Source organism: Prionailurus bengalensis, chromosome B1 (assembly GCF_016509475.1).
Source record: "Prionailurus bengalensis isolate Pbe53 chromosome B1, Fcat_Pben_1.1_paternal_pri, whole genome shotgun sequence".
In the NCBI taxonomy this organism is placed as follows: Eukaryota; Metazoa; Chordata; class Mammalia; order Carnivora; family Felidae; genus Prionailurus; species Prionailurus bengalensis.
In genome coordinates, this window is record NC_057344.1 from 171,800,563 (window position 1) to 172,355,440 (window position 554,878).

The 554,878-nt window shown below is 41.8% G+C and overlaps 2 protein-coding genes and 1 long non-coding RNA gene across 21 annotated transcripts; 2 read left to right on the forward strand and 1 right to left on the reverse strand.

Moving 5' to 3' along the window:
* Positions 1-31,980: 31,980 nt before the first annotated feature.
* On the forward strand, positions 31,981-413,219 carry APBB2 (amyloid beta precursor protein binding family B member 2). Of its 18 annotated transcripts, none has more exons than XM_043572780.1 (18): positions 31,982-32,212; positions 109,429-109,584; positions 147,190-147,295; positions 176,583-176,698; positions 222,441-223,256; positions 289,281-289,489; positions 299,013-299,075; positions 299,469-299,554; positions 299,649-299,709; positions 339,209-339,355; positions 342,759-342,886; positions 388,716-388,721; positions 399,387-399,501; positions 402,083-402,170; positions 403,261-403,344; positions 405,387-405,502; positions 407,181-407,360; positions 411,935-413,219. In XM_043572780.1, the coding sequence occupies exons 4-18, from the start codon at positions 176,653-176,655 to the stop codon at positions 412,100-412,102; spliced, it is 2,313 nt and encodes a 770-aa protein (XP_043428715.1). In that variant the 5' UTR covers positions 31,982-32,212; positions 109,429-109,584; positions 147,190-147,295; positions 176,583-176,652; the 3' UTR covers positions 412,103-413,219. The 18 variants fall into 18 exon arrangements, with proteins under 18 accessions (XP_043428727.1, XP_043428715.1, XP_043428718.1 ...); XM_043572783.1 differs by having other exon boundaries at positions 403,264-403,344; XM_043572782.1 differs by having other exon boundaries at positions 289,284-289,489.
* A 4,281-nt stretch (positions 413,220-417,500) lies between these two features.
* NSUN7 (NOP2/Sun RNA methyltransferase family member 7) lies at positions 417,501-471,214 on the reverse strand. 2 transcript variants are annotated; one of them, XM_043572798.1, is made up of 12 exons: positions 471,101-471,214; positions 470,231-470,635; positions 460,279-460,337; positions 459,542-459,672; positions 447,257-447,409; positions 446,080-446,263; positions 444,324-444,534; positions 438,374-438,517; positions 433,085-433,186; positions 427,455-427,572; positions 419,952-420,075; positions 417,501-419,118 (listed from the first exon to the last, which is right to left on the reverse strand). In XM_043572798.1, exons 2-12 carry the CDS (start codon positions 470,541-470,543, stop codon positions 418,480-418,482), a joined length of 2,178 nt encoding a protein of 725 aa, XP_043428733.1. In that variant the 5' UTR covers positions 470,544-470,635; positions 471,101-471,214; the 3' UTR covers positions 417,501-418,479. The 2 variants fall into 2 exon arrangements, with proteins under 2 accessions (XP_043428733.1, XP_043428734.1); XM_043572799.1 differs by having other exon boundaries at positions 471,074-471,185.
* A 16,728-nt stretch (positions 471,215-487,942) lies between these two features.
* LOC122478952 lies at positions 487,943-505,925 on the forward strand. Its single transcript, XR_006296197.1, has 3 exons — positions 487,943-488,027; positions 496,462-496,955; positions 505,606-505,925. It is a non-coding gene; the product is annotated as an uncharacterized LOC122478952 (long non-coding RNA).
* Positions 505,926-554,878: the final 48,953 nt, after the last annotated feature.

Below are 554,878 nucleotides of genomic sequence, written 5' to 3' on the forward strand. Positions count from 1 at the left end.
CTAGAAATAAGTATGAAGTTCAGCCACTGAGAAGAAAGGACTGAAATGATTTCTGCAATGTGCAGGGCCGGATCAGGTCTCTCAATCTTCTGATAAGCATTGCTCACTTTGAGGCCTAAGAGTCTAGTTTGAATTTATAATTAGCATGACATTAATAATTGACAGAGTACTTCCTCAACATTTTTCAAGTTAGTAGACAATTCCTCTGTCAATAATATGTCCCCAGAAGTAAGGTTCTGACATCCAGAGATTTTAAAGTTAAAAATAACAGAAAGAAAGATGGTGTGTAATGCAAAGAAAGTGCCCTACTTAGTTCCCATGGCGAAGTCCATTTTCTTCCTATTTCCTAAAAGCAGTTCATTTACTGGGTAGTCACAAGTATATCTGAAGAAAGAAAGATAATTGTGAAGGAGGAGAATATAGGTCTCATTGACTTATACCTTATATATACTCATATATTTGTTCAACAAATGTTCTTTGAGTATGCACTAGGTACCAGACGCTATACTAGGCTACCTGGGTTGGGGGTGGGTAGCAGATGACAGGCGTAAGGCATAAACCATGTTTCCTAGCTTTTACAGATAAATCATCAATTTAAAGCTGCCTTTCAGGGGCTCCTGAGTGGCTCAGTCGATTAAGTGTCCAACTCTTGGTTTTGGCTCAGGTCATGATCTCCCAGTTCATGAGTTCGAGCCCTACATCGGGCTCTCTGCTGTCAGCACAGAGCCCGCTTCTGATCCTCTGTTCCGCTCTCTCACCTTCCCTCCCTCCAACTTGTTCTCTCTCTCTCTCTCAAAATAAATAAATAAACTTAAAAAAAAAAAGGCTGCTTTTTTTTTTTTAATTTTTTTTTTCAACGTTTATTTATTTTTGGGACAGAGAGAGACAGAGCATGAACGGGGGAGGGGCAGAGAGAGAGGGAGACACAGAATCGGAAACAGGCTCCAGGCTCCGAGCCATCAGCCCAGAGCCTGACTCGGGGCTCGAACTCACGGACCGCGAGATCGTGACCTGGCTGAAGTCGGACGCTCAACCGACTGCGCCACCCAGGCGCCCCAAAAAAGACTGCTTTTCAGGGAGAATGGGAGGGGGGACCCAGGGTACCAAACATATTTATCAATTGTAAGGGATTGCTCCTTTTTAAAATGTTTGAACATGACAAACATGTGCATCTTAGAAACAGGGAAATATTATTTTTATCAAACTCGTCACGTTTGATTTGTGTTCAAGATAGCTAGCAGCATGTACTCAGTTTCCTCAACAGTGAAATGAGGATTGCATGAACTCTAAGATTCCTCTTAGTCCAGCATACTAAGGACCTGGTCAGGAAAATAAAAGACACATAGATCAAATCATATAACAGCCTGGGTTAGGTCTCCATTCATCTCTAATTCCTTAATTTTAGCCATTAGGCTTTTTTTTTTTTTTTTTTTTTTTTTTAGCCATTAGGACTTTTTAATGTCACTAGGCTATAATAAACAAGATTTATTAGTTAAAATCAGCTTCTGAAGTGTCTTCAGAGACATTTGTTATGTATTTCCTTTTACCAGGAGATTAGTATATGAGGAATATGATAAGCAGAAAAAAATTTAAATCTATAAATATGCCAGGAAGAAATGTTTTCTTGAGAACACTGCTGAGTCTTAACCTAACCAAGCATTTTTTTTTTTTTTTTCAGAATCCTTAGAGTGAACAAATCAATATATAGACGTCTGGTGTCTTGGTCTTACCTGGACATTTAGCTTCAATGGCCTAAGAATATGAAACAATTAAAAAAAAAAAAAAGAACAACTGAATAAGTCAAATTGGAAAAAAAAATTCAAACTCCTCAACTCATAAATCCACCACCCTAAGAAATTTACAGTTTCATTTCTCCCCCTTTTCCTCCCAGGATTTGGACATTTATGTAGCAAACTCTGCTGGATTCCTAACCAGAATTTATTCTCTTCCTCCTTCTTTACTGGCTGCCAACTGTTCTAACCCCAGCTCCATCCTGCTTTCCTCGGACCCCAGCTCAAATCTATTTTCGTTTTGGGAAGATGATGGGGGAGGAGGAGAAAGGATGGACTGTCCTTGGAGATCTTTATTGCCTCTTGGGAGACCAGCAGTATTTCAAAAAGTGTCCTATGTAGTGTATTAGTAGACCTTCCGTGGAAGAGCCCCTCAGAGCACCAGGTCAGCCATAAAGCCAGAAGCAGATATCCTGTTTGTTTCTTTTTCTCAGCTATGAAACTGTCCCCAGCAGCCCCTGCTCCTTGAAAATTGCTCTTGTGAAAACTGACCAAAACTGAGCCTTATGCCTATCTCAGTAAGGGGACTCCCATCACTTAAGGAGAGTGGGAAGCACATTGTATGTCAAGAAAGAAAAAAAGAAATCCGTGTTGTATCTCAAAAAGGACAAATTGAAGAAACACATTTTTCCCTAAAAGGAAAAAGAGAAATAGATCCATGCTTAAATATAGGCAATGAGGGGTGCCAGGGGTGCCTGGTTAAGCATCCAACTCTTGATTTTGGCTCAGGTCATGATTTCATGGTCTGAGTTTGTGCCCCACATCAGGCTCTTATGCTGGCAGCACGGAGCCTGGAGCCTGCTTCAGATTCTGTCTCCCTCTCTCTCTGCCCCTCCCCCACTTGAACTCTGTCTCTCTCTCTCAAAAACAAATAAACATTTAAAAATCTTTGAAAAAATATAGGCAATGAAACTGCAGAACACCACAAACAAAGAAAGATTTTAAATTTTTTTTTCAATGTTTATTTATTTTTGGGACAGAGAGAGACAGAGCATGAATGGGGGAGAGGCAGAGAGAGAGGGAGACACAGAATCGGAAACAGGCTCCAGGCTCCGAGCCATCAGCCTAGAGCCCGACGCGGGGCTCGAACTCACGGACCGCGAGATTGTGACCTGGCTGAAGTCGGACGCTTAACCGACTGCGCCACCCAGGTGCCCCAACTTTAGACCTTTTTAAGTGAAATAGTCATGATAACATCTCAAGGTAAATTAACAAAGAAAAAAAAAAATATATATATATCCAAATAATTAGGTAGAAATAGAATAAGGAAAAATACATATAATCAAATCCCCAAAAAGGCAGGATAAGAGAAAAAAAACAAAAAACAAAACAGAAAATCCAGGACAAATAGGATTAACGAGATAATATAGAAAAAAGTCCAAATAAAAAATCATACTAAATATAAATGGACTAAACTTAGATGTTTTATCAAGTTAGATTTTTAAAATCTAGATACGTGCTATTTTTGAGAGATAGGCCTAAAGTATAAGGAGACGACAAGTAAAAGGAAAAGAAAAGGTTTTACAGGAAAAACATTAACCAAAGAAACCTAGTATAATTATATTAATAACAGCATAACAGATTGTTAAGCAAATGTATTATTCAAGAGAGTCATCCATATGATTATCTAGTTGACTAGTAAGATATAATGAGTCTAAAATTGTATGCTTCAAAAAAGTCTTCAAATGGGTAAAATAAACACAAAATCCCTTCAAATGGGATTACAAGGGAAGATAGCCACTATCACTACGAACCAACCTTTCTCAATTATTTATAATCAAGCTGACAGTATGGTGAGGAGTATGGCTCCTGGTTAAAATGTATGTGTGACTTCTAGATATCCCATGGGTCAAAGAAGAAATCAAAAGAGAAATTAGAAAATATTTTGAACTTAATAAAGATAAAACCACACTGTAATAAATGATAAAGAAATAAAGAAAACGTATGTGTGATTTTTCGCGCCTGACCATAGGCAATCCCAAAGGCTTTATCTGGCAGGCCTCCTGGGGGAGGTTGCCCATCCCACACCAGACATCGACGCAGTGCCGCCTCGGAGGAGAGCTTCAAAGACTCAGGCCCCTCTGTCCAGTCACGCTCTTTCACACACTGTATGTGCATTCCTAGCCCCAGAATCTTTATTTCTAGGTCTCTTTTTCTGAGCCCGGGGCATAGGTCTTCCAGGTTCCCCTTCTGAGGCCTCCTTATGGGGAGCAGAGGAGGGAAAACCCCGAGGGAACTCCTACCCAGGCTGACTCAGAATTTTTCACTCCTGGCCCTTCCTCCATGTCCTTAGCCTGACCGCAGACTCCATAACACTATTAGACTCTTTTGTTCCAGGGTTCCCTCAATAGTGAGATGACCCCCGCATCTGCACCGATCTACCTGACCTTGACCAGTGTACTGTTCCATGGGGGAAAATGGAACAGGAGAAGTCTGCACTTTCTCCAGTGTAACCTCTTGCTTGTACCATAGCATTAAGTGAATAAAGGCTTAGCCCTTTCATTTTTGGCACATTGTTTTAATCAGCTACTCTGAAACCTAGCATCTCTCTTTCTCTCCCATCTCAGCTGGCTGAGCTCCTGACATATAAAAGTTTAAACAAATTCTTTTGGAACACTACAACTAACAATCTCAATCTAATGGGCATATATAAAACTCTGTACACGACCGTTTTAAAATGTGCATTCAAGCATTCATGGAATATTACAAGCGTTGATTAAATGCCTAGTCATAAAGCATGACTCAACAAATTTCATAGAATCAGTATCATGCAGACTCTGTTTTCTAACTGCAATGCAATTATTTCAAATACCAACAATAAAATGACAAATGAGACCTATAAAATTCACTTTGGATATTAAAATGCACACTTTTTTTGATAAGTCATTGCTCAAAGTAAAACTCATAATTGAAATTTGAAAATATTTATAACTGAACAATAATAAAAGTTGAAATATCAAAATTTATGACATGCAATTAATGTAATATTTGATGGAAATTCATAACATTGAATGCTTATATGAGTAAAGAAGAAACATGGAAAATTAGTGAGCTCAGGATCCAACTTAAGGTAGAAAAAGAACAACAAAATAAACCCAAGGCAAGTAGAAAAAAGTAGGTAATAATGAGCAGAAATAGATGATATAGTAAAATGCAATAGAGACAATCAACAAAAGTTGGTTTTTAAAAAAGATTAATAAGGGAGGGAGACAAAAAAATTAAAAAGATTAATAAACTAGGCCGTCACTTGGCAAGATTTATGGGAGAAAAGAGATTACTACACAACATTAAGAATGTACATTGGGAAAACAATTGTGCACGTTACAGATTCAAAAGACCGTGAGAAAATACTATGAACGATTTTAGTCAATCAATTTGAAAACTCTGAGAAAAAATTTAAATACCTGGAAAAAATAGAAATCCTGCCTTGTGAAAGTGAAGTAACTTAAAGTAATTAAAACTCTTTCAATGAAGAAATACTCAGCCTTAGATGCTTACCAGGCATCCAAGGATGTCCTTGGATTCCGTCCGTATATATACGATTCCTGAGAAGGTAAAGGAGGGAATGCTGGCTGACGTCAGCGGAAAAGGCAGTGTAAGGGCCTTTAAAAATGTACCCCTGTGTGAAAGCATTTCCCCAGATCCTCATCAACACTTGTTATTTTCCTTTGATTGTAACCATCCTTGTAGGCGTGAGATGGTATCTCATGGTCATCTTGATGTGTCTTTCCCTGCTGGCTAATAATATTGAGCTTCCTTTCATCTCCTTACTAGCCATTGATATAACTTTTTGGAGAAATTTCTGTTTACTATAACCTTTTGAATCCACTCCAATAATAGTTTTGCTCACAGCACTCCACCAAAAGCTCCCTTGGTATAGCCACGTTTTACTTCAAGAGGACTCTTTTGTCCTCCTCTTGCTAGGATGACCAGCAGCATTCTGTCCCATAAACACTTTTGTCTCTTGGCATCCAGGATAGACAGTCTTCTGAGATTTCCTCCCTCCTCCCTGACATTCCTTTTCTGTCACCCTTGTCATCTCTAGACATAGACGGTCCTCATGACTCAGTGCTTGAACCTCTTCTGTTCTCTGCACTCATGCCCTTGAAGCCCTCATGGAGCCCAGGGCCTTAAATCCCATCTTTATGCTAGAGACTCCCAAATTTATATCTCCAGCCAGACGTCCCCTCTGATCTCCTGTCCAGTGCCTTCTTCACATGTCCGTTTTGATGTTTAGCACCTAACTTGTCCCAGACAGACTGACTTCCTCATCCCCTCTCCAAGCCTGCCTTTTCCATACTCTTCCCCGTCCAAAGTCCACCTCATTGAACTTTCGATTGCTCAAGCCAAAAACCTCAGCATCATCCCTGGGTCGCCTTCTTCCCACCCCAAAGTTTGTCATAAATCCTGGCAGCTCTATCTTCAAAACATATCCCAAATTCTTACCACTGAGAAAATTATAAGGCAGTCATTAACACGCAGACATTTTATGATTAAAATATGGAGTGGAAAGGTGGCATGCAAGTCCTATGTACAATATGCTTCCAACAATGTGAAATATGCTTCTAATAAAGATTTGAAAGAAAGTCACAGAACCAATATCCTGAAAAATCCACAGAGATATTTTTATATTGTCCCATATTTTTCTTTGAAAATATTTATCCAGCTATAAAACTGCTGGAAAGATTTCAGTGTTTCTAATATTGACAGATGTTTGTGGAGTACAGTACCATTTTATTTTTTATTTTTTTGTAATTATTTTTGTATTTTAGAGAGAGAGAGAGAGAGCATGCAAGCAGGGGAGAGGGGCAAAGAGAGGGAATCTTTAAAAAAAATTTTTTTTAATGTTTCTTTTTGAGAGAGAAAGAGAGAGAGAGAGAGCATACAAACAGGGGAGCGACAGAGAGAGAGGAAGACAGAATCCGAAGCGGGCTCCAGGCTCTGAGCTGTCAGCACAGATTCTGATGTGGGGCTTGAACCCACAAACCATGAGATCATGATCTGAGCCGAAGTTGGACACTTCACTGACTGAGCCACCCAGGCACCCCGAGAGAGACAGAGAGAGAATGAGAGAGAGAATCTTAAGCAGGCTCTGCACTCAGCATGGAGTCTGATGTGGGGCTCCATCTCATGAACCCTGAAATCATGACCTGAGCTGAAATCAAGAGTCAGATGCTCAACCAACTGAGCTACGCAGGTGCCCCAGTGCAGTACCACTTTAAATAATTCTGTGACATAGTAGGAAAGGGAGCCCATTTCTGGAGGCCCTCTTGTACCATTGTTTGCAATGCACATTGTTACCAATGTATGCAAATTGGTTCACAATATACTATCTCATTTAATTCTCTGACCCTTTTAAAAACACAGCTTTATTTAGGTATGATTGACACACAATAAATGTTTAAGATATCTAATGTGTAATTTGGTAAATTTTGACATATGTGTATATCTGTGAAATCATCCCCAGGTGAGGATATGGGCACATCCACCACCTAAAAAATTTCCTTGCACCCCTTTATAATTCTTTCCTCCTGCCTCTCCCTGCTGCTTGGCTCCCCCAGCAAACACTGATCTATTTTTTGCCACTAAGGATTAGTTTGCATTTTCTAGAGTTTCATGTAGATGGAATCATATATTATGTAGTCTTCGTCTGGCTTCTCCCAAACAACCTTTTATGTCTTATTCACATCTATGGTTGAAGAAATACATTCATAGAAGTTATGTAATAAGAGACGGCCCTGGACTTCCAATCCATTTCTGTCTGTCACCTCAATGTGTTGAAAGTAAAGCCTCAAATGGTTCAATTAACTGTCATACTGGTAAGTGGCCGAAGTAGGACAGAAACCTATTATGCCACATGTCTCTCTGTTAGTTACGTCGCTATTGCAAAGAGCATTATGATGACTTTTAGATTTCACTAAATCTGCATTTTCAGAAGTCCCAGCCATGAACTCGACCTTGATGGTGGCCTTGGACAGAAGATCCAACGTGGTACGTTTTGACAAAGCTTCCTTCAACACAGTTTCTTTCAACTTGTCCCAATAGAGATACCTACCTCTATTGTGTCTTTCCTTGAAACTGCCTTGTGATTTCCATTGGGTTATTGTGCTCCTTAGAACAACACCTGAACTGTGGTTAAAGAGAACCACAGTTAGGCTCCTTCCCTCCTTCGTTTCTCTGCTCCTTCTCTCTCTTCCTTCCTTCCATCCTTTCTGTCTTCCTTCCTTCCTTCCTTCCTTCCCACTTTCCCCTTTCAGCTTTCTCTTTTAAAGATTCAGTTGCAGGGGCGCCTGGGTGGCGCAGTCGGTTAAGCGTCCGACTTCAGCCAGGTCACGATCTCGCGCTCCGTGAGTTCGAGCCCCGCGTCGGGCTCTGGGCTGATGGCTCGGAGCCTGGAGCCTGTTTCCGATTCTGTGTCTCCCTCTCTCTCTGCCCCTCCCCCGTTCATGCTCTGTCTCTCTCTGTCCCAAAAATAAATAAACGTTGAAAAAAAAAATTTAAAAAAAAAAAAAAAATAAAAAAAAAATAAAGATTCAGTTGCAATTTATCCGCATTGTCATTTTTGTTACCACTGCTTTGTACTCTAGATGGCCTAGACTACCAGAATAACACATGACATTGGAACAAAATGCTTGGTTTGTGATTTCCAAAACTGCCACATTGCTATAGCTTGGTTTTCAATTCATACATTTGTTAGGCTTATGAAATGCTTTTATAGCTAAGAGATCACATAAATTTAACCTTGAACACCTTTTTTCGTATCTGCAAAGTTTAATTAGCGCCTTAGGAGTTGTTTACTAATTGAAAAACAGGTTTGTAAAGATATAAAACAGTTTATATAATGAGCAGTAAGATGATACTTTGAAAAAAGTATTAAAATTATTCAATACTTGTCAGAAAGGTGGGGAAAATACCTTTATAATGTTTTAAATCACCTGTTTAAAAATGATTTTAAGTGTGTACAACTATTGTATTCTATGAGTGTGAACTTAAATGCCAGAAACCATAAGTTTCAACAAAATTTCTGAAGATCTTGGCTAGCTAACCTATGAAAAATAATGCTCTGTATCCACTGGGACAAAGTTTTTAAGGAAATACAAGGAACTGTGACAGTGGCCCCCATATCACAAATGCAAGCTGGAATACTCTGGGGACAGTATGTCAATATGAGCATTAATTGACCTGTGAGACTGAATTATAAAGTAACAAGCTGAAAAGGAATAGAACTCATCTTCAGAGCCTGGCTGTACCTGCCTCATATTCTTGGACTTACGCCCAGCGACTCAGCAGAGTAGGGAGATAGTGCTAAACAATTCTTTAAATGATGCTACTGATAAGGGAGAGATAAGTTAACCTCCATCCTTTCTCCTAAAAAATTCCAGATTATAGATTTGAGTTTGTATTTATGAAACCCTGAAATAGCATGTAAGTCTTTTTTTTTTTTTTAAGAGACAGACCAACTGTATACATGGAAACTGGCGAATTTTTAATAAAGAAATAAAATGTAACCTTTATAAAGAAATTCTTCATGACTTCTATGCTTTGTGAAACCTGATGGTTCTGATTTCTGATAACTTCAAACTTACCTTCTATTCATTTTTACGTAGCAAGCCAGGCCTAAGAGGTTATCCCCAGGGCACAATTTATAAGGGTGATGACAGAGAAATAAATATAGCATGGCCAAGGAAAGAAGTCAATGTTTTCAGTTGAAAATATCCAGTTGAAAAACATGAAATCAAGAGAACAAAAGTATAAAATGAACATCAGGGTAAAAGGTGGGAAATGGAATGTTCTAATTCGGGCCAGATTTCAACTCTTTTGACTTCAGTGGCATTTATTCTAGAGATACCGTTCCTGGATCTCTCTATTTTTATATGTCCTACATTCTATGAGCACACAGAGTGGAGAAGATACAGAGTGAGCCGGAGTGAGGATACCCACATATTTTCCAATTACCTTGGCAAAGTTACTTCATCTCTCTGACCTTTTCCCGTGTGTAAAATGAGGCTGCTCACAGGGTGCTGGAGGGTTGAGTCCATGTGTCAAGTGCTTAGCAAACAGAGAGCCCTCGGACATGAGGGCTATTACAAGGGGAAGGACTAAAAACATAAATTGGTTTCATGGAAGTTTGCTTTCTCTCCTTTTCTTGCCTTGGTTTACAGGACAAAGCCTATTTTCTGCTCTTGTTCAAAGTAGCCACCACTAACTGCCTGCCAGTGCTCATCAAACTTTACTTAAGTACCGCTTATATCAGAAGAACCTCGGGGCCGCTGGGTGGCTCAGTTGGTTAAGCGTCTGACTTCGGCTCAGGTCACCATCTCATGGTCCGTGAGTTTGAGCCCTGCGTCGGGCTCTGTGCCGACAGCTCAGAGCCTGGAGCCTGCTTTGGATTCTGTGTCTCCCTCTCTCTCTCTGCTCCTCCCCCGTTCATACTCTGTCTCTCTCTGTCTCAAAAATAAATAAACATTTAAAAAAAAAAAAAAGAAGAAGAACCTTGAACTCTGGAGGCCCACAGTTGCCTGCATCAGGTGAGATGTGCCTTTTGAGATCCGGTATTTCATCATTAAAAAAAATTGTTTTGCCCATTTTGTACATTATGTCATAATAGATGTGCATCTGTTCTAATATAAAATATTTCCCCCATGTTTTCTAGCACACTTGTCACTCTAGGAGGATGTGGGTTTATCCTACAATTTCTAATAACTCCTAGAATTTGGTTGCGTGTTCCCAGGGTGTGAAAAACTCAGTTTAAGAAACAGACTGGCTCGCAGCCCTTAGGATCTGTTCAGTCAGAAAGAATGAGTGAAAGCAGATCCTTTGTCTCAACCAGTGATTTGTCCTCTCCAAGGTCCTGTAACTAGTGTGGTTTTCACTTTTCTGGATGCTGCCTCCTCTCTCATGGGCATTTCCTTGTGGCTGGTTGTCTTAGGTCAGGTTTTAAAGAAGCAGAGCCAGAGAGAGGAATTCAATGCACCATGATTTGTTGATAGTAAAATTATCCAGGAAAGGCCTTATGAAGGAGGAAAAAGAGCCAAGCAGGGATCTGGTCTCAGGTAAAATCTGACCTTGACCTGATCCACAGGGAAACATTTCTGGAGCATGAACCACCCTGCAGAATTGTCCTCCCTTTAAGACAAGGCAGCAGCTTCTGTATCCCAGAGTCAGTCAACTGTTGGCTGTGCTGTCTTGGTGGCCTGTTTGCCCCAGCGTTGATGGCTAACAGCTTCCAGGTGGTGCGTGTGGAGACCCAATCAGTGGATCCCTCAATCTTGAGCACATTCCACATCTTCTTTGCTATACAGTGGGTCTCCTAGTTTTACTTGTGCTCCCCTTCCAGGAGGAATCAAACCATCTGGAAGCCCTCGGATAGTGATGCTGGATGAAGCCCTGGAGACAGGAAAGGGAGATCCATACCAGTGATACATGTCTGTTTCTATCAAGATAAACTGCGGGCATTCTCAGGATGGAAGAGGTTCAATATAGTCAACATGCCACTGCATGGCTGTTTGGTCTCCTTGCGGAATGGTGCCATATCAAGGGTTCACCAAGACCTTCAAAGTGCTAGCTACTTCATGGTCATCTGGCCTAACCCACCCAATGCTGTCACTGCAAGGGATCAATGTGATGTTCTATAGGATGTCTAGAAAGTGCAGAGCTCTTAACACTCCATTATGATGGAATGTGAGAAAGGAAGCATAGCCCTGGGGCAAGACCATAAATGTATATTGTTGTCAATTCCTTGGGACTACAAACTGTTTCTCCCCTTCTTTTTGGATTGGAATAGAAAAATGCATATCAATGACGGCATACCATGTACCTGAGGCCATATTCATCTGCTCTAACAAAGATACCACACCCGACAGGTAGATATGGGAAAGCTACTCGTTTGAGAGCAGCCCATGGAATCACTACCATGCATACCATGGTGTTGCAGGACCCTTATTCCTAGAGATTCAGTCACTGAGTCTGGATCTAAAAACTGAATCTTGTCCTGAACCAGGCAATGAATTACAATTTCTCAATGGGGTACCTTCGCTAAGCCTCGTCATTTTCCATCCTTGATGTCTTTTACTCGTAAGTGGTATCCTTATCAATCGCCCACCTATTTTGCCCCTAGGGACGTTGAGTTCTATTATCTCAATAAACCTCTGCAAGTCAGGCTGCCTCTTTATTGCCAACCTGGCCTTGTTGATTATTATAATTGCAACTCCTGGCTATATACGTAGGAGTAGAATTGCTGGATTAAAAGGTAATTCTATGTGTAACTTTTGGATGAACTGCCAGATTGTTTTCCAAAGTGGCTGCATTATTCTGTGTTCCCATCAGCAGTGTATGAGGGTTCCAATTTCTCCACATCCTTGCCAACACTTGTTTTTCTCCTTTTGATCCTAACCATCTTAGTGGGTATCTAATTGTGGTTTTAGATCCTAACCATCTTAGTGGGTATCTAATTGTGGCCATCCCTGATGGCCAATGATGTTAATCATCTTTCAAGTGTGATTTGGCTGGCCATTTATAAATTTTCTGTGAAGTTATATCTATTTGGATCCTTTACCTATTTTAAAAGTCTTTTTATTATTGAGTTGCAAGAGTTCTTTTTATATTCTAAATACAAGTCTGTTATCAGATATATGATTTACAATTACTTTCCCCCATTCTGGGAGCTATTTTTCCATGAAGTCAGTCATCTAGTCATCTAGCAGGGCCCTCACTGCTACTGAGCACCAGGTAAATGACTGATAACATACTGGATGGCAGGAATTTGTGATCAATTAGACATATTTTCTGCCTGCAAGAAAGACAGAGCAACACAGAATTGGGGTACCTGGGTCAGCTCCTGATTTTCCTTAGTCCTCTGGCCACTGCTCATCTCTCTAACATTTCCAACTGCCCCAGAGCTCAGTCCTGAACTCTTCTTTTTTCTAACTCCATTCATTCTCTTAATGATCTTACCCATCTGTAAACAAATGATCCCAAAATTTGTATCTCCATCTCAGATCTCTCCCCTGAATGCCAGACTCGTTAATACAATTGCTCAGTTGACATATTCTGATGTATATTTAATAAACATTGTGAACTTAAGTGACTATATCTGAACTTCCAATATTACTTTCAAAATGTGTTGTACCCCTACCCTTCAGTTTCACTAAATGGCAATCTTGTTCTTCATCACTCAGTTGAAGAACCTTAAGACAGTCAGCAAAACTAAAAGGCAACTGATGGAATGGGAGAAGATATGTGCAAATGACATATCAAATAAAGGGTTGGTATCTAAAATCTATAAATAACTTATCAAACTCAACACCCAAAAAACAAATAATTCAGTGAAGAAATGGGCAAGAGACATGAATAGACACTTCTCCAAAGAAGACATCCAGATGGCCAACCGACACATGAAAAAATGCTAAACATCACTCATCATCAGGAAAATACAAATCAAAACCACAAGGAGATACCACCTCACACCTGTCAGAATGACTAACATTAACAACTCAGGCAACAACAGATGCTGGTGAGGATGCAGGAAAAGAGGATCTCTTTTGCCCTGCTGGTGGGAATGCAAACTGGTGCAGCCACTCTGGAAAACAGTATGGAGGTTCCTCAAGAAGTTAAAAATAGAACTACCCTCCAACCCAGCAATTGCACTACTAGGTATTTATCCAAGGGATACAGGTATGCTATTTCAACGGGGCACATGCACCCCAATATTTATAGCAGCGCTATTGACAATAGCCAAAGTATGGAAAGAGCCCAAATGTCCATTGATGGATGAATGGATAAAGAAGATGTGGTATATATATATATTGTATACACACACACACACACACACACACACAATGGAGTATTACTCAGCAATCAAAAAGAATGAAATCTTCCCATTTGCAACTACGTGGATGGAACTGGAGGGGATTATGCTAAGTGAAATTAGTCAGCCAAAGATAAATATCATATGGCTTCACTCATACGTGGAATTTAAGTCACCAAACAGTTGAACATAAGGGAAGGAAAGCAAAAATAATATAAAAACAAGGAGGGGGACAAAACATAAGAGACTCTTAAATACAGAGAACAACAGAGGGTTGCTGGAGGGGTTGTGGTTGGGGGAATGGGCTAGATGGGAAAGGGGTATTAAAGCAAGACACTTGGGATGAGAAATGGGTGTTATATGTAGGGGATGAATCACTGGAATCTACTCCTGAAATCATTATTGTACTACTAACTAAGTTGGATGTAAATAAATAAATAAAATTAAAAAATAAAAATAAAATGTGTTTAAAAAATAAATACTAAGATATATTTGGGCTACTGGGAGCAGAAGCTCAGACAAAAGGGAACATGTTGATCCATCTTGTCTTCCTATTCTCAAGGAAAAAATAAATTTAAAAAAGTGCATTTACTGTGATGAGCGCTGAGCAATGTATAGAAATGTTGAATCATTATATTTCACACCTGAAATCAATATAGCACTGTATGTTAATTATACTTCAATTAAAAAAAACTCAAAAAATTAAAAAAAATTTGTTTTGCAAAAAAAAAATCAAGCTTAAACTCATCTTTGACTCCTTTTTTTCTCTCACACCCAACATTCCACTTGACATTAAATCCTAAAATCTCCACATTCAAAATATATCCAGATTCCAACAACTCGTCACCACGTCACTCAGTGCTAATAGCTGGGTTTGAGTCAGTAACATTTCTCATCTGGATTATTGCATCGGCCTTTTAGTTCATCTTCCTGCTTCTGCCGTTATCTGCCTCCTACAGTCTATTCCTAACATAGCAGCAAGAGTGAGTTCATTTAAAATGTCAGATCATGTCATTCTACTTATAACTCTCCCATGGCTTTCTATCTCAAGTAGAGAAAAAGCTCAAGCTCCTGTATATTCTGTGAAGCCATACATGACCTTGTCTCTCTCCCCTTACCTCTGTATCTCATCTCCTCCTACTCTCCTCCCAACTGACTCCACTCAGCCACACTACTTCCTCAGTCATGTTCATGCCTCAGGGCCTTTGCACTTGCTGTTCCCTTTGCCTAGAATACTCTTCCTGAGGTGGCCTTATCACCACTTCCTTACCTTTCTCAGGTCCTGGCTCAAATATCCTTGTATCTGTCAGAGTTCAGTCAGGGAAGCAGAACCTCTGTGAGTGTTGTAGGACAGGGGATTTATTATAGGAATTAGATCATATGTAGCTGTGGGACCAGCTGGGGACATGAAAGTCCAGAGTGGTGATAGTCACTATCCAATTCTCCTGAATTGGAAGACAGAGCTTGCCAGGAAATCTGAGAAGCCAAGGACACCCAGCCACTAAATTAGACCATGAAGGGGGAGTTTATGGAGAGATCTATGGGAATCTGTTTCTTCTGTGTAGTTACAGCCTCTGTGAGTCTGCAGCCAAACTCTGTGAGTTTGCTGCCTTTCTAAACATATTTAATTTTCTTTTTTAAAAAATGTTTGTTTATTTATTTTTAAGAGAGAGAGAGAGAACAAGCTGGGGAGGAGCAGAGAGAGACACACACACAAAATATGAAGTAGGCTCCAGGCTCTGAGCTGTCAGTGCAGAGTCTGATGAGGGGCTCGATCTAACCCACAAACCACAAGATCGTGACCTGAGCCAAAGTCAGACACTCAACTGACTGAGCTACCCAGCACCCCTAAACATATTTTATTTTCAAATAAAGACAAGGGCAAAAGCGTACTTCTTAATAACATCATACATCTAATAGTGCAAAATTCCACTGTATCACATTAGTTGTTTACATAAATTCTTTTTTCTAGCTGAGTGAAGCCCCTTTTTGATATTCTGTAACATAAATTCTAAAATTTAAGGTTGACTGCTATTCATACAGAATGTTAGATAGTAGGGGAATGGGGCAGAGAAAACGAAAATATATACACAAATATATTCCTATCAAAGTAAGAAAGAAATGTTCATAACTACCATAGTCCTTGTCTCTGCAAATGATCATTTGATGATCATTCATATTTATGACTTCCTTCTTCTATTCTCATAGGTTATAAGCGTGGATTGAGAGAGACAGAAGACACTATAGCAAGAATAGAAGCCATGGGGATCTGAGTTACTTGCTCACACAACTTACTTATTCCTTCAGGATCTGTTAGAGGTCTTATCTAGACATCCCATTTCCAATTAATAACGGAGTGCTGCTGTGCACATCCAGCTCTATGGCTTGATGGATCAGTCAATACTCAGAGCATTATGGACCCTTTAGTTTGAATAGTTTTGTCTTTGCTAGGGCCCACTAGCAAGCTAGAAGCTCTGTCTCAAAAAGGAGGATAGTTATAATCAGAGAGGAGCATAGTTTTGCCTAAAATCTTAACTCTCTGAACTGGGGAGCCGCTCAAAGGCTCCATACAGCAGCCCTATCAGTCACAGACACCTAGGTCACCATGCGATCTTCTGGACAAGACAGACCAGACGGCCACACAGCTTTCATGGCAGCCTGGACCCATTGGAGAGTCATCTCTTTCTCTGTACTGCACTTGAAATGGGAAATCCTTTGCGTTGTTGGATAAATGAATCAAAGCAGCAGTCCTAAATATGCATATTGCCCCCCAAGCACCCTAACAACACAAGGTGTTCTACTTTTCCTCAGCGATAAGGGGATCATATGTGGCAACTTGTCCTTACCCTTGGGAAGGATGTCTTAACATGGCCCATGCCTCTGGACTCCTAGAAATTTCATTGAGGTGGTAGGTTCCCAAATGTTTGTGTTTTATATCCTACCTCCGGCCCCGTTGTCTATCCAAGATGTCTGGGATGGTTGCTATTTCTCTGTTGCCCACAGGTTCAATCCATGTGAAAACATACTCATACCCTTTCCATGCAGGTTGGTAAAGTCCAAACCTCCTGATGCACCCTACTCTACCAAACCCTAAGTTCCAGGAACACTCTCTAAAGGTGCAATGAATGCCTTCCCAGGTCTCCGGGTATTGATCATACTCTGAACATTGCATGACTGTTTCCTGTCTCCTCTTGGTAAATTTCTGCTCTTCCTTTTAGATAGAAATAAAATATCTCTTCTGTGACGCCCATCCCTCATTCCTCTCTATTGTGCTCCTAAACCCTCTTTTATTCTTTGATGATACATTTATCATGTTGTATGAGAATTACCTGCTTCCAGGTAAAAGCTCCATAGCAGAGTCTGCCCTACTTCTCTTTCTACCTTCTGATCTTGGCATGCTTCGGTGCATTAGTTGGAGCTCAGTAAATGTGCCTTGAATTCATTAAGCTTCCCGCCTGGTTGGCTGTCTTCAAATTGGCTATGATCAGTACAGGGCTGAGCTATCCTGACTAGTCCTTATTTTGAATAATTAATATACTAAATTTTCTTCTTCTCCGATGCAAATTTTTAGTTGCATTTATTACACTTTTTTTTTTCAACGTTTATTTATTTTTTTTTGGGACAGAGAGAGACAGAGCATGAGCGGGGGAGGGGCAGAGAGAGAGGGAGACACAGAAACGGAAACAGGCTCCAGGCTCTGAGCCATCAGCCCAGAGCCTGACGCGGGGCTCAAACTCACGGACCGCGAGATCGTGACCTGGCTGAAGTCGGACGCTTAACCGACTGCGCCACCCAGGCGCCCCTTATTACACTTTTTTAATAAAAGATGATACATGGGAATGAGGTCCCCATATCCCTATTCCCACAAAAATTTGGAGATAAAAATTTTACCTGAAAATTAAACAAGAAAAAGAATTCACATATCATGGATGTAACTCATCTTATGTTGGAAGAAGGCCAAGATATTGTCTGTAAATGTGTGATGGAAGAATGGGTTTGTCCAAAACTTCAGGTTAGGCCACCGGCAGGTCAAATGAAGGAGATAAGATTGGAATTTGATTATGATCATAATGATCCTGAGATAATGGCTCTGAGAAGCCATGGTCTGGCATTGACAAAGAAGCCCCAAGAGCCAGAAGCTGGCAGGATCCTTTCCAGTCCTGCACAGGAGGACAGCCTGACCTCTAAAAGGGAGTCCTCCAATGCCACCATCTTACAGGTGCAGCAGGCTGTCGGAACCTCAGACCATTGTGCTCTTGGCCTCACATCACTCTCACCCTTATTCTGATTCCATTGGATCGAGCAAGTGATCTTCTGGTTGCAATTTGGCTTCTATCACATCACACAGGATGTGATAGTTGCAGTTCTTACTGTAAATTAAAAAGTAAGCTCTGAGTGTGGCGAATACGAACTACCCTGGCCAAAACAAGTCTCTGAGACTAAAGGCTGAGACTCTGACCCAATTTTGGCAGCCAGCCTGCCTTTACCGTGGTACCTTACCTCCTTTTTTTTTTTAATCTTTATTTATTTTGAGACAGAGAGAGACAGAGCGCAAGTGGGGAGGGGCAGAGAGGGAGGGAGACAGAATCCATAGCAGGCTCTGGGCTCTGAGCTGTCAGCACAGAGCCCGACATGGGGCTTGAACTCACAAACTAAGAGATCATGACCTGAGCCGAAGTAGGTCGCGCATCCAACTGAGCCACCCAGGTGCCCCTGGTACCTTACCTTCTTCTGTACCTTCCCCCAAACCACTACAGGTATGATCACCTCCAAAGCATTTGTATCTGCTTCTCTGTGGACTCCCTTTGGACTCACACAGTACCTTATGTTACTTTCTTTTTAAAATATCCATCTTGTCTCTCCTTTAGATCAGTGTCCTTCGAACATTTTTGGCTACCATGGACCGTAAACAATGTACTTCCCTCATACATTTTTTTGACATAAAATTTTTTATCATGAGCTTAAATAAGTGCAAAGAATATAATTTCTGGTGCATTATACACACCAACAAAGTTTTACTCTTTTGTTTAAAAAGAAATTAAAAAAATTTTTACGTTTATTTATTTTTGAGACAGAGAGAGACAGAGCATGAACAGGGGAGGGTCAGAGAGAGAGGGAGACACAGAATCTGAAACAGGCTCCGGGCTCTGAGCTGTCAGCACAGAGCCCGACGCGGGGCTCGAACTCACGGACTGCGAGATCGTGACCTGAGCCAAAGTCGGTCGCCCAACCGACTGAGCCACCCAGGCGCCCCAAAAAGAAATTTTTTTCAATGTTTATTTATTGAGAGAGAGAGAGAGAGAGAGAGAGAGAGACAGAGCACAAGCCACAGAGGGGCAGAGGGAGAGGGAGACACAGAATCTGAAGCAGGCTCCAGGCTCTGAGCTGCCTGCACAGATCCCGACGCGGGGTTTAGCTCATGAACCGTGAGATCGTGACCTGAGCCAAAGTCAGACACTCAACCAACTGAACCACCCAGGCGCTCTAAGTTTTATTCTTTTAAATGCATCCAATGGAATTAAATGCCGTAACAATTTGATACTCACTATCATGTATTTTTAAAATACTTAAGCCAGCTGTTCATTAACATTTTACATTGTTCCTTTTTGCTCTTTATCTCTTATTTCATTTCCATTTCTCCCAGAAAATTTCATCCTAATGTAATGTATCTTTATGCCTAAAACTCTTCTATTTATCATTCCAGGATAATTGTCTGCAATATGGAAATTCAATTTTATTCCTATTTCTTGTGGCCTAAGTCTTTAAATGTTTGAAAGTATCTTCTAGTCTGACTTACCATTATTATAAGTGTATTATTAATCAAAATATCATAAATGTGTTACAAATTTTATAGGTAATTATTAAACATGAAAAGCAAACATTTTTTTGAATACGGCTGCATTTAAAAAATGAATTGATGCATTTGTGGATGAATAAAGGACTACTACTGCTAGAAGGTTTATAATAGTAGTAATATTAATAGTAAACACCCTTGCCCTACTATTGACACAGAGCTTAACATCAATTCCATTCCTGCTTTTCAGTGTTATAGATAGACCTCTGAGAAACTTTGTTCACATAAAAAAAATAGATGGGAACAGAAAGAATTTTGTTGTAGCAACGTCACTACATTTTTTTGCACTCCATCTAAGTTACATGAAAAAAATACAAACTCTAATTTAGATCCGGTCATCCATTAGCTGACAACTCCATTCCTTCCCCCTCCAATTTTGTTAATTGCGAAGAGTTGGAATCAGTGGACTTGTAAGACAATCCAGTCTCCATAGTCTTTAGCTAAATCAGCACCACTGGAGGGATGTTGAATTGTACTTTTGCTTGGTTTTGCACTCAAGGCAATGCACCAGAGTTAGAAGTAGTTTGCAGAGATGTGCCTTCCTTCTGCAGAGAGGATGGAGAGTGAATGTCAAAAGGGAAGAGGGGAAAGGAGGACCAGCCTGACACAAGCAAGCACGTTCGGGGCAGACTTTTAGGAAAGAGTTTCCCCCTCCATACTCTGAGGACTGGGGAATGGAAGCATCTGTACTCATCATGGAGTTCCTGCTTTGATGTCCGGAGCTGGGTTAAAAGAATTTACCCACTTTAATTTTGTTCTTTCTTTTTGCTTTTTGAATTAATTTCCCCTAACTTCTGTCTGTGTTTTCTCCAGTCTAAAAGAACTGGACAGATCTGTAGATGACTGTAACTAACTAGTGAGACGTTTAGTAGCTAGAGGTTACAGAGGCTGTTTTCTACAAGTTTAACAAATATAATTATTTCGGGGGTGCCTGAGTGGCTCAGTTGGTTAAGTGTCCGACTTCAGCTCCAGTCATGATCTCGCAGTCCGTGAGTTCGAGCCCCGCGTCAGGCTCTGTGCTGACAGGTCGGAGCCTGGAGCCTGCTTCAGATTCTGTGTCTCCCTCTCTCTCTGCCCCTCTGCCACTCATCCTCTGTCTCTCTCTCTCAAGAAATAAACATTAAAAAAATTTTTTTAAAAACCTTTTCAAATATAATTATTTCATCTTACGTTTAGAGGACATTTGATTGGTTCATGTAGTGGACATCAGCTGTTTCTGCCTACTCAGCATTCACTCCCCTTTTAGCAACAACATATCATTTTGTTTACTGAGATAAAATTAACTCTGAATCTAGGGAGGTTTTTTGTTTAGTGTGTTGTCAATATATCACTACAGAAAAGGACAATGACATTTCACAAGAACTTTTCAGACTTTGATAGCTTTGGCCATCTCTGAAGTTTAGAAATACGAGTTTATGGAGGGGCCCCTGGGTAGCTCAGGCGGTTAAGTATCCCACTCTAGACTTTGGCTCAGGTCACGATCTCACTGTTCCTGAGATCAAGACCTGGGTTGGGCTCTGTGCTGACAGCATGGAGCCTGCCTGGGATTCTCTCTCCCCCTCTCTCTCTCTCTGCCTCTCCCACGCTCATGCACAGAAAGGGGGAGGGGCATCTCTCAAAACAAATAAATAACACTTAAGAAATATTAGTTTATGGTAATAAATTTTTTTCTGGTATAATACTTACCCATCTGTAAATGGGGTGAATGGGTGTATTGGTTTCCCACGGCTGAGGCAATAAAGACTACAAACTGGTATAAACAACTGAAATTTATTTCCTCAAAGTTCTGGAGGCTGAAAATCCAAATTCAAGGTATCAGCAGGGTTGCTTCCTCCTAAGGACCCTAAGGGAGAATCTGTTCTATGTCTCTCTCCTAACTTCTGCTGACAGCAGTTTTGGGGGTTTTTGGCTCACAGATGCATCCTCTGCTGTCTTTGCCTCTGTCTGCATGTGGCATTCTCCCCATGTCTCTGTGTTTCTACATGGCTGTCTTCTTAGGAGGACATCAGCCATAATGGTTTAGGGGCCCACCTACATCCAATATGACCTCATCTTAACTAATTGCATTTGTAATGACCCTATTTCCAAATAAGGTCACATTCTGAAGTACTGGATTAGGACTTCAACTTTTCTTTCTGGGGAGGGCACACAATTCAACTCATGAGACAGTGGCTCAAAGATGAACCTGATAATGGCTTGTGTCTTTTATAATACTCTGATAGTTCGGGGTGCCTGGGTGGCTCAGTAGATTAAACGTCTGACTTCAGCTCAGGGCATGATCTCACGGTCTGTGAGTTCGAGCCCCGCGTCAGGCTCTGTGCTGACAGCTCAGAGCCTGGAGCCTGCTTCCGATTCTGTGTCTCCCTCTCTCTCTGATCCTCCCCCATTCATGCTCTGTCTCTCTCTGTCTCAAAAATAAATAAACATTAAAAAATAAAAAAAAAATACTCTGATAGTTCAATTATGTGGGAATGGCAGATCAAACAGCGCTATCACCAAAGTATTGCCCAGTACGTAGTAGGTACTCAAATATGTTTGTTAAATGAATGTTACCACTGAGGAGCTCAGGACCCAAAGACAAGAACTTCAGTCACTGTCCTGGTGAATGAGTCAGATCGTGACTGCTTGCCATATAGGGACTGGGCTTCAGGCAGTTCTGATGTGAGGGAATCCCCTCCTGTTCTCTAGTTACTAAGACAAGTAAGCCAGTTGGGAGAACGGGTGCCATTTGGGCAACAATTGTTTCCATCTTACAGCAAAGTGTCTAGTATTATGTATATGATGATATTATCCCTTATCGCCTCAAACTGTTATCTGATTCAATAATATAAAATTTGGCATAATTTCAAGAGAACTTTTTTTTTTTTTTTTTTGGTGATAACTTCCTAGACAGGATATAAACCTGGAAGAAAAAGGTAAAAACTGGTAAAATATTTGCCTGTTATATTTTTCCTGTTTTTGAATTGCATCGTATTTCTTCACTTTTTGGGAATTTTATTCCAAGACAATTGCCAGTGCACAGCGGAAGAGAATTCATTGTAACTTATCATGTTTACTAATGATGTAACTTTGATTGTTAACTTTTATATTCTAAATAACAGTTTGAATGATTACTTGCAAAGTCTTTGGCTTGGAAACTATTTTCATGAGAAATCATATCTCATTTCATTAAAATAAAGACAGAAAATTCATTCTCAAGGAAAACTCATTTGTCTTCTAAGAATAGCATTTCAGAGATTTAAAGAAATTAGAAGTGGAAAAATCAATTACAACTAATCTACCAGCTTGTCAGAAAGGATTGCTTTTTACAAAATATATTCTAGTTCTTTGTCCAGGTTAATTTTAAATGTCTCAAGGGATAGAGCACTTGCTATATGCCTTTGAAGTCTTTCTTTTATCTAATTGACCCTACCAGCAATCTTTTTTTCCCGAATATCTAATCTCCATGTTAGGTATTAATTTGGTGCTATTACTTTTAATTACATTTCTTTTTCCTATACTAATGCCCCTTCACTCCCAAATTCACTTTTTATACTCTCAGATATTTATAAGGAGCTAGGCATCATTTAACCTAACGACAGATGTAATAATAATCTCTTAAAGAGATCTTTAGGTCTTTCTCTACATTTTCCGTTTGCCTCTCTTTCTTCTCTCCCTCTTTTCTTCCCTCCTACCCTCCCGTCTTCCTTTCTTTTCTTTCTTTCTTTCTTTCTTTCTTTCTTTCTTTCTTTCTTTCTTTCCTTCTTTCTTTCTTTCTTTCTTTTTTGCAGACCTTGTAATGAAGTGCTTACAAGTAAAAGATACTTGGCAAGAACGAGTAGAGAAAGGAGATTATACATTTTTTGCTTAATCAAGGAGAATATCAATTCCTTTGCAAATTAGCAATATATTTCTTGTCTACCTCTAGGTGCGAGTGAAGCATTTTTCTCTTGTGAATGATTTCTGGTTCCACTATAACCTCTTCTGTCTTTTAGTATTCTTCATTTCAGATTTCCTCCTTTCTATTTAATTATGTTTATATAAATTTAAAATTCAGTATTTTTCCAGGTTGGATGGTGTTATTGATGTTGTACCCTCTGAATAGGAAGGTGATGGTTTTCCTCCATTTATAAGACTTAAATTCTTGCCCTTATCTGTGTGGACAATTAATTGTGAGACACCATGCACACTGGTACTCTGGACTCAAATTTCTACTCTCTGAAGATAAGCAAAACAAGCATTTTCTGGAGGGCTGAGAAGATATCATATAGCCAGGGAAGGAGATTGCCCTGGGCATAAGAACATAAATTCTTTGTAGGCAGAACCAGTTCAATAAAATGCCAGTCTGCAATAACAATTCTTGGTCACCTGGGGGAAGGGTAGAGACAAAGAATGTGATGAATTTTATTGTGTACTTTTGTGCTCATAAATTAAATTTCTATGAATTCCTGTATAGAGCCCATCTATTATCATTGTCCAAGAACAGTGGAATAAGTGTTTACAAAATTTACTAAGTATATTTTTAATATTTAGTGAAAATTTACAGGTAGATTTAATCAGCTTTCTCCTCTCTGCTGAAATTCTGCCTATCTATTTTAATAGTTTTATGACCTTGGGAAAGAAACTTAACTCCTCCGTGCCTCAGTTTCCTGTTATAAAATGGTGATACAGCCTATTGGAGGAAAGAATGTGTTACAAATTGAGAATAAATTGAATTAATACTGAAAGGTGCTTAGCAAAGTGCCTTAATAACAACTAATTTCCCTTTTTCCTTTCATTCATTAAACAGATCTTTACCAAGTGTCTTCTCTGTGATAAAGTTGGAAATAGGGGTTCACAATATAGTAACAGAGAATGATTCAATATCTAACTGTAGGTATGAGGTGTTACAAAAACATATGACGTGCTCTCGAAGCGAGAAGTGACCATTAACCTGTGTACTAGATTAAGGAAGAGTCCTGGCCTTTGTAGAATGAGTATGATTTTGAAAAGTGGACAAGGTGACCAAAGTAGGTGTGAGTAGGTCAGTCTGTGAAGCAGAGTATATTTCAGGCAAAGGGAACAGCATAAACAAAGGCTTGAAAGCATAGAACTACATGATGCTTGCCAGTGAGTGATAAAGTCCGGGTAAAGCATCATGACGTGGGGAAGGGAGGATGGGGAGACACTTTTTCTATTTTTGGTGAGTCCTCCATTGTATGAGTTTGGGTTGTCTTAGGGCCGGCCCCCGCTTCCAGCAGAGAATCTGAAGGGAGGCAAATATTTCCTCTCTCTGCCTTCTGGCTGCTAAGTTGTGGGCTGTGAGCTTGAATAGGGAGAACGTGTTGCCAAATTGCAAAAGTTCAGGAACGGTGGCCACAGTGAGTGGCCAGTGTTGGGGGGGAGGGGTGCCGTTGGTGACATACCGTGCCGTGGTCTGGTCTGTGTTATTTGCTGCCAGTCTTCCGTAGATCCTGACCTTTTTCTGAAACAGTTCTCCATCTTTGTGTTGATGCAGTGGGCTACCTGACGATGCCTTCTCTACTTTTATTTCTGGAAAAGTTAACTAGAGTTCCTTTTGTTTGCAACCAAGACGTATCTCAAACAATAGAAAATTTAGTCTTTTTGGTTTGTTGTTAGTGTTTCCTAAACTTTGTTCCATGATACCAAGTACTTCTGTAGTAAAACACGTTTTTTTAATATAAAACCAATGTAAATGTGAAATATAAGATTTTTTGAGGGTAAAATATGTATTAAAAAATACCCATGTAGAAACAAAAGGATAAAATGGAGAGTAATAGTAATAATTTGAGGTAATGTATATTTAATGCTGACCTATGAGCTGGGCACATTGTTATGAGCTTTATGTACATTATCTTATTATATACTTTCAACAACACTAAATTGTACTCAATATGACTATCAACATTTTCAGACAAGAAAACTGAGGTTAGGAGAGGGTACGTCACTTTCCCAAAACTACCAGTGGGATGTGGCATAAGCAGGATGTAACCTGGGTAACCTGAATATAGAATGTACACTCTTAAATCTATGACGTCACAGATGAGCTGGTCATCGTCTTTCCCTGGGAACGTTGACAAAGCTTTTTATAGAGTAGGGAATATCTGAACCGGACCTTAAAGAGTAAGTAGTATCTGCCAGCTAAAGAAGATGCAAAGGGTTCAGTTCAGCCTGAGAAGTTTGTGTGCAAGGGCAAAGACTTGAAAGGCCATTATGTGTTCTAGAAATGCCTCTTGGAGCACTGGTTGATGGTGTAGTGTAGTGGTGTAGTGGTGTGGGGGAGGGTGGTAGAGACAGAGTTATGGGCTGAGGGAGGGGTGAATAAAAAGGAGGTTTGTAGTAGAGGAGTCTAAATGTAGGATTGAAATGGAATGGGAGTTTGGCCACATGAGTCCTTATGATGTGGGAAACAAAGGCAAGAGAAAACATTAAATTCCCTTTCTGCCGACAGCCCACTGACAAGTCCTGGAGACAGGCAGAGTGACAGTTCTCAAGGAACTCGATTCTGCCTCAATGATGACATTTTACTAAGGGCAACGGCAATCTCAGCCCGACCCTCCTCCCCTCCATAAGTCTACTTTAACACATAAAAATTCCTTTGGAAACTTCCTCTATCTCTACCCCCCGAAAATATATGTTGGCAACCATACTCCAAGCATATGGTTCCCTGATACACATCTGAAAGGTCTCATGACTGAGATTTACTAAACAGTAATAAATGATCTTTTTCTAACAGCAGCTAGCCCCCTCAAAGTCTTGGAATCCTTGCTTCCAAAATTCTTTAGAGACTTATGCTATCCCTGATCCCCTCCCAACCTGAAGGTATATAATCACAACCCCAGTGCAGCCCTTTCTGCCCACGAGTTCTGTCCCTGTGCTTTAATAAAACCACCTTTTTGCACTGAAGATGGCTCGAGAATTCTTTCTTGGCCCTCAGCTCTGAAGCTCAACACTCCAAACCACATCACTTAGATTCAATAGTTAAGTTTTTATCCTTAAGCAACTGGAAGTCATCAGTGGCTTTAAAGGAGGGGAGTGACATCATCAGCATCTCTTTTTAGAAGGATCGCTCTGGCAGCAGCATGGAGGAGGGGCTTGGGTAGGGAGTGATGGGTGTCACCAAGGTCAGTTAGCAGGATACTGAAATAGCACATGAAAAACCAATGAGGAGAGCAGGAATGGGGGTAGAGAGGAGGACCCAGACTTGGGAGGCATCCCTGAGAGGGCAGCAAGAGGCCTTGCTGAGTAATTTAACGCTGGCTGTTGAGGAGGAAGGAAGAAATGAAGATGACTGAGAGTTCTAGTTTGAAAATCTGAATAATTAATTGGTGATGTCACTTCTTGAAATAGGAATGGAAAGAGGGAAATCTACATGAGGCCTACTAGAAACGTTACATATGTTGTCTTCATTTTAATTAAACAAACCGATGATGAAAAGGTCAAAATGCCCATCTTACAGATAAGAAGATGGAGGTTCACTGAGGTTAAATAATTTGTCCAAGGTCACACAGATGGTAAGTGAAAGAGCTGAGATGTGAAATAAAGTCTTACTCCAAAGCCTGTATCTTTCTTTCCATGATGTATTCTACATTCTGATGGTAATTTTAATTTGGAAAAATAGGACTGAAACTCATGGGAAAGGGAGAGCTAGAAACATGATCCTCTCAGAGGAGGACTGGTAAAGAATGAAGAAAGATTAAAGTCTTACTGTATTGGGATAAAGAACTGGAGTTCACTGTCCAATAAAATTTTCTGCAGTGATAGAAATGTTTTATACTTGCATCATCTAATACTGTAGCCATGAGCCTGTGTAGCTATGGAACACTTGAAATGTGGCTGATATGACCAAGGAACTGAAATTTCAATTCCAATGTTAATTAATTTAAAATTAAAGTATGTGGCTAGTGACTAGTGTATTGGATAGTTAGGACAAGAGGAGTCAACCAGACATGGGGACTCCATTAAAGGACAGGTCTTTCTGGTACTCCCGAAAACTCACTAGGTATTTCATCATCTGCCTCAATCTGGTTAAGACTGGTCCTAAATTTGGGGACTGTAATTCATTAATTATAAATGTGTAGACAACACAGTAATTTTAGCAAGTCTTACATTTGGAAGGGGAGTAAGTGCAGTACTCTATTTGCCTTCTTATATGAGACAAAAATCAAAATCATTTCCTCTGTATTTACATTTTTCTGTGTGGAGTGTTATTTAAGAGCTTAAGCTCCAGGCAAATGCCTGGGTTCAAATCTCATTTCAGCCACTGAATGTGTTGTGCCTTGAGTTAGTTACTTCACGTTCTCAAACTTCTCTTCCACTACCTGTAAGATAGGGACAACAATAGTACTTTACTTATAGGTAGTCCTGAGGATTAAGTCAATTAACTATGTAAGACACTTAGCCAGTATCTGGCACAAGCTAAGCACTCAGTATCGGTTTGCTATTCTGTAACTAGTGCCTTGTTGTGATGAGTTAGTACTTTGTACCTTTCTATTTTGACATTTACTTGACTATTTTTGGACAAGTAAAGGTATTCTTTCTTTTTTAAAACTGTTTTAAATTTATTTTTGAGAGAGAGAGAGCGCCATCAGGAGAGAGGCAGAGAGGGAGGGGGACAGAGGATCCCAAGCAGGTTCTGCACTGACAGGCTGAACAGCAGCAAGCCTCGTGTGGGGCTGGAGCACACAAACCTCAAGGTCATGACCTGAGCTGAAGTTGGAGGATCAACCAACTGAGCCACCCAGGAGCCCCTGCGCAAGGAAAGGTATTCTCTCAGATGTCTAAATGTCTGACCATTCTTTTTTTTTTTTTTTTAATTTTTTATTCTTTATTATTTTTGAGAGCGAGCGAGCGAGAGACAGACAGACAGACAGACTGAGAGCAAGCAGGGAAGGGGCAGAGAGAGAGAGAGGGAGACACAGAATCGGAAGCAGGCTCCAGGCTCTGAGCGCTCAGGACAGAGCCCGACATGGGGCTGGAACTCACAGACTGCGAGATCATGACCTGAGCTATAGTCGGCCACCCAACCGACTAAGCCACCCAGGCACCCCAAATGTCTGACCATTCTAAAAAGGAATACACATTAGTCAAGATAAAAAGATAGGGTTTTGGAAAGTTTTAATTGTAGGCACGAGTTTTGCAGTTACTTTTGTATTCCACTTTGATTTCCATTTTGTTAAAAGTATTTTAAATCAGTACAGTCCCAAATCATAACCCTAATATTTTATTTGTGATCGTTAAAAATCATAGCCCTGATATTTTACTGTGATCATTAAAATTCCCTTGGTTTAACCTCTAAGAGTTCATACACCAGTCAATATCGAGCAAAAATACTAGAGGCTCTAAATTTTGACTCAAAAAATTTCATCATGTCTTGAAGCTCTGAAGAATTTCATACCACTTAAACTGGAAATATTTGAAGCCTAGTCTCTGGTTATTTCAGAAATGGCTGGCTATGTTGTACAGTGTTCAGATAGATCAAGAACTATTTAAAGACTAATAACTTCATTAAGTATGAACAAGTAATAGGATCCCTTTTGTTGCTGATTTTGTACTCTGTAATCTTTACATTAAAAAAACCCCAGCATTGTAAGATAGTCTTGCACTCTTAATAGTGTTTGTGCAAAACACAAATGTATGTGTATATATATATACATATATATATATTTAATGTTTATTATTTTTGAAAAAGAGAACACGACTGGGGAGGGGCAGAGAGGGAGTGAGACACAGAATCCCAAGCAGGCTCCAGGCTCTGAGCTGTCAGCACAGAGCCGGACGTGGGGCTGGAACCCACCAGCTGATGACCTGAGCCCAAGTCTGCCGCTTAACCGACTGAGCCACCCAGGCACCCCCACAAATACATATTTTTAATTAGATTAAGGTGTTAAGAAATCTGTGTTCAAGTGCAGTTTTGCCTAAGTAAGCAAGTCATTTACCTCTTTGGGCCATAGAGGGGTAAACATCTTCTGTAAAATCTGAGTGGATCTAGGCTCATTCTAGATCTAGAATGATCTCCTAAGTGTCCTTCCAACTAAAACTCCTTGACCTTTCCTTTTCTTTTTCTCTTCGGCCTTAAAGGACTTCTAGAGGTAATGTTTACTTCCATGCTTTTACAAACATGCTCTCGAAATGTTCTTGGACTATTTCATTTCCTTAGAAAACAATTCATGGGTGAGTCAGCATGAAGGAAAAAACCTACTGACAATAGATATCAAAATTGCACGAGGTGGCGAAACGAGAAGTGATTTTCTTTGTAAACTAAAATGATGAGGTACAGAGGCACCAATTACTTATAAAACGAGTGCGCGGTGGAAGGCTTTATGTAGCAGAGGTAACGCGCTGTTACATATTGAGCAAGTCGGAGAGGGTATCAGGGGGTCCTCTCCACACAGCCTCAAAACTATTACTATAAACGTTCCTTTCAGTGAGGGAGGAAGATGTGTGTCGGGAGGCAGACAAGGAAGGATCCCAGCAAAGCGGGTTAAAAGCCTTCCCGCCTCCGCTGGTCTTCTCTCTAAATACATAATCAAGGGAATTTCCTCCTACAGCCACGGAACGTTCGGTGGCCGTTTCCACGTCACTATCAGGGCAGCCAGAAATTTTGCTTCCTCAGGCGGTGACTTCCCGACTCCTGCAGGTCCTCCGTGGGACTCCGAACGTCGCCCTTCCTTCCGGGCGCAGTCGGGCTGCGAGGATCGGAACCCGGGCGGGGGGCGCCGCGGCCAGGGGACGGCGCTGAAGCGTTTCCTGGGTGAGCGCGGCGGCCGGGCCCGTTTCCGGAAGGCTGATTGCATCAGGTGTGGAGCTGGGCGCCTCCTCGGCCCAACCTGGCGGCCAATGCGCCTGCGCGCGTCGCCCCGCCCCGCCGCCGAGCACTCCACCGCGGGTTTTCCTCCCGGTCTGGAGAAGACCGTACCGGGAGGGGCGGGCGCCATTGGTCGCCCCGGGACCCCTGGGAGAGGGGACAGCGGGGTGGGACTCCCGGAGAGCCGCTGGGGGCTGTGGGGGTGTGAGGGAATAGAGTGCGGCGGAAGGAGGATCTGCCTGGAAGGGTGGAGGCCGGTCCTGCTACTGAAGGGCAGGATGGTCTTGGGCTGGCTGATTGCCTCGCCTCTCTGGACCTGAAGGACGTAGGCTAGAACTAGAAGGCGTTCCAGTTCAGTCTGCATTTTCTCAAATTGGGTTAAATTGTGGCCTCCGGCTGTCCATGGTCCACCAACTTGATAGGCGGATCTTGGGGTGCGGGCGAGCACTTTCATGGATTTATAGGGATTTCTCAGTGGCAGTATTGTTTTCTGTTGCAGTAAGGAGTGACATGATTGTTGGCCTTCAGATGGGTCTGAGGAAAATTGTTGATGAGAGGTTGTGGGGGATGCAAACACCAGAAACCGGTCTTCCGCAAGGGCAGCTTCCCTCCACCACTGATTCCTTGCAACCCCACCATGAGTCAGAGTCATGGTCCCATCATACACTCTCATACACACCTAGTAGATTTCCCTCCTAGCACTCCCGATGTTTTTAATGACATTTTTGAGTGATTATTGGGTGGATGTCTGCTCACCTCTTTGGACTGTAAGCTCTATGAAGGCGGGGATCTGGGTTTTTTTTTTTTTTTATTCATTGGTACTCCCAGGCTTACTATAGATCTTAAGGATCCTCAATGATAGTCGAAGCAATAAAGTACTGCCCACCCCAACCACACACAATCCTCACGTGAAGAGTAAGGACCAGCTAGGTGTGAGTTTGTTATTCAAGGAAGTAGTGCATTCCGGAAGTTTGGGGATGAGGATGAGTGAGGCGGCACTATAACTTCATAGTTACCGTTTGTTTACTTCCGGCATAATCTTCCTGACCCAGATCACAGATAAGGCTGTGTGCATAGGCACAGTAGTGGTTCTCAAAGTGTAGTCCTCTGACCGGCAGCACCAGCATTACCTGGGAACTTGTTAGATATACAGATGCTTGGGCCCCACCATAGGCCTACCTATTCAGAGACTCTGGAAGTGGGACCTATTATAAATAATATTCCTGGGGACGAAAAGGAAATTATGCTTTTCCCCTCCTGCAGGTTTGTTTCTCTCCTGAGGTGATCTTGCTGTGATTTTCACCTCAGGCAATGGTGTGTGTGGCATATGCCTGGGATTCTGCATAAGGAGGCAGAAGTTCTCGCCTACAAGTTGCAGCTGGGTGGGTGTGGGCAGCTGTCATCTGGGTACATCTTCCCATTATAAGGGATTGCAGACATGTGGGGGAAAAGACTAGCCAGGGATGAGGTTACCCAACTGCCTGCTGGTGCAGACAGACGCCAGGCCACATGGAGGGGATACTGGGCTGCATCGCGACTCCCAGCCCTTGGCTCACGGAACCCAGGCCCCCACTGCCTCCCTGCTATCTTCCCAGGTAATAGGGGAACCGTGGGTCCCAGAGGCCCCGCAGCCTCTGCCTGCAGGGGTCGCACGAGGAGCGCGGCCCGCCCCCTCCTCCCCGGCCCCCGCCCCCGGCCCCGCCTTTCTCCGGTTCGGCCCCCGCCTGGCCGGGTCCCTCCAGTCTCTCCTCGCGCAGCCGCCGCCAAAGCCTGGAGAAGTGGAATCTCGCCGGCGCCGCTGCCTGCGCGGGACTCGCGGAGCGGCACTGGGCATGCTCAGTCGCCGGAGCCCGTCCTGGTCTCAAGTAGGAAGCTCGTGCGCTGCACCCGCAGCTGATCCGGGCGCTCCGGGGAAGGCGAGATTGGAGCAGAGCGGCCGGGCGCCGGTGCCGGAGCGAGCGCGGCGCGCATCGCTGGTGAGCCTCGTTTTCTTCCTTGCTTTTGCCCTGGACCCCAGGGCGGCCCGGGAGTGCTGGCGAGAGACCCGGGCAGCGGCAGCGGCAGCGGCAGCGGCGTGCGACGAGTGGCTGCGCGCAGCCCGGCTGCTGCTCCTCTCCTGCCGGCCCCTGGGGCTGCGCGGCCACTGCCGCCCGCCTCGCGGCAGCCACAGCTGCAGCAGCTGCCGCCGCATCTGCAGGGGGAACTCGTTGCGGAGTCCGATGCACCCTGCGCTCGCGCCGCAGGGCCGGCCGGGTGGCACCGCGACTGCGGGCTCACTCCTTGACTTCCATCCCTCCCGCTTCCCGGCGCCCTGGTTCCCTCGGCAGCCCGGGCTTGGCGGGGCCTGGGGCGGGGGAAGACAGGGTTGGAGGGGGTGCGCCCGGGTGGGGGGCTGCGGAGGGGAAAAGTGAGGGCGGGCGCCGGCGGAGAAGAGCGCACACCCCCTTGCCCTGGTACCGGCCTCTGCTGTGTGGTTGGGCTCTCCCTCCTGGGGCGGCAGCGCGCTCCTGCCGGGGAGTTGGAGACGGCGCTGGCTTCTTGGGGGTTCAGACGCTAGCTGCTGGGAGATCAAAGGGGGAAAAGTTCATTTCCTTCTCGGCGGCAGAGAGCGTTTTAAGTAGAAAATGGCTGGGCGAAGGGGACCTAATCGGGGAAGCTGGCCACCGGGTCCTGAATGCCCCTCTGCTGCCCGGCGGGAGGAATGGAGGGTTGAACGTTGGAAATGACATTTGTTCGATGAAAACAGCGCTGGACGGAGCGAGGGGTGCCGAGTCCCATAGAAAGAATCCTGGATGGTCTAGACCGCGGTGAAGAGATCTAGAACTGAGGGGGTAGGGGCGAAGGGCCGAGGGAGAGTGGAACTTGAATTAAACCAGAATCAATTGGAGAAATCAGATTTAGAGTTGTGGCCGTTTTGTAGTCAAGTTCTGCGCAGTTTAGAGCCACAACTGTCATAAACGTTTTTGGATGGATTGAGTGGTTGGGAGGGCCAAGATTGAGAAGAGACTAATAAGGTCAGGGTCAGAAGCTCCGACCAGACTGGGTTCTGGAGGGGGCATAGTTTTAACAAGTCCTTCAGTCACTGTCTTTACATTGCGCCTGATGACTTAGGTGAAATACCTAAAGGATTATCATAAAATGATGCCAACAGTGGTGTTTGAGTTCCAAGAAATGAGGAAACTTTGGGAAATTGGCATTGGTTTGTCATTTGTTTATATTTAACTGATTTAAACAAACAAAACAGTGGCTTCCTGACCTGTTGTTCTGGATTTGGGTCTCTTAAGTCTTTGATTTTTTTTTCCTTGTCATGGACTTCTATTTCAAATGTTGTCCTCAAAAGGCCATGATAATTAAGGATATCCAAGTTTGTGTAGCTGGCCTTTCAGGAACATAATCCTTGAAGGGGGATTTCTTTGTGAATTTAGGTAGCAGGTTTGTTGCATTTTCTATTTGTAGCTTGAAAACAATAATTGTTTAACAGCTGTGTATCGTAATTTGCAGAATCCTAGAAATGCACTGATTTGAAGGGATGGCATTTCTCAGATGGATGAGGAACCTTGTGCTGGGGAAGATGCTGAGAGAACACAGGTGGCAGTAGAGTATAGTGGGCCAGGAGTCAGGATACCAAGGGAGACACACAGGCAAGATTTCTGTTGCTTTTCTTCTGTCATCATCGTACTGCATGACCCCCAGAATCCCTTGAGGTCTTCATAATCTAGGGATGCCCCTGGGTATTTGCTCAGAGCTTTGGAGAAAGGGATCTAAAGTTGAGATCTTTTTCCAGGGAAGGAGTTCCTTACACTTTATTCTCTTCTCAAAAGGATATTTTGAACTAGGTAATTCACCTCCAAGGAGCCAGCACCATTCAGCACTTTGTGAAACTTTTATGCAGTGGTAGTGGAAAACCTTGATGAGCTGAAGTCTAAAAGACTGGCGTTTTACACTTAAATGGATTAATATGAGTAAGAGACTACAACATTATTTAAAAAATTACTACATCTTGCAAGAATCCACATGTACAAAGATAACGTATTTTAAAACTGTTACTCTTTTTACTTTTTTAATGTCACGTTTCAACTTTCAATGATCTTTTTCCTGCCACCAGAAAAACAGCAAACATTGAATTTTTTCTTTCTTTCTTTCTTTCTTTCTTTCTTTCTTTCTTTCTTTCTTTCTTTTTCTTTCTTCCTTTCTTTCCTTTCTTTTCTTTTCTTTCTTTCTTTCTTTCTTTCTTTCTTTCTTTCTTTCTTTCTTTCTTTCTTTCTTTCTTTCTTTCTTTCTTTCGTTACAGCAGGAATTAATACTGAAAGCCTTGCCCTAGTATTAGTACAGGGTTGGGGCGCCTGGGTGGCTCAGTCAGTTAAGCCATCAGATTCTTGGTTTCGGCTCAGATCATGATTTCACAGTTTGTGGGTTCAAGCCTTGTGTCCAGCTCCGCACTGCCCGTGTGGAGCCTGCTTGGGATTCTCTGTCTCCCTGTCTCTCTGCCCCTCCCTGCTCTCTCTCTCTCTCAAAATAAATAAATAAACTTAAAAAAAAATATTAGTACAGGGTTATGCTGAGTACTCTGATTTCACAGTATCTTAATTTGCCTTTTAAGAAAAATGGATTGTTCTCTATATCTTTTTTAGTTACACTTTTTAAAAAAGTTTATTTATTTTGAGAGGGGGTGGGGTGTGTGGGCAAGAGAGGGGCAGAGAGAGAGGGAGAGATAATCCCAAGCAGGCTCTATGCTGTGAGCTTGGAGCCCGACATGGGGCTTGAACCCAACGAACTGAACTGCGAGATCATGACCTGAGCCGAAATCGAAAGTTGGGCGCTTAACCGACTGAACCACTTAGGTGCCCTTAGTTACACTTTTAAAATAGGCAGGACTCTGATGTTGTAACACCTTAAGTTTTCCAAGGCTGTAGGGCTTTTAGGAAAGTATTGTAAGAAGGTATTAACTAGTTATGTGGGCAATTCTTATTTTCCTGCCCCACGTTAAGGAAACTAGCATTTGTTGAATGCTTGCTCTGTGCCAAGTCTGATATGAAGCTTCTTACGTATCTTATGTCTCAGTATCTTTCACATGAATGTCAGCTTCCCAAGAAAGCCCCTCTGAGGAGGTGGACAATAGTTTGATTGCACAGCAATAGAACTTTAAAGTTTTATCTTCTTTTTTTTTTTTTTTTTTAATTTTTTTTTTCAATGTTTATTTATTTTTGGGACAGAGAGAGACAGAGCATGAACGGGGAAGGGGCAGAGAGAGAGGGAGACACAGAATCGGAAACAGGCTCCAGGCTCTGAGCCATCAGCCCAGAGCCCGACGCGGGGCTCGAACTCACGGACCGCGAGATCGTGACCTGGCTGAAGTCGGACGCTTAACCGACTGCGCCACCCAGGCGCCCCTAAAGTTTTATCTTCTATGAGAATATTTCTGACGGTTTCATTATTAAAGAAGCATTCTGTTGTGAAACATTTTTGATTTGTTATTTGGAATTAGATTTGATTGGAACAGCATGTTTTCAAAATGATTTGAATGTTTTAAATAATCTCTCTGGATTTAAAAACTTTTATGTTCGTTTATTTTCAACAGTGTTGTGCTACCAACACATAAACCTAACTGTAAGGGAGATAAACCCAGATTACCCATTTTACTTCGAATGTGTTATTAGTGTTATTAGTATTCTGCCAGTTGATGGCATGTCTCAGTTGAAATGGTTTGTCAGACACAGAGTGACAGATTCTCCATAATAAAAGAGTCTGGTGGGATTTGGTGGAAAGACTACGAACCAGTGACTCCCAAGACTTGCCTTCTGAGTCAGGCTCTTCTGCTGCTTTCATTTACTGTGTCATCTTGGGAAAGTCTGTTTCCTTGTCTGGGCCTCAGTTTTTCCATCTGTAAAATGAGGGAGTTGCAGTAGAGTGCACCTCCTGTTGGGTTCTTTTGTCCCATTTCAGGAGTCTTTGATGCAGCCATTTGAGGGGGTGGGGGTGGGGGCAGGGGGGTGGTGATTTGGACTTAATTTAGAGCATTAGATGAAGCTGATTTTGTTTCACTAGGTCTGGCCTATCCTGACCTGGCCTTTGAGGAATGCCTTTCCCTCCCTTTTTTTTTTTTAAGCTTTTTTTTAAAGTTTATTTATTTTTGAGAAAGAGAAAGACACAGAGTGCAAGTGGGGGAGGGACAGAGAGAGAGAGGGAGACACAGAATCTGAAGCAGGTTCCAGGCTCTGAGCTGCCAGCACAGACCTGGATGTGGGGCTGGAACTCATGAACCATGAGACCATAACCTGAGCCGAAGTCGGACGCTCAACTGACTGAGCCACTCAGGCACCCTGTGGAATGCCCTTCCTTTTTTTTGGCCAAATCCTTAACTCCCCTTTAGTTTTTGTCAAAGAATGGTTGTCATAAAATTAATTCTGTGGCCCTGCCAAGTCTAGGTAGGGGTAAGGTAATGATTAGATTTGGATAAAGCACATTAGATATTTGAAACTGTTTTATAGCATCTTCTGAGGGGAAACTCTGCTCTTGGGCATCAGATAAACTGAGAGAGAAGCCTCTACAGAGGCCACAGAGGAGAGTATCATATGTCTGGGGTGCCGGGCCTACTCCTAGGAAGTTTTGGCAAGCCCTTTCCATGTCCCCATCCTCTGTCTTCAGCCCTCGATTAGAAATGTAGCCCTTGCTCTCTGGAATAAAATTATCATTATCATTTCATGTTAGCACCATCCCTGTATTGGGCAGGTGTCCAGGGCCTGCTTCTGCAGTAGCAGGAGTGGTGGCTGTTGAGAGACATCTACTCAGCTTTGGCAAGATCGTGAACTTTTTTCCTTTTCTTTCTTTTTCTTTTGGCAAGCTATGATGATGGGGCAGAGAACAAAGGAAACTGATGCATTTGGTTGTAGTGCACTTTGCTTTCATGACATTCACAAAACTCAGTGTCATTAACCTTCAAGCGAGGCAGGTGAGGAGACGCCAGAGTTGTTACCCACGTTTTAATAATTGATGATAAACAGGCAGTAAATCTAATGCTTCTGATGTTAACCAGGCTGCAGGGTTACTGGGCCTCTGGTAGGAGTGAAGCAGTAACTCAAACATGAGAGCCCTAAGGGAGGAAAGGCATAGAGGTTAGAAAGTCAGGTCACTACAACTTGGCCAGAAGTAAGAAGTCTGGATCAATTTCAAAGTATTAGAGGCCTTGGGGCACCTGTGTGGCTCAGTCGGTTGACTGTCAGTCTCTTGATTTTAGCTCAGGTCATGATCCCGGGGTTGTGCGATCGAGCCCTGTGTTGGGCTCTGTGCTGAGTGTGGAGCCTGCGTGGGATTCATTCCCCCCTCCCACCTCGTTCCCTCTCCCTCCCCCTCTGCCCCTTTCCCCCACTCATGAGCTCTCTCTCTAAAAATAAATCTTAAAAAAAAAAGGGTTAGAGGCCTTTAGGTGTAGACTCACAGGAGACATTTCCTTTCTGCATAATCTTATTTCCATTATGTTTGAATCCTACCTGGTCTTATAAACATTGACCAAATGCTAGGACAGACATTAGTTTTATCATCAGGAAAAAGGTCTAAATGTATGATGTATTGATGCATACAATGTACAGATTTATATGGACAAAGATGGGATGAGAACTTGGAAAAAAATGAGTAGTATGGAATTATGGATTAAGGTATTTATGATTTGACAGTGGTTATAAGTTCTATTCTTTGCCTCTCATGGAAATCCTGCAAAATTTTGTCTGCTAGGTAATAACTGAGGTTTTAAAAGGGTAACTCTACTGGAAAGTATGCTTTAGGAATGCTCAGGGTGGGAGGAAAAGTGGTTTCGTTTGTGTTTTTCTTTTAAAATAGGCTAAAAAGAATGCAGTTTTGTAACGGAGCTAGGAGAAGTGTGCTTAGGAGGAGGAGGTTGGAGAGAACCTGCAGAGAGCTCCAGAGAGTGAAGGGCAAAGCTGTTTTGGGAGAAGGAAAGCTTGGCATTACAGTGCTGTAGGATGTAGCGTTTTCAGAATTGCTGCCCTATAGATCAGATTTTAGTTTCCACACAATTTAAAAGTGCAAAGCATGGTGTTAGGCCTGCAGGCCATTGTCTGTTGGGGATGTGTTTGCTGGCCTTATCAAAATAATGATGATGCTGAAGTGAATGTTTTGTAAGTGTGTCTAAATTACAAGATGTGCCCTTTTTTCTTTTTTAATTTTTTTAACGTTTATTATTGAGAGACTGAGAGACAGAGAGACACAGAGTGTGAGCAGGGGAGGGGTAGAGAGAGGGGGACACATAGAATCTGAAGTAGGCTCCAGGCTCTGAGCTGTCAGCACAGAGCCCGACCCAGGGCTTGAACTCACAAACTGCGAGATCATGACCTGAGCTGAGGTCGGTTGCCCTATCTGAGCCACCCAGGTGCCCTATCTTTTTTCTCTTTTCTTTCTTTTTTCATGTTTATTTATTTTGAGAGAGAGAGAGCACACGTGCGTGTGCTGGGAAGGGGCAGAGAGCGAGGGAGAGAGAGAGAGAATTCCAAGCAGACTCTATGCTGTCAGTGCAAAGCCCGATGTGGAGGCTTGATCTCACAAATCATAAGATCAGTGACCTGAGCTGAAATCAAGAGTTGCATGCTTAATCAACTGAACCACCCAGATGCCCCATAAAGATGTGTCCTTTTTGCTCTGAGACTATACCCTTCTGCTTTGGGGGTTAGATTTTTTTTTTTTTTTTTTTAATGAATTGGTGGGAATATTTTTATTTGGCAGCTTAATGGTCCATGAAATTGACAAGTCTGGGAAGCCAGGCCTGAGATGTCAGAGCCCTGCCTTTGGGATAGAGTGAGAAGTGTAGGCCAGGCCAAACTGGAGCTTATGGGTGGGCTGATGGGGCCTCTGGGCCTTCTAGGAATGTAGGGTCACTGGTAGAGACCAAGGTCTTAGGAGCTTGGAAGAAGCTAATTTTGAAAGTGCTCTGGGAACCAGCAGATATTTTTGAATTATAGCCCAAGAATGTCAAAGGAAGTGCCAAGAAGAAAGATGAGGGTCTGAGAGAGCAGAAAGGACAACTGAAATGTGAATTTCAGCAGGCAAGGCCTCAAAATGACAGCTCTTCGTGTTGGTTTCTTTGCATGCAGGCCCCTTTCTGCCAAGGCAGCATGCTTTAGCAATTTGGCGTTGGTGCTTCTAGGAAATGCTGCTAGAGTCAAAGCCATAGAAATACAAGTGGTCTAACAGCCAGCTTGGTTTGGACCTTTGAGTATCACGTCTTCCAGAGCAAGTAGGAAGCTTAAGAATGGTTTGCTCAGGCAATTGCAAACCCAGCTTATTTCTGTTTTAAATAGTAGGTTAAGAAAATGGTATATTTTCAAATAATACTTTAAAATTTGTGCTTAATGGTATCTGGGTCTTGGTGGTCATCATGGCAATCTATTGTTGGAGCTCTTTGTGCTAAGAGCTTTATCGCCGTTAACCTATTTAATTCTTACAAAATGCCGTAGTGCTGTCCCCATTTTAGAGATAAAGAAACTTTAGAGGTCCTTTTCACTAAAGCCTGCACAGTAAACAGTAATGCTAACCCTTAACTGTAGTGAGTATACAGGAGTCCATCAGAGGATTGCTGAGGGACTGACAGGATGAAGAAATAACATTTATTAATTAAGGGTCAACTACATGCCTCGTGTTTTACAGGAAACATCTCACTTAGTCCTTTAGGGTACCTCCTTCTTATCTCTTCTGAGTGAGGAACCTTCCTAAATTCACCATTTGGGGAAGAGGTGAAAATTTCACCTTTCATCCATTTTCACAATGGACATTAACCTAAATCCACGTATTTAATGGTGGAATTAGTTCTTTCATATTACGGTTCCAATATGCGTTTCTTTCATGTGCCCACAAATTGAGTAGCAGAAAATCCAAATATAATTTCTGAATGTGTCTGAAACTAGGGGTTGCTCTATAGCCTCTCTGGACACATTGCAGTCTAGAATGTTTCTACTGTGAAAACATACACACTGGAATCTGATTGGTTGTCACGTGCCGATCATGGGGCAATGCTAGGATGGCAGAGGTTTCTGATGACTGGGAGAAGGTGAGGTGAGGGTTTCCAGGTTTCTCCAGCTACTTGTGGCTGGCTTGAGACTTTTGGCTGCTGGAGTGGTGGGTCTGGAGAGAGAAATTCAGCACGCCTGTTGATGGTGCCTCTCTTTGGGAGCATCCGGCATGCTCCCTTCTGATTTTCATTGGGTTTCCTAAGTGGACTTTAATCCTGGGCAAGAGAGTCTGCCTGTTTGCTAGCCAGTACTACTTGTCAGTGGAAGTGAATAAATTAGAATATCTTTAGCATAAGTTAGGTTCCTTGAGTTGATTTTTTTCCTGAGTGAACTAATACCAAATTTCTGAACCTAATAACTGAGCCATGGTCTGGACTCACAGGCATTATAGATACTTTGAGAAACACTGATTCAACCTCAGATTCTTCTACTATCTGACCAGAATTTCTTATCTTCTCTTATAACCAGGCTTTATTTATTTATACATTTTCCAGACCACTAGTGGAGACAGACAACAAGAAACCGTAGCTTCATTTATTTGTTCATGCCTTTGTTCAGCAGATGTTTATTGAGCACATATGTTGTGCCAGGCACTGTGAGAAGTTCAGGAAGACAGAGGAATGTACCAGAGCACTGACTGTAAGGTGGGACAGGAGAGGCATGTGTGTGAAGTCTGAGGGAGTGGAGAGAAGGAAGGCTGTCCTCGCTCGGTGGGAGTGAGGAGCCATGGCGAGGGACTCCTAGTGTAAAATCCCCACTACAGAAACCCTATTCAGCTGACTCCTTTTCCATTTTCCTTCCCTCCATAGAACTGTTACAGCCTGTTTCTTCTATCCAATACCTGGGATTTGCCACTCCTTCCAATGGGAACCCAGAGATTTGGCCTTTCAAATCTCTATAGCGGTGGTTCTCAAAGAGGAGTGAGGGAGGGCAATTTTACCCTCCAGGGAATATTTGTCTGTCTTTCTTTCTTTCTTTCTTTCTTTTTCTTTCTTTCTTTCTTTCTTTCTTTGAGAGAGGGTGCAAGTGAGCGAGGGGCAGAGAGAGAGGAGGAGAGAGAAGAGAGAGAGAAGGAGAAGAATCTCATGAGGGTCAGAGAGAAAGAGAGAGAGAAGAGTGGGGCTCACCCAGAGTGGGGCTTGTGCTCACGTGAAGTGGGGCTTGAGCTCACCCAATGTGGGACTTGAACTCCTGAACTGTGAAATCATGACCTAAGCCGAGGTCAGATGCTTAATGACGGAGCCACCCAGGCGCCCTTGGAGACATTGTTGATTGTCATGACTGTGGAAGGATTACTACTGGCATCTAGTGGCTAGAGGCCAAGGATGCTTGTAAATATCATACAGTGCGTGCATGCACAAGATAGCCTTAGGGAAAGGTGGTGGCAGGTGGTTAATAGCCAGATTCTTAGGCTTCCAGTCTTGCTCTGCAATTTAATAGCCACATGACTGGGGACAATAGAATTACAGAATTACAGGTGGAGAACAGAATGTACAATGCTTTAGTTTCATCATCCATAAGTAGGAATACTAATGGTGCCTATATGATATAGTCGTTAGGAGGTTTTCATGAGTTAATATTTGAATATAATAATGAGCAATACTTGGCATGAAGTAAGATCTTAACAGTTATAATTATTTTTTATTTTCAGCAAAAACTTTAACTTTTGACTCCAGAGAGCTTGAGTTTAGAGAATCCAGGGCAGCTGAGTTTGTGGCACCATCTCTCTGTATACTTTGGTGTAAGAATTGGCCATTGTTTTTGTTTCTCTGGTTCCTTTTTGTCCATGGGTTTTATTTTCCACTGTTTCCACCTCTTGATTCTAGGACTTTTGATAGCTTTGTCTTTCATCCTTTTTTCCCAGGGACCCAGATTTATGTCCTTAATGAACCTTTCCCTGGAGGGCTGAGAAATATATTTATGATTTTTTCTTAGCTCTTTCTATTTTGGGAATGGTGAGAAAGCAGGAAGCAGGTCAGGGGAGACCGCCTTACTTCCTGATTGTCACAGCTCCCTTCTCTATGAAGTTCCATGCAAGAGTGAGAGGCAGGTGGTAGTGCCTGCTTAGTAACTATCTCTTGCCTCTCTCCACCCACCAGCTCCACCCCCAGGTTAGGTGCCTACTACTTCCAAAATACCCTGTAATTGGGCCACAACATTATCTGCCTGCTTGAAATCATTTCTAAAAATCAAAGCAAAGATGTAGAATGTGTCCGTGGGATTTAAAACGTCTTGGTCCTCTACTTGAAGGTTTTAGAGTTCTGAAAACAAAAGAGCAAACTTGTTATCTTAGGTGGCAGTGTCTCTGTGGCCTACAACTGTGTCTTCCTTTCACTTGCAAAAGTGCTCAAGTCATGGTCCTTGCTGGCTTTCCACAGGAAGATGGGCTTGTGGCTGCCACTCAGCAGATCAGATTTACTGTCAAATTTTGCTAACATAATTGACCTGTAAAGATTGCCATTCTGAGTTTTGAATGGTATCAACAGACTTGAGAAAAGTAAGAAGTTAAGTTGTCATGAGCTTGCTTGCTTGCTTGCTTGCTTTCTTTCTTTCTTTCTTTCTTTCGACAGGAAGCAGGATTTATTGGTGGGCATGAATGGGGAAGGGCAGTGCTGAGGTTCACATGAGTGCAGAGCCCGCCATTTGTCCAAGGGGCCACGATTAGGGATGTATTTGACTCCACAGCGATCTGGAATGAGCTGCTTTTTAGCCACACCATGTCTTCAAATTCGTCCGCATTAAACTTAGTAAAGCCCCACTTCTTGGAAATGTGGATCTTCTGGCGCCCAGGGAACTTGAACTTGGCCCTACCTAGGGCCTCAATCACATGCTCCTTGTTCTGCAGCTTGGTACAGATGGACATGATGACTTGGCCAATGTGGACCCTGGGGCTTTCCGGAGGCACCCCGCATACCTGTCTGGAGCCTAGATTGGAGAAAGCGTGAGGCCAAACCTCAATGTCCACCGGAAAAAAACTGTGTCTAAGGTCCCTCAGGGCAGTCCGTACAACCAACAGGCAAGTTGTCATAAGCTTTCTAATTCCTTCCCCATGACACAGTTATCTCTCCCCTGAATGAGAGCAGTGGCCTCTCAGTGGCCTCCTGGCCTGTCCAGCTCCATTCATTCAGTTTGGCTTCCAAAGCGCTGGGCACTGTTCCAAATGCTGCCTGTGGAAACGGACCAGGGTGGAAACTGACCAGGATGGCCACTGTGTCTGCCTGCCTAAACTCTGTGTCTGGCGGGAGAGACTGACTATGTGATAAAATGTGATGTGTGCTACCAGGAGGGGAGGTGGGAGGTACTGCGTGCTTCCGAGACTCTCACCTGCCCTGGTTGGGTGTAGGGGGTGTGTCAGGCACGGCTTCCTTCCAGAGGAAAGGGTAGGCAGCATGCCTGGCACCTCCACATCTGTAAGGTGCCCCTGACTCCAGACTCCTGCTTGGAGCTATGTTGTTGCTGATGGTGTGCCTCCCTTCCTTCCCACCACTGTGGCCTCTCGTTGAGTTGCCTTCTCTGTGGTCTCTCTGTTCATTCTCTGCACTGCCTGCAAAGTGATCTCCTGAAATCCTCTGCAGGTCCGGGCATGCCCATCCCAGCCCTCCAGGGGCTCCTCATTGCCCTCAAGATGATGTGCCAGCTTCTTGGCATCGCACCTGGTACCCTTCATGATCTGCTTTGCTCTCCATCTCATGCTCGGAGCTTGAGCCACACCGTTCTCACGACATGCCCTTTTGGCTTTAGGGCTTTTATCCTCTGTTCCCATTGCCTGCAACCATTCTTACTGTCGATGTGTTCTTTACTTGCTTGACTTTTGTTTCTCCTTCAGAAGTAGCTTAATCATCATCCACCTCAGTGTGTGTCAGAATGACCGGAGGGCTGGCTAAAACACACATTCTCCCCTTACCCCCAGAGTTTCTGTCTCCCAGGACTGTGGGGTGGCCCCATCAAAGTTTGTACTTCTAACAATATCCTGGGTGATGTTGATGCTGCGGGTCTGGGGACCATGCTTGGGAGACCCTAGGTACATGGTCACCAAGGACAGGGTGACTGGCTCTTTTTGCTTCCACTGTGAGCGCCTGACAATCTCTCTTACATCAAGCCTTTGTTGTCATACTGCTTTGCAACTATTTACTTTCCTGGCTTCTCTTTAGTCTGTAAGCCCCTTGAGGGACAACACTGTTACTTCTTCATCTTTGTGCTGCCAGTGCTTAGAAATCCTGGGTGCTCATTAAACATTTGTCAAAGAATGAATATATGAATGAAAAATAACTTTATCATTGGAGGCTTTAATAAATATGCCCCAGAACGTATTTTAGCAGCTAGTTTTTCCGACAGTTTCCCCCACAGTTGTGAAGGTATAGGCTTATAACATGCTGTTAATGAGATCAGCATGCGTTTGGTTAACATAAGAGCCAGTTAGCTGTGTGGTTTTGTGTCCAAATTCTAGAAAGGTCTAGGGGAGGGACTAATACTAAGCATATTAGTGTTTCTGGAATTACTCAAAAATACATAGGTTTTTAAATAGTGGCTTGGTATGAAAATATGTGTCCAAAAGATATGCAGATGTCATTTAATTTAGCAACCATAGCATAACTGTGGTCTTTTTATTTAAAGTAATAAATCTCAGTGAACTGATATTAAATGTAACCAGATGTTTAAGCAATCCTTTCTTTAAGCCAGAGGGAGGGATAGCTAGAATACTTCATGTGCTTACTCATTCCGTAGATGTTTATTGAGCATCTATCTACTATGTGCCAATAGGCCCTAGGGCTATGGCAATGAGTAAAACACTCCTGCTTTCTCAGTGGGAGGTACCAGAGGGAAAATAGAGTTGGGTGATGTGATGCACAGTGCCTAGAGGGCTCCTTTAGATCAACCAGTAGGAAGTGACTTATTAAGCTGTGTCCTGATTGACAGGAAGTGATGGCCATGTCGAGATCATGACATGGAAGGGAGCAGTTTAAGGCCACGAGAATGGTGCAGAGGGCCTAACTTTAAAACCTGTCTTTGAGGATCCCTGATGCCCCTGTAGTCTTGAAGACTGGATTGACGTCACCTTATTATTTTTTTTATTTTTTTAATGTTTATTTATTTTTGAGAGAGAGAGACAGTGTGAGCAGGGGAGGGGCAGAGAGGGAGGGAGACACAGAATCCGAAGCAGGCTCCAGGCTCTCAGCTGTCAGCACAGAGCCCGATGCAGGGCTGGAACCCACGATCCGTGAGATCGTGACCTAAGCCGAAGCCAGATGCCCAACCAACTGAGCGACCCAGGCGCTCCCCCCCTCCACCCATCACCTTATTATTGTGCTTGCTAATTCAGATCCAGGCTCAAGCCTTGCTTCCACAGCTCCGAAAGCAGTACTTCCCAAAGGGTGTTCAGTGAAACCTGAGTTATGGGAAATATGTTGGGAATAAAGGTTTCTGCCTTTGAGTTCAGAAAACTGCATGCACCTTCTCTTTCCATTAACATATTCAGGAGGTTAACTACATTTAGTCCCGCGTTTGCCCACGGGCCTACTCTGCGCAGCATCTTCTGAACTGATGCATCTTGTTGCACACCTTGGACAGTCAGCTCTAAAGCTGCTGCTTCGTGCACACCTAAAAGAATATTTCACGTGAGGCAGGCTTCTCTCTGCTCTTCACGTTCCACTTCCCCTTTGGTGACTTTGATTGTGGAAGAGAAGGCGGGAGTGGGATTTCTCACATTGGTTTTCCAAATGCCTTGTGCCCAGTGGATCAGTCCACTGATTTGGGTCCAAAGGTAAGTGGCGTTTAGAGCCTGAGAGGTCATTTTTCGTTCGCTGCATTCGGGGAGGGGTTGGCTGTAATGTCATGTCCACGCAAGCGGTTTCTGCACACGCTTTAGCCTCTGTTACTTTAATGGAGAATGGTTTGTGGTTGAGTTATTCATTCTGTCTTCTTTTGGGTATGTAAACATCGCTTTGGGTGTCAGCTGACCCTGAGTAGAAGTAGGGGGAGAGGAGTGATCTGCTGGGAGTTGCTAAGGGTGAGCCTTAGGTATGAGAACATTAAGCTTGGGTCAGACGCTGTGTACTGAACCTTTACTGATGTTTTGGAATCTTAATACCAGCTTAAAAAATACTGGCATTTAGATTTCCTTTCAGTTGAGGTATGTTTGGTTTTGGCCCTTCCTGAAGTCAGAGCAGATGGACAGGGTCTGTCTTTTTGAAGTTTTGTTGTTGACCTTTATGGTTCTAGTTTGGCACAGCAAGCCCGGAAAGGTTCAAGGTGGGATAAGCTCACTGAAAACTTTCATTTGAGGGAGAGTCCAAGATGAGTCTTTTTGTAGAATAATTCAGAGTAAAAGAGCATTTGGCTCATTTGCCAGGGTTGCGGGGAGGCTCCCATCCTGTGCTGCTGATTTTTTGTGCTTGGGGCAATTTCCAGAAAGAGGCAGTGTGGGGCCTGACTGAGAAAAGGGTTAAAGAAGCTGCAGATACAGATGGAATAGTCCTGGAAATGGCCCACCCAGCGAGGGAACTAGTGGTGGGGCACTAGAGGGAACACCTGGGGTTTCCTTCTAGTTCTAGGAATTTGGAATGATTAGTGCTTTTGGGTCCTCTGTGTTGGGGCACTGTGTTTGCATGGGTTGTGCTCTCCTTAAATGAAACAGAAACTTTAGTATGAGTGGTGGATATATGGGATACCATTACTGTGCACAGGATTGCCGTGTCTTCAATTATCTAGTATCCCCAAACTCCTGCATTCAAATGATATACATTCCAGTGACTTGAGCAGGAAGTGTGAGAAGTAGTGGAACAGAAGTAACACTCACTGCTCTTATGCATGAGACCTAGCAGTTGGGTCGGTGTCGTTTTCTAAAAATGTCTTTTTTTTCTAGGTCTTGAGGTTATTTCTACTAAAATGAGTAAAGGAAGTCTTGCATTCCCTCAACTTAGGTATAATTGTCTCCCGGTCAAAGTCAGCTCCTGCTGACTTGAGTTTTATTTCATCTTAAATCATTTTCCTTTACTGGTACTAGATCCTGCTGTTCTATATATTACATGTATATATTTTGCAAGCCACAAGCTGAAACAAGAAACAAAAATAAGGCATGGAGTTTTGTTGAATTTTATCTTTTCCCCCCTTAGTTCTGAGAACATGTGAATTGCAAGAAAATCAATATGAAAAAGCTGGGGAGAATGTTGATTTGCGGTCTTATTATTTTTATTTCCTAGGAAGAAAACAGGATTTTCATTAGATGCCATTGCGTCGTTTTCCACTGAGAGCGATAATAGTGGGATGGATGGCCATATCTGGAGTTTGTATACATTTTTGCTTAAAAAATGCAAACGTTTTTTGTATGAACTTTGCCAAGGTGTTGCCCTCTTCCTGCAGCAGCAACTATTATACAGTATGGTTCTGTCTTGCCAAGGACAATTTCCTTTTATCAGAGTGAAACTTCAGGCAATCTTAACTTATTTCTACCATAGGGGAGCTTGGAAGATACGAGTGTTCATGAAAGCACATTTATTTTTCCTTGGCCGTTGGCCTTGAAAGTAAATTTTTGAAAAACTTGAAGATCTATTATTTTGATTGATGGTTAGGTTAAAGGATACTCAATGTGATGTAATTATACAAATTTCATTTGCATAAAGCAAAAGATTACGAGAGAATGAGTAGAAATGAAAACGGAGTGCTTGCGTCGTGAGATCGTGGATGATTTTGTTGGCTTTCTCATTCTTCTTCCTCCCTGACCGTCATTAGTGTTTTTATGTCCTTTTGGCACGCAGTAAAAGGGGGAAAAACATGTCCTCACATGTTCATTTTTGTGTCCTCTAGAGGATGTGCATTTCAGAGCGTTTCTTTAAGGAGGCTAACTGGGAACAAAAAAGAACTGGCAATATGCTTAGTGAAATAAGCCAATCACAAAGGGACAGTTATTGAATGAAGGTATTTATGGGTCCCAGAATAGTGTAATTCATAGAGACAGAAAATAGAAAGGTGGTCGCCAGGGGCTGGGGTAAGGAGGAGGTAACGGAGAGTTAGTGTTTAATGGATCTAGAGTATGTATGATTTGAGGAAGATGAAAAAAGTTACAAAGACAGGTGTTGGTAATGGATGTACAACACTGTGATTGTACTTAATGCCACGGATCTGTACACCTAAACACGGTCGTAACGGTAAATTTTGTTATGTGTATTTTACCACAATCAAAGGGAAAAAAAAAGTTTAAGCTAAAAAAACCCAAAAAACAGAGAGCTGTTCCCGTTTCCTTCCTGTGTCCTCACCGACTGAAGCTGCTCTGGGCATGCTCTGATCTTGGTGTAGCCTGCCACTGGGGCTGAAGCGTTGAGGGGTGCAGAGGGCACAGACCCCAGCATCTGGGGGGGGGATGTTTAAGGGCTGCTTGACCTGAACATGATCCCAAGCTCTTGTCTTTTAAAAAGCTTTCTTTTATGAGAGATGAACCCTGAAATTGTGAATTGGGTAGGCTCTCTGTGGGACATAGTTTTGGCCATGCCTGTTACTGACTTCGAGGAAATGAAACAGTTTGGTAAAAATTAATCTTCATTTGAATGTCTTCCCAAACTGTGGCACTTTTCCCATTTATCTCGTTGAGTGTTTCCTCAAAGCCAAGTGACTGTGTGGCCTAACTTTTCTTTTGTCTTGTTCGTGTTATTCTCAAGAGAGAGTCGGCTGTCGGTCTGGACAGGACTGAGTTTCAGTTTGGGCCCTGCCCTGGGCAGGTGGATATAAGTGGGTACCCTGCCTGAGCCACAGCTTCTCCCGTCTGTAAAATATCTGGAACGATTCATACCGGGTTGGGAGGATTTATTGTGATAACGTGAAAACACATGCTGCTTTCTTGATTTCCTGTTGTTGAAATGGTCGGTAGGTTGACAAAGCATTCTAGAATAACCCCAAATTTGTTATTGGGCTGTAGAAGATGGTTCTTGATCAAAACTTAGATATTTTTCAGAATTAAAATATTCTAAAAGATCTTTTAGAAAAGGCAAATGGAAAGATATTTATAATTGGTAGCAGATTTTTCATGCTTTGTGTTCAACGCTCTGAGAGTTTTTATTGTTACCTCATCTCCTGCTTTTTTATCTTCACAAAGTGTGAATGATAGTCCCTCGGAGGGTTTTGTACCCCTTATTACAGTTGGATAGTCTTGGAATACCTGTGGATTCTCATTTGATCCTGGGTCAGTCTCAGTGCAGTGCCCCTAAATAAGTTACCTCTTTTCCCTCACCTATGGGAGGATCCATTAGAAATTATAAGGGTTAATGTTTATTGAGCACTTACTGTGAAACAGTGGTCACTGTGGCATGTGTTACATGGAGGGCATCATTTGGTCCCATGCCTCTGTGAGGTAGTTGCTATAATTACCCTCAATATAGGTGGGGAAGCTGAGGCTTACCAGTGTCCAAGGACATACATACAGCTGGAGCAGGTGCTCGGATTGAGCTGAATGTCGATTATGAGGACAGAACTTGGCACTGGGGAGGCACTCGGTACATGTGAATGCGGCATGTATGTGTGCATGTGTGAGCACACACACACTGCACACCCTTAAATTAATATTTCCCCCAGGTACAAGAGTTACTAGGTTGCAAAATCTGGAATTCCCTGGGAGCTTAAAGAGTAAGTGTGGGAAGGCTCATGTTAGCACAAAGTGTATTTGGTTGTGATTGTAGCTGCTTTGCATTTTTTTTTCCAATTTCTTCTTTAAACAAAGAAAATTTCTATATACTCTGTAGGATTAATATGTACTTTTAAAAGATGTAATTGAGGTTTCACTGTTTTTCTTTAGGAAAAAGCCAGTTATTTCTGTGATCATTAAGCATCCTGTCCTGAGAATAATTACGGAGGATAAGCTGCAGCCACCAGGGGTGTGCAACTGGCAGTCTTGGAATGTTCTGTAAATATATTAGCCTGAAAATTGCATTTTAATGTGGTGTACTAGTGAAATAGAATTTGACTTGCTAAATTATTCCATGTTAATAATGATCTTTTTCTAAGGAAGGCTGTTACTTTATTAAAAAAAAAAATAGGTCGTTTGTATCTTCCAAAATAATTGAACTGTCCTTTGGGGTAACCTGTTAGTACTTTCACTTCTATTTGACTCTGGATAATTCATGGAATGCAAGACACAGAATTTCAGGTCAAGAATTTGATTTTAGGAAATATCATTTTCTCTACAGTTTGCTTTGAGTAGCTTTGACCTACATCATATCCCGACTGAAATGCAGATTTTAATATTTAAAACAAGTTAAGGCAGCTTATGTGGTACTACACGTGATCTCAGCTCGCAAAATGTATGCATTTAGATATCAGTGATGCCTTCTTTAATTTTTTTTTTAATGTGTATTTATTTTTGAGAGAGAGCATGAGCAGGGGAGGGGCAGAGAGAGAGAGAGAGAGAGACAGACAGACAGACAGACAGACAGACAGAATCAGAAGCAGGCTCCAGGCTCTGAGCTGTCAGTGCAGAGTCCGATGCGGGGCTTGAACTCACAAGCCTTTGAGCCGTGAGATTATGACTTGAGCCGGAGTAGGCTGTCCAACTGACTGAGCCACCCAGGCACCCCATATCAATGATGCCTTCTAAGAAAACCATTTCAAAGACTAACTCCTGAGCAGTGGGTTGGTTAACAGTTATTCATGCCAGAGATTTCCCCCAAGTTTATTTAAAGAGCCAAATGCTGAATTAACTTGTTTTGGAAGTTTCTGGTTGCTTCCCTCACACACAGAGAAAATCAGGTTGTCCATGTGTGGTGAACATATTTCTCATGATTAATAGATGAATAAAATACAGTTGATGATAGAGTGAATGCACAGGTTTGACACCAGACTCTGGAAGAATAGGGAGGCTCTTAGCAGGAGAAATTTGAAACACCCATTTCCTTGAAGAATTGTGTACTTCGTTTACATTTTCCAAATTTTTATTAATCAAAATCTGAAGGCAATTTGAAGGTTACATGTAATCTTAAACTGTTGGTTGTAGACCCCAGGGAATCATTAGCTTTCAAAAGAAGGGAGCACTTCTATTAAGAGTTTTAAAAAGAAAATATCAACTATCAAATAGGTCACTGTTATAGAAGATGGTTTAATTCTTGTTCATCAGTCAAAACTCAGAGATGTTGGCTTAAATGGAAAAAATGGAGGTAAAAGAGTGGGAAGCCAAGCAGATTATAAGTACTTGAAGTTTTTCTGTGTATTAACTGGCTTCCATTTGAGAGAAATACTTGCTTTCTCACGATAAAGAAAATTTCTCTTGTACTTAAAACATGTTTACATTTTGGTTGCGTCCTGTTTACCTCGTATGTAAAGAAACCCTTGGATCTCAAACTTTTAACCACTCCTTATTCAGAAGGGTGATTTGAGAAGGAGCAAATCTTGCATCAGTGAAGAGGAAAACTGGTTAGAGAAACAGAGTCATTTCTCTGCATCTTTGGAGTCAGTACTATACAGGTCATATCTGTTAGGGGTTGAACTGTGTCATTCTCCCCCTCCCCCGCCCCAAAGATAAATTGAAGGCTTAACTAACCCCCGGTACCTGTGAATGTGACCTTACATGGAAAAGGGACTTTGAAGATGTCGTCATGTTAAGATGAGGTCATGCTAGAGTAGGGTGGGTCCTTAATCCATTATGACTGGTGACCTTACGAGAAGAGGGAAATTTGGATGCCGACCAAATGAGAATGTCATGTGGAGGTGGGGGCAGACTGGAGTTACACTGCCACAAACCAACCAATGCCCGGGGCCTCCAGCTGCTGGAAGAGGCAAGAAGGGACCCTCTCCCAGCGGCTTCTTGGAGAGAGCTAGGGCCTGCTACCATGATATCAGAACTCCAGCCTCTAGAACTGTTGAGACAATAAATTCCTGTTGTTTCCGCCTCCCAGGTTGTGATTGTTACAGCAGCCACAGGAAGCTGCAGGACAAGTCAGACCTCCAGAGTTTGAATCCTGGCTTCACATTCTAATGTTGTGATTGATCTTAGGCAAGTTACTGAACCTCATGGTGCCTTGGTTTCCTCATCTATAAAATAAGGCTAAAAAGAGTATCTTCCTCATGTAGTTGTTTTGAAGGTAATGTATGTATGATACTTTGAACAATGCTATTATATGTAAAGAAAATAGTCATTTTGGAGCTATAATTGACTTTTTATCATTCAGCAAATGTCCCCTGAGTTTCCTTTTTAATAACAGGCCCTATGCTAGACAGTAAGTGAACCAAGCAGACAGGATCTCTGCCCTCACAGATCCTTCAGGTGATCATTCCCTCATTAATGTGAAGAAGAAAGGAAAGTGGATTCCATGTGGCATCTCAATGAGCAAGAACCTTTCCTTAGACCTCAGGGAGTCTGGTGCAGAACCTGTGTACTGGACAGGCAGTGAGCATGCAGCCAGACTGCCTGGGGTCAAGTTCAGGTTCTTACTAGCTCTCACCTTAGGTGGTAACAGAATTTTTAACTTTCTCTGCTTCCACATCTGCAAGATGGGGACATAATAAGAATCTTTTTCAATAGGGTTATAGTGGTGAGGATTAAATGAGTTAAAATGCATAAAGTACCTAGAATAGTAAGCACTTCATAAATGTCTTTATATTATGAAATGAACCCCGAAAGATCCTAAATCTATAAATGAATTTTTGTGATATTTATAATAAGCGTGGAGAATTCAAGTATGGATTAGATGTAGCTCCTTTCCACATAGATTCATGGTCAAGGTGAGGGAGATTTATTTATTTACATGTTAGTGAAAAGGCATATGAACAAAAAATGGTGGTAGAAAGTAGAAGGAGCATGATTAATTCTCCTTGGAGGACGAGGGAAGGTTTCCCAAAGATGGGTTTTAGAGGTTGAGTAGGAATTTGCCAGGCAGCAAAGGAAGGAAAGAATATTAGGGGAAGCGAGAGTAGTACATCCAAAAGTCTGAGATCTTAATGCCATGATAGGTACAGGAGACACCCAGTGGTCATTCACAGTGGTGTAAGGGTGTAGGTATGTCCTAGAGCCAGGATTCAGACTTTGATGCGTACTGCCGTGTAACCTTAAGCTATTTTCTTGACCTCTCTGTGCCTCTGTATTTTCATCTTTTAAGTAGTGATAACAGGCTTTGAGGGGATTAGATGAATATATTAATTTGAAGTGCTTAGATCAGTGCTTGGCCAAAGTGCATGCTCAAGAAGTATTGGCTCTAATTAATGTTACTACTCTTGTATTTGCTATTGAAAGACAAGGTAGGCTCACTTAATACTCTCATTCTAATCCACAGGTTCCTGTGGGCCTTGTATAAATGCTGCACCCTCAGGTCCGTGTACTTTCTTGAAAAACTTTTACCATTTGAACGTTGGGATTAGGAGGTAAAGAAAATACAGTGTACTTGGTTTCAATAGAGGAAAAAATGATTAAGATAGGCTAGACATTGGCACAGAGCTATGTGCAGATTGCTGATTAGGCAAAATAAAAAAAATAAACCAGCATGTTGAGCCAACATAGTTTTGTTTTTAAATCTGGTGAACCACCTGTATCTCTGATCAATTTAAAGATGGCTTTGGTTTGTTGTGAATTGTCTCCAGATTACCTGGTGACGGCAGTCTGTGTTCTGAACCACTGTAAGTTTAAACAACCACCCCTGGAATGCAGTCTCCTGGTGGCGCCACCCAGGTTGGCGTGTGTTCGGAGGTGAGAGGGCACATACGGCCTTGGATTTCTTTGGCTGTCCTTCTCAGGGCTGTGATGTTGCAAATGCATGATTTCAGCCATGGTCCCACTCACTTTTATTTTTATTTTTTGAAGGGGGATGTCATTTCCGATTGTGGTTTTTCTTTGATTATGAAAGTAAGATGTGCCCGTTATGACAAGACTTAGGCAAAAAGAAACTTAAAAGTAAAACAACACGAGAAATTTTAACATTTGGAGATAATACTTGTTAATACTTGGAGTGGAGCCTCTTAAGCCCCCTCTCGCTTGCAAAAAAAAAAAAAAAATCTCAACTACAGGGGCAGCTAAGGCCAGTGTTGGGCAAGGGGCAGGCTGATGAGTGAGGTTTTTGGGGAGATGCTTAATTAGAAATTGTTCTGGAAAATCCAGGACATAAACAACATAATAGCAGTAATAGAATTATTTTACATTAAATTAAAGTGTTGGTGATAATAAGTGGGCAAAGTTTATATCTGTTCATCCAACATGTACTTGTTGAGCACCAGCTAGATGCTCAGGTTACAGCATGCACACAGGAGGCAGAACTGAGCTTTCCTGGGACTTGCACCATTGTCAGCAATTTAGACGGTAACTAAATAAAATAATTGAGGTTATAAGGTGTAAGTGCCATGGAGAAAAGCAGAGCAGGCTATGGGGCTGGAGAAGAGGGGGCTTAGGGGGAAGGGATGTGATTTTACTTATTTTATTAATTTAATAAAATTAATTTAATTTGATAGATAAAAATAAAATAACATTAATAAAATTAATTTTTAAAAGAATGCCTTTCAAAAAAATATTTATTTTTGAGAGAGAGAGAGAGAGCAGGAGAGGAACAGAGAGAGAGGGAGACAAGGAATCTGAAGCAGGCTCCAGGCTCTAGGCTGTAGGCTCTGAGCTCTCAGCACAGAGCTCCATGTGGGATTTGAACTCAGGAACCGCAAGATCATGACCTGAGCTGAAGTCAGACGCTTAACTGACTGAGCCACTCAGGTGCCCCCAGGAAGAGGGGATATGGTTTTAAACGATGTTGGGGATGGACAGAAAAGTCTTGACAGGAGACGTGGTGTTTGACTCGAGGCTTGAAGGAGGCAGAGGGATGGCCTCTGCTGTGCATGTTGTGGGAAGAAGCTTTCCAGAAGGAGCTGGAGGATAGCGGGGCTGGAGTGACATGAATGAGGGAGAAGTAGATGGGCTCAGATAAAACGGTGGGGATGAAGCGGTGCCTGGGTGGCCCAGTTGATGAAACGTCTGACTCTTGATCTCAGCTCAGGTCATGATCTCATGGTTTGTGGGATTGAGCCCCATGTTGGGCTCCACACCAGCAGCTTGGAGCCTGCTTGGGATTCTCTTTCCCTCTCTCTCTGCCCCTCCCTGGGTCGTTCTCTCTCTCTCTCTCTCTCTCTCTCTCTCTCTCTCTCTCTCAAAAATAAATAAACAACAACAAAAAAAGGTGGGGGTGAAGGTAATGAAATATCCTGCAGGGCTGGTTAGGCCATCGGAAGAGCCTTGACTTTCATGCCAGGAAAGATGTGAAGTGGCTGGAGGCTTCCCAGCCAAGGGTGATGATCTGACTGATGTTTTACGAGGGTTGTCCAGTGGCTGTGGTGAGAATCGACTTTAAGGGTGCTGGGTGGACTCCGGAAGATCAGTCCAAAGACTGGTTTAATGTGGTTTGAGATGATTGAAGTGTGTGTGTGTGTGTGGGGGGGGGTGGAGGCAGTGGAAATGGTGAGTTACTGGATTCTGAATATGTTTTCAAAGTGGAGCTGATGGGGGCACCTGGGTGGATCATTCGGTTAAGCACCTGACATCAGCTCACGTCATGATCTCACGGTTTGGGGGTTCGGGCCCACATTGGGCTCTGTACTGGCAGCTCAGAGCCTGGGGCCTGCTACGGATTCTGTGTCTCCCTCTCTCTCTGCCTCTCCCCTGCTCATGCTCTGTCTCTCTCTCAAAAATAAATAAATGTTAAAAAAAATATACAAAAAAAAGTAATACAAAGTGGAGCTGATGGGATTTATCAATGGGTTGAACTGGGGTGCAGTAGGAAGGGAGGAATCAAGGATGATCCTGCGGGTGTTAGTCTGAGCAGCTCAAAGTGTGAGGCTGCTCTGAATTGAGATGCAGAAGTCAGCTTCTGGTGGGACAGTGTCGTGGACTGAATGTTTGTGTCCCCCACAAATTCAGGTGTTGAACCCCTGTCTGGAATGTATTAGGAGATGGGCCCTTTGGGAGGTAATTAGGGTTAGATGAGGTCATGAGGGTGGAGCCCTCACAAATGGGATTAGTGCCCTTACAGGGGTCACAAGAGAGCCCGATAGTGCTCTCTGCTCTCTACCATGTAAACATACAAGACACAGTCTACAACCTGGAAGAGGATACTCACCAGACACCAAATCCACCAGTGTCCTGATCTTGGACTTCCCAGCCTCCAGAACTGTGAGAAATAGATTTCTGTTGTTTTTAAGCCACCTACTCTGTGGTATTCTGTTATAAGAGCCCGAATGGACAAAGGCAGGACAGATCAGGAGTTGAGCTTCAAATATGGTATTTTGAGGCGTTTGATAGAAGTCCAATTGGACCTATGAACCTGGCAGTTGGATCTAGAAGTCTGGAGCTTAGGGGGGATGTCTGTGCTGGAGCTGTAGGTTTGGGAGAATAAAGAGCATCCAGGGAGGGACTGACTTGTAAGAGCTTAGCCTCTGTTTGACAAGTTAGGGTTGAAGAGATGAGGAAGAACAGACCAAAGAGACTGAGAAGGAGTGGCTGCTAAAGTAGGAGTGTGAGGTCCTAGAAAGGCCAAGTGAAGATGTGTTTCAGTGGACAGATATGGTCAGCTGGTCATATCTGGGAATAAGTCACATCTCTGTGTAAAACTGTAGTGATTATTGAAAACATGTGGGTGTTCTTTAGGTTTTATTTTATTTATTTCTCTAGATAAACAGAATTGTATTAAGTATAAATGCCCCAATCTCTCTCCCTACTCCTTGGAGATAACATTGTTAATAGTCGTCTGGGTAACCTGGTTTTGTGTGAGAGAGAGTATATATGTATCTTTATTGATATCTATATCTGTAAATTTTTGTCTTAACAAAATATTTCAAATATGCAAATATCCAATGAGTAGAGACTAATGTATTAAATCCTGATGTACCTACTATCTATATTTTTTAGATAATGTTTTTAATTCCAGGATAGTTAACATATAGTAATATATTGGTTTCAAGTGTACAATATAGTGATTCAACACTTCCGTGGAATACCCAGTGCTCATCACAACAAGTGCCCTCCTTAGTCCTCATCACCTATTTCACCCATCCCCTCACCCACCTCCCCTCTGGTAACCACCGGTTTGTTCTCTATAGTGTAGAGTCTGTTTCCTGATTTGCATCTCTTTTTTTCCCCTTTGTTTTGTTTCTTAAATTCCACATATGCCTACTATCCATATTAAAGAAATGTGATCACTGTTCTGGATGTCTTAGAATTTATCTTTACTTCCTTATTATTGCAGTTCTATTCTTATTCTACTATTTTTATTTTTATACACACATATATCTTCTTGCTTGCGTGCACGCATGCCTGTGTTCTCTCTCTTTCCCTACTCAGGCTCTTTCACTCTGCCCAAGGCTGTGCTATATTTCTCAGACAGCTGCTGGAACAGCCACCACAGTGGTCCTGTACCCAGCTGGTCCCGGGAGAGCTGCAGAAGTAATGATGCACAAAATGGCAGCCTCCACAAGAACGTGTTAAATTTGCTGATGAAAAGTAGCCGTGGGGCCCCTGGGTGGCTCAGTTGGTTGAGCCTCTGACTTCAGCTCAAGTAATGATCTCATGGTTTGTGAGTTTGAGCCCCACATTGGGCTGACAGCATGGAGCCCACTTTGGATCCTGTGTCCCCCTCTCTGTCCTCCCTCCCCCACTCACGTTCTCTCCCAAAAATAAAATAAACATTAAAAGATGTTTTTAGAAAGTAACCCTGGGGAGTCCAGTGTTTCCGTTTGAGAGCTCAGGAATGCCAGTGTGAGGATCATGGTATAGGGGAAGGTTTGAGGCTTTGGTGTTCTTCAGTCCTTGCTTCGAATCCTGGCTCTGTCGCTAACTGTGATCACGGACAAGTCACGCCTCCATTTTCTTCATCCATAGACTGGAAAATTTCCACCTTAAAAGTTTGCGAGGGTGGTGGGAGGTAACTTATCTAAGTAAAGTGCTTAAGAGTGCTCATCATGTGCTAGGTACCAATGACATAAATTCCTTCTCATCTAATCTTTTTCCTGTTTTGTTGTTAAACTAATTGCTGGATGAAAAAAGTTTGGAGGTATACTAAAGTAAATATATTCCAGTTATCTAGAAAGGAATATTGAGATGAAAGAATCTTAATGCAAAAAGTAGCTGACCTGAGACTGGTGTTCTACCTTTTTTTTTTTTTTTTTTTTAATTTAAATCCGATGTCTTAGCCTGTAAGCCTTTAAGTTTCTCTGTGAATGGGTTCATTGCCAAGTTCACTGCCAGAGGTCTTATGGAAAAGAGTTACTAATAATCTATCCTAACTACTACCTGTGCCATTTCCCTGCCTCAGGAGAGCTAATACTTCAGAGGATCCATCCTAACATCAGTTGGTGAGTATCTGTGGGTAAAAACTTCATTTGGTGGGGTGCCTGGATGGCTCAGTTAGTTAAGTGTCCATATCTTGATTTTGGCTCAGATCATGATCTCATCGTTTGTGAGTTAAAGCCCCTCCTCGAGCTCTGCACTGGCAGATGGAACCTGTTTGGGATTCTCTCTCCCTCTCTCTTTGCCTCTCCCGTGCTCTGTCTCTCTCAAAATAGGTAGAATAAACTTAAAAAAAAATTATGTATATATTAAAAAAAAACCTCCACATCATTTGGTTAGAGGTCATTGGCTATGGTTTGTGAAAACCGGTCCTTAATCACAGTGGTTAAATGAAGTGGTTGGAAAATGAACCAGTAAGAAAAATGACTTCAAATAGTTTTTTATTGCTGACAAATAATGAGTCCTGCAAATGTTTAGCATTGGCCAAATGTTTACTGTGATCCCTTGGCCACTGCCCTGGAGGACATGACTGAGTCAGGACCACCCAGCACACCAGAAGCATAATCAAATGGTATTCCCACCTGTGACTCCCGGAATGACCACCCCACTCCGTAAGTGACTTGCATTGGTAAAAGCCATCTTCTTTTACGCTTGAGTGTTCTACGGATGGTTGGGGGAAAAATAAAAATAAATGAATGCATAGAATAAACTTTAAAAGGAGTTTAATAGCAATTGACCATTGTTGGTGGATCCCAAGTTAGGAGTCAGATAGGTTGTTGCTGATTGTTCATACCCATGGTCCGATCATGTTGAGCACACAGGCATTAATAAAGGGGAGAAGAAACTGTTTATTGGCTCATGTGGACAAAGGAGGAAATAAATGTATGTGGTGCAATTTTTCCATCTCCCAGTCCCTGGTCCCGTGAGTGGTGTATCTCACAGTATCAGCATTCTCCTTCCGGGGGTGACCAGGGCTGCTGTCAGGGCAATGTTGGAGCATGACCTGATTCCACTGGGTCTCTACTACACTCCTCCCTGAGGAGAGTTAAATTGATTCAGTTGGGTCTCAAAGCATCATCCATATGGGAAATGGTGGGCCAGCCATAGCTATCTCGTACCTGGCCTGAGTTCCCCTTCCCTCAGCCTTTTGCTGCTCTTGTCCATCAGAAAGAGAACACCAGTTCCTTACTGGTCCATTTCTCCAAAGCTCCTTAATCAGAAGTAGGGGATTAGCTTTCATTGGCCTTTTTCTTCTCAGATCTTCTTAGAAAAGAGTCTTGCTTTCTATTGCCTCAACTGCTTTACTGCGTTATCTTACTTAGGAAGTAAAGTTTACCAAATTCCAGGAATCAAACCATATTTTTTGGCCAGGTATACATAAGACTAGGATGAGGTTGTCTCTGATGCATGATCTATACAACAAAACATTGGGCACCAAAACACACGTGGGAGCCAAACCTGATTATATAGTGGAGGACATGTATCCCTTTTTTTCCATGACTGATACTTATTTCTCACTTCTGATGAAATAGATGATCACAGACAGAACTTTAAGCCTGGGTAAGGAATTCTTTTGATATGGTAAGTTTTAGGAAGTGAATATACGGCAGTGAAATCAGACTAAGTGGTGTGTGAAGCTGTGGAGCATTTTTATTTTCTTGAGGATGATGATATTAGGGAATTAAATCAACTTTTTAGTGGAAAAAAAAATAACAGTGTGTGTGGGGATTGAGTTTTTCCACGTGTAAGCGCCTGTGTAGCCATCACCCAGATCAAGATAGAGAACATTTCCATCCCTCCTACAGCTTTCCTCCTGTCCTCTTCCAGACAGTACCTTTGACACTAGATGAGTTTTTCCCTGTAAACTCCATTTTCATGTAAATGGAGTAATACAATATGTGCTCTTTTACGTTGGCTTTTTTTCGCTCAACCATTCATGTTCTTGTAACAGTAGTTCATTCTTGTCCATTGTGTACGGTATTCAATTATAGGAACATACTTCTTCAGCTCATCCACATTATTGTTGGCAGACATTTGGTTTCCCAGTTTTTGCCTATTGAGAATAATGTTGTGAACATTTTGGTATATGCCTTATGGTGAACATTTACCATGCATTTCTGTTTAGGTATGTTTGGAGGTGTGGGATTGCTGGGTTGTAGGGCATGTGTATGTTGTGTAGCTTTTTTTTTTTTTTTAATTTTTTTTTCAACGTTTTTATTTATTTTTGGGACAGAGAGAGACAGAGCATGAACGGGGGAGGGGCAGAGAGAGAGGGAGACACAGAATCGGAAACAGGCTCCAGGCTCTGAGCCATCAGCCCAGAGCCTGACGCGGGGCTCAAACTCACGGACCGCGAGATCGTGACCTGGCTGAAGTCGGACGCTTAACCGACTGCGCCACCCAGGCGCCCCTGTTGTGTAGCTTTAATGAAGTCTTTCAAAAGGATTGTTCAGGTTTACATTCCCAACAGCTGTGTATGATGCCAGCCCGCTTTTTAACCCCACTCAGACTTTTGTGTCCCCCCTACCCTCTCCCAACCAAAGAAAGACTTCCCGTGTTCCCTACCATAGTTAACAGGACTACCACCCATATAGACACCAAAGCTGGAAGCTATCTGCCGCTTTGAGGTGGTTTTCTTTTGCCTCATCCAAGTAGGCCATCAACCAGGAATGGCCAGTCTTCCAAAATGTGCCTGGAATGTGTTCTGTCTTTCCAGTTCCCAAATGTTTTCACTTTTTTTTCACCTCGAAGATGGTAAAGTTGCTAATTGGTTGTTCTGTCTCTAGATTTTCTTTTCTGTAAGTCAATTTCCAAATGTTACCCTAGAATATAAAGATACATAACTAAAAGCGCTCATCGCAATTCATAGGCAGTTTAATGTGAATTGAATGGGAATCTAATTGAAAATTGGCTGTAGGGGGCGCCTGGGTGGCTCAGTCGGTTAAGCGTCTGACTTTGGCTCCAGTCATGATCTCAGTTTGTGGGTTCGAGCCCCGCACTGGGCTCTGTGCTGACAACTTGGAGCCTGCTTCAGATTCTGTGTCTCCTTCTCTCTCTGCCCCTCCCCCACTCACACTCTGTTTCTGTCTCTCAAAAATAAATATATGTTAAAAAAATTAAAAAAATAAAATATAAAATTGACTAATGTGAAGTCTAAACTCTTTTGCATAAATATATATTGGAAAGAGTTAAAGACTAATGAATTTTCAACCTACTGGGGATATCATTTGGGAAACTCAGAAACACATACACAGAGAAAAGAGAGAAAGAGAAAGTTTTGGCCTTTGCCTCTGCAATAAGATGTGGCATATAACACTCTGGAAAACAGTGTGGAGGTTCCTCAAAAAATTGAAAATAGACCTACCCTATGACCCAGCAATAGCACTGCTAGGAATTTATCCAAGGGATACAGGAGTACTGATGCATAGGGCCACTTGTACCCCAATGTTCATAGCAGCACTCTCAACAATAGCCAAATGATGGAAAGAGCCTAAATGTGCATCAACTGATGAATGGGTAAAGAAATTGTGGTTTATATACACAATGGAATATTACGTGGCAATGAGAAAAAATGAAATATGGCCTTTTGTAGCAACGTGGATGGAACTGGAGAGTGTGATGCTAAGTGAAATAAGCCATACAGAGAAAGACAGATACCATATGCTTTCACTCTTATGTGGATCCTGAGAAACTTAACAGAAACCCATGGGGGAGGGGAAGGGGAAAAAAAAAAAAAGCAAAGAGGTTAGAGTGGGAGAGAGCCAAAGCATAAGAGACTCTTGAAAACTGAGAACAAACTGAGGGTTGATGGGGGGTGGGAGGGAGGGGAGGGTAGGTGATGGGTATTGAAGAGGGCATCTTTTGGGATGAGCACTGGGTGTTGTATGGAAACCAATTTGACACTAAATTTCATATATTAAAAAAAAAAGATGTGGCATATAAAAAGAAGCTAAAAGAGGCACAGATAACTCATGTCACAGAAATCAATGAGAGTATTATCTGTTTAAGGATATTTCAGGTTGGATTATTTAAATCTTGATGGCACTTTACACTTTATGAATGTATACGTGTATACATAAATGTGTGTGTTTCTCATTTAACTCTTACAACAACCATATTGAATAGATACTATTACAGTATCCTCTTTTTGCAAGTGGGATCTTTTAGGAGACTCGCCCTGGGTAATGGATAGTAAGTAACCATTCGTGGTTTGGTGCATATAGTCAAGCTTTCTGACCTTATAGCACGTGGTCATTAAATTCAGTTTTATCCTTTCTGTATATGGGTTCTGTAGACAGGATATAACTTTAAGAGTCACATGTTTTATATAAAATAGACCATTATTAAAAAAATAAAGATAAAATAGCTGTAAATGGAAAAAAAAGGTAGCCCATTGGCACCAATGTGTGTTGTTATATTTCTCAAATCAAAATACGCTTATTGTCTTTTGTCATGTTATAAAAATGGTAACAGTTTTAGTAGAAAATACAATATATAACAGAGTACAAAAAAGAAATTTAAGAAAATCACCAGAAATTCCACCATTTAGATAGGTTTTATCTTTTAATAATACGGAAAGCAAAGGACCATTGTCCTCTGTTACCTGAGATCTTGTTTTGTGTCATATCCTCACACCATCAGGAAACAAAATTCTACCCAAAGCTCATCTCTGACCTGACTTCATTTCTGTGCTGTGGTTATTTGGGCAGCAACACTTGAAATAATCTTAAATGAAAAGGCGTGATATAAAACAGTATTCTCATAGTGATGATTCTTATGCATATGCAGAAGTCATGAATTTTAGTGATAATATTAGGTGCTTTGTTTCTGTGCGCCTAAAATGTTTGTTTATAGTTGCAATAATATCCAAAGGAACATATGGTGTAGTCAAGTGTATGGGATTTGGAGTCCCACCAGGCCAGGGTTCCAGTGATGGCTTTATTACATCCTAGTTGGATAGCCTTAAGTATGTTTCTCAATTACTTTGAGCCTTAGTTTTCTCATCTGAATAATTGGAAATAATACCACCCGATAGGGTTGCTATGAAGACCCAGTGGGATCATGGCAGTACCAAGGCAGTTGTGGTTATTTTAATAATAGTGTGCTGGCCCTTTATTTACGGTCAGCAGTAATTTGTCCAAACAAAGTGGAGGGCTGGACTTGAGCAGTGATCATAGTGAGTGTCTCGTTGGGAGCGCACAGAATCGTCATTTTTGTGTGTGGTACAGTAGTTGGCATAGTGGTAAGGGATGGTACGTTCACTTTAGAACTTCTTGGGTCTTGCTTAATGGCAAACAGGTAGCGACCGAAGCTCACAGTGGGAGTGAGCAGGCACACGCAACCCTACAAAATTAGGTGCATACCAGACGAATGAATAACATACTAATTATTATCCTTCCTGGGAGAAAGTCTGGGAGGATTGTAGCTTCAGGCACTTTGAAAGACCCGGCTTTTTAAGCTTGCAAAATCGTGATTACTATTTTTAGTTCCATTTCTACCCTTTAAAAAAGTGTGGTGTACTCCTTGTTACTCCTGGATGGTTTTATGTATTTTAATTAATGTTCTCTTATTGCATTTTGTGCCCCAAGGCTACTTTAGTGAAAGGTGTAATTTCAGAGGGCTGATGAAATTAGATAGGTCTGACTGGGAAGACTGTGTTACTCATATTTATGGTTGTACAATATTTCAGGTCCATCTATGTAAGACAGTCCTGCGCTATAAACACACAGTGTTCTGAATCCATCTGTCTTAGAGTGGTTCACACCAGTGAAGTAATAGCAGCTCTGCTGGGGGGGGGGAGGGCATTTTATTGTTTTGGTGTTAAACAGAGCTTTACATTTTTTCCCTTAGAATCTCATCATGCAATTATATGTCAAAATTTGAAAGCGGTTCTATAAACCAAACACAAACACCCCTCCCCTGCAGCTTTATTACTTTATGGGCAGACCTCGCATATTCTTTACTGAATTGGCATGAGGTTTGTGACCAGGCAGAAATCAGCTTAATTTGGGTCTGAGTGAGCAGCCAGCTATAGAGCATGGAAAATATATTTTAAATCATTTGCCAGAGCTAAATGCAATTAGTCTTAAAGCGAAAGACAATTCTCTGAAAAAGAAAAGGTAATCTTTTGAGGAAGGCTTGAAATAAGACACAGTCAATAAAGAGAAAAGCTGTAATAAATTATTTATTATGGTAAAATGCAGGGCAGAGTTTTAGTGGGAGTTAATTAACATATAAGCTATCGCAAAGCTATTGAACACTAATTATGCATTATACAGTATCTTCCCTACCTTAAAGGTTAGGGTCCTGAAACCCTCTTGAGAGTAGAACTTGAGGTTGCAAAATTTTATTTAGTTTTTTAATTAAAAAAATTTTTCAATGTTTATTTTTGAGAGAGAGAGCGCGCGTGCGTGTGGGGCGGAGGGGCAGAGGGAGAGGAAGTCACAGATCCGAAGCAGGCTCTAGGCTCTGAGCTGTCAGCACAGAGCCCAACGTGGGACTCGAATTCACCAACCGTGAGATCATGACCTGAGCCAAAGTTGAACACCTAACTGACTGAGCCACCCGGAGCCCCAAGGTTGCAAAATAGTAAATCCTAGGAGGAGGGAAAGAGTTAAGAATATCAAGATAGTAAATGAATCTTTTTAAAAAAATTTTTTTAAGTTTATTTATTTTTGGGGGGGGGGGGGGAAGGAGTGAGGGAGGGGCAGAGAGAGAGAGAGAATCCCAAGTAGGCTTCACCTTGTCAGCCTGATGTGGGGCTTGATCTCATGAACTGGGAGATCATGACCTGAGTCAAAGTCAAGAGGTGAACACTCAACTGACTGAGCCACACAGGCGCCCCAATAATAAGTGAATCTTAGGAACTTTATACACATTTTTTTATGTTTCTGTAAAATCAAACAGCAAAGTGTGCTTTAGAAACCTCATGCAGAGTTTCATTATAATAGTGTGTATTCCTTTTGCTTTGTGACAGGTAATGACCATATTAAGAGGCTTTTGTCTTATCCAGAGGTAGTCCCCTATCCACATAGTCAATGCCTTTCCCTCCCTCCTTCCTTCCCTTCTCTCCTTCTTTTCATTATTTCCATTCAATCGTTTCTTATTTTGTACCAGATACTATCTTAGACTTTGAGACCACATCAAAACAAAGTCCCTGACCTCAGTAAGATTACATTCTAGTTGGGGAAGGTAGGTACGTGTCTCAGGGTTGGGTTCTTCAGGAGCAGATGCTGAGATACAGTTTGGGGAAACAAGATGTCCATTTGGGATTGACGCTGTGAACAAAAATGGGCAGAAGCAGGATTGGGCAGAGGAGAAAGTTGAACTCTGCTGCAGATTTGACGAAGCCTCTACCAACCCGCCAAGGAACTCTGGAGTGAGGATTACCTGTCAGAGTGTCCCTCATGGAGCGGTGACCTCCCTCCTTTACCAGGTGTGTTACCAGGTATGGGTTGCCCTGGGAAGGGTGTCACGTAGGGCACCCGAGGCTGCAGCTCGTGCTGACCCTGACCAGCGGGGCCCTGCTTGCAGATGCTCAGTGAGTCTTGGCGGTGCATCTCCCAGCCTACCACAAGTATTTAAAGTATCTGGTGGCGACACATGATGGCAAAACTAAAGCCGGATGAGGGGGCTGGAAAGGGAGGAGAAGGCCTCGTGGAGGTACTTGAGTAGAGAGCCTCAGGAATAGAGGGTGTTGGGGCAGAGCTGTCTGGGGAAGAGCCAGAGCAAAAGCCCTGCAGAGGAGTGTGCCTGGTGTGTCAGGGGAGCAACAAGGAGGCCAGTGTGTAGACCGTGGTACAGTCGCGTGAAGCCTTTTGGTCATCACACGGAGGTCACCGTGTAGTTTCCGTGAGGTGGTGTATTGGTTCGGAGGGCTGCCATCCTAGACTACCACAGACTTGATGGCTTCGCCAATAGAAATGCATTGTTTCACAGTTCTGATGGTAGAAGTCCCTGTTCAAGGTATTGGTAGGGTTGGTTCTTTGTGGTGCCTGTGAGAGAGAATCTGTTCTACCCTCTCTCATAGTGTTTGGAGGTTTGCTAGCGATATTTGACATACCTTGGCTTGTAGATCTCAGACTTCATCTTTTTAAATTTTTTTAATGTCTGTTTGTTTGTTTATTTTTGAGATAGAGGGAAAGAGACAGAGTGCTAGTGGGGGAGGGGCAGAGAGAGAGAGAGAGAGAGAGAGAGAGAGAGAGAGAGAGAATCCAAAGCAGGCTCCAGGCTCTGAGCTGTCAGCACAGAGCCCGACGCAGGGCTCGAACTCACAAACTGCAAGATCATGACCTGCGCCAAAGTCGGACACTTAACCCACTGAGCCACCCAGGCGCCCCTCAGACTTCATCTTAATATGGTGTTCTCCCTATGTGTGTGTCTCAGTGTCCAAAATTCCTCCCCCCCCCCTTTTTTTTTTTTTTTTGAGGACACTGGTCATATTGGATTAGAGCCCACTCTAATGACTTTGTTTTAACTAATTACATTTGCTATGATCTTATTTCCAAGTAAAGTAACATTCTGAAGTCCCGGGGGTTAGGATTTTAATATATGAATTCTTGGGGGATACAATTCAATCCAAACAGGTGGGAAAGCATTAGAAGGTTTTGAACAGATTAATAGTATAATCTGATTTATGTTTTAAAGAAGTTCAGTCTGTATTGTGGAGAGTAGAATGGAGTGAGGAAGCAGCAGGAGATGATGATAGTTGGGCCAGGGAGCGAGAGATGGTGGTAGTGAGTGGTCAGGTTCTAAGTACAAGGTAGAGCTGATTTCCTGTAGGATTTCTTGTGGAGTGAGAGGGAGAGCGTGTGAGCAGAGGCAAGGAGCAGCTGGAAGCATGGACGTACTGTTTACTGAGATGGGCAAGGTGTTGGGAGGAGCCAGTTTGAGGATAACATTAGGGGTTTTATTTAGGACTTAAATTTGTGATGCTCGTTAGATATTCATGTAGAGATACTGAGTAGGCATTTGGATATAATGAGAGATTCTGGAATCTGGAGTTCAAAGATGAGAAGGGACCAGCAAAGACCACCTGAAAAGAGGGAGTCCGTGGGTAGGAAGAGAACCCACGGTAGGGGGAGTGTCTCTAATGAATGTGTTTCAAGATCATGTAATTGTCCAGCAGGTTGAGGATTGGATTGACCATTGACTTGGGCAGCATGGTGGTCATTGGTGATCTTGACAAGAATAGTTTTGATAGAATGATAGGGATGAAAGCCTGGTTGGAGTGAACTCAATGGGAGGAAAGAGTAGAGACTATAAATACTGACATCTATTGATTTTATGATAAGCTCTTTGACTAGCTTGCTGAGGATTCCTGTTCACCCCAGAGATACAGAGTAACTAGGATCCTAGAGATGGAAAAAACTTACGTATTTTTGTACTTTTTAGAGAGAGAGAGAGAGAGAGAGACAGACAGACAGACAGACACAGAGAGAGAACATGAGCTGGAGAGTGGGGCAGAGGGAGGGAGGGAGAGAGAATCCCAAGCAGGCTCTATGCTCAGCGTGGAGCCTGATGTGGGGCTCAATCCCACGACTCTGAGGTCATGGCCTGAGCCGAAGTCAAGAGTTGGACGCTCAACTGATTGAGCTACCCAGGTGTCCTGAGATGGAAAAACTTGGGTTTTCTTTGACTGGTTTAGAATGAAGGTCAGGTACTTCTCTGACTCCTTCCCCTGTTCTTTTGCAGAGTTATTTAACTCTGCCCACTAATGATAACTTCATGCCAAAGTATATAATGTTAGCCCCTCTAAGACAAGTTTTATCTCCTTTCCTCCTACCAGAATAGTATAGCAATACTAAGTTCTTGAGGTGTGAGTAAGGGAGTATTAGGGTTATAAAGGATTAGTCATGAAGTCCTAAGGGAAGAAATATTTGACCGAAAAGGAAATGTATCCAGGATTCACTTGCTTGAATAAAGAAAATGAAGAAATTATACATAATTAGCTCTCAGGATAATTTACATCCAAAAACAGTCTTAGCCGCATTTCAATTTCCTCCTTCCCATATCTTAAAATCAAGAGTTAAGAGCGAAGTATAATTAACAGACTTGAGTTTCATCTCCTCTCATTTCCCAGTCTGCCAAGGTAAGGGAGCAGAAGACCCAACCCAAAAGGGCAACCCAAAGAGTGGAGTGAAACACGAGGGCTTTGAGTTGGATCCTCCCGTTGCCCCCCAAGTGCTCAGTGCATTTAGAAATGCCTGGAATTGAATGTGGGTCAAGGTGTGAGTTTAAACTTTTGGGGAGACATGTATAATTTCAGAATCAAAGGAGTTCTTGAACTTAGTTTTTACAAGGCCATATTAGGTCTGAAATTTTTTTTTTTTTAGCATAAATGATAGAATGAATTCGATTATTGATGCTCTTCCTGCTTTGAGGAGGACACCTCAGAGAATTCATCTGACCAAATGTGATTATTTCTGTGAGATGAAAGAGACTTTTTCTTTCAAGGGTTTATTGCCTTCCACCAAGTTTAGGTAGGTTAAAAAAAAAAAAAAGGAAGTAGAATTAAACAGCACAACAAGAAGAGCTTTGGATTTAATAAAAGGAAAGCTTTTCCTGATGAGGTTTCTTGAGGCTGGTCCTGGCTTTCCTGCAGCTTTATAAAAATCCCTCCCTCCTAGATGATCAAGGTGTGGGAAAGGCAGAGTGATCGGGAGAGCTTTAAGGGGGAACGGAGAGACCCATTTATGTTGGAAGATATAAGAAAACATCTGGGCAAATTTAGTGCTACTTTTACTTTTTTATTTTATTTTATTAAAAAAAATTTTTTTTTTCAATGTTTATTTTTGGGACAGAGAGAGACAGAGCATGAACGGGGGAGGGGCAGAGAGAGAGGGAGACACAGAATCGGAAGCAGGCTCCAGGCTCTGAGCCATCAGCCCAGACAGAGCCTGATGCGGGCTCGAACTCACGGACCGCGAGATCGTGACCTGGCTGAAGTCGGACGCTTAACCGACTGTGCCACCCAGGCGCCCCTTTACTTTTTTATTTTTATTTTTTAACTTTCTTTAGGTTTATTTATTTATTTTGGGGGGGGGGGGGAGAGAGAGAGAAAATATCCCAGGCAGGATTCACACTGTCAGCCCAGAGCCTGATGCAAGACTTGAACTCATGAACCCTGAGATTACAACCTGAGCCGAAATGAAGAATTGGATTCTTAACCAGCTGAGCCCTGGGCATGCCCTTGATGCTACTTTTTTTTTTACTTTTTTTTTTCAACGTTTATTTATTTTTGGGACAGAGAGAGACAGAGCATGAATGGGGGAGGGGCAGAGAGAGAGGAGACACAGAATCGGAAACAGGCTCCAGGCTCTGAGCCATCAGCCCAGAGCCTGACGCGGGGCTCAAACTCCCGGACTGCGAGATCGTGACCTGGCTGAAGTCGGACGCTTAACCGACTGCGCCACCCAGGCGCCCCAATGCTACTTTTAAAGACCTTCAAGCAAGCAAGCACAAGCCCCCCATCCTGCAGGTTTCCTTATTCAAGCCCCATGGGACCACAGTGTTTACAGTGTGTCCTTGTAGGAGGTGGTGCAGTGGGAGACAGACGTGCTGCTTTATCTTGATGGAAGTTCTTCATGGACACAACCTTTGCCCACAGAGACAAATGATTTCTCAGATTTCTGTGCATTCTGTGCGTTATTTTGTTGCAGCTTCCTTCTTGTCTTATCTGAGATTGGCCTCTTAAATTCAGGGTTGAAATTTAGGTAGGAAAGAAAGAGGAGCATTAGTTGGGTATTGTTTCTATTAAACCTGGTAATGAGTTAACATACTGTTGAATACTATTTTGTATGCTTTCCCCCTGAGGCTGTAAAATACTGTCATTTCCCAGATAAGGAAGAGTCCTGGGCAGCACTTGTCATTTCTTCTGAATTCATATATAATCTAGCCTTATTAACCCTGTGTAGCCCTTCTTCATGCCAGTATATGTCTGCTATGGGGAATTTTAAATAAAGCCAGCTGTGTTAAATATTCATAGAATTGATTTTCACTTGTTTAAAGTCTTTGGTGATTTATCTTCAGGGAGTGTTAATACAGCAGTAATTCTACATTACATTTCTTGCACCAATATTTAATTGATACTATATTTCACAAGGATTATTGCAGGTTTATTGCTGTTGTATTTAGAGTTGTGGTTCTGTGCTAGTAATTCAGAGAAATAGGATCCTTGAATCTGTTGTTTCCATTTTAATTGTGTGTACTTTTGAGCTGACAGGTTTGAGAAGGGCTGTTAACTCTTTAACAGACCTGATGGATAAAAACCATGTGGTGGAGTAGACCTGGGGAATACTTTGCTTGAGGATGTCATTGTATTAATCTATTTTTTTCACTGATAGTAGGTAAATTAAAAAAAACATATATTTTTTAACTGATACACTTTATTTTACATAATAGGTATTAGTGTTTGCTTTACTTCTCTCTTAAGCTACCTGAGACAGCTCAGCCTGTGTGAATGGCAGCAATTGTAGTGCTTTTTAGAGCAGGTTGACTTACCTTGTTACTCTCTTCCAGAAACTTCAGTAGTTTTTCAGAGCATTAGGACAACAGTATCCTCATCAGTTATTGTGTGATCCTATACACTTCTCTTCAGAACCTTACACAGTATGGCACTCAGCAGGTGCTCACTATTGTATTGAATAAATGTCTGCACAATGAACAACTTTTTGTTTAGTGAGTAAATGGATGACTATGCAATAAAAGTGGTGCACGTGTGATATAGTTGTGGGTCCTGAAGGAAGGAGGGTTTGTCTATTAATCACAGTCTTTAATAAATATTTGCTTAATGGATGGAAAGTGGGAAAAGAGGAGGTATTTTTAGGTGGGTAGAAAGGAAGAGTAAAAATTGCAAAGGCTCGAAGGTGTAAGGCAAGGCCAAGGCCTGAGTGTGTTGTATTGGGAGTTAACTCAGGCAGCTGAATGGTCTGGAAAAAACTCCAGACTGAGAATTAACACACTTTGCTTCTTTGCCACTTGCTAAGAATGTGACCTTGGGTGACCCTGAACTTCTGGGCCTTGGTTTTCTCTCATCTGTAGTGCCTTTCCCAAAGCCTTAGTCTGAGACATAGATGAGAAGATTCATATGAAAGCGTTTTGCGTTCTGTGAAGGGTCATTCATATTAGATGGGGTTGGATGGACCCTTGATGCGTGATTTATCCATCAGACGTTTACTGAGCACCTGCAATAGGCCATGCCCTGTGATAGACAGTGGTGGGTAAAAAAACATAGGCCTTCGGGGCGCCTGGGTGGCGCAGTCGGTTAAGCGTCCGACTTCAGCCAGATCACGATCTCGCGGTCCGTGAGTTCGAGCCCCGCGTCAGGCTCTGGGCTGATGGCTCGGAGCCTGGAGCCTGTTTCCGATTCTGTGTCTCCCTCTCTCTCTGCCCCTCCCCCGTTCATGCTCTGTCTCTCTCTGTCCCAAAAATAAATAAACGTTGAAAAAAAAATTTTTTTAAAAAAAAAACACAGGCCTTCCCTCCTGGACTTTCTAGTGAGTAAGGAAGGTATTAAGCAAACGATCACTCAGGTGTGTAATTACCGACTGTTGGAAGTACTGTGAAGTACAGTGTGCTAGAAGCTCATTCTAGCCTGGGCCAGAGGGAGAGCCTGGCTCTGGGGTTTGAGTTTATCCTGTACTGTGTGGAGTCCTTAAGCGTTCGTGCAGGGAGTGACCTAAACCCAGCATTGCTTTGGGAAGCTGAATCTTCATGGCTACATGTAAAATAGCCTGATGAAGGATTGGGGTCTAGGAGAGCAGTTAAATGAAGCTACTGTTATCCTGTCTGTCCTAAGTCATATACATATTCTTGGAATTGTTTTAGTGTTTTAAATGTTTAATGTTGATATTTTTATTCAGGGTTTTCTAGGGTCTTGATGTTTATGTGGTTTTCATTTGGTATATTAGTGAACTTCTGTTTTTTTTTACATTTTTTTTTTCAACGTTTATTTATTTTTGGGACAGAGAGAGACAGAGCATGAACGGGGGAGGGGCAGAGAGCGAGGGAGACACAGAATCGGAAACAGGCTCCAGGCTCCGAGCCATCAGCCCAGAGCCTGACGCAGGGCTCGAACTCACGGACCGCGAGATCGTGACCTGGCTGAAGTCGGACGCTTAACCGACTGCGCCACCCAGGCGTCCCAGTGAACTTCTGTTTTTAATTAGATACGAAGTTAACAGGAAGTATTAGCAGATGCTTCTATGGGTTCTCCTGTGTGCCAGAGACACGGTGCTTAGTGCTTTATGTATGTTATTCCCTGTTAACACTCAACAACCAAGTGCGGTGCCAAGACCATGTTACCCATCCATATTGTCCTCATTTTACAGATGAGGAAACTAAAACTTGCCCAGGGCTGTACAGCTGGCAAGTGGAACTTGGACCCAGGCCATCTAGTTTCAAGTGTGTGTTCTTAATCACTCATTATCATCTTTTCACTTAAAAAAGAATTAATGTTCAGTGAGAGAAGATAAAAGTGCTGGTAAAGCAATCCTTAACCACTGTGAATCCCTTCCTCTCAATGTATTTCCTTCCTGTTTTTTTATTTTCATTTATTTTTATTTTTTATTTTGTTTAAACATATATAGTTTGCACAGATCTTTTTTTTTTTTTAATCTTTATTTATTTTTGAGAGACAGAGAGAGACACAGCATGAGTGGGGGAGGGGCAGAGAGAGAGGGAGACACAGAATCCGAAGTAGGCCCCAGGCTCTGAGCCGTCAGCACAGAGCCTGATGTGGGACTTGAACCCACGAAACGTGAGATCATGACCTGCCGCTTAACTGACTGAGCCACCCAGGCGCCCCATTTCCTTCCTGTTTTTTAAAAGTAAATTTTTGTTAATTATAAAATTAGGAAGAAAACCTATTTTAAGGCAAACATTTTTTAAAAGTTATTTTGTGGTTTGGGGGCACCTGGGTGGCTCAGTTGGTTAAGTGTCTGACTTCAGCTCAGGTCATGATCTCGCAGTGCGTGGGTTCGAGCCCTGTGTTGGGCTCTGTGCTGACAGCTTGGAGCCTGGAGCCTGCTTCGGATTCTGTGACTCCCTCTCTCTCTGCCCCTCCCCCGCTTGTGCCCTGCCTCTCTCAAAAAAACTTTAAAAAAATGTTAAAAAATAAAAATAAAGTTATTTTGTGGTTTTATGTATTTTGCCAGGAAGAATTAGAAGAGTTTAGTAGTCTCTGACATTGCTTTGTGGACTACGTGTCTCCCCATTTTTTCCTTTGTTTCATAACCAGAATAACTATGAGTCACATCAGGGAGTGTCCAGATCTGCTCACTGTAGTAGATCTTATGTTTGTCTCCCATCTTACATTGCCTGTAAAAGCCCAGTTTGGTGTCAGGTGGATATTTAGTTCTAGGGCAGCAGAATCATAGCATGGATAGCACCTGTGATGTGTACAAAGCTGATTCTCTGAGTTTAAGACAGGGACCCCAAAATTAAGGTGAGTCACTTCCAAAGAGCCATTGTAATTACGGAGAGAGACAGACTGGAGAGCAGGACCTGGAACATCAGCCCAGGGTTCCCTCACAACTTTGCATATGAAGGATAGTAGAATATACCACTCTAGTGTATGACTGTAGGACTCAGGATGTGTCACTCCAAAATATGCTCCTTTGGTATGTTGATTACTTTGAGCTGTAGGCACTTGAAAAACAGCAAATGCTAGGAGAGGCTTTCTCTGAACTCCTCCTCTTACTTATTTTTAGGCAGATAGGAACTTAGTTGTCATAGATCTCCTCTCTAGAGTTTCATCAACCAGGGGAGACTGGCTTATCACAGGAAAGGAGACAGGAAGTGACATCACACCCAGACAGACTTTGTCACACCTGTTAAGCCTCCTGTCTGTTCTCAGGGCCCACTCATCTTTTGTAAAAATCTTTTACTCTCCCTTGAGAAGCTTCCCCCTCTTTCCCCTTTCTCTGTTAAGATGGCATTTAAGCCTGAATTCTAATCCACCTCTTTGAGTTACTCATTTTCCCCCAGGTAACTTTCATGTTAAATGAGCTTACATGTTAATAAACTTCTGTTTTTGTCTTGTTAATTTGTCTTTTATTACAGGGGTCTCAACTAAGAACTTACAAAGGTAGAGGGAAAATTATTTTTCCTCCCCTATACATGTTTTCATGCCTTTTTGTTGTTGTTGTTGCATGTTGTTTACATTCTATTTTATTTGTATAATATAACTGATAGTGAAATTTTGTATTAATTCTGCTAAGTCCCAATGCTATGAAATCAGGTTAGGACACACTCTGGCTGTTAGTTCAGAATGAATTTGTATTCAAATGATTTAAATTTGAGTATTAATAAAATCTTTTAGCATTTCCTATAATTTTAATCATGGTCAACCTAGAATGCTTTATTAAATGAGCTCTCCTGTGTTAATTTCCCTTGTCATACTATTCTACTTTTCATTTGTTTTATTTTTCCTAACACTAAATTAAAACTTTAATCCTGAGCTATGGGTCAATGTGGATAAGCTGTAAAAAGTCTGAATTCAGAATTAAACTAAACCCATGGCTTTGGATTAGTTTGGTGTATGGCTCAGAATCACTGACATTTTTTTGCAGTCATAGTAAGAGAAAATGTTTTGTGGTATCTCCTAAAAGAGTTTTTATATATTGCTTTTGATTCTGCTTTGTTTCTTGACTTTTGGTCTCTGCCAGGGAAAAAGTGACTCTTTCTGCCTAACATAACCCTGTATGTCTCCTGAGGGCTCTGCTTTAATTTGGTTAATACTGTTAACTGCTAAAAAGTACATGTTCTACTGGAATTGGGTGAAGATATAATCTTGCTAAATAAGAGACATATGCTTTACAGTTTCACAATTGTTTCATTTTCTTTATTTGGTTGGAATCTCTTTTTGGACTCCTTATGCTTTTTTGTAATTGGTGTTATCACCTACCAGTTGTGTTTCAGTAATAGAGCCAGAATCTCTTGAATATTCTGCACAGAATTTTGTGTTTACAGTGTAAGCTGTCTTATCTGGGATTATCATGACGAGCAGCTAGTCAGCCAAAGTGGAGAAATGTAAAAAAAAATGTTAAATTCGTATCTTAAGCATTTAATTTTAAACTCAGACACATAAATATACAGCCATTTACTAATGTCTAATTTTTTTTTAACATTTATTTATTTTTTTTGAGAGAGAGAGACAGAGCATGAGCAGGGGAGGGGTAGAGAGAGAGGGAATCACAGAATCCAAAGCAGGCTCCAGGCTCTGAGCTGTCAGCACAGAGCCTGATGCAGGGCTCGAACCCATGGACTGTGAGATCATGACCTGAGCTGAAGTTGGATGCTTAGCTGACTGAGCCATGCAGGTGCCCCAGCCATTTACTAATTTCTGATGGAAGCCCAATAAGTGGTTTCCATGGTTTTGTTTGCACATAGAACTGTACCCGTGATGCATAGTCTACTTGGTTTTTAGTTTGGGTTGCTTTAAGTTGTTGCAAGAACTTTAAGATACTTGTGAACTAGCTGAGTGCAAAATTCTTCCAGGTTTTTGTGATTTGCCTCTATTCCTTTGCCTCACACCTAAATAATGGCGGTTTTAGTGTCATTTTTGTTGAATTATTCCACATTATTCAGATATTCAACTTCATTTTCATAGAAACATTAATTTTTCTGAACTCATATTTTCTGTTTACATAAAATTTACTGTGTGTTTATATGTAGTTAAATTATAAGAACTATTGGCATAAATAGGTTAGGAATTAACATATCTGACTCTAGGGAAGGCTATAGCATGATTGATAGGAGTAGATCACTCACTACTTCCCAACTATTGTGTATGAAGATGTAGTATTTTTTATTTTACTGTGGACCTGTACTTTTATAAAATGAAAAAAAAAGTAAGAAAGACATAACAAAACACAAGCCTTAATTTTTTTATATCTTAGAAACAACAGAAATAAAATTACATGTCAGTAGATATAATCAGAACAACTTAATGTAGGGAAAAAAATTACAAATTTGCATGTTCTTCAGAAGTGTGTATATGGGCAATTCACATAAAGAATCACTATTAGTTGTTTTTTTTCAGAGAGAGCACGTGCATGCATGCACGAGCAGAGGAGGGGCAGAGAGAGAGAGAGAGAGAGGGAGAGAATTTTAAGCAGGCTCCATGCTCAGCACAGAGCCTGATGTGGGGCTCAGTCTCAACAACCCTGAGATCATGATCGGAGCTGAAAGCAAGAGTTGGATGCTAAACCAACTGAGCCACTTGGGCACCACAAGAATCTCTATTACTCGTTAATTTGTTACTCTAGTTATAACTCAACAAGTTACAAGTGAAATGGTGATTCCCCATATTAAATACCTCTGTGTGTACTTTGAAAAACCTATGTGTATCAATATTTAAGGTTTTTTAATTTTTTGATTTTAATTCCAGTTTAGTTAACATACAGTGTTGTATATGTTTCAAGTGTAAAATCCAGTAATTCAGTAATTCTATATGTTATTCAGTGCCCGTCATGGTAAGTGTACTCTTAATCCCCTTCATGTATTTCATCCATTCCCCGTCCCACCTCCCCTCTGGTAACCCATCAGTTCTCTATAGTTGAGTCTCTTTCTTGATTTTGTCTTTCTTTATCTCTCTCCTTTTTTTTTTTCCTTTGCTCCTTTGTTTTGTTCCTTTAATTCCACATATGAGTGAAAGCATAGTATTTCTTTATCTGACTGACTTATTTTGCTGAGCATTGTACTCTTTAGCTCTATTCGTGTGTTACAAATGGCAAGATTTCATACTTTTTTATGGTTGTATAATATTGGAGTGTGTTTGTGTGTGTGTGTGTGTGTGTGTGTGTGTATCACATCTTCTTCATTCATCTATTGATGGACATCTATTGGGCTGCTTTCATAATTTGGCTTTTGTAAATAATGCTGCTATAAATATAGGGGTGCATGTGTTCCTTTGAATTAGTGCTTTTGTATTCTTTGGGTAAATGCCCAGTAGTGCAATTGCTGGATAATAGGGCAGTTCCATTATTAACTTTTTGAGGAAAAATTAAAAAATACCGTACCGTTTTCCACAGTGGCTGCACCAGTTTCCCACCAACAGTGCACGAATAATCCTTTCTCTCCACTGCCTTACCAATACTTTTCATTTCTTGTGTTTTTGATTTCAGCCATTCTAACAGGTGTGAGGTGGTATCTCATTGTGGTTTTGATTTGCATTTTCGTGATGATGTATGATGTTGAACATCTTTTCATGTGTCTGTTGGCCACCCGTATGTATTTTCTGAGAAATGTCTGTTCATGTCTTATACCCATTTTTAAATTGGATTATTTGTTTTTTGGGTATTGAATTGTATTAGTTCTTTATATATTTTGGACACTAACCCTTTATTGGATGTGTCATTTGCAAATATCTTCTCCCATTCAGTAGGTTGCCTTTTAGCTTTGTTGATTGTTTCCTTTGCTGTGCAGAAGCTTTGTATTTTGCTATAGTCCCAATAGTTTATTTTTTGCTTTTCTTTTCCCTTGCTTCAGGAGACATATCTAGAAAGATCTTGCTATGGCAATATTTAAGGTTTTTGTTTTTATGTTGCACATACTTTTTGTTTGTTAACCTATTTAGGCTGGGTTGGTGGTGATAGCTTATCTCAGAGCTAATGTATAATGTATACCTAAATTGTTTATGGTTTTGTTTTAATAACACTCATGGTGAAGGAACTGGTCTTACAAAGAGATGTTGATGAGAAAGAAAAAAGACATCATAAAGCAGTTTCAGTAAGCTCAGGATCTTCATTTTTCACCTTTCTCCAAAATGAAGCTAGTATTGCTGCTGTATCAAAATTTACCCTCAATCCCACCTCAGTAGCCAATTTAGACAATTTATCCTTTAAATTTATGGTCATGTTTGAATGATCTTTTGGCAGAAAGAAATGATCTCTGGATTTTAGTACTTGTACGTATCAAAAAAAAAAATGGACAAGGTAACCCTAAACTATTACCTGTGGTCATGTGGTTTTCCTGTGCTTAATTAGTAGGCAGGTGGTACCAACTAACCTTGCAAGGTCAACACCACCAGACCTGGTCAATGAGACAAGTTCCCTATTGATGTATTCGGATGTTGCAACTATGCCTAATGGCCACACCTGTTTCTAAATACTCACTCTCCATTTCCTGAACAGCTGGTAACCAACAGCTTGCACACTGGCCCTCTCGACCACACTTTGAGAAGCCCTGTGTTCAGATAGCGCCCCCTACTAGTTGTGTGCTCAAACATCAATCATTATTCTCTACAGAGGGTGTGTGATGTCTAGGTTAATTTGGCAAGGTGGTTAAACAGAGATCAGTAGAGAGATCCTCTTTTGCATAAGCATTTTTGCCCCCTGGGGAGGAAGGTTCATAGCTTTCATGATATTCAAGCTATCAGATGTATGTGTGAGCATATTTGTATGTATTATGCGTCTGTTTATCCCATGATTGTAATGGTAAGGATCATGCTTACATCTGAAGAAGTTCGGGAGATGCTCCCCCAACTATGTTGCTTTATTATGTTGATATAATGATGTAATTGATTATATTATATTGATTATTTTATTTTATTTTTTAAAAAATTTTTTTAATGTTTATTTATTTTTGAGACAGAGAGAGAGCATGAATGGGGGAGGGGCAGAGAGAGAGGGAGACACAGAATCGGAAGCAGGCTCCAGGCTCTGAGCCATCAGCCCAGAGCCTGACGCGGGGCTCGAACTCACGAACCGTGAGATCGTGGCCTGAGCTGAAGTCGGACGTTCAACTGACTGAGCCACCCAGGCGCCCCTATATTGATTATTTTAAACCAAAGCCCCTTGAAAAACAAACGCAGTGAGAGGCTTTCTCTGAATTCTCTTTATCTGCCTAAAAACAGATTCTCCAAAAAGGAACCCTGTTGTCATAAATTCCTTCCGTGGGAGTTTCATCAACTAGGAAAAATGGACCTTTATCACACACCATACCCAGACAGACGTTATAACAAACTATTATATCTTCCATCTGTTCTCCTAAGGACTGGTTTGTCTTTCCTAAAAAACCATTGACTCTCCCCTGAGAGGCCTACATGCCCCACTCCCTTTCCTGTATTAAGATGTCATATAAGCTTTCAAGTCTCAGTGCTTTTTGGGTATCATTTTCCCCCCTGTGTTGCTCCCCTGCATCTAATATTAAAAATTAATAAATTTTTATACTCCCCCCCCCACCCCCCCGTAAATCTGCCCTATTTATTTGATAGACTCCGCTATCTAATCTAGGAGGGTAGAAGGAAAGTCCTTCCTCCCCTACACATCTACCTTTGAATTATCCACTGGGCTTTGCATGTATCTGCTGGGTATTGCTTTATATAACACGTATATCTGGAATGTAGCCCTTTCAGTGGAGACATTTTCTGGAACATAGTTCTTTAAAGTGTAGTTCTATTCTAAAATGACACACTCTTAAATTTCTTCTCTGGTCAGTAGAAATCTGCCTATTATCCCCTGAGAAATCTCAGTATTTGGTCCCTGTTTCCTTCTCCTGAGTATACTGCCTGGGCCCAACAGGATTTAGTTTCTGTTGTAGTGAAACGTAACTTGGAAAAGTGATCAATGTGGCTGTTTTAATCCTTGATTTTTATATTTTAAGTAAATTACAATTTTAAAAGATTTTAAATCCCCCTATGAACAAGGACTTATTGGGATAGCTGTGATTTATCCTGTTTTTATTAGCCCATTGTTGGGATAGAAGCACATTTTTCAGGTTTTTAAAGCAAATGAAATTTTAGCTATAGTTGAAACTCATTTTCATGAAAGTTTATTAGTAGAGTCTTTGGTGTTCAAGCAGTTGTCCTTGGAGTGGTAATAACCAGGATTTTGAATGAGAAGTTGACAGTGAAGGCTGCAGGGAGAAGTGAAAATATACTGATGAGTATAGATTTATCTCAGAGTAAAAAAAAAAAAAAAATTAGTGTGTTAATTTTAGAAGCATTTACTTTCTTGATGTTATACCTTGCAATTTGAAGTTTTTCAGTATCCTAAAATAAGCTGATGTGCCAGTCAAAAAGTATTATTGAGAAAATGACAATCTGGCATCTTTTGCTAGACTTCGTCCCTCCCCCATCCAATCAGGTGAAAGAAACAACAGTGGTAAATTTCAAGCATATTTAGAATGATGTCGTTTTGATGTGACTTTAATAGCTATCATTTCCTGAGTGCTTAGTTTGACATATTTTATTTCACTTAATCCTTCAAATAAGCTGAGGACTTGAACAGGATCATCCACCTCAGTGTCTGAAGTGCAAAGTGTTATGCCAGGCTTTGGGTTGTATTGAGGTTGCAGGCCAGCCTTAGTTCCTGTGTTCGTGGATGCATTCCATCTAATGGGGGGGACCAGGAGCCTTATAAATACATAATTAGAAATGGTGGTAGGTTCTATGAAGAGAAATTCATAGGGCGCTATGAGAATATAAAACAGGGTGCTCATCTAGAGTTGGTCAGGGAAGGTGTTCCTGAATGCGTGATATTTAAGCTGGAACCTGAATAAATATTGACGCGTGTAAGTTTGCTAAGCTGAAGTGTGTGTGTAGGTGGGGAGGGGAGATGGGAAGACATTCCAGACAAAGAATGTAGTTTGCACAAAGCCTTTGAAGTGATGATCAAGGCTGACTCAGGGACTGAAGTGTATAAGAGGGAGGGATGCTAATGAGAGGCTGGAGCAGCGGGCAGGGGTAGGACACCAGGCCACAACGAAGATTTTGATCTTTATTTCATTTTATTTTATTTATTAAAAATTTTTTTAATGTTTATTTATTTTTGAGGGAGAGAGACAGAGCATGGGCGGGGGAGAGGCAGAGACAGAGAGGGAGACACGGAATCTGAAACAGGCTCCGGGCTGTCAACACAGAACCCGACAAGGGGCTAGAACTCAGGAACCATGAGATCATGACCTGAGCCAGAGTCGGACGCTCAACCGACTGAGCCACCCAGGTGCCCCTTGGTCTTTATTTTAAATGCAATGGGAAACTAATTAAGAGTTTTAGGTTGGGGAAAGGCATGGATAGATACATGTTTTGTAAGGATCATTCTGGGTCACTGTGGACACAGGTTCTCACGGAGTCTTATAACCAGGCCACTCCATCTGCCAAACCTTTGCTGAGTTGTGTATGAGGTTGGCTCTTGCCCCTTGGCTGTTTTGTCCTCCACAGTCCTGTTTGTTTAGCAGGTTTCAGGGTTTGCTGTTGACACCTTCCCCTTCCAAGGTGACTTACCTAGAGTACATTCCTTTCGTTGGAGCCGCCTATTAGCTTTGCAAGAACCTGTGGAACAATTAACAATCTGTGGGTGTCACAGGCTTGCAGAATTGTCTTTGGGCAAGTTCTATGGGGCAAATAGCTCTTTACCACCACAGTCCTGGGTCTGGCTCTCAACTTTGATGATCTGGGAAGTCAGTTCTTTTCTCAGTACACCCACCCATGTCTAGTCCACTGACATCAATAGACATTGTATAGGTTCTTGCTGTTGGGGTTTCCTTTTTATTGGTCTATACATTTTCTTGTCTATTTAAAATTTTTTATTTATAATTTTTTATTTTGAAATAATTTCAGACTTTCAAGAAAGTGGCAAAAATAGTACCAAGTATTCCTTTAACATTCTTCTCCCAGGTTTTCTAAATGTTAGCATCTTACATAATCACTGTATAGTGACCAAAACCAGGAAACAAAGATCGATTTAATACCATCATCTGGAGACCTTGTTCAGATTTTGCTATTTAATGTCCCATTAATGTTCTTTTTCTGGTCTAGGATTCAATCCAGGATAGTATGTTGTGTTTACTTGTCATAGTGCCTTAACCTGTTAACCTTAATAAGTTATTTTACCAGCAAAAAAATGGGTTTATTTGGGAACAGCAGAGAATTGCAGTCTGGGACAAGTAAGCCATGGCAAAATGAGAGGCGAGTCCAGAGAACAAAGGAAAGAAATGTTCTTTTATAGAGGAAGGTTGGGGGGAGTTGGGAAGGGGTGTTATAAACAAAAAATCCATTGGAGCAAATTGGGAGCTGTAAATATAGTGGCTTCTCATTGGCTGGTTGTTGCCAGTGGGAAAGAATCTTTCTTCCTTCTGTAAAGTAGAAGCTAAAGTAGTATTGACTTGCAAGGTATGTCTCTTCCTATTGAGTCTGCAATTGACAACCAATGTGGGGGCTGAGAGAGCTCCTCTGTCCTGTCTTCCCATTCCTTTTTTTTTTTTTTAACGTTTATTTTTGAGAGAGAGAGTGAGTGCAAGTGGGGAAGGGGCAGAGAGAGAGGGAGACACAGAATCAGAAGCAGGCTCCAGGCTCTGAGCTGTCAGCACAGAGCCCGATGGGGGGCTCGAACTCAAACTGTGAGATCATGACCTGAGCTGAAGTCAGACGCTTAACCAACTGAGCCACTCAGGCGGCCCCCCCCCCCAACTCCATTTTAAATGAGGTTTCCTTTCATTAGTTTTCATACTTCTAAACATGGAACAGTCTTACCTATTGTTAATAAATTTGACACTCCTGAGGAGTACTGGCCAGTTATTCTGTAAAATGCCCCTCCATTTGGGGAGGTTGTTTATTCATGACTGAATAAAGGTTATGCATTTTTGTTCTGAGTATTATGGAAGTGATGTTATGTTGTGTGCTTCTCAGGGCATTCTTCTCTGTTTTTAATCATGATGCAATTTGCTCGTTCTTCCTTGCAAATGGAGATGATGCAGTTAACTAGGCTCAGGTTTCTTTTTTTTTTTTTAATTTTAAAGTCTTTTTTTTCATTAAGTTTTATTTATTTTGAGAGAGAGAGAGAGAGAGAGAGGGAGAGAGAGAGAGAGAGAGGGAATGAGTGGGGAAGGGGCAGAGAGAGAAGGAAAGAGAGAATCCTAAACAGACTCTGCACCATCAGTGCAGAGCCCAATGTAGGGCTCCACCTCACCAGCTGTGAGATCGCGACCTGAGCCAGAAACCAAGAGTCAGACGCTTAACTGACTGAACCACCCAGGCTTGAGTCTCTTAAACTTGAGATAATGCTGACCTTTCAGACCATGTCTGGGGCACCACAGGTTGAGAAACACTGGAATTAAATGCTCTCATTTTAAGTGATCTCGGTGCCAGCATGCTTCTAAATGCAAATGTAGGAATGAAATTACTTGGCTGTACAAAGGTTGGCATCTGGATGGCCTAGGATATGCTTATATTATTGTAGATTAATGAAATATTCATTATAAAAATAGAAAAAGAAATAGAAAGTTTCTAAATCTCAGACTCCTGCAGAAGATATCCCTGGACCTCACAGTTATGGAAACTTTGGCGGGGCTGTGGTTTTACCCTTCCTAATTGCTTCACCCATCCCTTAAAAGACTGTACCATCTTGTTAAGGGATTTGGGAGTTCCCTGGCCTTGAACTGGTTATATAGAGTGGGATCCCATGCCCCCTACATCATTGCCTACTCACCTCACCTATTATACATGGACTTTTAGCTTAGAGTAACCTTACCTTGTTTTAGGATTGTTTTAGAATAACAAAACCATAATAATATAGTCAACATTTTTCTTTCTTTTTTTTTTTTTAAGTTTATTCATTTATTTTGAGGGAGAGAGAGAGCTAGCACATGAGTGTACGAGCAGAAGAGAGAATCCCAAGCAGGTTCCACAGTGTCAGCCCAACGCTGGATTTGGGGCTCGAACTCCCAAACCGTGTGATCATGCCCTCAGGTGAGATCAAGAGTCCGATGCTTAACCGACTGAGCCACCCAGGCACCCCTAGTCAACATTTTTCTTAAAGTTCATTCTTTATTCTTTGCTAATTCTTCCAATTTATGGTTTTTAACTAACTTAAAAAAAAAATAAAACCTACAGTAATATCCCCCCCCACCCCCCCGCCCATTCATTTTGGCTTTTCATCCTGGTAAAATACTATAAAAATAAATCAGCTGAATTTTAGCATAAATACAGGGAAAGCCAGCAGTTGGAATGATTGCAGTTTGGAAAATGTTAGATAGAGGCACTTTAAAAGAAAGATCCCACCCTATCACAGGCTGCTACTTTGAAATAACTCATGTTTCTTTCCCACCTCTAAATTGTCATTTTTCCAGTTCTTTTTGGAAGCTTCGGTATGCAAAGCTTTGACAACAGTATAGGAGAATGAAATCTCTACCCACTGTGTGTGACATTTGCTTGAAGATAATTCATTTGGCTTAAAATTGGCAGTGTCTGAAATGCATGAAACAATGAAATGTTTGCATGGGTTCATTGTTTAAAGGAAGGAAATCCATCAAGGTGTCCTTTTAATTGCAGGGCTGTGATAAGCCTTTATCTGATTGTATATCTTTAAATGGATATTTTCTTCCTCAGCTTCGTGCAGAGTTGTGTGATAATTGGAATCCTCAGTACCTTTGCACTGTACCTTCCATCTTTGTTCTTTTCCCCACTTGACTTTGGACTGATGGCTTCCTGTATCAGGTAGAATAGTTTTAATGTAAATGATAGAAAATTCAACCCAAACAGGCCTAAGCAACAAAGGGTATCTATTGGCTCATCTTACTAGAAAGTAGAGCTTAAACATCAGGTTTAGGTATAGTTTGATCCTGGCCATGGTCAACTTCTCAGACCATAAGGCCAATGCTTCTCAAGCTATTGGAAAAAAAGGAACTTAATAAAAAATATTTTTAAACCAATACAGACCCATACTTTTTATAAAATACAATACAAATGAATTACAGAAAAAATGAAATTTAAAAAAATAAATATATGGCCCAGATTTTAATTATTAAGTTCAACAGGTATACATTTATTGTCAAATTGCTGTCAATGTTCTAAACCTGCTTATTTTCAGTTTCTATCCTGACCTTTTTATAGGCTGTTATAGGCTATTGAGAAGCTCTGATTTGCTGCTGGCCTCTTCTGCCAGCTTATTTTTCAGTGTGGTTTGCTTCGGGATGGCAAAATGGCTGCCAGTAGCTTCCAGAATGAGGTGTTCACATCTTTATTCACATCTAGGGGAAGAATTTTCTCAACTATTGTTCAAAAGGGTTGAGGCTCACACTGGTTGGACCAACTCAAAGCCCTTCACTGTGATCAGGGGAATGCCATTGGTTCCTTGTTTATATTATTTGTCCGTTCTTGAACCACTAGATGTTAGAAGAATGTAGGAACATTGGGATGGGGGGGACAGTCTCACTTAGACCATATGTCTGCCATACAATGCTGGGGTGGGGGGCACTGCAGTACTGACTGCTGTTTTATGTTAATAAAAACATCAATATGGGGTGCCTAGGTGGCTCTGTTGGTTAAACATCTGACTTCGGCTCAGGTCGTGATCTCATAGTTCGTGGGTTTGAGCCCCACGTCGGGCTCTGTGCTCACAGCTCAGAGCCTGGAGCCTGAGCTTTACATTTTACATTTAATCTATAACACAATAAAAAATAGATATTTGGCCTTTGTCTTGGGTTCCTGGCGTGGAGCTCCCTAAAAACCCTTGGAATCTCCTGAGTCATGAGTGTCTTTTGTATGTTTACGAAATGACTCCTGGATAGAGGATGTGAGTTCTGCTAAATACTTTCAGGCTGGGGGTTGGTCACCAGAATGACCAAGCCCTGATAGACGGGGCAGAACTGTAGGTGCGGAACTGGAGACTGAGTTCAGTCACCAACGGCCAATGATTTAATCCATCGTGCTGCATAAAACCCCCTAGAATGCATCTAGAGAGCGTCCGGATTGGTGAACACATCAAGATGCTGGGCAGGTGACTTGTCTGGAGAGGGCACAGAAGCTCTGTGTCCACCTCCCCCCCCCCCCCTTCCTTGCCCTATGCAGCTCCTCCATTTGGCTGTTCCTGAATTGTATCCTTTATGATAAATCATGAGACATAAATAAAGTGTTTTCCTGAGTTCTGTGAGCCACTCCACTGAGGCTGAGCGGTAGAAGTTGTGGGAATCCCCATATTTGTAGCCAAGTCTGACAGGAAGGTAACCTGGGGACCTGGCCCTTGTGCCTGGCATCTGAAGTGAGTGCAGTCTTGTAGGACTGAGCACTTATGCCTGTGGAGTCTGATGCTCCCTTCTGGGTTGTTCATGTCAAATCGAATTGAATTGTAGGACATCCAGCTCCTTTGGAGGATTGAGAATGAGACATGGTCCTAACAGCATTCCCTGAGAGAGGAGTAGGTACTAATATGACCCTAGTGTGCAGTGAGGAAATGGATAAGAGACTTATTAAGCAGCTAAAGTTGCACACCTAGAGATCTTTGGATTTGAAATCTCAAACCGCACTCTCTGCATCGGTGTGTTGTAGACTTCTCAACTAGTCCAGTGAAATACAAAACAATTGGTATTTTTGTGAGGGAAGTGTTAGAGATTTAATGGTTTAACAGAAATGATTTATGTCTCTGTTGGTAAAGCTGTCTTTAAAACGTTTTATTTTATTTGTAAAAAATATTTATTTGTGTGCGTGTGTGTGTGTGTGTGTGTGTGTGTGAGGGGGGGGGGGGAAAGAGAGAGAAAGAGAACAAGCAGGAGAGGGGCAGAGAGAGAGAGAGGGAGATGAGACAGAATCCCAAGCAGGCTCCAGGCTCTGTGCTGTCAGGGAAGAGTCCCACGTGGGGCTCAGACTCACAGAGAGGTCATGACCTGAGCTGAAATCGAGTTGGATGCTTAACCAACTGAGCCACCTAGGTGTGCCACCCCCCCACCCCATTTTTTATTTTTTATTAAAAAAAAATTTTTTTTTTAACGTTTATTTATTTTTGGGACAGAGAGAGACAGAGCATGAACGGGGGAGGGGCAGAGAGAGAGGGAGACACAGAATCGGAAACAGGCTCCAGGCTCCGAGCCATCAGCCCAGAGCCCGACGCGGGGCTCGAACTCACGGACCGTGAGATCGTGACCTGGCTGAAGTCGGACGCTTAACCGACTGCGCCATCCAGGTGCCCCATCACCCCATTTTTTAATTTAAACTTTTTTAAGATGGTGAAGCTTTCTGCAGATGGGGCTAAAGGGAAAATTTACCCACTTAAAATCCTTTGTAAAATAAGACTTGAAAATGAAAATGAAAACCCAGAATTATTTCCAGAGGGTGGACAGTATGTTAGCCCTGATATGTATTTAAACACCCCGATGTAAGCTGTCCTTTAAAAAATAACCATATTTTTAGGGATCACTTAGGAATATCATTAAGTGAAAAGAATCAAATTGTAAGTTATAACTTCCTGCTGGTTCTGATAACATCTAGAATTTACTCTTTGTGCTTCTGTTAAATCTAGTGTGATACAGGATTTGAAATCCAGAAGATAAAATAGATGTTTTACATTCAAGGAGAGGTGATATTGTGCCACTTTTTTAGGCACTGTGTAAGCAGGTCTTTTTTTTTTTTTTTTTCCCAAGGGATTTATCTATTAAAAACTTAATTGGGTTTGTGCTGTCTGGTACAAACAGAAACTGTTATGTCCTCTTAATTAGATAAAAGGAAATTATGTGTCTTGAGATCTTCTCTAAATCAAAGGAGACTTCTCTTGTGCCCTATGTTACTGTGTTAAAAGTCAGTAATTCCATACCACTGATTATAATTTGTGTGTGCATTCAAAATGGGTTGTGAATTCAGAGATTGCATTTGTAACTTAGACGCTTGCTTACATTTTATCCCTGGATAAACATAAAGCCTTCTAGGAATTACCTTTTCTTTACAATGAATTTTCTCCCTCCTACAAGCCTTGTTGCTGAAGCATTAGAGAATGTTTTGTATTTGATGTGGGTTTTCATATACAGCTGTGGAACTATGTTACTTGAGCTACTGTAGAAATAGTGTTTTTTCTTCAAGAAAATTGTTTCCTTTCTCTCAAAGCTGCAGATCAGCATTTCTACTCTTCGTGCCTTCTGGCCCCAGGTATTCAATTGACAGATCATGTTACTTCCTTTTCTTTTTGGTCATTCCCATTGGCTCAGTTCAGGGCCCCCAGTAACTGGATTATTGAAATCCAAAGTGGATTCCCCACCTCTAATACCTTCCCAATGGTATTGCTAATGTTCTATAATACAGATCCAGTGCTAGTCCACTATTCAAACACGCTCAATGATTCTCAGATCCCCAGTATATATTTCAGATCTTTTGTTATCAAACTTTTTTCCCATAAGATATTTTACGCACCAGCATTGCTGTCAATTTAGACTATGCCAGAGACATTCCCACCTTGCTAACATTGCCCAAGCTACCTCTGTGTCCTATTGCCCTTTGCTTCCTCTGGGCCCAAACCAGGTTTTGCACTGTCTGGTTTAGGTCCCGCCTCATCCTTGAAATTCTTCTAGATCCTTTCCAGCCAGTTCTCATCTGGTGTTTATCACTCTCATTGGATTGTGTGTCTTCCCAGAGATAAGGAACCTGTCTTATTCCCCTTGGTATCCCAACAGCCTTGCCCTTATTGACATTCCATGGATACTTGTTGAATTGAATCCACAAAGGGTGACCTGGTGACTCAGTTGGTTTAGCATTTGACTCTTCATTTAGGCTTGGGTCATGATCTCATGGTTTGTGAGATCGAGCCCCAAGTAGGGCTTTGTGCTGACAGTGCTGGCCCGATGTGCTTGGGATTCTCTCTCTCCCTATCTCTCTCTGCCCCTCCCCTGCACACAAGCTTTCTCTCCCTCCAAATAAATAAATAAGCTTTTAAAAAACAAGAATTGAACCAATAATTAAATGAAATTTATTCTTTTAAAACAGAAGTAGGAGGGAGGAAAAGAGAGGGGGAGAGAAGGAGAATATGCACATGGGTGAATTCTGCATACTTCCTTTATGTAAGGTACAGGGCAGAGCATTGTGGGAGATCAAAAGGAAACTCTGCAAAATCCAGACTATGGGAGGGATGCCTGGGTGGCTCAGTTGGTTAAACATCCTACTTCAACTCAGGTCATTACCTCAGGGCTTGTGAGTTTGAGCCCTGCCCGGGCTCTGTGCTGACAGCTCAGAGCCTGGAACTTGCTCTGGATTCTGTGTGTCTCCCCTCCCCCCCCCCCCACCCCCATCTCTCAAAAATAAACATTAAAAAAATTAAAAAAAAAATCCAGACTATAGGAAACCCTATAGGACAATTGACCTGGTTTCTTCAGTGAATAGATTATTGGAAGACAGAGAGACAGAGATGAGTAGAAGACCTAAGAAATTTATCAACTCAGTTGCAATGTGTAGACTTTATAAGGATTTTGATTCAAGCAAACTGTAAAGAACACAAGACAATTGGGGAAATTTGAGCACTGATTGGATAACTGATGTTAAGAAATTATGATTAATTTCGATAGGTGTGATAAAACTAGTGTGTTTATGCTGTAAAGTGTCCTTATTTTTAAGAGATACATACTGAAATATCTGCAGATGAAAGGCTGTGATGTCTGGGATTTACCTCCAAACAACCTGGTGTTGGGGGCTGGTGATCGAGGGAATGGACATGGAGAGAAAACAAGATTGGCTCTGATTGGTAATTGTTGAAGCTGGCAGATGGCTGTGTGGGGATTCATTCATTCTTTAAAAAAAAAAGTTTTTGTTTTTAATGTTTATTCATTTTTGAGAGACAGAGAGACAGAGTGCAAATGGAGGAGAGGCAGAGAAAGAGGGAGACACAGAATCCTAAGCAAGCTCCAGGCTCTGAGCTGTTAGCACAGACCCTAACACGGCTCCAACCCATGAACTGTGAGATCATGACCTGAGTCGAAGTTGGATGCTTCACCTGAGCCACCCAGGCACCCCAATTCTTTCTACTTTTAAGTTGAAAAAAATTTATTGATGTATAGTAGATACTTTAAGTTTTTTATTTTTAATTTTTAAGTTTATTTATTTATTTATTTTGGTGGGGTGGGGGGAGACAGAGAGAGGGGCAGAGAGAGGGAAAGAGAATCCCAAGCAGGCTCCACACCATGAGTGCAGAGCCTGATGCAGGGCTCGAACTTATGAATCTCGAGATCATGACCTGAGCCGAAATCAAGAGTTGAATAAGCAACAGACAGCCACTCAGGTGCCCCTATTTTCTTTTTTAATTGAAATATAGTTGATACTTTCGATATTTTTATGTGTTTGAAAGTTTCTCTCATAAAAGATACAGAATAAAATAAGGGCTAAGACATAGGTTTTGGTTTTAAAGTATTTGAACCAGTGAAACTGGGGTCTGGGTGGCTCAGATTCTAGCCCTGGCCCTCTAATGACCTGAATGACCTGGAGTTGCCCCTTTAACATTTCTGGGTTCCACAGAACATTACTCGAGTAAATGAGTTCACTGGATGGGATCCTCCTTGTCAATGGTTACCTGCGATGCTGCACTTTTGAAAGAGGGTTGAGGTGTGCTCTCAAGGAGAAAGATTCTAGAATCAAGGAGCCATGTTCATGAAGGGCTTGGTTTCCTTCAAGCTGTTTGTCAGATTCTAGTTCCAGACTGGTCACCTCCTTTTCCCCAGGGAAACTGGAAGCATTCTGTAATGCAGGCTGTCAATTTGAGTTGATAGGATTTCAGCCATAGAACAGAGGTGTCATATAATTAGCTGGGTCGTCTTATCCCTGAGTTATTTCTGTGTGTCTAAGTGGTTAGGAGATCAGGCTCTGGAGGCCAGGTTCAAATCTCAGTTTAACTACAAGCTGTGTCACCGACCTTCCTTAGAGGGCTGTGGTGACGTTTAAATCAGCTAATACATGTGTGACACATAGTAATGGCTCAATAAATGATATCATTTTTTTCATGTCCATTAGTCTTGTTTAAAAACTTGTTTACAGTTTTTAAAAGCTAGTTGAGCCTTAAGCACCGTTGTCATCTTCAGTTTCTTCCTCCTCCCCTCCCTCTCTTTGGGTTAGAAGCACATTGGAGAGCTCACCATAGTCCTTACCATTGGTGAGAGCAGCACCAAGGTAATCTGAGAAGGGAGTTAGGGACCAGAATTTGCCTCCGAGAGATCGTCCTGTCAGCCCTTCACTTGGATGCTGATGCTGATGGTCTGGTTGCTGTGGCATTTGCCTGTGGTGGCATAGCCAGGGCATTGGTGGGGCCACATCTGGAATCCCATCTCCTGACTGCTGGTTATTTCTGTGGCTGTGTTCAGCTTCCTAAAGTCTCCTTTGGCATCCTAATTGCTTACTAGGATGTAGTGTGGAGAGAAAAATTCTGTCTCCTGTATCTGGTATTAAAAAACTTATCCCCTCTGTTAAGAAGGAATGTCTGGTAATGCTCTAGCATTTGTAGGGAGGGGAAATGGGAGGAAGCGTGGTGTTCCTCACATTCTGACTAATCGCCCAGGCAGCGGGGCTCCGTCATTTCCTTTCTGTGGCTTGGTGACCTCAACCTCTTCCTGGTCCAGGCCGGCAGCACCTGTGACCACCCTCCCTTCCTTACAGCCAGCTTGTCTTGGGTCTTGGGTCTTTGTCTTACAGTTGTCTGAATCACTTCCCTGTTTCTCATCCTTGATGTTTCCCAGTAAGTAGCATTGTTTCTCCTTAAGCCTATTGTTTTTCTCCTTAATGTTATTTCTTGATTGCCTTCATTTTCTTTTGATGCTTCTATTTATTTTCTATTCATTAAGCTGAAAATAGGTTTATAAAGTTCTCTTATTTTTCCAAGGATGAGATCCCAGTTTATAGATTATCTGCATCCCTTTGCTTTTTCTTCAGCTTTGAGGCACTTTGTGACTCATGAGATTTTCCTGATAAGGGGGAAGGTAATATTTTTATAACACTTGACAGATTATGTAGTGATTTTATAGACAAAATAATGTACTAGGCATAAGAGTTGGAAAGCCTAGATTTTGTCCCGGGTTTTAATTTCCATTCACAAACCAAGTTTTCAGACAAGTTTTTTTAACCTTTTCCTGCTTCCGTTTTCTCATCTGAAAAATGGGAATCCCTAGTGTTTGTTGGAAGATGATGTGTTCTTGGCATTAAGTTCAGTAAGTTCTGGCTCATGTAACTGTGGATATTGTGATCGTATTTGGGATTCATAGTAACTTTTTTGAGGTATATTGGACAATTACCCCATTTTTTATCTATTCCCATTTTCTTTCATTTTTCTTCTTTCGTTTTCATCTATTTCTTTCCTTTTGCCTGTGAAGGAAAAAGAAAGACTTAAAAGCTAACACATTTCAGTTGTACAAATATGGCATTAAGGCTCGGTGTTTGAGATTTGCCCTAAAATCTTTCCTTGGAAGAGGAGGCAAAGGGTGAGTGGAGGACTCCTTCCTGCGTCTTTAAATTCAACTTATTCCCGGTTCAGTACAACCCAGAAAGACCGGGGGTGGGTTTGTCCTTGACTTAGAACTGTGTTCAGGCTTCCTGAGCGCAGGTGATAGGCCCGGAGGTGGTGTCGTTCAGTGGGCAGACACACCTGGGGTGGGGTGTTGGCCCTGCTCCAGAAGCCGTCTGCTCCTCCGGTTCCTCCTTGGTACAGTAACTGCCGTGGGACGATTTTGAAGAATAGGACATACACGTAAAGGGCCTGACATGCTATATAGATGCTTAGCCAATGTGAGTTCCTTTTCTAGTTTAGAATATATTTCTGATTTGTGTAATGGGAACTGAAGTGGAAATGTTGGGATTCGGAGCGAACGGCCAAGAAAGAATTCTTCAGACGTCTTTGGTGCAAAAAAGTAGTTTCATGAAAGCAAAGGACAGGACCCATGGGCAGAAAGAGCTGCTCTGGGGTTGTGACGGGTGACTGATTGTATACCTTCAGGTTGGGAGGGGGTTAGGGATAGCATAGCATACATCTCTAAGGAATTTTGGCAGCAAGGTTTCGAGGACCTTGAGGGGGCTAACTATTGTTAGGAAAAGATCATAAAGTACTGTCTAGTAAAACTTCAGTCATAAGACCCTCTAGATGTATATCAGTGAGGCCATATGCTTGGAGGATGATTACAAACCTGTATCTTGGGGGGTAGAGATAATGGAAGTTCCCAAAGGAATTTCTATGTGTGAAAGTAGACTCCCAGGATCCTGGGGGGGGCAGGCGGGCGGGATAATGTTAAGCTAAGATTGCCTTTTGTCCCTTAGCAAAGTGTCCGCATCGAGGCAGCTGAGCTCCCAGGGGAAGGTCACTCTGCCTGTCTCAAGGACTTACCACTGGACTGTAAGTAGTAAGGAAATTTAATTTCTTCTTTTGCCTTTGTTTCCCATATCAGGATCCTCCTGCTAAAGGAATTTCAGGCAGCAGCCAACAGGTTTTAGAGACATTTTTGTGGGCAGTGGTACTCTTGAAACATCCCTAACTACCCCCACCCTGCCAAGAAAGGCTGGTCTTGTAGGGTTGGGACTTGCTTTCCACCAGTGTTTCTCACCTCCAGGTGGGCCTTAGAGTGACATTGCTTTGTCAGAATACAGTTCTGGGCTCCAGACCAGACCTACTGCCCAGACATGTACCTTTGGGAAAAACTTTCCAGGTTCTTCTGATGCTACCCTGGCTTAGAGCCGCTGCTTTAGACAAACCAGAGTGACTTTCTAGTATGTCTAAAATATGGTTCAATTTAAAGAACTCCAGTTGGGTGTCTCTTTCTGAGGATACAGCAGTTCTTTTCTGAGAGGAGTATGTCCTCTTGTACACTTGGCCTTGTTAATTGGGTGTAATGATTTCATAGTGACGATAATAGCTAACTTAGGCACTTTACATGTATTAACCCGTGCAGTTCTTGCCGCAGCCCTGCGAGTTAGGTGCTATCACGTGTCCCTTCGGCATGACATATCCAAAGTCACACACAATACCTGGGATGGAGCCAGGTATTGAACCCACGCAGCCTGGCTTAGGAGTCAGTGCCCTTGTCCCTCATGTTATCCATCTGTCTTAATCGCAGATAGGACTGTCTTGGAAGAGGGCTTTGGAACATGCCGCTGTTACCCAAGGGTTGTGGAAATTTGGTAAGAACTGGTAGCCTCTTCTCCGCTGACTTTATATTGTTTCTTGGTGTATCCTGGCTGGGTCCAGATGTGAAGAGGACTCCTACATCAGAGCGGATGTGTGTGCAAGCAGGTGGTAAGGGGGAGGGGTAGAGCACATTTACAAGCCCGCCTCTCCTATTTACTCCTTCCACTCTCCCACTTATTACCGAGGCGTGTGGGATTGGTTCGCTCTAAGGGTGGTAATTTGGGAGTCACTTCTTTGGCTTCCTTCACTGTAGCGAAAATGATAGACTCGTTGCTCTTTGAAGGTGAATGTCTCTTTGAGAGAGCCTGAGAATGACTTTCATTTCATCTGTATTCGGGAGAGAACAGAACACAGTTCCCAAAGGCCTGGTGCTAAATAGTCGTTTGAGGAGGGCTTCATGTGGGAGCTCTTTGCAGCCTGGAACAGGCTGTAAAATAGACTGGGGGATATACTTGCTTTAGACTGACCTGCCCAGACAGAACATTGTGGGGCACTCAGGCAAATGCAGCCGGTGTGAAATAACAATTAGAATGGCCACTTGCTATGTGCTGGGCACTGTGCTAGGTCATTTAGGACACTTTGTCCCTTATCCTGGTGGATATCTTGGTTCCCATTTTATGGAGCAAGAAACCAACTTAGAAAGTTAAATTATGAGTCTTACGGTCACACAGATAAGTGATGCAGTCAGGATTTGAGCACATTTCTCTCAGACTCCAAAGCCCTGAGTATTACTTCCTATAATACTTCACTCTTCTGTGAAAGAAAACTGTGTGGTCAGCTTTGCAGCAGCATTAATTTGTAAATAAAAGCCTTCTTTCCTGATTTAACATGAAGATCTTCTTTTGGATGTAAGGAATAAAATAAACACTGCTAACTGCTGTCCTGAAATGAAGGAAGTAAAAGAAATGAATGAATGAATGAATGAATGAGTGAGTGAGTGAGTGAGTGAGCTGGACTGGTGGTAGATTTGTAGAGCATGGGAGATCCCTCCCCCAGGATACTCAGGAACTCTGATCATCTTCTAAATAAGTCTGTTGGGGTCCTTCGCCCTCCCACCCTATTAAACATGATATAATATCTGGACCTTGAAGTAGCAATTTGTATTTCTGGCTACATTTAATTCCTGACTTATTTACTCTTGATTTCTTTCCCTTAAATTAGTTGTACCTCCTATTCCTCCCCTTTTCTTTTTTTCCCTACTGTCCTTTCCAGTAGAAGGTTTTGCTTGCCAGGATCATTTGGTTTAAGGTGGATAATGTATGTAATTTTAAAAGTTCAGATTTCTTTGAAAAAGTCTGAAAAGGATTAATAAAGGCATATCCATCAATTCATGAACCACAAAAATTAGGATGAGCTTTCCAACAAATGTTGTTATTATAATACTTACTGTTCCATTTTCAATTCAGACATTATAGATGCCCCGAGGAAACAGACACAGAGGGAAAATGAGATGTGATCATATTAATTATGATTTCACTTCTGCGGTTAAATAGATTTCTAGCTAGAGTCAGGGTTGCTTCTTAATTAAACAAGTATTTCTTGAGGGCTTGAAATCTGCCAAACTCTGTACTAGTCTTTGATTTCACCTGTTCCTTGGGTGCTAGTGCCATTTCAGCTCTGAGTTGGTTTTAAAAATTCTTTGCAGCAGCTCTCAGAATAATTTAGGTCGGAGTTTAGGACTGTCATTCCATGAAAGCCATTTTTCCATGTACTTGAAGGGTAACATCATATCTGTCTTTTTTTTTTTTCATTTGGGTTCTCTGTTATTCCTCTCCTTTCTCCTCCTCCTTTTCTTGGCCTTACGTTCTTGATTAGCAAGAAATACCAAAATTAACTTAAAGAAATTGTATAGATCCGTGCTTCCTATCAAGTGGCCTTCAGACCATCAGCATTATAATCACTTGTGCTTGTTAAAAATGTATATTTCTGCGACAACAGGGATGGACCTAGAAGGTATTCTGTCAAGTGTAATAAGTCAGAGAAAGACAAATACCATATGATTTCACTTCTATGTGGAATCTAAAAATCAAAACAAACAAACAGCAGAAACAGACCCATAAATACAAAGAACAAATTGAAGGTTGCCAGAGGGAAGGGGAATGAAGGGAATGGGCTAAATGGGTGAGGGGGGATGGGAGATACAGGCTTCCAGTTATGGAATGAATAAGTCACAGGGATAAAAGGTACAGTGTAGGGATATTGTAATAGTGTTGTGGAATCACTGTGCTGTACACATGAAACTAATGTAAAATTGTGTGTCAGCTATAATCCAATTAAAATAAAATGCATATTCTTGTGTCCCACCCCAGATCTGAATGTGAGAACTGCTGAATTAAGAGTTACATGCATGTTATTTTTATGCTAGCGGTAGAATGTTCTCTTTTTCTCTTTGAATAAAGAGGTAATCTCATTTTCCCCCTGAGTTAATGTACTCTGATTAAAAAACAAAAATGAAAACGATAAAAAAACGCTTCCAAAAAGAATGCTGGAATTAGGTTTTAGAATTTGAGAAACTTTTCTTTAGATTTTTACTGAAACTCAAGTTGTTCTTTCATCCACTGTGGGTATCCTCAAATTATTATTAGCAAACTACCCAATTCTTTGACTTTTTAAAAATGAAAGAAGTTTCATTAATTTGAAGTCCTAGTTCAAGCGACTAATATTTTATTTATTTGTTTTTTTAATGTTTATTTTTATTTTTGAGACAGAGAGCATGAACGGGGGGAGGGGGAGAGACAGAGAGAGACACAGAATCTGAAGCGGGCTCCAGGCTCTGAGCTGTCAGCACAGAGCCTGATGGGGGGCTCGAATTTGTCACCTGTGAGATCATGACCTGCGCTGAAGTCGGACGCTCAACTGACTGAGCCACTCAGGCATCCCAAGCTACTAATGTTTTAAAATGAGTCAGAGGAGTCACAGAGTTGTGGTTGGTGGCAAAACTGGATAGAAACAGGTTCTGATCTGTGCCCATCAGCTGTGTGACTCTAGGTAAGCCCTTTCAACATTCTGTCCAGTAGCAGATGGCATGGGTATGTGGTGACTTCCCTTCTGGTTCTGATTGAGTCGGACCTTGTGGAAAGAGAAATAGAAGATGTTGACAGATAGGCCTGTATGCTGGAGAGGGAAAGTTTTGTATCGGTAGGAGGGACTTTTAAAATGAAATACATGATGGCCGAAGGAAATACAGTCCATCAGTCCATAAAGAATAAGAATATTGAAGTTAAAAAGAAATGATTGGGAGTTTCTTGTATTCATTCAGAACAACAGTGCAGTACTTACCCAGATTCCCGGTTACTGAAGCCCAACCAGGAAATGGACTTCCTTAAGGCAAGGACTGCCCTTTGTTTGACACATTTCATTTGCTGTACTGTTGCCAGGTACGTTTGTGCCATTTTATAGATTTTGGTAGAAGTGGGTGATGGTAGGATCTGGGGAGAGCATACGTCTTACATATTAGAAACTGCCACTATTCGAGGAAAGAAACAAAGCATCCTGCTTTAAGAGATTCATCCGTCCTAAGCCAATTCAAACAACTGGAGAATTGAGGAGAAATTGGAGTTCAGTAAATGATTTCTTGCTTGTGCTGTTGTATTCCATTTCTGTCTGTTGAGTTATGGAGAGAAGGATGGATATCAAAGTATATAAAGTATATAAAAAAGTATAGCAAAGTATAGAAAGACCAGTGTTAAAGACCAGTGTTCCTTAAATCTCAATAACTTACGGGCCTCTTTATTTAAAGGAAAAAATTTCTCACAAATCCCCAGTACTAACATGAATATTTTTATTATGAAGTAGCTTAAATATGCTCAAACATAAAACTTGGTATAAACTCCTTATGCTTCAGCTCTTATATAACTATTAAACAATGACAAATTTATAGAGTAAATTCAACAAAGCCACAAAACCAATCACCTTCAAATTAACATTAATTTGTCATGACAGATAATGTTGTTTGATTAAAATGAAACCTCTCTTTGGAAATGTGATTATGGTTCTAACACCAAAGTTTTAGTTCTTTTGAGATCTGTGTGTAACTCAGTTCTCCTTCCACCTCCCTGTATTCAAAACTTCAAAAGCACCTTCTTTTGGCAGGAATGCATGATTTGGTTGCTTAATTTAGGTTTATTTATTTTTCTTACTTGTCCTTGATGATTAAAATTATACCACCGGATGCCATGCCAATCAAAAACATGAATGCAAACTCACTTTTGATCAAGCAAGAAGGTGGGATTTGGTACCTTGTTGCACATGGGATAGGTGGAGGGAGGAGACGGGCCGTTGGTACCTGCTATATTGGGTTTCTGATTTGGATGAGTTTGAATGGTGCCATTGAGCAAAATGTAGAACAAAGGAGGAAAAGTAGGTTTTGAGGGAAGATGATTAGTAGGGGACTTAGGTTTCCAGCAGTAGAGTGGATTGGATACTCTGACATGCTTCCCCACTGTAATCTGGATAAAACATTTTTTAATGTACTTCTGGGATCACAGGAGCTAAAACATCTCCAAAATCTCCTACCTCAATTAGATCAACCATCTAAGGGTAAATTAAACCAAAGCTGAGAGCTTTGTATATAAACAAATACAAAAGATAGATTGCCACAGGGGCAAATGATGATATCCCCACTGTGTTTGGAGACTGAGCCTTGGGTCAGTGGCAAGGTGGACGAGCCTGCCTTTTGCTAGGACCTGTAAAAAAAACCCAAGGTGGCCCAGGTAGGTAGCGCCCGTTGGCTTTTGGGGGAAGCAAATGCAAGTCCTTTCTGGAGGAAGGCATTCCCTTCTTTGGACCTTATGGTTCTCCTAAGACCAACCAAATATCAATTCAGAAAAAAAGATCTCTAATTCTTCTAGAAAACAAACCACCAAGAGTGAGAGTCACCAGAAACAAAGACCAATAAATTTAGAATCCTGAGCACTTCAGGTATGAAAATGATCTGATGCAGAATATAAAATAACTATGTTTGAAATGCCTTAAGAAATAAAATAGTTACAAATCAGTACAGAGAGCGCGAGATAAAAATTGACCAGGCATATTATGTAGCCATAAAAAGAAGGAAAGCTTGCCATTTGTGACAACTTGGATGGGCCTTGAGGGCTTTATGTTAAGGGAAAAAGTAAGAGAAAGACAAATGCTGTATGATCTCACTTATATGTGGAATTAAAAAAAAAAACCCAAACTCCTAGAAACAGAGAACAGGTTGGTGGTTGCTTGAGGAGAGGAGTGGGGGAAATGGTGAAAGTGGTCCAGGTACAAACTTTTAGTTATAAGTTCAGGGATATAATATGCAGCATAGTGACTACAGTTAACAATACTGTATTTTATATTTGAAAGTTACTAAGAGAGTAGGTCTTAAAAGTTCTCATCAGAAGAAAAAAAATTGATAACTATGTGAGGTAATAACTGATGTTAATTAAACTCATTGTAGTAATTATTTTGCAACATATACAAATGGTAGATCTTAAGCACCTTAAACAGATATGGTGTTATGTGTCAATTATATCTCAATAAAATGGGTGCGGGGGTGAAGAGTGGGTACAAGGGCAACATGAATCTAGGTGTTTTTGTTGTTGCTGAAAAAAAAATTGACTAGGCTGACTTTGAAAAATACAAACAAAAACAGCACCTAAAGAAAAAGTTGTAACTGTTAAAATAATTCAATAATTAGAAATAGCTGAATGGGTAATTAATGAACTAGAAAAGAAGATTTGAAAGAATCGGAATGTAACACAGAAATGAGAAGAAAAACACGAAAGTGTAGTTGAAAGGTAGAAAGACTATAATGAGATCTGTTCAGAGCCCCAGAAAGATAATAACAAATGGAGGGACATTATATTTGAAGAGCTAGTATATAATTTTTAGAGTTTATGAAGGACATAAATGACCAGTGTTCCTTAAATTCAAGTAATTTATGGACAGATGAGGGGAGCACAGTATAAACTAATAAAAAGAAATCCATGTCTACATATAGGTGTACACTTCAGTACACCAAAATAAAGATGATCTTAAGAACATACCAGAAGAAAAGGGTAATTGTTCATCAAGGGAATAATGAGCTGACAGCTGACTTCTCAACAGCAATAATGGGGAATGGAAAAATATCTACAAAATGCTAAAAGAAAAATCCTGTTTGATTGTATACCAGCAGAACTGTCATTCAGGAAAAAGGCAAAATGTGCTTTCCAAAAATCTAAATTGTTTTTAATGTTTTATTTTATTTTTGAGAGAGAGATCGGGGGAGAGGAGGAGGGAGGGAGGGAAGGGCAGAGAGAGGGAGACACAGAATCTGAAGCAGGATCCAGGCTCCGAGCCCGACGCGGGGCTTGAATTCACCAACCGTGAGATCATGACCTGAGCCAAAGTTGGACACTTAACCGACTGAGCTACTCAGGTATCCCTGCTTTCCAAAAATGTAAAACTTGCCATGACAGACTTTTATTAAGATACTTCTTAATGGATATACTTCAGGAAGAAGAACGTGATTCTAGGAGGAAGGGCTGAGATGCAAAAAGGAATGGTAAAGAAATTGATAAACATATAGGTAAATCTCATTAAAATTAAATAAAATTAAAAGTTTTTTAATTTAAAATTTATCTTTTAAGTAGTTCCACACCCAGCGTGGGGCTTGAACTTATGACCATGAAATCAAGAGTTGGATGCTCTACCATCTGAGCCACTCAGGCACCCCTAATTTAAATATTTTTAATTTAAAAATTAAAAATTTTCTTCAGTCATACTAGCCACATTTCAAGGCACATGTGGTTAGTGGCTACTGTATTGAATAACACAGATATGGAACATTTCCATCATTGAAGAAAGTTCTGGTGAACAGCACTGTTGTAGAACAATGGAGGGGAAATACATTAAGATAATTTCTACAGTTCATTTTAAGATGCCATTGTTTCAAGAGTCACCATTATATAGTACATGTAAAAAATTTTAGGAAACACATTGCCAATTTTTTTAAAGATTCTATCTTATTTTTTAAAAAGTTTTTAATGTTTATTTTATTTCTGAGAGAGAGAGAGAGAGTGTGTGTGTGAGCAGAGAGAAAGAGAGAGAGATAGAATCTGAAGCAGATTCCAGGCTCTGAGCTGTCAGCACAGAGCCCAGCATGGAGATCATGACCTGAGCCAGGTGAGATCATGACCTGAGCCAAAATCGGGTGCTTAACTGACTGAGTCACCCAGGTGCCCCTAAGATTTTATTTTATTTTATTTTATTTTTTCAACGTTTATTTATTTTTGGGACAGAGAGAGACAGAGCATGAATGGGGCAGGGGCAGAGAGAGAGAGGGAGACACAGAATCGGAAACAGGCTCCAGGCTCTGAGCCATCAGCCCAGAGCCTGACGCGGGGCTCGAACTCACAAACCGCGAGATCGTGACCTGGCTGAAGTCAGACGCTTAACCGACTGCGCCACCCAGGCGCCCCTAAGATTTTATTTTTAAGTAATCTCTGTATCCAGCTTGGGGCTCAAACTTACAGCCCTGAGATCAAGAGTTGCGTGCTCTGCTGAGTAAGCCGCCAGGCACTCCTGTTGCCAAAACTTTTTTAAGCTGCCATTTTTATAAGACACGTCTCAATATCACCTGTGTGAAAATGTGAAGAAATGTGCCTCTTGGGATGGATGCCATTAGGGGTTAGAGCATTAATGGCATGGACATCCAGGAGTTGTGATCCAAGTAGGTTGGACATAGATGGACAAAGATCTGGCCTGGAGACAAAGCATGGTGCGTATTTGGCGCATAGAGTAGGTCTCAGTCAATGTCTGGTGAGTGAATGGGTGATGTACTGCATGGGTGTGTGGGAGTTATCAGGATACCCTGTAGTCGGGCCTGGGAATGTGGTTGAAGTCACCAACAGATTTATATGAAGTATGAGGAGAGTCAGGATGAAGCCTTGGTGAACACGATGGGTATTCTAGTGGTCATGTAGAAAGGAGCCTACGAAGGAGCCTGAGAAAGAGACTTCAGAGGTGGGGAAGAACCAGGAAGACTTTGGGCAACCTGAGACTAAAGGGTGAGGAAGTGAGATGTTGTGTCGACTCTGCCAGGATAAGGCCTATGCATTCCTGAGGTAAGTGTCAGCCTGCTCTATGTGATAAGGGAAGCATTGGAAATTACAAAGGCAGTAATTACAAGTCAGTAATTATTTCTGCCAGGGCATCTGAGAAGACTTCATGAAGGAGGTAATATCTGGGCGGGGCTTCAAAGAACAAACACTTGGCACGTCTGAGTGGTATGGCGGGGCAGTCTGGGTAGATGGAGTAACACTAACAAAAGCCTGAAATTGTGAAAACGTGTGCAGCCCTTGGCAGTAATTCCTAATGAGCCGGACTTCGCTGTGTCCAGCTTCTTTCTAGGTAAAGGTCTCGTGTTGATGAAGGAGCATCCATTCTCTAAGATCAGAAGCACACCTTTTACTAACCTTTGGTCGGATCGGAAGGTAACTAAAATAACTGCAGACCTGACCAGATACCTCCCAATGCTCTAAATAGACTACTTTATACATGATTTTCAGAACATAATCTTAATACAGAATTTATTACTAAATTTTGAGATTTAAGTTCTGTGTGCAAAACTAATACCTGTGTTGTATTGCAAATTAGGTAATCATATGACAGACATCCTTAGACTACAGAGTGGAAAAGAGACTTAGCTTGCTCCAGTTAACCAGGTGCTAAGAAAATATGGGGCAGATAAGACTTGGGTAAAAAAAATCCCGGGTCTTTGATTTAAAAGCTAGGTAACATCCGTCAAGTGACTGGACTTCTTTATGACTCAAATTGCCCATTTAAAAATAGGCGTAATAATAGTTCTTACTTCAGGATGGACGTGAGGATTAATGGAAAGCACTTAGCAAAAAGTTTCCCATTATCATGAAAAAAATATTTCGATACTTTCTTCTGTAAGAAAATCTAGTAAAACCCAGTGGTTCCCAATCATGGCTGTGCATCAAAGCATCATGGCGAGATAGTTAAAAAATGAAGAAGACTTCCCGGACCCTACCCCAGACCTGGTATGTGTGTCGTAGGAACTGGGCTTTGGACTTTGTATTTTTTTGTAGGAACTCCAGGGTTAGGAAGTCTTCTGTGGAGTTGAGTATCATTTTGGTCACTTTTCCTCAGATACTTTTTTCCTTGCTCTACAGTGTTTTGAACATTGGCTCTTAGTGTTTGCTGAGTATGTGAGCTTTCAGGTTATTAATCCTGGTCACTGTGTGGCTCTTTACTCCATACCTTCTTTTGTCTTTCTTCCTCTTTTCTCACCCCCTTCTCCTCCATCCCATGCTGAATTTTTAGACAGTTGTGTTGACAGTGTCCTGGACAGCCTAGTTCTCAGGCCCTTTTTATTTATTTTTGTAATAAAACAGATTAAAAAAAGAAACTTTTCTAAGGCAGACATTTGGCATGTTAAAATGGAACTTCAGTTTAGTTTCTAAAATAAACAATTCGGCTTTTTTTTAAATTCTTTAAAATATGAGTGCTCCAGGAAATGCTTCTAAAATAACTGATATTCCCCTTGTTAACACTGGGGTTGTTAATTGGCTGGATTCCAGCGTGTGTTCTTTTTCCTTGGTAGGGGGCAGGGGGCCAGTGTGGAGAGAGTGCTCTACTCCATGCCAACACACAAATTGTAGTCCCACAAACCTAAGAGTGTGGTTCATATGCTCGCAGTAGTTATCTGGTATATTGTAAAATGTGTTCTGGAGATTAAGAAGTAAAAATTTTAGGGGCCCCTGGGTGGCTCAGTCAGTTAAACGTCTGCCTCTTGATTTCGACTCAGGTCATAATCTCACAGTTTGGCGGATTGAGCCCCGCTTTGGGCTCTGCGCAGACAGTGTGGAACCTGCTTGAGATTCTCTCTCTCTCTCTCTCTCTCTCTCTCTCTCTCTCTCTCTCTCCCTCCCTCCCTCCCTCCCTCCCTCCCCCCCTCTCCCCCCCCACTCCCTCTCTGTCCCTCCCCTGCTTGTATGCATACTCTCTCTCTCAAAATAAACTTAAAAAATTTTTAAAAAAGAAGTAAAATTTATTCTAATTGGATCAGTTAGAATATTCCTTTTAACTTTTGTGTGTAGGTAGTTTGGTTAGAAGAATCACCGTATTGCAGCCTTGCTGCTTACTCTGTCTAGTTCATATATTGTGCATTTCATATGGATGAGAAATGACTAAAACGTCAGCTTTATCAGGGCGGAAATTATGGTCCCCGGCACTTAGAATAGTGCCTGGCACGTAGTGTTGGAGAAGAATATATAAATGAATGAGCTGACAATTAGACAACCAAACTAAAAGCCACGTCTACCACTTTTCATTGAGAAACTTCCTCAAGGACTCTTAAAGGTAACAATACCTGATATTGGTCTGGTATCTGGATTGGAGGCTGCCTGCGTGTTCCCATAGCTCCCTGTGCCTCACGCAAGTCACACTGCATTCCTCAACCTAAGTCCTTTTGCAGGAAGGGACTGGGTCTGTTCATGGTTGTGTCCTCAGTGCCTTATCTGGCAGCATTGCCGTTTCTTAGTAAATATTTGTTGAATGAACATATAGAGCTAAAGTTTCCATAATGTGTTCATATTTGGTTTTATCGGTTGGCAGTCCCATGAAGTTGGCTGATGGTATCACACCAGTTTTACAAATGATGTAACAAAGTTAAAGAGCATACATTAGTTATCCCAGAAAGCCTCAGGTCATTGTAGGACTGCAAGCTCTAAATCTGCCTGTGTCTTCATCCCTTGTTCTTTCCAGAACAGCCTTGAAAATATTAGTAAGCTCTGGGTGTTGTATGTAAGCGATGAATCATGGGAATCTACTCCCAAAGCCAAGAGCACATTGTATATACTGTATGTTAGCTAACTTGACAATAAGTCATATTTAAAAAATAAAAAAAGAAATAACTGATATTCTAAAATAAATAAAATATAGTTAATTTCTTTTTAAGAAAAGCACTAAAATTAGGAATAAAATGAGTTTAGCATGGGTGAGATAAACTTTACTTTGTTTTTGGTTTTAAGTTGCCACCCAGAACAGGAACAGTTTAATTTAAACTGAATGATGAGCTTTAATAAATCAGTCTATTATTTAAAAGCAAACAAACAAAAAACATTAGTGAACATAAATTCCCCCTCCCTGCCCCCTCCGGTTGAAACCTCTACTTGAGAGCCAGAGATGGGAAGTTACCATATGAAATGAAACCTTTTCCAAATTGTGTCATGTCTTCCTCATCAGCTAGAGTCTTTGTTGGATGCCAGTTTGGGTGATTCATAAATAGATCCTTTTAAGTTGCCTGTGATGGGTACCTATGATACGTCCTTTTTGAAACAAATAAAAAATAAAACAATTTTAAGACTATACTTTTTCCTTCCAAACATTTTAAGATGTAAATTTATCAATACCGTAAATATGTTTTTGAAAATCAGATTTCCAAAGTGGTGAAAGGCATGTTCTCCAGTGTATTTTAGCCTGGTCTTCCTGGTCATTTTGATATAGAACTTTCTGAAGTGTTGAATTGGCTTGGCTGGTATTTCTGGACTCAGGCTCGAGAAGGAGAACCCTTCCCTGTGATATTAGAATAGGAAAAATAAAATGCCGGCCAAACATCTAAGATTCTCAAATGGTGGCAAGCATCTGGGTGCACGTTTCGCCAAAGGCATCACTGAAGTAAAGACCACGCAACACCCAGCCAGGGTTCCAAGAAAGCCTTTTAAAATCTGTGAGTCTGATCTAATTTCTGTTTCATCTCTATTAAGAAAGATAACTTGATGGCTCCAGCAAGATTTCATCCAGTTTGATCAGTAGGTCAGAGTTCGTTCTCCCAGCCGGATAAATTTGAACTTACCATCATCGCCTTACAAATAACTTTAAAGAGTTACTTGAACAATACCACAGAGCTTTGATTTCATTGTGAAATGGCAACAAGAATCCATTTCCCTTTGCCCGCTGTGGACATTGACCTTTAGTATTAGAACAGAGGCATCAAGGGGGAATAAATAAACTGCCAATGTGTTTCCTCCAGGATCCAGCCATGAAAATATATGGCAGGGACTTGAGGAGCAGTTTTGGGTGGAAAAAAATGCATTTTCTTTTTTAATCGGTGCCTGGCTTCTCAAATGAGGCGGGACAAGCTATTGTGTTTGTGCTGGCTCTTACAAAGCGAGATCACATCATCCCTCGATGCGGCTTTTTTTTTTTTTTTTTTTTAGCAGCTTCACAGCCCATGGCTTTGTTGTCCTGCTGCACAGTAGGACAGGCTGACGAGCAGTGAGCTCAATAAAGGCTTTTCAGGGAGCGTTTCTGAGTTTGTCATTGCCATCTGTCCTCTTCTCTCCCCTTGCTTTTCAGGCTATTCACATTTTGTGCAAATCTTGGGTTTCTGATTGGTGTGGCGGGGACACTGTAGGTGGATGCTAAGAAAGAAGTGGAGGTGAGCAGTATTTCAAATAAATAACTTAGAAGCAAAGAGAAAAATCTTGCTTGCTCTCTGAGGTTGTATCAGACATAAGATAGGAAGTATTAGGATTATTTCATTTTATTTTACGTTAGTTCTCGGGGACTGTGTTAATTTTTGAAACCACTAATGCCTCTCCCCTAAGAGTTGGGTCATTTTGGTAGGAAGAGGCCAGGACCTGATGCCATAAATCACTTGTTTGCAGCTACTGGGGTGAGCATGCATCTTTCTTCTCTCTTGCAGGTGGCTCATTGCAAGTGTAGTTTTAGCTTGTTGAAAACCCTTTGTCCTGCTTTGATTGCTGGGTATGTGCTGTTGTCAACAGGGCAAATGCTAGGACCAGAAAGCTTTCGGTGTGATAGGCAGTTTATGTTCTGGACACCTGCCGCCCGAGCACACTGCAGCCATTGTTCCTCTGCTTGAACGTGTTCTGGGCAGAGCCACCACGTCTTTTTTAGCCTGCAGTTGAGTCTTTTTTTTTTTTTTTTTTTTTTCCTGCATGCATTTCATTTTTGGTGGAACAAATGTCTGTCTTATTCTCCTGGCTTTGCTGGTATGAATTTAACATGTGCGTGTGTTTCATACAAACTTGCATTTGGAGGAGTGTGTGCTGAGACGTTGTAGTGGTGGAAAGAGTGCTGGGTCAGAGTGGAGACAGGTGATCTGGACTTTGATCCCTGATCCTCTCATCCCTGCTGTGTGGCCTCAGTAAAGATATTTGAACTCTCTGGGCATCTCACTGTCTTCATTTGTAACCTCAGGGAGTTTGGGGGTTCTTGGAATGATGGATTACCAACTCCTCCAGTGTTAAGATTCCACCACTGTGTTTTGTGTGTTCTGGGATGCTAAGAGTGTCAAAAATGGAGGGTGTCAAGTGCTCACTAGGGCCGGGCTCCTGTGAGACTGTATGTAACACCCGGAGGCACTCTTTTTAATTAAGCAAAAATTAGATGACATGACAGTGACAGAGATGATTGGATGAATTAACTAAAGGAGGGAAATAACTATGGTCTTCTTGTCTCCTTGTGGTAAGTTTGCAGAAAACAAACACAAACTTTTTATTTCTAGAAAAGTAGTGTTAATCAGTTCTGACAGTGTTATTGGACATTTGGGTTTGGAACTTCTAAATTAAGAATTGTTGAGTTGAGATAAATGAAGACTTCTTAATTTATTAGCTCTTATTGATGAGATAAGAGGAAACCCACAGATCGGGCTGATGTAGGATAGACATCCAATTCCTGATTTGTATTCTCATACTGTTTAATAAAAATCTTCTTTAAAAGTATTCTAATTCTACAAGTAATCCATATAAGTTGTAGAAAATTTGGAAAACACCAAGGAAAGACAAATGGCTTCTAATTCCATGACCCAGAAATAGCTCTTTTTTCATACTTTGGTGTCTTTAAAATATACATACTCAGTTTGTAGAATAAAATTGGGATCATACCATACATATATATATATAACTTTCCTGTATTCCTTTTGAGATGATTTTTGGGACTGAGTTTTCAAATGAAGGTACAGATTAATGTAATATTATGCGTGGCACACTTGTGACAGGGTCTGTTTTGACTTACAGAAATAGAATTGTAGACCTAGTATCTGAAAATAACACTTGTCCTGTTCCCTCTCGAACAGGCTTTCAATGTTTAGCATTTATAGATGTTGTCATAGCTAATACTATAATTAACAAATGAGGACTTCTTAATTTATTAGTTCTTAGTTCACTAATTGCTTTTGTAAGTTTCCCTCATTTTAGTTTTCCGTGCCAGAATTGTTAACTTGCAATACCAGTGAGCAGAAGTTATTTTAGCACTGTGTTTCTGGATGCCTTGATTCCTCAAGCTGAAGCATGGTAGCTAGCGTGGGCCAGGCCACAGGTTTGGCATGAAGGAGGAGAGTTAAGAGATTCCTTTTGCCCGAATATATTATACATTTGATAATATTTATAACTCACTTGTTGAATATTGGTTTCATATATCATTTTTCTCTATTAGGAAATGAAAGGTGATTAGTTTCCCCTTTGGATTATTTAGCCTATAAAATTTTCTGTTACAGCATTCACTTTGCATTGAAAATGCATTTTAAATCCTGAACCACACTGGGATTCTTTATGACCTTCCTCTAATGTGTCTTTTGGTGTGGTGCCCTTTGAAGTCCCGAAATGTTTTTCTATTTGATTGAGATTAAATCTGGGTTTCATTTTACTTTTTAAAACATATTGAGCAAGTTAATTTTCTGTTCGAGTTCCTAAGGGGAATGATTCTAGCCCTCTGTGTCCCAAGAATTCAGACTGAGCCTTGCCAGAACATTCCTGTGGTTTTCCACAGGGCAGATCACTGTGTTCATGAAATTTTAGTTGTAGCTTGTGTTTTCTGTGGTTAATTAAAACATCTGGCTTTTGAATTTTCCACAAACAGAGTATAATCGTTTGGCCGAACCTTCTCAATAATGGTTAAATACCTTAGTCCTCCTTTAGGATAGCCCACACTTGTCTTTAGGACACCTCATAAGCTGTTGTCTCTGTTCCTTAATGATTTTAAACAATTGGAAAACATTTGGGGTTATCCTGCCAAACATAAACTCTTGAGAGAGAGAGAGAGTGTGTGTGTGTGTTCGTGAATATGAATCCCTCCAATGGCTTCTGGCTTTCCCCCTCCAGGTCGGAGCTGCTGTGGGTGAGCTGCTGTGGTCTGTAGCCAAGCATGCTGTGGTCGGATCTGCCCAGCCGTGGAACAGAAACATTTGCTGGATGGAAAATCCATAAAAGAAAGCTCCTGTGAAAGCCGGAGACAGACAGTAACTTAAGCAAAATCAGGTTAGTATAAGATAAGAGAGCCTGGATGAAATGGATCGGGTCAGCTAGGGAAAAGCCATTTTGTTTATGCCATAAAGTGTTTCTGAAACTGCCTCAAATAGTCATTCCCAGTTATTCGAGAGACTCCTAGCATTGTACAAATGGAAGATAGATCTGATCCTGACGTATTTACATGTACAGTGTATCATTGTCTTCCTCCCCGCCTCCTCTGTCCTATCGTCTTGCTGGTCGTCCTCTCCTCTCTCAGGGAACATCCTCAGCGCACACATGTAAGAAGCCACAGCCAGAGGCCGCGCAGAACAACCACAGCGATCTTGGTTTTATTTTGGAGAGAAACCGTGTCCCGAGAAAGCATGGGCTTGCACTGGTGTTTTCAGACTTGCCCTCATTTGTGTTCTCACACTGGGAAGCGGGCATCATGGAAACCTGCCGTTCCTGTTGGGGTGCTGCTGGCCCTGGTTTGCTTGGCAAGATTTTACTTTTATCTCCCCCTGGACAGAAGCTAGCAACATGTTCATTTTTGGCAGGGTGTACATTTGGCATGAAGACACTCACATAGGACAGAAGAAAAGAAACGTCCTGAAAATAATAGGAATGTAGACAAATGCAAAATAGCCTCACCGTGGACCAGGAGAATGAAACAAAACCACCTCATGTGGAGCAGTAGGTGGGGACAGTTCATTTTGAGTACGTGTCCTGTACAAGGAGAGGCACTACAAACAAGCATTTCTATTGGGTGTTCGGGCAGTAACTCAGCATTATACATAATAAACAGTGAATAAATACTCACCAGGCAGGAGTGAGTCAGCAGTCTTGAGACCCTGCAAAGTAGTGAGAGTCTGTTGACTTCACCCACTCAGCATCCCTTTTCTCTTTCTTTCTTTCAATAAATCGCCTAGATTTTCCCTGGGCAGTCAGTCACCCTTGCTTTGTTTTCAGCCTGTATCATCGTCAAAGGAGGTGACCTCGCTGCCTCCGTTATGGGTTTGTGACATAAGCTTGGCTAGTCAGGGTCACAAGGATCGGTTTATGGAGGACACCACTGTTTTCACTGACCCTGTTGCAAAGAGCTTTTTCCTTTTTGTGTGTTTTTTTTTAAGCTGGAGCTGTTAGTTTCCCTCTTTGCCACCACTTAGGGAAAGCCTTTCGGAGAATAAAGTTAACACAGAGATCAGAGCAGGGAGATACAAGAGATCACTCACACACACATACACACACACACACACACACACACACACACACACACACACACACACACCCACACCGTATACAAAACCCAGATACAGCACCATCTAAAGGCAGTAACTCTGGTTTCACTTTCCTGGCAAGTTAGATAGTTTGAATTAGATGTCCATCACTTAGATCAAAAAGGTCCTGATTGGGAATGCCTTCTAGGTGTGAGGTGTTAGCGTGAAATGATTGGCACTCCCTGTCTTTAGGGGCTCACAGTGTAGGGGATGGGCCAGATTGGTATTCAGTTAGCTGACACACGATGTGAAAAATGTATCACTAGAGGTAAAACAAAAAACAAAACAAAACAAAAACAAAAAAAACCACACACACACACAAAACGAAGTTCTGTGGGAGTAGAGATGCAATTATGAATTCTGCTGGGTGTTGGAGAGACTGGCAGAGAGCTGTTATTTAACAAAGGAGAAGTAGAATTTAGTCTTCAGGAACATTAGGAAAAAATACTTTTAATTCAATTACTTGCTTTTTGAGTCTCAAAGAAAGGGAGGCTTTTCAGAGCCTACAGTTAAAATGAATAGCAGATAAGGAAGATAATTTCGGAGCTTCCCTAGTAGTAGAATCCTGGTGTTTACAGTAAACACAATTGTTTTGGGAGCAGCCAAATGAGAGGTTCCCAGAAAGTTGTCCAGAGTTTATTTTAACACCACAGGGTAACAGCTGCTCTTCTCACCTAAACCTCAGTTGGCTTTCGGTTTAAGCAGAATTCTCTAAGCATGTCATGAATTTTAAAGATTATTTCTTCTTCTTCATGCTAGACTTTATTATTATTTTATTTTTTGTGACAGACATTGCTTTTTTAAATTAACAGACTTTATTTAAAAAAAAATTTTTTTTTTTTTTACATTTATTTATTTTTGAGAGAGAGAGAAACACAGAGTGTGAGCAGGGGAGGGGCAGAAAGAGAGGGGAGACACAGAATCTGAAACAGGCTCCAGGCTCTGAGCTGTCAGCACAGAGCCCGACATGGGGCTTGAACCCAAGAACTGTGAGATCATGACCTGAACCGAAGTTGGATGCTTAACTGACTGAGCCACCCAGGCACCCCTGAATTCTGGGTTCTTATAAAGACCATTTTTATATACTTATGTCCATCAAGCCTTATTTTTTAAAATAATGTTTATTTCTTTATTTTGAGAGAGAGAGAGAGAGAGAGAGAGAACAAGAACAAGCGGGAGAGGGGCAGAGAGAGAGGGAGACAGAATCCCAAGCAGGCTCCACACTGTCAGCACAGAGCCTTATGTGGGGCTTGAACTCATGAACTGTGAGCTCATGACCTGAGCTGAAATCAAGAGTAGGACGCTTAACCAACTGAGCTACCCAGGTGCCTCTGTGGCATTTCATTATTATTTTTATTTGCAGTTTCCTAATAACACATGATTTTGAGCCTCTTTACATATCTTTGTTTGCCATCTGTATATCTTCTTTGGTGAGGTGCCTGTTAGGATTTTCTTACTGTTGAGTTCTAAGAGTTCTTTGTATGTTTTGGATACCAGTCCTTTATCAGGTAAGTCTTTTGTGGATATTTTCTTCCAGTTCTGTGGCTTGTTTTTTTCATTCTCTTAATAGTGTCTCTCTCATAGCAGAAGTTTTTAATTTTAATGAAGCCCAGAATATCAGTTATTAATTCTTTCATGGATTGTTGCTGTTGTATCTAAAAGTCACTGCCAGGGTGCCTGGGTGGCTCAGTTGGTTAAGCGTCTGACTTCAGCTCAGGTCATGATCTTGCAATCCTTGGGTTAAAGCCCCATGTTGGGCTCTGTGTTGACAGCAGCCTGGAGGCTGCTCCATATTCTGTGTCTCCCTCTCTCTCTCTCTCTCTCTGCCTCCCCCACTCGCACTCTGTCTCTCAGAAATGAATAAATGTTAAGAAATTAAAAAAAAAATAAAGTCACTGCCCAACCAAGGTCATCCAGATTTCCTAGAGTTTTATATTTCTATTATGTCTTCTAGAGTTTTATAATTTTATGTTTTACATTTAGGTAAATGATCAACAGATATTTTGAGTTAATTTTTATGAAAGCTGTCAAGGTCTTTGTCTGGATTCATATTTTGTATGTGAAATTACAGTTATCCCAGCACCATTTGTTGAAAAACTATCCTTTCTTCATTGAATGGCATTGGTTCCTTTGTCAAAGATCAGTTAACTGTACTTGTATGGGTCTGTATCTGGGCTTGCTCTTCTGTTCCATTGATCTATTCACCTGTGCCTTCACCAGTATCACACTGTCTTGATTACTGTAGCTTTTAGTAAATCTTCAACTTGGGTGGTGTTAGTCCTCTGACTTTATTCTCCCTCAATATTGTATTGGCTATTCTGGGCTTTTTGCCTTTCCTTGTAAATTTTAGAATCACTTTATCAGTATCCACTAAATAACTTGCCAGGATTTTGACTGAGATTGTGTTGAATCTGTAGGTCAAGTTGAGAAGAACAGATGTCTTGACAAGATTGAGTCTTTCTTTCCATGTATGTGGAATAACTCCATTTATTTAGAAGTTCTTTGATTTCTTTCATTAGTTTTGTAGTTTTCCTTATATGGATCTTGTACATATTTTATTAAGTTTATATCTAAGTACAGTAAAACCTTGGTTTGGAAGCATAATTCGTTCCGGAAACATGCTTGTAATCCAAAGCACTTACATGTCAAAGTGAATTTCCCCATAAGAAATAATAGAAACTCAGATGATTCGTTCCACAATCCAAAAATATTCATATAAAAATGATCACAATACTGTAATATCATACAAAATAATAAATAAAATACAATATATAAAGAAAAATAAACAAATTGACCTGCACTTACTTTTGAAAACCTCTGTGGCTGGTGTGAGGGAGACGAGAGAGGAGGGTTATTATGTAAGACAACTTTTACTATCACTAATGGAACTAATGGAATCACTGCTATTTATTGGCTCAATGGAATCTTTTCTTTTTGTGCAACTTTAACAAGGAACCTATCCAATGACGCTTTTGCTTCTTTTGAGGACAGTGTGACATTGCATTGTCATCGCTTGCATTGCTACAGCCTTATTCAGGCGGTGCATTTCTACAAAATTTTGCACTGTTTCCCACATGTTACACATCTCGCTCATCTCATTAGTAAGTAAGGGATTCCTCTGCCTTTTTCTCCCCCTCTGCAGATGAGATGCAGACGTCGACTTCTTATAAAATCTTGCAATTTCAGCCACTTGCATACCTCATTCGTGCTTCTTGATGATTTGTTTCTTGGCTTTCGCCGCAGTCATCTTCTTCTTACTGCCTTTCTTTTCAACCTTTTCCTGAATGGGAGCCATTGTATACGCTCGCACATATGTTGACTACAGAACAGCATTAATAAACTCTTGTCATATACTGTACTTAATGTAACCAGCAATAAGGCAGCAGAGAAAAGGGTCTATATCTGCAGGCAGCCTGACCCAGAATGAAGCAAAGCATTCCTAAGCTTACTCTCTGTATGGAAAAGCAAAGGAGTGTCCCTAGGTGCTTTGAAGTGACAAAAAATACACTAGTGCCAGTTGTGGGCATCTTCCAATGTTCTGAAAAGTCCCTGATTTCTGCCAAACACCACGGCCTGAGATTGAGCAACCAAACATGGGAGACACTCATCCACAATGCCACAGAGAGAGAGAGAGAGAGAGAGAGAGAGAGAGAGAGAAACCATTGGCTCAGTTGTGATCATGTGATGTTCGGCGTCATGTACTACTTATATTGGAAGACATCACTCGTTTGTCAAGTTAAAATTTATTAAAAATGTTTGCTTGTCTTGTGGAACACTTGCAGAACAAGTTACTCACAATCCAAGGTTTTATTGTAGTTTCATTTCTTGTCCAATCTGGATGTTATTACCATTATTTTCTACAGTGACTTGAAAACGACTGTGATATGAGAAAAAAAAAAAAAAAACATGCTTTGGAGTTTCTAATGAAATCATCCTATTATGTAGCTTTTGAAAAGAACAAAAGATGATAATTATGAAATTTATCTCCTTATTATTGAGCTAGTTATGCAATCAGTGAGCTTCTTAGCCACTCCTGTATCTTCTTTAGGGAAATGCCTCTTCAGATTCTTTGCATATTTTCATATTGAATTATTTGTCTGTAAGTCCGTTATCGGATATATAACTTGCACATATTTTCTCCCAGTCTCTGGCTTGTCTTTTCATTTTCTTAATGCTGTCTTTGAAGCCCAAGTTTTTTTTTCCCTGTTTTTTTTAAGTTTCTTTTTTTTTTTTTAAGTTTTTTTATTTTTTTAATTTTTTTTTTTTCAACGTTTATCTATTTTTGGGACAGAGAGAGACAGAGCATGAACGGGGGAGGGGCAGAGAGAGAGGGAGACACAGAATCGGAAACAGGCTCCAGGCTCTGAGCCATCAGCCCAGAGCCTGACGCGGGGCTCGAACTCACGGACCGCGAGATCGTGACCTGGCTGAAGTCGGACGCCCAACAGACTACGCCACCCAGGTGCCCCTTAAGTTTTTATTCAAATTCCTGTTAACATACAGTGTGATATTAGTTTCAGGTGTACAATATAGTAATTCAGCACGTCCATACAACACCTGGTGCTCATCACAAGTGCCCTCCTTAATCCCTATCACCTGTTTAACCCATTCCTCCACCCACCTCCCCTCTAGTAACCATCAATTTTTGTTCTTTACTGTTAAGAGTCTATTTCCTGGTCTGCCTCTTTTTCCTTTTTTCCCCTTTGCTCATTTATTTTGTTTCTTAAATTCCCATATGAGTGAGCTCATATGGTATTTGTCTTTCTCTGACTTATTTCACTTAGCATAATACTCTCTAGCTCCATCCATGTCATTGCAAATGGCAAGATTTCGTTCCTTTTCATGGCTGAGGAATATTCTGTTGTCTCTCTCTCTCTCTCTCTCTCTCTCTCTCTCTCTCTCTATATATATATATATATATATATATATATACACACATATACACACACACATATATATATATCACATCTTCCTTATTCATTCATCAGTTGATGGACACTGGGGCTGTTTCCATAATTTGACTATTGTAGATCATGTTACTATAAAATTGGGGTGCATGTATTCCTTTGAATTCATATTTTTGTATTCTTTGGGTGAATACCTAGCAGTGCAATTGCTGCATCATAGGGTGGTTCTGTTTTTAACTTTTTGAGGAACCTCCATACTATTTCCCAGAGTGGCTGTGCCAGTTTGCATTCCTACCAGGTGCAAGAAGGTTCCCCTTTCTCCACATCCTCACCAGCACCTGTTGTTTCTTGTGTTGTTGATTTTAGCTATTCTGACTGATGTGAGGTGATATCTCATTGTAGTTTTGATTTGTATTGCCCTGATGATCAGTGATGTTGAGCATCTTTTCATGTGTCTGTTGGCCCCCTGTTTGTCTTCTTTGGAAAAATGTCTGTGTCTTTTGCTCAGTCTTTTTTTTTTTTTTTTTTCAAAAAAATTTTTTTTTTAACGTTTATTTATTTTTGAGACAGAGAGAGACAGAGCATGAGAATGGGGAGGGTCAGAGAGAGGGAGACACAGAATCCGAAACAGGCTCCAGGCTCTGGGCTGTCAGCACAGAGCCTGGAGCCTGTTTCGGATTCTGTGTCTCCCTCTCTCTGACCCTCCCCATTCTCATGCTCTGTCTCTCTCTGTCTCAAAAATAAATAAACGTTAAAAAAAAAAAAAGTTTTTAGTTGTAAGGAAGTTCAGTCTATCAGTTTTTTCTTCTAAAGCTCATGATTTTGATGTTCCTGAATATTCCCTGAATAACTAAAGGTCATTAAGATTTTTTTCCTATGTTTTTCTCTAGAACTTTTGTTATTTTAGTCCTTACACTTAGGTTTTTGGTCCCTTTGGGGTTAAGTTTTGTGTGTGGTCTGACGTTCAGGTATATGTTAATTCTCCCTCCACTTCCCCCCATGGATGTCCAATTTTTCCAACACTATTTGCTGAAAAGACTATCCTTTCCCTGTTGATTTACCTTAGAATCTTTGTAGAAAATCAGTTGACCATAAATGTAAGAGTTTATCTCAGAGCTCTTAATTCTGTTTCTTTGATTATTTATGCCTGTCTTTATGCTAGTACCATATAATACTTGGGTTTTTGCAATGCAGTTTTTCTGTGAAAAACATTTGGTCAAGAAGTAGGGTTAAGTCTCAATGTATCTCTATTTATTTTTGCTGTTGTATCTTTGCTACTTTTCCTCTCTATTCCTGTTTAAGTTACTCTGTTAAAAGTACTAGTCTCTGGTTATTTCTCTTTGGGATAAATGTGGAGATCTGAAATAGTAGAAGAGAATGCAAACCAACTTAGATGGATTTTCTAGATAACTATATGATATGCATTACTTTAAATAAAAAAAATGCTTTGTTTTTCATAAAGATGGTAAGCATTCTAATGCTCCTTATCCATTAGAATAAAACAGATTAAAATTTTCCATTACTTCCAATAACTATTGACTGAAGTATTTACAAGTTTGGTATATTATCTCAAGAATTTCAAGAATTTCCATTAATGATTCTATGAATTGGGTCTTTTTTACATACAATGATAAAATTCGCAAAACTATTTTACTAAAAGAAAATCTATGAATTACAGTGTTTTGGGTTTTGAGGGGAGCCTGGGTGGCTTAGTTGGTTAAGCATCTGACTTCAGTCCAGGTCGTGATCTCATGGTTCCTGAGTTTGAGCCCCGCATCAGGCTCTGCGCTGACAGCTCAGAGCCTAGAGTCTGCTTTGAATTCTGCGTCTCCCTCCCTCTCTCTCTTTCTGCCCCTCCCCGATTGTACTCTGTCTCTCTGTCTCTTTCTCAAAAGTAAACAAACATTAAAAAAAAATGTTTTGAGTTTTGGGAATATAGTATGATTTTATATGTTTCATAAAAATTGGACCTTTTTCATAGTATAATTAAAATGCCATCTGTATTTTAATATTTACCTGTGCTATTTCTATCTTTGTGTTAGTATAGTTCTCAAAAAACAAGCATGCAAGACATTAAAATAATTGTATTGGAAATATGAAGACTGAAAATTTATGTCTCTTCCTTAATTACAACTCTATAAAAATTGTGAATGCGTATGATTGAGAAGGGAAAAAAAAAGGGGTTTTTTTATGGTATTTGGATTCTAGTGGATCATTTTCTTTTACTTTGTTTTCTCATAAAGTTACAATTTTGTTTGGGGAATGACTTACTTGTAATGTGAAAAAATATAAGATTTTGGTGTTGGCGAAATTCAGAGACATTTCCTTTTTCTGACATAAAGCTAAAAGCTGACTTCTGCCACGTTAATCGGGTATCAAAATCAAAATTAGATTTAGAGTAAGTTTTTTCCAGTTCCATTAGTAAGTCAAGCCATGCTTCCCGGTTTATGGAAGGCTCAGTTCAGGATGGCTTCTCTGCTTCCTGCTCTTTCTTTGCAATCTTCTTATTTCAACCTGGGTAGACCAAGTTGATGGTAATTGACATGTTTCCTACCTCCCCCTGTGCTTTCCATGGCAGTCCTTTGGCCGAGAATGTCACTGCGTAAAAGTGCATCCGTAGAGCAGTGTGGAATTATTCTTTCTGTTATTCATTTAAAAGAAAAAAACCACAGGTAACCTTTGCTTATAACTGCAGGGCCTGGGAAGTGGGCATCCTGGTTCTTTTTGTCCTGCTTGCTATTCCTTTAAATCTTTTCTTTCTCTTTGGTGCCTTTAAAAAATCTTTACGACCTATTTGCAGAATGATGAATTGACCCTGTGAGGATTGTAGTATGTAAGATGTTCTAGGGAAATACGGTTTAGGTCTTGTTTTTCTTAGGGAGCTGAAGCAAAATGTGGCTGGGTGATAGTAACTTCTTAACTGCCCTTTCTTTTATAGAGAGCCTTGTGCTGACTGATGTTTGGGGTTCAGAATGATTGATACACCAAAGTTTGAGTTGTGGTATAATTACATCTGTGAAGGCTCCAGCCTATTTATAATCATTTGGTTGCAGATGAAGCAAAATCAGATCAATTTTGTCACGTTCAGTGAACCAACACTAGTCCTACTCAGTGAACCAGTACAAGAATGAACAGAACTTGCTTTCATTAGGAGAAACCATGTTTTTGTGTAAATCTGTAATGGGGATGTTTATGATAAATATGTTAATAGAGTTTGACATATTACATCTTTTTATTTTTTTCTTTATAGTTTTTATGTTAAATAATCTGTGAATTATTAGGCTTCCTTTGAAAGCCTTCAGAGATACCATATTTGAATGACATGTAGTCAATTGTTATTTATTTTAATGTAATTACTACTATAAGAACAAACAGTAGTTTCTCAGTCCTCTATTGACCTGTAACGAATAAAACATTTAATTTGATTATACTGTCCGAATAAGATCTGTATTCATGACATGATAATTCTGTTCATAACTTCTGAAATTTCCAAATTGATTATTAGCTGCTCAAATAAGAATTGATTTGCCACTTCATTCATAAACAAAAATAGTCTACTGGATGTTCTCACATAGACAGTATCCAAGCCAGTAATTTATTTAAAAAATGAATATCAACATCAGTCTAGCTTTCATTAGGAAATTGTTCTGTGTAATTTGCTAGTGTACCCTTTTTACGAATTAAAGAAAATGATTTTTCCTGCAATCATCATGCAGCTGAGGCCCTTTGAGGACAAATTTTAGAATCTTGGTAACTATTCTGTGCTTGGTTTCATAAGGGTGGTTCTTTTGAAGACTTAAGTTTGCAGATAGTTTGTTAATGCTGTGGTTCATTTCTGGCGTCTGGTTAAAGTATAAGAGTGCCTAGGAAAGTAAGAGGCTAACTAGTGATTTTTACCACAGACTCCTCTCAGAAATAAAAAGTCAAGAGTTCCAACCATGACATTGGGTCCTCAGTGGCTCTAAAATTGGGTTAAAAATGACTGCTGCTCTTGAGCATTAATCTATGAGTAATGAGAGATGCTGAATTAATTTTACTTAGTTCAGAGCAATTCAGTTAAATTCCAAGTAAACTTGTTAGAAGTATCCTGTATGGAAGGTTACTTTGGCAGTTGCTGGAGGGAATAAAATGAAATATCCTGGGGGAAAGACAGCCAGAATAGAAGCCCTTCTGAGAGAGCTAACATTTTATGGAGCGTGTCCAGTATGCTAAGTACTTAAGCACTTTCTCAGCTTTTGTTGGGTGGGGTGGGAGATTTCATTTGATCCTCACAACATTCCTATGAGAGAGATGCAGTATTACTCTATTTTATAGATAAAGAAGCTTACAGTCCACAAGATCAAATGATTTTATCCAAGTCTCACATGTTCTAATTTAAATTTGAATATGAATTTTTTTCTCAAACTCCATTGTCTACGTGTATAAATGAAAGCACTGCCTAGAAAGTGATTGACCTATGGAAAACTTTCTTTATTATGTCTCTTTCTTTATGCATCTTTCATAATTTTTATAATTGGTGAGATAATAAAAGATGAACTAGATGAATAGAATGCTTTAGAATTTCCAAGGAGAGAGTGGCTAACATAGATGTAGATGAATTTGGAAAAGTAGCATTTTGTTGTTTTTGATGAATGAGGCGGTAGGAAGTTGTCAGTAGATAGGCGTTTGCAAGCCTTTTTATCTGAGGAAAATATTTAATCAGACTCTTGGAGGCAGAAATAAAAATGCAGGGCATGTTTGGGAAGTCCTAGGTTTTATAGCCAAGGGGTGTGGCCCACCCACACACTTTGTCAACTCTTTGTGAATTACCCAGAGGTATCTGATTGTGAGGAGAATCAGATACTCCCAGGCAGCTACTTAGAAAAGGAAGAAATAAGGTAAGCCTTGGACATTCCTAACTATCCTGCATCCCCATTCTGCACTCATTGTTTGAGGACTTCCAGCTTCTTTGTGCTATCATGGGAGCTCCCTAGAATTTGACCATGATGAGGGACCAAGTTGTTCAACTCTAGATGGTTTGAGGCTCTGGTCTATCTACTGCTTTCTTAGTATTTTCAACTGCTAGTATTCATGGTTAAGTACTGCTATGGTCTAAATGAAATGTGTCCCTCCAAAATGCACATGTCGCAATCCTAACTCCCAAAGATGATGGTATGAACAGATGGAGAGATTGGGAGGTACTTAAGTCATTAAGTGTTTAACAGAAGAGATTCCCGAGGGATGCCTAGCTCTTTTGATCATGTGAAGACACAGTGAGAAGGCCAGCTATGAAGCAGGAAGAAGGCTCTCACTAGAAGGTGACGATGCTGACACTTTGTTCTGGGACTTCCCAGCCTCCAGAACTGTGGGAAATAAATTTCTATTATTTGCAAGCCATCGGTCTGTCATATTTTGTTATAGAAGCCCAAAAGGACTAAGACAAGTACTTATGAGATGTTAATCCCCTTTCTTTTCCTGAGGTTGTGTCTTAGACAAAGAATGTAGAAAGAAGTAAACAGTCAGCCACACAGAACCCATTACAAAGCTGTGATTGCCAACCTCCGCCTTTGCTGTAAGATGTTTCTGGTTTGGTTCACGTAGTTTGAGTCATCTGGGAGAGCTTGGCTAGGTCTGCAATGGGGTGTCTGTCTGATCTGTGATACAGCTGGAGACAAAGCAGGTTAGTTTCGATGTCCATAACACATACAGAAAAGGGACTACTGCTTGAGATTAAATTATCCTCTAAAATAGACACCAGTGAAGAGCAATTTGGCAATATATTTCAAAATGTAAAACCACCAGCAGTTTCATAAATAGGCTCACTTAAAACCGTGCCAGGATATTTGTACAAGTTGCATTACAGAATGTTTGTAAAGAGTGAATTAGCTCTGTGTGTGTGTGTGCTGATTTGAAATTATATATGTAATGTAATATATAATACATACACACGTATGTTCATGTATCTATAGAAAATGAAAAAATGTTTTGTAGAATCATATAAATACCATTGTCTTTTGTATAAATCTTCTTAAAAAGATATATATGCTGGTATGCATACTTATTCTCTAAAAAGATGTGAAAGTTAATACACTGGAAAAATTTTCTTTTTCTTTTCTGTATTTGAGTTTCAAACCATGCTCATTTATTCATTTTCTTTCCTTTTAAAAAAGAATCGGGAGCTAACTGGGCAGTATGATCATGGACCATTTTTCGACATTGTGTTTTAATGCGGTTTATAAAACCCTACTAAATGTTTTTAAAAACATTAAATTTTTCTCTAATATTCATTTGCCAGACTTTCTTGTCCTCTTTGCATGCAGAGGAAGGGGGTGGTCTTTGTGGGAAGGGTGGTAAAGTATGTGCTAAGCCAGCAAACATTCCCTTGAAAGCTTATTAGTTAAAACACTGGGTTGAGCAAGAGGAAGGAAAAAGATATTTACCAAATGTGATTTGAAGGACAAAGAATCCCATCTTGCTGGAGTGTGTCTGAAAGTGTACCTTTATGCTCAGTTTGTTTGCTTTAAATATGGGCTTTGGACTGAACTGTATTTGCTTTTCAGACCACAAGGCTGGAGGTGGTCATGAAAGTCTCCAAAATCTGATTGCTAATCAGGAAAGCTGTTTGCTAAGAAAGGCCTGCTTGCTTAGACTAGCAGTAATGACTGATGCAGAGATAAAGCCAGTGTGCCTTTTAAATATCTTTGGATTTCTGTTTCCAGATTTGCTTTTCTCTTAATTAAAAGCCCTAGACATGGGTGATAGGTCAAAGGAGACGACTCCCCTAAACTCTTCCAATAACAATTACTGCTTAAGTCTTCAACTCTTGATAGGCTTGTCTGAAAACTTTACCTCCTGTGATCTCAGTTTGTTGAAATTTAATAATAATTAGGAAATGACAATTTTCTTTTTTTCTTTTTAGAATGTAGGCACTGGTGGTCTGGAGAATAAGCCCATGTATTACCCCTTATCTATACATATTTCAATCTCTACCACCTGATGTTTTATTTTAGAAAATAAACAAAGCCATATATTTTTTTCTAGGTTCAAAAGAATTTTAGCAACTGCTTTTTTCCTAAAATGGTTTGATGAATAGCTCATCAAAATCAATAATATTTATTTTTATCTTGTCTTCCTTTCTTTCTGTATAGTTTATGTACTGATATCTGACCTTCTTGAGCTGAGTCATGTCAAGAAATATAATCCCCATGTTTCAAGGTACTTCACCCATAGCGTAAGAGTTATAATCTATTAGGGAGATTCAAGGGACCATTTCCGAAATACATATATATGTGTATATTTGTTTATGTATGTGTGTAATTGATTATGTTTACAAATTAGAGAAGTCTGAATCAATACCATTGACACTGGATATCATGAAAGAGAAAACCCAATATTACCTTCAATAAATACTTAGTTCCCATAAGAACCTGATAATTTTAAAACTCAAGGTAACCAGTGCCTAAATATAGGGATTACAAACTCAAATACCTACCAGGACTTGAGAGAAGAGTAAGCAAGTGAACTGGGGTATAAAGCGGGGGGAAAAAGGGGGACAGTTGCTACTTAGCTGTTCAAGAATGAGAGTCCAGTGTTGCCTGACCTTCCAGTATTTCAAGAGAAAGCAGAGATTTGAGTTTTAATGTGACTGCTCCCAGTTTTTCAGTGTTGAAATTGCATTTATAGTAATTAAAACATATTCTTTCATTCTTTGCTATGACCTTCTTTTCAGCCCCTATTATAATTGCTTTCTATACATTAGTTGGCATGGGGCTGAGAAGTGGATGGCATGGCTCTTGCTTTTTAGGGCTCTTGCTTTCTAGTCCAGCTGGACCAGTTTGATGTGGAACAGTTGGTACAGGTGGTAAAGGCCACAGGAACCCTGAGGGAGTAGGAATCAGTATGAGCTGGACCATCTTGGGAAGACTTCTTAAAGGAGGTGGCATCTCCAGTGAACCTTCAAGGGCCCGGGTCATAAGATTTAGGGCAGTTGGAGAGGGGAAGGAAGGGTGGATGGAGACCCCAGAAGGAGTGATGGAGGGTGTATGAGGTCTCGGAGCAGGTGTAGGCAGGCAAGGAGATGGGCTTGGTGGAGGGATTTGGAGCAGGTCTGTGCTCTGGAAAGAGACTCACGGGGAGCAAGTGATGCTATGATGGGAGAGTGTTCTGAACAGGAGTCCTGCTGCGGTTTGTAGAATGAAGAGAGATGCGAGCACTGAGGACGGGAGGAGCAACTTCCAGTTTCCCAGCCATCTAGGAATGAGGAGAAGGGTCTGGGCTGGGGCTTAGTTATTATCAATGAAAAGGAAGAAATGTAGACCTGTGTCCAGGTCCAATCCATCAGAAAACCTTATTGACTTGGCCTTCAGAACATACCCATTGTTGCCACCTTGACCCAAGCCACCATTCTGTCTTGTCTGGATTATTCCACGGACCTCCCAGCTGCTTTCCTTCATTCTGTCCTTGCTTCGCTGTGCTGTGTTCTTAATAGAGTGATCCTGTTAACCCTCATGTCACACCGTGGTACTCTTCTGCTCAAAACTTGCTATATTTCTGTCTTCACAGTAAAAAAATGAAGTCCTTCTAATTACTTGGAAGGGTCCATATGATACCCCTTCCTTTCCTCTCTGACCTCATCTGCTCATATCCTCCCCCAGCTAACTCTACTCCAGCCATTCTAGCCTTTGAACGGACTGGGCATATTTCTGCCTCAGGGCCTTTACACCTGCTGTGTCTTCTTCCCTTGTGCTCTTCCCCAGATATTCGCATGGCTAACTTCCTCTCTGGTTTAGATCTTTGCTCAAATGTTACTGTATCAGTGAAACCTATTCTACCACTCTGATTGATGCATTGACAATTACAAACTCTCCTGCCATCTTCACAAATCCCTCTTATCCTTCTTTATTTTTATCCTATAGAACTTACCCCTTTTTGACACACTGAAGACTTTACTTATGTTTTAAGTAATTATCTCCCTCTCCTTTCTATAATGTAAATTTCAAGAGGAATTTATGCAAATATAAATTCATAAATATAAATTCCAAAAGGCAGGGTTTTATTAAATTTTTTTATTTTTAATTTTTTTTAACGTTTGTTTATTTTTGAGAGAGACAGAGTACAAGTGAGGGAGGGGCAGAGAGAGCGAGAGAAAGAGAGAGAGAGAGAGAGAGAGACAGAATCTGAAGCAGGCTCCAGGCTCTGAGCTGTCAGCACAGAGCCGGATGCAGGGCTCAAACTCATGAACCGTGACCTGAGCTGAAGTTGGACGCTTAACTGAGCTGAAGTTGAACGCTTAACCCACGCACCCCAGCAGGGATTTTTTTTTAAATTTGTGGTCACTGATCCATTGCCATCATCTAGAGTAGTGCCACGTGGGGAGTGGGTGCTTGATAAAGGGAGCTGGGGCTTGTGAGTACATGGTGATAATGGTGGAGAGGCAGGTGGAGGAGACAGGGTTAGAAATAGCCATCAGAGACCCCAGGAGGGATGTGAAGGAGAATGGAAGATATAAAATAGCTCATAAGTTTTGTCTTTGGTAAGCAGGGGGTGCTGGAGATACTAGTACCCCAGTTTGGAAAGTTGGGAGGGAAAATGTGTTTGTAGGACAGTAGAGGAAGTGATGTATGTATCTTATCAGAATGTCAGTACCACGAGGGCAGGGATTTTATTTAACATCTGCCTCCACCTCCAGCATGCTGCCTGCTATGGCATGACAATCTCGGTAATGTTTATGGAATTAATGAGTAACGTAGTCAAACATGAAGGACCAAGGTGGGTCTGAGGTCATAAATTGTTAGAACACTTAAATTGAGATTGAAATCATATAAATGATACTGTTTTTGGTATTTCTTTTTAAAAAGGCTTTGGTGATCATTTAGATACAGGACTTTATTACACGTTGCTGATGATATTCTTGGCCATGCACCTGGTTTGAATAGAAGTCTTGATGTCAGAGTTATTTCTTTAAACCCATTTTGATATCAGTAGCAGGCAGTACAGATTAACACAGCAATAGGTAATCCTTCGTGCAAAGACATGAATGCCTACGTGAAAAGGCACACATGAAATGAGTGAAAATGTATTTTTTTACACTTGCCTTTATGACGAATGTCAAGTGAAAGTCCTGATTTTTCCACGTTTGGATCTTTGTTGCAGTGCAAATTGCTTAGAAAATGTGGACTAGCAGCTGGTGCTTAGAAATCTTTTGTATATATCCCCCTGCCCCCAAAGACTTGACTGTTGGATATGGTATGTAATGAAGTTTTCATAAAGGCATTAAAAGTGATAGGTTGCTTTTTTTTTGATAATCAAGATCAGAATGGTGTTGGGACATTGTTGAATGTAATAGTCCTTCATTAAAAAAGGAAGGTAATTTTCCTTTTTTTTTTTTTTTAAGTTTATTTATTTTGAGAGAGAGAGAGAGAGAGAGAGAGAGAGAGAGAGAGAGAGAGAGATCGATCAGGGGAGGGGCAGAGAGAGAGGGAGACAGAGAGAATCCCAAGCAGGCTCCACGCTGCCAGCACAGAGCCTGATGCGGGGCTTGAACCCACAAGCTCTGAGATCACAACCTGAGCTGAAGTCAGATGCTTAACCAACTGAGCCACCCAGGTGCCCGCAAGGTAGTTAATTTTCAAAAGAAGTGAGAATTACCTGTTTATTAAGTCTAGCCTCTGGCACTGGTAAGAATAAATGGACATGGAACTTGGCCATGGCAGTGGTTCTGGCAGGGTAAAGGGCTGAATTGTGTCCCCTGAAAATTCTTATGTGGGAGTCCTAACCCTCAGTGCCTTAGAATGTGACTGTGTTTTGGCGATAGGACCTTTAAAGATGCAGTCAAGTTCAGATGAGGTCATTTAGGTGGACCTTAACCCCTATGACTGTCCTTATAAGATGAGGAAATTTGGATTCATATATACAGTGGGAAGACCAGGTGAAGACACAGCAAGAAGGCACCATCCGTAAGCCAAGGAGAGCGGCCTCAGAAAAAGAAACCAACTCTGCCAAACCTTGATATTGACACTGTCTCAGACTTCGAAATCTCCACCTTTAAGCCACACGGTGTGTGGTAGTTCGTTAGGGCAGCGCTAGCAAAGCAGCATGAGCGACGCCAAGGCTGTTCCAGGCGACTTCTCCTATCACCTGGCGTCAGCATCCCCGGCTCCCCGGGTGTGTGGAAGAGGGCGATTTGGCGGTGCCCTGGGTATTCCCAAAAGAATGTCTATCTGAACGCCCGCCGGGTTGCCGGGCAAGGACAGTGGCGATTCCTTGGCGTATCCATTCACTTCTGCCCATTTTTGTTTGGAGCTGCCTGCCCTGTCAGCATTCTCATTTCCCTCCGAAACAGAATTAAGAGTGTGAGATGAAGCGGAGGCGCTGCTCTTACAACTTTCTGTGGTTCGATGTATCAGCTTTCATTTATGTGGAGAGTCCCCAGCTCAGCGGAATGGAGGCAACTCCCACGGAGACGGGGCGGCTCTGCGGACGGCTGTCTTTGGTGCGAATTGGACCACGTACGTGAGATGCCGGGGTTTCAAGCCACGTCTGCTTTCTCGGGAGACTGTCCCTGGCAGCTTGGAATTTAACTGAAGCTTAATTTAATCCTGGTTTTCACAGTAAATCTGTGGGCTGTGTTACTTACAGTATGAGTTGGAAAACAAATGCTTCAAGAAGCAGAGCACTAGAGGTCTTTCAAAGAACCTTACGATTTTTCGCGTCGCGTTTCAGTAGATGTGTTTTCAAACAGGGCAGGTGGGGTCTGTAATTAATTAGGTGATAATGAGTTTTGGTTTTGTGCCACGTCTCCTAGGCTTGGAGAAGATGAGGGGTGCTAAATGTTGAGAACTTTCTTTTTGAATTCTGTCTTGATCAGGTTTCTGGGACACCCAACATCAGGATATTTAAAATACCTGGAGATTTGAAGTGAAGTGTACCTGTTCTCTACTGTGTATCTAGGGTCAGATAGACATGTTTGATGTTAAAACTACACCGCCTTCCTGTGTTTGGTTGACTCTTCTAAGTGATAGCGTGAAGAGTGCTTCTTCAAATTCCGTATTGTCATATGTTGCTATTACATAAGAGATGAGACTGTTGAGATAATTGAGTGAAATTTAAAATCCTCTGCGTCAGGGACGCCTGGGTGGCTCAGTCGATTGAGCGTCTGACTCTTGATTTCGGTGCAGGTCATGATCTTGGAATCTCAAACAGACTCCTCTCTGTCAGTGTGGAGCCAGATGCAGGGCTCGAACTCACCAACCATGAGATTATGACTTGAGCTGAAATCACGAGTCTGCCGTTTAACTGACTGAGCCACCCAGGTGCCCCTGTTTTTAATCTTTTTATTATTTTTTTAATCTCTTTAAAAACTTAAAAAAAATGTTTATTTATTTTTGAAGAAGACAGAGCATGAGTGGGGGAGGGGCAGAGAAAGAGGAAGACACAGAATCCAAAGCAGGCTCCAGGCTCTGAGCTGTTAGCACAGAGCCAATGCGGGGCTCGAACCCATGAGCTGTGAGATCATTATCTGAGCCAAAGTCGGATGCTTTGCCAACTGAGCCACCCAGGTGCCTCTCTTTAAAAACTTTTAATTGACTATGTTGTGTGTGTGTGTGTGTGTGTGTGTGTGTGTGTGTGTGTTTAAGTTTTTATTTTAATTCCAGTTAACATACAGTGTTATTAGTTTCAGGTGTTGAAATAACATGTTTTAGTCATGCCATCTTCCGGCCTGGCCTTTTCAGCAAATTTGTGGCTCGTGAGGACAGATGACCCTAAATTGTAGCAACACCTGCAATCCAAATAGTTCTCATTCCAGGGCCCACACAACAGGGTGTGTTTGAAAGTATTTGAAAGCAGAGTGTAAGCAACACATTATGCACTTTGTCATAAAACATTACATAGACTCTGCCTTGCCCCAAAGCCCAGGAAACCACCCTCTTCTTTTTATCCTAAGGTTTTGTTACAGTTCCCCTTACTATAAAAGAAGAAGCCAGATGAGATTTCTGTACTAGGATGGAATATGAAAACACTTAGTTGAGGAAAAAAAGGCTAACATAGCTTGTGCCTAAAGATGACTAAAATCTGGGTAGAAGAACAGTCCTAGAAGAGTGAATTAGTAATGTTTATTCACCCAACTGTTTATCCAGCTTATTATTCTTTAACAAATGTGGTTGTTCTATGCTTAATTAATTGTAGAATATCCGACAGATTCATGGTTCAGAATGTTTTTTATCGGTAGAAGAAAGCCTCCCTCAAGAATGTTTTCAATGAGGGATCAGCAAACTACATACAGCTCGGGGGCCTGCTGCCTGCTTTGACATGGCTCATGAGCCTAGAAGAGTTTTCACATGTTTAAATGAAAAAGAAATTAAGAATAATATTTTGTGATACCTGAAAATTATACAAAATTCCTCTTTCATTGTCCATGATTAAAGTGCTATCAGAACACAGCTGTGCTTATTCATTTATGTACAGTGTCCAGCTGCTAGCATGCTGTGACAGCAGAGCTGAGTGATTGTGACAGAGATTCTGTGGCCTGCAAAGTGTAAGTTATTTACTGTGTGGTCCTTTGTAGAAAATCTTTGTTGCCCTGGTTTAAACAGTTTCAATTTATTCGTATTTTTTATTGTCTACTGTGTACTCAGTGGGTTTTGCTGTGCAGGGTGGAAAACCTCACATAGGATGGCAGGTTATTCCATAAACTCATCTTTTCATTTATTCAGAATCCCTTCTGTAGTATCTTTGAAAGGTGGCCACTGGACATCTTACTGCAGTCAGTAAGAAAGCAGACTGGCAGTTAAAAATTTTCTTTTCCTGGCCAAATCACTCATTTAGTCAACATGTATACACTGAGTGCTGACTGTGTGTCACCCCCTGTTCAAGGCAGGCAGCAGGAGCAGTAATCCTAACAGACAGGGTCCCCCTCTCTGGGACCATGCTTTCTCATAGGAGGAGATGGACCATGAGCAAATAATATGTATTAGATCTGGGTAATAAGCACAAGGAAGATGAATCAAAGAGAGGGAGAGAGAGAGAGAGCTGGAGGCAAGAGAGGGCTGCTCTAGAGATGGTGATGGGCAAAGCCCTGTGGGGCAGTTATAGGTGAGCAGGAATCAGTGACATGTGGTGACATGAAGACCCAGGAGGTGGCATTCTAGGTGGAGGGAACTGTAAGGGCAAAGGCCCTCAGCTGGGAGCAGACTTGGCATGTTCAAGAAACAGCAAAGCTGCCCTTAGGGCTGGAGCAGAGTGAACAAAGGAAGAGTGAAGCAAAAAACAAACAAACAAACAAAACGGGGTTGGAGGGAGGGGTAGGGTACGAAGGGTGCTGCAGGGCAGAATGAGGACTGAAAATACTCAATTCTAAGAGAGATGACAGGGTTTTGAGCAGAGACCTAACTTGATCTGACTTATGTTTTTGAAAGGATCACTTAAACAAGTGGGACCACATCAAACTAAAAAGCTTCTGCCCAGCAAAAGAGAACCGTCAACAAAATGAAGAGGCAACCTACTGAAAGGGAGAAAATATTTTCAAATCATGTATCTGATACGGGTTAATGTCCAAAGTATATAAAGAGCTCCTCTAAATCAATAGCCCTCAAACCAAACAATCCAACTGAAAAATGGACAGAGGAACTGGATAGATGTTTTCCCAAAGAGGACATACAGATGGCCAATAGGTACATGAAAAGATACTCAACGTCACGCATCATCAGGGAAATGCAAATCGAAACCACAATGAGATATCACACCTGTTATCAAAAAGACAAAGATAATAAATGCTGGCCAGGGAGTGGAGAAAAGAGAGCCCTTATGCACTGTTTGTGGGAACGTAAATTGATGCAGCCCCTAGGGACCACACTATGGAGATTCCTCAAAAAATTAGAAATAGAAATGCCACCATATGATCCAGTAACCTCACCTCTTGGGTATATATCTAAAGGAAAGATCTTGAAGAGATAGGTGCACTGCAGTATTGATTGTGGCATTATACATGGTAATCAAGAAATGGGAACAACCTAAGTGTTGATGGATGAATGGATGAAGAAGAGGTGGTCTCTCTATATGCAATGGGATATTATTCAGCCATGAGAAAGAAGGAAATCCTGTCATTTGCAACATGGATAGACCTTGAAGGCATGATGCTTAGTGAAATAAGTCCAACAGAGAAGCACATATACTACGTAGTATCACTTATATAGAATCTGTTTGTTTATTTAAATTTTATTTTTTTAAATTTACATCCAAATTAGTTAGCATATAGTGCAACAATGATTTCAGGAGTAGATTCCTTAATGCTCCGTACCCATCTAGCCCATCCCCCCTCCCACAACTCCTCTGGTAACCCTCTGTTCTCCATATTTAAGAGTCTCTTATGTTTTGTCCCCCTCCCTGTTGTTATATTATTTTTGTTTCCCTTCCCTTATGTTCATCTGTTTTGTCTCTTAAAGTCCTCATATGAGTAAAGGCATATGGTATTTGTCTTTCTCTGACTAATTTCACTTAGCAGAATACCCTCTAGTTCCATCCACATAGTTGCAAATGGCAAGATTTCATTCTTTTTGATTGCCGAGTAATACTCCATTGTATATATATACCACGTCTTCTTTATCCGTTCATCCATCGATGCACATTTGGGCTCTTTCCATACTTTGGCTATTGTTGATAGTGCTGCTATAAACATGGGGGTGCATGTGTCCCTTTGAAACAGCACACCTATATGTCGTGGATAAATGCCTAGTAGTGCAATTGCTGGGTCGTAGGGTAGTTCTGTTTTTAGTTTTTTGAGGAACCTCCATACTGTTTTCCAGAGTGGCTGCACCACCTTGCCTTGCCACCAACAATGCAAAAGAGATCCTCTTTCTCCACATCCTCGCCAACATCTGTTGTTGCCTGAGTTGTTCATGTTAGCCATTCTGACAGGTGTAAGGTGGTATCTCATTGTGGTTTTGATTTGTATTTCCCTGATGATGAGTGAAGTTGAGCATTTTTTCATGTGTTGGTTGGCATCTGGATGTCTTCCTTGGAGAAGTGTCTATTCATGTCTTTTGCCCATTTCTTCACTGGATTATTTGTTTTTTGAGTGTTGAGTTTGAGAAGTTCTTTATAGATTTTGGATACTAACCCTTTATCTGATATGTCGTTTGCGAATATCTTCTCCCATTCCTGTTGGTTGCCTTTTAGTTTGGTGATTGTTTCCTTTGCTGTGCAGAAGCTTTTTCTTTTGATGAGGTCCCAATAGTTCATTTTTGCTTTTGTGCCCTATATAGAATCTGTCTTTTTTAAAAAGTGAAACTCAGGAACAGTGAGTGGAAAAGTGGTTGCTGGGAGTAGGGGGTGAGGAAGATAGGGAGAGATTGGTAAAAGGGTACAAACTTTCAGCTATAAGATGAATAAGGTATGAGGATCTATGGTCAAATAAATAAATGTCAGGTGATGAAATGTGGTGATTAACTAGATGCGGGGAATCCTTTCACTATGAATACATATACCAAATCCCCACGATGTACACTTCAAATATCTTACAATTTTATGTGTCAGCTATACCTCAATAGGGCTGAAAAAAGGAATCACTTAAGCTTCAAGTATATCTCCTCTACTGTGTAGTTTATTGCTCATGATACAATTTGGGGATTTAAAAACAAAAACCATGTCAGTACCAAAACAGCAGCCAAACAATTAGCTTTAAAAGGTCCTGAAATATTGTAGAGTGATGACTCTTTGACATAATTTATGTAAAGCTGTCATAAAAGCAGGAGGAGAGCAGTGGTAATTACAGGCCACTGTCTTGTTAGGTGAGTATTCAAAGGTTTTAGGCCTCCATACCAGTCTAGGTCCCAGTGGGAAACAGGTGGCACATTCAGATGTGCTTGGGCAGGTGTAGGGGAATACATAGGAGATAGTATAGTGCCCTGGGGATAATAGCCAAACTCCTCCCACTCGGGGCCTGAGCAGGAGAAGGGGGGGCAATTATAGGGTGACAGAGAGCTCTGTGTAGTGGGCCACCTGACAGCACCTGTGACCTGAACGGACCCTGCAGGGAGGGAATCATTCTTCCTTCTGCTCTTCTGTGGGTACCTCTCCATTGGGCAAACCCAACCAGGAGCCAGAGGGTAAGGGAAGATGCTGTTAAATGGGTCGACATCCTGGAGCAAAAAAAGGAGTGGAAAACAAAGGAAGGAGTGGAATCTTAGGTTTTGGGAGACACCTAAGATGCTTTTCATGAGTTCCAGCTCTCTCCCACTTGCCCTCCCCGACCCTAACCCCACCCAGACACACCACAGATGAGCATGCAAATGTGTACACACACACATACACATTCCTAAGCCCCCTCTGGTATTCTGTGATCACTTCTCTGAGGAGGGCAGAGAAGCAATTCATTAACTGAAGTTTGAGGACACTTCTAACTATTTCTGTGGTGTTTGGGTCTACAGTATATGCCATTGGATTTGGGAAGGGTTTGCATAATTCTTTCAGTCCTGATAAAAATTCAAAGCACATGTGTTACTGATGGTAGTATTAAACATTTTATTCTTTAAAAGTCTCTTTTATAGTTGGACACAGAAGGAAAAATACTGAGGCAGAAACTCAAAACCCTTGTGAGCTATATTCAATTTTGGTTATTCTGGTTGAAAACAAACAAAGCAAGCATTGAATTTTAGCCTCTTTGATCCAGATGGTTTTAGTTTTCTACCGTTGGACATATTAAAACTTTGAAGACACAGAAGTACCATTCAGTAAACTGCTTCTTTCAGCAACTTCTGTGATGTCCTGGTGCACTGGAAAGCCTTGGGTTTCCTTTCAGGCAGGAACAGTTAACTCTGAATTAGTCACTCTCTGTGCGAAGTCAGGGGCTTTTTATTTCATGCCAGGGGGCAGAGAAGAATTTTTTTTAACAATTTGATCTTATAAAAATACTTGCCTTCTCATTTGATTTAGGTTCTGAGAATCAAAGATTCTAATAACAAAATGGCCAATATGGCCAACAAGTCTATCGGAAGACAGATACGCACAAGCCAGTTTTAGGTGTTATTTCCTGTAATAGGAACTCAAGCTATATAGATGGTGAAATGACTTCTCCTCTTCCCCTTTTCTGAAATCTGGATGAAAACTGAGACCTATGGCACGTTCCTGAATAAATATTCTAGGTCCTAAATTGGAAGCCCAGTTGAGGACTTGTGGGGAAAACAAAACTCTGTTTTCTGTTTATGGTTATCAGCCATGTTGTAAAACATAAATATAATTTATTTTGCTTTACGGCCAAGGAAAAAAATCATCCTGAACTTCTCATTGGTTGTCAAGAACCAGAACAGAGTATGTTTTTGTTTCATGGCTTTTTGCCCATGGGTAAGCTTTACAGCAGAGACTCATTCATGTTTGGTCGTGGGCCATTGGATTTGGGGAGCACCCACTGTGTGAGGCATTGTGTTAACATTTGGGGGTGGTAAGCATGAGTGAGGCAGTGCCCTAGTCCTGAGTTGGTTTATATAATTCTGCGGGGAGATTGGATGCGTGAACAGATGCATGGCCTGCAGAGAAAGAGAGACTGCCTCCAGAGATGAGGGGAGTATTGTGGAAAATTACAAGGTAGGAGAGCTCCTGTCTCTCTGGCTGGAGAGAGCAAAAACACAGCTGGCCCTGAGCCAGGCCTTGAAGGATCCCGAGTGGAACAAATCAGCAGTGGTGGATTTGAATGAGTTCTGACTTCAATTATAAGCTTCGATTGTCCTCATCTATGAAATGGTGATCCCTTTACCACCCATATGACAGTACTTTTAGGAGACTAAATTACAAAATGCACTGCAAAAAGTAAAATACTGTTAATGCTGTTACTTACTGTTGTGGTTAATATTATCAAATGGTGTCTGTCAAACATTTACATGTCTGTGATGGTCTGCTGCAGTTTTCCAGGAGCGTGATCTAACAGAGTTATTGTTACTCATGGTGACTTATTACGCTAGCTCTGCATAGGAAGGTCTTTATATGTGGGAGTCTAGAAAATCTCATAAATGCGGTGAAGAGAGTCATCGTTACAGTGGGGAGAGGTCCTTGGACAGAGAAAGGCTGAGTTCCCGTTGTTAGGGAAGAACCAGGCTTGGTTTGGTTGAGTATGTTAAGGCGCTGATGCCTAAGGTTCTAAATTTGAGATGGTAATATAGAACTTGGGAGTTAGGACTCTGACTTTTTAAAAAAAAAATTTTTTTTTCAACGTTTATTTATTTTTGGGACAGAGAGAGACACAGCATGAACGGGGGAGGGGCAGAGAGAGAGGGAGACACAGAATCGGAAACAGGCTCCAGGCTCTGAGCCATCAGCCCAGAGCCTGACGCGGGGCTCGAACTCACGGACCGCGAGATCATGACCTGGCTGAAGTCGGACGCTTAACCGACTGCGCCACCCAGGCGCCCCTGAGATTAGGTTTAAAAAGTGTACACTACACATTTAGTCAGAGATCCTAGTTCTAATTCACTCCCCAAAGAGGGCCCATGTGTGTTTTTCAGCGCCACTCCCTTTGCTAATGATGACTGGACCACTCTTTGGAATTTGTGTAAGAGGTAGTTTAAGAGCCAGTCAAGAAAATCAACCTCACAGTCACAGTCTTTTTTCCTTTTAAAAATAGACTTTTATTTTATTTTATTTTTAATGTTTATTTATTTTAGAGAGGCTGAATGCAAGTAGGGGAGGGGCAGAGAGAGAGGGAGGTGCAGAATCTGGAGGCTCCAGGCTCTGAGCTGACTGTCAGCACAGAGCCTGACACGGGGTTCGAACTCACGAACTGTGAGACCATGACCTGAGCCCAAGTCAGACGCGCAGCTGACCGAACCACCCAGGCGCCCTAAAAATAGACTTTATTTCTTTTAGAACATTTTTAGTTTTATAGAAAAATTGAGAAGATAGTACACGGTTCTCTACTCTCTCCCCCATTCCCCCATTATTAATATCTTACATTAATATAGTATATTTGTTACAATTAATCCACCAATAGTGATGAAATTGAAGTGCATAGTTTGTTCAGATTCTCATAGATTTTACCTGGGTCAAGAACTGTCCCTTTTTACTCACTGCCTTATCCCCTCACACAGAGTAGCTGTTTCTGGTAATAGTGGCTTTTCCACATGTATGTCTGTGGAGTGACTAAACATGTAAGGTGCCCTGCCCACCCTTATGCCGTTAGAGCATAGGAGGGAAGGATCCGGCTGCTGTGCAACTGACGCGCGCTTTAGCGCTTGAGAGTTTGGAAGCAGGTGGGGCTATGCTCCAATGAAGCCTGGCACTGCCATTGACTAACCTTGTGACTTGGGGAAGTCACCCAGCCTCGCAGTCTGTTTCCTCACCTGGGAGAAGAGGGTAAGAGCAGGTGCTGCCTACCTGGGGTAGGAATAAAACCAGTAAATGGAAGAACGCAGGAGAGTGTGTAGAGCAGGGCCTCACACATGGGCAGCTGTCGGTAAATGTTGGCTTTAAGTTTTACTGTGCAGGATGGATCGTGGTGAGTGGGATAAGGAGTCAGAAAAGGGAGATGCAGAGGGGCGCCTGGGTGGCTCAGTCAGTTAAGCGTCTGACTCTCGATCTTGGCTCAGGTCATGATCTCAGGGTTGGTGTGTTCGTGCTCATTGTCAGTGCAGAGCAGAGCCTACTTGGGATTCTCTCACTCTCTCGCTGCCCCTCCCCTGTTCTCTTTCTCTCCCTCAAAATAAATAAACTTAAAAAAAAAAAAGAAAGAAAGAAAAGGGAGATGCATAGAGTTGTGTGTGTTGGTGAGGCGGTGGGTAGTGGTTAGGAAAGTTTTCCTAGAGAAGGCAGCATTTGAGATTAGGTCTCCTCTAACCAGTGGCACCATGACCAGAGACAGAAAATGCCAGGTTGAGACAATATAATACACAAAGGTACAGAGAGTGGGAAGGCATGAGAAAATATCTTCTAGAGGAAAGAAAATTATTTACTGTTTTAGATAGACCGTCGTCTACGGTAGTAAGACAATAATAGGACAAGGGAGATAGAACTGTAACGTCATAAATATTTTTGTTTTTCTTTCTTTTTTAAGTATTATTTATTTAAGTAATCTCTGCACCCAGCGTGGTGTTCGAACTCATGACCCCGAGATCAAGAGTCACACACTCCTGTAGCTAAGCCAGCCAGATGCCGCAAGATCATAAATATTTCTGACTGATATACATTTCAAGTCTTAAAAGTTTTCAAATATAGAAAAAAAGTAGAATGAATACTACAGTTAACATTCATAGAACCTCCATCTAAATTCAGTAATTACTGGGGTGCCTGGGTGGCTCAGTCGGTTAAGTGTCCGACTTCGGCTCAGGTCGTGATCTCACGGTTGATGGGTTCAAGCCCCACATCGAGCTCTGTGCTGACAGCTCAGAGTCTGGATCCTGCTTTGGATTCTGTGTCTCCCTCTCTCTCTGCCCCTCACCACTCATGCTCTGTCTCTGTCTCTCAAAAATGAATAAATGTTAAAAAAATTTTTTTTAATTCAGTAATTATTGACATTCTTCCATGTGTACTTCATCTGTAGAAATTTTCTTATCTTTTGCTGAGCCATTTAAAAATAAATTACAGACATTACGACATTTTCCCCAAAATGCTTTAGCATGCATCTCCAAGAAATAAGGAAGCTGCTTTATGTGAACACAATACCATTGTGACACCCAATAAAATTAACATTTGTCCCCAAATATCATTTAATGTCAGTCCATAGTCAGATTTCCCAAATTTGTCCCCCAAGTCTTTTAGCATGAAAAAAAATTTTTTTAAACCAGATTCCAAGTAAAAGACCATGTTTTGCATTATTTTTCTTTTGATTATCATGCTTCTTAAGTGTCTTTAAATCTAAAATTCCAACTAAGACATTAAGACTTTTAGGCTTTGGAGCATTGAGATTATGGTGCTTTTCCCTACACCCACCCCATCTATCACCAGTGTAGTTCAAAATAAAAACAATACTGACTATCCATAAACAAATGTAAGTCCAGATAGATTCAGATTCTGCCCCCCCCCCATCAAGATGATGACTTTGATGTTAGTTTTAAAATCTCAAGTGGTCACATTTTTAAATAACTCAGCATATACCTCCTTGCCTTGAGTAGACCAGCACTAGACTCACAGAATTCAGTAGAGCTACAGTGATGTGTTGTTTTTGGTTGAGCCCAATGTCGAAACTTCACAGATGTGAAATGACATCCTTAAAATGGTTCTGTGTAGACATGCAGAAGTGATTTTTGGTTCCGTTGTATAGATAAGCCTTTGGGACACTCAGTTCCAGTCCCTGTGGATAATTTCACAGTGAGTTTCACAATATTTCTTGAAGGCAAAAGTTGTTTAGGACTGTGAGTGGGATTGTGCTACGAATACCTGACGCTTGTGGTGGGAAACTCTTACGTGGAAGCTGGAAGAGATTTGGAAAGTAGAGGATGCAGAGCCTCAGAAGTGTGCTACTTTAACCAGGGATGCCTGGTTCTGCCATGGGGCGCTTGGCCTCCTCCTTGGTCTTCGGCCACTCCGAGTGATAGACACCAGTGGCTGAGCAGGTGTCTAGAATTGCTGCAGGTATCGGGGTGGGTGTGAAAACGCCCACCTGCCAGGGCTACAGCTTCTATGACTCTCACTGTGCAACCTGGCAACCACTGGAACTCCTGTGAAGGAGAAGGAAGTGGGTATTGAGGAAAGTTTTCCTGCCAACGGGCCCCCTCTGATTGCTTTTTTCCTAATGACGTCTCCCTGTTACACTTTGGAAGTGGGGCTCCTCTGGGCCTCATTTCTTTCCACCTCACTTGCAGGTGCATGGATGGTGAGTGCTGCTTTAATTGATTGCGTTTAGCCTTGTAGTGGAAGCCAGTCCACCCTGCCTCTCCTGGGAGAACCTCATTTCCCCCATTTGGACTTAGATGCAGTTCCATTGACCCACTTGGAAGGGATTCAGTATGTAGTGCATGCTTGTTTTTCCTTCTGTCCTTAATTTGGCTTGCCTTTTATTGTCTTCCAACTGAATGGATTCTTTCTCTTTCTTTTAAGGGAAAGGAACCTGAGAAAAACAATGCTTGTGGTGGTGACTGTTAAGGATAATTGCGGTGTTATGTTAATCTACGTGTTAAAACGAGTAGATAGGGAATTGCTAAATTCACAACCTGTTCGCTCCCAAGTCTAGTCCTTTTAAGCATATTTGTTGCTTGAAATGAAGATGTAGCCGTGCAGAGAAATGTCCAAATGTACAGTTTTTAAGTGCAATTGTATATATAGTATTGAAAATTTTATTTCCATCAGCAAGAATCATGATAAAATTCGTAGAAATTATAGAAAAGTGGAAAGGAGAAGCCCAGAGATAACTAGCATTAACACTCTGAATCTTACGTCTCGCTATTTCAATCTGTTACATCTCTCTAAGTGGGCAGACTTTCATTACAACTGTCTAGAACCTTTTGCTACTCAGAAGTGTGGCCCGTGGATTTCAGCAGCATCAACATCGCTTGGGAGCTTGTTAGAAATGTGGAATCTTGGGCTCTACCCCAGACATACTGAATCATAATTTGTTTTGAAATAATGTTACATATACGTTAAAATTTAGAAGCTCTAGAACGTAGTATATCCAGGGCAGCAAGCTGAGTGGATATGGCACAAAGAGCCAAGACCTGTGCTCTCCGTTCATCTTCATTTCCCCTTTGCCATGCTTTCCTAAAATAATTTTCCTCCTCAGTATGTGATAAAGATAAAAATGAGGTCAATTTTTTTTTTTGGTTTAACAAGGCATAGCAACCCTGTTGAGAAACCCAACTGCCTCCTGCATAAACATTTCATTCCATGAACATTAAGTGCCTACTGTGTACCATGTGTACCCTCAGCCGTCACGGAAAGTTAAGGTGTGCCTTGCCACAGTAGGAGCATATAGAGAGCACGGAGGATTGAGTGGTTGGTTTTGCAGGAATAGAAGTCACAAAGAAAAATGCTTTCTGATCTGAGTCTTGAAATGTAAATCAGTGAACATGAGTTATGAGTATTGCTAGACTCTAGAGAGAGCACAGAAATGCTCTCTTCCTTCAAGGATCCCATGCTTGATTTAAGGCCATGGGGACAGTGTTTAAAGCTGTAACTAACAATAGGAAGCACCTAGGTATTAGGGTAGAGCTAGAAGACCTGAATGTCAGTGTTACAATTCTGTGACCTTGGACACATGGTCTCAACTGAACACCCATTTCTTCTGTAAAGTTGGGATAAAATAATATAAATTATTCCACAGGCTTACAGTGATTTTTAAATGAGATAACATAGCAGAGCACTTACCTACAGTGCGTGTAGAATTGACACTGTATGACAAAGCAATTAAAAAAGCGCCAAGTGAGTGCAGGAGATAGAAATATTGAGGAAGAACAGAGGAAAGAGAGGCCGTTTCTGCCTGAAATATGAGACTGTGGCCAACGTGGCCTCGAGGGTGTGAACGAGGAAGAGTGGGTTTGAAGGATGGGCCATGGGAACCAAAGTGAAAGACGAAGCTGCGATTTGGAGACTGGCTCGACTGAGAAAAGGGGTCATAGAAACAAGGGATCAAGTTTGGTGGGGAGAATTCTGTTTCAAACCCATTAAACTGGAGGCAGCTGCTGAGAGCTATGGTTCTGGAATGCATGTTTGCTTCCCTGGACTGTTGCTCAGACACACCGTGTTCTGGGCTTGACCAGGGCTGGGATGACATCAGGTGCTCGGCCTTCCCTGCTTAGGGTGTTTGGTCAGTAAGCTTGTAGAAGGACTCTTTCTGGCTCAGTGGAAATGGCCACGCCCACAGGGGGTTTCTCACCAGGATAGGAAACAAGGCACAATTTTTAAACCTTGAGACTTTCGTCTTCTTCAGAATGAGTGGAGGAGAACTGAACTTCTCTGTGGCTAATTTTTGCCCTTTGTCATCCTCTTCCTTGAGTTTCTTTTTTTTTTTTTAAATCTTCTTGCTCCCAACTAATGACCATTAGTTAATTGCTACAGAAGAGAAATGAATTGGAAAAAGTTTTTTTGAAAGACTAAATGCTGTAACACCAGTGGACTGTATTCCTGTCTGTGTCATTTTCCTTTCAGCCATGAACTCCTTTATGATCTCTCGTTGTACAGAATACAGATAGCCTACAAGTGATCATGGTTACTGGTTTTTATGCCTGCCATATAAAATGCTAACATTTTGCCAAATTTGCTTTATCTCTGTCTTTGTGTCTGTCTGTCTATACATGCACGCACACACACACGCACACACACACTTTAAGTAATTTTTGCTGAGCAATAAATAAATAAGTAAATAAATAAGTTTTGCTGAACCATTTGAGTTAGTTGTAGAGATCATGATCTTTTAGTTCTAAATACTTTAATAGGTACCTACCAAGCATAAGAATAGTCTTCCACATAACCCATTATACCATTATCACCAAGAAATATTATCTGATACATAGATAATATACGAGTACTTATTATTTAACTTTCCCCAGTTATTTCAATAAATAATGTCATTTATAACTATTCCTTTCCTCATCCAAGATTCATCAACAATCATTCATTGAATTTTATATCTTTAGTTTCCTTTCATCTAGAGCAGTCACCCTGTTTTTGTTTGTTTTTACCATTCATGGCACTGGTATCTTGGGAGATTTCAAGACAGTTGTCTTTTGGAACGTACCACAATCTGGATTTGATTGTTACTGTGTGACTAGATACAGATTAAGCATTTTGACAGAAATATGACGTAGTGATTATCATTTGACAAACAATGACATTCAGTTGTCCTATAATTGATTATGCCAGCCATCACTTGGGTAAAGTGGTCTGCCAGAATTCTCTATTATAAAGACACCTTTTCCCATACTTAAATGATAAGTAATCTGTGGGTTGATACTCAGAGGCTGTGAGTATCCTGACCCACAAAACCCTTGCCCTAATGGTTTTAGCATCCATTAATGATCCTTGACTGAATCAATTACTGCCTGGGTAGTTGCAAAGTGGGATTTTCTGTTTCTGCTGTTTCTTTGGTGTTTTATTAGCTGGCATTCTTTGTAAAGAAGAGCTTCCTGCTATCCCTTATTTCATGAATTTCTATGAATTTATGGTTCCTTTTTTTATGCAGTGTGTTCTAACTCATCCATATCATTCTTTTTTGTTGTCATTGTTGTTCAAACTGTGCCACATTTGGCCCTTTGAGACAGCTCCTGTGTCCTTTTGTCAGGCCTGTGTTAATATTTGAGCATCTCCTTGGTTTCTTGCATAGTAAGATGTTTTAGGCAATTTTTCTACTTTCCTTGCCCCAGGGCTGGTCCCAGCTATTTCTGGAATGAACTAAGGTATTTAGAAGTGAAGATTTGGGTGCTCACGCTTTCTTTAAAAATGGATATTTTCTAGACAGAGTTAAACGTCAACAATCATTTGTTTAAGCTCTCCCATCCTCCATCTTCTGCTAAAATATTCCCATGGAGCCACGGGTTGTTAACAAGTTGGAAGGAAAGAACCAGTTGAGAGGAGGAGGCCATCGAAAGTGAAGGTCTTTGGGCTTTGGACCAGAGGTGACACAGTGAGGCAAACAAGGAAGTGAGAATGTGCCAAAGACCAATTTAAATTACATTGGAATTCTGCCCAGGGAGTGACTAGAGAGCCCCAGGATATAATCCCTGCTTGTTTTCCAGGTAGACTCTGAAAATTGGTTGCCCTTTTTTAATATCCGATAATGCCAAGGGAGTGTGTTCCCCTGAGCTATCCATGTGCTCATTCTTAGAGCGATTTAACAAATAGAGTTTCCATCCTGAGAGTTCCTAAGTGCTCTGTATTTTCAGGGTCAGTGTGTGGTATGTGTGGATGGATGTATTTCAGCACGTCCTTTAAAAATGAAAATTTATCCTTTTCATTTTGAATCCTCACAACTGAATATAATATCTGACCTTCTGATTATAATATTCAGCTGCAAAAAATAATACCTGGTTGCAAATTGTTGAAGGTGCATATGTGCAGCATTTTAGGCGGCGACTTGTGAGAACTCAGAAGCCAAGAATTTCCGGTACTTTTCAAAGTAATCAGCATGCATTTGATAAAGTGATAGAGCCTCTGAGGGGTATCTTGAATTGACTGATTTTTTGGAACTCATAGTCCTCTGTGATCTCTTTTTATACATAATAGCAAAATGAAAATGTTCTTTTGCCTTTTCTATTCTTAAAAACAAAACATGAAGCCAGTAGCATTTGTTTCCGTTTGATAGGGAACCTATGAAAATGCTTAAAAATACAAAAGCAAATTTGAAACATAAGGGTTTTGTTTTTGTTTGGTTTTCATCAAAGTCTGCGTGTTTGGAAGTGAAAAAACAAAACAAAAATACAGAGACTACTACATGTATACTTTGTCCAGCAGGAATATGGTTATTATTCAAATGGGTACACTGAATACGACAGGTGCTTTGTTATTTTATGAAACAGAACCACACCCACACATCTACAACCACTGACTTTTCATTCTCCCTACGTTCTTGACAATGGAGCATCCTATTAAAGCAATTGCTCTAAATAGTGACTGGGTGGACAGTACACCAGGAAGGTTAAACTGAAAATGAAAAGGAACACATTATTTAAATGTGCTGCTAGCCAGGCATAGGTGAGTAAACTCAGGTGTGTTGTGGCCAGATTGTACCAAATTGTCCTCTGACCCCTGAGTACCCTCACCATTCAGTTGTTTTGTGATGTCAGTGTATGAGATCAAAGTCAGTGCACTCAGGACTAAGGAGTCACCTTTTTTTTTTTTTTTAAATGTTTATTCATTTTTTGGTAGAGACAGAGTGTGAGCAGGGGAGGGGCAGAGAGTGAGGGAGACACAGAATCTGAAGCAGGCTCCAGGCTCTGAGCTGTCAGCACAGAGCCCAACACAGGGCTCGAACTCACAGACCGTGAGATCATGACCTGAGCTGAAGTCGGACACTTAACCGACTGAGCCACCCAGGCGCCCCACCATTTTTGGCAAATGGACAGTTTTCAAAGTCAAGTTTCATTGTTATTGGGAAGATTTTAATATAGCTGAGTCCTTTTGGAAGTCATGAAGATTAATCTCTCTCTCTTCTTACTTTCTATTTAAAACTCCCCCAAGTGGAGCATTTATTCCTACGCCCAAATCCATTGCCCCTTGTATTTCTTTAATCTTGATCTTGTTTGAAAGGAGCTTTATCCAGAACACAATTTCTTCATTCAGAATGAAATTTCTTTCAGACATTAAGATAGCTTGTATACAATTACATAATTAAAAATCTCCTTTCATCTGGATTTTACTAATCCATAACAGTTTTAGCCAGTAAAAGCAAATTATATTTTGGCCTCTGTAATAGATTTATATACTTTGAACGTCCCTGTTGGGACTGTGTGTGCCTTGAATTGTGAGATAGAAAATACTTTCAAGGGTACAGTCATGAGACTGGATCTGTTAATGCTTGTGAAGGAAGCTTCTGGTGTCTGTGTTCTTGGGCTGGCCTTATTGGCTAGATTCACATGTGAACTTACAGTGGTAATAAAAAGAGGTTTTTCCCATCAAATGCCTTAGTTCTATTTTTTTTTAACTTTTTTTTTAAGAAAAAAATTTTTTTTAAAAAAAAAATTTTTTTTTTCAACGTTTATTTATTTTTGGGACAGAAAGAGACAGAGCATGAACGGGGGAGGGGCAGGGAGAGAGGGAGACACAGAATCGGAAACAGGCTCCAGGCTCTGAGCCATCAGCCCAGAGCCTGACACGGGGCTTGAACTCACAGACCGCGAGATCATGACCTGGCTGAAGTCGGACGCTTAACCGACTGTGCCACCCAGGCGCCCCTAAGAAAAAATTTTTAAGTTTATTTAGGAAGAGAGAGTATGCACATGTACGGAGGGTGGGTTGCAGGGGGAGGGCAGAGAGAGAGGGAATCCTAAGCAGGCTCTGCACTGTCCGAGCAAAGCCCAATGCAGGGATGGAACTCAGGAATCGTAAGACCATGACCTCAAGAGTCGGATACTTAACCAGTTGAGCCACCCAGGTGCCCCCTTCGTTCTGTTTTTATATAGTATCTTGTTATTTGTGACTGTAAAAGTAGATGTGGTTATTGTGAAAAATTTGAGTACCACAAGAAAATGCAAAGAAACTAAAAAGTATTCTGTCCTAATATTATTATCTTTAATTAGCAGCTATACAGATGTTGACTTTTTTCCCTTCTTTTTTTCTAGCCTATAGATACTTTTAGACAAAATTGGGGCTGTATTGAACATATTGTTTTATAGTCTGCATTTCCAATGAACACTGCTTAAAAACATTTTCGCATTTTATTAAATGTTTTACAGATTTAGAAAAAAAACTGTTTACCCTTTGTTGGGTATTTATATTTTTACAGTTCCTTAAAATAATATTACTTGTCATAGAAAAACTTACTTGTACATACACATACATTTTTTGTTTATCTTGGACTTTTTTAAGGATAAATTCAGAGTCTTTTTTCAATTTATTGGTTTCAAGGAATGAAAACTAATTCAGTTCAGTTTGTCATTTCCGGTAATTACAGGTAAGCCCTCTTGCCTGCAAGGATCTATCTTTATAACTCTATCATCTTGATCTGTCCTAAATGGTGTGGTAGGACCTTATTTATCTAACACCATTAGGGAACTTCTCATAAAGTTTTCATTTACCTTAAACTAAGCGTCTACACTTGAAAATTATAAACATTATAAATGAGAATCTTTCTAAAATTGTATTACATATATTGCTGTCCTCTTTAACATAATGAAAAAAATATGAAAATCACCATTTACCCCCTCTGGTTCAAATCACAAGCATCTTTATAAACATCAGTTATGGTATCCTGAGTTCTGCTAAAACAAGATACAGGTGTTTCTTAAAACCACCATGTTATGCAAAAGCCTACAGTAAAACACACTGCACTTCTGGGAAAAATCGGGTCAGGGACACAACACTCAAAAACCTTTATCAGTGACACATTAAAAAAATAAGATAGGAACTGAATAAGAATTATAGCACAACTTTACACATGTTAGGTGGCTAAGAAATAAATAATATAGTCAATTATGACACTTTACCTTGACAAAATCCTGATGTTTTCTTGCAGACTGGGGCCTTGGCACGGTTGCAGGTTGTGAGTTACTTGAAATGGTGGAAGGAGGGTTACCTCAAATTGGAAGGGAAGTTGGGGCAACATGTGTGGATGGCTGTGGCTCGTAACACACGGGTGGAAACTGGGATCGCTCGTTGATGTTAGAGGCATGGGCTTTGTGCATTCTGTGTATCTTTTTGCAACTGTGTTCTGCATGGATGCAATCTTACGCTATTACCTAGGGTTTCCTGCAATGAAATCATGCATAAACAAATGTGACATTTGAGTTATGCTCAAATTGTTCCTTAACATAGCCATCTTGGAATAAACACAAATGTTATAGCAGAACTGAGTGTACTGAGTAGTGACACAGTGATGTCTAGAGGATATTCCTCTCGTCTCTATCACTAATAGAGTTAATACACGTAAAACGCTTACGAGAACAATCTGGCATACGAGTGAACACTGTGTAAGTGTTGGCAGTAACAATGGTAGTAATAATAATAATAAAAGATGCCTATTGATGTTTGTGGGATTCTGTCTGCTTTTCAGTTATGACTGCCTACTGTAGCAGTGCTTCCTTGCTCCGTCTAATTGACCTATTTCTCAATCTCTCGTGGCTTTTAAATGAATTCATCGTGCTTAGAATTACATCTAGCATAAGGCCTAGATAATGGGAGAACCTGGAGAGAGGAGTGCTGACTTTCAGTTATGGTTTCCCCGCGGCATCTGTTTTACCTACCCAGACGTTTGAATCTTATGAGTTATTACCAATGTATTCACTTGTGAGATTGTTGGGAAGTAACTTATCTTTCAAATGAGGATATGACCGTACAGAATTTTTGGATTTTCTGTTTGATGAGAAAAAAGTTCACACAACTCACTTTCTCATTCCCACCTGCAAAAGCAAAGTGTGCTTAAATGATTCCATGAGAAGGATGTTTACAAGTTGTTGACGATTTTCTTTAGGTTGTTGCTGTTCTTTTCTATTCACAGCCACTTCTGTGCTTGTGAGATGAGCTCATCTTTGGAAGGTGGAGCAGGGCAAGTGTGATTTCGGAAGACCTTCCCTCCCAAGTCACAGTATAATTAGAAGCCCAGATCCTCCCTTAGTTATTTTTTTATGACTCCCCGAGAAGGACATTTTTACCATGAATGATTGCCAAGAATACTTGCTGGATCCTCCTTTAGTGTCCTTAATAGGATGACAGATCAAAATACCATCTTGATTTAGGCCTTGTTAGTATTGTTCTGAAAGAAAAGTAGCTAACACAGCTTATCATTTAGATATTCCAGTGAAATCTGTATTGTAATTATGCAGAGAGACTCTGAATAGCAATATGTATCTTGATTCTTAATTTCTAATCTGACTTTGAATTTTAACTTTTTGTCTCTGCGCAATTTTTAGATATTTGGGCTGCTTGACCTCATTGCGTGATTGCTATGAATTAACAAGACTTTGTGGGAAAAGGGAACTTGCCTTTTGAGCTTTGTACCAAAGACCTGGGAAAAAAGTAAGTAATTTTCTAACTTGCTGTTTTAAAAAAATTCTTGCTATATGCCTCTCAGGAAGTTAACTGTGGGTCTGTGGCTTTTCAACTTTCTTTCTTGGCTTTGTAAGTTTTATATGCTCTTGCAGATTTGAAACATGGAAAGGGACTCAAGAGACCTTTGGAAAAAAAAAAAAAAACTTCCAAGAGATTAGGATGACTTTCTGCATTTTGCCAAATCTTTTGGGTTTCATAAACTGAGTCCTCAAGGTTGCAATAAACCTTTTATCAGATGTGCAGTAGACAAATTAAACTTTAAAGGTAAAGCTTTAGAATACTGTGTGCCAGAAAAGTGAGTCCTGTTTTCTGAGCTTCAAGTGTTTTAGACTTTTAGATAGGCTCTTTGGTTCAGAGTTTTTAGAATAAGAATGAAATCCATTTGGTTCTTTTCTTGTCTAGAAAGGAAAACAAAATGCGTAATCACTTGTTCAAGACTTGGTCTCGGTAGAATTGACGTGCCAATCAGTTTTATTGTTTTCTAGCTTTCTGGAGGTACTCTAAGATATTCTAATTGAGACACTGTGTGAATGGTTTTGCTCTCTTTTAGACAAAATTGCTTGGGGCTCTAAAGTTCTGTTTTATTCCCTGATCTTTTTGAACAAGTAAAATGGGCCTTGAAGATAATAAAGTCAATCTGCTTTATTGTAGAATTTGTGTGGAAGTATGAATGGCCCATAAGACTGTAAGCAAAACAAAGCACATGCATGTACACACACACACACACACACACACACACACACACACATCCTTTTTCCGGCATGTTCCAGAAACCATATCAACAATAGGAACCATTTGTCCATTTAAGTACTAGGTAGTGTCCTAAACTTTGTACGCCTTGTGTCTTATGGCTCCTCTGCATTTCTGACAGTACACATGAGCTAGTTAAAATGTGTCTAAAAAAAAGGCAGAAAAGACCTCTCCTTTAGAAGTTCCATAGAAGTATTAATTATTGTTATATTGTATGCATTATAAATTTACTTGTGATTAAACTGTGTATTATTATATAATAATTATAAGGTAAGGGTAATTATGAAGCCTTTTTGGGGTTAAATAAGGTATTTGTACTGAAAAACTATTACGCACATGCACAGCACACACGCACCATGCATGTAACTTGCAAGAGCTGTCAGTATAAATTCACTGAAAGGAAGGACTTTGAGAATTTTCTCCAAAAACATTTTTTAATGTTACAGTGAAATATTGGCTGTAGTGAAATACTGTTGTCCGTGGCACTTAAAAAAATGATAGCACTTTATTTATTTGAAAAAAAAATGTTTATTCATTTTATTAATTAAAAGGGGAGCCAGTGAAATGATAAAGCCAATTTAAGGAGCGTTTGAGCAACAGAGGCTTATATGACCCATTGTGAAGGCTTTTAAAAAGAATCTTAGAATAAGATGACTGGGTTAGATGCACAATTGGCTAATGTTTTATAGGGATATTAACTAACCTTTGGGGTTTTCTTTTCTATGGAACAGAGATCATTTGTATTGTATCGGTAGTAGACAAGAATCATCTGTGTTGTTATCAGCTTTCAGTAAATTAACATCTGCCTTTCCAAAGTTGTAAAATATCCGAACCAATAGTAAATAGGAAGTCCAACAAAGGTACAGAGTCCTAGTGAATGAGTTAATCCTTGAACACACCTGCTGCTATACTGCACTAGCCCTGAAAACACATCCGATAATGCCTTTTGTCTATTTCTAAGTTTTTGGACAACGTGTGGGTAAATATTCACGTTTTGGGGGAATTATTCTTTAAAAAAAGTTTGTTTTATGTTTATTTTTCGAGAGAATGCGAACGAGGGAGGGGCAGAGAGAGAGGGAGACACAGAATAGGAAGTAGGCTCCGGGCTCTGAGCTGTCCGCACAGAGCCCAATGTGGGGCTCCAACTCACACGCTGCAAGACCATGACCTGAGCCAAAGTTGGACACTCAACCGACTGAGCCACCCAGGCTCCCCTTGGGGGGGTTTATTCTTCATAGAAGTGTATATTATTACTAGCTAATAATAATAATAACAATTGCTAACCTTTACTGAGCACCAGCTGTGTCAGGCACATGCATTTTCTCATGGGCTTCATTTTGGTTGAATTTAATATTCACATATTAACCTTAACATCAAGGAAATCCTATGTGGTATACTTATTATTCCATCTTGGAAGGTATTTGAAAGAGGATTATGTTGGAAGTCACCAGCCTGTCCACAGAAGTGAAATGGAAAGGGCAAAAGATTAGTTCTCTGGGCTTCAGGATCCAGGTATTTGACGTTTAGATTGGAAATATAATTTGCCCCCAGAAAGTAAGCTACTTAAACCACCTTTCAAATAATTTATCATCTCTTTAGAATCTAACATAGTCTCTGGTGAGGTATTTTCCTTCTATTATACCACAATATTCCCTTTGTGCCATTGCTGTAAAAGGTGTATTTCCATTTTGTAGAGGCAAGGCATCTGTAGGACTTCTGATTCACACCAGTACGCTAAAGATAGCCCGTGTTACCAGAGGGACCATGGCAAAAAGATCCCTGCTTATTAAACTGATGTCATAGGTGAATATTTCGATGCACAGAAGGCCATTCGTAATTGACCTTTAGGTTAAAAAAAAGAAAAGAAAAAAGAAAAGAAGAAGGTTATAACGCATAAGTATGCTGTACGTAAATCCAGGCCTGAAGAACTACTCACATGGAGGTCAAGGTTAAGGGAGAGGCAGAGCAAGGGAGAAGGAAGGCAGTCTTTTCTGACAGTGACAAAAGTCATAGGAGAATGTTTCTGACGGTACTTTGAAAACTGTAAGGTGTCCTTAAATGTATCAGCGGGGGGGAGGCAAGCACAGTATTGGGGCAAAATCTAGAACCTGGATTAACCTCCACACTTCTTTTCAGCATCTCTGTGGCCTCTACTTTTATTTTTTCTTTCTTGCATTTGTGATTAGAAAAGCATTTGACTTAGTTATTTCAGGTAGATTTCTGTTAACTCGAGTCTATCATGTTTATAAAGTATGGATGCACTTTTTGAAAAATTAGCCATGGGTTATTTTAAAAGAAGTAAAAAAAAAAAAAAAAAAGCTTCTAGTTTACTGTTCTATTTGACGCACATTATGTTTATTTTTATGCCAGTACTGAAAGAGGATTCTGTTCTTCAAATTGTTTGGTGTCCTGTCTTTTCCACCTACCAACAAGTAATGAATTCCCATGCTAATAAATATTTATCTACAATGTCCTTTTTAGTGAAAGTACAACAATGGGATCTTAGCTTTTTGTTTGATTGGAGGCCATCCTGGCTTTCAGTTACAAAGGAGTATAAGTATGTGAAATATGATAGTGTAGGTTTTTCATCTGCAAACAGAAAGACTAGGATTCACCTTCTGTAATCTCTGCAGCGTTTACTGTAACCAGACACGTTCTGGATAGGAGGCTCATGGGAGTAAATACGTGCTCAAAACTGGAAGTGTCACTGTCTGACAGGTACTGTGTATAACGTGTTGTGTCTTTGGTTCCTTTGTTATATGACAAGAGTGCAGGTGACATATTCCTCCCACTCTGCTGTCTTCATCAATATTTCTGTGCCTAAGGAAGGTTTCTACTTACATATTTCTCCCTCCCGAGAAACTCTAAATATCTCAGATGAGGTGGCGATGGGTACAAAAGGAGCATTTCATAGACTGTAGACTAGGATTTATTGGGGTAAATTGCAGTCCAAAATAATTGGAGACACAATGTTTCATAGACCTTTGCATGCTTTCTCAGTTGTAAGTTCATATATTAAATCAACATTTCTTGAGCAACTACTATGTGCCAGCCACTGTACTAGGAGCTCATTATTCAGAGATGAATGAGTTATACCCTTGCTTTCAAGGAATGTAATCTGCGTTTCGAATTCAGATTCAAATAAACATTTATTCAGCCTGTACCATGTGACAAGCAGTGGGGTGGAACTTAGATGAGGTGTTTGATTACTAAAATTCAGTAATGATATTTATTGACCCATTCCCTCCAAAATAAGTCTGTAAATAGAAACTTCTAATCTTTAAGTTTTTTTCTCCTATTATATTTTCTTGAACTTTTAGTATCTGCTACTACTTGTTAGGTTAAATAAACAAATTGGAAAAAAAAGGGTAAACAAATAAGAAGCATTTAGTTGATAAACTCTGAGCAATGATTTTAAAAACATATACTTTTTTTATATTTGAAAACCTGTAGACATATGTGGTCTTAATTTTTCCTACTAGAGAAGATCTTAGCTCACATGATACAATTAAGTGTATTGAGATTTTATGCATTCTGCCCTGAGAGTGGCTCTACTGTCTGAACCAGTGTGGAAGACATAACATTAAGGCATTTGATTTTCACAGTAATTCTTGGGGTAGGAATTATTGAAATTCAGGTGGGCAGGGCAGGGCGGGGTGGGGGAAGTAACTTGTCCACATTTCACTCAGCTAACAAATGTTTGAGGTAGGATTCTAACTCTGGCCCATCCAATTCAAAGCCCGTGTAGTATCCTCCTGACTCCCACGAACTGGTGGAGAATGTACACTCACAAATGCCTTGGGTGCACTGAGAGAGGAACAATCGGGAAATGTCTTTATTGCATGCAAGAGCTGGCAGTGGAATAAGTCTTGCCGGCTGAATTAGAAGATAGGGAGGAAGGGGAGGAGTCGTTGGAGCTAGTTGTTGGAAAAGCACGTGCCAAAGTGCAGACGAATGGAAGCTCATGGCGTGTTCAGAGAGCAGCAAGAACGCCACCGCGGCTGGGGTATGGGACGTGGTGGAGAGCACAGTTGGCTCTGAAATTGAAGAGACTTGGTACCAGAGGAGGGCCACATGGGTACCACGCTGGAGACTTGGGGTTTCTAAGCAATATATAGCCATAAAAATTTTATTTATTTATTTTTAAAATATAATTTATTGTCAAATGGGCTAACATACAGTGTGTAATATGTGCTCTTGTTCTCTGTATTTAAGAGTCTCTTACGGTTTGCCTCCCTCCCTCTCTCCTTGTAACTATTTTTTCCCCTTCCCTTCCCCCAGGGTCTTCTCATAAACATTTTAAAGTAGAAGAAATTTCATAAGTAGGTGGGACTTTTACAAAAGATCACTTGGGTGGCAGCAAGGCATATACACCGAAAAAGAGAAGACTGGAGACCCAGGGTTGCCATGTGAGGTCGTGCAGATTGTTTACTGCATAAGGGCAACATGTGTGCGGTGGGTGGTGGGGACTGATAATCATCCGCCACGTTACTTACTCAACTGTGTGCTCTTGGGTCTGGGACTGCTTAGAGAAGGCACCTTTTAAAATTTGCATAATAAAGTGCTCTACTTGCTTTTTAATTGCTTATCAAATAATAGGAGAGATTAGGCAAAGAAATAACCATGTACCCTAAAGCCTAGGAGTCTGGAGGTAGACATGGTGGTCTTTTTACTAACTGTATGACATTGGGCACATTCCCCATTCTCAAGGTCTATCCCCTCATCTTTATTTATTTATTAAAATTTTTTTTAATGTTTATTTATTTTTGAAAGAGACAGAGACAGAGACAGAATGTGAGTGGGTTAGGGGCAGAGAGAGAGAAGCATAGAATCTGAAGCAGGCTCCAGGCTCCAAGCTGTCAGCACAGAGCCCAATGTGGGGCTCGAACCCATGAGCTGTGAGATCATGACCTTGCTGAAGTCAGACGCTCAACCGACTGAGCCACCCAGGCACCCCTATCCCCCTCATCTTTAAAGGAGAGTTGATAATAGGATCTGGCAGGGCTTTGGACAGACCAGGTAAGGGACATTGGTAAGAGAAAGAACCAGACACAGAAGATGGAGAAATAGTGGGTCAGAGACTGGAACCCATTGCTAGCAGTTAACCCCGAGGGTGTGGTGGGACATGTAGTAAGGGTTTCTTAGGTTTTATTTTCCTTAATCCTTTAACAATTCTTTTTTTTTTTTTTTTTAAGATTTCTTAAAAGATTTATTTATTTATTTAGAGAGCAAGCAGGGGAGGGGCAGAGAGAGGGAGACAGAGAGAATCCCAAGCAGGCTCCACACTATAAGCCCAGAGCCAGATGTGGAGCTCGAACCCACAAATGGTGAGCTCATGACCTGAGCTGAAATCAAGAGTTGGACACTTAACCAACTGAGCTACCCAAGCCCCCCCACTCCCCCCCCGCCCCCCCCGCCATATCACTTCAAAGAGGGAGATGCTATTATCCTATTATTTAAAGATTTTGAAACTGAGGCTCAGGGAGGTTAAATAACTTGTCTAATTCCACACAGCTAGAGAGTGGTATAGATAAGACTCAAACCCGGGTCTCTGTGAGTCTCATGTTTATGCTCTTAATGACTGTGCTGTGCTTAGAAGTGATCTTTTCTGTATGTTGAACTCCCTTAATACCCTGCCTGAGTCCCTCTGATAACATATTCTGATTTTATCCTTTTGAATTGGGTCATAGTTATTTACATACTATTGTGTTTAATTTACTAGATGGGAAGATTCTGAGGACTGGGATCCAGTCTCATTCACTTTTTGTCTTTGTCTTTCATAACTCTTTGCTTAATAAAGTATACGTTGATACGATGAATAGCCTCTTATGGTCTTTCCGTCTCCTAAAATTCAATAATTTTTTTATTATATATGTAAAGCTTCAGTTGCAGTTATGGTTAAGTAGAATGTACAAAGGAGTCATTGGATTTTAATTTGACGTCTAGATTGATTGCTAAAGTTTCAGGCAATTCCTAATTGCCATTTTTCTCTGAGAAATAATTTGTGACTTGCCATCAAACACTAAGGCCAAGACTAAAATGTACTTACGGCGAGTCCGTTTTGGAAGCTTAAATCTGTGCCTGCTGCTTCACTGCCGGGGCAGGTATAACCACTCAAATGTCTTAAATGATATTTATGAGTCCATAAAAAATGTTACACTGTCATTCATGCAGGTAGGGACCTCAGTTTGCAAAAACTCATGAAACCCTTGTGCTGATAGTCACTCTTGTTTGGTCCTGGACTGACTCAGATTTAGACAATAAATAGAAGTGTTTTCCTAGTTCAGAGCAGATGAGCAGAGGCCCCGGAGTCAGACTACCTATGTTCGCATCCTGTTTTCTTGGTTTCTGAACTCCATGGTTCTTGGCGAGCAAGTGTCTATAAATGAAGATGGCTAAGAAACAAGGCTGTGGTAATTGGTTCATGTGCCTGGTTCACTGGGAATTTAGTGGGGAAAAAAAATGTACATTTGGATGAGAGCCACTTTTGCTCAGATACTCTTTAAAGGCCAAAATTGTGAGCTTATGGGCTGGAATTTGACATTTCAGTGTTACAGCCCATGTGTAGCCCAGGATGACCCTTTGTTGTTTTTAAACCAGAGTTCACGTTCTTGTAACTACTACATTTGCTTTTGTGAACTCTAAGGAGGGATTTTAGGCTTTGCTTCATGCTCTGTATGCCCTAGGAGAGTAGGAAATGATGGCTTCTTTAAAAAAAGAAAATGTTATTTGAGATCAGCATTGCCTCGGGACTTTGAAAAACTCTGGAGTTTCTTTCATCTTCCAGGAGAGTAGCATAAGTGAGCTGGGAAAAAGGAAACCAAACCCCAGGGAAGTTTCATAGCTCGCTTCCGCCACCGTTACTGGAAAAGAGGAAGGAAAGGTCTGTAAATAGCTCTCATGGCCTCAGTAGGCTAGAAGTTCAGGTGTGCTGGAAATAGAGCACAAGGGACCTTCTTCTTCCCAGCGGCCACTGTTGAGCCTGAGGGGAAGTGAAATAGCGGCAGAACGGGTCTCAAAACATTGCCGTGCAGCAAAAACAAGCGTGTGCCTGTTTGTCACAGAGTTGTTTTTCTTCCATAAATGCGAAGTTGCACAAAGACTCGTGATGTTATTCTCCTTTGAGGTTTTATATTTGAGATCACTGGAAAAGCAAGCAAGTTGGATAAAAATACCCTTCAGATCCAATCTTGTTCTTGTGGTTTTTGACTACTTTGTTTTGCACTTTAAAATAAGGGCAGGGGCGCCTGGTGGCTCAGTTGGTTAAGCATCCAACTTTGGCTCAGGTCATGATCTCACGGCACGTGAGTTCGAGCCCCACGCCGAGCTGTGTTCTGACAGCTCAGCCTGGAGCCTGCTTCGGATTCTGTGTCTCACTTTCTCTCTGTCCCTCCCCTGCTCGTTCTCTCCGGCCCCCCCCCCCCCCGCCTCAAATAAATAAACATTAAAAAAAAAAAAAAAGAGTAGGGTCGCCTGGATGGCTCAGTCAGTTAAGTGACCGACTCTTGATTTCAGCTCAGGTCATGATCTCACAGTTCATGAGTTCAAGCCCCACATTGGGCTCTGTGCTGATGGTATGGAGCCTGCTGGGGAATCTCTCTCTCTTTCCCTTTCTCTTTGCCCCTTCAGAGCTCTCTCTCTCACACTCAAAATAAATAAGTAAAGTAAAAAAAAAAAAAAAAAAAAAGAGGGCACACTTCACCTGGACATTCTTGATGAAGAGAAGCAAGAGTTATCAATAAATGCTGAATTTAAAAACCATTTCCTGGGTTACCTTCCCCCATTGTATGACTCCTGCAATAGAGCTTCAGCCTGCCATAAGCTGGTAAGCCCTTAATACTTGGATACTTTGGTAGGGAAAATAAAGTTGGATCATATACCTTTCCCTTTTACTTGTGAACTAATTGTTGTTTTCCTGCATTTAAAAGCAGATGTTAAACTCCTCCTTTGATGTTCAACAGCAGACAGACTTCAGTTGTGTGTTATAGCTCTTGATGCGTATCTGTTGTTTGAATGAAGCTCAGCTTCAGCAAATTAGATTTTGATGGTTACATTTTGATCTGGAGCCACAGAATGGAATGGCAATGTATGCTTTCATTCAATACGCATTTCTTGGGTTCTGGCTGGACCCTTTATGTAACTCATTTTTCAAATCTCACAGAGTCCACAAAGAACTTGCAAACTGGACGGTGCTATCTCTATTTAATAGATAAGAAAAATAAGGTATCTAGAATGATTAGTATTATTTTAGACATAAGAAAAATAAAGCATAGAGAATGATTAGAAACCTTGCTCAGGGTTACATTGCTGTTCAGTGGCTGGGAATCTGATCTGGGGATTTGGGTTGATCTCAAAGCTGTTACTCTAATGGGGCTGCCATTTAAGAGGAGATAATCAATGGAGCAAAAATGGTAAGGAGTTGGAATCAGGAAAAAAGTAGTTAACCACGAGCCCCGCATTCCTTCATTTACTCCATAGATATTTATCGAGTGCCTGTTTTGTGCCGGAAACTCTACAAGTTGCTGGAAAGTCACTGGCAGGCAAGACATCATGAGTCCATCACCAGTTTTATGGCGGAAATAGGGACGCAAGTGTGTCTTGGGTGAGGGAGCTTTTGTAAATTTTTTTTAAGATGTAGACATTTTGACACCTAACGAAAATAGTTTATTATTCTTTTACATCAGTGCATATACTAAATTATCTACAAATGAACAGGGAGGTGGCTTTGGTAGACTACTTTGGAATTCTGCTCCCCGCTTGAGCTGCTTAGGCTATGCAGAAACAGAGGTTGGGGTGAAACTGTATTGAGTTTTAAACAAAGTGTTGCAAACAAAAATTTGGACAGTTACCTGGCAAGGACTGTATCTAATTCAGCTTTGAATTCATTTCATGTAGGAGGTCCTTAGCACAATACCTCATATGTAGCAAGTACCCAGTAACTCTGGTTGATTGGCTCAGGGATGGAAAATAAAATAGGGAGAAGAGGGGACAGGAGTCTCCCAGGAAGGGGCATAAGTTAAGGTAATATCAAGGAGGAGTGTGATGGCAATAAAATAAACCAAGAAATAAGCAAGGAGAGCACATGGCATGTGACGGACTTAAGCCACATATACAAACTGTTTTAATCAAGGTGGGAGGAACTATGCTTAGGGAATCTGGAAATGCCATTGGGTTTGGGTGCTTGAGAAAGACTTCTCTTGATCTTACTTGGTGCTCTGACCTTCTTTTCACATAAGCCCTCTATGCCCCTTTCCTGCCATGGTCTTGATTTCAGTTTTTAAGACTTTAGGTTTTTAAGTATGGTGTTTGGTTCTTTAGCAAGTTGGGTGGCCATATGTGTCCGTTTGCTGGGACTGTCGTGAATCTGCCTGTTTCCTGTTGTTGTTTCGATAATGCCCCCTTCACTGTCATGTGTCCTGGTTTGGATGGGAAATTAAACAGCCACCCAACTGAGGGACTTTGGTGACATTCTGTGTCTTTAAACAGAAATCTTACAGCCTTGGGGTGCCTGGGTGGCTCACTCACTTGAGTGTCTGACTCTTGATCTCGGTCAGGTTCTTATGGTTAATGAGTTCAAGTCCCAACTTAGGCTCTGTGCTGACAGTGCAGGGCCTGCTGGGGATTCATTCTCTCCCTCCCTCTCTCTGCCTCTCCTCTGCTTACATGCACTCTCACTCCCAAAATAAATAAATAAACTTAAAAAAAAATTCTCTCTTAAAAAGGGAAATCTTACAGCCTTCAGACTACTTTGATGAATTCAACTAATGTAGAGGTAGTACCAGTAAAATTACATGTTAGATTAGTGTCTGATCTCTTATAATAAGTAGCAAGACTCATGAGTGGTAACTGAAGAGAATCAGATGTTGAGCAAAATAACCTGCTTTTGACAAAATGAACTTTCATTCCAACTAATGGCTGGTGTAGCCATATGAGAAAGGGCATTTAAAGGTTATTACGATGATGGGTCGTGTTTAGGGAATCTGGCCTCATTCGAGAAAATCTTGTCATCATCGCTAGTTTTGATTTAGCATCTCACTGTTTCCACAGCAGTGGTAATTTCATTCAGATGCATTTTCATTTGTTCTCTAAGTAGAAAGTAAAAGAAATCATTTCTTAGAACAGAGGATTTGTCAGAGGTTTAAAGAAATGGCTGGAGGGAAAATAGTAAAATTCATATTTTTCCCCTTAAATTTACTGTTAAATTGTGTCTTTTGTTGAAAATGGTGGTAATATTTTAATCAAATGAGACATTTACGTAGGGACTCCCAAGGCTTTAATAGAATGTATTTTGAGGTTTTTCTCTTGATAAATAGGATTAAATTGGTTTTATAGTTCATATACTTGGCTCTGAAGAAACAGACTAACATATTGCCATACAGATATATGTAAAAGCTTGAGGTACTCAGGTAATTCTTGACGATGATTGTGGTATGAGAGTTTGGTGGAGGATTAAAATCATGTTATGGCCAGCCTCTTTTCCCTATTAGTATTTTATGAGACGGTGGTACATTTGCCTTCAAGTCCCATAGTTTCTTGTTCCCTGCAACGTTATCTTTTGTAGGAGGGTAACTTTCCAGAGTAGAGGGATTGTATCTCTAGAATTCTAAAACTCAGTTGTTTTGGAACTAAATTCTGACTCTGCCACTGGCTATCTGTGGGTGAACTCTTTGAGCCTCAATTTTCTAGCCTATAAAATGGGACTAATGATTATTGCTTAGGGTTTATTAATAGGATGTTTATTCATTCCTGCATCTGGGGCAAACTGTAAGCATCTAACACAAAAATAGTTTTCTTCCAGGCTGAGGAATCAATAGCAGATACTGAGGTTGGAGACACAGGTGTTATTGTTGGAAGGGTGAGACTCAAACTAGTTAACACCCAGTGTCTGGCCGTTCAGAATGGATGCTGACCGTAAACATTCTGGATGGTCATTAGAGTGCTCAGCCATTGAATTATTAGTATGTGTGGTTGGTACTGAGAAACCCGTGTTTAATCTGTGATGATTTGCAAGGAAACACATTGTGTCTCCTAGTTACAAATTAATGCCCCCTCTTCTGAGCTCCCCTGATCAAGAAAGGACATCATCTTCATTTGACTGGTGAGCCTAGCGTTCATGCCTCGGATTCCTGTCTTAAAGCTTCCTCTGTTCTTTGAGGGCCTTGCTGATCATTGCTGCCAGCACTGTGCTAGCTCTGCCTTCCTGTTTTCCGCTCCACCCCTAGTCTGGAAACGTGCCTTTAATTACCTACCTACAGCAGACAAAAGTTGAATTTATGACTTTTTTTTAATGTCTATTTTTGAGAGAGACACACACACGCGCGCACACACACACAGAGTGCGAGTAGGGGAGGGGCAGAGAGAGAGGGAGACGCAGAATCCGAAGCAGGCTCCAGGCTCTGAGCTGTCAGCACAGTGCCTGACGTGGGGCTCCAACTCACGAACCGTGAGATCGTGACCTGAGCCAAAGTCAGATGCTTAACCGACTGAGCCACCCAGGCACCCCTGAATTTACGACTTTTAACAAAACCCAGAGAGTCCCATGAAATTGGCTACCAGATATGGCAGGCCTAAATACAGCCTCACCAGGCCTTCTACAAGGCTATCTGTCTGTAGAGACCACCACTTCTCATTCCCAGAAAGGACTGTCAGCACATCTGAATGTAGCGTCCGGGCATCAAGAGATTGAGGCCTTAGAAGAGGGAGGGTTTCCGTTTTCCTTCTGTCAAGTCTTTCTGTGCTCATTCCCATTTCTTATCTCAGGCTCTGCCTTTTCCCAGGATAATTGATGTTGGGAAGTCTCCCTTGCATAGGGCAGACCTAACCCCTTTCCCTAGGGCTGGGCTGGTGACATCCAGCTATCAAAAAGTCCAGTATCATTTGGAAGCTTCCATATAATCCTAGGAGGTTCCTTTCCTGGAGTTGGGGTGAGGTGGTTTACATATACTGATGCAGTTAAGAGTCATCAAGAAATTGTTTTGTGATTACCTCACATGTTTTAGAATGTGAGACATTGACATTGTTAAAAAGACCAGAGATAACGAGTGTTGGTAGGGATGTGTGGAGAAAAGGGGTCCTTGTGCACTGTTGGTGGGAATGTAAATTAATGTACATTAATTTACAATGTAATTAATAGTAGTGTAGTCACTATGGATAACAGTATGGAGGTTCCTTTAAAAATTAAAAATAGAACTACTATTAAAAATAGAACTATTAAGCAGCTCCATTTGTGGGTATGTATTTGAAAGAAATGAAATCACTATCTAGAAGAGATACCTGCACCCCCATGTTCATTGATTGTACTATTTACAATAGCCAAGACATAGAAGTATTCTAAGTGTCTATTAGTGACTGAATGGATAAAGAAACCATGGTGTGTATGCGATGGAATATTACCCAGCCATAAGAAAAGAAGGAAATTCTGCCATTTACAACAGTGGACCTTGATGGCCAAGTAAGTCAGGGAGAGAAAGACGAATACCATATGATATTACTTATATATGGAATCCAGAAAAACACCTCCAAACTTATAGAAACAGAGATACGGTGGTTGCCTGAGGTTGCCGTAGGTTAGGGAGGTGGGGGAAATGGGTGAAGGTAATCAAAAGGTACCAACTTTCAATTACAAGATAAGTAAGTTCTAGGGGTGTAATGTACAGTTTGGTGACTATACTTAACAATACTTGTTGTCTGTTTGAAAGTTGGTAAGAGAATAGATCTTAAAAGTTCTCACCACAAGGAAAAAATTTGTGACTGTGTGGTGGCTGGATTTGTAACTTACTGTGGTGACCATTTTTTGATACATACATATATCAAACCATTATGTTGTATACCTTGGACTAGGACAATGTCATATGTCAATACTGTCTCAATAAAACTGGGAAACAATTGTTTTGCATAGAAACCTTTTCTGCCAACAGGCTAAGGTGGTTCTTCAGGAATTTCATTAGGGAAGATGGGGAAACCCTGGCAATCTGGGTTCTAGTCTTGGTTTTGCCACCTGCTAGTTATTATATGACTTTGAGGTACATATAGGGAGCTCTTCCTTGGGTACTCATTTTCTTATCCATAAAATGGTTTTAATATGTACTGAGATTTTTAACTGTCAACCTGAAATTCTGTTAATCTATAATAACCCCTAAAAGTACACAGTGCAAATATTTGAACGGGTTCAGCCTGTCAGTATCTGATGATAGTGGTTACCATTCTTAACACCACTCTGGTTTGTGACTGTGGCTCTTTTGTGGAGACCCAGGCATCTGTTGCTAGAGAAGGCTGTTCCTCCCATCACTTGATATTATACTATCCTGTTGGTATGTTTTTCAAGTGCAATGACAGACTTCTTTTCTGATAGGACGACGTACCAAGTCTCCTCTGTGATCGCCTCATGTGAAAAGTCATGAATTTGGTCCATTGTCAGCCTGAATATTGGTGATGATGCCACTCTGTTTTGTTTTATTTTTTTTTTCATTTTAAAACAAGTACTTTATTGTTTTCAAAATTTTTATTTAAATTCCAGTTATTTAACATACAGTGTAATATTAGTTTCAAGTGTAGAATTTAGTGATTCATCACTTACATACAACACCCAGTGCTCATCACAAGAAGTGCCCTCCTTTATAGCCATCACCTATTTAACCCATTTCTCCCACCTTCCCTCTAGTAACCCGATGCCACTCTATTTTAATACAATTTTTTTTTAATGTTTCTTTAGTATTGAGAGACAGAGAGAGACAGAGCGTGAGCAGGGGAGGAGCAGAGAGAGGCAGAGACACAGAATCTGAAGCAGGCTCCAGGCTCTGAGCTGTCAGCACAGAGCCCGATGCAGGGCTTGAACTCACAAACCACGAGATCATGACCTGAACCAAAGTCGGATGCTTAACTGACTGAGCCACCAGGTGCCCTGATGCCATTCTATTTTAAGGGTTGGATCCTCTCTGGATCTGAATAGTAGCTTCCAATGTGTGATGTTCAAAATATTACTTCATAGTTTAATTTTAAGTGTTTGTTGGTAACTTGTAGTGATTCACCCTTTAAGTTTATTACAAGAGAGAATATGTACAGATTTTTCTATTTCTGCAAAAGTGTCATTGGAGTTTTGATAAGGATTGCATTGAATCTGTATTGCTTTGGGTAGTAGTGATATCTTGACAGTTTTAAATCTTCTAATCTATGAACACAGGATGTCCTATTTATTTGACTCTAATTTCTTTCAGACTACATTTTGTAGTTCTCAGTGTTTACATCTTTTGCCTTGGTTAAGTTTATTTCTAAATACTTTATTCCTTTTGATGCTATTATAAATAGAATTGTCTTAATTTCCATTTTGGATTGCCCACTGTTAGTGTATAGAAACACAAATGATGTTTGTGTGTTGATTTTATACCTTGCGACTTTGCTGAATTCATTTATTACTTTGAACTGTTTTTTGTAGAATCTTTAGGCTATTCTGCATCTGTGATGGGTTTTCATGTCATCTGCAAGTGGAGATATTTTTATTGATTTCTTTACAATGGATGCTTTTTATTTCTTTTTCTTGCCTAATTGCTCTGGTTAGGACTGAGAATACTATGTTGAACAGAAGTGGCAAAAGTGGGCATCCTTGTGATCCTAAAGGAAAATCTTTCAGCTTTCCACCATTAAAACGTTTTTTATTTGTGTTGGATTTTAATTTTCCTCTGTTGTAGGCCTTCATATTTGTCATTTTTAATAGCTCCATAATCTATTGAGTGGTTGACCATCATAGAACAGCACTTTACCTACTTACTGAAAATTCAGAATGTTATTTTTCCTATAATGAATAATGCTTCAATGAATACCTCTAACATACTTTTTGATTTTTAATTTTTCACCATTTCCTTAATGAAATGTAACTTTGTAGAAGCCTCCTGAACTATTTTGTGGTCAAGAATCAGTCTGACTTCAGCTCAGGTCATGATCTCACAGTTTATGGGTTCGAGCCCTGCATTGGACTCTGTGCTGACAGCTCAGAGCCTGGAGCTTGCTTCGGATGCTGTGTCTCCCTCTTTCTCTCCCTCTCTCCTGCCCATGCTCTTTCTCTCAAAAATAAATAAACGTTTATAAAAATTTTTTTAAAAAAGAAGAACCAATCTTTGTATTCAGATAAATTACCAAATAAACAGCTACTCTTATAACACCATTCATTCATTCATTCATTCAGCATCAACAATGTAATGGATTATCATGTATTCAGTAGTTGCCAAGACTAAGCATTAAAAGTTCAGTAGGACACCTCTCTGACCTGTAATATCTCATAGTCTAGTGGGAGACTCAGACTGGTCAAAAATAAATACTGCAGTATGATGAGCGATGTTGGCAAGATGTGGTAAATTACCTTAGTTGCATGAAATTGGTTTTGACAGCATTGTTGATTAGTATTCTTTATGACATAAGAGGTGTGGACATATTCATGTCGCATAAAATTTTTAAAAATAAAGTGTATAATAGACTTAATAATCTGACAGAATATGGCCCTATCTGGCTTATCCAACTTCTTTTCCTTAAAGTCTAAATCTTTCCAGGAGGTCTCTGATCCAGAGTTTGTTCATAGTTCCATGTGTCCTGTTGCATGAATGTGCTAACTCCCGGTGGCCAGTGACTGTGTCACATGCCTCACTTCTGTTCCACACCTATTACAGACTGCTGTGTTTGTAGTAAGTGTGGAAGGATTGGTGGCTCATCTGACGTGCTTTCAGTTACTTTTTTCCACCATTTTATACTTTCCATAGAACTTCATTAGCTGTCAGTTTACATTCTGTGATATTGGTGAAGTCAGTGCTATTTTAATTACATCTTGCCATATTTGTTTAGTAAAAACAAATTCAGGTTAAGAAAATATTTGTGAGATTATGTAATCCAATGGAGAATCTTAGAGTAAAAATATAAACATATAATCGATGGAACTAGAACCTACACAAAACAAAATAAAACCCCTCTTCGTAAATTTCTGGATGATCTCTGAAGTCATTGCAGAGGGGGGAAAAACAAAGAGATCCTTCTATATACCTAAATATTAAGTCAGGCTTTGGATACAATGACTCTGTTTTGCAAATAGCCGTTTATGGCTCCACCATTTTGAGTTTCATTAGCTAGCTATGAATTTGCCTCCTTTGCACTTGTGCATAAAAAACTGGCCCTTACTTTTAAATTTCTCAAAAAGGTAGTCTTGGAAACAGCTTTTGAGACTGATTTATTGGGAAATCTTGGGACTGATTTCTTCTCTCTTTTCATTTCTGAAACCTAAATAGCAGAACTATCCCTTGTTGTTTACAGCACTGTGCTAATTAGATTATGTATTTACTTTGCTAACACACACATATTGCTGTGTGGAGTCACTGTCCATTGCGATCCCCAAATGAAACAAGGTGGGGGGACTGAATCCGGGATTAACTGAGATGAATTTATCTCAGCTTTTCAAAACACTGTGTGAGCGCAGTATAATTCACTTGGACAACTGTGGAATGAAACTCTTGTTTTAGAGGCCATTAGATATTTCATGGGAACTGACTGCACAGACGAATATACGGTAAAGATGTTTCGGCAGGTGATAGAATTTGAGGTGGCATTCACATCACCAACTGAAATACAATTAATTTCTTCCAAGGTGATTTATAGCCTGACTTCTGTGACTGAGGAATTGATCCCTTGGCAGGTCTTTATGAAATAACACCACAGGCAGGGAAATTACATGCACACCTCAGGCTCTGCATTTATTTTATCAGCCTTCTTTACAGGGTGTGTATAATCTTGTTCTGCACAACTAACAAAAACCGTAGTTGTACTGTGTCATGACTTTAACTGTAGCTCTACTTTGTCATGAAAGACTTCCTCAGTTTCCAGACACAATGGCTACCACAGAGAGAAGCTTTCTTTCTTTGCACCCCCATTTCTAGTAACGTCATTACTGCATTGGACTCTTTGTATGAAGCCCTTTTGATCACATCAACAGTTAGTTCTAAGCTATCTATCTTAACTTCTAGCTTCGTCTGCAGAATTTGTGTGGTTAGCCTGAGACATATGCAGATAAATGGCCTCGGGTTCAGCTCTCTCCGACTTGGGACTAAACATGCTGCAGTACGCTGAACTGATGAATGTAGCTTCTTGGCAATATTGATGTTTCTGCAGTGGACTATAAACCTTTGGCTGGCTTGCTTTGCATTTCCATATTCACGTGCAGTGCTTGACCCCTGCCTCTCAGACGACTTCATCTCTCAGAAAACTTTGTTTTAAACAGAAAGACAAAATTGTTCTTCCTCACCCACTGCTCTTCTGCCCACTCACAATAAGAATCGTGTCTTTTGCCAGATGTAAATAGTGGCAACTCCCAATTCACAAACTGATTACAAAGTCAGTTAGTGGTTTTGAACTAGGAGTGTGTTTTCTAATGAGAGAAAACAATTCAGAGAATTGATGAGCCCATTGAAACTTCTTTAACCTGTAACATTCCAGCAGCTTAGTTGTATTTATACTTAAGATCCACCCCCCCCATGTTTCCCTGTGGAAAAATACCCTTGGTTCTGCTTCAGTATCATATGCAGCATAAACATTTTATTCTTAACTTCAGTAGAAAGCTAACTATGTCTTCCTATGTATCCTGGGAAAGTATATCAGGCAGGGTTCTTAGAAGCAATGGAGACTGGGTGAATGATTTAAGCAGCGAAAGAATATTTTGAGAAGATATTGGGTAGTTTCTGGAACTGCTGGAAGTTGGTAAAAAGGCAGGAATGAATAGAGACTATACAGCCAGATTCATAGTCAAGGTCATATGATATGATCAGTTCTATGCAGGGTAAATGGACCCTGTTGCTGAACGCAGGACAATGCTGGTTCACCCTGACCACCACAGTGGGACCAGACACTTGCTTCCAACGGTGTCACCTCGGCCTTTGCTGCCTCTGGCACTGGAAATTGTTGCTGTTGCCCTTACCCATGGTAATTTCTCTCTGCTCCTGCCTTTGTGTCTCCAGCTTTAGATCCAGGGTTGGCTAAGGCTAAGTCATGTGCTCATGCCTTAGCTGCAGGGGTGCTTGGAAGGCGAGTGTCACCCCCCTCCCCCCCGCCATTTTTGCCTTTATGTTGAAAGGTGTGGCTCTCATCAATACTCACATGATGATGAATTCCACAAACAAAGGAAGGAGGTCCAGATACTGGATATTCTCTGTCCTTGACCCTTCAATAAGGACAAACCTTCACTGTAAGAAGCCACAGTAGGGACTCAGGTAGAAGGGGAATGGTGAACACAGATGTCCATTTGCAGCTGCAGTTAATGAACTTGATGAAAACAAAGATGGCTGTGCCCTGGTGTCCAGGGACCCTTTCATTATGTGCTAACCAAAGCTAGAGACGTGACTTAAGGATTTAGGCATATTCGACCTCCCTGTGCATTTCTTGCTACTTAAAGATAAAATGCATTAAATTAAATTTTAACAGTTTGATTAACTAGGAGGAACAGATTTAGATTTATCTGTTTCCTAATTTATATATAGAATGAAATCTCACATTATCAGTTTGTCTTATATGGTTGGCTGGTTTATATATTTATTGATCAATTTCTGCCATTTTTAAAATTTATTTTTTATTTACAATTTTATATATAATATAATATATATTATATATTATATATTATATAATATATATAATATATTATATTATATAATATATATAATATATTATATTATATAATATATATAATATATTATATTATATTATATATATGGCTTATAAATTCCTGCCTGCTTATTTACATTGTCATTTTCCACTTCTGAGAGGCAATTACTTTCCATTCAGTTAGCTCTTTTTGTTTTTCTTTTTTTTTTTTTAATTTTTTTTTTTTTAACGTTTATTTATTTTTGAGACAGAGAGAGACACAGCATGAACGGGGGAGGGTCAGAGAGAGAGGGAGACACAGAATCTGAAATAGGCTCCAGGCTCTGAGCTGTCAGCACAGAGCCCGACACGGGGCTCGAACTCACGGACCGCGAGATCATGATCTGAGCCGAAGTGGGAGGCTCAACCCAATGAGCCACCCAGGCGCCCCGCTCTTTTTCTTTTTTAAAAAAAATTTTTTTTTTAGTAACGTTTATTTTTGAGAGAGAGAGAGACAGAGTGCGAGCAGGGGAGGGGCAGAGAGAGAGGGAGACACAGAATCTGAAGCAGGCTCCAGGCTCCGAGCTGTCGTACAGAGCCTGATGCTCGAACCCACAAACTGCGAGATCACGACCTGAGCCGAAGTCAGATGCTTAGCCGACTGAGCCACCCAGGGGCCCCCAGCTCTTTTTCTTATATTTACTTCCATATAGTTAATTAATACATTCATATTGATATTTCTTTTTTTTTTTTTTTTCAATTTTGCACATTAAACATTGAATTCCTATGAAGGAAGTTAAGGAGTTAGCTCTGGGGTTTTCTGTTTTGTTTTGTTTTTAGGAGTTAGCTTTGTTTTATTCTCCTTCACTCTCTAAGATAGTTGTATCTCAGCTTACTTTCACTGTAAATATTTTTCACAGCTAAGCTATACAGTGTACTATGACTTTATATTCTGTTATGCGCAACATACTTAAGTTCCTTTTTTTGATTCATTTATTCATCCCCAAATTCTCAAATAAGGTCAGACACAACAGCTTTTGTCTCTCAGTTCTTACATGTGCACATATGTGTGTATGACATTTTTCTCCAGAACTTTCTGCTTGCGTGCTCCATTCTGGACTTTACTCTTGAGACCTTATGCACAGCTGTGGACCTGGAATTTTCTTTTACTATCATGTTGGGAATTCTCAATTGACCTGGATGGGTGGCATCTCCCTTGGTTTTGTCTCTCTTTTGCGGAGGCACATTGCCCAGTTGCTTCTTGAGAAAGAGTGTGTATGATGTATTTTTTTTTTTGAGATCTGGCAAGTGTGAAAATATCATTTAGTCTCTCCTCATACATGATTGGTATAGAATTTAAAGTTGGAAATTATTTTCCCTGAGAGTTTTGGAGGCCTCATTCCATTTTGTCTGCTTCCAATTTTATTATTGAATTGTTGGAAGCTTTTCTGTTTCTGGTTATTTTACACGTGACTTTTTTGAGCGGAGGGAGGAAGCCTTTAGAGTCTTTCCTTTTAGTCTCCTAATATTCTGAGAATCCATCATAACGTGCCTTGTTTTTGTAACTTTTTTCATTTATTGTGAAGATTTTGTAGGGGGTGGTGGAAGATAATTTTCTTCCCATTGTTTTTTGTATTCTTTCTTTTTTGGAACCCTTGTCAAATGCTGGAACTTTTGTATTTTTCCTTCAGTTTATTAAAAAATTTTTTTTGACCTCTGTTTTTTATTTTTTCTTCTACTCCAGGGTGCATTTACTTTTATTATTTTCTAACCATTCTATGGATTTTTTATATCTATGATCATAATATGAATTTTTAAGAATTCTTTCCTGTTCACTCAATATTTCTATTTTTATAGCATCCTCTTCTTTTTTGCTTTATGGATGCAATATCTTTTACCCTTCGGAGTTAATAATGTATATATGAAGTTTCCAAAGCTTCTAGCATTGACTCTGTTTCCTTTTAAAGTTTCTATTTGTCATGTTAGACTCTTCATCACATGTCTGGTGATTGCTGTCCATTTGATATACGTGGAGACACTGAAAACTGATTGGAAGTTCTCTGCATGAACAAGTTGACAAGCTCTCTCTCTCGTCAACTGGTGGTCTTACTATTGGATGGCTTTTTCTTTTCAGAAGCCCCCTTTGTCTGTAGTTTTAGTAACAGTAGATCTCTTTACTCGGGCTGGTTAGTTTCTCTAGAAAAGTCTTCTAATTTCCTATGTGACCGGTGCTGTAGAAACCCAGCAAGGGAAGGGGCTGTGGATCTCTCCATTCAAAGTGTCCACTTTCACTCAGTCCTCTCTTTCAGTGTGATGTCTCTACTAGGTCATTGTTCCTAGTGTCCTGAGTCCAGCCAGACCTTCTTGGGTTTAACTTTTGCAAGGAGCAAACCTGAGATGGAGGGAGAGATAGTTTACAGGCTTCATGGTGGAAGAAGGATCTGGAAGTTTGCTCCTTAAAACATCTTGCAAGCAGTACTCTGGTTTTCAGTGGCATCTCCACACTGCCCTCTCCATCCAGCCTGGACTTTTGATGAAACTGTGCCTGAATTTGCACTTTCCTAAGGTTCCTAAGTAACCCATATTGGCTTACTTCTTCATGACGGTTCTGTCTGTAGACATTTAAGTTTTGTCTGTCCTTGCATTGCAAATTTACTCATCATTGGCCCATCTGATTTCTATTTTCCAGAATTTTTTTCCATTAAGTTTCTTCTCTTCCATTCTCTTTCTTGTTATATGTATATCTCTGCCTCTTGCTAAGTGTCATTTAGTGGCATTTTAGAGGGAATAGAGTTAAGCACATGATTGTAATCTACCATATACAACTGAAAATCCCTGTTAGTGAACTTTTGATATCTGGCCTTTCAATTTGGATTCATGTTGTCTGGTCCATTAAAGAAAAGTTTATTTGGTTATTCCAAGATGGATTCCATTTATTGTACTTTTCAGTTTCATCCAAAAATGGAGCCTTTTTCCTGTTATGTACTCATTGTCAAAATGAGCTAGTTGTCACCCTTTCTTGATTTGAGTAGATAACGGGAAAAAGGCTCAGTTATCTCTAAAGTATAAATTCTAAGTGTGACCTCAAACCCAGTCACAAAAATATCATACAATTTCTTTCTTTTTTTTTAATGTTTATTCATTTTTGAAAGACAGAGAAAGACAGAGCACAAGCTCTGTGGGGCGGAGAGAGAGGAGGACACAGAATCTGAAGCAGGCTCCAGCCTCTGAGCTGTCAGCACAGAACCCGATGTGGGGCTCGAACTCACGAACTGCAAGATCATGACCTGAGCCAAAGCTCAACCGACTGAGCCACCCAGGTGCCCCATATACACTTTCAACATTGTAAAGAAATAACTTCCACTTTCTATGCTTTTCCATAACCTTAATCTCACTTGGTTCAGTCTTTCTTGGATTTTGTACTAGTTTGATTTGAGTTGTGTCCAAGGTGGAAAAACATTCTTTTCTATGTGGTCCCACTTGTATTGTGCAGGACACTGCGTTTTTATGAGTTATCTCTGTAGATTGTACAGAACAACATTAGACCATGACATCTTCTCCATTTCTAGGATAAAATCACTCCCTCTTATGAAATGTGGGAGCATTTATAATGTGCCAGAGCTTACATTATTGGACATGTAAACACCATAGCAGAATCTGGACCGTATATAATCTCTTTCAACTTTGTCTTTAAATAGTACTTCCATTTTAACAGTAGCAGGTAATTTTTTTCTTTTACAATGTTTAACATATTATTAAGGTATAGCAAAGATTGTAAAATTATTATGGGCCTAGTCAATCACCGTAAAGCAAAGAGGAAGCTAATTCAAATTTTAAAGGTTTTGTGTCCTGCAGGATTTGAATGAGTATCAGGGAATCTGATCTTATTCCTAATCTAGAGTTTAGAACATCTTTTTTTTCGAAAAACAAAATAATGTTTACCTTCACATGATAGAATTAATATTCTCCTGTTTCAAGCGCTCCATGTTCTTTGTTGATAAATCAAGACTGAGAGCATATAGAAGTTCAGAGAGGAAACATTCTGTTCGAAGGTTCTTGTTTTCATCACGATAGGTAGAGTGCTAGGCATCTGTTTTGTGCTAAAGCTTACTAGAAGTGTCACTGCCTCTGAGCAACAAGCAGGAAATACTTCTGTCCTTAAAACCAAAAATAGGTGCTCTTTCTCATTATCATAACTCAAAAGATCATCTTTTTTAATGAGATGGGCACATCCCCTGTGGTTTTCACAGATTTAAGAATCAGATTATTTAATGCAGAGCTTGGAGAAAAATAGCTCTGATAAGATAGATAATGGAAATTTTACTGAACGCTGAAACAAGAACTTTATCTTTCTGCATTTTTCACCTTTTATTTTTCATTTATTATTTTTGATGATTCCTAAAGAGATTCATTCACCTGTCTTATTTTAAGATGTCAGTACATTTACATAATTCTTGCTGTATATTAACTTCAAAAGATCATCACTGCAGAGAAAAAAAATTGCTCACAAGAAGAACTGGATGTGTTAGGATTTAGGTATACTGTATACTTTAGACAGTTGTACAAAGTATTGTGTATTAATGTGTTGGCAGTTGGAAAGGTAAAAATTGCTACTTTGCTGATTTTAGAAAGTTCTGCCTGTGTTTTAGAAAGTGGGGCAAGGGAAACTAAAGAGAAGCAAGTAGAAGTAATTTAAGGGAAATAAAGTAATGTATTTGAAAGTGCTTTATAAACTTCCGAATAACATAAAGATGTTAATTACTGTTTCTGCAAGCCTTGACTTAAAGAGAGAAGAAAGATCCAAAAAGATTCAAAAAAGAAAAAAAATGGGAAAAAGAGAAAAGAACTAACTCGGATAAGAAAACGTTCAGAAAGAAACACATTGAAAATACCATAATGGGGGGGAGGTTACGTTCTAGCTTTTTTTTAAATCTGAAAATGCAGTAGTACTTATACTTCTTATTTAAGCAGTTAAGTTAAAAACATTTTATAAACCAAAAGTTCTGCTGAAAATAATTTGGGGAAGGAATCTTATCATATGAGTTGGCAAGAATTGGGTGGAAACCACAAGGCAGATGACTTTCTCAGCTCTAAATAAAGATCTGTGTGTCATAGGGGCTTCTGTGCGGTGCTTCCACTTAATTAAGGTTTAATTTACATTTGTTGATATCATCTGAGCTGTACATTTTGTTCTTATTCACACCTTTACAAGGTAGGTATCATTAACCCATTTTACAGATGAGGCATAGAGGGTAATCGACTTGCCCCCAACCACTTAATTCTCCAGTGGCAAAACCCTCATTCATCCAACCCTTGAGTTTATTCCCACATCCCCACAGATGCTTCACGGCAGAGCAATTAATTCCATTGTGTTTCTAGATACATGGCTTATTGGATCTCTCTAGAAGAAGTCCTTGTTAAATAACAGTAGTCAACTTACAAATATCACCCCAGGGCATGTTTTAGGCCTGGCTGTGTTTGTACTAATTGACTTCAAACGAACCCTACTATTTGCATTCTGTAAGAACCAAGGAATAAACAAAGAAGACATCTCAGCTGCCCAAGTATAGGTTCAGAATCTGTGCACTGTGCCCTTCACACCTTATCTGGAGTTTGGTATTTTAAGTTTCATTCTCTTCTAAATTTTATTTGGTTTCCAAAATCATAGCTGACTTGAGAAAGGGAAAGGTTCCTACTCTGACCGCAATGAGACTTGACTCTTGAGGGTTGGGGCGAGGGCGAGGAGATAATCAAACTATGAAAGGCAGACAAAGTGTCTCCTGGAGCAGAGCAGTCAGCGGCCTTTGAGTAGAAGAGCAGACAGCCCTCTGTGCCTCCGAAGCTTGTCTCGCCACTGGCCTTCATAGGCAGGTGTGTTCCATTTACCAGCAGTGCGCACAAAACCAGTATTGCACCCTGTCCCTCTATTCCATTGATTGTTTCTTCCTCTAGGATCCTGACTCTGCTTGGTTCTAGACCTGGATCTGTAACTTGGATTTCACCTTTAGCTCTCCAGGGTGTTTTTATACCTGTACTTTCCTTGCTGTTTGAACCTCAGCAATCTTAGTTTTGATTCTCAGTGTCCTGTTGGCTTTGGGAGGAACTCCAATCCTGCCAGCTCTGGTCATGGCCGTAGAAACTCAGCCTCTGCCCAGTATCCCCTGAGCCAGCTCCTTTAGTTCAGTGTTTTCATGTTCCAACGGAGCAAGATAATTGGTAGTCATATTGATGATCCCATGTCACCAAAGATGAATTATATTCTGTATGTTCCAAGAAGGCATTACATTTTAGAAAAAAAATTTAATCCAGTACGGTTGAAGCTAAACCCATTTTATTACTTAGATGGGTAGTCAGTCCTTCAACTGTTATGAAAATCTTGATCATTCTCAAGATCTTCTTCCTCCTTGCGGTTTCTAAAAAGCAGAAATTATATAGTATTATAACAGCATAGTGAGGCAGAGAATTATAATGAGTTATAGAATATTTTTGAGGAGCATAACCAATTTTTTTTAGTAGCTTGCACCAGCTTTCTTATCAAAAAATGGTTCATTAAACAAAGTCTTTTTTTTAACATTTTGTTTACAGATTTGTCTTTTAGGTCAATAGCAGCAAATACTTAAGTAGAGATGCTACAATATCATAAAATAGTTAAAAAGGGAGATAGTGGAGCAAGTGGTTGTTGACATGAAATGTTTATTTTGGGGAGAATTCTTGGCATTTTTGCCTCACATCAGCATAATAAGGGTTTGTAGAAGAGGAGGGAAACATTAATGTATTTGTTGAGGATAAATGGCCCTGTAGAGCATTTGTGTTAGTGAATATATTATGGATAGTCCCATAAATATAGTAATTAAAAAGTTGCACACTAAACATTTTGTGGACTGGCATAAATATCCCTCTTCTCCCCTCAATGGCCTGCATTTGAGTGAATAGTGCATTGTTCCTCTTGGTTTCTTAGTATTCTTAAAAATAGGAAAAAGAATGGTAGTCTCAAAGATTTGTTTCCTTCTTGGGGTATTGGCTGATCAGATGGGCAGAAACAGATTTGATGTTTTTAGGACTGAGTTATTTTTTTACAGTCAGAAAAATGTCCCACAATACCTACTAAAAAAAAAACAACAACAACAAGCAAACAAAACAAAACAAAAAGCAGCAACAACCCACGCTTCCTGGCTTTGGGAAATTTAATCATTAAAGTTATTTCCAGACAGTACCGCAGTGTGCTGGCATATAATGTGTAAAATGTGTTCAGTAGGATCAGTGATACCACAGAGCTTATGTGTTGTAAAAGACACGAAATGATGAATAATATAAATATATATTAGGGACAAAAACATAGACCTGTAGTGAGTGAATTTTCTGGATTTTCAAGGAAGCCAGACTTGATTATCTCATTACTATCTGTTGCCCCAGTGGGTTGAACCTGAGGAGGTTGCTGTGTGAATGAGCATCTGGGAGGAGAGGCACCATGCTGTTAGAGTAATGACGTCCTGTCCTTCACACAGAAGGGTAACAAAGAAGGCAGACAGATGTAAAGTGGGCAATTTCTATTCCTTTGCATGCTCAAAATGTTCGCACCTAGCTACTTTCCCATTTATGAGGCATCCTGTTTTTCATAATTTCATTTTTTCTGAATCCTCTTACCACACTATATGCATTTATGAGTTCATAAAGATTTTTTTCTGTGAGGAGGAGAGTAAATGCAGTTGAGTCTGATTTGCAGCTTGGCTTTGAGTCAATTAGGTTGAGAAAAGAAGGAATAGACTATTCCTGTTCTCACCATTTAATTAGCCTCTTTACCTCTTAGTTGTGAGAGCTCTTGACTTATGTACTGGCTTGTCGATTTATTCCATACTTGTTGACTGCTTGCTATGAATCCTATGCCCTGGGGATGCAAAGAGGAATGGCCCAGTTAGGTTTCTGATCTCTTTCAAACCATGTCCATCCTGGCTGACTTAATGACAGTGACATGTTTATCTAGAATTCTGAAATTCAGCCATCTTCCAAAGATGGCCTGGAGATGTTCATAGTAACAGAATAGACCAGCTCTGGAAGCCTCACAGCTTTTGAGATCACAAAATCTGCCTACAAAACATAAAATCTACTTTTTAAGGTGTTTTCCGTTGCATTAGACTTTCTTTCTTTTTTTTTTTTTCTTCAACGTTTATTTTATTTTTGGGACAGAGAGAGACAGAGCATGAATGGGGAAGGGGCAGAGAGAGAGGGAGACACAGAATCGGAAACAGGCTCCAGGCTCTGAGCCATCAGCCCAGAGCCTGACGCGGGGCTCGAACTCACGGACCGCAAGATCGTGACCTGGCTGAAGTCGGACACTTAACCGACTGCGCCACCCAGGCGCCCCTGCAGTAGACTTTCTAATGAACCTTGCTGTTGTGTATTTATTGGAGTGCTTTCCAAGAACTAAGTCACTTCCCGCACTTCTGAATTTGCCAGAACCTGAGGTGGAAAGTGGGCAGGAGCCTGAGGGGGATGGCGTTGCTGCTGTCTGAAGAAGCATTACGCTGGGCAATCTCAGAGGCAGGAGCCATGGCCAACTGTACTCCCTTTCCTTGTCTTTATTTTCAAATGTCTGACTCTTCATTTTTATTCATCTGGTCATGCTTGGAGGGGTCTTTGAATCGAAGCATCTTCTGAAGCCTTGTGAGATGATGGTGGGTACTGGTTTCACTGAATGAAACTTATGTAAACCTTTGGCAATGTTGGCACCCCAAGCCAAAGGTCATTTTAAGCAGATCGTTCTTCTGGATGTTTTACTTACAAGATGCTTTTTCATACTGCTAAGTTCTATCGATGTGCTCGCCTCAAGATGCCCCTATCCGTCCTGATATGCACTGGTGTATGTGTTTATTTACCTTAAAATAGGGTTGGGCTGTTTCAATTTTGGAGGGTAGCATGAGTAAGAAACCAAGATTTTCAAGATCGAGGTTGTCAAACAATTTACATGTCAACCCTTTCTCAGTAAAGAGCCTTTCCAGCTGTTTTATCTACAGCATTATTGTCATTTCATCTATTGCCTCCAACATCCCAATGCTCTTACCTACAACCTTACTGTAACTAGGTTTGTCTTTATTCCTCTAATTCTAATATTCTTCTAATATCAGAGGGTTGTGGATTTCAGTGCCTGGCATATAGGAGTGTTCAGTGTATGTTTTTTAAATGAGAAATTAATAATGACAGCAAATCAACGTGATGTCTACAAAAATGAGCAGAAGTAATCTTTGCATTCAGTTGACTTCAGGAGGGGACATGAAGGGGGCTTCTGGGGTGCTGATAATGTTCTAGGTTTTGATCTGGTGTGTTCAGTTTAGGAAAATTCATTGAGCTGTTTACTTAATGGTATGTGTACTCTTTCTATATTTATGTAATACTTCAATGGAAAGTTTGCTTAAAAAGTCAGTCTGATGTCTTCTCTACCCAGTACAGCAGATTTCTTTTTTCTCTCAAGCTTTTAGAGTTTTTACAGGATATTAGTTCAGATGTCACAACAAAGAACCAGGCTAGCGTTGTTCCTTGACTTTAAGGAAGAGTTGAGGGGAACACCAACAAAATGTGGGTGGGATTGCCTGGTCTTCTGAAGAGGGCCAGGGAGGGCCAGCCCTGATGGATAGACTTGCAGTGACCTGCACTTCTGTCACACTTATTACAGGGGCCACATGCTAACCATCAGTAGGCTCTGTGCGTGCCTGCAGTGACAGGGGGACTTCATCTTGCATGTGACTATGAATAATTCATAAATGTGGTTAGCTGGAAATTTGTGGTCATCATTAGCATTTTAATGAAAAAAAAATGCAGTCATTATCCTAAATCTGTTTTGTTTCTACTTTTTTTTTTTTTTTTTTTTTTTGTCTCACCCCACCCCCACCCCTATCCCTCACGACAGCTAACCATCTCAGTCTTTCCTGAGTACTTGGAAACTGCCGAGGCCCCTGCTAATGTGCTGACTGGTCGCTATGGGCAGACGGTACCCGGAGGCTCACTGTCACCCAGGCAGCTCATGTACGTATGGGATTGGTCCCTCTTCTTTTTTCCTTTAAGTTTCATTGTAGACTATTGCAGTAAAGGTTTGTAACATTTAAATGAGAGTGTTTAGAAATGCAGGAGGATGCGTTGCTCTAGGGTATGTTTTTAATATTGAATGATGGGAAATGTTATTTAAATTAGGCTTTTTCTAATCCAGTGCCCTAGAAAGCCAGAAGTATGTATCAGCAGTCTGCCTCTTCTGTTTCAATGCATCCGCTCATAGATAGGGTTTTTTTTTTTTTTTAAGTTTTCCTTTTCATCACAATATATAACATTTGAAACAGTAGGAGTGCCATAAATTAAAATCATTTCCCACTGATTTTTACAATTCTTTTAAGTAAAAAAATTCCTGGACCAAGAAGAGAAGTCCTCTGGGCATGGCGTTGTTGAATACGTGTTAAGGAGAGAGCCCCCGACTCTTTATTTGTTAGCATTCTCCAAAGGAGGAAACTCCTGATTTCCTCAGCGATGACTTTCAGTGTCTCACAAAACTTGTTTTTCCAATTATAGTCTTTCAAGAATGGCTACTGTTGTGGCCTGTTCCTGTGTGTCTCTATCTCAGATTAATTTAGGAGAAAAATTATTATTTCCCCTTTAATAATCTCTCCTATTTCTATAAAGGAGAGTTTGTCTTAAACTTATTTTTTGCCCCATTTAGACTTTTAGTAAAGTTTGGGCCAGCTGTTTACATATTTATTTGCTTTTGTTGCTTCCTTTGGACCTCTGGAATTTTGGCTTCAAATCAGGGGTGTGCTTGGGGTAATTTCCCAGAGTGCCTTTGCTCCCGTATTCTTTTCAATGTTTATTCATATCAAGTCCCATTTCCTTGTACACCTCCATGTTTTTCTTCATAGAAAAGTTAGAACTGCCCTCAAACCCTCCCCCAGACCATTGCTTCTAAAATATAAGCTAGGTTGTTAGAAGCAGTGGAGGAAGGGAGAGCTGACAACAGAGCAGAGATTCAGACCAACCACCAGCGATAACAGCCCACAGTGGGGGGATAAACAGCTTTTACACGTATACTTTAGTATCTTCCAACAGCATTATTATGTTACCCTAAAATTAGCAGTTTTCATAGTGAACATCAGAAAAAATTTACCCTTATACACTGTAAGATAGAGGTCAGCAAACTAGCCCATGGGCCAAATCCAGCCTACACCTGTTTTTGTAGGACCTGACAATTGTTTTTATATTTTTAAATGGGTATATAAGCACCTACATAATCTACTTTGCCTCTTGGGCCTCAGAGCCTAAACTATCTGCGATCTGTCCTGTTGAGAAAAAATTTGCCTATTCCTGCTGTGAAAAAGAAGTTGGAAGCCATGTACTATGATTGAAACATATGAATTTGTTATTTTTTGACCAGTTTTGTCCTACAAAAATGCTAATTTTATGTGGTTCAATCTAATATACTTTGAAGAAATTCATCTTTCAAAATGGTTAAAAGTTTGAACGTTGTCAGGGTTCTCAGGGTGGAAGAAGTAAATTTACTTAGAAAATTATGTATGTGGACCAGCTCATCGTTCACTGTCTGCGTGAGTGATTCACCATACATCTTTGGAGCTTTCCAAGGGGGCTTTGAGCTTCACAGCAGACTGGGCTGTTGAGTAGTTGAACGGAAGCATTTCTTCTTCACTTGACTTAGGAAGAACTCTCTAGGAGAAAAACGTCCTTGTTTTACCCTTCCTGGGTGCCAGGGATGTGCTAGCCTTTCCCAGAGGCCTCTGCTGTGCATGGTGCTTTTTTCCGGGTGGGAACGAAGATGAGTGGCTGCATTTTGTGGTGGGCACACAGATGATTCCTTGGAACTAGAATGTAGTTCTCACCCTTTCGTGCCTTTCGTCTCCTTCTTAATAGTGTTGTTGCACCCTTAGTTCCATATATTAAAAAACCGTCATTTATTTTCTGTGGTGTGCTTTCCGTTCTCCCCTTTCTCCCCCCTTGTATCTCCCTTCTCCTGATTACGAAATAAGATTTGCTTGTTGAAACCTCCAGCTGACGTTCTTTAGTGGCCACTCTTAGTGGTAGGAAACATTACCCTCAGCTGCTCTGTCTCCTGTCACCTGAGGCAAGAAAATTAAGATGACCTGGGGTTTCTGGACCGGTACTAGGTCTGAACAGGGCCACAATGTTCCCTGGAGGAGAGAAAATATTTCAAGGGAAAAGAAATTCTCTGTAGAGTTTATGATTTTGTCCTTAAGTGTGGTCAGAACCATCAGTCCAGGGTTGATAGTATACAGTGCTGTGCTCTGAACAATTTTTGAGGCTCATATGGCAAATTGGAGTTTTAGATTTTCAATGTTTCTGTCTTAGGATCATCATTTTCCCTTTCAGCGCTGTCTTCTTTCGGGATAGGATGCTGTTCTTTGGTGGAATGGGGCATGGCATCCATTGAACACCAGAATAAGAAGTCAATAGCTAGAGGTGATCTCCCCACTCTTTTCATGCAGATATTAGTGCTTGCGTTGAGACTAGAGTTTGAAAACTATCCTGGGACTGGCTAATAAGATTGCATCCTTGTTTTTTTGTGTGTTCGCACCTAGCCATTCTCCTGCGTGCCTTCAGCTGTGCCAGCTGTAGCTGTCAGGATCTGGACTGTGGCCATAGTCTCCTGACCTCTGGCCTGCAGTCCCTCTCCCCGCAAATTGGACTCATACATCCGGCCAAATTCACCTAATGGCATCCCTGTGGAGAATGTTTCGTGCATCCCCACTCGTCTAGAAGGTCACCCTGACATTTGAGTCCTCCACGTTTTCTTTCGCTGCCCCTTATTTTAGTACCCCTGACTCATGGTTAATAATAGTTTTTGTTGGTAGTATTCCTCCTCAGCAGATATCTTACATTAGCCTCAGTGGGCTCCTCCCACCGAGACATACTGGTGCCTTTGGGTCCCTGTGCCGTTCCCTCTCTGGAATTCAGATCCATCTTTTGACCACCTGCTGCAACTCTACTGTGGCTTTAGGGTGTAGCAGAATTGCCCTCATTCCCAGGAAGCTTCCCTGGTTTCCCAGATAGTAGTAGCACGTGCCCAGGTAGCTCTTAAATCTCCCTCCTGGGGCACCTGGGTTAAGCGCAGGTTAACCTGGCGCAGCCGGTTAAGCGTCCGACTTCAGCCAGGTCACGATCTCTCGGTCCGTGAGTTCGAGCCCCGAGTCAGGCTCTGGGCTGATGGCTCAGAGCCTGGAGCCTGTTTCGGATTCTGTGTCTCCCTCTCTCTCTGCCCCTCCCCCGTTCATGCTCTGTCTCTCTCTGTCCCAAAAATAAATAAACGTTGAAAAAAAAATTTTTTTTTAAAAATCTCCCTCCTGAAGCTTATGTCCCAAATGGCTCTTTATATTTTGGAATCTTTATATACTTGGTCTGAACTTTGACACTGAACTCTTTTTTCACTTCCCTCGTCTTCTCTGCCTGTGAGGACAGCGCTTTATCTATGGTAGATCCTTAGATAATTGTAGCATCACTTTGGGTTTGGGATGCGATCTGATAATTGTCTGCAGGAAGCCCCCGTGAGCATTTTCGAGAGCTCTGGGCCGAGCTTGCCTCCAGGGCAGTCCGTTGCTTCAACACATGCTGCTCACCTACCCCTGGCTCTGCTTCCACCTTCCTTTCCCTCTCTGAGGGTAGCTGTTTCCTCCTTTTCTGCACTTAAGAAATTTCTGTTTAAAACGTTTAAACAGTGACAGGCACACACAACCGTTTCTTTTGGCCTTCCCTTCTTGACTTCCTTGGTGTCATTAATGAAAGGCTTCGTTTTGTTTTGTTTTTTAAGTTTATTTATTTTGAGAGAGAGAGAGAGCAGGGGAGGAGCAGAGAGAGAGAGAGAGAGAGGGAGAGAGAGAAATCCAAGCAGTCTCCATGCTATCAGCGCAGAGCCTGACATGAGGCTCAATCTCATGAACCCTGAGATCATGACCTCGGCCAAAATCAAGAGTTGGATGCTTAACCGACTGAGCCACCCAGGTGCCATGAAAGGCATTGGTTTGTAAAGATTCATTGTGTTGTCCCCATTTCACAGATAAGAAAACTGACGCTTGAAACAGAAAAGTAACTTGTCAGAGCAGAGTTGCAGTTTGAGCCTGGGTTTTATCCCCTCCACCCCACCCCGCCTGACCTTGTCCCCATCTGTATTCTCTCCTACGCTGGGGTTGTCTAGTGACCTGGTGATCATTTATTTAGGTGGTTTCCACTCACAAGTTCTCCACACCAGGGCTTTTGGTAAATACAGGTCTTAAAGACCTACAAGATTCAGCATCAAAGAATGCCGACATCTGTCTCTCTCTCTTACCTCTTTTAAACTCGGGAGCCACAAATGACACAGAGGCCTTAAGAGAGCACTTTGTGTAGAAAGAGTAATAGTAATACCATAATGGTAATAACACTTTTAAGTCATACAAGTAATACATGTTTAATATAGAAAAAATTAAAGATAAAGAGAAAATAAGCTCTTACACCTCCACATACCAAGAGATTAACCATTTTATGCCTTTGTTGAATACCCTTCTGTAAGTCAAATATTCTCTCTCGATATATTTATTTTCTGATTATTTACAGAAATGGGATAGTGTCGTCCATGGTGTTTACTCAACAAAGTGTCATAAATATCTTTCTAGACTAGTACGTTTACTTTCCTGGCAGCTTAAAACCAGCTGTGGCCAGCGGTAGACTATCTGTGTGGTATTCCAGAGGGAGGAAGTAAAAACAGTTGAATGCAGGGAGGCTGCTTGACGTTAAAGAACAACTTTTACCATGGTTAAAAAAGGGCTGGTTAGGACCTGTTACATTGATTTTCCATATCCATTAATGGGTCTCAGCTCCCAGTTTGGAAAGCACTGGCCTAAGAGATCACATGCTAGTGGAAAGCGTCCTTGGACAGAATTGGTGGTGGGGGAGTGGGAAGGAGCAGAGTTTCTGAACTCAGCTGGGGTGTGAGGAAACTTTCAGAATTTGCCTTGAGTCCAGAAGTCTGAGAGCAGTGCTCAAGATCATTAATAGTCAAGTGGGTTTCAGTGCCCAGGACAGGCAGGAAATGACGCAGTCACCCGAGAGAGGGGCTTTCTGCTCTGGTTTTAATCGGTTTTCCTGGTGTAGGAGGAAGTCCTGCAGGATTGTCCAGATGCTGGTGATCACAGCTGAGGAGTCCTTGGGGAGTCTCATAGTTTTAGTAATAAGATTCCCTGAACAGTGAGGGGATATTGGAATTGGGGAATGTTAAAGGAACAAGATTTTATTTTTTTATTATTATTTTTTTAATGTTTATTTCTGAGACAGCGAGAGACAGAACATGAGTGGGGGAGGGACAGAGAGGGAGGGAGACACAGAATCCAAAGCAGGCTCCAGGCTCTGAGCTGTCAGTACAGAGCCCAACATGGGGCTCGAACTCACAAACAGATCATGACCTGAGCCAAAGTCGGTCGCTCAGGTGCCCCTAAAGGAACAAGATTTTAAAAATAACGCTGATTAAATTCTTCCTCTGTCTGATGGGAGGAAAAAAGATCCATTTATCTTAGAAAATGTATAAATACCGAAAAGCACAAAGAAAAAAACCCATCCTTAACATTTTGGATGTGTTTTTATGGTCTTGGTGCATTGGTACCTTTAGATTAAACATTATTGTGATCATACAGCATGTCTTATGTTACGATGTGCTTTTTGTCACTAATTCATCATGCAAATTTCTGACATTAAATCTTCTTTTAGTATGTGATTTTTAACAATCTAACACATTATTACATTGCATGGGTATATCGTGATTACCAATCACCCACTGTTGAGCATTTAGGGTATTTCCAATCTCTTGATGTCCTTCTGGATTAATCATCACTCGTAACTCTATTTTTCTCCTTAAGAAATGGCCATAGGTGAAACTGCTGAGTTAAAAGATTGTTTGGACATTATAAAGACATTGCTATGCACACCCGAACTGCCCTCTGGAGAAGTTGTATCTATTTCCATTCCATCGCCCTTGTGTGAAGACTGAACATTTCTTCCTATTCTGGAAACCCAAGGATAAAAAAACACTTTCTGATATGATAGGTTAAAAATGCTATCCTTGGGGCGCCTGGGTGGCGCAGTCGGTTGGGCGTCCGACTTCAGCCAGGTCACGATCTCTCGGTCCGTGAGTTCGAGCCCCGCGTCGGGCTCTGGGCTGATGGCTCGGAGCCTGGAGCCTGTTTCCGATTCTGTGTCTCCCTCTCTCTCTGCCCCTCCCCCGTTCATGCTCTGTCTCTCTCTGTCCCAAAAATAAATAAACGTTGAAAAAAAAATTAAAAAAAAATAAAATAAAATAAAAATGCTATCCTTATTGTTATAGTTTGCATTTTCTTTTTTTTCCCTCATATCGAGGCTTAACTTTTTTTTATCTGTTCAGTAGCCGAAAATCAGCTGCATGAAATATGTGTGATGCAAATGTAAAAAAACTCAACTTCTTTTTGTGCAGATAATGTAACTTGTTTTCATTGTGTGTGGTTTGTATTGTGTTATTTTTTTTTTTAATTTTTTAATGTTTATTTTTGAGAGAGAGAGAGACAGAGCATGAGCAGGAGAGGGGCAGAGACAGAGAGGGAGACACAGAATCTGAAACGGGCTCCAGGCTCTGAGCTGTCAGCACAGAGCCCGATGTTGGGGCTCAAACTTGGGAACAGTGAGATCATGACCTCAGCCGAAGTCGGATGCTTAACCGACTGAGCCACCCAGGCGCCCTTCTATTGGTTTTAAGTTAAATGTCTAGTTCTTTAAAAAGACAAGTTGCCAGGATTTTCATATGGCAGTAGCCTGAGGAGTTTAATTAAAATAGGAGAGTCCCCGCACTTAGAACTCTGTGTTGGAGAGCAAACAGCCTGTGATTGCTGCGGAGCCCTGGATAGGGAGACAGGAGGCCTGAGTCCAGACCTGGGCCTGCCAAGTAGAGCTAAAGGCATGGACAGGTTATTAGAACCAACTGAGTCTTGGAACATCTGGGTGGCTCAGTGCCGTGCATTGAGCATCAGACTCTTGATTTCAGCTCAGATCATGTTCTCATGGTACATGGATTCAAGCCCCACATCGGGCTCTGTGCTGACAGTGTGCGTCTGCTTGGGATTCTCTCTCTCTCTCTCTCTCTCTCTCTCTCTTTCTCTTTCTCTTTCTCTTTCTCTTTCTCTCTCTGCCCCTCCCCTGCTCATGTCTCTCTATGAAAATAAATAATTTTTTAAAAAATTAAAAAAAAAATAACCAACTGAGTCTTATTTATGACATCTGTAAATTGAGGAGTTGGACTGGATGATATTTAGGCAATCTCTAGTTGAAAAATTCAATTATATTTATTTTCGAGAAAGAACAGTGAGTGACGTTTGGCCGTAGGGAGAACCAAGTCAAAATCAGAGCAAATGAATTCCAAACGTAGAACTCAGAAAATGAATGGGTAGTGAAGTATTATTTAAACTTGGATTTTAACTGCTTAAAATGTCTGCAAATAGGCCAAGACAGAGAGCTTTTAAAGGGGAGTGATCACATTCAAATAAGTAAAGGTAATCCACTTTACTACATAATAGCAGTGATAAACATAAAAATGCTTTTACAAGATAATGGTTTGGTTTATCTAGTTAGCTGAGACAGTGTGATAACATCCACTTCCTAGTGTGCTTCTGATAGGAAAAGTTTTGAGTAACCATTATGAATGTGATTAAGTACAGGGCCTGACATATAGTAAGTGCTCAATAAATATACATCGAATGAATGAACAAATAAGTACTATCTTGAAAACTTACTTAGCATTGACGGAGGGTGGAAATTCCTTGCACATTACAAATTTTTCCGAATCCTGCTTTGTAACACACTCGGTTCTCTAGCTTTGGTTGTATTCGGGTAGCTTCTTTCTATACGTGACAGCCCACACTGTTTTGCACCTGCCTGACTCATTATCCTTCTCACCCATATCTCCTTAGTTTCCTCCTTTGCAAGATGGGAAACAGCTCTAAATGCCCTTGTATGTTTTTAGGGTCAGTTTCTTTTATCTCTGTCAAGGCTGAATTACCAAATCTTCCTGTTCTCCCTCCTACCTCCTGTATGTTTTCTGTTGCTGCTGTAATAAAGTACTGCGTAGTGGCTTAAAACAACAGTTTTATTCTCTTACCATTTTGGAGACCTGACGTCTGAAAGGGGTCTTACTGGGCTGCCCAGGTGTCAGCCGGGCTGATTCCACTTGGAGCCTCTCTCTCGGGGAGAATCTGTAGCTTTGACTTTTTCAGCTTCTGGGAGTTCCTGTGTTCTTGTCTTGGGGCCCCTGTCTCTGTCTTCAAAGTGGATGCTCTAGTCTCGGCTTGCATCACCTTCTCCCCCTCTGTAGTTAAATCTGACTCTGCTTTCTCCTATAAAGACAATTATAATTACATTTAGTGCCCCCCAAAATATCCAGAATCTCTCCTCCTCTGGAGACTTAGTCCCATCACATCTGCAGAATCCATTTTGCCCACATCAGGTCACTTCACAGCCTCTGGGGATCAGGATGTAAGTATCTTTGAAGGGGAGGGGACAACATTATTCAGGTTGCTACACCTTCCTTCTGTCTTGCCATGTTGTGCTTTTCCCTTTTCTATTTACTACCAACTATTTGCTCTTGTATGAACTTAACACACACACGTGTTTGTGTGGGAAGTTACTGCATCCACTTGGAGAATTCTTAGTTTCCTCTCAAGCAACTCATCTCTGAATTGCTGTGCCAGGTACTCTTGTCAAAGTTGGACTGCTGTCACCTGACAGCAGTAAGAGGCAAGGTTTAGTACAAGGAAGGATATAGAGAGATGCCAAACCCAAGACACTGTTCTGCTGGCAAATCTCCAAATCCTGTTGGAGTAAACCCTGCTTGTTAGCTGACTCTCTACAGTTTCCACCCAAACTACCTTCCAGTTCACGTATTCGTTCTTTGGCTGTGTCTGATCTTATTGAATTGGCCCGTTGAGTTTTTCCCCTTAACCGAGATATAATTCACACTCTACAAAACTCACCCCTTTAAATGATAAAATCCAGTAGCATTTAGTATATTCACAAAGACGTGTGACCATCACCACTGTCTAATTCCAGGACATTTTCACCACTCTGAAAGGAAATCCTGAGCCTATCAGGAGTTACCACCACAATTGCCCACCCTTCCCCCTCAGAAACCACGGAGCTACTGTGTCTCCAGCATAATGTTTTCAAGTTTCATCCATGTTGTAGTACTTCCCAGCACTTCATTCTTTTTTGTTGTCGAATAATATTCCGTCGTACAGATATACCACATTGGTTTTTCTTTGTTTTCTAAAAAAGAGAGAGCACAAGCAGGGGAGGAGAGCGGGGGACCGAGGATCTGAAGCAGGCTCTATGCTGACAGGCTGAGCACAGCTGGGGCTTGAGCTCATGAACCACGAGGTCATGACCTGAGCCAAAGTCAGATGATGCTCAACTGACTGAGCCACCCAGGTGCCCCGTATTTGGTTTTTCTGTTCATCCCTTTATGGACATTTGGGTTGTTCCTACTTTTTGGTATTCTAAATAATGTTGCCATGAACATTCACGTACACGTTTTTGAGTGGACAAATGTTTCCGTTTCCCTTGGGTATATACATGAGAGCAGAATTGCTGGGTCATATGGTAACTCTGTTTTAACCTTTTGAGAAATTTTTAGTTTCATAAAGTAGGTGGACCCTTTTACAATCCCACCAGTAATGTGAGAGGGTTCCCTTTTTTTGGCATCCTTACATCACTTTTTATTGTCTTTTTGATTATAGCTGTCCTAGTGGTTGTGAAGTAGTATGTTATTCTGGGTTTGATTTGCATTTTCCTAATGATTTTATGATGTTGAACATCTTTTCAAATCCTTTGTTCATTTAAAAACATTTTTTTTAAGTTTACGTGTTTTGAGAGAGAGAGTGAGCGAGCGAGCGGGGGAGAGGCAGAGAAAGAAGGAAAGAGAGAGAATCCCAATCAGGCTCCACACTGTCAGCATGCAGAGCCCAACACAGGGCTCAAACTCATAATAATATGCGAGATTGTGACCTGAGCCCAAATCAAGAGTTGGTTGCCTAACCGACTGAGTGACCCAGGTGCCCCTCCTTCGTTCATTTTTAAATTGGGTTATTTATCCTTTTCTTCTTTATATATTCTGGTTACTATAAAAATTTTCTCCTATTCAGAAATAGGAGAAAAATACTTGTATTTTTACTTGCTTGATATTGTCCTTCAAAGCAAAAAGTTTTAAATTTTGATGCAGTTATGTTTTTTGTTGTTTATATTTTTGATGTCATGTCTGATAAATATTGCCTAATCCAAGGTATTGAAGATTTGGTCCTATTTTTTTCCTAATAACTTATAATTTTAGTGCTTACATTTGGGTGTTTGATTCATCTGAGTTAATGTGTTCTCAAGCAGTGGTTCAGTTCATTCTGCTGTATGTGCATATCTAGTTGTCCCAGGACTGTTTATCAAAGGACTGTTCTTTCCCTTATTGAGATAAGTTTTATAATTTCTGCAAAGAAGCTAGATGACTTCTTTAATAGGGACTGCATTTAATTTTTAGATCATTTTGAGATATATTGCTGTCTTCATAGTATTGCCTTCCAAATACATGTACGTGGATAGCTTTCATTTATTTAGGCTGTTTTATAGTGATGTTTTATAGTTTTCAGTGTACAAGATTTCTACTTTAGTAAATGTATTTTTAAGTATTTTATTCTTGTTTGATGTGGTTATAAACAGAATTGTTCTCTTTTTTAAGTTTATTTATTTTGAGAGACAGAGCATGTGTGCGTGTGCGCATGATTGTGGGAGGGGCAGAAAGAGAGGGAGACAGAATCTCAAGCAGGCTGTCCACACTGTCAGCACATAGTCCGCTGTGGGGCTCAATCTCATGAACTGTAGGGTCATGACCTGAGCTGAAACCAAGAGTCGGAAGCTTAACCTGCTGAGCCACCCAGATGCCCCTAACAGAATTGTTTTCAGTGTATGGAACTTGAACTTGTTTGTATGCATGTGTGTTTTTGTGCGTGTACACTATATACATAATACGTAGTGGGTGTGTCTGTGTGTGCGTGTGTGTGTATATCTCGTTTCCTTCCTTCCTTCAGTCTTGCAATTTCCTGTAGATTTTTTCAAATTCACCTGCTGTCCTTTCATGCTATCCTGTTTTTGTATTCTGCAGTTGTTTCAATACAAAGCCTCTTTCAGACTTTCTACTATTTTTAGCTCTTGGACGCAGATTTTGCCATTTGCGTTGGCCATCTCTCTTTTTCTTGTTTAGTCTTAAACTTTGACTGTGAGGGCCAGTCAGATGGGGGGTCATTTGCCATGGGAGTCCAATGTGAATAGGAACGTGGAGACCCAGGGCATTTTTTTCATTTGCTTCAGTTTGTGCTTCATGGGTATCATTGCTTCTGGGCCAGTCTTTATATTATTTTTTGGGACAGGGAACCTGAGGCTACATGAATGTTATGTGTTTGGATACCATACCTCCCTATAAGAGTAGTCTTGGGATTTTGACTTGATATTGGTGAGGCTTTAAAAATTTTGTTTGTTGGGGTGCCTGGGTAGCTCAGTCAGTTGAGTGTCCAACTCTTGATTACAGGCTCAGGTCATGATCTCAGGGTTTGTGAGATCGAGCCCCACATCAGGATGTGCACTGAGAGCATGGAGCCTGCTTGGGATTCTCTCTCTCTCTCTCTCTCTCTCTCTCTCTCTCTCTCTCTCTCTGTCCCACCCCCACTCATGTGTGCACATGCACACTCTCTCTCAAAATAAACAAACATTAAGAAAAGTAAATTTTTTTTTTGCTCCCTTTCCTTCCTTCCTTCCTTCCTTCCTTCCTTCCTTCCTTCCTTCCTTCTCCCAAACAAAAGCTTCCTTGCAAAGCTTAAGGGGTGGGAAATGAATATTTTCTAGACGTTGTTTTACTGAGGGGCAGCCCTTTGTGACTGCCAGCATAGAGCAGGTAGCTCAGCTTTGTCTGGCCAGGTTCATGGGTCCTGTGGTCTGTGTGCCCCTTTCTTTGCAGATTATCAGAATCTTAGACATTGAGGCCATACTGTGCTCTGATAGCCTTCCAAGGTTTTCCATATATTTGAAACAGGCAGAATCCTCCTTTGTCATCTTGGCCTACCATATGGACTAGGAACTTTGGCACAACCTGACTGTAGGATTTTTAAGACCTTTCAATCACCAGATTACAATCTCTGATTTCCAGAGAACCTTAAATATAAATGAACGTTAAGTAAATATTAATTCAGTGTACGGGTGTTCTGCAGAGGTGCCTTGCACCTGAGTAACCCCAGTTTTGTAGTGTCGTGAAATACGGTCTCATCCATGGACTCCTGACCACTCGTAGAACACCACTTTCTGTGCACGTCTCAGAATCAGTAAGCCAGATTCTAGATTTTTATGTGGCATGTGAACCAAAGCTGTGCACTTGCTTATCAGAGTCCTATCTATTGCCTGTATTTTTAGATACTCATAAAATAGAGCTTGTCTTCGTGTCTAGTAAGTAAAGGTTACATCTTGATGTTAATGGTAATAAAGAAAGGTGACAGCTCTATATTTATCTCTCAGGAGAGAGAAATTAAAGTTCAGTAGTCTAAATTAAAATCCCTTCTTTGCAAATTTTTGCTTTTTTTTGTCTTAAAATTCCCTCTGTAGTCTGCTTCTGAGGTGGACGTTTGAAATATTGCATCAGTCGAATGCAAACTGGTGCAGCCACTCTGGAAAGCAGTATGGAGGTTCCTCAAAAAATAAAAAATAGAACTACCCTACAACCCAGCAGTTGCACTACTTGGTATTTATCCGAGGGATACAGGTGCGCTGTTTTGAAGGGGCATATGCACCCCAGTGTTTTTAGCAGCATTACCGATAATAGCTGAAGTATGGAAAGAGCCCAACTGTCCATCAATGGATGGACACACACACACACACACACACACACACACACAATGGAGTATCACTTGGCAATCAAAAAGAATGAAATCTTGCCGTTTGCAACCACATGGATGGAACTAGAAGGTATTATGCCAAGCAAAATTAGTCAGAGAAAGACAAGTATCATATGACTTCACTCATATGAGGAATTTAAGATACAAAACAGATGAACATAGGGGAAGGGAAGCAAAAATAATATGAAAACAGGGAGGGGGACAAAACGTAAGAGACTCTAAAATATAGAGAGCAAGCAGAGGGTTGATGGGGGTTGTGGGAGGGGGGATGGGCTAAATGGGTAAGGGGCTTAAGGAATCTACTCCTGAAATCATTGTTGCACTAGATGCTAACTAACTTGGATATACATTTAAAAATAAATAAATGAAAAGATGCTCAAGAAAATGAAACATTGCATCAAAATTTATTTCGTTCTGGTAATGAAAAACTCTCCTCTTCACGTGGTTGCTCTGGGTCTAGCATCTCCCTGCAGTAACAAGAGAGAGCAGAACCAAGAGGCTCTGGGTCAAGTCTTCACCAGTGTAGGAGTGGCCACCCTGGAAAGAAGCCTGTTTGGTGTCTGCCTAGAAAACATGGCAGAACAGTCCTTGGAGGGAACTAAGCGGGACTTCCCTTTTTATTTTCTCCAGACTAACTTTCTTGTTCCATGAACAAGGAACCTGTTTGCATAGTGTGGTGAGTATCTGCAAATCTCATACCCAGCATTTTTGGGACAACAACTCTAGGGGCTTCTGAACAGCCTTTCCCCCAATTTCTGAAGAAGAAAATTCAGATGGTGGGATGGATTAGTCTTCTGTATATGTGGGTAGATTTTGACTCAGAGAGAGACGAGAAGAATGTGTTGTTCTCAGGGAGGTGGACACAGAACTTCCTGCGAAAGGAGTAATTGAGAGGAAATCTTCCATCTAAACTTTAGGAGCTTAAGACCATCTTCTGGGAGCCACCTCTGGAAATGAAAGAAGAGAAATATGCGACTTTACGGGGCAGTTTTGAAAACAAAGCAGATAGAGTTATTTTTCCAGGTCTGCTGGACACTTTGCTCATTTATGCAAACCTGAAATTATTCTCTGGGGAAGTGAACTCTGCTGACCTGAAAGAAGGTCACAAAAATCCTTGCAAAATGAAACCCATAGAAATCTGAAAGGAATGACTTGGCATCTTTCAGAGTCATGAGATAGGTCAGTTTGTTGTTAGCCTCTGTACTCTCCAGACTTTCCTTTAATGAGTGTGTGAGTGAGTGTGTGTGTGTGTGTGTGTGAGTGTGTGTGTGTGTGTGTGTATGCATGCCTGTCTGTTTACGTGCATGTGTGGAGAGAAATAGAAAATAGCAAGCACGCACTATTGCATATTGTCTGTAGAGAATGTTTTGTTAAAGGTATATCTAGACTTTAAAAAAAATTTTTTGATGTGTATTTATTTTTGAGAGAGAGACAGACGGGGTGTGAGTGTAGGAGGCAGAGAGAGAGAGAGAGAGAGGCAGACACAGAATCTGTAGCAGGCTCCAGGCTCTGAGCTGTCAGCATAGAGCCCGATGTGGGGCTCAAACTCACAAACCATAAGATCATGAGCGGACCCGAAGTTGGACGCTTAACCAACTGAGCCACCCAGGAGCCCCTATATCTAGACTTTTAAGTCATTTTCTCCCTTTCAGTTTTATGGAAAATACTTACATCTGTGGAATTACATTTGTTTTCTCCTTAGAATTCTTTCTTAGGAGTGTCCAATCATGGGAAGTGTTGATCCCCATCTCCCAGGGTCTGAGATTCCCCAAATGGCTTATGTTGCATATTGCTTATTTGGAACTTGATACCAATAGATCCAACGGTGATGTAGCTAAATCATGCATAACTGCTACCATTCTATTCTTGTGACTGGGGCTTGCTTAAGGGTAAAGAGGATTTCCTGTTGTTTTCCAATGTCAGGAGCTAGAAGCCTTTTGTTATTGAAATCAGTGTTCATTCCGCTGAAGGGTCCAGTTTAAGCAAGGCTTAAAAAAAGCTTCCCCTTTTTTTCTGATTGAGGAACAGGGTGGAGTTAAGGCTGGAGGGCGATCCGAGCCAATTAATAGATAGGGATTGATATGGCACCTACTATACTTAATGCTGTGCTGTCTCCCCAAGGATGGAGAAGAGTTACATACTGTCCTCAGAGAGTTTCTGTTTTCATCTGTAGACATGACCAAAGGTGACAGTTAGCAAAATCAAATCATGTGGTGTAGCAGCTTAGAGGAGGGGGAGGCCAGTAAGGATATGTGTGATCATTGAAGTTCAAGGACCACCCAGACCTCAGATTTTGAGAGCTTCCTCCTCCAATAGGACCGAGGTCTGGGAACAGATGTGATGCAGATCACGGAGGTGGCAGAGCAGCTGTGGGGTTGCAGGTGCCATGGTGTTATTTGAAGTGCACGTGAAGTGGGGTATCATGGAGGGACCTGTTGAAACGGGACTGCAAGGGAAGGATACAGCCCCGTGAAGACAAAGAACATGTTCATGATAATGAGCTATTTATATTATTAATCTAGCCAGACACTGTGGTAAGAACTTCACATATGTTCTTTTAGTTCTCCTGGCATCCGTCTGTGATAAAGGTGCTGCTGCCATCACTCAGTTACAGATGAGGACACTGAGGCACAGTGGAGATAAGTATCTTCTTTAAGGCTACTCTGTAACCAGTGTAGTTGGCATTTGAGTCCAGGCTGTCTGGCTCCAGGGTCTGTGCTCCTGACCACTGTGCTGCCTGCTTCAGTAGCTGTGAGAGGAGGAGGAAGGGGTTGCAAGCAAGAGATGCTGCTGGCAGGAGAGGAGATTCCCGGGTCGGGACTGCAGGGGGAAGGTCCTGGGGACGTAGTGTCTGTTTGGTGTCTACCTCAGGGAGCTAGTGACCTATGGGGAAGTTGGAGATCCGCTGCATCAAGATGGCCCCAGAAGCAGGATGGCAGAATGAACAGCCTAGAGCCTTTCTGTGTGCTGGGCTCTGGGAACAGAGCAGTGAATAAGGTAGGTAAGGTGGCCGCTTCCCTGGAACTTCCATTCATTCTAGTGACGGAGGCAGACAAGAGGAAAGCCACCCAATGGAGAAGATAATTACGGATTCTGGTCCGTGCTGTAGAGGAGTCAGTAGCATGACAAAGTTACTGGACAGGGCCCACGGGACATCTGGTGACATAAGGAGATGTCCCTGAAGAAGTGGTGTTTGATCTGTGATTTGAAGCATGGGAGAAGCCAGCTGTGTGAAGAACTGAGGAAATCTCATTGTGGTCAGTGAGAATGGAGACAGTTCAAGGAATGGAAAGGAGGCCAGGATGTCCAGAGCATAACGGGCATGGTGACAGATGGGATTGGAGAAGGAGGCTAGGGTGAACAGACTTGAGAGTCTTCGTAAGGGGTTTTGATAATCTCCCAAGAGCAGTGGGAAGGCACTGAATGTTATGTTGGGGCGGGGGGTGGTGTCATGATCCCACGGGAGATCCAGGGTGGTAGAGAGATGCGCTTGTTTGGTCAGGCAGGATCAGGAGGTAGATGAGAGAAGAGGGAAAACAGAGTGGGGAAAATACATGTAGGATGCTTTAACCCTATCCTTAACGTTTGTATCTCAGCTAAAATGGCCTTTCTGCCTAGCGAAAGGTGAAACCTCAGGTAGAACTCTGTAGAATTCATTGAGGTGCTGATGAGTATTCACAGCACTCACCTTTTGGCCATCCGACTGTCAATTTTCATCTGTTTATATGTAGAGAGAAAAACCAGAACTTACGAACCTAAAGATTAACCAATTTTTGTTTGTTTTTATAGGTATTGTAATTTATAAAACATTACTTTATATGTAACAGATGCTTTTGAGATGGAGAGCAGAAAACATTTAGGAAATAACTGTGTAACTGTCTTTTCTATTTATTGGATGACTTTCTTATCCTCAAGATGGAGACTCAAAATGGAGACAAATAATTGCCCACCCAGTGCCTATATCCTGCTCCAATTTTGCTCACAGACTCTGCATTTAGTTCAGAGTGCATGGTGGTCAGTCTCAGACACTAGTTGTGATGGTCCAAGCCAATGTGTGGGTCCTGACCCCCGATTTCCCAGAGTTCTTTGTAACTGGTTCACACCAGCTACATGAGACCTGGTTCTGGCTGGTGAGACCTGAGAATAAGTCCTGTGGGATGGGAGTGGGGTTTCCAGGAAAGCATTTATTATCCTGATAAAACCGGACACGTGAGCCTGTCAGTGCCCTTACTTGCTCTCCCCCGTGTTCGGCCTTGAATATCGATAAGGTGTCTGAATGCATAGCAGCCCTCATGTCACCATGAGGTAACAAGCACGAAGGAAAAGCCAAAAGCATCACCGAGCTATCTGCTCTGACATTGTTCCTGTTGAACTGACACCAGTACCCCTGAATTTCCCAACTACTTCCTATTTATTGAATTCACCGTTAGTTAGGTTTTCTGATACATAAAGCTGAATGCAATGATCATAGAAGTTACAGATGTTACAAGCTTTTTCCCGTATGCCGTGATTGCCTTGTAACTGTTCTGTGATATTCAGTATGACCTTTAGCTTGTGTGAAAACTACCTCTGAAAAGGACATTCTAACTTGTATTAAAAGTTGTTCACAGTTGAAAGCGATGAGATGTGGACTTAGAAATGTAATTTTCAAAATAAATGAACTTAGCCTGCACGAACCTGCTGTAGCAAGTACCATGGAACCATGCTTCATGGCCGGTATCTTCCTTATGGCCTTTTTTATGATAGTCTTAGTCAGTGTTCTGGTGAACTACATTGTGTATATTTATGGCTTTGTAGGAAACTATAGCAGTACTAGGGGTAATAGCATAAATAGTCTGATTTCTTAAAAATGTGAAGCTCCAACAGGCTTTATTGGATTTCAGGGTAATGCTATTATTAAATTTTCTACTTCTTTTCAAACTTTTTATGGCTAAGTTCCACCCTGGGGATTTCAAGAAATCTGGGGGTTAGTTCTGTACTTTTATGGAAAACCATTTATCCTGGAAGTTTGCATTGCTGAAAATAGGGGTAGGGGAATTAATTTGGGTTTTCTTTTTTACTGGCTTGGACTTAATGCAAAAACTCAGCTCATCGTTTTCCACGTGGAAGGTTGAAGTGGTACTGCGGTAGGCATCATGAGATAATTTAAGGTATAAAATAAAAATGGTCTTCTAAACTCTTAGGAAAAAAGGATTGTAAGTCATAGCATCCTCCAATTATAAAGAGAAATTTTAGACAGCATCTAGTAAAATTACAGTTTTTTTCATAACCTTGGAACCTAAGACCTAAAACAACTTCAGTCATTCATTTCAAAAAATTAAAATGTATGTGGTTAACCTATACATCTTCTGCTTCGTTAATGAAAGATTATTCCAAAGGAACAAGGAAACATTGTGTAACCCCAAGGGCCTTCAAAATAAGTCTTCGGAAGCCATCGATTGTGACTGCCTCATTTTGCAGCTAGGAAACGAAGTCCCAGAGAGGACAAAGGTTATTTCTTTGTGGTAAACCAGAAAGATGGCTCTTGGGCAGGTAGGGGCAGGACCACAAAACCTGCTAGATGCATTAACACCTTCAGTACTGTCCACTGGAATTTTTTTTTAATTTATTTTTTTCGAGAGAGATAGAGAGCAAGTGGGGGAGGAGCAGATAGAGAGGGGGACAGAATCCCAAGCAGGCTCTGTGCTGTGAGCACAGAGCCCGATGTGGGGCTCAGTATCATGAACTGTGAGATCATGACCTGAGCCGAAGTCGAGAGTCAGATGCTTAGCCGACTGAGCCACCCAGGCGCCCCATGTCCACTGGAATTCTTGATGACAGTGTCTTGGGTGTGATCAGTGTTTGGGCTCATCCTTCAGATATGGTGAAGGTTCGGTAGGCACTGATGGGACATCAGTAGGTTCAGTAAAAGGGTGGGGAGCCCAGTCTGGTGCCCCTTTGGGGGTCAGGTGGTAGAGGAAGGGCTTATGTCTGCAGAGATTAGAGGCAAGTTGGAGCTAGTACATGGAGGGTCTTGAGAGCCTATGGATGGAATGGGGATTTCACTTGGTAGCCATTGGAGAACTCTTAAAATAGTCATGCTGATGCTGCTGATAGCTAATACTTCCATAGCACTGACTATACCACCACCATTCTGAGTGTTTCATGCACACACCTGATCCCTGCAGCAAGCCTTTGATGTAGGTACTCTCATCTCCATTTTACAGTTGAGGAAACTGAGGCATAGAGGGTAAGTGACTTACCCAAAGACACCCATAGGAGGTGATGGAGACAGAATTCAGACCCAAGTGGTTTGCCCCTAGGGTCCCACTTTTAATGGCCTGGAGCCGTAGGTATGGTGGCAGATTCTCTTGGGAAGACGAATCTGCAGAAGTGTGCAGGGGGCTGCAGTGAGAGCAGACCGGCAATCAAGAGGTGGACTACAGGCCTCCCAGAGAGTTCGTAGAACCCTGGCTTAGGTGCTGATAATGGCAGTGAAGGGATGAGAATTCAGATGCCTGTAGCTCCTAAGCATGGATCTCTGGTGCCAGACCCCAAGTGCATATGGGGGCCAGGGTGGGACAGCATGGCTGAGATCTTGCTTGGAGGTCTGCCTCACTGAACCAGGGGACTTGAGGAAGAGACTTCATGGGGGTGGGGGGGGTGGGGATTTTTTTCCCCCAGCCCTGTTTTCTCACTGTGAGCAAGTAGTGCAGTGGTTCTTAACTTGAGAAAACCATCTGGAAAAAAGATCCACATCAGTGTGTCCTAACATATTTCTGAGTTTATGGACCCTCTCGAGCTCATCTGTCATTGTGATGCGGGGCCCAGAGGAGGTCTAAACAGTTTTTTTGAAGGCCATCTTAAGACAATTCTAAGGTGGCTTGTCCTCTTTCCAGTTTAAGAATGGTGGGTGTGAGGGCAGGCACGGTGGTGGGTGTGGCCTGCACTTGGGGCCTCCTTTGTTTCGGCTTCCCTGGCAGTGTTTCTTGCCTTCCGCTTTCCTCACTGACCAGGAGAGCCGAGGAGAGCCGACGGTGGCTAGAGATAGAGGAGGACCGCGGTGTGCGTGTGTGAGTGGACATCCTGTGTTGAGAGGAACGCCCTGTTCCTGGTGGCGGCCTTGCGGGGCAGGGCGGGGCCAGTTTCTTCCCTCTGGCTGCCTTTCTGGAAAGAGTGTTCCTGGTCGGCCCGTTCCTGGTCTTCTCTGAGGCTCCTGTAACTGTAAGCCCCCTGGCCGAAGGGCTGAGAAGGAACAGCAGGTTGTTCCAAGATCAGTAGCTGACACTCTTGTGGAAAAAAATCCGAAAGTGGACAAGAGACCAACACAGAGATGCCACTTTGGGTTTTTGTTTCATTATCATACGCAGCCTGGGTCATTTTCTTCTTTCCCTCTCTCCTTCCTTTCATCATTTCTTTACCTTCCCCCCCTCCTTTTTCTTCCTATCAGAGGAGGTGGAAATTGTGCCAGATCATTAAATGTGACTGCACCTATTTTCATCTTTGAGTATGGTTTGCCATCTTGATTTCTCCGGGAAAGGTAAAGCAGTCGCATCAGCACTGGCCGCGTGTGGAATTTATGCAACCCTATTCTCCTGGGTGTGGCTTTGTGATGAAGATGGGGAGCCAGAAGGCTGGGCTATCCCCTCGAGCCCCTTACAAAACGATGGAGAGACAATATACACATGTGGGTTCGCATTCCGGTTCAAGTCACCAGCAGAGTGTCCATGCCCTCAAGTTCTGGAATCCCTCATCTGTAACACGGGGATCGTAGTACTTACTTCACAACCATGTGTGACTCACACATGTGACCACAAGTCCGAAAGAAACTGAGCACTCCTCCTATCTCCCGGTGTTCTCATCTAATTGAAAGTTTCCGGACTGTACCTTAGGATGATCCCGGAAATGCTAGAGGAAGAAGGGGGAATCTAAGTTATTGTCGTAACCTGCTTTATGTATGTTTATTCCATTTCTGCCTGGTAACAACGTGAAGTGAATATTTTTATTTTCAAGATGAGAGAACTGAAGTTCGGAGAGGTTGTAAACAAAGTACTTCACCACCTGCTACATGTGTGACCTCAGGCACTTACTTAGTATCTCGCTGTCTGTTACTTCATCTATAAAATGGAGATAATGATAGCTCCCTACTCACACTGTGGTTACAAGGATTGAAACGGTTAATATGTATGAAGTCTTAAGACAATGCCTGGTAAACAACAAATGAAATTGTTTTCATTAAGACAATTGCCAAATGTCTCTATGCCACTATAGTGAAATCAGGATTGATTCCTATGCATTATGTGTTGAAAGGAGATGTAATGGTAATTTTTGGAAACGTAGAATGGATTTGATTTTCATAAAGAGGAATTGGGGAAATGATATGAGAAGCATCAGGCAAAGTCCAAAGGAGAGAGGAGAAAGGATTTCAAGAATGCAGGGAGAACAGAAGAGATCCAGAGGTAATTAGGAGGGAGGTCAAAAAGGAAGTTCAGTGGTGCTTTTGTGATGTTGGTGAAGAGAAGCCATTTCCTAATTGCTTGCTTATGACTCTCACCTTCTGGAACCAGTGGGTGAGGGATTGATAATCTCCGCAGATGGGATCTTTGGAGTCTCTGCTTTACCAGTCCCATCTCTCTTTCTACTTCCTGGGAGAGGCAGTGGAGTAGAATACAAACCTAAGGATTCTGGAATCAGCAGACCAGATTTAGAGCCTGGGCCCTGCTGCTTCTGAGCCATCTGATGTTTTGCAGGTTTCTCAGCCTTGCCTTAGGTCCTTGTCTGTGTAAAATGAGAAAAAATGGTGTCTGTCTCTTAGGGCTTGTCAGACCTGAGAGACACTGAGCACACTGTTTATGTTTATTTAGCCCAGAAGAAGCCTTCAACAATAGTTACTGTTACCCAGGGCTTAATATTATCTGCTAGGCTTTGGCTAAAAACTCAGGCTCAGTAGGCATTATGTCATTTGTGGTGACATTTGGGGGCAATGCCCTTTCTTGGATGAATCCCAGCCAAGACCATAAAAGACTCCTGGCTCCTATCATTGTCTCAGTTAAGAATCTGGCATGGAGGGGGCACCTGGGTGGCTCAGTTGAGTGTCCGACTCTTGATTTTTGGCTCAGGTCTTGATCTCATGGTTCGTGGGTTTGAGCCCTCTGTCAGGCTCTGTGCTGACAGTGCAGAACGTGCTTGGGATTCTCTCCCTCTCTCTCTCTCTCCCTCTCCCGCTTGCATGCATGTGGTCTCTCTCTCAAAATCAATAAGTAAACATTAAAAAAAAAGAATCTGGCATAGAATTTTGAGTTGTTTTGAGGTATACTTAAAAAAAAACTATTTATTTATTTTGAGAGAGAGAGAGAGAGAAAGAGAGTGCACAAGCAGGGGAGGGGCAGAGAGCGAGGGAGAGAGAGAATCCCAAGCAGGCTCTGCGCTGCCAGTGCAAAGCCCAGTGGGGAGCTCAAACCCACGGACCTGTGAGATCATGACCTGAGGCGAGATCGGGAGTTAGGTGTTTATCTGACTGAGCCACCCAGGAGCCCCAGGGTATGCTTTTATCTGCTTCTCCTTCTCCTCAAGAAAGTGTCTTAGAGCTTAAAGAACAGACGTGGACATAGTCCTCTTCTATTGGGTTCCGAGTACCTGGACCCCCATTTCCCTTCCCTCCGATTTTTAACGTACAACAGTACTGCACACTGGACTTTATATCTAGCAATGAAACAAAATTCCAGTATAAACTAACAATTTTGCACTTGCACTCTTTGTTACACAGATTTTTCTCGTTATCTCATTTATTCTTACTACCAAGAAAGGACAGGGGAATGAATAATGGGTTTCTCTAAGAAAAATTAAAAGGTGACTAAGTGAAGTAGGTTCCTTGGACTCACGAATCAAGAAGTCAGATTTCATATGTCCTGACTCCCTATCCAGTGCTCTTCCAACAAGGCCATGTTACCCCTCAGCCCTTCTCTTTGCTTCTTAATAGGGCCTGCCAGGGTGTTCCCTGCTGTCTAGGAGGCTTTTGCCCTAGGAGGGCCTTCCCCTTCTCAGGTAGGCTTTGCCAAATGACCTGTGTTAGCTCCGAGGGAAAACTTAAAATCCTTTCTCCAAAAACTCACGCGTTCTACTGCAAATGAAATCATTTTCCTTAGCCAATTTAACAAGATCCTTACTCTTTCGTTTCCTTTAATTATCTTTTTTTTTTTTTTTAAAAAGGGGGAGCTGGAGAAGACCATCTGTTTTATGAGGCAGTTCATCTCTTATGTTTTCTCTAATAGATATATGAAGGCCCAGTTAAGCAAATTAAGGCTTCATCTCGTTCTTGTTTGGGATTGTTCTGTTTGGTGCTTTTGCGTCACTGCCATCGGCATTTCTTGGTTGTCTATCTGGGATGTCTTGGAGTGCAGATTTTATGAAAAGATGTTATCTTTGTTCCATGAATTGCAGGCACTGTGTGCCATTTTCGATATAGTGCCAAACTATCACAACAAGGTTCTTTGCTTTTTTAATCCCTTCCTCTCCACCACAAGAAGTCCTATTAACATGTTTTCTGAGCTGCAGAGTAAAATCTTGTCAAATATAGCATGGAAGGCAGATGGGTGGTTGCTGTCTTCCTTTTCACCAACTCTAAACCTAGTCTTTCTTAGTAAAACTAAGCCTTATCACCTCTGACGCCAGAGGCTTCCTTTATGAATAGAAGTCATATGCAGCGAGGGGGTGGGAGGGATGGGGAGATGGGGTTACTCCTCCTTTCCTCCCTCCTTTCCTCCCTTCTTTCCTTCCTTCCTTCTTTCCTTCCTTCCTTCTTTCCTTCCCTCCTTTCAATGTATAGTATATACATAGAGAGTTTCATGTACAAACTTTCCTTCTTTCACATTGACAATAAATAACTCTTTGCTCTGAATATGAAAATGCTTCACTCATTATAAAAGAATTTACCCAAATCAGCAACACACAAAGGTTTGGAAGACATTTTTCTAAATCCTGCCACCCAGAGATTACTGCTGTTAACATTTTAGTGAACTATACATTCCTTCATGGACTATTTATTGAACATCTGCCATCTGCCAGACATTAGGAATATACTGATGAATGAAACAGAGGTAGTCCCTGCCTTCATAGAGCTTTGCAAATAGGGGAGGGAAAGGTAATAAAAGAGAGACTATGTAAATTATATATACACACACACACACACACACACACACACACACACACGTTTCTAATTCAGATGTGTGCAGTTCTTGTATGTCTTATATAATTTGAAAATAATCTTTTACCCTCTTTTGAAATAGTATATTATATTTGAATTTTTAAAAGCTGTCTTTTTGGCATGGTTTCATTGTAAGGATATCACTCTGTTCCTTATTCTTTCTCTTTTCATAGTGAGTTTATGGGATGTAATCTTGCTAGTGTTCTGTACTTTTATAAAATTTTATAGAAGTACAGAACACTAGCAAGATTACATCCCATACAAACACACTATTAAAAAAAAAGAGGAACAGAATAATATTCTTATGGACAATGAAAGCATGCCAAAAAAGACATGCTTTAAAAAATTAAAGTATACTATTTCAAAAGAGAGTAAAAGGATTATTTTCAAAATTATATAAGGCAAGAAAGAACAGCATACATCTGAATTAGAAAAGTTCAGAAACGGGGTACCTGGGTGGCTTAGTTGGTTAAGTGTCCAACTCTTGGTTTCATCTCAGGTCATAATCTCATGGTTAGTGAGTTCAAGCCCTGCATTGGGCTCTGTGCTGATAGTGTGGATCCTGCTTGGGATTCTCTCTCTGCTTCTCTGTATCTCCCCTGCTCTCTCTCTCTGTCTCTCTCTCTCTCTCTCTCTCAAAATAAGTAAACTTAAAAAAAAAAAGAGTAAACCATGTATTTTAGAATATCAACCTAGAACAACCCATGTCAAGATAATCTAGTAAACATACTGCTTTAAAAAAAACAAAACAAGAGAAAAGGTCCTTTGGGTATGTAGACAAAAAGAGAAAAACAACAGAATTAGGTTGTTCTCAGACTTTCTGACAGAAACACTTTATGCCAGAAGAAGAATGGAATAACATATTTACGGGACTCAAAGAAAAGATGTGAGCCTGTATTTTTTAAGTCTAGGAAAATTGGCCTTCAAGTATAAAGAACACCAACTATTATTAACATGCAAGAAGTCATGGGAGGAAATATTGTTCCCATGAGCTCTTCCTAAGAAATATCCTGAAGAGTGAGCTTTCAACACCAAAAATAACCAGGGAAAGAGAAGATGAGCCTGTAATATCCCTAGGCAGTAGCAAGGAAGCTATCAAAGATTGGGGCCACGTCAGAACGACTCAGGAGCCAACCTAAAGATGATCCTAGTGGTAAAAACTGGGACGATTTGAGGTTCAGAAATGAGGGTTGTGAATATGTTTAAATCCATGACCTCTCATGATATGAAAAAAAAATTATTGGTTACCATCTGAGGTTAATGGAACACCAATTTGTTACCTTGAAAGTAGTCAGAAAAGAGTCAAGTATTTATCCTGCCTTTCTTATGTGAACTGACTACTGGATAACCATGTAGTAGATGATGGGAAGAATCTCCTAAAATTTTTCCACTCAACAAATGAAAATGAAATGAGAGAATTAAAATATTACCATTTTTACAATCTCTGTTTATTTAATGGATCCAAACGGTGAGTGACAATGACTGCAAACATTAGAAACTGGTGAAAACCAGATATTATGTGCTTCCTGATGAAAGAGCATCCCACCAAATGGATTGAATCTCAATTTTTTCAAGCCTCTGAATCCAGCTGCCAACTTGCAGGAAATTCAGAGGACAGTGCAACGTGTTCACTTGTATCGTGAGTATGCAGTCAGCAGAATCCATACTGTGGAAACTCCGTAGCTCATCTGGCCCTGATTTTTTTTTTTAATTTTTAAAATTGAAGTAGAGGTGACATGCAGTGTTATATTAGTTTCGGGTGTACAACATAGCAGTTTGACAGGTCTCTCTATTGTAGTATGCTCACCATAAGTCTAGCTGCCGTCTGTCACCATACAGAGCTATAACAGTACCATTGACTGTATTTCCTATGCTGTACCTTTCATGCCATGACTTACTCAGATCTGGGTTTTTTAATGAATAAATTGTAAAGTAAAGAAAAAGATGGAGGGGGACATAAATTACATGTAACTTAAAAGACCTATGAAATTTTTAAAAATGGGAAAGAATTGACTATATTGACCAAGGTCATACAGTGGGGTAATGAAATCATAAAGCAAAACAAGGAAATAATTACTATAAGGTCAAGATAGGTTTGTTTACTTTTGAAAGATTGGAAGAAGTCCATGGAGGGCCTTCTGGGGTGGCTAGAAAAGTCCTTTTTTTGATCTGGGTGGTAGTTGTAAGAGTGTTGTCTTTATAATAACTAATAAACTATTTGTTTTGTGTAATTTTCTAAATGTGTGTTTTATTTTACCACAAAAAGATTTTTTTAAAAATTTATGAAAGAATGACACTATGCCTGCTACCTTTATTTTAACTTTTCATTATGACAATTTTCAAACATACGGAAAAGTTAAAAGTACTGTGTATGTAATGCCAGTATACTCATCACACTGTTTTATAGCTAGTTTTTTTGTTCAATAATACTTAATAGAGATCTTTCTAGATAACTATATATAGAACATCCTCACTTTTATTTTTTTATTTTTATTTTTATTTTTTTACGTTTATTTATTTTTGAGACAGAGAGACAGAGCATGAATGGGGGAGGGTCAGAGAGAGACGGAGACACAGAATCTGAAACAGGCTCCAGGCTCCGAGCTGTCAGCACAGAGCCCGACGCGGGGCTCGAACTCACGGAGTGCGAGATCATGACCTGAGCCGAAGTCGGATGTCCAACCCAGGCGCCCCTCCTCACTTTTAAATAATGCATAATACTCCACCGTAGAGATGTAATTCAGTTTCCTATTGATTTTTTTGTTTCTGATTTTGTTCCTAGTAGAAATAATGCTTCCAGTATGACCTTATGACACATCCCTAAAATTTGCCATCACAGGGTACTCTGACATGCTGAGTGTACATGGTTGTGTGTTGTGTATGAACAACGGGAGAAACCAAAGATGAAGCCTGTATTGATCAAGACATTCCTGTGTAACCCAGGGAGGGCAGGGAAGAACTTGGTTCCCCACAGTGGGATCCTCACATAGCAGCATACCTCCCCTGGATTGATTGAGGTTTAATCCCAACGGCTCTCCTGTTATCTCATTTTGACTGTTGTGGGTATAATTCATGTATCATTTATCTATTACCGCAGTAATGTTGTATGATGAACCACCGCAAAATTCAGTAGCTTCAGCAATAGCCGTTGGTATCTGCAGGATGGCCGAGGGATGCTCACGGTATCTGCTGGGCTCTCTCATGGTCCTGCAGTTAGCTGCGGGCCCAGCATGCAGCCCTTGGCAACACTCTTCCACGTGTTTGATGGGCAGCTGGCTTAGGCCGGTCTAAGATGGCCTCGGCCAAAAGGATTCATCTATCTTACCTAAGACTCCAGCATCCTTCCGAGAGGCCAACCTGGATGTGTTCTCATGGCAGTAGCACAGATCTTAATCGTTTTTCAAGGGGCTGGAAGTGGGCCATGCTTTTCAAGCTTCTGTATCATTCTATTTGCCAACCTCCTAATGACCAGAGCAAGCCACACAGCTAGGCCATAGTCAGTGGGAAGGGGCTACAAAGTTAGGGGGCAGAGGGCAAGGATACAGAGAGGTGTTAATTGAGGCCATTGATGCAGTCCACCCTCCAAAGCCATCCAGCAGCATATTTTAAATTGGTACTTCTTAGAAGCATTAAATATTGCTGTTATTTCTAAACTGCAGGTGTCATGCCTTTGAAGTGTGAAAAATGGGGGTCAAATATATTTTTGGAGGAATCATAAAGCTTTTGCTTCATTTAAAAAAATTATTGTTAAGAGTTATAAAGGTAATTCATAAATGGAAAAGTCTACCTTTATTCTGTTTTAAAAGTATTTCTTTTCCAATTTGGTATTTTCCCCCCTGGGATACATTCCAAGAAACAGAGTTTTCTTTGTGCATATTTTTTGATAGTGTTCTTGGAATTGGTTTTAAAATCTGGCACTGAGAACACCGAATCAAGTAAGATAAAGAGCTAGAATCACAAATCAGTGTCCTTACGGGTTTTTGTGTAAGATATGGACATTAGAGATAGGATTAGTCCCTGCATCTTTATTGCTGAGAACTTTTTTTCTATTTTAAGTTATGTAAGTGGAGGATTTAGGCTTTTCCAGAACAGTGATTCTTAACAGTAGATAATATAGCTCCCAGGTATGTGGATGGCAAGAAATTGTTACTAGTAATCAGATCTCAAAACTTTTTTTAAAAAATCAAGTTATTTTCATTGAGTGAAATATGGTATGCCATACCTCTACTTTCTTCTCTGTGGAAATACAAAATACTAAAAATAAAATTTTGCATATGCATATACTTACTAAATACTCTTAATTATGTATGCATCATAAAACTTTACACACTTTAGTTGTTTAATGGAAACTGTGTGTATTGTATGCAGTAGGCAATTTAAAGGATTTTTCAGAGTTCGACTGTGGCGTCATCTGATGCAGCTGTTCCAAATTATAGATCTGAAAATAGAGATTAAAGTTCTTTAGGGAAAAACATTTGAAACCTTAAAGGATGATTGAATCAGTATGAATTTAGAGATAGGTCCCATCCTAGAGTGCAATGTCTACTTTAAAAGTATTTATCAACGAATCCAACCTTGTATATTTTCAGGAGGGTTAAGCGACAGTTTTTTGACAGCCCTTCCTATGCTTGGCAGGTTACAGTAATGACTTCAGTAATGGCAGAAAGAAAGTTCCCATTATAATTGTAGTTCTTCGCTCCATTCTTGGACTCCGTTTATTATTTATGAACATTTTCACAGAGGGCAGGACGGGGCAGGGAGGGAAGAAAGAAGACGTGGGCCACCAAAGTTTGCCGAACACTTACAATGGGTGTGAAAAGATCCCTAGGACACCTCCCTTTCTTTCAGAAAGCTTACAGCCTTGTTGAGAAAAGAGGTCATATGTGTAAGAAAAAATAATATCTGCCAGGCACTAAGCAAAGCAGGCAGGCAACCTGCTGTATCTCATTTGATCCTCGTAGTAACTGTCACATGGATGGTAACCACAATTTGCAGTTGCATAAGATGTGCTTCAGACCTGAAGTACTGGTTCAAGATCATATAGGACCTCAGTGTCAGAGTTAGGAAGTGGAGAGATAACTCTGGGCTGACATTATAACTTTCACAGCTGGGGAGGCTGGAAGTGTCTACAGCACAGCGCCCCTTAGGGACTGTGGGAGGAGCCCCCTACTTGCATTTCTGGGTGGAGACCAGGGCACCCTGTATAACAAAGAATATTTCACTCTGCAAAGCGTATGAACACTGTACCAAATACTGAGGTAGGCAAACAGCATGTTTATAATTGCAAGAGCCTAGAAGTTCCAAAGTATTTTTTATGGCTTTAATATACACTATATATTCTAGAAGTGGAAAGTCCTTCTAATTGTAAGATGACTTGTATTTAACATTTTTTTTGGAATTTTCTTAGAGTTGTTCAGCGTTTTGAAATTGCTGTTATTGACAGCAGTGCAGAACATGATTTCTGGGTTGACAACACAGCACATGCCTGGCTCAGTTTGTATTTATAGTTGTTGCACTCACAGCAATCTACCCATAGATCATGACTGCTAGTGTAGTTGGGCCTGAGATTTGCTTATTGAATTGTATCTCTCCTTTTATTTCTCCTTTTCTGGAATTCATGTGTATATATAGTCTACTTATCTATGAATCCCACTTCAAGATAGTAAAGGGACCTTACAAAATAACTTTTATAGCAAGGGATTGTTTCTGATCAGATTACACTGGGTTAGAGTTTTCAGGAAAGTAACTCTCTGAAGGCAATGCAGGATTTAAGTAAATGAGAGGTTCTAGAATCAATTGGGTATTAGATTGTCAAAGGTTAAAAGAACTTTATTCTAGAGGTTGGGTTGGGATTCTCCCCCTCTCTCTCTGCCCCCCACCAAATAAGCATAAAAAAAGCCAATTAGGTAGTTCAAAGAAAATTTTATCAAGGATGCAATACTTAAGCTGTATCTAAATGGATGAACACAAGGAAGTTTTCATTTTTTTCTTGGAAAAAGAAGTATTACACATAACTTTAGCTTACTTGGGAATAGTTTCTCAACCTTATAGTTAAAAAGATCAGGCAGTGAGAGCAGGAAAAGATCCCAGTTTTATTCAGGGTTGCTGAAAGCTGGCTGGGACTCCCCCATTGCAGATGGTAGTTGTGTTGGGCAGTGCCCTCTCTGCCCACAGTTTTCTCATCCCTCAGACCAAGGATGGTAACTTGCTCTTGCTGCTTCTGGAGTCTGCATTACCCCTTATGGTTTTCCTACCCTGCCGACCTTTTTTGAATAGTACCTAAATTAAACCCACCTCAGATTATTCAATTTGATTGTATCATCTCTTCCTGACTTGAAACCTGATAGGTACAGTGTGTAATTAAGAAAAGATAAAATATACAATAAAAATAAGGGGGAAAAGTTTTTATTCTAAATTACAAACACAATATCACAGATAAAAAGAATAATCAGTAACACAAGTGGAACACATTAAGGGCATGATTAGTGTGAGAGATGGCATTCTTGGTCAGGGGCATATTATATTGACAAAAATGAAGACATTGAGGTTTGGATTGTTATGATAGGAAAAGGTGAGGTATATATAAAAATTTGAATTTACTTATTTATATCCCATGGGAAAAAAGCATATAATCTCATACTGAACCAAATACAAGTGGGTATTTAACTTATATACTTATTCATTTGTTTAATAGTGCTTCCATGATTCCTGCTTCGGGACGTTCTTCTGTGGTCCTTTTGGACATTTTTTGGGCTTTCGTGGCATTATCACAAAGCATATGAGTGTAATGGATTTTCATTAATGGGACACGTGAAAACGCTGCTGGAAGGGAAACTCTGGTTACTAGATTGTTTCACTTACATAGTTTTATGCTTTGTTTTAAGACCTCAGCTGTATTGAGGCACCTGGATGGCTCAGTCGGTTGGGCATCTGACTCTTGATCTCGGCTCAGGTTGTGATCTCACGGTTCACGAGTTCAAGCCCCGCATTGGGCCCTGCACTGGCAGTGCAGAAGGAACCTGCTTGGGATTCTGTCTCTCCCTTTCTCTGCACCTCCCCCTCTTGTGCTCACTCCCTCTCTCTCTCAAATAAATAAACTTAAATAAAAAAATAAAATCACAGCTGTATTCTTAACGTGGAGCTTGTAGTGGCCTACGCAGGTCTCTGGTGTCTTTGAACTCAGTATGTGATTTCGTGGAAGCAGAGACACTTGTTCTGAATGCTAGCAGACCTTCCCTCGCTTTACAGCTGAGGTGACATTTCTGCCTGTCTTTGCTTTTATGGAAAAGGTAAATAATATTTTGATTAGGGCATTGTCTCAAACTCTGTCTGCATTCCCTAGATCAGTGCTTCTCCAACAGAAAAGTAATGTGAGCCATATATGTAATTCGAAATTCTCTAGTAACCACAATTCCAAAAAAAAAAAAAAAAAAAAGGCAAGGGGCACCTGGGTGACTAAGTCGGTTAAGCATCCAAGTTCTGCTCAGGTCATGATCTCGCAGTTTGTGGTTCTGAGCCCTTCGTCGGGCTCTGTGCTGACAGCTCAGAGCCTGAAGCCTGGTTCGGATTCTGTATCTCCCTTGCGCGCTCTCTCTCTCTCTTTCTCTCTCTCTCAAAAATAAACATACGTTTAAAATATTTTAATAAGTAATGAATAAGGGCAAAATTAATTTTAACAATATGTTTTATTTAATTCAGTATATCCAAAATATCATTTCGACATGTAATCAATATTTTAAAATTACTAGTGAGATATTTTACTTTTTATCATGCCAAGTCTCCAAAATCAGTGTGTTTTACATTTCTAGTACTCAACCGGGATGCAGAATTTCAGTAGAAATACTCAATCTGTATTAGATTTCATAAAATATATTGTTGAAAAAGTAGATTCACCTACCCAAGAAGTTTCCTTGAAGAATCAAGTGTCAATTTCTAAGTTTAGATTTAAATTAATTATAATTAAATAAAATTAGGCATCCCTTAGATGCACTAGTCACCTTTCCAGTGTTACTAACTTCTGTTGCTTCTAGTGGCTACCATGTTGGACAGCACAGCTACAGATAATTGTTAAAACCATACTTGTTGTGCGTGGGTGGCTCAGTCAGTTAAGCAGCAGACTTCGCCTCAAGTCATGATCTCACAGTCTGTGAGTTCGAGCCCCACGTCAGGCTCTTGTGCCGGCAGCACGGAGCCTGGAGCCTGCTTTGAATTCTATGTCTCCCTCTCTCTCTCTGCCCCTCCCCCAGTCACACTCTTTCTCTCAAAAATAAATAAAAGTTTAAAAAAATTTAAAAAACATACTTGATTACTTTTATATTTCTCAGGTTATTCTTTATGCAGAATTAGCCCATTCCACAAAGTCACTGGAAACCGTTACTAGTTTAGGTTTATTCATCAAGGATATAAATGCCCAGGGAAACTGCATGTTTGTGTATTCCTGGGGCCAGGGAATGCCTTGCATGTGGTAGGTGTATAATGTTTACTCAGCTAAATCCTGTTTAGTCCTCAAATTGCAACTTAAATTATACTTTCTCGGGTAACTGTATACTGATTCTCCAGTCTAATATCCTTTTTCTTATACACCGATATGAATAATTTTGTGATTAATGTCCATCTTCCTGACTGGTCTGTCTATAAGTTCCATGAGAGTGGGGAATGGTGTTTTCGTCACTGAAGTATCCCCTGCTCCTAGCATAACCCATGCACATATGGAATAAATGTTGGTCAGATAATAATAGCATAGGACCATTTAAAATATGAAGTGATTATCTGAATGTCAGTTCATACCTTTATAGAAGTTGGAGTTTGTTTCAAGTTGGGAAGAAGGAATATTTTTTTTTTTTTTTAAAGATTAGATGCACTGAAAAGTATGCAGATTCTTAGTGTTTGTTCAAGCCTTTTTACTCCTCTAAGTATGCCTCTTCTTATCTTTCTCTCTGTTTATTGATATTCATTTTCTTAAAATAGCTGTCACTTCACATCTGTCTCTACTTATAACTTAAGGTGCACTGAAGACAAAAACTTAAAAAAAAAAAAGAAAATTGTAAAATACTTTTCAGGAGCTGAGAAAGGCATAGGACAAAAGCAAAGGTACATAAAGGCAGCATGTTTTGCTGTTTCAGGACAATTTAAAATAAACCCACCCTTTTAATTATACCAGAGTAATGAGCCTTACACACAATATGTGGAAATATAATTAAAAATGTATTGTGGGTCAGTAGACCAAGTTGTCAGGTCATTATCTGAATCATAAAGTTGGGGGTAATGCCCATTAAAGGTTACTAGTTTGGAAAGGTTAGAATAGACTTTAGTCTTCACAATATAAAGTTGTACAATTTGAATAATGCTTTAGAAAACCACCAGCATTTGACTTTTTCACGAAACATCTCACAGAACTATAATGAGCATACAGAATTTTGCACGTGAGGGTAGAGCTTGGTGAGCTTCCATTATCCAGATCAAGAAACAGCGCTTAGTATCATAACGTCCCAGAGGCTGCCCTCCTGCTTCTCCCTTTTTCCTGCCCTCCAGGGTAAACCACTGTCCTGACATAGATAAGTTTTTCCTGTTTTTGTACTGTATATAAATGGAATCTTACAGTATCTTCATTTGAATTAATATAATAGATTATCATTCCAAGTGATATTCCTGATAGCTCATTGAAAACAAGGTCTGTTTTCAGTTTTCCTTATTATGTATCTAATTTGGTAAACTGGCAGTTTACCACTGTGTCTAGTTCTTTTTTTATTCCTTAAAGAAATTTTCTGTGTAGATGCTTGTGTGTGTGTGTGTGTGTGTGTGTGTGTGTATGTATGTATTTACTTGCATATATATATATATGTATATGCTTTTCAGATTTTTACTCAAATGCAATTTTGCCCTGCTGCACATGTTATTCATCTCATAGTGATATTTCTTGAGACCCTTTCATATCCGTTCATGTCGATCCACTTTGTTTTTCCTAATAGCGGCACAGTACTCTGTTGTACGGATGTATCATAATTTAATGAACCAGATGTCCACTGAAGAACAGTTAGTTACTGATCTTTTGCTTTTAGAACAAGAGTCCATGTAAGTTTATCTGTAACATAAATTCTCAAAAATGCAGTTGCTGTACAGTGGGGTCCATGCATTTTAAATTTGCTCAGATATTTCTAAATGGCCCTTCAAAAAGTTTTGCCGGATTTTAATCCCATTGGCAAGTTTTGAAAATTCCTTTTTCCAGTGTTGTTGTTGTAGGTTATGTGTTATCAAGCTTGTTAATCTTTGCAGGCCAGTAGAGGAAAACCAATGAGTCCTTGTTATTTAAATGTGCATTTTCTTTACTTTTGAGTGAGGTTAGTTATTTATGTGTTCATTGGATATTTGTGTTTCTCTGGGGACTTGTCCTGTCCTTTGCTTATTTTCCTATAGGCTTGTTTATGTTTTTCTTAATAATTTCAAGGTGATCTTTCTGTATAAATGAAATTAGCCCTTTTAGTCATAGTATTATTTTTTTTTCAGGTTTTTTTTTTTTTTGTCTCTGTTGTGTTTATAGTCATTTTTTATTCCCAAACAGAATGTTTAGATTCTTATGTGGTGAAATGTACTAGTTTTTTTCCTTACTGCCTTCTGAATTGTGTGTTTTTAATGAGAAAAAGCATTGGAAAGTTGAGACACGTAGATAGATAGATAGATAGATAGATAGACAGACAGATGATAACTCTAGCCTGGCATGGAAAAAAAATCTCAAGAAATGTTCACGGAAAATGTGGTTAAGCAGAAATTCAAGTTTCAGTCAAATGTGTTGTGATCAACTATAAATAAGCACAAATTTTGATATTATCTGCCAAAAATTAACATTTTTGACAGCTTTTGGAAGAATTTTCAATGCTATGCTTTTTTTCTTTTATGCTTTGTTATTTGGGTTTTAATTTCTCAAATGATCCCTCTTTTCAGATTTCAAATTATAACCTATTTCCTGCTCCACTGCTGGCGTCCAGTGATCCATGTCAGAAGTACTTCCAGGTCAGACACACTTTCACGTTTTTCAGTGCAGAGAAGCAGTTGAATATTAAAATTTTAACAAATATCTATGATAGACGGTTGTTTTGATGTTAAACATGGTTTGGTAAAATGACGTTTGCTTTTTATGGTTCACTCACGTAGTGGAAAAGTGGATCTTTAAAATAAGATAGAAGAATCAATTGGACCTACCTGTATTCGTGTAATAATTGCATGACTCTAGTAATAGCATAATGTAAAAATATTTTAGTTGATTATAACAGGAAACTAAAACTATGTCAAATTTTGCCATCTAGCATTGTACTCGATAGCCTGTGAACAGTTACGTATGAACAATGAAGTGTCAGTGGTGAGTCTCCATAAACAGCATCTTGGCCATTGTTGGGTTTGTCTAGAATAGAGCTCTCCGATTCAGTATTCTCCTTGATCTATGCTAATTAAATTCAGTCCTTAAGAAAACCACTATAATTTTATTGTATATCCGTTTCTTTGTGTCATGACGGATGCTAGTCCACACACAGTGTGGTGTGGGATTTAATTCTTAGCCTCACAGTAGTATAATAAGGAAGAAGCAATTCCGATAACATTTTGTCTTTTTTTTTTTTTTTTTTTTAGTGTTTGTTTATTTTTGAGAGAGAGAGAGAGAGACAGAGCACAAGCAGGGGAGGGCAGAGAAAGGGAGACACAAAATCTGAAGCAGGCTCCAGGTTCTGAGCTGTCAGCACAGAGCCCAACGCAGGGCTCAAACCCACAAACTGTGAGATCATGACCTGAGCCGAAGGCGGACGCTTAACCGACTGAGCCACCCAGATGCCTCTCGATAACAGTTTGAATTAAACATAGGATAGGATTGCAAGTGACAGATGAATCTGACAGAATCCATATTTGTTAGGATACAAACCACTCTGTAAATTCTGAGTTTTTAAGTAAGTAGATTTAAATTATGGACAAATAGCTATTAAAGTCCCTCAGTTCTGTAGTTAAACTCCTAATGTATATCCGAGCTGTTTTCTCTCTTACATAACACTGCATGTTCTGTTTCAACAGAGAACTAAAATAAAACATAATAGAGTAAACACTAAGCTCAGTAGAGGTGTATGAGTGACAGGTAGTATCCCTTTTATACAAAACAGTCAAAAACCTAAATTCACACAGGAAAATTAGGAACTCAGAGCTAATTTTTAGAGGCCATCTAATCACACTGTGATAATTTAGGGGCAGGGAGTAGATTTTCTTGTAAATACATGTTTGAATAGGCATATTACTTTTGGAAGATCATGGCAAATAGATGTGTCCTTTTAAAAAGGCATAGTCAAGGAGTCTGCCATTGTATCATGCTCCCTGTTGGAATTGACTTGAGGCCCAGCTTTTCAGTTCCTGGGTCATTACTGGTCAAAAATACAGTTTAAATTGTTGAGAATGATCCTAGGGCTTCTTCAATATTTAAAATCTTTTAATGCATTGCAACATAGGCTCGGTATGGAAACTGTAAGAACAAAGCTAGCAAGTATATAAAATGATGTGTTTTCTTCTAAATGGAAGTAAATTAATCAAATAACTTCTAGGAATTTCTAATTGTCACTTATATTTTATTATGCCAGTGTATTCATTCTTCCTAATGGTACTCAAATTGCTTTTGTTCATCGGTAGTTATATAAGAGATAATGACCCTGTTACCCGGCACGGTATTTTAATGACAGCTACTACTATCATGCAATGGTATAGGATGCGACACATTTTACAAGGAAAGCAGTGTTCTTATTTCAGTGGAGTATAGATTCCAGTCATTTTTTTACTTGAAAATTCAGATGGCAGCTAATTTGGACCAATTAGCTGGACCAATAACTGGGACAAGGTAGCCTTCCATCCCATTTCCTGACTCCCGGGAGCTATGACTAGAGGGAATCTTTTTTTTTTTTTTTAAATGTTTATTTATTTTGAGAGAGAGCGTGCACAAATAGGGGGAGGGGTACAGAGAGAGAGAAAGGGAGAGAGAATCCGAGCAGGTTTCATACTGCCAGCGCAGAGCCCAACACAGGCTCGATTCCACGAACCATGAGATCGTGACCTGAGCCGAAGTCGGATGCTTAACGGACTGAGCCACCCAGGTGCCCCAACAAGGAACCTTTTAAAAAATAAATATACCCCAGAACATATGCCATTATCTGCCTGGAAGAATCCCTGTTGAACCTTCAAGATTCAACTCAGGAGTCCCTTGCCAGGAGGTCTCAGCTGGCGGCATAGTCAAGGAGTCTGCCATTGTATCATGCTCCCTGTTGGAATTGACTTGAGGCCCAGCTTTTCAGTTCCTGGGTCATTACTTTATCACTCACCTGCTTTTTCCCACCTAAACCAGTATTCCTAAGCGTGATCATTGACCACATTCATCGGAGTTGGTCATAAAAGTCTAGAGCTATATTTGCAAAATACATTAATCTTCCAAAGACGTTGGGCTTTTCTAAACAATGAAAATGGTTTAGAAATTGAGAAGGAAAAATATCCTTGGGATAAGCATATACTGTCTCAGTGTGGCTGCTTTGAAGGTCATAATTCTTATTTGAATACACATTCTGATTTGTGTTTCCAAAATGACTAATCTTCACATTTGCCAGCGGTGATATTGGAATGCCAGGTTTTCCCTCATCTGCAGTGCCTTTCTCACCTTGATCCACTGCCGGACTCCTACCTACTGTTTAAGACCCAGCTTAGCTGTGATTGTTTTGGAGAGTACCTTCCTTTAACCTCTTTCCTGTGCAAATACCTTTTTCTCATACGTCTCTCTGCCTACTTTAGCCATTGTGAGTCTGTTTAATAACTTTATCTTCTCATTGCCTATTCTGACTTTTAAAAAAAAATTTTGTTTAATGTTTATTTTTGAGAGAGAGAGAGAGAGAGAGCACAAGTTGGGGAGGGGCAGAGACAGAGGGAGACACAGAATCCGAAGCAGGCACCAGGCTCCGAGCTGTCAGCACAGAGCCCGACGTGGGTCTCAACCCCACGAGCCATGAGATCATGACCTGAGCTGAAGTCAGTTGCTCAACCAACTGAGCTACCCAGGCACCCCTGACTGAGTTTCTTGAAGAAAAGTATCTGGTACATCTCTCTTGAGTCTCCTCAGTTCCACTGGGGATTTTTAACAAAGTGAGTCCTCAGGCAATTAAGTTGAGTGGGCATGGGAAACTTTTAGGTGGGTAATACCTGGCTGTTGAAATCTTCCTTTTATCCTAGGAGCCCGGGGAAGCTGCCCTGTGAATCAGCTGTAGGAAGCTGCTCCTTTGGCTTTAGAAACTTCCAAGGTTCTAATCCTGTGATCTCCCTGCCTCCATGACCCAAGCTGCCTCCTCATATAACCTTTACCTCTTTTGTTCATAGAGAGGTTCTTATCATTTTTGTCACATTGGGAGTTTACTTTCATGAGTAATTTCAGGAAACCAGCTTTATTTTGCCTCTCCTTCCTAAAAGAAAAAAAAAAATCTGAGTTATTTCATTTCCTTACTACTTAGAAGTCTAGTTCAAAAGGCAACATTCCTCAGGGTAGAAGTATTGCTGTTAACTCCTCAGTGGAAATAAAATTGTGTAGCAGAAAGATGAAGAAGCTGTGAAGTTTCACTGAAGAGCAGGGCCAACATTGGGTTTCCTGGGGCCCATTTGTCAATTTCCAATTTTATAAGCGTGTCATGGGAGCAGAGGGAGAGCGGCAGGTTACGGAGAGGAGTTTCCTGTCATTACTGACAAAATTTTTCTTTGACAGATGCTTAGAGGTCTCAGAAAAGAGAAAGCAGAGTGGGTAGGCTTAAGTACAGATTCCAGCATGAGTTTGAATTAGGACGTCATCCAAGTTATGGGGTTACATCTCCGTGCTGGGATCTTTGTGACTCTAGGGTTCAGGAAAGCTTTGTTAATCGTGGAATTTGAGTAACGCTGGCTTACCTAATTTTTTTTAGGTCTCATAAAAAACACTCTGTTAATTAACTAAGGTGTGTTTTTTTTTGAATTCCTAAAAGGAGAAGGCCAGTTTAAAGTGGTTTAAGCACACACACTCCAATCGATTGATTTTAATTCCCGAGAAGTCTAGAGGCATCATGTTTCAAGTATGTCTCGTTTTAGGGATTCCAACACTGTCGTTAGAGCTTCCCCCTTTCTCTCCATCTTACGGATCTGCTTGCTCATTTGTTAAGTTCATGCTAACTCAGTTTGCCTCTTCATGGTGACCCCTTGAAGTTCTAGACTTATATCTTCCAGTTCAAGAAAAAGAGCACCCCTCGATTAGCTTTGTGTGGGTTGCATGCTTTTCCTTGAGCCAGTCACCATAGCCATGGGGATTTGCTACTCTGACTGGCTGGGCCTGGGCCGTGCCCTCCACGAAGTATGGGGCAGCGTTATCTCTGCCTGAAACACGTGGGCTGAACCCGTAGGACCTAAGCTGCATGAAAGTAGGTGTTTTTATTTTGTCAGGTTTGCTCGCTGCTGTAACCTTAGCAGTTAGAACCGTATCTACTGCATGGTCATGCACACCAGAAGTTCTGTTTAATGAAGGAATTAGCATGTAGAAAGGTTGATTCCCCAAGAAAAATTGTGGGGCTGGTACCAGATAAGGAGACATCCATGCCAGTCTGTAACAGATGTTTCTCCATGTGGATGCAGAGCGATGGCAGTAATATTAGCTCTTGTCACACTCTGAACTCAGCTTACACCTAGCTCTAGAATAGGAAATGATCCTCCTGAATTGACGTGGAGCTTCATAACAGCATGATGAATAGATGTAGAAGTGATGGCAAAGTCTTGGGGTCCCGTCCAACCACCAGAAATCCAGGAGAAGCAGAACCACTTCTGTACTGAAGAGTCTCAGGGTTACTGGCATTTGCTTATCCGGTCCTCATTCATTTTGCTTATGTCGTGCACTGTCACGTTCGTGGCCTTGAGAAGAGCAACTTGCACATAGCAGATGCTTGGTGGATATTTAGTTAACGAATGGGTGAATGGGTTAACGAATCAGACATTTATTGAGTACTCTTACATGCCAGTTTTGCGAAAGGTACTGGAGGTTCGGAAAATTTTGAAATGAAAGGGAGATGCAAAGCAAAACGACAGTGAGGTGCCACTTCATACCTAGTTGGATGGCCATCTTAAGAAAGACACAAAAATGAGTGTTGGGGAGGTTGTGGAGAAATTGGAACCTTCATACACTGCTGATGGGAATGTAAACTGGTGCAGCTACTTTGGACAGCAGTCTACAAATCCTCAAAGGTCAAGTGTATTTCATTATATAACCAGCAATATAATATAAATATAATTGGCCGTTCTGCTCCTGAATGTACACCCAGAAGAATTAAAAACATATGTTCACACAAAAGCTTGCACATGAATGTTTGTAGCAGCATTATTTGTAATAGCTAAAATGTAGAAACAACCCAAATGTTCGTTAACTGGTAAATAGATAAATGAAATGTGGTCTGTTGATACAATGGATTATGATTTGGCCATAAAAAGGAATAAAGCAGTGATACATACTACAACATGGATGAACCCCGACACGCTAAGTGAGGAAAGCCAGTCACAAAAGACCACGTGTCATATGATTCTGTTTATGTGAACTGTCTAGAAGAGGCAAGGCTATAAGGACAGAAAGTAGATTAGTGGTTGGCTGGGGCGGGGCGGGGGGGGTGAAGGAATAGAGGGTGACTGCTGAGTGGAGGGTTTCTTTTTGGGCTGATAACAGAATTCTGCCATTAGATTGTAGTGATGTATGTACAACTCTCTGAATTTGCTAAACACCCCTGAATTGTACAAAAGTGAGCTTTGTGACATGTAAATTATATCTCAATAAAACTATCCTAAAAAATGAACAAAACAGTCACCACCCTCAGGGAACTTACAGTTTAGAAGGAGAGATAGACATCTCAGTTGACATTTACAGTATAGAATAGAAGTACTGATACGAACAGGCTGTTACATCGCTAGCACAGAGGGAGGGCAGCCATCATTGTGCATAGGGATCAGAGAAAGGCTAAAGGAGCCGTGTTTTGAAGGATTTATAAAGGAGCTTTCAGGCGGGGGGGGGGGGGGGGGTCTAGGGTGGGGCTAGGAGAGAGGAGGACAAAGAACATTCCAGGGCAGAGGAAACAGACTCTGTGCAGAGGGGGAACTTGAGAAGGGGTTGGCATTGTCAGGAAGGTAGATTGTGGCTGTGGTGTAGAAAACAGGGGGAGGTGCGGTGGCAAGAGATGGGACTGGAAGGGCAGATTTGAGACCAGCATAGGAGAATTTGAGGTGGCTTGTGTAGAGTGAGCTGAATTTGAACAGTAGGGAGCCAGTAGATGTTTTTAAGCAGGAGGGCTATGCGATCAGTTTGTTCTTAGAATGATACAGGGCAAAATGTGTCAGAGTAGACTGCAGAGCCGTTACGCTTAGAGATTTAGAAGGAACTGGTAAGTGATGATGAGGGCCTGAAAGCAGGTGTGGAGGAGGTGGGAAGGGGAAACCCGATTTCCTGGAGAAACACTTCCAGGAAAATGGGCAGAATTCAGTAGGTAAGAAACTCATGGAGGGCTGTTTCAGTGTTTCCAGTCTGGAAAATGTGGAGTAGCAATGTCTTGAATTCTCACTTAGGGCCTAGCCCATGTGTTGGTGGATTTAGCTCCATCCACACACCCCCCCCCAAATTAAAGGGAATATTAGACAAATTAGTTTTTGATCTCAAATCTGTAGTAAAATCAGGCAAAGATAAATGGAAGTGCCTTGAATGGCACTGACTTTTGAGTCTCAATATAGTATTAGTATCGGGGAAAGCAGGCTAAAATGTCCTACACGTAGAACAGATAGAGCAAAAGGTAGGTGCGAGAGAGTGGTCCTAGGATAGAAGAGGAACATAGTCATCTTTTTACGTTTATATCCACAGAGCGCTAGTTTTTCTCCATAATTTTTAACATTTATATTACTATCGTGTTGCTGTTTCCCATCATACGTGATTCTCTTCTGTTCATTGTTACTACTGATGCAGGTGGTAAATACGAGGAAGAGAGGAAACAGAGGAAGGCCCGGAAATAGGTAGCGGGGGTCACAGTGGTGACCGGAGCGCTGTGCCGTGTGCACGAGAGCCTCAGTTGGGCCTGAATGCTGTTCAGACCAAAGCACGTACAACTTTGAGCTAGTAGGATGACAGCTGATGAGAAATCATGTCTGGCAGAGAAGTCTACCAGTCTGTTCTGGGTCACAAAACAGACTTTTGACTCTAAATAGCCTTTTCTTCTTTAGAGAGTTACAGCAGAATTGAGCACGAATTTTCTTGAGCCAAGACTGAGGAGCAAAATAAGTTGGTCTGGATAGAATATTGAAATATTTTATTTTAAGATTCATTCATTCATTTATTCATTCATTTATTTTGAGAGCGAGATAGGGAGTGAGCAGGGGAGGGTCAGAGAGAGGGAGACAGAATCCCAAGCAGGCTCTGCACTGTCAGCACAGAGTCCGACACGGGGCTTGATCTCACCAACTGTGAGATCATGACCTGAGCTGAAATCAAGAGTTGGACACTTAAGTGACAGAGCTGCCCAGGTGCCCCTAAAAGATTTTATTTTAAATCATGCTTAGCTGTTACATGGGATAAAAGCTTGAGTAAAGATAGGCTTCTAATGTAAACATTTCTTGAGATGTTAACAAAACACTTGGTTTTTTTTGTTGTTGTTGTTGTTCATTTTATTCGATGATTCCATAAACTTCTAATGAGTACCTACTGTGTACTACACTGCTGTTCTGGTTGCTGGAAGTCTAAAGCAGGGTGAATGATGCTATATAGAGACAAGTTGATGAGGGTTTGGGAGTGTAGGAGAAGGAGCCCTTGAATCTGCCTGGAGGAGCAAGAAGATGCTTCACAAATAGGTGATAGCTACCTTGAATCTTAAAGGTAAAGTAGAGTTTTTCCAGACAGGAGGGAAGGATGCCGAGAATGTGTGCAAGGACAAGGAACGTGGCGGGCGTGACCAGAGTGTTCCAAGTGCCTCTGAAATCATTAACTTGGATATATGTCATCTTTTTCTTCCAAGCCTCTCACTTCCTTGTTCCAGTGGTTCTAAGCCTTGGCCATACATTGGAGTCACCCAGAGAACATTTTATTATCCCCACTGTGCCCATTCCCAGACTGATTGAATCATGGCCTTTGAGGGTGTCTTTAGGGGTGGGCTTAGTCTTTTTTTAACGAAGTTTGTTTGTTTGTTTGTTTATTAATTGTGTGAGAGAGAGGTGAGAGTTGCACACACACGTGAGCACAAGACTGGGGGAGGGGCAGGGAGAGAGGGAGAAAGAATCTGAAGCAGGCTCTGCACTGACAGCGTAGAGCTCCCATGCAGAGCTCGATCCCATGGGATCATGACCTGAGAAGAACTCCAGAGTCAGGTGCTCAACCAACTGAGCCACCCAAGTGCCCCTAGCCTTCTGTATGTTTTAAAAGCTCCCCAAGGGTTGCGTGCGGCTGGGGTTGAGAACATTTCCTTGTTCCTGTGACTCCTGTTCCCTGACCTTTTGGAGATCTCTGATTCCTCCGCCTTTTCCTCCCAGCTCTCCACCCTCTTCCCAACTCTATTCCCTGCCCTCTCTGGGCCACACCCAGAGAGCATTCCTCATCTGCTCACTTCCCCACTCCTGCCACTTTGATCACATCCCCCTCTGTGACTGTTTCTTTGTTTTTCCCTCCCATTCTCTAGGTTGCCTTTTCATTTTGTTGATGGTTTCCTTTGTTGTGCAGAAGATTTGGGGGTTGATATAGTCCCACTTGTTTATTTTTGTTTTTGTTGCTTCACTTTTGGTGTCAAATCCAAAAAACCATTGCCAAGACCCATGTCAAGGAGCTTACTGCCTGTTTTCTTCTAGGAGTTTTATGGTTTTAGGTTCAAGTCTTTAATCCAGTTTGAGTTAATGTTCGTGTATGGGATAAGGTCATGGTCTAGGTTCATTCTTTTGCATGTGGCCGTCCAGTTTTCCCAGCACCATTGTATTGAAGAGACTGTCCTTTCCCAATTGCTTATTCTTGGCTCCTTTGTCATAAGTTAATTGACCATAGATGCATGGGTTTATTTCTGGGCTCTCTGGTCTGTTCCATTGATCTGTGTGTCTGTTCTTATGCCATCAAACCTCGAATTTCTTTTAGAAAGTCACCAACTCTGTGTTTCTCCCACGTGACTTTTCTGGACTCTGTTTCTCTCCTTATGTCCCCTACCCTGCTTCCCCTCAGGGGAAGACTTTACTTTCACAGAGAAAATTGAGGCTGTCAGTTTTGCTTTTCCTCGGTTTTATGTCACTGCAATAGTATATGGGCCTGTCCCCATCCTTACTCCCTTTCCTTCCTTCTCATGTGAAGAAGTATCCCTTGTCTTGGCCAAGGCTGACTCTCACATCCGCTGTGGTCCTTCCTCTTGTCACCTGGATTCTGTCTTTTTCGTCTGTTCCTCTTCTGTGTTTCCACTTTTCCCTTCTCGGCTGGCCTCTGTGTTTCTAGCTTATAAGCAATAAAACATCACTAAGAATCTAATCTTTAAAAAACAAAAACTCCTTTCTGTAACCCCATGAACCAGAGCTGTTGCTTTGGTTCATCTGCTGGTGTAAAGTCACTGAGGTCTCTGTGGAGGACAAAGGATCAGATAAGAAGGGAGTCATTCTTCATAGACTGAGAAACGTGAAACCTTAGGAATTCTTGATGATGAATTTTATTCCCTTCCAGTCTGAGAAACCTTTCTTTCTTCCTAGCAAGAGACACATGGAATAAATCACAGATGGTATGAACAATATTTGAGATAAATGCAACTGTCAGGTAGTTTCCTAGGAGTCCTGCAAGGGCACATGGTGACTGCAAACAGCTGAGTCTGTGCTTTAATTCAGTGGAATATATTCAGACTCCTTTGGGAGCTCTAATGCATCAGTAGCCAAGGGCTCAACGCTACCTTATTAGTAATAGTTTTATGTGTGTGTACATTCTCCAGCAACTGGGCCATTTCTCCAAAATTTCTGTTTAGTACAAACACTAAGCCCAGGTCGAAAATATTCACAAAGATATTAGCAAACTACAACGGAGATTTGATTTTTCCAGGCATCCAGAACACAATTTCTAAACATGGTTGAGAAAAATTACCTTAGATGTATGGGTACATCATTGAACGGTAACCTTTCAGGTTAACTAAGAAAGCTGGAGCCCCAGAGGATTTTTCAGCAACTTTTTTTGTTGTTGTTGCCCAAAGGAACTGCAGAATAGAAATGCGGTGTAAATGTTTAGAAGGGCGTGATTTTTAAGGTTGCAAAAAATGAAGACCAGTCACCGGCAGAAAATGCTTTTATATGAATTCAAGAGGGAGATTCTAAGTAAAATTTGGACCCTCTGACCTCTCAGCTTTTCTATAAATTGGATTTCGTGTGTCTACATTAAGGCTTTTATTTGTTCCTATTTAATGTATGAGTGAACAGTGAAAATAAAGAGGAAAATGAGTCAATTCTATAAGGAGGTATGCAATGGAAGCATTAATTCTTTCAATTTTTTATATAAAAATGTCTGCTCACTCTGTATGCTAAGCAGTTTAATCCTGCCAGGCAGCTAATGACTAGTTTTCTTTTTTTCCAGCTGACTCAGGTGTAGACACTTTGGCAGTGTTTATGGCCAGCAGCGGAACCACAGACATCACGAATCGGAACAGTCCAGCCACACCACCAAATACCCTTAATCTCCGTTCCTCCCACAATGAACTGTTGAATGCTGAAATAAAACACACGGAAACCAAGAACAGCACACCCCCCAAATGCAGGAAAAAATATGCACTAACTAACATCCAGGTGGCAATGGGCCTCTCCGACCCAGCTGCACAGCCTCTGCTGGGAAACGGCTCTGCCAACATCAAGCTGGTGAAAAATGGCGAGAACCAGCTCCGGAAGGCTGCAGAACAAGGGCAGCAGGACCCCAACAAAAATGTCAGCCCCACTGCAGTCATCAACATAACTTCTGAGAAGTTAGAGGGCAAAGAGCCCCACCCACGCGATTCCTCAGGCTGTGAAATTTTACCCTCCCAACCCAGGAGAACCAAGAGCTTCCTAAATTACTATGCAGACCTGGAAACCTCAACCAGAGAATTAGAGCAGAACTTAGGCAACGAGCACGGGGGTGTGGAAGAGAAGCCCCAGCCGGGCCAGGACCAGGCCTCCACCGTCATCGGGAATGGCGAAGCACTCCCACAGAAACCAAACAAAGCCCAGTTCAGCCCCGAAGACGGTCAAGTGGCCACCGTGTCATCCAGCCCAGAGACCAAGAAAGATCATCCCAAAACGGGGGCCAAAACCGACTGCGCCCTGCACCGGATCCAGAACCTGGCACCGAGCGATGAGGAGTCCAGCTGGACGACACTGTCCCAAGACAGCGCCTCACCCAGTTCCCCGGATGAAACAGGTACCGCCGGGAAGGGTGCAGGCTGTGGTGACACTTTCTTTTGGTGTTTTCAGTTGTTGATGGAATTAATCTCTAGTCAGACCGAGAAAAGTCATTTGCGGGCGGAAAAGAACATCAGCCTCTTGGGGTAAAATTAGGCAGTTGGTGTGCAAAATATTGCCTGATTTCTCAATGGTTTCATTTCAGTTCTTACGTAAGTTGTTTGACCTGGTAAGCATTTTTGTAAAAGAAATGGGTGGTCCTTGGTGTTAAGCATAGTAAAACATCATCTGTTTAGAAATCATACCGCCTGTGCGTAGATGAACTATTTCTATGTGCTGTCTAGAAATGCTGGGTTTTGTTAAGCAAAATAATAAAAGAAATGCAGTTGCAGGGGACAGCGTATAACCTGATTATAAAAACCAACTATTTTAAAGTTCTTGGAACTTATTTAAGCTCGAACTAATGAAAAGTTAGAAGTTTAAAAAATTTAAAAGCCTATTCATTATAGACATTTCCCTTTGACTTTTACTGGGAAATATTTTATTAGCCTTGTTCATGTGATGTTTTAAAGTAAGAAGGTGGTGGTGTTTGTTGTTTTTAGATATTCAGAAGTTCAGGATTTGAACTAGTCTAATTGAGACCAGTCTTTCTTGACTTTTGTCTATATCTGTAACATCTTAGGGTTTGTCAGAGAGTCACAATTGGGACAGAAATGAACAAGGTTCTAAAAGCCAGCTACTTTCCATCGTCTTCTCATAGCTTCCCCATTACACTGATTTTAAGATTAAAACATGTGGAGCATCTGGAGGCTCTCAGTTGATTAAGCATCTGACTTTGGCTTAGGCCGTGAACTCATGGTTCATGAGTTCAAGCCCCACATCAGGCTCTCTGCTGTCAGCACGGATCCTCTGTTCCCTCTCTCTCTCTGCCCCTGCCCTGCTCGCACACTCTCTCTCAAAAATAAATAAAACATTAAAAACAACAACAACACGTGGAGCACTTTGTTGGAGCTAAATTCAATATAAATAAGCACTCACAAAGGCTTATTTCTCTAACATAACCCTGCAGCCCGGCAACTATCCTAGTGGGTTCCAAGATTACCTTAACGTGCTGTAAATATAACAGATAGTGCCACCACGGAAGGAAATAACATTTTTGCAACCTATAAGGCACAGAAATTACAAGGACTGTAGATAAGGAAAAGAGAAGGAGACAGTGAAGACATTAACTTGTTTTAAAAAAAAGTGTTTTTGAAGTGCCCTTTAAAATTGCAGTGCTTTAAATGATGGATTTCATGAGCCTGCTGTAGCTGGATATGGCAGTAGGGAGGTTGAGATGAGTCCATTTCGTCTCCTGAATGTCTGGACCTGCACATTACTGGAAGCATAATTATGTCTGGTAATGTTACTGAGTTCACAGCTATTACTTTTTACCCATTGAGAGGATTCATATCCTATCGCTGATAGACACTGTCACCTGCTAGTGTTTGAATCTACATAAAGGACTCCTTGAGTATCTCCTATCCAAACTCCACTTCCTGCTTTCAGTGGTGCCAATAAGGCCTCATGGACTTCCTCCCGCCTCGGCGGCCTTTTCTGCTGCTCTTCCAGGCACGGCACTTTCTGTTGTAGGCAAATGTTAAGTGTTAATGGTATTAAATGAACAGTAAAGTCTCCACGGTTCCTCACTCTAGACCCTTTCTCCAGCGATGGCCACCATCTTTTTGTTTTAAGTATTTCCTTTCAGAAAGCATTTTAGGCATATACCCACATTTATAATAAATTTTAAAATTTACCCATATTTTATGATAATGATATTTTTAAAGATCTTTAAAAGATATATCCTAACATACAATAGTATGATATGATATAATATAAACTAATATAAATAATATTGTGTATGGGATTTTCTCCAAAATAATTGAGGTGGGGATAAAAAGAAGTAACAGAATTGGCCATAAGCTGATAAATGTTAAAGATTGGTACATAAGGGTTTATTATTCTGTTCTAATTTTGTGTCTTTAAAATTCTCATAATAAAAAGTTAAAACCAGAAAAAAATTACTTACATTAGGCAGTTTTATGAATGGTTTGCTTTTTCCTCTTAAGGTATATGTTTTGTAGAGTCGTGCATGTGAGGACATACCATTTTTCTACCTCAGATTTTTAAAGTGTCGGGCGTGCTATTCCACCATATTCAAGCTCCAGTGGTTTATTTAATGATTCCCTCACTGCTGAGTATTTGGATTATTTCTGTCCACTCTGTTGAGTGCTGGTGTCAGCGAGGGCCTGTGGAGCTCACGAAATTCAAGCTGAACACGCGCACTCTGTTCCATCTGCGCTCTCTCCAGGAAACCTTTCTGGGGTCCCCTGCTCGCCACTCATCTGCTCAGGTCCTGGCATTACTTTCTGTTGTGTTTCTGTGTAGAGCCCATTGCAGTGCTTGGCACATGGTTTAAACTTGGTTAGAGCTTTCTGACACAGTGAGGGGATACATTCATTTTTCTCTCTTAAAGTCAGTTTTGAAGGCCTTCAAAAAAATTTTTTTTCGAGAGCGAGTGAGCGTGCGCACGTGTGCACATGTGAGCAAGAGAGGGGCAGAGGGAGAGGGAGAGAATCTTAAAAACAGGCTTCGTGCCCAGCCTGGAGCCCGTCTTGAGGCTCGATTCCACAACCCTGGGATCATGACCTGAGCCGAAATCAAGAGTTGGTTGCTCAACCACTGAGCCACCAGGTTTCCCAAGACCTTCAAATGTTAAAGGAAGATTGATAATATGGTGATGCCCCTAATGAGCGGCTAAGGATAGACATTTTGAATCAAATATGCTTAAAAGAATGTGTTGCGACTCTAAAGCAGCGAGATTGAGTTTTTTAAAAACATGCTGGGGGCGCCTGGGTGGCGCAGTCGGTTGGGCGTCCGACTTCAGCCAGGTCACGATCTCACGGTCCGTGAGTTCGAGCCCCGCATCAGGCTCTGGGCTGATGGCTCAGAGCCTGGAGCCTGTTTCCGATTCTGTGTCTCCCTCTCTCTCTGCCCCTCCCCCGTTCATGCTCTGTCTCTCTCTGTCCCAAAAATAAATAAACGTTGAAAAAAAAAATTTTAAAAACATGCTGGAACCAAAAGCGTGCCGTGGTTCAACATATGGTCACTTTGGGGTCTCTGCACGGAGTTCAGCATGGTGCATTGTCTCCAAGCATTAGTATCAATAGTTTGCGGGAATACTTTTGGAATTTCCTCATAGCCAGTTGTGAACTTCTACTGAAAAGAAACCTCTTTACTTCATGATCTGAGTTTCAGGTAGTGAGCACTACATAAATTAGTGAATAAAATAAAATAAACGATTTTTCAGAATTTGTATTTCTTATGATTCCATCTGTCCAGTGAAACATAGTGTTTACCGTGATCGCAATCAGTTTTAAATTAAACATTGTCTGTTTCACTTACAATGGTAAATTCAGTGTTCCTTATATATGTTTCGTATAATATATACATGTTTTTGTATGTAACAAACACAAATACTATTGAAAGAAAAGAAGAAATAAGAGCAAATATTTTGTAAGATACTAGTTGCCAGGTATATGTATTTGCTCATCTGATGTGTGTTAAGTAAATACTCATCACAGTGGTGTGTGTTTTGTGACTAAATCATGACACAAGTATCTTTGGATTGTAGACTGTGCTTTGGGGAGCCTAGAAAAAGAGAACAGACTCGTTTCTACCTCTTAGGGGCATCCTTTTCCAAGTTAGACTCCTATTCATAAAGTAAAATGCGCTGCCTAACCCAGAAATTGACTACTTTCTGTTTCTCTCTCTTTCTGAATTGCTCCCTCCGGCATTTTAGTAACTTCTTTTTTTTTTTATGCAATCAATCATGTATACAATATGTTGCTCCTTTATTCCTCCTGTGGAATCTGTCCTCTGAGAAAACAAGAGCCTATTAGGAAAAAGAAAAGCATCTGCGATATTACTGAGTTTCATAGGAGTTTACAAAAGTTCAAAAGCATGCCTTGACTCCCATTCTAAAAGAAAGGGTTGCATCATTTTGATACTTGAAGGTGAGAATTTGTAATCCATTAGCATTTTGCCAGAAATACATTTCCGTCCATGGTCCCAGGTAAGTAGGATGACTCAGATAAATACAGGCTGGTCATATTGTGTGTAGTTACCTGGTGTTTTATGTTTGTTTCATGAACAGTTTTGAAATATATGACATTTTGATCCAGTTTGGTACAGGTTTCAGTAACTTGATACCAACATTTAACTTAGGTCTAATTCGGGCTTAATAAAATTGAAGATACAGAGTATGAAACTAGGTGGATCTTGTGGAATAGCCATGCCAAAAGATGGTTTGTTACTAATGTGTGCAAAGGCAGGATATACACAGAGAAAACAAACTCTAGATGGTGGGACCTTGGGCCTAATGCTTCATTAACTCCTCACTGAAAATTTCATCCCAGCTTGGTTACAGACAGGCAGTTCACATAGACTTTCATGTGTAAAGTGGGGGTGATAGCAGGGTCAGGCTTACACCAACCATGAGCATTAAGTAATAGCATTTTCAAATGACTCTTAGAACAATGTCTGGCATACTGCAAGAGTTAAAAAAATATTAGTGTTTATTATTATTATTAGCAATTACCATTACCACTTTAGCAATGGAATATAAAAATTTGCTTCTTCCTTAATTATGAATTACCTATGTTTTGGACTCTGATTTTGCTTAGAACTTTCTGCACCCTAAGGGCGGGGATTGGTTTGTCTTCATCTTTGCATTTGTATTGTCAGTGCCCGAAATATAGCAGGTGAACTTAGTAAATCAGTAATGATTAACTGAATAAAGCCGGACGCCATCCTCATATCCCGAAATGGCCCTGATTTATTCAGTAAATCATTTGGTGTTATAGCGTAATCAATGTCTGATTTTGATGTTAGGTACATATTTTATAACTTAATTGATGATGTTGCCTCGTAATAGGTGAGGCTGGAAAACCAGTTATTAGGAAAGGCACAGGGAAATCCTCTGGGCCTACCATGTGCCCATAGAACCTTGTTCGGGGCACTTTTTTGTACTCAGGTGGCCATGATGGGACTTGAATCAACGTCTTCAGACACAGCATCCAGTGTTTTTCCACTGTACCAACCACAGTCTTGAGACGTAGGTATGTGACCTCCAGAGCCTGAATATACGAGATTTAATCTTCTTAAACTGGATATGTGTGGAGTAGTCATCTTGAGAATCTGGGAAATGGAAAATTATATTTTAGAGGGTCTTTCCATTCTTACAAACAACGGAGATTTAGTTCAAATGTTGTCTCCTGTGTGAAACCTTTCAAGTCCCTCTGAGTTATTGAAAGCCCTTTCTCCATACACTGGAGACGTGTTTTCAGATTTCTTTTATCATGTTCCCCTGAAGAGTTTGTAACCTTACTTGAAACTTTCCGTTTAGACATAGAGTCCGTGAAAGCAGGAGCCAGCTCCTCATGACGTGTGGATGTGAACTTCTTCAAAGAGAACGTAACACATAGTAAAAGGCTGCATGAATGTTATCTGTTTGCTGCGTGGATAGCTGGAGCTGGATGATAAACATGTATGCTCTCTGAGGTTTGTTTTATCAATGAGCACATCTACAGAAACAGAAAAAGTAAGCACAGCTTGTAAACCATCATTGTGAAGAGTACCCGGATAGGCTGATTCTTATTTACATTCTAAGCTCCTGGGAGGGATGGAGTATTGGGGCCAGTCACTCAGTCTACCACAAACATTGCTCATATCTGAGTCCATGGGTCTGCGAGTCAGAAAGGCCAGTGCCAAGGAAAGAGGCCGCTTCGATTTCACTTGCTGTTCCACTTGGCCTGGTGCTACAAATTGATCCGTGTCGCTGGAGAGTTTGAATCCTTTGATGTCACACGTTGATTGGTTTCCAGTGAGAGGCCAGCAAAGTGGACCTCTGTTGCAAGCTGGTTAGTGGGCGAAGGGGAAAGCCGAGGCACAAACTGAATTATGTCAGCATAATTGGCAGCACTTATCTCTGGCCTTAGCTTAAGAGTGATAGAACTTTGGATAAGTTTATACTATGAATGCTTTCAGAAACTTCTTTTAAATTTTTTTTTTAACGTTTATTTATTTTTGAGACAGAGACAGAGCATGAACGGGAGAGGGTCAGAGAGAGGGAGACACAGAATCTGAAACAGGCTCCAGGCTCTGAGCTGTCAACACACAGCCCGACACGGGGCTCGAACTCACGGACCGTGAGATCATGACCTGAGCCGAAGTCGGCCGCTTAACCGACCAAGCCACCCAGGCACCCCAGAAACTTCTTTTAAATATTCATTCTGTGTCACTTGTTTTCTGGTAATTTCAACTATAAATGATTTTTAAATTGCTTCTCAAAAGCTCCCATCCCTTGAAAATATAATTCCAGGATATAGGAGAGGCCTAGCTTTCAGCTGGTTTGCCCTGCTGGATTACTTTTAATCTCTTAAATATCCTTGGGTGATTCACTAGGCTTTCTGTCTTGTCTTCTCAGTTGAGAGTTCCATGATGTGACAGGAGGAATTCAGGAAGACAGATGTGAGATGTTTCCAGAATAGCTCGGACACACTGTGTTCTGGGGTAAATGGTGTGATTTCCAAATTAGACTTTGTACCTTGGGGTAAGATATAGAAATTTTTTTTTTATCTCATCCCATGAACTTAGGGAAGAAAGTGATTTTGCTCAATTAAGTATTTTTGGAAAGTTCTAGACAAAAAAAAAAAAAAAAAGAAAAAGTATTCACTTGAATATGCAAGATAGTTTTTGGTTGCTCTTTCATGATAAAGTGTTATACTTCAGGGGGTTGCCTAGGTGGCTCAGTTGGTTAAGTGCCTGACTTCAGCCCAGGTCCTGATCTCGAGATTCGTGAGTCTGAGCCCTGCGTGGGGCTCTGTGCTGACAACTCAGAGCCTGGAGCCCGTTTTGGATTCTGTGTCTCCCTCTTTCTCTGCCCGCCCCCCCCGCCCCCACTCATGCTCTGTCTCTGTCTCTCTCTTTCTCAAAAACTAAACATTAAACAAAATTTTTAAGTATTATACTTCAGGAAACAAAAAGATAAATACAGTGAAATGAATGGTAGCAAAAGCCTAACCGTCGCAGTGAGCACAAGACAGTAGATGCATTCCAAAGGACCAGGAAGGACTGTGAGAGGCCAGGGTGCTGTGGGATAGAGGGAGGGTGTTCTACCTGCCAGGAGGAGGAGGAAACTTCAGTTGATAGGGACGCCCTATCAACTGGCTCCCTCTCCAGTTGATAGGGATGTGGAAGTTCAGGTACTTCAATTTACCTGTGCTGGGGACTGAATAGACATCAGATGGAGATCTGAGCAGGGCATTGACCCTAGAAGTGTTAAAAAGTAAAGAGTCTCTCTTTTTATTTATTTTTTCTTTTCTTTTCTTTTTAATTAATTGCTAAAGAAGTTTATCTTGTGATTTTTCCACACTTTTTTTGTTTTTTTGTTTTTTTAGAGAGAGCGTGTATGTGTCTATGTGCAAGAGAGTAGGGGAGGGGCAGAGAGAGGGGAAGAGAGACTCTCAAGCATGGTTCATACCTGCATGTAACCTGACCTAGGGCTTGATCTTATGACCCTGAGATGATGACCTGAGCTGAAATTGAGAGTCAGATGCTTAACCCACTGAGCCACCCAGGTGCCCTTTTCCCCACTCTGCTTTGCTTTATTAGCATTTTGAAAATAAAAATTTTTTTTTCTAGTTCGGCAAGTTATTTAGCTTCTGGGGAGAGTGTAGTGTGAACAGAGTGGCTGCTTAGGAAGAGAAGGGGTGGAGTCCTCTAGCTGTCCTGTGGAAGGTGCTCCCAGAGGTGCCAGGTGATGCCCTAGTGCCCTTGATGGAGGGTATGCAGCCACTAAGATTGTGATTCAGTGGAACCATAGAGATAAAAATATTACTGGCGGCTTGAAAATTTCTGGCCAAATTTCATCATGAACTGTCTGCTCAGACTCATTATCCTCACAGAAGAACCTTACATTATATGTCATAGAGAGGCTTATGATTTTAAAAGCCAAGATGTTGCAGAAACATCCATAGTCAGTAAGCTGAACTTACCCACATCCATGGGGAACTGAAATAGATCTGTAACCTTACCTTGATTTTCACTGAGCAGTATTATCTATGTAAGTTAACAACAGCTTAAGGGCTTGTGAATTTGCTCATCATGGTTTTGTTCATTTGTTCATCCATTTTTTCTTTATTTTGTTACTTCATGTATACGTACATATACCGATCATTTTTTAAAAATATTTATTTATTTTTGAGAGGCCGGGGAGGGGTGCGGTAGGAGGGGGGGTGGATAGAGGATCTAAAGCAGGCTCCACACTGACAGCAGAGAGCCCGATGAGGCTCAAACTCGAGAACAGTGAGATCGTGACCTGAGCTGAAGTCAGATGCTCAACCGACTCAGCCACCCAGGTGCCCCACAGTTTTTAGCAACCTCTTCTGTGTTCTGTGATAGGTGCCTGAGACCTCGAAATAAGTTAGAACCAGTCTGTGAGTGCAAATAGCTCCCATACAGTTTCTCATCCCCATGGTCGCAGCCCTCACCATATGAAGAGTGCCTTTTACATGTGTCTGTGTGTTCTTTGTTTCATCTTGTATATGTCAGTACCTCAGCAAGCGTAAAGAGATACAGCCTATCCCAGATCAGGCCCTGCCCAGATCCTAGGCAGCCTAAATTTACAAGCAAAAAAGAAAAGATGTTTCGATGTTTTATTAGTTTCTTAGGGCTGGTGTAACAAATTAACAAATTGCCACATACTTGGTGGCTTAAAACAACAGAAATTTATTCTCATGGTTTTAAAAGTCCAGAATCAAAGTGTCAGCAGGTCAGGCTGCTTTTGAGGGCTCCTTCTGAAGGTCCCTTCTTGCCTCTCCCAAGCTTCCCACGGTTCCTGGCAGAGCTTGGAATTCTTTGGCTTATAGCTGTGGTACTGCAGTCTGTGCCTACGTCTTCCCATGGCCTTCTTCTTAGGACACCAGTCATTGGGTTTAGGGCCCTCCCTAATCCAGTATGACCTTACCTTAGGCTGATTATATCTGCAAAGGTTATTTTCAAATAAGGTCACATGCTGAGGTTCTCAGAGTACCGGTATGGATTGGGGCGGAGGAGGAGGGGGGAACTACTCAACACCAGTACAGATATCTTCACAGGTAATTTTTTAATACATGCAGCACAGAGGAGATGTGAGGATATTTGCAGGAATTATCATGTTCAGATTTTTCAAGAAGGAGATCTTACATTTGCAGGTATTGTGAGAACTGATAAGTGATCAAACTATGCTGCCAGGGGGACCTCAAGATGGTTTGGGGTTCCTTCGTCCAAATTCTTTACTGTAGAGATAAGGAAACCTATGTGTGGAACTGACCCTGGGGAATCTGAAATCATAAAACCAACTGAGACAGGGAATAAGTGTGGAAAGGACAGGAAAACATGACAAAGACATAGTTCAGCTTCAAATTTAGCAATGTGGCTGAGCTCTGAGGGTAGGACAGTTCAGGGAATGTGGCATATGGAGATGGCATTATTCCTTTGGATCAAAGCCTAAGAACAGACAGGGATATTGGTAATAGCCATGTTTTTCTTACCTGTGTTTGAGAGACATTGCTCACCAAACACACAGGATCTTCGTGGGAGCTATGCAGAATATAATAGAAAAAGATACGACTTTAAGACAATGCAAAGGTAATAGGATGCCATGAAATCTTCAGAAGTCACAGATGGGCAGTGCTGGAGAATGTACAGACAACCCTCAGACAGGTTTCGTCCTGTAAACAATGTTTTAGAAAACTTTGAATTAGAAGCCAGTGCCTAGAAATTGGGAGCTTTCATTACTTAAAAACATGGGTTTCTCATTTTTCTTGTAAATGCAGGAATCTCACAACACTGGGCTCAAATGCCCAAGAGGCAACAGTCAGTGGCAGCCGTTGAGATGGGTCCTGTCCTTCCTAGCTTGAGGCACTGGACTTGGGGACCCCGGCTGTATGTGTCAGTGGACTCAGCTGCCACATACACATGAAACTAGTAAGGTAGAATTAACTAGCGGAATGTTGGTCTTGCCAGGTAGGGCTGCATGTTGGTGCCGTAGAAGCAACGTCCTGGGATCATAGTCATTCTGGTGTCAGTACCATGCCTTCTGCTAGAATTACAAAGTGTGACATGAACTGTTAAGCAAAACATGCTTGAAATTTCCAAAGACGTCTTTAGATGACTTCTCAGTGTTCTCCATCTGTTAATCTGGTTAGAGGAGGGGAAACATTAGCTTTTCAAAAGCTAGGATGTGGGTGGTTCATAAATTTTGTGCCTCACGTCTGACCCAGTTAATGTACGCAGTTTGCTCTCGTAAATGTGAAGGTAGTTAATGATTACCCTTATAATTTATATACTGTATTTCCCTATTATTAAGACCCTTAGATGCAAAACAGTGAAATAAGATCTTCATATTCAAACACTTCACTGGAAAAGTCAAGTCATTTGACTATTAGAAAATCGTATGTGGTCAGCAGTCCACACGGAATGGTCAGAAAGCAAGAGAACGGGGTGACCCCCCACTCCGAAGCATTTCTCTTGGTACCTAAGAGGGGAGGTGATATTTGTTGTTTGAGCTTTCATGTTTTCTTTTTGTTTAACTTTCCATAGATTTTCTCTTGAATATGATTGAATTTAATCGTGGAAAGCATTCTTGCTTAGTATCGTTAGGGACATTGTTAGTTGATTGTTCTCCCTCAGTGTTATTTGAAGAAGTCTTCACATTGAACTGAATTGGTACATCTGAAATATGATAAGGGTGGATCTCCATCCTGTAAATGGCTTGTTTGTTGCCAGGACACTTTTTCTCATACAAATGATAGTGTATGGTGAAGGTTATATAAGGTCTACAAGATGGCTGGCTCATGAAAGCATATTTCATCCCTAATAGGCATGTAGAGTAGTATTAATAGAACCACAGAACCTTTTCTTGGAATGTTCTTAAGAAAATGTGGTCATAGCTCCACGTGGAGTTGTCAGAAAGTGAGAGAGTAGAGATGACCCCAACTCCAAATCGTTGGGTAGGGACTGATGGGAGGTGTAGCAAGGGAAGTTCAGGGGCTGGACATGGGAAGAGACCTGATGATGGAAGTCTCCGGGGGCACTTCTCAGACATGGACAGACTCTCCAGTTCTTACTTTGCTCTTCTGTATTTGTTCCAAGTGTGTGTCCTTTGGGGAGACCTCTGACCAACATTTCCTTTGATCCCTTGCTCACCGTGGACAAGGGAGACATTCCATGACCTCCTGCCCTTCATTTCTTTACCCAGAACAAGCATCAGCTTCTTTCAGGATTTCCAGGTGGCTGTCACCTTTTTAGTTCATGTCTTATCCCTCTGTCCCCTGATGACTTTTCTTCTGTGTGTTACAGAGCAACAGCCCTGAGTCAGAGAAGGAACTCCATATATAATATATCAGAGAGAAGCATTTTCACCTCAGGTCTATTATATCTTTAACGGAGTTAAGGATTATTGGATTTGTAAAATCTAGGTGGTTGATTTTTAGGATACCCTTAGTCAGGTTGATAGGTTCCCTTACTCCACTTAACATACTTTCAGTCTAGTGAATGCCTACTGAGTTCCTAGACGTGCAAGGAACTGAGCTATTGCTCTGGGTGAATCCCAGATTGAGACATAATCTTTCCCTCAGAGAACTCGTAGCCTGCTCCCTCAAGATTCTTTTAAATCTCTTCATCCATATCCTGGCATTCATCACTTCCTGGGTGTTAAAGGAATATATCCTAGCTCATCCCACTTAATCACTTACTTAACCTCTGAGCCGCAGCTTTCTTATCCCTAAAGTGGGAATAATAATAGTAGAACCTATCTCATTAGATTGTTACATAAAGCCCTTGGCACAAGCCAGGCCCACAGAAAGCGTGTTTTGAAATGTTAGCTATCATCATCATTATTATCTTACCTTTGCTGTGAGGTGGGAAGCTTCTTCAGGATATAGTCTGTTTTACTTTTGTTGTTCTGTTAATTCCCAGAGTTCGTACAACAGGTGTGCGTGTTTCAGTGAATGACTGTTATAAAAAGTAAATTGTATTTTTTAAAATTTTTATTTAAATCCTGGTTAACATATAGTATAATATTAATTCCAAGTATATAATACAATGATTCAATACTTCCATCCAGCACCTGGTGCTCATCACAACAAGTGCACTCCTTACTAGCAGTATAACAAATTTAAGGTGATGATTTACTTCCAGGAAATTCACAATAATTAGGGCGATGCATAAATCCTCTGCTTTGCTTTGCTTTTGTTCTTTGTTTTTTGTTTTTTTAAATCCTCGGCTTTTCAAATGTGAGTATGTAGGAAGATCTCCTGGGGATCTTGTTGAAATGCAGATTCTAATTCAGTAGGTCTGGGCTGGCGCCTGAGATTCTGCATGTTTTAAAGAAAATTTTTAATTGTGGATATTCTACATTTGTAATGAGCTCTTTCAAGTGATATTGCTAGTGCTTGACCACAGTTTGAGAGCTAACACTGGACTGCAGGCTGCAGAAGGAAGGGGATACCAGGTAGAGTTTTGCCAAGTATGGAGAACAGAACAGATAAGGGTCGTGAAGTTCCAGATAAGGCGTTTCTGCATGGAGAGAAAAGGGCAGAATTGAAAGATAAATGGGGTTCAGGGAGGAAAAGAAGTGGTGGACAAGTGGTGGACACAGTAAAAAAAAAAAAAAAAAAAAAAAAGAACCTGGAAGAAAACAGAAGAGATTACTCTAAGGCAGTGTCCTCAAACTTTTTTGGTCTCAAAGACCCCTTTTACATTTCGAGAAATTATTGAGAGCCCCAAAGATCTTTTTTCTCATGTAGATTATATCTCTCAATACTTATTGTATTAAAGATTTTAATGGAGATCATGTTTTAAAAGTTATTCATTTAAAAAAGAATAGCAAAGTCATTATTTAACAAAATAGAATACGTTTTGTGAAACCAACCAGTTTTTTTTCAAAGCCAACAGCAATTTAGTGAGAAGAGTGATATTGTTTTATTTATTTGAAAATCTTCTGTATGGCTTAATTGAAGGCAGCTGGATTCTCTTATCTGCTTCTACCTTTCCTGTGTCTCCATAAATTGTTTTGGCTGAAGTAGATGAAGAAAATCCTGCCAGTCTCATACACATATGTAGCTGGAAAAGAGAGTAATATTTTAATAGCTTTTTCAGGCAATCGCAGGTATTCTTTTTTGATGTTATACCCAAACTCGATAATCGGTAGTTTCTTTTTTTTTTTTTTAATTTCTTTTTTCAACGTTTTATTTATTTTTGAGACAGAGAGAGACAGAGCATGAACGGGGAAGGGGCAGAGAGAGAGGGAGACACAGAATCGGAAACAGGCTCCAGGCTCTGAGCCATCAGCCCAGAGCCTGACGCGGGGCTCGAACTCACGGACCACGAGATCGTGACCTGGCTGAAGTCGGACGCTTAACCGACTGCGCCACCCAGGCGCCCCGATAATCGGTAGTTTCTTAAAGGTTGATTACACTGTGGAATCTGAAACCACAATAGTAAACTTTTTTGTATTGTTACATTAAAATCCGTTGGTATGTCATGCATTTTGAATGGATATTTTTCCCATACATAATTTTGTAACATCACGGATTAGTGATTTGGAAAATACTGGTTCAATGAGTTGTGTAGATCTTGCAAATGTTGACACATTTCATTATACGGTAGGAAAACATTATGTTCGTTAATCTCACTCCCTATCTCATCAGAGAAGTCAGTAATTATTGGGAAGCTGTCAAGCTTTCAGTGGCAGATACAAGTTTTCCAAAATTCTAATTTTTGCTTGAAAGCTCACATTTTATCATTGGCACAAAACTGTCAGTTGTTTTCCTTGAAGTGACAGGCTCACCTCATTCATTTCTGAGAAAATGTCTGCCTGATACCCAAATTTGAATAACCACGGTTTGTGTGTCAGTCGTTCTTTCGAGAAGAAAGTATATTCCACATGCTTTTTCCTTCGAACAGTGGTCATGCCTCCATCTACAGAAGAAGTGCCTTATGCACACTTACATTGAAAAGATATACTCAAGGATTGAGGCTTAATGAAATTAATAATTTTTACTGCTTCAACAAGGAATTCTTAGGTGAAATTAGCATCATCTTCAGTGGGATAGTATAGTTACAGTATAGTACAGTATAGTATATATATACTATACTGTATACAGTATAGTATAGTTACAGTAATTACTAGTACAATTTGTGCCAAACAGTACCATTTTCTTGCTTCATGCTGAAAAGACAGCAATTTTAGCCATTATTTTTTGCGCCCTATCAGTTAAATGTCAACACAGTGGAAAAGGCTATAAATAACATCTTAGAATTATGAAAGTGATTTCTTTCTTTCTTTCTTTCTTTCTTTTTTTAATGTTTATTTACTTTTGAGAGACAGAGACAGGGTGTGAGAGGGCAGAGAGAGAGGTAGACACAGAATCCGAAGCAGGCTCCAGGCTCTGAGCTGTCAGCACAGAGCCCGACGCGGGGCTCGAACTCATGAGCTGTGAGATCATGACCTGAGCTGAAGTTTGCCACCCAGGCACCCTGCACGTGGAATATTTTATTTTATTGTATTTATTGTATTTATTTATTTATTGTATTTATTTATTTATTTATTTAAATTTTTCAATGTTTATTTCTGAGACAGAGAGAGACAGAGCATGAGTGGGAGAGGGGCAGAAAGAGAGGGAGACACAGAATCCGAAGCAGGCTCCAGGCTCTGAGCTGTCAGCACAGAGCCCGACGCGGGGCTCAAACCCACAGACCGTGAGATTATGACCTGAGCCGAAGTCGGACGCTTAACCGACTGAGCCACCCAGGTGCCCCAGAATTAGGAAAGTAATTTCGACCTCAGAGCCCCACCCCCCTGAAACTCTCTAGGAATTTTCTCTCAGTGTGGGGATCAGTGCTTCCAGCAATTTGGTTGGAGAGGAGTCTATGAAAGGTAATTATGGGAGAGGTCAGATAGATAGATGAAGACCAGATTGGAGAATGCTAATGCTCAGTTGTGAACATACTTTTGTTGGTGAAGAATGGTTCGGTGATTATGAGAAAGGAGTGTCATTTGTAAGGTGGAGTTTGAAGAAAGTCTCCCTGACATTGGTGCCTAACATAGGTTGCAGGGGCAAAGGAGGCAGGCAGTTTTGAGAATCTGCCAGCAAAATCCGTTTGAGATGATGAAGATCAGAGGAGACTGGTAGCTCTAAAAATATAAGTGGAGGAAAGGCATGTCTAGGATTTGGCAATTGGTTGGATACGCGTGGTAAGGGAGAGAGTAGAATCAAAGATGTGAGCGTTTCAGTTTGAAGACTTAAGAAAATGCGGGTTTTCAGAAATAATGAAGTTAGGAGCAGGAACTAGGTTTTGAAGGAGGAGGATGTTTTTGATTTTGGATGTGTGAGTTTGAGATAACGTGCAAATAGCCAGGGGGTGATGTCCTGAAGCAAAAGTGTGGCTCTACTCCAACACCAAATTCTTCCATAGTGTCTGGGACTTTTATATGAGCTTTTGATGTGTTGTGGTTCTAACCATACGTCACTTTAGATGGGTGATGGGGTCAGGATGGAGTGGGGACATGGGTGGCCTAACCTGGTTGGGTGGTATTAGAGGGTTGCCTAAAAACACCAGTGACACAGTTATGATGGTTGGAACCAGTCTGCTCTTCCGTCCCGTTTTAAATCTGACACGTGCATTCCATTTCTCTAAAGTTTACTTATCTGTAGTAAAGAGAAAGGGCCACATTTAGAAAGACAAGCATACTCTTCTACTCACAAGCTGACATGGACATGGGCTTTTCACTTACCTCTGCCAAATAAGACACCCAACAGACTTTACCTGGGGCATGCATGACCTGGGCCTAGGACCTACCTGCCAGACTGCAAACCAGACTTTAAAAGTAGATCCTGCTTCTTAGGGATGAGCTCATTAATCAAGTTCACGAGACTAAAATACTATAGACAAAGTATCAGTTGATTAATTTGTGATGAGAATGATCACTCTCCCAGGTAATGGATTTGTTGACATGACACAGCCAGTGCACAGTCTCAGTGCTAGCGTATTATTTCTCAACCAGAAGTCATTATCACATGGCCTGATTTACCCTAAATTTCATGACTAGGCATTCCCTCCTTCTAGAGAGACAGGAAACCCAGGCATATGCAGAAGGTTGCTTGGGGAACATGGTTCTACCAAAGCGGAGGTTAGGGAAATCAAATGTTTAAACAGCCTGATGCATCCTGTACTTCCCCTGGGGATGATGCTATCAGGGACCTAGAATCCTTGAGGGGTGCATTGGCCAAGAGTACCTCTTCTTTGGAATTTGAATCTGTGATCTGCTTTTTCTAAGCTACCTAGTTTTCCGATTGGCACACTCTTTGTTGCGGTACAGTAATATTTTCTTCTGAGTTAAAGATCAGTCATTGCTACCACCCTGTTCTGTTGTTTACCTATTCAGAACACTTCTGACACTAAATGTATGGGTTTACACACCAAACAGTTCTCCAGTTCTCTGCAGACACCAGCTGGACATCAGTCCTGATCCTAACTACCCAGAGTTAGCACATACCCCAGAGGTTAAGGGCTCTGTCCCATAAGACTGCCCCCTACTTCGGATGCCAATCACAAGTAGTGGGTCAACAGGTTACCCACAGTTCTGTCCAACTTGACTACAAATCAGTTTTCAGTACCCTCTCCTCCAAATGATAGTTCACTATCATGATTCATAGAACTCGGGGGAACACTTTACATTTACTGGCTTATTATGAATTATAAAGGATACAAATGGACAGCCAGATGAAGAGGTATGTAGGGTAAGACCTGAAAGAGTCCTGAGTGCAGGAGTTTCTTTCCCCATGTAGTTGACCCATGGATTTATTCACCAACCCAGAAACTCTCCAGACCCTTTTGTTTAGGGTTTTTATGGCAGTTCCAATCCATGGGCATGATTGATGAAATCACCGGCCATTGGTGATTGGCTCACCAATCCGTCACGGATCTCACCATTAGTGACCATTGGTTGTAACTCAGTTTACAGCCCCTCTCCCCTCCCTGAAGGATGAGACTGAGAGTTTCAACCCTCCGGTGTCCTTCTCTGGCAACCGGCCCTCATGCTGAAGTTATCTAGAGTCCCATCTAAAATCATCTGATTATTATAAACTCAGCTGTGGTAGATGGGGGTTTATTATGAATAACAAAAGACGCTCTCTGACCTACATCACTCAGGGAAATATAAGCGTGTTAGGAGCTCTTCAGGAACCAGAATGAGACCAAATATATATATTTCTTACTATATCATAGAATGATAGTCATGCTATGTTTGGGAGCCATCGTACCTCCTTCTTACCCTGTTTCTTGGCTTTCATCCATTGGCTGATTCAATTGTTGTATAACTCCAAGAACAGTCTTAAGTGCCTTCGTTTTGAAGTCTTGGAAGAAATCTCATTGCAGCTATTAAGTTGCTGTTTTCCTTAGATCTGGCCCACAGTCTACCTGCATCAGAATCTCCTAGACATGCCTTACGATGCAGATGCCTGGGCCTCCTCTGAGACTTACAGAGTCAGACCCAGTGGGTGGGTCTCATGGGCCTGCATTTTAACTAGCTCTTGAGAGGGTTCCTTTACACACCAGTTTGAGAAGCGGCTCCAGTTGTGACATAGGGTCTGCTTTAGTCGGGGCTTTCAGCAATATGTAAAGTGCTGTGTCCTTGCTAAAGTCCATATTGATCTGGGCCACATGTAACAGGATTCATAATCCTGATGAAAATGGGTAAAACATTCCTTTTCTATAAAAAATAGAACAAAACACATTGCCTTGTTTTGGTTTTAGCAGGGGCAAGAAGAGTTCTAAAGATCCTACCAGTGACAGTGCAGTGCTCTTAAATCAGAACCCATTCTTACTCCACCTGTCTGTCTCTCTCTCTACACACACACACACACACACACCCCAGAAACTCATATTAAAAATAGTGGAGTAAAAACTGTCAATTAAGGCTAAAGCTTCTAAAGAGAAGAGCATCTTTTGCCAAGACATTCTGCAGTTAATGCTCAGAACTTTTTGAGAATGAAAACTAATAACCTCACCCGACTGGTAGTTCACTTTAACAGCCATTGAGTCATTTTCTGCTGTAAATTAAACAACATTTTGGATGTCTCCCGGGCAGTACTCTTGGATGCCTCATAAACGTGCAGTGAGGAAGAGAATAAACTGAGACTTGGAAAATGTGTCAGAGGAGGTGTGGGATGGTGATGTGGAGACACAGGGACTCCCTGCAAGTCAGCCTGTCATGAGGCTGGCAAGTCCAAATATCCGGAGCAGAACCAACCTCCTGGTTTCCAGACCGGGGGAGGGGACGGCAGTGCCCTTGGGATCCACCCTCTCTTCTCCACCCTTTCAGTTAAGGCTGATCTGACCAACAACCCAAACTCTACAGGGATGGAGGGAAGGCAGGATAGCCTTCCATTTGCATGGTCTCTGCTCTATTGTGTCCTTATCTACACGTTCTAGTCTATTCTGCTGCTTATCTGGAAGTATTTGGTGTACACAATCATAGTCCCTCTTTTACTTTTTCTGTGCCTTTCCTTTAGTGGGAGAGTTAATTTCCTACATGGAAATATTTGTAAAATCAAATTTCTGAGGAGCCCTTACTGCACGCCCCCCCGTATTGTGTGTTCCACACGTTTTCCTTCATTTAATTCTCACAACTGCCCCATGAGGCAGGTACTACCATTAACCCCATTCTACAGAGGGGAAACGCAGGATGTTAAGTGGTTTGGCCCAATTACACATTTAGTAATGTCAGAGCGGGGATTTTAAACATTTAATCTTTACGCGGCATCAAAGCTTATGCCACAGATCCCATTTTAGGGTCACGAACCAGAGAAAAGACGTCTAGCGCTTTAATTTCTGGAGCCTATAGCAATTAAGAACTCTTCTTGTAGTTTCAGACCATTCTGAACATTCTCACAGATGATTCTTAAGAGATGCCTCAGCTTGGGGCACCTGGGGGGCTCAGTCATTTAAGCGTCCAGCTCCTGATTTCGGCTCAGGTCATGATCTCACGGTTCGTGGGTTCAAGCCCTGAATCGGGCTCTGTGCTAATGATGTGGAGCCTGCTTGAGATTCTCTCTCTCCCTCTCTCTCTGCTCCTTCCCTGCTCATGCTGTCTCCTCTCTCTCTCAAAGTGGATAAGTAAACTTAAAAAAAAATTATAAAAAAAAAGATGGCTCAGCTCGCCTTCTGTGAAGGTAAAATGAATAGTATGCTCAGACACCTTTGGTGTTCTGCAGATTGTGAAAGAAACCTAGAAAACTGGGGGATAAGCTGAATCAGGGAAGGACGATTTTCAAAACTGTAACCGTGTCAAGGGAAACCGTGTCAAGTTGGGAAGACAGGGTTAAAAAGTGGAACCTGTGTGTACTTTTTGCCTCTTCTGTCTGCTCTTTTGCCAAAAGCAAACAATATCACCTCACTTCCAGCTCAGGACCAAGAAGCAGGTGGAAGTTGTTCTAGTTAGAACTCCATCTGTATTTTTTTCTGTGTTCCTTGCATATGTTTTTAAAATATAAACAGAATCACTTAGTATTTACCATAATTTCATCTAAAGCATTTTGTACGTTATATTCTTAGTCAAGGGTAGGATAGATTACATCAGGAGGGGTGTGAAGGCTTCAAAATGCATGGCATTCTTCAGGGGACTTTTTTTTTTTATCAATACTGGGGAGCAAAAGGAGAAATTTAAAAACCGAAACCCAGTCTGAAATGACCAGAAGTCTGTGTAGTCAAGTGGACTAAATCTCCCACCCACCCCTCACTGTTCAGGGTTCTCTTGCTTCTCTTTGCCTCCACCTGCCCCCATGGAACATATAAACCCAATTTAAACCTTCGGGAGCTGAATCCCAGAGTCTTTGCTTTTCTTGGCAGAAGTGGAAGAGAAGGTGCCATACACAGTTTGGAGTAGCATGGTGAAACACAGTTTTAAAACGATGGATATAGTTTGGGATGAAATAAATCGCTGTTTAATCTGTATTACTTTGCCCATATGGGTGCACTTGGACCCACCACGAACTTGCTGCATGATGGCAAAGCGTCCCCCCCCCCCCCCCCCCACCGTCCCCACTCCCCACCCCGGGAGCTTGCCATATTTCTGTCAAGAGCCTTCTGGAAGTCTGAAAGCTTTGCAGTGGTAGGCTAATGAAATGCTGAGCCATTTGCAGAGTTCTTTTCTTTCTTTTGGATAAAAAGTGGTTATGGCACAAGTGCTTTCATGAGAAATGATCAGCCTTGAAATCTTGCCTTGCTTTTGGCTCTTTTGTAGGAAAGAACACTTTTTCTCAGGTTGGACACCTGATACAGCCGGAGCATCGCCATGATGTTGGGCAAGAAACTAGGCATAGTCTGTCAATTTTAGGTTAAGTATTATTTTATGAAACAGTTTTACATGAAAAAGTATTATTTTATGAAACAATTTTAGGTTAAGTATTATTTTATGAAACAGGATAAATACATGTGTATTTACTGGATCATGGTGACAAAATTGTATTTCATAGATGCATGGCATTCCAGTGACACAGTGGAAAAAGAGTAGAGTCAGGTATACCTAGGTTTCAAATCCCAGATATGCTCCATTGCTCTGTGCCCTTGGCAAGTTACTAAGTAGCTCTAAGTCTCAGTTTCTTCATGTATAAAATGGGCTTCGGTCACCTTCCTCATAAAATTTCTGTGATGATTGAAAGAGCTAATAATATATGAAAGTACACGTGCTGAGATATGTGCAAAGTGTGTATGTATGTATGTATGTAAAGTATATTCCTGGCACGTGGCAGGAATCCATACTCTTTCTTTCTCTACTTTCATTTTGTCTCGTCTCCTAAAAAATCCAGCGATTGGTGGTTCCTCTGATTTGGTGTTAACATTGGTCTTATTTTACAGCCAGCGAGATAGAACTTGCATTAAAGTCGATTTTATGGATCCAGCCTGCTCTGCCAAATGAATGTCTTCCGTTGGGAAAGTTGCCTGTGTGTTGTAAGTCCTCCTTCTCCCGCTCGCCCTCCCCTGGCCCAGGCCATAAACTTTTCTCTCGGGTCCACCTTCTAAGGCTGGTCTTAGGAGCCACATCTCTGTCTAGGGAATCTGGCATTTCGTGAACTCTTCCTTGTTCCTTCTGGTATTCGAGGATACACCCGGATCCTGTGTGTATTTCCTTATAAATCATCCACATTTGCAACACACTAATATATTCTGTGCATAGATGCAACATACAAAAGGAGAAATAAATGGATAAACTAACAGTAAAAGTCGAAGTAGGAAATATGCTTTCTTCATATCCCAGTGGACCATATTGTACTACTCCCATTTTTTTTTTTAATTGTGGTAAAACACACATAACGCAAAACTTACCATCTTAGCCATTTTCAAGTGTGCTGTTCAGTTATATTAAGTGCATGCATATTGTTGAGTGACTATCACTACCACCCATTCTTAAAACTCTTTTCATGCTGCCAAAGTGAAACTCTAAACCCATTAAACAATAACTCCCCACTCTCCCTTTCCCACCTCTGCCCCCGCCCCCACCCCTGGCAACCACCATTCTACCTTTTGTCTCTGATTTTGACTACTCTGGGTACCTCCTATAAGTGGAATCATATGTCTTTTTGTGACCGGCTTTTTTCACTTAGCATAATGTCAGGTTTCAGATGGCATGCATCGGAATTTCCTTCCTCTTTAGGTCTGAATAATATCCCACTGTGTGTATATGTCACGTTTTGCCGATCCATATATCTGCTGATGGACACTTGGGTGGCTTCCACGTTACTACTCCTACTTTTGGGACTACTGGTGTAGCAGGTGGGCCCAAGAACTATGGCACATGAGCATATGATTGGTCATAAGAAAAAAAGCAGCATTGTCCTTGACTAAGAATTCAACGCTGTGGTTCTCACTCTGGCTGTTTGTTATAATCTTTTGGAGAGCTTTAAAAAATTATATTCATTGCAGTATTCCCACCATAGACTCTGATTTGACTGGTCTGTGTAAGAATAGTACTTATTTATCGCTCTGGTATCGTTTTTTAAAGCTCTTCAGATCGTTCCTTTGTGCAGCCAAGATGGAGAACCACTGATTACCCTTTCAGAAATTCACTCTCTTGGGGCACCTGGGTGGCTCAGCCAGTAAAGCCTCTGGCTCTTGATTTCAGCACAGATCATGATTTCACAGTCATGAGATCGAGCCCTGCGTTGGGCTCTATGCTGAACATGGAGCCTGTTTAAGATTCAATCTCTCTCTCTCTCTCTCTCTCTCTGCTCCCCCACCCCCGTTCACTGTCTTCATTTGCAAAACATCATTGACAATACTTACTTCGTGGGAATGATAATTGTCATCCTTTATTGAATGCCTGCTGTGTGTTAGGCTCTGTATAAGCATGAGGGAATTTAGTCTTTACCACAGTCCTACAAGGTAGATGCTGCATTTTCTTTCTTTTTTTAATGAGATAAGTTTGCTGAGACTCAGAGCTATAAGGATCATGGCTCAAGTTACATGACTAAGCAGCCCAAAGGATCAGGATTCACCCAAGGTCTGTCTCATTTCAGAGTCCCATGTCCTTTTTTCTTCCTCTCCTCTCCTCTCTCCTCTCCTCTCCTCTCCTCTCCTCTCCTCTCCTCTCCTCTCCTCTCCTCCTCTCCTCTCTTTCCCTCCCTCCCTCCCTCCCTTCCTCCCTTCCTTCCTTCCTTCCTTCCTCTCTCTACCTCTTTCTTTTTCTTCCTTTCTTTCTCTCTCTCCTTCCTTCCTCCCTTCCTCCCTCCCTCCCTTCCTTCCTCCCTCTCTCCCTCTCCCTCTCTCTCTCTCTCTTAATTCCTGAAAAGGTGAATGAAATTCCAGCATGTGAAAATGGAAAAATTAATGGGAAACAATCTGTTTCCGGAGCAGTAATAAGGATGTCAGGTCCATCTTTTGGACCTGTTCTTTGATGACATGGTTTTAGCCTTTTGTATGTGTTCTTTCATTTCTTCTTTTCTTTCCCCCTTCAACAGTCCACTGAAGATCTCTTTGAGGCCAGGATTTGCTCTTCATGAATACCCAATGATATCTTTGTTGCCATTGTATTTGAAAGTCTAGTTGCTGATATTTAATCTGTGAATGTGGCGTCTGTGACACCAGCCCTGGAGCCCCCTTCAGATAAAGTTCTCACTTTAAAGCTCAGTTAAACAGAGACCAGAATGCAGTAGGAGGTTTTATAACTGTTGGTGGGATGCTTGTACTTCTGTAAGTCCCTATAAATTGTTTATTACAGAAATTAGACAATAAAGAAGCAAACAAGCAAATTAACAAACCAAGTAAATGTATAGCTAGTTTGAAAAACTGACACATTTAAGATGGCTTTGGAAAAAAATGTACTTTCTAGTCTCCTCAAGGGAAATTAAAAACTCTTGTGTTTTATTGATTTCCACTGAGCTCATCCGAGCACATTGTTTATGTAAGAGCTAAGCGATGAAAGAAAGGGCATAGTCTTTGGAAGCGTGGATTCTAGATGCAAAGATTTTGGTTTTGCTTCCAGGAAATGAACCCTTTCTGCAGAGAAGCACCCACCCCGGGAAAACATTTTCTTCATGTCCATTCTGCTGTGCATCAGTGAATGGTTGAGGGGAGAAAGCCTCCTGTCTGACCTGAACTTGGCTTTCCTTCTGCTCAGACCCCTGAAAAGTACAGGAAGAGGCAAGGCATCATGGGATAGCTGCCTCTTTTGAGAGTCCAAGCAAGTAATAATGATCACCTGACTGTTAATGTTGTGTGTCAATAAATGAGGTGGAAAAGTAGGCCGCGTTTTTCAGCCTTCTCTGTTTTCTCTACTCCACCGAAGAATCCGCATGTTTCTTTCTACACGAACAACGAAAACTCGAGAAAAAGACTTTGGACGGCAGAAGAAACTCCTTCATGTATTTCGTGTCTGTTACATTAATATTACTTGTATATGTACCATGTCCTAGCCCCTGGCATTTTAAAACAAAAGAGTGGTTGTTGATAAGAATGAAATTTTAATCATGTGCATTCGAGTATAGTGGGTTTTGAAATAAGGGCTTTCGGCACAAGTGCAATGTGAACAAGACATCCTGGGGCGAGTCTGATTGTGCGGGTGTTGGGATTATGTGATTAAGGTAATATGGCTTTGAAATTCTTGTGTCACGATTGGCTTTGAGTCACCTTTGGGGCACCGTCACTTAGTCATGATGACCATTTGTTTCTTGCCCACTATATGAACAATCTGTTCACATCCATTATCTCATTCAATTCACAGAATATCCCTGGATGTAATTACTCACGTTTTTCAGACTTGGAAACAGGTTTGAAAAGATTGATTTTTGTCTGACGAATGCTAATGTTTGAATGTAAAATCTCATTTTAATGCGGTGGAAGGACCACAGGACCATGGAATTTGAAGGGACCTTAGATTCTGTATACTCTAATTCCTTTCTAATTCCCTTGTGTTACATCCTAAAGAGATGGTCATTCAGCACATGCCTGGGATGAATCCACTAGGTTCTTGGAGAAATGTTTGATGGCTCACAGAATCATTCTTGATAAAGAGTTCCAGAAACAGGGCGATCACAGACATGGTGATTCTTCAACTTTTTCTGTTTTGTGATCACCAACCAGAAACATCATGGGAATTTTCATGCCCTTGTTATAAATTATACACACAGAGACTATGTTCAGTCCTTCATTTTGAGAAAAGATGACTATCTAATTTTAAATACATTTCAAAGAATTAGTCATTGGGTTGAAATGTCAAATCTAAAAAAAAAAAAGTCCTATGAAATATTAAATAGACCTTCTTATCCCTTAGGGTACAAATCATTACCTAAAGAGAACAAGGCACATTAAAACAGAGAATTGGTTCAGTATAATTTATAATCAAACCATCAAAGCTTTCTGCTGATTGTTTTCTAACTTTAGATTAGGAAGTTTGCTGAGCTGAGGAAGAAAACAACTTTTTACCATTATATCATCAAGTTCTGAAGTATGTTTTATGCCTGTCAGGTTCTAAATTGATCTTTTAAACTTTGACAGCAAACAAATATCTGAGTAATAAAAAGGATAAGCTTATTATTTTTTTGATACATATGCTTGGTATCATGTTGTTTAACATTGAGTTTTTCTTCTCAAGTGTATACTGGCAAACTGTGGAAAAGCTGTTAGTTTTTACCTAATCTCTTAAGAGTGATAATGTCTTAGCAGACGTGGATTTAATTTTACTCCTGTCCTGTGCAAAAAACACAAAAGTTTTCTTGGTCATTTTGACCGATGTGATTTTTGGCATTGCTTTAAATTATTGATCATGGTTAAAAAGGGGAGGGACTTTCTGATGAGAACAGCACTCCCTTTAATAGCCTTTCACAAAATCAATTTCTACCATTCCTGCTGTGCTCCTGTGGTGTGCTGAAGGTTAAGAACCTGGGGAAGAATTTGTGTCTCCTAAATTTGTCTTTTAATTTTCCATTATTTGCCCTTTTCTCCCCTCCCTGTATGTCTAAACAGCTTACAGCAAAGATCTTTTTGTATGGTTTCTTTTGTGCTTGAAAGAGCGGGGCGGGACGGGAGAGGGATGTGTGTGAGAGGTTTTTGCTGTTTAGGTGGTTGGTTGCTATCTGTCATGGGCGGTGGATTAATACAGTAGATTCATGGCCCAAAGGTGCTGTGTCTCGATCTCTGTCTCCTGATTGGAATAAGTCAGATCTCGCATCAGTATCTTTTATTTATTTATTTTTATAAAAATTTTTTAAATGTTTTTATTTATTATTGAGAGAGAGACACCGAGCACGAGCAGGGGAGGGGAAGAGAGATGAGGGAGACCCAGAATCTGAAGCAGGCTCCAGGCTCCAGGCTCCGAGCCCGTCAGCACAGAGCCTGATGCGGGGCTCGAACTCACAAACCGCAAGATCACAACCTGAGCCGAAGTCGAGCACTTAACCGACAACCACCCAGGCACCCCTTGCATCAGTATCTTTTACACTGGAGGCAGTTCGGTGGTGGATGCATCTTTCCCAGCGGCTTTGTTCTCAGTTCATCTGGACAAGGAAGCATCGATGCTGTTTTCGTGTGGAGCCTCAGGAACGTGATGGCCAGGCAGATGTGCATGGGAGAGATGGTTTCGTTCTGCACAGAGTCTGATACTACCTAGGCTAATTAACTAAATTCTTGTTTACGCACAAAACCATTTGCCTTGCTTCAAATAGGGGGTTGATTTGGAGGCATGTGAAGAAGGATAGAAAACTGTTGAGAAATGTAGCTCAAGAACCTAGAAGAAGCTGGTAGCAGACTGCACTGTCACAGCGAGAGATTATAAGTCATCTCTTATTACCCCCAGTTAATTTCGTCGGTGATAGCTTGCTTCTGGATTTCTTTGGGAGTCTATTTTTTACTTTATTATTTTGTTAGGCTGGCAGGTGGAGGGGGAGGGGGATCGTAAAAGGAAGAAATGAGCAATTTTGAATTGATCTAGTAGCTCGAAAAGAGTCGTCTCAAATTCAAGTTCTTGGCTGTCCCTTGGCTATCCCGTGGTCCAAGTAAAGTTTGGAAATTGTGATCTGTGGAACTTGAAAGCTTTCAAAGAGAACTAGAGTCCGTTACAAGACTTCTGTTTTCTCCTTCATGTGTCACTAATTTCTTCTCTGGGGACAACCTATTAAGTTATTCAAGTAGAAACGTCATACTCAAGATATCATGACTCAGCAAGTGAGTTCATCCCAGCCAAATGCTTGAGCGCAGGGCAAAGTCACGTTTTACTCTGATGGAGTATAAACGGGATGTGAAGACTTGCAATTGTTACCAGGGGTGCTCTGCTCACACAGTTCGACTTCTATCAGAAGTGTTACTTTGCTCAACTTGCCAGAAACTACTGGTGTTCATCTTTTCCACCAGCTTCACTCTAACTCAATTAATTTTGGAGCATTATCTTTTTATTGTGTTCATACTTAGAGATTTAATGTGGTTAAACTGTAACAGAATGAAAAAATACTACTTTAATTTTAGCATCTCTCATAAGAAATCTGCCCTTAATAGTGACTAAAATTGCCATGATTTTTATCTTCTCCTGTATTATGGCTTGTGGATAAGTCAATGCATTGAACCTGAAGTTCAGTGTAACTAAAGGGGATTTTACCAGGTAATGAAATCAGTACTCACCATTACCTTACAACTGACGTCGTGCTCACTGTCAGGTGTATTCTTGGTTCTATAGTTTCTCATGTAGCCTCTATCTTCTAGGATTAATCCTGCTGGAATAGACCTGGGTTAACTCTCTTAAACATAGCTTACCTCGGGTTGTTCAATTACTTTTCGAAAATTATTAACTTAAGCAGATAGTTTGAAATTTTTACTAATTTGTTAACTGCACAAATCAAGGCATGTTCATTGAAGACAAGGCTGGGCAGCAGAGGTAGACATAAATAGACAATTCTAAATCTTCTCCTGCGCTGCTGCCCAGAGATAAGAACTGTTACATATTTTATGAATATCCTTTCAGGCTTTGTTCTACGGCACTGTCTCAGTGCCTTCATATGTATATACATCTATTTTTTTCTTCTTACTAAAAAGGAAATTGCTGAACATGTACGTGGTTAACTTACCCTTTTTACTTAGTATTACATTAAATATGAGATATATTAGTACATTTTCATGTCAGCAAATATACTTGTATTACAGAATATTTTTATTTTATTATTTTTTTTAATGTTTATTTCTCTTTGAGAGAGAGAGAAGACAGAGCACGAGCAGGGGAGGAGCAGAGACAGAGGGAGACACAGAATCCGAAACAGGCTCCAGGCTCCGAGCTGTCAGCACAGAGCCCGACGCGGGGCTCGAACTCACAAACCGTGAGACCATGACCTGAGCCAAAGCCAGACGCTCAACCGACTGAGCCACCCAGGCATCCTCCCCCTTTTTTTCTTTAAAAAATTTTTTTTAATACACAATTTCCAATGGTTGTCCAGTAACTTAGGTGTGTAATACTGTAATTTATTTAGTTAGTTCCACTGTCGGACATTTAGATTATTTTCTTTTTCCTTCAACTCATTAATTGGACAAATGTGTGCCAATTTTCTAGCATGAGTCAGCAGTAGAATAGATCTAAAGCACTTGTGGTTCCTGCCTCAAGGAGCTGATAGATCCACAGAAGAGAGTTGATTATCAATCGTGAAAAGTGCTATGGGGAGAAAGTTCTAGAAGTTCTGAGTGTAAAGCCAAGGTAAGGGATGGCCTTGGGGTCCTGGGAGGACCTCCCTGAGGAGATGATGTTTACAAGAAGGTGTGAAGATTAGAGAAGGGTTAGCTCTGTCAACAGGTAGAGGTAGGGATGAGTGGGCAGAGAAGAGCATGAACAAAGTCCTGAGGTCGGGGTGGAGGGTTGGGAAGCTTGGATTGCTGAGAGATGGTCAGTGTAGGTACTACTTTAAGAACAAGGGGTCGTGTGGTACCAGGTGAAGCTAGAGAGGTGGGCAAGGACCAGATTGTTAAGTACTGTGGTCTTAAATAGCCAGACAGTGAGAAGCCTTGTGAGGGTGACATCTGATTTGTGTTTTGAGAAAATAGCTGTGACTGTGGCGTGAAAAATTAGCTAGTGGAAATTCTTGACCTTTAATGTGCCATTGACCTCTTTGGCTGTCTGATGAAGCCTAGGGGACACCTTCTAAGAGTAATGTTTTTGAATCTGCAAAATAAAACACGTAGGATAACAAAGGAAACCAATTATATTGAAATGCAGTAGCCAAAATATTAAACTCACATATGTGGTGTAGTGGTATGTGTTCTTCTTTCTTAACACATTAAACAATAAGATTTAGTGGGGAGTCTAATAGCTGCTGTAATTTCAAAGGAGTGATGACAGTAAACAATATATCTGACACCTGTCATGTGAAGTGAAAATACCTGATTTCTCTTAGTGGCAACATCACAGTAGTATTTGAAGTATTAGTGTTCTCCTAATACTAGTATGGTTTGTTGCTAACATTCATGATTGAGTGAAATGCTGAATTTCAGCTTGAGATTAATGCAAGTAAAGGTGTCCTATCCCCCCACCCCCAAGTTCATGGGCCGTCTGAATTCTAGCCACAAGAATCTTTGGGAGTCCATGGACCGTGGGCTAAGAAGCTCTGAGAGGGAGATGAGTAAAAGCCACAGGCTGGATAGGAGGCAATTGCAGATGAGAGATTGGATTAGCCTGAAGAAGGCAATAGTAGAGATGGGGGAAGGGAAGAAGACGGATGCAAGACAGATACAGTAACTATTGTCGGGTTAGATTTAGGGGTATGAGAAAGAGGGATTTGTCAGGAGGAGCCCTAAGTATGTGGTCCATCCCCGGATGGTTGAGATGGGAATGATGGGAGCAGGAAGCCAGACCTTCACATGGTGAGTTTAAAGTATCCCAGTGGTGATGCCAGGTGGGCAGTTGATGTTGTCTGGAACTCAGAGGAATGATCTGGAGTGGGTGTAAGTGTGAGAGGCACATTCCTAGAGGTTGTAGCTGGAGCTTGGGCACTGATGAGGTTGCCTAGAAGTTGAATCAGGTGGGTAGAGAAAGGGCCCAGGAATCAGCCTTCAACACAGAAGGCCCAGAGTGAGGGCAGGAAATGGTCGAGGACATTGAGGACTGGTGAGAGAGGTCACAGAATAGCCGGGAGAGGGGGGTTTCGTGGAAGCCATTTGAGGAAGAGTGTTGTCAGTGGTGTTGAAAGACATTCAGAGGTGAAGTAAAATGAGAATTGAAAAATGTGTCTTGAGTTTACCGTCAAGAGGTTAGTAGTGACTAGAAGAGAGTAATTATGGAGATGTGATGTGTGTAGAATGCCGTTTGATGTCGCAGTAGGAGTGAGTAGGAGGGAAGAACTTGGAGAAAGCCAGTGTAGATGATTCAGGTTTGAAAAGATTCAGACAGTTCTGAGGAATAGGCTTACAAGTCAGAATTCCCTCCCATTCCCATTACCTGTTTCACCTTGTCTCTTCCTCAGAGAGAAGAACCTTGAGTGGCAGGGAGGAAGGATGTGGTTGTAGTTTGTTGGTTTTATTTTACACACGAGTACCACCTTGGTTTGTGAGCATAATGGGTTCCGAAAACATGCTTGTAATCCAAAGCACTCATATATCAAAGTGAATTTCAAGAACCTTTGGCTCAGTTGTGATCATGTGGCTTTTGGCATCATGTACTACTCATATTGCAAGACATCACTCGTTTATCAAGGTAAAATTGATGAGAAATGCTTGCTCATCTTGTGGAACACTCATCGGACAAGTTACTCACAATCCAAGGTTTTATTGGTAAATGGAATAAACTATGTATAGTTTCTTCTATACACACACGAGGCATGTTTTGGGGATAATACTACTAATCGCTAACATTTCTATGGCCCTTACTTCTTGCCAGGCAGTGTTAGCACTTTGCTTATAAACCTCACATGAGCCTCTTCTAAGGACTACTGTTACTCTCTGCATTTTACAGTATCATTTTACAGTACAGTATCAGGAAGTGGAGTCCCTGAGAGGTTACAGAGTTTCGGTAAGGTCAGAGAGCCAGACCCTTAAGCAGGGAAATAGCCATCCATGAACCACTGTTCAAACAGCCTTGTTTGTAGCAGTAAACCTCAGAAGGGGCATCTGTCAAATGTGTGGTGGAGCTGGGATTAGTTCAAAACCTCCTGGGTTCTGCTGCATAATAATCTAGAACATAGGTATACTGTATTTCTTTTACTGTTCCTTGCTGCTGGGCCTTTAGGTTGTTTCTTCTTTTCCTTATAACAAACTAGCTTCTGTGAACATTCATAGACGTCTCATGACTATGTCCAAGTATTTTTCTAGAGTAGTTATCAAGGTAAGGAATTTTTTGACAGATACCTCTGCCCAGAGAGTATACTGTTATAATCAAAGCCGCGATGAACAGTGGGCTCATGAATGTCTGTTTCCTTGTGTAAAGGGCCCGGCAAGAATATTAAATACAATATTCATCAAGAGAGTATTGTTAAAAACAAAAATCTAGTAGGGGCTTCTGGATGGCTCAGTTGGTTGAGCATCCGACTCTTGGTCTCAGTTCAGGTCTTTATCTCAGGGTCGTGAGTTCAAGCCACGTGTTGGGCTCCATGCTGGGCATGAAGCCTACTTAAAAAAAAAAAAATCTAGTAGGGGCACCTGGGTAGCTCAGTTGGTTAAGTGTCCGACTTGGCTCAGGTCATGGTCTCAACGGTTCATGCGTTCGAGCCCCGAATCGGGTTCTGTGCTGATAGTGAGGAGTCTGCTTTGGATCCTCTGTCTCCCTCTCTCTCTGCCCCTCCACTACCCCCCCCCCCAAAAAAGAAATAAACATTTTTTAAAAAGTCCATTGCTGACAATAAAAAAAAAATCTAGTAAGGTGTATTGTATTATTTCATGTACTCCCCATAATATGAATACTGTATTATGTCAACATCTTTATGGCAAACTATTCTTTACCCAACAAATAAATAAATAAAATAAGCAACACACTGAATTTCAGATTTCTTTTTATTTTTTTTAATTTTTTTTTAACGTTTATTTATTATTCAGAGACAGAGTATGAGCAGAGGAGGAGCAGAGAGAGAGGGAGACACAGAATCGGAAGCAGGCTCCAGGCTCCGAGCTGTCAGCATAGAGCCCGACGCGGGGCTTGAACTCACGAACTGTGAGATCATGAACTGAGCCGAAGTCAGTCGCTTAACCGACTGAGCCACCCAGGTGCCCCATATATTTTTTTTTTGAATTTTTTTTTTAATGAATTTCAGATTTCTTGGAGCAGATTTTCTCTGACTCTTTGCTGCTTGTTAGCGGTGGTCCCAGCTCTTGGGATGCCAGGGGCCTGGATGGCACTAGAACACATTACTGCACAATGAACCAAATGACCATTTCTGACCTGGACTGTTTTTACAGAGGAAGGTGCTCTTGAGTGGGGGTGTAAGGAAACCCTCCCTCCTTGCCTCCCGCCATCAACCAGCAGCTCAGCCCTTGGCATCCTTGGTGGAAGAGTTCATTTGGCCAGTGACAACATACTTTATTTCAGAATCTCCAAATCCATGCTTCTTTTACCTAACCAACTTTTGCCCTCCATTATCTCAGAAGTGAATCCAAAAAGGAAGAAAGACAGGTCTGAAGTCATTCAGAGATAACCAGTTCTAGGCTCATTTGCACGCACTTTAAAAAAAATTTTTTTTAAATGTTTTTTATTTATTTTTGAGACAGAGACAGAGCATGAGCAGGGGAGGGGCAGAGAGAGGGGGAGACACAGAATCTGAAGCGGGCTCCAGGCTCTGAGCTGTCAGCACGGAGCCTGACGCGGGGCTCGAACTCACCGACGGTGAGATCCTGACCTGAGCCGAAGTCGGACGCTCAGCCGACTGAGCCACCCGGGTGCCCCTACACGCACTTTTATAAGACAACACAGGTGCTGAAGATCTTGAGATGGGCCAGCTTCCTATGAGGTTGGCCCCCGATGGGCTTCATGTGGGACTCCTGTCCTAGTACTACTGAGAAAGGCTGCTTGTGTCTGAGGTTTATAGAGACTGATGAGCCATCGATTTTTCAACCTTACCCAGCGACCCCTTGCACTGGTAGTTATTTATGCATTGCTGCCTTCTTTTGCCTCCCAGGGTCAAGATCAACTTATGAACCTGTGGAATAGTCCACCTCTAGCATTTTAGCCAGACGGTTGCTGATCCAGGACATTCTTTGGACCATTTAATTAACCAGTGAACTCACCAATAGTGTTGCAGATAAGAACATACTCTTTTTTTTCCTTCTCCCACGAGGCTTCCTGATTCACGGATCAAAAAATCAGAGTAAACAAGATCCTGGAGTTAAGGATTTGGACTTGTTGTGACATTGTACTAAGTCAGCTTTATCTCCTGTCCATGACTGAGAGAAGCAATATTTACCTACCTCCTAGAATGATAGGAAAGAGACTGCGAAATGTTTGCTAGTTCCCAGTATTTTACGTTTAAATTAACAGTGTGTTTCATTCTTTTCCCCAGAAACTATACTTTCCAAGACCTGGATGGGTGGGTAGATTACGGAAAGAATGCTTTTTAAATCATCTTTGCTTCAATATCAGTTCTTAGGAGAGAGCAAATAGTGTCATGGCTAAAAGCACAAGCCTCAAAACACAGGCTGCCTGGGGTTGAATGCCAGCACCACCCATTATTAACGGTGTGACCTTAGGCAAGCCACTTAACCTCTCTGTTCCTCGTTTTCCTGGTCTGTGAAAACGGGGAGGGTTGAGAATTAAATGAGTAATTTACAGAAAGTGCTTAGAACCGTGCCTGGCTCATGGTGAGTGCTCAGTAAGTATGAATCACTGTTACCATTTTTGCACCGCCGAATATTGGTAATGTGCCTCCCTTGTCTGCTTCGATCCTTCTTCCCCGGCCTTTGTGGGGAGTCCCTCTAGAAGGGCATGGCAAGGGGCAGTTCCAGTTCCCTAGAGAGGATAAAGCCCAGGTACATGTCAGGGATCTGTTACCTGTTGGTTCCAAAAGGGGGACAGTTTGTCACTTTTATATTTGCTGCACTTGAATAAGTGGAAGGACTTTGGGAACTTTGATGTTTCACGTCTGGGAAAGAGGAGGAGGACATCCCTGATGGTCAGTGTCCTGGTGGGGTCCAAGCAGGAAGGAAACCTGCCCACATGGTTTTGCTCCAGTCTTTGTGTTTTTTTCACAAAGGTTCCTGAAGTTTGTGCTGGGGCAGAGGGAGAGTAGTTTTACTTTTTTCTCCGTTGAATTGATCTCCTGTGTATATTTAGGTTTAATTGTTTAAAATGAAGATTTATTAGGATGCCCAGGTGGCCCAGTCGGTTAAGTGTCTGACTCTTGATTTCTGCTCAGGTCATGATCTCACGGTTCGTGGGTTCAAGCCCCGGGTCAGGCTGTGCACTGACAAGCACAGAGCCTGCTTGGAATTCTCTTTCTTTCTTTGCCCTTCCCCTGCTTATGCCAACCCCCCCACCTCAAATAAATTTAAAAAATTAAATTAAGATTTATTTTATAAGGGATGAGCAGAAGTGACCTATATGCATTATTTTTGTTGATTCTTGGTTACTTCATGACCAGAGAAATTCACTCACATTTGAATACTTGCAGGGAAAATATGTTTTTAATTCATTGAATAAATGAATATTTTCTAATCTTGAAAACAGGAGGGGAGGTTTGCTTATAATCAACCTTGTCTGAAGAGAAGGGTGGCTAGAATGCCATCTCAAAAATGTGATTTATTGGGGCACCTGGGTGGCTCAGTCCGTTGAACGTCCGACTTTGGCTCAAGTCATAATTTTACGGTCTGTGAGTTTGAGCCCCGCGTCGGGCTCTGTGCTGCCAGCTCAGAGCCTGGAGCCTGCTTCAGATTCTGTGTCTCCCTCTCTCTCTGCCCCTCCCCAGCTCGTGCTCTGTCTCTGTCTCTTTCAAGAACAAACATTAAAAAAAATTTTCTAATGTAGTATTAACTGGCTGTCACACAAGGGGTTTTATATTTTGTGAGAATTACTACTATAGATAGGTGTATTAGTTTGCTAGGGGTGTCAGAACAAAATACCTCAGACTGGGTGGCTGAAACAGCAGGAATTTATTTTCTCATAGTTCTGGAGGCTGGAAGTCCAAGATCAAGGTGCCAGCAGGCTTGGTTTCTTCTAGGGCCTCTCTTCTTGGCTTGCAGGTAGCCACCCACTTGTTTCCTCCTCACATGGTGTTTCCCCAGTGCAGGCACACCTGTGTCCCTCCTCAGCAGGACTCCAGCCCTGTTGGATTAGGACCTCCCTGCAAAGGCCTCCTGTAACCTTAGTCACCTCCCTAAAGGCCCTGTCTCCAAGTACAGTTCCCTAAGGAACTGGGGGGGGGGGGGGTTACTATTTCATTATATGAAGGGACATGCTTTAGCCTACAACAATAGGGGTTTGTTGGAAATTGAGTGAAATTGAGGGCTTATTTTAAGGCAGAGTGGGGCTGGCCCATGCACATTCATGGTGGCCTCCTTGTCTGCAGGGAGCAGGGACCACACCTGCAGCCAGATGGACACTCATCATTTGCAGCTGGCGGGTGGTTGGAAAGGGACGATCAACGAGGGACCTTCCTCACAAGCCATCCCAGTGATAACTTAGTGTACCATCAAATTTTGCCCTAACTGTAAGATGCTAACTAATCACAGACTTTGGTAAAATGGAATTTTTTTCCCTAATGTGTTTACATATTTCTGTCACTACAGAGTCATTTTATCTTCAATGCTTAATTATGTATACTAATGGGGGAGAATATTAGTGTGGAAAACACAAACACTGATTCATTTCTAGCTTCCTGGTCGGTGTCAGTGCGTTACACATGCTGGATTCCAGTTCTAGCTCTCTTCTTGCTGGCTGTGTCTCTATAAGCAGATTGTGTGAGCTCACATTCCTCATCTGTAAGAAGATGTTGTTGGCCAAGTTACGTTCTTGGTTTGCAAATTTACTGTGCAAACTTAGTGTTAACAAGTGCCCATTCCCTTGCCCCCTCCCCATAGAGGTTCTGCTTGGGGAGGATCATAGCTGAGGCCCAGGGATTCTGGTTGGGTAGGGTCTTAGCTGAAGCCCAGGAATCTCCATTGTCAGCAAGCTTCCCTAAGTGAATTCGACTCAGGGAGTCCCCTCATCCTCCTGGGGAATCAGATCTGAGACCTCTCCTAGTCAGGAGAAGAGATTGGGAGCAAATAGCCTTGAGAAAAAGTCCGAGTTTGAGAAACAGCAAGTTTTGGATACTTCTTACTGCCTTTTTTGTCCTTGTCCCCAAAGCTACACAATGTAAATTTTATTTTGTGCCCATATGCAGCTATAAAGCTGTAAGACCATAAACACAGTCTACTAGATGACACAAAACGGGCAAGGGAGCTAACTTAAGGGCTATAATTTCTACTGTCTTTGATACTGTCGTGGATTTTTCCCTCTGAGGTATTACATGTATTTGAGCTCAATGGTCATACTTTATTGGCTACTCTTTGGCTGTGCTATTTCCCTTCATGGATCATGTGTGGACATTCTGTCATTTACCTCAGGCCCACAGTGGCACGGCTGCTGCTCTCTTAGGCCTGGGCTGTAGAAGAGTAAATGAATCCATAACGAATGCAGAAGGAAAAAAGTCCCCAGGAGGCAGAGCGATGTCCACGGCATTGTGGACTAGAGAAGGTGGAGAAAGGGGAAAGAGCCCCCTGCTGTTGTTCCAAAAAATCTTGGTGTCCTGTATTAGTTTTCTCTCGCTGAGTAACAAATTGCCACAAGTGCAGCGGTTGAAAACAGCATCCATAGTTACTGTGGACCTGGATTCTGAGTGTGGGTTAGCTTGGTCCTCTGCTGAGAGCCTCAGGGGCAGAAGGCAAAGTGTCAGCTGGGGCTGAGATCCCGCCCCCTCTCCGAAGCCCACTGGTTATTGTCAGAGTTTATTTCCTTGTACTGTCTGACCCACACCCTCATTTTCTTGCTGGCTTTTGGCCCGGACCATTGTCAGCTCTAGAGACCGTCCATGGGCCCTTGCCCTGTGTCCCTTCCTTTTACATGTGGCAGCTTACTTCTTCAAGACCAGCATCTGCTGCTACTTATATCCTTTAAGGGCTCACCTGATGAGGTCAGGCCCATCCAGGAGAAACTCCCTTGTAGTTGACCCAGAGTTAACTGATTAGGATCCTTAATGAAATCTACAAAATTGCTTCGCCTTACAGTGTGACAGAGTGATAGCCCATCTTATTCCTCGGTCTTGCCTATACACACAGGAGGAACTGTTCGGAGTGTGTACATCAGGAGGCAGGAATCTTGGGACCATCTATGAATTCTTTTTTTTTTTTTAAGTTTATTTGTTTTTATTTTGAGAGAAACAGAGAAAGAAAGTGCATGAACGGAGGAGGGGCAGAGGGGGAGAGAGAATCCCAAGCAGGCTCAGCACTGTCAGGGCAGAAGAGCCCCCAGTGTGGGTCTCAATCGCACAAACAGTGAGATCATGACCTGAGCCAGAATCAAGGCTGCTTAGGATGCTTAACCGACTAAGCCACCCCAGGACCATCTAAGAACTCTGCCTACCACCTTTCCAAAGATTGTTTATTGTTTGTTGGGCACCACATCTTAACTGTTAATTTGTTAGAAACTATATGAAAAGATTACTATTAAATCTAGGGATCTCTAATGATATAGATTCTTTTTTTCTTTTTAATTTTTTTTTTTAATGTTTATTCATTTTTGAGAGAGACAGAGACAGAATGTGAGTGGGTTAGGAGCAGAGAGAGAGGGAGACACAGAAGCAGAAGCAGGCTCCAGGCTCTTGAGCTGTCAGCACAGAGCCCGACGCGGGGCTCGAACCCACAAGCCGTGAGATCATGACCTGAGCCAAAGTCGGATGCTCAACCGACTGAGCCACCCAGGCACCCCTCTAATGATATAGATTCTAACCTGCTACTTTTTTTTTGAGGAGTGTTGTTAAGCAGAATAAAATATCTAGCCTTTCCTTCCAGAATTTGAAATCACAGAGTGCTAGAAAACCCCAGAGCCCATCCAGTTACCTTACTCCTTGTGCAGAAGAGAAAACAGTCTCAGTGGGAAAGGCTTCCCCAGGGTCCTGGGGCCCGGCTGGGAGTTAGTGGCCCTTTCCATCGCTTCTTTTCCTATGTGTCTCTTAGTTTTCTTTCAAGATGAGCTCCAAGTACCCCTATTAACCTGGAGCTCAGTGACTTCAATGAGCCGCTTTCTTTGTTTCCCATTATTGTCCTGAATTAGAACATTTTTCTTATAATGTGTTTGTGAACTAGTTACTAAATGAAATGGAATCTTAATAAAATGAGCTCTTGGCTGTTTATTTGTATTTGTATAATCTCTGTAATTTTCCTGACGACTCATACCGTCAAGGAATTGTAGATCTCAGGGTGAGGAGGGGACCCAGAGAAGGTTTTTGCGATCTGGCTGCTTCACTAAAGAACCCCTTTTTGTGATTGACAGTTGAACTGACATTCATGAAGTGATTTTCCGTGCTTTTTTCCCTATATTCAGTGGTACTGGTAGGTTTTTTTTTTTTTTTTTAATATATCTATTTAAGTAGAAATGTGATTGAATGGTTTTTCCATTTCTTTTGGAGTGGAATCTTAACCATTGGCAAGACAAGGTTTTTCTGTAGCGGTTTGTACTAAAGCTGCCCCAGACCTCCCACCAGCAAATGACGTCACAGGTAGATAGACCCGCCCTTAGCTTGAAGAGTGACTGCTACCAGGTAAGAAGCCAGTTACTGTCCCAGCGTGGAGACAGTGGATGTGTCAAGCGGGAGCAGAGTGTCCTTAGCATGTATGGCTAGAATAATGTGTGACTCAGCCCAGCTTTAGTGCTGCCTGATTTGGGGTGAAGCTTGTAGGCTTGGATCTGGGCACAAGTCACTGGCAGTTGACAAGGCATGTTTGTGGAAGATGGAGAAAACATTCGCAGCCATAGGCTTTCTCTGAGTCACATCGCTTGCATCTTCTTCTATATGAGCGCTTCGTTACGAGCACAAACAGGGACATCTGACATTCACAGGAGAATGGCCGAGCCATTCTGCCACTGCTTCTGCCGTGAAGCCTCTGACTGTCTGCCTCATTGCTGTTATCACACCCCCCTGGACCCTGGAGCGTGAGGTTTGTGTTTTACCCTCTATCCTGTATGAAATTCATTTGTACGTTTGTTTGGAGATTTGTTAAATCTCCGTGACAACATAAGCTCCTTGAGGTCAGGGACAGCATGTCCAGTGTGTTCCCGGCGGTCTTCTTTATATCTGTCACGTACTGTAGAAATCCCTAGTCTGTGGGCCTCAGACCTCTGGGAAAAAGGAGGTATTTCAGAGGCTGTGTATCTGTATGTGTGCCCAGTGCTTCTATGTATGTGACTCTTTCTCAGATATTTTTGGATTCTTTTGAGGTGAATAAAACACAAGTTTCTCTAAAAGCGCACTTACTGCGTTAGAAGTTAGGTCTTTTTCTCGGTCGGTACTTAACAAGAGGACACTAAAAGATTCCCTTGTGCTTGCATGTTGAGAAATGCCCTTCAGCATTTACCATGGTGCTTTGCATTTTGAGATATTTGGGGTATTTTCTATCTCAAGCCTTCTGTCCCCCAGTTCCCTCTGTGAGGCATGCAGAGGAAGCTGACAGTCCTCCTTTGGAGCACAAATAACCCCTTCGCTTCTTTCGTTCTTTGAGTGAGTATTTGATGAATACTCCCCTCCACCCCTAGAGTGGAAGCTCCTGACCCTCAGGATTGTGTCTGTCTGTGACCGACTGTGTAACAGGATGACCTCACGTAGTAGGTTCGATAGCTGAGTTAGTGGGCACAGGATCTGTGGTCACAACTGGGGAGTGAGTAGTGTAACTACTCCATCATACGTAGACACTTTCCTGTTTTTTAGTAGTTGGGAATTCCTATGGTAAATAATAAGATCCCCAAATGTGTCTAGAATCCAAATCACAGGATTTAGAGGAATACTTGAGCGAATTTTAATGTGAAAGCAAAATGTCTGCCACCTGGTGTCAGATCAAGAGTTAGCATCTCTGCTAATTCTCACTGAGTGGGTGCCATTAATGTTACTATTTAGTTGTTAAGTTCTACATTTCACATAAAATTATAATAAGCGCACCATTCTGAGATTACTCCTGACTTGCTACCTATGGATTTATATTTAACATTGTTGGGTTTTCCTGAGTCTAAAAACTAACTTGGAATTAAAGTCTAATTTTAGTAAAATTTTCTATAAAACTGTTGACTCTGTGGCGTTGAATTTCATAGAGAGAGATAATAACTTTTGTGAAACAAAAATAGCCTTAAACATCATCAATATTTTTTGAGTTTGTGTAAACCTTATTACTGCTGATAGTTTTTCTAGTAATTTTGGTCAGAAGGAAGGAGAAAAGTCCCATTTTTCACACACCTTTGAGTGTAAATGGACTGGTTTGGATTAAGTGAGAATGCGAGTATTCATGAGGTTCCCTAGAATTAGAGCCAATCCAGGTTTGGGGTTGAGAGATCAGAGATAAGTAAAGAATGTGTCTCTCAGTTTTGTAAAGAATGAGGTTTATGTAGGAGAAAGTTCTTTTCTTATTTACTGTATTCACATCCCCTGAAAGCTGTTTTTTTTTTTTTCTAGTAAAGTTTATTTATTTTGAGAGGGAGAGAGGGAGAAAGAGAAAGAGACTGCAAGCTGGGGAGGGGCAGAGAGAGAAGGAGGGAGAGAGAGAATCCTAAGCAGGCTCTGCGCTCTCAGTGGAGAGCCCGATGCTGGGCTTAATATCATGAACTGTGAGATGATGGCTTGAGCCAAGATCAAGAGTCAGATGCTTAACCAACTGAGCTGCCCAGGCGCCCCTACCTGAAAGCTGCTTGTTTGCAGCATGCAGAAGACCTTATGGCATAACGTCCTGCCTTCTAGGCCAACAGTAAGATTATATGAGATAAAGTGTACAGTTCCAGAAGTAGTAAGGAGCCTTAAATGTTAGAAGATGAATATGTTTATTAACAGTGTGTACAAGATTTGGTACAAGACATCAGTTGTACAAGATGCTGAAGATCCGCTGTGATACACATCCATTCCATTTACAGCCTCAAGGAGCTGAAGTTCTACTGCAGGAGTCAGTTAAGGGTTTAAACATATAGTTAGACATTAGATGTGATTACTTGTCAATGTAGAAAACTACCCTGGTGCAAGGCAGAAGTAGATCAGTGATGAGAAGTTGAAACAAAGGGCAAAAGCCTTTTGAGGAGCCCCAGATAGATGCCTCATTGTCCCTGTACAGCCCACTTTCACTTTGGTTATTGAAGGGCCTCCAGACCCTTGCTCAAAGCCGGTTTACTCCCCTTTAGACGTGTTGCTAACATAGCTGCGTAGCAGATAAGGGTTGACGTTTAGCAGATAAGGGTTAGAAGGGGGCTAGGTGGAAGGAGAATCTGGATCAGGAGAAAAAAGAAGTTGATAGAGCCAAGCCTTCCAGTCATAGCAAGGGGACAGCTTAGCATTGGGAAGAGTTAGGGGGGCAGCAGACCCAGACCTTATGCAAGTGCCCAAAGGACTGGCTAACTGCCACTTAGCAGTGGTGGGTGTAAGGAGTTTAAGTGTCTCTCACTGTGGTGGTTGATATTCAGAGTAATGGCCTTGGGTCACCCAAAAGAAGTAACATTATGCTTTGGGAGCTTTGATAAAACAGAAGGGAGCAAGGGACACAAGAGCTCAGCATTTGTATATAAGGTTTTGGCTCCCCTGGAACGTGAGTTCTTTAAAGGCAGTGACCGTATCTCATTCATATCTGTATCCTCAGAATTTATCTCAGAGTTCAATCTAAAGCAGTGTGCTGTTCAGTAGATGTTCTCTGATTGTGTTAGATTAAAGAGGATTACTTCTCTAGACAAATCTTCATGGAGATGTTAGAATTAGATATGCCCAAAACTAGACGTATAGGCAAACTGTAAGTTCAACATCCCTGCTTACAATTCCGCAACAGAGAAGTGATTTAGATAGCCTCTCTTCTTTTAGTCTTTATTAATATGTTTTTAACTATAGTAAAACCCCAAATCTTTTTTTAATAACTGTATATAACATTCATTTAGTGATTTACTGACTTACTGGGTATGTCTGAGCGCCTTCAGCGTGCTTGGCCTTAGACTAGCTCCTATGGGTGCACATTGGTGAAGATTTCTCCCTGCCCTCAAATAATTCTGCAGATAGATGGTATCTCTAAATATATTAATTATTGTTATGGGTTGAATTGTGTCCTCCAGAAAGATATGTTGAGGTCCTGACCCCTGGCACCTGTGCACGTGATCTTATTTGGGAATAGGGTCACTGCAGATGTGGTCAAGTTAAGATGAGGTCATACTGGAGTAGGGTGGGCCCTTAATCCATTATGACTGGTGACATTAGAAGAAGAGGGAAAGGTGGACACAGACCAAAGCAAGAATGTCATGTGAAGGTGGGGGCGGTTACACCGCTACAAACCAAGGAATTCCCCGGGGCCTCCATCAGCTGGAAGAGGCAGAGGACCCTCTCGTAGCAGCTCTGGAGAGAGGTTGGGTCTGCCAACATCTTGAATTTGGTTGTTACAAACCATTCGGTTTGTGGTACTTTCTTATGGTAGCCCAAAGAAAGAAGTACAACTGTAGTACATTTCTGTATGAATCGGGGTTCTAGGGGAAAGTAGTTGATTATTCCAGTCCAGTGGGGTAACTGGAGAGAGTTTAAAGAAGGCACTGTTTACAGAGGCTTGGGTAAGATTAAGAACCTTCCAGGGGATGGGGAAGCCTTCTGGGGTTGACAGGAGCAGGTTCCCATTGGCATATCCAGGCCGAAAAGGCCAAGAAGAGGGAAGGTTCGTGGGACCCAGGCAGAGCTACATTTGCAACTGAGAGGATAGGAAAGAAGTAGCCTGGCTGTAGGCCCAGCTACAGCGCCTCTGCTCTTGCAGAGAGGGGGCTGGGGAATTTGTACTCAACCTCTCTCTTCTCCCATGCTACTATCACTTGCTGAGCCTCTCATTGGCCAAACCTGCCAAGGGTTTATTTAGCCTCTCTCGGTGTCTAGGGCAGGGTGGAAAAGATGGAGAGTAGATCGAGAAGGGAAACTGGAGAATATCCCACACATTTGGAATAAGGAGTATATGTCATTCAAAGGTGACTGTTCTCAATCAGAAGGAAAGAATCTAATGTCTAAGATAGTTTTGTTTGTTACCACTGGTTCTCAACAAATACCATGATTGCCAACATGGGCTACCCAGAATGGTTTATGCTGGAGTCCCAGATTTAGGACCGTGGAATTCATTAAACAGTTTCTTCTTAAACACTATAGTGCTGGATACCAGACAGCCCTAGGGATAAGCATCAAGTAAGACAGACTGTCCTTCCTCTGACAGAACTTAACTCCTAGAACTCAGAATTCTGTTTTGGAACTTAGTCTAGTAGACACCAACTATGTGAACAGGGGTTAAAACTCCCACAGGACTCTACTTCCGCAGATTGCTCACTGTAATTGTCCATTACTAACAAGATTCCACTCCTTCCGTGTGGACTGCAGACTTCATGAGGTCGGTGAGGGGGTCTCAGTTTATTGCCAGGTCCCAACACCTAGCCCAAGGCCTGGCTCCTGGCAGATGTTCACTGAATGAATTGATAAAGGAATGAATGGATGACAGTGTGTTGATTTGCCAGAGAGGAAAAAGTTTTCTTCTATTCTTTAAGGTTCAGTAATTGGGGCCTGCAAATTAAACTGACCTAAGACAGATTAGCAAGAGGGGAAAAAAACCCTAGATTTAATTACATACTTATGCATGAGAGTTCACAAAGAAATGTGACTCAAGGAGGCTGTTAGAATTTGAGGTTTATATACACTCTTAATAAGAGATGGGAGGGGCAGAGGGCACTTCTGGAAGAACACATGACTTTTTGGAAGGTTGTGGGGGGAAGGTCACTATGAAAAAGCAAATGATTGTTTTGGAAGGCTAAGTGGTCTCTTAGGAGAATAGGGAGGAGATATGATAGTTTGATTCTGTTTGGATATTAACTTCTCATCTCCCAGAAGAGATTAGAGTTGTTCCTAGGGAGAGGAAATTTATGACAATGAAGTTCTTATTTATTTATTTGTTTTTAATTTATTTAAATTCAAGTTAATTAGCATACAGTGTACCACTGGTTTCAGCAGTAGAACCCAGTGGTTCATGACTTACGTATGACACCCAGTGCTCATCCCGAAATGTGCCCTCCTTAATGCCCCTCACCCCTTCAGCCCATCCCCCCACCTACCTCCCCTCCAGCAAGCCTCAGTTTGTTCTCTCTATTTAAGGGTCTATTATGATTTGTCTCCCTATTTTTATCTTACTTTTCCTTCCCTTCCTTTATGTTCATCTGTTGTGTTTCTTAAATTCCACATGAGTGAAATCATATGATGTCTTTCTCTCACTGACTTATTTCACTTAGCATAATACACTCTAGTTCCATCTACATTGTTGCAAATGGCAAGATTTCATTCTTTTTGATTGCTGAGTAGTACTCCCTTGTGTGTGTATGTATATGTGTGTGTGTGTGTGTGTATGTGTGTGTGTATATATATATATATATACACACACACATACACACACACACCACATCTTCTTTATCCACTCATCTGTTAATGGACGATGGAGTTCTTTTGGGAAGTTCTGCTTTTAGGCAGGTGAGGGAATTTCAGGAACTCACATATCTTCAGCTGAAAATAATTTAAGTGCCACAGTGGCTTATTCTAGAATCTTTCATTTTACTATTTAGGAGTTTCTGAAAATTAGTGAGTGGCTTAAAAATATTTGAAATTGGACAAAGTCTCTATAAAGAAATATTTGAAAGAAGTATTTGAGTGAATTCTTCATAAAACAAGCATGTTAGAACAAAGTAGTCTACAATTTATCTACTTTATAACTCTAGCTTTAATTTTGGGGAGTTTTATGTTGAGAGTACTTTTGTTCATTGAAACCAAATATTGTCTTTTTGTTTTCTCAAGTCGTTGTTATTCTAAACCGATTGGTCCATAAGAATATGCCCTGAAGTTCCATGAGAGCCTCAATGGGAATACGACTGGATTTATTATGCGCTCTAGCCTTTTCACATCTACATCAATGATTTAAATCAAGAATCAAGAATCTTGGTCTTTAAATCAAGACCAAGAATTTGGGAGAATGCTTTACCTAATTTATAAAGTAAAACATCTGCCACCTGCTGTCAGGTTAAGAACCAAAAGATGTCAAAAGGAGCAGTTACATGATAGACTTTCTTTCCTTGCTCTTAAAACATTTTCCGTATTCAGTTAGGGGTATTAGCTCCTTTGGGCCTCCAAAGTACTATTACTAAACAGAAACCAGAGCTCCTTGATGACTATATTGGGAAAGTATTTCTAGGAAAAATGTCGCAGAATCCTTGAGCAACTCTGTTGTCTAATAGCCTCAGGATGGGGAGACTTAAAGAGAATGAAAAGCAGCTGACTTAACCATTTTCCCAGAGAGTTTCTGCTATTTCTGCATAAAGATGTATGATGTGATCCTTAGAGAGTTTCACCCTAATTATTGTGTCCTCTGTTTGAATGAGTAAGTAGAGAATCTAGTTTTTATTCTTGTCAGTCATATAAAATGTCTTCTTAGCTTGAGAGTAATTGAGTAAATTACTTGTAAAAAAAAAAAATTCATGTAGGAAACCAAAGAAAAAGAGAGCAGGTTCAAAAAGCCACTGGTCTGTTTCTCAAAATGCAGTTTGAATTTTAGATTTAAAATGTTTCCTTCTTCCTAGAGTTTGAGTCTCTCAAGGAAGAATTCTGTTAATAGCTCCTCATTGTTAGATTTTGCTGGAGTTTCTCAGTCAGTACATACATGTTGAGCAATAAGAAGACATTTCATAGCCTTGTAGGAATTATTTTCACAAAAGCTGGCTTGAGCATTCACCCGTGTCTGGGAACATCTAAGTTAAAAGTATGTATGAAGAAAATTGCTCTCCCTTCTGAGATAATAACTGTAAATAAATGGCATAGTCAGAAGAGAGTGAAGAGTTATGGAACCACAGAGAATTTTTAGAAGACAGAGGGGCAAATGTATTTTTCCTGTCCATGAGAGGAAGAAACTCTTCAGCGTTGGCAGGGACAGTCCTTCATTCGTGTTGGACTGAAGGTGACAGTTTGCCTCGGACCAGGAGTGCTAAAATCAGGAAAGTCCCAGGAAAATCAGGATGCTTTGTTCCTCTCACTAGACTGCCTTACATATTGCAGGACATTTCGCATCCCTGGTTCCTAACCACCTGTGATGCTCCCTAGCCATTGTGAGAACCCCAAACACTCCCATACATTTCCAAATACCCCATAGGAAGTGCCCTGGTGTGAACGACTCTAGTCCATGGTGTTGGAGCATGCTGGTCCTACTGACCTGACCAGTACTGAAATAAGGTGGGTGGCTGCAGGATGCTCTGTCTTCAGTCTCCAAATAAACACATAAACATAAACCCAAATGCAGTGAGTCTAAATGCCTTTGACACAAAAAAAGAGTGGGGATAGGTGGCAGTGTTAATCGAAAGTCCGAGGCACGGAAAAAAAGAAAATGGTTTCGTTTATAAACGTTTAACTAAGTTTTCATCCATTTGTGGCTCTTATTCACAAATAATTACATGTTCCCACAGAATTTTCAAATTAGGTTGCATAGTCATATAAGATGTTCACCATTTATGTAATTTGGAAGGGTGGAAGAGGTAATGAACCTCCACCTAACTCCCCCTTCCCATCTCCTTGGAAGCAGAGAATCAGTCCCCAATGAGTGTACATCCTGCAGAAGGGATGAGATCAGAAGAAGGATGGGCAGTTTCTGACTTAGGAAGATTTGGGATGTCAGTAAGTGAAAGGGCAGAATATGTTTTGAAGAATTCCCTCACTAATTATAGGGCTAGAGTGTAGAACTTCAGTACATGTTATTAAATGTGCAGAACATAGATGCTAAAGCACAATTTTATTGATTAAAAAAGCTCAGCCTGCTTCTAATACTTACAGGGATTTAAAGAGATTATATTGGGTAACCTTGGGCGGAAGGGTGTTTTCTTACATTCTAGAACTGGTCCGTGTATTCTTGATTTAACCTGATTGATCCTCATCCTCTCCCCTTAAACAGAAGCTTGTGTACAGAGATATAGCCTGAAGTCACGTTGTCATGACAACAGTTACACGCTGGGAGGATGGAGTCTTTTAAATGGCCGGTGACTGGGTTTTTAATTACTGATTTATATTGATAGCAAAATTAAATAGGGATGTAGAATTTGCAATTATGTGTTATTTTGGCTCGATATTTTCACTTCTATTACGAACTTGTAATTTTCGAACATGTGTTATGATACATAATTTTTACACTAATGCAGTTCCGTGTCATCTGTCTTCTGTCTTGTCAGTAATGATATTCTCAAAACACATACAGCCCCTGCTCAAAACTTTTGATAGTATTTTGTTGCCCATATAAGAAATTCTGAACTTATGAACGTGGTTGTATAGGGGGCCCTATTCACCTTTGTCTCTCAATGGCATCCATTATGGCTCCCAACACATACACAACAATCCTTGACTTATCTTTAGGAGCTGAGGGAGGTGGATGCCTCATATTGGAAACTAATAATACTAAGGAAAAAATTGCCCTAAATAATTTGTATCTAAAAGGAGGTAGTACAGGGAGAAACAGGTTCATTTTTTAAAATGGGTGATTAGGAAAAATTTCATGGAGGAAGCAACCTTTGAAGTTTTAGTTTGAGGGCAGTAATGAAGGAGGTTCCAGTCCAGGGGAACAGCATAAGCAAAGGCACAGGGAGGCTGAAATGTGTGGTGCGTCGGGAGACCAGTAAGTCTGCAGTTGGCCTGGCTTAGAAGGGGCATAAGGGAGTAAGATGGCAAGCGGGCAGAAACCATTGAAGGAGGGGGTCGAATGCACTGCCATGAAGCCTGCTTATTTTGTACCGGAAGAGGAGCAGGGAGTGGTTGAAATGGGTATTCTCTGGGAAATTACTAGCTGTGGTATGATTAGAGGGAGCAGTCCAGTCACAGTCACTGATTATGGACCATTTTCAAATCCAGGTGAGGCTCTTGAGAGCTTAAAATGAAGCAGCAATATGGAGGTTGAAAAGTAGGGCACGAATATAAGAACCTTGCACTGGTCTGGACCCAATCCTGAAATGGGTAATTTTGTATGTTGACTAACATGTACTTGGGAGCATGGGTTCTGGGGTGGAACTGCCTGCCTCGAATCTCAATTCCACCGTCACTAGTTCTGGGACCAGGAGTCATTTACTTCTCCTCACTATGCATCATCCATAAAATGGGAGAAAGATAAGACCAATCTTAAAGGGTTCTTGTAAGGAGTAAAGGAATTGACACATAAAATGTTTACAACAGTGTCCAGCACATGTTAACAAGTACCTCAATAATACATTACTGTGGATGCTGACGTTGATGAAGTGTGAAAACATTGCTGAGGATTTGGTACTTTCTAGTAATTTTCCTAAGCAATCGCAAAAGAGTAACTTAGCTGATTTGAGTCCTCCCCAGACATCTCAATCTACTCCTCTAGAGATGCTCACTTCCAGTTAATTTGATGGATAGTCATTGACCGTGCATAAATGCCAAACATTCTACTCAGGACTGGGGCAGACAAATGAAAATCCAAGGGTCTTGTCATAAAAGAGCCTAGAGATGTTTAATAGGTGCAGTTGGTCCATACAAAAGAGTGTAGGAAAAATAGTCTACATGTGACAGAGAGAGAACAAACAAGAGAGGAGTAATTACTGTGAATACACAATCTCTAAATTGTTAGTACCAAGGCCATTTTGACTTTAAAAGAACCTCCCAGTAGTGGATGCTTAAATCATACATTTGTGTATCTGTATTGATAAACTGGATCAGATTTTTCCAATTATATCGTAAGTCATAGCTTCAGAATGAGCTATAATAGAAATCTTCTTTTCCTCTAGTCAAATTTCAAGCAGTAGACTTGAATTTCTGAAGAGCAGCATTATTCCTAGGAAAGTTTTAAGATGAGAGCAAGGGACGGTGGTAGGTATTTCAAACTGTTGGCAATTCCTTATCTAGAATTTTAGTATTTAATCCTGAACCGCTTTTATATCCTCCCAGTCAGGAGGCCACGTTTATGTATTTCAGGACGTCCCAATTTGAGGTGCCAAAGGAATTTTTACAGAAGGGATTCCTCTTGAGCCCCTGGCTCACTGGAAGTCTATCTAGACCAATGTGTCTGTTAGAAATACAATGTGAGCCGCATATGTGATATTAAATATTCTTATAGCCACATTAAAAAAAGAAACAGGTGAAATTAGTTTTAGTCATGGATTTTATTTAACCCAATATATCTAACCCATTTTAACATATAACCCATATACAAATTATTAATATGTTCTGTTCTTCTGGTTGTATGCAAATGTTCACACCCAGTGTGTGTTTTGCACTGGCAGCCCATCTCAGTTCAGACCAGCTGTGTTTCGGGTGCCCGTGGGGCCAGTGCCTTCCATAATGGACACAACTTAGTCAGGGCTTTTTAAAGCCCTGAGTCCTTTTAGACCGCCTAAGCAATGTCTATATCTGTGATGAGTTTTCATTAGTACTTTTATTGTTTAGGAAAAGACGTAAATGTAAAATAAGTAAGTTTGTTTTGAACCTCAGTTGCAGACAGTTGAGTTAATCATATGCACTGTTTCGTCATGTATTTTCATCACTCGTACATGCAAAAATATTTCTCTTGTTTTACCTGCTTCCTTATTTACTCCTTGTCATTCCCCTCCCTCCCTCCCATTCTCCACCCATCATCTAATGTGTTTAATGGGTAACTTTTAGTTCAAAAGTATACTTGTGATGGAGACTGTTGTTACTGTGTGTGTGTTCTTTATTTAAAGGATATTTTTATCATGTGCTGTGTTTAAAAAATATATCCATAAGACTGTATGTGCAGCTAATGCCTAGTTTCAAACTGCTGCATGGTGCTCCATGGTGTGGATCCAACACATTTCCCATTCCCCTCACAGAATGATGGGCTCCTAGAGTGTCTCCATGCCCCCAGCACCACAGTTGATCCCACAGGGAATACCCCCCCTCCCCCACCACACACACACACCTCTTCTGATGGAACTGCATGAGAGGTTATGTGGGATATACATCTAGTATTGCTGATTCATAGGGTATATGCTATCTACTTGTGTTGGAAAAACAAGGTGTTTTTTTTTTTCTTCTTATTTTTATTGATGGAGATACTTTCATATAATTTTGTTCGGTGAAAAATACAGGATTGCAGTTGTTTGTTGAATCAGATCCTTTTGACCAGTAAAGTGAATCAAGTTACGGCTTATTGTTTTCGGGGGTTGCTAACCAATTCAATTCCCATATATACGTTTCTCAAACAGACTCAGTATATGAAAAGGTCAAGCTTTCCTAGGGTGACCAGTTGAAATCTGGGCCAAGTGCAAGTGTAATCTTTATTTGCAAGTCTTGCTCTATCAGCAGAGCATAAGATATATTGTAAATGAATTCATTATTGAAGCAGAAAGTGGAAGAAAAAAGTTATTAATCTGAAAGAAAAACCCCATCAAAAATTCACACAGACAATGTGCCCTTGCTTTTAAAAGTAATTCATAGTTTGTTTCTCCAAGAGGAATTTCAAAAAACAAAACAAAAAAGCCCAGCATTTTCTTTCACTCAACTTTTTTCCACTCCTGACTCCACGGTTAGGTACTTCCCACTTGTAATGTTTTCTGAAAGGAGGGGTCAGTGCTCTCAGTTCATTCATCCAGGCACATCTGCAACACAGGAAGACAGACACAGTTTGTCTCTATAAGGAAGGAAGGAAGGAAGCACAAACAGCTATCTAGGACGAAGATCTCGACATACTCAGATACTTGTCCCCAAGGACGCTGCCTATTCTGCATGCAACAAGGAAAACTGTGGCACCGCGTTGGATTCATCTGCTTCCAAAGAATGTTCCTCTGAACCCACTTCTGAGATCTAAGCATTATTTGCGTGCTCTCAACAGCTTTTAGGTTCTAGTGATTTCTTTCAGAGAGAGAAGGTAATGGGGAAAACTGAGGCACAAGATGCTTGGAACATACCAAAATTTAAGACCAGGTAGGCCATCCTTTACAGATTTAGAAAGAAAGAAATGGAGCTAACCCAGAACAAAAACTTTGTATGAATCAGTTTTCACAAGTGAGAGCTTAGAATTGGAGACGAAAAGAAAAAATCCTATTTCTGTTGCGTATAAATTTGGAATCCTTCCCAGACAACCTGCAGACGAGAACTGATAATGCTTTAAGAGCATTTTCTCTAGTGGGAAAATAATTTTAGCCTATTGGCTGGAATTGGAGGCCCAGTGGGTTAACTGGTGCATTCGAGGCTGAATAAAACTAGCCAACAGTTATTCTACATGTCATAGCAAAGTAGAACTCAACTCACACTCAGCAGGCAGGATGCTTAGTGGTACCTGTCCTTACTCCCTTCTCCCTCCCTCCCTGCCACCCTTCTTTCCTTCCTTCCTTCCCTTCTCCTTCCTCTTCTTTGTCCTCCTCTTTTCTGTAGTTGTCATTCATGTAGATATTATCTAGGTAGCTTCTTAGTTTCAGAGAATGAAATGAGAAAGGGGAGCCACTCCCAACTGCATTCACTAACCTCCAGAAAACTTAGACTGCACACCTAGTATGTGTGAGACATATTTGCGGTACCTTGGTTGATTCAAATAAAAAGAGAAACAAGCTTGACCTTTGCTTCCAAGAACTTAGATCTGTTTAATTGGTGATTAATAGCATCTCTGTGACACTTTTTCTGAACATTTTGTGCTTGGGGGCCCACAGCTTAAACACCAAACAGTTCCATATCCTGATCTTTACAGAAAGGCAGTCTTTCAAAACTTTGAACGCCCATTTATTGTTGGAGGTTTTTGAGAATAATTATTCCATTTACTTGTCCTTTCCTGGAATTTGGGCTCAATTACCTAATATTGTCTTAGGCTAGATCCTATTTTGAGAAGCATAAGGAAATGACAGTTTCTCCACGTGCATCCCTGGCAGATGGGATCCACAAATACCCCTGCCTCTTTTCTGCCAGTAGCCTCAGCATCTTTGAAAAACTCAGAGCTCTGCGCATCATCACTCTTTCATTACTGGAAAAGAAGACCCAAGTTATCGCACAGGTGCGGAACAGCTGACTGGTTTTGCCATTTTGTTTTCCACTGGAGAATCTTTGCTTTTCTCTCCTGACCTAGATTCAGAGGGGGTGGGAGTGGAGCGCAGTATAGATCACAGAATTCAAAGCCTTGAATCAAACAACTGGCGACTAAGATGCTGCTTGTGGGTGGTTGCATCCTGGTAGGTACTTCTTGAGGTTTGTGAAAAACTAGACCCAACACAGTTTCCTCATTCGGTATTTTTGATGGGAGTAGGAGACGAGGTTAAGGTGTTTGGCTTGGTGGGTGGTAGGAAGTGAATGGGTGGGAACCAATGAAGTGACATCCCAGCAATGTGTGCTGTTTTAGAAAGAATTCAGGAGTCAGGAGCCTGGGTTCCTTAACTCCATAGTGTAGATGCTTATAGGTTTAGGTTTGGATATGAGATTACAAAGCCAATCCATTAGAACCTGTTTCTTTTCCTAGGTGCTAGATCTGGAATTCTGTTTTGTGCCATCAGATAAATGAGTTAGGATCAATTTCAACTGCTCATAATACAAAACTTTACGATAATAGTGGCTTACTACAATAGAAATTGATTTCTCTTTCACACAGAAGCCTGGAAGTAGCAATTCACTGATATGGTGGCTCTGTTCCCCAAAGACCCCAGGAACCCAAATTCCTTGGCTGTACTTTTTCACTATCGCTAGGGTATAGCCTGCGTCCTTGTAGTCCAAGGCAGCATATCTCTTCCAGACAGCAAGAAAACATATGCCTGCCAGCTATTCTATAAGAACGGTTCTTGGAAACTAGCATACAGTTCTTGTACTTACGTCCCAGTGATTAGAATGTGATCTGCCTGCTCACATCTAGCTGCAGGGAAGGCTGGGAAATGTATTCTGTGTTCTGGGTGGGCATGTTTCCAGTAAAAAGTATTTACCGCTTTGGAAGAAGACACTGGATATTGATGAACAACTTCCAGTGTCTCCTACAGGTATCTTACTAATGAGACCCCAGCACCAAGCTTCTCATAGACAAGAGGAATAGTACAGAATGGTTTGCCCAGTTAACCTTTATTATTTAAAAAAAAAAAAAAGTTTACACTTAATTACCTATTGTGCAACACAATTACAATTTAGAACAAGATTGACAAGGGGCGCCTGGGTGGCTTGGTCAGTTGGGCGGCCGACTTTGGCTCGGGTCATGATCTTGCGGTCTGTGAGTTTGAGCCCTGCATCGGGCTCTGGGCTGACAGCTCAGAGCCTGGAGCCTGTTTCGGATTCTGTGTCTCCCTCTCCCTCTGCCCCTCCCCTGTTCCTGCTCTATCTCTCTCTGTCTCAAAGATAAGTAAACGTTAAAAAAAAAAAAAAAAAATAGAACAAGATTGACAAAATAAAACCACCTAGATACAAGGTAACACCCCCATTATCAGTTTACTGCCTTTCTACCTCTAGTGCTGTTTCCAGCATGCTAAGATTTGATGCTTAGGAAAAGTTTCCTTTTTGATAAACTACTTCTATTAGATAACTAAAACTTTGTAAATTTTTGGAATAAAAAACGGAATTTCTTCTCAACTCCATGGCTGTATCCTCTCATGTTGAAATATGTTTATATCTTTTACATAAGCTGCTTCAAATTCTCTTTTGATTTGGATGGAGACTAAATATCTCAGAGAAGTAATAAAAAATAGCTTTTACCTTGATCTTTTTAATTGTGTTTTTAAAAGGTAATCTCAGGAAAATATTTTTCTCTGAACTCCTCCCCCCATCCATGGTCTAGAAATCCTATTTTACATCAAATACTAAAGTTTGTCCACTAACCACCTTGGCAGATGGACAGATTAGTTCAGTTATGTTGATATTTTCAAGGGCACTTAAAACTTTAAAAATGCACTTAACAAATAGAATGGTTTCCAGACAAAAATACACAAAGATGTCTCCATAATCAACGATAAGCAGTTCCCCAGCCTCATCAAGTTAGTTCACCTGGTTGAAATCTTTTTCCTCACCTATGAAATGGGAGTAAGATCTCTTTTACCTGCATCGCAAGATTTTGTGGTATCAGATGAGATTGGATTAGTTACAGCACTTTGAAAGTCCTGTAGTGCTATAGAAATACATGTTCTAGTTCATGTATCAGAAACACAATATATACATTTTAATCTATGGGAATATAGTTCTGTGTGCTCTGACACATAGTATTTTGGAAAAGATGGCATCCATTCACCTTACTCTTTTAATACACTGATAAAAAACCAAATTGTAATTTGTTGTAGAATACTGTGCCTATTTCCTAGATTCTCAATATCATCTTTTGTTCTAATATTTAACACAGCTGAGAAGTCAAGTCCTGGTATGCCATCATTTAGAATAATAATGACCTTGAAGTTAGTCAAGGCAACCTCTGGAATAGCTTCTACCTTGTCATCATTGCTACTGTGTATCAGCCTGAGGAGGACCACAGCTCAAAGAGAAAGTACATTGAAGACCCTGCCAAAATAAAGGGGAAAATATTGGCTCTATTTAATATACTTTCAAACCTGTCTACCTTGAAAGAGTATGGTGCCAGTAGTAATTCTATCTTGTCTCATTGTTTGGAAGCCAAAGAAAGATTCATGCCTGTGGTGGTATTTTGTCTTCTCTTCCCCACTGCTCACTGTGAAATAATAAATAAGAAAGTTGTGTGCTTAGGTCGACTGAGGCTATGGCAGTTGGACATATTCTCTGAATAATGTTGTGCAGTTACCCTTTGCTTAATTTCCATATAATCATAGATCTTTCTAGAACACTGTGTTTAGGAGTAGACAAAGCAAAGGGTATTAGGTCTGATTTGTTAATCTTCTTGCCAAACCTAATAATCCCATCTGGTATGGAATAAGACGTACTGCTGTCGTTGAGTAGGTGAGTGGTTTACTCAGACAACTGGAGAAAAAAGTAATAAACCTGCCTAGCAATTTGATATAAATACAATCTTTACTTTTTAAAATTATCAAAAAATTGGGGCACCTGGCAGACTCAGCTGGAAGAGTATTTGACTCTTGCTCTCAGGGTCGTGGGTTCAAGCCCCATGTTGGGTATAGAGATGACTAAATAAAAAAATGAACTTTAAAAAATTAAAAAGATTGTCCAAAAAATTGTTGATTTCAAGAGCACGCCCACCTGCAGTCATTCTCCATTCATTATTGTGATAAGGCTTTTGAATTTTGGAGATTTGTTGTTTCAATGCAATACAGGTTTTTCCTAGCTATTCTTAGAAAAATAAAATTGAGGATACTGAAATGGCCTATAACTTTTTCAAAGTAAAATACAAGTCTCCACTCAAGTTTTAAGTTTTTGTTTTCTTTTCAATTTTCATTTAAATTCTAGTTAACATATAGTGTAATATTGTTTTAGAATATAGTGATTCATCATATACATACAACACCCAGTGCTCATCATAACAAGTGCCCTCCTTAATGCCCATCACCCATCTGGCCCATCTCCCCACCCACTACCCCTCCATCAACCCTCATTTTGTTCTCCATAGTAAAGAGTCTCTTCTGGTTTGCTTTCCTCTCCCCCCGCCCCCCGCCTTCCCATATGGTCATCTGTTTTGTTTCCTAAATTACACATGAGTGATCATATGGGTATTTGTCTTTCTCTGACTTATTTTGCCTTGCATAGTACCCTCCAGCTCCATCCATGTCATTGCAAATGGCAAGATTTCATTTTTTTTTTTGATGGCTGAGCAATATTCCATTGTGTATATATATACCACCTTTTCTTTGTCCATTCATCAGTTGATGGACACTTGGGCTCTCTCCATATAGTTTGGCTGTTGTTGATAATGCTGCTATACGCGTCAGGGTGCATGTATCCCTTAAAATCTGTGTTTTTGTACCCTGTGGGTAAATACCTAGTAGTTTATGTATAAGGCCTTTTTTTTGGAGGGGGTAGCTACTGAGCCTATGATTTCTCAGAAGTGTTTGTAAATTGTGCTACTTTGTACTTAGTGCACACTTTAAAAGAAAATAGTGTTCTTAGGTTATATTTCATATCATCCTAAAATTTTAACATCTCGTTTCAGAACTTAAAAGAAAGTACATGTTTTATTGTATGTTTGGGTGTTTAGAATGAGACCTTCTGATGGTATTTAAAATAGTCTTTAACCAGTCATATGATTAACCTCACCTATATGTATATGTAGGTTTGTACAGATGGGTGGATATTTACAAATACCAATTTTTCCTCCAGAAAATGTGTAGCTACTTACATCTTCTGCCTTTTAGTTTTTAAGTTTGCCTTTGCAGGGTCCCTGGTTCGGGTATTATGTTTTGATTTTGGGTAACAGTCTGTGAACAGAGAAGCATAGTGTCCTTTTACCTTCTGCCAACAGTTCCTATACACATTCTTTCATGGGGACATGAGGGAGAATAGAAACAGACTCAAAAGAAGGATGTCTTCATAAAGCGCACTTAACAACACTATTCTGACTTCATTTCTGCTTCTTTAATGGCTAAGCTTCATGACATAAAAGAGCCACATGCTAATTAAAGAGGTGCCACTTACTCAAACCAGTGTGTTTTCGTGTTTCTGAGTTGATACGTGGGTGGCCAATATTATCTCGTTTTCTTGATCTAAATAAAAAACTGTCTTTTTAGTAAAAACCCGTTGGGTGGCTGCAAACTCTCCGAAATCTTTTTTTTTTTTAATTTTTTTTTCAATGTTTTATTTATTTTTGAGACAGAGAGAGACAGAGCATGAACGGGGGAGGGGCAGAGAGAGAGGGGGACACAGAATCGGAAGCAGGCTCCAGGCTCTGAGCCATCAGCCCAGAGCCTGACGCGGGGCTCGAACTCACGGACCGTGAGATGGTGACCTGGCTGAAGTCGGACGCTTAACCGACTGCGCCACCCAGGCACCCCATCTCCGAAATCTTTTTAAACGAAATGAGCTGTGGCTGATGCCATTTCAAAAAATGTTATGTATTACAGGATATTTCCCCCCAAAGCCACATTTGAGTGAAGTGATTCATAGCTAGTTACAAACATTTACTAAGTGATTACTACGTGCCCAACTTTGTGCCAGGTGCTTTGTACCATGGGGTGGGACCGGCTCTTTTGTACAGTGAGCGGACAGGCCATTAGAAATTAAGCCATTTGGGGTTGCTTGCGTTGCTCAGTCGGTTAAGCGTCTGCCTTCAGCTCAGGTCGTGATCTCACGGTTCGTGGGTTCGAGCCCCATGCCGGGCTCTGTGCTAACAGCTCGGAGAGCCTGCTTGGGATTCTCTCTCTCCTCTCTCTGTCTCTGCCCCTACCCTGCTTATGCTCTCTCTCTCTCTCAAAATAAATTTAAAAAAAAAAAAAAAACCCCAAACAACTAAACTTAAAGTAGTTGTGCCATTTGGAAGGAGGGAAGGAAGGAAGGAAGGAAGGAAGGAAGGAAGGAAGGAAGGAAGGAAGGAAGGGAGGGAGGGAGAGAGAGAGAAAGAGGGAAAGAGAGAGGAAAGAAAGAAAGAAAGAAAGAAAGAAAGAAAGAAAGAAAGAAAGAAAGAGAAAGAAAAATAAGTTAAGCCATTTGTCACAGGTGACACGGCCAGCACTGGAGCAGAGATTCAAAACTGCCAGCTAACTCCAGTTCCCCTGTCTGTGATAGTAACCTGGCCCCGAAACAATTCTAGTAGACTAAGCCCAGCAAAGACTATGTCTCCAGTGAGTTTAAATTAAGAAATTTTGTGTTGATCTTATGCCAAAATACTTGATAAAAATATACAAAGTATGTAATGTTATAATGCCCCAATTTAAGGACTGTTTAAATAGTGAGTTCTTAGAATATTTACTCAAGAATCTTTAACAGAAAAATCCTCAGCTACAAATAGCTTCCTATTTCAAGGACACTCCAAAATTTTAATATTATGATTTTAGAAGAAAAACATGAGAGAAAGTATTAGGAAACTAGTGCTCCCAAAACTGTTAAGAATGTTATTGCAACTCTTAAAAGAAAGGCACCGCAGGAAAGTGCAGTTGAGTACAACGTGTAATTTTCCTAAGTCTGGGATAGACATTTCAGGGTCCCCATCATGCCTTTGCAAATAAGTATCAAGAAATAGAAGAGGCCCTAAAACTTTTTGGTGAGCTTTCCTCCTCACTGTCTGGCAGGCTGGTGGGTCAGAATTCTGAAAGCTCACAGATTTGGGACATTTTGGGGCTTATTCTCTGGTATCCATGGTCATTGTTTTTGCCAGTTCCTTCAGCCGAGGACAGTTTGACACCAGATTCTAAGCAGCCTCCGTATACTGCTTGGACTCCCAGCAAATCTATAATAAGTGATGTAGTCCCAGAGCCCTGGTTCCTTGCTGTTTTCTCCATAAGTTGGTGATGAAGCTGGAGGGGATTGAGAGTCTTGCTTGCTCTATTCTGACAAGGAAGTTCTGGGTCCAGAAGAAAATAAAGGGACTAAGTAAGGGGAGAGAGAGAGAGGGACAAGAAGAAAGGCAAAGGAAGCAGACCACCAGGTGATCAAAAAGAATTTCAGAGTTAAATTCAGATACAGTTCAATTCAAATCTTCTCAAAAGTTTGTGTTATGCCACTTTGCTTTTTCAAAACACCTGCATTAGTACCTGTTTGCACGAACCAAAAGAAATCCAAGAGGACTTTGCTTTTACTTAAAAGGGTAAAAACGGTATTCAGCGTTTGTTTTGCAGTGAGATGTTACAGGGGTGGCGTGCACCCCCAGCAGTGAGGGCGGCCCCACCAAGCTCCCTCCCAGGGACCTACACTCAGCAACTCAGCACCCGTTCGCCACAGCATTGAGCTGTGTCTGTGAGCATCTGTACTTTATCTTGATTTATTTTGTGCATTTGTTAGCAAGATGTGTCCTAGGGGATCAGAAAAGCCTAAGAGAGGTTATTTTTTGGGTCTGGGACCCCTCAAAATTTTTTCCATATAAATTAATGGTATTTGCTTCTTTTCTTAGCTTTATTGCCATTTTGGCCTTTGAAAGGTTTCATCTACTTCTGGATAGCGAGGGAAACGTGTAGTTCGTATTAAAGCATCTGCTCCTTCAGGAATAATATTGTTCAGGAGATAAGTTAGCAGCTGCAGCTAAGACTTTGGGAGAAAGAGTTTTTCCTTGTCGAAGAATGGAAGCATTGTGCAGAATACTCTTGACTTTAAAAACACAGGTTGCAAAAGACCTTCAAGAGTTCCTTTGCATAGAGGGAGAAAGCCTAGTCCTGGTGGCCTTGATCTTATCCTAGACCACTTAGCCCTGCCTGGAGCGATTTTTTCTGTTACAATGACAAGTTACATTCCCTTTGCTGGGAATGCTGTTCTCTTGTCTCTTCGCAAGTCTGGCCCTTTCTGGTTTAGGGATATATTGCTCCTCCGAGACCTTCCCAGACTGTCCTGTCCAAATAGCCCACACCGTTCCCAGACACGGTTGATCATATGACCCAATTTGCTTCTTTTATTCATTACCATATTCCCACCTTCTAGAAAAATAGTACTTGACGTTTATTGGAACCCCTCAATACGAAAGAGTGAGTAAATAAGTGGGTGGATGGATGGATGGATGGATGGATGGATGGATGGATGAACATCCATTCACATTTCTTATTTTGTGGAACCAGGTGCCAGATGGAGTTGGATGGGGAAGAATTACTACCTTTTCTGTTTTCTTAGGCCAATGGTTCTTAAAAGCATGGTCCCAAACCAGCACCGTGGAGTCAGCATCACCTGGGAATTGCTGGAAATGCAGATTCTTAGACCGTACCCCAGACCTGCTGAGCCAGAAACTCTGGGGTGATACCCAGTTGTTGCTTCTAGCAGGTTCTCCAGGTGACTCTGATGCTTGAGAACCACTGCCCCACGTCACCAGTGCAGGACCAGATCTAACTGGTGACCCCATGCATCCCCAGCCCTAAAACAATGCCTGGCACAGAGTAGACCGGAAATATTTGTTGAATGAGTCACTCCTTCTCCTCTTTCCTGCTGCCCCCCTCACCCCATGCTTTGCACATCAAAGGCACTGGGTACACAAAGGTGGAGGAAGGGAGTGAGTGCCATTCTGAGGAACTGAGGGAAGCTTTTGTGCTCTGCACCGCAGACCTTGCCAAATTTAGAATCTCAGCTCATCCATTCCTCCTTCCTGTGGCCTCTGGAGCAGCAGAGGAAATTTCCAGCTGCTGCTGGATGCGAATTTGTTTTCATTTGACCCTTGGGCTCCTGCAAGTGAGCCCCTGGGAGAGGATGATTAGAGTTGGGCTTACCTCACCTACATCTCCACGGGGAAAGGGTGTGGGGAGCGGGTCCCTGCGAAGAAGAAGCCAAAGTGGAGCCAGGCCCACAGCACAGGCACTGGCGCCTGAGGTGGCTGGAAGGGGCCGCCGGTCTTTGCTGCTCACAGATGGGCTCCTTGTTCCCACGCCAAGTATTGCTCTTGGCCCCAGGAGGCTCTCGGCACAAAGAGGGACTTTCTGGGGGCTCTCAGCCTTGCCATCTTATACCCTGACTTCCAGGCTCTGCTTCCAGAACAAAACCACAAACAACGAAGGGCCACAGAGCCACTTTGAAAGGACACCTGTGGCTTTCAGCTCTTACTGCTGAACTGTCCTGTTAGCTTGTGACAGTGCCTTCAGCGAGATGCAGTGGTGATCTGAAAGCCTCTTAGGTGCAAGATTCTGTACGGAGGGGAAGAGGGAAAATAGGTGGAATCTTAGTCTCTGCAGCGGGCCTGAGGTTGGAATTTGATCCTGAGGCTTCTGATGGGGAGGGGGCCAGCTGGAGTGGTTGTCCGGATTACTGAAAGCAGAATTAGGCACAAAAAGGAGGATCCTATGTAAAGCCTACACTGGAAGTGTCCTCCAGTTGATGTACCCAGACAAGGGTGGCTCCAGGCGGGCTGAGGGCCAGCCCCTTGGGGCAGATCTTTGTGCTCAACTTATTAGCTGTTTGACCTTGGTCAGGTCAGCTGGCTGGTCTCCTAGCACCAGACTTGCAGCCATTGCCTTCTTTTTGTTTGTTTTCACCACTGTTTACAGCTTCTCCGTTCCCCCAAGCTGTCCCTACTGGTTTCTCTCAGGTGGTGGCTGAGAAAGTAACTCCATCCAGACATAGGGACATAGTTTACCCCCTTGGCTTTAAACCAAGCAGCTGTCCTCCCTGAGCCTTAGAAAGGGGATTACAATAGTGTGTTCTTCATAGGGGAGCTGTGGAGACTCCACGAGCTCCTGCAGTAAAGAAGTAAGAAAGGATCTGGGTACTTCAGCCTTCAATGCGTGTTGGGCCCCTTGTAACTTGTTCTCTTAACAGCAGTATTGTTCCTAGCTTTCAGAACCTCATGGCAGCACTAACGTCAGTTGGTTTTAAACCTTGAAAGGCCTGGATTCTTGTCCTGGCGTGCTAATAGTCCCTCCCTTGCCCTCGAGCTGGGATCGATGTGAGCATTAAATGTGGTAATGTGAAGATGTGCTTTACTTTATGGGTAGAGAACTTTTTTTTTTTTTTTTGGTAATGAAGGGCCTAGACCCACCGTGGGAGAAAAAATTCAGGAATCCTGCAGAACAAGGCAACTTTATTCATTTGGGGGTGGTTCACGTTTGAGAGAAACCTAGGAAAAATTTAGTAAATCTGCTTTAAAGTAGACCACAGGGGACATGAATCTTTGTTTTTAAAATTATGAAATATTTACATTTTTCCTTCCACATTAATTGAGAGACAGACATTTGAAGAAAGAGAAGGTATGGCCGAAGGAGAACCCCGGCCAGCCAGGCCAGAAGCTCAGCAAGGCATGGTGGGTAGAGTCTGGTCTCCTCTGACCTGCCCAGGTCCTCAAAGTCCAGCCCTACTAAGGGAGTCCGGTGGACCTTTTCTCTAGAGAAAGGGTCACCGTAAGATTATCTTCTTTTATCTTTATTCTTTGAACCATGATGATCACATAGCCCCATAAATTCTATAGGGAGAATTTTCCTTTGGACATAGGAAAATATTTTTTTTATGGTGGGTTTGGTGAACTTAGTATATTATTATATTGTTGGCTTTGGAGACCTATGATGTATAATAATAGCAATAACAGTGAACATTTATGTGGTAAATATGCCTGTACTATGCCAACCTTTATTCTGAGTGTTTTATACAATGCCCAGTGATGCAGAGTAGACACTGTTTTGATCCCTATTTTACAGATAAGCATCTGAAGCCCAAAGAGATTGAGTAACTTGGCGGAGGTCGTTCAAATAATGAGCAGTTGAGCCAAAATACAAAGGCCCCATACAGAGTTCACACTTGGTTGCATGCCAGGCTGCGTTCTGCCGTATTTAGAGTCTTTGCTGACTCCCCTGATTTCTAGTTTTACTGGAATATTTAAAAACACTCTTCAGGCTGGGCACCTGGGTGACTCAGTCGGTTAAGCATCTGACTTCTGCTCAGGTCATGATCTCACCGTTTGTGAGTTCAAGCCCTGCATCAGGCTGTGTGCTGACAGCTCAGAGCCTGGAGCCTGCTTCAGATTCTGTGTCTCCGTCTCTCTCTGCCCCTCCCCCACTCATTCTCTCTCTCTCTCTCTCTCTCTCTCTCTCTCTCTCTCTCTCTCTTTCTCAAAAATAAACACAAACATTTAAAAAATACTCTTCTAGGGGCGCCTGGGTGGCTCAGTCGGTTAAGCGTCCGACTTCGGCTCAGGTCGTGATCTCACGGTCCGTGAGTTCAAGTCCCACGTCGGGCTCTGTGCTGACAGCTCGGAGCCTGGAGCCTGCTTTGGATTCTGTGTCTCCGTCTCTCTCTGCCCCTCCCCCCACTCATTCTCTTTCTCTTCCTCTCTCTCTCTCTCTCTCTTTCTCAAAAATAAACATAAACATTAAAAAAATACTCTTCCAGCTTTCTATAGATGTCTCCATTTTAACTCTCTTATAAATCTTTCCTTAAGTCACCCCACTCCCTACCAACAGTTGGTCTGAGTTCCAATCCTGACGTTGGGTAACTGGGATGGAATCTTGTGGTTTGCTTTATGCTGGCCAGTGCTGAATGGATCTTCCTAAGGTTATTGTTCCACAGTGACTCACCCCAAAAGAAAAGAGTTCTCCAGTATGGAGGTCTTTCAGTGTGTTCCCGCTGAAAACTAAGAATACCAAGACTTCAGAACTCTAAGCAGATCTGCCAAGAAGGGGCTCATGACAGACAACTCAGTGTGAGAAAACTGCTGAGAATCAGGAGGGCATTGAAACTATCAGCAACCATTTCCTTTCTGCAACATCAGCTCCTTTGTCTCCAGCAAAGCTACACAAAGTAATTTTCTGAGAATCAGAAGGGGTTGGAACTCTCTCCTCTAATCACCTGGTGTTTATAGATTTTTCCTATATTGATTTAGTCTGCTTGCCCTCCTTCATGCCACGTGCACTATGGTACTCAACTATTTTAAGCTGCTTTGCAATATTTTGAATAATCTGTTGACAGAAGCAGCTTCTTGGGGTTTAGATGTCTTGGCCCCACTGTACTTTTGCTTTAGCTATGGTGTCAAACTTTATTTTAAGCAAAAACAAACAAACAAACAAAACCCTGATCTCTGTTTTCAAGGAAAATCGTACATGTAAGACCAGTAGTGGAAGCTGATAAAAATGGGGCTGGTGTGGTCAGTCAGTAGGGCCTGGAGGGGTCTGGGATTCCACCTGCCTACACCACTGTCTTCCTCCCACTTTGATAAAAGTTGAAAACCACTGACCTGTTGAATAAGGTCCAAAGTACTTATTTAAGTGTGTACCTAATTTTATGTAGGAAAACAAAGGAAATTGGGGGCTAACAAGATTAAACAAAAGGAAATGTAATGAGGCCGAGGTGCCTCAGAGTATTTCTTAGTGTTCCCTGTGGTACCTATCAATAAAAAAAAAAAAAAAAAAAAGAACCAAAATCTCAACTTAGAGTCTCTTGGCCACCAGCCCAGGACTCTTTCCAATTTGTCATATTATGTTTCCTTTTATCCATAAGAACATTCAGATACACCATCAAGGAAAGTAGACATTGCTATTCTTGGGGGTTGTGAAATTGCTCTGTTTTGTGAAACTGCACAGAACTGATTTCTTCAGAATTCTTCTTTTGCTAAGTTCCAATTCCCACCATTCAAAGACTTCATTCAGTCATTTATTTTTCCCTCCTTCTTAATTCTTCCTTCCTTCGTTCCTTCCATCCATCCACCGTCTATCCATCCAACTCACTGTTATTGAACACCTGCCATTCTAGGTGTTGGGAATATGATGATGAGCAAGACAGATATGACGTCTCTTTGCCCTCATTTAAGGGCTTACATCCCTTAAAACCCAGTGTGGGATGATGTGGAAGGGATTCTATACATGTTTCTGGAACTGTTAATAATACTGTCAATGTGCCGACCTCACTTCCTCTATCATAATCATATCATCATCAATTTTTAGCACCAGAAGAAGTCTCCTTTTTGTTTTAATTCCAACAAAATCTCAGCAGAGCCTCAGAATATAAACCAAATATAGGCAGGTAGGTCTGTTTGCAGACAGAAGAGCGCTAGGCAGCCCAGAGCCCTTCTGCTGCCTTCAAGGTTCTGGATAGACAGCCAAACCCAAAGGCCACTGATGTTGCTTTCTGTCCTTGGTCCAACATGATTCCATATTCTGAAGGTGGTATCCTGCCTATGTGCTTATGTCCCAACCGTAGAGACAACAAGGATAAATGTGTAAACTCAGACCCTCACACCTCAAAAACCACAGAAATGGTAACTAGCAGCCTCTTTATGCCCTTTCAAGAGTTTCAAGCCGCAAAGCTTGGTTCTGTAAACCACTAGAATGGGACAAGGTTTTTCTCCCAACTTAATCCAGAGACCTTGTATTTTATTTTTCCTGTCCCACTTGAGATGCTAAAAACAACCCCTATGCACCACTGAAAAGGAAACAGGACAAAGGAGTGTATACATGTTTGTTTCAAGTTGTTTCTGAAAATTTTAGTTAAGTTGAAATTATGTAATCATGCTTAATTTCCTGTAGGGGGAGGGGAATGTCCATCATAATTTGAGACAAGTGGCAGTTTTGCCCCTGGCAGATTTAAATGAGAAAAGTGAATGCTGGGATGCCAAACCACCGCATGAATGCGCATCTGTGCCCATAGTCTTAATCAACCTCTTTGTTTGGTTCCTTTTTTTCTTGTTGTCGCTGTAACAGTCAGTGACGCCTGCCCACGTGATGCAATGGCATTTGCACAGAGCAAAGCCCACGTGCTTCTCCTCTGACGAGTGGCCCCATAGGTCTCATCCTTAGAAAAAAAGCAATCCTCAGATTTAAAGCACAAGTTTCTGAAGTTTCACTACCTATATATGTACATATGTTGATACAGCTACCTGTGATTTCTCCACGGTGGCTCCTTCTTTATGGATTTCCTACTCTGCTTCCTTCTCTCTCCTCTTTTCTTGCCCACTCATTTCATATTCAACTCAAAGAAGGCCAAATGAGATTTTAAAAAAGCAAATAATTATCCAGTAAACTGGTAAAATATTGATACAGGCCGGGGATCGCTGAAATTGCCCAACATGTGTATTTTACTCCCCCTGCTATACACATACATAATATAACACATGATTATTTTTTTTAATTTGAATGCCTTTGGACTTCGCACATGCTTTCCATTTCGCCACAGTCCCCACCATTCTCTGTCATATTTCACACTCACCCTCCTTCATGACCTGTTTTTATAGTCGGTCTGGTCCCTTCTTGAATTCCAGGGATTTTCTAGTCTGCCTTCCTTAGGAATCTTCTGTGCACAAATTAGAATTGTAGAGTGTTAGAAAAGACACTGCTGCTTTGTAGATGTGGACAGTCAAATGGGAGGAGTTGTAAAAGCAAAGCTATAAATACAGTACTCATTTATGGAAAGTGATTAAAGAAAAGAAGAGTTCCACCCATTGCTGAAAATGGTATAAGATGCCAACCAGTAAATCTTCCTGATTTATAAAGGAGTCAGTAGATTTTGCCTGTAACCTTGCGAATTTTGCTTGGGTCGTTGATTTCGGCTAATGGAGCTTTTAAGTTGTTCACAGGAGTCTTGAAGCTGTAAGATGACTTGATGACGGGTCCTTAATGTCTGTATTCTCAAGTGTCCGTCTTCTTTTCCAGTTCTTCTCTTGTTTCTTTCCATTATCGTCCCCTTTACCATACTCTGTGTCCATAGGATGTCTTTAGTTCTCATTAGGGCTGTGGACGCATCTGCCTGTGGGATTCTCCAAACTCTTAGGGGTGAAATTGGAACACTGTAATTGTTTCGCTTTTAATAAAACCCTCTTATTTTCCATTTCCCAGCAGATATATGGAGTGATCACTCCTTTCAGACCGATCCGGATTTGCCGCCTGGCTGGAAGAGAATCATTGACGTCGCTGGGACCTATTATTGGCACATACCAACAGGGACCACTCAGTGGGAGCGCCCTGTCTCCACCCCCGCAGATCTCCATGGTTCTAGAAAAGGGTCACTTAGTTCTGTAACGCCATCTCCTACCCCAGAGCACGAGGTAAAATGGAGTATCTTTTTAACAGCTTAGTAGAGTGGATGTTACTTGTGATTTCTCTTTAGACTTGTTGCTTCTGCCCCAACAGGTCATCAAGGTAAGGTTTTTGATTATCATGCATGCTGCATTTGAAACCGCAGAAATGCTTCCTCTTAGTGTAAATAGTGCTAATACCATCTTTCAGGGATGTTTTCATTTTTTAGTGGCTTTTGGTTTCTTGAAACAGCATTCTAGGTACAGAAAGTTAAGAGAGGCTGATTAATGAGAAGTGGTTAAGATTCCCTGAGGCTCACTGAGGCAATACTTTACTCCGTAGGTGCCACTGCATGGCGCTGCCCCATAAAATATTTACACACAGAAGGACGTCTCTTGGCCAGACGTGTTATAATTACTGCAAATCTTATTAGCCTTGGGTCCTTTTGGTTGCATGGAGGGGATGTCTGCAGGAATAACCCTTGAGAGCCTTCAAATGCTTGATTTCTATTTTTTTAAAGGATCTGTTTATTTAGCAGAAGTGATGTTATTTTAGACATAAATAGCAGCATAAATTTCTGCTCTCCATGAGGAAGAAATATGATGTTTAAACAAAGAATTGCGGCTTGAAAAAATTCCACGTGGTATTTATTAACACAAAGATTCTTGCAGCTAACCTTTGTGAATCCTGATAACTGAGTATTCAAGAGAATTGCAGTTGGAAAAGGTCACTATTAAGTAATGGCTTTTTTCAGCAAAGTAGTTGGATCCCTAACACACAGACATTTCTGCCTGCCTGACCACAGTCTTCTGTTTTTTTCAACAACCCATTTTCCTTTACTTTGAGGACACAGAGGGCATCTAACCTGCATCTCTCACCTGCAAGTCTCCTCTCCATATTTGCAACTATTATCACCCTTCTTGTCATGAAAGTAGACAGTGTCTTGTTTCTTACATCTGTGGTTCTTTATTTCGTCTTCTCTGGGAGGCAGTGAGATCTACATTCCAATCACATGCCTGCTCTTACAGGGCTTCAGCATCTCACTTACCCTGCCTAGGCCCCATATTCTCCATTTTTCTTTCTTTCTTTTTTTTTTTTTTTTAAAGTTTATTTTTTTATTTTGAGAGGGGGGGGGAGAGAAAGAATCCCAAGCAGGCTCCGTGCTGTCAGCACAGAGCCCGGTGCAGGGCTTGATGTCATGGACCATGAGATCATGACCTGAGCCAAAACCAAGAGTCGGACAAATGCTTTATGCTTAACGTACTGAGCCAGCCAGGCACCCCTCTCCATCTTTCAAGCGATGGCTTGGGGTGACCTCTACTCACGGTGATAGCCAAGGGCCTTGGTTTGTTGGAACTTGACACTGATAGGCACATGCTTCAGTATTACTGAACCACATAGGATTTTGTTGCTAATCACTGGATGACTTTATTGAGGCGTAATGTTCCTATTCACTGAGCAAATTCCATTCATTTACTCATCTTGTGTTAGGTTTGCTGGGGGATAAAGATGAGCCTCAAAGAGCTTAGCATGAAGTGGAGTCCTTCTCCTGTCTCAGTCTAATTGCGTCTTGGCATTTGTCCCTGGACCTTCAAGTGGCCTCCCAGAAGCGGAGCCAGCCAGGACACAGCCTCTGCTCACTAAGAGCAGACATCCTCTCTCTTTCTTTCTTGTACCTCTTTTCTCTTTGCATCTTTGTTAGAATCTCTTTCCCCATTCCAGGTCTTCATTCCCCTATTACAGCCCTTTAACCATCTTCACCACATGGGGGTGCCCTATGGCGGGGGGGTTGGGGGGAGTGTCAGGGTGGGAAAGAATCAGCTGATCCCAGTATCCACACATTACAAACGGGGAAGCTGAAGCGCAGAGAGGTCCGTGACTGGTGGCGCCATTGGATCTAGAACTCAGAGATCCTGAATGCTCCTGAATCCTAGGCCATAGTTGTTCTCGCTCAACCTCCTTGGCTTTAGGATCTCAGCCTACTGCACTTTCTCATTGTCCCAGAGGTTAGATTGGCCTCACTTTGACATGTCCCTTTTGTCCAGTGAACCTCTTGTCCTCCCTCCGTGCAAGAGATGAAGCTCTTGAAGCCTGCCTCCTGAGACCAAGGTGTGGGTGTGGTAAAGTCAAAGGAGGACATCCCAAGTTTCTGTGACTTGAATTTTTTATTTCTTCAACTAATATGGCAGATTTTTGTTTCCACGTTTTCTACAGAAAATCTTGGGAAGCATGCATCACAGATAGGCAGCAAACCCTCGGGAAGATTACCAGGTAGCAGAGTCCACCTCTAATCCCTGGGCCTCCTTCTGATGCCCACATATGCCTGTTCTTCCTCTGTCTACACCTGCTTCCCATTCCCATCCTAGCTATTGCTCAGGGCCCCTTCCCAGGCTCAGATTGTGTCCCATGGCTCCTGCTTCCTGCTTCCTCTCCTAGAGTTTAATGTTTCCCTAATGTATCCACAGCACTCAGCCTCCCTGCTGCTATTCATGATTTATTGTGGTTTTCAGTGTATTTTCATAAGTGTCATTTCATTTGTTCCCCTCAAGATGGAGAAGACCGCTAATATATTCCTTATTTAAAAAAAGAGTTGGGGCGCCTGGGTGTCTCGGTCGGTTAAGCATCTGACTTTGGCTCAGGTCATGATCTCACAGTTCGTGGGATTGAGCCCTGTGTCAGGTTCTGTGCTGACAGCTCAGAGCCTGGAGCCTGCTTCGGATTTAATGTCTCCCCCTCTCCCTACCCCTCCCCTGCTCATGCTCTGTCTCTTTCTCTCTGTCTCTCTCTCTCAAAAATAAATAAACATTAAAAAATTTTAAAAAAAGAAGAAGAAGAAGAAGAAAAGAGTTAACTGAGGGCACCTAGGTGGCTCAGTTGGTCAAACCTCTGACTCTCGATTTCGGCTCAGGTCATGATCTCACAGTTCCGGAGTTCAAGCTCCACATCGGAATCAGGCTCTGTAGCGACAGTATGGAGCCTGCTTGTGATTCTCTTTCTCCCTCTCTGCCTGCCTCTCTCTCTCTCTCAAAATAAATAAATAAATAAAAGAGTTAACCGAAGTTCAGTGAGCTCAGTAGCCATGCAGCTGGGGTAGGATGGGCATGTGCCTAGCTCTCTGACTTTAGATATGCTCTGCCCCCAGTAGTGTGTCAATTTCCACCTTGCTGTTGGTCTCATTCCTCTCTTCTGCTGTTAACCATGCCATTGTGTCGACCCTTATCCCTCCACGGCAGTTTGTAGCAGATGTGTCATTTTAAGTTTGAGAGAGAGAGCCACGCCCCTCCAGCACTTGAATAGATCAGTGGAATAGATTTTCTTCAGATCAGCCTTTCAGTTGTTGACTTCATACCCATTTCCCTCCTGTGCGTAAGGCCGTTAAGCAAAAGAACTGAGCACATTTAAAAGGCAGTAAATTAAAATCACAGAAGCAAAGGTATGAACTGGTAGAGAGAGGAGGAGGGGGAGTTGGGGACAAACCCAGCCTGCCATATACCCGGGACGTGCAGGCGCTGACACGGATGTTAAACCAGAGGCACTAAAGGTAATGGAGTGTTCATGGTGCCGAGCTCATGGCTTATCTCAAGATTCCTCCTCGTAAAACCCTCTGCAGCTGGTACTGTAGTTGTCACTGACTTTTTACATTTGACAACACTAAGCGAGGTGAAGCTTGCCCGAGGCCACACACCGAACGGGGGTGGAGCCAGGCTCAAACCCCAGGCTTCACTGTACCGTTTACAGGAGACTTGGCAAATCTCAAATCTCAGCCCAAGGGAGGGCCACATCACGAGCAGAGCCTGCTAGAAAATGACTTCTCTTGATAACATTGTCTCAGGTGCTAATGACAGTGGAAGAGAAATGATTATTTCTCTGACACCGTTTCTTTGATCCCTAAATAGAATCTATTTCAACTAATTTGGAACCACAAGAGAAAGCAAAATGTTAAGGATGAGAAGAAACTTGTAATATGTCGTGTTAGAAATGCATATTTTATTCAGCTTTTCCCCGAGCTCGTTTAAAAAAAAAAAAAAACAAACAAAAAACTCCAAGTTGGTGCCAAATCTGTTGACTCTGCTTCACAAAAGTTTAGGACTGAAGGCTTCCTTACAGTTTGCAAATTTTACATTTCACATTCCAAAGTTCACCAGGGAAGTGTCAAGCACAGTGGATAATATTTCCTCTGCGCATGCCAGCAGTATTTTCTGAAGTTTGTAAACGGCTCAGGAAGCATTTGCTATTGAAATTTGGCCCACAGTAGTCTCCCTTCAGTCCACTGATTTGTTCCAAATTCCTTGGATGTTGAATTTTAGAAGAGGGAGCCACACAAAATATTTGTATGAATAACTGTTGGCCTGTGGGCAAGTCTCGCCTTTCAGTGTTTTCAACTGAAGGTGTTTCCTGGTTCCTTAAACAGGATGGAGGAGAAAGTGGGTCTGAAGCAAGGGAAGGTGGAATTGTTTCTCAGAACTGTGATCTTTTCTTGATCACAATTCGCTCTGTTCTTGCTGCATCGCTCGTGGTTTGTCAGGGCCCTGAGCAGCTCACCCCCTGGGAGGGGAAAAATCCGCATATTACATTAGAACTGTGGAATTTCTTATACACTTAGAAATAAGATGAAAACACAAAGGAGCTATTCTGGCATCTTTTTACTGAGCTTCTTGACCCGATCAAGTAATCGTGACTGGCAAGAATCCTCAAGAAGGGCCTCGTCAGTGCTTTTTTTTGTTTGTTTTTAATGTCTTATTTATTTTTGAGAGAGAGTTGGGGAGAGGCAGAGAGAGAGGGAGACACAGAATCCAAAGCGGGCTGCGAGCTGTCCAGCACAAACCCCGGTGCAGAGCTCGAACTCACGAACCATGAGATCATGACCTGAGTTGAAGTTGGACACCTAACCGACTGAGCTAACCAGGCACTCCCATGGCAGTATTTCTGAGCCTGTGAGCCTGTGGGTCAAGGATTGTGGCCAAGGTGACCTCTGAGGCTTGTAGGACATTTTGATTCCTTGGTCCTACCCCAGGCCACTGAGCTAGACCCTCTAGGGGTGGGACCTGGAAATCTGCCTTTATCATAAGCTTTCCAGGTGATTTTGTGCCGAGTAAGTACAAGAGCTGGCACTCTGGTGAAGCTCGTCTCCCTGTCTTGGTTTATGTGTTACCTCCTCTCTGGACTCACCCTACTTCTCCTGGGAATTACTGCGCTCATCCCTGAACTTTTTTTGAAAGCCCTTTATTCCATAGGGTCTTTTTGTAGTATTATTAACTGGTGGCATGTCAGTCTCCCTCCTTGGGGCGGGGGGGGTCAAGGCCTGTCCCCCTCATTTTGTGTCCTCAGCACCTGGCATAGGGTTCGTACAGGGTGATATTCATTAAATGTTGTCTGAATGAAGGAATAAGCCAGTTTCATAGCTGAAGGAGCTTTTAGTTGACTTACTGTCGCAGCAAAGCCAGTACTAGTGTCCCCGGGCTCCTGACGCTCCCCTAGCTCACAGACACTAATTTAGTTCCTCAAGCATTTGTCAGTCTGTTTGCTAGTTTGACTCTCTCTGTCTCTCTCTCTCTCTCTCTCTCTTTTTTTTTTTTTTTTATTACTTCTCTGGGTTATGTTTGTGTGATAAACCGTCACTCTATTCTTCTGAGACAGTGTCACATCTAACAAAACACAGAAAGCATTTTAAAAAGAAGTTTAAAATATGCACATATATATGAATTTAGTGCTCATTAACATCGCCTGGACTGTTCCTTCGTGTTCCAAGATTAAGGTGCTCTGTCTTTTATCATCAAGGCCACACATACAGAGGCTCAAGTCGTGGCAAAAGAGGATGAAGAAGCACAATTCATTAACACTTTGTCGTCCATAGGTCCCCAAACTTTTTATTCTTACAAATGGCCTTATTTTTTTCCTCCATGGAAAAGAGTAGAAGATATGGAAACTGTCACCTTGGGCACCTTCGGGCAGCCAGTCCCTGTGCTAATTGCTAGTGTTCTTAATCTCAGTTTGCCCACACTCTGATGGTGAGGTCCTCTTAGCCCTATTTCATAGGCAAGGAGCTGAACTCACAAAGCAGATGAGAGCAGAGGCAGGGTTTGAATGCGGGCTTTGCTGCAGAACTTCTGAAGTGCCCGTGGAGGTGATGATTCTACCTTCCATCAAAGTCACTACCGAATGTTCGTTCTTTTGCTTTGCTCTCTGCCTGGTTCTCGGCAGGTTCACCTTCTGTGTTTGCTCTCCAGCTTACATTTTGATACCACTTCTTAGAGGCTTTCTCTTCCCCCTCGAACATCCTCAAGAACATGATGTAAGCTTGCTTCCAGCAGAATAGCAGGGCAGCCTTCCTGTTTGACTTGTGGACTTGCTTTCTAAGATCTCAGAAGAGAAATCAGGAAGAAGAAAACTCTCAGTAGTCAAGGTATACAATTGGATTCCCTTCATGGATCCACCCTCACACAGATTCTGCTGTGTGGCCGTGAACGGCACCATGCTGAAAGGTCATGGAGGGTCATGATAAGCACCATGCTCCAGGGGCTGGGTCAGTCATCAGGGACACACTGCCTCTGAGGAGCTGAGAGGCTCCACAGCTCTCCCAGAATTCAGCATGGTCACTTTGATCAGGATAAGGGGTACTTCACCTGGTCAAGGTCGAGAGAAGCACCTGGAGAAACACCTGTAACTGGCACCAGAACACCACTGTGCCAAGACTTAGCTGCATCACCTGCAAGATTGCTCATGGAGGGGGGACATTGCTCATGGAAAATGATCTCTGTTCTTCCTTCACTGGCCTTTCCCCTGTCAGTCTTGTCCTTCCTAAGGCAAATTGCCCACCTGCCTTTCCCTCTCTCACTGTTTTTCTCTTTGTCTCATCCTTTCTTTCACCTCTCACTCCCACCATGCAGACTGCAGACCGGATGGCTGCAGACTTTCTGTAGAACCAAACAAGTTCTTTGGGTTGTTTTCTTTAAAAAAATTATTAGCTAAAGTGGTGTATTCTCTCTTTAAAAAATTAGATGAGGGGCCCCTGGGTGGCTCAGTCGGTTAAGCATCCAACTTCGGCTCAGGTCATGATCTCATGGTTCATGAGTTCAAGCCTCATGTCAGGCTCTGTGCTGACAGCTCAGAGCCTGGAGCCTGCTTGGGATTCTGTGCCTTCCTCTCTCTCTGCCCCTCCCCCACTCATACTCTGTCTCTCTCAAAAATAAATAAACATTTTTTAAAAATTAGATGAATAGAATATGTAGTTCTTAAAATTCAAGACAGATGGCTTTTATCTTTTGTTGCCCTTGATTTTAAAAAAGGAGAATTATGGTCATTTATATAGGGAAGAGAATGTCTAAAAATGAGGCTTTTTTAATATAGGAGGGAAAAGGGTCTTTTGTCCTAGTCATAACATGTTAGTCCTTACTGAGTTTTGTACTAAAGGGTTTCTTTAATGGTACCCATGTTATTTTAGCTTTTGAAAAATTGCTGTATACGACCTTTGTTTACTTAAATCTGCAAAAGGTGGTTTTTGGAAATTTGCCAGCTGACTCATGTCTCCGTAGCATAAGAGCTGGATTCATACAGTCTTAGAATTATAATCAACCTTTATGTTATAGGGACCCAACATCCAAAGGGTAAATACATTTAAAAAAATTGTTAAACCATACACACATACAGAGAACTATTTTAATTAAATGCCAAAGACTCTTCTGAATACTTGTTTTGCAAAAATACTCTTTATTTCTAGTCCCACACAGTGTCTGTTGAGGATAATTTGATTTCGGATTCCTTTTATCAGACACCCACTCTTTTTTTTTTTTTTTTTTTCTACAAGAACATAATTACCTGGAGTCTTACTAATTCACCATCTGATATCCTTTTTCAACATTCAACTGAAGTGAAAAACAAATATTGCTCACATGTAAACAGTGATGATGATTTGGGATCAAATAGGCTTGTTTTCCTTTAAAAAAAAAAAAAAAAAGAAATTCTAGCTCAGAATTCTTGGTATTTCACGTGCTTATCATGAGTACCCCTGCAATGGTGATTCAAAACCTTTCTTGGTTACTGGCCCCTCTGCAGATAATGAGAAAAATTGAGGATCTTCTCCCCTAGGAAACACACATACATAAAACCCCACCCTGATTTCAGGGGGTTCACAGGTCACCTCAGCTGTGTTATTAATTTTCTCAGCAGTGAAAACTGGATGCTGCTTTTGGGGATGGAGGAAGGACAGAGGCAAAGGGTGAGGCAGCATTCCTGCTCTTTTGCTCAACGAAACACAGATGATTGTTTAAAAAGTAAATATAGTGATCTAAGTCCTACTTTATTTGGAAAACCTGCAGTTCAGATGCTTAATCCAAAAAGGAGAGTGACAGTGATAGCAGCTGTGCAATAGTGATGACAAATTTGTATTTGCAGTGCCTCTGCTCTCGTTGAGTCCCATGGAGTTGACTGAACACCTCTTTCAACACCTGGCTCGTTTGAACTTAGCTGCTTTGGCTTTGAGTGGGTGTCAAAATCAGACTAATGTCATGAGCAGAAATTAGGGGTCGCTATTCCCTTCTCATTTTCAAAGAACCTCAGTTGAAGGGACTTAGGTGGAAAGTCTCCATGGTTGATTTATCATCCAAGAAGAGAGGTTATGGGCCTGACACATCAGTGGAACAGATACACAAGGCTGTCCCTGGGGTTTGTGTGCTTCGTTTATTTCCCCAAATGTTAGATGAAAAATATTTGAATATTCACTCAATATAGAAGAAAAGAAAAAGACCACAAACAACATTGCCTGTCGCCTGAGGTGAATGGAAAGGGGTGTTTAGAGTCAAAAATCTATCGCAAGCCTTCTCCCAACAAGGCAAGGCTTGGTGCTTTGCTCTGCGATTATGTTTACAGAATCCTTTCGTGATCAAATACTAATTCATGAAGAAGCTTGTGTGGCAAAGAAGCAGAGCTTTTGATGAATTTGAAGAGTTTACATTAGGTTGTGTAGAGCTATTTTTTGTCAGGTTAAATCTCGGCAGATGTGGCCGTCGGGCTGTGTTTTCTTATATCCCTCTTTCCCTCTCATTGTCCTCCTTTTTTCTTTTATGTGAAAATAATTTGAGCCCCAGCTTTTCATGCCCTTGGCCCTGGACATTCCCCAGTTTTCAGATGTGCACATCGACAGGCACCATCCCTAAGTCCACCCCCACCTCAAGAAGACAGTTCTGTTTGGTTACCGGAAGAGAGAAGGTTTTCTGTGGAATTAGGTGCACTAGGCATTTAGTATTTGACAGCATATTGTGTGGTTTTAAGGCCACGTATGGAAGACCACTGACTGCTAATAGTGTTCAGTCGTTTGCCGTGGTAAGTAATGCACACTGCGTCTCTGTCCTCCTTGCTCTAGGCTGCAGGTGATAATCTAGACCTAGAGCCAGCTAACAAGCTGCTGGTAGAGTGAATTTGTTCCCTAACCCATCCTGTGAATATCAATGCTAACAACGGTGTCTTGTGTTTTTTTTTTTTTCTTTTCTTCTTTCCTTTTTTTTTTTTTTTTTAAAATCAATGTGCTTTTTCCTATGTGAATAATTATATGTCTAGAAACAGCCATGGAGTGATTTTGCTGTTCTGAATGGGGGAAAGATTAATAGTGACATTTGGAAGGCAAGTATATTGTCAGATTCTAGATCATTTAATATTTCGTCCTTTTTGCATGGCTGTGGCTGTATCTTTTTCTTCTTCATGAATATCATCCATTCTGCAGGGACGCAGTGATGGGGCTTCTTGCTAGGGATGTCCAGCTCACACACATGTTGCCTTTATTTAATGTGTCCCGTTGTGAATGACGGCAAGCTGGTTGCCCCAGGCTCCCCGTTGTCTTGTACGAACCGGGGCTTGCACCGAGCCAGCACCCAGCGGTCCTTGCATGCCCTCTCCTGCCTAAGCTCACATACACTCTCTGCCTCATGCCGGGAGGACTCTTCTCCCCTTTGATATTTGAGGCCATGTCACGGGCCTTCCCCCTTTCTCCATTAACAGGGGTCTATTTTCCTCTAGGATTTGCATGCAGCTACAGTTAACCCGGACCCCAGTTTAAAAGAGTTTGAAGGAGCGACACTCCGCTATGCATCTTTGAAACTCAGGTAGGACATCGGCAGGACCTGCCGCCATGCGTGGCTTCGTGCAGCTGGAGTTTGCAGTAGAATTCTAAGTCCAGTTTTCTGTTTTTCTCTCTAGAAATGCCCCCCATGCTGATGACGACGATTCCTGCAGTATCAATAGTGACCCAGAAGCCAAGGTTCGTACGAAACCCGCTTTTCAGCAGCCAGGTTATATTCTTGCAGCAAAGTAACGACTTTGGAAATGGCTCGGTTTTTTGTTTTTTGTTTTTTTTTTTTTTCCAACGTTTATTTATTTTTGGGACAGAGAGAGACAGAGCATGAACGGGAGAGGGGCAGAGAGAGAGGGAGACACAGAATCGGAAACAGGCTCCAGGCTCTGAGCCATCAGCCCAGAGCCTGACGCGGGGCTCGAACTCTCAGACCGCGAGATCGTGACCTGGCTGAAGTCGGACGCTTAACCGACTGCGCCACCCAGGCGCCCCTGAAATGGCTCGGTTTTTATAAACGATCAACCCAGAGCCACCTACAATGTAATTATTCCTCAATCCTCTCTCTTTGCAAATCTCCAACACTTAAAATAAATCCCCAGGAGAAGTTAGGCTTGGGAGGGTCTCCATGATCGTCGAGACTCTGCCTGCATCTCACTGCATCGGCTCTTTGCACAATGTAGTAGGTTGAAATTATTGTTCGGACGGTGGGCTTCAGAAGCCTTTAGAGACAAAGCAGGCTCTGCCTTGCAGAACAACGGGAGGCGCAGCTGACAGGTGGGACAGGACTCCTCGTGCCCGCCTCTCCCAGGACAGCCTCACACCTTTGCTGTCATTTTCGTAAACACAGGCCTGATTTATGGTGGAAAACAAGAGTAAACTTTTGCTTCTGGACCTTTGGTGGGCCACCAGCAAGGCCACCATGGGCGTATGGCCAGTGCAATTGCACGAGGTCCAGTGCCTGGGGTTTAATGCTGTGTGGTCACCATCTTGAAATTCTTAATCATTTTATCTTTGACTTTGCATTTTTGTAAGTGAAGTCCAACAGGGTCGTGGAGCATGCCCCAGGAAGTTGGAGCTTTGGTTTATGCATAGTCCTGCCACCTCCCTACCTCCCTGAGAGGTTCTCAACTGCCTGTTCCCCCTCTCCTTGGCACCTCGGGCCTTGGCAAACATCCTCACACCTGCTTCTGTCCAACAGTTACTGGTGCCTTCCGTTCCAGTAGGGGCCTGTGAACATGGGGAGGGTTTGCCTTGGGGACACATGTCCCCGTGGCATCTTGAAAAGGAGTGAGAGAGTGGCCTGCCCAGTGCAGGCTGACAGCACAGAGGTGTGTGCCGTAGGGGTGAGGCCCTGCCCGTCCACAGTCTAAGCACTAGTGTGCTTGGCACAGATGTCACCATACCCTTGGGGGTCACCTGTCTGCTGTGGGTCACGGTCATGGGAAGAGGGGATTCCCTGTTCCTGGGCAGGGCATGGAGCATCGGCCCAGCAGCTGGTGGGATGGGGGAAGCCCAGAAGGTGATGGTTTGTGGGGGCGTGCAGGGCCCTGGGGCACCTGCGAGCGCCTACACTTAACCCTGCACGTATCCCTTTGCCCAAGGGAGCATGACTTCAAATACCAAGTAAAAAACACCATAATGAGCGAAGAGAGAGAATGCACAAGAAAGGAAACAGTTTTGTTTCAGTACTTTTTACAGCATTTTCTTCCTGCCTTTTGAACGGGGGCTCTGCATTTTCATTCTTTATATTTCATTTCCATTTGCAAGCTGGTCCTGGATATTTTTTCTGAGTCCCAAAGCAGATCTGTGTCTATGAATAAAACAGCAAATAAGTTCCCTTAGTAGTCGTTACATGGGAGACACCACGCAGTTTGAAAACGTTGACTCCTTTGCTGCCATATCGCCATCAATGCTGCGCGAGTCAGGGCTCGCAGCGGAAGCCGCCGCCGATCCTGGTCTGCTCAGCTTCATGCTAAGCACGGTCTCCTAGGATGAAGGCCATTCCAGAGCAAGTGGCATTCTGAACAAGTCCTTGGGCTGCTGCTGACATGCTGGCCTTTTAAAGATAAATTCTGTGGCAGGGAGCGGATGCAGCGAAACAGGAAGACGGGCTGGGAATAATTTGCTTTGCTACCAGTTGTTTTACAAGGCTTATCAGCAAAGGCTGGACAGGAGGGGCAGTGGGCAGCCCCATCTCCCTCTGCCCTGAAGGGCTGGGGAGTGATGGCCTGGGAAATAGAGCGGGCGGGAAGGGGGATGCCCCGGAGGAAGAGGGGATTGGTACCAGGAACAGGAGGCCAGGTTGCAATATTACCCAAGTTGTGCTTTCCCTTTTTACCTCTCAGGGGTACTGTTCACTGCATTCTTTGTCTGCCACCTTGCTAGTGCCCATGTCGCTTCCAACGCCTGTTGTGAATTTGTTCATGTTAGTAAGGAGGCTTAGTTTTGTCATAACTCGCCTGAGTTTGAAACAGAGAAGTACATGTGTTGTATTTATTTTAATGTATTTTAAGTTTATTTATGTATTTTGAGAGAGAGACAGAGACAGAGACCGAGAGACAGAGCATAAGTGGGGGAAGAACAGAGAGGGGGAGAGAGAGAATCCCAAGCAGGCTCTGCACTGACAGCACAGAGCCCGATGTGGGGCTCGAACTCACAAACCATGTGATCATGACCTGAGCTGAAATCAAGAATGAGACATTTAACTGACTGAGCCACTGTGCCTCCTGTATTATTTATTTTATACCCTACTTTGTTCTATATAAGATCTTAGAAGACTTATGAGAACAAAAGCTTTCTTTTTTAAACCACAGAAAATATAAAAGAATAATTAATAGATCTGTCTGTACTGGGACAACAGACAAGAGTCAGAAAAGATTAGGGCAAAGAAAGAAACATGACTTTTCAGATTATGGAACTCTGCACAGTAATGGAGATTGACCTGCGGGTTTATTTTTGTGCCTCTAGGTGATCATTTACATCAAGGATTCTTAGGGTGAATGGCACAAATCCCTGGAAGGACAACTCAGAATCCTAAAAAGATGTTCACAAACTATACGTGCTTCTGACTAACCTCACCCTCCCTAGATTCTGAAGGTCCTTGTGCTGTAGAAAGCCACTGTCATTGTTGAGGACTTAGAGGACATTGGGAGGGCAAAGGGTTTTATAACCCTACAATATATGAATCACACTATGCATGAGGCAAAAGCCTCTCAGTTCATTGTGGTATGTAATGGATTTTCTAAGGCTTCTTTATAAAGTAACTATAAAAATGAATATTGAGTGTTAACTTTTTGCCAGGCATTGTCCTAAAGACTTTGTGTCTGTTGATTCTCATCCACAGAAAAATTCACTGGGCTAAGTATCATTATCTCTAGATTGCAGATGAGGAAACTGAGGCATAGAAAGTTAAAGAGCTAGAAAGTAAATAGAGTCAAGATCTAAATCCAGGCCATTTAGCTACAGAGCCCACACTCACTAGACTTTGTATAGAGAAAATTCCTTATACATTGCATATTTGAAAGTTGGTAAGAGAATAGATCTTAAAAGTCCTCATCACAAGAAAAAAACTTTTGTATGTATGGTGATGGATGTTAACTAGACTTATTGTGGTGATCATTTTGCAACATACACAAATGTTGAATCATTCTGTTGTACACTTGAAACTTATAATGCTGTATATCAATTATACCTCAATTAAAAAAAACATTCTCACTTGGAGCTGTATTTAGGGGCAACCACCAAATGATGTGTCCTCAACAATATTCCAACTCTATGTGGATGCGTAGAAATTTGGATTTTGTCAGTTGGTATTTCACAGCATTAGTCACTGGAAGCAAAGGATAAACACCCAAGCAAAACTCATTTCAAGTAAATTGAAAGATTTACTTGATTATAACAGTAATTATAAGAAGATTATAACAGTGTGGACGGAAGATTATAACAGTGTGGACCAGCTTGCAGCTTGCTGGTCTGACTTGAGGCAGTGATGAACTGTACTCTAGAAGTGGAAGGGATAGGCTGCAGGGTTTTCAGACCATCCCTTAATAGCAAACTTTCAACTAGGCTTATGGTCAAGGTTGGACCTAGATCAGGAGTGGAGATAGGCTGCGTTGCTGGTGATTGGCAGATCCGCACACTTTCATTCACCGTGCAGATGGCAGGACTGACCTCCCTTAGAGGAAATTGAGGAGTCTGGCTGTGCTTCCCTTCTGGATGCATGGTCACCATCCCCTAAGGGAAGTGAGTGAGGGAAGCCCTGCAGAGAAGGCCAAGCTGTTCTTTCAGAATTACAACTTTATATATATATATATATATGTATACACACACACACAATTTATTGTCAAGTTGGCTGACATACAGTGTATACAGTGTGCTCTTGGTTTTGGGGGTAGATTCCCGTGATTCATCGCTTACATACAACACCCAGTGCTCATCCCAACAAGTGCCCTCCTCAATGCCCATCACCTGTTTTCCCCTTTCCCCGCCCCCCCCATCAACCCTCAGTTTGTTCTCTGTATTTCAGAGACACTTGGGGTTTGCCTCCCTCTCTGTTTGAAGCTATTTTTTCCCTTCCCTTTCCCCATGGTCTTCTGTTATGAGTGAAAACCTATGATATCTGTCTTTCTCTGACTGACTTATTTCATTTAGCATAATACCCTCTGGTTCCATCCACATTGTTGCAAATGGCAGGATTTCATTCTTTCCCATTGCCAAGTAGTATCAGAATTACAACTGTTTTAAAATCCAGCGGCCCTAAGTGAAATTATTTTTTTTACAAATTTTGAAAAAGTCACTGAGTTGAGCACTGACTTCAGTGAAGTCACTTTGGAGGAGTGCCCCGACAACACACACACATACCCTCTGTCTGCCACCTGCCTGATTAATGCCACCTGGGCCAGCTAAGAAGCAGAAGTGGCCAGACCCACATTTTCCAGATGTTCAGGATCTTTTGTGGAAGTAAGTTCCTTCTTCAGATAACCCTTCATGTTCCTTCAGTCTGCCAAAGACCAGGAAACTGAGTGCCCCCCCCCAGGTAAGCAGAAAGTATCCTTTCTTTAGGGGGAAAAAAATTAATTGAATGTGCCATGGAATTGTAAATATAGCCCTTGAGAACTGATTACTAAAAAGTTATTACAGACGATGTCTGCCTTCCTAAATGAAACTTACATGCTAAAAAAATAAATATCATTTTAGGCTGTTAGGATGTAGGTATGTACAAACCCTCTCTAGCTATTCTCAGTCTGGCCACCTTGATAATCATTTGTTGGGTGAAACCTCTATAAATAGCAGTGGCAACATAAAATGACGCCCCCCCACCACGCACATATGCATCCCCTAGACATGCTTCACCTCCCTCCCACCCTCCCCAAAGAGCAAAGTATTTTTATTATTTTTTTTTAATTAAAAAAAAAAATTTTTTTTTTAACGTTTATTTATTTTTGAGACAGAGAGAGACAGAGCATGAACGGGGGAGAGGCAGAGAGAGAGAGGGAGACAGAATTGGAAGCAGGCTCCAGGCTCTGAGCCATCGGCCCAGTGCCCAACGCGGGGCTCGAACTCGCGGACCGCGAGATCGTGACCTGAGCTGAAGTCGGACGCTCAACCGACTGAGCCACCCAGGCGCCCCAAAGAGCAAAGTATTTTTAAAACTCTGAAAATGTTTTTCGAGACTGCTTAATTTTTTATACAGTAATTTTTTTGGTGGTTGATAGCAGTGTATATGTGTGTATAGAATTCCAAGCTCTTTTTTTTTTTTTTTAAGTTTATTTATTTATTTTGAGAGCGAGAGAGCATGAACAGGGGAAGGGCAGAGAGAGAGAGAACATCCCATGCAGGCTCCGTGCTGTCAGCACAGAGCCCAGTTTGGGGCTTGAACTCATGAACCATGAGATCATGACCTGAGCCAAAAGAGTCGTACCCTTAACTGACTGAGCCATCCAGATGACCCCTGAGCTCTTTATTTAACTTTTTATTTTAAAATAATTCTAGATTTATTGAAGAGTCACAAAGATTGAGTTCTTATATACCCTTCACCTAGCTTTCCTTAATAATGTCTCCATAATCATCATACAATTCAAACTAATAAATTAATATTGATACCATATTATTAACTAAACTATAGACCTTATTCATAATTTTTCTTTTTTTTTTTTTTCCACTAATGTCCTTTTTTTTTGCTCCAGGACCCAATCTAGGATATTATGTGTCAAGAGCTCTTTAAAAATTATTTCATGGGGCGCCTGGGTGGCTCAGTCAGTTGAGTATCTGACTCTTGGTTTTGGCTCAGGTCACAATCTCGCTGTTTTGTGAGTTTGAGCCCCGCATCTGGCTCTGTGCTGGCAACGCGGAGGCTGCTTGGGATTCTCTCTCTCTCTCCCTCTCTGTCCCTTCACTGCTCATGCTGTGTCTGTCTCTCTCAAAATAAATAAACTTAAAAACTTTTTTTAATTTAAAAATTATTTCATATATTCCTTTCCATAATTCTCAGATTTCCCATTTCTTAACTCCATTAATATAATATTCCATTTAATTAATAGTACCATAATCTGTCTAGACACCCAGTGGGCATAGGAGCACCTTCTAGCCCTGCAAAGCAGAGAGCTACAACTTTATAAAAATAGGTGACTTTTTTTTTCTTCATTTATTTTCAAGATTTTATTTTTAAGTAATCCCTACACCCAACATGGGGCTCAAACTCACGACCCCAAAATCAAGAGTCACACGCTGTACTGACTGAGCCAGCCAGGTACCTGAGACTTTTTTTTTTTCTTTTAAATTATTGCTTTGGTATAGCTTGCTGAAACTGGTATCACCAGGTCAAAGGCTGTCAGTTTGTGGCTCTGTCACCTACTGCAAAATTGCTTTTCAGAAAAGCTACAACAGCACGTAATTCCACCAGTAATGTCCTAGAATATACCTCTTCGTTCACTGCCTGCTTTACTCTAGCCTTTGCCATTTTAATTTATTCACCCTCGTTTTATGCATGTGAGTTACTCTGTCCTCTAAAATTTCCCCTTCTTAAATTATAGAGAAAGAGCATTGCTTTATGAAACTCTCTGTTCCTGTCCATCCTTGCCTGTTTTTTCCTCTTTGCTTGTTTAGATAAAAACTTTATTTTGAAATAATTTTAAATATACAGAAAAGTTGCAAATATAATAGAGTTCCCAAATCCTCTTCCCCCTAGCTTACCCTGGTGGAATAACCATAGTACATTTGTCAAAACTGAGAAATTAACATGGGCACAAAATGATTAACTGAACACATTTGTTCTGATATTACCAGTTTTTTCTTTTAATGTCCTTTTTCTCTTTCAAGACCTCATTTCGGGGTGCCATATTGTGTTTAGTTCTATGCATTTTAAATTCAAAACTTTATTCATTATTGTAATCTTAAATATTTTTCTCTAATTATTTTTTCTCTCTGTCTATTTTGTGTTACTTTTCCATGTGAAAAAGGGTTTAAAATTCCTGTTACACAAACCTTTTGGAGATAATTGCCTCTTGTGCTTCATTTTTTCAGAAGGCAACTCCTTGCCGTATTTGGGCAGCCCGGTAGCTTGCATTTCTAAATTCTCATAATTTGCTGTCTGACCTCTTGCTCATTGTACTTTAATACCGTAAAATCCAAATTTAGCCCCATAAAACTGTCCTTTTTTGACGGCATGTAGCACACTGTTGGCCAAAAGACTGACTGTAATGACCGACACTAAAATAAAAATTTATAGTTAAATTGTAGAAAACTTAATGCTTTAAAAAAGGGTGCTACTTAGAGTTCTTTCTCACCCTTTGTGTCCCTCTGCTTGGACTTCTGTAAAGGAGATGTTCCGCCACCTTGTGGAAAGTATTGAAAATTACATCTTAAAAGAAATCAGCAAAGGCTATATTTCATTTCGAATCATTAAATTGCTTTTAGCTGAAAGTGTGACACTGGAGATAATCTGAAGGGCCTTCTTTACAGGTGAACAAAAAAGTGAGTCCCAGAACATTTGAGTAAATAAGTTTCCTATGTTCAAACAATTAGTAGTGGAGATAGTATACAAAGGTAAGTCTCCTGGGCTTTGGACCACCCCATTTTTGTGTATAACAAATCAATTCCAGGATATTTGGAAAGAGAGGTTTTAAGAATTACCTTTAGGCGTGCCTAGGTGGCTCAGTTGGTTGTGTCCAACTCAGCTCAGGTCATGATCTGTCAGTTTGCGAGTTCGAGCCCTGCATCAGGCTCTGTGCCGCTCAGAGCCTGGAGCCTGCTTCGGATTCTTTGTCTCCCTCTCTCTCTGCCCCTCCCCCACTCGCACTCCGTCTTTCTCTCTCAAAAACAAACATTAAAAAAAAAACCTTTTTTTTTAAAGAATTGCCTTTAGAACACACTTCTTTGAAATCCATAATAAAGGAACTGGGTAAGGAAGATTATATTGTTGCAGGCATTTAATTCTCTAGCTTTCAGCTTCCTCATCTGTTAAAAATCAACGTGCCATCATCTCAGAAGTCACCCCGGTTCTGAAAAATTTTAAGATTCCAGATGAAATGTAGCAGTCCTGACCTCTGGCATCTGGAGATGAAATAGTTCAGTCTGATCTGTCCTCTAATGTGGAGGAGGGAAGAGAGTAATTTGCTCTCTAGTGCTCTCCAGGGCTGGAGATGGGCTGCTGGCTCCCCTTTTCCAGACGCACACTCAGCCCGTGCTCTGCACACAGGCACTCACGTGCAGTTTTCCTGGAGACACAAGGCATCGTGTTTATTGTCCCATGTTACAGATAAGAAACTGAGCTTTGAATAGGTCACATAGGTTTTTTTGTTGTTGTTGTTTTGTTTTTTGTTTTTTGTTTTTATCACACAGCTAGTAACTCATGGAAGTAGGACTTGAACTCAGACACATTTGACTCTGAAGGCCAAGAAAGTATCATGCTTACCCACTCCCAGTTATTGTCTCCCTAAGCTTTGGGGTCAACCTTAGGCTGTCTGAGTGTTTTGGGTGGAGGTGCCAGAGATGTCAGAGGTGGGTATGGGTGAGGGAACTGTAAGGTCATTGCTCGAGGACAGACTCCCCCTTCCTTCTCACCGTCATCCAGACTCACGTGGTCCAGTCTTTTGTAGTGCATTCAGACCCCCCTGCGCGTGTTGGCCAATTCAGATTCAGCTGTTCTGGGGTGAGGCAAGGGACCGCCTCCCTTTAGGCTCTCCAGCAGTGCTGCTGCTGGTGGTGGCCTACCCGCAGCACTTCAAGTAGTAACGCTGAGAAGTTTGAAACTGAGGCCCCGTTTTCATGCATTGTCTGCAGAGAAGTAGACGTAGCCTTTCTACATTTGCGCCTTCTGTTATGGCCCATTTGCCACCTGTGCTCAGCTGCTTGGGGATTTTTTGAACCAGGTGCTGGATTCTGCGTAAGCTCTGCTTGTCTGCTTACTCTTCTGTTATGACCTGCCCCCAGAAGGGGAGAAAGGAGAAGGAGATGATGGAAATCAGTCCAAGGATGGGTTTGCTGGAGGAACTTTCTGAAGTGAATGATGAACGGACATGAAATTCTAAGACGCCTCTGTGAGCTTTATTTGTCCGTGCCCTCCCTTGGTTCCGATTAGCATAGATCTTCATGAAGTAATTATATTAGGGGCTACTGACTAGATTAGCACAAACAGATAAACAGGAAGGGGCAGGGAGTATCCACTCATTCAGACTTATTTCTGGTCTGTGTAGCAAATTCATTATCATTATTTAGCATTAGTGTGGGATTTTATGTCTGTGTGTAGTTCTTATAATTGACTTTTATTCATGTGGCACAGGTTTTTCTTTCAAATCCTCATCTGTATGAAAATGTTGGATTTGATTTCTGTTGTGGATTTCTTAATTTAAACATCAAACATTTACTGAGTGCACAGCGCTAAAGGAGAAGCTGCATTATAAATGGTAAAGAGCATTCAGGGATTTTGGACCCAGACCGAGTGGGTTTAAAGCCAGACTCTGCTATTTCCTAGCTGGGTAACCTTGGGCAAGTTACTTAGCCTCTCTGTACCCCCGTTTCCTCTTTTGTAGAGTGAGGATAATAACAGTACCTACTTCACATTAAATGGGGTAAACATTAAGTGAGTAGATATGCTATAAACATAACATATATGTCAAGTGCTTGGAAACGTCTCTGGAACATAATAAGCATTCTCTGTGCATTAGCCATGATTACTCTTTCTGTTACAAAGAGGAATAGATATCCTCTGTCCTCCTTCAAGGGGCAGACAACAAATAGACAAATTCGATGCATTGTTCTAAGTGCTGATTTGATGAATAGCGGCCATGCCAGGGGCATCTACCCGGGCCAACAGTAAGAGGGGGCTCATGTGTTTTCCCAGAAGGAGATGATGCTAAGCCTAAGGGTGCTTGCATTGCAACAGGATTTAGTGATTCTTCCCCATTCAGTAAACATAAATGCAGAAGGTTTGAAAATAATTTTTTGTATAAATTTGTGTTCAATTTCAGCAAATGCTTTTAGGAACGGATCTGTTAATATGAAATTCAGTCGTATTTGTCCATTGCTACAGGTAGCATTATTTCTGCTATCTGTTCCTATATACTTATGTAACCATGCCAAAACTTGGTAGCTTAAAACAGCCACTTATTTTGCTCACGGTTTTGTGGAATTTGGGGAGGGTTCAGTACTGCAGTTCCTCTCCGATCCACATGGAGGCAGCTGGCGCCCGAGGGTCCACTTCCAAGATGGCTTCTTACTCACATGCCTGGTGGCTCGGTGTTCCTTGGCTTCTCTCTCTCCTCATCCAGCAGCTCATCTCTCAGGGCCTCTTCGTGTGGCTTGGGTTTCTCACAGTGGTGGTCTCTGGGTCTGTGGTGTGATGTCTGGCTTCTAAGAAGCAGGAAGCTAAAGCCACTAGGTGAGACAAGGCTATTCCTGAAAGTGGCACCACATCACTACCATATTCTGTTGATCAGAGCAGTCCCAGCCCAACCAAGGTGGAGGCATGGACTCTGCCTCTCGAGGGAGGGTGGCAAGGTCACATTGCCAGAGTACGTAGGACGGGAGTCTTTGTTGCGGCTATCTTTGGGACGCACAAGCTGCGGTAAATGTCATTCCCACATTTCAGTCGCTCAACAAAAATGCCTTTAGTGAAGGACATTATCAACACAGTTGAATCAAGAAACCAGGGCACAGAGCCAATGATGAACATATCAAGTCTTGGCAGAATGAGATTCATCCTCTCGCACGTGGCTTTTAGGTTGACATTCACAAAGAGAAAATACAGACTATCTCATTCAAGTCTTAAGAGGAACGGGAGGAGCGTAGAGAGGCAGAGTGATCTGCCCAAGAGCGCATGCCTCGTCGGGGGAGAGCAGGATTCAAAACCAGTCTTCCTGGCCCTAGTTCAGCATGGTTTTGCATTGAGCAGAGCTGACACTCATTCTCGGACACTGAGCCCTTGACCTGGGATGCTCATTTCGTCTCCCAGCCCAGAGGACAGCTTTTGTGTTTCTACGGCTGTTTTTCTCCCTTTATTTGCCAACATGGCCAAACATAATGCTGTGTTTCTGGCAGAACCACGGCTCCCTTTCCCTTATTAACTTCTGGTCACAGCGCTTGTCAGAGTGAGCGGTCGAGGAATTGGCAGCCGTGGGAGCCCCCAAGTTTTGAAGGCACTGTTGAAACGAGGTGTATTGTTATCCGTCGTTGGCAGCTGCGCCCTATGGTGGCAGATGCCTGGAAAGGCTAATTAAGGAAAGGCAGACTTCCTCTTCCCCTGAAGCTGAAGGAAGCCAGCAGGAAACAGGTGAGGCGACAGATAGCCGCCAGCAGCAGCAGCGACAGCCATGAGCATCCTGGGAATGCTGGGGCAGCAGGTGCGTGAACCTGGCCCTGTGGGATCCTGGCAGAGAATCGGCCACGGTAATCACAGAACTGAGCAGCCTCGGGCAGAAGCAGCAGCGATGCATTCATCCAGCCGGCCTGGGTCCTCCAGAAAGGGCCACCTGGGGGCCCTGATGCCGGCCTGTTGGGGCTACCTGGAAAGTTGCCAAAAGATACCAGACCTTGTTCTCTTGGAGCTGTCGGCTGAGAAATAATACCAGTACCAGTACTGAGGTACTAATGCAAACATTTCTTTTTTATTGGCCGTTAATAAAATTCACAGAGGAATGATGGCTCCTCCTAGGTGACCGTCAGAATGATTCAGATGCTGAGTCGTTGTAGCTGAGCCACACCTTCCGCTCATTCCCAAGACTCCTGGTTAAGGTGAAGCCATAAAGATCTGAGCCTGAGCTCTTCCTCCACTCCTGGCTCTGCTGCTTATAAGGAAATCATTTTCATAGTCAGGCTTCCTTATTTTCAGTGTCTGAGGCTGAGAGTGACCGCTCTCAACAGTTGTCTGCTGTGGATTCGTCCACCCATTCATTTGGCATATATTTATTCAACAGCTGTTCTGTGCAGCAGGTATGAGGCCCATCAGCCTGGGGAGGGGAGCAAAAGAAAACAATACAGCAGAGAAAACGGTAATCTCATTTAAGAACGACAGTAGTAATGTGGCTAGAAGAGAGAACTTACAACTGTGCATGGAATTTCAGTTGCTTCATGTTGAAGGCAATGTTTGAGATGAGTCCGCTAAGGAATATCACATGAATAATTTTTTTAAGTTTATTTATTTATTTTGAGAGAGGGAGAGAGAGTACATGCACACATGTGAGCAAGGGAGGGACAGAGAGAAAGGGAAAGAGAGAGAATCCCAAGCAGGCTCTGCACTGTCCGTGCAGGACCCAACGCAGGGCTCAAACTCAACAAACTGTGAGATCATGACCTGAGCCGAAATCAGGAGTTAGACGCTTAACCAACTGAGCCACCCAGGAACCCCAACACATGAATAATTTTAATTAACAAGTGTCTGTCAGTGGATGAATGAATAAAGAATATGTAGTATATTTATACATATACCTATATGTCTATATACAGCTATGAGAAAGAAGGAAATCCTGCCATTTGGGACAACATGAATGGACTTTGAGGGTATGATGCTAAGTAAGATAAGTCACAGAGAAAGACAAAAGCCAAGCTAAATAAATAAGCCAAACTCGTGGAAACAGTGTGGTTATCAGGGGCTCAGGTGTGGGGGAAATGGGGAGATGTTGGTCAAAGGGTACATACTTCCAGCTCTGAGATAAAAGTTCTGGGGATCTAATGCACAAAATGGTGATCATAGTCAACAGTACTGTACTATAAACTTCAGAGTTGCTAAGAGACTAGATTGTAATTGTCCTTACCACACACACACACACACACACACACACACACACATGCACACACAGATAATTATGTGATGCGAAACAGGTATTAGCTAATGTTATGATAGTCTTCATATTATATAAATATATCAAACCAATGTCATTGTGTCCATTATATCTTTAAAAATAATTAGCTTAAGAGGCGCCTGAGTGGCTCAGTGAGGTAAGCATCTGATTCTTGGTTTTGGCTCAGGCCATGATCTCAGAGTTTCGTGGGTTCAAGCCTCACATTGGGCTCTGTGCTAGCAGTGTGGAGGCTGCTTGGGATTCTCTCTTTCCCCCTCCCCCACTTGCACTATCTCTGTCTCTCTCAAATAAACTGAAAAAAAATTTTTTTAATAAAAATAAAATAATTAGCTTAAAAGAGAATTTCAGTTGACTTTGAGACCCTTAGACTAAAAATCACTTCATTAAGATTATGGTTAACTATTGAACCAACATATTCTTAACCCAGATCTCCGTCAGATGATGCTTTAGTTCACCTTCTGTTGGCACAGAGTAGAGATATGTCCCTTTGGATTCCATTATAGTCTCCCATTCTCTTAAGTGGGCTTGCTGCCTAGAAAGAGGTAGACAGGTCCCTGCCTGGAGCCCCCTTTTCTGCTTCAGGCACATTACCGATAGTCAATCCGAGTAACAATGACTCCCATCACTGGCAAAGCTGGGAAGTTGGGCCATGTAAATGACACATGGAACCTAGAGCCAAGAATATATGATTTCTCAAAAAGTCCTTCCCATGAGAGCCACAGCCTTTAGAGAGCTGTGAGTTCAGATGAGATCTGTATGACCTAGAGCTTTTTTATAGACACTGCTCAGTTTTTTCCCTCTGCTCTAATGCTATAGGCCAGTGTAACATAACATGCCATGTGAAGTTCATCTTTCTGACTTCAGATATTCTGATACATTGCTGCCATATTTTAGTTGAGATCTAGAAACAACAGCATGAATGGACGTCCTGGGTAGACTGTCATCATTTGGGAACAGTAGAGGGTGGGTGGAGAAGGAAACTCCCATTACTCATTCATCCGTGTGCTGGGCACCTATTGGGTGTGTTATGTGCTGTGGGTCTTCTGATTCTTGGAACAACCCTGCAAGGAAGGTGATATGTGTCCATTTTACAGAGGAGGAAATTGAGATTTACAGAATCTAAGTCACTTTCCTAAAATCGCAAATCTATTACGTAGGCAAGCTAAAATTTGAACCCGAGTAAGGCAGACTCTAAAGCCCGCGTTCTTTCTGATAATAAAATGATGATAGCTAATGTCCATAGAGCATTCGGTATGTACAAGGCACGATACACCAAGGTGGTTTTCGGGCCGTTACTGGCGAGCTCAGTTTTCTGAGCTCATCAAGAGTTTTCAGGCTCATCAAGCACCTCTGTAAATGGTGGTAACAAGCGCCCACATGGTGCCACCCCTGTTCTGTTCTCACAAGCCCCGGGAGGTATGTGCTTCGGTTTCTCCTATTTTGAGTTGAAGCTGAGGGACAGAATTGTAGGTGACGTGCCCACAGTTCCACAGCCGGCAGATGGCAGTGCTGAGGTTTGCACCCAGGCAGCCTGGCTCCTGAGCCCACACTCTGGACTCTCTTCCCTCTCCCGTAACATGGGACTTGCCACGGCCTTGCAAGCGTGACTGGTTTGTTGCACTGATCTCCTGTGTCATCACTGAGGATTCTGAACCACCAGCTCAAGTTTCTCTGAAGATGTGCAACTGTGTCAGAGACTGAGAGGAAATATAAAATACGGGGTTTTTTGTGCACGTTTTTTTGTTTTTGTTTGTCTGCTTGCTTATTCGTGGTGATCCCAGGCAGTTGGCTCCCCGTGAATGACAAAAGAGGAAAAGCCGGCCAGCATCTTTGTCCCTAATGCAGGGCCACGCTCCAAGGGGAAAGATAACCAAGCAGGAGCTGAAATACCTGGGCTCTAGCTCCAGCTCTGTTGCTGGTGAGCTGTGCAACTTTGAATAAGTCACTTAACCTCTCTGGGCTTCGCTTTTCTCATCTGTAGAAGAGGATGATGCTCATGCCTTTTCTGGGAACCTCACGGTGTTACTGTGGGGACCAAAGATGTTACGGCAGTGCTTGGGTAACTCTGCAGCTCTAGCTAACCATGAAGTATGGTAATTGGTCTTCCAGTAGTTTCTTTAAAAAATTCTGATGTAGTGGCCCCCAGCAGTCCTGTCAGTCATGGTGAGTTACCAGTTGTGGCTGCTATGTGGATGAAGTCAGCTAGAGGCCAGTCCCAGGCATGCACAGTCTGAAGCAACCACCCTGTCTCTCTAAACCCTGAGCTTGGGAATCATTGGAACTGGAGTTTTTACAGTGTATCATAGCTTCTCACAAGCAGCATAAATTTGTTTCCCAGGCCCTAGAAAAGAGGTAAAATGGAAACTGTCTGGTAACACAGTGGTTGCTAATGGAAATGCAGATAGGACCAGCTTACGTAAGTTATGTGAGGAGTTTAAATCTAATTTCCAGAAAGGAGACCGTGATGACATGTATAAAAGCCATGGGGTTGTCTCGTGCCTCATTTTATAGACAAAACAAGCCTTGAAGCAGTTTTTTGATTGGTTGCATTCTGTGTGTGTTGTGACTTTTCACTTTACATAGAGCAAGTTACTCTTCCCTTTTCCTTTATGTTAGAGCACATTTTTGGTAAAGTGTTTATCAGTTCAGAATTTTTTGGTGGTTTCGCCACAATGGGAACAAAGCACCTGAGTCCAGCCGCAAAAGTGTTCCTTTCCTGGTGCCCCTGGTTAAAGCCCAGTCTGGGCTTAACCTCCAGAGTCCTGGTTGAAAAGATTTGAGCTTTAAACAACAGGGGCTTTATGCTAGCTTAAAAAAAAAAAAAAAAAAAAAATCCTTACTCCGAGCTCTATGTAAGTACTAATTGACTTCAAAGTTGCCCCCCTGTTGCAGGGAACTGGGGGTGGTTTGCTTGCTCCTTTCCCTTGGCTGTCCCACCCCCTCACAGGGGCTGCGGGCCTTACAAGGAAGCCAAGAGGAGGACTGCAGAGGAATCTGGCCAGCTGCCTTGAACGGCATTAAAGCACTCCTGCCGTCACAGAGATAAATAATGTAGCACCTATAAAACATCTTCCCCAAAATCTTTTTTTTTTTTTAACTTTTTTTTTTTTTCAACGTTTGTTTATTTTTTTGGGACAGAGAGAGACAGAGCATGAACGGGGGAGGGGCAGAGAGAGAGGGAGGCACAGAATCGGAAACAGGCTCCAGGCTCCGAGCCATCAGCCCAGAGCCCGACGCGGGGCTCGAACTCACGGACCGCGAGATCGTGACCTGGCTCAAGTCGGACGCTTAACCGACTGCGCCACCCAGGCGCCCCTTTTTTTTAACTTCTTAAAAAGTTGACACACAGGGAAAAAATGACACAGGAAGCTGGAAAGTTTCCCAGTGGCCCATAGCATATTTTGGTGTTCCATTAAATGCGAAACACCTTCCCATTCCTCTGGAGTTCTTTGAGGACCTCTCTCTATGAAAGCTGGGAAGTCTGCAGAGATGAGCTGAGTCCCTATACGTTAGCAGGGGTGATGATGTGCCAGTTAAGCCTGGTCTTCTTTCCCAGTAGAGTAAGCTGTGTAAAATCAAGATAATTAGCCCGGCCTGCCCTGGGCATCTCACATTGTTCACATATGAAGATATTCTGAAGACTTAAAAACAAATACTTTGTTTACTCCTGTATGTACTCAGGTGTGAACTCCCATTCTCTCCTTCATGCTGTAAAGGCTCTTCCCAAAGCCTTTGAATGATGGGGTGGTCAATGCTCTGATGCATTCTCATGGAATATTAACTCATCGTGCTGTTTTTAAAGCTTTGCCCCAGAGACGGGGGAGCCCTTTTGGTAGATGGTTCCTTATTTTAGTATCTTATTCCTGAAGAAGTTCAGTATTACTGCTGTCCAAATTATCCTTACAATTCCAAAGCCCCTACCTCTTGCTCGATATGCTGTGTGGAAGGACAGTTTTTAGTTGGCATTTTCCCCACACTCATTCACATACTTCAAGATTAATCTGTGAAAATTAATCTGGACTCCCTCTGCTGTTCTTTAGAATTCACAAGGCTCATGACACTTTGATTAGTTTTGCTGATTTTTTTCTGGATGCACTGCATTTTCTCAGAAGAAAAAATTAAACAGATACAAGTGCTGAATGATGTGCTTGAAACTGACCTAGGCATTGTAGGATATTAAAAAAAAAAATATTCTGGTTCTCTGACCTCAGGTGGCTCTTAGGGGAACCTGCAGGGGACAGTGGAAGGGGTACAGGGGTACTGTGTTGAGAATCAGGAGACTGCCCTCTCTCCTGATCACCCATACCTGCCTCTCACAGGCTGGTCTTCCATGGGCAAGTCACCTTCTTTTGATGGGCCTCATCGATCAAGCAAAGAGGACAAGAAAAGCTTTGAGTTCAGCTCTGAAAACAAGGCTTAGAGGCCAACTGGGGAGCTGGAATTAATTCAAATAGAGCCTTTCGAGATGAACTATTGACTTTCTACCACAGGAGTTTAGGAAAAGAAGAGAGGAGTTTGGGAATGAGGCTTCTCCTTGAACTTGAACCAGCCATCTGGGCCCAAATCACTAGACCCACCCCAGCTACATTCTGGGGTCAGAAGCCCGGGTGTCCCCTAGCTGGCTTGGTCCCGGTCTGGGAGCCCTGTCCTGTCAAGGGTACTGCGAAAGTCAAGATACTAAGTTCTTGTTCCTTTCCTCTGACCCTTCCCACCACGTTTTTCTCTCTCAGGGCCTCCCCTCTCTGTACCCCATCTCTGTCAAGGCTTACCTCGTGGACTACTTACTCTCTTGTGTCTCATTACCGTCTCAAGGCTTTGGGACAGGATCCAAACTGTGGAGTCACATCTCCTCCTGGACTTTTGGGAAGATGTTGCCTTGCAACACTCTGGGTCCCTGCCCTCCTTGGTTATTTTGTGTGATCACCAAAGTTGGTCACAGTCATGCTTGCTCTTAGAACAGTTTTCAGTTTCTGGAGCCCCTGAGCATTCTTATGGCTCCTCCTATCCATCTTTCCTTGTGTCCCCACACAGGCCAGTTAAGACATGATTTTACTTGAGACACCGGTATATTGGAACAGAAACCAACTATATAAGTCGACATGGGCCAAAGATGGTTCATTCGAATAGAAACGCATATCTTGCATTGGGAAGGCACAGCTCAGCTAATACAGGCTGAGAGCTGCCAATCTCCATGTGAAGAACAAAGTGGGAAGTCATTACCTTGGTAGTGTGGCATTTGTTTTTTTTTAAGATATATCTTTATTTTTGAATGTTTATTTTTGAGAAGAGAGTGCGAGCAGAGGAGGGGCCGTGGGGGGCGGGGGAAGGGGGACAGAGGATCCAAAGCAGGCTCCACACCGACAGCAGATAGCCCGATGTGGGGCTTGAACTCAGGAACTACAAGATCGTGACCTGAGCTGATGTCAGATGCTTAAACCTACTGAGCCAACCCAGGCTCCCCACGTGGCGTTTATTTCTGAAACAGGCTTGCTAATGGCAGCACTTGCATTGTGCCTGCTTGTAAGAAGCCACAAGGGACCTCTTTGGTCAGATAGAGTCTAAGATGTACCCATTCCTCAGATACCTTGTCATCTCTAGGATTACATTTTTAGCCTTCATTCTAGTCTCTTGCTGTGAATGCCCTCCTTTTTAATATCTCAGCTCTGTGTACATCATTCCTGCCCTAAGAATGCAGTATATCTCATTTAAAGCAAATTCCTTAAAACAACTACTTAAAATCCTTCTTCTTGAGTTGCCATAAATGTTTTGGAAGAGCACCCATTCATACTCATCTTTGCATTTACCTCGGTGCCAGTTGGTCAGGGACTGTTTCAGTAAGCGGTGGTTACTGCAGGAACCTCTTGAAGACAGACCTTTCGCGGCTGCTCCACTCCCTGCGAGGCAGACGCTCGTTCTTGTTAGTGGGTGATGCCCTCGGGACATGGGTTTACTCATCTGCGAAATGAGGTGGTTGGCTTCCAGGGTCCCCAGAGCTCTTGTGTTCTGGCTCTCTGTGCCGTGGTTAAATGCTTCCCCTCTGTGAGTACTTGGCAGACTTCTAGGAGTCAGCCTCGAGAACTGAAACATGGTAAATGCTCTCTTTGGGGTTGATCACAGCAGTGCTTACAATTAAGGTCTTTGTAGGTTTGTACTTTATGAGCTCAATGAGTTCGTTCATCTCACTTTGTAAAAAGTGCAGACTTGTCATTTCTTGGTGAGTAGTGTCGTGAACCCTTTCTTACAAACCAATGACAAAATTGCAGTAAGTCCCAGTGATGAGGACAATTATAGCTAACTTTTACCAGGCATCAGGTGCTGCCCAAAGCCGACTTTATATATATGCACTTATTTAATGAACTCTTACCGCAGTCAGGCTCCATGCTTGGGGGTGAGGGATATTGTCAACCAAACTTCCTGCCTTCATGTAACTTACCTTCCTGTGTGAGGAGGGAGGTAAACCGCAAAACACAGAAGTGGAATAGAAACACATTAGGTGAAAATACTTGCTATAGAGAAAAATCGAGTAGGGAAGAGAGAACTAGATCGTGCTGGGGGGGTGGGGGTAGGGGAGGGAGGATTGCAGTTTTGCATAATCAGGGAAGGCCTCCCGAGAAGGGAGACATCAAGTGCAATGTGAAGGAGGGCACCGGGTGGATAAAGGGGGAAGCCGGAGGTGAGCATTTGCCTGGCAGAGGAGGGATCGGCCTGGAGGCCAGTGCGGCTGGGGCCACGTGAGCGAGCCACGGGGACAGGAGTGGGATGAGATGTTTGAGAGGTATTTCACAGTTGGAAATGTCCTGAGGGATCTTTCAGCCCAGACTCTTCTCTCTCCTTGGCACCCCCTTCTCCTCTCTTATTTGTTCAATGAGGAAACGGAAGCCTAGATGATCAGGGGACATCCTGAAGGTCACAGCTACCAGCAGCACCAGGACAATAACCCATGGGTTTCATGGTTGTTAATCCCGCCTACATCCTACACAAGATCCAGAAAGCTTAAGAGTAATGAAGCCCTTTTCACTACCCCGGGCACCTCCATCCTCGCTCTGGGATGAAGGGCAGATACAGTGGATGCCCATTATTTGTGGTGGTTCTCGAAGGTGCCAACACGAAATTAGCAAATATTGAAGCTTTGCTCCTAAGGGAAATGCAGAGCTAGGTTCCTGGGAGTCTCTGGTCATAACATTTTCATCAACCTGTCAGTACGCAACCTTGTTTTACGTGTGTTTCTGTTTAAAGACACCTGATTTAATACATCATGTTGACTCACTAACACTGAACTCACGCCAATAGCACTGTAACTCGTGCCTGAACGGAGCTTATCTCAACTTAACACCTGTTTTCTCTGTAAGGCACCTCGCAGCCTTCTTGCACTTAGGAACCCTGGGATAGCACTTTAGCACTTTGCTTCAGGGCCATGTTAAACAGCAAAATCGCCAACAAAAAGCACAAAAATGCAAAACACGAGGCACTGTGTAACCATCAAAAAGACACTTGTTCATAGCGTGAGAGCTAAAACAAGAAGGCAGAGCATCGCCTTCTTCAACTTCAGCTGGGAAATGTGCACATCGAGTAACCCCGGTGTTCTGCCACTGTTTTACATGTCCACAAGTGACCACAAAAGCGTGACAAGAACCGATTTGGGGGTTCCAGATACAATTCGACGAGTAGATGAATTTGCAAATAGGGAATCTACAAATAGTAAGGATGGACTGTATTTGTACCTGAACCATTGCAAGGAAGGGCTTTATTCCAGACTATTCTTCGTGGAGTCGTCCACTGGGCACATTTTAGAGTAGAAGGTCAAATCAGTTCTGAATTGCCTCTGATAGTGCCTAGAGAGCATGCTTTTGGCTAACCGTTGTTAAGAATGATGCTTTGGTTATTTGAGTATTGCATTTGCCGTATTGCACGCAGACTTGTTATTAGTTGAGATTGTGTGTGTAACTTCCCCATCTCCCCAGTGTCCCAGCTCTAACTAGCCCCAGCTTCCACAGGCCCCCAGCCGGAGGGAACAGCCTGTCTCCTGACTTCAGGCTCTCTCTGCTCCTTTCTTTGGATCAGCATCTCCTCTAGAGCTCATATGGCCATCTTGCTTTCCCTAGCAAAATATAGTGGCCTACTTTATGTGCAGAACTTGGGTATTCATTATGGTTTTGCTCTGTGCTTACTCTGCAAATAACATTTCTCAACTTTGCAGCAGCAGAAATATAATCTATAGTGTAAATCAGCCATGTGGATCATAGAACGTGCCTCCCAGTCTTTTCCAAGACTCCTGTAGGGGAAAATTAAAATACCATTCACGCTTTCAGTGAGTAAGAGTGGGTTCCCAGTAGTGCAGACATCTGCTGCTTATCAGCAGGAATGAAGTGGGATCCTGCCAGCCTAGCTCCTTGGCCTGGACTTGCACGGGCTCTTACTCAAGCTCTGGGCATGTGGGCTGTGAATCTGGTGTTTACTGCCACAAACTCCGCTTCTGTTGGCATTCGAATGTCTCCAGCACAAGTTCCCTTTTGTGTAACATGTTCACAGTCCCACCGGGAGAAGTTTCTGTGGTTATTGTCAGATCACGATTCTTGGAGGTGCTCTGTGGTCACTCTGAGCTGTCCTGGGCCTTGGGCTGCAGCAGGTTGGAGCCCTCTAGGTGGGTCATGACTGGATATTTGGCTGGGGGGAGTTGACAGGGGCCCTAGCTGGACAGGTCCAGCTGTCAGGTTTAAGAAATCCCTCTTGTCCCCAATCTTCCACGCTTCATGAGAGTGAGCATTTCACATCATATATAAAAGTCTTCTGTAGAAGCTTTTGAATTTTTGAACAGTTGAACAAAACATTGAGTTCTACACTTGTCCATTGTTGCTTGTTGAATGTGTGCAGGAATGGTCCAAGGCTCAGCAGGCCTGCCCCACATCCAGAGGGTCCCGTTTAATGAGTGGGTCCTTGTCATGTAAGCATCTCAAGTGGTCTTGAGCTCAGAATCAGGGTTTGGACAAGGGGACATCATGACAATGAGTTGTTTAGATCCCACCAGCACCTGGAGGGAAAATTAATACAGGCCTTTGCGAAGGGGCTCAGCTCTAGGACAGGACGCTGGGTCTAGCTGGGTGCCCAGTGTGTCGATCAGGAACCGGTTGGAGTCCAGATCGAAGGACTGTAAACACAGGAAGCATTCAGGCTGTTCCTCAGTCCACGTGTTCCAGGACCCTTGAATCTTGGCTCCAGTCTGCAAACCTGAGTCCAGGCCCTTCCTGCTAGTGACGATGGAGCTCCTAATAAACGAGATTGGTTGGGGCACTGGGCAGGGATTAGTCTCCTGGAAGAGCTAGCCCTTTATTCTTAGAGTGGAGCCATAGTACCAATGTACATGGTACGTTGCTGGGAGCAAGTATTTTCGCAAAAATATGCTAACTGCATGTTTTTGTATGACTTCTATATCACTAGGCATGGCTTAGATCACGATTTGTTGATAATTTAGAGCTAATCATAATGATAACTTAACACGCTGAAAGCTTACCACGTACTGTTCTAAGCACATTAGATGTATGTTACCATTTTATTGCTCCCAATGTTCCTTAGGACATAAGTACTACCGCTGTCTCCATTTTACAGATTAGAAGCTGAGTCACAGGGGCACCTAGGTGGCTCAGTTGATTAAGTGTCCAACTTCGGCTCAGGTCATGATCTCATGATTTGTGAGTTCGAGCCCCGCGTCAGGCTCTGCACTGACCGTGCAGAGCCTGCTTGGGATTCTCTCCCTCCCTCTCTCTCTGCCCCTCCCCAGCTTGTGCTGTCTCTCTCTCTCAAAATAAATAAATTTTCAAAAAGAAATAAATAAAGCTGAGCCACAGGGCAGGTCAGTACATTGCCCTGCATCACTCAGGAATTAAGTGTGGAGCCAGGATTCAAACCTGGGTGCTCTGGCTTCAGAGTCCCAGCTATATACATTTTGCTCTAATAAAAATGGCTGTGTCAGTGTCTCTGCCAGGGCTCAGCACACATCCCCTTGAACCCTCACCGCCACCTGCATGGGTGGGGTTATCCCTCCAAGGATGCAAAAACTGGACAATTAACTTGCCAAGGCCCCAGCCAGAGAGTAGTGGTCCAGGATTCCCAATCAGATCTGGTCTACTCTTGCCATGTTACCTCAGTTGGTCTCCAGCTTGAGCGCCTTCACTTAACAACTATCTATTGAGCACATCATTGTGTGCTGGGCCCTCTTCTGGGTGGTGGGTGTCCAGAGGCCCACAGAACAGGCCTGGTGTCAAGGAACATTCCTGCTTATAGAACAGTTAATGTAGAACAAAGAATAGTGACCAAGCTTAGGATCCATTGGTCCTCAGCCACATCACTTTGCTGAACTTCACTGAGCTGGTTCCTCTTCTATAAAATCAAGAGAATAATCCACCTCGAGGACTGAGCCTTAGATCAGATTCTAGCAGGTGCTTATTTAATATATGACCTTGAGCAATTCAACAAAGCTCTCCAAATCTCAGTTTCTCACCTGTAAAACAAGAAAAGTGGCTTCTTTCTTACAGGTCTGTGAGCACATGTCGTGCTATATGATGTACAGGACGCAGCATTTAGAAAGTGACCTGTACACTCTTTTTCATGCTTGTCCACAAGTCTAGACTCTTAATTTCATGTATAAAATAGCACAGAGTAAGCACTTGATAAATGGTCATTGCTAGAAAGACAATGGTGATTATATGAGAAGATGTCCAATGTGATCTACCTACCTGCAGGTTGATGTTTAAATATACACATACACATCACTTATTCTCTGACATTCTGGAAACATTGGGCTAAGTCTCTTGTTTGAACCCACCTCTGCTCAACTTTTTCATTGACAAAAATAGGCCTCATACTGCCAGCCTAGTTCCTGGGCAGGAAATGACTAATAGGGTGAACTTGAACTATTTACATAGGAAGTCACAACCCCGGAGATCTGTCTGTGGCACCTGCCGTGAATCTCTGAAGATCCTGGCCATTGAGATGTTGAAGCCAGCTCCTCTGCTTGCATCTTTTCTCATCAGTTAGCAGGGGGCTGGTGACTAAAAACCGGGCTAGATTTCCTCCAGAGAATGAATCCCCTTGTTAGCCAACTGGAGCATCCCGTCAGACTTACATTTCTCTCTGTAAATTAATAAATCGATGTTCTGGGTTTTATTTTTAAATGCATATAAATTGCTCATAATGTGGTTTCAGTTCACCCCTACTCTGCAGATTAAGAATCACGGTGGACCAGCATCGTAAACGCTTTTTGATTGCCATGGAACACTGGCCTTTCTTTAACTGCACATGAGCCTTTCATGAGGGAGAAAGAGCTGGACTCTGGCAGAGGCCTCAGCCCGGCACTAGGCTGCCCTGTGGCCTCTCCCACTGGTTGTGCCTGAGCCTAACAACCCTAGGCCTTCCCACACTGCAGCGGTGCTGTGGCCCGGAGGGTTTAGCACAGGCATCAGACAGTTGATTGCAGTTGTATTTCCTTTGCCTCCATGGAGACTCCTTACCTCCAGTGATCTGTTACTGGAGTTGGGTGGGGAAGGTGGCGGGCGGGGTGGGAGGGAAGGAAGGACTGAAGGAAGGGTGATGGCGCCCTCCAGTGGACAATCTGTGCAAGGGCACCAGGACCACCTCAGGGCTAGTTAGTGCCTGTGGTGGAGGCTCCGTGATGCCTCTGAGAAGTCTCAGGGCCAGCTTGAAGCAGTAAGTACTCTGAGAACTTTGAAGCACTCATTCCCTATGGGGGGGGGGGGGGGTATTTCCTTCTCCTCAGTGTACTTCTGGCCTTGAATTCTCTGGGGCCTCTTTAGAATGGGGGCAGGTCTCCCTGACCTCTGCTGTCAGAGTGGCCTAGCTGTTGTGTGCTTAAGACATGCGCACTGTGTGTTGGGTAAGGGTGGTAGGTTCTCTCTGGGTTCCCTCGGTGTAGAGAGAGGTATACCTGCGTCGCTCTCCCTTCTTGAGGAAAACCAGTGTTACCGTTGCCCCTAGGAGGCAGCATAGCATGGTTCCAGTGGTCTGTCAGTCCACAAAGCTGGGTTTGAGTGGCAGTTCCACCATGTGCTAGCTGGTTACCTTAAGTTTATGCACCTTAAGTTTATCCGCCCCCAAGCTGGTTACCTTAAGTTGAGCTGACTCGGGCTGCCGGAACAAAATACCACAGATTGTGTGGTTTAAACAACAGACATTTTTTTTCACTGTTCTGGAAGCTGGAAGTCTAACATCAGGGTGTTGGTAGGTTTGGTCTCTCCCATGGCCTCTCTCTTTGGCTTGAGATGGCATCTTCCTGCTGCGTCCTCAGATGGCCTTTTCTCTACATGTACACATCCCTGGTGTCTCTTCCCCTTATAAGGACATCAGTCGTATTAGACCCACTCTGATGATCTCCTTTAGCCTTAATTACCTCTTTGGAGCCCTGTCTCCAAGTATAGCCACATTGGGGGTTAGGGCCTCAACATGTGAATTCAAAAGGGGACACAGTTCAGTCCATAATGACCACCCTGTGCCTCAGTTTCCGCATCTGTAAAATAGAAATAATAATAACGTGTTTCTCATATGTTGTCACATGGAGTAAGTGCATTAAATATGTAAGAGAAAGGATACATCATCTCCCTCTGGTGCCTGGCACAGAGCACCAACATGATCTCCTACATGATAAGGGCGCTAGGAGCATCTTTTGTTCTACTGTTTGGTCCTTGATCCTGATTCTTGAAATAGAGTTCCTAACCCCGTTGGAATTTCCTGGGTGACAGCAGTGTCTTTTGCTCTAAACAAGTGACTCTTGTTGGGCTCCTCGAAGGGGACCTGGTCTCAGAAAGACTAAGCCATGATTAAAAGCTTGGAATTTTCAGCCTTACCTCCCCATTCTCCAGAGAGGGGAGAGTAAGAGCAGTGGAGTTAATGATAGATTGTGCCTACATGATGAAGCTTCCATCAAGGTCCCCAAAGCACGGGCTTTAGCTTTCTGGTTGGTGAGCACGTGGAGGGCAGGGAGTGTGGTCAGAGAGGGCCTGGAAGCGGCTGCCTTCCCCACACCTTGCGCCATGCAGCTGTTCCCTCTGGCCGTTCCTGAGCCCTACACTTTTATGACGAGCCAGTAATCAAGGAAGGAAAGTGGTCTCCTGAGTTCTGTGATCCACTCTAGCGAATTAATCAAACCCAGAGAGGGGGCTGTGGGAACCTTCGATTCACAGCCAGTTGGTCAGAAGCACCAGGTGACAACCTGGACCCACCATTGGCATGTAAGGTAGGGCAGTCTTGTGGGACGGAGCGCTTAACCTGTGGGATCTGATGCTGTCTCCAGGTACACAGTGTCAGGATGGGGTTAAATTATAGGGCACCCAGGGGTGTTACAGAGAACTGCTTAGCGTGAGAAAAAAAAAAAGAAAACCCACATATTTGGTGACAAAAAACTGTCAGAGCAAAGTGGTCTGTCAGTAGCAAAGGAGAAACACAGGGGAGATGAGTTTATCTACTCAGTATGGAATGTACACACACATACACACACACACACTCACACACACACCCCTAATTAATGTGTGTGTGTGACACTGCATCTCCCACCTTGGTCTTCCTCCCTCCAGCCTCCTCCTCACACCACATTCACAAACGTTAGGGTTAAGTATGACTATGACAGTACCCCAAGTCACATTAAAAAAAATATTTTATGAAGGCTTGAACCTGCCAGAGTCCCTTTACAAGCGTGTTTCCTGTTTCCAAACATGGAGGGGGTTGTGGGGGAATGTACCTCTTTCACTTGGTTGTAAGAATTAGCCTAAAGTAAATTGGGTAGCTAATAAAGCTCCCCTAACATAGGAGCTCAGAAAATGGAAATTCCCTCCGTCTTCATTCCAATTCTGAATTCCCCTCACCTAAGCACTAGTGAGAATATTGCTTTTAAGGTGATAATAAATACTCAGAAATAATGCTTATGACATATTGCTGTTAGGGTTTCCTTGCTGCACGAAAATACACATCTTGTGTCATAAACGAAGAGCAGAACACACGCATGTCATGATTTCAGTGCTGCGCAAACGTGTGTCTTAAAAGCCAAACCCAGTGCGGTGACACTGTCCCACTCTCCAGCATAGCCTCAGACTCCTCTCCCCAGCCTGTCCGGCCATTCGAGGGGACAGGAAGGAGCCCAGACTGCTGTTCTGCTCAGGTGGACTATCATCCTAACAGGAGAGATCTCTCAGTGAGGAGGATGGGGCACTGGGGGGGGGGGGGGTTGTTGCCTCTGAATAGGAGTAGGGAAGGGAGGAAACCCCAGCAACAGTTAAATATTTAAAGTACACGTAAAATCTCATCTCTGCCTGCTCCCGCGTGACTACCTTGTGCATTCTTTTCAGTATAGCAGCGGTTCAAACCTCAGTTTCTATAAATCCCAAAGCGACTGCTTTTCTCAATGTTGCGTGGTTACAAGTCAGCAAACGTTTTATATAGCAGAGGGAACAGTTTAGGAAGAGTCCCTGCAGCCAGGAACTGACTTGGGAATGGCACAGAGGGGGAGAAATAAAGACACATGTGCTTGGAAAGAATCCTTATATATTCACTTAAAGATTGAATGTGCTTTTTAAATATTTATTTATATTTGAGAGAGAGAAGGGTGGGGAGGGACAGAGAGAGAAGGGAAGAGTAGATCTCCGGACAGCAGAGAGACTAATGCGGGGCTCGAACTCACAAACCGTGAGATCATGACCTGAGCCGAAATTGGATGCTTAACCAACTGAGCCACCGAGGTGCCCCTGTTCATTTAAGGATTTAAAATCGCAACGGGACACCTGGGTGGCTCAGTTAGTTAAAGCATCCTTGATTTCAGCTCAGGTCATGATCTCTGGGTTCGTGGGTACAAGCCCCACATCGGGCTCCACGCAAACAGTGCAGAGCCTGCTTGGGATTCTGTCTCCCTCTCTCTCTACCCCTCCCCTCCCCTGCTCCCCTTGCTTACTCGCTCTCTCTCATAAATACATAAATAAGTAAATAAATAAAATCACTAAACCCTTAGCTCTGGGGAAGCTGCGTGGCTGCACATTGTGCACGCGGAAGAATTGAAAGTTCTCCTTCACTGCGTCACATCCTTCCCCTAATTTGTGTGAAATAACAGCTTTGATTCCCTATCATTGCACCTGCTCTGAGGCATTTCCCAAACACAGAGAATGCAGTCAGTATTATTCCTGCCCCCTGACCTTGCATGTTTCCAGAACATTTACTAGGGACAGAGCCTCTTACTTGCTGGTGGCAGAGGTAGCCCCAGGCTGGGAACCACGCTCTGTGAACCCAGCAGTCGGTAGTGAGCAACCAGACAGGCACGGAGATGACTGTTGTGGATAGTGGTTCCCTCACAGATCCATCCTTGGTGACCGGCACATGGAGAGCGCTACGGGGGTGAGATCTGTTGTTATGAGTGGTATCTGTTATTATTATGACTGTCCCCTTTGTAGAAGGCCCTGTCGGATGTTAACAAAGGGTATATTTTTGTACACAACACAGCAGCGTTGTCTTGTTCTGAAAGGTAGGTTGCGGGGGGTGGGGGGGCAGAAATTAAAAGTAAATGGCCCTAGTGGTCCCAGGGCCCCAAGGGCCAGGCGTCTTGTTTTGTACCTGAATGCTCGCCATGTTTTCCACAGTCAGGGAGAAACAGCTGGAACAGCAGAGGCGCTCATTGGGGTCCGTGTAGAAATGCACTCTGGGTCCTCGCTGCCTGCCGGGGTCATGCTGAATAATTAATCAGGCTGATTCCTTCCTTCAGCCGGATGGAAAAGTGGGTCAGGCTCCACTCTGGAGTCCCCAGCCACCTCTCCAGTCAGAGCCCACCGGGGGGCTGGACTTGGAAAGCATTTCAGTGTTTCAAAGAAAGGCGATAGAAAATAAAGCTTCATGATATTAAAAACAGTGTCCCTAATAACAGCGATGCATATTCCGCCATGTAGTGACCACAAACACCAATTAACTGAAGACCTCCCTGTTACGGAGGCAACATCCAAGGAAGATGTTTTGAGTCATGAAAAGCCTGTGCTTTTTTTAGAACAGTCTCTGTGAACATCACTGACCGTCACAGCCCTTTGCTTCCTGGCCGCCTAGTTCTCAGTGAAATCTGGACATTCAGAAGACTGGCCCGGAGAGAGAAATCAGGCTCGGGCCGTCTCCATTGCACACAGTAACTTGGCAGTGACAGGGTGGAGAGCTGTTCTTAACTCTTAGGGAAATCTCCTGGAACAGAGGATGTCAAACGTCATGAAGGTACCCTAAGTGGCTGTGTTATTTTGGCCACCAAGATGGAAAAAAATTTTGAAAAAGATACTCTCACTTCATATATGGGCTGTATGATTATTAAAAAATATTCTTTGGAGGCATCCGGGTGGCTCAGTCCGTTAAGTGTCCAACTCTTGATCTCGGCTCAGGTCATGATCTCACTGTTCATGAGATCGAGCCCCACGTGGGTCTGTCAGCACAGAGCCTGCTTGGGATCCTCTCTTTCTCTCTCTCTCCCTCTCCCTCTCTCCTGCTTGCCCCACTCATGCTTTCTGTCTCTCTCTCAAATTAAATAAATAAACATTAAAAAGAAAAAGAGAGAGATGTTCAGAGCACCTGGGTGACTCAGTCTATAAGCATCTGACTTCAAGTCATGATCTTACAGTTGGTAAGCACGAGCCCCGCTTCAGGTAAAAACGTGAGCCCCAGCTGAGCCCTGCTTCTCTCTCTCTTTTTCTTAAAAAAAAAAAAAAAAGTTCTTCACAGTCTTGTGCAGCAGGAACACATGGCCCCAAGAACACAGACCTAAAAAGGCTCTGCAGAAGAGCTCTGCGAAAGTCGGCACCAGCCAGAATCACCCTGCTCCAGGCTCCAGGGGAGAAGGCCAGTCTCTTGTCCTGAGGAAGTCCAGGGGTCCTTCGCAAAGTTCTGCCCATGCCCTGGGGCTTGTGTTGACTTCCCCGACTCCACCCTGAGGCCTCTGCTTGTTGCTGCTTCTCTTCTGCATCTCCCCAGGGGAGCATACACCCTTCTCTTTTCATTCTCCCTGGACATCAGCCATCGCTTTGTAGCTCGCTTTTGCTGGAGCACCAAGGATAATCCAGGGGCTTACACTGCATTCAAAAACAGGTGCCGGTTTCAGAACTTCCCTCCTCTTTACAAACCACCCGCTCAGAGACTGTGCCTCCCTAGAGGTTATATACCCACTTGCCTTTCATTCACACTTCTGTTCTCCCCTGAATTCCCAATCATTTCATATGTAGAGCCCTTGAACCATTCTCCTCCTCCTCCTCCTCCACTTGTCAGAGAAGAACTCTGATGCCAACCGGTAAGCTTTTTGTATCCCAATACATGTGTCTTAATTGACGTCATGATGACTGAGTACTCTGGTATCTAACTCCCTTGGAATTCTTTTGAAACACTTCATATTCTCACAGCCTTTGGAAAGTTGGTGAAAGCTTTGGACACTTTTCCATAATAAGGAAACACACAAATAATTTGGAATATCTTTTCAGGAGGTTCAGAAGCCCATCCACGGACCCCATCCCCAGGGCGGTAGACTCTTGGTTAAACCCCCTGAGGTAGGTAGGTTGAGGAGATAGAGCCTGCCCTTCTGAAGAATACAGAGCCTCCTCTGCTCCTCCCCAGGCCCTGTGTCTCTCTCCACCTCCAGCCACTGAGGTGTAGTGCCACTTGATCGTTAGTTGGAAAAACAAAACAGGACCGAATGGCTGGCTGTTGGTGGCATTCCCCAATCCTGACACGTTTGACAAAGACCGAAGATCTTGAGAAAAGAGCGGCCCCCTTTTCTCACCCATCCCCTTTGGACCAGATCTTGTGAAGATACTGAGCACAGACCATTCCATTTAATCATGCCAGTACCCCCAGGAGGCCCATACCATTGTCCTCGCTGCAACAGAGGAGGAAACTGAGGCTCACCAAGATTAAGTAACTTGGCTCAGATCACCCAACTTGGGATTTGTTCCCAGATCAGTGACTTGAAATCCTGGGCCCTAAACCACCATGCTCATGCCCCTGCCTTGCATACCATGTACCTTTACTCATCTTGCTCACTCAGCAGAGCTGTGTCACCTTTGGGGCCATGGCCAAATGAATACACCCTTCCAACTTTTAAAATACTACTCAGAGCAGAGCCTTTTGGTCCGTTTGGTTCATCGATGTGTCTCCGGTACCTGGCTTAAAGTGTCAGTAAATGTTTGTTAACTGAATGAATCCATCCATCCTACAAGGCTCAGCTCAATACCACATCGCTCAGGAATCAGTCCCAAACTCCCTGTCTCTGAGCAATCAACACGCATGTGTACGTCTGTGTCCCTTTATTTCACGTTGCTGTGTGATAGATTCCCACTTCGTGTCTGCTCCTTTGCAGGCTTCTTGAGAGCGGAGCTGTGTCTGACTCGTTTCTCTGTGTCTCCAGAAACTAATAGGCACTCAGTAAATGTTGATTGACTTGAATACACCATTGTTATTGTGCTGCAGGGTGATCAGGCTTCAGTGGAAAGTCAGTCCTATAAATGAGTCTTAACTAAGATTACATGTGTAGTGCTAGACCCAACTGTAGCCTTTTCTCCGTGAACTTTTTAAATTTGAGTGTAGTTTGGCTGTTGATTCTGGTATCATCCTCCTCTTTGTCATTGCCGCTCAGTAGTCATAGGGCACTGAACTTGATCTGGGCAATGAAGGTGCTGCTTTGTGGACGTTGGCTCATTGGAGCACCGTGTTCCTCGGTGCCATTCAGCGAGGCCGGCTCTCCTGGGGGGAGGCAAGGCTGGACCCTCCAGCAGCTCTGGTTCCCTCGTCTCCCCCCCGCCCCCCACCCTTGTCTCATCTTGGTCCTGGCACAGCACCCCCCCCCACCCCCCCACCCCCCCCCCAGTCCTCTGCTATCGTGTTCTCATCTTGCTTGTCCTCATTAAAGCTCAGGGGAAGAAAACACAGACCACCTCCCAGAGAACAGAGTGAAACGAGAGGGCCTCCTTGATCTGGAGAGAGAAGAAAGTGAACATTTCCGAGGGCCCACAATGCGCCAGCCACTTTCCTTTCCTCGTTTCCTTTGGATCTCCTGGACGCTCTGTGAGCCTATATTGTAACCATTTTTAATCTGTGAAAACTTAGATTCACGGAGGTTGAGCACCCATTGACAGGAATGTAGAAATTCAAACCCAGGACTGTCTGACCATAGAAACCAAGGCTTTTTACTGTATTCTTTCCCTCAACACGTGTTCCCTGGGAGAGGTTTCCCCCAGGCGTGTGTCTCTATTAATGCAGTACTCAGAGACAATGAAATTGAAACAGAATGTGTGTTTCCAACCAAGATGTGACAATTTGATTCTCGTCCGGGGAGGAGAGACCGGGTGGGAGAGAAGGAAGCCTCGGGCCAAGAGCTGTGTCCCTTCGAATTCAGCCATGACTCTTGTTCCCCTAATGCCAGTGATGACTGACAACAGCAACAGGAGCAGCGGCAAACTCTGCCCCGTTAATCCGCACATGTGACAGACTGTTGGGAGACAGGGAATTTGAGTATCACGTGAAGAAGCTGAGGCACGGAGATTTTCACTAACGTGCTCAAGGTCATGAATAGTAAGTGGCAGTCTTGGGCATTCCACCCACGCTTTACTTTCAGGACCAGCTTAGGGCCAGCGTGACCTTGGGTGAGGAAAGGAGCCGTCCTGTCTATAGCGATGGTTCTCACAGCGTGGCCCCCAGACCTGCAACCTCAACATCACCTGGGGGTTTGTTAGAAACGCAGATTCTCTGGCCTCCTGGGTGGCTCAGTCGGTTAAGCGTCCAACTTCGGCTCAGGTCATGATCTCATGCTTCATAAGTTTGAGCCCCGCATCGGGCTCTGCACTATGTGGAGCCCACTTGGGATTCTCTCTCTCCCTGTCTCTCTGCCCCTCCCACACTCTCTCTCTCCCTCCCTCAAAATAAATAATAAATTTTTTAAAAGGCGGGGGTGGGGGTGGGGGGAGGCCTGGGTGGCATAGTCGGATAAGCATCTGACTTCAGCTCAGATCATGATCTCACGGTTCTTGACTTCGAGCTCCACATAGGGCTCTGTGCTGACAGCTCAGCCTGGAGCCCGCTTTGGATTCTGTGTCTCCCTCTCTCTCTGCCCCTCCCCCGCTCATGCACGTGCATGCGCGCGCTCTCTCTCAAAAATCTTTTAAAAAAATTTTTTTTTAATTTTAAAAATTAAAAAAAAGAAAGAAACGCAGATTCTCTTGCAGACTCCCTACTAGGACCTACTGAATCAGAAACTGTGGGGCCAGGGGCCAGTTTTCTGTGTTTCAACGAAGGCCTGTGGGTGCTGTGCCTGCATGTACCACAGCCCACAGCACATCTCCACATGCTAGCCTCTGCTGCAGTCTGTGAAACTAGAGAGATCTTTAAAACCCACACGTAGGAAAGTTAAAATCTGTCAATAATATAACAAACGTTTAACAAGTTCTTGCTGTATTCCAGGCGCTGTTAAGCACTTTATCTGCATTGTCTCATGTAGTCCCAACAACAATGCTATAAAGTATAGGTACTGTTATTATTCCCACCTTGCAGATGAAGAAACTGAGACTCAAAGATCTGAAGTGACTTCCCCAAAGTTGTGACTTAAATCCAGATTCATATGATGACACTGTCCTTTCCCTGAACCGTTACTCATTTGTGCCCTTTTGGTAAAGAGCTACCGAAAAATGAACATCAGGGTGCCTGACGGGCTTGGTCAGTGGAGTGTACAATTCTTGATCTTGGGGTTGTGAGTTCAAGCCCCATGTTGGGTGTAGAGATTACTTTAAAATTTTAAAAAGAAAGGAAAGAAAGAAGTAAAGAAAAAGAAGAAAAAGTAACATCAAAGAGCAAACATTGGTTTTTTTTTTTCTTTAAATTTTGAAAAAGGTTAAATATTTGGGTTTTTTTGATTGACTATTTGGGTTTTTTTGATTGAATATTTTGGGCTCTTTCCGTACTCTGAAACAAATGTTTATTCCCAGAGCTGATTACACTAAGTATCATTATTTCTGAGCTTAAGGAAAAGTGGTGGTGGTTGTAAACCTTCCTCGCCACATGGGGGCAGCACCAAACAGCACAGGCTGCTCTTTGTCACTTGGTTCTTCGGTAGGAAGTTGAGCTCGCTCCCTGGTGGTTCTCGGCTATTCCCCTTACACCTGTTTCCTCTTACTTAGGCCACGGGGACCCGTGGTGAAGCTTTATAGATCAGAAACCGAATTACAACAGCAGCAAGATTGCACAAGGAAAATTACTTAAATTCGTTGTAATAATATAGTAAGGGGTCTTGTTTTCTTTTTATCGGTGTGACAAACAATGCACTTCATGCACCATGTGCATTTCTTAGCCAAGAAAAATACCCTTGAGTTTCAGTGAGCTTGTTTAGATTGAAATCTTGAACTCAAAGGACAAAAAGCAGCCAGTATTCCCTACTTATTGTTAATAAATTCCTTTGAGTATTTACGGGCTGTAGGATTTTGTAGCAGGCAAAATGTGTTCCTGGCTTCTAGTTTAAAGGGCATATGACCATTCATATGGTCATACTGGCATTTTGCCGTTCACCTCTGCCAGGATCACCAGATGGTCTGTTGATGGCAGCTTCTGTCAATCTCGAACGCTGTTTCCACTTGGGCGTATCACAGTATCCCCTTCAAACCTCAGTTTTCACGTCAGAGGCAGAATCACTGGAATTTGACTAGAGTGACTATAATAATTTATTATCCAAACTGGGACCCTTTTGAGAGTAAAAGGAGCCACTCAGTGATTTTGCTAGAACAGCAAACATAAACCAGAACTATCGTGGGGACGGTTGGAACATGTGGTCACCCTGACTTCAAATCTGTCCTTTCATTTCTTTCCCCCTTTGATAACTCCAGTTAAGATTTATTGTAGCACTCTATTCATTTGCTCTTTCCATTCAACAAATGTTCAGCGTGTTCTTTCCATTTTAATAAATGAGGAAAAAATCGGGATCGTGTGAATCACTTGGCAAGATCACAGTACCAGTAAATCAGAGCTGAGATTTTAATCCAGGCTGTCCCTGCTCTGGGCCATATATACTCACAGTTGTGCTGATGTTGCTGGCTGTTCTGTTGCCCTCTCTGACACTGTTCCTCCAGCAAAATCTCAGGCAGATAGAGAGTGGTTAAGAGTGGGAGCCCAGAAGTCCGACTGCCTGGGTTTGAACCCTGAGTTCACCACTTATTAGCCTGATGCTTCCTTCTCTTTTCCTCACCTAGAAAATGGGTACAGTTAACGTAGTATTGATTTCAAAGGGTTGACGTGAGGAGTAAATGAATTAATAATACCTTTGGCATTTGGACAATGTCTGGTTTGTTGTGTCAGATGATACAATTGTGCTGTATTTTCTGCGTTAAAGTAGGTTGGGATGATATAAATGTTCTCCAAGTCAAGAGAGTTTCCAATTCTTTTTTGACACAGGCGGGGAGCACTAGAGATGTGTGACAGTGTGATTTATAAGAAAAAAATATATTTGGATGTTGAGATATATTTCTCTTGTGTTTGGTGCTTACCTTTGGTCCCCGCTCACAGCTCCCCAAACCCTTGGAATTCCCTGAAGTGCTGAGAGTGATTGGGATGCTAATCACTTTTCTTATGCTAATGATTTGGCTGTTGGAAAGCACCCAAGGCTGGGGCTGGTGGCCAGCGGAGCCAACCTGGTGTGTAGAGGGTTGAACTTTCAGTCCCACCCCTGGACCCTGGGGAGAGGGAAGGGGCTGGAGATTGAGTTCCATCACCAGTGCACCTGTGACTGCTGAATTAATCAATCTTGCCTAAGTTATAAAGTCTCCATACAAACCCAAAAGAATGGTGAACACATGGAGATTGGAGAGAACAGGTACTTGGGCGGGCGTGGAAGCTAGTAAGTAAAATGTTTCTGAGTTCTGTGAGCTGTTCTAATAAATGAACTGAATCCAAGGAGTGAGTTGTTGGAACCTGCAGTCTATAACCTGGGCTTGTGACTGGCATCTGAAGTGGCGGTGGGGGGTGGGGGAGGAGGATACAGTGGGGGGGGGGGGGGAGAGACACTCTTGTGGGACTGTCTGCAGGTGGCGTCAGAATGGAGTTGAATCGTAGGACACCCAGCTGGTATCTGAGAACTACTTGTTGGCTTATGGGGAAACCGCCACACGCTTATTTGGTGAAGGTGGAAAAGCAGAGTTTTTCATCACAAGGTGGGATGTGACAAGATCAGAAAGCAGGCTGGGTGGGTTGTTGAGGAGGGAGTGTGGGGCAAGCTGAGGGCAAAGTACAGGCTAATAGCACCCTCCCCCGCCCCCAGGTGAGCTATGTGTGGCATTCCTCAGGCCCTCCTGCTGCTCTAGGACAAAGGACAGGACAGAAAACAAAAGGTTAAACTGATAGAGTCTCCATCAGTTTACAAATATCTTAGTAAATTACGGGAAAAAGGCAATCTTATCAATAGCCTAATCTCCCGAAACCCCGTAGACTCAGTTTCCTGGAGCCCCAACATCACCCTTCCCTCCATAGTGATGGGGGGATCAAAGGCAGAAGGAAATGGCAGGTAAACTTCAGTTTCCTTATAACCTGCAGCGCCTTGAAGCAGGCAGAGTATAACATTTCTCCGGGAACTCCCTCCTGTCTTAACGTTAATGCTTTGCTAGAGGGGAAAACAACCTTAGCTTGACAATAGCTAGGCCTCCCGTAATCCGTGGGCAGCAGGTGACAGTTCCTTCAGGAACTCTCTCAACTTTATTTCCCCCTTCCCCAGTCCATAAAACGGTCACCCCCCCCCCCACACACACACACACACTTATAGTGCGGCTCTTCCTGCCCACGGGTCCTGTCCCTGCACTTTAATAAAATCACTGTCTTTACATCAAAAGACGTCTCAGGAATTCTTTCTTGGCCGTCAGCTCCCAACCCCACCGCCACCCCAAAACCCCATCATTGTGGCACTGTGTTTTTACCGATGTGGGGCCACGCTGGAACCAACAAGGAGGAGGTTAGTGAGTTACACTAACGTGCAGGAAGCAGAAAGGGACACTGAGGGGCACAGCCCCCCACCCTGCCCCCCGGAGGTTGTGAGCTGGGGAAGTTATGTGCCATGGTGTGGGCGGGTGTGACTTGCCCGCCAGGAGAAACACACTTTGGTCTCCGGGCTGAGGAAGCAGAGCTGCAGACGGTTGGGCCCGCCAATGACAGAGGCCACCCCCCTGCTGGTCACTGCCGCCCTTGTGCCCGTGGGCATCCGCCTCCCCTGTGAGTGGTTTCGCTGCACTGGATGAAGTGTGAGGGCGTCTCCCAGAAACTTCCCTCCGGACACAGAGCGCTGAGTAGCTTTTGCAGCTGTCAACAGGGACACCTTGTCTTGTTGGTGTATTTGTAGAAGGCATCCTATCCACCATCAGCTCAGGGCTGCTGTTCTGTTCCCTGTGCTTATGCAGATACCTCACTGTGTCCCCACTAGGCTGAAGGACCTGTGTGCCGTTTGCTTAAATAGATGGGTACTTTGGTGGGGTTTTTGGCCCCCTGAGAGAACGTGGTGAGCAACTCGGGGAAGGAGATGACCTGTCAGGGCGTGGGGGCGAGACAGGGGAGGTGGAACTGGACTGAATGTGGTCACTTTGGCACAGTTCGTAGCATTTCTTCATTTCGTCAGCAGTAAGTCGTCGTGTTCCCCGGCCTTGGTTCTTGAGTCTGGCCAAGGAGGAATTCAGAACCACACGTAAGCAAGCAAGCATTCAAGAGTGATCAAAGCAAAAGTACACTCAGCTGGGACAGCAGGCAGGTCCGGAGATGGCAACTGCACGGGGCGGTGGGTTATCTGGTTTTCATACTGGCACGGGTTATGGGTCAGAGCTGGGCCCTCCCAAGAGCCCTCCTCCAACCCTCCAAGGGACTCCTCCCACCAGCGGGGAGGGGGAGTTCTTCAGCCCTCAGTGGTCCTTGTTGGAACTGCCCTGGCAGCCAAGCCCTGTGAGTTGGGGGGAGGTTCAAAACCTCAGCGTAAATGTATTCTAAGGAAGCTAGAGGTTACTTTAGGGCAGTGGTCGTGGAAAGAATGGTGGTACATTCCCCGTTCCCGGGGTCCCTGGCTGTTTGCATTCTGGAGGTGGTGGGCATTTTCTGTCTTTTTCAACAGTTGGGCTGTCCTGTTCACTGCTCATACCTAGTTAACTGCCTCTTCTTCAGTCTGATTATGAAGTACACTCTGGGAACTTTACAAGATGCTCTTTGAGAGCCAGCCTGTTGGCTCCTGCAGAGATGGGGCCCCTCCTTTGCCCCGAGTGGGCTGGGAAGGCTCTTCTTCAAGTGCTGTGCAGCTTGGGAGCCCCCACCACCCCCCCCTCCCCCCGTTTCAGCCACCTAGCATCCCTGGCGATTGACAGCAAGCAGATCTGTAGCCAAATTACCCCTCACATGTCCCGTGAATTCCTTTTCTATACATCTTTGAATTTTCTCATTTGCTGCAATGTGCATATAATACTTTTTATATTTTGAAACAGTTGAAGAAACGAATTTCTAAAAGGAAGACAAGGAGTGTGATCTCAAACAAAATATCTCTAAAGGATAAAACCATTAAAAGAATTTGTGCTGTAAAGTATCTTATGAACTTGTCCATTGTGTGGGCTTTCAGGATTTGGTGCTAATTACAGATGCTATAGGACCCGAGACCTATTATCACAAAAGCACATTTTCCCCCTATTTTCCTTCATTTCTGGGTACTAGAAAACACATTTTGCTTTATCATTACTAGAAACAAGTACCTAATATGTATTTAATTCTTTCTCTCTCCCATTATCTTGTTCTAGGCGTTTAACAAGTAGTAAATTTCATGGGTGTTGCATTTCTTACTATTAAAAAAAAAAAAATGCCGGGGCACCCGGGCGGCTCAGTCGGTTAAGCGTCCAACTGCAGCTCAGGTCATGATCTTGTGGTTTGTGAGTTCGAGCCCCACGTTGGGCTCTGTGCTGACAGCTCGGAGCCTGGAGCCTGCTTTGGATTCTGTGTCTCCTTCTATCTCTGCCCCTCCCCTACTTGTGCTCTGTCTCTCTCTATCAAAAATAAATAAATGTAAAAAAAATTTTTTTAATGCCTTATCATAGGTAAAGGAGCTTAAAAATCTTTGTACTAATTAGCCCTGTAATTCTAGTAATCTACACTCTGAGACAAAAATCTGAACACACACAGAAAAGTAGGCAAGAAGTTGTTTATCACTACATGTTTTTAACAGTGAAAAACAGTCACAGTGTAATTTTCCAACAATGGAGGATTTGTTTGCTGAATTTGATGACCAGACATGATATAGTAACTGAAGATGCATTAGGGCTACCTTGCAGGGGATTTGGGCACACTGGAGGAGAGGGGCCATGATCAGGGTGTACTTTCATGCCCTCTGCTTTGTCTTCCAGTGTTTTGCTGTGCGTTCCCTGGGATGGGTGGAAATGGCAGAGGAGGACCTCGCCCCTGGTAAAAGCAGCGTTGCCGTCAACAACTGCATCAGGCAGCTTTCTTACTGCAAAAATGACATCCGGGATACGGTCGGCATCTGGGGAGAGGTGAGTAAAACATGGGAATAATTAATGGCAGGCTTGCTTATGCTCTGCTGTGCTTTGTGAGACGCCAGAGCTCCGCGGGATGTGATACTGAGGATGTTTATCAGGTGCATTTTCCCAGAAAGGCAGGTAGTGTGAGCATGGTGTACCCTTTGATTTATCTGTTAGCCCAGCCAAGATCCCAGCGAGGACTGGGCCCTGGCAGAGAACAGTTCTCTGTGTCTACATGACAGGGTCCGACCTGGTATCTCTGAGCCCCAGAGATGTATGAATGGGTGCTAGGGCCCCGAAACCCCGAAACTTGCATGCAATATCGGATGCACCCTTATGTAGGAAGGAGTGAAGAGCTCTCTGAAAATATGTTCTCAAAGGGTAATGTGACCCCTACACATACACGCAGCAATGTTTGATGTCCCTGCACTCTAAAAGTTGACAAATTATCCTTTTATAACACGTTCTGCTTTATTTATAATCTGAAAATCAGTATTATACCTGAGCTTTTAGAATGGATGCCTATATATTCTTTTCTCACTTTGAATAAGGTAATTCTGTTTTTGAAATGTTAATTGACATCATTTCAGAAAGGAACGTAATAGGTAAAAATACCAAATTCGTATAAAAATCATATCAAACGGGAAAATCCATATTCCTACCATGCTTGGAGATCTGGGGAGCAGGTATGTTAGAAGCACCTGGAAACAGTGCTCGCTGCATGAATCCATGACCCTTAAACCATGCCCAGGGTCACCAGAGCCCTGACATCTTTGATGGGCTGTTTGGAGCCCCCGTCATGTTACCCTAGGAGCTGTGTCATAATGAGAGTGGGGCTCCCAAGGCTTCCCGTGGAGGAGTCTCTGTACCTTAGAATGGGGCTGGGCTGCATTGCTGTCCAGACTTTCAGATCTCGAGCATGGGGAAAAGAGGGAAAAATTTTCTCCTGTCCAAGAAAAGGACATTTGTTTGGTATTTGGCTTTCCCATACTTTCACTGCATTACTTCCCACCTCCCACCCAAATACCCAGACATGTCTTTCCCACCAAATTATCTACCTGCCATCTCCTTCAGTTAAAAACACTATTCCACCAAAAGAACAAATCTCAGCTAGGATTTAGAAGAAAGTAATTTATACTAATGTGTGAGTGACTGATGAATACCACCATACTTAGCATTAGATACTTAGAAGAGCTTAGTAAAATTCTAAAGCAATCTCCACTTGGCAGGATTCCTACAGGAGAGAGAGAGAGAGAGAGAGAGAGAGAACTTTGGATGGGGATATAGGGTGAGGGAGCAGCCAGGCCAGAAATCTGCTACTTAACCCTGCTATGCCATTCCTGTTTTTCTCAGTTCTTTCCTCTTCTGAATAATAAACTCTTCAGGCAGTGTTTCTAGTTCATAGTATATGAAGTATAGCTCAACGCTTAGGGTTATGAGCTCTGCCTTTTTGCCATGCCTCACACATACAGCACAACTCCTTACATGTTTGAGTGACTGACTGAAAATATAGTCATGAGTGCTGGATGAGTGTCTCATCTTTAGATGACGGCTGCATACACATTGCTGTTGGGGTAACAAAAACCAATTAGCAAGACTTTATACTGGGCAGCCCAGAGCTGCCGTGTGTTAATGAGAAAATTGATAGGATGTGCGTGGGAAGCTATGAGTGTGCTGAATGACCCAGCAGAAGCCACGCTGTATTTTCATTCAGGGACACTCAGTACTCAGCCAGCCATTCTCAGTTTAGACGACCAGCTGGAAGTTGGCATCGGTTCTGACCAACAGTGTAAAGATGGCCAGTAGAACTAACCAACAAAGACAGCCTCTGGGACCGGTTGGGGTTTCTAAGCTGAGTTAGCTCAAAGGAAATGCATCACCCTGCTCAGTGAGGGGGACCATGGCTCACATCCCATAAAGCATTAAAACAGAGGCTTTCAGAGTGTGTTAGTATCTGCAAGGTGTTTGCCATGCAGCAGCTGGACAGAAGTGGGGTGGGGGTTACCAGGTGGGAGTTGTACTGGGGGCCACTCACTAGCAGGTCTGGCTGAAGATCTCTTAGGCTACAGTCAGTGCTTCATTCCTGGGGGAAGGACGGGGAGGAAGGAGAAGGCACCAGACATGCCCAGACAGCTCTCAGTAATCCCAGTGTGCATCACCTGGTTGGCACCACCTGGGACCTGCCCCCTCTCCGTTCCCAGCTCTCCGAGGCACAGCCATCTTGCATCTCCTGAAAACCACCAGAGGGCTGCCCTCAGCTAAGGGTGGGGGAAAGGACACCGTCTTTTAGTGTGCAGCAAATGTTTAGTAATTTCTCAAATGATGCCTGAGGAATTGCAGGGGGAATAAAATTGAATAGTCCAGTGTTCTTGGCCCCAAAGAGCCAACGTATGTGAGGAGACAGGAGGCCAAACCCTAAAGAGCCATGCAAGCAGTGAGAAACCTCGGCCTCTCCTTGTGGCATTACAGCAGCACCGTGTCGCTAAAGTCCTCACAGTTTCTGGGTCAGACCTGGAGCATGTTGCCTAACCTTGAAGCCTCGATTTCCCTGTCCATGAATTGGAGATAATAGCACACCAAGCTCTCAGGGCAAGTCGGAAAGATCATGAACCAATGTGCCCGAAGCACATGGCCTAATATCTGCAATGTGATAAAGTCCTATAAACACTAGCTGTTGTGGTACCAAGAGATGCCACAAATGCACCTGCTGTTTGTCAACCAAATCACATAGATGCAAAGTACTGTACATACCAAGGGATGGGATGGTAATGGTTGTGGGAAGGCCATCGGGGACATGCCTGCTAGGGTCTGACCAGAGAGGAAGGGATGGGCAGAGACAGGTGATGAGAATGACAGGCGTGGAGTTAGCGAAAGACCAGATTCTCCAGGGAACCCCTCCATTAGCCTTTTTTCCCCGAGTCAAGATTCAGAATTGTAAATAATGAAAAACAAGAGCTGGGTAGAAGGCAGGCTAAGGATACATTTGAGAGGACTTGGAAAGGGAGAGAGAAGCTGGGGGGAATATGAAAGATCCATGCATATTTTTTTTAAGTTTCTTTATTTTTGAGAGAGAGAGAGAGCGCGTGCATGAGTGGAGGAGGGACAGAGAGAAAGGAAGACGGAGAATCCGAAGCAGGCTCCGTCCTGCCAGCACAGAGCCTGACATGGGGCTTGATCTCACGAACTATGAGATCATGACCTGAGATGAAATCAAGAGCCAGACACTTCACTGACTGAGCCACCCCGGTGCCCCAGACTTATGCTTAGTCAGGAGAGGATGTTGCTCTTAGGAAAACAAATAACAGACTTGAAGGGTGGTTTCTTCTGCCCCTTGAAATGATGTCCCTAGATGGCTGCAGGTATCATGACCCATAGCTTCCCGAGAAAAAGAGCGTGTTTTCTTTTGGGACCCCAGGGGAAAGACATGTACCTGATCCTGGAGAACGACACACTCAGCCTGGTGGACCCCATGGACCGCACCGTGCTCCATTCCCAGCCCATCGCGAGCATCCGTGTGTGGGGCGTGGGCCGCGACAACGGCCGGTGAGTACCCCGCGCTGGTGCCTCCCCTCTCCCCCCACCCCACTCCAGTCCTTCCTTCACACCAAAGTGTGGCCTCACTGTTATTGTCCCTCACTGAACATGAAAGGTGTCAATAGACTGTCCTTAGAAACGTGAAAGAGTAAAAGCACATCTCTGTCCCTGCCTCATAAACCCTCCAAACCACTTCCCTTCCTGGTTTCTGCCCCTCACACCTTTTGTCAACTCTGGATCCTGTCTTCGAGTTCTGCATCTTTCTCCTCCTGCACATCCTCCTCATCTGAGTTGCTGACTCACCCAGGCTCTCTGGACCCCTGCCCTTTTTTCTCCCTCTTCTCTGCAGTCAACTGCAGAGACTAACTTCTCTGGGTTAGTCTTAGCCATTTCAGAAGCCCTCCTGTTGGTGTTTCCTTCTTAGAGGGCTTGCGTGAAGGGAGAGGTTGTACCACGAGCTTTAGATCATTAAATCATGCCGATCAGGAACTTCTGGGGTCTGGGGCTGCCCGAACTTTTTTAACATTTGATATGTCTGGTCACCTCAAAATTCCATTCGATGTTTTTCTGAAATTCTGCTGAACGTTTGTTATTTACAGCAAGTACTTCTTAGATATGTTGTGAATCGTCTGTTCTCTAGGATGGCTGGAAATAAGGAAATCCAAATACATATTCTAAATAATAAAGTGGCAGTTACCACAGACCTCATACTTGGATACCGTTGTTAAGTAATTGGGCTACATGAAATGCATTCAGCTCTTAAATTATAGCTAACCTTTGGCAACTCTCAAAGTATCTGAGGATCTCCTAGCATTTAGGGACCAGGCATATGATGATTAGTTGTTTCTTTGTTGAAAATGGACAAAAGCAAGTGAAAATCCCAGATGACAGAAAGATGCTCTTCTGGGCTTATGGCTCCATTCCTGGGCATTCTGGTTCCATTCCTGGGCATTCTGGTTTATTGGGTCGTGTGGTCCTCTCTTGGGGGCTCTGCCTTGGTTTATCCCGGGTAGATTTGGTAGTCTTTTGATTCAGTTTCAGGTTCCAAGCAGAAAGAAAAATGGTTATGCACTCATCAGTGTAAGACCAAGCATTTTTGCTATAACCAGACATAAGAATAAACGGTCTGCAAGAGAAAGCGGGAGTGTCTTGTGCCTGCTGATTGGATAAAGCTTCCTAAGAGCACAGTTGTGTCTTTGAGCTTTTGGATTTTTTTTTAATGTTTATTTATTCTTGAGGGAGAGAGAGACAGAGTGTGAGTGGGGGAGGAGCTGAGGGCAAGGGAGACACAGAATCGGAAGCAGGCTCCAGGCTCTGAGCTGTCAGCACAAAGCCCGAGGCAGGGCTCGAACCCACCAACCACGAGATCATGACCTGAGCTGAAGTCGGACACTTAACTGACTGAACCACCCAGGCACCCCAAGTTGTGGCTTTGAGCTTTTGTAACGGAGTGATGAACGGTGACAGCTGGGCCAGGTGCACTGAGGGGAATGAGTGGATAATTTGTGCGTATACACCTGTCTGTCATTCACTTAACCATGCCAGAGCTATAGCACCACAGGGATGAGTTGATATGAGTTGATTAATTTTACAAGGAAAATACCTGGTGAGGTTTGCTCATCATTGAAAACATTAGCCTTAATGGAAGGGTGTAGGATGCTCGATTCTTGCCTGGTTCCTGTCCCCCAAGGTTGTTTTAAAGGCAGGAGCCTCGGTAAAGATCATTATATGCATGTACAACTAGATGGGATTGTTAACCTTTCTTAAGATTAGACCATAAGCAGATTTTCATTGATGACGGTTTCAGCCTACCCAGTTTTTGAAGTTGAGGCCAAACGCCACGTGGTCAGGGAAAAAAAAAAATACTCAAAAATCCAGTTGACAAAATTATTCAAGCTCTGAATCCCAGTTTCTCTCATCTGTGAAATGGAGATCATAATAGGGGCCACAAAGCATTTGTATATATTGTGTATATATACAGTTGTGTCCGTATTGTTAACTGGCACAGTGGTGGAGACGTGGTAAATGGTTAATGAAGGTTAGCTCTTAATTCGTGAAGGGAACAGAGACCAGCAGATACATCTAATTACACAGCTTCCTTTCAAAGACAGGGTGAATATGGGAGGAGTCAGACCTCAGGTTTCAAGGACAGCTTATCATTGGATACAGGGGGATGAGGGGCTGTTCCAGACACGATGAGTTCAGTTATCCTCCAACTTCCAAGGCAAGAAGAGCCCCCCCCCCCCACCCGGAGCCCCCCAATGATAGCAGTATGAATTCAGTTACATTGCCTTGGTTATGTTTTTTGAAATGTGGGCTCGGTTAACCATGTTTTTGAAACCGCTTCTTATTCTTACTCAGTGTTAACAGATAAGTGTCATTTGGAAATTCCCTCAAGTTCCACACTGGCTGTCAGGACTTCAAGCTTCTGCGCTGGGTTGGGGGCCCTTGAGTCGGATTGCTTTTGGAAGCAGTAAATAAAAAAGTATGTTTGCCAGTGAAAGGTTCTATTTCTCCCCATTGGTCCCTTGAGCTTTCATTCCCTAGAAGAAAGGGCCTTTGTATTCCTGCTTTTTTTTTTTTTTTAACTTTCTTTTGCTTTTAATTCTTTCTTTCTTTTTTTTTTTTTATAGCAATTTACACGAGCAAATTCAATTTGTAATGCTGCAAAGGAAAGGGGTTTTCATTTTGCATGAATAAAACATAAAAGTGTTTCATTTTGCTTGCAAAAATGAGCCCGTTTTGCATTCCTTTGTAACCTTCCTTACTGAGAAAATGGAATCTCTTAAGGGATTTCTTCTCTCTCCCCCCCCACCCCCCCGTGTCTCTGAATTCTAAAAAGATATGTTTAATGAAATGTGAGGAAGAGACGATATGGTGAATGCAGCCCTTTACATGCCCAGCTCAGCACTCTAGGTGCCCAGCAAAGACTTGTTGATTTGATTTATAACTCAAGAGGCACAGTCCTTGGAACTTGGGCTCTGTGTTCTCTGGTGAGTAATAAGATAACCATGGTAATGCCAGTGACAGTCCCTAACATTTATGGACAACTTACCACAAACCTGACCCTTTGCTGTCTGCTTTGCAAGCCCGAGCTCCTGCGATTCCATTCTCTTTCTTCCCCTCTAACCCTGTAATAATCTGCTTGTCAGTTAGTGGGATCAGGTACACACAGAAAATCAAACCAGGGCAGTGTATTCGTTTGCAAGGGCTCCTAGGGGATTTCTTGAGGTTCGAATGAAAAAGAAAAGTATGCATTCCAGAGGCTCGAAGGGCACAAAATCTTTCTTGAAATTCAGAGTGCTTCACTGAGCCATGGAATTTCAGAATTTGTTTAAAGTTATTTTGGGTTTAGCACTATCTCAAGGCTTTTGATTTCCTCTGGAGAAGTTTCTTAGGGAGTAAGTTTACTTTGGGTGGGGAGGTGATCTGTCCGTGACACCCCCCACTGATCCCCAAGGTTGATTTGGAGAACCCTCTTACCATGGGTGATGGAAGAAGCTGCAGTCACACCGGATGGTGGCTCTCTGTGGGGTGTGGGTCATCGCTGGACTGGGCTGAACTTTTTGCCTTATTCTCGAGGGCTGTGCCTGCCTTTATTGTGGTGTTTTGTAGAGCACTTTTGCATTGCTGCCCAACAAAGAGAGAGCTACCTCCTCTCTCTTGGCTAGTCTATACTTTGGCTTCTTCTTCTTCTTTTTTTTTTTTTTTAAGTTTATTTTGAGTGAGACAGAGACAGCATGAGTAGGGGAGGGGCAGAGAGAGAGAGGGAGAGAGAGAGAATCCCAAGCAGGTTCCATGCTCTCTGACACGGGGCTTGAATTCATGAAACCTCGAGATCATGACCTGAGCCAAAACCAAGAGCCGGGTGCCTAACTGACCGAGCCATCCAGGCGCCCCTGTACTTTGGTTCCTTTTGATCCCAGCAAGATAAAGATCAAGGCTCTCAGATCTCCAGACTGGCGAAAGGAGTCTCATAAGCCTTGTATTTCCAATGCAAGGCAGTACTGGGGAGTATCCGAATTCACCTGCCCTGCTGCCTCCTGCTGTGGGAAGGAGGGCATCTTCACAGGTACAAATGGCCCTGGGCCTTAGAGCTGGCACCTTGCCCCCAGGGACTGAGGCAGACCACCGGAGAGCCACCTCTCTTGCCTCTGTGAGCCTGCCAGCTGTCATTCAAGGATGGGTGGGAGGATTTCAGGAGCCTGTTTTTCAGGCACCCATGCTGATTGCTGGCCACAGCTCTCTTCTTACTCATTCAGACCCTGGGAAACAGCTTTCTCCCTCTTCCGTCATACAGGTATCCAAAGCAAGAAAACATAGTTTCTGAACATGGGGGCCTTTAACACCATATCCGTGGTGGCAGATATGGATCTGTCTTCTGGGAAGGATCCGACACACAGACCCCTGTGTGTGTTGCCAATATGTAGTAGTATCTGCCGATCCCGTCTGTTTCCCATGAGAAGGGAAACTGTGTAGATGGGATAGTCAGAGGGTTTCGGAGTGACGTCCGTAGCCATGTCTATGGGGAACTAATGAGGTAAGATGTTCATATGCTGTCCCGGAGAGGGAAAAACAAGATTTTAGAGTCTGTTAGGAAACTGGGTTAAACAAAGTGCAAAGATCCCCTTTACTCTGGACCCTCCTGGAGGTTTTCCTGTGCTGATGTTCACTGGGACCCTTTTCTTCATGGAAATGCAGTCACATGGAACACACTTTGGAAAATGCTCCTGTGGTCAGTCAACTCATTCATTTAAATTAGTGCCAACACTAGATTGCTGCCTTTGTTTTTAAGAAAAATTGGAATTAGTTTTAACAAGTAACTATTCATAAATGGAGATTCTGTCAGGCCTGCTAGAATAAAGATAAAATCCCTTCATAATTAATAGCAATGACCACAGCCGTTGGGCACAAATGTTTTTTATAAAGTACTTTCTCGGATGGGGCGCCTGGGTGGCTCAGTCGGTTAGGTGTCCAGCTTCAGCTCAGGTCATGATATCACGGTTTGTGAGTTCAAGCCCCACATCGGGCTCCGTGCTGAGAGCTTAGAGCCTGGAGCCTGCTTCAGATTCTCTGTCTTCCTCTCTCTCTGTCCTCCCCGACTCATACTCTGTCTTTCTCTCTCTCAAAAATAAATAAACATTGAAAAAAAAATTTTAAGTATTTTCTCAGGTTAAATGTTGATCCTGTGATATTATTTATGCTTAGAGTTTGTATTATGGAACCTCTCTTTCTAGAAGATGCTTTATACATCTCTTTCCTAGTTTTGAAGAATAATTTCTTTTTTTTCTTTTTTTCTTTTTTTAATTTACATCCAAATTAGCATATAGTGCGATAATGATTTCAGGAGTAGATCCCTTAATGCCATTTACCCATTTAGCCCGTCCCCCTTCCCACAACCCCTCCAGTAACCCTCTGTTTGTTTTCCATATTTAAGAGTCTCTTCTGTTTTGTCCCCCTCCCTGTTTTTATATTATTTTTGCTTCCCTTCCCTTATGTTCATCTGTTTTGTATCTTGAAGTCCTCATATGAGTGAAGTCATATGATATTTGTCTTTCTCTGGCTGACTTACTTTGTTTAGCACAATACCCTCCAGTTCCATCCACGTAGTTGCAAATGGCAAGATTTCATTCTTTTTATTGCCGAGTAATACTCCATTGTATATATATACCACATCTTCTTCATCCATTCATCCATCGATGGACATGTGGGCTCTTTCCATACTTTGGCTATCATTGATAGTGCTGCTATAAACATGGGGGTGCATGTGTCCCTTCGAAACAGCATACCTGTATCCCTTGGATAAATACCTAGTAGTGCAATTGCTGGGTCATATGTTAGTTATATTTTTAAGTTTTTGAGGAACCTCCATACTGTTTTCTAGAGTGGCTGCACCAGCTTGCATTCCCACCAACAATGCAAAAGAGATCCTCTCTCTCCACATCCTCGCCAACACCTGTTGTCATTAATGTTAGCCATTCTGACAGGTGTAAGGTGGTATCTCGTGGTTTTGATTTGTATTTCCCTGATGATGAGTGATGTTGAGCATTTTTTCATGTGTTGGTTGGCCATCTGGATGTCCTTTTTGGAGAAGTGTCTATTCATGTCTTTTGCCCATTTCTTTATTGGATTATTTGTTTTTTGGGTGTTGAGTTTGGTGAGTTCTTTGTACATTTTTTATACTAATCCTTTATCTGATATGTCATTTGAAAATATCTTCTCCCATTCTGTCCGTTGCCTTTTAGTTTTGCTGATTGTTTCTTTCGTTGTGCAGAAGCTTTTTATTTTGATGAGATCCCAATAGTTCATTTTTGCTTTTGTTTCCCTTGCCTCCGGAGCTGTGTTGAGTAAGAAGTTGCAGTTGATGAATAATTTCTAATAATAGATAATTCATAAATTTCCAAATGAATTTAACCTTGACATAATTGTTTTATCTGGTCAAGATCTCAGGAAACTTTTATCTAAAGAATATAGTGAGTCTCAAGTATACCAAATATATATATATTTTCATATTCTCATCTCTGAGGATGGTCCCATCTGGTTTTAGCCAGCAAGACCCTGCCTGGTTGAAGTTGTTTTAAAAGGCTCTTGTTACACATAGTTCTTCTTGTTTTCCTGCCACTGTTGTCTTGTTTTAATTTCTTTTAAAAACACTGCTTAATTTGGGGGTGGGGACAGGAAAGGTCCCGAGAAATACTGGGATTAATTATTAAAATACATAAAACTTTGACTCAGAGCCTTTTAAATTGAAAAAGTAGTTTAGTAACAGTATCTCCCAACTTCTTTTAGAGATTAGGAGGCTCAGGACAGAGGGTGTGACTTACCTTAGATGATCCTTCAGGTTCCGACAGCACAGAGACCAGACTCCTGAGATTTTCATCTGTCTGAATAGGAGGCTCCTCTGTTCATCCTGACAAGAGATGACAGATGGTCTAAAATAAGCGGGGATCGGGAGGGAGACCCTTGAAGTCTATGGCCTGGTCCCTGTCCTTAAAGATCTGGCTTCTTAATTGAAGAGATAAGACCACAGTTGCAGAATGAAAGCGGAAGTTGACAAAGTAGGGCCTTGAGACCTCTTTTTGTATGGCTTTGAGCTAGGAATGATTTTTTACATCTTTAGAGGGTTGCTTAAAGAAAAAGAGGAATCGAGACCCAGCCATAAGGGACCTAGGATGCCCTCCTCCCCTTTAGAGAAAGAGCATTAGAATAGTAATGCTTGCAGGGCAGAATTAGGATCTTTGTGGCTGCTGTAGGAGGTCGTTGTAAGAAAGGCAAAGTCCTTTTTGACTGTCTCTCCTCTCCTACCCATACCTCCGTTCTACCGGCATTCCTCAGGGTACCTGCAAGCATTGGCCAGCTCTGCTGCTGTCCTAGAGCTAACCCTTTTTGTATTCACTAGGGTATGTTTTGGGCTGCTGCATCAAGTGTTCTAAGGCCCATTGTCTGAAACACTAGGGACGCGTTATCTGTAGCAGTCTGCAACATGCAGTACCGTCTCAGTGCGGCTCGGTGCCATGCCGGTTCACGCTCCTTCTAGGTGGTGGCCGTGCCATCCCTCCAGTCTGACCAGGACAAGGGACTGACTGTCTTCTAAGTTGCAAGACGACCTGGAACTTGCACACCTCACGTATGTTCACATTCTGTTCACATCCCGTTGGCCACACACAGCTGCAAGGGACTCTGGGAAATGGAGCTGGGTCGACACTTGCCAAGTGAAACTACTATTGAAAAAGAAGAGGTGACACAACTGGCATTCTGGCGTGGTCTGGAGACCAGTCACCTCAGCTTCCCGAGCCCGTGACCTGTTGCTTCCTAAGCCAGGTATTAAGCTGCTGTGTCTCAGCTCCAAACCCACCCTTTGCAGGTGGTTCAGCTTTCTGAGGCCGAGATTCTGCAGAATTCGTCTGTGCTTGTCTGGTTTGCTGCCTGTTAGGCTCTGACTAGAAGACTGCAAGGCTGGAGGAGGAAGAGACTTGCTCCTTACTTCGCTTCCTGTGAGCATCACCCTCGAAAAGCTGCTTTACCCCACTGCATCAGTTCAAACTCCACTTCGAGGTGTTCCCAACATTCGCAGAAATGCGGAACGAGCTTCATCATGCCCCTTCTTCAGAGCCCCCAGCACAGCTGGCTGCCATGCCTCTTTAAAGGTCTGGGCCCCTGGGCCTCGGGGCCCCTCCTTCAAGCCTGGAGATGCCAGCACGACCAGGGAACACTTCCTCAGTGTTCTCCTCCGTGGGGCCCCTCCAGGCTTCTAGCTTTTAATAATTCCAACCTCTGTGCTTTGTTCCTTCAACCCTACAGGTCACCGCCCCTCCATCCCCCTTTGCAATGTTGCCTCCACGGTAACCTCTTTCTGTTTCCTTTTTGCCTTTTTATTACCTGCATACAGTTCTTTGTATGATAGTTTCTTTGTTCAGATATCTGGGGTGGTTTCTGTCTCCAGGCTACACCCTCCCTTGTGGACCCTTGAGTTAGCAACTGGCCAAAGGAGGCAGCCACTTCCACACGGTACAGAGGGCACTTCTGCGGGGAGGGCATTCGAGAAGCTTTTGTGAGCAAGCGAGTGAGCGTGAGTGTTCATTCTGTTCGGCTGCATCACGCGGTGGGTGCAGCTCGTGCCAAGGAAGCTTCCCTTCTAAATTGGTGGCAGTTGCCAGTGACAAAGGGCAGTTCTGTTTTAGGTGACAGGGATTCAGAAATAGTGGGCCCCTTGGTTTTTTTTTGAGTTACTCCAAAAGTTACCTCTATTTCCCCTTTGTCGTTGTTTCCTTCCCTAGGCGTAATTGGAGGGTCGCCACATAGAGGATGGAGAGCTTCCTAACAGGACATCTAGGCAGAGGGTTCTCTGAGCCAGACCGTAATGAAAGATTGATGGAATTTCCAGATGTGCTGATGAAAGTTTAATCTAGGGTGTGTGCTGTCTTGCCTCAGGGAGAAAAGTCTTCAGGGAGAGCGATAATTCTCTCCCTGCGCCACAGTATTGTCTTGACCTCTAGAGTTAATTTCTTTTTCATACAGCCCCCTGATAAGCGGAGGCATCAGGATTTACTTGACCATCTTGCTGGCTTACACTGTAGTTATATTTTATCTCTTTACAAGTGGCTTCCTTGCCTTCTATTAATCATGCCGGGACGCTTGCTAATACTTGCAGCTTCGAATCACCTTTAAGAAAAGGCATTGTAAATGATGGTCCAAGGAACAAGCCCCTCAAGGAGTGTGCGAGGGCATTTCCAAGCAGATCGTTCATGGTGGTGCCGTCCCTGTTGATGACTGTGTGAAAACAACGGTTTCTTCTCAGGAACGTGTCATCCGTTTTTCTAACTGGTTCGGTGCATAATCCAGCATTTCTCATAAGCGTGTTTCGACACCAGCCAGCAGAGCGAGGGCTTGAGGTCGTCGTGTCAAGAGAGAGCGGAAAATTCTGGTGATGGTCCCTAAACAACTTTCATCTCACACTTGCCCTGAGTCCCAAGCCAGATGAGGAATGGGCCTTTCTGGTCGCAGCGTGAAGGTGATCCATCATGCTTGGCTTCAGAAATTCTCTGTGTCAGTCCTCAAAGCACCACGATCTTTTTGGAATACTTGGACCATTCCGAGAACAGAAGGAAGAGTAATTTTAGTGGAGAAATAGCCTAACAACCCACTTAAACATGGATTAGTGTCTTTTTTTTTTTTTAAACAAAGTTGTTGTTGTTTTTTTAATTTTTTTTTTAATTTTTATTTTTTTTTTTAATTTTTTTTTTCAACGTTTATTTATTTTTTTGGGACAGAGAGAGACAGAGCATGAATGGGGGAGGGGCAGAGAGAGAGGGAGACACAGAATCAGAAACAGGCTCCAGGCTCCGAGCCATCAGCCCAGAGCCCGACGCGGGGCTCGAACTCACGGGCCGCGAGATGGTGACCTGGCTGAAGTCGGACGCTTAACCGACTGCGCCACCCAGGCGCCCCGATTAGGAAGGTTTTAAAAGTTCTCATGTCAGGAACCAGGGACTGAGTCCAAGTATTAGAACAAAAGCTGCTCCTGTCATTCAGGAAATCACAAGGGTTTTAGGAGTTTTGTACCAGGAACTGGGACTCAATTTTTGGTCGTCGTCTTCCTGTTACAATATCACAGTAGCACACTCAGTTGCTGGGAAGAATTAGAGAACATCAGGTGGGACTCAAGAGTTCTCACCTCGTGCAGTACAGTCAAGTGTTTGAGAGCGACAGTAGGTCAAGAGAAGCAGTACTGGAGTAGGAATCCCACCACTTGCCATTTAAACATGGGTCTTCCTGTGCACTGATGTCAGGGGCTCTTGGTGTCCCCGACTGTCCACCGGCAGTGCAGATCATTGTCAGGATGGCAGGGCTTCATAGACATGTCATGCATTGTCCCCAGTAGTACTGTTGTTATTAAGATAGTAATATTTCCTTAAAAGACTGCCCTGGGTCAACTGTAACCTATTCTACAAAATTCAGGAGAAATTTAATCACATGGGAAATTGTCATCGCTTTGTTTTTAAATATCTAAAATTTGTCCCTTGTTGGTTCCCTGTGAGTCTTGACCGATGAGCTGATACTTCCTCAAAGGCTACCGTTGATGTTTAGACACTCCCTCCGGTGACTTTATGTTCTTCTAGGTCTTGTTTTAAGCCAGACTTGGTGTTTTAATATCAAGGCTGTGAATTAAATCCTGGAAATAACTTGCATTTGGTAGAGTTATTTGTTAGTAGAGAAAAGTGAGAATGGGTGAAAATTGTCCTGTAATGAATTTTCAGTCCAGTCTCTTGGGTTCAGATACTTCTTACCGCTGTCATGTACACCAGCCAGCATGAGCTGTACCAGCTTCTCCCTGGGGCCCAGGTGCTGCTCTCCTCCTGCTCACCAGCCTCTCCCTTTAGTCACCCTGCTCTCCCTCTTACAGCCCACAGCCTGGGTGCAGGCACCTGTCTCGTGTCTTTTTTATTAGAACTTCAGCTGGAAATTCTTTCCCTCTAGGCTGGTTCCCAGAGTACCCCGAGGACCTGCTCTTTAGAAAAGAGAAGAGAAAAGGGAATCAAAAACGGGATAAAACTCCAGGCCCTGAAGCAAGGACCCAGTTTCTCAGGGTAAAAACGTCCATGGGGCAGAATCAGGCTGGGAAGGACATGGCGGCCAGAGAGTGGAAATACTAAATCAGACTTTAGGCCGGATATAAATAAGTGAGCCACATAGTTGGTTCAGAACAGAAAGGCTCAATCTCTCTAAACGCAGGAATAATCATTTCGACTATAAATAAAAGAACACAGAATGGGTGACAGACTGGATCTAGCACCATGCACGTATCTGGAGAAGCTGGGTGGCAGAGAGAGGGAATAAGAAAAATAATAAAACCTAGAAAATTTTGTCATTTGGTCTGATATTTTACATGGAAAACACGTCAAAGGGAAAGAAATGTTTGAAAGTCCCCGGGGTGGGTAGGTTGGGGAGGGGTGCACAATTATAGGCTCTAAGGAAAGTGGGGTTGGTGGGGAGAGCCGAGGACAGGGCTTACGGACCAGGCAAACAGACCAGTCGAGGGACGGGGAGGAAGGCAACCATGAGTAGAAAGCAGCTGGACCTGGGCTGCCTTTCTCCGTGCGGGAGATTACTTCTCTGGGCCTGGTGCCTCCTGCCTCTGGTTGCGTCTCTAGGCCTAGTCACCACCCCGTGTTACCAGGTCTGAATGGCTCCAGCTGCACTGGCAAGGGCTCGTTGTTTCTGCACAGAGCTCTCTGGCCTGTTGGAGATCGTTCTTCAGCAGAGCTCCTGGGCCCTTGCTCTGTACCCTGAGCTGTGCAGCCCGGGAGGGAGCAGGTCATGCTGGAGTTGAGAGCCCCTTTGTTACTGGAAAATCATTCATGGCTCCCACCTCTTGATCTCGTAATCCTTTGCTGCCACTCCCCTGTGGGAGAACCCCTACCTGCAGATTTGTTGGAGACAAAGCCAGAAAAATTTAAGTCTCCATCTTAAGCTCAGTAGAACCAAACATTTCTATGTGGGCACTGAAACCAGGTCTGGCCCAGGAGGTGAACTAAGTAGGGAATGACAGTGTGGGATACGTTTTGCAGGAATTTTACATAGAGTACCAGCAGAGGTAGGGATACCACTTTTTAAAAAGCATTAACCCCTCTTTGATTACCAAACCTGTGAAATAGGTATTTAGTTCAGATCAAAAGTATCCCCTCCCCTCTGGCTCTGGCCCCTCAGCAGCTCTCCTGCCCTGTCCTCCTTTGGACATAACTGGAATGGGAATAGAGATAAGAATAAGAGGGCACAAGTCGCTCCAAAATCCATAAACAGATGTCTGAACTCGAAAAATTCAGCAGTCCATTTCACATCCCTTTGAAAGAAGCTTCTCTCCTAATTGCATATGTACCACAAAGTCATAGGTAGTGTGGCGGCCCCTAGTTAGCTAACCTAGGGCTGGGTCACCCTTGCTGTTGGTTTAATCACAGCTGCTGCTGAAATGCCAAAACAAATCTGTGGTCAGAACTGAGAATGTCAGCCTCACCCCTGACCCCATTTTCAAAGTTATTCATACTCCTGTTTTGTAGCTTCATGCATTCATTCACTTGTTTCCATGCGTGCATTCATTCACTCAACTCCTGCAAGTCCACTGTGGTTATGACTCTGCCATCAGCTGCACGAATAAACAACGTGGGGTCCTCTTACCTTCCCCACCTGCAGGGAGTAGTGAAGCCCTAATGATTCTATCTCCTTAGTACTTAGATCCCAAGTATAATTTTCAGAAAGTTAAAAAAAAGGCTCTCATGTGCAGTACATAGTAACTGAAGCTGGAAACAATTCAAATATCTAGCAGCAGGTGAAAAGATAAATTGTGGTATATCCATACAACGACTATCCACTTAGCAGTAAAAAAGAATCAACTACTGTACACATAACTACATGGTTGAATCTCAAAACAATTGTGCTGAGTGAAAGAAGCCAGATGCCCCCCCCGCCCGCCGACACACACACACACACACACAGTATATGTTGTATGATTTCATTTATATAAAATTCTATAAAATGCAAGGTCAGCTCATCTGTAGTGACAGACAGCAGGTTGGCAGTTACCTGGAGAGGGGTAGAAGGCAGGGATTATAAAGAGGCAAGAGGAATCTTAGGGAGTTCTAGATATATTCACTATCTTTTTTTTTTTTTTTTTTTTTTATATATTCACTATCTTGATTATGGTGATAGTTTCACAAGTGTATATCTGTGTCAGAATTTATCAAATTATTTCAAATATATGCAGTTTATTGTATGTCAGTTATACCTTAATAAGGCTATTTTGAATATAATTTAAAAAATATATAGTGAGGGGCGCCTGGATGGCGCAGTCGGTTAAGCGTCCGACTTCAGCCAGGTCACGATCTCGCGGTCTGTGAGTTCGAGCCCCGCCTCAGGCTCTGGGCTGATAGCTCAGAGCCTGGAGCCTGTTTCCGATTCTGTGTCTCCCTCTCTCTCTGCCCCTCCCCTGTTCATGCTCTGTCTCTCTCTGTCCCAAAAATAAATAAACGTTGAAAAAAAAATTAAAAAAAAAATAAAATAAAATAAAATAAAACAAAATAAAATAAAAATATATAGTGAGCAACAGGTCAAAGATTTATTTATCTCAGGACTGAGGGAACCCGCAGGACGCCAAAGCCAGTTCAAAGGAATATACGAAATGCTGAGAATCTGCGGAACAGCTGATTAAGCCATCAGAAAGCACAGGAGCTTTCAAGAATCACAAAAGGGCACCTGGGTGGCTTAGTTGGTTAAGCGTCCAATTTGGGCTCAGGTCATGATCTCACAACTCAAAAGAGTTCAAGCCCCACATCCAGTTCTGTACTGACAGCTCAGAGCCTGGAGCCTGCTTTGGATTCTGTGTCTCCCTCTCTCTCTCTGCCCCTCCCCCGCTCACGCTCTGTCTCTCTCTCAAAAAATTGAAATAAAAACATTGAAAGAAAGAAAGAAAGCCTCTTCATGAAACCTTTATGTTTCCTTCTGTTGAAGCAGCCATTCCCTCTTCTGGGTTCACAGTCAGAACCTATGGAGACTTATACCCCAGCACCTCTGAAGAAAGCTTTATTTAACTTGCTGATTACATGTGTATTTACCCACAGGAAAATAAATTTTGTAAGGACAGTTGTTAGATTAACTAAGCAAATAATTGTTATGTGAATAATTATTTAAAATTATTTTGTGAGCCCCTACATTTTTTAGTCACCAATTTTTCTGCACATTGATTTTTAAACTATTTGCTGTAACCCATAAGAAATGTAATTTGTGGCATGACCTAATTCCCCCATCTTCTTAAAGTCTTCACATTTAACTAACCAAAGCTTCAACACGACAACGTTTATCTTCCCTATGTGTTCCGTTCTTGGATTTTTTCCTTTGCTACCTCTATTTATTTAACTTTTTTTGTTTAATTTTTTTTTTTTTTTTTTTTTTTACATTTATTTAGTTTTGAGAGACAGAGTGAGACAGAGCATGAGCATGGGAAGGGCAGAGAGAGAAGGAGACACAGAATCTGAAGCAGGCTCCAGGCTCTGAGCAGGCGTTCAGCACAGAGCCTGATGTGGGCTTTGAACCCACAAACCGTGAGATCATGACCTGAGCCAAACTCGGACACTTAACCGACTGAGCCACCCAGGTTCCCCTGTTTATTTAACTTTTAAAATGCTGTTTGTGACCACTAGCTGATCATAATTGGAATAACACTGATCTTGGTTAACTTTTCCAAAAAAATATTTGAACTGAACAATACTCTACCAGCTTAATAACTGCTGTTTAATTTTTAAAAGATCCCATGGACAAATCATTTTGAGAAATAGTATATGCAATGTCCTGCTCTCAGAGAGAGGCCTGAATACACAGCTTAGCTGTTGAAGGCTATCGTGAACTTAATACTTTGTGAGCATAAAACACATTATTTGCTTCATATCAGTGAACTTGGCTGAGGATCAACATGTTTGGGGCTCACCAGGTTAGAAAACACTGAGGTACCCTGATGTAGGGATTCTAAATGATAATTCTATATCAGTTATAACAAAGCTGTATTTGCTTAGCATGCCACCTCCCATGACCTCACTGAAAAGTTATATATATTTTTTGTGAAGTGTATTTATTTATTTTCAGAGAGAGAGAGAGAGAGAGAGAGCGAGCATGCATGCTAGGGAGAGGGAGAGAGAAAGAATCCTGAGCAGGCTCCATGTTGTCAACACAGAGCCTGAAGCAGGGCTCAAACCCACAAACCATGAGATGATGACGTAAGCCAAAACCAAGAGTCAGACACTTAACTGACTGAGCCACCCAGGTGCCCTGAAAATTTATATTCTTATGAGTGTAGCTTTCTTTGCAGTCAGTGAATATGGTGTCTCTTAAAGAATTTGGTTAATGGGGGCACCTCGTTGGCTCAGCCAGTTAAGCATCTAACTCTTGACTGCAGCTTGGGTCGTGAACTCCCAGTTCATGAGTTCAAGCCCCACATCAGGCTCTGCGCTGACAGAGCAAAGTCTGCTTGGGATCCTCTCTCTCTCTCTCTCTCTCTCTCTCTCTCTCTCCACCTCTCTCTCTCTCAAAATAAATAAATAAACTTAAAAAAATAAAAAGAATTTGGTTAATGGTGAAAATTGCATCATTTGTCATGTTTCCTTTTTTGCCAGAAAGTTTCAAGTTAAATTCTTTTTTTTTTAATATGAAATTTATTGTCAAATTGGTTTCCATACAACACCCAGTGCTCATCCCAACAGGTGCCCTCCTCAATGCCCATCACCCATTTTCCCCTCCCTCCTACCTCCCATCAACCCTCAGTTTATTCTCAGTTTAAGTTAAATTAAATTCTTAACCTCAGTAATAGACTGAGCCATATGACTGCTGGGTTTATTTGGATGAGAAATGGTTGAATGTGGTTCAAATTAACATTTAACTTAATTGATTTACAGAATTACTTCTTCCACTTGGTTTTAAATTTCATTTTTCTAACTTAAGAACCTGATGATAGAATGCTTGCCTTTTATTTGTAAACCACTTAACAGAAGCACATGGGATATAAATTTTAATAATCACAGAGTCCAGTCGTAATGCCCCATTAACCAAGAGGGTGTTTAAAATACAGATATTTTCCCCTGGTTTCCCAAGTTTTCAGTAATTGGCAAATGGTATGCATTCTGTAACAGGAGTATTTTGAGGGTATTTTTCCCTCTGTAAAATCCCAGAACAGCTTAAAGAATGACAAAGTTAAAAATGTATGTCTACAGTTAATTAATATTTATTGACCCCTCCAAATGACATCTGTGGCTTTCTACATGAATTAGAGAATAATAGTATCACGGAAACCACCTCAGCCCTCACGGTACTTGCTTGCCAGACTCCGTTTGCTTACCACCAGGGATCCCATTACAAAGATAAGCGGCGATTACTAAAAGTATTGCATCTAATGGATGGTGTAGAATTTCTTAATATATTTTCCCCACACATTCGGGGGCCTGGCAGTGATTGTCTGTGCCCCTTTCTTGCCTAAAGGAAATGTCTTGGTTTATCTCCATATAGCTCCTAGCTAAAGAGTTGCTTTGTCTTTTTTACTCACATAAGAGAAGCTATGGAGGATATTTATTAAGGAAGATATAACCTAATCCTATTCATTAAATTCACTAAGTCAAGGGTTGAAAATAAAAAGGAGCGAAAGTTTTTTTTTTTTTAAAGATCAGGTTTTAGTACGTCTGTGCTGTAGAAATTAGAATGATTCTTTTTTTGGGGCGCCTGGGTGGCGCAGTCGGTTAAGCGTCCGACTTCAGCCAGGTCACGATCTCGCGGTCCATGAGTTCGAGCCCCACGTCAGGCTCTGGGCTGACGGCTCAGAGCCTGGAGCCTGTTTCCGATTCTGTGTCTCCCTCTCTCTCTGCCCCTCCCCCGTTCATGCTCTGTCTCTCTCTGTCCCAAAAATAAATAAACGTTGAAAAAAAAAAAAAAAAAAAGAATGATTCTTTTTTTAAAAAAAATGGTATATATCTTAAGTCTTTGAATCTTCTATCGCTTTTAATCATAATGTTGTTAATCATTCTTTTAGGCCTTGAAACCATGATATTAAAACAGATGATACCAAGGAAGTGTATTAATCAGGACAGGAGGAGAATGGAAATGGCTGTCATCATCCAAAAGGCACACCATCTTTTTTTTTAAGCTTTACAATGATAACTTAAGCATAATTGTACCTGTATATTTTTAGGTGATCTGTGTTGGCCTTCTTCATGCCCAAGGCCACATCATCCTCATTCCTACCTTGAAGTGTCAAGCTGTGGGGTTTCTTTCCTCCCTCCTTCCTCTGTTATGTGGTCCCATCTACCTCTCTGGGGATTTATTAGACACCCATTTATTATATCCCCACTATGCGCCAGCCACTGTGGTTGGTGCCAAGGATGTAGTTATGAATAAGCTTCATGGTCGCTATCCTCATAGGGTTGTATTAAGTAGAATAGTAAGTAATTATATGAGTCCTTGAGACCCATGAGTCACTTTGTAATATACCTGTCAAGTATTATATGACATTGCTGGCCCTATGGCTTAGCCTGGGTTCCGTCTGTATTGTTAGCCTTTCTGTCACCCTTTGTATCAGTCAGCACTGTCTAGTTTATGCTGCAACCAAAGGGCTCAGTGGCTTAAACAACTCTCATTCTGCTAACTGTCCATGGCAGATTGACTGGAGGCACTGCTTTTTATAGTTGTTGCCCTCATGCTGTGTCTAAGGCTGATGATACAGACACTAACTAGACTAGACTATTGCCAGCCATGGTCTCAAGAAAAAAAGATGCACTGACTCTTAAAAGGTCTGCCTGCAAACAACATTTTGCTCACATTTCATTGACCAAAGCAAGTTACGTGACCGAGCCTGACTTCAGGGGGTGGGGAAATATACTCCTGCCCTAAGAAGGGGACCAGATATTCACACCACTACAGTGCTCCATAATCTCTTTTATCTCTGTAGTCACGTAGATATTACTGGCACCGAATCTTTTCAACCTTGTGCTGTTACTTAATGTTGTGGGTGTGTATGTCTCCCCAGGAAGATGATAAATCCGGCCAGCTCTGGTGCCTTACACTTCCTTGTATGTGACTCAACATGATACTCTCCTTATACGAGATGCTTAAGAATGCTTTTGATTGTATGAAGAAGAGAATGAAGGGGGAGTAATCAGGACTCTTTCCATGTTTTAATACAACGCTTTATAGTTTACTGAGGGTCTGTGTACACTATCTCCTTGAATCTTTTCAGAGACTGAAGGACATATCACGATGGCTTTTACAGATCAGGAAAATGAGACGTAGAACTTTCACATGACTTGCTTAGTGTTGCACCCCCAAAAAAGCAATTGAGCTGTGTCTGAAACCGTGAATCCTCAACTCTGGACCAGTGCTTTTTCCTACTCCTTTTAGCCATTAATGCAGACATACCAGCTGTTTCTCGTGTTGAGCATCACACGGGACGGGGGAAGGAAGCTTTAGAAAAAGAGTTGAAAGCCCCTGACCAGGATGGGGTATATCTCTTGGTATTTGGATGCCAGCCAGGCTGAGGCACGCACAGCGGCAACTCTCAGCTTGTACCCAGCGGGGCAGTGTATTCGTTTCCTGTGGCTGTCATGACATATTGCCACAAACTTGCTGGCTTGCAACAGAAATGAATTCTCTCACAGCCTGGAGGCCGCAAGTCTAACATTCGTTTCAGTGGGCAAAATCAAGGTGTTAGCAAGACTGTACTCCCTCCGGAGACCCTGGGAAGAATCCGCTCCTAGCATCTTCCAGTTTCTGGTTGCTCCTGGCCGTTCTTTGGCTGTGGCCATTCCCCTAGTCCCTGTGTCCTCTTCACATAACGTCCTCTTCTGTGTGTGTGATCTCTCTGCCTCTCCCTCATGGGGACATTTACTGTTGGACTTAGAGCCCACCCAGATAATCTAGGATAATATCCCCATCTCAGAATCTTCAACTTAATCATATCTGCAAAGACCTTTTTTCCCCTGTAAGGTAGTATTTACAGGTTCCAGGGATTAGGACCTGATACTCTGGGGATCATTTCTCAACCTACCACAGTTGAGACTCTGCTACCGGAGCTCTCTTCTCCCCTGCTCTGCTCCTCCATTCTCCTTCCTCAGCTCTCCCCTCCTCTGGGTGGTCCAGATGATGATATCTTGGAAAGACCTTTTGAGTTCAGCACACCCCAACAGATCCTGGATCTGCCTCTTCTTGGCTTTGTGACTCTGGGCAAGTTACTCACTCTGAGCCTTGGTGTCCTCCTGTGTAGAGATGGGGGCTTTAGAACCTACATGCAGCTCGGGTGAGATAGTACAGGAGAGCAGGCCTGCCATGGGCACCTGGCAGAGAACCGCCACCCCCACCCCCGCTGTCCCTCACTCGAGCCCCGCCTCCTGTGCACCTACAATGTGGGGCGAAGTGGGCTGGAGGCCGAGAGTGCTGCCCGTTGAGATTCGTAGAGCACTTCCTCCCATTTATTTTTCACAGTGAAGTTAAAAATACACGATGTTTATTAAATAATTAATCATCCTTTCCTAGAAGGGTTATTTCATTTCATGGGTGAGCAGTTTATTGCCAGAGAACTATGTCTTCCTCCGAAATGATGTATAACATGCTTTGGTGTCTACGTTTTTAGACACTAGAATGTTTTCTCTCCCTGCCATTTAAGCTTGAAGGTGGTGTGGTGCATATTCATTTGTACTTTGTTCGTTTTAAGAGACACACAGGTGCATAGTGGAGTGACCTCATATTCTTCCGTTTCTAAAGTAGTATCCGGAAGCCGATGTGCCAATGCACGTGAGTTCCAGTAAGTTTTAGCATTTACTAAGTATTTAGTGATAAATACCACAGGCAATAAGCCTCCACAGCATTAAGCCTATGAAGAAAAATAAGCAGTTGTATAACTGGCAAGGAAACTAATACGGTGGTGTAAGCCAAGAAATATCAAAGCCATTTTTTTTCCCTCAAAAGCCTTTGTGGTTTCATATACGTTCCTTGTCTACAATCTAAAATTCTGCCCTATTTTGTTTATAAAGCAGTCCCTTCAGACATTTGCCTTATTTTTAGGAAATGTTTATCCTATTACCAGAATAGTAAATAGAGGTTACTCACCATCTTTTTTTTTTTTTTAAGTTTATTTATTTCTGAGAGAGTGAGGGAGAGAGAATCCCAAGCATGCTTTGCACTGTCAGTGCAGAGCCTGATATGGAGCTCAAACTCAATGAACCGCGAGATGGTAACCTGAGCCAAAACCAAGAGTCAGACGCTTAACCGACTGAGCCACCCAGGCACCCCACGCCATCTTTGACCTAATGACATTAGAGGCCTGAACTGCTAGTGTGAGAAGGGCCGGGAGACCAAAACCGGCTTGCTGAGGAGTCTGTCATCCGCTGGTCAACACCTGCCATGGACGTGGGGCAGGCGGGCACAGATTGGCCCGAGTCCTCGTGTAACTAACTTTGCAGCAGAATCAAACCTATAAATATGGAGGACAAACTAATGGCTGCCAGAGGAAGCAGGGAGGGTTGAAGGAGAGTGTGAGAGGCCCGCTTTCCATTGGGGAATGAGTAAGTCACCGGGATAAAAGGTAGGGCACAGGGAATATAGTCAGTGGTACTGTACCAGCACTTTGTGGGGACAGATGGCACGTGTGGTGAGCATAACAAAATGTGTAAACTTTTTGAATCACTATCCTGTACACCTGAAAGTAATGTAACACTGGGTGTCAACTATATTCAGATTTAAAAAAAAATAAAAAGAAAAACAAAACAACAACCAGTAACCTATATACAGGAAAAGTAAAAACTTGGAGGAAAAGGCTCGAATGGTGGCTATTCTCCATACCTACCATCATCTCCGAAATTTAGTAGTTTACTGATAAATACCTAAATGAGGGAAAAAAGAAAGGAGAGAATTGTTCGCCTGGAAAACTGACCATGGCTGCAAAGGGAGAACTTGTTTTGAGGACCTGACTGTGAATCAGAAGGGCTGAATTTGTAGCGGCTCCCGGCACAGAGCCGTATGCAGTGTTCAGAACGAGCAAGAACACCCAGGACGTTTAGTTTGTGGGTAAACAGCCTAAATGTAGTGTTTGAATGTTAAGTGTTTAAAGCATTTGCACTAACAACAGACACACAGCACTTGCGACAGTGGGGCCTTTTGTTTTTGTTTGCCACACACCTCTGGAAGAAATCAAATGGGTTTTCCAGATTTGAACCGCAGCCCTGCCTGCCACTTACTATGTATGTGTTCTTGGGCAAGTTACATCACCCTCTCTGTACCTCAGTTTCCTCATCAGGAACTAACATTGCTTACCTCCCAGGAGTGGGTGGGTTACTCTCGCTGAGAGCTGAGGACGGCATCTGGCACATCCATAGTGAGTGCAGTTGTCTGTTTGAACCCCTGTTCCATCCTAGCCCTCCCCTGCTGGCCTCTGACCCCCTGCCCCACCCCCCACCAGGCTGTATTTCCAGGCTGTGCCTGGATTTGGCCACTGGGAGGCGCTGAAGGAGTGAAAAGCCAGCAAGGGTTCCTCTCCCCTCTCTGGGCCTCCTGGCTGTTGTCACTTCCTGGCTCCAGCCACCTGTCACCTGTTGGCTTTTCAACTCTTCCATTACTCAAATCACCAATTTTGTGAAACTCCCTGTTTGCACTGTTTATAGCAGTTTTGTTTTCCTGGTTGTGCCCTGACTGATAAGGACTAGGCACCCATCTACCACCATTATTATTGTGATGGCCGTTGGTGCTGCTGTTGTGGTCTCATGGGAAACTGAAACTCAGGAGGTAAAGCGAATCAACCAGAATCCCACAGTTGGCATGTAACAGACCCCAGCATAAAACCTTTTTCATTAAATCTCTCGTCCCAAGGCTTTGGATGGGCCGATATGTTCAACTCTAATTCGTCTGAGTTTTCAGTGTTTTGCCAAGGGACTCAGTCCCTTTCTGGATTCCCACCTATTGGAAGATATGTCTACCTGGACATGTGCTGAGGAAACAGCCATCCTAACTGCCATTGACTACTTTGCAGTCACAAACTATCAGGTCGGGACTGACCTCACCTCATGTGGTCCTACCACACTGGGGGTGTGGGTGTTAGTTAAAGACCATTGATTACAAGCAACAGAAAACAATTCGAGTGATCTTAAACAAAGATCACTTTGGTTGTCCTTTGGAACCCAGAGTCTGAAGTAATGTCAGGATGTACTCTTCTTGGCTTCATACTTTTCTCTGCTTCATATGGTAAAAAATAACGATTTCTTCTCTAGCCAGTCTTAGAATGTAGTCTCTCAATTCCAAATTCCTGAGGGGAGAGACTCTCACCCGGCCTAGACCAGTCACCCACCTTAGTCTAAATTAACTGGCCAGGTTCATTTCACGCAAGATGTCAACAAGGAACCTGCTGTTCCACATGGGTTTGGGTGGTGTGGTATTACCCAGAAAGGGGGGCCAACACGGATAAGCGAACAAGTATCCACTGTAGAGCTCATTTCAAGATGTCAAACAGCTTGATCATCATGGGAATAGCAGTGGCCATATTTGTGCCAGATGCAATGCTAATTACATTATATCTGGGGGGTTTTGTTTGTTTTATTTTAATCCTTAGAACAGGCCTTAGAAGACAGGTGTTATTTACCTTTTACAGATGAGGAAAGGCGAAAGGGAAAATTTTGCATTTGTATAATACAAAGCTCCGCAAGCCAACCAAAACATTACAGGTCTTTGCTTCTAGTGGGAATTAAAATATATCAACTCAGAAGGGCAACACTGGTTAGCTCATGCTGACCAGAAGTTGTGAGTAGTGGCTAAGTATACCTTTGACTGACAGAGAAAGGCAGTGTGGGTGCAAATCAAAGTCGTTTATTATTTGTATGAGAAATGCATTTTAAAATAAGACATCCTTGGTGGCTAAAAATAATAAAATGGTCCTTTGGTGGTTAAAAGGATCAATTTGGTCCAGCCCCCAGTCTTTGAAAATAAGGAATTTTATTTGAAGTAAGTAATTTAGGTTCTTTGTGAGAAGTTCCTTCAACTTCTAAGATGATTCAGAGTTCAGAATACCGATTCAGTCTGACTGTATCAGGAGTGTTTAAATATACATTTTCACTCACTCAATAAGTCATGAATTCATTTAATTGACATCGGTGCACTCAGAAATCGTCCAAGCAGACTTTGAGCTGTAAGCATTTGCTCCTCTCCTTCTGGTTAATCCTCACACATCTTACACGTCATGTTTTCCGAAACTTCTAAAAATGGGATTGCTTACCGTTGAAATTGGCCATGGGATTGTTGTGTTCCTAAAGGCAAGTTATAAAACTTGCTTAAGTGATGTAGTTTTCTCCCTCTTTTTCTCAAAATGTTTTCTACATGAGCAGAGAGTGTGGCATCTACAATCTAGAGGACCGGAGATGCTCCAACTTGAGCCGCATCAGGATCCGCTGTCAGTGTTCAAAAAGCACGATGGCTGAGTCCCGTCCTCGCAGGTTGTGATTCAGGATGTCTGGGGTAGAGCCTGAGAACTTGCATTCCTAACAAATCCCCAAGTGAGGCGAATTTTATCTGCGGGCCACCCTTTGAACACCCCTGCTCTAGACTGAAGACTGTAGAGTTTGCTGAGATTAAGCATGAATGCTTTCAGTCTTGCAACTTTATGAGGAATCAGTGGGGATGGCAGAATTGAATAATGAGTCTGTTTAGTCAGAAAGGGCCGCTTCTTACTAAGAGCTCTGTCTGGAATATATGAGCTTCCTTTCGTTGAACAGGGAAGATAATTCACAGAGGATTTACTAATATGATCATGAAGCTTCAAATTTAGAGCCCCTTTGCCTGAGTGGCTCATTCAATTAAGTGTCCGACTTCAGCTCAGGTCATCATCTCACTGTTTGTGGGTTTGAGCCCTGCGTCGGGCTCTGTGCTGACAGCTCAGAGCCCGGAGCCTGCTTCAGATTCTGTGTCTCCCTCTCTCTCTGCCCCTCCCCCACTGGTGCTCTGTCTCACTCTCTCAAAAATAAATAAACGTTAAAAGAAATTTAAAGAAATTAGGGCCCCTTTTAAGGTTTAGCAGTGAGTGCACCTGGTTTTTGTAAAATTTGCAAAAAGAAGGTGCTTTTGTATTCCTTTTCATAAAGAGCCCCAGAAATTATCTGATCTCTAGCTTCCCTGAAACCCGAATCAACTGTCTGATCATTAACTAGTATAGTCAACTCATGTGTATGAAAGGGATACAGTTTGTAAGAAAGAGAAGCCTTTCAGCAGTCTGTAAGTGCCAGAAATTAGGATAAAAGAAAGACATCATCTCAGGACATGAGCCTCACGTGTGAACTTTGTGTGGCACTGAATTTAATTGAATGAGCTCAGTGGGGCATTAAGGCAGATGAAAATCCAAGCTGATCTTAGCTGGCTCACTAAATGATCAGCTTGCTGTGTGTGCTGTGTGTTTTGTTTATTTTCTACGTATTTTATTTATTTATTTATCTATCTATTTATTTTGTGACAAGAGCTGATTTGGAGAATGAGTTGCGCTCAAGTTCTGGTCTCACCTCTTATAAACTCACTCTCTGAACCTCTTTACCTGTGAAAAGGAAATGGTAGTAATTGCCAACTTATTACAGCTCATGGGATAATGAAATGATGTTTGAAGATACAAAACTGTTCTTATGTGAAGACATAAAATGCTATGCAAATTAGTAGTTATACAAGTCTACACAAATAGTACACTAATGGTTCGTATTAATTGAATGACCAAAAGGCCATTCTGCTAGATCAAGGGTCAGCAAATTTTTCTATAAAAGGAAAGACTGTAAATATTTTAGGGTTTGTGGGTCATTCTGTCTCTGTCTTGACTACTCAACTCTGCCACCGTTAGATAAAAGCAGCCATAGGCAAGACAGAAATGAATCACTGTGGCTGTGTTCCAGTAAAGCTTTATTTATGAAAACAAGCATTGCTATGCTGGATAATATATCAAAATTCCTCTGAAATGCCATTGTCCTTCACAATTAGGAACTTCCTGCTGAACATGAAGATAGAACAGATACTAGCAGTTATAAATAATGTTTTAATGTAAACTCCAGCACCAAAGGATCTAAAAGCTGGCAAATTTCATCTGCTTTACTTTCCATAGTTCCTGACATGGCTGACATCTCTTTGGGGGATGAGGGCACATAAATAGAAGAGGGAAGGCAAAGTGTGGAAAAGGAGTGGTTCAAGGTTAAGTACAGTTAGTTAAGCGTCCAACTTCAGCTCAGGTCATGGTCTCGTAGTTCACGATCTCACTGCTCTTAGCAGTGAGCCCGCTTTGGATCCTCTGTTCCCCTTTCTCTGCCCCTGCCCCACTTTCGTGCTTTCTCTCTCTCTCAAAAATAAATAAACACTTAAGAAAATTAAAAATTAAACTTACCTATGGGATTCAGCCTCAACCGCAAACTCTAAGAACGGAGTTTTGTGACCACCAAGAAATTAAGTGGCTCTATTTAATAATCTCCTTTTTTTTTTTTTTTGAGAGAGAGAGAAAGCGTACAAGTGAGCGAGGGGCAGAGAGGGAGGGAGAGAGAGAGAGACTCACTGGAAACATGACACGAGCTCACCGGGATGCAAGACTGGAACTCCCGAACCATGAGATCATGACCTGAGCCGAGTCACATGCTTAACCGACTGAGCCACACGGGCGCCCCTCTCCTACTTTTTTTTTTTTTTTTAATTTTTTAAACGTTTATTTATTTTTGAGACAGAGAGAGAGCATGAACGGGGGAGGGTCAGAGAGAGGGAGACACAGAATCTGAAACAGGCTCCAGGCTCTGAGCTGTCAGCACAGAGCCCGACACGGGGCTCGAACTCACGGACCGCGAGATCGTGACCTGAGCCGAAGTCGGACGCTTAACCAACTGAGCCACCCAGGTGCCCCTCCTAAGTACTTTTTAAAGATCACTGGTATGATCTGTGATCATTGGGTCTGTGAACATTGCAAAACTGAAGTAAGTTTTAATCAGGGGACCCACCAAAAAGACAGTTTGCCTATTCATCTCAAAAGGGAAGACAAGGGTCGCCTGGGTGGCTCAGTTGGTTAAGCATCTGACTCGTTTTTGGCTCAGGTCATGATCTCACGATTCTTGAGGTCAAGCCCCATATCCAGCTCCTCACTGACAGCACAGAGCCTGCTTGGGATTCTGGCTCTCTCCCTCTCTCTCAGCCTCTCCCCTACTTTCTCTCTCTCTCAAAATAAATAAACTTTAGAAAAGGGGAAGTTAATCGTGAGCCATGAATAACGTTTCTGTAAGCATTCACGTGTAGGTTTTTGGGTGAACATAAGTTTCCACTTCTTCCGGGTAAACACCCAGGAGTGGGACTGCTGGGTTGTGTGGGAATGGGGTGTTTAGCTTCTGGAGAAACTGCCAACGCACTCTGTGAAGTAACTCCCCCTTCGCTTTCCCGGCGACAGTGGACGAGCCCCGTGTGCTCAGCGTCCTCGGCAGCACTTTGTGTTGCCCGGTTTCCGTGGGGTTTTGTCGCTGTTATGTCAGCGCTCTAAAATGTGTGACGTGGTAACCCGTTGTGCTCTGAACCTGCATTTCCCTAATGAATAAGGACGTTGAGCATCTTTCCTGTGCTTACGAAAACCATGTATCTTCTTTGGTGAGGTATCTGTTTAAATGTTTTTGTGCCTTTAAAAAATGGGGTGGATTTTCTTATTATTGGTTTTATTTATAATTGCCCCAAGCTGGAAACAACGTAAATATCCACCACTGGTAGATGGATAAACACACCATGGTACATCCATGCAATGAAATTTCTCAGCAGTAAAAAGGAACGAAGCGCTGATACACGCTCAACAATTACGCTAAGTAAGAGAAGCAAAATTCCGGAGCTACATATAGTTTGGTTCCATGGATGACATTTGAGCAAAGGCAAAACTATAGGGACAGAAACCAGACCAGTGGTAGACCAGAGTTGATTGCCCCTGCCTCCACTTTCCCAACCGTAGGTTTAATATGAGTTTAGGCTTTAGTTTCTCTTTTCTTTTCTTTTCTTTTTTCTCTCTCTTTTATTTTGAAAGAGAGAGTACATGTGTGCAAGTGGGGAATGGGCAGAGGGAGAGAGTGAATCTTAAGCAGGCTACAGTCAGCCCGGAGCCCCATCTGGGGCTCCTTCTCGTTGAAACTCGATCACGTCAGAGCTCGATGGTGAGATCATGACTTGAGTCGAAATCAGGAGTAGGAGACTTAACCATCTGAGCCACGCAGGTGCCCCTGAGCTTGAGTTTCTAATACAGAAACACAAACGTGATTTTTCTCTAATTTTAATTGTGGAAATTGCCAGACAGCAGGCATTTCCCTTGACCCTCATTTTCATTCCTGAGTAGACCTGGAGACAGCCTGGCCCTCTTCATCCTCATGCATTCAGGGCCCCTGTACCTCCCTGCAGTTCTGCCTTCCAAGGGGTTGCATAGGGAGATGATGGAGCCAGATGCACTTTGAGAATTGAGTGCTGAGCTGATTCTCACAGGATTCTGAATCATAACGGGTAACAATTGATGTTCACCTCCCACCCCCTAGCAGATGGGAACAAGAGAACTATTGGGTGAAGTGGGGGGAGGAAGGATAAGTCAATTTCTCCATAGTACAGTGAATGCCAGGGAAATGCCCACTGTCTTTGGTCTAGTGGGAGGTTCTGTCTGCTGAATATTGCATTCAGAAAACGAGCTATGCTCCCTGATTAGGGCTTGGAAATGTCTTCCACTTACAAAGATTTTTGTTGTACACATCTTTTATAAATAGCCCTTGCATGTTATAGGGCAGAGCATGAAGAATTCAGGTCATTGGACAGGAGAATTGGGTTTTTGTTTTGTTTTGTTTTTTTCAAAATCTTCATTACAAGATGCTGTGGTCAAACCTGGAGGATTTTTAGAATAAACGTCGCATCTGTATGTGAGTGCAAGGAAAACTTCTGCTGTATCTGGTGTTTTGTGGGTGGAGGAGGTTTTCTTTTAAAAATTCACGTTATGGATTCCTCTAAGGGCAACCGTCAGGTACACAGTCCTTTAAAATAAGTTGGGAAAGATTACTCTTGGTGCACAACTCCCTGGCTTTTATTGTTTGAGTTCATTGTGGATCTGAGTTTACATTCCTTTTTGCTGTTTATTTATCCTTGTGGCCATTGTTGGGCTCATTTGCGTCTGGTTTCTTGCCACTCACAATAGAGTCTCTGGACTAGAGCATCAGCATCACCTGGGAACTTTTAAAAAGACATTTTTTAATGTTTGTTTATTTTTGAAAGAGAGAGAAACAGAGTGCAAGCAGGAGAAGGAGCAGAGAAAGAGGGAGACACAGAATCCAAAATGGGCTCTAGGCTCTGAGCTGTCAGCACAGAGCCAGATGTGGGGCTCGAACCCATGAACAGTGAGATCATGACCTGAGCCAAAGTCAGACACTTAGCCGACTGAGCCACCCAGGTGCCCCTCACCTGGGAGCTTTTAAGAAATCCAGGTCCCACCCCAAACCTACTGAATCAGTGTTGGCATTTTAACAAATCCCCAGAGGATGCATTTGCACATGGAAGCCTGAAAGGCACTGATCGAGGTCGAGGTCCTGCACAAACATCCCACCTGCTTGATTGATAACCTTCTTGGGATTGTGTGTGACCCCCGGAAGTGTACTGTTGGTGCATTTTCCTGATGTCCGTGCAAGTGTGAGTGTGGGTGCATGCCACTTTACTACAGTGAAATTAATTTAGTAAGTGTTCTCTGCTGAGATGGGCACCAAAGATACCAAAACCAAATAAGGCGTGGTTGAGTTTCCAGGAGCTCAGAGTCTAGTTGGGGGACACAGAAAAAGCCACAACATCACATTGTCCATTGTTTTTATCTGTGTTGTTTGACTTTCTTCCTCCACACAATTCCAGTCCCCTTCTCTGGAAACAATTTCTCAGTGCATGTAGTCCACTGGCCACCTGCCTCTGAGTCCTTCAGGTACATATATGAGAAGAGCATGGGTCACCCCAGACCTACTGAATCATACTCTTGGGGTGAGCCCTGACATCTTCATTTTAATGATTAGTATGCACGGTATAATTTGAGAACCACTGACCTGGGTGCTGCTTTGATATCCTTTGTAATTATGCAATGTGGTAACAAAGGAATGTTTATGTATTTAATTTTGAGAGAGAGAGAGAGAGAGAGAGAGAGAGAGTGCGTGAGTGACCAGGGGAGGGGCAGAGAGAGAGAGGGAGACAGAGTCCTAAGCAGGCTCTGCACTGTCAGCACAGAGCCCATCTCGAGATCATGGCTTGAGCTGAAATCAAGAGTCGGATGCTTAACCAATTGAACCACCCAAGGAATGTTTAAATACGACTTCAAATATTTAAGGAATCATTTGGAGTTTTCCTTATACTAAATTCAGGGAGAGTTGCTAGTGGCCTCCAAGTTCAAAGCTGCTTTTATCTTGGGTGAGACAATGTAAAGATCTTTGTGGACAGTACTCAAGGATTGTTTGAATTCATATTTATATATTTTCTAGTAGCATATTTTCTAGTAGCAAATGAAAGTGCTTTGTTCTATAATGAGTTAACAGTGTGAACATTGTTATGACAATCCTGTGACTTTCTTGTTTAATGTTTATACTCATCTAATCAAACAAATTGAAATTGGATTATGGCCGTTGCACATTATAGCAGTTATTATCCAGTTTAAATGCAGGTCTGAAGGAAATAAAATTGATTTTTCTATGCTACTTGGGGACATCATAGATTATTAGTGTGCTGGTTGAATTTTCAATTAGGTTAGTATGGAGGAGAGAAAGATTAGTAGTTGTTTTTTTTATTTTTTTTAATGTATTATGTAAATAAACTGTTATATTTCATTCTAATTAGGGAGTCAGATGACTTTTAAAGGTTTGGCGATCTGCTTCCATACTTTTATTTAAAGCATGTCAGGTTTTTAAAGTGGATAATAATTTCGAGGAACACTTTTATTTTTAAAAAGCAAATAATGGAGTTGTATGCCATGATAACACTCAGTTACTGCAGTAACAGCTACCTTACTTTTCAGGGAATAAACTGCAAAACGTATCAGAATTTCGTAGATGGCTGAACCTATCTTTTTATAAACTAAACCCTTTTTTAAAAATTCCCTTCATTCTGTAAATACCTTTTGTGTACCTGCTCTGTGTAAGCACCACGCCCGACACTAGGGATTCAGAATCGATCTAACACAAGTCCGTCACAGAAACAAATGTTTCAGTACCACTGACTGCTAGGAAAGCAGAGCAATGGGCCACAGAAACACAAAGGCAAGAATGATGAGCCCTGGGGAGTAGGAAAAGGCTTCATGGAAGACCTGACTTTTGATCTGGACCTTGACTCAGGAGTAAGAGTTGACAAAATGAAAATTTATTCTTTAAATTATAAGGCATTACATGTTCATTACATGCTCATTTTAGAAGGGACGCCTGAGTGGCTCAGTCAGTTAAGCGTCCCACTCTTGATTTTGGCTCAGGTCATGATTGCATGGTTTGTGAGATGGAGCCCCACATCAGGCTCTGCACTGACAGTGCAGAGCCTGCTTGGGATTCTCTCTCTGCATCTCTGTGCCCCCCCTCCCTGACTTCTCTCTCTCTCAAAATAAATAATAAACTTTAAAACAAAAAAAAAGTACCTATAGGTAAAAATCAATTGATTAAATTTGATCATTATTAACTGTATTAAGTACTAACTGTGTATCAGGAAATGTGCTTGATGCTGAAAATACAATGGTGAACAGTCCACAAGACCACTCTTAGGTTCACTAACTAGAAAGACTTACAGGGGCGCCTGGGTGGTGCAGTCGGTTAAGCGTCCGACTTCAGCCAGGTCATGATCTCGCGGTCCGGGAGTTCGAGCCCCGTGTCAGGCTCAGGGCTGATGGCTCAGAGCCTGGAGCCTGTTTCCGATTCTGTGTCTCCCTCTCTCTCTGCCCCTCCCCCGTTCATGCTCTGTCTCTTTCTGTCCCAAAAATAAATAAACGTTGAAAAAAAAAAAATAGAAAGACTTACAAACTATTACACTCACAGTTGTGGTTTGTTACACCTAAAAGCTACAGATTAAAATCAGCCAAGGAGAGGGGCGCCTGGGTGGCTCAGTCGGTTAAGTGTCCAACTTCGGCTCAGGTCACGATCTCACTGTTTGTGGGTTCGAGCCCCGTGTCGGGCTCTGTGCTGACAGCTCAAACGCTGGAGCTGCTTCAGATTCTGTTTCCCTCTCTCTCTCTGCCCCTTCCCTGCTTGTGCTCTGTCTCCCTCTCTCTCTCTCTCTCTCTCTCTCAAAAATAAACATTAAAAAAAAAAATTTTTTTTTTAAATCAGCCAAAGAAAGGGTTGCATAGGGCGGAGTTCAGGAAATTTCCAGAGAGCCTCGGTTGTCCTCTCTCTGTGGGGTCATGGACAGTATAGCTTTTCCAGCATCAGTGTGTGATAGTATGCACAAAGTATTGCTGACCAGGGAAGTTCATCTGAGCCTTGGTGTCCAGAATTTTTATTGAGGCTCCATCACATAGGCATGGTTGATGACCCATGTGGTTGACCTCAGACTCTAGCCCCTCCAGAAGTGGAATTGATGCCGAATAACCCAAAGCCCCTGCCCCAAACCACATTGTTAGACTACCTAGTGTGACCCAAGACCTGCAGGCAGACAGAAACACTAGTAATAGGCATGACACGCCATGGTCTAAGAGCTTACCTCCAGAAGCTGAGGGACAAGGCCAGACCTCTGTTGGGTCAAGGTTGAATTCTTTACTACACAGAAACAAAACCAGACACTATAGTAAGTGTATAAGACTCACCATAAAGTGAGGGAGAAGAGGACTGTGAAGAAAATATCTGGGACGCTGGGGAATGGAGAGGGTAGGGGTATGAACTGCCAGTTAGGAAGATTTTCCCAAGGAAGTGGACTGAGATATGAAGGACGAAAGGGATTAGCCAGATGAGCGGTGCAGTGAAGAGCATTCCAGAGGAGGGAACAGACGGTGCAAAGCCTCTGAGGTGGGAAGTAGCTGGGAATGTTCCAGAAACTGGAGCATGAGGCTGGAGCAGAGAGAAGAAGGAGGGAATGTGATTGCAGCATCGGTTGTAGAGAGAATAAGGACCAGATCGCAGGAGGCCTCAGTGACCCTTGAAATGATTATGGACTATATCTCTCCAGTCAACGGGAAGCCATTGGAGGGTTGTACAGTCTGAGCATGGATGCTCAGGTTTGTGATTTGTTTGTTTGGTTAAAGGGACACACGTGTGGCAGCTGTGAGAGTAGCCCGTCGGGGGTGAGAGTGGAACCAGGGAGACCGTTGGAAGACTGTTCTAACCATCTAGATGAGAGATGGTGGTGGCTGGAAATAGGGTGGAGGCAATGGGGTTGGAGGGAGGGTAATGAGTTTGAGAGGACAGTGGCCAGTAGAGTTGGCAGGACTTGTCAAGCACGACTTCTCTGCCAGGGGACGCTCAGCTGTCATACTGTGTTGTTACCTTCGGGCATCTGGCAGCTCTTTTGCTTCTCATTTGTTGTTTCCACCCTCCTATAGGCAAGTAACCAAACTCCCTAGAATTATGGGTAAGGAAAGAAGGGCAGCCTCGAAGGGGTGACAGGTGGGATTCTGTGAAATCAGCTCGTATCTCCAGATTTGGTGATGCCTGTTCTGACTGCTGAACCCCAAGCCCAAGACTCACCCCCACTTCCAGTGGAGGCTGTGTTCCACACAGTTGTGGTTGCCAGAGCAGCTCATGGTAAACAGCATTTCTAAATAGCTGAGGAATTATTGGTCATAGATTCAGATATGCCATGTGTTAAAACATGTCCTCCTTGAAAAACAACTGATAACCAGAAAAGCCTACAATAGAATTGTCAGCACAGAGCCCAGCATTTAGGAAGAGCTTAATAAATGTTGAACAAATGAGTAGATGTTTAATCTGCTTTTAAAACACGAACACTAAAAGAATTACCAGTATACCTGTGGTGTGTTTTACTAAACCCAGACAAGACTCCTAGTTACACACTCCCTTGATTTTCTTGTGTGTGTTTTGTGGATTATATTCCTTTCCCTGTTTAAAAAAAAAAAAAGTGTATGGTACTTTGAATATAACAGAAAACACGGCTGATGTCCCCTGCCTATTTCATTTGGTTAAATTGTCCAAACATCTTGCCCAGAATCAATTAGAAGTACTTTGAGTACACACGGAATATAGACAGTAAGAGATCTTGGATTTCCCTTTCAAACTCTGTTTTAGTCAATGACTGGCCAGCATTCATTTAAAATGCTGTCACTTAGCCAACTGGACACTTTCCTGCTTCTGTGTATGGGGGAGCGGATTCTCAACTAGAGATGATAGCGTTGGGATGCCAGTGTCATCTTGGAGCAGTAAACAAAAAGTGCCATAAGAGAGGCCGGGATTGGAGAGGTGTGTAGGGGTGAATGACTTGCTGTTAAGTGTTTCCTGTAAATTGGCAGGGACTCTGAAAAATACCTTTAAGCTCAGTTCAGCACTCATTTATCAAGCTACAGTTTGGACCTGCTTTGTCTTGACATTGAAAAGGCTTTCTGGCTGTGGCTTGCGGTGCTCCCTCCCCTCCTACTCCTGCCTCCTGCTCCCCTACGCCCCGACTCCCCGCGGCAGGGTTCGCGGCAGGGTCTGTTAGGAACCAGAAAGCCAAGCCCAGGACGTCAACTTTGTAAAGCGGTTCAGCGAGATCAGAATGAACTTCCCAAGTCCCGAGTGTCCAAAATGGGAAATGTTCGTCCTAGAACGCGTGGGCTCGTTGGGGATGAAGATATTTACCTATCCTCACGCCCCCCCCCCCCCCCCCCAGCTTGCTTGCCTCGGGCCTGGTGTCCGGCAGCTGGAAGCCCCTACGGGGGACACCTGCTGGGCACACCTGGCGGGGGGTGGGGGGGAGGGGCGGCTCCTCCCCAGCAGCCAATGGGCGGCCGCGGCGGGCGGCGGCGGGCGGAGAGCGCGGGCAGGCCCGGCGCTGGGAGGCGCGGACGCTGGGAGGCGCGGAAGGCACTGGCTTCAACTTAAGACGGAAGGAGCGCGCCGCTGCTGGTTCGAGCGGCCACGGCCGGCTGGCTGTTGTGGTCACCGCTGTCCTCGTCCCAGCGCCGGGGCCGCGCGGGAGGCCAAGGTGAGAAACGTGGGGAAGGGGCGGCGGGCCTTTGTCTGCAGGTGCGTGCAGAGGTAACGAGCGGGGTCCGATCCCGAGCTGGCTCGCGGGGACAGCGAGGCGGGCCCAGGGGACTCGCGGGACAAAGGCTGCACCCTCCCTTCGCCAGAGTCGGCGCTTAGCGAAGTGCCTGGTCGTGGGCAGCTGGAGGGCTAAGGGGGAGCCTTTCTGCCTCGCTGGAGAGAAGGGTGAAGAATGTGTGAATTGGAGGCGTGGGGTGGGATGCGGGAAGCTTTGATCCCAATTGACGAGCGCAGCAGTAGCCGTTTGGAGGCTCTGCTCTGGGCATTTCTCTTGTGGCCAGTGTTAGGATTGAGTAAATGAGTGTATTCATTTCACATGCCCTCTGGTGAATCCACATGTATGTCTTCTTGTCTATTAGGAGAATCTTGATAATCCAATTTTGGGATTAAAAGCAATATTCTTTGGTGTAAAAAGACTGCATTTACAAACAATTTTAGTTATATGGTTTAGAATATCTGTGTGACTTTCATGTGACAAAATGTTTCAAATTCCCAAAATGTAGAAAATCACCTCCTTGCTCTTGGCATTGAAAAAGGAGTTTTTTGTTTTTTGTTTTTCATATAAAGAAAAACATGATGTAAATAGTGCATACAGATTTGATCGCATTCTCAGGGAATCTGTGCCTTCTCTCTCTCTCCATTATCTGTTTCCCTGTACCAGTATTGTAACCAGGCACATCTATTGATTCCCTAATTAATGTGTGGTTGTGAATCTTCATTACTGCCTTGGGTGGGAGAAGGCGGAGGAGCAGACGATCCCATTAGTCTTTTTTTTTTTTTTTTTTTTTTCTTTTTATAACTGCAGCTGCAGCCTGGCTTGACTTGAATCCTGAGTGGTGGGTTATGCCCGCTTTCCTTGTATTGTGTTTTTTGGGTTCCTTAGACCATTGGGCAGTTTCTTCTCCATTCTCACTCTGACACAAAAGCAGTTTGCAAGTTTTCTCCCTAAAGTTCAGATCTTTGCCACTGCCTCTGCTTTGTGATAGGAGTTATTTGGTGTCCTGACGCCTTTCCCAGGGACTTAGAAGCATACCATATTATGAAGAAAGCAGCTTTAAATCCCTATTTGAAAATTTTGTCCGTAATTTGGTTGTTTTTTTTTTAATGTTTCTTTATTTATTTTTGAGAGATAGTGAACAGGGGACGGCAGAGAGAGAGGGAGAGAGAGAATCCCAAGCAGGCTCCACACTGTCAGTGCAGAGCCCGATGTGGGGCTCAGTCTCACAAACCGTGAGATCATGACCTGAGCTGAAATCAAGAGTCAGATGCTTAACTGAGCCACGCAGGTGCCCCTTGTCCATAATTTTGTAAAAGTTGTTGGTGGCTGTGTTGTCCAAAATGAAGTGTAAATAAGAAGCCTGATGGGAGAAGACTTTCCACAAAGCATCAGCCCTTATTGTCGAAGAAGGTATCATCGTTCTTGGCTCAGCAGTAAGTGAGGCTCAGCATGAAGGCACAGGCTATGTGTTGGGTGGGTCAGGAACCCTACCTCTCTGACACCTGCTGCATTGAGTTCCTCTATCATTCTAGTGGGTCCTAGCTTTTGAGCAATGGGGATTATTTATTTAATAAGTATTGACTGAACACCTGGTATATGCTGGGCCTCGGCCCTAGTGATTAAAATGGGAACTGCCCAAGTACCTCCTTACTTTCTTAGAGCTCACATAATATTGTCACAGGATCCGTTTTAGATCCTTTGAACTGGAGCACACCTAAGAAGTAGTATGGATGACCCTGAGGTGAGTCAAGAGGATGTTGCTGCTGGCTGCTGCCTTGGAGGCTAGCTGAGCCCAGGGCTGTAGGTGTTCACAAGTAGGGCCAAGGTCACCTCCATGCCAAGGGTGTAGGTATTAATCAGACCGTGGGTCATCGTGCACTGGAGTCAGTCTTCTGGGACTGCAAGGAGGGCCAGAAGCTGAGTTCTGAAAGAGTTTGAACAGGGGTGTTGTTAATTTGGATGTGGTCCTTCCAGTGTGTTTCAAAAACTGTCTATCAGTCATGCAATCTCCTGGTCTCACCTCAACAGCTTTCATCTTTAACAACCCCCTCAGGGAAATGAACTTCATTCTATACCACTGACTGAGCAAAGCTTTCCATCTGTCCACAGTCTCCCAAGTGTGAAGAGATGACTCCTAGATTTAAGGACCTAGAACACGGTTTGAAAACCCCTACTTACTCTCTCTATACTTTTCATGGTTTTTGTTTTGTTTTGTTTTGTTTTGTTTTGTTTTGTTTTGTTTTGTTTTGTTTTGTTGGAGTATATTGATGACCTGTAACTTCTTACTCATCTGGGTTTCCAGAGTTTTCCACAAATCCCTCGGGTTACATGAAAATACATTAAATAGTAGTGTAACTCGTTCTTTTCTAAGCACCTATTTTAAACACAGAATATAATATTTTTGAGAAATTCTTAGACCTTTGGTTTCCTCTGGTCCTGGCATAGGATGTTCTTCACAAGTAATTGAAATGTTGAATGGGCAGATGAATTAGTATAGATGAAAAGACTTCATTTTCTATTTTGAGGGTTTAACTTTGGCCATCACATGTACTTGATATTTATTATCTATACATTGACTTGCTGTTCAGCAGATATAGAACCTCTGTGTGGCAGGCATCTTGTGAGGTACATGATGGAATGAGACAGACAAGATCCAAAGAAGCAGGAGGATAAGCCAGAAGAACAATTTAGGAAGCAAGATAATATAGGTTATAAGTGCCAGGAAGATGGTCAGGGGCACAGAGAATGCAGCTGAGTAGTTCAGTGGGGAAAAGAACCACCAAGAAGCAGTCCATCCTAGGAGGTGATATTTGAGCTGAATGTGAAGGCTGAGTAGAAGCCAGGCATGTGGGGAGGAAGTAGGAAGCTTGGAGGAAGAGAAGTGCTCAGCACGTTCCAGAATCAGAGAGGAGGCCAGCATGGTTGGAGCCAGAAGCAAGGAGGCCAGTGGTATGTGCTGGGGTGGAAGAGGTTTGTGGGGACACGATTTTATGAGGCTTTTTGGCTGTGATTGAAGGTTTGAGTTTGATTCCCTCTCTCTGCCCTTCTCTCCCTGTCCCTCACATGCACGACGTGCGCGCGCACTCTCGAAAGAAAGAAAGAAAGAAAGAAAGAAAGAAAGAAAGAAAGAAAGAAAGAAAGAAAAGAAAGAAAGGATCAAAGTAAGAAAAAAAGACAGGTTTAAGCTTTAATTCATACGGAATTAACTCTACCTTTGCTCCAGTTTTGTAAGAAACCATTGATAATTGCATTTGAAGTTCTTTATTTCACATGGGACGTTCTTCAGAGTCCAGACACCTGGATATTTTGTCCCAAACAAAAGTTGTTCCATATGTATCTTGAATCAGAAGGAGTAATTTTGTGGGAAAATAACTGAGCATTCTGTGAGGCTAGAAAAGCCATCTCCTTGTTACCTGTAAAATATAGAAATGAAGTATTTGGTTTCTGATGGGATTATTTTGCACCTCCCCCCGCCCCTTCAAATTTATGAACTTGAAAGCTTATGGTGTCTTTGTCAGTTAACTTTGGTTTTGAAATCAACTTTGGTTTGGTTTTGCAAAAAAATAACTGATGTGGAAAATATTCCCTCTACAGTCAGAATTTTAGGCTTGTGGAGGGGCAGAAATGACTGGGGCTGCCAGCCCTTCTGACCTGGATGCCCGGCCTAGTTACCCTGGAACACGTAAGCTTGTCTGGGGATGAATAAATTATGACAGTTGAAATAATTATGATGGAAAGCAGCTGCAGAGAGAGCAGCTGACAGTCGGGGCTGATTTGGCCTGATTCTGTCACGTCAAAGCATGCATCTGTTTGGCAGGTTACATGAAAATGCTGTTTGCAAGAGGTCTGGTGTGATTTGCATCCCCCTACCACCGCCCCCCCCCCAAAAAAAAACCACTCATAGCCTGCACGTGACCTTTTTGAAATGAAATGGTTGAGGCAGAGCTCCATATTGACTCTGATTCGCATGTTGGATGTACATGTAAGATTTCAGTTGAGCAAAAGTGTTTTTTGGTTCTGAAGAAGCTACAGATTGGAAACACTCTTATTTCCGCATGTGGGTAGAATAGTTTCTAGCTGGCCTTGGCGTTTGGTCACCCGCAACTAGGATCACTGCAGCATCTCAGGCTGCTGGACAGGTTTAGTGCGTGCTCAGGTTAATGCTCTGCTCTAACCACTTTGCACTTCTTAATCTCTTCACGAGGAGCCTCCCATTTTCATTTTGCACTGGGCTTCACAAATCATTTAGCTGGTCCTAATCTCAGTGTTGGTCTACGTTGTATGTTACAACCCCTGGATCAGGTTGTCATCTAAGCAGGGTTGGATGCTTTTTCTGGAAAAGGCCTGATGCTGAATATTTGGGGCTCTGTGGGTAAACTCAGCCACTCGAGTTCTGTTATCGTAGCGCAAGAACAGCCGTAGACAAGGGGAAACGAGTGGGTGTGGCTGTGTTCCACTGACTCTTTATAAGAACAGACAGGAGGCGGATGGTCTCTGATCCTGGGGCCATAGTTTTCCACCCCTGATTTAAAGGACCAGAGTGGAACCCACAGTGACAGCTGAAATAGGGACCTTGTCCTTCAGAAGTTAGAAAGTTCAGTCGCTTTTGGCCAGCTTTGAGGTATTCTGAAAACCAGCCTCCAGACAATTCCTGGAGAAGGTCAGGCTGTTTGGGGTGCTTCTGTGACAAACCATTATTCAAACGCCCCAAGCCCACACTTCAGCTTCTTCAAGGTGGTACGGTTATTGCATTTGTCAAATATGAACAAATATGGACAATAAAAGAAAGGTACACTCAGACAGTGAAAATAGAATGCTACGGTGATGAGATTGTGGTTTTTGGGTTTTAAAGATTTCTTATATTCGACAGAGAAGAAAAAAGAGTCTGGAACAAGGAGACTAGCCGCATATAAAAAGTAACCTTATTGAATGGGAAAGATGGGTATTCTTTCAAATTGTGTCAAAAAGTTAACTCCTGCCAAGATAGCCTTGTCGGGAATGTTCTGTGATGCTTTGTGGTCCAGCTCCTCATGTGTCCTCTGCCTTAGTGTATATGGAAATGTGTTGTCTGGAGTCTTTTCCCTAAGTGATAAGCAAAGGTTTATTTCTTTTAGAGTACAGATATAAAGAAAATTATCCGAGGAGCTGATAAGTCTTGATAGAAATCAATATACAATGGAAATTTATATATTGATTTCTTCAGGAGCAGAGAAGCCATTTTTCATTTAGACAAACGTTCTGAAGGAGGAATCTAGTTAGGGGCTCTGGAAGCATTATTGTGGTTTCTGCTGGCGATGATCAAAGTATAGATTTGTTTCACTTTCAGATAGAGTCACAAGAGATTGATAATCTTTCCACAACTTTCCTCCATGCTCATTCCTATGAGGTATATGTTTCATTAACATTGTGGTTTCAGATGACATGAAAACGGAATATGAACTAAAGTCATTTTTAAAGTACCATCTGTGATGATCAGAACAGGGGAAAAAGAAATTCAGCCAACTCTGTGTTATTCACAGGATCATTGCCTTAGGTTCTTACGGACATGATCAGGAGTTAGGAGGCGGGGGGTTCTTTGTTCACCCTGTTTAGTTATTCATTCATTCTATTCATTCATTCAGAATCATTTACTGATTACGTGGCACAATGTGCCGGGCAGTGGTGAGTGAACACTTACACGGTGGTGAGTGAACACAGTAGGAAAGTTCCTGCTCACACAGATTTTACTTTTTTGTGGGGTGGAAGGAGGAACAATGACCAAGCAGGGTAGTGTTGGATGGCTGCAAGTGTTGGCAATGACTGGGTGGCCTGGAAGGGTTTTTTGGAAGTGGTGACAATAAGGAGGAGCCTTCCCATGGGAGACCTGTGGGCATAAGTCATCCAGGGCAGAAGGTCAAGGCATGTGTATGAGAGAACAGAAGGATCAGAGTGTGGCTGGAGCCCAGCGGGTTGTGGGTGAGGCAGGGGGTTTGGGAGGGGATCATAAGCAGGGCAGCAACAGGATAATCGGCTGCTGTGCAAAGGATGAAACCCTCAGCCTTTGCCTGGGAACATCATTTAAACCAAATAGAGCACACTTACTTTTTGTCACCAGGTCCAGCAGTGGTGTAACCAAAAATCCAATAGGATAGAGATAGGAGCGGAGAGCTGAGACCACCTGTCTTCATCGAGGGCTGGGGTCCTGAGGAGAGCCCCTTAGCTGGGAGGGAGGAAGGCTCGGGTGCCTGGTGCCCTAGAACCACACAACAAAGGAGGAGAGACCTGGCAGGCAGACCCTCAGGTTCCATTTGTAGATGTACCACTCTTTAGTGATGGGGGTTTGAAAGTGAAAGTCCTGGAATCTTGGTTCTCCCACACAGAGTTAACCGTGTAGCCTGGCGATAACGTGTGCCAAGCACAGAGCCTGGGTGGGCAGCACATTCAATAAAATGGGAGCTGCTGTTGTGATTTCGTTATTAGTCAGTCATCGTAGCGTTGATGTCTGTTTTTGCTGAGGTATCACTGAGTTTACAGAACATCAAGAGTACTTGTATCTAGATGGAAGTTTCCAAAAATCAAATGATCAAATGTCTTGGCTCTTTGTGTTAGCTATGCTAGCACTCCTGTGTGCGCAAAGAAAGGAGGATTGGCTGTGTGTAGTGATAGCCCTAAATCCTCTTGGAAATTTAGAAACAGATTTAGGAATGCGCCTTACCCGAACGAGACCCTGCCCACGGCTGGGTGCGTGCGATGGAAGAGAATTCACCCACAGACTCACCATGGTGTTAACTGGGAGTCTTGTCTATATCTTCCTGGTACTTTATGTCCTTGTGACACTTCTCACATGGAAACCACTTCCCTAATATAGACTGGTCTTCTTCCCTCTACTGTGTCAAAGCCAGAGAGGAGCCTTCTGAGTATTCTTTGTTTCTCTCCCTCTGCTTTCAGGAAGGAAGCCAGACCATGGTTTCACAGTTTGGGTATAATTTACATAATTCTTCCCTTTGATTTTGCCCTGAACTTTAAACCTTGAAACCGTAACATGGCATGAGTTATTTCTCACTTGAGAAGTAAGTATAAGTTGTATGTGTACGTGTGTTCTGTCTTCACAGATACTCAGAGAAGCAAGGTTGTTTTGTTGTTGTTTTACTGTAGCACAGCCCAAACGAAAGCAGACCTTGTTAATTCTTGCTGTCTTCAAACAGGGACTTAAAAAAAAAAAAAAAAAACAAACGAAAAAGCCACCAAAAATTCATTTCCTGTTGCTCTCAAATATCCCTCTTTCCCTCATTAGTAAGCTGGCTGGTAACTATTGTGTCTTCTCTCCAGTGGCATGAGAAAGTCCTTTGTTTAGAAGAATGTGCCTTGAATTTCAATAACCTTACACCACTTTAGATCCTCTTCCTCACACTTAGTCCTGTTGGAACTCTGACTCCCTGCTTCTGCAAGTTCTGCAGGCTAACAGGCTGCACGGTGCTGGGGGGCAGGAGAGGGAGGTGGGGAGCAAACTAGCTGGCAGATGAAGGCACACTCGACAAAGACAGGTGCTTCTGGCACCATTTGGTCCTGGGAAGGACAGAGCCCTTCCCGGAGCTGAATTCCCTGAAATTCCAGACACCAGATGGTAAATTTGCATAAATCCAGAATTCGGTTCAGAGCTCTTTTACCTGCAGGATGTGGATTTGAAGGGGTCTGTAAATGAGTTTCAGGGGTTATTGAACCTTCTCCCCATCCTCCTGAGGTTGTGCGTAAAATTGTGGGTCCATGCACATTTCTTTCTGGAACTTTTTCATCAGATTCCAAAAGGTTGCAAGATCCAAATCAGGTTAGGAGACCCTCTCCACAGACCTCCTGGTTAGTACACTGCTTAGTATGCATGTCGAATCCACATTGGATGTTCTCACACCGTGAGCCTTACGCGGATTAAGGAGTATAACCCTCACAGCACTCTTCGGCGGTTAGTGCCACTATTAGTCCCATTTTACAGATGAATAAACTGAAGAACAAAGAGCCTAAGGGCCTTGACCAAGGGCAAACAGCCAATAAATGTCAGGGAGGGAAGAAAAACAAAAACAAAAAACCTTGAAGCTGGGAGAAAAAATAAGACAGCCAGGTTCAGGAGTTGATAGGAAAGTTTTCATAAAGTTTCACAGTTTTTGCTTCATTGTCCTGTGGCTAATGCTGGTCTGCGCTGGTGCTCGAAAGGCACCCAAGGACCCCCCAGTGATGAAAGACAGGCGTCAGATAGTAGCATGAAACAGACTTCTGTAAAAATGGAGCGAGAAGCACGCTGGCAGGTCTTTGCTTTACGTGCTCAGTTTGTGAAAAGTAGAGGGTGTGTGTCACATATGAAGTAGGCCGCTGTGCTGGGGGATAGGCGCGTCCTCCTCCAAAAGCTGGAATAGGAATTGTCATTCTGGTGTGCTGTTTATTTTGAGGAATTTCCTATTCATTTGGATGCCCAGTTACACATGCCAAGTAGTTCTGTTATTTCAGGCTTATTTTAATGAAAACATTGCCAATTACTCCCACGTTCATTTTCCCAAGAAGTAGCTGCTGAGAGCATACTGATCAGGCGGCCTTGGGTGCGTGGCTGGTGTGGAATTAATCCCGGAGTTGAATTCTTCGCACTGCATCTCGTACAGTGAGAAGGGAGTCAGCTTGTGCCTGAGTCTACACTTAGCCTCCTGGAAGGATGCTCCTCATGCAGGAGCCCAGCTCTGGGCTGATGTTTCCTTCTTGGCAAATTTATAAGGTGTTAAATCAGTGAAGCAGCTGCCGCTTTGACTCTTCTGCGTTTTTTGAAAGACATTTCAAAGATCGCTCTCAGGTCCCTATTTGTGGCAGGCTTTTACTTCCATACTCAAATCAAGCAGTGTCTATTAACCCCAAAAGAATGGACCTTGGTAAGAGTTTGCAGTATCATTTTTCCAAGTTCCACCTTCAGGGGAAAAAAAACTCAGTGGCTACATATAGATGCTGTTTCCTTAAATGAATCGCTAATAATGGGTCTGATCTAATCCAATACCCAAGGCTTCCATGGTAATTATACCCAAAAGAAACAGAGTGTATTCTAAAGTCTCTAGATTGAACATTATCAGGCAAAGCTTTTGCCATACAGTAGGCATAGGCTTTTTATTAAGAGTAAAAAATTAAAAGCTAGCCAGGGAAATGCTAGTGGCTCATTCTTTTTTTGTTTTTAAGAGTCCAAGCTTTCTAACAGACCCTTTTCTGATTTAAAAAAAAAAAAAAAATCTGAGCACGAAACCATCTCATCTGAAATGAGAAACCGAGACTCAGAGAGGTTAAGAGACTTACCTAGTGCTCAGTGTGGGACTAGAACCCAGGTCTTCGGATCCTTTGGTGATGATCTGTAATTACGTCCATAGACTAACCTTGACAGAGGGACACGAGCAACAGGTGAGTTCCCCTCAACCTGTGGTAAACAGTGCCCAGCCAATCTGAGGAGAGGGTCCCCAGTGATTTCCCTTCCAATGGGAGACACTTCACTTCCAGTGCTGCCCAGCATGACCCAGCGGAGACATGAAACCGGCAGATGACTCAGTGAAGATAACTGGAAGGAAGCAGTTTATTGCACTTTGTTACACGCCGGGTACTCTTGTACCCACACCGTCTCATTTCATTTAATTCTCATGATTACCCTGAGCCACGTGTCCTTCTCCCCTTTGCACTGATGAGGAAGCAGTTTCGAAGGGGGGGCACCACCTAACACAGTGTGCCTGGCACATAGAGGGAGCCCGGGAAAAAGAGACGGTGAGTAACGTACCCAGGGGAACACAGCTACCGGAGGGGTCTGAACACAGCTCTGTCTACGTACTCAGCCTAAAGGGCCTCTCTTGTGAATTTTCAGCCACCTTCTCCCCCCAACAAAAGTTCACAGGCCAAGGAAAAGGAAGGAGGTTCCCCTGTGCATGTAAAGCCCCAGGTTCTTTGCCAAAACCTTTGCTCCTGTCTTGAACACCTGTGCGTGGTAACCCTCTGAGCCATTCGGGAGACAAACCGTGAGGTGGTTCTACAGGACCGTGAATGAGGAAGGGGTGCCCATCATGGGTACAGTGTGAGAAGCCTAGGATCAGAGAGTCCTGCCGACCCACACCAAACCCTAACTTCATCATGTACTCGCCGTGTGACCTTCGTCAAGTTCTTCAACCTCTCTAAACTTGTTTACCTTTTTATCAGTGAGAACGGTAAAACTTACCTCATTGGGTTGCTGTTTGGGCAACACAGAGCCAGAACTCAAGAAAGGGTAGCTGTTGGGGTGTCACTGTGTGGCAGTCGCCTATGTTACAGTACTGTCACCCGTGCTTTGGGGTGCACTGACTACAGTGGGGTCCCTGAAATAGTGAAGTAGATATTTACACATCTGTAGTACAAAAGTCACATGTGCTTATTGGAGAATATTCAAACAAATGTATTAAAGAAAATGCTCCGTAACGCCCTCCCTCCAGATAACAGTTGACGATTTGCATGTTATGATGTTCCAGATATGTTACTATGTGGATATTAAAAAACACACTCCAACTTTCTTGTTTTTCGTATGAGACCGTGTATCTGCAGTCTGGACGGCTTGCTTGTTTGATTTCCCACTTGATAGATAATATGTCACGGTCATGGTTCTGTGTCAGGATGCAGAGGTCTGTCTTTCGGCTTCATGACTGTGGTTCACTACCCTGCGTACTTGCTGTTTCACACCATGATTTGAGCTCTCGTGTCTGCAGGGTCCTGCTGGCCGCTCCGTGACCCTGGCCACAGGGCACCTGAAACAGCAGGTTTCTGCGAAGGTTGAGTTTCTCCCCTTCCTTCTGGTTATCTGGTGCCTCCTGCCTCTTCAGTCTGCTTGCTCTGTGTTTACCTGCATGCATGTGACCCATCTAGAAAGTCTGTGGTCCTCAGGCCCTTTCAGATTGGCTGTGATAAGACCAAGGGGATGGTGGGCTCTTTGGGTCAAGAAGTTAAGTGACTTCTTTAGGGTCACCCTGGCAGCACACGACAGCTGAGCATTCGGCCCCAAACCTGAAGTTGTTCTCGTCCCTTCTCCGCTTCCAGTCCTCTCTTCCCTGACACATGATTCCTCCCCCTGCCGGCCCTCCCACATCCCACCTCTGCCCTTGACCTTCTGCTGTCTCTGCTCACTCCCGCTCTGTTGCCTTCTCATGATGCGTTTGAGTGAACGTACCTAGACTATAATGTTGTAGTTCAATTAATAGAATGTCAGAAGTTAGTAAAACAGGTAAGGCTGTATCCACATCATTGTTTCTGTACATTGTTTATTGGGAGCAGGTGGGGCTGGAAAATGAAGATAAGTGCTTTGCCAGTGTTTACCGCAAACAGTTTCTTGTATTTGACTGTGATATTTTAAGCTTGATTACCTCCCCCGGTTGATATGTTGCCTCTAAACTCAGCTGGCATCTCTTGGCTTCATCGTAACATGGCTCGAAATACACACTTCTGTGCGACAGAGCTCGGCTAAAATAAGCACCGAAGGGCTATTCGTTGCAGCAAAGTTGGGAAAAGGGATGGGATGTCAGCGCTTGGAGTTGCCGTTAACGGGACTGTTTTATTTTCTGGATGCCGTGTGAATGCTAACGTGTTGTTTCTGCTCTGTTCCCTCATGCCTTCCCGGATTCAGAGAGAGGTAACCAACCGATTTTCACTTCTCCCTCTTCGTGGTGTCTTTTAAGTGTTTGGCACAGCTCACTCGCTTTCTTCATGCCATATTGCCACCCCCACAGACGTCGTTGTCTTTGAAAAGCAGAACTGTGTTCTGTTTAACCTTCTGTCGTCATCATTCTTATGTGTCCTCACGTAGAACAGAGTATGGAGTTGCATCTGGGCCCCCGACCCTCTGTTGCGTTTGGCCCTGTTTGGGGAAGTCGATGGGCAAAAGTGATGAAGGTGTAACGGGAACGCGGTCACTTCGGTTATGGCTGGGAGGGGTCGCAGCCGCATGCTGGGGAGTAAACGTGAGGAGAAATACTAACACTGGGTCCCATGTTGTATCAGCCTTGTCATGCTTCTTGAAGAATTAATATTAGGGCTTAAATTACGTATTCTCTGGAGTTTCATTGGGAAGGTTTGACTGCAGTCTGGTGGCCAGAAGGACTGACTCCATTTCAATCTCGATTATTAGTCAAAGTATATGGATTCTTCTCCTTTCCCACATCTAGATGAACAAACTCTGGAAAGGGTATAACTCTGAAGTGAAAAGCAGGTGTTTGTACCTCAGGTGTGTGTGTGTTTCCAGCGCTCAGTGTCAACCGGCCCATTTGGCTGACTGGGGGCTTTAAGCTCCACACTTTATCACTTAATTAAAGCTCCGTTTTTGATGGTAGAAGAAAGTTTTCAAATTTCTCTTTAAAAAAAATTTTTTTTTTAATGTTTATTTTTTTGGAGAAAGAGAGGGAGAGACAGAGACAGAGTGTGAGCAGGGGAGGGGCAGAGAGAGAGAGGGAGACACTGAATCCAAAGCAGGCTCCGGGCTGCAAGCCGACAGGGGGCTCGAACTCACGCACCACAAGATCGTGACTTGAGTCGAAGTCTGACGCTTAACCGACAGAGCTACCCAGGTGCCTCTGAAATTTCTCTTTTTGAAAGAATGGTTGTGGTTACTGCTTGGCAAAGTGAAGAGATGTAGGCAGTCGCCTCTTTGCATTGGAGTCGATTTCAGGGGAGCTCCCGCCTGGTTGGGGCCCAGCCGTCAGTGCTCAGTGGTGAGGAGGGGAAGGGAGACAGCATCGACTGAGTGGGCAACACTTCCAGAATCAGTCTTCCCGAGGGTATGGTTACAAGAATCTGCAAACTTGACTGAATCTTTAATTATCTTTGAGGAGGCTGTAACTTCTGGAGGTGGTGGAAGCTTCCAGAGGATGAGGCATGGGAGCTCCCTCATCTGAAGTAATGAGAGGGCCTGTCTGAACCAATGGTGAGGATATTTTCAAGATGTTCACTAGCTCCTGCCCCCTCTGTATTTATTCAGGTCTCCTCTCTGGAAGCTCTGAATATGAATACCAATTCTGGTCCACCAAAGCCACCTTGATTATTTGCAGATGGTAGAATTTCAAATCTGTTGACACAGCTTATATGTCTCACGGAAGTGCCTAGTGAAGGATTCCCTGTGGAGAATGTGTGTTTACCCAGGTGATGAGTTACTGGAATGCCCTCTGAACGGGCATCCCAGGAACTTCGCGTATTTGTGCTTAGCATCTGCTTAAGCTTGCGAAGGAGAAAGAAAGTTGAGTTTACAAAGCTAGAGCAAGAGCTTTGTGAAATTAGTGATGCCTGCTGATGTGCCAGTGGGTAAAATTAAAAAAAACAAAAATTCGTGTGTGGGTAACATTCTGATTGGCCATCTAGGAGGATGGCTTTCTCATCCCCTTTCTTCCTCTCCCTTCCTCCCACCCCCAAAATGAGATTTTCAAAGTCCAGTCAGAAAATAAGAGCATTGAGGGGCGCCTGGGTGGCTCAGTCGGTTAAGCGTCCGACTTCAGCCAGGTCACGATCTCGCGGTCCGTGAGTTCGAGCCCCGCGTCGGGCTCTGGGCTGATGGCTCAGAGCCTGGAGCCTGTTTCCGATTCTGTGCCTCCCTCTCTCTCTGCCCCTCCCCCGTTCATGCTCTGTCTCTCTCTGTCCCAAAAATAAATAAACGTTAAAAAAAAAAAGAAAGAAAAGAAAATAAGAGCATTGAGGCAAAGAAGTGCAAACAGTCTTGAAAACAAGACTCCTCCTCCCTCCGGGCCCTGTGCAGGTAACACAAAGTGGGGATAAAGCCCTTGGTCATAAAGGGCTTAGACATGTAATGTTTGCATCAAATCTCTTTGTTGCTATTTGTCTTTATTTGCATGTGGGTCCTGTCCTGTGAAGTTAAAGCAACTCTGGCTTGTAAGATTCTACAGAAAGATAAGCAGGGAGGAAAGCGTCTTTATATATTTCAGCAAGTCTTAATATAATTCATATGAATGCAAATAATTATGAAAATATCACTCTTGGATAAGGAGACAGGATTTCAAAGGAGGCTTTTTCTTTGACTTCTTTTTCCTCATTTATAATGACAACTCCCATTAATTGAATGCCAGCCTTCACAAATTCCCAGCATCAAACATGTTTTTGACCTGAGCAAACACAGATTACATGGAAGGCGTTATCTTTTTGTGGAGACTGGGTAAGGACTGCTAGCAGCGGAGATTTGGTGAGAGTCTGAATGGAAGGGAATCTCCTAGAAAAGAGGGGAGAAAGTCACTCCCAGACAAGCCTGGGCTGTACTGCAGCTGACAGGGTCGGCTCGTGTGGGGCTGCTTCAGAAGGCAAAGTTCGGGGGGCGCCTGGGTGGCTCAGTCAGTTAAAAGCGGCCGACTTCGGCTCAGGTCATGATCTCACGGTCCTTGAGTTCGAGCCCCGCGTTGGGCTCTGTGCAGACAGCTCAGAGCCTGGAGCCTGTTTCAGATTCTGTGTCTCCCTCTCTCTGACCCTCCCCCGTTCATGCTCTGTCTCTTTCTGTCTCAAAAATAAATAAATGTTAAAAAAAAATTAAAAAAAAAAAAAAAAAAGAAGGCAAAGTTCGGTCCCACAGGCCAGAGTTGCAGAGAGGCAAATTTCAGGTCGTTATTTAGGAAAAAATATGTATGTTGGCTCACCAGGAGCATTCCTGCAGTGGAACAGGCTGATTCAATAAGCAAATAAGATTTCATATCACTGAAATATCCTAGGTACCACCTCTCTGGGCATCTGTAGACAGGGGTTTTTAATGTTAGCCTGGCTAACCTCTAAGAGGTCGGAAGGTGCCTTGTAAGTTCCTTTTGAGGAGAGAGAAGCACAGAAGCAAATTCCATTTATGTAAGAGGGTTGTGGGAGAGAGAGGGAGGAAAAGGGTGAATACTTCTGTCTTGGCTCTTTTTTAATAGAACCCATTTGAATAAAGAATCATGTCTTCATTCATTCCATAAAGATGGATTAAGCCCCTACAGGGTGATTAAAATGCTGTTCAACTGAGAACAATAAAAGCATTCTTTTGTCCTTTTTCCTTGCCATTAAGAAATTTGAGGCTGTCATGTAAGATTCTTAGCGCTGACATTTTTCCCTGGCAGAACTGGAGGCTGGTCCTCTGGGGGAATAATTACCAACGAGAACAGCAAAAGGAGTAGAGAGTTGGAAACACAAGGGCGCCGTAAACAAAAGATGAAAGGTGCTCACTTCTGTTCAAGTTTAAGGAAGGGGCACAGATAGCTACGGCTATAAGCCTTCCACTTCCTGGGGGCTTTCTTGCTTTTGTTTTATACAAAAGGGACTTATTAAAAAACCAGTAAGACATCACTACATCATGACACTGTCACACTGGGCTTTTAACACAAGACTTGCTCTACCATACTGGGTGGCGGGGGCGGGGGGCATCACTTCCTGGTTTTTAAAGGAAACACTGTGATTCCCATGACCGCACAAAATAAATGTGTGGGGAGCAGGGGACTGGAACAGCGCCTCTTTTGGCAAATGGCTCCTCATCCAGCACTGTAAATGGAGCAAGCTGGAGCAAAGGACAAAACTGGTTCTTGCTGCTGAGTGTCAGACAGCATGTCTCAGACATCTGGAAAACTCTGTTGGAAAAAGTAGGAGCTGTGTTCTGACTGGACCTCAGAGATCATTTGGACCAGCTTTGTGGTTTTAAATGAGCACGCCAAAGCCCTGGGGGGGTGCATGACCACCAGAGTACCCGGTCGGTCGCTGGGGGAGGCATAGAAGCCCATCTGAGCCGTGGAAGCCAGGTAGCTGTATAGCCCAAGGGCTACTGGCGGCTCTGAGGAAAGAAGGGGGGAAGGTGGCAGGTGGCAGGAAAGCCATTGAGGGCTCTGTAGGCAAAGGTTCCTAAGATGCCCCAGCAGCGGGCTGACCCTCCGCCTCATGCAGTGTCAGAGCCACCTTGGGCCCTGCCTGGCTGTGTGACCCCCGGTGGCACCTGGTGCTTTTTCTCCCAAATTCCCACGTGGCCCTAGGCCCATCACAACAGCGTAGGCTTGCAGTCTGTCAGGAACACTATAGCTGTGGAGGTTTCTTGTTCCCCTCAGGACACAGGAAGATCTCTAGAAAAGGTCGGAGTGCTCTTACATGTGAGCATAAGGTCTCTTAGAACCCTAACACTGATTGGAAAATGTCTCTCTGAAAGGCCAAGTTGGACGATGTCTTGATCATTGTTGAAACTGGATGATGGGACATGGGGAGTTCATGGACTATCTCTTCTACTTCTGTGCGTGTTTGAGAGGTTCCAGGATGAGAAGTTTAAGGGAGAAAAAAATAAGCAGATGTGCTGTGTTCTTTTGTACTCAGGAGGTCCCACACTCCTCAGTCTCCTAAAGCTGGGACCCACTCCCTTCTCCAGGGAAAAGGCCCAGGACGCCAAGGTCACCACAGAGTTCCCTCCCTTCTTGTTGGTTGCTAAGACCGAATAGCCTGTCTCCTGCTGCACAGCCTCTGCAGCCCTGGAGACTTCTCCTGAAACCCTCTTTTTTGGATGCCTTTGGGACCAGCTTGTCCTGGGCTTGCCCCCCTCCCCAACACTTTCTCCACCCTTTCATTGGGCCCTCCTGCCTCAACCGGGCCTTTTAATGCCTTTCTCTTTCGGTCCAGGCTTCGTTTTGTCTTTTCTCATTCTCTACACTCTCTTCTGCTCTCCTGACTACTGCTGCCCACAGGTCCATGTTTTTAGTCCAGACCACAGGCCTGAGCTCAGGGACTAAGCGTCCACCTGTTTGGTGGCCCTGGTCACCTGGAGACCCTCAAACACCTCACACTTCCTGCCCAGCATGGAGCTCATGAGCTTCCTTCACCAAATCCCTCTCCTCCCCCCACCTCGATGTGAGGGCACTTAGTTGGTCCAGCAAGGACCCTAGAGTTATTCTGGGTTCTCCCCTCATCACACCCATCAGTGTCAGCCGTCCTTCCAACACCTCCCTTCCATCTGTCTCCTCCACCCTGTTCTCACAGATGCTAACTTAGCCCGCATCAGGCTCATCCTCTGCTACTATGTTGACATAGGGGGGTGCTCCCTTGACCCACTGTGTTCCACCCAAAGAAAGTTTTCAAAACTGCTCTCATGTGGGGTCACATGCCATACTGCAAGGCTCAGATGGCCAGACTGCTGATTGGCCACACATACAGCCTCCCTGCAGTCACCCTTGGCCCCTTACCACACCACTCTGTGGACTTTCTTACTTCCATGCTTTTGCTTGTGCTCACATTGAATCTTCTGTGAACCGTCCACTACCCTTCTTACCCTGGTGAGGTTCTTACTATACCAAAAGATGCAGCTCAAATCTCACTGGACGTCCGTATCATTAGACAGTGGGCTTCCGAGACTGAACCTTGTCTCTGTTTGCATCTCTGGTGCCTGACACATAATAGTGCCTCAGAAGCTATTTGTGGAGGGAATTGAATATTTTTTAAAAACAGAAGTCTTTAATCATGTCATAGTTTAGTTAGAACATAAAGCCAAGTGGCAGCCGTATTAGTCCAATTGCTGCTTTAACAAATTACCACAAACGGTAGCTTAAAGCAACACGAATTTATCCCCCTACAGTTCTGGAGATCAGAAATCTAAAACGAGTGTCGCACTTGTAATCATGGTGTCCATGTGGTTAAAGACTCCAAGAGGAAGTCTTTCCAGCTTTTAGAGGCTGCCTGCTTTTCTTGGCTGGTGGCCCCTTCTTCTGTTCTTTCACTTATAAGCAAAATTCCTCCTTCTTTCCCTTGTAATTGTGTTGGGCCCAACCAGATAATTCAGGATAACAGCCCCATCTCAAGATCTTTAATCACATTTTGGCCATGTGAGGTGACATATTCACAGATTCTGGAGATTAAGGATGAGCATCCTAGAAGGGTCATTGTTCTATTCCAACAGCCTTTTCAGAAATCGGATGCTGGAAAGCCAAGCTTTTTTTTTTTTTTTTTTAATTCTTTTAATGTTTGTTTATTTTTCAGAGAGAGACAGAACACAAGTAGGGGAGGGACAGAGAGAAACAGAGACACAAAATCCCAAGCAGGCTCCAGTCTCTAGGCTCTGAGCTGTCAGCACAGAGCCTGACACAGGGCTCAAACCCATGAACCGTGAGATCATGACCTGAGCCGAAGTTGGACATTTAACCGACTGAGCCACCCAGGTGCCCTACGGAAAGCCAAGCTTTTGAAACCACCAGTTAAGCAACGTTTGGGTTTCATTCTAAATAATAATGAAATTAGATGAGCCATGCACTTCGTTGCACACAAGGGAAGCTGTTTACCTTGTGTATGCCCCAGGTCTGAAAGAGAGGACTTACCTGCTTCTGACAGACCTCCGTGTATAGCTTGCGGCTATTTAGGGTGACTCGAGACACACAGATCACTTGACCTCCACAGTGAGGAGAGAATGCTGGTTTTTTTCCTTGGAAGCAGATAGAAAACCTGGAGGGGTTAGTTATGGGATTCACTCACCATCACAAACTGACAGATTCCTACCTTCCTGATCTATCAGCCTGGTACCTGAGAGGGAACAAGAAAAGACAAAGCTGTAAAAAAAAAAAAAAGAAAAAAGAGAAAATTGTCAGAATCCCCCAAACAAAGCCTTTGGCGGCTGAGCCTCTCCTCTGGGAAGATGTGGGTTCCAGATGGTTGCCTTAGGCATTAATCACTTTCCCCGAAGCCAGAAGAAAATGAAGATTAATAATAATAATTTTTTTAAAAAATTACTCCTGAGGGGTTGCATATTAAAGAACAGAGGGCGTGGAGCTGAAGTTTGATAGGATGATCCATTGCTTATTGATAACGGCTTGTTTCATCCTCCTTGGTGGTAACCTTGCACTTTCAGCACATGCCGGCCGGCCAGCAGTCCTGAAGAGCAGGGTGGACCTTGGAAGCTATGCCATAGAATATCAGAGCCAGACAGGAAACTGGGAGACCTTTTTTTTTTTTTTTTTAATCCAACTCTGTCACTTAGAGATGAGGCTAGACTCCATGCCCGAGGTTGTATAGCTCAGTGGATTCAGGAATGAGACTGGAATCGGGGTTGCCCGAATCCCGATACGTTGGTCTCTGACATTGCCTTACTATCTCTGAGGGACAACAGACACGTTAGATCTGTGCAAGAACTACAAAAAGTAGTGTGTGGCAAGCTATAGAATTTATATACTATAATAAGCATTTAGACACCAGCAAGGTCCTGGCACCCAGCAGGCTCTTGAGCTGGATGGACCGTGCAGTAGAGGGAGCAGTGCCCCCCTGACAGTGCAGGGACACCAGCGGTCGCCAAGTGAGAAGAGATGCCATGAGTGGGGACCTGCCTTTCCAGAGCAGAGAGGAGAGCTCCTTGGCTGGAATAAGGATGCTGGGAGAGTAGGGGCGACAAATTTTGGAACTGTAGAAATCCACACAGAGTTGTTGGTGACCACAGAACCAAACAGATTTGACCGCAGCTGAACGTAACTTTATTTATTTATTTAACTTTTTTTATTTACTTAGAGAGAGAGAGAGAGAGAGAGCGTGCATGCAGGGGGAGGGGCAGAGAGAGAGGGAGACAGAGAATCTTGGGCAGGCCCTGGGCTGTCAGCACAGAGCCCAACATGAGGCTCGAACTCACGAACCATGAGATCATGACCTGAGCTGAAACCAGGAGTCTGTTCGCTTAACCGACTGAGCCACCCAGGTGCCCCTGAACATGGAATTTTGAAGGGAAACAGTTGTGCATGGTAAGACACCACGTATATTCCTTTAGGGTCCATTTAGGAAAGAAAAGAAGCCAGAGAGCTGGGAGCTAGAAACAGGGCTTCCCTTGAGCATGGTCTCCAAAAGTGAGGCCCTCTCTCATTTCTTTTTTAAATACAGTATAAAACCTTGGATTGCGAGTAACCTGCTCTGCAACCGTTCCACAAGACAAGCAAACATTGTTCATAAATTTTAACTTGATAAAGGAGCGATGTCTTGCAATACAAGTAGTACATGACGCGGAATGTCACATGATCCCAACTGAGCCAATGGTTCTTGAAATTCACTTTGATAGACAAGTGCTTTGGATCATAAGCATGTTTCCAGAACGAATCATGCTCGCAAACCAAGGTTTTACTGTACCGTGTTGTCTTGATGGTGGTTGAGACCAGAATGGAAAGGCATCAGGAACACAGTGTAGAATAAGACTGTGCTCGGGGCACCTGGGTGGCTCAGTTGGTTGAGCGTCTGACTTTGGCTCAGGTCATAATCTCGAGGTTCGTGAGTTTAAGCCCCACGTCAGGCTCTGTGCTGACAGCTCAGAGCCTGGAGCCTGTTTCAGATTCTGGGTCTCCCTTTCTCTCTGACCCTCCCCCATTCATGCTCTGTCTCTCTCTGTCTCAAAAATAAATAAACGTTAAAAAAAAAATTTAAGACTGTGCTCATCGGTCAGTCTGGGCCCAGCGCCTCACCCAGACCCACCCCTCAGCCCACTGCCGTGTAGCCTGACGCCTCTGACTGAGGGCCGGCTCACCCTTCAGGAGATCAGGATGCGTGCTGCAGGCCCCATGCTGGAAAGAGAAAGGAACACTCGGTACCTATATGGCCAGGCCTCAACTGGCTATTGGGGATGAATAAGGCACAGATCGTCTTCACAGAGCTTTAATGACTTGTGGGGAATACACGCTCCTACACAGACACCGATGGTACCCGGTGCTAAGTGCCACGTGCATAAGTTGTGACCGCGGCACTGGGAAGGGCGATCTGCTCATCTCCGGGTCCCACGTGGTGACAAGGGCATGGAGACCGTGTGCACAAAGGCAGGGAGCAGAGACCTGCTGAGAATGCCTGAGAGGTCGTAGGGCTGGCAACGGGCGATGGGTTCAGGACGTTTTTCGGGAGGTAAAACTGGCCAAACAAACACAGGGGTTGGGTACAGAGGGTGAGGGGGAGTCCAGAAGACCTCCTGGTTCTAGCATGGGGGACACCAGCTGAGACAGAACATGAGGAAGGAGAAGGTTGGGGGGAGCAGGTGTTGAAGCCAGGTGTGGACAGGCTGAGGCTGAAGTGCCCTGACCTGGGGTCGGGGTTCGGGAGCCCCCACTGCACATGGCGTGCGATGCAGGGGAGGCTTTTCTGCCACATCTCCATGATGGCCGTGGCCTCCAGTGGGTAGATCCCTGTGCCTTCCCAAAGAAGCCAAGGATATCTAGAAGAAAGCGGCCGTCATGGTCTGTGAAAAGACCACCAGTTCTTTTATTAAGAGGAACCATTAAAAATAAATCCATGTGTGGTTACATTTACAGACAGTATCCTGGCTTAAGCAACAAACACAAAGAACGCGTTGTGATCCAGATGGGGTAAATCTGGGCGTGTATTGTTCTTAAACACTTCGATCTTTAAACCACTGTCCTCCAGTACGAACAGTAAGAAATTTAGTTGTACGGTTGGTTGTTCGGCCCGGTTCTTTTGAGGCCAGGTCTTGCCACAGTCGATATCCTTTTCATCAGCAGAACAGATGCTAACACGCAGCACCAGCTGCACGCCCACCGAGGTGGCTGGGCTGACGATATAGAGTGCCATGCTGCCGCCGTCACCCCGGGCTCTGGAGTGGGAGCCGCGCTTAACAGAATCAAACGCCTTTGACGGGATTTCAGTCTGCGGTGTCTCCTTGTGTCACAGCCCAGCCCGTGACTGCCCGTCCGCTTTCTCCTGCAGCTGTGGGTCCGACGCATTCTCCGTGCACGTGTTTACCCATCAGCCCCTATTGTTCCGCCTCTGCTGTACCACTGCGTTTGTCATAATAGCGCTCATGCACATTCATGCTCTTCTCAAGCCCCTTTTCTCTTTTATAATCATGGCATTTGTTGTTACACTAGAGAGAAAGTTCATCAAGAATTCGGTTTTTCATTAAGGGCTGTAAGAGTTTCCAGGAGTTCAGCACACTAACTTGGGGAAACACTGTAGTTCTTTTACTCAGAAATGAATTCTTTAAAAAACTTTTTTTTTTTTTAATGTTTATTTTTAAGAGAGAGGGAAACACAGAATCCGAAGCAGGCTCCAGGCTCTGTCAGCACAGAGCCTGATGTGGGGCCCGAACTCAACAAATGGCGAGATCGTGACCTGAGCCGAAGTCAGATACTTAACCGACTGAGCCCCCCAAGCGCCCCAGAAATGAATTCTTAAATCCATGAAATTGCTCCTCCATTTTGGGGTAGCTATTGAAGTTTACGTTTTGTTCTTAGCCCTCGCATACTCTGTTTACCACTGACATACCGGCTCCTTGCTCAGCTAACATTCGTCACTAGAGGGTGTGTTGGTAAAGTTTCCTTTTCTAACATACTGATAAATTTTGTTTGCACAGAGATTTTGCTTACGTAGCAAGAGACAAAGATACGCGAATTTTGAAATGTCATGTATTTCGATGTGACACACCAGCAAAAGCCATCGCCACAAGTCTCCACGAAATCTGTTCCAAGGTAAGGCAGGTCAGGACACTGTGGTCAGTCCCTCTCTTTTTTCTCACTGCCTGAGCAGGGAAGGGGCCGTGAAAGGGCAGGGGCAGGGGGCTTGCCGACCTGTGCATTGCATTCAGGGAGAAGCGAGCAGACCATGTATTTAGCCCAGGAAAAGTACTCCTGCATTTCAGGTGGTGCTCTCAATGGCTCTCCACCCACAAAATGAGCGGAGCCTTTGACCCCCCCACAGTTTGGAGGATGGTAGGTGGGCAGAACAGTGACGGGCCAGGTGGTAGAGATGGGTACCCCGAGCCTAACTGGGAAAAGGGGGAAAGGAGTCAGGGCAGATTTTCCAGAGACAGGGCCCCCTGATCTGAGAGTAAACACAGGGAGAAAGGAGGGTGTCTATGCAAATGCAGGCAGCCGGGAGTTGCCGTGAACCCACACTGACTCCAGGAGGACACATAGCTGCTCATGGAAACTGACCGGCTGTGAGGCAGGGCTGTGGTCAGTGTCTCACACTGGGGAGGTCCTGCTTCCTTAACCAGAGTCACAGAGCCTCAGAATGAGGACAGACAGTCGGGCATCTCGGGACTAGCCTTCCTTCCCTCCAGCAGAGAAGTCCTGCTAGAAACATCCCCACCCTCTGCCTGGTCCCTCCTTTGACCTCCATCCACAGGGCCCCCTACTTTTCAGGAGGCTGTTCTATTAAAATGAGCAGCGCTGACTGTTACAGAGTTCTTTCTTGTGTAGACCTGAAGTCCTCTTCTCTAGAACTTCCGCGTATTTACTTGAGATGTAAAATCTGTAGCAACAGGGAAAGATGCCTGCATCTTGTCTGTTTGCTGGGCAGCCCTTTATTACTTAAAACATTTGAAGCTGTGAACTGTACCTGTACATTTAGAAGTGCTGGACAAGTATCTGTCCTGTCTCCCTCATTTCTCCAGAACCCCCACCCCCATCTCTTTTGGGTCACATGGTTACCAGGCCCCTCACCTGCTTCTGAGCGTACTGTAGTTGGTTCCCCCTGAATGAACACAGTGTTCTAAGGGTGAGCCAGTAGAGAAAAGACCATGGGCCACTCTGTCCCTTGACCTCCAAAGATGCAATACTGGGGTGATTGATATTTTTAGCAACCATATCACCTGCCGTCTTGTGTTCAGATAGTGATTAGCCAGGTCCCCAGGACACTGTCACAGATGCCCTTCAGGCAGGCCTTTCTACTCCCCAAACTTACTTACTGAATCTAAACACCAGACCTCACCGTCACCTCTGCTGGACGTCACCTTTCTGGTTTGAGGCGGATGTCAAGACCCAGCCTCATTACAGCTCCTCTGAGCTAGCCACGCCCAGGCTGTAGCCACTGCTGGGCAGCGGGGACAAAGCAGGTGCCAGCCACATTTCCTCAGGGAGGGGTAGGAGCTGGGACCAGTCGGCTGCTCTGATGCAGGTGACCAGGACTTACAGGATGGGTGCTGGTCCCGAGACCACTGTTTACCCCAGCCCAGATTCACACTGGTGCATCAACAAGCCTGGGCCCGGCTGCACCTGTTACAGCATTACAGCACACTCCCCAGGTGCCATTTTCTTCCTCCATTTCTGCAACAGGCACCGCTGAACACTATTTACATGCCAGGGACTGTTCTAAGAACACAGCAGAGACTAAAACAGAAAAGAAAAATCTTTGTCCTTGGGGAGCATAAGGCCCCCAGAACACGGCCTGGCACAGAGGACGTGCTCAGTAAAAATTTGATGTTGTTAAACTCAGCCGCCTCCTTGCCTGCTGTCCCGGGCGCAGGCCGAGACAAGGGTGGAGTGGAGCTCTGGAGAAGAAGTGACTTTCGTTCTGTCTGGAATTTTCAGAAAGCTTGGGCTGGGAATGAAGGTATGAGTCACCTTTTGGGTCATCGAAGGTTGGGCTCCTAAGCCACCAGCACTGTGTAAACAGAAGTGAGAAGTGATGACTTTTCAGTAAAGGAGATGTTAGTGCCCCCAGCAGAAGAGAACCAGTGTGGTAGGCAGCTGACAGATTGAACAGTTTAAGAATAACAACCCCGATCGATAGCAGCTAATATTGCTGAGCACTGACAAAACTGACATAACCTTATCACTGGGGACATAAACGTGCAAAGAGGAGATGAGACACAAGAGGTCAGGTGACTCGCCCAAGATCACACAGCTAGTAAGTAGCGAAGGTGGGATTTGAACTCATTCGCTATCCCCAGGGCCCGGAAGAGGGTACCTAACAGCCAGCATTCAGAAGCAGTGGGAAAAGTCCGTTACTGTGCGTGTCTCACTGACCTCAGTGGGCCAGCAGAGGATATTTGTTTGGGTTGTTTCACTAGAGGTAGGAGCCAGGTGAGTGGAAGAATGAGTTCCAAACAATCAGGGGGCTCTGAGGGCTAGTCGTTCACCGGTTACCCCTGGGGAAAATGAGCACAGTTCTCCATGTGTGCAGTACAGGGGTGGGAAGTCAGGCAGTAGACTGTATGTAAAGCCAGCTTAGCTTGGAAGCAAAGCCCACTCAGACCCTTTACTGGCCGGAATAGCTGCAGGCAGGGCGTCTGTAACCACAAACCACAGTGTGTTTTCCCCCCTTCAGATTATGGCCGAACGGAAGAATGCCAAAGCCCTGGCCTGCAGTTCCTTACAGGAAAGAACCAATGTGAATCTCGACGTTCCCTTGCAAGGTAGGTCAGTGCATCTGCTGTCTTCACGATGGTGCTGTCCATCCTAGTCAAGAGCCAGAAGGTCTCACAGGGCTCCCGGCCGTTTCTAGTCTCCTTAAAAACCATGCTCAACCCAACAAATGCACACTGAACCAGCCCCAGGGAGCCTCCTGTGCACAGAGTTCATTTTGTGTCAATAGGGTTAGGCACAAAAGGCCAGGATGAGTTTTATTGCTACAAAAAAGGACAAGATTAAAGAATATTGTCTTTAGTGATTTTATAACTCCTGTACAGCCTGGGATAAGAACCAGCTAGCTTAAAAATATGTGGGTTGAGGGGCGCCTGGGTGGCGCAGTCGGTTAAGCGTCCGACTTCAGCTCAGGTCACGATCTTGCGGTCCGTGAGTTCGAGCCCCGCGTCAGGCTCTGGGCTGATGGCTCAGAGCCTGGAACCTGTTTCTGATTCTGTGTCTCCCTCTCTCTCTGCCCCTCCCCCGTTCATGCTCTGTCTCTCTCTGTCCCAAAAATAAATAAACGTTGAAAAAAAAAATTTTTTTTTTAAAATTAAAAAAAAAAAATATGTGGGTTGATGTGAAAAAAGTTTTTTTGTAACTGTGATGATGAATGTTAAGTAGACTTATGGTAATGGTTTTGCAATATATACAAGTATCAAGTTACTGTGTTAGACACCCGAAACTAACATAATGTTGTGTGCCAATTATACTTCAATAAAATAAAAATATATATATATTGATATTTGGGGGGATTCTGTTTAGTTATTTTTCCTGTCTCTGTGCCCCTTGTGAGTAAATTCTCTCTGGGCATCAACCACCTAACAAATAGGACATCAACAACTGTTATTTAGCATGAAAAGGACAGTAGCAGCTTTAAGACACCAAGAACTAACTGTTCCTGCTTCCCTGCTGAGAAACGAAAGTTGAATGGGGTTTTGATTGACAGAGCCCCTGTGTGTGGCGGAAGACCCGCTGTTCTCCCAGAGCAGGTGCGCCGCTTCTCCCTCTAGAGACAGGCTGTTGTGGCACAGGTGGTGGCTGTGTTTTATGTGTACGTTGGAACCACTGACAAAGATCTGTTGCTTTTGTTCCCTGTAGTAGATTTTCCAACACCAAAGACTGAGCTGGTCCAGAAGTTCCACGTGCAGTACTTGGGCATGTTACCCGTAGACAAACCCGTCGGTATGTGAAACATTTATGTCCTTTCACTGTGCAAGTGTTCGGGAGCTCGGGGGAGGTGTCCACCCTCCCCAACGGGTGCGATCTACTGTTCTGCCCTAGGCTTGAATTAGGCCCTTGCACTGTCACCAGCCACAGCACATGAACAGTCCCAATCAAAAGAGCAAAAGAGGGCGGGCTAATAAGCTGCTCGTCGTGTGGTCCCCAGAATACAAGGACTTCAACAAGGCAGACACATAGTTCTGGTGCACCCAGCAGGCCAGAGACGCATGAGCCAGGGCTCTGCCCTTCTCAAGTGGGCCTTCCATCCCTGGGGCCATCTCTGCTTCAGTCCTCGTTGGCCCCTGGGCGGGGAGAAAGGGCTGAGGGAGCCCTCATGCTTTTCCTTCCAAGGTGTGATCCAAGAGCAGCACACACGGCAGTCAGCTCCCACCCCGGGGGCAGAACTTCGTTGCTTAGCCATACCGAGCTGAAAGGAGGCGGGGAGATGTGCCCTTTTCCTGGGCGGAAAAGGCTGTGGAGAAACCTGAACCCTCATGCACTGCTGGGGGGGAAAGTAAGGTGGTACAGCCACTTGGGAAAACAGTCTGGCACTTCCTCCAGAGTTCACAGAGTTACCATTTGACTCAGCAGTTCTGCTCCTGGGCACATACCCAAGTAAAATGAAAACATCTGTCCACACACACATTCACAGTAGCAGCATTCGTAATAGTCACAAAGTAGAAACAAATGTCCCTCAACTAACAAATGGATTCATGAGATGTGATGCTGCCATACAGTGGAATTTTATTTGGCAGTAAAAAGGAATGAAGTACTAAAAATAAATAAATAAATAAATAAATAAATAAATAAATAAATAAATAAGGACTGAAGTACTAAAAAAAAAAAATTTAAAAAAAAAGAAGGAATGAAGTACTAAAAAAAAAATTAAAAAAAGGAATGAAGTACTGATAAATGCTACAACATGGATGAACCACGAAGACCATATGCTAAATGAAAGAAGCCAGTTACAAATCACACATACTGTGTGATTCCATGTATATGAAATGTCCAGAAGAGACAAATCTCTTGGGATAGAAATTAAATTAAGTCAGTAATTGCCTAGAACAAGGGGGCTGGAAAGAAATGGATGGTGACCCCAAAAATGTACAGGGTTCCTTTTTGAGGAAATGAACATGTTCTAAAATTCATTGTGGTGATGATTACACACCTCTGTGAATTTACTAAAAAGTAGTGCATTGTACACTTTGAGTGAATTATAGATGAATTATATCTCAATAAAGTTGTTATCTGACCTACCCCCTCACACTGCCACAAAAAAACGGGTGTGGGAACACTCAGCGAAAGGGCCCCCTGGTATAGTGCATTCTATTCACGTACAGGGCCTTCCAAACTTGGCCTTGTTCAAGTAGCAGAGCAAGGTGGAGGAAGATCGGAGTATTCTGGCAGTTGCTGGCTTCTGTTCAGTTCCTTTTTCCCAGCCTCCTTGCTTAGGAAAAGGTAGCATTTGCTTCAGTGTTATTTATATACTTGGGGCTGGGGAATCTTTGGAGAGAAAGTAGTACCATGGTCCAGTTAGACAGGACATCACACACTGCACATCTCTGGAGGCTCTCATGACCCTCCTTTCTATTGAAAAAGCTGGCTTCCCCCCCCTCCCCAAGCAATGAAATGCTCAAATAGAATGTCTCCTGGAACTATTAAAAAAAAAAAAGGGGGGGGGTGCCTGGGTGGCGCAGTCGGTTAAGCGTCCGACTTCAGCTCAGGTCACGATCTCGCGGTCCGTGAGTTCGAGCCCCGCGTCAGGCTCTGGGCTGATGGCTCAGAGCCTGGAGCCTGTTTCCGATTCTGTGTCTCCCTCTCTCTCTGCCCCTCCCCTGTTCATGCTCTCTCTCTGTCCCAAAAATAAATAAACGTTAAAAAAAAAAAAAATTAAAAAAAAAAAAAGATCACTTTGGGTGTAGCTGTTACTGGGTGATTTGGGCCCACATTGGAGAGTGATAAGTGGCTTTAGGACCTTTTTCAATTATCTGTTCCATCCACAGGAATGGATACCCTGAACAATGCCATAGAAAGTCTTATGACTTCATCTAACAAGGAGGATTGGCCGTCAGTGAACATGAATGTGGCCGATGCTACTGTGACTGTCATCAATGAAAAGGTAAGAAGGATCGTAGATGCAGTTGGTCTGTCTGGGTTACAGTGAAACTCTGGATACAGTAATCTTCCATGAAACTTAGACACATAGCCAAGGCTTCACCTCCAGGGAGTTATGCTTACTTGTAATTAAAATAGCCTGCATTTATAAAACAATTTTTTGTCCTTTGTGTCTGGATCTCTGCATAACTTTGCTCTCCTCTGAACCAAGAAGCTCCTGACCTGGTGTTCCCCATTCTTTCTTCCTCATGGGCCCAAGAGATTAAAATCATTTGCCAGAGGTAACTATGACGCTAGCAGTAACTCATTACGGGGAGTGGTTTTTTGGCTGCTCTCCAGGCTTCAGGATTACCTGGGCTATTTGTCTGGAGCTGGGGCACAGGAGATGCTTCTGTCGTGGAGGGTCTTTGGTTTGTTCTGTCAATAGTAGCAGAGGCCGGTGGTCATCCAGAGAGGCCAGCGTTAGCCTCGAACCAAATTATCCCAATTTTATGGTTGATGAAACTGAGGCACGGCGAGGTTAAATAACTGCCCGTGGTCACAACAGCTAGAAGTGGCAAGCTCAGGACTTGATCCAGGCAGTCTGCTCCAGACTCTTTACCGCTTTTCAGTTCCACCACTGTGAAGCACCTGCCACGGAAAGACCGCAGGTTGTTGGCCTGCTCCTGATTCTGTCCACTAGGAGGTCACCTTCAAGCCCAATTCACCTTCTCAAAAGGAGTTAGGAGTAAGATGCTCACTGACCCTGCCTGCCTCTCCAGCCTGCCAGGCTGGATTTCCTTAAGTCTTGAAACATGTCATACCCTTTTCTGCCTCAGCATCTACAAGCACTTCTGTGCTCCACGTCTTTGCCTACCCAACATTTACCGGGATCTCAACCTAAACATCGTCTCTCCCAAGAAAACTTCATGGCGTCTCAGGCTAGTTTCATTTGCCTGTTAAGGAATTCCATAGCACCTGAGTGAATATTTAGTAAGTCAAGATGTTAATGATCCAGAAGTCAACATTCTGGATGTGTTTACTAATTCACAAACTACATACGGTTGTTGCAAAGGATGTGGTGTTCGTAAGAATGAATTCCGAACATTTCTTTACACTGCATCATATGGATACCATATGGGGACCGGTTTGTGGGGAACAAAGTGATTTGGCAGCTTTCGTACACAGTTTTAGATAGAAATATGATTCCACGTGGTATTTAGCATGGGAAGGAGAACTGGATGGAAAGCCATCCCATGGCTCCTTTTCTCTTGGTTGCTCTGAGGTTTCCAGCGAGTTCACTTGGGCAAATGGGTTTTGAGCCACTGGGTGCCCTGTATGGGCAAAACCAAAGAAGTATAGTATACATGGCAGGGTTCCTACCCACAGTGAACACGCAGGCTTGGAGCCTAGAGGACCGACAGCAACAGAACACGCCTGCCACGGAGAGTGTAGCTCAGAGCGGGATTAAATGTCAGTGAGACGCCCACATAGCAATGATGGCTGCTGCGGACGTATTTAGAAACTCGCCTTTCTAGGAAAACAGTCCTTTCTAAATCCAGTCGAGCTATGTATTTTTAACACCAGTGTCTCTACACGGCCACTCCAGTCTTGATTCTATGATCTAAGAAATGAATATGTTTATTTTATAACTCTTGCCTGGCTTCACAGAGAGAGTGGGCGCTGACCAATGTGTCTTGCAGAATGAAGAGGAAATCTTAGTGGAGTGCCGCGTGCGATTCCTGTCCTTCATGGGCGTCGGGAAGGATGTTCATACATTTGCCTTCATCATGGACACCGGGAACCAGCGTTTCGAGTGCCACGTTTTCTGGTGCGAGCCTAATGCGGGTAACGTGTCTGAGGCGGTACAGGCCGCCTGCATGGTGAGTAGTCACACACCAGGGAGCTGTTGGACCTCCCGCACCACTGCTCTGGTCTCGTATGCGGTAAATTAGCACAGAGTTACTAATATAAGGGAAAATATGTCTAATCTCTAAAGTGATGTTTTGCTGTATAACACCCTCATTCCTGTGGACACAGTCACGATGAGCGGTTTACCATCTCAAGAGGCCAGGACGCCTACAAGAAGCGGGACTGGGCGGAGCGACGTTCTGTGGAGATTTCCAGTATCACTGAAAGCAGTGATCTTCAAAACCACAAATTCTTAATTCTTGATCTCTAATTAATTTCAATAGGTGATCAGGAAATGTTGGTCATGTATGAATTGGTGCTATTTAGAACGAACTTGGTACTTAAAAAAATTGCAGTGCATTGAATGATTTTTATTTCAGATATTTGGTTTAAGCCCACCGTTCTTACATATTTTATTTAATTTATATCTGTGAACTTAATCCTTAAAACAGCCATTTGTAAGGTAGTTGTTCTGTTTTCTTTATGACAGAACGGAGGCTCAGAAGAAAGAGCGGGCCTCAGGGCACAGAGTTGACAAGACAAAGCCTGTGTTCAACCCCAAGTTTTGGGGGGGGGTTTTGTTTGTTTTTTAATGTTTATTTATTTTTGAGAGAAAGAGTGCAAGCAGGGAAGGGCACAGAGAGAGGGAGACAAAGAATCCAAAGTAGGCTCCAGGCTCTGAGCTGTCAGCACAGACAGTCGGGGCTCGAACACACCAACTGGGAGATCATGACCTGAGCCGAAGTCGGCCGCTCAACCGACTGAGCCAAGTAGGCGCCCCGCAACCCCGAGTTTTTGAGGTGACACAGCCAGTTCTCTTTGCACCATGTATATGATATCAAACAAAAACACCACATCATTCATTCTGCAAATATCCTTTGAGCACCTATTGTGCTGGACGCTGAAAAAGTTCTAGAAAATTTGAGGGAACAGTATGAATGTAGGCACCAAAACCTGAGGTGGATGGTGATTCTTAGCAACAGCAGGTTCGGTTGCTGGAGTCAAGTAAAGGAGGTCAGGTCTGTATGATAAAAAGCCTGTGATATCATGGCAACGTGTTTATTTATCTTCAGCAAAGATTATGAAGCAAGAGAGATGAATTGGTATTAGGTTTTAAAAGCAAACTCAAAACAAAAACAAAACCCACCAAAGGTAGAGGATGGGTTGAGAGGATAAGGTTGAGGTGGAGAGATCAGCCAAGAAGCCATTTTACTGGTCACATGAGGGTGTCAGAGGGTCTAAACCAGGAGAACAAGCAGGAGTAGATGACTTGGGATGTTGTAGAGAATTGCCTGGCTGGGGATGAGGAATGGTGAACTTGAAGCACCTGTTCTTCATTTAATTCAATCCACCATTTGTGGGCTGGACTCTGGGAAGTTCCAATAGGGCTGAGAGATGAGCCTTACATTACAGAGCTTAAGTATATGAGGAGACACATAAGCCAAAATTCTGTTGCAGTGTAAAAGATGCTCTAACTAGAAGTATCAGACCACACTAGACTGAAAAGTGACCTGGAGGAAAAAGAAGTGGAGGCCTTAAAATAGACCAAAGTCTGACAGGAAAGGGGTAGCGCAACAGTAAGGGGGTTTGCTGCTTGTTTTTTGATGGGCGGGGCGGGGGGAGATTTGCACATTTTTTCGGCTGAGGGAAATGAGCTGGTGAAGGTGGATTGAAATGAGGGTCATATGAAGAGTTGGGGCGAGGTCTTGGTGGTAGATTAAGAACCTGGGGTTGGGGTTTAGCCTCCTGATTGGGTCGCAGTGACTTTGAGACTAGTCAGATGCTAAGAATCCAAGAGTGACAGGTGGCATGGAGGTTGGGAGAGTTCTCTGTTTTTCTACATACAGTACATCACTAAGGTTAAGAGTGAAGGGAAAGGATGAGGCTGTAGTTGGCAATGATGAGTCACGAGGAAAGGGAGTCTGCTGACTTTTCCCTTAAAAGGCACCTTTGAATGGAGAGGGACGGAGGGAAGGGGGAGGGTAAGAGCTAGTGCTGTGTGCTCATGATCTGGCATCCTTCTTCCCACAGTCCTTTGTCAGAGGTGCATTTTCCCCTCAAGTACTGCGGAGCCAGATGCTAATTCAGATCTGCCTGCATGTGAAGGGGCAGGGTGGGGGTGGTGGGGACAGAGCTGGTGGAGGAGTCACGACGACAAATCTCTGACCCAGCACAGGAGCCCGAGATGGGATGAAGGAGACAATAGAAAATGAAAGCATTCAGTCAAGCAAAAATGGAGGATGACTATTTAGTTATTTCCTGAAATTGAAAAGGGATCATAACAGATGGTTTTAGTCATAAAATGAATGGCTGTCAGCCGTAATTGTACATTTTAAATGCTGGTGACAATTAAATAATTAGCTTTATCACTGGTTACAGTTTGTTGTCTGATTCCCAGACTTATTTTCTGTCTTAGGAACAATTTTTATTCATGTGCTTATAATTTTAATTATAACAGGGCAGCCAGCTCAAGTGGCTCAGCCAGTCCAGCATGAGTCATGCTGATGACATCGGCCTCTTCTTTACGCTCAGAGTCCAGCATTTCTAACTCCATGGCTTTCCTCTTGAATTAAATCTGCATGATTCTCCATCCGAAATCTCTACACGTGGATTTCTATCACCTGAAATATCTGTAGTGTAAACACATTCTTTTGAATCCACCTAATTTTTAGGCATATTTTGCAGCTGAGTGGCATAGGCCCAGCTGAAGATGTTTTGGTGAAATTTAGAATGAGAGAGGAAGCCTTAATGAAACCCATCAGGTGCGATTTTGATTCACACTGGACTTGCCTAACGTTAGAGATTTCCGGTCCAGTGTACCGTGTTGCACACCTGCCCGTTTATAAATCTGTGCTTTGGAAGTGTGCGGTTTGGGTTGCGTTGCAGACCTGGCAAGATGCCTTACGCAGAGGAGATTTGGTAAATCGTTTCTCGTATGATGGGGTTGAAGGGGCTAGTTCTGTGGCCTTTGGGCTTTGTGACTCGGAGTTCTGCTGTGGATAGTTTATGCTTCCCATGGGGAAACGTCAACCTGTTTCACACTGTCCCAAAGAACCTATTAATATTTAAGTAGCTTTTTAAAAATCAGCCATGGAATTATTTTAAAGTGCTTAGATTAGGAAAAAACATACTTTGTAAATTTTAACCTTCTTATCTAATTTTGAAGAATTACTTTTCATTAATAGAAAACTAGGTGGATTGTGTTATATTTCGGAAGGAGAGAAACTATCTATGGTGCCAACAGTGCTAATGGATACTTTAAAATCCATTAGGATTTAGGGGCGCCTGGCTGGCTCAGTCGTTGGAGCATGTGACTCTCGATCTCGGGGTTGTGAGTTCGAGCCCCACATGGGGTGTAGAGATTACTTAAAATTTTTAAATCCATTAGGATTTAGTCTCGCGGATAAAATGTATCCTAAAATCTTTATACATCATCCTTTTTTATTAAAGCAGGAAACAGGAAGGGGAACAAACATTTGTGAACACCTCCTGCATTGGTAGGCCTGTTTTCAGAATGCAGCAAGTATTTCCCTAATCATAACACCCTCTGTAAAGATCCCAGTCTTCTGCCATTTTACACTGAAGAAACTAAGGCTCAGAGATTAACTTGCTTGGGTCACACAGTTCCCATAAATGGTAGAACCTACATTCAAACTGTGCCCTTTCTCCCATGTTGTCTCCCAGGTAGCCATGAGCACTTACCTCATGTACGAAGATGTACGTGTCTCCAACGAAACCCTAATACTGTCTCTCCCAATCCTCTTCCTTTTCATTAGCTCTTCGACTGTTTGGCATATTAATTGCAGCCAAGCCACAAAGAGAACAAGTAGAGGGTGGAGATGGGTGGAAGAAAAGGATGGCAAAAGCCACAACACTTTTGCTGAGCCTAATGATCATAAGAACCCTTAAAATACCCACATTAAGGAAACAGAATGAACTTAGGGCCCCTGGGTGGCTCTGTTGGTCAAGTGTCCGACCCTTGATTTCAGCTCAGGTCACGATCTCATGGTTCATGAGATGGAGCTCTGCGTTGGGCTCTGCACTGGCAGCGCAAGTCTGCTTGGGATTCTCTCTCTCCCTCTCTGCCCCTCCCGCGCTCTCATGCACACATTCTCTCAAAATAAATACTTCTTGGGGCGCCTGGGTGGCGCAGTCGGTTAAGCGTCCGACTTCAGCCAGGTCACGATCTCGCAGTCCGTAAGTTCGAGCCCCGCGTCGGGCTCTGGGCTGATGGCTCAGAGCCTGGAGCCTGTTTCCGATTCTGTGTCTCCCTCTCTCTCTGCCCCTCCCCCGTTCATGCTCTGTCTCTCTCTGTCCCAAAAATAAATAAAAACGTTGAAAAAAAAAATTAAAAAAAATAATAATAAAAATAAATACTTCTTAAAAAGGGGAAAAAAAGAAAAACTCTTGGATTAATGCTTATGAGCTAGGTCGTTAAGTTTTGCAAGTAAATGTATTGGTGATGCATTAAGTCATCAAATGGTAAATTAAACAAGAAAGGATGATACATCATCAACGACCATAAAACATTTTTGTTTTATTTCAGTTACGATACCAGAAGTGCTTGGTAGCCAGGCCGCCTTCACAGAAAGTTCGACCACCTCCTCCGCCAGCAGACTCAGTGACCAGAAGAGTCACAACCAATGTAAAACGAGGGGTCTTATCCCTCATTGACACTTTGAAACAGAAACGCCCTGTCACAGAAACGCCATAGCTGCATATGCTACAGGATTCTGTAATATTTACCTGAAGATTGAATAGCTACACTAAAGAAGATGAACTGCTATCTGGCCTTCCATTCAGTTGCTGATGCTTTGTCTTCAGAGAATTTATCCTTAACCAAACAGTGTTAGACAAGCATGTTCTCTCGTCTTGCCACCATCATGTGATATGAAAAGAAGCATGACTAATTTTTTTTGCTATCAGTAAGATACATCATGAGCAGTGGAAGGTCTTTTTCTTATTGTAAATATCGTGAACATTAACTTCACACACACGGAGAAGAATGTGGCCACACCCCTCCTAGTGAACTAACGCTGAGTCCTTGGAGTGAATGACGCCTGAGTTAGTTTCACTGTCTTCTTGACTGGATCTGTCACAAGCAATGTTTAAGTCCTGCAGCACTTGGCCCTGTTGCCAACATTGGAGTAGCCACTGCGTACCAGATACCATTGAATTGCTGTAAAACTAGGATGATGAGTTTTTGTTGCAGTCTTTCATGAAATTGAACCTTTGGGTTGACAGAATTGGCTGTTGGCATCAGTACAGAAACCAACCGGCAGCTTTCCTTGACAAGCCCTTTGACACATGGACACCATTTCATGTCTGCAGCTGTTTTGTGGGATGTTGGGGAAAAAGTGAAACTTGAAAATTGAAAAACAAACCAAATTTGAGAAATTAAAATTGAACAAAAAAGAGCCTTTCTTTCTAGACGGTTTTCAAACTGATGATTAAAAACAAGAAAGATTTAAGAAAATCCTAATGCATTTCGGGTAGGACATGTTTCAAACTTCTGCCTTATATTGTACAATGCAGCTAGAGAATTATAGTTCACTCTGGCCATTCTCTACATAAACATTAAAATGAAATCTTCCTCGTACGCCTTTTATCCTTAGTTTGTTAATTAGCCAATATGCAATTTGGAGTTGAGGAAATGTCATTTATATTTTGGATCTCCACCACCACATTATTTTGTTAGTCCGCCTCCTAGTGAAACCCACTAGGATTCTGTATCTAGCTCAGTCTTACCCTAATGCTTTTTGCCCAGAAAGCTGTCTGTCCATCATGTATTGTCCATGGCAACAAATTACATTAAATTTGAACCTTTTGAATTTATGTATTTAATATTGGGATTTGTTGGACTTTACTAGATATATTTTTAAATTTATATCTTTTCCATTTTTTCAAGATTTAAAAATTTCATATCAGAGCAAAATAAACATAGCAACAACGGACTGCTTAACAAGTTTCCCCAAAATAGCAGTTTCCTGCTTCACGTTTCTCACGTACTTACAAAGATACTCAGATTTAGACTCTTGTTGACATTGTTGTTTTAAAAGGAAGTTGCTAAGGAGACCAATCTAAATATTAGTCTTATTTGCTTCTTAATGTCAAAATTAATGCGTTAAGAACATCCGGTTTCAAAAGGAGCACTTTATTTACCCACTGCTGTGTACTTGTCAATGGTTTCCACATTCTTATCACATTTGAGCCTTACAAGGTAGGGAAAGGTACTAAACACATTTGAGAAATAAAAATATAAAGTACCAAGAGGCTCAATCACCTTGCCTAAGATCTCTCGAAAGTTTGTGAGAGAGCCGGGACAAAAGCCCACGCTTCCCAACTCTGTTATAAGTTACGCTGCTTTTACATCGGTGAGGAAGAGTCTATCCAAAATTACTCTGGGCATATGTAGTTATTGTCAGGAAATCTTAGAATTCCCTGTGGAAGGCGGGAAATATGTCCCAATTACTCACGCAGTGATATTAATCATAAAACCATCGCCCTCTCTCAGTCCAGGACTGTTTTCCTGCAGCGTGCCTCAAATGTGTTGTAGAGGACAGGATTCTACACGCTGTGCGGCCTGTTCAACTTACAAGGTTTTCCAGAGATGATGTTACTTGTGATAGACACATTCCTAACTCATGGTACTTAGCCACCAGAGAACACGATGGAGCAGGTGGCCTTCTGCTATTCCCTCAGAACTCTGGAACTGTTTGCTAGCACCCTGGTGTTATGACCAAAATGATGCCACTCTAGAAATGAATTCTACTTCTCACCAGCCTATATGCTATTCTATCTGAAGTAACCAGTGCCATCATAAGAAATTATTGCATTAAGAAAGTCCTTACTCTGCCCTTTGAAAAGCTGTGCAAAATTCAATCATGATGATGTTTCATCTCGAGCTCCACAATGAAAGGTTTTAGTGTGATAAAAATTCTGAACAGGTCATCCACTTTTATATTGGAAATCTCTACCCGAACCCACCGTTCATTTTCTAAGGCATACATTTGTTTGTTTTCAGGATCAAGAATACTGAGCTAGCTTTAAGTAGCAAACTGATTTATATATGCAATTATAGGATGCATTAAGACGAACGATAGCCTTTACATATTGAAAACTTTACTGCAGATATTTTGTTTTGAAAATAGCTTTGCATACTAAATGCAATTAATTTTGTAAAATTGATTATGTTAAACAGTACGTTCAGACACTTTCTGCCATGGCCAAAAAGTATGTATGAAAGTATGTGTGTATTTTCCTGTGTGCGGATGCCGGTGTTTTACCTGATATTGTGGTGACATTCAGTTATCTATGCATTCTTTGTATCTGTGACTCGGTAAACAGGCAGCCATGTTCACTATGCCTTGTATGTCTTATCATTTTTTTAATTAACCTGTTAAATACAGCTTAAGATATTTTTATTTTATTTATTCTATTTTTACTGAAATATACTGCATTATCGTGTTAATGTATTCTCTTTACTGGATAGTATCTCACAAGGTATCCAGGCCTAAGTAATCTCAGTGAACTATACGTTGCCGAAAAGGTGGTTTTGTAATGATTTGTAGACACATTTTTATTGGACTATGTAGAAGAAATGGCAACATGCTTAAAGTTCCTTTTATTTTTTAAAAGCAGCTAGATAGACGCAGACTGGCCACCTCATATATGCGCCTCTTGGCGGCCTCAAGGGGAAGAGCCAACACGCCTGTGGCAAACCTAAAGCACCGCTTGGGGCTGTGTGTTTATGTCCTTCCCAACACCTGTCATCTCCTCTAGGCGACAGACCCGTGCCCACAAGCCCTCTGTTCACCTGGATAGAAGACCACCCGTAGCTAATTAGGACCACTGTTTTTCGTTCGTGTCTGTCTGACTGCATGAGGGGACATTAGACCCATCTCCACTAAAATTCGTTCCTGGTGAGAAACTGTTGGCACCGCCACTTTGTCAAAGAGCCACTCCGATCTCAGGACGGAGTAGAGATTGGTAAGGTGATTCCACACGAGGTCACCTACTCGAAAGCCCTAAATCTTTCCTCCTTTTCTCGTATGACACACGCATTTCATTAAGCATTGCAACACAGATTCAAGATTTCACAAACAACATGAAAAACATCTCTCTGAGACGAGCACAATGTAGCCAGTAAAACCATTAGCTCTCTAGTTTGCCAGGCTTCCTTAACCTAATACCCAGATGACGTGTGTGTTATACAGCCAGTAAAATGAAGTTCAATTTATTTCAGCTTCAGAGAAGAGAGTCCACTCACACCCGATCAGTGAGAGCACTCCCTGCCACCCAAAGCGGCTTGTTTATCCTGAAAGAACGTTTGGTTTTGCTTTCGGCCCCGTTTGCTGTTGACCACTTTGACACATTTAAATGTAATATGTTGTGAGAATAAACTTAGCTGCATAAAACGTCTGGCTCATTTATCTGACACCTCAGTCCTATAGATCCAGGAATGGAAATACAAGTTCAGTGTCGCCACGCTAGTCATTTTGCTTTCAAATTATTCTGCTTTGCTAGTGCAGGTTTCCACCTGGTTAAGAACTAGAAAGTAACTTTAAATTCTGAGTAATTAATTCATCACACTGCTCTTATCTGGTGACCAGGAAGGACCGCTGGCATCCTGAGTCACCAACGCAAGGCCTGGGTAAGCAGTCTAGTGTTAAGAAAGTCTATCTTTCGTAGCCTTTAAGAGTCTGACGTCAAAGAATGAAGAATAAAGTTGCACAGGCACTAAATCCAAAAGCAAAGGTAGCCAGAAAAACCAGTTGAATCTGGGCTAGTTCAACTGTCAGACGTGGAAGAGAAGCAGAAGGTAGAGTATGTACCCATTTTTCTGGTTCCTCTTGCGTTTCCGCCCCATGGTTTCTCTTTCACTCTGTTAAAGGCAGTTACTGTGAAGGAACGAAATTTCATTTCGGTTTCAGGTATTAGACTAGTGGTGAGTAATTTCAGATAAAATTTGCTATTGGAGAATCTAAATACCAGCAAAGCTATTTTAGATTTTTGCAGCACTTCCCTGTAAGAAGCTCAAGAAAGGAAAATGTCCGTGTCATCAATATTCTCCTTCACTCAATCCCTCATGTTGTCTTTATCCAAAGCATTTTTCCCTTTTTACTCCACAAAAGTACTTAAATAATTGATCACGCCCTTCTCAGAAGACTCTCAAAGAAGAAAACTACAGGCCTAACGAACCATTCAGAATCTCCGTATATTTCTGAAGAGAACAGTGACAAGCGTGTTAGGTAAGATACTGAAAATAAGTGGCTTACATTGTGATGCGACACGAATCACAAGCTTCTCAGAAAACAGCCTGAACTGTTCCTTCACCATGAGAGTTTCCTTTTCAGAACATCACAGAAAATAAGGGCCTGAGACCTGCTACTCATGGACAGTGGCATCCTTTGCAGCTTGGGGCAGGGGCAGAGCACAGGGGGAATGAGCGATTCCCTGGAAAACACTCCAGCTCTTCACCCAACAAAGTTCACTGCAGCTGCACTAGTGCCCTCGGGGCACGGAGTGCTCCAAGCCAGAGCAAGAGGAGAGACGCCATATTCGGAACAAAGAAATCTATCGTTTTTTATTTTTGCAGTCAGTAAAATAAGCTGAGCATTTAAAACACTTCTGGACCTGCTGAGAGTCATAATTGAGAAATCTTTGAGGATTGAAATTTCCAAGTATACGAAGGCTTGTTCCCTTTCTTCGTTGACACATTCTATGTAAATTTTTAGCTAAAATAAAGATTTATTACCAATAAAATGAAATTCGCCATTTTGTTTAGCCTCACTTCAAGTGAGAAAATAAAGGATAGGGTATTAGGCTGAAATAGACCTAAAAATTCATCTTGAAGAAGATAATACTCTACTGGAATCATGCCACCTGAATTGAACATTTAGGAATTTACATAACACTGTTCAACACGACTAGATTCCGAAAATAGAACTTTATATTCAAACGTTGTGTCTATGAACATGTTTTTAAACAATAGGTTTCATAGTTGTAACTTACTTGATTAAATGTCAAACAATTTCTGTTTCCATGATGAAAAAAAAAAATCAATAGACCCCAAAATGACAATCATACCAATTCTTGGTAGGCAACGGATGATACATTCAAGATGAATTGACTTTTAATATAATTAACATAGTGCTACAATATATTTTAGTTGTGCGTCAGAGATGATTTACCAGTTTGATTACCGTGTACCATTTGAAATGACTTGTAGATTTTAGCATTTCACCTGATCTTTGAACAGAATCAGACATTTTTATGGATTTCTTCAATAACAGGTGTCACTTGTAGTCAACAGTTTTGCCTCTTCCTCAGAATTATTACTATTTGGATGGAAATTTGTGTACAGTCACTTTTTTACAACCATATTTGGCAGAAGGGATAGCTGATTGTGTTCAGTCTGCTCAGGATCCCAGAAGCTCTTTCGATGAGAAACCGTTTTTGCTCTGTTAACGTACTTCTGAACTATGCACACCTGGAACTTTGGAACCTCCTGTTCTTCCTACTCAATCTCAATCACATCACAAAAACTCATGACACCCCCCCCCCCACCATTTAAAGAATATTTTGATATTTAAGGAAAAAATCAACCTCCACAGCGATTGAAAATGTCAAACTGCAGGTGGATACTGAAAAAGCAACATAAAGTCAGTGTGAGAGGCCAGCATCTTTTCCGTACCTACACTCTAGTAAACCACCTCAAGTCTGTTATAAGGCAGACAGTGTTTCCCGTCAGGAAAAATTGTTGCAGCTTTCTCTTAAAACTGGTGTCCTGAGTCCAGACTGAAAGTTAACAAGAGGGATACAAGTTCTAACAGCTGATCCTGAGTCTAAGCTGGACATTCTAGAACAGATCAGCACTGAGCTGTTGAAATGTAGGAATTCTGCTTTTGTTGAAGTGCCTACATTGTTATTTCTCACTTGTCTTAATTCTCTTGAAGTTAATAGCACCTTTAGAAGATACTAAGTGGCCAAAAGGATGAGTATCTTGTATAGGGATGGCTAACCTCAGAGAAATATCAGACTTTGAAAAACCATGAACTGCTCTTGACCCCTGTGAAAAACACAAGATGGTCAAAGCCATGGTCGAGGATGCCTGAGTAGGGAGGAAGGTAAGTTTTCTCTAGGCTTTTCCCCTCTTCTGGATATTGATGGTGAGGGAAAGTAGTTGGGCATGACAGTCTTGGGTCCAACCCAACGATAGTAAAAATGTTGAGTTGGTATCTGAGATTTGATCCCTTGGGAACCTGAAAATGGCAACATTACTGGAGGCAAAACAATCTCTACAGGTTTCAGTGCCATCACTCTGTCTTCTGGGCGAGATCTTACGAAGTTTGTCTGCCGTTCATACGGTCTGGGTTGAGCTGTGTTCTTCATAAATGTAGGCACTAAAGGATTGCTGGTGGGCTTGTTGGGTTTTCTGACATGCGAGGAAGAACCAGCTGTAGTTGTATTTTTCTGTGGAAGAGATGTTTTTGTTGCTAATGTCTCTGACCGATTAGCATTTGCATTACTTTCTCGATTCAGGAATTCAGCAATTTTCATTTGGATGTCATTACTGTCATTGGTGGGGGCTTTTGACAATGGTATTTTTGATTTCTTCTTCTTCTTCTCCCTTTTTGAAGCTTTACCCAGCTCAATTCCATCCAGTAGACCCTTTGCTGCAGCACGGGCCAAAACATCTTTCACAGACACTGCCTCAGATGGGTCCCGCTACAATCAAAAGAAGCAGTTACTAAATGTAGGAGTTAACTATTGTGTATATTACAAATTTTCTCAGTGTTTCAGTAAAAATAAAAGTGCATCTATTACTATAAAAGAAATGGTTTTTAGGCTTGAGTCCCTAATATAGCCCATAAACCTCAATGACTTTTTTTTAGACTTACACTTCCCCATTTGTTTTGTTTTTTGTTGCTGTTGTTTTAAGTTTTTACTTTTGAGAGAGAGAGAGCAGAGGAGGGGCAAAAGAGAGGGGGACAGAGGATCTGAAGCAGGCTCTGCAGACAGCAGACAGCCCGATGTGGGACTCAAATTCATGAACCATGAGATCATGATCTGAGCTGAAGGCAGACGCTTAACTGAGTCACCCTGGTGCCCCAAAACTTCCCCATTTGTAAATCTGACAGAAAAAAAAAATTACAGAGCTTATTTTTTCCATGTGAGCTAAGATGAACTAGATGTGGCAAAGTGCTTGGAGAAGTGGGGGTGGAGAGCAGGCAAGGGAGGAACCCTCAGGGGGAATAGAAAGACAGAAAAAGGGACTGGGGGGCACTGGCTGGCTCAGCCGGAAGAATGTGCAACTCTTGATCTCGGGGTTGTGGGTTCGAGCTCCACGTTGGGTGTAGAGTTTACTAAAAACATAAACTTAAAAAAAATAGGGATTTTTGTGTCACACAGTAATAATTCTTTCTCCTGTCTTTTAGCTACTTATGAAACAAACACACCATTACAAAATGTTCACAAAATTCCTAGGTTCCTCTTTATGAGGCTTTGTTGTTTCTTAATTCTTAACAAAGTATAACATGGATTGGGATTTTCCCCCTTACCTCCCTTGTTAGAACAGAAAGAAAACAACCATTGGTAATTTCAGATGGTTCCATTCTGAAAAACTTATCAGTAGACAAATGTATTTCCTTTAAGGAGCACAGCGGAAGGACAGGAGGACTAAGCCTGCAGGAGATAGGAGCAAACAGGAAATAGTTAGAATGGCTCGTTTGCCAATCGAGAGAGACACTAGATTGCAACATTTTTTCTTCTGTTACGTTTTCTAATCATTTAAACAAAAATTCCCAATGAGCCTAAAATGCTGAAGCATCATAATATTATTATAAATTAAAAGCTCTAATATTTCATGTTCAGAATTTGTCATGCTTGCCAAGGCTTCCATCTCTAAACAACTATGCCAAGAATACCAGCCTTTCCACAAATTAAAAACTCTTTTCCAACTCAATAGTATGTTAACAAAAAGACTTCTATCAAAACCGGTAAATACATAGAGTAATCACAAAGGCGGAACAGAAAAAAATCCTTTACTTTCACATGTCAAAATACAAAAAGTATGACTTCCTTCCTCTGGTTACTTTTTGCACAATTACAATATAAAAATATGGCCCGTCATTTTCACTACATTATTCTTCTCAACTACTTTTTGAGTATTAACGGATGAGTTATGTAGTGCTCAAGAAAGCATATAACAGAAGACTTGGTATAAGGTCTCTAATCACTATTATGTGTAAGGTAACATTTTGGTTTTTATATTTACTATTTAATTTCTCATTCAATAGTAATAAATAATAAATAATTCTTATATTCCCATGCTTTTACAATTAAAATATATTTAATCAAGGCAATAAATATTTTCCCATGTAAGTTAAAATATCAGGAACTCTTATTAATCATTTTATATATTCTGAAAGTTTTTAAAACCATTTTTTTCAAGTTTTTATTTAAATTCCAGTCAGTTAACATACAATGTAATGTTAGTTTCAGGTACAGAACTTAGTGATGTAAAATCATTTTAAATTTATATTCATTCATTCACTATTTGCCTACTATGTGCAAGGCATATAAAGATCAATTAATTCTCAATAGTTTACAATTTGGTTGGAGAAACTAATCAGTTTATTAAATTTTTTTTAATGTTTATTTTTGAGAGAAAGAGAGAGAGAGAGAGAGAGAGAGAGAGAGAGAGCGTGAGTGGGGGAGGGGCAGAGAGAGAGGGAGACACGGAATCCGAAGCAGACTCCAGGCTCCGAGCTGTCAGCACAGAGCCGGACGTGGGGCTCAAACCACGAACCGTGAGAACATGACCTGAGCCGAAGTCAGACGCCCAACTGACTGAGCCACCCAGGCGCCCCCTAATCAGTTTGTAATAATATAAAGAAGACCCAATAAGAATGCTGAGCCAAGGAGAGACAAAATGAGGTAGTAATACAGAATAAGGCCCAATTAACTCTGGCCACAGGATAGCGCACGTGGAGACTCCACAGAGGAAGAACCACTGGTACTGTGTCTTGAAGGATAAGTTTCCCATAAGGTAAAGAAGGTATTTCTAGGCAGAAAGAAGGAAGGAAACGAAAGAAAGAAAGAAAGAAGGACACAAAAACACAAGTATCATAAAAATGTTCAGGGTGCAGCAAGTATTTCCATGTGGCTGGGACATAAGGTGAGTAAAGGGATGCAGAGGTCACTTAGGATGTAGGCAGACACGTGACCTCAAATGACATGCCAAAAGTGGCACAGAAGGTGGTGCTTAATAAGTGTTTATGCCGAATTCAGCTGAAGTATAATAGCTGTGCAGGTACTAAAGGCAAGAGAGCTAGTCCCTCCTCTCACCAACCTTGTAACCAACAAACCGAATTTCTGAGGCCTATTTATTTATGTGCTCTACATAAATAGAAATCATCAAAAACAATTTGTTCACATAAGGTAAAAAAATTCTTATGAAAAATAATGATTTATTAACAAGTTGGACATACTTAGTTCCAAAATGTAAATATGAAGGTTGGGATTTTGTCAATTTTATTAATATATTCTTAGCACCTAGAAGAGTGTCTGGTACACAGTAAGTATTCAGTTAGTGTTTAATAAATATGATATATTTTAGCTATATATGCTGTCTTTGCTAATGGTAATAATCCTAATTAAGATTGGTTAAGTGGGGTGCCTGGGTGGCTCAGTCGGTTGGGCGGCCGACTTCGGCTCAGGTCATGATCTCACGGTTCGTGAGTTCGAGCCCCGCGTCGGGCTCTGTGCTGACAGCTCGGAGCCTGGAGCCTGTTTCAGATTCTGTGTCTCCCTCTCTCTGACCCTCCCCCGTTCATGCTCTGTCTCTCTCTGTCTCAAAAATAAATAAACGTTAAAAAAAAAAAAAAAAAAGATTGGTTAAGTTACCTTACAATTACCCCTACATAACAAATTTATTTCTAAACTCCAGGTTACAGGCCATTTCTCTGAATAATAAAGGAAGTTCATATCCAGTCTCGTGGATACCTGACTTAGATGATGACATTTGGGATTTATGCAGTTGATGATATTTAGGTGAGATTTTGGATTTAGAATTGATCCTGGAATGGGTGAGGACTTGAGGATATTGGGGTGAGTTGAATGTATTTCACACATGAGACAGACATCAATTGGGGGGGGCACAGTGGACCGTTGGGGGCTGAATTGTGTCCTCCCCAAAATTTGTGTCCACTCAAAACCCAGAATGTGCCCTTATTTGGAAATAGCGTCTTTGCAGATATTTAAGAGGAGGTAATACTGGAGTAGAGTAGACCCTAAGTCCAATATTGGTGTCCCTATAAGGAGAGAGGATACAGAGACACACAGGGGAAGAGGGCCATGTGAAGACAGAGACAGAGGTTAGAATGACACAGCTACAGGCCAAGGGCACTAAAGATTGCTAGTGAACACCAGAAGCTGGGAGAGGCATAAAACAGATTCTTCCTCAGAGGCCCCAGAAGCCAACCAACCCTGCCAACACCTGACATTCATTCGGACTTCCGGTCTCCAGAACTGTGAGAGAATAAATTTCTTTTGCTATAAGTCACCAAGTTTGGGAGAGTTTGTTGTGGGAGCCTAGGAAAACAAGACACATGGCAAAAGGAATTTTGCAGATGTAATTCAGGTCTCTTAACCTTAAGCTATGCATGTTATCAGGATGGACCTGACCTAATCACATGAGCCCTTTAAATACAGGTCTATAGGGGTTCTTGGAAGATGGTAGTGGAATAGGAGGCCCCTAGGCTTGCCTTGTCCCACAAATACAATTAGATACCTATCAAATCATCCTAAATACTCCAGAAATCAATCTGAAAACTGGCAGAACAAACTCCACAACCAAAGGTAGAGAAGAGGCTACGAAGTAGGAAGTGCAGAGATTTGGCTTGGGAGAGAAATGGATCATGGTGCTGCAGTGGGTTGGGAGCTGTAATCTCAGAGAAGGGTGAGGGACAAACTAGCACACAGAAATGTACAGGAGAGACAAATCCCCATAGCAGTGGACTTGGAAAGTGAAAGGGCCTAAATTTTGTGAGTTCTTTTAACCAGCAAGGCTTAGAGCCTGGAGTTTTAGAGGAGTTTTAAAGGAGGGCATGGAGGACACTGGGGCTGCTCTTGGAGAGAAAGCAGGCAAAAACAGCAATCTGAAGAGTGCCTGGGCCACAGAGCGAGGAGGTTATTTGCTCATCTTGGAGCCTGTCCCGGATAGGCAGCATTCAATGGAGAGACCCCTCCAGGAACAAAGACATTGGCCAGTGTCATTTCCCTCCGCAGCCCCTCAACATAAGCACAGGGCCACCTGCAGGTACCAGTACGGCACCAACACTGGACACTTGCTACTTGACTTGCTTAAACCAAGCCCTGCCCCCTTGCCATCTGGAAGAACTGCCCTTTCCAGTCATGCTCGCCTCAGTCTCAGTGTGGTAGGCCCCCTCCTCTAGAAGACTGGCCCAAACCCCTACTGACACCGCATCTCCTGACCCAGGTGTTTTGGTGAGGCCTCAATTCTGGTGACAGTGGAGATATGTCTCATTTCCCAAGCAGATCAGAGCACACGTAATTAAAATGCACCATATTCAGGCCAGGAACCAAACACTGCCCACAACAGGCACAGAGAGTCTCTGCAGATAACTGGCCTGATGGATAAAGCAGTCAGGATACAACAGCAGAGCACACACAACACATTGGAGACACTCCCAGAAGTGCCAGGCCCTGGGGAAAAGGGGACCCTACACTGCAGGGCATTATAGGACCTCTTCTTCATAAAGCTATTACCCTCAAGAACAGGAGACGTAGCTAACTTTCCTAACACAGAGAAATAGACACAGAGACTTAGACAAAATGAGAAGACAGAGGAATCTGTCCCAAATGAAAGAACAAGAGAAGGTGACAGCTGGAGATGTAAGTGAAACAGAGTAACAAGCCTGATGGAGAATTTAAAGCAATGATCATAAGGATACTCACTGGATCACACCAAGGCATACTGTTGTTTACTATTAATATTGTTTTAAGTAGGCTCTACACCCAACATAGGGCTCAAACTTACAACCCCAAGATCAAGAGTTGCATGCTCTACTGACTGAGCCAGCCAGGCACTCCACCAACACACTGTAATTAAAATGGTAAAATATAGTGATAAAACAAGATTAAAAGCAGCAAGACAAGACAATTTCATACAAAGGAAACCCTGTAAGGCTATTAATGGCTTTTTCTGCAGAAACTTGCCAAGCCAGAAAGGAATGGCATGATATACTCAGAGTGCTGAATGGGAAAAACCTGCAGCCAAGAATACTCTATCCAGCAAGGCTGCAATTCAGAACCAAAGGAGAGATACAGTTTCCCAAACAAAAACTAAAGGAGTCTGTGACAATTAAACCAGTCCTGCAAGAAATATTAAAGAGGACTCTTGGAATGGAAAGGAAAGGCCAATAATGACAGTATGAAGGTAGGGAACACCAAGCAGCAAAAATGAATACTTCTTTAAAAAATCAGTGAAGGAACTCACAAAATAGAAGGATGTAAAGTATAATGCCATAAACCTGAAACATGGGGAAGACAGGAGTAAAGAAAGGGTTCAAACTGAAACAACCATCAACCTACTGTAGACTGCTACATGCAGAAGATCTTATACACAAACCTAACAGTATCAAAAACCACTAATAGGTAAAGAATAAAGAGATAGAAATCCAAATTATCACTAAAGAAGACGAGCAATCCATGAAAGAATGACAAGAACAAGAAAATCTTCAGAAACAACCACAAAACAAGTAATACAATGGCAGTAAAGACATATGTATCAATAATTACTTTGAATGTAAAAAACGTTCCAATCACAAGACATAGGGTGATAGAATGGATAAAAAACCAGACCCATCTATATGCTGCCTACAACAGACCAATTTCAGACCTAAAGACACCTGCAGATTGAAAGTGAGGGGATAGAAAAACATTTATGGTGCAAACAGATGTCAAAAGAAAGCCAGAGGGGCGGGGCACCTGGGTGGCTCAGTTGGTTAAGCAGTTAAGTAAGCATCAGACTCTTGGTTTCGGCACAGCTCATGATCTCATGGTTCGTGGGTTTGAGCCCCATATCAGAATCTGCACTGGCAGCAAAAAGTTTGCCTGGGATTCTCTGTCTCCCACTCACTCTGTTTCTGTCTCTGTCTCTGTCTCTCAAAATAAATTAATTAAAAAAAGAAAGCCAGAGTAGCAATACTTTTATCAGACAAAATTGACTTTAAAACAAAGACTATAACAAGAGGCAAAGAAGGACACCATATAATAATGGGGCAATCCAACAAGAAGATACAACAATTGTAAACATTATGCACCCAACGTGAAAGCACCCAAATACATAAAACAGTTAATAACAAACTTAAAGGAGCTAATCTCTAAGGAACATAGATGCAAAAATTCTCAACAAAATACTAGCAAACTGAATCCAACAATACATTTAAAATATCATTCACCGCAATGAAGTGGGATTTATTCCTTGGTTGCCAGGGTGGTTCACTATTTACAAATAATCAACATAATACATTACATCAATAAGAAAAAGGATAAGAACCATAAGATCATTTCAACAGATGCAGAAAAAGCATTTGACAAAGTACAATATCCATGCATGATAAAAACCCTCAACAAAGATTTAAAGGGAAAACACCTCAACATAATAAAGGCCATATATGAAAAACCCATAGCTAATGTCATCCTCAATGGGGAACTGAGAGCCTTAACCCTAAGGTCAGAAAGAGGACAAGAATGTCACTCTCACCACTTTTATTCAACATAGTACTGGACATCTTTTTTTTTTTTTAATGTTTATTTTTTGAGAGAGACAGAGTGTGAGTGGGGGACGGGCAGAGAGAGGGAGACACAGAATCCGAAGCAGGCTCCAGGCTCTGAGCTGTCAGCACAGAGCCTGATGCAGGGCTCGAACTCACGAGCTGTGAAATCATGACCTGAGCCAAAGTCAGTCGCTCAACCGACTGAGCCACCCAGGCGCCCCCTTTTATTTTTTTAAGTTTATTTATTTATTTATTTTGAGGGGGAGAGAGAGATAGAGAGGGAAGGGGCAGAAAGACAGGGAGAAAGAGAGAGAAAGAGAGAGAGAGACAGAGAATCCCAAGCAGGCTCCACAGAACCCAACATGGGTCTCAATGTCACCAACCATGACATCATGACCTGAGCCAAAACCAAGAGTTGGACCCTTAAACAACTGAGCCACCCAGGTGCCCCAAGGTGTCATATATTTTTAGATCTATTCCTTATTTTGATGCCCACAGTTTAGATGGAATATTATTGCTTATCCTCTCTCCCTCTATTTTATTGCAGCATTTTACCCAGAAACTACCTGAATTGTTTAGGCTATTTTTACCTCAGTCCTTGTGAGGGACAAAGGCTACAAGGAGCTTAGAAATGTGTTTTCAGGTAATAAACATCCAATTCAATAATTTTGCTTTTCCTTTCTTTTTTTTGAAGTTGTTAAACTTATTTTGACAGAGGGTGTGTGTGTGTGCAAGCGAAAGAGGAACAGAGAGAGGGGGAGAGAGAGAGAATCCCAGGCAGACTTCATGTTCAGTGCAGATTATGCAGGCCTCGATCTCACGACCATGAGTCCACGACCACAAGATCATGACCTGAACCAGTATCAAGAGACAGACACTTAACCAACTGAGCCACCCAGGCGCCCCTCTGTCTCCTTTCTAAGTTTATTTTATATACTTTTCTTGTACTGCACTGAGGCATAAATGTATAAGTCGGGATATAAAGTTCAGGCCCAGTTTATCCAGAAATCAATCAACTCAAAGCCAAAATGCATTTAGCTTTACCAACGATAACAACGAAAAGAATTTTTAGTAGTACAAGAGAATGCTCATGCCAATCCATCATAAAGACTACAGAATCTGTTATAGTTGTAAGAAATTAGGTTGTTTGGTCATGTTAAAGTATAACAAGAAGGATGTGGAACGTCTTTAAATAACTTAAAAATCATAATCATTCATGCTCAGAATATTTGAGTTCAGAGCAATCCTTTCCTTTCTTACCTATAAGGTTGTACCTTAATCCCATGGTCTTGAAATTCCAGTGCTTTCTTAACAACACCTTCATTTTCTTCTGGATAAACTGAACACGTGCAATAAACAACTGCTTGAGCTTTAGTAACTATATGCAAAGAAGGTAGTAATTAATAATAATGGCCCCATTAACAATCCTAAACAGACTTATGTTTCCAAACATCTATTTGATACTAATACCACATGGTTTTGATGGGAATGATTTCCATAGATGCTTGCATTATTCCCCTCTTCAAAACATGTATTAGTAACATAGTCTGTGGCCAATAAGTAAAGTAAATCTAACTGAATTGTATGGAAATTGAAATTTTTTTTCTTTTTCTCTCAAGTTTTTATATAAATTCCAGTGTAATAGTTTCAGGTGAAGAATTTAGTGATTCATCACTTACATATAATACTCAGTGCTCACCATAAGTGCATTCCTTAATCCCCCTCACCCATTTATCCTATTCCCCTGCCCACCTCCCCTCCAGTAACCATCAGTTTGTTCTCTATAACGAAGAATCTGTTTTATGGTTTGTCTCTCTCTTCCCACCCCACCCCCCATTCATTTGTTTTGCTTCTTAAATTCAACATGAGTGAAATCATATGGTATTTGTCTTTCTTTGACTGACTTATTTCACTTAGCATTATACTCTCTAGCTCCATCCACATCATTGCAAATGGCAAGACTTCATTTTTTATGGCTGAGTAATATGCCATTGTGTATGTATAGATATGGATGATACAGATATAGATGACACATCTTCTTTATCCATTCATCAGTCAATGGACATTTGGGCTCTTTCCATAGTTTATCTATAGTTGGTAATGCTGCTATAAACATCAGGGTGCACGTATTCCTTCAAATCAGTATTTTTGTATCTTTTGGGTAAATAGTGTAGTGGCTGGATCATAGGGTAGTTCTATTTTTAACTTTTCTTTTTTTTTTAATTTTTTTTTTAACATTTATTTATTTTTGAGACAGAGAGAGACAGAGCATGAACAGGGGAGGGGCAGAGAGAGGGGGAGACACAGAATCGGAAACAGGCTCCAGGCTTTGAGGCATCAGCCCAGAGCCCGACTTGGGGCTCGAACTCACGGACTGCGAGAGCGTGACCTGAGCTAAAGTCGGACACTTAACCGACTGTGCCACCCAGGCGCCCCTATTTTTAACTTTTCAAGGAAACTCCATACTGTTTTCCACAGTGGCTGCACCACTTTGCATTTCTACCAACAGTGCAAGAGGGTTCCCCTTTCTCCACATCCTCACCAACACCTGTTGTTTCCTGTGTTGTTCATTTTAGCCATTCTGACTAAATGATTTAGTATTTAGACATATTTGTATTTCCTTGATAGTGGGGATGTTGAGCATCTTTTCATGTGTCTGTTAGCCATCTGGATATCTTCTTTGGAAAACTGTCTGTTCGTGTCCTTTTTTACCCATTTCTTAACTATATTATTTGGTTTTTGGGTGTTGATTTTGATAAGTTCTTCATAGATTTTGGATACTAACCCTTTATTAGATATGTCATTTGCAAATATCTTCTCCCATTCTGAAAGCTGTCTTTTAGTTTTGTTGATGGTTTCCTTTCCTGTGCAGAAGCTTTTTTATCTTGATGAAGTACCAATAGTTTATTTTTGCGTTTGTGTCCCTTGCCTCAGGCGACCTATCTAATAAGAAGTTGCTATGTCTGAAGTCAAAGAGGTTACTGCCTGTGTTCTCCAATAGGATTTTGATGGTTTCCTGTCTCACATTTACATCTTCCATCCATTTTCAATTTATTTTTATGTGTGGTGTAAGAAAGTGGCCCAGTTTCATTTTTTGCATGTTGCTGTCTAGTTTTCTCAACACCATTTGTTGAAGAGACTGTCTTTTTCCCATTGGCTATTCTTTCCTGCTTTGTTGAAGTTTAGTTGACCTATCATGGTCAACTTCTGGGTTTTCTATTCTATTGATCTATGTGTCTATTTTTGTGCCAGTACCATACTGTTTTGATTACTACAGCTTGAATATAATATAGCTTGAAGTCCAGAATTTTTGCTGTCTCCAGCTTTGCTTTGCTTTGCTTTGCTTTTTCAAGATTGCTTTGGCTATTCGGGGTCTTTTGTGGTTCCAAATAAATTTTAGGATTCTTTGTTCTAGCTCTGTGAAAACTTCTGGTGGTATTTTGATAAGGATTGCATTACATGTGTAACTTGCTTTGGGTATCATAGACATTTTAACAATATTTGTTCTTCTAATCCATGAGCATGGATTGTTTTTCCATTTCTTTGTGTCATCTTCAATTTCTTTCATCAGTGTTTTATAGTTTTCAGAGTATATATATTTTACATCTTTGGATAGGTTTATTCCCAGGTATTTTATGGCTTTTGGTGCAATTCCTTAATCAATTCCTTAATTTCTCTTTCTGCTGTTCATTATTGGTGTTTAGAAATGGAACAGAATTCTGTACATTTGTTTTGTATCCTGAATTCTGTACATTTGTTTTGTATCCTGAAACTTTAGTGAATTCATGTATCAGTTCTAGTAATTTTTTGGTGAGTCTTTTGGGTCTTCTATATAGACTATCATGTCATCTGCAAATAGTGCAAGTTTGACTTCTTTCTTGCTGATTTACATGCCTTTTTACTTCTTTTTGTTGTCTGATTGCTAAGGCTAGGACTTCTAGTACTATGTTAAATGGCAGTGGTGAGAGTAGACATCCTTGTCTTGTTCCTGACCATAGAGGAAAAGCTCTGTCTTTCCCCATTAAGGATGATACTAGTTGTGGGTTTTATATATGTGGCCTTTATTCTGTTGAGGTATGTTCCCTCTAAATCTACTTATTGAAGGCTTTTATCATGAATAATGTTGTATTTTGTCAAATGCTTTTTCTGCATCTATTGAGAGGATCATATGGTTCTTATCCTTAATGTAGTATATCATGTTGATTGATTTGCCAATGTTAAACCACCCTTGCAGCCCAGGAGTAAATCCCTCTTCACCGTGGTGAATGATTCTTTTAATGTAGTGTTGAATTTGATTCACTAGCATTTTGTTGACAATTTAGGTAGGTATCCATATTCATCAGGGATATTGGCCTGTAGTTCTCTTTATTTTTTTAACATTTATTTATTTTTGAGAGAGACAGAGCACAAGCACAGGAGGGGCCTAGAGAAAGGGAGACACAGAATCCAAAGCAGTCTCCAGGCTCTGAACTGTCAGCACAGAACCTGATGAGGGGCCCAAACCCACGAACTGCAGGATCATGACTTGAGCCGAAGTTGGACACTTAACTGACTGAGCCACTTGGGTAGCCCTGTAGTTCTCTTTTTTAGTGGAGCCTTTATCTGGTTTTGGAATCAGGGTAATGCTGGCCTCATACAAAAGGTTTGGAAGTTTTCCTTCAATTTCTATTTTTTTGAGCAGTTTGAGAAGAATATATATTAACTCTTTTTTAAATGTTTGGTAGAATTCCTCCTATGGAGCCAGCTGGCCATGGACTTTGTTTATTGGGAGATTTTTGATTATTGATTCAATTTCTTTGCTGGTTATTGGTCCATTCAAGTTTTCTATTTCTTCCTGTGTCAGTTTTGGTAGTTTATATGTTTCTAGGAATTTATTGATTTCTTCCAGATTGTCCAATTTGTTGGCATATAGTTTTCATAATATTCTCTTATTATTTCTGTGGTGTTGGTTGTTACTTCTCCTGTCTTACTTGTGATTTTGTTTATTTGGGTGCTTTCTCTTTTTTTCTTGATAAGTTTGGCTAGGGGTGTATCAATTTTATTAATTTTTTTCAAAGAACCAGTTCCTGGTTTCATTGATCTGTTTGGAAATTGAAAATACAATCAACGTGACTGACCTAGTTACAAACACAAACAAAAATAGTGCAGATTACCATGAGCTTGATACTTCAGCCATTCTCCCACAAGTCATATCACATAACTAGTTAAAAGGACTGTAGAAACAGACTTAGATGTGAATCCCAATTATGTTACTTACTGCTATATGATGCTGGGAAAATTACTTAAAACTCTCAGATTTTTCATCTGTGAGATAATACTACTACCTGCAATTCACCCGTTTATTCACCCATATCAAGCACCTACTATAAGCTAAGCACTATTCTAGCATCTAAGATACATAGACAAAAATCTCTGGCCTTGGGGAGATTCTTCGCCATGTTTTATTGATATGATAAGACACAGATACATAGGAAAATCATGTAGTATCTTTAGGTGTAGAGAAACAGTGTAGAGAAAAAGCAGGGATGGAGGATAGTTGTAGGTGATGATACTGTAATTTTAAACAAAGTTGAGAAAGCATCAAAAAATTCAAAAAATTATTTACCAACTTTCTAATCTTCCAACTAACTTATTTCATATTATCATATATATATATGTGTGTATATATATATGTGTGTATATATATATATATATATATATACACACACACACGTATTATCATATTATCACAGAGCCTGACACAGGGCTCGAACTCACGGACCACAAGATCACGACCTGAGCTAAAGTTGGTCACCCAACCAACTGAGCCACCCAGGCGCCCCTACATATTATCATGTTTAAATTAATGTTTATTAGAGCATCAACTAAAAAAGCAGACCTGCTCTGTGCTTACCATTTGCCTTATTTCTACCTCATTATGTTATATCTTTATTTACTGAATTATCTATATCTGTATACTTATCTTTGAGCCTTTGGAGATCAGGATTTATTCACACTCATATCCCTAACATCCAACATAATGCCTGACCCAGAGTAGGCACTTGATAAACATGCACTGAATTAATAATAGTTTATGTAATTTCTCAGAGACTTCTCCATTTTCCACATCCATATCCATTTGAGGGCAATGCTCCTCAAAATCTAAATGGTACTCAAATCTAAATGGAGTGATTGAAACAATAAAATAAATACCTAAAGACCTCATTTACTCAGACTTCAACTTACTCAGGCTTTATTTATAATTGTACTTCTCTATTAATCTCTATTTAACACTAAGAGACTTAAGAGTTTGATTAAAATTTGGATTGTAGAATATGGCCAGGCACAATGACAACAGAAAAATTACATCAAATAAGAAGCCAAAGAAAAGAAACAGAGAAAATAAAACTGTTCTATCATGGATATACATAACTATTTTACTCCAGCATTAAGCAACTGTCCTTGCTAACTTATGCTACAAATGATAGTACAACATCTATTTTTAAAAGACAGGTTGAGGGGCGCCTGGGTGGCTCAGTCGGTTGACCATCTGACTTCGGCTCAGGTCATGATCTCACAGTCTGTGAGTTTGAGCCCCGTGTCAGGCTCTGTGCTGACAGCTTGGAGCCTGGAGCCTGCTTCGGATTCTGTGTCTCCCTCTCTCTCTGCCCCACCCCTGCTCATGCTCTGTCTCTCTGTCTCAAAAATAAATAAAAACATTTAAAAAAATAATAAAAGACAGGTTGAATTGGTAAAAATAAATACTTTGATATTGGAAGGTGCTAAGGCTGAGTGTTCTGGAAAAGTCACTTATGGCTCACACTTCATTGCCTGATTATAATAGATAAATGAAGTATTAATGTTTCTAAGATTTACAATGTATTTTAAGATTGAACTGATAATAAACTTACATTTCATTGCATGTGTTAGCTGTTCATATTGCTGTTGAACAAGAATGTGAAGTTTATCTTCTGATGTACCTCCTTGAGAGAAATCTTTAAGTAAACCTGTATCTAAAAGCAAAGAAATACTTTTAAATATATCACTATTAGGTGTTTTTCATATATTGCTATAATCACATTGTTTAATTTTTCAATCATTTCCCCTATTTTCTTTAAATGTTCGTTTATTTTTGAGAGAGACAGAGTGTAAGGGGAAGGGAAAAGAGAGAGGGAACCACAGAATCTGAAGCAGGTTCCAGGCTCTGAGCTGTCAGCACAGAGCTGGACGTGGGGCCTGAACTCATGAACAGGGAGATCATGACCTAAGCCGAAGTTAGATAGTTAACCAACTGAGCCACCCAGGCGCCCCAACCATTTTCCCTATTAATAATATTAATATATTAATAAATATTTAATATTAATATTTAATAAATATTAATAATATTTATTAAAACTAAATAAAGAGCATTATAAAAATGCTGAGTCAAAATTAAAAAACGAAATAAGGGTAATTTTGTTTAGTTTGGTTTTAGTATTGTTTTTCTTTCTTCTTTAAGTTCTTCTGAGATAGTCATCCTACAAGCTAACTTAGATTAGGTTCTGTCATTTAGGCACAGAAGCGAGAATGCTGTAAGTGTGGAGCCTAATAGAGGAAAAGAAAAAAGATTTATTTCCAAGGCAGAAACTGATGAGCTATAATCAGAGCTGAGACGGAAAGAACACAAAAGGATACAGTTAAAAACATTAACTTACCGAAAGAAATTTTGGAAGGAAAGAATTCAGAGAAGTAAATCTAGTCTACATAGATTAAGAAACAGATCAAGAAGCTCTTAAAGTAACTTAAAAAATTTTCAAAACATACTTCTTATAATATTAACTAGGATGTATTGAATACTACTTTGTATACAGTATTTTATTTGTCAACCCCCTGAAACATTATTATCCCTTTTAACATTAAGAAAACTGTTCAACCATACATTAAACCACTTATCTGAGGTCATATAGCTACTAGGTGAAGAGCCATATTTTAGCTCAGAAATCTGACCAGAGTCCAAACTTTTAACTTCTCTTTATTCTGCCTCTCAGTAAGTCCCTGGAGTAGGAGAGCCAATTATTTATGCCATATATTTGGCTGTTCCCCATTCTAGTAATATCAGTAAAGGTTAATTAAACTCCATTTCTTCCCAATTTATTTTTACACTTCACATTTTTCTCTCTCTCTTCACCATTTTTTTTTAATTTTTTTTCAACGTTTTTATTTATTTTTGGGGGGACAGAGAGAGACAGAGCATGAACGGGGGAGGGGCAGAGAGAGAGGGAGACACAGAATCGGAAACAGGCTCCAGGCTCCGAGCCATCAGCCCAGAGCCTGACGCGGGGCTCGAACTCATGGACCGCGAGATCGTGACCTGGCTGAAGTCGGACGCTTAACCGACGGCGCCACCCAGGCGCCCCTCTTCACCACTTTTAAAAGGACTATTTATACATTATTATACTATAAAACCACATCAATTTACCTCTTTCACCCCATTTTATTGTATGTATTTTTTAATAATTTATTGTCACATTAGCTAACATACAGTGTATACAGTGTAGTCTTGGCTTCAGGAGTAGATTCCTGTGATTCATCACTCACATACAACATCCATGTTTCTGTAGCATAGTGGTTATCACATTCGCCTCACAATATCCAGTGCTCATCCCAACAAGTACCCTCCTCAATGCCCATCTCCCATTTTCCCCGGCCCCCCAACCCCCCACCCTCATCAACCCTCAGTTTGTTTTCTATATTTAAGAGTCTCTTATGGTTTGCCTCCCTCTCTGTAACTTATTTTTCCTTCCCTTCCCCCATGGTCTTTTGTTAAGTTTCTCAAATTCCACATTTGTTATGAGAAAACATGATATCTGTCTTTTTCTGACTGGCTTGTTTCACTTAGCATAATACCCTCCAGTTCCATCCACGTTGTTGCAAATGGCAAGGTTTCATTCTTTTTCATCACCAAGTAGTATTCCATTGTATATATATGCCACGTCTTCTTTATCCATTCATCAGTTAATGGACATCTTGGCTCTTTCCATAACTTGGCTATTTTCAAAAAAATTTTTTTAATGTTTATTTATTTTTGAGAGAAAGACAGACAGAGTGTGAGCAGGGGAGGGGCGGAGAGAGAGGAAGACACAGAATCCAAAGCAGGCTCCAGGCTCTGAGCTGGCAGCACAGAACCCGATGTGGGGCTCAAACTCACAAACCTGGAGATCATGACCTGAGCCAAAGTCAGACGCTTACCCGACTGAGCCACCCAGGTGCCCCCAAACTTTGGCTATTGTTGAAAGTGCTGCTATAAACTTGGGGCACATGTGCCCCTACGAATCAGCCCTCCTGTATTCTTTGGGTAAATTCCTAGCAGTGCTATTGCTTCATCCCATTTTAAAATAATTCCCAGTTATTAGCAAGGAACAATTTCATGTATTCTTCAATGTTTCTCACATTTTTCAATGTTAAAATGTTTTTCAAACTAATTCATGATTTTTCCCTTCCACCTAGTATCCAAGTCTTTTCAATTCATCCCCACTAAACTTATTAGTCATATTTCTACCCTTGGCACTAGGTCAACAGCTTCTTATTTGCTCTGGCTATTACTTCCTCAGAGGAAACCCTCCTTTTTCCAGGTTTGCCAAAGACGACTTCTTGGCTTATCCTCTTGCCTCTTCAGCAAAGTTTTCAGAACATTGCTAATACCTAGGAAACTTTTAAAAATAATTTTTTTTTTAAGTTTATTTGAGAGAAAGAGTGCATGTGAGAGCAGGGAAGGGGCAGAGAGAGAGGGAGAGAGAGAATCCCAAGCAGGCTCCACACAGTTAGCACAGAGCCCGATGCAGGGCTCCATCCCATGAACTGTGAGATCATGACCTGAACCAAAATCAAGAGTTGGATGCTTAATGGACTGAGCCACCCAGGTGCCCCCAGGAAACTTTTTACTTTCTCCCTTTTCGTCTCTTGTGGTTCCCTTTGAGCTCCTCTCCCAACCCCGAGTTCATTTTTACCTGTGGTTTATTTTTTTCTGCATTCCCACTTCAAAATGACCCAGAATAAGGCCAGAGTTTCTCAGTTGGGAGCTCTAACTCTCTTCACTGCTATGTCTATTATAGCTGCAGCTATCCCCTCCCCTCTTTTCCTATGTCTACTAATTCTTCTTATTTGATTATTTCCCAGTTAACATAGAAAGTTTCTCAGCTCACTATTCTCCACTTGAATTGGTTATTCTGTTTTACTCTCACTGCGAGGACATTTTCCATAGCAAGTCAAAAATTCCACGGGGTGCAGTGTAAACCCAGTTCCAGACTGTCCGGTATTGTGGAATGTGCTAACTAATCTGAATTTGAATCCCAGCTTCTCTATTTACTATTTAAGCAACTTGTGAGATTTCTCAGAGTCTTGTTCCCCTCCCCCACTGTGAAACAGCGATAACAAAAGAACACTATCCTCAAAAAGTTATTGTGAATATTAAGTGATAGTGATGGGTGCCACCTAGAATAGTGACTGGGACATACTTGTGCACAATAAATATGAGTTTCTTTCCCTCCATTTTTGTTCTCACTTTTGATCCTGACCTTGCTAGAAACAGAAAGCAAGTATTCACTATCTGCTGAATGTTGGTGAAATGTCTTCCTTATCTAATATTCTAGTTAACCTCATTCAACTAGGGCCTTCAATAGGAACAGATTACAGTAAGAATGCATTTCAGTCAATGCACGGCCATACACTGTGGTTTAAAAAGTGGCTCAGAGCGCCAGCCTCAGAGTCAGAGCTGCTGTGTTTGAATCTGGGCTCTGACGCTAGTCACATGGCCCTGGGACACTTCTACACCTCTGGGCCTCAGATTCTGAACTTGCAAAATGTAGAGGTAAGAGTACAGTATCCGTGGTTTTGCTTTCTGCAGTTTCAGTTACTGGAGGTCAACCACAGTCCTGGAAGCAGATAATCCTTTTTCTGCCGAATCAGCAGAAGATCACTAGGAACTTAAGGCTACATCATAGTGCCTACGTCACTCACTTGGCTTTATCTCATCATGGAGGTAGGCATTTTGTCATCTTACATCATCACAAGAAGGGTAAGTACAGTACAGTAAGATATTTTGAAAAAGAAACCACATTCACATAACTTTCATTTCGGAATATTGTTATGACTGCTCTATTTTATTATTGTTGTTATTAATATCTTACTGTGCCTGATTTATAAACTGAACTTTATCATAGGGGCATATGTACAGGGAAAAATGTAGTATACATAGGGTTCAGTGATATCTATGGTTTCAGGCATCCACTGGGGGTCTTGCAACAAATCCCCACAGATAAGGGGACACTACTGTAACTAACTCATTGAGTTCTTGTGAGGATTTGGTGAAATAAAGCAAAGTGCTTAGCTCAGTGCCTTATATATGAGTGCTCAATAAATGGTAATGTTAATATTTTATAATTTCTTAAAGAAGTAAAGTATTTCTAGAATTAATACTTAATCTGAAGTATTAATATCAGAAAACATACATACTAGGGATTATAGAAGTCTTGAGTTTGAAATAGTGTGATTATAATTTAATTAGGATCATTTTAGAGCACAGTCTGTAGAGTTTGGCTGATCTAAATTTGAATTCTAGCTCTGCTACTAACTAGAGCTTGTGTGACCTTATAAAAATGAATTAATCTTTCTGAGTCTCAGTATTTTCATCTATAAAATGCTGATAAATTTTAATGCCTATATCTTGAGCACTGGTATATACCAGAAGAGCATACTGGCCAACATGTGTTCTGATTACCTACATCATTCCTATTATTAAATATTTTTAGGGCACCTGGGTGGCTCAGTCAGCTGAGCGTCTGACTTTGGCTCAGGTCATGATCTCACGCTTTGTGAGTCGGAGCCCCACATAGGGCTCACTACTACGGTGAGCCTGTCAGTACAGAGCCTGCTTCAGACCCTCTCCCCACTCTTTCCCCCTCCCCTGCTTGTGCTCTTTCAAAAACAAATAAATATTAATAAATAAATAATTTTAATATTCCCCCTTGCCCATATCACAAAGGATTGCTATAAGTATTCAATGAAACAATGAATGTAAAGTACTTTACACATTGTAAGTGCTCTATACATGGTAGCTATTCATTAATAAGATATATTTGATATGTCATTTTAGTGATTTTAAATAATTTTAGACATTTATCAACAAATTTCAATAATTTATAAATGAAAAATTTTTAAAGTACCTTCATGCTCATTTAATATAAACTCCACTGGATTACTAACACCCAGTCCTGAGCAGCGAGGAAGCAGCAGAATCACTTTAACTTTCTGCAATCTATGATCTTTTGATTCAATGTTCAGAAATGCCTCATGAAGTATTTCAATATCTTGGAGGGAAAAAAACAGAACAATTAGTGCAAAAATATTCATTAAAAACCTTAATACAGTATGTAATTAGATCTATTTATCATTGTTCATTTTTTTACTGTTTATTTATTTTGAAAGACAGAGCAAGCAGGAAAGGGGCAGAAAGACGGGGGGACAGAGGATCCGAAGCAGGCTTGGTGCCAACAGCAGAGAGCCAGATGCAGGGCTCAGACTCACCAACCATGAGATCATGACCTGAGCCGAAGCTGAAGTCAAACACTCAAATGACTGAGCCACCCAGATGCCCCTATCATTTTTCATTTTTAAATCCTCAGCCTCACAAAAAGTCATCTCATATAGTCAGAAAAGAGAGCTATTCTCTGATAACTTATCAGAGTTAACACATGAATTCTTTCTCCTTCACTTGAGAGAACAATTTTGAAATTTAAATATCTCCTACATAAAATATAATTTTTCATTCTGAACTTCAGATTACTTTTTTTTTTTGAGAGAGAGAGAGAGAGAGAGAGAGGGCACAAGTGAGCGAGGGGCGGGGGGGGGGGGTGGGCAGAGAGAGAGAATCCCATCAGGGGCAGAGAAAGAGAGGGAGAGAGAAGCAGGGCTTACCCAAAGCAGGGCTCATATACGCCCGAAGCAGGGCTTGAGCTCACCCAAAACAGAGCTCAAACCATGAGATCATGACCTGAGCCAAAATCAGATGCTTAACCGACTGAGCCACCTAGGTGCCCTGAACTTCAGATTCTTTTAAAATACTATGACATAGTGGAGGGAAATGGGCTTTGGGGGCAGAGACACCCAAGGATGACTCCCAACTTCGGTATTTACTAGCTGCGTGGCTTAATCTCTCTGAGCCCCCATTTTCTCACTCATAAAATGGGATAACAATGCCTGCCTCATCTAATTGTGGTGAAGACTGAAATAAAGCAGTTTAGGATGGTGCCTAGCACATAGTAAATGCTCAGTGTTGGTTATTTCCCTTTCCCATTGTAATCTCCTTTTATATTCCATCTTCCTCAGAGAAAAAATGGGTCTCAGTAGCATTTATGAGGCAGTCTAATGTTCCTTAAGGACTTTAGTTTAGTTGGAAGGAAGTCTGCCCTCACTGAGTATAATAATCTGTGTCCCTATCTTCAGGCCACCCCTCCACTTATGCAATGACTCCCAGTCCCCTCACCTGCTAAGGAGTCATCACTAAAATTGTTCCCCCACCCCCTTTCTCTTGTCTGATCACCCTGTTCATCTTCCTATTCTGTCTGTTTTGAAACTGTTTTGTTGTTTTTTTTTTTTTAATTACTGGGCCTTTTCCTTTTTTTTTCTTTCTATTTTTAACTTTCGATTGGAAAAGTTCAAACATACAAAAACACACATAAAAACATAATAATTCTCAAGTACCCATCATGGAGATTCAACAGTGAACCATTCATGCTCAATCCTGTTTCATCTACATCTGTACCCACTTCCACCCCAACCCATATTATTTTAAATCTATAAATATTTCACCACATAGCTCTAACTCCTTTAAAAATATAACCACACAAATTAAAAAAAATAAGAATTCCTTATCATCATTAAAAAATAATGGCATCCAATCATGGCTCAAATTTCCCCATAGTCTCACACATGACAAAAGTTTTTTACAATTTGTTTGAATCAGGATTTTAATAAAGTACATACATTGCAATTAGTTGATAAGCCTTATTTTAAATTTCTTCTTATTGATAGGTTCCCTTTCCATTTTTTTTTACAACTTATTCCCTAATGAAACATGGTTATTTGTGCTACGGACAGCTTTTCTACAGTCTGGATTTTGCTAATTGCTTCCCTAGAGTGTACTCTAACATGTTCCTGTGTTCTGTGCTTCTTATAACTTACTAGTTGTATCTTTAGAAGCTTAATTAGATTCTGGCTTTTTTTTTTCTTTTTCTTTCCTTTTTTTTGGTGGGGGGGTGTGGAGAGAGTGGAGAGGGGAGCAAAACTACTTCACAAGTGATGTCATATTTATCCACTAAGTTATCTTTCTGGCACCAGCAAAGAGGTTGCAAAATAGTCCGATTTTAATTCTGTCACCTATTTTAATTCTGTCATACCTTTTTCATATTAGCTAGAATACTTCTAAAAGAAGAAACTTCCTTCCTCTACTGCTTGGTTACTTAGAGGTTCCTATTCTCTCTTGGTAACTCGGTAAAAATTCAGAGGGTAACTGGAAGTGAAATGTTGGGTCATTGGTATGTACATATTCAATTTAATGATTAATGCTAGCTTTCTAGAGTGATTGCACAAGTTTACAGTCCCACCAGCTGTGTTTGAGCCTTCCCAATGCTCTTTACCTTGCCAGTACATGGTACTGCCAATATTTTTCATTTTAATCATTCTGTGGACATGTGGCGGTAAGTTGTGATTTTAATTGCATTTCCCTGATTAGTAATGGGATTGATGACTTTCACTTTTTTTTTTTTTTTTTTTTTTTTTTTTTTTTTTTGGCATTTGGATATCCTCTTTTGTGAAATGCCTGGTCATGTCTCTTGCACATTTTCCAGTTAGGTTGTCTATTCATTGTTAATTTGTAAGAATTCTTTATACACTGTGGATAAAAACTCTTCACTAGTTTATATGTTCCCTCTCTACAGTTTGCCTTTGCACTCTCTTAATCTTAATGCACAGAAATTTAAAATTTTTCAAAAGTTTACTACAGTCCAATTTATAAATCTTTTCTTTTATGATTAGTGCTTTATGCGTCCTGTTTAAGAAATCTGCCAATCCCAGTCATTAAGTGTTTCTCCTATAATAAATTCTAGGAGACTCTAGATTTGTATTGATGGTGTGAAGTACAGGTCAGTTTCATTTTTTCTACCCCCATTTACTGAAAAAAAAAAAAAATCTCAGTACTCTACAGTGTCATGTGGCTTGAACTGAATCCATGAAGATCAACTTGGAGAGAAAGGTCATCTTTATAACATTGAATTTTTCAGTTCATGAACCTGATTTATTCTTAGATTTGGTTAGGTCTTTGGTCTTTCAGTAATGGTCTATAGTTTTATGAGGAGGTCTTACACATCTTTTATTAGATGTACTCCTAAATGTGTTATGGTTTTTGGTACTATTATAAAAGATACCTGCTTCATTTTCAAATTTTCATTTTTGGCAGGTAGAAATTGAATTTGTATGCTGACTTTGTATCTATCAACCTTACAAAAATCATTTGTGGAATCTATAGTTTAGTTGTAGATTATTTTGGATTTTCCCCATATATAACTATGCAACCTATTAATAAAAAAGTTTTATTTCTTCCTTTCCAATTTTTATATCTTTTATTTCTTCCTTTTTTTACCGTATTGCCTATGACTCACAATACAACATTGATCAGGAAGTTTGATGTTTTTAATGTTTTTATAAATAAGACTGTTTTCTTACTTTCACTTTTTGATTATCTATTACTAGTGTATAGAAATAATTGATTTTTTATATTTGTGTCTTTCAATTCATTGATTAGTTCTAATAGTTTTTTCATACAATTTTTTTAAGGATTTTCTATATACAGAGTATGTTTTCTGCTGGTTCTGGATAATTTTGCTTTATGCATTTTGAGATTATGTTATTAAGCACATACTACTTTCATACTCTTTCATTTTCCTGATGAGCATAATTATATTTCTAGTAATGTTTCTTATTTAAATCTACTTTGTCAATAGCTCTTTTGTTGGTATATGTAATGTATATCTTTTTCTGTCCTTCTAAGTTTTTTTATATCCTTCTATGTAATAAAGGGTTTCTCTTATAAACAAAAATATATTTATACATATATATTCTCTTATATATATATATGTATAAAAATACATATATTTTTAAAGTTTAATCTGTTTTCTATTTGTCTTACCTTTTTTTGTCTTACCTTTTTTATGTTAATTGGTATTCCAACTCCATATTCCATTTTCTTCCCCTTCTTAGCTATTAGTTAAACATTATTTAATTATTTGTGTATTGACTGCCCCAGATATAACATATACCACTGACTTTCTGCTGACTTTAGAAATCTAACTGGTAGCTTCTTTCTGCACTATGAATACATTAATAGTTTTCTGGTTTCAGTTATTTCTGTTAAAAAGTTAAGTTTTTAGTTTTATTGCTTTTCCATTAAAGGTAATATATATTACCACCTGGGCTGCTTTGTCTCTGGTTTTCAGCAGTTATGCCACAATGTACCTAATATGTTTTCTATATATTTATTCTTACTGGAGTTCATAGGGCTTCTTGAATCTGTGGCTTCATTTCATCTATTTTGAAAAATTCCCAGCCTTGGGGCATTGGGTGGTTCGGGTGGTTAAGTGTCGACTTCAGCTCAGGTCATGACCTCATGGTTCCTGAGTTTGAGCTGTGCATCAGGCTCTGTGCTCACAGAGCTTGCACTCTGCCTCTCTCTCTCAAAAATAAATAAACATTTTTTTTTAATTAAGAAAAAAAAAAAAGAAAAACTCCCAGCCTTAATTTCAAATATCATCTCTTAATTCATTTTCTCCTCTTTGTGTTCCCATCACAGCATATGGAAGATCACTGAATCACTGGGTCCCATGTGTGTTTTATGATCTTTTCCATATTATTAACCCTTTATTTCCCCTTGCTTCAGTCTGGATATTTTTGTGGTTTGTCAGTTAGCTTATTCTTTCTTTAGCTCTGCCTAATCTACTGTTAAATCTACTTACTTCTTAATTTCACATGTTGTATTTTCTAGTTCTAGAATTTTCTTTTGACTTAAAAAAAATTACGGTTTCCAGTTGTCTACTGAAATTCTGAAACTTGGCATTTAGTCTCTTTAGCATATGTATCATAGTTATTTTAAAGTCCACATCTGGGGCGCCTGGGTGGCGCAGTCGGTTAAGCGTCCGACTTCAGCCAGGTCACGATCTCGCGGTCTGGGAGTTCGAGCCCCGCGTTGGGCTCTGGGCTGATGGCTCAGAGCCTGGAGCCTGTTTCCGATTCTGTGTCTCTCTCTCTCTGCCCCTCCCCCCGTTCAAGCTCTGTCTCTCTCTGTCCCAAAAATAAATAAACATTGGAAAAAAAAATTTAAATAAAGTCCACATCTGATATCTCTAGTATCTGGACCATTTGTGGGCTTGCTCCTATTGTAGTATTTTTCTCTTTATATCAGTCATATCTTTTCTTCCTGTTTGTCTTTTTTTTGTTTGTTTTTTAATGAGTGCCAGACATTGTATTTGAAAACAATTAGGAGATAATATGAGACCTAGGATGATGTTATTTTCTTCCAGAGGAAATTAACTTTTGCTTCTGGTAGGCAGCTACATCTGGCACTAGCAATCCCAGATCACCTTGATCTGATGTGAATCTGTCAAAAGTTTTGCTTAGTTTTTCAGCCTCACTGAACCTATAATAAAATGTTATCTTTGGTCACAGCATGATCCAATGAAAAAGATTTTGAAAATAAGAAGCCTAAGGGACTTAGCTTCTAATCCTAGATATTAACACTGTCAAGCACTTCGTTGACTGTGCTCTTATATATTAAAGGATGATAATTTGTACCACCTACTTTAACTATTGTTTGAACTTCAAATTATACAGTAGCTAATGCCAAGCAACGTACCAAAGTGCCAATATATTCATTCATTTCAACTATAGTTGTTTAACCAATATTAAACAATGAGAAGAGCCTGGTATAATATGAATTAGTGAAGATTTTAAGAGTATAGTATATAAAGAGTTTTTATGTTACAAAAGGTAACAAATTCAAATATTTTTGACATTTCTAAATTTCATATAACATTAATTACCAAACAAATAAATATTTATACATACTTTTACATCCCATTTTTGTAAAAAGGTTCTTCAGGTCAGGATCCTTAGCTTGAGATTTTACTCCACACACAAATATTTTTGAGGTATTATTATTTGTTAATATTGACATATGGGCAACTGTGTACCATGAACCTGTATTGACCATTAAGATATCATCATCCGTATTTAATAAAGCCTTTACAGAATGGACAGCGAGACTTCGAGATTTGTCCTGTAAGATAACGATATGATTAGAACTTGAAAGGGTTTGACAAGAGGCATGAACTGATTTCTTTTTGCTTAGGTAAAATAAGTACTTGGTAGGAGTGTTGACATACCTAATCCTTTTGAGTTTAAAACACCTTAATATATGTTAGAATACAAAGTTAACAAAAATAACTGATATAAACAGATTTAAAACCAAAGACATGAACTTTGTTTAGCCTAGTTATCATTTAATTTTTATATAGTACTAAGACAATGCCAAAATCCCCAAAATGTAATTAATAGATTAGTGATATCCTACTACAGCTCCCATTCTTACCCCTTGATGAAAACTCATCAGCTACTTCCATTCTTTCTTCCCCATTACACTATCATTTAAATTGCTGCTAGTTAACAGATATTACAAGATGGCTGACAAGCTCATAAAAGGGGGCTAGACAGATGAGTTTTTGTAGTTGATCTCTGTGCTCAGCAGGGTATCACTACTGAATAAAGGCCAAGACATTCTACCCAAGAGTATGGATGCTGTCAAGGGATAAAACTTAGAAGAACAAGGTAAATCTGAAGCAAAAATTGGAATCTGAGGATTTTTCATTCTATTGAATCTAATTGTTTTTCATTCTGTTGAAACCACATTATTCCTCATATTCTCTCCCTACATTGATAGTCATCATATACCTCTTACAAATCAAGGCTCTAAGCCCATATTAAGGAAATAATGGGAAGGTATTACATATTGCATTTTCAAATTCAGGATGGTACTAGCATCTTCCCCAGAAATGGAAGGTAGAAAAGGTATCATTGCACTTTTTATTTTATTTTATTTATTTATTTTGAGAGAGAATCAGAGATAGTGCAATTGGGAGGTGGGGCAGAGGGAAAGAGAGATTATCCCAAGCAGGCTCCAAGCTGCCAGCACAGAGCCCAATGAGGGGCTTGACCTCAGAAAACTGTGAGATCATGATCTGAGCCAAAACCAAGAGTTGGACACTTAACTGACTGAGCCACCAGGTACCCCTCATTGCACTTTTTTTAATCCTCCCTTGGAAGAGAAAACTACAGCCTTTCAGCTGCCAGCAATACAATTATCCCCGTCTATAGAGTCTGAGAAGGAGAACATGTTCTTCATAACTTTACATGGGACAAAGATGCTAGAGTACAATAGGAACACTGATTGTAGGGGTATTAATTTTATTCAAGGTTGAAAATTAGGCTTTATTAACCTTTTTGATCATCTATAAAAATATAATCAGTTTGTTAGGGTTTTTTTTAAGTGTTTTTTTTTTTTGTTTGTTTATTTTGAGAGAGAAAGAGAAAGAGTGGGGGAGGGGCAAAAAGAGAGGGAGAGAGAGATTTCCAAGCAGGCTCTGTAAACAGAACCCAATAGTGCTTGATCTTACAAACCAAGAGATCATGACCTGAGCCGAAATCAAGAGTTCAACACTTAACCCACTGAGCCACCCAGGTGCCCCGTGTTAGGTTTTATTTTTAAGTAGAGAGATTCTTTGAATAAGTAGGATTATTGAGAATCACAATGAAAGTAAATGTTTACCTGAAATATAAGTTTATAATCTTTGAAAAGATCTATATTTAGAAGATTATTTTTAAGATGAGATGGAAAAATTAAGACATCATAGCAATGTTGGTCCACAGCAAAGACTTTATCATCAATATGCAATACAGATTTGACTTTATTATAGCCTCTTTTCTTCAAACTATAATAAACTTCTTCAGGGCTGTAAATATGCAATATTAGGTTGTAATTAAAAATATATTAAAAATGCACTTAACATTACCATCTTTACCCCCCCCCCAAAAAAAAGTATCACTGCATCTATTGCATTTAATGGAACTTATAATTTTAGCCAACAATAAGTTTAAAGATAATTAAAGACAGAAAAGTTAACATATTTATGTAATTACCATTTAGGAATTTGGTGGGGTTTTTTTTTAATTTTTATTTAAATTCTAGTTAGTTAACATACAGTGCAATATTGGTTTCAGGAGTAGAATTCAGTGATTCATAATTTACATATAACACCCAGTGCTCATCATAACAAGTGCCCTCCTTAATACCCATCACCCATCTAGCCCATCCCCCATGCACCTCCCTCGATCAACTCTGTTTGTTCTCTATCATTAAGAGTCTCTTATGGTTTGTTTCCCTCTTTTTTTCTCCCCACTTCCCATGTGTTCATCTTTTTGTTTGTTTAAATTCCCCATATGAGTGAATTGTATGGTATTTGTCTTTCTCTGACATTTTGCTTAGCACAATACCCTCGAGCTCTATTCATGTCATTGCAAATGGCAAGATCCCATTCTTTTTGATGGCAAAGTTATATTCCATTGTATCTGTATCCATTCATCAATTGATGGGCATTTAGGCTCTGTCCATAGTTTGGCTATTATTGATAATGCTGCTATAAACATCGGGGTGTATGTACCCCTTCAAATCCAATTTTTGTATCCTTTGGGTAAATACCTAGTAGTATAATTGCTGGATCATAGAGTAGTTCTATTTTTAACTTTTTGGGGAACCTCCATACTGTTTTTCAGAGACACTGTACCAGTTTTCAGGGAATTTGTTGATAAGATCCTGAACTAAATCATGATTTCCCAGTCACTCCCCTAGACATGTCCACCGAGGAGAAAGGTAGTATTTCTTATCACATTATTTAGAAAGGCTAGCAACTTGAAATAAAAATAAAGGATTTGATTAAAACTCTTACCTGATTTTACAAGTATTTATCCAAGCATAAAGTGGCAAAGTGGAGGCCCTTAGTTCCTGGTTCCTAACTGTTTCTGGAAGAATGTGGTAAATTGAAAGGGCATCGTGTTTGATTCGACATCTTGCCAATGCTGCAGCCAATTTTATCTTAAAACTAGAGACAGAAAATCCATTTTTGGTGACTACTGCATTGAAGACAAGACTATCAATTTTCCACTAGAAAAATTCACAAATTAGACTTAGAATTCTAACAACTATTTCTGTAATTCTACTTTAAATTTTCATAGTATAAAATAATATTTAAAATTAGAAATCCAATAATCCTGCTTCCTTTTTTCAGTTTTTGCTGCTTCTGTACAGATATGAATCTCCTCAAATATTTATCTCAATTGTTGATTGAAAGAAATTTTATATAGTGAAAGAGGTGTGGAATTTAGTCAGACAAATTTGAAGTTAAATTCAGTTTCTGTCACTTACTAGCTGTGTGACCTCAGGTTTATTAATGAATCTCTTTTCTCAGCCTGTTTTCTCATCTGTAGAACGTGGTCACATTACCTTAATGTGGTGATTACCAACCATGTGTGTAAAGTACTCAGCACAGTGCCTGGCACATGGCAGATACTCAGTGTATTCTTAATAAGATTAAGGAACTGTCATGAATCTGTATCATGTCCTTCCCAGTTCCGATGATCCCAGAACAAAAAACAGAGCAGAGCCCGATGTGGGGCTTGAACTCGTGAATCTGAGAAGAAATTAAGAGTCTGCCACTTAACCCAGGGAGCCACCCAGGTGCCCTGAGAGGATCCAAAGCAGGCTCTGCACTGACAGCAGAGAGCCCAATATGGGGCTCAAACTCAGCTCAAACTCACAAAATGTGAGATCATGACCTGAGCCAAAGTCAGACACTTAACTGTCTGAGCCACCCAGGCACCCATTTTTATTTTTTTAATGTTTATTTATTTATTTATTTTGAGAGAGAGAGAGAGAGAGAGAGAGAGAGAGTGTGTGTATAGGTGAGCACAGAGGAGGGGCTGAGAGAGAGGGAGAGAAAGAATCCCAAGCAGGCTCCACACCACCAGGGCAGAGCCAGACACAGGGCTCAATCTATGCACCATGAGATCATGACTCAAGCCAGAATCAAGAGGTGGATGCTTAACCAACTGAGCCACCCAGGTGTCCCTATTTTTTTTATTTGTTTATTTGTTTATTTTTGAGAGAGAGTGTGTGTGCACACAAGCAGGGGAGGGGTAGAGGGAGGGAGGGAGGGAGAGAGAGAGCGCGAAAATCTTAAGAAGGCTCCATGTCCAGTGCGGAGACTGATGCAGGGCCCAATCTTATGACCCTGAGATCATGACCTGAGCAGAAATCAAGAGTCAGAAACTGAACTGATGGAGCTCAGACTGTGAATTTTAATATAATTTAATCACACAAAAATAATTTAAAGTATATATACAGTTATAAAGATTTTTGTATAAATACACAATATCAGATTGAGGATAAAGACCAAATCCAAATGCTATTAAGATAACCAGACATGTATTACATTTATAAATGAAACATCCTCTGGTTACTAAAAAACTTCTTTCACAGGTGTAGGTGGACTGCAATGATGAAAATGGAAGCAAAAACCATTCTCAACATTCTGGATCCAGAAGTCCACCTCCTGCTATAATTTGAACGTTATCACAGAGGGTTGCCTAATTACCTCTTTGCCAGGAAACAGCCAACGCTGTCTTTCTATATGTTAAATTGTAGTTATGTAATTTCTAAGCTTACATCCAAAATGAACTCATTAGTTACAGGACGGAATCTAAACTCTTTATCATGATACACTAGGATATTAATAATTTAACCTGAACCAACTCTTCAGTCCTCAGTTTCCACATTCCCACCACTCCCATCCACAAATCTGGCCACACATGGAACTATTTTTGCCCCTCTTAATAGCACACCACATCCCTTCTTCCTCTCCCTCTGCCATTCTCTCCCTCTGTCTCTCCAGACAGTATGGTTTGGACTCTGCAATCAGACTACCTGGATTCAAATTCTGGTTCCACCAATTACTAGCTACATGACATTAGATAGGTTATTTAGCTTTTCTAAGCACTAGGAATTAGGAACTAATATCTAACTTACAGAATTGTAGCCAAGATACTTTTGAAAATGTACTTCCAAGTCAAGCTATTCAAGAAGTGATAATAATTAATATGCCTATTCTTTTAATATTGTTAACTAAGAAGTGTGATCAAAACTGGGCTTCCACCCTTATGTAACTTATAATTTGGTGGTATAATAGACGTATAAACGATTAGAGCACAACGTGATGAATGTTGTAAGATACCCAGATAAAGCACAAATTGAATGTATCCGAAAAAGAACAAAAATCAGCCCAAAGTGACTTCTAAGAGAAGGAGAAACTTGAACTATTAAAGGAGGAACAAGAGTTTTCCAGACCACAAAAGGAGAAAAGACACACAGAAGGCAGAGTACAATAAAGATACAGAGATGTTAAACGGCAAAGCATACTTGTAGAATATGGGGTGGTGAGAGATCCAGGCCTCAAATCACCAAAAATCTTATATACCCATGCATGGGAAGTGGGAATGTTTTCTGTAGTAAAATGGAAGGCCATTTAAGAATAGAGAAATATCAATTAATTCATGAACAAATATTTTCTTCCTTACTATATTCCAGGTACCGTTTTATGTCCCAGAAACATAGGGATAAGCAAGGAAGACACCGTTCCTGATATCACAAAATGTAGAGTCTGGTAAGGGGAGACAAAGCAACTAATTTTCAATGTCATAAGTATTTATGACAAAGGAAGGCAGGATACAATGATGACTCAAGGGGAGTCAAGGAAAGTTTCCCAGGAATCACATTTAGGCTAAGCCATAAGGGTAGAAGTAGGAGTTAGCCAGGAATAAGGGATGAGGGGGTATGTGAGACAAGCTGTCCAGTGTTCCAAGTAGAAGAGGCATCATATATGAAAAAGTATCTGCCAATTCTGAAATACGTGCCTGAGAAGTTGAGAGACATGCAGAGCTAAAGACAACTCATTGGCCGCAGGGAACAAAAATGGAAATCTGAGGCATGCCAACTTTATGGGAGGGGGGCTTTGATAATGTCCTCAGGCTTTGAACTGGGTCACCAAAAGACAACCCCAGGAATAAAGTAAAAAGGAATAACTGGCCTTCACAAGGAATGAAGCCCAGCTTCCAATCATTTCAACCCCAGAATACTAAGTCACCTGGGTTTGTCAGTGCCCCAGGTCTAGTTGCAGCCTTACAGTAGCAAAAGTATATGCTGCTTCTAAAGGAAGGTAACAGTATCCTAGGCCTCAAATGAAATAAACATATACAATATCAAATTATACCTAATACAGTATGTCCCAAAAAACTTTAAATCTAATAATAATGGCAAAAAGAATTATTCCCAATGTTTCCATTAATTATTTTATGTAATTAGAGGTTTATTGGATTTCTAAATATAATAAAGGAGTTGCAGTATTTTTCAGAAAAAAAAGGGGGGTATACCATTTTCATATTTATTCCTATAGACCACTGGAAAAACATAATTAAGAGAAAAAATGGATAGAAGGTAAACAGAAATATGTTCTAATATATTTAGATAATACATAAATACAAAAGAAAATATCCAAATCACTTGCTTAAAATAGGTTTTATTCTCTTATTTTTCGTAAGAAACCATGTGGGTTATTTTGAATAAGTCAGTGATGGTTCATGATGTAGTGGAGAAATGCAATTTGCTAAGGATAAAATAACAATGAAAAGCCTATATTTTAGGAACATCATGTCTCTGTCACAACCACACAGGTGAGAAAAGGCATATTTCCTATATGTTTTTGTGTTGCTTTTCCTAAGTCAGGGAATGTTATTCTGACTAGCAGCTGATCATGGTGGGGCTATGATTATACCTAGTTAATGGGAAGTTCTTGCCCTTAGCAGACACATTTAGCATATCAATGTTTCCTTTTATAGTAGAAACCTACTGGTTTGCACTCTAAGGGCTGCTGCTTTCCTTCCGGGAATAGAAATCCCCCTCTCCTGAAAATGTTCCTTTCCTCCTTCTAGTCATACAATTTTCTTGGAAGGTGTCCCTAAGTGACTCAGTCTCCTTGGCCACAGCTGATTGGCAGAGGGTGGGCACTTGACTCAAGGCAGGGTCAAGCAATTTTTGGATGTAGCAAGAGAGAATCAAGCCAGTCTTTCTAGTGTTTGGTGCTGTAAGATGTAAAGCTCCTGAGTTGTCAGCAGCCAAGTTTCCCAATCCAGGAACAAAGAAAGAGAAAAGAATGAAGCCAAAGCACACAGAGCAGTGACTACAGTCAAAGAGGATCCTGATGATATTTAAGTCACAGGACTGAGTAGAAGCATAGCCACATCACTGCCCTTTCTGCCATTTCAATGTTCAATCCTTCATGAAATACCTTATAATAAATTCTTTCTTTTGCCAAATCTTGTTTGAGTTGGGGTACTATCATCAGTTGGCAGAACAGAATCCTAATACACCATTTTCCTTCAATTTATTTACTTATTATTTTTTAATTGATGTATACTTGACATACAATATCCTATTAGTTTCAGGTGTATATCATTTGACATTATGAAATGATCCCCATGTTAAGTCTAGTTATCTGTCACCAAACAAAGTTACTAGAATATTATTGACTATATTCCCTATGCTATATATTATATCCCCATGACTTATTTATTTTATAACTGGAAGTTTATATTTCTTAATCTCCTTCACCCATTTTGCTCACCCCAATCCCTCCTCTGGTAACCGATATTTTGTTTTCTGTATCTATAAGTCTATTTTTGTTTTTTGTGTGTTCACTTGTTTTAAATTTTAGATTCCACATATAAGTGAAATCATATGGTATTTGTCTTTGATTTATTTCACTTAGCATAATACCCTCTAGGTCCATTCATGTAGTTGCAAATGGCAATACTTCATTCTTTTTTTTAACTTATTTGAGAAAGAGAGTGCACACAAGCAGGGGAGAGGGGCAGAGGGAGAAAAAGAGAATCTTAGGCAGGCTCCATGCTCAGTGTGGAGCCCTACGTGGGGCTCTATCCCATGACCCTGGGATCATGACCTGAGTCAAAATCAAGTTGGACTTGATTCAACTGGGTGGTTCAACTGAGCCACCCAGGTGCCCCAAGACTTCATTCTTTTTTATGGCTGAGTTTTTATATATATATAAATCATATATATGGCTGAGCTCACATTATATATGTGTGTGTAAGATACATATATATATATATCTTACATCTTCATTCATCTATTGCTTCCATATCTTGGCTACTGTAAATAATGCTGCCATGAATACAAGGGAGCACATCTCTTTGAATTGGTGTTTTCATTTTCTTTGGGTAAAGATCCAGAATTGGAGTTGCTGGATCATAGAGTAGTTCTATTTTTATTTTTTGAGGACCCTTCACAGTGTTTTACATAGTGGCTGCACTAATTTACACTCCCACCAAGAGCATATAAGGATTCCCTTTTCTCCGCATCCTTGCCAACACTTGTTATTTTTTTGTCTTTTTGATAATTCCCAATCTGACAGGTGTCAGGCATCTCATGATGGTTTTGAATTACATTTCTCTGATGAGTAGGCTGTTGAACATCTTTTCATGTGCCTGTTGGCCATCTGTTTGCCTTCTTTCGGAAAAATGTCTGTTCAAGCCCTTTCCACTTTTTTAAATCAGTTGTATTTTTTTATATTAAGTTGTGTAAGTTCTTTATATATTTTTGACATTAACCTCTTATTGGATGTGTGATTTGCAAATATCTTCTCCCATTTAGTAGCTTGCCTTTTTATTGATGATTTCTTTCTCTGTGCAAAAGCTTTTATTTACTTTGGCTTTTGTTTATTTGCTTTAGTTTTTGTTACCCTTGCCTGAGGAGACTGGTCCAAACAAATATTGCTGATAAGCCAAAGAGCTTACCGCCTATGTTTTATTCTAGGAGTTTTATGGTTTCTGTTCTTACATTCAAGTCTTTAATCCATTCCAAATTTATTTTTGTGTATTGTGTTTATGTTTCCCTTTAAATATTAATTGAATATTTTCTTAATGCCAAAAATAATTCAATTGCCTGAATTTCCCCTATGAATATAAAATCGGACATCATACTGATAACTGTTTCAGAATATTCACTAATTAAGTGAAATAGCCTAAGAATTTCCAAAGAAAGTGTGGAAAGAATATGAGATATAAAAACCCGTGAACAGGGGTGCCTGGCTGGCTCAGTCAGAAGAGCATGCAACTCTTGATCTCAGGGTTGTGAATTCGGGTCCCACATGGGGTGTAGAGATTGCTTAAATAAATTTTAAAAAACTTAAAAAAAATTTTTTTTTAAACAAGCCCATGGGGCACCTGGGTGGCTCAGTCGGTTAAGCGTCCAACTTCGGCTCAGGTCATGATCTCACGGTCCGTGAGTTCGAGCCCCGCGTCAGGCTCTCTGCTGACAGCTCAGAGCCTGGAGCCTGTTTCTGATTCTGTGTCTCCCTCTCTCTCTGACCCTCCCCCGTTCATGCTCTGTCTCTCTCTGTCTCAAAAATAAATAAACATTTAAAAAAAAAAAACAAGCCCATGAACAAGTATTCAGGGAGTATTTTGGCAAATGAGAAACTGGGAATGAAAGAACTGGGGAAGACAAGAAAAGGGATATATCTGAGCAAATGTAATTTATCCCCTAAGTGCCTGATTGGTTTTAACATTCATAAATCATTCAATATAAATTACCTTACCACTTTAATAGAATAAAGAAGGAAAGACAAATGATCATCCAACCTTCCAAAATTCTAGTGAGACTACCGTTTTCCTCTTGGGATCCCCCTTCCTGTACTTCAGTTGGAAAGTACCTTGAGGCATAAAGCCAGGACTGTTCTAATGCTTACCTCATTTGGTCTCATTTTCTCAGGGATCAAGTTTCTGTGCTGCTTCTTGTCTAATGCCCAAAATCTTTGCCTCATATATTTTGTCCAGTTTTCTAGTTGTTTACAGTAATCTAACCCAAGATACTCTCTCATGACCAAATAATTTATATTTAAAAAATATCACTCGGGGCGCCTGGGTGGCGCAGTCGGTTAAGCGTCCGACTTCAGCCAGGTCACGATCTCGCGGTCCGTGAGTTCGAGCCCCGCGTCAGGTTCTGGGCTGATGGCTCAGAGCCTGGAGCCTGTTTCGGATTCTGTGTCTCCCTCTCTCTCTGCCCCTCCCCCATTCATGCTCTGTCTCTCTCTGTCCCAAAAATAAATAAAAACGTTGAAAAAAAAAATTAAAAAAAAAAAATCACTCTACCTGCCATGGAGAACAGATTGCGGGAAGGAAAGAGTTATAGGCAGGGAAATCAACGATGAAGCTAGTGTAGTAAGCTGGTGGCTTGGAAAATTGCAATGTAGTCGTGGAAAAGGAAAGAAGTAGATCATGAAGCATGTTTTCCAAATGGAGTTACAGCATTAGCTATGGTATGGGCACAGAGATGGGGAGGAAAGAAGAATCAAGGATGTGTCTAGGCAGATGTTGGCACCTGAATGTAATGTGGAAGATTTCAGGATGAGTAGTTTTGGGTGGTTTGGGAGGACAGACTACTAACTCTTTCCCCTGCTGCTGCCTCTCTAGTCTTTCACTGCTCATTCTCCAATTCTGCCTCACAAAAGTCCAACAAATTATTTGGCAGGAAGATTTTTGGGCTAGTGTGAGGGCATGGGAAATAAGAAAGGAAGAGGTTGTGGTATCTTTTTATTTAACCCGTGCACATAGTATTAAAAACATAATTGATTTTATACAAGGAAGGAGTTCATAAGGACTTTGCATATGTCAAAAATGATAATACGTGTCATCTTGGATTATATCTCCAAAGCCATGAATAAATGAAGGAAAAGATACAAGTTGGTACATAGAATATAAATCACAAGGATCTCTGGTAGAGACAATAACAACAAAGATCAAGCAGAATTTTCATAAGAAAGAAATCATTCTTATTCAGTTTCTTGCTAAATAATTACTTCCTCTCTCACCTCCTAAAATTAGTTTTTATCCCCTCAGTAGAAACTTAGTAAGGTACACTTTAAGCTGACAATGATTCTACTTCCCTGGGGAAAACAGCACCCAGCCCTAAACCCCAGAAGATCTACAGGTCAATGAGCTACAGGTCAATGTCCTGTCTGAGTTCAGAATCCCACTCTATTGGTTACAGGGGATTGGCTCAAAGGAAGGCACCTGAACCACACGGAGCCAATCAAATTCCTGGGGGAGCTAGAATTTAGAATTGGTGTATGGAGATGATAAAATAAGTTAGTCTACATGAAGATACTACAAGACAGCTATAACATGTAAGCTCAGGAACTGGGGTGCAAGAGTAGGGCTTTTTCCATGTAGACTAGAGAAGCACAGAGGCAGATAGGAAGAGAAAAAGAGAATGAAGCAGATACTAAGAGAGAAGCAGAGATAAAAAGATTAAAAGGACTTCAAGCTGTATTACAAAGCTGTACTCATCAAGACAGTCTGCTACTGGCACAAAAACAGACACTCAGATCAACGGAACAGAATAGAAACCCAGAAATGGACCCACAAATGTATGGCCAACCAGTCTTTGACAAAACAGGAAAGAATATCCAATGGAATGAAGACAGTCTCTTCAGCAAGTGGTGCTGGGAAAACTGGACAGCAACACGCAGAAAAATGAACCTGGACCACTTTCTTACACCATACACAAAAATAAACTCAAAATGGATGAAAGACCTAAAGGTAAGACAGGAAACCATCAAAATCCTCAAGGAGAAAGCAGGCAAAAACCTCTTTGACCTTGGCCGCAGCAACTTCTTACTCAACATGTCTCCAGAGGCAAGGGAAACAAAAGCAAAAATGAACTATTGGAACCTCATCAAGATAAAAAACTTCTGCACAGAGAAGGAAACAATCAGCAAAACTAAAAGGCAACCGACAGAATGGGAGAAGATATTTGCAAATAACGTATCAGATAAAGGGTTAGTATCCAAAATCTTTAAAGAACTTATCAAACTCCACACCCAAAAAACAAATAATCCAGTGAAGAAATAAGCAAAAGACATGAATAGACACTTCTCCAATGAAGACATCCAGATGGCCAACCGACACATGAAAAAATGCTCAACATCACTCATCATCAGGGAAATACAAATCAAAACCACAAGGAGACACCACCTCACCCTGTCAGAATGGCTAACATTAACAACTCAGGCAAGGACAAATGTTGGCGAGGATGCGGAGAAAGAGGATCTCTTTTGCACTGCTGGTGGGAATACAAACTGGTGCAGCCACTCTGGAAAACAGTATGGAGGTTCCTCAAAAAACTAAAAACAGAACTACCTGACGACCCAGCAATTGCACTATTAGGTACTTATCCAAGAGATACAAGTATGCTGTTTCAAAGGGACACATGCACCCCCATGTTTATAGCATCACTATCAACAATAGCCAAAGTATGGACAGAGTCCAAATGTCCATCGATGGATGAATGGATAAAGAAGACGTGGTATATATATATATATTGTATACACACACACACACACACACACACACACAATGGAGTATTACTCGGCAATCAAAAAGAATGAAATCTTTCCATTTGCAACTACCTGGATGGAACTAGAGGGTATTATGCTAAGCGAAATTAGAGAAAGACAAATATCATGTGACTTCACTCATATGTGGAATTTAAGAAACAAAACAGATGAACATAAAGGAAGGAAGACAAAAATAATATAAAAACAGGGAGGGGGACAAAACATAAGAGACTCTTAAATATGGAGAACAAACAGAGGGTTACTGGAGGGGTTGTGGAAGGGGGGATGGGCTAAAGGGGTAAGGGACATCAAGGAATCTACTCCTGAAATCATTGTTGCACTGTATGCTAACTAACTTGGATGTAAATTAAAAAGTAACAATAATAGGGGCGCCTGGGTGGCGCAGTCAGTTAAGCGTCCGACTTCAGCCAGGTCATGATCTCGCGGTCCGTGAGTTCGAGCCCCGCGTCAGGCTCTGGGCTGATGGCTCAGAGCCTGGAGCCTGTTTCCGATTCTGTGTCTCCCTCTCTCTCTGCCCCTCCCCCGTTCATGCTCTGTCTCTCTCTGTCCCAAAAATAAATAAACGTTGAAAAAAAAATTAAAAAAAAAAAGTAACAATAATAAAAAGATTAAAAAGCAGAGATAAAGAAAGTCCTAATCTTTCCAATTCCTGATTTCATTCTCTTTCTGAGTCTTTGACTTATATGATACATCCCAGTATCTTTATCGTTTTTGCTCAAACTAACTGAAGATGGCTTCTGTTACTTGAAAGCTGAGACTCTTGATTAAAACACTCTGGTGGTATCTTTATACATGTATACTGCTCTACTATTCTCTGCAATTCAATCACTATACATGCATTTCTCCTATAGCATCTTATGAATTAAATATACTATGAATTGGTTAATTTGTTAAACCGATCAATTTGTGAGTAAGATTTGCATTATATAAGCCTTTATTGGTTTGTGTAAGGGGAAACACTATTGCACAAGAATGTAACCGGTATGTGTCAAGGCAGGAGGTAGCATGGTATGATGGGGAAAGGGAAAAGTCTGGGGAATCAGGAATCCTTAGACAGTAGGATCTTCTGGTTCCTCTGGCCTCCTGAGCCACGGTCTTTGCTTGTCCTATTCATACCTGTCTTGCTAGCATTCAGCTAAAAGTCTGCAGCTGCTGAAAGCATAGTCTGGTCTTTCTTACTTGGTGAGAGCCCTATGGCTTTCCTGGCTGACCCAGGCTAAACTCAGCTCTCATTAGGTTCACCGAGACTAAGATGGGGCTTCCATCAATGTCTCCCGAGTCCTGCTAAGTCAAACAGAAACTGAGAGAAGCTCAGCAAACCTGAAACTTTGAGCCTGTCCCATGGCATATTGCCCCACCAATTTTTCTCTGATGTACTTGTACCCATCTTGGACACCTGTGGTTGGAGGCAGGTTACCCACTAGTGGGATGGGCAGTGAGGTGGTTACCCAAAAACCCACACAGTAAACAGGGGTGAGATCTTACTTATCTAACACAGAGGGCATGTACCTCTGAATGCTCTTGCTGTTTGCCGTCTTAAAATTTCTTATGGCTACATCTGACATGAGATATGACTGTGTCTTATCTTTAATCTTCCAGAGTACATCAACCAAACCTCACTATCCTAAGTGGAAGGAGTAGTAGCATATAAATGGTTAACACTTGGACTCTGGAATCCACCTTCCTGAATTTGAATCTGGCTACTCCCTTCTCCGATCTATAGCAATAGGTAGGTAGGTTCCTGTAACCTGTCTATGCCTCAGTTTTTCCATGTGTCAAAATACAGGTTGCTAACAGTATCCTCCTCGTATGTTGTTATTAACAAGAGCTCCTTACAACAGTGATTGACACATATTAAGTGCTCAGTAAATGTAAGCTATTATTATTACACCGTTCTTAATCCTCTGGTCTCAGCCTTCAATAATTTAAATGAAACTGCTTGGATTTCCCATAACAATATAAAATCAGATATCCTACTGATAACTGTTTCAGATTATTTACTAGGTAAAAATCTTCCTACAAGATTGTTGTTGTTGCTATATTCTGCTTTCCATTAAGGTTCAACAACACGATAACAAAAGCCCTAACCATAGTAGCACTTAACATTTATTGACCATCTACCATGTGTGTGGCTCTAAGCTAAGCATTTTGCATGCATTTGTTTAATTAATTTTCCGGATGACCTTTTTAGGTAGGTACTATTATTATCCCCATGGTAGGTTTCTGCCAATATTTAGGCTAAAAAGAAAACAAATTTAAATTTAAAACATGTTTGTTTTTCTTAACTATGTTGAAGCTTTTTTTTTTTAATTTGCCCAAGTAGTGGAATTTTCTCATTTGATACACGTTAGATTTTTTTTTTAAAGAGCTGTAAACAAAGGTAAGTAAATAAATAATAGGTGTTTCAAATGAAGTTTAATTTATGTATGTGCTAAACATTACTAGGAATTTTTCATGATTTTCCAAATACTTACAAGTTGGATCTTACAGTTCAAGCTTTCAAAAACAACTTGATTTTAAACAGAATGTTTAACCTGTTCAAGGCTGTTTGTAAAGGAACTCAAGACACATGAACTTTTATATATTTTCTCCATAAATTTCTGAAACTTATCTACACATTATACCATATACCAATGAAAATACTAATAATTATTTCATAGAAAACATCCTTTGCACTTTTACAATTACCTGTTAAGAAGGTTCTCTACTTCTTGAACTTCTGCTATGGGTTCTTCATTATCAGAAAGGAAACGAGCTTGAAATTTTCTGTCTTGAAAATCATACAGCATCACAATAATAAGACTGCTCAAATGATCTGGCTACCAGGGGGAAACACACATAAAGAAAAGTATACAAACAACATCTATAGTAATATTTTCCATTCCACTATGTTTTCATGAGAGGACAGAAATATAACTATTTTTACATAGCCTGGTTGTATTGGTAGAGAACTTGCAAATAGAAAAAAAAACAATAAAAAATAAACCATTTTAAAGAGACAATATTTGGTATGTTCATCACAATGAAAGGACTACGATCAGTATTAGAAGTAGGAGAGAGTGGGGCGCCTGGGTGGCTCAGTCGGTTAAGCGTACGACTTCAGCTCAGGTCACGACCTCACGGTCTGTGAGTTCGAGCCCCGCATCAGGCTCTGGGCTGATGGCTCAGAGCCTGGAGCCTGCTTCCGATTCTGTGTCTCCCTCTCTCTCTGCCCCTCCCCCATTCATGCTCTGTCTCTCTCTGTCTCAAAAATAAATAAACGTTAAAATATTAAAAAAAAAAAAAAAGAAGTAGGAGAGAGTTCAGGATGTGTTCTGAAGGTCTCAGCAATAAGCAAACTAGTTGGATTTAAATCTAAAGGCTTTTTAATACTTTCTGAATAACAATCATGAGACAGCTAATTATATAAAAAGTTGTTTACTTACTATTGTGGTACTTGGGAAGATACAGCTGTCTATTAATATAGCTTCCAAAATATCTTGAACTGCAAGACAAGGAAAATGTCTGTTACTGAGAATACCAAAACTGAAAATGAAAACTTTGGAATCAAAATACACTTTAGGGGCACCTGGGTGGCTTGGTCGGTGAAGCATCTGACTCTTGATTTTGGTTCAGGTCATGATCTCACAGTTTGTGAGATCAAGCCCCACGTCTGACAGCACAGAGCCTGCTTGGGATTCTCTCTCTTCCTCTCTCTCCACCCCTCCCTCACTCACGTGCATGCACATGCACGCAGGCGCGCTCTCTCTCAAAATAAATAAATATTAAAAAAATACACTTTATACAGTGTCACCAACTACTTTTACTTTCATAATTAAAATATATCTCAATTCTTGACAAAGACCCAAATTATAATGACATGATGAATATTTGTCGTATTTATGAATCCAGGACCATTAGGACCCAGGCTTCACATGATATCCTAGTCAAAGGAGCATTATCTGAATACCTAAAGTAGTAATAAAGGAATTCCAACCTTTAATTTACGTCTTTTGAGAAACATTTAAGAGGATCTATTTTAAATATTGCATCCTTGGGGCGCCTGGGTGGCGCAGTCGGTTAAGCGTCCGACTTCAGCCAGGTCACGATCTCGCGGTCCGTGAGTTCGAGCCCCGCGTCGGGCTCTGGGCTGATGGCTCAGAGCCTGGAGCCTGTTTCCGATTCTGTGTCTCCCTCTCTCTCTGCCCCTCCCCCGTTCATGCTCTGTCTCTCTCTGTCCCAAAAATAAATAAACGTTGAAAAAAAAAATTTTAATAAAAAAAATAAAAATAAAAAAAATAAATATTGCATCCTTTTTATATGTTGCTGGATTCAATTTGCTAAAATTTTATTTAGTTTTATTCTATGTTTATGTTTATGAGGGATATTGGTCTATCATTTCTTTTCTTATAATGTCCTTGTCAATGTCGGTACCAAGGTTATGTTGGCCTTGTAAAGCAGGTGGGAAGTGTTCCCTCTTCCTCTTTCAAAGAGTTTGTGTTAGATCGGTCTTATTTCTTACTGAAATATTTGGTAGGACTCACTAGGGAAGACATTGATGACATTTAATCTAAGACCCAAATGACAAAGAGTTAGCCATGGAAAGATCTGGGAGAAGAGACATTCAGGCCGAGAGATAACCGCAAAGGTACTAAAGGGAAACAAGTAGACATATTGAAAAACCTCCACAGTGTGCATGAGTGTTCCTTTTGTTACGACTACTTAAAACTATATATGGACCATGTAACAATTTTTCTCTAAATTTTTAACGTTTATTTACTTTTGAGAGAGAGAGAGGCAGAGCGTGAGTAGGGGAGGGGCAGAGAGGGAGACACAGAATCCAAAGCAGGCCCCAGGCTCCAAGCTGTCAGCATAGAGCCCAACGCGGGGCTCAAACTCACAAACCGTGAGTTCATGACCTGAACCAAAGTTGAACGCTCATCCGACTGAGCCACCCAGGTGCCCCATAAATGTTTTAATCAGTTGAGCAGAAAGCTAGGCTAGCTAGCTTCAATTCATTCAACATTCGTGGAAAACCTACTATATAGGCACACTACACTTTTGAATTTCAGTTTTTATTTGGGGGATGGGAAAACTAAAAAAGAAGTGACTAATGGGAGCACAGACTCCAATTTTCACAGGAAATCCTTTGGGAGTTCTAATCCATATTTGAGCCACCAATTATGGCTGTATTATACAAGGCAATATCCCCATTTCACTTATAAGGAAAATAAGGCTTCATTTGCACCCTAAAGTACTAGCAAACCAGTTCCTAACCACTTCAGAGATTCTCAGCACGGGTCCAAATTTTTGTCACAGAAAATCTGGTCATCATAAGAATAAAGGAGTTCTGAGACCACAGACCTCAACAGGCTATAGAATTTTGAGCAATGGAGACGCTTAGCTCCTAAGAAATAGGAGAGGCAGAATGTAAAAAATAATGATGATTTTGCCAACATTGCATTTATCCTTTGGGGGGGTCTTGTCAAAACTGATAACATCGTTGGGCTGCCTTTGATATGGTGCAGAATGCATTACTTTTGTATATCGACAATTTACGTAACATTCTCGTATAGTAATATCAACATTAGTGGTAACTGTATATTTTAGATAGTGCTTTCTATGTGCTACACCTTGCTCTAAGTGCTCCATTTGGTATTCAATTAACTCTCATAACAACCCTATGAATTAGGTGTCATCATTATCCCTGTTTTATAGATTAAGAAATGAGACAAAGAATGGGTAAGTAGGATGTCACAGTCACACAGCAAGTAGCAAATCAGGGATTCAAACCCAGACAGTCTGGCACCAAAGTGCATGCTCATTACCAAAACATTAGCCTGCCTTTCTTCATCTTCCTCTTATAACAAACCAGAATGGCTATACAGAACACATTGTTAATGACTAATTTGAGTTACCAGGATTTACTTGAAGACTGTAAGCCTTGCCTATCCTATCTAGTTCAGCACACTAACTTGAACTATTCCTTGTCCCCCACTAATTAAAGCTATTCTCTTTAGTCTGTTGAAGAGAACTCTAAACCTCCATTCTTCATGTTTTCAATAAGGAAGGGCCTTCCCCAGGGAAAGATTTTCTGCCATGTGTCAGCAGGAAGTGCAGTAGAAAGGTCTACACTTCTTCAGCTGTGTCATAGATTAGATGAGAAGTCTCTAACTCAATAGTAAAGGATTTGCAAGCCACTTGGTTAGAGATCTAAAACTATGTCCCCAAACATCTATATTTTTTCCTCTCTCAGTGGGACCAAATTCAAGTGTAAAGGAGGAGTGCTATTTATTAGACCCCCAAAATCCACAGAGCCCATCTTGTCATTCTTCCCATTCTGGAAGAAAGGTGTAAGATGTCCCTTCTTTTGATTCTCCTCTAGGTTCTTCCTCTCTATTTTTATTATGTGTTCATAGAGTTTCCTTCATGTGAGGGGCCTCTAGAATCTTCACTTCAAGCATGTCAAGGCCTTGGGGCCCCTGGGTGGCTCAGTCAGTTAAGTGTCAGACTCTTGATTTCGGCTCAGGTCATGATCTCACGGTTTGTGAGTTTGAGCCCCGCGTTGGGCTCTGTGCTGACAGCTTGCAGCCCGGGGCCAGCTCTCTCTCTCGCTCTCTCTCTCTGCCTCTCCCCTGCTCATGCTCTGTCTCTCTAAAAATAAAAGACTATCAAGGCCCTCCTATAATTATACAATATAGATAGATGCTGTTTGTGTGTAGAATGAGGGAAACAATAAAATTATTTAAATCTTTTTTTGGCAAAACTAGTAAGACTAGCCACTAACATTTTGGAAGAATATTTCAGAGAAGTAAATGCCAGGGAAAGGAAGCTGGCATCACCAAATACAAAATCATTATGTAATGAAAATAAAATATATATGGAAGACTCACAGCTAATATCAACCTCAATGGGGAAAAACTGAGAGGTTTCCCTCTATGGTCAGGAACAAGACAGGGATGTCCACCCTCACCGTTGTTATTTAACACAGTACTAGAAGTCCTACCCTCAGCAATCAGAGAACAAAAAGAAATAAAAGGCATCCAAATTGGCAAGGAAGTAGTCAAACTTTCACTATTTGGAGATGACATGATATTCTATGTAGAAAACCCAAGAGACTCCACCAAAATATTGCTAGAACTTATACGTGAATTCAGCAAAGTTGCAGGATATAAAATCAATGTACAGAAATCTGTTGCATTTCTATACGCCAATAATGAAGCAGCAGAAAGAGAAATCAATGAATTGATCCCATTCATAACTGCATCAGAAACCATAAGATACCTAGGAATAAACCTAACCAAAGAGGTAAAAGATCTGTACTTTGTACACTATATAGAACATTTATGAAAGAAATTGAAAATGACACAAAGAAATGGAAAAACATTCCATGCCCATGGATTGGAAGAACAAATATTGTTGAAAAGCCTGTAACTGCCCAAAGCAATCTACACATTTAATGCAATCCCTATCAAAATAGCACCAGCAGTTTTCACAGAGCTAGAACAAAAAAATCCTAAAATTTGTTGGGAACCCCAAAAGACCCTGAATAGCAAAGCAATCTGAAAAAGCAAAGCAAAGCTGGAGGCAGCACAATTCTAGACTTCAAGCTATATGACAAAGTCATAAGACAGTAGTCATTGGTACTGGCGCAAAAACAGGTACATAGATCAATGGAACAGAATAGAAAACCCAGAAATGGGCTCACAACTATATGGTCAACTAATCTTTGACAAAGCACAAAGAATATCCAATGGAAAAAAATCTCTTCAGTAAACGGCGTTGGGAAAACTGGACAGCAACATGCAAAAGAAACCAGGCCACTTTCTCTACCATACACAAAAATAAATTCAAAATGGATGAAACACCTAAATGTGAGACATGAAACCATCAAAATCCTAGAGAATACAGGCAATAACCTCATTGACCTCAGCCTTAGTAGCTTCTTATTAGATATATCGCTGGAAGCAAGGGAAACAAAAGCAAAAACAAACTTTGGTACTTCATCAAGATAAAAAAGCTTCTGCACAGCAAAGGAAACAATCAACAAAACTAAAAGGCAGCCTATGGAATGGGAGAAGATATTGACAAATGACATATCTGATAAAGGATTAGTACCCAAATTTATCAAGCTCAACACCTCAAAAATAAATACGCCAGTTAAGAAATGGGCAGAAGATATGAATAGACATTTTTTCCAAGGAAGACATCCAGATGGCTACCAGACACACGAAAAGATGTTTGACATCACTCAACATCAGGGAATTACAAATCAAAGCCATGATGAGATACCACCTCACACCTGTCAAAATGGCTAAAATTAACAACACAGGAAACAACAGATGTTGGCAAGGATGCGGACAAAGGGGAACCCTCCTGCACTGCTGGTGCTAATGCAAACTGGTGCAGCTATTCTGGAGAACAGTATGGAGGTTCCTTAGAAAGTTAAAAATAGAGCTACCCTAGGATCCAGCAATTGTACTACTAGGTATTTACCCAAAGAATACGAGAATACAGATTTTAAGGGGTACATGTACCCTCATGTTTATAGCAGCATTATCAAAATAGCCAAACTATGGAAAGAACCCAAATGTCCACTGACTGATGAATGGATAAAGAAGAAGTGATATATATATATATATATATATATATATGTATATATATATATATATATTTGTGTGTGTATACATACACATATATATATATATTTGTATATGCAAATAGATGCATATATGCATATACATGTGTATATATGTATATGCAATGGAATATTATTCAGCCATAAAAAAAGAATTAAATCTTGCCATTTGCAATGACATGAATGGAGCTACAGGGTATTATGCTAAGCAAAATATAAGTCAGTTAGAGAAAGACAAATACCACATGATTTCACTCATATGTGAAATTTAAGAAACAAAACAGATGAACATAGAAAACAAAAAAAAGGAGAGAGAAGCAAACCATAAAACAGATTCTTAACTATAGAGAACAAACTGAGGGTTGCTGGAGGGAAGGTGGGTGAAGGGATGGGCTAAATGGGTTATGGGTATTAAGGTGGGCACTTGTGATGAGCACTAGGTGTTATATGTAAGTGATGAATCACTAAATTCTATACCTGAAACCAACTGTATCATATATGTTAACTAGTTAGAATTTAAATAAAAAAAAGAAAACAACAACAACATGGAACCATAAAAAACTAGGATTAGGGATGGGGTTTCTTGTTCTACCACCCTTTCCAATCAGATAAAATACTTCCTCTTTTTAACCTTCTTCCTGCTTGGTTCCTTAGTATATCATTTAATCTCTTCTTGAGTTTCCCTCAATTTTTTTCATTCGCAAAATGAGAATCTTGTGTCTCAAAGAACTGGTGTAGCAAATGATATTTTGTTTTGTCAATTACAAAGAGCTATGTAAATATAAGGTATTATTATTTTCATTCAAGAAAATTGCATTTACCTCTTACATGACAGCCAGAGCTTAAGAGGTTATTGATCTAGATTATTTTTCTAATGAATCGCTATACAATCAAGAATTAACTCAGCACGGGGCACCTGGGTGGCTCAGTTGCTTAAGCTTGATTTCAGCTTAGGTCAGGATCTCATGAGATCTAGCCCTCATCAGGCTCTGAGTTGTCAGCACGGAGCCTGCTTGGGATTCGCTCTCCCTCCCTCTCTGCCCCTTCCCTAGTCATGCTCATTCTCTCTCCCTCTCTCTCTCAAAATAAATAAATAAACTTTAAAAAAATCAACTAAGCAGGACTGAATGGCCAAACCCTGAACACTCCAAAGAAAGGTTTGGCACTCTGAGGAGATAACTTCTATAAACCTTTGGAATAGCTTGCCTGATGACAGTGTCTGTGTTTACACCGGGCGTTGGTGGGCAACATGGTGTCAGCTTGACCTCTGGAAGAGCTAGAGACTGAGTAAGGTCAGCCACGAGGTCACTCTTTGTCTACATGATTGACACCAATAAAAACCCTGGACAGCAAGGCTTGGGTGAGCTTTCCTATACTTCAGTACTACGTTCACATACTACAATACTTCATTCCTGTTGTCCTACCGTTGCTAAGAGAATTAAGCATTGTCCACAGACTCCGCTGGGAAAGAACGGTAGAAAACTTGCACCAGGTCTCTCCTGGACTCTGTCCAATGCACTTTTTTCTGGTGTTGACTTTAAGTAACCTTTCACTATAATAAACTATAACTATGAGCATAACGGATGTGATAAGTTCTGTAAGTCCTTCCAGTGAATCACCGACCCTGATGGTGGTCTTGCGTACCCCACCTGCAATTACTAATTACCAAAGTCATAATAAAACCATACATTAAGCATTTACTAGGTTTTTCACTAACAGGTTAGAAGATTCTGAAATGGCCAGGCTAATGCCACAGTTAGTTCCTGAGACTGAAAGTTCACCAACTACTATATATACTTAGGTTGGAGAACAAATTAAGCCAGGAATAATACCAACAATTTCAGGGACATCTTTTTCTTCAAGTTTTCTGTTTTCTTTATTTGTGGTTCATTAGTTTATTTCTTAAGAAATCATTTTCCGGGGGCGCCTGGGTGGCGCAGTCGGTTAAGCGTCCGACTTCAGCCAGGTCACGATCTCGCGGTCCGGGAGTTCGAGCCCCGCGTCAGGCTCTGGGCTGATGGCTCAGAGCCTGGAGCCTGTTTCCGATTCTGTGTCTCCCTCTCTCTCTGCCCCTCCCCCGTTCATGCTCTGTCTCTCTCTGTCCCAAAAATAAACGTTGAAAAAAAAAATTTTAATAAAAAAAAAAAATCATTTTCCAGAGTTTCTTTTCTTTTTTTTAATATTTAGAATTCTTGAAACATCCAGAGATTCTTTGAAAAAACAAATTAGCTGCTAGTACTCTATTTCTTTGATAGAAATAAAACTTAAAAGGAATCCGCTACTCTTCATTACCTTCTTTAACAGAAAATTGACTTTGGGGCTATTTAGTAAAGCAGGAATCGTGGCTGTCTTCACCTCAAAAAAACATACTGAGCCCTTTAAACCTTCAAAAGGTTAATCAGATATAAATACATTCTCTCCTTTGAAAGAGCTTATACACAAAGGACATCAACAAAAGAGTAAACAATAAAACTGAAATACTGAAAACACAGCCAAAGGAGTATACTTAACATTTATATAATGAAGGAATTTTCTGTCATTTTTCCTTCTCCTTATACTTCTACACACGCGCGCGCGCACACACACACACACACACACACACCACCTATTCACAACTTCACCAATAAAAGGGATCATTACCCAAGCTCTCTTTAGTTTATACATTAACATTTTTAGCTTTACTGCTCCTATAAAAAAACTGCAGGGAAGAAATCCTGAGTTTTCTTTTCTGAACCTATAAGGTCCAAGCCAAATATGAGTTTATAAAATATCATGTGAAAGTACTGGTAGAACACTGATTATACAGAAGCTACCAGGGAAATGCACAGAGCCCCCACTGTCTTAAAGCAAACTATCAGGCTCTTAATTATCTTGGAAATCCAATACATTTAGAAATTCTGGTTTGATTTTATTTGAACATTCAGAAATTATTCAGATAATAATTTAAGCAATATATTATTATTTTAAGAAGAAAAAAATATTTGTACCACGTAAACAACCAAAGCCAGCTTAGATTAGAATTAGAATTAAAAAAAACCAAACATTTCGAGCAAAGGCAGGTTTGTAAAGGTCTATGACAATACTTTATCTTAATGGGATTTTTCTGGGTCATTAAAAAACATAAAATAGTCACAAAGCCCTTTCATAAAACAGAAATAAAGACTGAGAGGAAGAAAAAGAGAATCAAGTGTACATATCACTATAGCATGACCATCTAGTCAATGCATTAATTGTATACAAAATAATTTCAGGTTTTTAGTATTGATTCCTAAATCTAAGACGCAATATTCCATTAGGAAAACAAATTGTCTGTAATAGAATTTTGGCATTAACATTAAATACCAACTAATTAACATAGAGGCCCAGTCTGCCTTTCATTGTTACAAGGAGAAAATGTAGAAATGTTCATTTGGCTCATTATCTAAAGTGCAACATTTTGGTCTCTAAACTACATTTTTTCAAAGCAGATAGAAGGAATGGATGAAATAATGTGAAAGATTACACTGGAAAAGAAAAAATGGTTAAAACATTTAAAAAGAAAAAAAATCCACAAGCAGGAGAAAACAAAGAAATGGAAATTAAAGAGATGCCTTTTGACATCAAATTTTTCTCTATGTTGACAAATTTCTGGCTTCAGAGTTGAGCTGCCTTGTATCTGCAGACTACCAAAATATATATATTCATGTCTAAGTAATGAACGGGGCATTTTAGTTCAACTAAACAACTGGTAAGTGCCTATGTGCAAGAATGTGGAAGGCCCAGTAAGTACTAATACTAAGGAAATGCATGCAAATTAGTGTTGCCTTTTCAAGGTGTCTCTTTAGGAAGCCATATGCTTATCATTTCAGCCATGCTGTTAATACTCCAAATATTTCTGGAACTTCTTTTTGGAACTACATTCACTCATTTTACAAACCAGTATAAACATTATAGTTTAAAGGGGACAGGCGAGCAATTGATAATGTGGTGTCTGAATCAGAAGATTCTAAACTTATTTTAAAGCTTATTGCTAGTACAAAAACAAAGATCTCCAGACCCTGCCACTGTTTGCTTTCACAGTAACAGTATTTGGTTCTGTCCTAGAGTCAGCTCCACACACAGAAGTGGATAGTTAACCACCACTGAGCGAATCTGAAACACTGCATCTCAAGGAATAAATGTATAAGCTCTCAAAATTTAGGCTATTGGCTAAAGCCAATAAATTTGGAGGAATAAATGTATAAGCTCTCAAAATTTAGGCTATTGGCTATGAATGGGATCATCTTAATCTGGGTTGATTTGATTTTGATATTCATTTTTAATATATTGTACCTTGGCTTCTTACTCCATCTCTGTTCCTCTCTTACTGGTTTTTATAATTGTGTAAGTTCATACACTAATATACAAGAGGTAAACACAGAAAATGCCAAGAAATAACCCAAGGTGGTGGTGGGGGGTAACTGTACTTGGATCCTTCAGTGGACTCTTATTCTTCCTGTTAATGGAATTGTTCCCTTGTTCAATTTAATGACTGTGCATTACATCCATCTAAGGACGGGCACCCTCCTAGGCACAGGGAATCTGCAGTGAAAAACAGTTCTGGCCTGAAAGAGCTTGTTTTACTGGAACTCTCCAAATTCCTTGACATGCATCTGACCAAAGTTACACAAATATGTGAAAACAAAACCTGGTGTGCACCAGAGAGCGGGAAGGGGACTGCGCTCCACAAATTCTCTCATTATTTTATTTTAGTGACGATCCTTGAGAGTGGTACTACTCACACTTCAGAGCACTGAAAGCCAGCTCATAGGACGAACGCTGAAAGGATTCATCCTCAGACTCCGGCAAGGACCGCAGGGGTTCATTCCCATACTTTATTAAGACTTTCTCTGGCGACTTTTCGAATCGAATACCCTGAAAAATGTTTGCTGCCATAATGTAAACGGAGTCCGGATAGCCAGTTTTTTCGGGTAAACCAGTTGAGTTTTTTTCGCCGGTTGATGTGTCACCTGACAGCACCAGGGAAGCGAGCTGGGAGATCTCCTCCGTATTTTTTTCGTTCGAAAACTCCAGTTCACTCGTGGCACGAAGCATGTTTGCCCCTTGACTGTCGTCGGTAACTCAAGATCGAATTACAACTCAGATGTTCCAGGAAATGGTTTTTCCCTGTACCTTAAGTATCGTCTCTGTGAAAATAAAAGGTTATCTCGGTAAATCACTATTCCTGCGGGACCCACTTGGTGGCTCATTTCGTTGTGGCCTGAAAGACTAAGGTGGCATCTACTGGCGGATCCGAGCGTCCCATGCTTGGGGCCGTACAAGACCTAACCAAACGTCCCCAACACTCAGAGAGAGGGGAGGTGGGAATCCTCTCCCAAGCGACTTTTCCCTAGGCCCCTTTGGGGGTAGCGCTCCCCACGAGCCGCGTCTGCGGCCCCACGGGCGCCCCCTACCCAGGAGGGCGGATGTTTCCCGGGGCTTCGGGGACGGAGACGCGGCAGCCGTTGCACTTGGGGCACCGAAGGCCGGTGTCTGAACAGAGCCCTCGGGAAGCCCCGGACGGCGGGGCGCCGGCGGCGGCCCGGGAAGGCAGTTCTGGCTTAAATGCAGCTTCACCCACCAACCGTGTTCGGGGTGCGGGGGGCCCCGACCTCCGGCGCTCGCTTTGCTCCAGTTCCCGAAAGCAGAGCGCGCCTTCTGGCCTCCCCAGGTCACGCTCAGTGGCCCTTCGCGGACGCCGCGGCGGAGCTGGGTGGAGCGCGGCGCGGGTGGACCCACGGCTCAGGCCGGGCAAGGGTCGGCCTCTCCCACCTCTCGCGGTCGGCCGGCCGGCCGGCCGCGACCCCGTCTCCGTGGCAACCGGGAGCGTGGCCTGACGCAGCCGAGGGCCGTTCCCGCGGGACTTGGCCGGTCCGCCTCTCACCCGGCCAGTTTGCTCTTCCTCCAGAGTTCCGCGACGCCAGCCCCAGACCCTTTGCGCAGTTGGATCGCTTCGTCCCGAGGGTCCTCGACTTCCCCAAAACCACAAGTGGCCCCCTCTTTCCGACACTTCCAGGTCGGTCTTCTTGAAAGCAAGAATTCTGTGTCGCTGACAGCACCCGCCTTGGCGCGTTGGGCAGAGGCGCAGGAAATGTTAAAACAGATGAGTGTAGAGCTACTGAAGAAAAGGGGGGAAAAGACGAGCCTACTTTATTTTCATACTTTTTAGAACAATGCATATCACATTAGACGGACTCTTCCAGGGCAAGTTGGGTAAAGGTATTTGCCAACTTAAAACCTCATCCCTCCTTTCCAGGAGTTGCTTCCAAAGAAAGACTTTGCTGAAGTGGACCTACAAACGATCAAATTTGTCCCACCCTCCAAATTCTAGCATGGAACTGGGAACAAATATAAGCCTCCCCAGAGGGTTTTAATATGGCTACTTTAATTTTTGAGTCCACCTGGTGAGCTCCTACTCAATCTTTGAAACTAAGTGCAAGCATTGCCTCTATAAATCCTGATTGTATTAGGATATAAATTTAACCACTGTGATAGAGACCCACACTAACCATTGGCCTCAACGGAACCAGTTTATTTCTCACATAAAGTCCTGTTGGCACAGCGGCTGTCCTCCACAAAGTTGTCAGGGCCCACACTCCTATTTTAGGCTCCATGGAAGGGCTTTGCTCTTCTCAACTTAGTCCAGTGTGGCTTACCACCCTGGCATACCATAGCAGTGGTTGGGGGAACTAAGAGGAAAGGGAGGGCGTGCCCATTCCTTTCAAGGACATAACCTGAAAAGTACACACATCACTTTTGCTCACATTCCATTGGCCAGAACTTAGTCACCTGGTATACCTAGCAGCAAAGGGGGTTTGCATTTGTGTCCAACTAGAAATCAAGGGAACCGTTGCTATGGAAGAAGAATGGATACTGGGGAACAATTAGCGGTCTTTGCTATAAGCCTCTATCTCTGACCCCTTCATCTGCTAGTCGTCTCATTTCCATTATTCCCAGAATGTCAAGTAACAAATATATATTAAGTCATTACCATGTATCTGGCATTATGTTTGGCCCTGGAAGTAAAAATGAATGTGTGGAAATGATCAGGACCTTAACCCTCAAGAAATTAATGAATAGATGTACTTGAGCACCCTTCAATTTTTATTATAAATATTTGTGAACATACTGTATTCCCCCTCCTTCTGTCATCTCGCTACCACATAGCCCATAAAACTCACACTCTTAGTTTTATTATCTCTTTTTATTATATGTAATATCATGCCCAGATACTAGCAAAATATCACTGTCTTTCACATGCACAGAAGATTACAAATACGAAGATGCCTTAGGGGTCATGATACATTTTACCATGCATCACACAGTACACAGTAAAATTTGCTGAAAATGTGAGACGATAGCTAGCTATAAACTTTGAAATATTATTGTCTTTTAAAATATAATTTCAGGAACTTCTTATTTTTCCATGATAGGTCAGTGTAAGTGACAATTCGCTGTACTGAAAACAAGATTTAATGAGAGTCTCCATCCCCAAAGTAAAGCTTAAGCCAACAGTTGTGGGTGAGTGAATTCATGGTTACTATTTACTCTAATCATGTGTATAATCCTTCTTACCTCTCACTTCTGGTTAATGGTCTCATTGTGGACTTAACTCTCAGAGAGGACAGTACAAAAGTCACCATAGAGATAGGTGTGTGGATCAACTGCTGTGAAAACAAGGCAGTAAAAAATGTGGTCTTTGTTTAAGTTGCTCTCTGTAATATGATCAGAACATCAAATCAGAGATGGTGTAGAAAATTAAAAGTTAGTTACCTGGAGCTTTCTACTAAAAGAACTTAAAGGACTGATTTTCTTTCCCCAGGGGGTAGAGTATTTGAAATATTTGTAAATTAACATTCCTTGCTAGTAGCTAGCAGCCAGTGTATATTAGCCAAGTAGGTATTCAAAATACGTTTTCTCACTTGCTTCAAGTTAATATGGACATATAAACTGTGCTCATTTCCATTGAAGCTTACTACAGAAATGAAATTGTGTTTTTAAACATCAGAACTCAATTTATAATTATTGCCACTTAGAAATAATGGTTGGTTGTTTTTTTTTGTTTTTGTTTTTGTTTTTGTTTTTTTTGCAACAATGCTTTTCATTATTCTTTTATAAAGTTACCTAGTGTTCCATTGTGGACCTAAGCCATATCCAACTGGGAACTTCGGGGCATTAGGGCAGGCATCAGGAGCCCTATTTGTCTGAGGATCCGCAAGACCCCCGGGGTAAGCTACATCTGGAGACTGATGGTCAGGTACTGAAATATCCCATCCCAGAGAAGAAGAGAATGGTAGATGCCAAGAAGGCAGGAAACTCACTCTGACGTGGGTGAACATCATCCTCTGATGCTGGGTGAGGCTTGGTGTGAAGGAATACTTTGCATATCATAGAGGGTAGCATTCCTCAAGTGTCCTCTTCCCCGCTCCTTGTGGAAATTTGTCCCAAACAACTTGAAAAGGAAGTGGTAAGATGATAGTGTAAAGATGCCTTTGGAAAAATCAAAATATGATTGCACAAGCCCATCAAAGATTAACCAAAAGAGCCATAACCACTTGCAGAGGAGGGAAAAAAGTCTTTCTTAATTTGGAAGCAGCAGACAACTAGGATGGAGCAGAGTCCTGAAGGGTGAGGCAAGTGGAGAGGAATAAAAGTCCAGACCCTAGCAGTTCAGAGACAGAACCATTAGAAACAACATTCTGAAATTTAGAGGGGCGCCTGGGTGGCGCAGTCGGTTAAGCGTCCGACTTCAGCCAGGTCACGATCTCGCGGTCCGTGAGTTTGAGCCCCGCGTCAGGCTCTGGGCAGATGGCTCGGAGCCTGGAGCCTGTTTCCGATTCTGTGTCTCCTTCTCTCTCTGCCCCTCCCCCGTTCATGCTCTGTCTCTCTCTGTCCCAAAAATAAATAAAAAACATTGAAATTTAGAAGCCAAATATGACATAGCACTAAGGAAGAGTTTGAGTTACCTGGAATGAAATGGGCAATGGAGGTTCAGGAGGCTTATCATCCCAGCCCTTGACTGTCTTTTGTGGCCCAGGAGAAAGGAAGGTTATGACAGACAACTGTTATAATAGATTGCACCAACACAGTATTTTCCCAGAGCTGGTCATTCAAGCACCACCTTAGTGGATTATTTTTCCATATCCATATACTACCATTTATACAATTTACTCAATATTTTATTTTATTTTATTTTATTATTTTTTTTAGAGAGAGAGAACGCATAAGAAGGGGAGAGGAACAGAGGGAGAGAGAGAGAATCTTAAGCAGGCTCTATGCTCAGTGCGGAGCCCGATGCAGAGCTCGATCCCATGACTCTGGGATCATGACCTGAGCCGAAATCAAGAGTCAGACGCTCAACCAACTGAGCCACCCAGGCGCCCCTACTCAATATTTTCTTTTAAATCAGGATCACAGTTTTACTTCAATAGAAAATTATAAATGGAAAATCAGTATCATTGCCATAAATGAAAATCATCACAACAAAAATAAAATAATACTATTAAATTCTAGTTAGAAGCTGGGTATCAAGGCTCAAGGCTTAAGGTTGACTGCTCTCGGGGCACCTGGGTGGCTCAGTTGGTTGGGCTCCTGAGGTCAGCTCAGGTCATGATCTCACAGTGAGTTTGAGCCCTGTGTAGGGTTCTGTGCTGACAGCTTGGAGCCTGGAGCCTGCTTCAGATTCTGTCTCCCTCTCTCTCTGCCTCTCCACGCTCACATTGTGTCTCTCTCTCAAAAATAAAATAAAAACATAAAAGAAAATTAAAAAAAATAAGGTTGACTTCCCTCAGTTAAAAAGGAAAATGGGCAATGGCAGAGAGGTGTTAAACACCAATACAAAAATGAGACTTTTTCCTCATCAGAAGGATCAAAAGAGCCTTGGATAAAGCAGCTTTCTCAGTGTGTATTTGTTATTCAATACTAATTCAGCATATCACTTCAAATCCTCTTCCATACATTTTTATTTAGTTTTTAAAGTTTATTTATTTATTTTGAGAGACAGAGAGAGAGCTGGAGGTACAGAGAAAGAGGGAGAGAGAGAGAATGCCAAACAGGCTCTGCGTTGTTAGTGCAGAGCCTGACGTGGGGCTCTAACTCACTAATTACGAGATCACGACCTGAGCCGAAACCAAGAGTCAGACACTCAACCGACTGAGCCACCCAGGTGCCCCATCTTCCATACCTTTAATGGTGCTGCCTCTGCACTTGTGGAAACACTGTGTTAAGAGATTTGAATTCAAGAGTTAGATAGTTGGAAATGCAAACTGGTGCAGCCACTATGGAACATAGTATGGAGATTCCTTAAAAAATTAAAAATAAAACTACCCTATGACCCAGCAATTGCACTACTAGGTATTTTTCCAAGGGATACAGGTGTGCAGTTTTGAAGGGGCACATGCACCCCAATGTTTATAGCAGCACTATTAACAATAACCAAAGTATGGAAAGAGCCCAAATGTCCATCAATGGATGAATGGATAAAGAAGATGTGGTATACACACACACACACACACACACACACACACACACACACACACATATATAATGGAGTATTACTCAGCAATCAAAAAGAATTAAATCTTGCCATTTGCAACTACGTGGATGGAACTAGAGGGTATTATGCTAAGCGAAATAAGTCAGAGACATATATCATATGACTTCACTCATATGAAGACTTTAAGATACAAAACAGATGAACATAAGGGAAGGGAAGCAAAAATCATATAAAAGCAGAGAGGGGTACAAAACATAAGGGATTCTTAAATATGGAAAACAGGATTGCTGGAGGGGATGTGGGAGGGGGGATGAGCCAAATGGGTAAGGGGCATCAAGGAATCTACTCCTGAAGTCATTGTTGCACTACATGCTAACTAACTTGGATGTAAACTAAAATATGAATAAATTATTAAAAAAATAAATAAATAAACATGAAAAAAAAAAGAGAGAAACAATGCTTCCTCTGAAACAAGAGGGAGAAAGTATAAGAAATTCAAAACTGGCAAAAAAGACATTAGAGGGATCTTGTCACAAATGAACTCAGTCCACTTACATGGCACAGTGGTAGTGGGAACTTTGAAACTAGATAGAATCAGAAGACCTGTTTTTTAGTCCTAATGTTGTCATTAGTTGCATAATCCAAGCAAGTCTCTTTGTTTTTTTGTATTTGTTTCTTGATATGTTGAAGTCTATGATTTATTTACTAAGAAAAAAGTAAGTGGAGAAGGATTTGAAGGGACTGAGAAAGTCAATAGGGGAAAGATATTTAAATATCTATCTTAATATTTATTTACCCATGTCTATTTAAAATGTCTATTCAAGGGGCACCTGGGTGGCTCAGTCAGTTAAGAGTCCATCTTTGGCTCAGGTCATGATCTTGCGGTTTGTGAGTTGGAGCCCCTCATCGGGCTCTGTGTGGACAGCTCAGAGCCTGGAGCCTGCTTTGGATTTTGTGTTTCCCTCTCTCTCTGCCTCTCCCCTGCTTGTGCTCCATCTCTCCCTCTCTCTCTCTCTCTCAATCTAAGACAAATAAACATTAAAAAATTTTTTTTAATATCTATTTGAAAGGTTTTTTTTTTTGCAAAAGAAGGCAGAAATGGAGGAATAAAAGGACAAAGACATAAGACACACGGAAAAAAAATAGAAAAATGGTGAATATAAATCCTACCTAATCTGTAATTGCATTAAATGTAAATGGATTAAATACTCAATTAAAAAGCAGAGGTTAGTAGAATGGATTTAAAAATCCAACTATATCCTGGCTACAAGAGACATATTTTAGATTCAAAGATACAAATAGGTTGAAAGTGAAAAGATAAAAAAATCAAAGCCATGCAAAAGAGAACCAAAAGACAGGCTTGAATGACTGCCATTATCAGACAAAATAGATTTGAAGACAATAATTATTTCTAGAATACTTTTTCTTAGAAAGTAAGTCATAGACTTGAACATATCAAGACATTTTGGCATTGGCAAAAGCTTAGTAAAATTGTGGCAAGTCAAAATTCTGCTGAATCAGTGATTTCATTGGGAGCTCTGGATGTGTGTTTTAAATTGAAACAACGCTCATGCCTCAATGTTCGAATATCCTAGCAAATCAGAATGCATGAAAGAGGTAAAGGTATGGTTTTATGGAGATCCCTGACCCAAAGCTCAAAATACATAAAACAATAGGCACAGAATTACTTTGTGAAATGTCAGAGTCACTTTTCACTGAAATTATACATGTTGCCTTAGCATTTAAATGTTTGAGCAAATAGGGGCACCTGGGTGGCTCAGTTGGTTAAATGTCAGACTCTTGATCTCAGCTCAGGTAGATTAGGTTGTGAGTTTGAGCCCTGTGTTGAGCTCTACCCTGGGTGTGGAGCCTACTTAAAAAAATTTTAAATAAAAAATAAATGCTTGCACAAATATAAAAGAAAAAATATTGCAAATTAAATTATTTCCTTTTCATATTCTAAAGTTAAGGATCATGAAGAGTCATATGAAATGGTGAAAAGAGATATTTTATGTTTTTATATAACTAAATAAAAATTTCCCACTCCCCCACCACACCAGACCCAATCACACCAGACCAATGAAACACTCAAAACAACAAAAACTCTGAGACAATAAGGACTCATCACTAGGTTTAAGTATACTATCTTATTCTAAACTAGATTCAGAGAGCCATCTGCTGGTAAACTGATGAGTTGTCTATGCTTTTTTTCTTATTTTTTTAATGGATGTACAGTTAGGGTTGCCAGATTATATATACGGGCTGTTCAGTTAAATTTGAATTTTAGAAAATGAACAAATAATTTTTTTAGTGTAAGTATGTCTGTACAATACTTGCTCCATATGCCAATGCTACTTTGTCTTAAACTCAGTTACACTCTTTCAACCAACTTAGAAAACATTTTCTTAAAATTGAGACAGTACGATTTTTTAGGAATATATTTATTACTATATTCACATGCTCCAGCATGAAGTGTTTTTCTTCCACGCTTCTATCTTCTATCTGGCTCCTAATCATTTTTAAATGAGTTCTTCCTACTTTATTTCTTTCCTGCTGCTGCAGTCTCATATTTAAGCAATCTAGGTCAGTTACAACTGATGAATGAAAAACAGAAGAATTCATCTTATCTTCTGTAGTACCTTAGTTGCAGATACTTATCTTTTTTTTTTTTTTAAGTTTATTTATTTATTTTGAAGGGGGCAGGGGCAGAGAGAGAATCCAAAGCAGGCTCCACATTCATCCAGGAGCCAACAATGGGACTCCATCCCATGACTGTGAGTCATGACCAGAATTGAAATCAAGAGTCAGATGCTTAACTGACAGCCACCTAAGCACCCTGATACTACTTATCTTTTAAAAAGTAAAGGGATATATCTGTATATGTTATTTTTGACATTTAACATTTTATTTTTTTTTTTACAAAAAAAATTTTTTTAATGTTAATTTTCAAGAGAGAGAGAGACACACAGAGCACAACCAGGGGAGGGGCAGAGAGTGGGAGAATCCGAAGCAGGCTCCAGGCTCTGAGCTGTCAGCACAGAGCCTGACATGGTGCTTGAACCCACAAGCTGTGAGATCATGACCTGAGCCGAAGTCAGATGCTTAACCGACTGAGCCACCCAGGCATCCCAACATTTAACATTTAAAAAATTGTTTATTTATTTAGTTTGAGAGAGAGAGGGGGAACAGAGCAGGGACAGAGAGAGAGAGATAGAAGGAGAGAGAATCCCAAGCAGGCTCCACATTCATTGTGGAGCCCAACACAGGGCTCGATCCCACATGAAATCATGACCTGAGCTGAAATCAGGAGTCACCTGCTTAACTGACTGAGCCACCCAGGCAACCCAAGGACATTATTTTAAAGTGAAAGCATACAATAGGGTAATCTCTCAGGGGAAAAAAAGTACCATAGATAACAATAAAAAACATTTCTTTTCTCATTAGTTGTGGTTTTTAATTGAATGGCTTAATTTTATTTTGCCTATAGCGCAAATAGCAAAATAATTCTTTTAAATCTTGGTTGCATCGAATGATTGACTATAGTTGTAAAATCCAATTAGTTACAAACTTGCATTATAACATATCACAAGATGGAGATGTTGCTCCATGAAAGTGCCTGTTAAAGACCAGGAGAAAAAAAAATCTTTTGTCTTTTTTTGAATATCTTTATTTTTTCTTAAAAAATTTTTTTGTTGTTGTTGTTTAATGTTTAATTGTGAGAAAGAGAGAGACAATGTGTGAGCAGGGGAGGGGCAGAGAGAGAGAGAGAGATTGAGAATCTGAAGCAGGCTCCAGGCTCTGAGCTGTCAGCGAGAGCCCAATGCGGGGCACAAACCCATAAACCGCAAAATCATTACCTGAGCTGAAGTCGCACACTTAACTGACTGAACCACCGAGGTGCCCCTATTTTCTTCTTTATCTTGCTCCCCATCTTCAGTCATTCAACATCGTGAGGAACATACAAAAAGCCTGTGTTAAAATCCCTGATTTGTCTCTTTATGCTTGTAATTCTAATTAAATTAACCTCCAGGCACCGTAGGATCCTCTGTAAACTCAGGCTTATGCTCTTGCTATGAAGATTACATTAAATGATATATTTGAAATAGCAATGCCTTCCAGTCAAAGCCACCAAGAACACATCAACAGTTGAAGAGGTTTTGTTTATCACTCATTGCAGTGAGGGGGAATGCACACCATGCGGAACAGGGTATAAAAAGACCTGTGATAGGATTGGGGCTGTAGTTTGTGATTTGTGGTAGAGTCCCAGGAAGCAGGGTTCACTCTGGATTGAGTGCTGTCGGAATGCAAGGATGATCTATGGCTGGGTATTCTCACTATTTATTTACAGAAGTCTCCCCTTTTCCATTGTTTCACTTTCTGCAGGGTTTGGTTTTTTTCCTCCCGTTTGTTTATTTATTTTTGAAAGAGAGAGAGAGTGTGTGAGTGAGGGAGGGGCAGAGAAAGAGAGAGGGGGAGAGAGAGCACAGAGCCTGATGTGTGGCTCGAACCTACAAACCTTGAGAGCACGACCTGAGCTGAAATCAAGAGTCGGACACTTAACCAACTGAGCCACCCAGGAGCCCCACCCTTTCTGCAGTTCTAATTACCTTTGGTCAACGAAGGTCCAGAAGCAGATGACACTCTGACATACTGTCAGAAGGTCAATAATAGCCTACTACTATGTCACAGGGTCTGTGTCATTCACCTCACTACATCTCATCACGTAGGCATTTTATCATCTCACATTATCGTAAGAAAGGTGAGTATAGTACAATAAGATGTTTTGAAAGAGACCACGTTCAAATAACCTTTATTACGGTATATTTTATAATTGTTCTAGTGAATTTTTAGTTATTGTTAACTCTTACTGTGCCTGATTTATAAATTAAAATTTATCATAGGTAGTTATGTATAGAGAAAAACATATTGGAAACACTTAGATCCTTTCAGATCTAACTTTGAAGTTCATTTATCCATGACCAGAGCAGCATTTGGCCTGGGAATAATTTCCCCCCATTACTGAGGCAAGACTCGTCTTAGTATTCTACACCGTATCTGTGAATTCTGAGGTTTTCCAATCTGGCTGTTAGGAACAGGAACTATTTCTGGCCTTTGACGAGCTCCAAGAACTGTTTACTCTTCCCTGTAATCTCTTTAGGTGGTTCTTTCCCTGACCTTGGGTAATTTCCTCACAACACATTCACTGAGCAGCACTCAGCCGAATACTAAAGGGGCGCCTCTGCTCATCTCCAGAGTTGTCCCTCTGGGCCACGCTCTCTGATCCTGTGCTTTGCTCTGCGAGTGCTACTGGCCTTGGCTCCCTCAAACTTGCACCCCCATCTCCTCAACTCAGAGAGATGGCTGGGCTCCCCTCGGGCTCCCAGTTAGCTGAGTCCTGGGAATTCACTCTAGGCAATAAGCTGGAGGCAGCTATAGTCTTCCCTCATTTGTTTCCTATCCGGCAGAGATCCCTGTCCTTTGTTGCCTACTGTCAGTATCTTGAATGCTTGTTTCCTTGAATCTTGTTTCCTACATTTTGTTCAGTGTTTTTAGTTGTTTCAGACGGGTGAGTAAATCACATTCTTGTTACTCCATGTTAACTAGAAGCAGAAGCTATCTTAAAAAAAAAAAAAGGTATCATGTACTAAATCATTAGGTTAGAGTATCTTAAACAACAATGACAAACAAATAAACACGAAGATAGTACTTGGCTTAGTTCAGGTTGCTGTAACAAAGTACCACGGACTGGGTGGCTCAGAAATTTCTTTCTCACAGTCTGGAGACTGGAAATCCCAGATCACAGTGCCAGCATGGTTAGGTTCTGGTGAAAGCCGTCATCTGGGTTGCAGACTACTGATTTCTTGTTGTGTAAAAGTAAGCTGGCCCTCTGTCCTCTTACACAGGCACTAATTCCATTCATGAGGACCCTATTCTCATGACCTCCTTATCTCCCAAAGGTCTTCCCTCCAAATACCATCACACTGGAGATTAAATTTCAATGTACAAATTTTAGGAAGACACAAACATTCGGTCCATAATAACACCAAAAGCATATTTTTACTCAATATGAAGAATGCCTTTCTATAACCACAGTCATACAAAAATGGAACAGTTTTCCTTGAAAAGAAGTGTGTTCCCTGTCACTGCAGATGCAGACAGAGGTGATAAGCATTGTCAGAATATTGTAGAAAATATGCAGGTATGGTCAACAAACTATATAGCCCACAGGCCAAATCTGTCCCGCCACCTGTTTTTTGTTGACACAAAGCTGTACACATTTTTTTTTTTAACATACTGTGTATGTGTATGGTCTTTTCATGCTACAACGGCATAATGGAGCAGTTGTGATAGAGACTATGCCCTTCAAAACCTAAAGTATCTTACTTTCTTCAGAAAAAGTTCACCAATCTTGGATTGAGGGATCAGATATGGCTGATGTGACAAAATGACTTCTTCGATGCCTTCCCAACTTGAGATTCTATGAGTCTGTGGAAGCAGGGAATGCAATTTATTGCCTAATGCAAATTTTGCATCTTCCTCCACATATCTGTATTTATTTTAAATTCTTTTTAAGTTTATTTTGCTTATTTTTAGAGAGAGAGCGCACATGTGAGCGAGCAAGCGAAGGGCAGAGAGAGGGGGAGAGCGAGGACTCCAAGCAGTCCCCATGCTGTCGCACAGAGCCTGACGTGGGGCTTGAACTCACGAACCGCGGGATCATGACCCGAGCAGAAACCAAGAGTCTGATGCTTAACCGACTGAGCCACCCAGGTGCCTCTTTATTTATTTTGATGTAACCTTCTCTTCCCCATCTCACTTCCTTGGGTAAAATTGATCTTCCCTATGTTTTTCCTCTAGCTTTGCCTCCCTCCTCCCCACCTCACACCCACACATTCCTTGTGATGTGCTATCAATTCCTTCCCCTTCCGCTACCAGTTCTTTTACTTCTGCTTCTTTTTTTCTTTCCTCTTTTTTCTTCCTCTTCCTCTTTTCTCCTCTTCCTCCCTTCTTCTTTGTCTCTGCGTCTCTTTCCCTCCCTCCTCCTTCTTCCTCTTCTCTTTTATTCAATAACTATTTCTCGAGCACCATGCCAGACAGTATTCTAGACATTGGGGCCATAGCAGCGACAAGGCAGTTTCTGCCGTGACAAAGCTTACATTGGAACCCCAGTTTGAAAAGCAAGACCATGGTACGTCTTCAGGTCAAAAACAAGCCAGTGTCACCGAAAATCATTTCAGAGAATCCAAGGAAAGGCACACTCACCAACTGTCACGATGCAAGAAAACGCACAGCGAACGTTCCCCAGCAAGGCACGCTTGCGTCTATAGCCTTGTCAAATTGCTGCCAATCTTAAATGGAAAAGCCTTCTGATAACAAAGCATTTTAAATTTCAACTAGAATGAGAGTGAGAAAAGATTGGGCACCACTGTCCCCAAAGAACAATCTCAGCGCCACATATGATTTTGCATATGTGCCATATCAAAACGTTCTCACCTGTAGTTGCTGAAAGAGATTTTCTTTTGAGGATGAAGGGTACAATTACTGAAAGGGCATTGACAACATGAAGTGAATTAAATTTCAGGAGCCACCGATGTCCCACAGCCGATCTTCCTAATTTTATTAAAAAACTAAAAATAACTTCCATTTCAATCTCTAGGGAAAACCTCTCTAACTCTAGTTTTTAATTAATTTTTCAAAACAAACTCTCCTTGGGGGCAGTAATCAACCAATGAATCAATCAGGCAATCAATCTCTCCTTTAGGAGAATGTACTTTGTAAAATCATTTCAATTTTGTTTTCTCAGAAACCTGAATTTAATGGAGAATTACTATAAATTATGATTCTGGAAAATAAGCAATGTTAACGTAACTGTGATACATTTGACCCCAGTAATTTAACAGTGCCCTCATCCCCAAGATGAATTTCAAACTCTGGTTTATAGAAAACTTCTAAGATGGAATTGCTACAAAGTCCTCATGTTGTTTCAAACAAAGGGACCTACTGTTGGCAAACCTGCTTGATTTTTGTCTCTTTGTTCTTTTCTTGAAAACTCCTGCTGTCTGTTCCATTTCTCTGGGCATGCAGTTGAGACTGTTGTTAAAATTCTTTCAAATTGAAATGTCTGTTCAGGAAAGGTATTCAGGAGGTCTGATGAATAGATACCTGACATTACTCTGCTTCTGAATAGGGAAGTAGTTCTAATCTTGCTCATTCTTTCTTTCTACTTCATTTGAACAGAACAACTTAAACTTAGCTATGTTTCTGAAAATAGAAGATATTGTATGATGAATGTATCAAAATTTCTCTTACCTGCCGGAAATATTACAGAAGGAATATCTGTTGATAAAGATTAAGCAAATGCTACGAAAAAGCTACTGAGTTTAATGTAATATACAAAGGAAGTTTTGTAATTATATTTTCACTTATTACCCTCAAGACAGGAAAATTTCAGATTAATTTTTTAAAGATTAAGTATATTTGCTGTGAGTTCTGATTACTTGAAAACTGTCACTTCCCACTACTTATATCTGTAATCCTTTGAACTACTTCTGTACGAACTTCAATAGATAGTGCATATGATCACACATGTTAATGCATGTTCCACATACAAAAATTAACCCAGGGGCACCTGGGTGGCTCGGTTGGTCAAGTGTCCGATGTCGGCTCAGGTCATGATCCCATGGTTCATGGGTTTGAGCCCTGTGTGGGGCTCTGTGCTGACATCTCAGAGCCTGAGCCTGCTTCGGATTCTGTGACTCCCTCTGTCTTTGCTACTCCCCTACTCATGTGCTGTCTCTCTCTCTTGCTCTCTCTCTCTCTCAAAAATAAATTAAAAAAAATTTCAATTGGGGCGCCTGGGTGGCGCAGTCGGTTAAGCGTCCGACTTCAGCCAGGTCACGATCTCGCGGTCTGGGAGTTCGAGCCCCGCGTCAGGCTCTGGGCTGATGGCTCAGAGCCTGGAGCCAGTTTCCGATTCTGTGTCTCCCTCTCTCTCTGCCCCTCCCCCGTTCATGCCCTGTCTCTCTCTGTCCCAAAGGTGAATAAACGTTGGAAAAAAAAAAAATAAAAAAAATAAAAAAATAAAAAAATAAAAAAATTTCAATAAAATGCAATTCTTAAAAAAAAAATTAACACAAAATGAATCAAAACCTAAATGTAAGAGCTAAAACAATGAAACTCTTAGAAGAAAACACAGGAGTAAGCATTTGTGGCCTTGTATTTGGTAATGATTTCTTAGGTATGACACCAAAAGCATAAGCAACTAAAATAGATAGCAAAAAATTAGATAAATTGGAGTTCACCAAAAATTTAAATATACAACGTCAAGAGTAAATACTTTAGTGTTGTAAAAGGTCACTATCAAGAAAATGAAGACAACCCATAGAACAGCATAAAATATTTACAATTATATGTCTCATATGAGACTTGTATACAGAATTTATAAAGAATTCTTACAACTCAAAAATAAAGACAAATAACCCAATTAAAAAATAGACAAAGGATCTGCAGACATTTCTCCAAAGAAAATATACAAATGGCCAAAGAGCACATGAAAAGATGCTCAACATCAGTAGTCAATGGGGAAATGCAAATCAAAACCATAGTGAGAAAATACTTCACACTACTAGGGTGATTAGAAGAAAAAAGAAAAAGAAAGAAAATAATAAGTGTTAGGGAGGACATAGAGAAATTGGAATCCTTAAACAATGCTGGTGGGAATGTAAAATGGTGCGGTTGCTTTGGAAAACGGATTAGTAGTTCCTCAAAAACTTAAACATAATATTACCATTGTACTCAGCAATTCCTTTTGTAGGTATATATACCCCAAGAGAACTGAAAAAAAGGTGTTCAAACAAAAACTTGTATATGAATGTCCATAGCAACACTAAAAAGGTGGAAACAATCCAAATGTCCATCAGCTGATGACTAGGTAAGCAAAATGTAGTTTATCTGTACAATGGAATATTATTTGGTCACAAAAAAGAATGGAGAACTGATACATAATACAACATAATGAACCTTAAATGCTTCACTCCAGTAAAAGAAATCAGACACGATAGGGGGAGCATGGCTGGCTCAGTCAGAAGAACATGTGACTCGTAATCTCGGAGTCATGAGTTCGAGCCGCATTTTGGGTATAGAGATTACTTAAATGAATAAAACTTAAAAAAAAAAAAAAAAGAAAGGCCACGTATTGTATAATTCCATTTAAACAAAATGTCCAAAATAGGCAAATCCACAGAGAAAAAAAGTAGATTAGTGGTTGCCAAGGGTTGGGGGGAAGGAGGAATGACAGCTAATGGATATGGGATTTCTTTCTGGGGTGATGAAAATGTTCTAGAATTAGATAGTGGTGATGGGTTGACAACTTTGTGAATAACTAAAACCACTGAGTTGTATACTTTTAAAAAGTTGAATTTTAAGCATTTGAATTATATTTCAATCAAAAGTTGTATGGAAAAAAAAATGCTAGTATATGGCTAAGATCAAACCCATTTAGACCATGCAATCAAATTAATTTTGCCTGGTTTATAAACATATAGATGACAGCAGAGAAATTCTTTATAATGCTATTACACTTTGTATATTTACTTGGCTTAAAATTTTATAAATTATAAAATTTATAAATTACAAAATTATAATTTGCTTGCTACACTTACGTTAACCTGGGGAAAAAAATGAAGTTGCAATTTATGAAAATTAGAAGGAAAGAGGCTGTTGGTTCCAACAAAATTTGTCAACTTGAAAATAAATTTTTTAAGTTTATTTACTTTGAGAGAGAGAGAGAGAGAGAGAGAGCGACAGCACAAGTGGAGGGGCGGGGAGAGAGAGAGAATCCCAAGCAGGCTCCACACTGCCAGGGCAGAGCCGGACATGGGGCTCAAACCCACAAGGCTGTGAGATCATGGCCTGAGCCAAAACCAACAGTCACACACTCAACCAGCTGAGCCACCCAGGCGTCCCTTGAAAATAATTTTCATAACCATATTAACGGATATTTGTTAAGCAATTACTATTTGTAAGAGAATGTGATGTGCATTTTGATAGACTATCTAAGACCAGCACTGTGCTAGGCTCCACGAGGCTCAGATAAGAATTGAATAACAGTCCTTGCTTAAAATCTGGTTAAGGAAACAAGACTAACATAGCTAAAGCAGTTAGAGAGCAAATGTGGCATATAGTTAAGACTGAGTGGAATGTACAAATTCCTAAAATTACAATGCTGAATGTCTCTTAGTATTCTTCGGTGTTAAGCTTCTCTTTTTGCAGGTCCTGACTTTAGGAAGTAAATGCCATAGAGTTCCAAAAAAGGGCAAATCAATTCATTCAGTAGATAATTAGTGAGTGCCTACTATGGGCCAAGCATTCAAATTGTGATAATTGAAATTATTACAAAAAGGAAAATAAGACACAATTTAGCTATATGCATCTAGTGTTATGTATGGGAAGGAAATAAGAGGGATTTTAGTCATCTTAAGAGCTGGTCTTTTTCACTGTTCTACCTCCCGGGTTCAGTCCTATCCTGTGATGTCGTGTGAACACTCCAAATGGAGAAGCAATGAAATTGGTGGTTAGGAAGCACAAGCGTTTCTCAAACAGCCCATGTTTAAGCATACAGACATATTTAGGGGCACCTAGGTGGCTCAGTCGGTTGAGCATCCCACTCTTGATTTCAACTCAGACTGTGATCCCAGAGTCGTGGGATGGAACCCCGTGTCAGGCTCTGGGCTGAGAGCGGAGCCGGCTTAAGATTCTCTCTCTCCCTCTGCCCCTCTCCCTTGCTGTGCTTTCTCTCTCTCAAATAAAAACAAAACAAAACATACATAGATATCTACATTTTCCTATTATCAAGAATATATTCAAATTCGATGCTGTAAACATTTAAAATCAGAAGTTAATGCTATTTTTCAGGATAAGATTAAACTACCATTTAACTTTACAATTAATTTTTTCTCCCAGGAAGAACAATATTGGATTTTGGATTCTATAGTTCAGAGAACCACCAAGGTCCTCATCTTTAGTTACTAGCTGTCTGACGTTGGGTGAGTCATTTAATCTCTGTTTCCTTTACCTGTAAAAGGGCGGTAGCAATATTCCTACTTTGTTGGGTTGCCCTGAGTTTAAATGAAGTAATGGGAAAAAAAATTTTTAGCATTGTCCCTGGTACCTCATAGTCTCAATTAATGTTAAATATGATCCTTGGGAAATAGTTGGATTCATTAGCCTTTCTCTCCATTTACAATTCATAAAGCAGCCATGAAGTTCTTGGAGATGGTAGATGTATCTCTCCCTTAAAATAATATCTATTATTTTTTATTATTTTTAATTACCTGTTTCTGAAAACAAAAACTAAAAACCTAAAAATGTCTTAATTAAAAGATAGGTTTTAAAAAATGTTTACTTATTTTGAGAGAGAGAGAGAGAGAGAGAGAGAGAACTCGTGTGCACTCACAAGCAAATGAGAGGAAGGGTGGAGAGAAAGGGAGAGAGAGAATCCCAAGCAGGTGCAGGGCTGGATCCCAGGAACAGTGAGATCATGACCTGAGCTGAAATCTAGAGTCAGATGCTCAACCGACTGAACCACCCAAGCACCCCAAAAGATAGGTTTTGAATGAGAGCAATACAACTTTGTATGTAAGACAAGTTTCAAAATGTTAACTTGCACGGATCCAAATTCCTTGAGATCAGAATGGATGAAACTCCTATTTTAGAGCACAAGGAGGAATTAAGCAGAAGGCAGGGACCCAAGGAGCCAGCTTGGCAGAATGGGAGATTCTTCAAAGCATAATGAGAAGCTTGGCTTCTAGCAACAGAAGCCAACACTCATGAAATTGAAAATTCTATGAATTAACCAAAACAAGAGATAGGAAATGGAGCAATACAAAATTGCACAGGAAATCAAGTGATATATAGGTGGTTTATTAAACACTGCACACCATCTTATGGACTTTGTTCTTGAATAAGTAGGCATCCTTTCAAAGTTAAGGAAAATAAGGCACAAGAGGGTGCCATGAATTTGCCATGAATCACTAACTTAATATTCTTATATAGGTCCAGGCTAACTATTTCTTACCACAAACTTACCTAGGGGGGGTGAATTCCTGAGAGACAGAAAGTAGATTAGTGGTTGCCAGGGGCTGGGGGTGGGGGAGATGTGGAGTGATGTTAAGGACATGCGGTTTCTTGATTCAAATCAGTGGGAATACAGTGGTGAAGAGCATAGACATAGTTCCTGTCCTCATGGAGATTATTTACCTATGAAGGAGACAAGGCAACAAAACAATCATTGTGTAAAATGCAATGGTTAAATGCAACGGTTAAATGCAATGGTTGCAAAAGTGAAGAGAACTGGGTCAGTGGCACTTACGTAGGGAACAACTTCTAACAATGAGTAAGAGTCAGAGGTAGAGGGATGGGAAGCAGCAGGAAGTAAATTATGGTGTTCCCAGCAAAGTAAACCATATATTCAAAGGCCCAGAGATGAAACAGCTCATAACATGTTTAGGAACTGAAAAATATTTAGATCAATGGGAACAAGGTAGGAGGCAAGGAGAGGCTTGGAAATGGGGGTCAGACCACACAGAGACTCATAGGTCATATTAGAGTTTGGTCTCTGTCCTAGAAACAGTGGAGAAGCAACAGAAGTGATTAGGGAAGCAAGTGACACGATCAGATTTGTTTTTAAGAGATCACTGCAGAATGGAGAATGATTAGGATGAGGCAAGCCTGGAGGCAAGGAGACTAGTTTGGAGAGATAATGTGACTGAACCAGGCTGGTAGCCCTGTGGATGATAAGAGGTAGAGAGATCGAAGAGATACTTTGGAAGTGGAATCATCAGGACTTTGTGATTGCTGGCTATGAGATATTAGAGGGATTCAAGGATTATTCTGGCATGAGCAACTTACAGTCATTCACTGGGCTGAGAGCACAGAAGGGGAGGAGATCTGGGGAGATTTCCGTGTTAGAAATGTTAAACGTGAGGTGCCTCTGGAGATATCCAAAAGAATATGTCTAGCAGGCAGTGGGTAGTCCATGTCTAAAGTTCAGGAGAAAGAATGTCCTGGAGCCATGGATCAATGAGTCATCATTAATTTAGGGATGGTAATGGAAGGCCTGGGAGGAGATGAAGTCCTGGGCAAGTAGAATGAGAAGAGAAGGGATCTCAGAATAAAATAATGAGGAGCACCAACAAGTAAGAAAAGGACAAAAGGGAGGAGCCTGCATAGGAGACCGAAGCCAAGAGGAAGGAGTAGAATCAGAGAAGCATTGTGTCCCAGAAGCCAAGGAGAGGAAGAAGTGGTCAAATGTGTCAGATGCTGAAAGAGAAGTCAGTAGAAGAAAGACTGAGAATTCTCTATTGAATCTAGTAACAAGGAACTTCGAGATTTCCGTGGAAACCCAGATTCCAGTAAGTAGATGAGTGATCTGAAGAGAAGACAATGGAAACAATTCTTTGGAGAAGTGGGTCTGCAACATCGCTGGACAGAAATGTGGAATCAAATGAAGTTTCCTTAAATGAAAAGCATGGGAGAGAGTTAGGTAATTGAATGACAAAAAGATAAAAAAGAAATTAGCCAATAAAGAGGGGGGGGAAGTTGAAAATGCACAAGAGAGGGATTAAAAAAAATTTTTTTTTAATGTTTATTTATTTTTGACAGAGAGAGACAGAGCATGAGCGGGGAGGGGCGGAGAGAGAGGGAGACACAGAATCTGAAGCAGGCTGCAGGCTTCGAGCTGTCAGCACAGAACCCGATGCAGGGCTTGAACCCATGGACCATGAGATCATGACCTGATCTGAAGTTGGAGCTCAACCAACTGAGCCACCCAGGAGCCCCAAGAGAAGGATTTTAATAGATAGAAAAAGATACTTATAGAAGGCAGGAGGGAGTCTTTCACTTTAGATTGGAGAATAGGAGAGACATCTCCTATAACAGAGGGTGAAGAAGGAGATGTTCTGTACCTATTTAAATTTCTGGGCATCATGCAGTGTGTGCAGGACCCAGCTTCTACTAGCTCATGGCAGCCAATAGTTAAATTTTCAGAAATTTTGAGAGCTGGCTAGTATACCTCAAAAGCTTGAATTCAGCCACCATGGGAATATTTACACCATGGAAACTGATAAACACTATAAATCAGAACTTCCTCACACCCCAATCCCCCAAAGAGTCAGTTATTGGTCATTTACTAGTATACCACTGGCCAGGGTATAAAAGTGAAGGAGTACCTAACCCAATAGCACTGTTCTGTCTTTTGGGTAGAAGGGAAGATTGAATGCCGGTGTCAGAGGGTCAGGGAAAATGAAGAGAGGTTGAATTCTGTGGCGCATGGCAGAAAGAACCACTTAGGGAAATGCTGAATGATTACCAGGCTGTGCTGAGGTTGGAGACTACTGGTCTATGGTAGAATCAATGTGATGCATGCAGTTGTATGATTTCTCCCATGAGCTCAGTAGCCTGGGGATCTCAGCAGAGAGGTAGATAGGTGGTTTGATTCAGAGCCATTCTCTTGCCTGGCAGTTGTGATGGAAGAAGTAAATGGAGCAAGGATAATGAAGCTGTTTGCAAGAAAGTAGCTGCAGTAATGGGCCACGGCACCTCAAACTGTAAAGGGAAAGAGGTGAAGATAGGAGAAGGTGGTGGGTAAGGACAAGGTGAAGGAGTCATGTTTTCCTGGTATTATGTGCTCCGAGTGCCCTTACTGTCCTGGTCTCATTTTTGCAAGTAAGCTCTCCCATTTGGCAATGCCACTTTTGGAATGCATCATCGAGATCCAAGCCCCTCAGTCTTATTCAATGCTCCAGTTTGGTCTGACCATCAAAGACTATATTGTTGTCCTTGTTTTAGACATCCTATGTTAAAGATTCGATGCCCAGTGTCATCAGAAGAATTTAGCATCATTGTTAAACACACGGCATAAATGAGATGAAGCAGGAATAGACAGTTTTTTAACATGTTAGTGGGAATGATCTCATATTTGAAAATCTTTTTCTTAACATTAGCTAACTGATGAACCATCACCAATGAATATCATTGATGAACTGTAGTTCATCAATAGCGAATATAATTGCCATTAAAACATCATCTTGCCGGGGCGCCTGGGTGGCGCAGTCGGTTAAGCGTCCGACTTCAGCCAGGTCACGATCTCGCGGTCCGTGAGTTCGAGCCCCGCGTCAGGCTCTGGGCTGATGGTTCAGAGCCTGGAGCCTGTTTCCGATTCTGTGTCTCCCTCTCTCTCTGCCCCTCCCCCGTTCATGCTCTGTCTCTCTCTGTCCCAAAAATAAATAAACGTTGAAAAAAAAATTTTAAAAAAAACCATGATTTTGCAAATTATTAGAACATAGAAGTACTAAATAACGCAGTGTGCCAGGGTGGCTCAGTTGATGAAGCGTCCAACTTCGGCTCAGGTCATGATCTCCAGGTTCATGGGTTCGAGTCCCACATCGGGCTCTGTGCTGACAGCTCAGAGCCTGGCGTCTGCTTTGGATTGTGTCTCCCTCTCTCTCTGCCCCTCCCCAACTTGCGCTCTGTCTCTCAAAAATAAACATGAAAAAAGAAGTACTAAATAACAGAGGGGTAACTTCAGAGAGTTAATGTAAAATCTCAAAATGGCCTTCAAATACACATAATTTCTGGAGTAGTTTCCCACCAAGAAGAAGACTCTTTCTGGATTATACAGAATTTGTTTATGGATATCATTAGAAGCTCACCTAGAGATGGGATTGTTACTGATGGCGGAACAGCAAGAAAACAAATCTGCTGTTATAAGAAAAGACTTTAGGGCACAGGAACTATCACTTTAATTTCAAAGGACAATGAGCTTTTATAGCTGAAACCTGCTTATACCTTCCAAAGCCTCTAAACAATAGAACTGTCAGAAATCTGTGTAGTCAGTGGACTGTCTTCCCCATGTCACCTTTCCCTAAGATTAAGTAAATTGAGTACAGTGCCAGTGTTTCATTTCTTAACACGTATATGTTGCAGGAATTTTCTTTCTGAATTAAAAATGTCGTTTCAGTAAGATAATTGAACTGATGGTACTCTTGTGTTTGCAATTCATCACAATTAGTGCCAGATTCAACAAATACAATTCACTTTCACAGAGTATGTGTGAGATGAGCTGGATGTCATGGCTTTGAAATAGCCAGACTCCCTGGTGCTATGGATGTAAACCTTGCCTACGTAACTTCTGTTCTTGCTTATGAGGTAAGTGAAGGTGAATGCCATGAACACTGTCATACTGGGGAGGATACTTTCTTCTTCATCAGAGCGGGAAAGTGCATTTCCCACTTGAATAGCTGATCCATCAAAAACATGGCAAATAAAGCTATCGATTTTAGTCCCTTCACGCTAGATTTTTTTCTTACCATTTTTTTTTTCTAACCTTGAGGTATTCAGATATGCAGTGAGAGAGAGAGAGGAGGTATCAGGGAGAGCAGGAAGTGTGCAGATTTTTTTTTTTTCTTGTGTCACTCTTCGTTTTGGCCAGCAAGGGGAGTTATAGGAACAATTTCAGTTGTTTGAGCTGAGATGCTTGGGGACATACCTCCCACAGCTGATTAGTCCCCGTGTCTCTTGCACTGGCCTTGTAACCCAGCTGGTATTTTACTGTTATGTACCAGTGTAGTTTCCCTTTCATCTAATAGTTTGCTGGCCCCAAATTAATTGTGAACTTCAAAGTAAAAACTCTACCGGAATGGTGGGACATTGGAAATGAAGTGAGCTTCTATGCCCAGGTGGCATAAAAATCTAATTGTAGCCGGGAGCAGCCCTAGCCCCCTTAATGCGGATAAGACAGCATTCAACTGGCTTCAATAAAAAGAGACTTAAATGGAAGGGAGGTGGCCTTGAGGAGAGCCGCCAGGACTGCCAGGACTGAGAAGGCCATTGTTCTAAGTTCTCCTGGGGTTTATAGAGATTGACAAGGCACCTGCTGCTTTCCAGAGCTGACCGTTCTCGGGTCAGCCCTGAAAACACCCAGGGCTGGGACATTCCCCCAGCTGGCCCCTAACTGGCCCCTAGCCATCCAGGTGGTGGAGATTCAAAGATGTAGGTAGAAGGTGTGGGAAGAGCCCTCGAGAGGAATCTGGAGAGATTGTTTCCAGTCTGTGAACCCAGGAGAGCTTTCTCCCTTTTCAATCATATTTCATGCTTCTTAGCTTCCACCAAGGTTTTCTGTGGCCTTCTGTGGAGTTCGTCTGCTAGTAACATTTAATCACTGACCACTTTCACAGATAATGGTTCATTTTATTCGTTTAGTTTGGGACCAAAATCAAAGATCATGTGCCCTACTTAGTGCCCTGATCCTGCTTTCCCAATCCCCACCCTAGCTGTTAAACATATTACTTTGCTGTTAATGGCAAAATAGATTAAAAATCAGTAATCACTGTTTTTCTCCAAGATCAAATTTTTATTTCAATGATTTAAAAGATATGTTTTGAATAAATTACGTGCCTCAAGCTTTGCTTATGGACAGACTGTGTTGTATAGAGGAGAGGATCTGGCCCTGAGAACAGGAGATGTGGATTTTAATTCTGACTTTGCCACTTTTGAGCCATATAATCTGGGATAAATCACAGAATTTTGTCAGGGCTTAAGTATTCTCGCTACAGAACTGGGGAGGGTGGACTAACAGAATGGACAAGATTCCAGACCCAGGAGCCAGGCAGACCAGGGTTTTATCCTGACTATATCATGTATTAGCTGGATCACTTTAAGCAAGTGACTATTAGCATTATTTTAAGGTTTTAGTGAAATAATGTACATGAAGCCCTTCACATCATTCTTATAATAAGCATTCAACAAAGAATAGTTATTATAATAATTATGAAAATGATCTTAATTATTAAAGTTCTATTAGGGCCTTAAAAAAAAAAAACAACAACTCCAAAAGGCAATGACTTCACTCTGAAATGTTGTGACCAATTGTTATGAATACACCCACTCATCAGATCTGTCCTTCTTCAGGGAATTATGGAACAGGCAGCAATTATACAACTTTGCAAAATACTTAGATTTATTATATAATACTATAATAACATATTTAGCAAAAAATGGGGTTATAGGCATTATAATAAATACGATCATGGGTTGATTTCCTCTTTTTGTTATAGTGTAATGCCCACTAGAAAATCTTTAAAGGTTAAAATGCATATTCAGTAGTAACACTAAGAGTGTGACAAATGGAGTGATTGGCTCCTTTTAATTTTAAAACTGATTTAGGATTTTCTTTTAGTTCATAAGTTGTAAAAATGTTCTCTCTAAAATGTTTGGGCTTAATTTAAAATTATTCTCAGGCAGAGGCTCCTGGGTGGTTCAGTCAGTAGAGCATGTGACTCTTGATCTTAGGGGTCATGAGTTCGAGCCCCACATTGGGGTAGAACTTACTTTAAAAAATAAATAAAATAATAAAGTATACAGTTTGATAAGTTTCTTAAAAATAAATAAAGTTATTCACACACATAATTATTAGAAATGAGCTGAGTCACACACCTGGGTGACTCAGTTGGTTAAGCGTTCGGCTTCAGCTCAGGTTGTGATCTCATGGCTCGTAAGTTCGAGCCCCACATTGGGCACAGTGCCAACAGCTCAGAGCCTGGAACCTGCTTCAGATTCTGGGTGCCTCCTTTTCTGCCCCTCCCCTGCTCACACTCTGTCTCTCTCTCTCAAAAATACATAAACATTAAAAAACAATTTTAGAAATGAGATGTCTATGCTAGCTTTACAGCTAGGAAGACAAACTAATATAATCCATTGAATAAATGTATATTGAATGCCGATTATGTTCCAGGTACTGCTGGAGGTGTTGGGATATAGCAGTGAGTAAAATAGAACAAAGCCCTACCCTCATAAAACTGACCTTCTCCTGGGGTTTACCATCTGTTAGGATGCCAGCCCTAAATGAGGACTCATCTGTCAGGCTCTGGTAACAAGAACTGGGAGACCACACCAGGAGTCATTAAAAAAGAATGCTATATCTGACTGGTGACTTCCACCAAGGCCGGGACTGTGCTGAATTTACCAACGTCACCACAGAGCATTCCTGTCCAATCAGACAGCCACCGGCCACGTGTGGCTATTGAGCACTTGAACTGTGGCCATTCCAAATTAAGATACGTATAAAGTATAAAATACACATTGGATTTGGAAGACCTAGTAGGAAAACAGGATGTAAAATATCTTAGCAATAATTTCATATGGATGGCATGTGGAAATAAAAATACTATAAATACATTAGGTTAAATAAAATACATTATTAAGATTAATTTCACATTTGTGTTTACTTTTAAAAGTGTGGCTACTAGAACGTTTTACTATTATACACGTGGCTCTCATATTCCTGTATGTCAGTGCTGATAGAGTGTCTGTCCAGGCATGAGTCGATGTAACACCACAAACTTTTCAGCCAGTGCAGGTAGGAGACAACCCTGCCAAAAAGTCAAAATGTGCCACTTCATCTCCTACCTTCTCTTCTTTTAGGTACTGCCTGATCCCTGAGTCTTCTGTCTGGAGTTCCTCCTTGCAGATACCTTCTTTGGAGCCATTTGCCGGCAGTTTCCAGGCTTCAAAACTGGCCCATCCTATCAGAACCCTTCTGCTCAGAGTTCCTTTCCCGCAAAGTAGTCTGCTTTCTCAGATGTTAATAGATTCTGATAGCTTAGGATATCATCCTTTAAGACACATCCATTAAATGCATGTGCCCTTTAATAAAATGCCTTAGCTGAGAGAAGTCAATCTCCCGTAGTGGGGAATTTGTGCCCAATAAGAGAGCTGGAGCACCATTTCTTCATGGCACAGAAGCCACAGAAGCATGAAGACTATAATCCCACCTTGTCTACAGTTGTCCATTGAGATCAAGACAGGCCAGTTCCTCTTTACAAATCCTCTCTCCCTGGTGTTTGTACACCATTTCACAGTCTACAAAGTGCTTTCACAGATTTCCCAGTTTAGCCTCCAACCATTCCGTGAAATAGGTAAGGATGACCTCATTAGTTGCTTTATATAGAAGATTTTAAAAAATGAGGCCAGAAGGCAAAAGGCCTTCTAGCTGGTGAAGCCTGTGAAGAAGGAGGAGGAGTACCAGATACTCAGAGGGACGGGTTGAACAGTGGAAGAAAGTGACTAAGAATGTTCTAAAGATCTTAGCTAGGGGAGGTGGGGGTGGGGTGGGGGAGGGAAGGCTAGATTAGAACATCATGGTGGGGAATATACTGCATCTCGGGGGGTGGCTTATTTACAAATAATACTAAAGACATATTCTGATGCAGAGGGGAGGAAAAGGGAAGTAACCATTAATGGAATAGGAAAAAAATACAGAAGAGACTCCAAATTAACAAAGGAGAAAATGAAACGTATATTAAGTTGTTGAAATGAGCAAAAATAGAGAAAAAGAAACAGAGGGAATCAAAATCTAAATTAAATTAATGAATAAAGAATAAGATAAGAACATTGGATGTGATGACCTGAATGGATCCATTAAAAAGCAGAAACTGGGGCACTTGGGTGGTTCAGTCGGTTAAGTGGTTAAGCGACTGACTCGATCTCAGCTCAGGTCATGATCTCACGGTTCCTGGGTTCAAGTCCCATGTCCGTCTCTGTCCTGACAGCTCAGATTCTGGAGCCTGCTTTGGATTCTGTGTCTCCCTCTCTCTCTGCCCCTCCCCCCACTCATGCTCTGTCTGTTTCTCTCTCTTTCTCTCTCTCAAAAATAAACATTAAAGGGGCGCCTGGGTGGCGCAGTCGGTTAAGCGTCCGACTTCAACCAGGTCATGATCTCGCGGTCCGTGAGTTCGAGCCCCGCGTCAGGCTCTGGGCTGATGGCTCGGAGCCTGGAGCCTGTTTCCGATTCTGTGTCTCCCTCTCTCTCTGCCCCACCCCCGTTCATGCTCTGTCTCTCTCTGTCCCAAAAATAAATAAACGTTGAAAAAAATAAATAAATAAACATAAAAAAAAATTTTTAAATGAGAAACTGCCAGATTTGGCTAAAAAAGCAAAAGTCAGCTGTATGATAATTACTAGGAACATGCCTACACAGAGTATCAAAGAAGGGATATACAGGGGCACCTGGGTGGCTCAGTCAGTTGAGCATCTGGCTTCGGCTCAGGTCATGATCTCGTGGTCTGTGAGTTTGAGCCCTGCGTCGGGCTCTGTGCTGACAGCTCAGAGCCTGGAGCCTGTTTCGGATTCTGTGTCTCCCTCTCTCTCTGCCCCTCCCCCACTTGCACTCTCTCTCTGTCTGAAAAATAAATAAACGTTAAAAAAAAATACTAGACAGGGGCGCCTGGGTGGCGCAGTCGGTTGAGCGTCCGACTTCAGCCAGGTCACGATCTCGCGGTCCATGAGTTCGAGCCCCACGTCAGGCTCTGGGCTGATGGCTCGGAGCCTGGAGCCTGTTTCCGATTCTGTGTCTCCCTCTCTCTCTGCCCCTCCCCCGTTGATGCTCTGTCTCTCTCTGTCCCAAAAATAAATAAACGTTGGAAAAAAAAATTAAAAAAAAAAAATACTAGACAAATTAAATTAAGTTGAAAGCACCAAACAAGGTGAAGAACATCATGTAAGGATATAAAATTATGTAAATAAATTTACAAAATTTAAAATTTATATATAAAAATGAAAATAACGAAAGTTTATCAGACTTAACCATTATTTAAAAATTACATTAAAGGAACTAAGTCTTTTAAATCTAAAATCTAGTTCTTTGAAAAGACCAGTGAAATCAAAACCTCACCCTCCTCACACATACTGCAAGGAGCAGAAGAGGCAAAATGAGGAGTGAGAAGTAAGTCGTAGCCCCACATATAGGAGAGACTAAAGGGATAGGTGAAAATTACTTCTTGCACTTCTATGTCAGCAATTTGAAAATTTAGAGGAAATGACTAATTTCCTCATTAAAAAAAAAAAAAGCAAGTAAAATTGACCGCCAAAAGAAATAGAAAATGTGAACAGATCAATCACTAGAAAAGAAATTGAACAGGTGATGAAAAACACCTTCTGTCAAAAACAAAACCAAAGCCACCAAAACTATACGGATAGCTTCCCAGTTAAGTTTATCTGACTTTCAAAGAAGAGATAACGACAAGGTTATTTACCATGCCAGATGTTATTCTTCTAATTCATTGTATAAAACAGCAAACTTTAACACCAAAACCTGGAAAATATAACAACATAAAGGAAAGTATAGAACAATCTCACTTATGAATAAAAGCGCAAAAATTCAAAATAAAATATTAGCAAACAAAATCCATGTAACAAAAGGATAATATATTATGACCAAACAGGATTTATTTCAGAAATACAAGAATGGTTCTTTATTATATAATCTGTTACATAATCAAATGCATCAATAAAAGAGAAAAATATAGGCATTTCAATAAATGCTAAAAACTTATTTGATGGAATTCAGCAGCCATTCCTGCTAAAATCTCTTAGAAAAATAAGAATAGAAGGAAACTATTTAAATATCCTTAAGATTAGCAAAACTGAACAAGCAAATATGCAGTGGCAAATCAAAAAAAATCATTTCCCTAAAAAATAGGATAGCTACCAGCACCAATATTATTTACATCACCTTATAAGTTTTGGTAGACAGAGAGATTAAAATAGCTGTCATTTACCCAGGAAAGAAAATTTAAAGGCCCCTCCATTTTACACTAATATAAAATAAATTCAAGAAAGATTAAAAACTTAAATGTAAAAATGTAACTGAATAAAGATATCACACAAAGAAATCTAGGTTCCTATATGCTCTGTCTAAAGGCTGAGGGGATATCCTTTTCTAACCAAGGCTGAAAAACTCTGAAACTCTAAAAGGAAAGATAGATACAGTTGACTATGTAACAGTGACGGTCTTTGCATGACAGAAGATATAAATAAACCGATAAGCAAACAAAAGACTTGGAATCATTCTTTTATTCTTTAGGGTTTTTTTTTCCTAGATGCATTATTTACACAATCCGGCAGAAAAGAGGCTACTTTCTCTGTGGGAAACAAATGTGGTCAGAGCTAGAGAATCTCTGAGGAAAAACAACCCACCCACACATAGAATTTCAGTATGAGGGCCTTCATGACTGTTGAAAGCCCACCCATTCACACTAGGTGTGGTCCACGTACCCTAAATTAAGAATCCCTCAACAACAGGTGCCTGGATGGCTCAGGTGATTGAACATCCAACTTTGGCTCATGTCATGATCTTGCAGTTCGTGAGTTCAAGCCCCCAATCAGGTTTGTTGCTGTCACCTGTCGGCACAGAGCCCACTTCGGGTCCTTTAAAGAAACCGGCATGCTGCTTTCCATGGCAGCTATACCATTTTACATTTCCACCAACAGAGCACAAGGTTCTAACTTTGCCATATCCTTGCCCACACTTGTTATTTTATGCTTGTTTTTTTTTTATAGTAACCACCCTAATAAATGTGAGGTGATATTTCATTATGGTTTTAATTTGCATTTAAAATTTTTTTTATTTTATGGGAATGCAAGCTGGTGCAGCCACTCTGGAAAACAGTATGGAGGTTCCTCAAAAAACTAAAAATAGAACTACCCTACGACCCAGAAATTGCACTACTAGGCATTTATACAAGGGATAGAGGTGTGCTGTTTCGAAGGGACACATGCACCCCATGTTTATAGCAACACTATCCACAATAGCCAAAGTATGGAAAGAGCCCAAATGTCCATCGCTGGGTGAATGGATAAAGAAGATGTGGTATGTATATACAATGGAGTATTACTCGGCAATCAAAAAGAAGGAAATCTTGCCATTTGCAGCTACATGATGGAAGTGGAGGGTATTATGCTAAGTGAAATTAGTCAGAGAAAGACAAAAATCATATGACTTCACTCATATGAGGACTTTAAGAGACAAAACAAATGAACATAAGGGAAGAGAAACAAAAATAAGATAAAAACAGGGAGGGGGACAAAACAGAAGAGACTCACAAATACGGAGAACTGAGGGTTACCGGAGGGGTTGTGGGAGGGGGGATGGGCCAAATGGGGAAGGGGCACTAAGGAGTCTACTCCTGAAATCAGTGTTGCACTATATGCTAATTAACCTGGATGTGAATTTAAAAAAAAATAAATTAAAAAAAAAACTATGTTAAAAATAAAAACAAAAATTAAAAATGGAATGACCATATGATCCAGCAATTCCACTTCAGGATATATACCAAAAGGATTGAAAAGGGATATTTGTTATTCACGATAGCCAAGAGGGGAAGCAGCCCAAGAGTCCCTCAACGGATGAATGGATAAATAAAATGTGGTGTATGTATACAATGCAATATCATTTAGCTTAAGGCAGGAAACTCTGAGACACGCTGCAGTATGGATAAGCCCTGAAGACAGTCTGCCAGGTGAAATGTTATCAGTCACAAAAAGACAAATGCTCATATGATGGGTCGCCTGGGTTGCTTAGTCAGTTGAGCATCTGACTCTTGATCTCAGCTCAGGTCTTGGTCTCAGGTCATGAGTTCAAGCTCCGCGTTGGGCTCTGCACTGCAGGTGAAGCCTACTTAAAATTAAATATAAAAATAAGCAAATAGGTAGTAGATGATAGATAGATAGATAGGTAATAAAAAGACAAATGCTCATATGCGTATCTACGTTAGATTCATAGAAACAGAAAGTAGAATGGTGGTTTCCAAGAACTGAGGCGAAGGGGAAATAGGGAGTAGTGGTTTAATGGGTACAGAGATTCAGTGTCGCAAGATGATAAAGATCTGGAGATTGGTTGCACAACAGTGTGGATTTACTTAACACCACTGAACTGTACAATTAAAAATAGTTAAGACGGTAAATTTTATGTTCCATGTATTTTACAATTCCCAAAAAAATTCCTGCCTCACACATTTTCTACATACTCATAATTTTAACTATTATAAGCATATGCAAATGACCCCCAATCTATAACTTCAACATAAGTTTCTCCCCTGACATAATGATTTATATCTCTGATTTCCTGCTGGGCTTCTCTTGCTGGATTGTATTCCACTGGCTTTTCAAACTCAACATGTCCCAGAGTGATTTTAGCCACAAACCTGCTCATCCTCCTATTTCCTATTCCATGCCTGTGGATGAATGAATAAATGGATGAATGCACCTTGCATCTTTTTCATAGGAACCTAACAATCTGCTATCAAGATAATGGGTCATTTGAATAATGTTTTTTTGTATTGGTTTTATTGGCATATAATTCACCTACCATACAATTTACCCATTTAAAGGATACAATTCACAGCTTTTAGTTTATTCACAAAGTTGTGCAATCTTTACCATAATCAACTTGGGAATATTTTCATCACTTCCCTCTAAAAAACACTATTTTTTTTTACCTATTACCCCCACAGTCTTTCCATCTCCTCTAGCTTTAAGCAACCACAAATCTACTTTATGTCTCTTAGATTTGCCTATTATGGACATTTCGCATAAATGGAATCCCATGATATGTGATCTCTTGTGACTATCTTCTTTCACCTAGCATGATGTCTTCAGGGTTCATCCATGCTGTAGCATATATCATCAGTATTTTATTCCTTTTTCTGGACAAATAATATTGCATTGTATGGATAAATCACACTTTGTCCATTCATCAGTCTGTGGATAGTTGGGGTGTTTCCGTTTTTAAGTTATTATGAAAAATGCTGCCATGAACATTCATATATGTTTTTGTGTGGACATACATTTTCATTTCTCTGGAGTGTATAACTAAAAGTGACTGAATTGAAGGTTCAAATGGTAACTATACCTTTAACTTTTTCAGGAGCTGCCAGACTGTTTTCCACGGTGGCTGCACCAATCCTACATTCCCACCAGCAGTGTATGGTTCCAATTTCTCTACATCCTCATCAACACTTCTTATTTTCTGGTTTTGTTTGTTTTTGTTTATTTTTAGTCTAGCCATTCTAGTGGGTGTAAAGTGGTATCTCACTGTGATTTTAATCTGCATTTCCCTGATGATTAGTGATGTTGAGCACCTTTTCATGTGGCCATTAGCCATCTGTGTATCTTCTTTGGAAAAACATCCATTTGGAGAATGTCCAGATCCTGTACCCATTTAAAATTTTTTTCTTGTTATTGAGTTCTTTATATATTCCAGATACAAGTCCCTTATCAGATAAATGATTTGAAAATATTTTCTTCTGTTCTATGTGTTGTGTTTTCACTCCCTTGGTAGTGTCCTTTGCATCACTAAATGTTTTGCTTTTGACGATGCATATTTAGATTTTTGATGAAGTCTATCTCTTTTTCTTTTGTTGCTTGTGCTTTTGGTGTCATACCTAAGAAATTTACCTAACCCAAGGTCACACATATTTACTACTCTTTTTTCTTCTATGAGTTTTGTAGTTTACGCTCTTACGTTTAGGACTTTGATCCATTTGTGTTGATTATTACATATGTTTTGAGGTAGGAGTCCAGTTTCATTCTTTTGAATGTGGACACCCAGTTGTCCCAGTACTATTTGTTTAAAAACACCGTCCTTTCTACACAACCAGTGGAATTGTTGCCTTTTGCAAGTTTGAAATCATGGCAGGTCCAGAAACTGATGCCCAACTCCATTTCACTGGTATCAAAAAATATTTCAACTCTTATACTTCAAGTTAAGGTCGACAAAACACCAGCTGTGAAAGCAACAGAAACGGATCTTAAACTGTGCCTCACTTGTTAAATTCCCATGCCTGGAGAAGCTAGTGACAACTCATAATGCGATACTCAATTTGTACACTATATTATGAATCTGAAAAAAAAATAAAAACACTGTCCTTTCTGGTCTAGGTAACCTTATCAAAACTCAACTGAACAGAAATGGGAGTTTATTTCTGGATTCTTTCATTCCATGCCAATGATCTACACCTATATCTTATGCCAGTACCACACTATCTTCAATACTGTTGCTTGGTAGTCAGTTTTGAAATTGAGAAATGTGAGTCCTCCAATTTTATTTATTGTTCTTTCAAGATTGTTTTAGCTGTTGTTGGTACCCTGAGTTTACATATGAATTTTAGGATAAACATAAATTTCTACCAAGAAACCAGATGGGATTTTTAATAGAATTGTGTTGCATCTATTGAACTAATATAATTTTTGTTTATGAGTTGTGGCTTTCAGGCCAAATTTTAATTCTGTTACTTTTTTCAGGGAAATTCATTGGTTTTCCAATTAATTGAAGACAAGCAAGTACACAGAGTGATACTAAAAGGCAAAATACAATTTTTAAAGTTTATATTTTGCTGCAAATTTAAATGAAATCAACAGTTTTACACTTAACTAGAAAATTACTTATGAAATAAGCAGTTTCTCAATGGTTTGGTTTGTCAGGAACCTTGTGGCTATCTGGTAACTTGTTTGCTTATGATTCTGGACAGTTATACCTAGAATTCAGATTGCCCCAGTCTAAATGTCAAGGTTTGTATCAAGTACAACTTTTAATAGTTTCTTCAACTTTTCAAGTTAGGCAAAATATTATTTTCAAAGAACAAGGCCCCAGTTTACATCAGTACCTTAAAAAAATAAAGCTTTCTTTGCACGTGTGATAATTATCGTGAAAGCATTTTTTTGGGTACGAGCTAACTTTCCGGATTTGTGCTTTGCTTTAGAATAAAGCACAATACTCTCCTTGTCTACCTAAGCAGTGTGTCCTTGAAAACTATTAAAATCATTTACACATTCTTTGCAGCATTATGTACTCATATGAATATAAAGGTCATTCAGCTAGCAGCACTAACGGTATCGATCATTTATAAAAGTATTTAGACATTATGTTTTTACATCACTATTTCTTTTGACTAGTATATTGTAGTGTCTCTTTTTAAACCAGGAATATGTATAAAATTATGTTTCCTTATCCATTAATTGAGATTTTTGAACTTACTTTGATGCAAAAAAAAAAAAAAAAAAAGAAGAAGAAATGACTGCCTAAGTTTAAGACTTAAAAGTCCCTCTCACTAACATTTGTGGTGGTATTTTCATTGTATGAAGGTAGTGACTTAATTGATGTTGTTGTTCTCAATGCTGCTATTATTTCTGGCAATAATAACAGTTTTCTTGACCACACTTTGTTTCATTTCTCCTAATAGGATAAATTTTTAAAAACGAACAACAGGGTGCATGGGTGGCTCAGTCGGTTAAGCATCAGACTCTTGACTTTGGCTCAGGTCATGATCTCACAGTTCATGAGTTCTAGCCCCACATTGAGCTCTGCACTGATAGTGCAGAACCTGCTTGGGATTCTCTGTCTCCCCCCCTCTCTGCCCCTCTCCCACACCCTCTCTGTCTCTCTCTCAAAGATAAATAAGCATTTAAAAATAGTTTTTAAACGAATATTGAAGATGACTCCAGATCGTAATCCTCAGGACTTTTCCTTTTTGCCTAATCTTAATCACCTCAAAGCTAGGCTTTTCTAGAACCTCATCTGTTGACCTCTAATTATAGGTTCATCAAAAGAGTATTTGACTGGGGTACAAAGAGCTTTTAATCGAGATGTTTTCCCCTCAGTTAAAGGAGCCGAAAGCAGGATAATTGAAGGGGTTAATCTGTAAGAGAAGCATCCTATTTTTCCTAAAATTTTCTGGAGACTTTGAAGTAAGTTATCTGAATAATTGTCTTTGTGTGACATGTCTCTTTCAGAAAGGGATCTACTCTGAGTGTGCCTTCTAATGCTCAGAAACACCAACACACACCTGGAACCCACAGCAACGGATCACTGGAAGACAAAATGCACAAGAATAATATTTCACCCGGCAACGAGGACTGAGATTTGCAAATAAAATGGCTGGAGGAGAAGGAGCATCCCCGTCACCTGGAAATTGTTTTATTAGGCAGCAGCTGGGTTTTCAACTCTGTTAGTTGGATTTTTGTTTGTTTTCAAACTTTTCAGGGATTGTTAGCCTGAGGTCCATTGGTTGCATTCAACGTGATTTTGGATGAAAAAATTAAAGTTTTGTTTTCACTAACCTCTACACAAAAGGCAGCATTTCCTTCAATAATGAATGTGGGTAGTACATTATGCTAGTATTAGTACCTGTGACCTTTTCATTAAAAGAAATCAGAGTTTTTCATATCCCACTATGACTGCTGCACATCTTGCAAATACTGTTTAAGCTACTTCAAATGTATGTAGTCATTAAGTGGCTCAGTCGGTTAAGCGTCCAACTCTTGCTTTCAGCTCAGGTCATCATCTCACAGTTTCGTGGGTCCGAGCCCCGCATTGGGCTCTGCACTGGCAGCATGGAGCCTGCTTGGGATTCTCTGTCTCCCTCTTGCTCTCTATTCTTCCCCCACTCTGTCTCTCTCAAAATAAATAAACTTTAAAAAAGTAAACAAACAAAAAAAGACATCACTCTTGAACAAGTAAAGACATTGGTGGTGCAAAAAAAAAAAAATAATAATAAAATAAAATAAAATAAAATTAAGAAGCCAGCAAGTGTAGGCTTAGGTGAAGTGGGACTTGAAATGTGTTCTGAAGAGGGGGCTGCCCATATATGGTCATTGAACATTCCCCATCTCTTTGCTCCTTGTGTTTGGCTGGAACTATGCCAGTTTCAGTATCCATTAGCATGCCAGGTCCTGGTTAGCTCCAGGTCTGCCTAAACTAGATTCGAACTACAAGGGTGGCCCTTGGCCAGCCCTGGATCATCTCAATTTCGGATTTTCACTTTTGAGTAAGTCTTGGTGTTGTTGGACAAGTTAGGACATGCTGACTGGGCCCCCGACTCCCCAAAGGCCACTCTGCATTTATCCCTTCAGTGGCCACTAAATGTTTTGGGAAAAGTATAAAAATAGTGGCCACCCAAACCATAAATCAGAAGTGGAAAAAACATACTGATAGGGGCGCCTGGGTGGCACAGTTGGTTAAGAGTCTGACTTCAGCCCAGGTCATGATCTCACAATCCTTGAGTTTGAGCCCCACATCGTACTCTGTGCTGACACCTCAGAGCCTGGAGCCTGCTTCAGATTCTGTCTCCCTCTCTCTCTGCCCCTCCCCTACTCATGCTCTGTCTCTTCTCTCTCTCTCTCTCTCTCTCTCTCTCAAAAATAAATAAACATTAAAAAAAATTTTTTTAATTAAAAAAAAACCACACACTGATAAAGGCATGAGTTTTATGAACAATGTCATGTCAGCGAGACCAGGAGATGGGAACCAAAAAAGTGGAAAGACAAAATGATAACTTATTCAAGGAGAAGTCTACCGTCTAACCCAGTGGCCTACTTAAATCATTACATTTTAATTATAGCTGCTTCTTGCACAAATAAAGTGACATTGCTGGTAAAAACGTTCAGCTTACTGTGCATTAATTACCTCCAGGTCCATCTGGTATTTCTAGTTTTTTATGTTTGTATTGTGAGAGTGAAGAGGAAAAAAAAATGTTCCCTTCTTTTTGCTCACTTTAAACAAATACTGTGTGTGACTAACAGGGTTTGCTCTACAGCTGGAGCTACCTTTCCAATTAATGGTTTCTTTAAATTTGTGATGGGTAAAGGAGGATTCTTAAAAATAGAAGCCCCAGGTTTTAACCTTGATACTTCCTCTGTTTCACCTGGTTATGTTCCTGTACACGACCCTGTCTTTTGCCATTCTCAGATTTTCTCGGCCTATTTGACATAGAAATTGGGGGGAGAAATAAAAGAGGTGGGGGAAAGACAAAGTTGATGTGAAGTTCTTTGAGTGTAGTAAAAAGTTGAGCAGACATATTGTCGCAAAATGTCTTTTAAATTTCTACTACAGAGATACCTCATCTTATTGCCCTCTGCTTTATTGTACTTCACAGACGTGTGTGTTTCCAAGTTGAAGGTTCGTGGCCCCCTGCAGCGAGCAAGTCTAGCGGCACCATTTGGTTTCACTTTGTGTCTCTGCGTCACATTTCGAACTTTTTCACTCTTAGTGTAATCATTACGGTGATCTTTGATCAGCCACCTTTGCTATTGCTATTGTAATTGTTTGGAGGCACCATGAACAGCACCTGTGTAAGACAGTGAACTTAATCCATAGAGGTTGTGTGTGTTCTGACTTCTCTGCCACCTGGCCGCTCCCTGGTGTCTCGCCCTCTCCTGGGGCTTCCCTAGTTCCTGAGACACGACAGCATTGAAATTGGGCCAATGAATAACCCAACGATGGCCTCTAAGTGTGCAAGTGAAAGGAAGAGTTGCACGTCTCTCACTTTAAACCAAAAGCTAGAAATGATTCAGCTTAGGAAGGCTTGTTGAAAGCTGAGACAGGCCAAAAGTCAGACCTCTTGTGCCAACAGTTAGTCAAGTTGTGAATGCAGAGGAAAAGTTCTTGAAGGAAAATAACTACTACTCCAGTGAACACGTGAATGAGAAGAAAGTGAAATAGCCTCATTGCTAATACGGAGCAAATATTAGTGGTCTGGATAGAAGATCAAAGTAGCCACAACCTTCCCCTAAACCAGAGCAAGGCTCTAACTCTCCTCAAGTCTATGAAGGCTGAGAGAGGTGAGGAAGCCGCAGGAGCAAATCTGAAGCTAGCACAGTTTTGTTCATGAGATTTACAGAAAGAAGCCATAGAGAAAAGGGTAAGGTGAGGCAGCAGGTGCTGAGGAAGAAGCTCCAGCAAGTTATCCAGGGGATCTAGCTCAGGTAAGGAATGAAGGTGGCTGCACCAAACAATAGATTTTCAATGTGGACCGAACAGCCTTCTATTGGAAGAAGATGCCATCTAGGACTTTCATGGCTAGAGAGGAGAAGTCAATGCTTGGCTTCAAAGCTTCAAAGGGCAGGCTGACTCTCTCATTAGGGGCTAATACAGCCGGTGATTGGAAGCGGAAGCCAGTGCTCACTTACCATTCTGAAAATCCGAGGGCCCTTAAGAAGTATGCTGCATCCACTCTGTGCTCTATAAATGGAACAACAAAGTCTAGATGACAGAACATCCGCTTATAGCACGGTTTACTGAATATTTTAAGCCCACCGTTGAGGCTAACTGCTCAGAAAAAAAGATTCCTTTCAAAATATGACTGCTCACTGACAGTGTACCTGGTCAGCCGGGAGCTCTGAGGGAGATGTACAAGATTAATGTTGTTTTCATGCTTGCTAACACAACAATCATTCTGCAGCCCATGGATCAAGGAGTCGTTTTGGCTTTTCAAGTCTTGCTATTCAAAATATCTTTTGTAAGGCTATAGCTGCCATAGATAGTCCTCTGATGGATCTGGGCAAAGTGAATTTCAAAACCTTCTGGAAAGGATTCACCATTCTAGGTGCCTTAAAGAACATTTGCGATTCACGGGAGGAGTCAAAGTACCATCATGAACAGCAGTTTGGAAGAAGTTGACTCCAACCCTCATGGATGACTTTGAGGGATTTAAGACTTCAGGGGAGGAAGTGACCGCAGATGCGGTGGAAAAAGCAAAAGAACTAGAATGAGAAGTGGAGCCTGAAGATGTGATTAAATTATTACAATCTCGTGATAAAACTAACAATGAGGAGTTGCTCCTTATCGATGAGCAAAGAAACTGATTCCTTATGTTTCAAAGCATGTTATAATAAAGAATGAACTAATAAGGTGACTTACCAGTTTTTTTTTTTCATTTTGTGGATTGTCATATAAAAAGCATGATGCTAGTGGACTATAGCTAACTTTTGTCAATGTGGAGAACCTTATATTGTACATTCCTCTGAAAGAAGATATAAGAGAATTTGTGTACACTACAATATACTAGGAGCTTAGAATAGTGTCTGGTACATAGTAAACCCTCAATAAATATTGAATGACGTAAGAGAAGAGCCCAATAAGCAAATCTTCAAAGTAACAATATGTTAATTATATAGAGATTATACATAAATTATCCATTAATGGAGAAGATTAAAGCAGATGTTTCCTTTCTTTTCTTTTTTTTTTTTTTCAACGTTTATTTATTTTTGGGACAGAGAGAGACAGAGCATGAACGGGGGAGGGGCAGAGAGAGAGGGAGACACAGAATCGGAAACAGGCTCCAGGCTCTGAGCCATCAGCCCAGAGCCTGACGTGGGGCTCGAACCCACGGACCGCGAGATCGTGACCTGGCTGAAGTCGGACGCTTAACCAACTGTGCCACCCAGGCACCCCTCCTTTATTTTCTTAACGTTTATTTATTTATTTTGAGAGAGAGAAAAGAGAGCACATGCACAAGCAGCAGAGGGGCGGAGAGAGAGAGAGAGGGAGAGAGAGAATCTCAAGCAGAGTCTGCACTGACAGTGGGAGCTGGATCTCACAAACAGCAAGGAGCCAACGATCCTGGACCTCACAGTTCTTGAGATCATGACCTGAGCCGAAATCAAGAGTTGGATGCTTAACCAATGAAGCCACCCAGGTGCCCCCAGATGTGTCCTTTAAGTTTACTAATTCCAGATTGGGAGAACAAATACTATAATTAAAATGTTTAGCCTATTTCTCTTCCTGCCCCCTTGTTCTTTAGTGTAATACTTAGTGCAACATTTAATAAGAGTATACCATTTTTTGGCACAGGGAAGGAAACATTACTAATGGAAGGAGTGCATTGTGTTTTTGCCATTTTAGATAAGGCATGTGGAGTAATAATGGCAAGCATTCTGACTTTGCTTTTATTAAGAATATTTCAGAGTACCTCTGGCTAATGATCTTAAAATGCCCCTTCCTCACATATAATTAAATTACTCTCTAGTGGCTTTCATTATTTTTATTTCCTTATGATAAGATACAGTCCATTAAGCTGAGTAAAGATAAAAAAAAAAAAAAGATATAGCATAGTCCCTAGTTCTTCTATATTCTTAAACGAGTTTCTTCGTTTCTACAGGTGTTGAGGCATGTTCTGGATGAAGGGTTGGCAAACCATGAACCATAAGCCAAATCCAGCCTACCATGCATTTTTATATAGCCCATGAGCTAACCGTAGTTTTTATATTTACACGTAGTTGAAGAAGACCAAAAGAAGAATACTTCATGGCATAAAAAAATTATGTATAAAATTTACATTTCAGAGTCCACAAACAAGATTTTATTGGAACATAGCCAGACTAATTTGTTTATGTATGTTCTAGAGCTGCCTTCATGCTGCAATAGCAGACTTGAGTAGTTGTGACAGAGACCATATGGCCCTCAAAGCCTAAAATACTTACTAACTAGCCTTTTACAGAAAAAGTTTGCTGACCCCTGCTTTCGGTTGTTTAATGGATAAAGAACTTCATTAAACTATATGAAGTGAAAATACATGTAGACTTTTTAAAAATGTTTATTTATTTTTGAGAAAGAGAGAGAGAGAGCAGAGGAGGGGCAGAAAGAGAGGGAGACACACAATCCGAATCAGGCTGCAGGCTCTGAGCTGTCAGCACAGAGCCCGACGTGGGGCTCCAACTCACGAACCGTGAGATCATGACCGGAGCAGAAGCCGGACGCTTAACCAACTGAGCCGCCCATGCACCCCTAGACTTTTAAATAAATAAACATAATTCCAGATATTTCCCATGGATTGAAGCATAATCTTTAAAGTAAATTTGGTAAGATAAGAGAATATTCTGAATTAAAAACTAAGATGATCTTGCATAGAAAATGTCCTGGATGCTCCTTCAATTATTTTGGTTCTTAAAAATGATGTTCTATTATTCTGGTTTCATTCAGAATTTAACCACAAAAATCAAAGAAAAATGAGTCATAGTCAATTCTACGTGGAAGGGAGTCAGTGTAGAATTCTTGAGCTGATGGGACTCAGGTTTCAATTTTGGTTCCACCACTTATTACCCAGGAAATACGGCACTTAACTTCTTTGAGCCTTAGTTTTCCCGTCTGTAAAATGGCAATAAACATATTTTAGCTCAAGGGCTAAGCCAAGACACCAATTTGGTGACTTTGCTTCAACCCAATATTCTTTAAGTAGTTGTTTACTAATTATTAGTGGGAGTGAAGAAAAGCTGATTTCCTATTGAAAAAATAAATTGCTCACTGTTTTATGACTGTGTAAAGGATTTCTTACATTAAGTTATTTGAAATTGCCTTTCACTTTGCAATTTTTCCATCACTTAAAACTGTTGGTTACTCTCAGCCACCAAGCCTTACGCTAAATTACATGGTCTATTAAGTACTATTCAAAATACATTTTAAAGGTCTTTGTTTTCTGCTTTCTATACTTGCAAAACATCTCCCATCTTGTTCCTATCTCTGTCTGTGTGCTCACTATAGCATGTTTGTGTATGTAATTCTCTAAAGCAGACTATCTCTGGGGGACATATTATAAGTTCTATAATGTAGATGATAAAGGGTAAATAACTGTGTTTCCATAAAGAACACTATGCCCATAGATTGTTTGGTTCCCGTTTTGAACATACCCTGGCTGTCTAGTTCTCAGGTTCATGCCCCATGGTACCTGAACTTGTAAGCCCTCTAGACTCTGAAAAGATCCACACTGGCATGAATCGTCTTTTATTTGCACCAGAGGTCTCCATGATCTAATGGGGTTGGGACTCATTTACATTTTGCCTGTTGATCCAAGAGTCGAGTGTGGAAACCTGAGTCAAGGGGCATCAAATTTCTGGTTTATTACAGTTGTATTATAAAATAGCCTCCCTGAGCTGGCTCATGATTTAATCCTATGAAGAACAAATAAGAATATATAGAGATATATTCTTAAATATACTTAAAATTTTTTTTAATGTTTATTTATTTTTGAGAGAAAGAGAGAGCACGCACAAGTGGGGTAGGGGCAGAGAGAGAGGGAAGCACAGAATCTGAAGCAGGCTCCAGGCTCTGAGCTGTTAGCACAGAGCCCAACACTGGGCTCGAACTCATGAACCATGAGATCATGACCTGAGCTGAAGTCGGATGCTTAACCAGCTGAGCCACTCAGGTGCCCCTAACACATACCTTTTTTGAGACAGAAAGAGAGAGAGAGTATGGGTGCACAGGGGAGGGGGAAGGACAGAGAAAGAGGGAGAGAGAGAGAATCCCAAGCAGGCTCCACACTGCCAGCACAGAGCCCAACTCAGGGCTCAATTCCATGAACCGTGAGATCATGACCTGAGCCAAAACTAAGAGTCAAATGCCTAACCGACTGAGCCACCCAGGTGCCCCAAGATTTTAAGTAATCTCTGCACCCAGCATGGGGCTCCAACTCATGACCCTGAGATCAAAAGTCACATGTTCTACCAGCCAGGTGCCCCTTAGAATTTTTAAATTTAAAGCCACATGTATGGGTAGGGTAACGTATTAAACAGCACAACTGCAGAATTTAAAAAGGCATCAACAAAGAATTAGGCAAAATAAAATAGTTCTGGTAACATAGAAAGATGAGCCTCTCAGATTAATAAGATACCCAAATGGGGAAATCCATAATAAATCAAGAGCCACACTACAATTTATGACAAGTCTTTATTTAACAAGATGTGTCATGTAATTTACTGTGCTGCAATGATGTAGAAAGGTGAATTAGAATGATAACATCTAGGAAAGGTATTCCAAAATGTGAGCATGTAATTTATTAATATCCATATATTTACTCCCAAGTATATTCATATAATCTTAAATAATACTGAATGGGGCACCCCGCTGGCTCAGTCGGGTAGGGGGGGACAGGCAACTCTTGATCTCAGGGTTGTGAGTTCAAGCCCCACATTGGAGGGGTTGAGATTACTTAAATAAATAAAACTTGATAAAATAATAGTGAATCAAATTTCTGTAATAGTGAATCCTGGGCTTACTTCCAAAACAGAAGTAACTCCAAACAGTGGCTTCAGAGGTGACTTCATTTTTTTTAGTGCCACATTTGACTGGTGAACGAACTAATCCAACAAATTTCTGGAGCACAGGATACATGAGGATGAACCACGCAGAGATAGGGAGAACATATTAAGAAGAAGAACGAATCTGGGGGAAGGCCTTGAACTAGAAGGAACTGAAAGAGGACCACTGCAGAGGAAGAGGAAGACAGAGCAGAGCACATGAGGAGAGAGGTGGGTGAGTACTCAATCTTATGGGACCTTTCGTGCCAGCGGACGGAATTTGAACTTTTCCCTGAGTGCAAGTGAAAGCCATCGGAAAGTTTTAAGTTGGGGGGTGAAAAGGGATAATGAGAAGATCAGACTATTATAAAGAATCCGATGATTGAAAATAAAATAAATGATGAAAACCTGTCTAGAGAGAAGCATAGAAAACATCTGGAAACGTGAAGGCAATTGAGTAATACGCAAGATCTTTTAAGAATGAAGTAAATTTTCATCATGTTCCATGGCATAGCCCCAAGATGTGTTCCAACAGAACAGCCAGAAGGATACTTTAAAAAGTCAGATCCTGTCATTTCCCTGCTCAAAACCCTCCCGTGCGTCCCGGTCTCACTCAAGTTTAACACTGGCCTGCAAGACCCCGTATGGCCTGGGCCCCACCATCTCTCTGACCACATCTACAATTTCTACCCTCATGCCACTCCAACCCCATTTGCATCCTAGCTGTTCCTTAAACATGCCAACCCTTCTCTGTAGGAGAGCCTTTGCACTCGCCGTCTCCCCTGCCTGGAATTCTCTTTCCATCAGATATCCCCATGACTTCTTCCCTCATTTTCTTCAAGTCTCTGTTTAAATGGCATTATCAGTCCCTGACCAACATACATAAGATAGTATCTCCTGTTCCCCACGAGAGCCCCTCTTCCTCTTAGCTGGTTTTCCTGTTCTCCGCAGCATGTATCACCAGCTGATGCTCTGCTTATTTATTTGGTTGCTGTGTCTCTCCCCACGAAAACGTGAGCTCTGTGAGGGCAGGGACTGTGATTTGTTGCCTACTATATCCTCCGCACTGTAGGTGTTCAATGGTTATTTGTGGAATGAACAGGTGAATGAATGAGGGAGGCGTGGACTTGAAGGCCTCTCCAACTCCTTCCTTAACTCACTGACTATAGTTTGGGGAGCCAGGAGCGGCACCCCATGTTCTGCTACTTTATGCAAAAGCTTCCTGTCACCTTCTCTTGAGGAAAGTTTCAGGAATTGTGGCCGATCTCTCCCATCTTCTGTTTCTGTCCCCACCTCAAGTATCTGCAAGGAACTGTGCCAACCCTTTGCCCAGTACCAACTCTTTCCAGTGCCAACCTCCTTCTCCCCTACTCTCGTGCTGTGCCGAGGATGAGGGAGGCGACAGGATGGCTGGGAGCCATGAGGTAGATTGGGCGGGGTGGGGGCGGCATTTGGTGGCTGCAGCCCCACTGCAGAGCTTTGGAGCTCCTCCAAGCATGTGCACAGGGCAGCCACCATAAAATTGTCTCCCACATCCTTCATCCTGCCCGTTCAATGCATAGACTGCCAGTCCTCTGGATAAGCGTCCCTACGTTAGTGGTAACACAGAGGCGTCACGTGTCAAATTCACCTGGTGAGCTCTTTCTTGTTTTTAGATTTTAAAGGAGGAACCAAGCAAATAAGATTTTTAGTCTGTCTCAAAAGCACCAGTATTTTTTTTTAATTTTTATTTATTTACTTATGTATTTATTTTAGCACAAAGTAAAGAAAAGAGTGTGGATGAGGACTCAGAAGGTCTGGATTTGAATCCCAGGTTGTGAGTTGGTGCGTCCCATAGCCTCAGGCAAGTAACTTAAACTCTACAGGCTTCAGCTTCCCTTCTGTCAATAGAAATAAATATTTGTGCTCTGCCCAACCCCAAGGATCTTGTGAGGACCGGGAGACAATAATAGGTGCATACTCAGCGGACTATATAATACTCTTCCCACGTAGAGAGTGTTATGAACAGAAACATAATGGCGGCATCTCTCAAATGCCTGACAAAATGATAGAGTGATCTCTCTTCACCCAGTAATGAAAGGAAAGTTCAACAGAGGTGAGGAAAGGAACTTCAATGCATTTTTGGACTTTGCATTTCTATGGAAACCATCAGCACACTATTGTCTGTAGAGAGATACTCAATTATCGATGTGTTTTCATGGGATGACAAACTCACTACCTTTAGTCATTTAAATTATCTTAGCCAAAGAAGGATGGATTCACACAGTTGTGGTGACTAGTTTAAATTATGGCTCTCAAAAGAAATTTGCTTTTTAAAAACTGTTTGCTCTGGTTTTGTATAGACGTGTGTATGTGTGTATAAGCATATAAATAATGCTTATTTTAAACGTGTGCATCCAGAAATGCTTTTAAATGTACTTCACATATTTTTAACCCAAGCAAGCAAATAGCTTAAGATTGACATACACAGTTCAATGTTATGAAAGAAAATGTCATCATCTGTTGAAGAGTATGAGGGAGACTTGAACCTGGTGTTCGTTTGTCGTTTGCAAGCATGAGACTTCTGTGCAGGTTAAGAGACATGGTAAGACTGGTCTACTATTTCTGGAGGAAAGAGTAGGTAGGCACAGGTGAAAACCCAAATGAAAACTCTATAGCTGGGCACCTGGCTGGCTTAGTTGGTAGAGCATGTGACTCTTGATCTCCAGGTTGTAGGTTTGAGCCTACATTGGGTGTGGAGATTACTTACAAACAGAATCTTGGGACACCTGGGTGGCTCAGTCTGTTAAGTGTCCGACTCTTGATTTCAGCTCAGGTCATGATGTTGTGGTTCATGGACTCGAGCCCCCTGTTGTGCTCCATGCTGACAGTGTAGAGCCTGCTTGGGATTCTCTGTCTCCCTTTCTCTCTGTCCCTCCCCTGCCTGGGTGTGTTGTCTCTCTCTCTCTCTCTGTCTCTCTCTCTCTCACAAAATAAATAAATAAATAAATAAATAAATAAAATCTAAAAAAAAAACCAAAAAACTCTATAGCAAGTAGAATTAAATGAGCTATATCTGTCTCTCCCATACAGTAAAAGGACTTGAGACTTACCAAAGAAAAAAATCTAAAACAGCCTTGGGTGGTTGATTCTGAGAATTAGGCAAATCTGCTGTGCTGTGTGATGCCGTGATGAAGCCTTCTTACTGTACCCCAGTGGTCAGTTCCCAAAGGGTTATCGTCCAGTTTGGGAGTGGACCCCAGCCTTGGCATCTTTATTCACACACTTCATGATTCCGTAGCTCATCTGCAGGATGGGGATGGGGAAGAGCACTGAATCCTGCCTACAGTGTGGGCCTTGGTTACAATGGTGCTTTGGTGACAGATCAGTGCTAAATTGTTGAAATAAGGGTTTGGAATTTTATCTATGAATTTCAAGTGTCTGTAACATTCCTATTGGCATAGCATGGAAGGCTAATGTGGCGTATCCCGCAAAAACTGGCACATTTGTAAGGGTTTCTGAGCAGCTACCTGGGTTTCTCCTATTTTGCTAGTTAATGTTTGCTCTGTTTCCGAAGGGATCCGGGTGTGTCTGGTGGTTCTGCCTAAGGTGGTGTCACCTAAGGTCGTCATTCTGTCCTCTCAGGAGCTGAAAACATCACACTTCAAACCTGCACCTTGACTCCTGGTTGTTCATTATGTTTGGCAGCCTATAGACCCCATTGTCTGACGTGCATGTTTTCATCTTGCAACACATGAAGCATGTGAAATGGAATATCCACATAATATAAATTACAATAATCAGCTCTTGACAGATTTCTGCAAAATGTTTGTGGATAACTTCCTCGAATGTCCTGAGACATTCTACAAAGAATCATTGTCAATGTTTCAGAGAGAAAGAAAAATGAGATTGCTATCTATACTATTTCTTCATTCTAGTATTGCATGTGCTTGGAAGCCAACCAGATTTCTAACAGGGTCTACAATGTCAGCCAGAATGTACTGAATATATAGTAAAGGCTAAGATTGAATTTCCTTTGGCTGACTTAGATAAGCTGGACTTGGTGTTCGTCTGGGGGAAGGGAAGGAGTCACCGGCCTAATAATATAATTCACTGCCCTTGAATAAATCTTTTCTTACTTTCCTCTTCAATTTGTGCCCATCTGTGCTTTTTATCATTCCAGACAGTTAGGCAATATTCAAGTGTATTAAATGGCATCTTGTTTGAATGTGTTCTAAGAAAAATTACCATGAACAAAAAATGAGTCGTTAAATCACACAAACTTCTCTATACCATGAGAAAATGAAGCAATTTAAACAATTCCTTTATACTCTCCCTAAATTGTACAAAGGTGTGGAGTTTCCCCAATGAGACTGAATTTTCTTATATCAGTCCCCAGATAGCATTACTTTGTTTGAAATTCAAACAGACAAGGATATTTTCTGTTTGATGAACAACAATTTCTACTCGTAAGTTGCAAACAAAGCTGCAGGTTCCCATGTCATTCCCAGACCCAGTTGAGCATACCTGGAAATACTCTCAATTCAGCCCAGCATGTCAAGAAGCACGGGCTTCTGGGACATTTCTTGGGCCACGTCTAAGGCGAGAAGGGCTCTTCAGAACTCTCTGCACCTATCTCCTGGCTGCTACTGGCAAAGACAGAGCCACTATTGCTGACACTCTACAACTCTTCTTTCTTTTTTTTTTTAAGTTGATTGATTTATTTATTTATTTAATATTTATTTATTTTTGAGAGAGAGAGAGACAGAGACAGAGTGCAAGCAGGGGACTGGGAGAGAGAGTGGGGACGCAGAATCCAAAGCAGACTCCAGGCTCTGAGCTGTCAGCACAGAGCCCGATGCGGGGCCTGAACTCACAGACCGCGAGATCATGACCTGAGCCACAGTCAGACACTCAATCAACTGAGCCACCCAGGCGCCCCAAAGTTGATTTATTTTTGAGAGAGAGAGAGAGAGAGAGAGAGCAAGTGGGGGGGGGGGGGCAGGGAGAGAAGGAGACACAGAATCTGAAGCAGGCTCCAGGCTCCAGCTGTCAGCACAGAGCCCAACTCGGGGCTGGAACTCACGAACCGTGGAATCATGACCTGAGCGGAAGTTGTACGATGAACTGACTGAGCCACTCAGGTGCCCCATCTTCTTTCTTTTTAAACAATGACTGTTGGCAATATCCAGGCTCTTTCTCTTCTGCCATGGAAACTTCCTTAACGTCCCGGAACTGCCAGTGGTCACCGGCCCAGCCCCCCTCCCTTAGCATGGACTCCAGGATTGGAATCTTGCCACCAAAGAAATCATGTTTCCTCAGTTCATGGTAAACAATCACCATGATCGTGTGCTTTTAACTGTTTAGGAATTCCAACTATCTTCTTATATACACAGCTTACAGGGACAAATTTTATATGTGATTGAGGTGCTATGACTTTACCATTATACCTTGGACCTAGACAATTACAGTTTATTGTTTAATTCATGAAACTAAAATGATATATGTTTCATGAGTATAGACACCTGGGTCTGGATGGGGTACTCAAGGTAAGTCTTCAGTCTCAAACCAGAAACGTACATTAGTTACCTTTCAAAGATAGTGTCTGTCTATCCTTATCAATCTTGGAAAAAATACAAACAAAAAAATTGGACTCATTTTTTTTTGTATTAGTCTGACTTTCCCTATGCATTCCCTATCCCAGTGGCCCTGCTTGAGAAATGAGGAGGCAGTGACCTAAATCCTATCAGCATTCCTTCTCTTGGTTGAAGACTTTCCCTAAAGATAATTTAGTCTGATCACACCCCTTGCTAGAGATGAGGGAATGAAGCCCAGAAAATCTCAAGGAGTTACAAGTGTTTTATGGAGAACCAAGAGTGAAACCTCAGTTTCCCTGACTAACCCAGTGCTTTTAGAATCATCATATCTGTGTGTCATAAAATCACCTTGGGCACATGGGCAAAATTTTACATATAGCAATTGTAGCCATTCCTAACCACCCTCTGGAGTGTTGTCCTTGTGCTAAAATAGCATCTGTCTCTCTTCTACTGCTTGCATGTGCATGTAGACAAGCCATACTTTCCCTGGAGACTGCATTCTGTTTCTGCACTCTGAGGAAGGCTGTGGCCAGGAAAGATGTGGAAGAGGGCAGTGGTCTTCAAGCATTCACACCATGGTAAGAAGTACATTTCGTATTGTAGCCCAAGTCCCAAATAATATGACTATGAAGATGCAGGTATGTGTATAAAATACACCTGAAATAAATTCCTCAGAAAAACACCTGCCCTTACTAATTCATTGCTTCATGTTGTATTCATTAAATAGATATAGACATAGATATAGATATAGACAGATAGTTTGTGACCCACTGAATTGATTTTTATGTGCTTTTTATGAATGGGCATGATTCTGTGGCTTTACTCAATGGGGACGTGCCTGGCTTGCCTCGTCATGTTATTCCTGCCCAAAATACAGCCAAGCATATTTGTTTCTTAATGTGGGACCCAGCCACACCCTATAAAACATTTCATTGGGAGTAATCTTGGTTGGTAGTCAGCATGATCAAAGGATTCCCCTGTGGGCATATCCATGGGTGTGTCCCAAGCGAGCAGATGTTATTTGAGGACCAACCTTTTGTCTCCTTTTTCAAGGTGTTTAATTGTCTTTTGAGTGTATCCCCCCTGCCAATCTCCCTAACCCAGCAGGAGCGATCAAGAAATGGTTGCACACCAACCTGTTCTATCTATGCTGTGACCTTGGGCGAGTCACTTAAACCCTTTGATCCTCAATCCCCTGATCCATAAAAGGAAAAAACTAATTCTACCTCACAAGGCTGTTGTGAAAGGTGAATGATACATTAAGTGTGAAACTGCCTTCTCAACTTTAAAGTAAATGTTAGGTATAATTATAATTTCACCTATAACACTGTAGGCCATGACGCATTAGAATTACGTGTACAAATGACACACAAACCGAAGCTCTGGGTGGGTTCCTGATGCTTCTACAACTCTGATATTTAATAAACTAAGAAACACAATAATACATTCTAAAAGCAGATGATTAAAGCTGTCCGTATCTCCCTGAAGTTATATGTTGCTACCTTAAAACCTATTGACTTAAATTCCTAGAGACAGAAGGTAGAACAGCAGTTATCAGGGGCTGGAAGGAGGGAGGAATGGTGTTTCATGGGGACAGAGTTTCAGTCTGATATGATGAAAAAGTCCTGGGCGTGGATGGTGCTGATGGTTGCACACCAGTGCGAATTCACTACGTACCACAGAATTATACACTTAAAATGGTTAAAATGGTAGATTTTATGTTATATATACTTCACCACAATAAAAAAGAAACAGTGACTTAAAACCACACCTTTTTTTAAAAAAAAAAGTGTCCTGGGGCGCCTGGGTGGCGCAGTCGGTTAAGCGTCCGACTTCAGCCAGGTCACAATCTCGTGGTCCGTGAGTTCAGGCCCCGCGTCAGGCTCTGGGCTGATGGCTCAGAGCCTGGAGCCTGTTTCCGATTCTGTGTCTCCCTCTCTCTCTGCCCCTCCCCCGTTCATGCTCTGTCTCTCTCTGTCCCAAAAATAAATAAACGTTGAAAAAAAAATTTTTTTTTAAAAAGTGTCCTTTATTTATTTACTTTGAATTGTTTATTTTTGAGAGAAAGAGCATGAACAGGGGAGGGGCAGAGAGAGAGGGAGACAGAGGATCTGAAGTGGGCCCCGTGCTGACAGCAGAGAGCCTGATGCGGGGCTTGAACTCACAAACCATGAGATCATGACCTGAACCAAAGTCGGACACTCAACCGATTGAGCCACTGGGGTGCCCCCAAACCACACCCTTTTAGAGTTAGGATTTAGGCCGGGCTCTACAGGTTCAGCCCATCTTTGCCCTACGTGGTGTCTCCTGGGATAGTTCAGCTGGGACTAAAGGATCCAAGATGGCTTCATTTACCACTTTGGTGCTGGCTCTTAGCTGAGGTGCCTCTGTTCTTCTCCACATGGCCCCTCAGCCTCCAAGTCTTCTCTCTCTATGTGTCCTCTCTACAGGAAGACAGACTGTACTTTTTTACAAGGCAGTAAAGAGAGAGCAGTAAAGTGAGAGAGAAAGCAGATGCTCCAGACCTCTTCAGGCCCGGGTTTGGAGTCCCAGAAAGTTGTTTCCATCACATGCTGTTGGTCAGGCAAGTCCCTGGGATGGCACAGACTCAACGTGAAAGGAGACTACGCCTACGCATAGATTCAGGGAGGCTTGGAGCATTTAGGGTCATTTTGTAACAATCTATGACAGCCTCCATGCCAAATTGCTATCATTTCTAGTGCGATACCTACAGATTCGCAGATGGGGTAGTGGTTGAGAGGATGGACTTCGGCATAAGGCTTCAAATGTTGGCTCTGCCATTTATGGATTGTGTGATCTTTGGCAAGTTAGTCATCCTGTATCTCAGTTTTCTTACCTATAAAATGGGGCTAGCAATACTATTTATCTCAACATGTTGCATCAGGTGAGTGAACATGAGTAAAAACCTTAATGACAGTGCCTGCCGTAAAGTAAGAACCACGTAAGAATTTGCTGTTATTGTTCTTGTCTCTTTTGTGGGAAAGAAAAAAAAAAAAAGAGTTCATTTGGTGGGGAGGGAATATTTAGGGCAAAATAAGACAGAAAAGCTGGAAACACTTGCTTGGGTACACAGGACCTCCCTGCCTCACAGAGTTCTCACTTACATCTAAATCCCTTGCTGACACCTAAGCCTCTTTTCTTTTGTTCTGCCCACAGGAGCCTTGGAGAACAGCTGATCAACATCTCCCCATAATAATCCCCTGAACACCTGAAGACAGCTGTGAGAGCTTAAAGAATTGCTGAGGCTAATCTGAGCATAGGTAATTGAGTTGATGATATGTTCAAATGCATGTAAATCTATGCTTGGGCACAGTTAGTGAGTTATAGTCACCTCACACTTTTCACCCCCTTAGGAGGCTGGAGCATGGATCTTGTCTTCCCTGAATGCAGTTAAGGAGCAAGGCTTCTGAGCAGATGCCTGGGAAGATACCTGCTGAGCTCACCAGTGGCCCTCATACCTGATAGGCACTTTTCAACCCCCGGCTTCCTGGGCAGCCCGGTAGGTAACATTGGTCATCCTCTCCTATTTTGGAATGAAGCAGAACATTGTGATGTTTTTGAGTATTGGAGACAGAAGTCCTGGATTCAAATCCTGCCCTGCCATTTACCAGCTGGATGACATTATGCAAGTTACTTCACTGGTCAGTTTCTTCATCTTCATTCTCATCCTCATCTATAAAATGGGATTAATAATTGTACTGTATTACTGGGTTGCTTGAAATATATTTAAAACATTTTTTTTGGTAAACCTCTTAGCACATGGGGGAGAATAGTAAGAATTTGAAATACTTAAAAAAATTTTTTTTACATTTATTTATTTTTGAGAGAAAGTGAAACAGAGCGTGGATGGGGGAAGAGCAGAGAGAGGGAGACACAGAATCCAAAGCAGGCTCCAGTCTCCAAGTTGTCAGCACAGAGCCCCATGTGGGGCTCAAACCCATGAACCATGAGATCATGACCTGAGCCAAAGTCGGATGCTCAACCAACTGAGCCACCCAGGTGCCCCCCTCCCCTAATTTTTTTTTTTAGAACTCTTTCCATTGACTTCCAGGACATAGTTCTTCTTCTGCCTCTTGTACTACTCCCTCTATGCCTCTTTTCCAATCCTCTTCCACTCACCCATGAAAAATTGGCAGTTCCCCAAGATTCTATCTCTGACTCTCTACTTTTCTGATTTTGTATAACCTCCTATGTGATTCATGCCCTTGGTCTCAGTTACTATCTACACGTGGATACATTGCAAAACTTTATCTCTAGGGTAACTTTTTGTTGTTGATATTTCTCTCTGGATAGTCCAACACTCCTTAAATTCAAAAGATCTAAAACCAGGACTCCCACCCCTGTCTTTGATGGAGTAGAAACTGGTACCAGGTTAGCCACCCAGTGTTGTTTAAAAAATACTAAACTGGACAAAATATATGAGTCAACTGTTCCAGGCAGCACAACTCTGTGGTCCCTAAGTGAAGAGAAACTCAAGACATGAGGCCCAGAATCACTCTGGCTCTTTATCTGAGGGCAATTTCCCAACCAGGAAGCAGTGAGGTAGAGAACTATCTGAGTTGAGCAGGCAGAGATCAGAGTTTGGGGGAGCTGCACAGCTGGAATCTGTAAGGTAGAACACTGGACAGGAGGGAGCTTTGTAGAGGGAGGGCTCCAAAAATCTTGGCAGGGGGGTCTTCTGTGAGTACTTGGCTAGTTACAGGGCATCTGGGTAGCTCAGTCAGTTAAGTGTCTGACTTGATTTCGGCTCAGGTCATGATCTCACAATTTGTGGGATTGAACTCCGAGTCAGGCTTTGCACTGACAACACAGAGCCTACTTGGGATTTTCTCCCTCTCTCTCTGCCCCTTCCCCACTTGTGCACCTGCTCTCTCTCTTTCTCTCTCAGAATAAATAAACTAAAAAAAAAAAAAAAGAATGCTACAGTTACAAACATGCTTCAAATCTCAGTCACCAACAACTGCAACTCATACTGTATGCCCACTGGAAGTCAATAGGGGCTCTGCTATCTGTTTTTCTTGCCCTGGAACCCAGACTAACGGAGCAGCCACTATCGGGAATATTGCCAGTTGCCATGGCAGAGGAAAAGCAAGAATCTGACAAATTATATTCTAGTTCTTAGTTCTGAAAGACCCCTAGTTCTGGAAGCTTCCACCATTTCATTGGCTGCACTAGGTCACACGGTCACATTAAAAGAAGGTCAGATATGTGCAATTTTACTCTGTACTCAGAACTAGGATATTGTAGTAACTGGTGCTAGTGTCTAAATATTCCTGGTTCTCCTTTTGAGCACATGGCGCTCAAGGATGGCGCTTCCTTGCCTCCCTGAAGTTGGCTGTCGCTGTGTAACACTTGGGCAGAAGCTTTCAGAGCCCAGAGACAATGAGTCACATTCACTTCTCACAGTTGTGAAGATCTCTTCTCACTGCTCTGAGGTATATATTGAAACGAAATCTCCATTATCCTGGGTTTCTATGTGACTATGAGGAGCATTGCCCCCTGGCCAACCTACATGGGACATATGGCATGAGCAAAGTATTTTGGTTGGTTTATTTTGTTTAATTATTTGGAGGTTGTTTCTCATCGCAGCATAATCTAACCCGTCCTAATACGTTACCTTTATAGGATCGTTGTGAGGATTAAATTAGACAACATATTTCAAGTGCCTGACATGTGGTTAGCACCCAGTATGTGTTAGTGATCACCATTCTTGCTCAAACTCTTGGAATAACGTCTTGACCCCTGGTCTCCCACCCCGCCCTGTTTACTCCAACTGCATGGCCACCAAAGCCATCTTCCTAAAGTGAGAATCTGATCATTCCACTCCGTTGTTTAAAATCCTTCACTGTCTCCTGACTTTGATAAAGCCTAAATTCCCTAGCAGGGCTCAGGACCTTCCATGGCCTGGACCCTGCCTGCCTCTTCAGTCTCATCTCCCATTAATCTCCCAATCTCCTTTGGGATCCAGCTACATTAAGCAACTATTGTTGCCTGTTCTTGTTATTCTCTTTCTCACATTCATATCACTGCGAATACTGTTCTTTCTGTCTGGAGTACCCTTCCTTCTCTTGCCCATCAGGTAAACTGCTTATCCTTTAAGACAGCTCAAAAATAATCTACCCTGATACTCTCAGCAAGAATTAGTTACAGTCCTCTATTGTGCAATAATTATTTGCTTGTCTATTTTCTTTTTTAATTTAAAATTTTAAAAAATGTTTATCTACTTTGAGAGCGAGACTATGTGTGCATGTGAGGGCGGGCAGAGAGAGAAAGAAAGAGAATGCCAAGCAGGCTTTGCACTGTCAGTGCAGAGTGCAACTCGGGGATTAATCCCACAAACCATGAGATCATGACCTGAGCCGAAATCAAGCGTCAGATGCTTTACCAGCTGAGGCCCCCAGGTGCCCCTTGCTTCTCCATTTTCATTAGATTGTGGCGCTCAATGGGAAAGACTGTGTCCACTTCATTGTTGTAGCCCCAGTGACTAGCACTGTGTCTGGCATGAGCCAAGTGTGTACCTAATGCCTCTTTATTGAAAGAATGAATAGATGAATGTTTATTATATTTATTGAAATTGTTTCCAATACAATTCATTCATTGGGACATACCAAGGTGGGCAAAGTTTCCAATTTTTCTTCTTAGATATGGCAGAACCTAAATAGAGAAAATGTGGGACGCCTGGGTGGCTCATTCGGTTAAGCGTCCGACTTCGGCTCAGGTCATGATCTCAAAGTGAGTGGGTTCGATCCCCATATGGGATCTGTGCTGACAGCTTGGAGCCTGAAGCCTGCTTTGGATTCTGTGTCTCCCTCTCTTTGTTCCTCCCCCGCTGACACTCTGTCTCTCTCTCTCTCTTTCTCAAAAATAAATAAAGATTAAAAAAATTTTTTTAGGGGCACCTGGGTGGCTCAGTCGGTTAAGTGTCCGACTTCAGCTCAGGTCATGATCTCATGGTTCATGGGTTCGATCCCCGCGTCGGGCTCTGTGCTAACAGCTCAGAGCCTGGAGCCTGCTTCGGATTCTGTGTCTCCCTCTTCTATGCCCCTTGCCTGCTCACACTCTGTCTCCCTCTCACTCAAAAATAAATAAACATAAAAAAATTTTTTTTAAATAGAGAAAATGTTTCTAAAATAAAAGCATTGCAAACTAATTTGCGATTCAATATTTTTTATTATGAAGATTTCACTACTGATCCCCAAATTCAGTAATGTGATTGCCACATAAGTGGTAGCCTAATATAATAAGTAGAGTTAATAACTGTTGCATAAAATGCTTATTTTTTTTGACATTTTGACTACCTGAGATACTTTATATGACTATATCTATATATTTTAAGTAGGCCCAACATGGGGCTTGAATTCACAACCCTGAGATCAAGAGTTGGATATTCTGCCCACGAAGCCAGCCAGATACCCCAACAATATTTTTTATGTAACGAAAAAAAATGAATCATCAGTGGATAAAACATCTCAGGAATATAGCTCTTATTTGTATTTTCTGGATGTACTTTCTTTTACAGATTGTGGCGTTCATAGCCTTGAATATCTGCAGTGACTTTTCTGGAAGGAATGCTGCCCTTTCTATGGCATATTTGCACTATTCTTTTAATCGCGGCTTTCCTGAAAGCTCTTTGTCTCTCCTGCTGAGAATGGTAGCCTTTTTCTTTCTTTCTTTCTTTCTTTTAATGTTTATTTATTTATTTTTGAGAGAGAGAGAGAGAGAGAGTGTGTGTGTGTGTGTGTGTGAGCTTGAGAGAGCAGGGCAGGGGCAGAAAGAGGGATACGGAGAATCTGAAGCAGGCTCACAATGTCACTGCAGAACCTGACATGGGGCTCAAACCCTTGAACCATGAGATCATGACCTGAGCCAAAGTCAGACGCTTAACCAACTGAGCCACCCAAGTGCCCCAAACAGTAGCCTTTTCCTGTTGAGTTTTCAGAACCTTTTACTTCTACCTCTACCGTAAAGTCCATAACCATTGCGAAAGGTAGAGACTGAGATGTTTCCAACAGAGCTCTCCCTTTGTAAGTCCGTGATTTGATGTCTGTGGACCAAAATAAATTCCAGAACCCTTATGTTGCCCGCTGCTATCAAACTAACATGGTTCTACAAGGTGGACATATCCCATAGCAAGATGTCTGAATAAGAGAACTCTAAAATCCTAAGAAATATATTTTCAAAGCTTTATAAAGATCAGATGGAGCAGAGACTGAGGGGAAAAGGGCATGCAATAATTAACATGAAAAGGAACCTAGAAATCTGGGTATAAACTGACCTGTGTACATCACGTGGAGTAGAGTACAGGGACCCGGAGTAACTTGGAGAAGGTATTCACACACCAAATTCTCTGTGCAGGTTAAGTCTTCAGAAAAAAGAAAACATGGCTAATGAAGAGATAAGTGTAGCTCCCAGTTAAGGAAAGTCGTGACTCTACTTTAAAACTTCTGAGAAAGAACTGTGGCACCACCCACGTGAGCTAGCCCTCAGATCTGCGAGGCAGGGTGACTGCACTTAGCAGAGGGGAGGAAAGAGAAGAACAGAAACCTAGTTCTGGGAAAGGAAAAGGACATCTCCCAAAATATTCTCTCTTCTCATACACCAAGACAAAAATGGCTTCAGCCATAGTTGATGATTTCCAAAAAGGAAATTGAAAATTCCACAAAAGAAAGAGTGAGCAATAGCACGGCCATGTCAACATTATTTGGAAGACAAACATGTGAGGTGCTAATCGCACTGACATTTTAGGTTTAAATAGTCTGTGGCATTATCAAGGGAACCTGTCCAGTGTTCAGTATTCTGTGTCTATAAGAAAACATGCTCCCAGCTGAAAATAAGGCTGGAGTACAGGCTGTTTTTCAGTTGTAGTGGCTTGTGCACCTCTTTCAAGTGCATAATACCTTTAGCAGAATCTGTCTAGCCACACAGCAAAGAGGGACTGGTACATTAAACATTTCATGATCAATGAACAGAAATGTCCATTTTTATTTTTATGAAGAAACAAACTGAATATATACAAAGGAACAACAAAAGGAACATAGTTCCTGAGGTGAGTTCTTTCTTGGATGGTGTCTCAAACCCTGAACATATGAATTGTTATTGTTAGCAATGTACTTTAGAGAGAGGCCATATCAGATCACATAACAAAATTAAATCTTAATTAGCAAGGTGTTCCCAATGTTGATCAGTCCAGATTGATATAGTAGTTGTCAGTCTTCCATTCTTTTTTCTTTTTCTTTTTAAAAATTATTATTATTATTATTATTATTATTATTATTTAGAGAAAGAGAGTGTGAGTGGGGGAGAGGAGCAGAAGTAGAGAGAGAGAATCCCAAGCAGACTCCTCACTCAGCCCAGAGCCCAATGCAGGGCTTGATCCCACAACCCTGGGATCATGACTGAGGTGAAATCAAGAGTCGGTTGCTCAACTGACTGAGCCACCCACATGCCCCTGGTCTTTCATTCTCTAAACTTGTTTCAGGTAATAGACCAGGGGATATGATTACTATATTATTTCAGATAAAAAATGAGCAAAAGTAGAAATGATGGTCTCTGGGGAAGTGTCTGCAGATATTAAGTTAGGATTTCAGAGATTGGAAGTGTTCTCTCCCCGTGATGGGTACTGTTCTAGCAGTTGCTTCTGTGGTAGCTTGAGAAACAAATCAAATATTTGTCTGGTCTAGACATCCATTTCTCCAGCTGAGTATTTTTGCGTTTTCAAGTTAAAACCTGAACAACTTTTTCAATTTTAGAAAGAGTTAAAAGGCCGCCTTCATTTTGAGTAGTAGTATTTGAAAATAGCAGTTTTTTCCAACAACAAAGAATTCCCCAATTGTTTCAGAGAATGTCTGAAACACCAAAATCTGGAACCACTGGATTAGTTTGGGATTAGGAGTCCTCTGTGACAGAGAACTAGGCCGAGTTGAAATTTTGTTTGCACAAAAGACCAGAGATAAAGGAAATCCATCTTCAAAATACACTTGAAAAACATTATGCCTTAAGAGCATGCCAACATAAGGAGTCAGCAGTTTGGTGAGACTGAGGGTTAACAGCTATGTAGCATGGTTTCTATGATTGCTTAGTAATGTTCCTGAATTCAGAGTGTATTTTTTCTCTGATTCGTGTGGGTGGAGCAGAGGGCAGTGTAGGGGTAGGGGTAGGGATGAGGAGGGCGGTATGTGGCCGTTAATACCATATTCCAAAAATATTGTTGACTTTACAAACTTTTATGATAATGCATAACTTGTCATAAAACTTAAAATAATCTTAAAGCAGGATGTAAGTTTTTTAAAAAATGTTTATTTATTTTGACAGAGGGGAGAGAGAGCACACGAGCAGGGGAGGGGCAGAGAGAGAGAGAGAGAGAGAGAGAGAGACTCCCAAGCAGGTTCCGCACTGTGGGCACAGAGCCCAATGCAGGACTCAATCCCGTGAACCGTGTAATCGTGACCTGAGCCGAAATCGGGAGTCGGGTGCTCAGCTGACTGAGCCCCCCCAGATGCCCCGAGATGTGAGATTTTTATGTTGATTCAACAGATGTGTTGGTTAAAATGTACCGCATGTTGCATGACAACCATTGGGGTCCCTCCTCTAGACTACTTTTTTGAAGGAATCCAGGGCAGGCCTTTTAAATTGATAGATCCCAATTCGTAATAATTATAATCATTTAAAACCACAACCTCAAGAGAAATGATAAAATTGAAACCTTCCCATCCAACCACTAGTCACTCTCAATTCTTACTCTACAAGGATGTCTGCTCTCTCTTCCAAGTATCCACCTTTGTTAGCAGCAAAAGGGACATAGCCAACCTATCCCGTGGTCCTTTTCTATGGGACGGTAAAGTCTGCCTGCTTTCAAAGTAGCGGCTACTTTACCACCACACACTGTAACCATGATCAGAAGGAAGCGTGGGCAGAATAAGCTCCCAGAACACGTAAACCCTCTTAGGAAGTGCTCTGCTGGTGCATAGACCCTTTTAAGTAGATTGAACAACCCCCGCAACAGTTTATCTGAATCCTCCACTCAAAGCTTACCCTGGACGGTAGGGTCAGATTGAGAGGTCAGTTTTATAAATGCGTCTGCAAGAATATCCGCCCCACGCTTTCCCTGAGCCAATAAAGTTGCTCTGGTTAGATCGCTAGACTTTGAGCAGGTACCAGTGACTTTCTGCCTCAAATACATGCCCCTCAATCCTTTAGATTTCATTGCCATGACTTCACAAAGAGGCCCATTATATTATCAGAAAGCTCTAGATCAGTGGTTCCCAACCTTTTCTTTAATAGAATCTCCTTATTAACATGAGTACATTTTTCCTGGAAAATAAAGGAAAAGAAAGAAAAAAACTTTCAGACAGAGTTCTAGCAAACTTCCAACCAACTTGGACCAAGATTCAAAACAAATATATGAACTCTAAGCTCAAAGACAAATTTTCCAAAAATCAATAAGTCCTTATCAGACAAGGCTGAGGTACAAAAAGATCTAAATTATCGCTGTATGTAATTCTAATATGTAAGCTCTTTAATTCAAACTGTATTATTTAAAAAAAAAAAAAAAGGTTACATTTCATTTAGGCTTGCTGTTTCCCTCCCCTCTAATTATGTGCCCAAATAAACAAAATTGTTCATATTCTTGTATATAAAACCACTTTTGCAGTATTATATGCTGTTATTATTCATTATCACATGAATAATATCATAGAGTGTAATATTACCAGATTGAGTGGCTTTAAGTTTTAGTCCAAGGAAGAAAACCTCTTTCACTAGCTAAATATATTGGCAGCCCCTGGTCCCTCCTGGACACAGACACAGGCTGTTTCTCAGCAGGAAACAGTCCCCCAGGTACCATATTGTTGAATACAGATAGTTATTCACTGACTCCAGCATTTTCCTGGTCGACTGCACACTGTTGATAGGCAATGCTCAAGCAATTTGGTGTTGTCATTGCTCTGGCTTCTGACCACAAAGAGCTCTGTCATATCTGTTGAGAGCCATCTCTGGAAGGAGAGGGCCCAAAGTCCATGATCGAAAATAGCAAGCGCTCTACCATTTACATGTCCCAATATCATGTGAACCTCAGGGGACCCACATTAAGCAACCAGAACAGCAAGTATATTGTTTGAATATGGAAGATCTTTTCATTCTTAGCTGAATGTCCTCATAAAGTCCTTGCATTGACTGCTAACCTTGTTACCACAGAGAATGGGACAGAAGCCAGATTTAGCCTTTGCCTTAAAGAATCCTGGTTTCCAGAGGTCCATCTCTCTTCACTACCATGACTAAGAATAAGAACATCCCTAATTATGTCTGCTGCTACAGTTGTTAGTAAATGTGAATGACCATATTGATACCAGAGTGTCAAAGCCAAGCTTAAAGTAAACAAAGAGAATGTTTGTTATCTCTCTCTTTGTTTATCTGACAAAGATAAAAAGTTTAGAATGACGTACTCTTCTGGGGAAAGAGTGGGAAAACAGGCACTCATATACTGTTGGAAAGAATGTAAATATGTACAACTTCCACGGAAGACAACTTGGTAATAGGTGTCAACACTGCACCTACTTTTTTTTTTTTTTTTTTTGGCACATACTTTTTAGCCAAGCAATCCCACTTCTAGAAAAGTATCCTGCAGGGGCACCTGGGTGGCTCAGTCGGTTAAGCAACCAACTTCAGCTCAGGTCGTGATCTCCTGGTTCACGAGTTCAAGCCCCACGTCGGGCTCTGCGCTGACAGCTCAGAGCCTGGAGCCTGCTTCGGATTCTGTGTGTCTCTCTCTCTGCCCCTCCCCTGCTTGTGCTCAGTTTCTCTCTCTCTCTCTCTCTCTCTCGAAAATAAATAAAAGCATTAAAAAAATTTTTTTTAAAGAAAAGTATCCTGCAGATATCCCCATAGACATGTAAAATGACATGTGTACGAAGGTATTAATCACAGTATTATTTGTAATAGTTTGAAAACTAAATGTTCATCAACAGGGAACTGGTTAAATAAACGTGGTGCCTCCACCCAGTGGAATGCTCTACAGCCATCAAAAAGAATGAGACAGCTCTCTATGGGCTAACATGGAAGGCTCTCCAAGAGACATTGCTGAGGGAAGAAAAGCAAGGTGCTGAACAGAATACAATATTATCATCTATGTGAAAAACATATCTGTGAAAAATGTTTATATGACATATTATTATATAAGTATTTACACTATAGTTTTGTATAGACTATCCAGGAAGATATATAAGAGACTAGTATCAGGGATTGCTTCTGGGAGCTCAGTATTTGGATGCCTAAGGTGAGAGGAAAACACTTTTTATCTTTTATTTTTTTGTACCCTTTTAATTTTTGTAGGATTGCTAATTCAGTAAATTAAAAAAAAAAAAAACACAATTTGAAAAATCCATGCCACTGTCTCATGAGAGAGTTGGTTCAGCCAGGGAAGAAGAAAGGAGCCTTAAGTGGCTCACTTTCGCTACTTCTTAGCAGCTCTGATGAAAGAGGAGATGGGGAAATTTTCTTTGCTTACCAAACACTTAATATAGTGCTTCTCTGTACCAGGTCCTGTTGTGAGCACTTTACAAATATTTAATTCAATCCTCACAACAACCCTATGAAATAGATGCAGAAAACCAAGCATAGAGAGATTAAGGCCACACAGAAAGCAAGTGTCAGAGATGGGATTTGAACCCTAGCAGTGTGGCTCTCTAAAGATGCTCTTGTGTATCATGATATCATGGTGTGAAAACTAAGTGATGTCATAAATGTGAAAAACGTGGCCTTGATCATCTTTAATATAGTCAACAAAAACAGTCATATCTGAAATTAATTCAGAGCCCCGCCCCATTGTGGGTATAATGTGCAGAGCCCATTCCTTCCCCCATTTTAAGGTGACAGGACTTGAGCCAATTCCCAGCATTCAGCTGGTGGCTATACTATAAAACCTGAGCTTAAAGTCCTATGGTGATGAACTTCACCAAATTACATGTGAAGGAAGAGGAATGGGCAGCTTTGCCAAAATGAGTTGATAAGGCAGAGAGATGTAGTGAACTCAGAAGAAAAAGGAGGAACTCAAATCTTTGTCCCGTTAAATTAGGTCAAATAGAACTTCCAAATCAAGTCATCAAATCAATGCTCCAGTTAAAACAGAGATCAGTCATTATGTTCAAAATACTATTTTAACATTTATAAGTATGAGAAAGATAATAAATATTTACCATAGACAATTTAGAGTTTTGTCTTATACTTGGTTCACTCAGTAGCTCAGAAACTTATCTCTTCCTTCCTCCAACAGGCTCCTTAACAGTGGCTAGATCGTCTAGTATTTTACACATATACATTATCTCTAATTCTCAAGGAAGTTTTCTGAGGAAGGCATTTGTCGTAGGCAAAAATTTTAAGATGGCCCCCAAAGGTGTCTCACCTTAATCCCTGGCACCTGTCGATATGATGCGATTCCACTCCGGTGATTATACTAGGTTCTATGGCACAGTTGACCTTAAGAAATGGAGATTATCTGACCGAGCCTGGTCAAAAAACATGAGCTCTGAAAAGCAGATAACCCTTAAACGGCTAAGAATAGAAGTCCCAGACACTCCAAGGGGTGTGAGAAGGACTTGATGTGTAAAGTCCTAGTTTGAAGACAGAAGGGCCACGGGAAAAGGAATGTGGCAGTCTGAAAGAGCTGAGAGGGACCCCGGGCTGACAACCAGCAAGGAAACAGGGACGCAAGCCTTACAACTAACAGCAAGGAACTGAGCCAAGAACAGGAATGCACTTAGAAGAGGAACCTGACCTCTGGGTGAGAACACAGTCGAAATACCTGATTTCGGCCTGTGAGTCTCTGACCCAGTCACACCATCTGGGACTTCTGACCTGCACAATTGTGAGGGAATAAATGGGTGTTGTCCCAATCCTCTAGAGGTGTGCTAACTTGTTACACAGCAGTAGGAAAACCTAATACATCAGAAAAACTAATACATTAATGCCCCCCTTTTATAGGAGGAAACCGAAGCTTAAAGAAGTTTTAAGTAAATTGGTTAAAACTACCTTACGTATGTGGCGAGGGCAGGATGTGATAACTTGGGCCTGACTTGAGGGCCAATTCGCTTTTTTCCCCTCACTGCAGAACCACCTCTGACAACCTACCCAGAAGGGCTGCTAAGGAATGAGTTAACCAACCAGGAGCCGCAGGGGAAAAGGAATAAAGCTCTCTCTGCCTGAGGAAAGGATGAGTCAGATCCTTACTTATTTTTAGAAACCAACACGAAACTTTGAACAATCTCTTGGGTTTCTGCAATAATCTGGACCCAAGGGAGTGGCCCCTACTACCTGCTTGCTTGAGATGTATTGGTGGGTCTCCTGTTTCAGCCACAAGCACTAGGTGACTGATTTCCAAACAACCGAAGCTGAATGGATTTAGACAGATTAACATTCTCACAAGCAAGAAGCAGTTAGGGGGAGAAAAAGCAAATCCTGTGGCGCTTGTTAACATATTGAAACACACATACACAAACGCTTTCAATAAAACCCCTCTCTCCAAGGCCTGGCTTTGTAAATATTAGCTTTATAAAGGCAAGTCCGTTTAAAAAGGAGGACTTTTGAAGAGCAGTTACCATCAGGATCTGGCCCCAGCTCCCTGTGTGACCTTTCCTTCCTCTTTCCAGTTTACGCCACTCCAACCACAAGGCCCCAGGGCATTCTCTTGAATGTGCCACACCCCGCACTGCCTCAGGGCCATTGCACTTCTGTTCCCCCTGGCCTAAAACATTCTTCCTCTAGTGACTGCCCTTAATTCACTCAGATCACTGCTCGAATGGCATCTTACTAGAGTGTCTTTACCTGATCATCTTATTTGAAGCAGCTATGTCCCCCAGCTTGTCACTCGTTCCTTCCCCTGCTTTATTTTTCTTTGCTATCATCTGTCTCTCACACTAGAATATACGCTCTAGGAGGGCAGAGAGACTTTGTTTTATTTGTTGCATTCCCAGTGTCCAGAACAACTCATGGCACGTAGCGGGGGCTCAAATATTTGTTGGATGAATTAATGAATCAGGAACAAAAGCATTGCATTTGTTTAAATAATTTGTCACTCCTGAAGTTTCCCTGCATCCAATTTTTTTTCTCTTTTTTTTATAGCATTTGCTAACCTGTTCAGTGTGGAAAAAATATTTGATTGTATGGTTGTACAAAGACCAGAATAAAAACCTAGAGACAAAGGGGCACCAGGCTGGCTCAGTCAGTACAGCGTGTGACTCTTGATGTCAGCCCTACGTTAGGTATAGAGATTACCTAAAAATAAAATCTTTGAATGAATGAATGGATGGATGGATGAATAAAACTAGAAACAGAGTCGTCTGCGCTCACCCGATGGGGAACTCGAACTTACGAACTATGAGATCATGACCTGAGCTGAAGTCAGATACTTCACCAACTGAGCCACCCAGACGCCCAGGAAATACCAGTTTTAACCCTGCCAATGTTAAATGTAAACTGAGTGTGTAACTTAGGGCAAGTCCTTTAACCTCTCTAGGCCTCCACGAAACCAAAATTTCTTTGAGGTCCTTTTAAGGTCACGTCTCAGTCACTGGCAGTGGTGGGGGCTGGGAAAGAGCTGGGTCAACCAGATGTTCTGGTGCTTGCAAGCTCTTAATCTCTGTCCCTCCAGGGCCTTGGTCCACCTGTTGTTTGGTAGGGGGGAGGCTCGAGAAATTTTGGTTCCGCAAATATTTTCTGAGCACTTGCCATGAGCTATGTGCTCCGGGAGACCACAGGAGCATTGCAGACAAGGTCCTTGCCCTCTTACATTCTAATGGTAAGAAACATAAATAGATAAACGGAAAATGAATCAAGACTCATGATGAATGCTAGGAAGGAAGTAGAAGAATGCTCTAAGAGAATAGCAGTTAGGAACTATTGAGTTAACTTGGATCGAGGAAGACCTTCCTGGAGTATTTAAGCTGGGCCTTAAAGGATGAGAAAAATGCAGTCACATCTAGGCCAAGGGAAAGGCAAGCACAGCCATCAAGGCCTGAGAATGGGAGGGGTTATGATGTTCTATAACCTGACAAAGGACATCGTGCAAAGGGTGTAGTGTTTGTGGGGACAGTGGCTTGAGATGAGGCCGTGAGGCAGACGCCCTTAACGTGACACGAGACCATATACGCCATAGTTAGGGTAACCGATTGTACCTGTTTGCCCAGAACTGAGGAGTTTCCTGGGATGTGGACTTTCAGTGCTTAAATCAGGAAAGTCTTAGGCAAGAGAGGATAAGTTGGTCACCTTGGCCACAGTAGGGGGTTATACTTTACCCTGTCTGCAGTAAGCAGTCACCGAAAGGAAAACCTAAAAATTTTTAAATTGGGAAATGATATGTCTTGATTTCTGTTTTCAGAAGTCACTCTTGGCTTTTGTGTGGTGAGTGCGCTGGAGAGGAACAAGATGGAAAAGGAGGAGGTCAATTAGCCAGTTATCGAAATCCTCCATGCGAGGGGGCATGGTGGGTTGAAGTAGACGGGCAGCATTGAGGCTGGAGAGATGTGGGTGGGTAGAAGACACACTCTGAAGGTAGAACCAACCAGACTTGGGCTTGTAGGTGGTAAAGGAAAAGGAATTAGAGGTGACTCCCGGACTTCTGGTTGTAGTAACCAGGTGACTGGTTTTGCCAACAGAGGGAGATCTAAAAAGGACCGGGTGTGGAAGTTGGGGTATGTAGAGGTCAGTTGGGAGGAAAATGTGACGCCAGAGTGAAGACACTCCGATTGTTATATGTCCAAAGCATTTTGTAAGCAGTAGCTAATTAGTTCTCATAACAGTTGTTCTGAGTTGTTAATTACCTGAACCCCATTTTACAGGCTCTGCAGAAGCACAAGTGTCTGTAATTTGCCTAAGGCTAAAGTAAATTATAGAACTAACAGCAGCACCAATTAATTCCTGGTAGTCCAATGCTCTGCCAATCTTTCAAAGAGTAACTCTTTTGGTTAGGATGAGTACATCAAATGGTATTTTGGAAGACTAAGGCATGGATTTTTGAGGTCAACAGACCTGGAGCCATGTTTTGGTTTCCCCACTTATTACTAGTGTGACATGACCACATACATTAAATAATATCCTCGAGCCTTCAGTTTCCTGTAAAACAATATTTATCAAGTCAAATATTAAACATGTTCTGACTTTCTGCTGTATCCTCTGTCTAGAAACAATTTTGCCCAGAAAACCAACTGTCATCCTATTGGAGAGACCATCTCTGATCACTCTATAATGAATTGGCAGTGTCCCCTACCCAAAGACACTCTCCCCTTTAGCCTGGTTCGATTTCTCTTTATAGCACGTATTTCCACCTGAAATATATTATATTATATATTCATTTCCATAAGGTCAACAATTTTGTCTGTCTTGTCCCCTGCTACATTCCCAGAGTCTGGAATGATTCCTGACACAAGTGAATGTTCACTAATATCTATTGAATGAGTGAATAAATTAAGTGACATCATACATATAAAATAGCACATGATATGGACACATGGTAGGAACTTAAGCAGTTACTATATCAGCATAGGAACTGAGGCAGCACCTGGGTGGCTCCATCAATTGAGAGTCAGACTTTGGCTCAGGTCATGAACTTGTGGTTTGTGGGTTTAAGCCCCACGTCGAGCTCGCTGTTGCCAGCCCGTCAGCACGGAGCCTGCTTCAGATCCTCTGTCTCCCTCTCTCTGCCCCTCCCCTGCTTGCGCTTTCCCCAAAATAAATAAATATTAAAAAAAAAAAAAAGGAATAGGAATTGAGCAACATACTCACTTTTATATATTCCTTTCTAAGAAGCTGTTTTAGCAGTGCTTCTTTATGTACTGATATTAAAAACAAGTTGGTATGCCTGTCTGGCTCGGCAGGTAGAGCATGTGACTCATGAGTTTGGGTGGTGAGTTCATAGATCCTACCTGAAAAAAAATTAAAACAAGTCTTCAGCTATTATTGAAAAGGTATTTACCGATTTTATATTTCAGTTGACTCATGAACAGAAAGGCAGTCTTTGCTAGTCTGTGGTGATTCCCATTATCATCTTGTGAATTACAATTATGTGGTCATGAGAACAAACTACTTAATCAAGCTCATGAGAAGTGTGTGTAAGAACAAACAAAACTGAGAGTCCAAAGTATGCCACCACCACTTAGGGATGGAAATCAGACTTTAAATTATTCTTAAAATTTATTTTAGTTTAGTTTCTGGGGAGAAGCAGAGGGAGAGGGAGAGAGAGGGAAAGAGAGAGAATCCCAAGTAGGCTCTACACTGTCAACACAGAGCCCAACACAAGGCTGGATCCCGTGAACCGCGAGACCATGACTTCAGCCAAAACCAAGAGCCAGATCACTCAACCAGTTGAACCACTCAGGCACCTCTGGACATCGGATTTTTAAGCAACTGAGATGAAATTTGAGTTATAGATGTTTTGTTATCTGTCAGACCTCTCAGGAAAGAATGGACAAGCTACAAGTAACGTTTCCTCTATAAAAATACTCAACCTCGGGGCACCTGGGTGGCTCAGTCAGTTAAGCATCCGACTTCGGCTCAGGTCATGATCTCACTGTTCATGAGTTCAAGCCCCACATCCAGCTCTGTGCTGACAGCTCAGAGCCCGAAGCCTGCTTCAGATTCTGTGTCTCCCTCTCTCTCTGCCCCTCCCTGCTTGCTTGCACTCTCTATCTCTCTTAAAAATAAAAATAAACATTAAAAAAATAAATAAATAACCTCAAAAAAAAACCTGAACCTTTCAGTAGTAATTTTATTGCAAAACATTCATTCTTAATTTCTGTAACCCAGGAATATGGTTCTTACCATTCTTCTTCTTTTTTTTTTTTTTTTTTTTTTTGGTTCTTACCATTCTTATTACTATCTTTCTTTGAACCCCATCTCCTTTAAATATTTGCTCAAATGCCACCCTGTAGGTGAGACCTATTCTGACCCCTCACCCTCCAGCCCCCAAACCTCATGGTCTCACTTACATCTACTCTCTTTTTTGAAACCACAGCACTTGCCACCTTAAAGCTGTTATATAATTTCCTTGTTTATGATATTTATTGTTTCTATTCCCTTCGTTAAAATGTAAGGTTCACGAAGGCAGGAGTTTTTATCTATTTTGTTCACTTAGGTATCCCTGGGGCCTCGAACATACCCTACCACCTCATTGATGAGTGAGCAAGACTTACTTCCGCTCCAAGGCTTAACCAAACGTCAGGTTGTTGGGGGTTGGGGCAGTCTCTAGTCTCAAGTCACATCGGATGGGTGTCGCAGGATGGCTCCTGCGCAGTGCTGGTGTGACGTCCAGGCACAACAGCAGCAAGGCTGTCACTGCCTTGGTTCACTCTGATGTGTGCTTTCTGTCTCTCCCTCCCACTCCCCAGCATCAGTCTCTACTTGGTCCCTAGCCCTCAGCTTGGTTATTTTCCCAGCCATCTCCACTAATTCACTGTCTCTTGCCCCATCTTCCCTCCCCTAAGAATAGGAGAATAAATGAATGAGCTGCCAACCAATTGACCAGTCAACAAGAATTTACTATCTGCTACATGTTTAGCACCAGCAGGCATAGAGTCTAGTCTAGCAGTTGAGCCAACAGTGTTGGGATTGGACAGACTTTGGTGGAAACCCTGCCTTTGCCTCCTACTAGCTGGTTGGTCAGCTCCAGTTTCCTCAGTTGTGGAATGAGGAGGATGAGAGTGGGTGCCTCAGAGGCTGCTCTAAGAAATGAATGAAATAATGAGTATGAAATACTTAGAATATTGTCAGATACAAATGAAGCAGTCATAACTATGAACACTTTTTTTTTCTTTTTTCTTTAATTTATTTTTTTAATTTACATCCGGGTTAGTTAGCATACAATGCAAAATGATTTCAGGAGTAGACTCCTTAATGCCCCTTACCCATTTAGCCCATCCCCCCCCCCCCCACAACTCCCTCCAGTAACCCTCTGTTCTCCGTATTTAAGTGTCTCTTGGGGCGCCTGGGTGGCTCAGTCGGTTAAGCGTCCGACTTCAGCCAGGTCACGATCTCGCGGTCCGTGGGTTCGAGCCCCGCGTCGGGCTCTGGGCTGATGGCTCGGAGCCTGGAGCCTGTTTCTGATTCTGTGTCTCCCTCTCTCTCTGCCCCTCCCCCGTTCATGCTGTGTCTCTCTCTGTCCCAAAAATAAAATAAAACGTTGAAAAAAAAAAAATTTAAGAGTCTCTTCTGTTTTGTCCCCCTCCCTGTTTTTATATTATTTTTGCTTCCTTTCCCTTATGTTCATCTGTTTTGTCTCTTAAAGTCCTCATATGAGTGAAGTCATATGATATTTGTGTTTCTCTAACTGACTAATTTCGCTTAGCATGATACCATCTAGTTCCATCCATGTAGTTGCAAATGGCTATTAACTCTTTTTTAAATAAATAAATATATATATTTTTAAATTTTTATTTTATAGAGAGAGCATGCATGGGAGAGGGGAAGAGGGAGAGAGAGAGAGAGAGGGAGAGAGAATCCCAAGCAGGCACCACACTGTCAGTGCAGAGTCCTACACAGGGCTAAAACTCACAAACAGTGAGATCATGACCTGAGCAGAAATCAAGAGCCAGATGCCTAACCAACTGAGCCATCAGGGTGCCTCAACTATTTTTTTTTTTAATTCTGAAGTTTATTTAGAATCCCAAGCAGGCTCTGTCAGCACGAATCCCGATGTGGGGCTCAAATTCATGAACTGCGAGATTATGACCTGAGCTGAAACCAAGAGTTGGACGCTTAACTGACTGAGTCATCCAGGCCAGGTGCCCCAAATATGAATTCTTAAGATTAATTCTGTCTTAGGGCTCTGCGAGGAATAGGCTATATGTCTAAGACTTGATCCTCGTCTCCCTACAACTTCCCAACCCGTGAGTCAATTAGCAAACAATCCAGGGCTGGACATATGACCTAGTACTAATGTGTGTGGGTTAGACTGTGTAAAGATATAAGGATGTTGGAAAAAAAGAAAAAAAAGCCAGTGCCAGAGATACCGATTCGTGGTATGTTTAAGAGGCAGAAAAACACAGATTATTAGATTTGCGGTACATTAAAAAATTTTTTTATATATAGTATACTTAAAATATATATCCTAGATTGATAATGTATTTAAGAGGAAGAAAAATGTATGAATTGCAAGGGTTATTAGCCTATAGAGGCTCAATGTATCGTAGCCGTCAAGAACTTTGGTTCTCTGGAGTCACACAACCTGGTTCAGCTCCCAGTTCTACCCTTACTAGCTGTGTGATGTTGGTCAAGTCATTTAATCTCTCTGTGCCGGTTTCCCCATTTGTAAAATGGGGGTGGTGATAATAGTAACTATGTCCTAAGATTCTCATGAAAATGAGATTAATTAACATACGCAAAGTACTGCGGAACACTGCCTCGCATTGATGGCAAGTACCCAAGTGTCAGCTACTATCATCCCACATTTCTTTTCTTTTTCTCCTTAAGTCTTCACTAGAGAGGAATAGTTTAAAATGCCAAACGCGGGTTCTTCCATTATTTACTCCAATATTAAGTAAGTGTTTCTTTAACTTGAGTTACTTATAATATGTCGGTAGCAAACAAAACAAAAGAAAACACAACCGTCCTTAAGAGTAGTCTTGTGGTGCCTGGGTGGCTCAGATGGCTGAGCATCTGACTTTGGCTCAAGTCATGATCTTGCAGTTCGTGGGTTTGAGCCCCGTGTCAGGCTCTATGCTGACAGCTCCCAGCCTGGAGCCTGCTTCAGAATCTCTGTCTCCCTCCCTCTCTCTCTGCCCCTCCCCACTTGTGCTCTGTCTCTCTCTCTCAACAATAAACATTAGAAAAAAAGTCGTCTTAATGCAATGATGCCAAGTCAGGATTCTGTGGTCTGCAGAATTCAGTTCTTAAATTCTGAAAATGAACTAGGCCATATGTGGAGATGGCATGGGCTTAGATTATGTATTAAGTGGGGGGAGCTATGATATTGCCTCATATACCCAAAATATTAAGCTCTGAACCTTTTGCATTTATAGTATAACTCTTCTTCCTTATAGATTCTCAAACTTTTTCACTGGCTTAATTTTTTTTCCACCCAAAGAATTACCATTTAATGCATATATGTGGCACATACCTAAAGCATGGGCCTTATTAATCTTTTTTCTTGTCTCATATGTTCATCACAATATAAATTTTTTATGCATGTTATCTTAAGTTTACAACATTGTTCCATTGGTCTACTACTCCTGATAAAGGTTTTAGACTCTATTTGAATGAGCATTGCAGAGAAGTAACCAAAATAATTTTTCATATGAGCTGCTACTCAAACGGTATTTAAAGTAGTTCTGTCTCTCTCACTTCAAATAATCAAGTGCATAGAGATGTTGGGTAACATGTATAAAATCTTTCATAGATAAAGATGCAAATGCAAAGCACTATTATAGATTCTGGCAGGTCAAAAAAATCTTCCTTTATTTTGAGGTTACTAACAGTATCTTCTATTCCGAAAAATAGATATATAACTTTGCAATAGAGAAAACTTAACCAAGTAATCAAGGTTAATATAATCACTAAAAAGGTACATCAGCATCCTCCTTCCCCTGAAGTGATGCACCAGGGACACATCACTTCTGTGATTCTCCTGCCAAAAGGGCAAACGTTAGTCTAATCATGAGTAAACATCAAACAACTGTGAGACATTCTATAAAATAATTAGCTGGTATTCATCAATAGTATCAAGGTGATGAAAGAAATGCAAATGCTGGGACACCTGGGTGGCTCAGTTATTTAAGCATCTGACTCTTGATTTCGGCTCAGATCATGATCTCATGATTGGTGAGATCAAGCCTCACATCTGTACTCTCCTTGCAGAGCCTGCTCAGGACTCTCTCTCTCTCCCTTTCTCTCTGCCCCTGCCTAGCATCCTCTCTCTGTCTCTCTTTCTCTCTCCCTTTCTGTCACGCACGCACACTCTCTCTCTTTCTCAAAATAAATAAATAAACATTAAAAAAAAAAAAAAAGAAAGAAAGCAAAAGCTGAGCAATTGTTCCTCCAACCATTGCGGGTTGGAGGAAACCAAAGAGACAGCAACTAAGTGCAATTGATGTAAGAGCCCATGTTGGGTCCTGTGTTTAGTGGGAAACTAATGAAATTCAAATAAGGTTTACAGTTTAGTTCATAGACTTGTATCTATGTTAACTTTCTGGCTTTAACAATTGTACTATAGACGTCAAAGATGACGTCATGGGAAGCTGGGTGAAGGGTAGCCATGAACTCTCTGTACCAGTTTTGCTACCTTTCTTTAAGTCTTCAATTCTTTAAAATTTTTTTTTTAATGTTTATTTTTGAGACAGAGAGAGACAGAGCATGAACGGGGGAGGGGCAGAGAGAGAGGGAGACACAGAATCAGAAGCAGGATCCAGGCTCTGAGCCATCAGCCCAGAGCCCGACGCAGGGCTCCAACTCACGGACCGTGAGATTGTGACCTGAGCTAAAGTCGGATGCCCAACCAACTGAGCCACCCAGGCGCCCCAAGTCTTCAATTCTTTAAAAATGAAAAGTTAGACAAACAAAAGAACTGTGTCTGACTTTAAAACCCAGACTCTTAACGAGTAGAATGTACTTAGAATTCTAGCTCCAAGCTGTATAGGGATAGTTTGATATTTGGCTTCTGGAGCTCCATTGCAAGACACCTGCCTGGTCTCTCAGAGGCTGGTCCTGTGTTGAGGGTACCAGGGAATAAATAAATAGGAAAAAGAATAAATCATATTTCAGCTTCAATTAACCTATGCACAAATTTTCAATCCCAGAACAATTAGAAAACATGTCAGCATCCAGATAATAGCCAGTACTTATATGGCACTTACTATGTATCAGGCTCTTCTGTAAGCATGTTGCAAATTTTTTTTTTTAATTTTTTTTTCAACGTTTATTTATTTTTGGGACAGAGAGAGACAGAGCATGAATGGGGGAGGGGCAGAGAGAGAGGGAGACACAGAATCGGAAACAGGCTCCAGGCTCTGAGCCATCAGCCCAGAGCCTGACGCGGGGCTCGAACTCACGGACCGCGAGATCGTGACCTGGCTGAAGTCAGACGCTTAACCGACTGCGCCACCCAGTCGCCCCTAGCATGTTGCAAATTTTAATATGTTTAATCCTCATACCAACCCTAGGACGTTAGGTAGTATTACTTGTCCCTAGACTACAGATGATGAGATTGAGACAGATTTTAAGCGACTTGCCCAAGGTTACAAATCTAATAGATGGGAAAGCCAGAATTCAAACTCAAGCTTCCTAGCTCTAGAGTCCGTGTACTTACCCAAGATTCCACACTGCCCTCCGTGTAGATTTTGTGCTATTGGAAGTTTAATTTTGAATTACCTGTGATTTGAGGAGCACCAATGTACGTCAGTGTTTAGGGGCTTGAGGCCTGGACCCCTTAGGCCCTAAACCATGTCCAATCACGACAGCTCAAACCCAGTGTCCTGGGTCGGCAGAGAGGGCACCGAGGTCTCAGGCAGTCTAGCAGTCTCTGGTTCATCTAGCTTTGCTCCAGAAACCTGAAGAGAAAGAATTCTCTACCCAAACCCGGGGCTCAGTTCTCCATTTTAGCCGTGGGTTTCATTTTGTCTACACAAAAACATAGTCGAATTTATGCTGCACAATGAATGAGTGTGCCAAGAAAGAATTCCGTCTCTCTCTGATATTATCAGAACTGAGCACGCAAGCCAACAGGTTCCTAAAACAATTGGTGGATCCATGCAACTAGAACAACAGAAAACATGCTAATTAGCATGGTTGGGCCAGAGAGGGTGGAAGAAAGCTAAATTTCTGTTTATAAAGTCTGATTCATTTAGAAAAAGACAAAGTCACATGCCACCAGATTGGGATTTGTGTTCCCTGCGCTGAGGAGAAGTACAGAGCCTTCATACTCTCAGAGGTGACTAAGCCATTATTTCACTGGGAACACCCAGAGCTGTGGCTTTGCACAGCCCCCTCACTGTAATTAGCTCTTGTGAACGGGATGAAGAATCGAACACGAGGCGGTATGCCAAGCGCTCAGAATTGCTTATTTTCTTTTCTTTAAGGAAACAGAGAAGAGGGCCATGTCTAATAGCCTGTTTCTTCACGGGCCCCTGCGCTCCGTGCAATGAGAAGGTAGTTACACACTCTTCTGTTTGAGAGCGATGGGAGGGTCCTTCCAGGAGACCTGGACGGCACATGCTCGTTTGAGCCAGCGTTGGCGGGGTGAATGTTTAAAATCCAGTTTTGGGGCACGTTGAAGGCTGATTTGTAGTGTTTGCCGATTTCTATAGTGTAAATACTTCTACCTTGGCCAATTTCAAGCTGCTAATCTGACATCATCGAATGAGGAGTTGGGAAGAGATGTGTATAGCGCCCCACTGTGTATTCTTTCCACCATCCAAGTGCAATTGATGTAAATAGCCTTAAAAAGAGATGATAGTAAAATGTAATGAAATAATTAGGAAGTAGTAAATTTTGAGAATTTACTTCATTTTATTTTGAAAGTTTTTTAAAAAAATGCTTATTTTTGAGAGAGAGAGAGAGAGCGTGCGAGAGAGAGCACGTGTGTGCAAGAGTGGGGAGGGGCAGAGAGAGAAGGTAACAGAGGATCCGAAGCAGGCTCTGTGCTGACAGCAGCGAGCCTGATGCGGGGCTCAAACCCACGAACCGTGAGATCACGACCTGAGCCTAAGTCGGATGCTCAACCGACTGAGTCACCCAAGAACTTGTTACTTCATTTTAAACGTAGTTTATTTCATTTAAGTTTGTATCATTTAATTGCAATAATGGCTATATTTAGCAACTGGCTTACCCTTTGTGAGAGCCAGGACAAAGTGGCCCCAGCACCACTTTGAGCCCTGCGGCAGGGCCGCTGTGGGGCGCAGAGGAGCTCCAATAGATCTGTCACTGGCCCATTCTCATCCAGGGGCTGCTATTTCTCATTCTGGGAGAATAGTCATTGTAGCCCGCCTTGCCTCACTTTACTCAGTGACAGAGAGAGAAGATCACCTTCGTTCTTGGTTACAGTGTCCATAGGTTATCTAATCCAAGCATGTGATTTTACAAAGGAGGAAGGTAGGTCTCAGAAGAGCCACATAATAGTAATAATAATAGCTGGTGCTGACTAAACTCTCACTGTCTGCCAGCTGCTGTGCGAGATACACTACAGGGCACGTCGTCTGAACCTCACAAAAATTATACAAAAGTGCCCCCGTGGCACCATTGGCATCATCGTTCACCAAAAAGCAGCTTCTTCCTTTTGACTTCGTGTTTGCATCACACAAGCTGCCTTCCATTTGTTCTTGAGACTTAAAGACTTCTTGAAGTCTTATGGCTGTATCATTTTTATATACCCCGCCGTACCTTGCACAGAGCCTTCCGTACAACATGTGCACAATGCATGTTTATTGAATTTCAACATTGAGAGATTTAGGCTCCAGACCCAAATATGCTGCTTGAAGTCTTGGAAAACACTGCCTCCGTATTCCCTGTCACTGCCAAAAAAAAAAAAAAGGCTTTTAGAATGTTGGTATTAAAATATACATATTATGAAGTTCAGCATTTTAACCATTTTTAGACGTACACTTCAATGATATTAAGTACATCCATAATGCTGTATAACTTGCACCGTTATCCATTTTAGAAGTATTTAAAAAAGACATCCACCATAGTTTTTACTTTTTTCTTTGTTTATTGAACAAGTAACATATGCATATGACAAAAATGTAAACAGTCTGTGAGAGTTTGCAGGACAAAGAAAGTCTTCCCACTCTAGACCCCATTGCCCGCCATTTCTCCTCTCTAGAAGCAACCAGTAACCATTTCTGTACATCTTTGTATGAGATGAAAACATGAACCCAAGAGCTAGCTGGCCTGGGTTTAAATCCCAGCTTTACCACTGACTAGCAGTGTGTGTGACCTTGGGCAAATAATTTAACCTCTCTGTGTCTCTATGAAATAGAGATACTAATAGTACCTACCTCCCGGCATTATTATAAGGACTCACGAATTCATACATTTAAAGGGCTTAGAATCGACTGACTCCTAAGAATAATTCTCTGGCATTATTATCCTCCCAAAGACCTTAGTGCGTATGTGAGTGACGTACAAGTGTGTATGTGTCAAAAGTCAGTGTGGGAGCACTGAAGGGTGAAGGGTGGGGTGAGTCAGCATTTTCCACCAGGAGAGCATTGTAGGGAAGGTAGGAGATTCGAGTACTGCCTGTGGGGCTGAGCAGCTTCCAAGCCTTCAGACTTTACCTCTCTGGGCTTTTGTTTCCTCACCTGTGAAATGAGAACATTTTACCAGATGAGTTCTAAGGTCCCTCGCATGTTTAGCATTCTGTATCTGTCTCTAAAAGTTTTGCATAGTGCCAGCACTCTCTCAGGGAGCTGAAGAAGTAGTTAATAGATGGGGAAAAGAGTTCCTCAGACAGGCATTGATAGCTCAGTGGGACCCAGACTCCCGGGTCAACTGTGCCACCTGCTTGAGTCATCTGGTTTCCCACATCCTCTTTTAAAGGAGCTCTGTGCTGTCCCTCCACACTAAGGTTAAATTTCAAGCTACCTTGGTCCCTTTTTAAAAGGCCCGAGGGATTCTTTGTTGGCCTTGATGACTCATAGGGACGGTTCACCACCTATTATATTCTGACTACGATCCAGAATTACTGCACTGGTAGAGTATTGAGTCTTTTGCTTGTTTTTTTTAAAAGGTAAAATTTACCAGCTGGTAATCTGTGGTTACTTTCTGGAATGCTTGACCAGATGGCACTTTCAGTGATAAAACTGTGTCGCACAAAGAGGTTTCGCTGCGTTCTAGATGTCCTCTGCACCGTTTCTCAGATATCAACATTCTGCTCAGTTTCTGAACCCAGAAACTTACACATTCAATAATGAAGACTGACAAGGGAGGCTCCCAGGGTCTGATTAGCCTGGAGTCATCATTTAGACCCTTTTCGACTAGACAGTCAAATAAGATTATACAGATTTCTATTTGTATACTTACTTTGGGAACATGTAAAAACTCACCATTACTGCTGTTTTTACTATTGCCTTATTACCATTATTATTGTATTGACAATGAATTTATAGAGGAATGTGTATATTGTCATTTGCAAAGTTTATTTATTTATTTATTTATTTTATATTGATTTATTTTGGAGAGCAAGTGGGGAAGGGGTAGAGAGAGAGGCACAGAGAATCCGAAGCGGGCTCTGAGCGGACAGGCTGACAGCAGTGAGTCCGATGTGAGGCTTGAACATAGGAACCACAAGATCAAGACCTGAGCCAAAGTCAGAGGCTCAACTGACTGAGCCACCCAGGGGTCCCAAAGTGTATTTAAACTATTACCTTATTTTGTCTGTATTATTATCCTTTGGGAAGGTTTGGGAGGGTAGATAAGAGAATAAGCTTCGGAGTTTTACCAAATTGGGTTTGAATCCCAGCTCTGCTCTTAGATTTCATTAGACTCCATCTCTGTATCTATATATAAATCAGGGAGAGCCATACCCAATTTATATGGTATAAAGTTGGTGGATTCGGCGACATAATACAAAGAGCCCAGCTCAGTGCCTGGCACCTAAAGTACCCAATAAGTGGTAGCTGTTCCTACTGTTGTTTAAAGTAGTCCTTTTTTTCTGCACAAGGAAATTGAGGCTCAGAAAGATAAAGCTCTGTTTTAATCGTAGGTCTTCTAGATTCAAAACCCATCTGTGTGCTCTCCACAGTGTGACACTGCCACTCAGAACTCTCCTCTGATGCTAATAGTGCCTATAGCTTAGTTATTCAACTTGTTGGAAAGATATTTGTTGGGTTTTTCCTTGTTTTGTTTTTTTCCTTTTTTTTTCTGACTACCATTTGATAGTTCCCCGCCCCCGCCACTCTTTCTCTTTCATTTCATAGAACCCAAATAAGGAATTGGAAATGAAGAGCAAATAGAAACAGTCCTTGGGTTGGTTTCTGACTCATCGTCTTCCACACAAACAGCTCCCAATTACATTCAATGGCCTACCTCTTTGAAGCCTCTGAATGTTCCCTTAGATCTTTGGAGCTGAAGTTCTCTACTGTGTCATTTAGTACAGCTCCTCCGTGAACGCCGAGAGGCAAGTACCCAGGAAAAGTCACTGCGGGAATTTCAAACTGGTGAAGGAGCCACAACTAGAACCCACATGTCCGGGATTCCAATCCAGGTTTCTTCCTTCTTCTTCTTCTTCTTCTTCTTTTTTTTTTTTTTTTACATTTATTTATTTTTCAGAGAGAGAGAGAGACAGAGAGAGACAGAGACAGAGTACGAGTGGGGAGGGGCAGAAAGAGAGGGAGACACAGACTCTGAAGCAGGCTCCAGGCTCTGAACTGCCAGCGCAGAGCCCCATGCGGGACTCGAACTCACAAACCGCGAGATCACGACCTGAGCTGAAGTCGGAAGCTTAACCGACTGAGCTACCCAGGCGCCTTTCTTCTTTCTTCATTTTGCTCTTCAAGGAGAGTTCTCTCTCCTCTAACCTTTTACTCAACTAATGTATGTTATTTGCATAATCCCGTATGATAGACTCCAGGATCATTTTAAAAATCAGCAGGTTACACAATTGTGACACTTGAGACATCACAGTCATAAGACTAACTAGGTTTCTTTGGAAATCATGCTGTCAAGATGAGAGTCTCCTCCCAAAGGTTTTGTTCTGGTCTTAGGGTGTAACAAGAGGCTTTCTCGTGACAAACCTAAGCCTTCCTGCTTGGGGCTGAATCGAAAGTAGGACAGCACTTGCCAATCCTGTGGTGTTTCTGTCTCCCTATGGTCCTGACCAATGTCAGGAAGCGTGAAAATTAATCCTATACTTGTAGCCTGCCTCCTTCCCTCCCTCCCTCCCACTCTCCTTCCCTCCTCCTTTCCCTCCCACCCTCCCTCCCTCTCTCCCTCCCTCTTTCCCTTCCTTCTTCCTTCCTTCCTTCCTTCCTTTCTTTTTAAGCCAAGCACACTGCTAAACCCAAATTTGGAGGGTTTCCAGAAGTTAGGCCTCTTTAAACGCGATCCTCTAAAATATCCTTTCCCTTCTTTCTCCCACAGTCATAGTGCCTACCTCGCCATGCACCCAGAGGCAGTGAATTTACACATTCACGAACGAGGCCAAAATGATATGTGCACACAATTTTGAGTTATGGCTTCTGACAATTTTGACCACGATGACCTAAACCAAACAGCAATGGTCATCAGGGTTTTGAACTGGATAGAAATTATTATTTTTCATTATTTTTTTTTAACATTTATTCATTTTTGAGAGACACAGAGGGAGAGAGAGACAGAGCACAAGCAGGGGAGGGGCAGATAGAGAGGGAGACACAGAATCCGAAGCAGGCTCCAGGCTCTGAGCCATTAGCATGGACCCCAACACAGGGCTCGAACCCAAGAATGGGGAGATCATGACCTGAGCTGAAGTCGGATGCTTGATCCACTGAGCCACTGGGGGGCCCCTGGGTCGGAATTATTTTAAACACTTCTTGGCGTTTAAACCTAGATTTCATTCCTTACCATTTGTGAGACCTTGAGCAAGTCACTTAACTTCTCTGAGCTTCTGTTTGTCCATCTGCAGACTGGCAACAGTAATAGCCCAAAGCTATGGAGCTCAAGTTTGTAATAATCATCATCATAATATAATAACAGGTCAAATGTCTCTGATGTGAAAAATAAATATGTGCTACCTGCCTGGCACATGACAACCCTTAAGCACTGCTGACACCCCTTCCTTCCTTGCTTACCGAGTCCTCTACAGCCCTTTGCTCATTATTGCCCCCTTCTCCTCCTCTTCAAATCCTCCTTGGTTCTTTCCTGATTTCCACATACAACATGGTGGATGGATTCATTTTCCCGTGCCAACTCCCATTTCTTACACTTCAGGATGCTTAGTTCATTTCCATTTCTGCTCAGCAGGGAAGACCAACTTTCCTTCTCGTGGCTCTGGAATTTGTGTTTCTGTTTGTTTGTTTGAAGTCTAACATCATGGGGGATCAGCCTGCGCCTTCTATCCCTGCTAGGGCCTGGTTCTTCGGAGGGGTCAGGTCTTCCTTGGCAGTGAGATTTTAAAATAACACTGCTGGCCAAGCATAGAAAATCAGCTGAAACCAGCCTTCCCCAAAGACCGGCTATCTGCTCATCCAACAGTTTGGGATTCCTCTCTGGGATTATATCTCCTTTTGGGAGCCCCCAGCTTACTGCAGGGCTGGCTTTTACCCTGTGATAAAAACTACAAAGATAGCAGCTTTCTTAGGGACTGATGGCATCTTTGAGTTGCCCCGGGCTTATCTGCAGCAATTTTTATGTGGCCATCGCACCAGCCTTCAGGCCCCTCGGTCACTGGTTTTTCACACCCTTGGAATTTGCTCCATAGATTCCTAATGCCCTGGGCAAGTCTGCCTGGAGACTCGCCCAGCATGGACAGGGAGCCCCTTCTTTGCAATAAGATCATAACCAGAGTAAGTACCTGGGAGGGTTAAGGAAAGGTTTCCTAACCTCTTCTCAAGGCAATTATTCCCCTTTACCCAGGAGTGCTGGGTCAGGAACATGGCTTCCAACTTCTTGCTGTGTACACAACGATTATAGGCAGGAACCCACAGCACATGGGTCATGTATTCATTCATCAGATATTTGTTGGGCATCTTCTCTGGATAAATCACTCTGCTAGGGCCTGAGTTGACTAAGAAGGAAGTGTGGTTCCTGGTGAGCAAAGTCAAATATGCCTACACAGAATTACAAGGCCGCATGATGCAAATCATAAGAGACGTCTGTGTAAAGGACCAAGGATCTCAGGGGAAGGAGGCCCTCACCCTGTAAGTGGTGGAAAGTGGTGGAAGGAGATGGCATCACAGAGAAGGTGACTGTCCAGCAGAACCTTGAAGAGCGAGGAGCTCAACCAACTGCAGACATGTGGCTTAAGGGCCGAGATGGGGAGAGACTGAAGACACTGTTTGGTATCTATCCTTTCAGAGGTAGGCCTGCAGACAAGGACTTGAATACAATAGCTAATCTGGGAGATGATTCCAGGAAACAGCAATAGGGGAATGGGGAATAGGGAACAACAAGGGATAGTAGGGAGGTGTGTTATCAGGACAGTTGCCATTGTGGAGAGCTAGAGCTCAATCCCTTTTGGGCAGCTCTGGAATTCAGCGTAGTGTAAAGCAGAGTTATCACAACAGAAGGCAAAGAAGCTGAGGGGTGACTGGGTGGCTCAGTCGGTTAAGCGTCTGACTCTTGATTTCAGCTCAGGTCATGATCTCACAGTTCATGAGTTTCAGCCCCACGTTGGGCTCTGTGCTGAGAACTTGGAGCCTGCTTGGGATTTTCTATCTCCCTCTCTCTCTGCCCCTCCCCCCACTCACACACACACTCTCTTTCTCAAAAATATATAAATAAACTTAAAAAAAAAAAAAAAAAAGGAAGGCAAAGAAACTGAGATGGAGGGAATGGTTTCCAGGAACAGGTCCTGCTTGCCCTGTCTAGGGTGTTCCCACAATCGAGGAAAAGCTACAGAATGAGAGATGCTGGTATTTGCAGCAACTTTTTATCGACAGGTAAATATGGCCTGATGTGGGTGAGGTCCCCATAGCGTCTGCCATAGGAGACCAAAGGCATATGGAAAGAGCATCATGTGTTATAGACCATTCAGTGAAGAGATAAAACTGAAAAGGAAAGTGGGAGTCAAATTGTATACCTTGCTGGGGGGGGGGGATCTTTTTCTTTTTTTTAATTTTTTAAATGTTTATTTATTTTTGAGAGACAAAGAACATGAGCATGGGAGGGGCAGAAAGAGAGGGAGACACAGACTCTGAAGCAGGCTCCAGGCTCCGAACTGACAGCACGGAGCCCGATAGGGGGCTCGAACTCACGAACTGTGAGATCAGGACCTGAGTCCAAGTCGGACGCTTAACCGACTGAGCCACCCAGGCGCCCCTGGATCTTTCTTTAATAGGGGATGGGAGTCACTGAGGGATCTGGGCAGCAGAAGCTCTGACAGATGAGCCACGTGCCCCGTCAGCAGGACAGGTTGGGTATGAGTAGAGAGTCACACAGACACAGCCCTGCCGGCACATAGGCGGATGAGTCTGCAGCACTTACAGGGATATGAATAAATTTTTCCCTTTTCTGTGTTCCCAGGCAAAGCAGGGTCCTTATGCTATTGTAATGACTAGCTGTATACGTCTATGCTTACACAACCAGACCCTCGGCCTATGGGCTGTGATTTCATTACTATCTTGAGCCCAACAGCGAGTGCAGGTCTATATGGCAAAGACTCAAAGTATTTGATTGATGGACGACCAGGTTGCTTCATATTCATAGCTCTACCAGAGCCATTCACTGTGCTAGTAACAGGATTGTCTTGGGTCCCAAAGGCACCAGATTATCTCTTGCATGCATTCAGGAAGTAGACCGGAAAGGCGGTGCTGACGCGGTGTTCTGGAGTATTTTGGAACTCCTTCCCTTTAAACCCAGAGCTGGTCACAGAAGATGCTTCCTTCTAATCTTTGCTGCTCCATCAAGGCCTTGGTGGAACTTTGTCTAATTGTCACTTCCACGGAAGACATTTTGCCACAGTCCCAGTATCATCACAGGAGGCTGGACTTTCCCTCTGACTTTGGCCAACTAAGTGGTGTAGGCCCTGCTTTCTGCCTACATCTGACAGCAGTGGCTTCTGGTTGCCAACCAGAGAAAGAGGCTATCATTGTCATTCAACAGGAGGATAGTTTTCTGAAGTGGCTGTGTGACCTTTTCAGAAAATCCCCACGGAAAAGGGAAGTATCCTAATGGTAAACAAGAGGAAAACAGAAAGAATTCAGTAGCCAAAATCATTTCGGGAATGGCACTCTGCACCCAGTGATTCTGACCCAGATCTTAAGGTAGAGGAGAATTAATAGGATCCCACCATCACAGAATTCACAAAGAACCTCTAGAGTTCACATTCAGTCCATCCCCTTGCTGTAAGTATGACCAAAATACATTCATTAAAGGGCTGTACTTCAAACATTTTAGGAAAGAAAATTCTGTATCTTTTTCCACTAAAGATCCCAAAAATATTTTATGGGTAATAAGCCCTTCGAACAAGTAATAGAACCTATGACCTGAAAACTCATTTCATAGCTGAGGAAACTGAAGCAGAGCCAGTACTAAAACATTGTCCCTTGATTCCCAGTTTGGAAACTTCCTTCAATCCCTCATCAAGTATTCCTTGAGTGCCTACTATGAGGACCTCTACTCAGAGCTGGAAAACACAGCTCAACAAGATAGTTTCTACATCCCAAGGAGGGGACTCCCAATCTAATAAGAACAGAAATATTTGCATTTAATTAACCATAACTAAATGTCACAAATGTTAAAATAAAGACATGTTCAAATGCATCTTGAAGTCTTACCAGGGGTCTTTTTTTGCTTAAAAAAATGTGGGTGCTAATATTTATAACAAATTGCTCAAGTTTCTACTTTCCAAACCTTGTGTCCATTAAGAAACATATTCACTTAGGCTCGCATTAATGACAACTGTGTAAATCCCTGAATTTTATTTTAAAAACAGAACACATATGTTCCCACCTCAAATTTGCAGTGTCATGCTGTTATTTTTCCAAAGAGTTCAAAGGAGCTGAGCTGAGGTC

Excerpts from the sequence above, each read along its gene's own strand:
- APBB2 (XM_043572780.1), top strand. The coding sequence starts at position 176,653 with ATGGGCAGACGGTACCCGGAGGCTCACTGTCACCCAGGCAGCTCAT. Across the intron at positions 289,490-299,012 it reads CTCCTACCCCAGAGCACGAG|AAACAGCCATGGAGTGATTT; the intron begins GTAAAATGGAGT and ends TTATATGTCTAG. Across the intron at positions 339,356-342,758 it reads CGGTCGGCATCTGGGGAGAG|GGGAAAGACATGTACCTGAT; the intron begins GTGAGTAAAACA and ends TTGGGACCCCAG.
- NSUN7 (XM_043572798.1), bottom strand. The coding sequence starts at position 470,543 with ATGCTTCGTGCCACGAGTGAACTGGAGTTTTCGAACGAAAAAAATACG. Across the intron at positions 459,673-460,278 it reads TCTTCCCAAGTACCACAATA|CCAGATCATTTGAGCAGTCT; the intron begins GTAAGTAAACAA and ends TCCCCCTGGTAG. Across the intron at positions 427,573-433,084 it reads GCTAACACATGCAATGAAAT|TTACTAAAGCTCAAGCAGTT; the intron begins GTAAGTTTATTA and ends CTTTGCATATAG.